The 576,716-nt window shown below is 36.7% G+C and overlaps 9 protein-coding genes across 14 annotated transcripts in view; 3 read left to right on the forward strand and 6 right to left on the reverse strand.

Moving 5' to 3' along the window:
* The first annotated feature begins 1,548 nt into the window (after positions 1-1,548).
* LOC123530438 (helicase ARIP4-like) lies at positions 1,549-43,292 on the forward strand. Its single transcript, XM_053521499.1, has 24 exons — positions 1,549-1,724; positions 4,895-5,487; positions 6,357-6,515; positions 7,146-7,238; positions 7,718-7,874; positions 8,126-8,304; positions 8,940-9,026; positions 9,399-9,655; positions 10,856-11,204; positions 11,920-12,084; positions 13,598-13,712; positions 16,931-17,158; positions 18,191-18,368; positions 19,011-19,256; positions 20,405-20,523; positions 20,814-20,917; positions 21,392-21,485; positions 24,981-25,118; positions 25,480-25,621; positions 27,478-27,579; positions 28,632-28,810; positions 29,550-29,692; positions 32,306-32,638; positions 33,268-43,292. The coding sequence occupies exons 2-24, from the start codon at positions 4,905-4,907 to the stop codon at positions 35,436-35,438; spliced, it is 6,321 nt and encodes a 2,106-aa protein (XP_053377474.1). The 5' UTR covers positions 1,549-1,724; positions 4,895-4,904; the 3' UTR covers positions 35,439-43,292.
* Positions 43,293-61,783: 18,491 nt separating this feature from the next.
* LOC123528916 (calcium-independent phospholipase A2-gamma-like) lies at positions 61,784-73,429 on the forward strand. The gene is made up of 8 exons (XM_045308991.2): positions 61,784-61,942; positions 63,839-65,106; positions 65,676-65,827; positions 66,445-66,702; positions 68,741-68,798; positions 70,555-70,746; positions 71,306-71,522; positions 72,010-73,429. The coding sequence occupies exons 2-8, from the start codon at positions 63,856-63,858 to the stop codon at positions 72,306-72,308; spliced, it is 2,427 nt and encodes an 808-aa protein (XP_045164926.2). The 5' UTR covers positions 61,784-61,942; positions 63,839-63,855; the 3' UTR covers positions 72,309-73,429.
* Positions 73,430-78,385: 4,956 nt separating this feature from the next.
* LOC123528918 (aminomethyltransferase, mitochondrial-like) lies at positions 78,386-130,154 on the reverse strand. Of its 3 annotated transcripts, none has more exons than XM_053521500.1 (9): positions 130,072-130,152; positions 125,493-125,584; positions 124,404-124,598; positions 123,860-124,042; positions 121,541-121,619; positions 118,862-119,007; positions 116,622-116,811; positions 115,785-115,901; positions 78,386-81,174 (listed from the first exon to the last, which is right to left on the reverse strand). In XM_053521500.1, exons 2-9 carry the CDS (start codon positions 125,568-125,570, stop codon positions 80,954-80,956), a joined length of 1,209 nt encoding a protein of 402 aa, XP_053377475.1. In that variant the 5' UTR covers positions 125,571-125,584; positions 130,072-130,152; the 3' UTR covers positions 78,386-80,953. The 3 variants fall into 3 exon arrangements, with proteins under 3 accessions (XP_053377475.1, XP_053377476.1, XP_053377477.1); XM_053521501.1 differs by having other exon boundaries at positions 130,067-130,111; XM_053521502.1 differs by lacking the exon at positions 78,386-81,174 and adding an exon at positions 103,006-103,962 and having other exon boundaries at positions 130,072-130,154.
* Positions 89,619-92,560, forward strand: LOC123528917 (uncharacterized). Its single transcript, XM_045308992.2, has 2 exons — positions 89,619-90,096; positions 90,907-92,560. The coding sequence occupies exons 1-2, from the start codon at positions 89,984-89,986 to the stop codon at positions 92,495-92,497; spliced, it is 1,704 nt and encodes a 567-aa protein (XP_045164927.2). The 5' UTR covers positions 89,619-89,983; the 3' UTR covers positions 92,498-92,560.
* Positions 130,155-137,034: 6,880 nt separating the features above from the next.
* Positions 137,035-166,822, reverse strand: LOC123528914 (VWFA and cache domain-containing protein 1-like). Of its 4 annotated transcripts, none has more exons than XM_053521504.1 (24): positions 166,497-166,822; positions 163,330-163,509; positions 162,832-162,894; positions 162,315-162,476; positions 159,602-159,810; positions 159,015-159,174; positions 156,724-156,949; positions 155,651-155,779; positions 154,767-154,846; positions 151,581-151,716; positions 150,817-151,093; positions 149,745-149,856; positions 149,012-149,177; positions 148,311-148,447; positions 147,853-148,025; positions 147,358-147,468; positions 145,557-145,661; positions 144,918-145,020; positions 142,821-142,916; positions 142,444-142,578; positions 141,534-141,643; positions 139,081-139,206; positions 138,604-138,734; positions 137,035-138,252 (listed from the first exon to the last, which is right to left on the reverse strand). In XM_053521504.1, exons 2-24 carry the CDS (start codon positions 163,480-163,482, stop codon positions 137,849-137,851), a joined length of 3,504 nt encoding a protein of 1,167 aa, XP_053377479.1. In that variant the 5' UTR covers positions 163,483-163,509; positions 166,497-166,822; the 3' UTR covers positions 137,035-137,848. The 4 variants fall into 4 exon arrangements, with proteins under 4 accessions (XP_053377479.1, XP_053377482.1, XP_053377480.1 ...); XM_053521507.1 differs by having other exon boundaries at positions 155,651-155,776; positions 166,497-166,818; XM_053521505.1 differs by lacking the exon at positions 166,497-166,822 and adding an exon at positions 166,342-166,474.
* Positions 166,823-171,210: 4,388 nt separating this feature from the next.
* On the reverse strand, positions 171,211-384,961 carry LOC123528909 (uncharacterized). Its single transcript, XM_053521503.1, has 59 exons — positions 384,910-384,961; positions 381,292-383,730; positions 374,145-374,503; positions 371,772-371,970; positions 370,892-371,075; positions 368,135-368,361; positions 363,913-366,951; positions 360,662-360,804; positions 358,311-358,408; positions 353,428-353,628; positions 349,290-349,521; positions 344,792-345,139; positions 344,378-344,549; positions 343,587-343,820; positions 340,926-341,148; positions 335,604-335,751; positions 333,525-333,761; positions 332,964-333,084; positions 330,615-330,794; positions 321,237-321,389; positions 314,592-318,688; positions 310,571-310,755; positions 298,849-300,818; positions 290,910-291,046; positions 290,408-290,588; positions 289,769-290,046; positions 286,984-288,541; positions 286,466-286,777; positions 284,741-285,184; positions 283,591-283,732; positions 282,461-283,167; positions 278,020-278,141; positions 272,971-273,148; positions 270,519-270,677; positions 265,129-265,278; positions 263,341-263,427; positions 261,823-262,066; positions 261,143-261,255; positions 256,456-256,971; positions 254,687-254,875; positions 251,027-251,536; positions 249,410-249,571; positions 248,058-248,263; positions 242,208-242,265; positions 240,136-240,285; positions 238,779-238,961; positions 237,509-237,628; positions 235,650-235,950; positions 233,848-233,965; positions 230,310-230,541; positions 227,572-227,726; positions 217,453-225,153; positions 207,460-207,909; positions 199,093-199,637; positions 198,632-198,753; positions 195,861-196,215; positions 183,450-188,683; positions 177,012-179,222; positions 171,211-173,609 (listed from the first exon to the last, which is right to left on the reverse strand). The coding sequence occupies exons 1-59, from the start codon at positions 384,911-384,913 to the stop codon at positions 172,279-172,281; spliced, it is 40,854 nt and encodes a 13,617-aa protein (XP_053377478.1). The 5' UTR covers positions 384,914-384,961; the 3' UTR covers positions 171,211-172,278.
* Positions 384,962-385,028: 67 nt separating this feature from the next.
* Positions 385,029-417,288, reverse strand: LOC123530435 (adhesin BmaC autotransporter-like). Its single transcript, XM_053520817.1, has 17 exons — positions 417,247-417,288; positions 416,736-416,898; positions 415,820-416,139; positions 415,033-415,150; positions 411,025-411,217; positions 410,307-410,526; positions 408,965-409,235; positions 406,819-406,941; positions 405,813-406,003; positions 402,676-402,938; positions 400,652-400,829; positions 399,950-400,178; positions 395,177-395,384; positions 392,944-393,050; positions 391,053-391,237; positions 385,611-386,862; positions 385,029-385,114 (listed from the first exon to the last, which is right to left on the reverse strand). The coding sequence occupies exons 1-17, from the start codon at positions 417,286-417,288 to the stop codon at positions 385,029-385,031; spliced, it is 4,149 nt and encodes a 1,382-aa protein (XP_053376792.1).
* A 133,609-nt stretch (positions 417,289-550,897) lies between these two features.
* On the reverse strand, positions 550,898-559,345 carry LOC123529491 (keratin, type I cytoskeletal 9-like). The gene is made up of 3 exons (XM_045309837.2): positions 558,915-559,345; positions 553,454-553,861; positions 550,898-553,096 (listed from the first exon to the last, which is right to left on the reverse strand). The coding sequence occupies exons 1-3, from the start codon at positions 559,210-559,212 to the stop codon at positions 552,828-552,830; spliced, it is 975 nt and encodes a 324-aa protein (XP_045165772.2). The 5' UTR covers positions 559,213-559,345; the 3' UTR covers positions 550,898-552,827.
* Positions 559,346-573,883: 14,538 nt separating this feature from the next.
* The window catches only part of LOC123528905 (uncharacterized), an 18,077-nt gene continuing 15,244 nt past the window's right edge, over positions 573,884-576,716 (reverse strand). The window contains exon 5 of the mRNA XM_045308976.2: positions 573,884-576,716. This exon is cut by the window's right edge and continues 992 nt beyond it. The gene's annotated coding sequence lies outside the window, so the exon portion shown is untranslated.

A 576,716-nucleotide genomic window follows, 5' to 3' on the forward strand; every position in this document is an offset into this window, starting at 1 on the left:
AGGATATAGGTATTTGTTGAATAATCTTAACTTATATGAATTACATGTCATTGTTGAAACAAAAAATACCTGATCATTATGTACAAAACCGAAATGATATGATAACAAATCAGTCCAAATTGTTTTAATGTAGAAAATTTTGAAACAGTATACAAATACAACACGTATTTGGATGTAGTAAATAATGATCTACAAAGAAAACAGATGTCTCGTTTTAGGCTTTGTTCATATTATCTCGAAATTGAAAGTTGAAGATGTTCTGGTGTTGACAGAAATTCACAAACGTGTAAACTTTGTACACAAAATGTGAAATCGAATATCATTTTCAGTTATGCTGTCCATTTTATAGAAACCTTCGTCAAAAATATGGCACCGACTGTTTAGTTGCATGTATTAATAAATTCTCTAAAGTTTTAGAATATTATCAATATCTACATCTGCAGCCTAAGGTGTCACTGCCCAACAATGGAAGGCGCTTGTCTGGGACAGACTGTTAAAATATGAGCATGCTCTGACATTAGGTGCAAAGTGAAAAAGAGCTACAATTATTAAGATTAAAAACATGGATATTGATTAAGAGGTTACATTTGCCTGCCGCTCAATGAATAGAATCAACCTGGGGCTGAACTGTATGTGTAGGGTGAGACCATTCCAGAAACGTATTGTTCTTTGAAAGAATGAGTTGGAATGGTATTGCTTATGCGATTGCTGGATCAAGCAATTTAGGTTCTTTGTAGGTATGAGACGGTTGTTATCTTCGAGCAATAACAGAATTATTAGACATTTCCCTGTCATTCATGAACAGACTTTGTCAAAAAACACTGATTGCAGAGACAAACAAAACAAAGAAAGACAAGAAAATAAAAACAAAAAGCATACAAAACTTACGTCCGACAACAGCTTAAATATATTATACATATGTTTGTAAGAATGGTAATGTCTTATTACTGCTTTTTAATTTCTGTGTCTGTCCTATTATTAATCATTTAATCTAATCTAAACTAGTCTTAACTGTGACTCCTCTTATCGCTTTTAGTACGGTCATCTTAATTTTGTTACTATGGTTATCTTAATTCTGGTGTATGCTTTGTCATAACTATGCTCATTATTTCTTAATTATGTTTAACATTTGCTATTGCGCTGAGAATTTGTAATGCTTGTTTGAGTCGGATAATAGCTTAACATGACTAATGGTTTGGGCATCTATGCCCGACTATAAATAAAATTGTGAACCTATATATTATCGAATTTAGTACTAAATCTGAACTACCGAATCCCACAATCTCATATACAATATCAATATATGTAGATGTAAAACGTTTTATCATATATGCTAGTTTATATTGCTTATGCTTGCATAGGATATGAATTATCTATATAATTTTGTTTTGCAACGAGAAAAAAGGTGCACAAAAAATGCTTAAAAGTAGTGGCTTGTTACCTAACATATAAAGACTATTCACTACTAGCAACGTCTCTTTTGTCGCTTAAATTCATAAAAAATAAACAGTTTAGATAAAACATGTTTAATTTACAACCATTTTGTATTGCAGAATATATATAGACATATATTTCAAAATCAAATTCATTGAATGAAAAATACGGAACAATATAGAATTGGAAATAAGTTCATGGGTATGACGTAAGCGGCTCGCTTTGTTAAAAGACCGAAAGTAAATGAATAATGAATTAATTAATTAGCTGTTTCTTCGATAAATAGCGGCGTATGTATATAAGATTTTAACATTTTATTTATTTCATAACAAAATTCATAGTAATATTTCCGGTTTTATATCAATCTGCTTATAAAACATATACAAAATGAACAATATTTACTCGCATAATTTGTCGGGATAATTACTCGAAATAATTATGCGATTGGAGTTCAGAATTGTGTACCGTTTGATACACAAGTAACTTCCTTGTCTAACATCTTTTCCTGGAAAAATTACTTTATATGTTGGCCTACATGCTGAATTCAGTGTTTACATAACATCTTCTTAGGTAATATTCTTGATACTTCCTGAAATATTTGAATTAAATCTGACAGTGATAATACAAAAGTGATCACACTGTCTCTGTCTGTCTCTGAATATTGCTTGGCATCTCTTACGTATATTATGATTGAGAACATTTGCAGCTTTACATTTTATAAACAATCTGACAATGTCTTTTTAAAAGATTATGTTGTTGTTGTTGTTGTTATATAAAAGGAAGTGTCTAGCCGTCCGGTAACCGGACGCCTAGCCTGCGTTCCTGTGTTCCTCAGGGGATTTTCTAGTCGTCCGGTAACTGATTTCCTAATGAATAAGACATGATTTTATATAGTTTTAATGTTATTTACTTAAGATATCTATACTTATCTGCAAACAAAATTTTGTGTAAATACATACTATAAACATTTACAATAAATCACTGCATTATTCAGCCGATAAAATGGAAGTTTGCCGAACTTAATAATGGCGAGATCGACGTGGCGTCTCTTACTAAAATCTGTTCATCTGGAGGCTTTTATGGGATTGGAATTTTTAAATTTTAACAACTTTTTCACTGGATTTTTCAAAATTAAAACAGTTTTGAAGTACTTTCAATTTTCATATTTTAGTATTCAAGTATTTTTTAATGAATAACTGTTTTAAATGACATCTAATTTCAAAAGCGGCAGCGTGATGTTCAAAACTTAAAGAAAAACCGGAAAACGGAAATATTCCTTAATGTCGATATGGTCAATAGTTAAGCGTTCATAATTAATCCATTTTATTTTGAAATAATTATATTCAAAATTAATGAATGAATTGCTTTTTTAAAGCTTTCCATTCTTCAAAAAGTTTGTGTTTTAATAATTAAAGTTTAGGCCGTTAGAAAAAAACATCACTTTTTACAAAATAGCATATGGACGTTCGGGGATCAATGTTTTATCATTTCTAAAAATAGAATATCAACGGATTTGTAAACAAACACGATCTCTTGCGTTTAAACGACTGAAAAATCAGATAAGTATTGATATTTAATTTAAATAACATTTAAAACTATATAAAATCATTACTTATTCATTAAGAAATCAATTACCGGACGACTAGAAAATCCCCTGATGATTTGCTAGCCGTCCGGTAACAGCACGACTAGAACGCAGGCTAGGCGTCCGGTTACCGGACGGCTAGACACTTCCTATATAAAAAGCAAACTAGTTGAGAAATTAGTAACTGGTCACATGTTTTTCTGTTCCAAGGAAAGATAAGATAAGTTTTATTTTAAGTCGGCAAGACATATAACAATTCAACATAAGCTCTGACTGAGCTTTTTAACCGACTACTTAAAACAAGTACAAACAACTAGCAACAAATATATAAGAGCTATAAATAAAATAATTTCATTAGAACATAGTTTAAAACAAATTACCACATAATAATCTGCATAAATTCATAAATACTAAGATTATTTAATACCAGGAGTTTAAACAATTAAAATATAACTTTGTTAAAATTACATACTATCCTTATCTACACTACTTACATAAACGAAAGGCTAAGAGACTAGGCAATATAAAAAGATGGTTTTAAAAAAGCAAGACTATCACATGAGAGCTTATTAAATTTGAACTTATTATTAACTCTACTACTGGGTATGGTTAGCGGTACTGCCACAAGAACTTAGCCATTTTTTAACAAAATGCACAATACATAAATTTTTAAGTGCAAAGAGGTCACAGTATAAATCACTTTTTTAAGTACATATATATATATGTCTTAAAACAGAAACAAAATTAGTGATCAAGCAATCATATCACAGGGCTCTTACTGATGTTTGTATGACTAATCTGTCCAACCAGTGTACTCGTCCAGTTGACAACAGATAGGCTTTCCTATGGTAAATAGAGAAAGCACAAAGGGCAACAGTGATAGATGGAGATGAGCAATAACTTAAAAGCAACAGAAAAAGCATTACAGGAAACACAAGAAGTTGAACTGAATAAAACAGGCAGCAACAGAAGGCACAATACATGCAGGAATGGACAAACATATGCCAGACATTCAAACATAATATATGACAGTAGAATTTTTTTTATCATTACAAGAAAAATTATGCTAGCATATAAGCAACACAAAATGAAACAGTCACTATTACATATTTAGCATATACAGACTAGCATTAAGGCACAGAAGAACATACAGCACATGTATCAGAATAATAACAACACAGAACAGTCATTTTAAGAATGCAGTCCATGACTCTGTAGGTTTGAATTTGTTTATTTGTGACAGGCAGAGCATTTGCAATCTTTAAATTACAATTCCAATTTGACATCATTGATTTCAACTGTCCAAAATTACAGGACTGACGGAAGGATTCAGGGAGAGAGTTCCAGAGTACAGGGGCTGCATACCTAAAAGAGTTCTTACCAGCTTTAGTAGATTTCACTTGAGGGATCTGTAACAAATTAGAATAACGGAAATTATATCGACTGTATTGTTTTTGAATAAGATTGTTCAGGACTGGTGAAGATAATTCATGAACATTTTTGTAAGTTTCCAGTGCCATTGTTCTTATACGCCTTGTATGTAGAGAAGGTAATGTGGCTTTCATTAGGAGTTCTGTATAGGATGACAAGTAATCTTCATAAACCTTTAGGAACCTTTTTCTCTTGAACATAAGTTAAAACTTAAAGGTTAAGTTGATAATGATGTTACACATTGATGTAAACAAAGCCCAAAGACAAAATTTCAGATGTTTTTAATCGGAAAAACACGTCAAAAAATGGGCTTATCGTTTATTCAGATAATTGAGTCAGTGGAATTGAAATGAAAACATTGGTCTTTTTTAAGTACATGTTACATTTAAAAAGAGTGCTAAGTAAGAAAAACTGTTCAGTACATCGCTAATTTTCTGTATTCAGAAAGTCAGAGATGGAGACAGAACCTAGCATTGTTGCTCCGTCATTCAGCCAAGGTCAGGAAGCATCGTTTGAAGCAAATGACTTTGGCATGGACAATTTTCCGGAGGATGAAGATTTTCCAATGGATGATGGTTATGATGATGCTGAAGTCACTGAAAATCCTGGAGAAGACTTCCAAGCGGGTGGTGATACCGGCCAGGATGTTGGAAAGTTTAATCAAAGTGCTGTCCCTAAAGCAAATGTAGGTGCAAATTATGCTCCAGGAACATTTAGAGCAGCAACTGGTGACAGTTTCCCAAAGGGTGATGATGCAAACGAAGAAAGTTCTGGTATGGATGATTATCCAATAGATAACAATTATGATGAACCGTATGATCAGAATGATATGAATTATGCTGATGAGAACTATGAAGGTCAAGGTAACTATGAAAGTCAAGGCTATGATGAAAGTGATCCAAGTCAGGGGTATGAGGGTGACATGAACTATGCTAAACAGGGTGCTGTAGGGCATAGTGAAGGCGGAGAGGGATACTATCCACCAGAGGAGGGCTACTATGACCAGTATGATCAAGAAGAAGCAAATGAAGTGCAAGGTATAGATTTTTGTTCATCATCTCATAGTTACTGTTAGATCCACCATCTCAGCAACAAGGGTTTTTTTTTCCAGATTTCTTTTAAAATATAAGGCAAAACCAATGATGTTATACATCGTTCTAAAGAACTCCAAAGGTGGTAATAGGAACTTTTTTACATTTACAAAACATTTGGATTAGTTTTGAATTTATGGTCAAAAACAATTTTAGATGGGTTTATTTCCATTGTAAATTTCAGGAATTTCTGACACTAATTTTTGACTATTTGTAAATGAATGATTACAAAACTTTTAGAATGTTTTAATTTTGTAAAAGTTCTAAAAAAAGACTTTTTCAAGATTATAATTTTGCCAGTTTTTACTATGTGAAAAACATATTTTTGTCTGTTACTTTGGTACGATTATATATTTTAGAAGTTCAAAAAGGTCAAACCAACACCCTCAGAGACATTTAGAACATCTAGATCTTAGATCTTTCAAAATAAAGTAGCATTTACAAAAAAAGCTTACAGATTAAGTGTGTGAACAGTGTCATTTTACTATAGTTTTATGCTGTTGAAGTTCGTGGTAAATATCATGTTTATTTCTAGGATCATGTCACATGAATAATTGATTCTTGCTCAGCGGTCTTTGCAAAAGAACAAAACAAAAAAAACATGATACATATTATTTGTATGTTTACAATTCTTACTCTGATGTTTTCATTTACTTTTTCTGTACACACTGAATGGTCTTAACAAGTTGTGCTATTTGTTTATTGTATTTTCTTCTACACATAACTATGTTAATGCAGAATTTTTAAAGAATATTTTAGTCAAAATTTAATGATGCATTTTCAAAACTGTAACTGTTTAACAAATTACATTACAGGTGAAGCAGGCTTCGAGGGTGAGGAGGGAGATGAAGAATATGAGGAAGAAGAAGAAGAAGAAGAAGAAGAAGAGGGGGAGAGTGAAGGGGAGGAATCTGAGGAGGAAAGCGAAGATGAGGACGTGACTGATGCCATCAACTCGCTCGACTTTGACAGTGGTAAGGCATTATAATTTTCATTGATATGTGCTTTGTTATGTAACAATACTTCCATTACTAGAGTAGAGAACAAAACATGCATATTAGTACCTAAATCTATTATTTTTGTTGGACCCATTTTGGCTATTTTTATGCCCCTGGTGTCAAACCTGGGAGAGCATATTAGTGTCTGTGTACTGTCTGTCCATTTGCCACACATTCTTGTGTACTCAAACACCAGGTACAATTCCCATACCATTGAAATGAAGCTTGATATACATCATCAGCATAAAGTGACTTTTTTTGGCGGGGGGGGGGCATGTGTCATACAATGTTGGCATCATTCTTGTAAGAGTTATGTGGTTATTAAAACAATAAGGGAGTGATTTGATAGAAAGATAATTTCTGATATATGAGAACATCAGATACCGGTAGTCCATCTGTCCCATTCTTTAGCCAGTCCATTAGTAAGCATTAATAAAAATGGTAAGGTATGGAGGCATTTTATATTAATTTTGTATTAACATGAAGGTCATCAGATGACTTGTCACACAAAACATGACCTAAACCTTACTGTGTATTATTAAAAATAAACATGATTTTTCATATTAGAATATCGAATCACAAGTTTTCAATGAATCCTTGTTATAGAATTTGGTTTGGAAGGGGAAAGTGCAGAAAGTATAAACACACAGGAGCCAGCCTCTGCTGATATGCCAGGTACCAGCGGACAGACTACTGAAGGTATACTAGAGTTTAGTACAGTGTTACATTGCTGTAATACACAGAATTTCACAAATCTTTGCAGCTTAAAACTGATTCACATATTTATAGAAATATTATATGTATCATTGTTTTATGCTGGAATATATTATGATTTTACAGATGGGCGTTTCAAGAAATCTTGTCTTTTACTGGCTCTCACATTTTTTTCTTCTGAACGTTTATCAAACTGCACCACTGGACCATATACAAGTACTTGTATTAATATAAGTTCTTGTATTATGTGATATACCTTGTGCAAAGATAGTGCTTTATCTCCCTTTCAATACTGGCTCGCAGTACAGTTTGTATTGTATTTCTTGCTTTCTCATTTATAAAGCTTATGTATGCTTCGGTAGGTTTTTGTACATATGAACTAACATATAGAATAATAATTTAGATGTAACCAAGAAATCCAGGGAATGATAATTATTTCACAGTATTATTTTTTTGGTGAACAGACAGTTCGGATAAGCCAGAGAAGAAGAAAAGAAAGCGTAAAAAGAAAGAAGGTCCAGATTCAGGAAATAAACAAAAGAGAAAACGAAAGAAGAAAGGAGAGAGTGGAGAAGATGGGGAGAAAAAGAAAGCAGATAAAGGCGCTAGGAAAAACATTCGGTATTGACAGATGTAACAAGTTCATAAGTTACTGATTTCAGTAGTGATGGAATTGAGATAAGAATTACAGATTGGCTGATGCAAAGTCCTTTGGTTAAAGTGGAGAACTTAGCAGATTCATTCGTTATATTTCAGTACTTGGTTGTAGAAGAAATAAATATATAAGAATAGTTCAAATATTTAAAGACTTAGCTGATACCCAACTTAAAATTCTTTAATAATTTACGGTTTCCTTTTATTTTCTAAAACAGAAAAATTTTGTCAGAGAACAAACTGGAGAAGGAGACCCTTGATGCTCAGGCAGCTGAGTTGGAGAGACAGCGCCGTCTCCAGGAGCTGAAGAAACAGCAGCTTGCTAGTTTACTACATGTGTCTCAGGAGAAAGAACCAAAGAAAGAAAAAGATAGCCAACTTAAATCTCTGCTTCAAGGTAATATATATGAGCCGTGCCATGGGAAAACCAACATAGTGGGTGTGCGACCAGCATGGATCCAGACCAGCCTGCGCATCCACGCAGTCTGGTCAGGCTCCATGCTGTTCGCTTTTAAAGCCTATTGGAATTGGAGAAACTGTTAGCGAACAGCATGGATCCTGACCAGACTGCGCGGATGCGCAGGCTGGTCTGGATCCATGCTGGTCGCACACCCACTATGTTGGTTTTCCCATGGCACGGCTCATATGAGCTTATCCCGTAGCTCATCCGAGCCAAATGATATGAAAGCAGTTTCTAGATTATGATGGATATAAAGTTAGGATGCCCAAAGTTAAGTCAAAGAGAATAATTAATATTTCAGAAAAAATCAACATATGTATATTTAATGAAAAATTTAATGTATCTTGATACTAGATTGCCTTTAGATATTAACAGTATACTTAGATATGTGAGATATATGAATTATAAAGCTAGCAGCATTGTTCTTGTAGAGAAAATCTGTAAAAGAAAGAAGAGTGCCAGATTTTAATTTGTGTTTGTTTGGGACATGACAAGCTTTTCTTCTATTTGTTGAAAATTAGGTCCAAATATGCACAAGACATATTGATTTTAAGCTTGTGATTTATTTGCAGCTGCGGAGGAGGAGGCAGAGAAAGAGACTGATGGCACGGAAGTGGAGAAGAAGGAGGAGAAAAAAGATGAAAGAAAGGGCAAGAAAGGTTGAAATTTTTCTGTTTATAATAGAAAGTGTATGCTTGTCTCAAAATGTCTTTGATTGTGTCACAAAGGAGAAATAGAGATTTTGTTTCTCCTGTGTGAAGGAATTCTGTTAATTATTAGTTTCTGCTAGAAATTTTAGATAGATCCAGTAGCTTGTAATTCTTCACACACTTATTAAAATGTATAAAACATTCTACAAGTACCTGTACCTGTTCAAGAATGAAATCTCAACAATTATAATGTTTTTCTTTTGATTGCTGAGTGTCAGATTGAAGAAAGATTTTTCCAGCTAACAATTTCTCCAAAGCCTTAGATTACTGATTTACATGGTTACTGGCAATATGATAAATATATATGCTGTTAATTTTTAGAAGGTGTGATTGACATCAGTAGTGGGGAGGATGATGAAGATGTTGTCATGGTGAACAGTGAGGAAGAAGAGGAGGAGGAGATGTCGGACGAAGATTATGCAGAGGCTGAGGACGTTAACAATAGTGGAAGTCATATCAATGATATGTACAACATCCCTGATGATCAGGGCAGAGTACTTGTCAATGTAGGACACCCGACATCTGATCCAGATATCTACCTGTCAAATTTAGTTGCCAAACATATCAAACCTCATCAGGTAATGTTATGGACATTTGAACAACCTACTCTTGGATTAACCCTTACCCTGCTAAATTTCTATAATGGATTGGTCCATCATTCAATTTGGGCAGTACCATTTATTATTCAAAGGGGTGTTTACTGAAAATTTACTGACTGAATAGCGAACAGTGCAGACCAGTTTGATCTTGGTCTGCACTGGCTGCAAAGGCAGAATCACTTGCCGCCAGCAGCCTAAAGGTTAAGAGAAAGGATTGTTATTTATCACAAACATTAATTGATTTATCTTCTTCATGTATGTATTTCTTGATTAGTTGGAGGCATTTTAGGAAATATTAACTGAAACTGATGAAACGTTCGAGAAAAATAAGATGTGAATAACTCAGATTTATACAAGCCTTGGTAAGTCTTATTGATTTTCATGTAACTTGATCTGTTTAAAGACCTTTATCACATGTTTGATGTCATGGGAATGAAATAAAGCCGTTACATAAATTTGGTAATACACTAGTCTAATAAAGCTTTGACGTTGAAGTTGTTTAAAGTATAGGAGACGTTATTATTATTATTACCGTATACCAGATTTATATAGCGCCCTTTTCATGATAAACACGTTCAGAGGCGCTTTACATAGAGCAAACACGGCCACACAGGGCGCGAAATTCATCCTCTACTAGTACAGATGCAGAAATAAAGCCCCCAGAACAGACAGAGAGAACTTTTTAGATACAGACTTTTCCGGCTAACTTAGCCTAGCTCTTTGCGAATAGACAGTCTGGTTCTTTAACGTGCCCAGTGTATAGCACCGATACACACGAAGCTGTCTTTCCTTGGAAGAACCAGTACAGGCCTCTAAGTTAGGTGGGAGACACTCAAGAGCATCTCAGAAATTTCCAGTGCCTGGACCAGGATTCGAACCCCGGATTTCTGGATTGACAGTCAAGCATGTTACCACTAGACTACCGGCCCACCCACGTTGGGCGAATTACTTGGTCTATAATAGGTAAAGAAAGAAGAAATTTTGATGTTTCAGCAGAAGAGCTTACATGTGATAAATAGAATATTGCATTGTGTCTTTTCATATTGAATTTATTAAACTCGTTGAATGAAATTGATAAAATTCTTTATTGTTTTATCCAACTAGTTTAATGAATTCAATATGAACAGACACTTAATAATCATATCTTGCCGTGTCATGATTGGTTGATTGAATTTTCAGATTGGAGGTGTGAGATTCCTGTATGACAATTTGGTAGAGTGTGTTAACCGTTTTAAGACCAGTGCTGGTTTTGGTTGTATTCTTGCACACAGTATGGGTCTCGGTAAAACTATACAAATGATTGGGTTTATCGATATATTTCTACGTCACGCCGGAGCTAGGACTGTTATGGTTATTGTACCCATTAACACTCTTGCTAACTGGATGGCAGAATTTAACATGTGGGTACCAGACAAGGAGACCTGTGAGAAGTATAATATACCTCCGGAGGAAACGGAACCAAGACCATACAAGATTTTCGTGCTGAATGATAACTACAAAAATACTCCAGCCAGAGCTGGTGTTGTTGGTAAGTGAGACATCAATCTATACTATTTACTGGTACTGTTAAATCGGTTCATTTGTTGGCAGTGGATTGTGTGGTTAATTCCAAAAAGGTTATTTCATGAATTCATTTGTTTCAAATTGTAAAGATACAGTAAGGGGTCATCTGTGGCCGAGTGGTTAACCAAAGTCGCCGACTTCAAATCACTTGCCCCTCACCAATATGGGTTTGAGCCTCACTCTGGGCGTTGATTTCTTCATGTGAGGAAGCCATCCAGCTGGCTTACAGAAGGTCAGTGGTTCTACCCAGGTGCCCACTTGTGATGAAATAATGCACGGAGAGGCACCTAGGTTCTTCCTTCACCATCAAAGCTGGAAAGTCTGTAATTGTGTCAGTGCGACGTTAACAAAACAAACAAATAAAGATACAGTTAAACAATGGACAAACAAAGGTATGAACAAAATGCTCACATTATTCAGGGTTTCAGGCAATCCAGGCATAGAAAATATAACAAAGACAGCCGAGAACCAGATGAAATTTGCTCAATACTAAAGTCACTGTATTATAAATGACGTTTAATTCTATAATTGGGATTTACTTTTGTGTGTCATCACCTTGAAGTCAAAGAAAAATTGTCTGACTTCAGATATGAATAGTTATGATTTAAAAGCAATCTCTCAGCTCATTTTGAAGAGTCTCTGTCGGAGATACCTGAAATATAGTATTTGTTTATTTGTAGGTTCCTGGTACCAAACTGGGGGTGTTCTACTGCTGGGTTACGAGATGTACCGCCTCTTGTCAAGTAAGAAAGTTCACCTACAAAAGGCTAAAGGTCGCAAGAAAGTAGCTGGATCTAATGTTATAGATGTGGAAGAGGAAGATAGAGACAAAAAGCTTCTCATGAGTAAGTAACAGTAGGGATAGTTCTGATTTGCAGAACTGACAGGGATGGTTCTTCCTGTTTGCTGGACAAACAAGACGGGTACTTCCTGTCTGCTGAACTAACAGGATGGGTAGCTGCCACCTGCAGAACTGGCAGGGATGGTTCTTCTTGTCTGCTGGACAAACAAGAGGAGTACTTCCTATCTGCTGAACTAACAGGATTGGTAGCTGTCATCTGCAGAACTGACAGGGATGGTAGCTCCTGTCTCCTTGAACTAACAGGAGGGATAACTCTAGTCAATCTTCTGAAGTAACAGGAGGGATAGCTCATGTCTGTTGAACTAATAGGATGGGTAGCTCTAGTCTGTCTGCTACATAGCTTAAATGTTGTAGACCACTTTCTTTATATTATTTGATCTTGCTGTGGTAAGCAGAGTTGTAAGAAGTATTTGAATAAACAGGTAAATTTGATAATTAACTAGGGTAAGCATAATCAAAACATTTACAAAAATATGTTATTAGCTCGATGATATAATCCTTTTAATTTTTGAGGGGCCTCTGTGACCAGGTTAAGTTGTTGAGTTTGAATCACTTGCCTCTATCCACTAGTGGTGATTTGAAACTCTGCAATGGATGTAGAATTGTTTCCAGTAAGGAAGCCATTCAGCCGGTGGTTGCCATGGAAGCGGAGGTCTTTCTCCGCCACTAAAGTTCCATGAGGCTTTTAATTTTATGTTAAAAAACCCAGATAAAGCAGCTATCTAAATAGATAATTGAGCCGCACCATGAGAAAACCAACATAGTGTCTTTGCGACCAGCATGGATCCAGACCAGCCTGCGCATCCGCGCAGTCTGGTCAGGACCCATGCTGTTCGCTAACAGTTTCTCCAATTCCAGTAGGCTTTAAAAGCGAACAGCATGGAGCCTGACCAGACTGCGCGGATGCGCAGGCTGGTCTGGATCCATGCTGGTCGCACACCCACTATGTTGGTTTTCTCATGGCGCGGCTCATATTATGTGTAAATTACATGGTTAGAAAATCATTACTTTCAATATTACACATGAATTTATGTAGTTAGATCATTAAAGGGAGGTAATCATAAACAATGGATTCAGTAATATGTCCTACTGTGTTATTCAATTTTCAAACCTTTGACAAATACATAAGAAAATAATTATCAAAAAAAAAAGGATTAGATAAGATAGAGACAAATTTATGTTCTTAAGAAAAAAAAGTGGCAGTTAATAGCTGAAAATTTCCATATGATCGATATACTATAATTATGTTGGTGTTTCTTAAAATCCAATAAAATAAACAGACTGTTAGTTTTGTTTTTGCAGGAATGTTTAAGATATTCATGAATATGAAAGCTGTGTTTAAGTTTTGAGGGTAGTAAAGTAGCTTATATGCAGCAGATGACACAGAAATGCATAAAGGTAGAGGAATTTGCTTACGCATAAGTGAGATATGACAACTGGCCATCTTTTCAGTAAGGAAGAATTTTTATGCATATGAGATGCTATTTGTGTTTCAGGTATACATGAAGCTCTAGTAAATCCTGGTCCAGACCTAGTTGTTTGTGATGAAGGTCACAGAATCAAGAACACCCATGCTGGAATCTCCCAGTCACTGAAACAGATCAAAACCAAGTAAGTTAAACTTCTAACAAATTGATACATCTTATGTATGAGTTTACTCATTAGTCTTTCATTTTTATGCCCCTAGTTTCAAAGGCCTGGTAGACATATAGTGTTTGAAGTATGTGGCCACCATTCCTTTCATCAATCACACTTTCTTGTGTGCTCTACCTACAGTTTCCGCATAATTAAAGTGAAATTTGGTACCATCATTAACATGAAGTGGACATGCATATAGTTTGGATTTCATGTCTGATATTATTTTTAGTTATGCTCTTTTTTAGACTTTGAAATATTACCACTACGTTAGAACATTTTGTACTCGATCCTCCCAACAGTTTCTTTCCAGCTGAAATGGGACTTGATATACATCATCAACATGAAATGGACATGTACATATATTTTGGGACTTCCATGTCTGATTTATATGTGTTCTGAAGTTATGGCCCTTTTTTGGACTTTGAAATATTACAGGTTTATCAAAGCATTGTGTACTCAACTCCTCCTACAGTTTCCATCCAACTGAAATAAAAACTTGGTATACATCGTCAGCATGAAATGGACAGTTGCATTTTATTGAGACTTAACTGTCCAGTTATTACATGGTTCGCACAGGTCCTTGAAAGTCCTTGAATTTGACCCTAAGTCCTTGAAAAGTCCTTGATTTTTTTCTTCCAAAAATCCCCTGAAAAAGTACTTGAATTTTGAAAAAAAAGGTAGAAAAGTCCTTAAATTTTGCTAAAAACAGGGGTGCAATCATATTGTAGGGGAAAAATACAAAAAACAAATAATAAATAAGTCAAAACGAGCGAAAAAACGGTGTAAAATAAAAATACATGCACACCCACGGAGGGAACGCTAGTTGAACACCGTTTCGGTACGGAAGTTAGATACAGAATGGCGATTTTCACAACGTTAAAATATTATGCGCAAGGTAGCCTGACTTACAACAACAACAATGAGTGGCCCAAAAAATAAATGTAGTTTCGCCAATAAATGGCTTACACAGGATGATTATTCATCGTGGTTAAAGGAGTTTAAGTCAGACAAGCATAAGTGTATGTGATAAACTCATTGATGTCGGAACTATGGGAGAAAGTGCGTTGAAATCACACGCGAAAACAAGAAGTGAAGTCCCTTGAGGACAAATTGAAAACTAGTCTTGAGAGCTTGAAAGACTTATAAGAAACATGTACTAAGTATGTATACAGGCAAATATAGCTCATAAAAGGTAATCCCATTGAAGATCTCATAAAGGTTAAGATATGCTATTGTAGCTTATGGAAAATAAAACTGTTCTGTAACTTTTCTTCTATCATAATGCCTTATGAAGAGCCTAAATGGTTTTGTAATTTAAGATTTAAAGCGATTAAAATAGTCCTTGAAAATCGATAAAAAGTCCTTGAAAAGTCCTTGAATTTTTTTTGCCAAGTCCTGTATGAACCATGTATTATCTCCCGCCAAAGGCATGGTATATAGCGTTGGCGTTTTCTGTCTGGCTGTTCATCTGCATCCATCTGTGTGTTCTTCCATCCGTGCACATGTCCGAAATTGAAAATGCTTATAATTCAAGAAGTATTTTAACTAGAATCACCAAATCTCACTTGGTCATTAATTAGCACATAACCTTTGCTCACATGTAGTATTATTTCTCTTGACCTTGTAAAAGCGAAGTTTTTCCCCTTGATCTGGTAAAAGTGATTTTTGACTGTATCTAAGTAACCTATTGATGGATCTTCATGAAACTTTATACAAATGTAGATTACTGTAGGGCATAGGTGAACGAATAATTTCATCAGGATCACTATTGTAACTTCAGAGTTATTGCCCTTTAATTGTTTTCCAATCCATAAATTCCCACATAACAAAGTAATCCACTGATGGATTTTCATGAAATTATCACAAAGTATAGATCACTATACTGGGTGGTGCATGCACATCTTCTCTCAGGATCTCTTTAGTAACTGCAGAGTTATTGCCCTTTAATTGTTTTTAAATTCATAAATTTCCACAAAACAAAGTAACCCAGTGATAGATCTTCATGAAACATGATACAAATATAGACTATAGGGCGGTGGTGCTAAGCAATTTTCATCAGGATCTTTTCAGTAACTGCAAAGTTATTGCCCTTAAGTTGTTATATCTTTCAAAATACATTCCCTTCATTCACAAAACAACCTATTCAGTAGGGGATATTAATTCATTGAATTTGCTTGTTTTTCTGGAGTTTTTGGCCCTTTTTCAGACTTTGAAATATTTCAACTGCATCCTCCTACAGATTCCGTCCAACTGAAATGAAACTTTACATGCATCATCAACATGAATTGACATGCACATATTATTGGGGCTTGTATGTCTGATAATTTTTTCTGGAGTTATGGCCTTTTTTAGGACTTTGAAATATTGGTAGAACTTCCATGTCGAGTTATTTCTTTGGGACTTTGAAATATTATCCATTCAACTAAAATGAAACTTGGTGTACGTCATCAGCACCAAGTGGTCATGCTTATTTTGTCAGGAGTTTTGAGTCCTTGTTACAGTTGTGCCCCTTTTTCTAACTATAAAATATCATTGTTTCAAGCATTTTAAGTCTTACAATGTACAATGTTGAACCCTTTATTGGGCCTCCGGCCGAGTGATAAGTCGTTGACTTCAAACCATTATGCCTCATCGATGGGTTCGAAACTCATTTGGGGCGTGAAATTCTTACGTAAGGAAGCCATCAGCGCTTACGGAAGGCGTGTTAACCAGTGCCCGCCGTATGAAATATGCACAGAGGGTCACTGTGGTCTTCCTCACATTAAAGCTGGAAAGTCGCTATATGAACATAAAATTTTCGTGCACGTTAAACCCAACAAAATAAATAAATGAACCTTTCTTATTATCGCCAGAAAGTGTTCTTCATTTATGACTTATGTTATAAGTCAAACCAGACTGAAAACTGTCCCTTACTTTTACATGTAGCTGTAGCCATATGAAACCTAGAAAATGAACAAAAATTAAACCAGTGCATTTGGTTGTATTAAAATTATGCTATTGATCAAAGTTAAACATGAAAATAAAAAGTTCATTTGGATTAAATTTTGTGAAATAACCAAGAAATCCACAAATATTAGTGCCCAACAAACATATGTGATTTCACAGTGGTATCTATTCTGCTAAAAAATATTTCAGTTTTACTTCATAAGCACGGACAAAGATTTTAAACTATGTCTTACATGATTTTTCAGGAGAAGGATTGTACTGACTGGATACCCACTACAGAATAACTTGATAGAATACTGGTGCATGGTGGACTTTGTGCGACCAAACTTCCTTGGTACGAAGACAGAGTTCTGTAACATGTTTGAGCGCCCAATCATGAATGGTCAGTGTGCTGATAGTACACCGCAGGATGTGCGCTTGATGAGATATAGGGCACATGTTCTACATAGTCTACTTGAAGGCTTTGTTCAAAGGTGTGTTAGAACATATGATTATATTCTAGAACGTAAATCAAATGCAGCACTGTCCAAAACTTAGAGTATTAGAATTGACATGTAAATATCATAGTTATGGTAGCCTAGTTTTAATATGTTAACCCTTACCCTGCTAAATTTCTATAATGAACTTGTCCATCTTTCAATATGGACAGTGCCATTAACTGTTAAAAGGGGTGCTTGCCGAAAAGATACTGACTGAATGGCGAACAGTGCAGATCTTGATCAGACTGCACAGATGTGCAGGCTGATCATGATCTACACTGGCCGCAAAGGCAGGATCAGTCGTGTCCAGCATGTAAGTATCAGGTTAAGAGCAAACAGCTTGAAATAAAATTATATGTTTTAATTATGAAATATAAATAATTGCATTTAAAAAACATTAATAAACTTATTTATTATTAAGATTTTTTTTTATAAATGTCAAGGTATTATAGGAAGAACTCTTTGAATTTGTTTTGTATGTTTTAGTTTTGTCTGGTATATTTGAAAACTGTATTTACAACTGTATTGTGAGTAAAAACTTTCTCAAGCTGTAAGTGTTAGCAACCTGTTAAATTTTCAGAGAAGAGTAGTACTAAAAATGTAATGTAAGCTGAAGTTAAACGTTCAAATACTTATAGCAGCATACTTTGACTGCAATTTCTTCTGACTTACCAAGCTGTGAAATTGACTATTGGTCAGCTGCTCACGAATATAATTGCAGTCATAGAGTGTGTATAAGTAACATATATGTTAGAAATTAATGTTTTGTGGGGACTTTAGCTTAAAAATTTCGCACACATGTTAACATATTTAGAGACAGGGTTGGCCGGTATTTCCCGGGGATGGGAAAAATAACTTGAATTTTATAATGATTTTCTGAAATATGCAAACAGGTGCTATTAAAAGTTGTTTGTAACTTTTGATATGTTTAATCAGTGCCCATCCCGGGAAATACGAGTATTTTGTATGTAATATTTAATGCCAACCCAGTTTAGAGAAGATAAAAAATGTCATTTTGAATTACAGGAGAGGTCACACAGTATTACAGGCAGCTCTGCCTCCTAAAGAAGAGTATGTGCATATGATACGTATGTCCCCAATCCAGCAGAAACTGTATGAGAAATTTATGGAGTCAATCACTGATGCTTCTTCAAATGGCTGGGTGAATAACAATCCTCTAAAGGCATTCTCAGTCTGTTGTAAGGTAAGACATGAGGAACAAGATATTTATAGTGGTCTGTCAGACTTGTACTATAATGTTCTGAACATTTGAAGGTAACTGATTATGTTCACAAGTTCAAGGCATTGCAATGGTTAGGGAGCAGATGCCAGTTTTTGGACTTTTCATAAGCCGGCTGGAGACCGTCTTCCTTCAGCAGAAATTGCCTAACACAGAGACCTGAAAGTAATAAAGCAAATAGTAACTACATGTATTTGTATTTTCTTAAAATCTATAAACAATATCAGCCATTTATTACACACTGTAGTCTGTACACAAATCATAGTGAAACTTCGATCCAAGAAAATATGAACAATTTTCCAAAATATTATCGTATTCTCCATGGCCGGTTGATCCCTGGGCAAGGTGTATGCTTTCCACTACAATTTTTATAGAAGACATTATGTTGAAAATCATTTATCATCCACTACTGATTCATGTGGAGAATTTTGCAGATACTTGTGAAGAACAAATTAATACTTGTTCAGAATCCAGGAATGCTGATTGGGTAAATTGCATGCTGTTACACAAATGAAATACTCTTCAAAACGGAGCTAAACCTAAAAGAGTTGAACACATCCTGGATGTCAGGTACATTGTAGATTTGTTTTCTCTTGATGCTTTCAGATCTGGAACCATCCTGATATTCTGTTTACATGTATGAAGAAAAGTCTGGATGATAATGACCTTGACATTGAAACTGGTGAACCAAAGAAAAAAGGGGGCAGGGGAAGGAACAAAAAGGAAACCCCACCAGCAACCCCTAACCCAGAGGCTGGAGCTAGTCCAGGAGCCCAGGGTGTAGGTTTCCCAGGACAGGGACCAACTTTAAATATAGGAAGACAAAATGAGCCGACTATTACATATGACTGGGTGTGTACATTGTAGAATGTTTATTTATGATTCATTGCAACATGTCAAGAGTTATATCATAATTGTGAAAGATAGATTGTAAACTGACAACATGAGAGATGTTCAACAGCATATTACATTTGGACAGACACATTTAATCTGTCACAGGTCTTAGTTAAAGCAAAATAACGTCTCTAAGGACCTTAAGGCTAAGGTTGTTTTACAGTGATATTGCATTTTGAATGTCTTCTCGTTCGAGCAGATAATCTATTGATGAATTAGTTTTTCAGGCAGATGACATTTTAAGGAACCATTTTTTCAGACAAATAACATTTTGATGAACTACTTTTTAGCTCAACATGACAAAAGTCACCAGAGCTATTGCGATACTGCTGGCATTGACATTGTGTGTAGACACCTTAACAATTCTTAGCAAGCTCATATCTTGGCTGTTACTCATCACAACTTCATACATGCCTTCCCCATGATAAAACCAATTGAATAACATACAGGTCACATAACTCTTGCTTTCATATCAATGAAATTATGTCCCTTTTATGCCCCTTTTTATACTGAGCCCTTTTTCCAACAAAATTCTGTTTGTGACTGTCAACAAGTCATTGTCTCAGTAACACATATCTGAATAAAACTTCACATACTTCTTTGTCACAGTAATAACGTACTGAATGACAGGTCCCATAACTCTTGCTGTCATATTGATGAAATTATGCCCCATTCTGTACTTAGCTTTTAGTTTATCAACCAATTTATGTTTGTACTTGTTGGCGAGTTAGTTTCTCATTGAATATATATTATAAGTCAATGATAGGTTACACTTACCTTAGCCATTGTTATTCTGATGGTATAAACTAAGTTTTATAACTTTTGATGTCAGTTAGATAAAATCATCTCCTTTTTGATACTTTGATTTTTATACAAATTAGATTTCAAGCCTTTGTTTCTTCTGTCTTTATTGGATATATTTTGTTATTCCTTGCTGTGAAGTCAAATGGCAAATATAGAAATGCTGTTCATACATCTATGTCTGTCCATTTGTCTGCCTCCTTAGGATGTACTCTTGTTAAACTTTTCATCATCTGAGGCAACCGTCATTGTCTGCTGATAACTCGTGTTCAGGCAAAAACATTTTGATGTTGTTTTTTTTTCAGGCAAATGAAATTTTGAAGGACTATGTCCCAGGGCAGTTGGATAATGGCGGGAAGATGGTGATATTGTTCAGTCTTATAGAGCAGTCTCTACTAGCAGGAGATAAAATTCTAGTTTTCAGGTGACAGACAAGTTGAAAGTTTCTTTCTCTTCAGTAACAATGAAATTGATAGAAGAAATTGTTTCTGATTTATATGCTTCAGATTTATCTTTTTCAAAGAACAAATTAATGTTGAAAATTAAAGAGTTGATTTAATCTGTTCATACATTCATATCATTTTGTTTAAGAATGTTTGTCTTAAGGAACAAAAGAGGAAAACTAAACTGCATGTCTTGTAATATTTTATGTGAATTAAAAAGAAATTTGTAAAATGATAATTTTTATACATGTAATTGGTTTTATCATTTCAGTCAAAGTTTGTTCACATTAAACCTTATCGAAGAATTCCTTGGAAAGTTTAAAGTGCCAAGACCAGAATTGGATGAATACTGGTGCAGAAATAAAAACTACTTCAGTATGTTGTTAATTAATTATGTGAACATTGTAGTGATTTAAGAAATTAATTAAGTGACCATGTTGTGATTTAAGAAATTAATTATGTGACCATGTAGTGATTTAAGAAATTAATTATGTGACCATGTTGTGATTTAAGAAATTAATTATGTGACCATATAGTGATTTAGGAAATTAATTATGTGACCATGTAGTGAATTTAGTGATAAATTAATTGTATTGTAACGTAGTGATTTTAGTGATTAATTAATTGTGTGATCATGTAGTGATTTTAATGGTTAATTGAGTGTTTGATAATTAGTGAAGAGGCATCCTGTGATCTAATACTGGTTTTAGTGGAGCCAATATTTTGCCATATAATTATGATGACAGTGAATGGTATGTTACAAATACAGTAAATAAATGGTATGTTACAAATACAGTAAATAGTGCTGATCCTGGTGTGAACTTTTACTGGAATATTTCTGCATTTCAGGGCTTGATGGTAGTACATCTAGTTCAGACAGAGAAAAGTTGATTAATCAGTTTAACTCGGAGCCTAACAAATGGGTTTTCCTTCTCTCAACAAGGTAGTATAAAAGCAGAACTTCACCTTTGCAAAGCTACACACTTCAGATTGAGGGACAATTTTCATTAGAGTGACAAGTTGTGTAGCTCTACCTGCAATATTTTTATAATTATGCCTCTTTACAACTTGGAAAAATACCTCAATTTCTCATTTAAAAGCTCAGCCTTGCTATAATGAGGCACTTGCAAATAAAATATTTTTTATCAGACAGGTTTTAAAAGATTGCATTTCCCCGCATTGACATAGGTTTCCATTTCTCTGCAGTGACATAGGTTTCCATTTCCCCGCATTGACATAGGTTTCCTTTTCCCCGCATTGACATAGGTTTCCTTTTCCCCGCATTGACATAGGTTTCCATTTCACTGCAGTGACATAGGTTTCCATTTCCCCGCATTGACATAGGTTTCCATTTCACTGCAGTGACATAGGTTTCCATTTCCCCGCATTGACATAGGTTTCCATTTCCCCGCATTGACATAGTTTTCCATTTCCCCGCATTGACATAGGTTTCCATTTCCCCGCATTGACATAGGTTTCCATTTCACTGCAGTGACATAGGTTTTCAAAACGTAAAATCTGTCTGTTTTCATATTACCAGTTCACTGTAGGGAATCACATGATCACTGTGGGGAATCACATGATCAAAATACAGTCTGCATCGTACTTGCGACCACCTCTATTAAGCGATTTTTATATTAACGACCAGTCAAAATCCATCCCGAACGTTTTCAGTACATAAATTCATTCCATTAAACGGTTTTTTAGCTCACCTGTCACAAAGTGACAAGGTGAGCTTTTGTGATCGCGCGGTGTCCGTCGTCCGTCCGTCCGTCAGTCAGTCCGTGCGTCCGTCCGTAAACTTTTGCTTGTGACCACTCTAGAGGTCACATTCTTCATCGGATCTTTATGAAAGTTGGTCAGAATGTTCATCTTGATGATATCTAGGTCAAGTTCGAAACTGGGTCACGTGCCATCAAAAACTAGGTCAGTAGGTCTAAAAATAGAAAAACCTTGTGACCTCTCTAGAGGCCATATATTTCACAAGATCTTCATGAAAGTTGATCTGAATGTTCACCTTGATGATATCTAGGTCAAGTTTGAAACTGGGTCACGTGCCGTCAAAAACTAGGTCAGTAGGTCTAAAAATAGAAAAACCTTGTGACCTCTCTAGAGGCCATATATTTCATAAGATCTTCATGAAAATTGGTCAGAACGTTCACCTTGATGATATCTAGGTCAAGTTCGAAAGTGGGTCACATGCCTTCAAAAACTAGGTCAGTAGGTCAAATAATAGAAAAACCTTGTGACCTCTCTAAAGGCCATATTTTTCATGGGATCTGTATGAAAGTTGGTCTGAACATTCATCTTGATGATATCTAGGTCAAGTTCGAAACTGGGTCACGTGTGGTCAAAAACTAGGTCAGTAGGTCTAAAAATAGAAAAACCTTGTGACCTCTCTAGAGGCCATATATTTCATGAGATCTTCATGAAAATTGGTCAGAATGTTCACCTTGATGATATCTAGGTCAGGTTCGAAAGTGGGTCACGTGCCTTCAAAAACTAGGTCAGTAGGTCAGATAATAAAAAAACCTTGTGACCACTCTAGAGGCCATATTTTTCATGGGATCTGTATGAAAGTTGGTCTGAATGTTCATCTTGATGATATCTAGGTCAAATTCAAAAGTGGGTCACGTGCCTTCAAAAACTAGGTCAGTAGGTCAAATAATAGGAAAACCTTGTGACCTCTCTAAAGGCCATATTTTTCATGGGATCTGTATGAAAATTGGTCTGAATGTTCATCTTGATGATATCTAGGTCAAGTTCGAAACAGGGTCATGTGCGGTCAAAAACTAGGTCAGTAGGTCTAAAAATAGAAAAACCTTGTGACCTCTCTAGAGGCCATACTTATGAATGGATCTCCATAAAAATTGGTCAGAATGTTCACCTTGATGATATCTAGGTCAAGTTTGAAACTGGGTCACGTGCCATAAAAAACTAGGTCAGTAGGTCAAATAATAAAAAAACCTTGTGACCTCTCTTGAGGCCATACTTTTCATGGGATCTGTATGAAAGTTGGTCTTAATGTTAGTCTTGATGATGTCTAGGTCAAGTTCGAAACTGGGTCAACTGCGGTCAAAAACTAGGTCAGTAGGTCTAAAATTATTAAAATCTTTTGACCTCTCTAGAGGCCATATTTTTCAATGGATCTTCATGAAATTTGATCTGAATGTTCACCTTGATGATATCTAGGTCAGTTTCGAAACTGGGTCACGTGTGGTCAAAAACTAGGCCAGTAGGTATAAAAATAGAAAAACCTTGTGTCCTCTCTAGAGGCCATATTTTTCATGAGATCTTCATGAAAATTAGTGAGAATGTTCACCTTGATGATATTTAGGTAAAGTTCAAAACAGGGTGACGTAACTTCGAAAACTAGGTCAATAGGTCAAATAATAGAAAAACCTTGTGACCTCTCTAGAGACCATATTTTTCAATGGATTTTCATGAAAGTTGGTCAGAATTTTTATCTTGATAATATCTAGGTCAGGTTCAAAACTGGGTCACATGAGAGCAAAAACTAGGTCACTATGTCAAATAATAGAAAAAAACGACGTCATACTCAAAAGTGGGTCATGTGGGAAGAGGTGAGCGATTCAGGACCATCATGGTCCTCTTGTTTATTAAACGACTAGTGACCACATTAATGTTGTCCTGACAGGTAAAATATTCGACAAAAGTATGTATTAAGCAACCGGGTACCAAATTCAAGCCGGGCATTTCTTCACCTGTGTAATTAGCGAGTACGTTTTGCACCTGCCTAAATGCAATTAACCTTTATAGCAGTTGAACTGACGAACAGTCCAGCTATAATTTTCACAGTTTGTGAAATATATATACATATATTTATGTTCATAATAAATACAGTTACATTAACAGTTAAAGATAACTTTTCTTCACCTGGTTGAAATTCATTAAGAGACCATTCCATTAAGAGACCACTTTTTAGCATTCCATTGGGCAGTCTCTTAATACAATGTCGACTGTATTCTCTAAACTAAAATAAATTTATAAATAATATGGGATAAAATTGAAGCAACTTTTGCTGTAAATCTGAAATATAGCCTATCATATGGCAACATAGATGTATCCTAAAACTATATAGATTTCAATCACAATCACCTTCTGATTATCTGGAACACTTCAAGAAACTGAAACAAGTGTTTGTAATTACAGGATATCTATCATTATTGTCAACTACATATTAATAATTTAACAATTTTCATTAGTCATATGTTAAGCTATGTTTAAATTTCATATCTTATCATGGTAGGAAATTTATTCATGTTGTTAAAAATATAACTTTGGTTTAGAGATTATTTTGATCATGTGATTCCCCTCAGTGAGTTATGAGGAGAGAGTCAATCTTGTTAAAAAATTTTCTATTGTACTACTATTAATCTCTATAAGATTCATACATACCATTATTTGACATTTTCAGAGCTGGATCTCTTGGTATTAACTTGGTTGCAGCAAACAGAGTTGTTGTTGTAGATGCTTCATGGAATCCATGTCATGACTGTCAGGCTATCTGCAGAGTGTACAGGTTTGGTCAGGTCAAGCCTAGCTACATTTATAGGTGAGTGATGGAACTTACGTGCTTCCTTCAAAATGTTTTTACTACAGCTTCTGTAAAACATTCTTTAAGGAATGTTCATCAAGGGGCATTTAGAAATTTAAAGAAATTATAAATTTTTCAACAAGCCTTGAAGGTGAACTTAATTTTTATCATTGAGTATAGATTTAGCCTTTTCTGTTTTTCCAGTTGTGTATTTATCTGTTTGTTTTTGGAACGTCTCATTCAGAATTTGGTTACCATAGAGATGTTATGGGATTGTTGCCCTTTCTTAATTTATAAAAATTCTTCTTCTTTGGATAAGCTGATGCTTTTCTTGTATGAAAATTAACAGCAATATATTTATTAATTTGTATTTGTAAAGGCTTGTTACGGAGAATACAATGGAACGAAAGATATACGACAGACAAGTGAACAAACAGGGAATGTCTGACAGGGTTGTGGATGAACTTAATCCACAGAATCAGTTCCGGAGAGAACATGTTGACAAACTCATGTACCATGAAGTAAGCTGTTTATTCACACATGCATTTTACCTCACCTGAGCACAAAGTGCTTGGGGGGGGGGGGGGGGGTCTATTTTGATCACTCACTGTCTGGTGTCTGTCCATACTTTTCTCCTCTGAAACCATCTGGTGGAAGTTGATGAAACTTTGCCTGAATTGTTCAAATCGTTCATCTTGGTAGGGACCGCTAAATATAGGGAAAATCTTCAAACAACATTGCTCCTAAACAGCTAGTCAAATTTTGAAATAATTTCACACAAATGGTCCTAATTGTAACCCTCTACCAAGGTTGTTAAAATTATTCTGATTCATCAAAAGACATGGCCTCCAGGGGGTGTGGTCACTTTTCCCCATATGTGTATAACGGTAACTTTAAGAACTTACTTGTATGAAACTGCTGGCCTGATTTTATGATAGTTTCACACAAATGGTCCTTGTGTGACCCTCTACCAAGAATGTTCACGATATTTTGATTTGTCTAAAAACATGGCTACCAGAGTGTATGGTCACTTTTCCCCATATGTATATAGCGGAAACTTTAAAAATCTTATTGTTTGAAACTACTGGCACAATTTTAAAATAATTTCACACAAATGGTCCTTGTGTGGCCTCCTATGAAGATAGTTCAAATTATTTTGATTCATCAAAAAACATGGCCGCCAGGGGGGGGGGCATAGTCTATTTTTCCCTTTATGTATAAAGTAGAAACTTAAAAAATCTTGTCAGAAACAGCAGGCCCAATTTTAAAATAATTTTCAGAGCAAGAGACAAGCTTGCAGAATGAATTGGCCTTCTTGTTAGTAGTCAACTTGTTGTAGTACAGACACTGTACAAGCTGTTATTAAATGTAGGTCAAGGGTATCGTTTTCACTTGTTACGCATGTAGGGTTATTGATATTTCAGTTACACAAGCATTTCCATTTACTGTACCATTCTTTTTGTATCATTTACTGTCAATAAAGACCTGATCTAAGAGGAAGGTATGTACATTCATTATTGACAACTCGGTCTAAAATTAAACCTGTCAGTTAAGCAATTACCTGAAATAATGTTCATTGAGGCGTGTGGAATCTTGCTCCACTTTTAAAGCTGGACAATTGCCGTATGAACTTGTACCAAAGTGACCTTGACCGCAACAGAGATTTGTAGTTTATTCTAACACGACCAGCTAATAACCTACGACACTTGTAGAGCAAAATCTATCTCGGGTTATTCTGCAATAAACCGACCTTGAACTATGCTGCACGCACCGTGTTTTGGCTAATGGTGAGGCGTAGCATGCAGTTGTAATTTACGTTTGATGAAAATACTCCTCGGATTCTCGTCTAACTTTATTTGAAGTAAGTTGTGTTAGAATCGAAATAATAAGTAGCTAAATAATGTTTATTGTAGAATAACCCGAGTTTTGAGTTCTTATGCGTAGAAATATATAAGAACTCCAAACTCTGGTTATTCTACATTAAACCTAATTTTGATACTTATCATTATTTAATTAAATAAGATGCAGAAATCGAGATATTTAAATAATGTAGTACATAACGGCCGTATACACATACTAGTATAGACTACAAAAATTAAAACTAAAGGGTGTGTGAAAATTTCATTCCTATAGTTTTCAGATGCATATTATGTACAAGTGATTTGATCTGGGAATGACTTTTATATTTTATAATGTACAACTATGTCTTGCTGTCAGTTATGTTGTACAGTGACATTCGTCATAAAACATATGAAGCCAAAATGTTGAAATAGGAAGAATCTTTTTACACACTGTTTAAACTGCATTGATACTAAGTTGTTTTCCCATAGGGTAGTCATACACAATTAAATGTCTGTATTACTTTTATTTTGTGCAGAACAAGGAATACCCAATAGTAGATTTCAGCACCTGTGAGGATGAATGTAATGATAGCTGCATGGTCACAGTGCTGAAAAACCAAGGCCATTGGCTTACTTCTGTAAGTATATGCTGCTGTATTTTTATTTCAGTTTCAGTTTTGTTCAGCTTACCAAAAGGTTACTGACTGAATAGCGAACAGTGCAGATCTTGATCTGACTGCACGGATGTGCAGGCTGATCATGATCTACACTGGCCGCAAAGGCAGAATCAATCCTGTCCAGCATGCTAAAGGTTAAGCAGTCAAATGGTCAGTCATTTGATATGATGGATCTGATGTGCAGTGCACAGGTTCCAGAACTCTCTTTTACTTTTTCTAGGTTTTTTTTTTACTTAGCAGTTTCTGGTTAAGTTTTTGTATGTAAGCTGGTGTCTCATTCGAAGAAAAGAAATGCTATGGCTCTGAATTGCTTTTACACAAAACTGTTGCTCTTTTTGTACTTGTTAATGTTATTGTATTTATTCATTTAATTCTTGTGACAAAGATTTTGAAAATTTGAGCTTTGATGTCCTCTGCAAAGTAGTTTTGTAATGTTCAGCCAGATCAGGGTTTGAATAACAATTTTAACATAAATTTATATGCAGAAGTACTTAAAGTTGTATGTCCATAAAATTATGAAGGAAAGCATTTTAATTTTCTTTGAAGCTGATAGTTTTATACAGTGATGAAAACTTACTGTATGATCCTTGGTCAGTAACTGTATGATATATCGTAATAAGTGCAACTAAAACCTTACATAGTTGATTAACCCTTAGCCTGCTGGCGGCAAGTGATTCTGCCTTTGCGACCAGTGCAGACCAAGATCAGCCTGAACATCCGTGCAGTCTGATCATGGTCTGCACTGTTCGCTATTCAGTTAGTAATTTTTCAGTGAACACCCCTTTGAATAATAAGTGGTATGGCCCAAATTGAATGATGAACCAGTCCATTTTAGATATTTAGCAGGGTAAGGGTTAAGTTGCACTTGACTTTACTTTGTGGTGAAAACTTTATCTACTTACTGAACTTTTGACCTCAAGAATGCTGTTTTCAGCTTTTCAGGAAAACTGTTTCTGTCTTATATATACTGTATATGTCACTTAGTTGTAAAGGTTGTTAATTAATATTTACAGAAACCATTTACCCATGAATCTCTTCTGATTGATCGTAAAGAATTGAAGTTGACTATGAAGGAGAAGAGACTTGCAAAACAAAGTTATGTTATGGAGAAACGACTGAATGTCTCGTACAGTCGACCCTCATATGCTGCCTACTATCCGAGAGGTGTAACTCCATACCAGGGTACAATACGGTAAAACTTTATTGTTAACTTATATTAGAGTGGATGAGTGTTCCAATGAAAACAGTGTGTGATTAAGAAACCAGGGGTAGTGAGTTTAAACCCAGGCTCCTCCAACTAAAACTGTTAACATTGGGATAGGAGTCATGTGTACAGATGCTTTATGCCTGGCACACTGAAGAACCAGGGAAGCTTCTGGAATTGGAGCATTTTCTGTATCTCGCACTATCCTGCAACTAAAAATCTTACTGTCTTCTGGAGGAGTCGCCTATATTGGTACCAGGCACGACAGTACATAAACTTGGATACAAACAAAAAATGTTCTTGTGAAATTAATTCATATCTGATTTTTGGTACCTCGTAAAAAAGCTATTTCTTTTACAAATTTTTATTGAAATACATTTAATTTTCAATTAGATACCTTCTTACATAGCAATTGCATGGTTATCAGCTATGTTTGCAGTGTTGAGAATTCACAAAGTGTAAGTTTTTCTGCTTTATGACATGATGCAGATTGATAGAATTTGTCAGTGGCACTATTTGCAAATATTAATGGGGAAAAAAACATTGTGAATATTGCCCAATTTGCAATACTCAATAGCTGGATGACTTAAGTATGTGACAACTTTATTCTACAAGCAAACACAAAGTATACAAAAATTGGTTATCACTGTTTACATTGTTTTCACTGTTTATACGGTTGTCTGTGTTTATACGGTTGTCACCGTTTTTCGTTTGTTACTGTTTACAGGGGAAGAGGTGGTGCTATACAGAGGCCTATAGCAAGTGTAAAACCAATGGTATCTACACCAGTACCAATGAGACCAAAGATTGTTGCTGCTCCGCAGATCCTGAAACCAGGTGTCTCTGTTCACCAAGTCCTGACCACAACTGGTAAGGCTTTTGTTAGTGCAAATCAAAGTACTTCTTAGCTCATCTGATTTTTTGAAAAAAAATGATGAGTTATTGTCATCACTTGAGCGGTTGTCGGCGTCGGCGTTGCCTGGTTAAGTTTTATGTTTAGGTCAGCTTTTCTCCTAAACTATCAAAGCTATTGCTTTGAAACTTGGAATACTTGTTCACCATCATAAGCTGACCCTGTATAGCAAGAAACATAACTCCATCTTGCTTTTTGCAAGATTTATGGCCCCTTTTGTACTTAGAAAATATCAGATTTCTTGGTTAAGTTTTATGTTTAGGTCAACTTTTCTCCTAAACTATCAAAGCTATTGCTTTGAAACTTGGAATACTTGTTTACCATCATAAGCAGACCCTGTACATCAAGAAACATAACTCCATCTTGCTTTTTGCAAGAATTATTGCCCCTTTTGGACTTAGAAAATCAGTTTTCTTGGTTAAGTTTTATGTTTAGGTCAGTTTTTATCCTAAACCATCAAAGCTATTGCTTTAAAACTTGCAACACTTGTTCACCATCATAAGCTGACCCTGTACAGCAAGAAACATAACTCCATCCTGCTTTTTGCAAGATTTATGGCCCCTTTTGGACTTAGAAAATATCAGATTTCTTGGTTAAGTTTTATGTTTAGGTGAACTTTTTCTCTTAAACTATCAAAGCTATTGCTTTGAAACTTGCAACACTTGTTCACCATCATAAGCTGACCCTGTACAGCAAGCAACATAACTCCATCCTGCTTTTTGCAATAATTATTGCCCCTTTTGGACTTAGAAAATCATTTTCTTGGTTGAGTATTATGTTTAAGTATACTTTTCTCATAAACTATCAAAGCTATTGCTTTAAAACTTGCAACAGTTTTTCACCATCATAAGTGGACACTGTACATTAAGAAACATAACTCTATCCTGCTTTTTGCAAGAATGATGGCCCTTTTTAGACTTAGAAAATCATGGGTAGGACAATAATTCTATTATACAAAAAAAATCAGATGAGCGTCAGCACCCGCAAGGCGGTGCTCTTGTTTGTACCCTGGAGTGGCTGGGAGGTTGCTGACTTCTAGTCACTAACCTTTCACCTCCACGAGTTAAAGCACTGCTACTGCCATGTTAGGAAACAATCTAGCTGGTTTGCAGAACTGGTGGTTCTGTCTTTGAAAGAATTCCCAGAGGGGCATCTTGGGTGAGTCTTCCTCCACCATTCAAAGCTGGATAGCTGCCGTATAAGCTAAGCTGTTTTGATGTGACTTTGAGTGCTAAGGATGTGCAGTGCGATAAGTAAAATATAGGGATTATTCCAGGATATTTAAATGATTTCAAGCAGTTGAATGTGCCACAGTTTTAGGAGTTTCTATCCCCACAAAATTACCATTTTGATATAAAACACAGTTTTATGTCTAAAACATTAATTGATTTCACAGTTACTGTAGTCAGTTTTTATGCCCCATTAAAGGTGGGCATATTGAAATCGCACTGTCCATCCGTGTGTGTGTCTGTGCATGCATGTGTCTGTCCATGTAAATTCTTGTCCGGGTTGTAACTCTGCCATCCATAAAGGGATTTTAAAATAATTTGGCATAAATGTTTACCATAATGAGACGATGTGTCTTGCGCAAGACCCAGACCCCTAGCTCCAAGGTCGAGGTCAAAGGTTAACAGGGTCTGTTTCGTGTCCTGTCCATAACTCTGCCATCCATGAAGGGATTATGAAATAACTTGACATAAATGTTTACCATAATGAGTCTACTTGTCATGCACAAGACCCGGACCCCTAGCTCCAAGGTCAAGGTTACACTTAGAAGTCAAAGGTTAACAGGGTTTGTTTCGTGTCCGGTCCATAACTCTGCCATTGATGAAGGGATTTTGAAATTACTTGGCATAAATGTTCCCCACAATGAGACGACATGTCGTGTACAAGATCCAGACCCCTAGCTCTAAGGTCAAGGTCACACTTAGAGGTTAAAGGTTAACATGGTCTGTTTCTTGTCCAGTCCATAACTCTGCCGTTGATGAAGGGATTTTAAAATTTCTTGGCAAAAATGTTCCCTATATTGAGATGACGTGTCATGCGCAAGACCCAGACTCCTAGCTCCAAGGTCAAAGCCACACTTAGACGTCAAAGGTGTTTCTTGTCAGGTCAATAATTCTGCCATTTATCAAGGGATTTGAAAATAATTTGACACAAATGTTAACCATATTGAGATGTGTCACGCTTATGACCCGGGTCTCTTGGGTCAAGGTCAAGGTCACGAAATGATGTGTGTTTTTTTGCACAGACAACTGTAGCATTCTTGGGTATACTTCAGGGGCATTTGTCACCAATAGTGACAGCTCTTGTTTACAATCATAGGCCTGATGAAAACACATTCTTTACATGTTTCAAGTTTGCTGGTATATAACAGTTAATGATATCATACCTGATCACTTTAGCTTGTTATTCCTTTTTTTCAGATCTGAAAAAGTAACATGGTATAACATTAGTTTAAAAATAAACCTTTATGTTAACATAGGAATGATTTTTTACGCATCCTTCATATACAATATTTTTGTGAAAATAATATAAGCTGTTATTAAATGCTTTTATTTTACTTACAGAAATTGTGTTACCTGGAACCAACACATCTACAGAAGCAGGAACCACTGAACCAAAGAAAATACCTGCTGGGCAACAAGTTCTTGTCATACGTACCCCCAAGGGTGTCTATATAAGAACCCCAGATGGGAAAATATTTGCAGTGAGGTCCAAACCACAGCCGGACTCCACATCTCCACTGGACACACTGGCAAATACAGGGAGCGGCATGAGCACTGGAGTGACAATTGTACGACCAACCACTACAACAACAGTGAGTGCTGGTGTGGCGACATCCAAGTTACCTGCAGGTGTGACCGTCATCCGACCTAAGCCAAGTCCTATTACCACCACTAGTGAGTAGTTATTTCTAGATATTAGTATGGCATACAGTATATTTCAGATAAATTGATAGGTTGTAAAGATACCTTGTAGCCCACCCGTTTAGCTTAATAGGGAGAGGGCAGATCTATGCATCTCGGGGTTGTAAGTTTGATCCCCGGGTGGGGCGTATGTTCTCCGTGATGATTTGATAAAAGACATTGTGTCTGAAATCAATCATCCTCCACCAGGTTTGTACTGGAACAGAACCCAGGAACATTGGTTAGGTTAATTGCATGCCGTTACATAACTGGAATACTGTTGAAAAATGGTGTTAAACACAAAACAAACAAACAAAGATACCTTGTATATCAAAATCAGACCCACTTTTTTGACCCAAGATTATTTATTATCTGTGAATCTGATTATTTAAATTACTGCTTTCAATAGATAATGCAGAAACTGATTTTATTTATATTAACAGGCATCCTTATTAATTAAATCAACATGATTACATAAAAGCTGTTTTTAAAGCCCTTTATAAAATGTAAAGTTATATGTTATTTTAACAGTCCACTACACAGAATGAAAATAAACTGCATTTTAAGCTTTTCACTTTTATTATAATTGCTATATTGAATTACAAATATTATTTTTATTACAGAGCCCTTGACTATCATTCGCCAAGGTCCCGGTCAGGTTAGAACCATTATACCAGTCACAATTGGTGCCAAAGTTTCAACCGTCTCTACTACCACTGGGCAGATGGCCATAATCTCGGCACAGTCACAGAAAGTTAGTGCAAACCTTCCAACCAGTTCCAAAATTAGAATTGTCACACCTAACACAACTACCAGTAATGCTACTGGTACAAAAGTTAGCTCCCTTGCTGCTCTTAAGAATCTCTCAGAAGGGAAAAAGACTATAGCAAACACCCCTGTATTCAGTGGTGAGAATACTGTTAAGAAGGTTGCTCCCAAACAGCAACCAGTCGTCCAGGACATGAAAAATATCATCATGCCAAAAGTAGGGAGTGTGTCTGGTAAACCTGAAACAAGCACAGATATGAAAATGGACATTCAAACTGACAATAATATGCAGAAAAATACTGCAACAAATGTGGGTAAAGAGTCGTCATGGAATTTACCACCAATAGATATGAAAGCTTTAAAATTACCTCGACAGTTAAGTGGTGTACAGAGTAGTGACAGTAAGAAAATGGAACAAAATTTGTCTAGTCTTAAAAACAAAACTTTGAACAAGTCTGTAAAACATGACATTACACGAGTTCAAGCTACAGGTGAAAATAGAAACAAAAAAGGAAAACCAAAATTTTCGTTGTCTGGTAGTCCGTCAGACTCAAGTCAGTCTGCGTCCCAGTCTCCTGTATCAGAGCTTTTAAATACAGAATATACACCACCCATTATGCCCCAGTCCGATCATCTATCTACTCGACCTTCAGATATAGACTTGCATGAGATGAAACTATCAGGTAATCAAAACTCTACTACTAATCTGTCACAGATGATGTCATCTGAAAACCTAAACCAAACGCAGTCAAACTGGTTAGGAAATCCTGGGAACCAGTCTATGTCTTTTCCAAGCAATAGTAACCAGAACCAGTCTGACAGTCAACAGAACCAGCCTGCTTTTCAGCAAATCCAGTCTGGTAGTCAACAGAACCAATTTGGCATTCAGCAAACACAATCTGGTAGTCGGCAGAATCGGTTTGGAAATCAGCAGAACAAATCAGGAAGTCTGCAGAACCAGTTTGGAATTCAACAGAATCAGTCTAGCATTCAACAGAATGTTGGATTTCAGCAACCAGCCCAACCAGCACAAAAGAGTACCTCAAGATCTAACAGTGGAATCTTCAATCCTGGTCTGCCAGATATGACAAGTGCTAATGAGATGAAGTCTGGACCTGGAGCTGTTGCATCAAATCAGCCATCCAACCAAGGTCAGATGTTCATGAATAACCAGGAAGGTACTAACATGTATGGTGATACGAGCAGTGGTGGTTTCATGAACATGCAAGGCAGTAACAGAAATATGGCGGTTGGTTTTGGCAACCAGACTACCTTCCAGGGTCAGAGTTCAGATTTTGGAAACCAAAATTCTGGATTTGGTACTGGTAATGCAGTTCCACAGCAAAACAGTGATACCATGGCAGATTTTACCATGAGTGGTATCCATAACAACTCCAGTTTCCTGTCTGAACTAACAGATGCAGATGATAATTTCCTGTCACAACTTGATGCTGGTTCTGACCAGAACAGTCAGTCATCAGTGGACAGTACACAGATGATGAACCAGTCTGCAAGTGGAATGTCCCAAAATGTTGGAATGGGAAACCAGTCAGGGTCAATTGGGTCACAGTCTGGTAACATGGGGATGCCCAGTCACCAGCAAGGCAATATGAATTTTGACATGTTCTCTAATCAGCAACAACAGAATCCTAATTTCTTTCAAAATTTTAGTGGAAATAACCAGTTTAACAGGAGCAATAGCTTTGGAGGCCAGCAGAACGTGAATATGTCCCAACAAGGGGGATTCCCTGGAGGTTCAATGTATCCTATGGGAGGTATGATGCAACCAAGTATGTTTCCGTATGCACCATTTGCTCCATACCCATATCCCCCAATGATGGCCCCAATGCCATATTATCCAATGCCCTTCCAGCCTCAGTATGGAGGACAGGGTGGCAATATGGGGCAACAGACTGGGAATATGGGCCAGCAAGGGCCCAATATTGCTCAGCCGGGATCAAGTATGGGTATGCCAGTGGGTCAGCAGGGAGATAACTCTTTCCAGCCTGGAATGGGTAATCAGTAAATATGCTTTTTAACATGGATATTAACTTTATTTGTGGTTTCAGTGTTTTGTAGATTAAAGTGCTTTTTTGAGAGAGACAGATACAACAATTGTATAATTGGATAGCAGAAAACTGGAATTTTAGTGCCATACTGTACTGTACCATACAGTTTGAAGGAATTACAGGACCAGCCTTGTGTATTCTGTGGAAAACATTCTTATTTGTATTCATGTGCAACAAAATTGCCTTTATACATGTGTTGTATTTTTTTTTTGCTTGATCCTGTAGTATGTAAGTGTACCAGTTAAATGATTAGTAAAGTAAAGTATTTAAGGTAAAGTAAAGATATTTTGATAATCATATAAATAAACAGAATAGTCTGTTTTATTTTTTCCTGACAAATAGTTTGCAATATATATGTGTATGTCACCTCTTGTAGAAAGAACAGACTATGAATTGTGGAAACAAGTATGAAAAAATTGGACTGACCCGATATTTATTACAAAAATGTTTTAAGTTTAATTTATTAGCACCATAAATTATATATTTACAATTATTTGATTCTTGTGCCACATACAGTTGAGAACACTATGCTAGTAAGGTATTAACCTTTAGCCTGCTGGCGCAAGTCATTCAGCCTTTGCGACCAGTGCAGACCAAGATCAGCCTGCACATCCGTGCAGTCTGATCATGGTCTGCACTGTTCGCCATTCAGTCACTATCTTTTTGGTAAGCACCCCTTTTAACAGTTAATGGTACTGTCCAAATTGAAAGATGGACAAGTTCATTATAGAAATTTAGCAGGATAAGGGTTAAGGCTATTTGTTATGGTATTACATTTATAAACTCTAACCTAAGGAAACTTTTATTTGAGACAAGCTTATGAAGTACAAATGACTACTGGAACAAATTGGACGTTTCTTTGTTTGGTTGCAGTTGTGTATGTTTACATCAGACTTTGAGCCACGCCATGAGAAAACCACAGTGCAATTGCGACCAGCATGGATCTAGACCAACCTGCACAGTCTGGACAGGATCCATGCTGTTTGCTAACCGTTTCTCTAATTGCGATGGCCTTTGAAAGCGAACAGCAAGGATCCTGACCAGACCATGGATCCATGCTGGTCGAGGATGCACTAAGTTGGTTTTCTCATGGCGTGGCTTATTTCATTGTTAAATAAAATTTGTGCAATAAGATTATTCTACTACAATGAAGTTAAAATTAAATCATGACCATATCTTTCATTAATTCATGTCATGTTACCTCATTCCATATCGGTATAATTAGAATGTTTTCACCGTGTACATGATCCGATAAATCCATGTGCAGTTGTTCGTGTACATGAGCTTATGTGTTTTCAGTGTACATTTAGCATAATCTTTGACATATTTTCTTATTTAATTTTGAACGCTGTTATATGGTACTTGTACTAATTTAAAGCATTGTTATATGTTGGGCTAATATCTTTGATGATGTCTGTAGAGTTTTACATTAAATCTGGTTAGATTGTTAGTAACAGTTCTTGTGTGTAGAGTGTATATGCTGAGTTTACAGCTACAGTGTGTTTACACATGACCAGGATCGTTATTTCATGAACAGCCAGCATTTTACTAGTTTATTCTATATTAATTTTTCTCTTGCAGTCAGTGATTGACATATCTATATTTTCTCCATTAGGTACATTATATATGAGCCATGCCATGAGAAAACCAACATAGTGGGTTTTGCGACCATGCTGTTCGCTTTTAAAGCCTACTGCAATTAGAGAAACCGTTAGCGAACAGCATGGATCCTGACCAGACTGCGCGGATGTGCAGGCTGGTCTGGATCCATGCTGGTCGCAAAACCCACTATGTTGGTTTTCCCATGGCACGGCTCATATATATATTATGCAACAATTTTGATTGGAATCTTCATATTAAGATCAATAAACTCTTGACACGATGTTTCTGTATAAGTTAAAATGATGGAATCATGTCTGTTTGGTAGTTTTATCAAATTTTTACTGTAAAAAAATCACTACTGAATAAAAAGGTTATTTAGCACATTTTTGGACCAGTACCCAGCCGCAAAACCTATTGGACTTACCAGTTGGCTTGTCCAAAATGTTTTTTTCCAAAGAGGTACTTTTCCAAATATATTGCTGTATTGTACAGAAAAGTGTTAATAACCCAACTACATCAATCACCTAGGCTGCTTTAGAGAGATCCTTAGGTGTCCCATTTTCTCCTTTTGAATAATAGAAATGTATCTCATGTATAGAAGTGCTACAATTGTTGGATCCAAAATGGCGTTTTAGCAACAATTAAGCTAGATAGTAACTGGAACAAAAAAAGTATAAATTTTGATACTGGCTGTTGTTATACGCATGTGTCATGTTTTATTTGTAACTCATTCACTTGTTTTGTAAGTATTCATCTCGTATACAGAAAGGTATCCTGCATGAACCAGATACTTTCTGAATAAGACTAAAGAAACATTGACTCATCTGTGTACATAATCATCATCATTTATAACAAATTCTTGGTTGTTGTTGCTGTTTTTGTACCATTCAGTATTGTTTATGATTTTTAATAAACAACTCCTTTAACTATGTCGCTGTATAGACAGTTAATATGTACAGTCATTTTAACATTTTTGTCACAGTATAAACAGTAAGTATGTACAAAAGCTTTGATATTTATGTCAGTTTGTTTACAATTATTATGTATAATTCTTCTCATGGTATTGATGGTAAAATATAGTCAGACAAAGTCCCGAATCAACTTATGTTTAAGTATCATAGAATTATAGAAATTTCTAGGCAGAAATTGAAATATGACTGGTGTTTATGATGATCATGCATTGTATAATGTATGGTAGACATAGCCAACAGGAAATTGATTTAGCCCAAAGACTTACATGAGAAATACAATATAACCAGTTCTGGGCATGTGTACTTTACTGTTTGGATTACAAATGAATCTGCTGAACTAGGCAACATGTCAAACTTGCAGGATTTCAAATCAAAAACTACCTTTTATCTGTAAGCGAGTATGAATTGTTGAATCACCTTGAAAATGGTTTCACCTTAAGGTTGAGAAGAAGGCCTTGAGAAACAAAAATCAAACAACACCAAATCATAGAAAGAAAGAGTTGTTTGACATGAAAATTGAACAGCATGTAAAACATGTATATTACTTTACAAACTCCTTGTCAGTATACTGATATAAACATTGAATTCCGGAAAAGGTTTGCCTAAAGGGGCTCCACTTCCGGACAGTTAAACGCCTTTAAAAACTCACCATTTTCAAAGAACAGTTACACATGTTTGTGTTGATGCATTTGCAATAGCGTGCATGTGGTGAAATTTCGCATAACAAGGATGAACACAGTTTTCAGCAATTGTTTATCTTTATTTCTTTACAAATGGTATTCATTTTCAAAGGGCGACAACTTTTTCGGAATATTTTAAGTACAAATGGCATTCATTTTCAAAGGGAGACAACTTTTTCCGATTATTTTTAAGTAATTGTTGAGAAAAAGTTGTCTTCCTTTGAAATTGAATGCCATGTTTTACATGCTGTTCAATTTTCATGTCAAACACCTCTTTCTTTCTATAATTTGATGTTATTTCCTGTTAACTTCGTGCAAGTTTGAATGATGTATTATAAGAAATGTATTTTTATGTTGTTTTTAATATACATCAGATGCTAGTCAGTCAGTAATTATGTGTAAAGTTATCTGTGTATGATTAAATGCTATTTTATTAATTTGACAGTTTTATTTGATTTTTTTTATCTTGGGCAATAATGTACTTTGTTAAATAAATAGAATTTATTAAACAGAACAGAATTCTATTGGAGCATAAGTAATTAAATGTTGAAAATTAACCCTTACCGTGCTGGACAAAATTGATTCTGCCTTTGCAGCCAGTGTAGATCATGATCAGCCTGCACATCTGTGCAGTCTGATCAAGATCTGCACTGATAACAATTCAGTCAGTATCTTTTTGGTAAGCACCCCTTTTAACAGTTAATGATACTGCCAAAATTGAAAGATTGACAGTTTCATCATAGAAATTTAACAGGGTAAGGGTTAATATCAGTGCTAGCAGTGCTATGAACATTTGTTGGGGAAACTGTATTGTTTATTCTAACATTGACTTGGAAATTTCTATTGTTTGATCCACCTTTTATGTAACAATTTCCTATATTGAGTAGAAATATTTAGACACAAGCTAAGGCACACAAGGTCCTCCTTTATATATACAGTGCTCTACAACAGTCTGGAGACAGGTAGGGAATAAATAATAAATGCATGAAACATAGAATATAATGTTTGTTATATCATTTTGACAAAAGCATTTAAATTGTTGTTTTATTTTTGTTTGCTTTGTGGATAATCAAACTGTGCTCTGTATTGAAACAGTATGAATTCTAGGGACCAATATTCATATACTTCTCATTTATCTCCAGACTTTTGGAGGGCACTCTATACCTGTACAATTCATTTTAACCTTTAGCCTGCTAAATTTGTAGAATGGACTGGTCCATCATTCCATTTGGGCAGTACTGTTTATTATTTGAAGGTGTGTTCAATGAAAAATTTTAAAGATATTTTGAAAATTATAAAAGATTTTATTACCTCCCCAGTGTTACTTTAGAGTTGTTAACCTTTAGTCTGCTTGATTTCTAAATGAACTGGTCCATCATTTAATTTGGGAAATACCATTTATTATTCGAAGGGGTGTTCACTGAAAATTTACTGACTGAATAGCGACCAGTGCAGACCGTGATCATGGTCTACACTGGTCGCAAAGGCAGACTCACTTGCCGCCAGCAGGCTAAAGGTTAAATAATCAAGGCCTTCGCATGGATCCACAAGAAGGCATTGTTTATTTGAATTCTAACATGCTCATTAAAACATGATGAATTATACTATGCTGAAACTTAATTCTTCCGAGTAGTAATGATCAGGTTTTCATGCCTATATTTGATGCTGTAATCGATATCGTAATGTTGTTTATTGCAGGATATACAATTCTTGACCTCTTCCTTTGTTTAGCTGATATAAAAAAAATATTGTTGCATGTTAGAATTGTGTATACTTTGAATCTTGCAAAATAAAGCTGCATATCATGAAAAGCCTTACAAATATGGTGGATTTAAAGTAAATCAAGTAACAGCAATTAAACCATTGTCTCATATAAACGCTAAGTAGTATAGAATGTATACTAAAGCCGTGTTAATCTGAAGATGCAAAAAGGTTTAAGCATATTGATGATATTTTTACACACATTGTAGTATACAATTATGTCTCCCACCACACAGTGGTGTGGGAGACATATTGATTTACTCCAGTCTGTGTGTCTGTCTGTCTGTCTGTCAAACAGCTTGTCCGCACTCTAAATCGAACATTACTCATCCGATCTTCACCAAACTTCAACAAAATATGTCTGCCAATAAGTGCTCGGCCAAGTTCGATAACCAGCCAAATCGGCTTAGGCACTTTGGAATTATGGCTCTTGATTTACCAAAAACACTCAGATTTCTTGCGCAGTTTTAACCCTAAACCGGTGCTATACTACTAGTAGTATAGGCGTTCTTTTGGTGTCAAGTAAGTGCATGCACATGTGGATTAAGTAAACAGTATATAAAGACTGACTTACTATTTAGATGATTAGGCAGTTGTGGGAGACATGCGCTTTTCACAAAAGCATCTCTAGTTGATTTTGATTCCATACCTCATGTTTTTATTTCGATGTAAAATGTAAATGAGATGTGGAACCAAAATTTGTAGTCCTGTTTAGCGCCATATAACCTATACTGTGTTGGAGCGCCGTAAAACCCAAATAAATAAATAGTATACAGTTGAATTTTGTTCACTCTAACTCAGATGATTCGAACACAACCCTTTGCATGGACTCATCATCAGGGCCCGCATTTTAATTCTATTTGTATGTTGTTTCGGTGGCTAGAACTACCTATAACTCGAACATATTTTCCAGGTCTTGTCGAGTTCAAGCGAACAAAGTTTGACTGTATATTAACCCTCAGGTGTGTCTTGTAATTAGTTAAAGCTGTAAATAGAAAGATTTTTTTTATCTTCTTGTCTTCTGTTTAATGAGATTTATATGGACTGTCATTGGTTGAAATAATACAGGAATAGTAGCACCTTAGGAAAGCAACATTATGAACATAAAGTTGTTTGTTATTATACAGAGGTTCTTGTTTAAGAGAGGTGAATTTACACAGAAACTGTTCAAGTTGGAAAGAATATGTCTTTGAAGGGACATAGTAGGGTGATGTTTATACAAAATGTATATGTTTACAGATGTTATTTTATATCGGACATTCTCAAGTAATGATAGGCATTTTATAATAGAATTATGCTTTTTAGCTCAACTATTCTACTCACCTTGGCGTCCGCGTCAAACCTTGGTTAAAGTTTTGCAATGCAAGTACATATGGCTATCATTTAAAGGCATATAGCTTTGAAACTTACTTTTTCTTTTTTGTAGGTCTCTCTGACCTGCGTTTTGGCCATATTATGCCCCCCTTTTGGTTAAAGTTTTACATGCAAGTTACTATCTCCAAAACTAATGCAGATATTGAATTGACACTTCACATGTGTCTTCGGGGTTATAAAACTAGTTGATAGCATCAAGTTCCATCACTCTGACCTGCATTTTGGCCAAATTATGCCCCCTTTTGGACTTAGAAAATCCTGGTTAAAGTTTTGCGTGCAAATACATACAGCTATTACTTAAAGGCATATAGATTTGAAACTTATTTTTTCTTTTTCTAGATCAATTACCAACCTCACTGGGTCAAGTCCCATAACTCTGACATGTATTTTGGGCAAATTATGCCCGTTTTGGACTTAGAAAATTCTGGTTAAAGTTTTGCATGCAAGTTACCATCTGCGGAACAAATGCAGATATTAAATTGAAACTTCACATGTGCCTGCAGGGTTATAAAACTAGTTGATTGCATCAAGTCCCATAACTCTGACATGTATTTTGGTCAAATTCTGTCCCCTTTTGAACTTAAAACTTCTGGTTACAGTTGTGCATGCAAGTTACTATCTTCAAAACTAATGCAGATACTGGATTGAAACTCTATAGATATTTTAACATTTAGGGTAATATTTTCCTGCTTCTGGGACAATAATTCGAATAGTCGAGCATTGGCTGTCTTACGGACAGCTCTTGTTATAAGTATGGTAGAACGCTCTTTTTACATTACCAGTAAGTTTTCTGGAGCCTTGATAAATCAAACCATTTTGTTGGATCTTGTATGTTTAAATTTGCTGTAGCAATCATCTGTAGTAAGCAGCCACTTGCCTGAAGCTGCCAGCCAGTAAACATTCAGAATTGACATTTTGTTTTTAATTGAGCCACACCATGAGAAAACCAACATTGGATCCATGCTGTTCGCTAATAGTTTCCCTAATTGCAATAGCCTTTGAAAGCGAACAGCATGGATGCGCAGGCTGGTCTGGATCCATGCTGGTCGCAAAGCCACTATGTTGGTTTTCTCATGGCGCGGCTCAATTAAGTTCAGCCTTCCTAAAGTAGCCAAATTGTGACACTTCAACATTGGTTGCATAGTACAGGATTGACAATACTAATTTTTGACAAAATGTTTTGTAAGTAAAACATATCAATGGTGTTCCTTCTGTAAATACACATTTCAGTATTTGTTTACAGTGTAATGTTTGTTCACTATATTACTGTTTTGTTATGTTTGTATTCTGGTATAACCATACAGACTCGCCATCAGTGACAGCCTAAAAGATATATAATTTACTTAATTGTATGTTTGTCTACATGTGCTATGTTTATGATCTTGTATATTTGTATAAAATAAATGATCCAATTGCAAGTAAATATTTGTTCAGTTTTGCTGTCTGATTACAAGACATCGACGCTGAAGAAATGTGGAGCCAGGAGGGGGATACAAAGAGTAATATTTCAGTGTGAACTAAGCCTTTTCCACCTGGTTTATAGGCTGCTTTTAAGAGAAACTTGACAAGATTTAGTATAATAATAGATGTTTTTAAAACATGTACTTATCCTCCCTTGCCCCCCATGACATGTTCCATTTTCAGTCCTATGATCACTATGAACTTGACCTGCTAATTCCCCAAAACAATCGGGGTCATCAACTTCATAAGCGCAATCATGCTATGAAGTTTGAAGATACTTGGTCAAGTGGTTCTCAAGTTATTGAATGAAAACTGTTTTTAAGGTTCAGGCCCATGACTTTGACTTTTGACTTATTGACCCCAAAAAACAATAGGTTTCTTCTGCTACATTAAGCATAATCATGCTATCAAGTTTGAAGGTTCTGGTTCAAGCGTTTTTCAAGTTATTGAGGGGAAACCGTGACCTTGACCTACTGACCCCAAAACAATAGGATCAGATGCTCGTGTTTTCAAGTTTGAAGCTTCTAGGTCAAGTAACCGCCTCGGTAGCTTAGTGGTAGAGCGCCCGCTTCGAGTGTGGGAGGTTATGGGTTCGATCCCTGGCCACGTTATACCAAAGACGTAAAAAATGGTACTAGTAGCTTCCTCGCTTGGCGCTCAGCATTAAGAGGGTAGTGCTAGGACTGGTCAGCTCGGTGTCAGTATAATGTGTCTGGGTGGGGTAACATGTCGCATGTCTATGGCGTGATATTCCAGTGAGGCAGCGCTATAAAGTTGGGCATTGTGCTCACTGCTACAAGTAGGCATCGTCGTTTATATGACTGAAAAATTGTTGAAAAAGACGTTAAACCCGAACACACACACACACACACACACACACACACACACACACACACTTCTAGGTCAAGTGGTTCTTAAGTTATTGGACGGAAATTGTTTTCCATGTTCAGACCCCTATGACCTTTACCTACTGACCCCAAAAACTTTAGGGTCAACTACTTCATAAGCCCAATGGTGACGCCAAGTTTGAAGCTGATCGACTTCTCTGGCTTACTACAGCAGCTGATCGGCTTCAATGACACATTTCAGCAGCTGATCGGCTTCTAATACTTATTTCAGCAGCTGATCGGCTTCTATGACTCACTACAGCAGCTGATTGGTTTTTTCGACTTGCTACAGCAGCTAATTGGTTTCAGTGATTTATTACAGCAGCTGATCGACTTCTCTGGCTTACTACAGCAGCCGACCGGCTTCAATGACTCATTTCAGCAGCTAATTGCCTTCAGTCACTCATTTCAGCAGCTGATCGGCTTCAGTTACGCATAATCAGCATCTGATCAGTTTTTAGCTCATCTGATTTTTTATAAAAAAAAATGATGAGTTATTGTCATCGCTTGAGCGGTGTTGGCGTCGGCTTCGGCGTCTGCGTCAGCGTTGCCTGGTTAAGTTTTACGTTTAGGTCAGCTTTTCTCCTAAACTATCAAAGCTATTGCTTTGAAACTTGGAACACTTGTTCACCATCATAAGCTGACCCTGTACAGCAAGAAACATAACTCCATCCTGCTTTTTGCAAGATTTATGGCCCCTTAAAAGTTTTGTACTTAGAAAATAGCAGAATATTTGGTTAAGTTTTATGTTTAGGTCATTTTTTCTCCTAAACTATCAAAGCTATTGCTTTGAAACTTGCAACACTTGTTAACCATCATAAGCTGACCCTGTACATCAAGAAACATAACTCCATCCTGCTTTTTGCAAGAATTATTGCCCCTTTTGGACTTAGAAAATATCTGATTTCTTGGTTAAATTTTATGTTTAGGTCAACTTTTCTCTTAAACTACCAAAGCTATTGCTTTGAAACTTGCAACACTCATTCAGCATCATAAGCTGACCCTGTACAGCAAGAAACATAACTCCATCCTGCTTTTTGCAATAATTATTGCCCCTTTTGGACTTAGAAAATCAGTTTTAGTCAGCTTTTCTCATAAACTATTAAAGCTATTGCTTTAAAACTTGCAACAGTTTTTGACCATCATAAGTGGATAATGTACATCAAGAAACATAACTCTATCCTGCTTTTTGCAAGAATGATGGCCTTTTTTAGACTTAGAAAATCATGCATAGGAGAATATTTCTATTATACAAAAAAATCAGATGAGCGTCAGCACCCGCAAGGCGGTGCTCTTGTTTTGACTCACAACAGCAGTTAATCAGCTTCTATGTATCATCACTGCAGCTGATCGGTTTCTTTGACTCACTGTAACAGCTGATCCTCTTTGACTCACTACAGCAGCTGATTGGCCTCTTTGACTCACTACAGCAGCTGATTAGCTCTTTGACTCACAACAGCAGCTGATCTGCCTCTTTGACTCACTACTACAGCTAATCGCCGTCCATGGCCGACTACAGCAGCTGATAGGCTTCTATGACCCACAACAGAGCTGTAACAGCTGATCGGCCTCTTCGACTCACTACAGTAGCTGATCTGCCTCTTTGACTCACTACAGCAGCTGATCGGCTTCCATGACCCACTACAGCAGCTGATCGGTTTCGATGACCCACTACAGGAGCTGATTGACCTCTTTGACTCACTACAGCAGCTGATCGGCCTCTTTGACTCATTTTAGCAGCTGATCAGCCTCTTTGACTCACTACAGCAGCTGATCGGCCTCTTTGACTCACTACAACAGCTGATCGGTTTCTTTGACTCACTGTAACAGCTGATATGCCTCTTTGACTCACTACAGCAGCTGATCGGCCTCTTTGACTCACTACAGCAGCTGATCGACCTCTTTGACTCACTACAGCAGCTGATTGGCTTCAATGACCCGCTACAGCAGCTGATCGGCTTCCATGACCCACTACAGCAGCTGATCGGCCTCTTTGACTCACTGTAACAGCTGATAGGCCTCTTTGACTCACTACAGCAGCTGATCGGCCTCTTTGACTCACTGTAACAGCTGATAGGCCTCTTTGACTCACTACAGCAGCTGATAGGCTTCTTTGACTCACTACAGCAGCTGATCAGCTTCCACGACCCACTAGAGCAGCTGATCGGCTTCCATGACCCACTACAGCAGCTGATCGGCCTCTTCGACTCACTACAGCAGCTGATCGGCTTCCATGACCCGCTACAGCAGCTGATCGGCTTCCATGACCCGCTACAGCAGCTGATCGGCCTCTTTGACTCACTACAGCAGCTGATCTGCTTCCACGACCCACTACAGCAGCTGATCGGCTTCTATGACCCACTACAGCAGCTAATCGGCTTCTATGAATCAATGCAGCAGCCGATCAGCTTCCATGACCCACTACAGCAGCTGATCGACTTCCATGATCCACTACAGCAGCTGATCGGCCTCTTTGACTCACTACAGCAGCTGATCGGCCTCTTTGGCTCACTATAGCAGCTGATCAGTTGTTTTGACTCACAACAGCAGATGATCAGCTTCTATGTATCCTCTTTGACTCACTACAGCAACTGATCGGCTTCCATGACCCGCTACAGCAGCTGATCGGCTTCCATGATCCAATACAGCAGCTGATCGGCCTCTTTGACCCACTACAGCAGCTGATCTGCTTCCACGACCCACTACAGCAGCTGATCGGCTTCCATGACCCACTACAGCAGCTGATCGGCTTCCATGACCCACTACAGCAGCTGATCGACCTCTTTGACTCACTACAGCAGCTGATCGGCTTCCACGACCCACTACAGCAGCTGATCGGCTTCCACGACCCACTACAGCAGCTGATCGGCTTCCATGACCAACTACAGCAGCTGATCGGCTTCCATGACCCACTACAGCAGCTGATCGGCCTCTGACTCACAACAGCAGCTGATCGGCTTCAATGACCCACTACAGCAGCTGATCGGCCTCTTTGACTCACTACAGCAGCTGATCGGCCTCTTTGACTCACTACAGCAGCTGATCAGCTTCCATGACCCACTACAGCAGCTGATCGGCTTCCATGACCCACTACAGCAGCTGATCGGCCTCTTTGACTCACTACAGCAGCTGATCTGCTTCCACGACCCACTACAGCAGCTGATCGGCTTCCATGACCCACTACAGCAGCTAATCGGCTTCCATGAATCAATGCAGCAGCTGATCAGCTTCCATGACCCACTACAGCAGCTGATCGGCCTCTTTGACTCACTACAGCAGCTGGTCGGCCTTTTGACTTACTAAATGATCAGCTCTGATACAGTTGTTTTGACTCACAGCAGCAGATATCAGCTTCTATGTATCCTCTTGACTCATACAGCAGCTGATAGCCTCTCTGACCACTACAGCAGTTGATCTGCTTCTTGACTCACTGCAGCAGCTGATCAGCTTCCATGACCCACTACAACAGCTGATCGACTTCCATGATCCACTACAGCAGCTGATCGGCCTCTTTGGCTCACTACAGCAGCTGATCGGCCTTTTTGACTCACTACAGCAGCTGATCAGTTGTTTTGACTCACAACAGCAGATGATCAGCTTCTATGTATCATCACTGCAGCTGATCGGTTTCTTTGTCTCACTGCAACAGCTGATAGGCCTCTTTGACTAACTACAGCAGCTGATCGGCCTCTTCGACTCACTATAGCAGCTGATCTTCCTCTTTGACTCACTACAGCAGCTGAGCGGCCTCTTTGACTCACTAAGCAGCTGATCGGCTTCATGACCGCACAGCAGATGATCGGCTTCCATGATCTACTACAACAGCTGATCGGCTCTTGACTCACTACAGCAGCTGATCGGCCTCTTTGACTCACTACAGCACCTTATCTGCTTCTTTAACTCACCAAGCAGCTGATCGGCTTCCATGACACACCACAGCAGCTGATCGGCTTCCATGACCCACTACAATAGCTGTTCGGCCTCTTTGACTCACTACAGCAGCTGATCGGCTTCCACGACCCACTACAGCAGCTGATCAGCTTCCATGACCCACTACAGCAGCTGATCGGCCTCTTTGACTCACTACAGCAGCTGATCTGCTTCCACGACCCACTACAGCAGCTGATCGGCTTCCATGACCCACTACAGCAGCTAATCGGCTTCCATGACTCAATGCTGCAGCTGATCAGCTTCCATGACCCACTACAGCAGCTGATCGGCCTCTTTGACTCACTACAGCAGCTGGTCGGCCTTTTTGACTTACTATAGCAGCTGATCAGTTGTTTTGACTCACAACAGCAGATTATCAGCTTCTATGTATCCTCTTTGACTCACTACAGCAGCTGATTAGCCTCTCTGACTCACTACAGCAGTTGATCTGCTTCTTGACTCACTGCAGCAGCTGATCAGCTTCCATGACCCACTACAACAGCTGATCGACTTCCATGATCCACTACAGCAGCTGATCGGCCTCTTTGGCTCACTACAGCAGCTGATCGGCCTTTTTGACTCACTACAGCAGCTGATCAGTTGTTTTGACTCACAACAGCAGATGATCAGCTTCTATGTATCATCACTGCAGCTGATCGGTTTCTTTGTCTCACTGCAACAGCTGATAGGCCTCTTTGACTAACTACAGCAGCTGATCGGCCTCTTCGACTCACTATAGCAGCTGATCTTCCTCTTTGACTCACTACAGCAGCTGAGCGGCCTCTTTGACTCACTACAGCAGCTGATCGGCTTCCATGACCCGCTACAGCAGCTGATCGGCTTCCATGACTCACTACAACAGCTGATCGGCCTCTTTGACTCACTACAGCAGCTGATCGGCCTCTTTGACTCACTACAGCACCTTATCTGCTTCTTTAACTCACCAAGCAGCTGATCGGCTTCCATGACACACCACAGCAGCTGATCGGCTTCCATGACCCACTACAATAGCTGTTCGGCCTCTTTGACTCACTACAGCAGCTGATCGGCTTCCACGACCCACTACAGCAACTGATCGGCTTCCATGACCCACTAAAGCAGCTGATCAGTTGTTTTGACTCACAACAACAGTTGATCAGCTTCTATGTATCATCACTGCAGCTGACCGGTTTCTTTGACTCACAGCTGATAGGCCTCTTTGACTCACTACAGCAGCTGATCAGCCTCTTTGACTCACTTCAGCAGCTGATCTTCCTCTTTGACTCACTATAGCAGCTGAGCGGCCTCTTTGACTCACTACAGCAGCTGATCGGCTTCCATGACCCTCTACCAGCTGATCGGCCTCCATGACTCACTACAGCAGCTGATCGGCCTCTTTGACTCACTACAGCAGCTGATCGGCTTCCATGAATCACTACAGCAGCTGATCAGTTAGTTTTGACTCACAACAACAGTTGATCAGTTTTTTATCATGGTACCGTTTTTTTTTGACTCACTCAACAGTTGATAGGCCTCTTGACTCACTACAGCAGCTGTCAGCCTCTTTGACTCACTCAGCAGCTAGCGGCTCTCTTTGACCACTACAGCAGCTGATCGGCTTCCATGACCCGCTACAGGAGCTTATCGGCCGCTTTGACTCACTACAGCAGCTGATCGGCCTCTTTGACTCACTACAGCAGCTTATCGGCCTCTTAGACTAACTACAGCAGCTGATCGGCTTCCATGACCACCACAGCAGCTGATCGGCTTCCAAGACCCACTACAACAGCTGTTCGGCCTCTTTGACTCACTACAGCAGCTGATAACGGCTTCCACGCCCCACTACAGCAGCTGATCGGCTTCCATGACCCACTTCAGCAGCTGATCGGCCTCTGACACACTACAGCAGCTGATCGGCTTCTATGACCCACTACAGCAACTAATCGGCTTCCATGACCCACTACAGCAGCTGATCGGCTTCCATGACCCACTACAGCAGCTGATCGGCTTCCATGACCCACTACAGCAGCTGATCGGCTTCCATGACTCAATGCAGCAGCTGATCAGCTTCCATGACTCACTACAGCAGCTGATCGACTTCCATGACTCATTACAACTGCCGATTGGCTTATTTGACTCACTTCAGTAGCTGACTGGCTTATATGACTCACTTCAGTAGCTGATCGGCTTATATAACTCACTACAGCTGCTGACTGGCTTCCATGACTAACTACAATTACTACACAGTTGATCGGCCTCTTTGACTCACTACAGCAGTTTATAGGCATTTTTTTTAACTTACTACAGCAGCAAATCATTTTCTATGATTTATTACAGCAGATAATCGGCTTCACTACAGGAGCTGATCGACTTCACTGACTCATTTCAGTAACTAATCAGATTTTTTGACTCGCTACAGGAGCTGATCGGCGGCTTCTATGACTCACTACAGGAGGCCTCTATGACTTGTTGCAGCAGCTGATAGGCTTCTTTTATTAATCACTACTACCTTATGTTTTTCTTTCTTGTCCAGTCCATTATCCTTGTCATAATAATGTGCTTTTAAATATGTTAAATTATATAGTGTAAATGCTCGAAAAAAATTATGGTAGGTATGAGGTATGAGGTAGGTCGGTAACTTTTAGCTCACCTGAGCACGAAGGTGAGCTTTTGTGATCGCCCGTCTGTCTGTCGCCACCATTTGACTGTTAACACTCTAGAGGTCACATTTTGGCCCAATGTTAATGAAACTGGTCAGAATATACCCTATACAATTGACGATTTCGATATTGGTCATGTGGGTCAAAACTAGGTCACGGTCATAATCAAAGGAAAGCTGTTAACACTCTAGAGGTCACATTTTGTCCAATCTTAAACTTGGTCAGAATGTTACTCTAATAAATCTTGGAAGAGTTCGATATTTGGTCTTATGGGATGGATCAAAACAAGGTCCAGGCAATCAAGGAAGCTTGTTAACACTCTAGAAGCACATTTATGACTGTATCTAATGAAACTGGTTACGAATGTTAATCTATGATACTGTATGTAATTTGAAATCTAGGTCACGTGGGTCAAAAATCAGGTCACAGGTCAAAGCAAATGAAAACTACTAACACTACTAAGCCACATTCATGGCCATATCTTAATGAAACTTGGTACAGGATGTTAATCTTTTGATCTTAGGTCAAGTTAATCTGGTTAGTGGGTCAAAACTAGTTACCAGATCAAACAGAATGTAAAGTTGTTAACACCTAGAGGCCACTTTAGCATAATCTTCTATGAAACTTTATGTGACCTCTATAAAGTGTTAACAAGCTCTCCCTTTGATTTTACCTGGTGACCAAGTTTTTGACCCCACATGACCCCAGATTCGAACTTGACCTAGAGGTCATCAAGACATACATTCTGATCAGTTCTCATGAGTTCCAAACTTAAAATTAGGTCTCTGGAGTGTTAACAAGCTTTACCTTTGATTTGACCTGGCGACTTAGTTTTTGACCCCACCTGCCTCAGATTTGAACTTGAACTAAGATCATCAGCAAGATTAACATTCTGATCAAGTTTCATTAAGATATGGTCATAAATGTGGCCTCTACAGTGTTAACTAGCTTTTTCTTTGATTTGACTTGGTAACCTAGTTTTAGATTCCACATCTCCCAGATTCGAGCTTGAACTAAAGATTGTCAAGGTTAACATTCTGACCAAGTTTCATGAAGATACAGTCAAAAATGTGGCCTCTAGAGTGTTAACAAGCTTTTCCTTTCTTTTCTGACCTGTGACGTAGTTTTTTATCCCACTTGACCCAGATTTGATCTTGACCTAAAGATCATCAAGATTAACATTATGACTAAGTTTCATTAAGATACAGTCATAAATGTGGTCTCTAGAGTGTTAACAAGCTTTTCCTTTGTTGTTGTTTCTTTTTTCACCCGGTGACCTAGTTTTTGATCCCACATGACCCAGACTGAACTTGACATAAAGATCATAAAGATCATCAAGATTAACATTCTGACCAAGTTTCATGAATTACAGGCATTAATGTGGCCTCTAGAGTGTTAACAAGCTTTTTCTTTGACTTGACTTGATGGCCTAGTTTTTGACCCCAGATGACCCAATATCGAACTCGTCCAAGATTTTATTAAGGTTAACATTCTGACCAAATTCGTTAAGATTTGGTCAAAATTGTGACCTCTAGAGTGTTAACAGTCAAATTGTTGACGACAACGACGGACACAGGGCGATCACAAAAGCTCACATTGAGCACTTCTCAGGTGACCTAAAAAATGGGGAAAAATCTGACCTACCGACCCTGTTTCTTTAGCATGTTACCGGAAACGAAGATTTTTTTAGACCTAGGTCGGGATACCGGAAACAAATATTTTTTAGGCCTTGGGCCTGAAACATTCTTTGTTTCTTTTTTCAGTAACAGGCTCAAAGAATTAGGGTAGGTAGGCCGGACTTTTTTTATTATTATTTTTAGCCCACCATCATCAGATGGTAGGCTGTTCAAATCACTCTGTGTCCGTGGTCCGTCCGTCCTTCCGTCTGTTAACAATTTCTCGTTATCGCATCTCCTTAGAAATCTGGGGGGGGGGGGGGGGGGGATGATTTGCTAATTTGTAGAAGATGTATTTACTAGTTGTGTCCTAAATCGATGGTCACAACTTTAGGGTATGGCTTTGTTAATTTAATATTTTAATAGGGAAATTTTTGAAAACTTTTGTCCAAAACACAGCCTGGCTTTATTTTGGTATGTAGCTCACTAGTGGTCCCTACCAGATTTTCACATTATCTATGGTTAATAGGCCCCGCTCCAGGGGTCACAGGTTTATATTTACTATATACAGTGAAAAACTTTGAAAATCGTTTTGTCCAAAACCACAGAGCCTAGGGCTTTGATATTTTGTATGTGACATCATCTAGTGGTTCTCTACTAAGATTGTTCAAATTATTCCCCTAGGGTCAAATATGGCCCCGTCCAGGGGGTCACATGGTTTACATAGACTTATATAGGGAAAAACTTTAAAAATATTCCTGTCCAAAACCTAAGGCTTTGATATTTTTAATGTAGCATCATCTAGTGGTTCTCTACCAAGTTTGTTCAAATTATCCCCCTAGGATCAAATATGGCCACGCCCCAGGGGTCACATGGTTTATATAGACTGATACAGGGAATAACTTTAAAAATATTCTTGTCCATTCAAATTCAAATTTGGACCACATGTATAGTTTTGAGCGGCTAGATGAACCTTTACATGAGTTGACCTTGATCTTGACCTAGTGACCTATTTTACGCATTTCTGTAGCTACAGTCTTCAAATTCGGACCACATGCATAGGTTTGTGTACCGAAATAAACTTTGACCTTGACATTGACCTACTTTCACATTTTTGAAGGTACTGGCTTCAAATTTGGACCACATGTATAGTTTTGTGTTCCGAAATAAAATTTGACCTTGATTTTGACCTAGTGACCTACTTTCACATTTCTCAAGCTACAGCCTTCCAAATTTGGACCACATGCATAGTTTTGTGTACCGAAATGAACTTTGACCTTGAGATTAACCTAGTGACCTACTTTTACATTTCTCAGGCTACAGTCTTCAAATTTGGACCACATGCATAGTTTTGTGTTCTGAATTGAAATTTGACCTTGATTTTTACCAAGTACCTACTTTCACATTTCTCAAGCTACAGCCTTCAAATTTGAAGCACATGCATAGTTTTGTGTACCGAAATGAACTTTGACCTTGAAATTGATCTAGTGACCTACTTTCACATTTTCAAGCTACAACTTCTAAATTTGGACCACATGCACAGTTTTGTTTACCGAAATGAACTTTGACCTTGATTTTGACCTTGAGCTAGTCTTTAAATTTGGAAAATTCAAAAATAGCTCAATGGTGGGCGCCAAGATCACTCTGTGATCTCTTGTTTTTATTAATTAAGACTCTTCGGAAATTATTTTTGTGTCAAAGAATGAATACAGATAAGGGGGGTTATGCCTTTAGGGCATCAGTAAGTTGATTTCTAACACTGGCCATGTTTAAAACATAAAAAGTGCAGTTTTGCAAGTGAAAAAAAAATTCTCCAATGATATAAAAACATTTAGGGCCGGGCCAAAAATTTAGGGTAGATCTAAGTCGGGATACCGTAAACAAATAATTTTTTTACGCCTTATGACCCTTTGACAATCATATTTTAAGTACTTCAGAGATTATTATAACATGTCTTGTTATCGAAAATGAAAAATATATATGTAAGTTATGTTACATAATATTAAACTCCGAAAAGCATGTGTAACAAGACAAGACGACCCTAAAGGCCCTGTATCGCTCACCTGAAGAAAGTAGGTCAGTAGATCACATTCATGGTCACTGAAGTGTGCAAAACTGTACATGTCATCCAAATTTCAAGTCTGTATCCTAAAAGACAAAAAGTTAGGTCAGTAGGTCATATTCCACATGACCCAGATTCGAACTGGCCTAAAGATCATCAAGGTTAACATTCTGACCAAGTTTCATGAAGATACAGTCATAAATGTGGCCTCTAGAGTGTTAACAAGCTTTTCCTTTGATTTGACTTGGTTACCTACTTTTTTACCCCACCTGACCCGGATTTGAACTTGATCTAAAGATCAACAAGATTAACATTCTGACCAAGTTTCATTAAGGTATGGTCATAAATGTGGCCTCTAGAATGTTAACATTAGCCTTACCTTTGATTTTACCTGGTGACCTAGTTTCTGACTCCACTTGACCTAGATTTGAACTTGACCTAAAGATCATCAAGATAAACATTCTGACCAAGTTTCATGGAGATATTATCATAAATGTGGAAACAACCTTTACATTTGAATTGACCTGGTGACCTAGTTTTTAACCTACCTGACCCAGATTTGAACTTGACCTAAAGATCATCAAGGTTAACATTCTGATCAAGTTTCATGAGGATCGTAAATGTGGCCTCTAGAGTGTTAACTAGCTTTTCCTTTGATTTAACCTGGTGACCTAGTTTTTGACTCCACTTGAACTAGATTTGAAGTTGACCTAAAGATCATCAAGATTAACATTCTGACCAAGTTATCATAAATGTGGCCTCGAGTTTTAACAAGCTTTACATTTGATTTGACCTGGTGACCTAGTTTTTGACCCCACCTGACCCAGATTTAAACTTGACCTGAAGATCATCAAGGTTAACATTCTGACCAAGTTTCATTAAGATATGGTCATGAATATGGCCTCTAGAGTGTTAACTAGGTTTTCCTATGATTTGACCTGGTGACCTAGTTTTTGACCCCACCTGACCCAGATTTGAACTTGACCTAATGATCATCAAGATTAACATTCTGACAAAGTTTCATGAAAATATAGTCATAAATGTGGCCTCTAGAATGTTAAAAATCTTTTCGTTTGATTTGACCTGGTGACCTAGTTTTTGACCCCACCTAACCCAGATTCAAACTTGACCTAAAGATCATCAAGATTAACATTCTGACAAAGCTTCATGAAGATACAGTCATAAATGTGGCCTCTAGACTGTTAACAAGCTTTTCCTTTTATTTGACCTGGTTACCAAGTGTTTGACCCCAAAGGACTAAATATCGAACTCGTCCAAGATTTTATTGAGAGTAACATTCTGACCAAGTTTCATTTAATAAGATTGGGCCAAAATTGTGATCTCTATATAGTGTGTTAACAGTCAAATTGTTGACGACGGACGACGACTGACGGACGGACGGACGACGGACAAAAGCTCACCTTTGAGCACTTCGTGCTCAGGTGAGCTAAAAACGAAGACATATGAAGAAAACCAGCTTTTGACAGTAGGGTAATTCGCCCGTGAGTCGATTTTGCCGTTGAGTCGAACGTTTTTGGCGCCGTTTTTGACCACCTTTCCCTTTTCCCAACACTCTCTGTGCATTCTTGTTGTGTTTTGCATCCTTTCCGCATTTTTCTACATCATTTTCCGTGAAACTGACAATGCGCGATCTTTCTCTCCTGAGCGCTTCTTGTTTACTTAGTCAACCGAAGTTTTCGTGGCGGGAAATTTGAATTTTTTCAAGATTCCGAAACCAGAGAACCTACATGTAAGTAAAAAAGTCCTACTGCACGAACTTTTTGTTTATGTTTTGTGTAAATTATACTGTATTTTATAAGAAATATTCTGTTTAAAGGATAAATATCCATGGAAAAGTACAATAAAGAGTTAATCTTGGTCACATGAGTGTTTGCCTTTGACCCGAACGAGATCCGCCTGTGAGTCGAACGGGTGTTCGACTCAAGGGTTAAACAAAAGTAATCAGAGTTTTCACACCTGCTCTTGGTTTAATTGCTGATAAATAGTCTTTAATAGGTAGAAAACAACCTAAAACCCATACGGTACGGACCGGATGTGGACGGTACTGACGTATTTCACTACAGACTTCAGACTTTAAAATATGATTCAGAAACGTGTAAACAACAAATATACCTGTTTTTTTTTTCTTTTAAATATAGAATGAAGCCGTATTCGGAAGAGGCGCTAAGTAGCGCATTAGAAGAGGTTAGGCAACAAACCTTATCTATAAGAGCTGCCGCCAAGAAATACAGCGTGCCAGTCACCACACTACATGACAGGGTTTCCGGAAAGATCACGATGGGTGCTAAATGGGGGAAGGCAACTCTTTTGCCATTAGCCAAAGAGAAAGAGCTGATTAATTTTGCATTGCAAAGAGCCGATATGGGCATCGGCTTTTCCAAAGAGACTTTCCTTAGATTTGCTGGACACTTTGCTAAATCTGAGGGTGTTACCTTCAAGAACGGTGTGGCGTCCGAGAAATGGTGGCGAGGGTTGAAGCAAAGAAACCCCGAATTCTCCCTTAGAACTGCGGAACCCACAGCATCAGGGAGACACATGTCTATGACAAGGCTTCGTATCTCCAGATACTTTTCGCAGCTGAAATCTGTCTTAGTTGAAAATAGTCTACTAGACAAAAGTCCATTTATTTGGAATATGGAAGAGACTGGTCTGTCCTTATCTCCAAAGTGTCCCAAGGTTTTGGCAAGGAAGGGATCCAAGGTGGTACATGCTAAGTCATCTTCATCCAGGGAACTAGTCACCATAATTGCATGTGGTAATGCTTCGGGATATGTAATCCCACCCCATGCTATCATTCCTGGAAAAACTGTCCGAGCCTCAGAAGTTATGACACTGAAAATGCCCCAGAAGGTAAGTGCAAAAAAATCCTGTATCACAATTTACTTTTACTCTGTTACAGTACTTGAAAAAAAGAATATTATAATATGATTCTCGATTGCAATTTCATCCTACATGGGCAAGTTGTTAAAGTGACTTCCAATCACCTCAATATTTCGCTGCTCGAGTTCAGCTTTCGATTGCGTCCCTCGACAGTTTCCTATGGAGAATTTAACCCAAATCATGCTTATGTGACCGTACATGTTTCCCTGTGCTAACTATACGATTTGTTCTTCCATTTTTATCATTTACATTTATGAATATACCACACTTGTCGAGATAGCATTGCGTATTAATGTATTTCGAGCTTATTCACTATGATCAGTCCACAAACGTTCATACCCCGACTAAAGATGCCTTTTTTCATTGTACAATGTAATTATTTGAATTTTGTATAAGAAAAGTGTTTGTTTCCGTATCCCGACTTACCCTATCTTTTTGGGTGGATCCTAAATATGTTTATGACCTGCGAGATTTTTTTTTCAACTTTTTAACAAAATGTTGAAGTTAAATGTTATGCTTTAAACATGGCCAGTGATGTTAGAACTCAACTTAATGACGCTCAAACGGCACAACACCCTTAGTTGTATTCATTTTTTTGACACAAACATAATGTCTGAAGGACCCCGTACCCCAAAAGATCCAAAAAAAAAAAAAAAAAAAAAAAAAAAAAAAAACACATATACCTACCTACCTACCTACCTTAATTTATTTTGAGCATGTTACCGGAAGCAAACATTTTTTAGACCTCAATTTACATAGTTATGCTTTATATACAGGAACCAAGTTGAGCGTTTCCGACAGTGGCTGGACGAAACAGGGAATAAGTGAACTGTGGTTTTCGAAAACCTTTCTGCCAAACATTGGCCCAGCCCGGCCCCAGGTACTTATTATGGATGGACATGATTCCCATCATCATGTGGAATTTGTTGATGCTGCAAGAAAAGCCGGAATAATTTTGGTCGAGTTACCCAGCAAGACGAGTCATTTCACTCAGCCTTTTGATAGGTTAAATTTTCAATATACTCATTAGCATAAAACCATGCCTATCAACATGTTTTACGTGACAGACTAAAATATAACTATATTATTATACTCATTTATTCTATTCAATCTATTCTCGATTGCGATACAAGTTCTTGATCTAAGCTTGCCTAGGGAAAATGCATAAACTGACCGCCGCGATATGACTGACATATTGTTGAAAGCGGCGTAAAATCCCAACCAAACAAAACAAACAAACAAAACAAATCCATAATTAATCAAACTGAATGTTTAACATCGCAAGTGCATTGTTCAAAGGCACCATTAACCTGCTAGAAACCGTTTTAAAAGAGAGAGATAAATAGATAAATCACTAAATAGATAGATAAATAAATAAATAAATAAATAAATAAATAATGCCAGATCGTTCATGATGCTGTCAACTCTTTCAGCATAAAAGTTGTATGCATCTTTATCACTTAAGGTGACTGAGTTATAGCCTTAAGCATAGTAAATCCTATTTATAAATTTTAACTATTTCAGGTCTGTCTTCAAGGCACTGAAGTCAAGCTGGTCTGATCATCTGCACAGATTTACATCAACAACGGGGGTAACTGTTGGACACGCTCAGTTTTTCAGGATGTTTAAGTTAGCCTGACAGAGTCCATGACAGCTGAAAATGTAGCATCTGGATTTCTAGCAACTGGTATATGCCCGTACAACCCGGGGGCTATACCGGATTTAGCTTATGCACCAGCAGAGTTATATACTGCAAGGGTATTACAAGCTGAACCAGTCGATGCGTCTGATTTACCAGCCACAGTATCTGCTGCCATTGGTAGCAACGCTGTGCAACCACTCGTACCACCTTATATCTCTTACACAGAAACAGTCATGTCAGGTGATGGACCTTCGGCACCTAATGCACCTACTGCAATATTCAGGGAGAATCCTGATAGTACTTCAACCACTGCCACTAGCAGTCTAACCACTAGTACCATTGCCACTAGTAGTTTGACCACTAGTGTCGTTGCCACTAGCTGTTTGACCACTTGTAGCACTGCCGCTAGCAGTTTGACCACTAGTACCACCGCCACTAGCAGTTTAACCACTAGTACCACTGCCACTAGCAGTTTAACCTCTATACCACAAACAAATGAGATCATTATGTCCCTTGACATACATGATGGCAGTGAGGTTATAGATCTACCCATAACATTAAGTGAAGATGGTATGCTTGAGCTGCTAGAGGAACAGTTGGCAGACGTCAGTTCACCTCTCTCTGAAGCAGCTCAAGGTATCAATCAAACTTGTACAGGTGAGGCCCAGGCAGTGTCATGTCAACAGTCCATAGAGAGTGTCTCTGAATGTACTGCAGACATGGCATTGTCTGTGGTAGAATCTGCTATAACGGATGAAAAGAAAAGAATTTATGAAGATGCTTTCATGTCAGGTAGAGTCCTAAATGACTCAATGTATACTACTTGGTGTATGTACAGAAAACAACAACATAAGCCCGCCACTGTAGCAGCCGTACCCCAGCCATGTAATCCTCTACTTACCATCCCCAAACAGCAATTCTCAAACAAATCTAATTCCAAGAAAAAAGCCCAGTATTTTGTCATATCCTCTGACGAGGCTTTCAGTCAACAAGTAAAAATTAAGTTGGAAAAAGAAAAGAAAGCAGCAGAGGCTGAAGAAAGAAAGAGACAAAGACTGGTAAAAAAAGAACAGAAAGAAAAGGCCTTAGCCTTAAAAACAAGAAAAGAAAGGTGTAAACATAAAATCAGAAACAAAAATAAGTTACAACAAATAACAATTTACAGAATGACGTTTAAATTTCATTTGCTTTCACTTGATTGAAACTAGGAGAAAGAAATGAAATAAAGTTTACTCTGTTATTTGTTTATGTTTAATGTTGTGTACGAGTACTAGTTTGTTTCAATGAAATGCTTCACATCGTTCAAACTATAGCACTTTAAAGAACGAAATAAACGTTACTCTCTAATTTGTATTTTGTTTAATATTGTCTACTAGTCTGTTTAACACTTCCAGTTCCTCGTCTGACACATATTCAGTTATGTACTTGACAAGAAAGACGTGACTCTTTGGAACGACGTCCTCGGTACATAGTTCTTCTTCATGCCACTCTCTAATTTTCTTTAGAATTATATTGCGGATGTATGGACATTTTGTAACCAATGACTTCAGCTGTACGTGCAGAAGAAATAGATCATCATGGTCGTAGTACCATTCTCTTTCGTACAACCCGTCCAATGATTTGATAGCATACCATGTGCTCTCCTTGTCGTGTCTGCAAATCTCACGTTTATAAATTATAGTTGTGATGTTATTTGCCATATCTTATCATTCATGTAAGGAAAAACAAAGTCGTAACCATTGAGAGAATTATGTAATACCTCCTCAAAGTCTAACTGATGGTTCGACGAGTTTTGTGCCCGTTTTCAACAACTTTCTTGCAATTTCAGTTCACCTAAAGATCGTACATTTTACGGGCAAATACTAGCGTCTGTAAGAAAATGCTAACTTTCTCACATAACGAGACATGGTTATTACAAAGACGCGAACCCATGACCCGGGCCTCTATCAGTGAGAGATCCTGTGTCAGTGATGCTACTGGAACCACTCGTCCACCAGAAAAGTTAACCAAAAACAGGACGGACACGAAACGCAATATTTTTTACATGTAGATCACCTCTAACGCTCTAAGTACTATCGTAAGTTTAAATGTAACTAACTCACCACACTAATGCATATAGCTTTATAAAATAGCTAAGGATACTGTTTGAATTTCTTGAAACTCGTGTTATTTAGAGGCTGAAACAACTTGTTGAAACTTCAGAAAATGGCGCCTTGTTATGGGATATGATTAAACCAATCAATAAAGGGGTTTGTTGTACTGTTTCCATATAAGAAAGCTCGTTTTATTGGTGAGATTCTTGTGTTCGAGTCAAGGGCGAATGTGTTCGACTCAAAGGCGACAACGAGGTTAGTGAGTACTTCCAATACTTTGATATATTTAGTCCAAGATACGGTAGTAAAACATACTTAACTATAAACCAGGATAATAGCCGGAACATTCCGCATATTGTAAACGGTGTTGCCGTTATATGGACCTCCGTATGATCACTGCGAATGACTAACCTGTTTGACTCAAGGGCGAATTACCCTAATGCACACCTTCTTTAATTCCGTTCGTTCATTGGATGATTGGCCAGAATATAAGCTACATGACTTAAAACACGTGCAATCATCTCATACAACTTTTTTTTTTTTTTTTTTTTGCAAGACTTGAACTCTGTTTGTTATTTCGAAGACGTTGTTGACTGATATTAAGCAGGCAACAAATATTAAATACTTAGTGACGCGACCGCCGTGACCTGGTCGCCGGTGGCCTTATCGCCTCACCCACATTTTACCCAATCAGAATTCGCGTTACATCAGTAATCGTGTCAGAAGGTTGAGGTCACCTGATAAAATAACACAAATAATAACAAATAATTTTCATTAAAATTAACATAAATAAGCGGACACCCAACAGGAATTTAACCATCACTTTGGATTTAAAACTAAAGGTATTTTTTATAGAATGCTATTTTGCTGTGACTAAGAATTCTTTCAAATTAAATTAGATAGTTGATTCTACTAGATCTATCCAGTTGTCGGATATAAAGAATCGGGTAACATGTAACCAAAATATAATTCACTTTGTTATGTGTCATTACTGTGATTACAACTGTACCAGTAGTGTAAATCTTTAAGTTTGATCATTAGAGGTGAAAGTCTCTTCAATTATATTGAAGTTAGCATGTTGGTGTTACAATTACGCCTACAGTAGCCTTACTCAAATACTCAAAATTTTGGCTGATTGTGATGACACCCAATAAAATTCATTTTCTAACCTACTGTTAGCCCAAAAAAATAGGACGTTTTTAAGGACAGTGTTACCAGTGATGCTGGATGATTTTCATGTTCTAACCAACTGTTAGCCCAAATAATAGGACGTTTATAAGGGACAGCATGATGACTGTCACATCAATTTGAAACTTGATTCTGCATATTTCTGTTTGGAATTCCCCGATAAAATCCTTTGGGAACATTTTCTGGTATATTGTACCAAGTATTTATTATAATTACATCTCTGATAATGAATTTATGTTGACATTAAAGCATGAAATTGCCCTACTGACGTGTTTTTTTTAACTTTCTGTGTTTTGTTTTTGCAATTTAGTGCCATTGACAGTCCAGACTCCATGCATATTGAAACTGATGTCAGGGTATAGATATTCCCTAGCACCTGCATTATATGCATTTTCAGGGATCATTTTTGGCTGCGATATTCTCGCTTTTTTTTTTTTTTTGGTAAAAATCGCATGAATTTGCTTTAATGCGATTGAAAATCGCAGCCGCGTGGCCGTGGATCTTTTGCCGAAATTGCAACTTTTCACTGCAATGCGGACTTGCCGTTACTTGCTGATCATATGATGTGTATTTGGCGTCTTTGCCAAGTGTCAAAATGCCACCGAAGAAGAAATTTGAGCGTTTGGAAGGCCAAACTTTGCTTCCATTCTCGCAAATGAGTAGCAATGAGAATAACAACAAAGTGGAGAAACCCCTGGTGGAGACCCTTGATGAAGAAAATGCTTAACGCCTGAAATTCCATACAGAATGTTTGTAATTGAGGGGGAGGGTAGGATCATTATGAGTTTGACTTCAAAGCTGTCCTGTCCTAGCCTAATGGAAGTGTATCAGATCCAGAAAGATTAAATATAACTGAACTTCCACTTCGACAGAGCAGCTTTGAAGTAAAAGCTCAAAGTTAACTTCTTACTTTATTTTAAAAAGAAAAAAATCCCATTCATATTGTCAAAATCTCATTGATTCAAGGCAAATGTGAATCTCATAAAGGTATTTGCCAAAAGTGATCCCTGCATTGTATTTAATTCATTTGAAGTTTCTACATAGCAATTAAGTTATGATTTTTGTTTTATTTTTGAATGTGTTCATTTTCCTAACAGTAAAATGCAGATGCGGGTAAGGCTTAGAGGGATGGCAACTATAAAAGATCAGAGCAAACAAAGAGTTAGGCTAACCTACTGTGTGATCCACCCATTCTGTATCAATTAAGGTCTTTTCCTGATAGTTTCTTTAACTATGAGAAGGTCTTTGATATATATTAATCATGAATGGAAAAACTCGTAAAAACAACTTCTGTCTAATTCTTATTTTGTTATGATCTGGAGGTCAGTCCCTTCAACCTACCTGTTGAAAACCAATTTTAGGGACTATGTATATAGATTTTCGTCTCATTTGTAACACTTTTCCTTCCTGTTGTGTTCAGTCAATAACTTTGCTACATGTAGTTATGACTGTCATAACGTGTTTGTATCCCACTTCCATTTAAAGAGGATTTCAGTGATCATCATTAATTATTAATGATAATAGTAACGTTTAGTGTTTCCATTTTTCAGACTTAAGGCAGGGAAGAATGGCTGCAATTAGAGCTACACACTGTAAAATAGGCACAGTTCTTGAAAGTGGAAGACCTCATAAACATGTATGCTTGTGGTGCAGAAGTATCAGAACTGTTGAAAGAAGCCGTCAAAAAAAGGAAGTTCAAAACAGAGGCGGTCATTCTGGTCCGAAAACAGCTAGAGAAAAAGTAAGAGTTGATCAAGCAAAAGTAGGTGTTGCTGCTGTTGAAACAGATGGACAAACTATTGCTCATTGGGATAAACTTAGGGATACTGTTTCAGGTTTAAAGGCAAGTGTAGGGAGTATATCACTTTCTTGGAAAAGTGAAAATGGCAAAGGTGAGAAGTCATCAGACATGCAGAATGGAAATCAAAAAGACAGGAACATAAAGACCGAAGAGGAAGTTGTAAATGAGACTATTAAGCCAAATGAAACACACGGGAAAACTGAGAATAAAGAGTATCTATACATGAACAAAGAAGGTGAAACACTTTCGTCAGAACTTAATGCAAAATGGGTGGAGCAAATTTTAGAAATTCATGAAGAACGAAGTAAAGAGATTACTGAACTGGACAACATTTCAAATGTAAAAACAATGAATAAGTCGCCTATGAGTAAGGAAAAGCTAGATGACCCACTTGCTGAAACTAATACAGAGGCAGCTAAGAGAAAGAATGAACCAACAGCAAGTACTGGTCTTGCTAGCAGAATAACATTCAGCTATTTCTCAAAAGCAAACAAAATGAAAAATGCTTCAACTCAAGTTTTAGAACAAAATGTGCAGCAAAAGCCTAAAGATGATACAAAGGGGGAACAGAAAAGTTCTTCAGCATCCACTATCGATTGGATCAAAGATGCAGTAGGTTTCTCAGCAACACAAAAGGATATAAGTAACTCATCAAGTGCTGATGATGACAATCTTGACACTGTAAAAGCTACTATAGCAGATACAAATAGTAGCAGAGCAGCTCCGAAGAACACGAATGGAACAGATGCGGATAAATCTTACTGGAATGTTCTTTCATATCTACAGCAAAATGTTCCACTTACTAGCGCAACTAAGCCTGTGGCAGAAACTCCAGAACAAATAGCAAGAAATATTATGCACAGTGAACTAGAGTCTGAAAGTACTTTTTCTGTGAGAACCAGTAGCTTGTCGGATAACCTGGTATCTGCCCAATCAAACATGTCAAAAATGAAAAGACTTGAAGATTTCTGCATGCATCTGACACAGCATCCCCAGTTCAGACATATAGCTGTAGAGGTAACCTTAACTTGTATAATTTCAGTTCATAGAAGTAGAAATATGTGCACTGTTAATTTTAAATTTTCATATTGAGTGCTTATAACAGGCAACTGTCTGAAATAAGTTGGATGTTTAAAATTTCTGAATTCAGTTCAGTCTTTAATATGTGTATATTCTCATGTGCAATACTTTTATCATTGTTTACTAAAAAAGTTTTGTAAGGGCCACCATTGCCAAGTGGTTCAAGTGACCGACTTCATATAACTTTCCCCTCACCTCTGTGGGTTCAAGCCAAGCTTTTGGTCATTAAGAATGTCATTAAGCTTGGAGGTACCACTCTGATGCATACTCTCCTTAATAATGCCAGTAGGGACATCCTCGGTCTCCCACCGCTATTAAAGCTGGAAGTTCACTAGACTGTGTCATTGCGACTTAAAACGTAATGAAACGAAAAACAGATTTAGAATTAGATTATGGTGTCATAGATGGTTTTATTTCAGTTTTGTTGCTAGAATCATTCAGTGGTCATGTCATGTTCTTATTAATAACTGCTTTTAAAAACAAGTTTGATCTACTTTATTTTACAGCACAAAGTTTTACCATGCCTTCTAAAATTACGCGAGTGTGGAAACCCTAAGATTATGGCAAAGGCAAATGAAGCTCTAGCTCTAGTCGGTTATATTACACCACCACAAGGTCGTGGTATAAGGATGCTGTCTATTGATGGTGGGGGAACCAGGTAATGTGTCCATTTGATTGGTTACATTTAAATTAACTGCTCACAGTCACAGAATTTTTGTAATCTGACATAAAATTTACATGACCTCTTGCAATCAGATTTTCAAATACATTTTACTGAAAAAGTAGGTGATGACTTTCTCAGTTCTTTGTCCATTTTATTAAATGTTATAAAACTTTTGATGGTATAATATATAGAGGATATTTGTTTGTTTTAGTATAAGATCGAAATATATTTCACCAAGTGAATACTAGAATGTAACATTTTCACGAGTGGCCCAGCCATGAGTGAAAATATAAATTATGGTGTTCACGAGTGAAATATAATCATTTTGTTTCATGAGCTATAAAAATTTTTGGTTTTTGGCAACTTTGTTGGGATATGAATTTGTGGAATTCCTATTCTAAAGAAAAAAAAAGAAAATTGTCTAGTACATGTAGAGCTGTGTCAGCATTTAATTTGCTGTTTTGTCCATCCACTAAAATTAGACACCCACAAATATTAATGATTATACAATATCTTCAGTTTTCTGACTTGAATGTTTTCTAAAAAAGTTTTGCCGAAAATGGTCCGCTGCTAGTGTTACTATATTGAAAGTTTGTTTTTTTTGTAACCAGGGGACTAATTGCCATAGAGATACTGCAACGTTTGGAGAGACTGTGTAATCAACCTGTCAACCAGATGTTTGATTTTGTTATCGGTAGCAGCACTGGTGCTTTATTAGCAGCTCTTATATTCCTGTTGAAAATCCCCTTACCAGAATGTAAGGAACTTTACCTTGACAGAAGTGCTAAGATGTTCGTGAAGGAAAGTCTGCTGAAAAAGACGAGAAACATGGCACTCCATGATGTCTCTATATTTGAAGAAGTGCTCAAGTAAGTGTGATTGGTTGATCTTTTTATCTCTAAATGAGCCGCACCATGGGAAAACCAACACAGTGGCTTTGCGACCAGCATGAATCCAGACCAGCCTGCGCATCTGCGCAGTCTGGTCAGGATCCATGCTGTTTGCTAACAGTTTCTCCAATTCCAATAGGCTTTAAAAGCGAACAGCATGGATCCTGACCAGACTGCGCGGATGCACAGGCTGGTCTGGATCCATGCTAGTCGCAAAGTCACTATGTTGGTTTTCACATGGCAAGGCTCAAATGGTTTTACCTTCAGAGCTTTTACATGTTTAATGGTGTAAGCTGTAATATAATGGTGTTACAGAATTGCTGGCTTGACAACTAAATGTCACATAGATTTAAATCTTTGAAGTACTGTGTTGAATAAATGTTATCAAAATACACAATAAGTATGTGTTCATTTATATTTGTCTCATTTTGTATTTTAAGACAAATACTATAAAAGAAGCATTTTAGAGCTATTCTGCAGTATGTTTTGATTTGCTTACCTGAGCAGGAAGTGCTCATGATGAACTTTTAGGATCACTGGATGTCCGTCATACTTCCATCAACCACAATTTCTTTAAAGAACATCTCTTCTTAAACCACCTTGCCAACTTCAACCAAACTTCACTGGTTTGTTCCTTGAATGTCCACTGGTTATTTCAAATTCCTTCAAATCTTTGTCATCCATGCAGACTTCTTGTTTCCAGACAACCAAAAGAAAAATCTTTAAAAATCCTTTGGTTAGAAGTTTGAAATAATTTGACAGAAATGTTTTGTTGAAAAATATGGGTACCAGAGAAATGGACTAATTTTCCCTATTTAGCTTTATGTAAAACTTTGAAAATCTTCTTTGAAACTGCTGGACCAATTTCAAGAAAAAAGTGACAGCAGTGTTCCTTTGGTAACCCTCTGCCAAATACTTTCAAAATCATTGTTTCATTAAAAAACATGGCTACCAGGGGAGATAGTTTTCCATATATGGTTTTATGAAAAAACAATTTCTTCTCTGTAACTGCTGGCCTGATTTTAGAATAATTTTAGAGCAATGTGCCTCGGATGACTCTACTAAATTCCTTCAAATCTCTCTGTTTCGTTAAAAACATGGCTACCAGGGGGCAGAGCTAGTTTTCCCTGCATGACTATATGGAAAACTTTTAAAAATCTGCTTCTCTGAAACTACTGGCCAGATTTCAACATAGTTTTACAGAAATGTTCCTTGGTTGACCCTCTACCAATATCCTTCAAATATTCTTTTTTTTTTTGTTAAAAAACATGGCCACTAGGGAGCAAGGTTAGTTTTCCCTATGAAGCAGTATGGAAGACTTTGAAAATCTTCTTCTCTGAAATGCTGGTTCGATTTCCAAATAGTTCCACAACAACTTTCCTTGGGTGATGTTCTACTAAATTCCTTTACATTATTCTGTTTCATTGAAAAATATGGCTACCAGGGGGTATGGCTATTTTCCTATAACTGACTATGTGAAAAACTTAGAAAATCTTGTCCTCTAAAAACCCTTGGCCCAATTTCATAATAATTCCATGCCATTGTTCCAAAATTATTCAGTTTAGCTGTTAATGCCAGGTGGGAGATCTAGGGCTGTTATGTCCCTCTTGTTTATGAACAGTTGTAGAATGTAAAATTTCTTTGAAATATCATGTTAAATGAATTGGACTCAATCTCAAGTAAAAATAGAGTTTTTTTTAACATACTAAATTAGGAAATGGGATACTGTGAAATCATTAATTTTCATGGGGGACTAATAATTGTGGATTTCATGGTTGAGTCAATCCACGAAATTTAATCCCAACGAACAAGTAACATTTCCATCCATTTTATGTTCAAAAGTTGAAATCCACAAATTCATATCCCCACGAAATTGCCGTTTTGACCAAACACGAAATTTCATGCCCACGAAAGTAAATGATTTCACAGTATGGGAAGAAAAGGAATGATTAAAGCTTATTTTCCCTCTTTTTGAATTTTTAATTCCCCAGCATGAACTTATTACAAAATATTTCAGGGCTGAATGTGGAGAGGATACGTTAATGAGTAGTGCAAGGGATCCATCTACACCAAAGGTGGGATTGTTGTGTCAGGTTTTCTCATCAATGAACTATTAAAGGTTATTAAAAATGTAGCTTTGTATCAAGAAATATGCAAGAGTTCTGCTGCAGGGATAGTGCTGAACTTTAATAGGATATGATTTGAAGAAGAAAGAAGAAATGCAAGTTTCATGATGAATATTACATACACATCTACTCTGAATGATATTACATAAATTGTATACGTTTTTCTTCAACCTGAATGAAATTTTAAATATCAGTCACAGTGTCCTGATGCACCCCATATGAATTTGCATGTTGGTAATAGAAATGTATTTTCAGGTCCTATTGTTAGTTCATGGAAATAAACAGTGCATTGTAATTAGGGCTGGGACGATTTCAAAATTTTGAAACCGGTTAATCTTCTGTTTGAAATCGAATCAAACCTGTTATTCGTCCACCGTATTGAAACTCAGCTGTTTTCTTTCCTGACGACCGTATCAACGTACTTCCAGAAGCTGACTTCATTAGAAACTTACCAACTATCATTTGCAGGCAGTGTGACAATTGAGTCATATTTTGGTGTATTTTATTTTAAATATATCATGATATGCAAATCCGAGACTACTGATTATGTTCAGTTGACGTGTTTTAGCAGAAATATACTGTGGATCTATGTGCTGGTCAAAGAAATGTATAAAGATACAGTATGATTCATGATGTTTATTGTTTGAGAGTGATTACCGGTTTTGCGAAATTGAAATCTGTTCACCTAGTAATCGCATCGGATCCGATTAACCGAGTAATCGTCCCAGTCCTAATTGTAATATAATGTGCGACAGTTTTGGTAAAGTAAGTAGGACAAATGACTCTTGAAAATGATTTCTGTATGTGAGAATAACACAAGATTGCAATAAAAGGGCATATCAAGTAATTTGATTTTCTTTACATGGGTGGGGGCCAATTAGCCAAGCAGATGTTCCCAAATATCTGAATGTATCCACCTCTGACCCGTGTGAAGAAGTTGTCAGTTTCTTGCAAGTAAATACTGGTAGGAGATAGAGGAACATTGTGTATTTGTAGGTTCAATGACTATAGTTATGACTTTATATTTAAATAACATTGTGTAGGTTAAATGACTGCATCAGTAACACTGTGTGACTGTGTATATAACATTGTGTAGGTTAAATGACTGCATCAGTAACACTGTGTGACTGTGTATATAAAATTGTGTAGGTTAAATGACTGCATCAGTAACACTGTGTGACTGCGTATATAACATTGTGTAGGTTAAATGAATGCATCAGTAACACTGTGTGACTGCTTATATAACATTGTTTAGGTTAAATGACTGCATCAGTAACACTGTGTGACTGCGCATATAACATTGTGTAGGTTAAATGACTGCATCAGTAACACTGTGTGACTGCCTATATAACATTGTGTAGGTTAAATGACTGCATCAGTAACACTGTGTGACTGCGTATATAACATTGTGTAGGTTAAATGAATGCATCAGTAACAATGTGTGACTGTGGATATAACATTGTATAGGTTAAATGAATGCATCAGTAACACTGTGTGACTGTATATATAAAATTGTGTAGGTTAAATGCCTGTATATAACTGAAATATTTTTTTTAAAAGTGGTTTTTAATTAGATTTACACAAAACAAAAAGCATGCCTAAAGAGGTAAGAAACAGGAGATAAAATAGATTGGTAAAGTTATCATTTATCCTAGAAAAAGACTTGTAGAGAAGCTACTTGAAAAATATAATTTTACTTTCCTAGATGGCTATTACCTCAACCCTAGTCAATGTTCCGAAGTGGAAGACATTTATGTTTCGTAACTACAACCACCCTCCTGGTGTGATCTCAGACTATCAGGGAAGCTGCAATCTCAAAATGTGGGAGGCTATTAGGGCTTCTGGCTCAGCACCTGTTTATTACAGTCCATTCCAGATTGGAGAACATATATTCAGGGTAAATATCTTTTTATAAACTGTCAGGTTACCGATATTGGTACATGCCAATCTCTATATTGCAATGCTGCAGGAGTTACCAAATGTTTTTTTTGAATGAAAGTTGTTGCATTGAAGGGGAAAACATATTGATTCTGTCCGTCTGTCTGCCCATCCAGCTCTTGCAAATGCTATTAAAGTCATGCTTTGTTCATCAAGGATGTTTTGTGGGCAGTTGTCTTTTTTAGCAAGTGATGGCTATATAATAATTTTGGTAGTAAAAATTTGTACAGACTACTTTTAAACTGCTTCTTTTATTTAATTAATTTGAAAGGATTGGTAAAATGCCAAATTCCTTTCTGCAGCATTTCAGGTTGAATGAATTTAGGTATACAAAGGTTTTTGATAGTTATTATCTGTAGTGACAAATTCTCCTGAGAAAAATACTGTCTCCTTAGAGTTGTTGCAAGTGTCTTTTAAAGGCATGTTTCTAAGTTCACTGAATCTGAAGCAAATGGCTCAAAGTGTGCAATACAGGATGAGCTTTAGAAATGAATAACACTGTAATTATGATCTTACAGGATGGTGGGTGTTTGATAAACAATCCTACAGCAGCCGGTATTCATGAGTGTAAGTTATTGTGGCCGCACGAGTCGTTTCAATGTGTTCTCTCTCTTGGTAACGGAAGATATGATCCAAACCTAGATAGACAAGAGAAGGCGAAAGGTTATAATGTGATACCTAGATCAATGAGGGACCTGGCTGATGGATTTATAGACAGTGCAACAGACACTGAAGGTTTGTCCATAAAACTTTGTTGCTCGAAATTAGAATGTTTATTTGGGCTTACATTAAATCATCAGACCTAGTATGACAACAGGAAACCATGGAAATAATAATCCATCAGATTCTGTTTGTGCTAGGTGGAAAGGGGATGATCCAGAATTCATTGTTATGTAAGGTTTTGTTGTTATGTAAAGTTTTGTTAATACGGAATAGAGTTTTACTTAAGCGTTTTAATTTATATGATTATATTATTCAGTATACATGTAGTGTTGTTTAGTCCAAATAATTGTACTCCAGGGTTAAATATCGTATCATAATGTAAAATCGGTCTACCCAAGGTCTCATTATTTAGACTAAGTGTTGTTATGAGTATTGTACTGGAGTACATTAAGAAAATGGGTATAAATAGAAATACTACTGATCAACCCAATATTGTTCAATGTCAGACGTTAAAAAGGTCAGTGTAACTATAGAATTTCATATGTTTGTCTATCTCCAGGGATACATATGGTACTAAAGAACACATTAGATCCCGCCTGCTACTTCAGACTCAGTCCGTATCTGAGAGAAAATTATGATCTCAGTGAAGTGCAGCCGGAAAAGATCAAAGTCATGTTGGGTGAAGCGGATGAATACATGGACAGAAATGAGCTATTTATGCAGAAAGTTGTCACTCGATTAAAACAGGACAGGCTACCGAATCAGAAAATCATGGACTACACAAACCGGCGAAGACAAACCCATGATTATATACTTTTTAATCTGAATAGTTTGCGAACTGTGAGAAAAACTGTATGATGGTGAGGACTATGAATGTTTTTGATGATTGATTAAAAAGTTTATATGTGCTTACTGAATCATAAATTAATGAACTGCACAATTTGTAGACTACATACCTATTAACGAGGATAGTTAAAGTTGCAATAAAAACAATATGATGCAGAGGACTGTAGATGGATTGGACAGAAATGTTTTAAGATCATTGATTTATTTTGCAGAATTCTTTCAATTAAGTATTTTGGAGTAATCATTAAACTACAAGAAGGGCACTGCTGAACTGTTAGAATATTTTTGAAAAGGTGCCTGTATCTGTTTAACTTTCACAAAGATCTCTTGCCAAAGAGGAGTTGCCCAGAATATTTTACATTTGACTTTATGTTACATAATGGCGTGCCAGAAAAATGTAAAAGGCGTACGCTAGAATTCCCTGTATATGAGATGGATGAAATTTTTCCCAATAATAGAGTTTCTTCGAACAGCATTTATTTTCAATGGCAGATAACTCTTTTTCAATACTGGTGACCTATGATTTTTATTGCATATATTTTTGTTTCTTAGATGACTGTCCTTCAGTATCAAAAGTTTGAAGAAATTCTATTATTGGGAAAAATTTCGTCCCAAATTCTAGCGTATGTCCTTAAAGACTTAATTCATGATTTTATGTTAGGAAGTTAGGTGACAAGAGTTCACATGCGGTCTGTGATAGTATATGCTGTAGGGCTGGTCCTGTTCGTATAAGCTTGAAAACAAGGACTGAACTATATTATTATACAATTCGAGATTGTAAGTAAAGATTTTATTTTAATTTTGAATTAGTATTGTTTTACAAATGGGTAAATTATTCCTGTGCACAATATGTGTTTTGTTTTCTGTTTGTTATGTATATCCATTTTCTGTATGCTTACAGATAAATTTTTCCTAGAACAAAGATACACATTCCTTCTAAGATTTGTCCGAGCTTTTTTGATATCTTTCTGTTTGCATTGATGCCATTCTGTTGTGAAGTTTACATAAATTGAAATAGTTTCCATACTGATTTCCTGTTACTTTTATATACTTATAACTATGCACTAGAAAAAAAACTGATTGCTTTTGTGAATCATGTATACATGTAAATGCCATTAAATTGTACCAACCAATATTTCAATTATAACTTGTACCATTCTGTTGCCACGTGCTTTCACTATATGTTGCATCAAGTGCTATTTTCCATTGTAACTTGTATCATTGTATAACATTTTAATATTGAATGTTCTGTTTTATTGTATTTGTTTTATTATGATAAATATAGTGCAGAAAAGTCAATAATGATGCATCAGAAACATAAATGACTGATTAGGTAGGTTGTTGTATATGATACGAATGTCTTATAATACATAACATTGTGTAAATCCCATTAGTTAAAGAATTGTAACTTTTTTTGTGTTCACATGCAGAGGTAAATTTTTGTAGCTGTGATTACTGTGCCACTACAACAAAACCGTACCTATTGTTTTATATCACATTTTACATTTTTTTGTTGTATTTTTGAAGTAATATTGACAGTACTATCTAGGACGAGTCAGTTGTGAATGTGTTTGATTGAAGTGCAACTGGTTAATTTCTTGATATGGTACACAGAGAAACTGATAACAGTGTAATTTGAGTAGGAAATCCCGATTTAAAATTAGTTCTTATGGGAATCCCAATATTTTTATAATTGTCTGTAGTGGAGAGGAACCATCTTATTTAGCCATCATGACACAGACTTTATGGTTTGTTACAGGACTGTTATATCTGCACCAATTTATGTTAGTTTGTTACATGACTGTTATATCTGCACCAATTTATGTTAGAACAGCACCTTTCTATATCATTTCTCCCAGTTGGGACATGTTAAATATACATTTTACATGGAGGTAATTCTCAGAGGAAGTCACATTAATGATATTGTAGTTACTTCCCTTGTACTAATGTTTGAGTTGTAGTAGAAATTATTATTGTTGAGAAAATTGAATGATTCACTAACTTTACAGTCTACACCAACAATCTTGCATTTTGTCCCCAGTATATAAGGCCATTTCAGTCTTGTGATGGAGATGAGGCCTGAAATCCCTTATAATCAATGTTTCCTCAAAATTGATCATGTTATCGACGATCATTATCAAGAATGTACTGTTTCTTGCAAAGATTAATGCCATGCAGTTGTTTTTAGCTCACCTGTCACAAAGTGACAAGGTGAGCTTTTGTGATCGCGCAGTGTCCGTCGTCTGTCCGTCCGTAAACTTTTTGCTTGTGACCACTCTAGAGGTCACATTTTTCATGGGATCTTTATGAAAATTGATCAGAATGTTCATCTTGATGATATCTAGGTCAAGTTCGAAACTGGGTCACATGCGGTCAAAAACTAGGTCAGTAGGTCTAAAAATAGAAAAACCTTGTGACCACTCTAGAGGTCACATTTTTCATGTGATCTTCATGAAAGTTGGTCAGAATGTTCATCTTGATGATATCTAGGTCAAGTTCGAAACTGGGTCACGTGCAGTCAAAAACTAGGTCAGTAGGTCTAAAAATAGAAAAACCTTGTGACCACTCTAGCGGTCACATTTTTCATGAGATCTTCATGAAAGTTGGTCAGAATGTTCATCTTGATGATATCTAGGTCAAGTTCGAAACTGGGTCACGTGCCTTCAAAAACTAGGTCAGTAGGTCTAAAAATAGAAAAACCTTGTGACCACTCTAGAGGTCACATTTTTCATGGGATCTTCATGAAAGTTGGTCAGAATGTTCATCTTGATGATATCTAGGTCAAGTTCGAAACTGGGTCACGTGCGGTCAAAAACTAGGTCAGTAGGTCTAAAAATAGAAATACCTTGTGACCACTCTAGAGGTCATATTTTTCATGGGATCTTTATGAAAGTTGGTCAGAATGTTCATCTTGATGAAATCTAGGTCAAGTTCAAAACTGGGTCATGTGCCTTCAAAAACTAGGTCAGTAGGTCTAAAAATAGGAAAACCTTGTGACCACTCTAGAGGTCACATTTTTCATGGGATCTTCATGAAAGTTGGTCAAAAACGATGTCATACTCAAAACTGGGTCATGTGGGAAGAGGTGAGCGATTCAGGACCATCATGGTCCTCTTGTTTTCCTTTTGTTTAGAGTTTATTTCATCTCCAAACATTTTGTCAGTTCTGTTTGTGACATCTGTCTTGTAAGAATTTTGTATAAGGATCATAAACAGATATATGAAGAGAAGTTACAAAACCAAACTTCACATCTATAAAATTCACTGCCAGTGAAATGTTAGCATATGTACCAATAAGGAGTAACCAACCTCTTTCATCATTACATCTGCTAGTCACTTAAGTCAAAGTTTTAGTCAGTTTGATCAGTGTTACCTCCAATTTTAAAAAAAAATAATTTAAAAATACTTTTTATTGTGGCATTATAGCTTCGTTTGTATTTCGTTATGTGACTGTATTCATAGAAAATAATAATATGAATAAAACTGAATAAATAAAGACAAACACATAAAAAAGTATTGTTTTTGTATCAGATGCAGGTTTAACCTAGAGCAGTAACTTTGGAAATGGAGGTTTTTGTTTGCTTTTAGATTTTTCTGGGGACTTTAAAGCTGTATAAAGGCTCCAAGTACTTTGTGATACGGTTACTGGAGAACAATCATATCTCTGTATGATTAAAATCCCATACTGGTCCTATGCCCTCCACCAAATAATACAACATTCCCTTTCCAATAAAGATATTTTCTTTTTAAATCAAATATAGGAAAAGATTTTTTTTCCACATTTTGATAACTTTGAGCAATGAATTGGAGGGTATATCACTAGAACAAAATCTACAAATCAGAAGTGTTGCTGCATGCAAATATTCTCCAAATTGTTTGATCAAACCATTCAAGATGGCCAGTGATTTTTTGCTTAGCTGTTTGAAGAGTTAAGAGGTCTACTGCACTCACCCAGGTGTCTGCGTTGGTTAATTTCTTCTATTCAAATGAAACTTGCTCATAGTGACAATGTTCATTAATGTGACAAGTTGTACAACTCTAAATGCAATATATCAAATCTTGCTTCCTTATTTAGTTAAAGTTTATAAAGTCTAATATTTTCTTCATTACTTATTATAAGAAGATATTTAATTGAAACTTGCTTTACTTGCTCTTAGTGGCAATGCACATTTGTTTCTCTACCAGCAGTCATTTTGCCCCTTTCAAACTTAGGAATTCGGTTGAAGTTTTCCCAAAGAGTTGAGTGCCATGTTTTCAACCATTGTAGATACCACGTTGAAATGTCTAACTAATGCAGGTACTTTGTTGAAACTTCACACCAATGTTAAGTGCAACTGAACAAGATCACAGCCTAAAGTCTCCCAACTTTTACATGAACTGGACAACATACCTATTCTTAGAGAATCCGTTTAACAGGCAAGCCTTCGGATAGTGGATTGAGCTGTCAGGAGCCAGCTCGTGTTACTACTGCTCCTTAGTTCTTTTCTTTAGCTATAGGAAATTCAACACAAGTTCAAAGGATTGTGCTTTTATAACTTCACAGGAGTGAGCTAATGTTGTCGGGTAATGAACATTTTAACTTTTATCTTCTAAAGGTAGATATAGAATTCAACCAAATTTTACAGGGTGCATCCTCAGCTACAACTGAGTTTTCTGCACTGACATGCTTATGTTGTCTTTTAAACTTTTTAAGACTTTTATTGAAATTTAACCAAATTAGGCTGGAAGCATCCTGTTAGTTGGGGATCAACGTGGTTGCAGTGATGGCTGCTGCCTTGAGAGGGTAATTAGTCACTACTCATTGCTCCCAGCACATGCCTTGTCATAGATTATAAATCGGTATTAACAACGTTCACAGCAATCAAACACAAGTTAAATAGCTTTTTGGACCTGTCAGACTGACTACAAAACAAAATACAAGTACTAGATCATCATTAGCAAAGAAAAAACAAGTCAGCATGATTCAATTTTATTCAAAAATTTCATTCAAATGTAATACTGCAAAATGTGGCATAAATTCATTACAAAGTACTGACTTTACAGCTTGTAAAACAGCTTTTACCATAAAACGTAAGCACATTGTATGGTGTGGATTAAAATGGTCAAAAATTCAAAATGTGGTTCAGCCAGTACTATTAAAAAGTGAACAGTAAACATTCACTTACTTTAAAATAATCCTGTGTTATTATGAATAATGCTAAAGTTTGGGTTTCCAGCTGAAATCAATACCATATCAAGTTGTTTTTTTGAGATGATTATCGGTATAGGATCTTGTTTTATCATAGTTTTTCTTCTTTCACCAATAAATTGCATCAAAATGCTTTTAACAGCAGGTCCTTCAAATAAAGCTAGTTTTAGCAGGATAATATCCGGCTCCCTGTGCCACTGCATAAAAAACTGTGCAAAATACAAGATATAACAACAGTGTTCTTTTCAACAGTTCTCCAACTTTCTATCCACGTACCAAATTATGGCAGTAAATATATATATGCTGCTTTCTCCTTGATTCGAGCCTCTTAGATCGTTTAGGGTTGTGCATATTTTTGTAAACCTGTTCAATTAAATAATTTTTGTTTTTAGTTACAAAAATATTTGCATTTAACAATGGGAAATAAGAATTACACTTTTATCATCTTTTATATGTATTTTTTTGCACAAGACTGAAGGAGGTCAAACTCCGCATCATTTTAAAAATTTCTCATCGATTCGAGCCCTTTGTTTGGAAGGTCATTAAGTGTTAATGTTTGCATATTTTATTTCCATAACGCAAATTTCTATCAAGATTGACTTCTTGTTCACTCGTTACAACAGTCGAAATATGCTCAGGATGCTTTTAATTTGAAATTTGGGCTCACAATATTACCCACTATGTAATTACCTTTACAAGTAAGCAATTTTTGATGCAAAATATTAAAACAGGTATTTACTCATTTTTTCAGTGGTTTCATGACTAACATTTTCCAAGGCATTTTAAAATGTGAATGACACAAGTTTCTAATGGAAGAACATGCTACATGAGCATGAATTTTACTGGAACACAAGGGCTCGAATCAATGAGAAAGCTCGAATCGACGAGAAACAGGCATAAAGCACGTAAATGCTGAAATGCTAAAACATAAAGCCTATCGCTTTTACTTGATTTTGACAACTTACCATACTTCAGTAGCATGCTCTTCTATAAATAGAAAAACGTGTTATAGTGTTATTATTACACAGAAAGATGATGTATGTCCGCAGAATAATTTCACGAGGGCATAGGTCGAGTGAATTATTCTGGCGACGTATAACCAAGTGCATTAATTTAGGTAAAACACGATTTTGCTATACAGTATTTTGATTGTAATATGCCCTTAATCTAAAACAGAAGATAAAATATATAATAGTAGCGCTCTTTCTCGGTTGCAACAAAAACATTGACGTTATCGCATGTTAACGTGACGTCATTTTAGTGTAAGCATGCTTTGAACAGAAACAAGCATATTAGAATGCAAAACATAACATATCTGAAAACACATGCAAATAATCTGTAACAAAGCAAAGGGCGATCATAACAAAAAACATGTTTTCTCACTTTACATGATTCACTGTTGGTCTTCAATGACTGTAAAAACCTTTGTGACTTACAAAATAAGGAAGAAATGCTTTTTACCTAGAGCATCATAGCCTGATGCTGAGCAGGAAGGGAAAGACAGCAAATAAGCTCAAGTTTGAAATTTGACAATGCCCTGAAAAACTAGAAATGTATTCACTGGACAGCAGTGCCTTAAAATAACTGTCTGTTGATAAAGACGATAAAGACTTTACAGACAGCAGAGTCATAACTATCTGAATTATGACTCCTTCATATATATTCTTTATTTGATAACCCTATTTTTTTCTCCAGTAATCTATATACATGAATTCAAGCTTAAAATGATGACAATAACAAAACTTTACTTGATCTGTGTGTATAGATTTCCAAGTTTAAACATTAGATCTGACCCAAGAAATGTATCTTAGCACATTGGAGCAATATGTTTATTAATAAGTATTTCAAACTTGTAAACAGATGTTGTAAATAATCTCCTTTCAGTAAAACAACTGTACATAAAGCCTAAAGGCAGAAGTTCAGTATTTTAAATTGTTCTAAGCAGTAGATTTTCAAAAATGTCCAGTCTGGCAATACATCCTTTAACTACATTTTGTTTGTTTTGAGTTTAATGCTGTTTTTTCGACAGTATTTCAGTCATGTAACGGCGGGCAGTTAACCTAACCAGTGTTCCTGGATTCTGTACCAGTACAAACCTGTTCTCCGCAAGTAACTGCCAACTTCCCCACATGAATTATCAGAGGTGGAGGACGAATGACTTCAGACACAATGTCTTTTATCAAATTGTCATGGAGAACATACGCCCCGCCCGGTGATCGAACTCGCGACCCCACGATCCATAGACCAACGCTCTCCCTACTGAGCTAAGCGGGCGGGCTAACTACATTTTGTTCAGTTTATGTTCAGTTTAATATTTGAAGAAAAAATAGTGCTCCAATACAACTTCAAATAAACTGAAGGGTGAACAGATTATAAGAATATTACAGGCCTGCCTGTGTGAAACGGTTTTCCCAACCCAATATTCAGCAGGGAAATGAAATACAGAAGCTAGCAATGTTTTATCTGCATTGTCCTTTGTCATTGAGCTGAGAAAAATGTGTGACCATGACCCATGTACTCTCACTGCTTAGTGCTTTTTTAGCTCAAGGTAAGCTATTGTGACAAGTCATTGGCCGGCATCGTGCGTCAACATTTGCCTTGTTAACACTCTAGAGACCACAGTTTTGACCATATCTTTATGACACTTGGTCAGAATGTTTATCTTGATGATATCTAGGTCAAGTTCGAAACTGGGTCATGTGGGGTCAAAAACTAGTAGGCCAGATCAAAGAAAAATCTTGTTAATACTCTTAGAGTCCACAGTTTAAGTTTAAAACTCATGAAAGTTGGCCAGAATGTCTTGATGACCTCCAGGTCAAGTTCGAATCTTGGTCCTGTTGGGTCAAAAACTAAGTCGCCCAGTCAAATCAAAGGAAAAGCTTGTTAACACTCTAGAGGCAACATTTATGACACTATCTTCATGAAACTTGGTCAGAATATTTATCTTGATGATCTCTAGGTCAAGTTCGAAACTGGGTCACGTGGGGTCAAAAACTAGGTCAGTAAACCAGATCAAAGGAAAATCTTAACACTCATGAGACCACCTAAGTTTGAAACTCACGAGAATTAGTCAGGCACCTGACCAAAAGAGATCATAAACACATTAGACCATTAAACAGGAAAAGGCTGATAACGTGTGAAACACGCCGGGTTCTTAACCTTCCAACAAAGTTGGACTGGAGCAATCTAATCAACAGTTTAGAGTACAGATAGTAGTCCAGGCAACATGTGACAGACTGACAACATAAAGACTATGTATTCTCTACAGGAAAGACATGTATGTGAAAAGAATCTTCATTAATCGGCTTCAAACACTGCTCAAATGCTGGTTATAATACGGGATAAATTTAATAATTGGCTCAAAACAGCACCACTGCCTCTACCCCTGAATCATAAATGAAATCAAATTTCACCATAATTTATAAATATAATGCCACCTCCACTGTATAAAAATGTACATGTTACTGAGATTATTTCCCCATGTAATAATTTGTTGGCACAAATGGCATCTTTGTAACTATGGCATCAACCATTTTCTTGCGCACTGAAAATTTCACTTTAGTTCCTGGTTTGAAGTAAGCAGACTGCACATATCCCATGGAAACATTCTTTTTGAGAGAAGGTGAAGGACATCCACTAGTTACCTTGCCGATGACCTTTTCTCCTGATTCCTCATATATTTCTGTACCACCTGAAATAGTCGAGTATGAATAGTCAAGTTACAATCATTAGTAGACTAGTTCAAAACTTTGTTTAAAAAATATCTATGTTGTTTCTGTTTGTAAATTACAACATCATGCCTGAAGACTTGTTTCTTACCTGTAATTGTTTTGGGCTTTTTTAAACTTAAAGTTTAAACATCATATGTCAGTACAGTTTATAAATTGTTTAGAAAACTCTTTTACTGTGTATAGCAAAATGAGCAGATCTTAGCTGTATACTGTATAGCCTGCACCAAAATACCAATTACAAATTTGCATTATCTGTTGCTTTGACATACACATCAATAGCAGATCCAGGGGTTTGGTTTGCAGGGGTGGGGGTATCTGACATAGCTGTAGCGTGAATATTATTTTAACACAATGATTATTCTCATGTTTTAAATTTGTACATTCTTTAAAAGCAAGTATATATATATTTTTAATTTGAAATTATAGGTGCAATTGGTATAAAGTTTTCAAAACATTTGATTAAATTTACTGATGTCTGAATTCTAAGCTACCAAGAATGTATACCTGATTTGCGGGTGTGTGTGATTTATGTATTGTCACAAAAATATAAGAACATCACATTAAAGTGGTATGGCCTAACAGCTGGCTTGATTATATTGGTGTGGCCTAGCTACAGCCTGTTGCCCAATACTTTATGTAAACATCAAGTAAATACCATAATTAAAGGATAATTGCTTTAACTTAATAGCTTTCATATAGAAATATTCAACAAGCTGTAGAATAAATTATTCTGTATTATAACATTCCTAGTAAAACATCCACAGAACAGACCAGCTGTTATCCAAACTTAATAGATACATCTATCTGCTTCAATGCTCCAAGATATTTTGTTCGTATGTTGGATTCAAGTTGAACAATATTTTTCAAGAGTGTTTATGCAACAGAAAGTCAGTACCAATGTGAAATGAAACTCAAACATGTTACCTTCCCCACACGAATAAGCAAGTGTATGACTATTGTCTTCTGTTAAACCTTCAGAGACAGTTTGCCACTCATACAGGGTCTACTGATGGTCTCAGTATAAATCTGTATCTCAGATAAGATACCTTACTGCTTCTGAAGAAGGAGGCAGTACTTACAGTAGAGAGAATACTATGCCTTATCCTGTATCTGCAAAACAAATTAAGTCTTGCACTGGCAATACAAAGTCTGCAAAACATGAACTCCTCCAACCACAATAAGGAATTGTGGTCCATGTGAATGTACTGGGTGATCAACCCTATACTTCTGGCTTCAAACCTCAAAATGTCAAAGCCACAGCTCCTAATTAGACACAAAACTGATATCTGATCCACTTATTTAGTGACATTCCTTTTAGAAATGCTATCTGATTCACATGATGTCATGAAATAATGTTTACTTCTTTACTTATAATATTTAAAAGTTAGTATAAGGCTTCTGTGTTACTAAATGTAGTTAATATGCATTTAAAAAAAAATCTTTTGGCCCAAAATAGCTAAAAGATAAATTGATTTAATAACCACTCTCTTTTTTAAATTCTTAAGAATGCAAAATAAAACTAGAAAATGCTTTTGTAAAAAAGCGCATGTCTCCCCCAATGCAAAGTCCTATAGGCACGAAGTCAATAGGGGTCAGGAGCGAAAGTCAAAGAGACACTGATGGTTGGCTGCAATAGGGATCATCTACTTGGCATGTCCAGTCATCCCGCTAAATTTCAACACTAGTGGCCTAGTGGTTCTCAAGTCACTGTTCAGGCACCTGTGACCTTGACCTTTGATCAAGTGACCTCAAAATAAATAGGGGTCATCTACTCTGCATGTCCAATCATCCTATTAAGTTTCAACATTGTAGGTCAAGTGGTTCTCAAGTTATTTCCAAAAAATGATTTCACATGAACAGGCCACTGTGACCTTGACCTTTATTAGACTGACCCAAAATCAATAGGGGTCATCTACTCTGCATGCTCAATCATCCTATGAAGTTTCAACATTCTGGATCGTCAAGTGGTTCTCAAGTTATTGATCGGAACTGGTTATCAATGTTCAGGCCCCTGTGACCTTGACCTTTAACGGAGTGACCCCAAAAACAATAAGGGCCATTTACTCTGCATGAAGAATCATGCTATGAAGTTTCAACATTCTGGGTCGAGAGGTTCTCAAGCTATTGATTGGAAATGGTTTTCAATGTTCAGGCCCCTGTGGCCTTGACCTTTAACAGAGTGACCCTTAAATCGTTAGGGTTCATCTACTCTGCATGACCAATCATCCTACGAAGTTTCATCATTCTGGGTCAAGTGGTTCTCAAGTTACTGACCGGAAATGGTTTTCAATGTTCGGGCCCCTGTGACCTTGACCTTTCACAGAGTGACCCCAAAATCGATAGGGGTCATCTACTTTGCATGTACAATCATCCTATGAAGTTTCAACATTCTGGGCCAAGTGGTTCTCTAGTTATTGATCAAAAATGGTTTTCAATGTTCAGGCCCCTGTGACCTTGACCTTTGACGGAGTGACCCCAAAAACAATAGGGGTCGTCTAATCTTTATGAACAATCATCCTATCAAGTTTCAACATTCTGGGTCAGGTGGTTCTCTAGTTATTGATTGGAAATGGTTTTCAATGTTCAGGCCCCTGTGACCTTGACCTTTGACAGAGTGACCCCAAAATCAATAGGGGTCATCTACTCTTCATGACCAATCATCCTATGAAATTTCAACATTCTGGGTCAAGTGGTTCTCTAGTTATTGATCGGAAATGGTTTTCAATGTTCAGGCCCCTGTGACCTTGACCTTTGACAGAGTGACCCCAAAATCAATAGGGGTCATCTACTCTTCATGAGCAATCATCCTATGAAGTGTCAACATTCTGGGTCAAGTGGTTCTCTAGTTATTGATCGGAAATGGTTTTCAATGTTCAGGCCCCAGTGACCTTGACCTTTGACGGAGTGACCCCAAAAACAATAGGGGTCGTCTACTCAAGCAGCCCTACAACCCTATGAAGTTTGAAGGTTCTAGGTCAAATGGTTCTCCAGTTATTGCTCAGAAATGAAGTGTGACGTACGGACGGACGGACAGACGGACAGGGCAAAAACAATATGTCTCCTGGGGAGACATAATTAAGCACTAAAAGTAACTAACAAAAGCCCTGTTATGGAACTGTTGTATAACTAATATCTAGAGGAATTTCAAGGTATGCACAGGAATAAAACAGAGATAACAAGACATCAATCTGTTGATGAGCAGTTCACCTTGATCTACTGCTGCTACTAGTGAAAATCAATTGAATATCATTCACAGGTGTTAAATGGAATAAAATATTCATCATTTGTCTGGCTGAAAAAGATTGTTCTAAAACATTTCTTTTGGAAACTTTCAGGCAATAAATCTGGTATTATAATATAATAATCATTACTTTTGCATCTTTGTTTAGAAATATGCTGGCCTAAGACATATTAAAAATATTTAAGAAATAACAGGTTCTCAAGTACGGTTAATCGTAGAATAACCCGTGTTTTGAGTTCTTATGCGTAAGAGTATATCATGAAGGCCGTAGGCCTGAGTGATATATTGTTTTGCATAAGAACGAAAAACTCGGGTTATTCTACTATAATTCACACTTGGGAACTTGTTATTTCGATTCTAACATGACATACTAGTATCAACAGTGTTCGAAAAAATAGTACCGGTAACTACTCTTTATGACCGTGCTATGCACCTGGATCGGATGACATCATTGCACGCGCCTGGGTTATTGCAGAATAACCCAAGATAGATTTTGCTCTACATGTATGTAGGGTATTTGCTGGTCGTGTTAGAATATGAAACAAGAGGACCATCATGGTCCTGAATCGATCACCTGTCCCCACATGACCCAGTTTTAAGTATGACATCGTTTTTTCTATTATTTGACATAGTGACCTAGTTTTTGAGCTCATGTGACCCAGTTTTGAACTTGACCTAGATTTTATCAAGATAAAAATTCTGACCAATTTTCATGAAGATCCATTGAAAAATATGGCCTCTAGAGAGGTCACAATGTTTTTCTATTATTTGACCTAATGACCTAGTTTTTGAAGGCACTTGACCCAGTTTTGAACTTGACCTAGATATCATCAAGGTGAACATTCCCACCAATTTCATGAAGATCCATTGAAAAATATGGCCTCTAGAGAGGTCACAAGGTTTCTCTATTTTTAGACCTACTGACCTAGTTTTTGACCGCACGTGACCAAGTCTCAAACTTGACCTAGATATCACCAAGATAAACATTCTGACCACTTTTCATGAATATCCATTGACAACTATAGCCTCTAGAGAGGTCAAAAGGTTTTTCTGATTTTAGACCTACTGACCTAGTTTTTGATTGCACGTGACCCAGTTTCGAACTTTACCTAGATATCATCAAGATGAATATTCAGACCAACTTTCATATAGATCCCATGAAAAATTTGGCCTCTAGAAAGGTCACAAGGTTTTTCTATTATTTGACCTACTGACCTAGTTTTTGACTGCACGTGACCCAGGTTCAAACTTGATCTAGATATCATCAAGGTGAACATTCTGACCAATTTTCATGAGTGAGTGAGTTGGGTTTTACGGCGAATCGACACAAAATGGTCATATATCGCCGATCAATTTTCATGAAGATCCATTGAAAAATATGGCCCTAGAGAGGTCACAATGTTTTTCTATTTTAAGACCTACTGACCTAGTTTTGGACCGCAGGTGACCCAGTTTTGAACTTGACCTAGATATCATCAAGATGAACATTCTGACCAACTTTCATAAAGATCCCATGAAAAATGTGACCTCTAGAGTGGTCACAAGCAAAAGTTTACGGACGCACGGACGACGGATGCTGCGCGATCACAAAAGCTCACCTTGTCACTTTGTGACTGGTGAGCTAATAATATCTAATATAACTATAAGTTGCTTTTGTAGAAAAGCGCATGTCTCCCCCAATGCACAGTCATATAGGCAGGAAGTCAATAGGGGACAGGAGCAAAAGTCAAAGCAACACTGGTGGCTGGATGCAATAGGAATCATCTATTTGGCATGTCCAATCATTCCACAAAGTTCCAACATTCTGGGCTAAGTGGTTCTCAAGTTATGAATTGGAAACTGTTTTCCATGTTCAAGCCCCTGTGACCTTGACCTATGATCGGGTGACCCCTAAATCAGTAGGGGTCATCTACTCTGCATATCCAATCATCCTATAAAGTTTCAACATTCTGAATCAAGTGGTTCTTAAGTTATTGATCGGAAATGGTTTTCCATGTTCAGGCCCCTGTGACCTTGACCTTTGACGGAGTGACCCCAAAATCAATAGTGGTCATCTACTCTGCATGACCAATCATCCTGTGAAGTTTCAACATTCTGGGTCAAGTCGTTCTCAATGTATTGATCAGAAATGGTTTTCCATGTTCAGGCCCCTGTGACCTTGACCTTCAACGGAGTGACCCCAAAATCAATAGGGGTCATCTACTCTGCATGACCAATCATCCTATGAAGTTTCAACATTCTGGGTCAAGTCGTTCTCAAGTTATTGATCGGAAATGGTTTTCCATGTTCAGGCCCCTGTGACCTTGACCTTCAACGGAGTGACCCCAAAATCAATAGGGGTCATCTACTCTGCATGACCAATCATCCTATGAAGTTTCAACATTCTGGGTTGAGTGATTCTCAAGTTATTGATCGGAAATGGTTTTCAATGTTCAGGCCCCTGTGACCTTGACCTTTGACGGAGTGACCCCAAAATCAATAGGGGTCATCTACTCTGCATGACCAATCATCCTATGAAGTTTCAACATTCTGGGTCAAGTCGTTCTCAAGTTATTGATCAGAAATGGTTTTCCATGTTCAGGCCCCTGTGACCTTGACCTTTGACGGAGTGACCCCAAAAACAATAGGGGTCGTCTCCTCCATAAGCCCTGCCATCCTATGAAGTTTGAAGGTTCTAGGTCAAATGGTTCTCCAGTTATTGCTCAGAAATGAAGTGTGACGTACGTACGAACGGACGGGCAGGGCAAAAACAATACGTCTCCCCAAGAAGGGGGAAGGGAGAGACATAATTATGAAATAATAAGTTCCCAAGTATGGTTTATCGTAGAATAACCCGTGTTTTGAGTTCTTATGCATAAGAATATATCATGAAGGCCGTAGGCCTGAGTGATATATTGTTTTGCATAAAACGAAAAACGGTTTTTCTACGATAAACCCCATAAACACCAAATATCTTTTTTTAAAGATATTTCTTGTTAAAGTTTAGTTTTCCTATCCAAACAAAGACATACATACACTTTGCTCAGAGAATGATATGAATATAAGGACTATTATATTAAAAAGATTTAAAACTATAATATAAAGCTTAATATCAATCCAAATGCAATCCTCCCTTTGTGTATATTTGTAGGCCAATGAAGACAGATTGAAAATGAATTAATTCCAAAGCTACATGCTGTTTAAAACTTGCCTTTTGGTTAAGACTTTTTCAAAACTCCATATTTGTCAAATGGAAATATACCTAACTAAAAATTAAATTGAAATAAAACAAGAGCTGTCTCCATAGGATGACATATGCCCCCGATGGCATTTTGAATGAGTAGTTATGGCCGATGTTAGAGTTTAGGACCTTTGACCTACGGAGCTGGGTCTTGCGCGCGACACGTCATCTTACTGTGTCACACATTCATGCGTAGTTATTTTAAAATCCATGCATGAATGACAAAGATATGGACCGGACACGCCCATCAATGCACTATCATGAAAAATGACCTTTAACGTCTAAGTGTGACCTTGACCTTTGAGCTACGGACCTGGGTCTTGCGCGCGACACGTCGTCTTACTGTGGTACACATTCATGCCAAGTTATTTGAAAATCCATCCATGGTTGACAAAGATATGGACCGGACACGCCCATCAATGCACTATCCTTTAAAGTCTAAGTGTGACCTTGACCTTTGAGCTACGGACCTGGGTCTTGTGCGCGACACGTCGTCTTACTGTGGTACACATTCATGCCAAGTTATTTGAAAATCTATCCATCGATGACAAAGATATGGACCGGACACGCCCATCAATGCACTATCCTTTAATGTCTAAGTGTGACCTTGACCATTGAGCTACGGACCTGGGTCTTGCGCGCGACACGTCGTCTTACTGTGGTACACATTCACGCCAAGTTATTTGAAAATCCATCCATCGATGACAAAGATACGGACCGGACACGCCCATCAATGCACTATCCTTTAATGTCTAAGTGTGACCTTGACCTTTGAGCTACGGACCTGGGTCTTGCGCGCACACGTCGTCTTACTGTGGTACACATTCATGCCAAGTTATTTGAAAACCCATCCATCGATGACAACAATTATGGACCGGACACGAAAATTGCGGACAGACTGACAGACCGACAGACGGTTCAAAAACTATATGCCTCCCTTCGGGGGCATAAAAAAGAAATACTCAGCTTCTAATAATTTCATATTAAAGGAGTGGTAGTGGGGAATGGGAACAACAAAATTATGAATATCAATGAAACATTCATTTATAACAGAGAATAGGTCTTTTTATTCCTTAATCAAATCTCTAACAGAACCTACGAAAAGTGAAAAAATGACATAAAATGTTGCTTATATGTGACTTACCACCTTTAAATGAGCCGTGCCATGAGAAAACCAACATAGTGTCTTTTGTGACCAGCATGGATCCAGACCAGCCTGTGCATCCATGCAGTCTGGTCTGGATCCACGCTGGTCGCAAACGCACTATGTTGGTTTTCTCATGGTGCGGCTCAAATGTTGATCATGGTATATACTGTGCATTGGTTAATCTGCACAATCATGATCTATTATGATTATTTATGGTTCAGTTTGCAGGACTATCATCTGTTAAAATTACTACTGCATCAAATCAGGGTTTTTTCTTTCTGTTTTGGGAACATAGCCTATACCCCCAATATTGGGAATTTTGATGCATAAATGTTTCAAATTGGGAAATATCTAGTCTCATAGGATATAGTAAGGATGTGTTTAAGTACTTTCTCATACACTTGTTTCACATTGTACAACCTCTTTAACATACCGCCATTACAAAATTGTCCATAATTTGGTCAATGTTTGTGCAATTTTGATGAAATTTTTTTCAGAATGTAGATTGGGAATTTTTGCACTCATTTTGGGAAAAATACATACTTTTTGGCATTGGGAATATAGCCCAATAACGGTAATAAAAACGACCTAAAAAACCCCCTGCAAATGAAATGCATTAATTCACTATGTCAAAATAAATATTCTGATAATATAATTCTAAATATGGACAGAAATAATACGTATATACATGTACAGTTTCTATGTCCGTGAGAACTTTTATCTGTGCAGAGATAAATAGATAATTGAGCCAATGATGCCATCTTGTAATACAAGGAGGAATCAATGAAACCCATACTGCACAATTAGCAGATGAAAAACACTTGCTTTCAATTTATCAATTATTCACAGTACTAAATGTAATTAACTAATTTATAGCTCCTTTTTTCTGATATATACGATATATTCTCAATGTGTAAATGCTGTATACAAAATTTTGATATGGTAAAATAATTCAACCTTACTAGTCTTTATCTTAAGCGGTATTAGCATGGAGTTTACCAGTGTTCATTGTATTTTTGTATTAACTTAAAATAACAAAGGTGAAAAACTGGATAAAAAGGAGCAAGATCGATTCATACTTACCAAAAACATTGATCTGATTATAGAATTGATTAACTGAGGATAATTCAATACTGAAATATTTATAATTGTTAAATAAAAATGAGGAATATTTTTCGAAAAGGAAAAAGAGTTATAATTGGATATCTGATTATCATGGTAACTGTGATTGCTGTTTCTGAAACTCTTCTTGGGAAATTCTTTTTAAAAATAAGGTAAGATTCTGACTTTTTGCTCTTCCTTTTTTTAAGAATTTATTTTCTTTTATACATGACAATTTTTTTTCAATTTTTTCAATTTTGCTTCTTTCATTTAATATATTTATTATTAATTTTATTTCAAATAATTTAATTTTTGTTTTATTTTCTTCACACTTACATGATTGCATGCAACAAATGTCACTTAAAATCACTCACATGAACACATTACATTTTCTTTAACATTTTTTATTTATTTATTTATTTTTTTTTTTTTGAGAAAGCTGAAGCAAGCCCACATCATACTGCCTATTTCTGTTAAAACTTGAGATATCACTGACTTTAATAAAGGAAAAATAAAATAAAATGTTTTGACCTTTGGTTTGAAATGTGACCTTGACCTTGGACCAAGAGACCTCAATTAAGACACTCTGCATGTCATTTTGATGAGGTTATCAACTGAGGTTAGATTTATGAAAATCCTTCTAGTGATTAAGAAAGGGAGCAGACACAAATTTTAGCTACTTGACTGTTTAAGTTCAGCCTTCACCTTGAACCTACTGACCTGGCTGTGCACTCTGCATTTCGTCTTGATGAGGTTAATAATGCTAATTTTATGAAATTCATTCTGGTTGTTCAGCAGATATGAGCCAATAAGCTTTTTGATCTTTGACAAGGAACAGAAATTATTTGGTCACATTTGGTTACAAGTTCCCATAACTACCCTTCTGAAAATAACCACAGTCATAAAATTTGGAAAATTTCCTTATCATTACCATAAATTGAGCAGGTCTTTTATGATTAAATTCTGTATGCATTTAATTTCAGTCCATACTCTATGCAAGTGCCAAATGTATTACTACCAACTAAAGGAGTCACCTCATATATCAACCAAAGTGTAACACAACAGCAGAAAATACCAACATCAAGAAATATTATCTTCAACTCACGAACAAAACAACAATCACAACACTCCATTAAGATACCGACAAAAGCAGTAAAAAACCAGATTACGTCTACAGTATCTTCTTTCAGAGGAACAACCTGGGACCCAAGTTCTATTCATAGAAAGGCGATCACTAAGAACTGCACTATGCTAGTTGACCCTTCCATTATAAAGACTCCTTTTAAATTTTATATCTACGATTTGCCTACAAAATTCAATTATGACATTCAAAGACTTTTTACTGATGAGAGAAAATACTCTTTTTGTTACAATTTGGATTACTGTGGTATGGGTGAGGAACTATATCAATATAGTGACAAAGGAACTCAAATAGATCAAAAGATGGAGAAAACTGACGGAAGAATTAGCGTAAGAAATACGCATCAGTTTGCACTGGAAGTGATTATCCATTACAAACTGTTACACAGTCCGTACCGTACAACCAATCCTGATCAAGCTGATATGTTCTATATACCAGCTTACACCGGTCTACAGTGCCTTACATTTTCTGGAAATTCGCAAGATTTTGTGAATGAACTATTTCATTATTTAGAAACAAAGGAGTCTAAGCATTTTAATAGTGGAAAACCCCATTTTTCAACCCTCTCAAAGATACAGAGGGAACAAGCCTCTCAGAACTGTCCAACTTTACGCCATTCAAAAACAGAAGCAGTAACTTTCATAGCAATTGAAAAAGAGTCAAATCCATACTGGTTTAGGAACCAACAAATTCACGGCAAATCTATTATTGTTGCCCCCTATCCTTCTTACATTCATTTCATCAATCAAGACAAAGAGAAAACGTTATTTGAATATCACAGCGGTCTTAGAAAGTTAAATGAAAGCAGGTATATACTTAAGGTACCACCCATATCTGAGAGAAAAATGTTACTATTTTTGGCAGCTGGAATGCGGCGAAGTAACTTTTTCAGAGCGAAACTTCTTGATCAGTTTGCTGTGCAGACAGATAAGGGGCCAGATGACTTTTATGAAAGTGTTGCCAATCATCCACAGACAGAGCAAGTTATGCTGATTACAAGTGAATGTTCTGTGAAACATCGGACTACAACCATTCCTTGGATGCAAAGGTCCGTTTTCTGCCTACAACCGCCAGGAGATTCACCAACTCGTAAATCTATCTACGACTCTATACTTAGTGGATGTATTCCCATTTTATTCACAAATCAATATAAAACAGAATATCCTTTTGAAAGAGTTTTAAATTATGAAAGTTTTACATTCACTATCGATGAAAAACTGATAAGCCGTTATAACAAAACTGTCATAGAAATAGTTAAAGGAATTTCTGAAGAGAAAACAAAAAGTTTATACAATAATCTTGTGCGTGTTTCAAAATGGTTTCAATACAGTCTGCCAGATGGAGATGCCCAGTGGGAAGATGATGCCGTCACACTAATACTTGATGAATTAGCATTTCGTAATAATATTACTAATGTTACGTACATTTTTTGAAAAAATGCATGTGTTTAAATTTATACTGTACACTTCTGCTTAAAAATAAACTTAAAACAACGAGTGACCTTTTTATTTTTTTCTAAAAGAAATGAGATATTTCATATTTGCTGAATTTCATTAAGAATTATGGAAACAACAATCAAATTCTGCATTAACCTGGTTTTTAAATACACCAAGCCACCTTAATGTGCCCAGATGAAATGTTTACACCAATAACTAGTTGTAGACATACCGATTTCACACAGGATCTCTGTCAAATTTAAATACCTACCTCTGTTTGCTGCAAAAAATACTGGTATTTTAACTCTGTAAATCAATGTTTAACCTGAAACTGGCCAGTTTGAACCTGGGCAAGAGAAAAATTCCATTATTATAGAAAAATTCCAAAATTATGAAAATCTCAAATATTGGTGTGGATTTTAAAGCAGCTCATAAGTGACAAATACTATAACACAATGCATGTTATAAGAAATACAAAAATTTACTTTAAACAAAATTGTTGATGCTTATTCTAAGTTAAAATGTTAGCATAGCTAAATGTGCAAACCAATTTTGTGTGAAATGTATTATATAAGTGCATACTTGAAATTGGTACTCTTGTTTATAACTATTTACTGTTCTACCACTAAATGAATTCAAAACAAGAGGGCCAAGATGGCCCTAGGTCGCTCACCTAAGAAACACTCCATAACAGTGTAAAACATGTTTGACCTAGTGATTTCAAGGAAACAAATATTCTGACCAATTTTCATTAAGATTGGACCAAAAAATTGGTCTCTTGCGATAAAACAAGCATTTTCTTAGATATGACCTAGTTTTTGACCCTAGATGACCCATGTTCAAACTCAACCTAGATTTTATCAAGGCAATCATTCTGACCAAAATTCATGAAGATCAACTGAAAAATACAGCCTCTATCACATACAGAAGTTTTTTCTTTGATTTGACCAAGTGACCTAGTTTTTGACCTCAGATGACCCATATTCAAATTCGACCTAGATTTCATTAAGGCAATCAACCTGACCAAATTTCATAAAAATCTATTGAAAAAAAAACAGTCTCTATCGCATACACAAGATTTTTCTTTAATTTGACCTAGTGACCTAGTTTTTGACTCAGATAACCCATATTCAAAATCGACCTAGATTTCATCAAGACAATCATTCTGACCAAATTTCATACAGATCAATTGAAAAATACATCCTCTATTGCATACACAATGTTTTTCTTCGATTTGACCTAGTGACCTAGTTTTTGACCCGAGATGACCCATTTTCAAACACGGCCTAGATTTTATCAAGGTAATCATTCTGGCTAAATTTCATGAAGATCAGTTGAAAAATACAGCCTCTACTGCATACACAAGGTTTTTCTTTGATTTGACCTAGTGACCTAGTTTTTGACCCCAGATGACCTATTTTCGAAATTGGTCTAAATTTCATCAAGGTAATCATTCTGACCAAAATTCATGAAGATCAATTGAAAAATACAGCCTCTATCGCATACACAAGGTTTTTACGTGATATGACCTAGTGACCTAGTTTTTGACCCCAGATGACCCATTTTCGAACTCGGCCTAGATTTCATCAAGGTAATCATTCTGACCAAAATTCATGAAGATCAACTGAAAAATACCGCCTCTATCGCATACACAAGGTTTTTCTTTTATTTGACCTAGTGACCTAGTTTTTGACCCGAGATGACCCATTTTCGAACTCGGCCTAGATTTCATCAAGGCAATCATTCTGACCAAAATTCATGAAGATCAATTGAAAAATACAGCCTCTATCGCATACACAAGGTTTTTCTTTGATTTGACCTAGTGACCTAGTTTTTGATTCGAGATGACCCTTTTTCGAACTCGGCCTAGATTTCATCAAGGTTATCATTCTGACCAATATTCATGAAGAAGAATTGAAAAATACAGCCTCTATCGCATACACAAGGTTTTTCTTTGATTTGACCTAGTGACCTAGTTTTTGACCCGAGATGACCCATTTTCGAACTCGGCCTAGATTTCATCAAGGTTATCATTCTGACCAATATTCATGAAGATTAATTGAAAAATACCGCCTCTATCGCATACACAAGGTTTTTCTTTGATTTGACCTAGTGACCTAGTTTTTGACCCGAGATGACCCATTTTTGAACTCGGCCTAGATTTCATCAAAGTTATCATTCTGACCAATATTCATGAAGATTAAATGAAAAATACAGCCTCTATCGCATACACAAGGTTTTTCTTTGATTTGACCTAGTGACCTAGTTTTTGACCCGAGATGACCCATTTTCGAACTCGGCCTAGATTTCATCAAGGTTATCATTCTGACCAATATTCATGAAGATTAATTGAAAAATACAGCCTCTATCGCATACACAAGCTAAATGTTGACAGACGACGGACGACAGACGACAGACGACAGACGACGGACGACGGACGCCGGACACCGAGCGATCAGAAAAACTCACCTGAGCATTGCTCAGGTGAGCTAAAAAGGTATGGTCTCATTTTTTATCTTTCATTTGAAAAAGACATGATATGAATGTGGTTGCCGAGTTCAAAAGGACAGGGTATTGGTAATGAATGAAGCTCAAGTACATGTAGCAACTAAGCTGAAAAGGTTTTCAAAAGCACAATGAGATTATTTACACAAGTATGCCCACGGGCAGAATGTCGAGCCCGCCAGCTGTTGTGACCTTGACCTTAGACCTGGTTCTTGCACACGACACTCCGTCTCATAATGGTGAACATTCATGTCAAGTTACATCAAAATCCCACCATGCATGAAGAAGAAATGCTCCGGACAAACTTCAGTTTGACCTTTGACCTCCAACTGACCTTGACTTTTAAGATAGGAACATGGGGTTTACACATGACAAGCCTTCTCATTGAGGCAAACATTCATGCCAAATACAAACAAGATTGGTCCATGCATGTCAAAGTTATGGTCCAGGCCGGGGCACAATTGGCTGAGAAGTGACCTATACTCATCAAAGATGCATCCTACTATTTTGGCAATGGAATGATATTTTCTCAAAATTTTAACCCAAAAACGCACTAGAGGCCACCATTTCATACCTGTATTTCAAAATTTTCCAGAGGGACAGCCCCCTCAAGACTAGGGGGGCGGGCACCAGTCTAGAATGCCCTCACAATCAACCTAAAATAAATTAGTATAAACTAAAAGGGAAGGAACCACTCCATTACCTCAAAATTTAGACCTAAAAATGCACCAGAGGCCACCATTTCTTGCCTGTATTTCAAATCAATTTCCCCTGACCCCCCTAAAATAAGGCCACCACTTCGATTCTGTATTTTAAAAATTTCCAGGGGGTGGTGAGAGTGGGGGAGACCCACTTGACCCCCTAACATGGACAGAGGGCTCCCCACCCCTAACCGCTCTCAGTGCTATGCGTCTCGGCGGTCACGTCTTCATTCTAGACTGGTGCACCCCAGTCAAATATTTTTGGATCTGGGCTGTAATATGATGTGACATAGTTGTAAAAAGTATTAATTTGTAGGCACATGTTTCAGATACTTAATACTCTATTATACTGTTGCAAGTTAATCATATACGAGGGTTGTCCCAGAAAATCGCGAACTTTTTTTATTATTTTGAAAATAAGCGACGCATCAATTAATTATTTCAACTGGTTTTATTTCAATGTATACTCAACAGGACTATAGAGTTTAAAACTGGATATCTGTCTATTATTCGAGTATTTTATTAAGTATTGGACGGCAGTCAGTGATAGTCAGCGCACGCTTAGTTTTCCGTCTACAAAAAAAAAAAGAGGCTTCCTTTTAAATTCATGTAACTTACCCGATATAGATCTCACAGGCAGGGCTCCGGAAATTTTGATAACTCAATCGGTCCGAAACGAAAATCCTGACATCGGCGCTACCCCACCCACCGCATTCCCAATATTACATATTTTGTAAAACGTGATAGGGTAAAGAAATAAGCATGTCATGCATTAAAACTGAGTTACCAGTCACCGCGCGTTACCATACAATGAAGACAGTTATTCAGTGTTATGTGTGATCGTTACTTTGTTTAAATTTCGATGTTTTTCCGAGATAATACGAGGCATTGACACCGTGTGGGTAACTAGTCTAAAAGCCAACCCACGTGACTTCGATACCGTATACACGGCAGATACTTTGTGATGTTTCTTCATTTTTTGACGGAATTCTATAAAATACAATGCGTCAATGTGAGTTACACGACACATATTCTCTGCTAAACAGCTTCAGTATTTAAAGAATACTCTGCCGCGGACCGAATTTGTACGTTATTTGAACGCTGAGATCGAATTTCCCGCATGCATAGTACCAAAACGCCACGCGGGTTGGCCACGGATATTTCATTTCACTTACGTTGTACTTCAATAAGCAACTACATTTTATAAAGTTATATGTTCTCTTCTGATGTAAACAAAATTTCATTTTGAAACGTTTTTTAAAAGACCGATTTAATAAACAGTGACACTCCGGTTTTCTTTATCATTCGTGGTTGCCCGTCCATTTTTTTCTTTTTTGTACAGTCGGGTTGCAAAGACGATTTTCTGCATTTGTTTCAACTGGAGCCATGTAATTTTTTCAAATCAAGTAATTATAAAAATTATTTTTATCCGTTTTCCGTGTCATGTCTCATTAAATCAAAGACTTATAATGTACAATTATAGCTCTTTGATTAAATGCAGTGACCATTTGTTTGTTACCGTGATCAAACATAGCCTTTTGAAATTAACCATCCGTCGGATTCTAAATAAAAGAAGTGGATCCCCGTCGAAATGATTTGGATCCAGTCAGAAACGTTAGGAAACCAGTCAAAAATGTTTAATACACCGCAGTCGGCTGTCTGCAAACATTAAAGGATGTGCCGCGCGAGCACTGATTGCGTCACACGCTAATTACGGACCGATTATCAAAGTGACAATCAGACCGATTGACACGTTTATTGATTATCTGAAGGTGCGACCAACAATTTCCTACTTGGCAGGTGATCGTGTATTGAGATATCAGACCGAAATTTATACTTTTCTCCATTTTTACGGGACCGATTTTTTTCGTTTTTTCACTTCACGAATCGGTCTGAAAAGTCAAAAATCGGTCCAAAACCGACAAACCGGCAAATTTTCGAAGCCCTGCTCACAGGATTAAAATTTATACCGTCATTATTGGCAAAGTGTGGCGCATAATTATTTTGCGTTTCAAGTCTTTGACGTCACTCATGTTAAAATAGTGATGTAATTTTGAAAGTAACGATCGCACGCACTTTCAGAAATGATGACATCAGATAAGTTCGCGGCGCAGAAAGTATTAAAAGTATTATGTCGCCCTTTCTTTGAATCACTCGCCAAACCTTCCTTAAAACGTTTGTGCCACGTAAAGACAAGTGTCAAGCTTACATTTGCCTGACCTCCAGAATTTTCCACTTCCCGTTTTGTTCGTGAAGGAGTCATACCGCAACCTAAACAATATTTTATTAATACTTGCTGCGAATACTTGCCGCGAACTTATCCAACTTCGAAATTTCTGAAAGTGCGTGCGACCGTTACTTTCAAAATTACATCACCATTTTAAAGCAAGTGATGTCAAAGACTTGACACGAAACACAATTACGTGTCAAACGTTGCGATTAGCGACGATATAAATTTTAATTCTATGAGATGTATATCGGGTAAGTTACACCAAGTTACACGAGCTTAAATTGAAGCCGCTTCTTTTTGTAGGAGGAAAACTGAGCGTGCGCCGACTAGCAATGACTGCCGTCCATTATTTAAAGAATACTCAAATAATATGAGAGGTATTTAATTTTAAACTATATAGACCTGTCGAGTACACATTGAAATACCATCAGTTAAAATAACAAGAGGACCATGATGGTCCTGAATCGCTCACCTGTCCCCACATGACCCAGTTTTGAACTGAGTATGACGTCATTTTTTTTATTATTTGACATAGTGACCTAGTATTTGAGCTCATGTGACCCAGTTTTGAACTTGACCTAGATACCGAGATAAAAATTCTGACCAAGTTTCATGAAGATCCGTTAAAAAATATTGGCCTCTAGAGAGGTCACAAGGTTTTTCTATTATCTGACCTAATGACCTAGTTTTTGAAGGCAATTGGCCCAGTTTCGAACTTGACCTAGATACCATCAAGGAAAACATTCTCACCAATTTTCATGAAGATCTCATAAAAAGTACGGCCTCTAGAGAGGTCACAAGGTTTTTCTATTAACTGACCTAAGGACCTAGTTTTTTAAGGCACGTGATCCAGTGTCATACCTGACCTAGATATCATCAAGGTGAACATTCTGACCAATTTTCATGAAGATCTCATAAAAAGTATGGCCTCTAGAGAGGTCAAAAGGTTTTTCTATTTTTAGACCTAATGACCTAGTTTTTGACCATACGTCATCCACTTTCGAACTTGACCAAGATATCATCAAGGTGAACACTCTGACCAATTTTCATGAAGATCTCATGAAAAGTATGGCCTCTAGAGAGGTCAAAAGGTTTTTCTATTTTTAGACCTAATGACCTAGTTTTTGACCATACGTCATCCACTTTCGAACTTGACCAAGATATCATCAAGGTGAACATTCTGACTAATTTTCATGAAGATCCATTGAAAAATAAGGCCTCTAGAGAGGTCACAAGTTTTTCTATTTTTAGACCTAATGACCTAGTTTTTGACCGCACGTGACCCAGTTTCAATCTTGACCTAGATATCATCAAAGTGAACATTCAGACCAACTTTCATGAAGATCCATGGAAAAATATGGCCTCTAGAGAGGTCACAAGGTTTTTCTATTTTTAGACCTACTGACCTAGTTTTTGAAAGCACGTGACCCAGTTTAAAACTTGATCTAGATATCATCAAGATGAACATTGTGACTAATTTTCATGAATATCCATTTAAAAATATGGCCTCTAGGGAGGTCACAAGGTTTTTCTATTTTTAGACCTACTGACCTAGTTTTTGACCGCACGTGACCCACTTTCGAACATGGCCTAGATATCATCAAGATGAACATTCTGACCAATTTTCATGAAGATCCATTGAAAAATATGGCCTCTAGGGAGGTCACAAGGTTTTTCTATTTTTAGACCTACTGACCTAGTTTTTGACCGCACATGACCCACTTTTGAACATGGCCTAGATATCATCAAGGTGAACATTCTGACCAATTTTCATGAAGATCCATCGAAAAATATGGCCTCTAGGGAGGTCACAAGGTTTTTCTATTTTTAGACCTAATGACCTAGTTTTTGACCGCACGTGACCCAGTTTCAAACTTGACCTAGATATCATCAAGATGAACATTCTGACCAATTTTCATGAAGATCCATTGAAAAATATGGCCTCTAGAGAGGTCACAAGGTTTTTCTATTTTTAGACCTACTGACCTAGTTTTTGACAGCACGTGACCCAGTTTCAAACTTGACCTAGATATCATCAAGATGAACATTCAGACCAACTTTCATACAGATCCCATGAAAAATATGGCCTCTAGAGAGGTCACAAGGTTTTTCTATTATTTGACCTACTGACCTAGTTTTTGATGGCACGTGACCCAGTTTTGAACTTGACCTAGATATCATCAAGATGAACATTCTGACTAACTTTCATGAAGGTCCATTGAAAAATATGGCCTCTAGAGAGGTCACAAGGTTTTTCTATTTTTAGACCTACTGACCTAGTTTTTGACCGCAGTTGACCCAGTTTCGAACTTGACCTAGATATCATCAAGATGAACATTCTGACCAACTTTCATAAGATCCCATGAAAAATGTGACCTCTAGAGTGGTCACAAGCAAAAGTTTACACACGGACGCATGCACGGACGGACGACGGACGCTGCGCGATCACAAAAGCTCACACTGTCACTTTGTGACATGTGAGCTAATTATTTCATGCGTCGCTTATTTTCGAAATGATAAAAAAAGTTGCGATTTTCTGGGACAACCCTCGTATATATATGACAACCACTTAATTCATTTCCTCCTGATTATCTTATTATTTAAAGAGAATATCACTTTCATTTTGCACAAGATCAATTCTCTTATTACCAATAAATGCTAATTAGTTATTCAAATTAATACAGTCTGCATTTTCTTTAATTTGAAAAGTGCATGTATCTAAGATGTTGACATAGCTAAAAACTATAAACTAATCTAATATAGGTAACTGCATTTTGTTTATATTTAGATAAACTGTACAATATAAAACTTTGACAACTGAAATGAAATGAAATAATTAATCCTGTAGAAGAAACTGGATGATAATTGTGCATACAGGGTAGAGATGTACTTTAAGATAGTGAAACATGGCTTCTCCAGCATCCATGACTCAAGCATCCGGGCTTGCTTGAGCAATTCACAACGGTTTAACTGTTCCGGGTCAATGTGACCTTGACCTTTGGCCTACTGACCTCAAAATCAATAGGGGTCATCTGCTGGTTATGACCAACCTCCCTATCAACTTTCATGATCCTAGGCCCAAGAGTTCTTCAGTTATCATTCGAAAACCATTTAACTGTTCCGGGTCACTGTGACCTTGACCTTTGACCTACTTCCATGATCCTAGGTCCAAGCGTTCTTGAGTTATCATCCAGAAACGGATTGGTCTACAGACCAACCAACATCTGCAAAACAATATACCCCTCCTTTGAAGTGGGGCATAATAATATGATATACCGGTAACATCCTGCCCCCTAATATTTTGATGAAGAATTGTCTTGAACAATTGCCAAGGACAAAACTGGATGACAGGGGGAAGTCTGCACATCATCCAGAATTAGAGCGTATCAATGTAGAATGGGTTACTGAACATCGGAGAAGGAGCATCGCTGTATCAACTCTAGAAATCCATCTACAAGCCAAGATGACAGCACAGTAAATGAACCTTATTGGTTTCAAAGCATCGATTAACTGGGTCGTAAGATTCATGCGAGGACATCCCTTACAGAAGCAAGCCTCTGTGGCGTACATGCTGCGTATTTGCTGTGTATATGCCGTGAACACAGTAGTACGCCAGAGGAGTACATTTTACATACACCGCATGCCGCGTACTATTTCGACGAGTACACAGCATGTACGCAGGAGGTCACTAGTACACTTCAAGTACGCAGCACAGACTCTGAAAATTTAAGGAGTACACTGCATGTACGCAGGAGGGACTTGTACAAGAAAATAGTACACTGCATGTACACCGCAGATACTTTGAAATTTGTGCAGTACACTTCATATACGCGGGAAAGACTTGTACAATTTCTTTTGGCATTTATACTTAGTTTGTTTTTTTTATAAGTGTAAACATCATATACGCAGGAGGGACTTGTTCATTTTCTTTTGGTGTTTATACTTTGAATTTTTTTAGGTAAAAGTCTGAAGTACACTTCATGCAGGAAGGATTTGTACATTTTTTTGTTTGTTTTGGAAGCAAGAACTTGATTTCAGAGTAACTTTTATCTTAATTGATTACCGGTATTCTGAACAATGAAAATGAAAATTTGCCAAACTATTTGCAATGTTCATTTGTGAAGCTTACATCTTAGTGATTTCTGAGCTGCACCTTGCATGCAGTGTAAAAATATATTCTTTTTCATTTTGAATTAATCCTGGAGCTTTCTAATTTGGATAATTGAAAAGCCTTATTTGAACTTCGTTGCATTACATTTTGTAATACATGAAATAATTACCAAGATAATGCCTCAACAGCGCCTGAATGAGAAGAATTATTATAGCCCTCACTGTTATTTGAATACTCTTAAGCAAAACACCATTCTATCATGTTTTATAAAGGCTTTAATGCTCATTATGTTAACTCATTAAGGCCTCACCAAATTAAAAAGTTGTTCATCGGATTTGCCGCTCGTATATTTTCAGAACGTTTTTGGCTAATAGTGCTCGCCCCATTGGAAAAAATCAATCCAAATTTTTTTGGTGCGCTACTTTTTACGGACGTAAAAGTATATAAACGCTTATATAATTCCAATCCTAGATTGTTCTCAGATGGATTTTAATCAAAATAAATACATACTACACACATATCGTCTATAATAAATCATAACACTTATATTTAGTTGCATTAAAGTTGTTTCCCCTTGATGCAGTTACGCCATTTTCTTCAAATGTTTACCAAATTTACCAAGTTTCATTGAAATCTACATTGTAAAAAACATTCTATTCGTGAAAATGTTACGAAAACTGTGATTTTCCCATAGACTCACATATATATTGGCCATTATGAAAAATTGCCTAATGTTCAAATTTTTCAAATCAGTTTAGCAAAAAATCAAGCACACGACCCGATCTTTTTTATTTGCTAAATTTTCTAAGTATGTTCTGAAGTTTAAGAAAATTCTATAGTGTAGAAAAAATTTCGATCCTAACATGAAGAACTACCTTAAGACCCACTCTGACACCTTTATGGTTTACTGATTAAATATTCAATAAATAAGCTGAAATAAGAGCTATAAGGATTTTTCTAACAAAAGTACCGTACTATTTACTTGCTGTATGATTTACTTTCTTCCATTCAAGCTACAACCCACCTGCTTAGTTCAATAGGGAGCGCACAGATCTATGAATTGTGGGGTCCCGAGTTCGATCCATGGGTGGGCTGTATGTTCTCCACAACAAGTTGAGAAAAGACAATATGTCTGAAATCATTTGTGCTCCACCTCTGATTCATGTGGGGAAGTTGGCACTTACTTGGGGAGAACACATTTGTACTGGTACAGAATCCAGGATAACTGATTAAGTTAACTGCCCGCCATAACATAACTAAATACTGTCGAAAAGCAGCGTTAAACCCAAAACAAACAAACAAATCCATTCAAGCTACTGTTATGGTTTCTCATTAAATTACAGTTTCAAGCAACATAAAACACATAGTCTATGCAAGAAGGAAAAAGGACTGCATGTATACTAATAATTAAGAACATGAATAATGTACACTATAAAACACTCTTTTCATTACAATGTAACTACTTAATTATAGTTTTTTCCTTCTTCAATCAACAACATTTATTGATCAACACCTTGAAAACTAATCACAATAAAGTTTTATTGTAATAAAAACATCCAATAGGTGATCAAGGCTTTCTGGTAAATGCACGTACCGAGTTTTTTCCGTAACTTGACAGTGACTTCAAATGGGTCTGCAATATTTACTGGTCATAAATCATTTAGGAAAACATAGCATTTGAACATATAAACTAATAGTTTAGTAAGCAAAATAAAATGTTAACATTTCCTTGGTAAGCAACTGGTTCACTCGTATAAAGTAGCAAACATGTTTATATCGTACTGCTCAACTGTAACATTTCCCAGACAAGTAGATTTATAGATTTAAAAGGCTGTAAGACTTCACATGGTCAAAACAGTGGCATACTATCACTAAGCAGCCTTGTCATAACTTTGGCGCTTTCCTTTTGCAGTTCCTACAAAATGAACATTACAGTTTTCAATAAAACGAATGGGGATAATATAAGTAATATCTATGCATAATAACAAAACATTACCTGGAAAATGTGAAGGTACCAAATGGAACTGGTAAAGTTGTGACACACTTAGCCATATTGGACTGTTTGGAAAGCTGGGGTGTACCAGTGTTGAAGGTTATGGAGTTTTGGCAGTAATGAAGCCAATGTTGTGACAGTTACTGCAGAGGGTGTTACAGGCCATCTACTGAGAGTAAATTCAATGCACTCACAGTGTTTTATTAGCTCTAAAGTGGCAAATACAATTCCCTACATGAAAGATTACCAAGAAACACTTAATAGATTATCATTCTTCAAAGCAGCAAGCAACATGGCTAAGGACTTATCAGATATTCAACCAGAGGTTTATGAGGAGAGATAGAGGCAGTATACAGACATTTGGACTCACTGACAACACTGTTAAGCACACATAGATTCAAAGGAAAAAAGGTTATTCTAAAACTTTGGCTAACAGTGACTTCATCTCCACTAAATAATTACAAGAGGGCCAAGATGGCCCTAGGTCGCTCACCTGAGAAACACATCATAACAGTGTAAATATGTTTCCCAGATGACCCATATTTGAACTTGGCCTAGATTTCATCAAGGCAATCATTCTGACTAAATTTTATGAATATCCAGTGTAAAATGCAGCCCCTATTGCATACACAAGGTTTTCTTTAATTTGACCTGGTGACCTAGTTTTTGATCCTAGATGACCCATATTCAAAATCAATCTTGATTTCATCCAAACAAATATTCTGATCAAATATCATGAAGATTCGGTGTAAAATGCAGCCCCTACTGCATACACAAGGTTTTTCTTTGATTTGACCTAGTGACCTAGTTTTTGACCGAAGATGACCCACATTCGAACTTGACCTAGATTTCATCAAGGAAATCATTCTGACCAAAATTCATGAAGATCAATTGAAAAATACAGCCTCTATGGCATACACAAAGTTTTTCTTTGATTTGACCTAGTGACCTAGCTTTTGATCCCAGATGACCCATATTGATAATCCTGGATTTCATCAAGGCAATCATTCTGACTAAATTTTATAAATATCCAGTGTAATATGCAGCCCCTATTGCCTACACAAGGTTTTTCTTTAATTTGACCGGGTGACCTAGTTTTTGACCCCAGATGACCCATATTTAAATTTGACCTAGATTTCATCCAGACAATTTCATGAAGATTCGGTGTAAAATGCAGTCTCTATTGCATACACAAGCTTTTTCTTTGATAAGACCTAGTGACCCAGTTTTTGATCCAAGATGACCCATATTCAACCTTGACCTAAATTTTATCAAGGCAATCATTCTGACCAAAATTCATGAAGATCAATTGAAAAATACAGCCTCTATCGCATACACAAGGTTTTTCTTTGATTTGACCTAGTGACCTAGTTTTTGACCCCAGATGACCCATTTTCAAACTTGGCCTAAATTTCATCAAGGTAATTATTCTGACCAAAATTCATGAAGATCAATTGAAAAATACAGCCTCTATCGCATACACAAGGTTTTTCTTTGATTTGACCTAGTGACCTAGTTTTTGACCCCAGATGACCCATTTTCAAACTTGGCCTAGATTTCATCAAGGTAATCATTCTGACCAAAATTCATGAAGATCAATTGAAAAATACAGCCTCTATCGCATACACAAGGTTTTTCTTTGATTTGACCTAGTGACCTAATTTTTGACCCCAGATGACCCATTTTCAAACTTGGCCTAGATTTCATCAAGGTAATCATTCTGACCAAAATTCATGAAGATCAATTGAAAAATACAGCCTCTATCGCATACACAAGGTTTTTCTTTGATTTGACCTAGTGACCTAGTTTTTGAAACCAGATGACCCATATTCAAACCTGGCCTAGATTTCATCAAGGTAATCATTCTGACCAAAATTCATGAAGATCAATTGAAAATACAGCCGCTATTGCATACACAAGGTTTTTCTTTGAATTGACCTAGTGACCTAGTTTTTGACCCCAGATGACCATACATGTGATACGTCCCGATTGTCCGGGATTGTCCCGGAAATTACATACTCGTCCCGGTGTCCCAGACAGTCTTAAAATGTCCCGGAAAAATAAAAATACAGGAACAAATGAAAACAATCCCCCAAAAAACTTGTTTTTGTCTATAATTTGTTAAATTTTACACAATAAACAGTCCCCGTTGTCACATTGTTTATTCCTAATCACTTTATGCCCTCGAGCGGGTGAGCGGGACACGTGTTGATTAAGCCTGCTTTGATCACGCGACGATCTTTTGATGACACTGATTAAGTTACAGTCAGTTATTATGATGACCCTGATTAAGAACTGACAGGATTATGCAATCAATAACTGTTTTATGATAGTTAAATTAGTCGTAAATCACTTTGTTTTGAGCACGTTGGCGGTAAAGCTACATGTAGCCTTTATGGAAGAGATTATTGAAAACGGTCAATTAAACGATAATTATTTTAAAAGGTTGTAATTATTTAAGATCTAGATCGATTGTCACACATATTTTAAATTAAAATGCTGAATGCCTTTGCCGACCGACCCATGAAAATTGACCAGACTCCAAATATTTTATATTGTCGATTTTATCTACAAGATTTATTTTATTCCTTTAAGGATTCATTTAATTATTAGATAAATGTTTAAGCTTTAGAATGATACCAAATTAGCAAGAATCTAAATCACGATGACCAGGTTGATTCTTCGTATATAGTAAGTCTCCTAATTCTGTTCACCTCGGGAACGCAATAAATTCACGTGTCGAACTATAGATGTATTACCCGTATACATGTATTTACCTCCCTTAGAAAGCTAGACGACATTTGCCGCAAATTAATACAAGCGAGTGAACAATGTTTAGTCTCGGGAAACTACATGTATATTATGATATTTTTGCATGAAACAGATGAATACCAATGTGACGGTGTATGTCCCGGACAAAAGGTAAAAATCCCAGAAATTTTAACTCAGAATCCCGGAAACGTTCTGAAAAATTATGGCATGTATGCAGATGACCCATTTTCGAACTTGGCCTAGATTTCATCAAGGTTATCATGCTAACAAAATTTCATGAAGATTAGTTGGAAAATACAGCCTCTATTGATACACAAGCTAAATGTTGACAGACGACAGACAGACGCCGGACATCGAGCGATCACAAAAACTCACCTGAGCATTCTTCAGGTGAGCCAATAAATGGATATGCTGCATAGAACTTTGACTGGTTCCAGAAATCTAATTTGAATGTATCTATGGTCAAAGTGTCAGTGAAGCAGTGTTTAAGAAACTTAAAACAACATATGCCTGAAAGAAAACTAGCTCACCAGACATACCTTGAACAACTCACTAATAGTTTATTTATTTATTTGGGTTTTACGGCGCACCAACACAGTATAGGTTATATGGCGCCAAACAGGACTACAAATTTTGGTTCCACATCTCATTTACATCGAAATAAAAACATGAGGTATGGTATAAAAATTTGCATACCTGCTGGAATCACAGAGTTACTGCAAAACCAAGTGTTGAGACCCTATTAGTCGCCTCTTACGATCATGCAAGGGTAAGGCAGTGGTTCCAATTCTTTTCATACACAGATCGTCCCAGAACCACATGGGGCCACTTACTAACAGATAAGACCTGAAAACATACTGATGGTCAAAGGCAACCACATAGTGTCAAAGTGGCAGAGAAATATCTACACTCTGAGAGAGATTTTTTTGACAGTTTAGTATGGAAATTGAATGACACTTTGCCTGCCAAAGGCAGCAATATCATCTATGCTTTTGAGTGCTCAGGCATGAGGCTTTTGTCACTTCTGTCTACAGAGGATCTTGGTGAATGGAGTAGTGAAAAACTGGTTGCTCTTGTTGACCAATTTGGAAAGAAACAGGTGCTAGAGTATGGAAGGAAAAGTAGCAGTGCTGATCCCATTATTGATGCAGAAGCTAGCAAGTCACTGGAGAAGCGTTCGAAAACTTTTTAACATAACATAATCTTGATTGTGTTACGAGATTTTGAGTAACTTTTTTAAAGCTACATGTATACCAATCATGTCCCGTACTTTGAGAACTGATAAAAGTCCATCCATATATCTTTTGCATCATTGACAACAGAGATGCTATATGCCAGCTCACTCTAGCCTTTTGATGAAACACAATTGTGAGATAACACATGGGAAAGACAGACGGCTCGCAAATAATTCAATATCAGATGTTAGTGTGTTAACTACAGCGGAAGAACCAACTATAAAATCTGTTGTTGGCGAACAACCACACACAACGAATAGCTTACTGCTACGAAGGGTATAGCAGGGTGGAACAAGTATGCTTTTTCATAACACTTTGAACTTGTTTTGTAGGTGTACACTTGATCTGGATCTCCCAGTAATAACAGACAGAACTCCAGCTTACACAATCAGTAATCAATAAAGTAAAATCTATCTTAGTGACACCTGAAATAACTGCAACTTACATAATTTATTGGCAGAGGTAAATGACCACATCCTTACCATAATATACTGCAAAATCATTTAATTTTGTAAGTACACATGTAAAAATGTAAAATGTATAATGGAGTTCTTGGCTCAAAACCTCTGAAAAAAAAACAACAAAAAAAAAAAAAAAACAAAAACAAATATATGTAAAAAATATCTGTACTCTTTCACTTTAATATACAGAGGTTTAGCTCTTGAGAAATTCATTTACTAAGAAACTCTTAAACAGAAAGGAAATAACAAGGTATGGTGTTCTTAATACAGGTTTTATTGCATACATAGAAAGTTTCATTCATTTATTTACATGTATTTAGCAGCTGAAGCGTTAATGTAATCAATTAAAGGTAATAAATGACATCTCATCCTATTCATCTAGGCTATCATTAAAATACATTTGTTTGCGGTAACATGATCTACCCATGAAAATCGCTGCGACCCAACTTTTTTTCCTAGCCAGTCAGACGATTTTTTCCCCTATACGACTATATGCAAAAAAAAATTCCCTACCTACCTACCCACACAAAGAACTGGGTCGCGTTACCGCAAACAATTTTTTGACTACGGCCTGTTCCTGTCAATGTGTGTTATACCTCTAAAACAAATGTGCTATACAACATTTATGCCTTTTAAAGCATATTTTTGACTATGACAAGGTCATTAACCCTGATCTGGCTGTGTGATATCTCTAATAAAACCTCAGGTGCACATGCTGAAAAATATTACTGAAATGTTTCATAACACTGGGTCAAATACTTTTTGAGATACATGGGACACAAACTTAAGCCCTTTTTATGCATATTTTTGACTAAGTAAAGGGCCATAACTCTGGTCTGGCTGTATGAGATCCAAATTAAAGCCCTGGTGCACAACTTCCTGCACTGAATAACAATCATGTTTGATGACTCTAGGTCAAGAACTTTTTGAGATATGAACCATCCAGTGACAATCCAAAGATTATAACACTGTTAGGGTTAGTGTTAGGTTAACCCTTCAGTACCCCCGATTTCCACATAACAGCTAATGTTCCAAGACTAAAATTGTAATAAGTATAAGCTTCAACAATGCTACATGTTTTAATTAATTAAGGAGGTAGGTTACCTTGATATTTGTAAGTACGCATGTCCAACCGGAAGCTAACGTGATGATTTACGACGACGTTTACCACAAACTAAATGTGTTTGTATATCATTTCTTCTGGAAGTTAATCTTGAACCTGCCTCCGATCTTATGTTTAATGGTTTAATAATGCAGAAATAATGAATGAATTGCCGCAGAAACGCTTCAAAACATTGTTGCCTTAAAATGACGTCATTGGCGTCATGACGTTACGTGTCAGTTACCGCGCAAAATTAATAGCTTTTATTTTGAAAGTACGTTATTCTGTGCTTTTTCTTTATTTGAATTATTTTTAAACAGCCACTATTTGCTGAAATACTTTTTATTAGTCTTTTGCTCTGAAAAATGATCAATATTTTGCTTCTTTTATGTAATTATATTGAAATGTTATGCGGAATGTAAGAAAATGGATGATGGTAACTGATGTGATTGGGAATATAGTTGGCTGAAAGGTAACTTATTACGGTCATTTACAAATAAAAATTGGGCAGTTTGATTTGTTATACCTATTTCCCAGTTTCCGTTGATAATTTGTTACTTAAATACTAAAACTAAGCTCTAAAATTGTTCAAATTTCAGTATAAAATTGTGGTGTCTTGAATTAAATTGATGTTACCATGGAAACGAAGCCGTGACCTATATGTCTAATTGTAAAATTCAAAAGCGTTGACACTGGTCTATTTAAGGAACACAGCTTGGGTTTTTTATTTTCATTTCAACAATATCCATGAGAATAATAGCAGCATGCAGAACGATTTTCAATAAAAATGTCAGACGACGGGCACTGCTGTAAGTATTTTAAGCTGTGAAATTTGTTAAATTAACTGCAATTCATATGAAAATATTACTGACGTTAGAAATAAGATGTTTTAAAGCTACATTAACAAGAAAGATAATTTTATATAATATTTTTTTTATAAGAAATTACGATAAAAAGCAACATATAAGCTATTTTAAACATCTCTGTTGCCATGGTTACTCTAAAATTTAAGAAAAATCATATTACCCAAATATTCCATGTTGGTCAATAACAGAATGGCACTGAAGTCGTCGAAAAACCCGTTTTCATACATAATTTTTTAAAAAATGAAAGAAAATGCGTTACCATGGAAACACGAGCCCGCGACATATACATTTTAAGCTTTTATTAGAAAGCTAATGCGCATACTAGTAAAACTATTAATTATGCAGACTTCTACGGATAACAATGAAACCAAAATACACTGAAAAGTGTTAAATATCCGTATTTTCCTTCTTCTTTCTATATAAAATACCTTTAGAGGGTCATGTATTTCAAACCTGGATAAAAATTGTACTTGAAGGGACAGAGATAAACGGAACTGAGATTGTAGCAGTTAAAACATTAAATTACACGAAATACAAAAAATCACTGCGGTTCAACTAATTTGAATTTACCCTGGTAACAAGGTAACCTACCTCCTTAATACATTTTTACAAGATTTTATGGCTTAGTCTTTCAGACTTCTTTGAGGTAAAGATTAATTAGACTTCCTTATAACACATCAAAAGAAATTGCAGATAAGAGTCAATTGCCAAAAACTTTTCATTCTTTTTTGTAAGCTTAATCATAGTCACCAATGATGACCAAAATGGGTGACTCCTCCAGCAGACTCAAGTGCACATCACACACTGTGGGGAATCACATGATCAAAATAATCTCTAAACCGAAGTTATATTTTGAAGAACATGAATTAATTTCCTATCATGATAAGATATGAAATTTAAACATAGCCTAACATATGACTAATGAAAATTGTTAACTTAATATGTAGTTGGCAACAATGATAGATTACCTGTAATTACAAACAATAAGGAAATTAAGAAGTCTCAGTTTCTTGAAGTGTTCCAGATAATTAGAAGGTGATTGTGATTGAAATCTAAGTAGTTTTAGGATACATCTATGTTGCCATATGATAGGCTATATTTTAAATTTACAGCAAAAGTTGCTTCATTATTATTCCATATTATTAATAAATTTATTTTGGTTTCGAGATTATTTTGATCAAGTGATTCCCCAAAGTGATCACAAAGATGTCTCTGCAGAAGGCCAAGAAGTCAACTCATTGAGTAAACAGATGACATAAAAATAAACATAATGCAAGGTCTGGTACATTATTTCTTCAAAATGATAAAAAAAATTAGTTGCAATAGTCAGCATGTTTTTAACAATCCACATAAATAATAAACACTGCAGTGATGCATGTGCACGCACATAACTAATTTAAGTAATTAAGTAGCTGTTTCTCTTTATTTAGCAAGTAATTATTTTTCATGTCTTGTTTGAGAAACTTATGGGCTGCAATGTCAGCAGTTACACTAATGATTATATATTAAGATGGATTTTATTCAAGATTACTCCATAATCAACTATACATAGCACTCCACGTGAAAGTTGTAAATATCAGAATATCAAACAATGATTATCATTAAATGAAAAGATATTAATTAGTCAGTTTAGTTTCATAATCTAAAGGGAGATAATCAATTTCTTTTTTGGTTGTCATGAAACAACAGACTTTGATGCACACAACAGTTGCACCCCTGTGCTTGTTTTGTTGGGTTTTAAGGTACACCAACACAATTTATCATAATTATGGCAAAGTTTTTATTTAGAATGGTGGACAAAGACCCTGAGAGCATCCCATGCAATATCTCTGGAACAGGTGGGCACCTATGAAAAACTGCTGCACTATTCTTTTTTAATTCATGGAAAAAATGTGAATTTTTTTGTGAAATGACAAAAATTGTATGTACATGTCTTGTATAACAAATCTAAAAATACCTTTTTGACAGGTCTATTTCCAGCTGCTATGCAAAAAATAGACAAATAGACTAATTGATTAAGTAGATATTTACAATAGACAGTTAACTGCTTCCTAACTGCTTCCTATGATAATGGCCGTAAGTCAAGCAAATACAAACATTTAATATATTTCAAAACGGCATGATACCAACATATAAAACACCAATAAAAATACACAACTCACAATTCGATATTATTGAGATGATATTATTGAGATCATATTATTCAGGTATGGTAAGTACAGCTGAAGTCCTTCTATTGCACATCAAAATTTTAATACGTGAATAACACTGTAGATAATTTTTTCAGATTAAACAAGTTTTTTTTATATAGTGCTGCCTCAATTACAATGAAACTTTTCACATGTATCCCCAACAAAAAGAGAAACAAACTATTTAAACAGGGGAGACGTTTCTTAATGCTGGTAAGAAACTGAAAGACATATAGAAATGGTGAATTCTGTAAAAACTTCCTTTCCTAGTACTGTTTGAGGTGACTGTCAAATGTAACAAGGGCTGTCAGAAGGCCAGTACACTCGACTATAGAAAATGCTTACCAATACAGAAACAAGAGGGCCATGATGGCCCTATATCGCTCACCTGAGTACCATTGCTTTAACCAAAAACAAAAAGAAAAAATCTTACAAGGTACAGATATGTCAAAATACACCTAAAAGTTGGAGGTACCATCCATGATGTACCACAGAAAAGTGGTCTGTTTTTCCCTATGGCCAATAATAAAAAAGTTACTAAATAAGCTATTTATAGTAACATAAAAGGGAAGTAATAAAAAAAATATTGTAAGCAAACAAAAGAAGGATCTGCCAAATAAAAACAAGAGCACTGCAATGCAACGCAAATGCAGAGCAATATTCACATAAAACAAAGTCACATGACCTTTGACCCCTAAGTGTGACCTTGACATTGAATTTAGCCATCTGAAACATGCGCTCTGCACATCCTTTCAATGAGTGAACATTTGTGTCAGGTTTCTCTGAAATCCATCAAAGGGTTCAAAAGTTACAGAGCAGAAGGGAAATTGCTAACCAACACACAGACAGACAGACAGACACCGAGACGATAACATAATACGTCCCTGCGGGCGTATAAAAAAGAATAGAGATCTTATGGTGACACAAGTTGTGTGCAAGTTTGGTTAAAATCAAATCATAAATGAAGCTGCTATTGTGCAGACAAGATCAAAATAGCCAATTTTGGCCCTTTCAGGGGCCATAACTCTGGAACCCATTATGGGATCTGGCTGGTTCAAGAATGGAACCAAGATCTTATGGTGATACAAGTTGTGTGCAAGTTTGGTAAAAATCAAATCATAAATAAAGCTGCTATTGTGCAGACAAGGTCAAAATAGCTAATTTTGGGCTTTTCAGGGGCCATAACTCTGGAACCCATATTGGAATCTGACCAGTTCCAGAAAGGAACCAAGATCTTATGGTGATACAAGTTGTGTGCAAGTTTGGTAAAAATCAAATCATAAATAAAGCTGCTATTGTGCAGACAAGCTCAAAATAACAAATTCTGGCCCTTTCAGGGGTCATAACTCTGGAACCCATAATGGGATCTGGCCAGTTCAAGAAAGGAACCGAGATCTTATGGTGATACAAGTTGTGTGCAAGTTTGGTTAAAATAAAATTATAAATGAAACCACTATCGTGCAGACAAGAAATTGTTGACGGACGGACGCACAGACTGACGACGGGTGATCACAAAAGCTCACCTTGTCACTATGTGACAGGTGAGCTAATAAAAATGGTATAAGACTGTCAATGCAATAATTTTTTTTTTAAATTGTTCTTTGTGTGTGCAGGAGGGACATGGGATATATTGTGAGCTGAAGATGTACTAAAAAACAGTGAGGAGTCAAAGTAACATGGACTACCTGTCATGTGATACATCAGAGTGAGTTATTTTTAAAAGCAACAATAAATTACAAAGTTCTGACTTTTCAGTGGCTTTTACCATTTATCCCTAAACGATGACCTTGACCATTGACACCATATCTGTGGTTTGCAAATATATTTAACATGGGATTTACATTGGATGCGCAGGCTGGTCTGGATCCATGCTGGTCGCAAACCCACCATGTTGGTTTTCTCACGGCGTGGCTCAAATATTGAAACTGAGAAGCTTGCCCTAACACTTTAAGTAACACTATTACAAGATCTTGTAGTACTTGGACTCAGTATTATGTTTTCTGGTCCTTTGGGATAATGGTGAACAGTCATTATTTACTGCAATACAATTTCCATTTAGCAGGTGCTAGGGGGTGTGACTAGAATGGGAAGCCCTTGATAATATTTGTACTTTGTCAGAAGAAATCATAACTAATATCTATGCATTAAAGGTCCCACTTAATTTGCGCTAATTAGAGTTAATTGGCATGCATCGAGTTTCTGATATTATCAACGCCTGGGGAAATCTGAAGGAGTTTCCATGTCACTACTGATTATCGATTTTCTATTGTGATCATATCTGCGCTTGTTTGAAATGAAAACGAGGCAATGCTGCTGAAAATTCAGCAATTTTCGTAGATCAATAGGTCTGCACTTATATAACATCTAGATAGCTATGACGCAAATTTAAGTTTATATTGACATTTTTGAAAGTTGTTACAACTTGCTGAAAAAAGCTATAGGAGGTACAAACTGGTATTTCTCTAAGGCCCGGAAATGCTCGGAAACCTTCGGAGGTAAACAATTCTGATCTGTCTTTTCCGTGAGAATTCCGTTTCTATTTTTAGCTATGTATTATTGCTTTCAGAAGTTATCGTTCTTTATCAAACACCCGCATATCGAGGGCTGAGTGCGAAACTATTGTATCTTGTTCTTTATTTATATACAGTTACAATAGATTCGCGCTCAGCCCACGATATTTCGGGTGAAATATAGGTGGTGCTGCAGTCGGTAAACAGGTTTCCCCAGGCTGTCAATTTGCAGGTAGTAAAAATGTTAGAAATTGTCAGACTGGATTCCCAGGCTAGGTGTGACGGGTATTGCACATTTCATTAACTCTCATGAACACCCAATGAAACCAAGTCTGTTAGTAAGTTGCTTGATTGTGTTCTATGCTTCCAAAGGATCTGTTCACAGATTTGATCGTCCATTAAGGTACGTGAACCTTAAACATATGATGTCTGCATCTAACAAACACCAAACATTATGTAAGATTTGAAGATAACAAGAGCAGTAGTTATGAAGACAGAATAATATTGGAAAGCCTGCCATCAAATTTTAACTTGAATGCAGCAGCAATACCAGGGTGATTACAACAGCCCTCCTTATTCTTCAAATAGTTAAATTATAAACTCTATTACCTCTGGCAGGAGGGCCTGTAGAAGTGAAACCAACCCTTCGTTGTTTTGGTTTTTCTTTAATCTGTTTCAGAATTATATCAGCACCTGGAAAACCTCCTTCCTCTTTTCTTCTCTTGCCTACAATTAAATGTATCATGTGTATTTATATCAAGACAATCAGTCCGATTACATCAGCATTTAAAAGCCCGACTAAAGCCAAATGTAGTAGTGAATTTATCAAGTTTAGCTTAGCTGTACATTTATTTATTTTAATTATTTTGTTGGGTTTAACGTCACACCGACACAATTATATGTCATATGGTGACTTTCCAGCTTTGATGGTGGAGGAAGACCAAAGGTGCTCCTCCGTGCATTATTTCATCACCAGGAACTATAGCTTAACCTTAAAACAATATGAAATATATATACATGATGTATATCATAATAATCTTGCAAAGTCAACATCTAAATAGGTTAACAGACTGGCATATTTCAAAACTTTTGGCAACATGTCAAGGTAAAGTTGTTGTTTTTTTGTTGTTGTTGTTGGGTTTAATGTCTCACCGACACAATCAAAGGTCATGTGCTGACTTTCCAGGTTTGACAGGCAGGCAACCTGGGTAGAACCACTAACCTACCGTAAGCCAGTTTGGATGCTTCCTCACATGAAGAATTCAAACCTTTGAGGGAGGCTTGAATCCACATCACTGAAGGGCAAGTGATTCAAAGTCAGCGGCCATAACCACTAGGACATGGAGACCCCCAAAGGTAAAGTCAGATGCTGCAGAAAGAATATACAACAGTTATTGTATATACAGGTACATGATTTACACTTAAAGTTTTCAAAATAAACATTACCTATTGTCCAAGCCAGAGTTGCTTCAATGGGTGTAGTGGTTTCATCAATATCATTACCATACAGACAAAGCCCCGCCTCCAACCTCAAACTGTCACGTGCCCCAAGGCCAGTTAGCCTACAATCTACATCTTTACTAGAGTTTAACAAATGTTGCGCTAGTTCTGCTGCTCTCCCGGAAGCTACTGATATCTGTAACAAAATTAAATGTAAAACAACTGAAGTGAGTACATACTGCAAAATCATTAATATTCATGGCAGGCTAAAATTTCCTGGATTTCTTTTTTAAGTCAATCCACAACAAGAGTGCCAGACTGTCATAAAATATGCCCGTCATCGAACGTGGCCTAATTCAAGGGCCATAATCCGAGAGTGCCCAAGGCGATTTGGGTGGTTATCGAACTTGGCCGAGATATTATGCCAACAAACATTGTCAACAAGTTTGGTGAAGATCGGATGAAAACTGTTCGACTTAGAGAGAAGACAAGGCTAAATTGGCAGTTTTTCGTGCAATTCAAGGGCTATAATACAAGAGGGCTACAGGCGATTTGGGTGGTTATCGAACTTGGCCGAGATATTATGCCCACAAACATTGTCAGCAAGTTTAGTGAAGATCGTATGAAAACTGTTTGATTTATAGTGCAGACAAATCTAATTCGCAGTTTTTAGAGTAATTCAAGGGCCAAAATCCAAGAGTGCCTGGGGCCATTTGGGTGGTCATCGAACTTGGCTGAGATATTATGCCCACAAACATTGTCAGCAAGTTTGGTGAAGATCGGATGAAAACTGTTTGACTTGAGACTGGACATGCTTTGGACACCCGCCCGCTACGGCTGTTCACATAATATGCCCTGCTCTTTCAGAGGCAGGCGTATAAAAAGGAAAATGCACACTGGTATTATTTAAATGCTCAGTTGCATAAAAATATAACCAAGACAAGACATCAGGACTTACGAGCTCTATGACCTTGAACTTAAAGTGGCATTATGTGCATCTTACTGCACATATTGTTTTTGGTGAATGTTTTATAAAAGCAATTTCCGGTTGCTTTGCATTTAAATGTGTTAAATTAACGTTAATGCCGCATAAGTATTTGAAGCTGATACTTTAGAAATGAAGAAATCGACCGAAAAAAATCTTTTCTGCACTCTTCTACGCATCTTACTGTTTCCCTTACTTATAGGCAGAGATTTCTGAAGTTGAAGGGAAGCAACTCCTGACTGCAGTTTGTAGTTTCTTAAAAAGACAGCCCCAGTCAAAATAGAAAGTCATATTTGGAAAGTTATTATTTCGTACTTGTAACAGGAAGTTTGGTATATTGGGTTAAAAGCTATAATTTCCTCCACCCTTTTTACACACGCATCTCTTTCAGCTGGATTTTGACTTGATGCGCATAATTCCACTTTAAGATATGACCTTAAAAAGAATTTCAGGGCCCGAGTGCACCTTCACATTTGAGCTTGGTGTCTTGCAAGGGAAATGTCACTATGACATAGTAAATGTTTTTTTTTCTTAAGTTTTGTGTCACACTGACACAGATACCTCTTATGGCAACTTTTCTAGCTTTTGATGTTGGAGCAAGGTCTCAGGGTGCCTGTTTCTGGCACTGGCAGGCACCTTGGAAGAACAATCAACCTTCTGTAAGCCAGCTGGATGGTTCTATCACATGAAGAATTCTACATCCAAACTGAGGCTTCATACCCACATCAGCTAAGGGCAAGTGACTCAAAGTCATCAAACTTAACCCCTCAGTCACAGAGGTCCCTTCTGGAGACATAAACTTACACAATGCAAATTTTAATCGATATTGTCACAGTTGTGGTTTTGTCCATTTCCTGAAGTATGTTACAGGTTTGTTAGGAAATTAAAAATTCTAAAGAGTAACCCAAAACTGTAAGACAATTTCATGACGAATTTGTATTTTCTAAACCAGATATGTTACGTGATGACTTCTTCTTGAAGGTGGTCAATTACCTAGTTTTTTAATTTTCTAATAGTCTGTTTGAGATGTATTTAAGAAACTGAAAGACCCATAACAAAGAGGTAGATCCCTATGAGATATGTATTTTTCTTCATAAATTTTAATATTACCGAAAGCTTAGTATTTCTTTTTAATTGCGATACAGTTTCGACTTTTTCATTTGCATCTAATAGATATCTGGATATTTTGACAGTATTTCTAAAATTGTGTGTAGTTTTGGAATTCACTTTTCTCCAACCTATGTTGGTACATTATACACACCTCTACACCATCTTCCCCAGTGTAACCGCATCTTGTCACACGGCAATCATTTATACCATATACTGATGCTGACTTAGTTGTCATGAAGGGTAATTCACTGAGATCAAAGTCTAAACCTGGCTGTAGAACTTTTACCATTGCTGGACCTGAAAAAAATTAATCTACTGTCACCAATATTTATGCCAACAAAAACAGTACCTGCCCTTTGCGGAAGCAATTGTTTTAGGGTTATCTATTATGGTCGTTTTCTTCCATATGAGGAAGCCAACGAGGTGTGTGGTTATCTAGGGTCATATTCTTGCAAGCAAGGGAGACATCATGGTTTGTCGTTATCAAGAGGGGAATTCTTCCATGTGAGGAAGCAATCAAGGTTATCTACAGTCAATCTCTTCCATGAGGAAGCTATCAATGTTTGTGGTTATCAAGGGTCAATTTCTTCCATGAGAAGGCTATCAATGTTTGTGGTTATCAAGGGTCAATTTCTTCCATGAGGAGGCTATCAATGTCAGTGGTTATCAAGGGTCAATTTCTTCCATGAGAAAGCTTTCAATATTTATGGTTATCAAGAGTCAATTTCTTCTCTGCGAAAGGCATCAAGGTTTACAGTTATCCAGGGTCAAAATTCTTCCATATGAGAAAACCATCAAGGTTTGCGGTTATCTACGGTCAAATTATTCCATGTTGGGAAACAGTCAAGTTATATGATTTTCTTAGGTCAATTTTTTCATGAAAAGAAATCATCAAGACTTGGACCTATCCAAGGTCAATTATGTAAGGAAGACATAAATTTTGTGGCTATTTAGGGTCAATTTTTTCCATATGAGGAAGCCATCAAGGTCTGTGGTTATCTCAGATCAAAATCTTCCATATGAGGAAGCTATCAAAGTTTATGGTTATCTGAGGTTATTTCCCACTCGATGCAGTCATCAAGATGATGATTTTGTAGGGTCAGATTCTTCAGGTGAGGAATAAATCATCTGGGGCCAATTTATTCCATGTGAAGAAGTCATCACAGTGTGTGGTTACCTAGGGTCAATTTCTTCACAGTGCTGAAGCCATTATGGCTTGTGGTAATAAAAGGTGTCAGTCATGAATAAAACAACATCCCTACAGTAGCACCTAAAATCTCTCACATGTTCAACATGCAAGCTGTCATATTGTTCTTTTTTATCAAATGCATATTGATTACATGGGCGGTGCACAGAAAATTTTAATCTTTGGTTGATTTTCGGTACATTCTGTATAGTATACGGAAAGTAACCAGCAATTAAAGTGGTTTATGTTTAAAGCATGTATATTGATGTACGCAAGTCAAGATAGCTCAGTGGTCATCATCAATAGCTTGAAACCTCAAGGTCGTAAGATCGAAACTGTTCAGTGTCTGTGTTTTTTCCCCACAAATTTCAACAAACAATTTGTACTTGTACATTTTTATCCAATATTTCTTTTGTTGTATTTTCATAAGTAGTTTTTTTTTATTTTATATTTATCTCTTTATTATTTCCCATTTTTATATATATTTATGTTATTTTTTATTCACAGTTACAAATTTCATAAATAAAATTACAACTAGCTAAATTCATCATTCAGTTTCTCTTGCAGTGTCGGTACTGCTGTCATTGGAGACATATAAATCATATAAACAATTAAAAATGAAAAATAAAAAGGTTCTCGCTTATAGGCTTGAACCAGCGATTTCCCACATACGAGCCATGTGCTGTAACCACTGAGCCACAGATACGAACAACGTGTGACTTACAATACTAATAATGATATTTAGACACTTAACCAAAATTTCTTTCCGTAAAAAATATGGATGGCACGGAAGTTGGGCCAAATATTGTAATATCAAATGTAGAGAGCGTATAATGTATGCACATTTGACAAGTAAAAAAAATAGCACAATACCTATCAGTGTGATTTTTTTTATACCATCATGAAAGAGAATAATGGTATGGTCCAAAATGATTGTCTTCTAAGCTTTCTAAGCTGTACCCAGCAAACAATCTGCTATCATTCTTCTATATATTTACTTTTCTTTTTAATCATTTTTCAATTATAAAATGGTTGCCAAAACTGACTTACTTGATTTCAGGCAAGCAGAGGAAAATTATATGTTTGTTTTTTTGTTGTTGTTTTTAAATGTCTCCCTATGCATTTTGGGAAAAACAGAACATATGTAGCTAAATGTTAATTTATTACACAGAAACATATTGAAAATTATTAACAGTGCAATTCAGTTTTTATTTATAAAAACTTAGTGAAAAAAACATTCAAGCAAGACAGGAAGATGATCTGCACAACTAGTCTTCATTCCAATTACTTTTGTAAAGTTTCATTCAAATCAGGCTTAGATTTTTGTGAATGTGCGTGGACATTTAGCTAAATGCAGACATACAGAAGAACAGATGCACAGACAGATGGAAATATCTAGAAATAATAACAATCAGAAATTCCTCTGTTTAATTTTCGACAGAAAATGGTGACCTCCAAAAAGTGTTATATCAAAATCTTTGGTTGTCTTTCTTTAAAATCTCTCTGTTGAAAAATATTTTCGGAAACCAAAGCTGGAAACTTATTAAAAAGAAAAATTCTTTCACAAGGTGCAGTACCTCTGTCTATTTAATTTTTAGACAGTAATTCCATGCACTTGTTCAAATGTATGGTGAAATATTTTACCCTGTAGAGCTAACAATCCATTGCAGATTACATCAACTTCCACATCAAGTCCTTTACACCTCAAATTTTCTGCTTGATTCTAAAATGGAACACAACTAGTTTTACTAAACTAACAAATGTTTGTAAATGCAACTGGCAAAAGCAATGTACGTGTACACTATACATCAACCATGACTCATCTAATGAAAAAACATGCACTGGAATTATATAAACAGAAAATTAAGCAGGGCCTCTACAACAAATAAAACAATAAACTGAGAAAAATTGAACAAGAGCTGTCTGATGACAGCGTGCTCGACTATTCGAAAAATTGATTGAAGAATGGGGTCAAAATATTTCCACGGATATTCAGACAAAAGAAATAAATAGATTAGACAAACAATGTTCCTGTATTACTTTGATTTCGATAAATCTTGCACTAAATGGCAATATATGAGCCAATTTCAAAGTCCAAAAAGGGCCATAATTCAGCCAAAATAGTTATGTACTCTTGCCTACAGATGGAAATCATAATGATAAACAAGTGTTCAAAGTCTAAAAGCCATATGTCAAATAGTTTTGACAAAACATGGACTTGTAAGAAAACAGAATCAATTTCAAAGTCCAAAAAGGGCCATAATTCAGCCAAAATAGATTACAGAGTTATGTTCTCTTTCCTACAGATAGAGACTATTATACTAAACAAGTGATAAAAGTTTAAAAGCCATATGTCAAACACTTTACAAAAAATATGAACTGGTACGAAAAACTTAACCAAGATTTCTAAGTCAAAAGGGGCCATAATTCAGCCAAAATCTTTGAAGGAGTTATGTACTCTTGCCTATAACTGAACATGGTGATGGTAAACAGGTGTTGAAAGTTTCAAAGCTTTATCTCAAAAGACTTTGTCAAAATATGAACTGGTACGAAATATTAACCCAGATTTCTAAGTCAAAAAGGGCCATAATTCAGCCAAAATCCTTGATGGAGTTATGTGCTCTTGCGTATAACTGGACATGGTGATGGTAAACAAGTGTTGAAAGTTTCAAAGCTTTATCTCAAAAGACTTTGTCTAAATATGAACTGGTACGAAAAACTTAACCAAGATTTCTAAGTCGAAAGGGGCCATAATTCAGCCAAAATCCTTGATGGAGTTACGTACTCTTGCCAATAACTGGCCATGGTGATGGTAAACAAGTGATGAAAGTTTCAAAGCTTTATCTTAAAAGACTTTATCTAAATATGAACTGGTACGAAAAACTTAACCAAGATTTCTAAGTCGAAAGGGGCCATAATTCAGCCAAAATCCCTGATGGAGTTACGTACTCTTGCCAATAACTGGCCATGGTGATGGTTAACAAGTGTTGAAAGTTTCAAAGCTTTATCTTAAAAGACTTTATCTAAATATGGACTGGTACGAAAAACTTAACCAAGATTTCTAAGTCGAAAGGGGCCATAATTCAGCCAAAATCCCTGATGGAGTTATGTACTCTGGTCTATAGCTGGCCATGGTGATGGTAAACAAGTGTTGAAAGTTTCAAAGCTTTATCTTAAAAGACTTTGTCAAAATGTGGACTGGTACGAAAAACTTAACCAAGGTGTGACGCCGACGCCGTGGTGAGTAGGATAGCTCTACTTATTCTTCGAATAGTCGAGCTAAAAATGTAATGTCGTCATCGACTAACATGGATGATAAGACAGTTGCTTAGTTATGGTGAACAGCAACTGCAAATCATAATTAAAAGAAGCAGACGCAACAACAATGTTCAGTCATCTGTGTCTTTACCTTAAAGTGGTATAAACGATTCTCAAATGGTCCAGAATTGCTTAAAAACAGCGGAGATCGAGGGAGAAAACGGAAAAACTGCGAATGGGCGTTAATGCCAATGTAGGACGCCGTAGATAAAGACCAAGTACTCACGTTGAGTACCCTGTCTGAGATGCGTGTTTGTAAGTGTTCATACATATTTAGTATTATAACCAAACAACTTGTTTTGACTTAAGTATTGCTCATGAAAATTTATAAAATAAATTTATAAATATGAATTAATGCAAACTTAATGAAAGCCTCACAATGAAGGCACGACGTCGTTAAAGTCCTTGAAATATGATCGTCCTGCGCCGGGTCCATGTAAGTGACTGTTTTCGAGGAAGCGTAACTCCTGAATGCATGATCATAATCACATCAAATTTGCAGTGCAGTTAGTAGAAAGACTGCAAATCATGACGGTATATTTCTTGTTTTGCTTTATTAAAGGATATAAAAGCTAGAGAAAAAGTCTACGTTATTTTTGAAGAGCCCTTGTACCTTGGGGTATAAGTGGTAATACATGTACAAACCATCATAAGAGGTAAGTCCTTGTCTGCACAACCTGCATTGGAGACAACATACAGGTAATCTTCATCTGTCTTGTTTATTATCAGATCATCTATTATGCCTCCCTTTTCATTTGTAAAGAGAGACAGAGTTCCTTGGTTCTCCTTGAGACCAGCAATGTCCCCAACAACCAGACTCTCCATAAACTGAAATAATATAAATGCTTTTATTTGACATAATGACCTAGTTTTCGACCCAAAATGCCCCGGTTTCAAACTCAACTTAGATTTCATAAAGGCAAACATTTTGACTAAGTTTCAAATAAATCCAGCAGAAAAATGTGGCCACAAGTTTTAACGTTTTTTCTACGATTTAAACTACTGACCTAGACTCTGACCCTAGATGATCCAGATTCAAACTTCACCTGGATTTTACCGGTAAGTCGTAATTTTGTTATAGCTCACCTTGAGCACTTTGTGCTTAGGTCTGCTATAATACACAAATGCAGCCTAAAACAAAACAACAAAGAGCATATTTCAAAAATTGATATACCATCATGGGAATTACCTTGATCCTATCCTTTCCACTGACTTTTGTTTGCAGCATGTGTGAGACATCAAATATACCAGCCTGTGTACGTATGTTGTTGTGCGATTCTGATATGGAGTCTTTGTACTGTACTGGCATTTCCCAGCCAGCAAACGGTACCATTTTGGCTCCATTTTCCACATGAAAGTCATACAAGCCTGTTCTCAAAAGACCCTGGGAAACAGTAAACTTGAGAAATATTTTAAACAGAGCAGGGTCAGTGGTTAAAAAGCAGTTTAGAGTTCATTAATATTTCATAAAACACAATTCTTCAAAGAAGTTTAAAACGTTCATGTATTTAAAATCAGTTTTACCAAAATTAACATTTTTTCAATCTACTGACAACAGGCAATCATCCTATGATGCAGTCTACACATATTAAACAGAAACTGCTTTAAGTCTCAAGGTCACTGTTACCTTGACCTTTGACCTACTGACCCCCAAATCAATAAGGACCATCTACAGTGATGATGATAGATCTACTGATAACATGCAATCATCCTATAGATGTAGTTAGACTAGTTCTGAAATTGTTGGACCAAGCATTCTTTAGAAACCAAACTGTCTACAGAACAACTGACACACCTATTGTACAAGTATATATGACAAAGTCAGTTCGAATATCTGAGACTCAGAGGTCAGCAACGAGCTGTACCAGCTTGTGGTTTTATTTTGTGGCAAGTAAATTTAATGGACTTAAAAACTGGATGATAAATGAATGTGAATTTTATGTATTCATTTGGATTTAACCTTTAGCCTGCTGGCGGCATGTGATTCTGCCTTTGTGGTCAGTTCAGACCAAGATCAGCCTGCATGCAGGCTGATCACGGTCTGCACTGTTCGCTATTCAGTCAGTAAATTTTCCGTGAATACCCCTTTGAATAACAAATGGTATTGTCCAAATTGAATGACGAACCAGTCCATTTTAGAAATTTAGTAGGGTAAGGGTTAATCTTGTGGATTATAGTGACCATAAAATCCACCAGTATTAATGGTTTCACAGTAGCTGATCTCTAGGACTTAAGCATATCTAACATAACTTCTACCTAAGTGCTGAAGTTGACTTACTGTGCTGGCAAATCTTTGGATGTTTTTCAGTCCATGCATGTAGCCATGTTTCAGTACGCCCACTAGGCATCTCACCATTGTGGCTGTCAATCCTGTTAATAAAGATGTACGTAAGACATGTGAAGTATGTTTTTAAATACATTTCTGAATCATATCCTTCACTCTGTATACATGTAACAAGAACCAGCTAAATTGATCGCATATAGAAATACAATTAACATGATTACTGAGGTTAAAAAGTTAATCCCAGCATAAGTAGAGTGTTCTCACAGCAACTTGACTGAAGTAATTTTTTCTCTGCTGCCTCAGATTCATAAGGGGAAATCATCAGTAAGAATCATTTAGTTTGGTTTAGTCACACAGCTGAAATTTTTAAATGTTGAAAAGACATCTTAAGACTATAACAAACTAGAACTATTAACCTTTCAGCACAGAAAATAATATATATACCCATAACAATGCCTTTTTCTATGGAACTAAGCCCTTTTTCAAAACTTTTAAAGTGGGCAATAACTCCACCAGAAATTGGTGGATTGTATTTAACTAAATTTCAACTTAGCCTGTATCATATAATCATAAACCAGAGTACCAACAATGAATTCAATCTGTTCATTGAAAGGCATCTTGGTAGAACCACTGACGTTCCATAAGCCACCAGGATGGCTTCCTCACATGAAGAATTATAGGCTCCAAGTAAGGCTCAAACCCATACTGGTGAGAAACCTTAATCCAAATAGTGTGCACTTGTCCATGGACAAATGAGGCTTGAAAACCATTTGTTCACGGTCAAAATTCACTGGTCCAGATTATCAACATTAAAACCTGCATGAAGCTGCCAATAATTCTTAATTCAGACAATGATCTAAAAGGAGCAAACATAATACAGTGCATAACTGTAACTGTAATAAAGATTAGCTATCAACATTTTTGCCTCCATACAAGGCTGAAGTCACATCCACGAGACTGGGGAACATGCAACAGATACAGTATAACTAAATGCCATGCCCAGATTAAGAAAATCAGGACAACTCTTGAAATGTACTGGCTCGTTTTGAATCATATTTACGACCTCTTTGTGCTTTTGCTTTTTGTTTTTAACCTAAGTATTGACTCTGGGACAGTTTTTGTCTGTACAACGAAACTGTCCAAGATTTTGCGAGAACGGTTTATATTTGTCAAGTTACCGCATGAGAAATCATGCAAGACCAAAAATCAATCAGAATGCAGAAAAAGATGCTACCTGTAATTCAAGTACATGGTTTTTCCACAACTGCAGCAATCAAAAGGCCCTTGGCTGGTAAAACGCGCCCCCCAGCACCTTTGGCCTATAAGTATGACCTTGACCTTATACCTAGGGACCTGGTTCTTGCACATGACATTCCGTCTCATTCATGCCAAGTTACATCAAAATCCCACCATGCATGAAAAAGAAATGCTCCGTACAAACTTCAGTTTGACCTTTTACCTCCAACTGTGACCTTGACCTTTGAGATAGGAACATGGGGTTTGTGCATGACACTCCTCACTGAGATAAAAATTCATGCCAAATATAAACAAGACTGGTCCATGCATGTCAAAGTTATGGTCCGGACAAACTACAGTTCACACATGCACATACACCGACCCACCAAAAGTATCGACTATATCAAGCTCACCGCAAACGGGCTCAACCAAAATGCTCTTGTCCGCTGACAAAAAGTCCAGAGTTGGACAAGTCAGACATAGGAATTCCACACCTCTGATTAACTTACTGAACTGTATATCCACATCCACTAGTACTATAGTACAAATTCCAATTAAATCTGCAAGAACTGAGTACAGAATTCCAGTGATTCAGAAACTGAAGCTGCTGACTGGCACTTACATACTTCAGTCTCTAACAGTTCCATTTAATCAAAACAAAACTGATTTAACCTGTAAGCTGTACCATGAAAGAAAAGAAAATTTGGATCAGTTCTAACAAACATGCTGAGCTATATAGTACCAGAGACACCAGTTTCCCCAAAAAAGTAACAATTCACTGCAATCCCAACATGGAGTGTTGATAGCGAGTCTTCCATATAAAAAGCATCTGGAAATATTAATACAAGAAACCTGAAGGGTTTTCCTTTTATAAGTAATATATATGTGTATATGTCAAGGTAAAAGCTATATAATGTACAGTATGACTTGAGAATATTTTCTACTCAAGCACAATTTTGTTGTTAAAGTTTTGTTTTTGTTGTTTTTGACATCACTACCTGCACTGACACTGCTTTGTGGTGAAGAACCAATGTCATTTGATTGATCAGTAAGCTTCTTATGAGACTGACTTCAATTTAGTTGATAAAAAAAGTATTTTACAGATACATATTTGAAAGGAAATGAAACAAATATGCCTCTACCCTTGGAGGTTGGGATTAAATGATATAAAGCTTATTGTACTGACGTCATTATGTGAGGCGTGAAGATATGCACAGACTAAATGTGTAAACTGGTGTATAAAACACTTTAAAGACATGAAAAAACAAGAGCTGTCACTATTAGTGACAAATGGCCCCGAAGCGTGCCCAAGAATGCTACAGTTGTCTGCGCAAAATATGCCAGAATAGTTTAGGAATGAATCATTTTGTCACAGATAAAAAACAAACAAGTGTGCCAGACTGTCACAAAATACGCCCGTCTAAATATTCAGTGATGCAAATTCAAGGGCCATAATCAAAGAGTGTCTGGGGCGATTTGGGTGGTTATCTAACTTGACCGAGATACTATGAACAAAAATTGCCACTAAGTTTGGTGAAGACTGGATGAAAACTGTTTGACTTAGAGGGGGGACATGGCTAAATTCACAGTTTTTTGAGTAATTAAAGGGCCATAATCCAAGAGTGCCTGAGACAATTTGGGTTGTTATCGAACTTGGCTGAGATAAGATGCCCACAAACATTGTCAGCAAGTTCTGTGAAGATTCGATGAAAACTGTTGGATTTAGAGAGCAGACAAGGCTATATTGGCAGATTCTGCAAGTAATTCAAGGGCCATAATCCAAGAATGACTCGTGCGATTTGAGTGGTTCATCAAACTTGGCTGAGATACCATGCCCACAAACATTGTCAGCAAGTTTGGTGAGATCGGATGGAAACTCTTTGACTTAGAGAGCGGACATGCTTTTGGATGTCAAATTCAAAAATTTGAAGTACTGTTAAAAGTGTTGATTTTATGTTAGTTAATACAGTGACAGCGACAAGTAAGCACAGTTTCTGGTATATTTTTGCTGCCTTTAGCCTGTTTGCACCTATTTTTCGCGGTACTAAGGGAATAAATGAATAAAGGAAAGAAAAACAATATTATGTTGCTATAAATTCCTAAAACTTCGTAAACCTTTTCTTTTCCACTATTATTTCAAGCAGAAAATCATTTTTAAGTCCCTTTTTTACTTTTAAACCCATCATGTTTCTGGTGCATCTGACTTTCACTTTCGCCAAGGGAGATAATTCTTATTTCACAGTACAGCATCCAACTTGTTAAAGTGCTTCCTGTGAAAGTGTAAAATGTATAGGACCCCTCAATTTTCAAAATAAATTTCACGAGTAAGACATAAAAATTGTTGCAATGTAAAATTAACACAGTGGAAGGGTAATTCCGTCAAATATATGGACAACACACAATTCATTACTGATTTTATTTAGTCAAATGATAGATGAGGGCATTTAAAAATAACTGACCTACATTTACAAAAATTGGATGTGAAACGTAATCAGTTTTCAAGTAGGTCAAATTTGTTTACTGTAGAGAGCACTGCACATTGTTGTTCTCGCAAAAATCAAATACCGCGAAACCAGATGTAACGCGAAAATAGCACAAGTGGTATAAATAATGAAACCACCCTTTCATACTCGCACTTCTGATTTTTTAAATTTTCTTGTTTTCGTGTGGTGGGTGGGGTGTGAATGCATTGCATTCCTGGTGTTTTTTAAAATAGAGGGGGTCTTTTTTATTCAGACTTGTGTTGGCTTGATTATTGATAGAATAATTTCAGGTTCCTGTGAACAGATGTTAACCTACTGTATGTGACGTAACAGCGATCTCTCCTATGGTAACTACATTAAAAATAGAATAAGTTAAGTAATGCACCTGTCAATATTTTGCCCGCCCAGGGGGGCGACGGGCCGACCCAGGGGAATTTGACATTTCAAAAATTTTGTTGTCTAAATCCCCACCCTAGGGACAACCTTTTTTGTCTAAATCCCACCCTAGAGCCTGGTTGGTACATCAAATGTTTGTCTAATTCCCGCCTGTCGGGAATGGTCTTCTGTCCCGTGTATGCCCGCCGCTCCCCCGGGCGGGCAAAATATTGACAGGTGCATAATGCTAGCTCGATGACTTTGAATTTTTAGAAATTCTAAACTGTCTGAAACTCTCCGATCAGTTTAAACGTTCTTTAGTGACGTGGGTTTTGACTTGAACAAACAGCATATCGCGAAAACAGGTTACAGTTTATAATGCTACAATAAATTGAAGTTGACAGTTATTTAGTAGCTATCAGCATAAAACAGATCATTACTGTTTATTAAATTTATGGACGTTAAAATACCTACACTACCTTTAGAATGTATTTTCCCTCAAAATATACAAATCTCCCCAATGTCAATGCAAGCGTCTGCTTATAATTTGTTTCATTCATGATTTGTAATTTTTCTCAAGTTCTTAAATTTAATCAAATGCTTTTAAATTTATCAGCTAAAGGTAAAATGTAAAGGTAAATTTTATTTACCGTCGCTTTGTGAAACAATGAAGAGCTTTTGAGCGACGACTTATACCTTACCTCCAGCATTTTACTGGTATTTATTTACAGCTGGGTCGTCCCAAGGACACACCACAAATGAAGTAGGCTTAGTCAGGAATCGAACCTAGGGTCTTCACCTCCGTAGGAAAGCGTCTTAGCCAATATGCGTCTAGAGCTAGTGCTATATTCATTTATCGTTTTCGAGAGTGACCAGTTAAGCTCTATAAAATTATGAAGTTAGCAATATTGACAAAAGGCGAACAGAAACAAAAAAGTTTTTAAAAACTTCACCTCTTTATGTATGGAGTTCACATATTATAGAGTAGCTAAATGAGATATTTCTCATAATTCCGAGCCTTTTCAATACATGATCGAAGTCTTTGGAAAATTTTCAGTTGCTTAAAATTTTTAGGCATATTGTGGCAATTAATTTAAGCCATATTGGAAAGAAAATAGTACGTATAATAGAAATATGCACAACTGAATATGTTGACATTTAGAATCACTAGGATAATATATTAACCGTCTTGTGGGAAATAATAGCCTATACGCCTATCATAAAAACAATTTTATGTGCAAGCACAATTATATACCTTTAATTCTTAATGTTAAAATTAGCCCTTTTCAGAGTTAGTTTTTGAGAATTAGTTCAAATGATTACAAGCCTCGATTCAACGAGAAAGTATCGATTCAACGAGACAGTATCTGACTGTTTCAGAGGGTGAGGGTCATCATTGTCGAAAAATAACATTTGTTAGAAAATTTTTTTGTGGAGATTTTTTTTTTTAACTTTTAATTGTTGGAGTATTGTAATGTTGCATTTTTTGCGACTAACACTTATTAATGGGAAGGGCTAAAATACCAGTTAAGGGGCTCGGAATAACGAGAAAAGGGCATTTTTATTCTTTGATACTTGAGTTTTGGATCTCTGTTATTCCTCCACTACCCAAACAACCTCAAATGGGAGGGGTGGTCTAGTGGATCCAATAAGGTGTCAGTCGCTTAACCCGGGGGTCGTGGGGTCACGACCACGCCTTCTCATATGACACCAGTACTGGTTTTTCTAGGATGTGGACTCTAGAGTGTTTCAAATAAGCTTGAAGTTTTCATTACAATCGAGCTAAAATAAATTAGTATAAACTAAAAAAAAAAAGACCCAAGGAGAAGGTACAGATCTTGCTGTTCGCTGATAATAGACTTCTGCTCAGAAAAAAAAAATGAAATCCAGCCTTGATTCCTACAAGCCTGCAGGGAGAAGGACTGTCAGATGTCACTCAACACGTCAAGGTTGTGTCATTGTAAGATCACCAGCAGGACGAGCAATAAGATTACGGATCTTTGACAGCGCAACCCCTCAAAGCATATATAACGAGGCAACAGGCATCTTAGCAGTTATGATGTACCACATCATTATCAACCTCGCAGATATTACAGCTGCAATTTATCTACACCTGTAAGTCCTATCTACTCGGGGCTATTTTATTCGCTACATGGTTCTGCTATTTAAAACTGATACATACCGCTACTGGCATTTCGACTTACAATCATGGAGAATGTCACTACCGCAAGGACTATTGACCCTTTCAAGTTAGATACTGGAAACACAAAGTTTAGACCTTTATCACTCTTGGCGCTGTACTATTACACACCTCTCACACCGTGTCAGGTCCCATATCAAATAAACAGGTGTGTTTTAATAATAACTGAATATGCTATTTTCATACTAACTCTGAATGGTGTGTGAAAATTATTATACATATTTTCTTATCCAGTTAGCTTACATGATGGTCATTATCGAATTCGAAAAGTGAAAATAAGCTCAACAATATTTGAATTAACACATAAAAAGTGTTGTTGTTTTTTTCAGTTGTACGTGCGTCTTGTTCGCCAGACACTACTTTAAAGTCATGTCATCAACAATTGAAGAGGGTGGTATGGCGGCAGCTTTAGGACAATTTGTAAGGTCGCGTTGGCGTAGACTTCATTGTAACATTATGGCCTGAATCGAATAATGTGTATCTTATCATACTTTTTTCAAGAACTATCTTATTTCCATCAAAATAACGGATGCACAACATTTCAATATTGATACTTAAAGTATTTTTCTTGTGAATGATATGAACCACTGTTTACATCCTTGGCATGGCCGGAGAAAATCGTTCCTTGAAACGTTTTTTTTTCCAATACGTATAAGATGTGTCAAAATATGTAAACACACTATAAATGCTCAATTTCGAAAAATAAATAACTTCTTTGGTTTGTTTACATTACTGACCAATCAGAAAGGACTTAACTTTACCTTATTTCTAGGTGTGCGGTTACCTTATTCCCAATAAGTTCCCTGTACTTTTTCGAATTGGTGGCCTCTGGCCTTTTGGCGCGTCCGCCAACGCTACAAAACGAAACAAACAATGCGACATAGTGAAACATAGAAAACGACAAAACAAAACATTTTTATTCGTTCTGGCGCGCACGTCATCAACAAAACTTCTGTGTTGGGCTCACACGCGAAGACGAAACGAAAAATTTCGTTCTGTCATGTTGGTGTGCGCATCATTAACAAGGGATTTCATTTTCTTGTACTGGCGCATGCGTCAAGACGAAATAAAACGTTTCGTTGTCTGACGTTGGTCTGACCGCCAGGATGACACAACAAAATGTGGTACACAGCCGCATGGACGCCAACGTTACATAACGAAACATTTTATTTTGTCTTGGCACACGCGCCAACATACCAGAACAATAGCTTTATTAAGAGCCTGCACGCCAGCGCGGACTTAAATGTTTCGTTCTGTCGTGTTCTATGTGTCGTTATGTCGCGTTGTTAGTTTCGTTTTGTTGCGTTGGCACGTGCGCGAAAACGTCACACAAAACTTTAAAAAAAATATATTGCGCGTTGTTGTGTGCGCCAGGACGATACAATGAAATGCCTTAGATCAGCCACCATAGGATTGGACAATTTTATACATAAAGAAATGCATAAAGCTATTTAAGATGGAAGTTTTTGTTCTATGCAATGCTCTAGAGACAACCAGCATTATGTTTTTTTTAATTTTTTTGTTATATAAAACTGACTTATATTTCTGTACAGTCGATATCTAGGGCCTGCAGACTCTTTCTGCCCGAACCCCGTATTTCATTCGGTTTTCTATGAATTATTGGACTTCTGACAATAGGAAAACTACACTCTTTAAAACACCAGTTGAATAGTTGCAAGTCATGCAGATAGGCGACATGGGCTTCTTTCTGTAACACCTTACCTAAAATCGCAACGAAAAAGCAATAACATAATCACCTTTCGTACTGGACTATTTAAAAATGCTTTCATACGAAGCAAAAATATTTCAATAAAAATATTTCTGGGTCTGACATAGACAATAAAAACGGATTCATATATACGTATGAAAACAACCAACAAAGATAGCATACGTTATTATCTTATTTTATTTTTAAAAAAATAACGGTAAGCTTCGATATTTGATTAACATAAGTTTTTAAATTGCGCAAATTGTAGGCAAATAATGTCAAAGAAAACATTTACAATCATAAAATGCCAATATAAATATCATTTTACAGAAACTAAGACAGAAAGTCAATGAATTCTGTCACTGGTCTTCATTTGCCTAAATGTTCAATCAGATCAAGATAATTTTCTCGATTTCTCCCTGCGCAGAAAAAGCGTTTACATGCGAGTTTTTTCTTTAGCACGGGAAATAGAAAAAAAAGTCACAAGGACGCAGTAGGTCGGCAATATAAAGTAGTTGCTTAACGTGAATATTTTTTTCTTTTTATAAGACAATAGAAAATGACTCTTGTTGGCGGACGGATTGTCATGAATATGCTGTATGCCTTTCAAACATTCACATAGGCGTTTATTTTGACAGAATTTTCTGACCAACTTGCCTTCGATAGTTTTACTCTCTTTGCAACGAATTTATAAAATGGGGCTTTAAAATGGAAGAAAATAACATATAAAACCTTTCTCGGCAATTTTTGTCCTTGTTGCAATAACCATCTTGCCTAATTTTTACTCAGCCATTTGTTTTTGTTATTTATGCGTCGCTGGGGCTAAACATATTAAACACAAGCTTTAGTCTCGGTGAGTAACTCAGAAAATTTCTTGGGATTGCAATTTTTATATTTTCTTTTCAGTATTTTTTATGTTCAATTGGACGTTTGGTCTGGTACCAACAAATCCCATCTATCACAGACCTATTTAATTTCAAAGGAGAGATCAGAATATGATGGACGGTTCATTCTGTGATGCACAATAGCGTGCGCTATTTGGGAAATAGTTTAACGACCATCTCAGTCTATCTTATCCTTAACTGCATCACTGTTTTCTTTGCTGCCGCAACAACAGACCTTAATTGACAGACACTGTCTTAAAAACTTTTTTGACCCGCTTGGATTTTTTAAACCAACGAAAAACTGTTCTAACGCCATTACAGTGGATACAATAGTTTTACACAATTCAGAAAATTTCGCTTTTAGACATACCCGCAAAGAAACCCGGGCTTTAATGTAAAGGTAAGCCCTAATTCATATTTTTTTCTTGAAATATAGCCACTGTCCCATGAATGTAAAAAATTCAACAATGGTTAAATATTTCTCAGGTATGTTTAGTAAACATCCGTTATCAAGTACATGAAACTATCGAGTTGTTATGCACAGTGGTTTCTATTGAAGACAATTAGTGACAGAATTTATTAAATCGAAATAAACCATATATCTATACGATCTAAATATGTATCCAAACTAAAGACACAGAAACATGTATAAAATATGACTTTACAATAAACTTTAATTCAAAGTTAATACAATTTATTAGATATAAGATATGTTTGAAAGAAAAGAAAGTGAACATGATAACAAATAGTATATATATAAAACAGAAAACGAAAACAATCGATATATTTGTGGGACTCGATGCAAGGTCTTTCCGAGTCAAAAGTAATTCAGTTTTGGCCTCAGAAGGGATTTCGGTAACATAAATATTCATTTATGTCTACCTTTTAAAGTAAATTGAATGTACGAAGTTTTCTTTGTTTGATATACAAGAGAGAAAAGACTAAAACCATGTGAATCGAAAAGGTCATTTAATAATAAATGACGGAACATATAAACATGATATCATACAACAATGTATAACAAAATATCAAAATTTGTTTGACACATACAACAAGAAATAAAATTGACAGTATATAAATTATATACTGTCTTAGTCATACTGTTGTAATATCAAAGGTTGGGTCCTTAACAAATATCATAAAAAAGTTGCAGACTGGAGAATAAACATGAACTATCAGATGATAGAAACATTCGACTATTTAACAGCCTCTTCACTAGAGACAGTAAATTGAATAAATACAGAAGTCTGAATTGCGAGTATGAAATTAATCGGGTCAATAGTGCGGGCTACAGGCAATCTGTTCGTGCCAACGGGCGGACAAACGGACGGACTGTTCAGTCGCTGTATGCCCAGGGGCATAAAAAGGGACATACTTTGTAAAACAAAGCAGAATAGAGTTATGAAATCTGTGAACATCACAGTAAATAAGTGTGTGAAGTTTCAAGTGGCTTCTTAGATACAATTCTACATACAAAAATGTAACCAATTCTGGACGCCGACGATAGTGTGAGTGCAATAGCATTATATTTTCTTTAAACAGTCGAACTAATGACCTAAAATCTTTGATTTCTAAGGATGACTTTGACTTTGAGATAAAATCTGCGTGCTGCGCGAAACAAATCGTCTCACTATACGCATCATTTGTGCCAAGTAATAAATCTCTTGATGGATGGAAGCGTTATAGAGTGTACACAGAACATATTCTATTTACCTCTAAGAGCGACTTCGACTTTTGAACTAAAGGCCTTATTGTTGCACATGACGCGTCTTATTCTGCAGAATGTTTGTATTAAAATATATTAAAATCCCTTGGTGGATGACAGAGCCGATAAGCAGACACGAAAAAGATTCCTAAGAGTACAACCTTGACCTTTGTTCAAGGTGTCATGGAAATACGCAGGACATGTCGCCTTATTGTTGGGAACAATTCCAAGTAATATGAAAATATTTGAAAATGGAACGATAAAAAACAGATCCAATTAATATCGGAACTCCAAGTGCTACCCTGACCTTTGAGCTATGGGTCTGAATGTTGCACATGCTAGCTTGTCTTATTATGGAGAGTGTTTGTGCGAAGTATCATGCATCTGTGCAACTGATTAAAAAGATAACTATAATCTTTGACCCCTAAGTGTGACCTTGACACCTAAGCTGCGGATCGAGGTAATGCGCATGATACGTTGTTTTATCATGGGGAACATTTGTGCCAAGTAATATTTGAATCCCATCACGGATGGCAGTGTTACGGAACGGACAAGAAACATGAAACTTAATTTCGACATACTAGTGTGATCTTGACCTTTTAGGGAGTTGCATATCGTCATATCGTCACAATATCAAAATCCTTTGATGGATAGTCGAGTTAAAATGGAAAGATAAAAGAACCTGTTAACCTCTGACATTGAGCCTGTAGTCTGGATGTTGCGCATGGCACATCGTCTCATTATGTGGAACGATTGTGCCAAGTAAAAATAAAATACCTCGATGGAGATAACATCTAACTGTAACACGAAAATAAGGACAAATTGACTGATGAAAAGGCTGACGGCAAGTAAAGCGCAAACATATAGTCCCCAAAACCGTTCTTATAAAGCACATAGTGCTTGTACATGTTATATTCAATTATTTTCTTAATCTAAAGGGACCTGTTAAACTTTGAATATCTTTATTTCTAGCAGAGTAAAAATACATATTGTAGAGGATGAACCAAACATACATAAAGAACACACACCACCATACACTATTACTGTCTATTTTCTGATATGCCTGGGTCAGATTTAAGTAATACAAGTACACACACATAGAAATATCAAACATTAATGCATATGTTTAAAATTAAATACAAAATAAAGTAAAACTTTGCACTGAATAAAAACGTATATGAGCAGCATGAGGCAGAAATCAGAGGTCATCAGTTCTGGTGTCAGATATCGATATTTGGCACACTTTAGGGTGCGCATAACATCCAACTTTTATACATCCACTGGCGAGATAACAAGTATCTACAAAGTAATACTCAGTTTACAAAAGAAAACATGGTAAATTAACATATTTCGCTAGAGTCCACTCCTAGCATTGTGAAGTAAGACTGACAGATGAAACTACGGCCCTAGAATGCATGGAAGTATATAACGTTTATGTCATCAAATAATGTACAAAAATCCATATCGGATACGTACAATATATTTTATGAAGCATCTTGTTATAACGTAGTCCAATATATTTATCATTTCAAATACACAAGTGTACTTATTCAAAATCTAGCAACTGCATGTTTTTTGCAACACTCATCTTTCATCATATACTGTATGCATCATTAAAACGCATACTGTGCACAGACCTTATTCAATATGAAAATTCATAACAAATAACATATAAAATCATAGACATATACTGAGTAAATACCTGTTGATAAATGACATCAAATATTATGGGAAAGACACAAGAAACAGAAATATATCACTATGGGTACATATACGGAGGATGTTTTTGTGACTCGTCGTACGTAGGTGGAGCCACATGCTGTGACGACATCTGTTGATTCGGGGCAGATGGTTGTACCTGAGGAGGTCTATTGTCGTAAAATGCACCATTACCAGCATTAAGCTGATTATTATATGTCACACTTGGCTGTGTATCAAATGCGGGATTGTCTCTTGAAAATGTTGTATTTGTTGGCATGTTGCTAGTATTTGCAGCAGTCCTGCTAGAACAACTGTGAGGTGTATGCCGCTTCTTATAGATGAACACTCCAACCCCAACAATAACTGCTACAGCAACTACACAGCCAACTACTGCACCAATTATGTTAGACTTATTATCACTTTCTTCCTCATCAGGCGACGGTGTGGTAGCTTCACAGATTCCTAAACATTTTGAAAACAAAATCTAAATGATTTAATTCTTATTTTTCTTTCAAATTTTGATTTAAAAGCTAGATAATATATATAATGTTTGTTAACATAAATGCTAGTATAAGTTTTTTCCCAAAACTATAAACAGACTGTATGGTTACTTTGGATAACTAAGATAAGAATAAAAACTAATTTGGGTCGTTTTAAAATATGATAATTTATGAAAATAAAACAAAAACAATAATGCTTTAACTATCCTGTTAACTAAGTTCACTACATAGTGACGACATATTTGTTGTATGTTACTTAAAAAATGAATATTGTGAAAAAATAAAGGGTTAACATAGTATAAGTCAATCATACCAGATGGGCATTGCGACAGGCTTTCGATTCCAAAATAGCAACTTTCTTGTCTTGTGCAATACGGTGACGGTAAACTTCTAAGATTTCTATCTTTCGAACACCAACTGCAGCCCGATATACCATGGCAACCGCTATAATAAATTAACATTAACCAATTCTATGTATTTTAATTTTCTCCTGAAAAATGTATATTTGCGCCTTTGCTAAAAAGGCATCCAATGACAATGATAAGCTTAATATATATAGTCAGTGATCTACTGACAAATAAAAATATTTTGAACATTCTTTTCTAAATTTCATATCCATATTGTGAAACTGAGAATGTCGAACGAACCAAAGCTATGATTTCCGTCTCAATCTATTATAATCGTAGAAACGAAATATGATATTGCCATGGACAGTCTTTTTATTCCCTAAGTATGTCTAAAACAAAATTAACTACTTGATTTGGATATTATATATCGCAATAAATTGTACCTCTTGGTCGTCTGCTGTCCACAGTTTGTTACGAAGCATCTTGAAAGACCTTTTATCTTGTCAACTTCAGAAATACTTTTTGTTTCTAAAGTTGGGGTGCGAGGTGAACATGTAGGTCCTGCATCGCTGAAACATGAAATAAGTGTACAATGTTCATTCATATCTCAACAGAAGGTGAACACTTTTACGGAGTCGCTTCACAAAAAAAATGACACAATCTTTAAAAAGTATATTTGTTTGCCTACGTACATCATATATCTCCACACGGTAAATGTGTAATTTCCAACGCAGTAACATAGTCTTGATTAATCACTTGGATATATTTTTCGAAATTTCTTAACTGTTTTAATATTATTTGAAGTGTAGAATAATTCTGATTGCAAGCCCGTAAAATACCACGTTATTGCACAATTACCGAAAAAGAAAAAGAAGTAAGTTATACCAAAAATATGGATTTTTTTCAGCTGCACGTGTAATGTACAATGACCTGTGTCAGGACATACATAAACATTGACCTCTGCTACCGTTTTTGACCAATAATTCTTTTTCTTGGTGTTACGAATAAAAAGCTATAAATTCACATTTGTGAGGTCTGGCTTGTTAAAAATCGCAAAATAGCATTATAAACACAAAATGAATTTTACGTTAACGCGCTTCTAAATAAAATCATTTTATCACACTTCACAACAGGACTGAACACAAGTTATCTCAACATTATTTAAAACCTTCTCCTGGAAAATTAACAAAACCATAGGAACTACATGCATTTTGTTCCATCTATTGCTTAACACGGTTTTCTTGAATTGCGGCTTCATTTTACACTACAATCATTTTAAAGATTGCTGAGGGTGGTAGTAGGATCTGTTTTAATCTTTGAGATACAAAACCTCTTATAATATTATGTTCAAAAATGTATTCTCCCCTGTGCTAAAATCGGACAACTGACAGTTTCGAAAACATTTTTTTTTATTTTGTGATATCCTGAAAGTTTTATAAAAATTCATTCACAAAGTCAAGATTCATCTTTTGAATAATTTTTGTGAAGAATTTTTTAACGATAAAGTAAAAAGCTATCAAACGCGTTTTCGTCTCTCGCAGTGCAATAGACTGATGTATAATTTCAATAATATTATCTTATACATGAAGAGAAGTTAAGGAGCATCCTTGTTACAGACAAAAGGTGCATCAAACGATAGTTACAAAATCAAATGTTTAAATCCGTTTGATCTTAACAAAAACAGCCGTGGTCTTTTTTGAAAACGTCATGCATGCTAGCATTTTAAAAAGACCGAAACAGCAATAGAACTTTTATTTTCAAATCAGCTCGTACGTAAACGTACTTCACCAAGATATGCTAGCTTGTTCAAAATACTTACTTCTATAAATGTATTTACACGTTAACGTTCTTCACCAAGATATGCTAGCTTGTTCAAAATACTTACTTCTATAAATGTATTTACACGAAAACGTTTCCTCCAAGATATGCTTGCTTTTCCAAAATACTTATTTCTATAAATGTATTTACACGTTAACGTTCTTCACCAAGATATGCTAGCTTGTTCAAAATACTTACTGCTATAAATGTATTTACACGTAAACGTTCTTCACCAAAATATCCTATAGCTTGTCCAAAATGCCAACTTATATAACTGTATTTGTACATAACCGTACTTCGATCATCAAGGTATGATAGCTGCTCAAAAGGCATTTATACGTGACCGCACTTAATCAAAATATGCTAGCTTGTTAAAAATGCTTACTTCTATAAATGTAGGCCTATTTATATGTAAACAAACCACACCAAGATATGCTAGCTTGCTCAAAATGCCAACTTCTATAAATCTATTTACTCGTAAACTTACTTCACCAAGATATCCTAGCTCGTCTAAAATGACAACTTATATAACTGTATTTAAGAAATAATTTATAGCAAGAGTGCTTTTAAATGAACACTATTTATGCACGATGGGCGGTCACATACGTCGGGCGCAGCCCGAGTGAAATTATTTGTACGACGTATTACCGATCGAGTGTATAGTGTTAAAACATGATTTTGCCATAAATTAGTTCAACTCTAATATGCCCTTAATCTAAAACAGTAGATAATGTATAGTAGCGCTCTTTCTTGGTCGCAACAAAAACATTGACGTCACCGCACGTTAACGTGACGTCATTATAGCGTACGCGTGTTTTAACAGAGACAGGTATATTATAACTGTATATAACCATACTTCATCAAGATATGATGGCTTGCTCAAAATGCCTTTAAAGAAAGTTATACCAAACATTTAAACGTGCATTTATCAATACACGGTTGCTTGTTCAATGAAAAAAAAATAGTTGTAGTATATAAATGTAGTTCAATATGGGTAGTTTGTTCAAATAATCAAACGAGTATTGTTGTAAGCTAGATAAGATGGTCTGAGGTACATGTTTTCTATAGATTTACATACTTAAGAAGCACATATTCATTCCGACAGAAATTGAAGTTGGCTGTTTTGTAGCAGAGGCAATCGCATCTCGATGTTCGACATGCACGTGCATTCGGTGATATTCCATAGGTCTGAAATGTATAGTTATATACGTTTTGATATTTGACATTATTATACCTCTCTTTTGTCTACAATGATAAAATCCCATTACCCGAGAAAGAGATATTTTGACTATAAAAAACATTTTCAACCTTTTTAACACGTGACCAAGCGAAAGTGACTGTCAGGTCATGTGACCGCGCTGATATTTTGAATGTCATATAAGGGCAATTAACTGCTTCAATTTTTTAGCTAATTGATTGCCTCCCTTGTACAGATATAGTAGCGACGTCACTATTCAATGTGTACACAGGCGATTACTGCGCTAAAGATGAAACTATTAAAAACATTTTAAAACTTTTTATGTATTAAATTTTGTTCGGTATAATAAAATAAATATCATATGGCAGCGTGTGCGACGTTGATATTGTCAACTTGGCTTTCGCCTCAGGTGACATTCTGCCCTTGGGTTGACAATATCAATGTCACACACGCTGCCATATGATATTTATATACTGCTCTGTAGTCAATTTAAATTATGGTTATATTTTAAAAGGTATTATATATTCTATGATTTTTTTTCTGTTTAATATGAGAAAATTATTTCTCCTACGAGTTCAAAATGTATGGTAAGCAAAACTTGGCTGATTACTACGCCACATAAAACGAGTTCCTTAAATCCGAAGTCCTGCTAGGTGGGTTCAGCAATTACTAGTAAAGTATTTAGGAGATGTCCGTTTAAAACTGTTCTGATGCATTGAAAGGGAAATGACAGGATTCTATAGTATAGCTCCTTACTTTATTGATGTTGTACCAGTGAAGTTTTACTTACTTGGCAACAAATTGTTTTTCCTGGTATATAAAGTTTCTGCTGTATGATAATGAAGACATTTGTGTCTTGGACAGGTCTGATTTCATACTTGGCATAAGACGAAAATCTGTCCCGACCAGATGATGCAGTAGTTACCTGTGATATGTAGACGTGCAAGGTTTTTCAAACGAATTGATACAAAATAGTTATAATGAAGAGAAAAAACGAACGTATTTATTACCTAAAATATATTATTGTTTTATCAAAACACATGACGCGGGTGTTACGCTATGAACTTTGCTAAGCATGATGCAACAGTCTTTACTGTACAGTTATATACGAAATTCTTTATTTTAAAATTCATTCTTTCATCAGCTAAAAATCACAAGAGCACTTACCCTGTAACTATACTGTTCTTTAATATTTTCAAAATCAATGCAATGCGCCTTTGCCATGATATTGTTGTTTACTAAATCATCTGCAATTGCAGGTTCCTGTAAGTATACATATTTAAATAAGACGAAAGATTCATCAAAAATATAAAATCCAATGGGAACTTAAAAAGGTTTTTACCAGCATGGATCCAGACCAGCCTGCGCATCCGCGCAGTCTGGTCAGGATCCATGCTGTTCACTAACAGTTTCTCCAATTCCAATAGGCTTTAAAAGCGAACAGCATGGAGCCTGACCAGACTGCGCGGATGCGCAGGCTGGTCTGGATCCATGCTGGTCGCATACCCACTATGTTGGTTTTCCCGTGGCACGGCTCATTTATAAGCAGCTGTGCTAATGCTTTACATATAAAAGATGCTATGAAGACTATTCTCTATTCAAAAGAGAAAATTTGTACTTTTGTCGGTTTTTCTACACTGCTGCAATGTAATGTATACAGTTGTTTGCAGCTGTTTGCAGCTGTTGCCCCCTGCAGCCGCAGTTAATATTCATTCACATTGATTATTATGTCATCAAAAAATGTTGTTCTGTTGTTGTTTGTACACAATCAATATTTTCCCTTGCAGGAATTTACTGATATTTTTAATTTTGACGACGGAATGTACAAATAAAGATCAATGATATTCGTTAACAAGAGATGTTGGAGGACATAATAACGATCGACTATTCAAATGCCTTGTCGCTCGAAAATTTAAAGAAATGAATACAAAAAAAATTCTTTGTGAACAAGTAAAGTGACATTACAGAACCTGTGTACATATCTGTCTCACTACAATGAACAAGTGTTTGAAGTTTCAATTAATTCCCAAAGGTGGTTACTGAGTCACCAGCGTATATCCAACTTAACCAAATCGGGACGTGGACGCCGAGGGCGACAAATACATCAGGTCAACAGCTCTATCTATTCTTCAAATGGTCCAGCAAAAAAGATAATTCCGTTGTGTTATGCTTTTTTAAACATGTACTTCTTTCGACTTGTTATCATTAATGTCGTAGTCCAAAGACACTAAAACTTTGTATTAAAGGTTTCATTCGGTTATAACTGTGTTTATACTTTATGCAGGAAAATTAAGGTTGTACACTTTATCATTCAGTAGATTCATTTACCATATGCGATTTTGGCTTTCTCCGGATTTCACCGAGAATCAAGCATTGATCAAAAAAAAAAACCCAGTTACTAAATGCAAATACGTAACCGCACGTGAAATTACGGGTGTAATATATTTCCATCTACTGTCAGAAAAAAATGTAAAAAACATATTGTGACCAAAATAACGGTTAACATGTACATACATGACCACCACTGAAATAGCAAATAGTGTGTGTATACAGGCATGCCAACTAGACAAATTAAATGTAGAAAAAACAGGTGCATACAATTATAGGTCTTATAGAGAGGACGGATAATACCAGCGCGAAAGTTGGTATACACCTACTTGGATATTTGTTACTGACCCAAATTCAATGATGGAGTCTTCAGAACATCATTTCAAAATCAAGCCTTAATAAATGTACCCTATCTGATTGCTGGCTATAGTGGTAGAGCATCCGCTTCGGGTGCGGGAGGTCGTGGGTTCGTTCCCCGGCCGCGTCATACCAAAGACGTGAAAAATGGTACCAGTAGCTCCCTTGCTTGGCGCTCAGCATTAAAAGAGAAACTGACATCATCTCTCATACTCTCGTGGCGATGGATTCCATCAGGAATGAGGTGTCGAGAGTGATTAATATAAGTTGTAGAACTTCCTTCACAATCGACATAAAATAAATTATGTATAATAATAATACTGGCTATACTAGTTTTTACCCTTGCATGATCGTAGGAGGCGACTAATAGGGTCTGAACACTGGTTTTGCTGTATCTCTGTGATTTCAGCAGGTATAAAAGTTTTGATTCCATATCTATATCAATGTAAATGAGATTTTAGTCATGTTTGGCGCCTTACAACATATACTGTGTGCGCCGAAAAACCCAAGTTAAACCAAATATACTATTTGTTTTCAAAATATTTGTTAGTGCGTGATCAAAACACCAGGACAAGTTACCTTAAATGTAAGATGAACGTTTTCTAGATTTGGTCTCTTTGTTGTTGTCTCAACGAAGTCACGGTGCAAAATGACAAAACCACTGTCGTCTATAAGGAAGCATCTGTAAGAATTAAATTTTTTGGACTACTTTTATTCCAGACAAATACTTACAAACATAAAATAATTTTGAATAAAGGCCTCTATTATTAAACGTGCACATGAAGACAACAACTTCTCTTCTCCTTTGGCAGTAACTAGTGTAAATTTACTTATTCAATGTATTGAGAGACTTCTTGTCAACAAGGACCACTTGTCAACAGGGACCATTTTTGTCATTTTCTAAGTGTTTTCTCTACAGACTGGTTGGACTGTATTTGTACATGATCAAATAAATAACTTAGAGAAGCATACAGAATATGCTCTAAGATGAAATTAGTCAACAAAGGTAGTGTATCTCTTTGTGCCATTTCGTTCCAGGTATTTACCTCCGAAAACTGTGCCCGTCATTCTGCCTCTTTAACATAATTCATGATAAAAAATATCCTTGTCAAACATAAATATATTGATTAAGAGAAGAAACTGATATATAATAGAAATATTTTGACACATTATCCCAAAGGCTTTTATAATAGATTATTAACCAGACAAATTACTTACTCGTATTCACCGCTGTCACATTTTTCGTACTTTGTAATCAGAGTGTTGTATAAGTACGTTATGGTAAAGTCCGTACCAGTAATAGCAAACGTTCTTTTTGACGACCTAAAAGGCAAATCATTTTGTGATAACACTGCACTTCATCTAGAATATGCTATCGCAGCGAAAAAAGCTGAGCTCACTGGCATACTTGGATGTAAGCACTTTTTCAGCTTAATGCACGTGTCACGTTTGCACGAATTTAAAGCTTGACAAGTCAAGTGGTAGCTTGATATTTTTAACTTTGAATTTTACGCCTACCTTTACATTTCTCTTGCCCGCCCGCTAAGCTCAATAGGGACAGCGCCGATCTATGGATCGCGGGGTCGTGAGTTCGATCCCCGGGCGGGGCGTATGTTCTCCATGACAATTTGATAAGAGACATTGTTTCTAAAATCATTCGTCTTTAATCTCTGATTCATGCGGGGAAGTTGGCACTTACTTGCGGAGAACAGGTTTGTACTGGTACAGAATCCAGGAACACTGGTTAGGTCAATTGCCCGCCGTTACATGAATGAAATATTGTTGAAAAACGGCGATAAAAAACAAAACAAAACAAAATCAAAGGCCTGAATGGCCTGAGTCGGCTAATGATTGATGTACTGACAGTATAGTCTACCAGTTTCAATTTGTTTTTAGATTTTTTTCTTAAAATTTCATAACACAGCTCGATATTTACCCAAAATATTATATCCGGATACGATTACACTTTTCTCCAGTTTCAACAATATATTTTACAAATTGTGATGATACGGAGACATTTAGCAGCAATTGGCAGTATCTGACATTGAAGTTTACGGTTAAATTACCTCTTATTTAAATCTTTTCATAAAAAAGTTGTTTCGTTTCGTGAAAGCAGCCAAACATAGACGATCTACTTTCGATTTCAAAAACTACAAGAAAATACAATTTAATGTTTCGCCGATTTGTTTATTTCTCTAAAAATAAGAATTAAAATCATTTTTAATATCCGTAGTAACTAAACAAACCAGTAAGAGCTTCTTCTTCCGATAATTTATCCGTTTACTGACTGCAAAATTCAACCCACGCAAAGTTTATAGAAATCATACGATGCGTGTATACGTTCAATGTGGGAGAATTAAGGCTGACCGGCTATGTTACCTAACGCATCCAGACGATTCAGATTTTGTTTTTAAAAAAGCATTGTGTGCGTTTCTGTAATTTTATATACGTTTTTATACGCTTAGAAATTATAAGACATGCGTATTTGCATTATTTCTATACGTAATTTACGCTAATACGCATCTTATCTGGAGCCCTGTGGAACTATTTTTTGTCTTTCGCTGGATGTTACGCAAGCTTTGTAAGCCTGCGCAATTCTTAAAATGCACATTTATGCTTAATGAGTTACATTCGAGTATTGCACAATTACAAGTTATAAATATGACAGATTACATCGTATATTGGTCATAGCAAAGGGAATTGACACAACTTAACTTCATTCATGCAGTGAACTGTTTGAAATTTGAGAAATCTAATGGAACTACATCCCTTCACGTGTTATTCGGTCCATTTAGAGAATCGCTGAACAGCAAGGACTCGTCAAAAGGCTTTCAGCCTTTAGCCGACTCAAAAACAAAAAAAAAAATATAATAAAAAAACAACAAAAAAAACCCCAACAAACAAATTACATTTCTCTTGCAATCCCAGATCGAAACATTCTCGAGCACATTAAATAATAAAAAAGATTCAAGTAAAATGTATATTCATTTGCTAATGAAATGATTATGAAATGTATTACCCAGGTTCTGTTATAGCCGTTGATAAAGTAATTAGAAATCCTGAACCCCATTGATCCTCATACGGTGCGGAAAGTACCAGTTTTCCTTTGTTAGCGATAGATCTTTCATACCTGTAATGATTAGATATGGCATTATGTATTGGAGATGTTATCACTAATTCGATCTGCATTAAATTTTGGCTGATTTTTTTTCACAAAGATGAAGACAAAGTTATGTATATCCCAATACCATGTCTTTAAGTGCGGTGTGGCAGTTGTAAAAAGTCTCCCCGTACTTGGATTCAGTGTTGTTATATTTTCTGGTCCTTTGGGACAATGCCCATTTAATTTTACTATAACAGATGTTTCCAAATTGTTTTCTTATTGATTTTATTATCATTAATAATGTATTTCAAGACCAATGGACATAGATATCATCAAAATCACACATATTTATTATGAATAGATGTGTTTAGATAATTAAATTATCAATAATATCTAAAATAAATATTGTACCAAGGACGCCTGGTATGATCGTAGTTTTTAGGAAGTTGTACGGCTGGGTACATGCGCATTACACCATCTGTAGTTCCTATGTACCGCCATATCACCATTTTTCCAGCTTCTGGATTATTTCTCCATATTTCCTCAGCTTTGTAAGATGCTGTCACAGAGTTTATAATTGAAGGCTGAAAAATAATAACACATATTTCATTTCTTGTCTTTTTTCTTCAGTATACAATGTCCTATAACTAAAATTTTCGGCAAAGTGAAGAATAAATTGTATTTTTAATTTGCTGATACATGTCATAGAAACAATGTCCTATATTCGGCTCCTTGAAAAGTCTTAAGCAATATATCAATTAAAAATACTGAATAATGTATCTAAGCTATATTTACTCGGAAGAGAATGGTTGCTTATAAATCGAAGACTAACTTGCATTTAAATGCACGAGTAAGTTTGTACCAAATACCTTAAATCCAGGGTTTTGACCTGTTTTTCCTGTGATAAAGTTTGTATATTTTTCCGTTTCGTGGTCTGTTTCTTCCGTTTCTAAATAGAGGGATGGGTTTATAAACCCTCCTGCGGTTATCATTACAGCAGATTTGTCTAAAACAGAAATATATTTATTATATATGTTAACAACATCATCTTCTTAAACCTTTCGACTCCAAGCGATGGCATAGCTAGATAGACGGATGTCTTTAATTTCCCTTTTAATACTTACGTATTGCCTCCAACCAATATTTCAAACATGCTTAATACAAATTTCAAAACTGTTTAATACATTTGAAAATTTATATAAGTTATGTGGTAAGTAGCTAAAAGTATCATTCTTACGCCATGTTTAGACACTTAAAGAATTTTTGATGTGCAATGTAGCGGCACAGAACGCAACTAAGCAACGCAGTAGAATGCTTAGTTTGATCGTATCTGTCCACCATTAGAGATTATCAAAAATGCAACACGTCCCATTACCCCTAGCACCTCTATTATACTAAAACATTAATGGTCAAATGTTGAGAAATAGTAACAACGTTGAGTCCACATTCAGACTTTCTTCACTGAAAGGTTTGAGTCCTTTATGGATCAGTGATACCTTAAGGTCATCTTAGGTCTTTCTCAAACGAAGTTTAAAGTTTATTTGTTTATTACAGGATAATGTTGACCTACCACTTGTAGCATATCTGTTAAAATGGTTGCAACTTGAATGTAGGCTATCTGCGAGGTCCATCCTATGATAGAAAAAAGTATCTGTTTTAGGTTGCAAGGCGTCTATAGTAGATTGAACGTCTCCCGATGCAACAACGATACACAGCGAGAAATTGCTTTTAGGCACCTGTGTGACGACAATTGAAAACAGAAACAATAGAAAATATTTTGCATTATAGTTAAATGATACACTAAGTATATCGTTTGTAACAATTAGAAACTTACACAAAGTTTATACTATATACAATAATAGTGCATGACCATTATAAAATAATGAACATTTATTAATTTGAAAATGTAGGAAAACTAATACACGAACATAAACAGAGCAAGTTGTTTTAACCATTGCAAAACTAATTATATGGAAAAACAGAGCAGGTCTGTTTAACCATTGCAAAACTTATATACGGACAAAGCAGAGAAAGGTAGTTGAACCATTGCAGAACTAACATACGGACAAACCAGATCACAATTTAACAACTGCAAAACTATTAAACTAATATAAAAATAATTATACCATAGCAAAACTAATATACAGGCACAAACGACTTCTTTAACAATTGTAAAATCGTTACTGATACACGACAAAATCTGTTCAAACAAAATAGGCAGCATTAAATTTTCTTTGTATATTACTTATCCACTTTTGCTAGACAATTGTATTATCTAAAGTTGTTAAACATCAATCATTTACCGGTGTCCAGGAGTAAGTCGACTCAACGGCTCTTGTTTCTATGCCCTCGTAGTAAATATCTCCTCGTGAAATTGTTCTTGTTGAAACAAACTTTTTACTACCACTAATTCCACTAAATATAAAAAAACGAAACATGTTAATGGCATGGCTAAATAATCTAGCCTAAGAATTCACCTTAGCATATATGAAATTTCTATATTTCTCGCCGGCGACGAGTTAAGAAACACTACCAATTCAGTAATTATCAACATGTTTAAAAGTCATATCTAAATAGCCTTACTTTCCAACTGTCATAAATGGTACTTCTTGGAAAAGGGCCCAAACCCCAAAGACAATGGTCAAACTAGATGAAAACATTTTCAGAGCCCAAAACGAAACGTGTGATACTGATGCCCAAACTACTTTTCAGAAATCCAAATGGCAACAAGGATTTAAGAGCTAAATTAGTTTATTAAAACGACATAACAGAAGCAATACTGTCTGTTCATTGGGTTTAATGTCTCCCAAGGTAATAAAAGGCGATTGACAGGATTGTAGGATGACAGGAGAGTAAAATGATGCGATGACAGAATGATAATTGTAGGCCGTTGTACTGTAGGATGGCGGGATGTTAGAATGGTAGGGGAAAAGGCTGATAAGATGATAGGATAATAGGGCGGCGATGGTAGGGTGCCATTATGATTGAATAGCGACACTAAAATGGTAGGACTGCGATAGTAGGTTAGTCGGATGACCTAAACGCCATCCTAAAATCGATCTCAGTATCGTTATCCTAATAACCTACCAGAACCCTTCTGCTATCATATCATCACCATTCTTCCATCTCGCTTTAATAACTGGGCGATGTGAGAGTGTAATATATGAACAAAAAGAGATTCAAAACTCCATAAACATATGAAAACTCTACCGTTCATACATGGTCAGACTAATAGTAAACCAAGAATAGGCACATCATTTTTCGACCGGATGGTCTACGGAAAATAAACAGGAGTTGTTGGTGGTAAAACTAATTTCTTGATAGTTAGCCTCATATTCACTCTTACAGTCTGAACTTTCATACAAGACCATATACCTTTTCATGGACATAATAACTTCCATTGCTGCACTTTGTCTCTCTAGATGTTGAATGTCAACGTAAATTGGATCATCGCTTGCCTGAGATGGCAAAGGTAGTAGAGGATGCATTAGAGTACGCCCTCTACCGTCAATAATAAAAGAATACGAGTTTTCTCCTTGCCGGAAGTAGGTGATATCTGACACGAGATTTGACATTGTCAGATCAGAGCACACAACTCCGAACAAAGAAGTATCTGGTTTGTAAACAGGCAGACAGAGCGACGTCAGTAGACCTGAAAACATTAAGAAAAGCATTTTACACCATTAAATCTTTCTTTTTGTGACGTGTTCCATTAAAAGCAAATCAATGAAAATATGCTTCCATTATATAAATGATATGTTTTGTTATGTTATGTTATGTTATGTTATACAAAAAACAACTAATTCCCAATAATGCGGTAAGAAAAGTATATGCAGGATTAAACTTTCCCTATGTCTGATATATTAGCTTGTATATCAATTTTAAACGTTGATTTTTTTTAGATATTATATTTTAAAATACATGAAGTTAGCCTTAGAACTACTGATAGTGTTATGCATCGTCTGAACTTTTCAGTTAATAGAAATTTTATATACGCCTAAATTTAGTAATATTCTTACTACATATTGCACGTTATTATTTGCATTTTCACTGCATTTCCTCCATCTATGGAAATAAGGCAGAATCCACACTGAACATGGAGACGAACTGCCTTAGCGTAAATAAAGCAAAAACCTTACCTAAACCAAAGAGATCGTAGTATGGAACAGTGAATGTAGCCTCCTGTTGTGTGTTGTCCTTGCTAAATTTGTTATAATATGACGCCATGGATGATCGAAGCTTGGATGGATCTTCGATATGTTCAAATATACCTCGCTGTTAATAGAAACATAAATATTGTTTTTTTATTATATCTACTTTAAACATCTACTGAATTGTAAACTAAGTCGTTTGCTGTTTTTCTGTTTGTTATGTCACTGTGATAATATCTTTTTAGATACTTCTTAACTTCAGCAAAAGCTGTCACAGGAGACAGTGCACTCGACTGTTTTGATGCTGGATCATAAGTGAAACTGGGCACATTTGAGGAAGCTGGAGCTGTCACTTGAGTGTTTAATGACTCCAATGGTGGATGAAGACATTGCACAATAGCTTGAGTCTGTGCCAAAAAGTTTTAATAAGAGAGATAAAGATAAAGTGTATCAAAACACTAAATAAGTATAATTCTAAGCAAAAAGGGGGCATAATTCATAAAATATTAGTGCAAGAGTTATGCACCTTGTGACATATGATGTGGGTGATGATGTGGAACAACTACTTCAAGTTTGAATCAAATCCATTTAGTAATAACTAAGATATAGTGAAAATTCATCAAAATTAACCTTAAATTCTCAGTAAAAGGGGGCATAATTCATGAAAAATTGGTTACAGAGTTAAGTATCTTGTGTCGTATAATGTGGGTGATAAGGTGGAACAAATATTTTAAGTCTGAATCAAATCTCTGAGATAGAGTGAAAGTGCATCAAAACTTTAACCCAAAATTTTAAATGAAAAGGGGAGATAATTCATGAAATAATGGTGCAAGAGTTATGGCCCTTGTGTCATATGATGTGAGTGATGATGTCGAACAACTATTTTAAGTTTGAATAATCCATTTAGTAACTAGAAAATGCTTTTGTAAAAAAGCGCATGTCTCCCCAAATGCAAAGTCCTATAGGCAAGAAGTCAATAGGGGTCAGGAGCGAAAGTCAAAGAGACACTGATGGTTGGCTGCAATAGGGATCATCTACTTGGCATGTCCAGTCATCCCGCTAAATTTCAACACTCTGGGTCTAGTGGTTCTCAAGTCACTGTTCAGGCTCCTGTGACCTTGACCTTTGATCAAGTGACCTCAAAATAAATAGGGGTCATCTACTCTGAATGTCCAATCATCCTATTAAGTTTCAACATTGTAGGTCAAGTGGTTCTCAAGTTATTTCCAAAAAATGATTTTACATGAACAGGCCACTGTGACCTTGACCTTTAATTGACTGACTCCAAAATCAATAGGGGTTATCTACTCTGCATGTTCAATCATCCTATGAAGTTTCAACATTCTGGGTCAAGTGGTTCTCAAGTTATTGATCGGAACTGGTTATCAATGTTCAGGCCCCTGTGACCTTGACCTTTAACGGAGTGACCCCAAAAACAACAGGGGTCATTTACTCTGTATGAACAATCATCTTATGAAGTTTCAACATTCTGGGTTGAGAGGTTCTCAAGTTATTGATTGGAAATGGTTTTCCATGTTCAGTCCCCTGTGACCTTGACCTTTAATAGAGTGACCCCAAAATCGTTAAGGGTCATCTACTCCGCATGACCAATCATCCTATTAAGTTTCAACATTCTGGGTCAAGTGGTTCTCAAGTTACTGACCGGAAATGGTTTTCAATGTTCAGGCCCCTGTGACCTTGACCTTTAATGGAGTGACCCCAAAATCGATAGGGGTCATCTACTTTGCATGTACAATCATCCTATGAAGTTTCAACATTCTGGATGAAGTGGTTCTCCAGTTATTGATCGGAAATGGTTTTCCATGTTCAGGCCCCTGTGACCTTGACCTTTGATGGAGTGACCCCAAAATCAATAGGGGTCATCTACTCTTCATGATCAATCATCCTATGAAGTTTCAACATTCTGGGTCAAGTGGTTCTCTAGTTATTGATCGGAAATGGTTTTCAATGTTCAGGCCCCTGTGACCTTGACCTTTCACGGAGTGACCCCAAAATCAATAGGGATCATCTACTCTTCATGACCAATCATCCTATAAAGTTTCAACATTCTGGGTCAAGTGGTTCTCTAGTTATTGATCGGAAATGGTTTTCAATGTTCAGGCCCCTGTGACCTTGACCTTTGACGGAGTGACCCCAAAATCAATAGGGGCATCTACTCTTCATGACCAATCATCCTATGAAGTTTCAACATTCTGGGTCAAGTGGTTCTCTAGTTATTGATCGGAAATGGTTTTCAATGTTCAGGCCCCTGTGACCTTGACCTTTGACAAAGTGACCCCAAAAACAATAGGGATCATCTACTCTTCATGACCAATCATCCTATGAAGTTTCAACATTCTGGGTCAAGTGGTTCTCTAGTTATTGATCGGAAATGGTTTTCCATGTTCAGGCCCCTGTGACCTTGACCTTTGACAGAGTGACCCCAAAAACAATAGGGGTCGTCTACTCCAGCAGCCCTACAACCCTATAAAGTTTGAAGGTTCTAGGTCAAATGGTTCTCCAGTTATTGCTCGGAAATGAAGTGTGACGTACGGACGGACGGACGGAAGGACGGACGGACGGACAGGGCAAAAACAAATGAGATAGAGTGAACGTGCAATAAAACTCTAACCTGAAATTCTAAGTAAAAAGGGGGAATAATTTATTAAATATTGGTACCAGAGTTATGGACCTTGTGTTATATGAAATGGGTGATGATGTAGAACAACGACTTTCAGTTTGAATCAAATCCATTTAGTAAAACTGAGATAGAGTGAAAGTGCATCAAAACTTTAACCTGAAATTCTAAGTAAAAGTGGGGGGGGGGGGGGGGGGGGGGGGGGGGGTTAATAAATGAAATATTGGAGTAAGAGTTATGACATTTTGCCAGATGATGTGGGTGATGATGAGGAATAACTATTTAAAGTTCAAAGCAAATCCATCGAGTAATTACAGCGATAAGGAGAAAACAGAGAAAGTGTAAAAAAAAACTTGAACAAAGGTGTGGACGCGGAAAGATGCCGACGCCGACGCCGAGGTGAGTAGGATAGCTCTCCATATACCTAGTATAGTCGAGCTAAAATGTTTACAAACTTCTATTTCCTTAAAACAATGCAAGTGTTTTTTCGTCAGCTGTAAGATATCGATAAAAATCATGCAAGAAACTTTACAAACCTGTATTTCACCTTTGCTAGAATTACTTTTGGCCTGATTCGCCATTTGAGCTAACATAGTCTGTGCTGCTTCGGGAAGTGCTGAAATTAACTGTGACACTTCGTATATTTATCGAAATTGCTTTTTTGATAATCTGATAATCATTTGTCGGTACTGTATTCTAGTTGTTAACATAGACATTAAATTTGTAAACGATAACCACCAGTCAATGGATCTTTACATTCAACAAATACGACTCGCTACGGCTTATATTATCTTAACCGTAGAGCAACTGGGAATCGAAACAGTAGCAGAAGGAAGCTTATTTTGAGTTTCAATAGTGTGACATAATTAAAATTTACACAAAGTCACATAGTGTGACAGAAACAAAATGTCACACAGTGTGATACAACTATCTTATAAAATGTGACATATACCAGACTGACATCAAGATGCCACCTGTATTCAACTCAAAATGGGGAAACACATAGACCTGATATAAAATGCCGTTTCTATGACCAGTTTGACCCTTAGGACCTTGACCCTGATGACAATGGGGAGGAATTCGGGTACCATGTAGCACAAAATTGTGAAAATAGGCAATTACAAGTTGACTTAATATCGCGATAAGGGTAATAAATTAAAGTTACGGCACTAAAATACAAGTATCAATTAGCGTCAAGTTTAAATTATCAGATTAGGGATTAGAAAAATCGAATAAATGTACTCGGTCACGGATAGATAGTGAAACAAACGGACGGACATATACACGTATAATATATTGATTGCTATGAGGCATCCACACAAGGGCTGGTCCTTTGAAATTATAAATAAACTTGGATATGGACATATCTGAGAACCTTTCTTTCAATTTTAAAATTAAAAGCATTTTGAAGAGTACTTACAAGCTCCAAGTCCGTATGTGAGTATTACAACTTCGTTTCCAATGTTTCCGTTTCTATTAGCAATCAGAGACAAAGGATCTCCACCAGCGGTTTTCTCGCCATCCGTTAAAAACATTATCACTCGTTCTGCTGGGAAATATGAACAGAATTAAAGACGTCATACTTATTTTAGATACCTTTTAAAAACAAGCTCACCCTTTCTTTTTGATAATATTTTAAAACGTCTACTGGGTACCAAAGCACAATGAATTCTAGATGTCTTTACAACAACATCACGCTTGATATGACCACAGCCATAGGTTTACAGGGTCATAGAAACTATAACAGTAGACGTACTTATTTATTTGATTGCAGAGTGGGTAAGAATTCTTTTATAACATAACCTGGAATAATGACTGGTAATACTCCTAGTACTAAGTGTAAAAAGTCAACGTTAGGTTAACTATGACAGTATATAGGCTCTGATGTAAAATAATTCAAAATCGTAACAACAAAATAAGCAGCAATACCAAGACTCCGACTGACAATAGGCGAATATGAACATCTAAGCATTTGGACATTTCATTTGATCATATGACAGAAAGTAGGTGAATTCACAACTATAAAAAAGTTTCATTAAAATCTAGGTTGTGGAACTATTGCTATACGCAAAAATGTTATGAGAAGAGCGATTATCGAAACAGCACAACACAAAAATTAAGCACATGACCATATCGGAATATTTTTCGTCGGAACAGGAGTGCACGTTAGGATTTTTTGTTGGGTTTAACGTCGCACCGACATAGTCATTGGTCATATACGACTTTCTAGCTTTGATGGTGGAGGAAGACCTAAGGTGGCCCTTCTTGCAGTGTAATCGGACACAGAGGTCCCTCATACATTAGAAGTATCGAAGAATGTATGCAGTACAAATGTCAACATTTTTCTATTTGTGCCAGTTACAAGTAATCCCTAAATATCCCGAAATCCGTAACATAGTATTGTGTGTAGAAGATTTTAGTATTTGGTATAAACAGTTGACATAAATTGCATTAGACTCATCAGTATTTCAAACAAATTGATAGAAAACAAACCTCTGAACTCTCCACTTATATTTTTTGCCGAAGATTCGAAGAATTTGAAGGCTGTGTCTAATGCAGACTCATAGTTTGTCATTCCGCTGACCGACACTTTATTTATTCTTTCTTCAATGAATTTTATGTTGAGGGGCGTGGCTTCGGATAACTCGTAAGAAGAAATGCAGTCTCGAATGCCTGCACCGAGAACTTCTGAACCACTCGAAAATGCAACAACAGAAAACTGAAAACGAAAGACGATAAAAATATATCTTTCTAACGACAAACACATGTCAAGTTAACAGTCCTTGCCATACACCAAATACTGCTTCGCTTATCATCTATGTATAATTTAAACCATTTTATATGCTAATAGCCTTATTTCTAGACAAAAAGAAATACCTTTTCGTTAATATGATTTTACTTAATACTTTCAATACTTTTTCAATATCGTTTTCTAATTGAACTGAGCCGCCCTATCATGAACATCAAAATAACATCATGTTCACTCCTATGGGAATAAAATGTTCCTGTGGGAATCACTTTTCCCGTGGGATGTAACACACACTTCTCTCTGCTTTCTTTCTTGTTAATATTTGACTTTGATAAAATCTCACTCCAGTAACATGTTAAAATTGTACAAATAAACATTTATTTAGTCACATGTCCAAGGTAATAATAGAGCATAAGCTGAAGATCAGCCTCAGTACTCACGGAAATGCTCACGAGTGCAGTCTTGATAAGGTTGCAGTTTGAGATTGGTGCTCAAACTCAGTTTTATACTTCTGAGACTAGCACTCAAACTCAGTTTTATACCTTTGAGATTGGTGCTCAAACTTAGTTTTATACCTTTGAGACTAGCGCTCAAACTCAGTTTTATACCTTTGAGACTGGTGCTCAAACTCAGTTTTATACCTTTGAGACTGGTGCTCAAACTCAGTTTTATACCTTTGAGATTGGTGCTCAAACTCAGTTTTATACCTTTGAGACTAGCGCTCAAACTCAGTTTTATACCTTTGAGACTGGTGCTCAAACTTAGTTTTATACCTTTGGGACTGGTGCTCAAACTTAGTTTTATACCTTTGGCACTTGTGTTTTAACTTAGTTTTATACCTTTGGGACTGGTGTTCAAACTCAATTTTATACCGCTAAGACTGGTACTCAAACTCACTTGTATACCATATTGAGACTGGTGCTCAAACTCAGTTTTATACATCCGAGACTGGTGCTCAAACTTAGTTTTATACCTTTGAGACTGGTGCTCAAAGTTAGTTTTATACCTTTGAGACTGGTGCTCAAACTTAGTTTTACACCTTTGACACTGGTGTTTAAACTTAGTTTTATACCTTTGGAACGGGTGTTCAAACTCAGTTTTATACCGTTGAGACTGGTACTCAAACTCACTTGTATACCATATTGAGACTGGTGCTCAAACTCTGTTTTATACATCTGCAACTGGTGCTCAAACTCAGTTTTATACCTTTGAGACTGGTGCTCAAACTTAGTTTTATACCTTTGGGACTGGTTGTACTCAAACTCACTTGTATACCATATTGAGACTGGTGCTCAAACTAAGCCTTATACATCTGAGACTAGTGCTCAAACTCAGTCTTATACCTCTGAGATTAGTGCTCAAACTCAGCGTTATACCTCTGAGACTAGTGCTCAAACTCAGTTTTAAACCTCTGAGACTAGTGCTCAAACTCAATTTTATACCTCTGAGACTAGTGCTCAAACTCAATTTTAGACCTCTGAGACTGGTGCTCAAACTCCGTTTTATACCTCTGAGACTAGTGCTCAAACTTAGGTTTATACCTTTGGTACTGGTGTTCAAACTCAGTTTTATACCGTTGAGACTGGTACTCAAACTCACTTGTATACCATATTGAGACTGGTGCTCAAACTCAGTTTTATACATCTGAGACTGGTGCTCAAACTCAAGTCTTATACCTCCGAGACTGGTGCTCAAACTCAGTGTTATACTCTGAGACTAGTGCTCAAACTCAGTTTTATACCTCTGAGACTAGTGCTCAAATTCAGTTTCATACCCTTGAGACTGGTGCTCAAACTCAATTTTATACCTGTGAGACTAGTGCTCAAATTCAGTTTTATACCCTTGAGACTGGTGCCCAAACTCAGTTTTATACCTCTGAGACTGGTGCTCAAACTCAGTTTTATACCCTCGAGACTGGTGCTCAAACTCAGTTATATACCCTTGAGACTGGTGCTTAAACTCGGTTTTGTATCCTTGAGATTGGTGCAGCATTCAACGCATTCATGAGACAAAACGGCATAAGAGATTTACAAACCCTGTCATTTGGATTTAATGTCTGTAACACCGTAATTGCGGCTTGTTTAGCAATCTGAATGAGAGGCTGGTTGTTGTGTAATGCACTCATTGACCCTGATTTGTCAATTACAACGACAACATCCTTTTGGACTGGTGTTGCAGAACTCACGTAAAATGGTCTGAAAATAATGATATATATATACATGTATATATTTTGTTTAATTTTCGAAAACGATAGGAAAGCAACTTTAGAAAAAATAAACATTACCTTTATAGTACGTTCAATAAAAGTATGTGATTTTTAACATTTTTTCTATCTACTTCTTTGAAAGCATTCTGAGAATATATAGAATAGTTTAGCCTGTGTAAACAGACACTGACCATTTCGCAATTCACAGTTAATTAACATAAAAAAAAAACACTTCAGAGCAACAATTTTAAAAACGAATCAGTTTCAGCTTTCCCGTGGATGTTTGCAGATGTTTGTTTGCACTGAAAGATGTTTTGCATGCTTATAAAACAATGTTGGAAGACCGCCGCAACGCAATTAAAAAAAAGTGAAATGAACGATGCCTATAAAGCGTATATCTATATTGTGAGATTTACCTGAATCTTGGATCATAGTCCCTGCATGCTGAAAACTTAAATGACGGATAATTAAGGAGTATTCCATCTTCAGTCCCCAAGTACTGCCACTTTAACTCCGGATTATCGCGGTAGTTTTCCTTCATAACTTCCACTATGCTTTGAGTTGGGTATCTTATTGTGGAGGGCGAATTTTCAGAGATTGTTATACATGCGTCGTTGGTATTTACCTGTTAAAGGAACTTATCTGGGTTATTTCACCCCAAGAAGTTTATTAACTAAGTTTATATGTATACGGACTAGTAAATGTGCAGACTAAAGACTAAAACAAGAAACTGCCTAAACTGACCATTATATGTCATATAAGGTAACATGATCAGTATGTGAAGTAATAGGTAATTTCAAAGTCATTCAAACAGCTTTCAGTATGAGTAATTGCTCAGAGAAATGTAGTCATTACAGACAGTTGGTAAGTGATTGATTTCTGACAATTTAATTCAGCGGTTCTGTCATTTGCGATCTGACCACATGCGACATCTGCTACTTTGGCTTTTTTTTTGGTTCTATCGTTATGGTGCCAGTAAAATAAAAGGAAAGTCGATATTTCATGTGCGAAACAACTAAGTTTTAAGGATGCCGTTATAATGTATCATCGTATTCATTCTTTTACTTTTTGTTTAAAATGTCGCTTTTGTCCTTTTCGGCCAGCATGCGCAACGAAAAGTCAACATTCATGTGCGACTCAACGAAGTTTTGTTCTTTCAAGCACGCATGCGCAACGTTGACTGAACGAGTGGGGGATGAGGCTTGTGCGTGAAATTAGCCAGAGCAGCCAGAGTAGCCAGAGTTCAGCCAGAGTTTAGCCAGAGCAGCCAGAGAAGTCAGAACTCTGGTTACTCTGGCTAGCCAGAGTAGCCAGAGTTCAGCAAGAGTAGCAAGAGAAGTCATAACTCTTATTTACTCTGGCTGGCCAGAGTAGCCAGAGTTCAGCCAGAGAAATCATAACTATGGTTACTCTGGCTGGCCAGAGTAGCCAGAGTTCAGCCAGAATTCAGCAAGAGAAGTCATAACTCTGGTTACTCTGGCTGGCCAGAGTTCAGCCAGAATTCAGCAAGAGAAGTCATAACTCTGGTTACTCTGGCTGGCCAGAGTAGCCAGAGTTCAGCCAGTGTAGCCAGAACTCTGGTTACTCTGACTGGCCAGAGTAGCCAGAGTTCAGCAAGAAAAGTCAGAGCCAGAGTTTCTAGGATGTTACAATGTTCTGGCTACTCTGGTCAGCCATAATATCTAGAATAGCCCGAGTCGCCTGGATTTTATTTGCTTTGGTTAGTCTGGCTGGCCAGAGTAGCCAGAGTGTCTAGGATTTTAAGAGTAGCCAGAGTAACCTAGTTCAGAAAGATTTTCCGTCTTAGCTGAATTTGATTATGAAACTTTATATGTTATTTCTATCTTAATAGCATGCTTAAACTGAATTTCAAGTTAATTAATATTTTCAAGTGGCTATTTAGAGTAGCCAGAGTAGCCAGAACTCTTGATACTCTGGCCGGCTGGCCAGAGTAGCCACAGTTCAAACAGAGTAGCCAAAGTTCAGCCATAGTAGCAAGAGTTTCTAGGATTTTAACATGTTCTGACTACTCTGGTCAGCCGGAGTAGCCCGAGTCGTCAGGAGTTTGTAGGATTTTAACATGTTTTTGCAACTCTGGTCAGCCAGAGTAGCCAGAGTAACCAGGTCCCATGTTCACAAAAGTTTTTCAGTCTTAGCTGAATTTGATTATGAAATGTAATAATTGAGCCGTGCCATGAGAAAACAAGCATAGTGGCTTGCGACCAGCATGGATCCAGAACAGGCTGCATACCCGCGCAGTCTGGTCAGGATCCATGTTGTTCGCTTTTAAAGCGTATTGGACTTGGAGAATCTGTTAGCGAAGACTGAAAATATTTTGCGAACATGGTACCTGGTTACTCTGGCTACTCTGGCTACCCTGACTGACCAGAGTAGCCAGAACATGTTAGAATCCTAGAAACTCTAGCTACTCTGGCTGAACTCTGGCTACTCTGTTCGAAACAGCCAGAGTAACCAGAGCAAATGATATCCTGGTGACTCGGGCTACTGTGGCTACTTTGGCTGACCAGTGTAGCCAGAACATGTTAAAAATCTAGAACTCTGCCTACCCTGGTTAAATTCTGGCTACTCTGGCCAGCCAGAGTAACCAGAGTTCTAGATACTGGATGAACTCTGGCTACTCTTGCTAAACTCTGGCCAGCCAGAGTAACTATATGTAACCAGAGTTCTGACTACTCTTGCTGAACTCTGGCTACTCTGGCTGAACTCTGACTACTCTGGCCAACCAGAATAACCAGCGCTATGTCTTCTCTGGCTGAACTCTGGCTACTCTGGCCAGCCAGAGTAACCAGAGGTATGACTTCTCTGGCTGAATGAACTCTGGCTACTCTGGCCAGCCAGAGTAACCAGAGTTATGACTTCTCTGGCTGAACTCTGGCAAGCCAGAGTAACCAGAGTTCTGACTTCTCTGGCTAAACTCTGGCTGAATTCTGGCTACTCTGGCTGCTCTGGCTAATTTCACGCACATGGGATGAGGCATGTTCTCTGTTATACAAAGTAAAATAAAGCCAAAATATATGAGGGATGAGAGCGATAAAAATATAAAGCAGGTACATTTCTTTGGCTTTTATCCCTTGATATGTAAATTGTAACAAATGAATTTCATTATACCGTGCTTCTGAACCTTTCGTTGTACACATTTCCTGTCGCTTGGCAACACTCATCTAGGCCTGTAACACTTTGAAATGAAGAAATATCTCGCTCCACTGCAGATTTAAGTTTCCCTAACGCTTGTATAGGCCCATTAAATTTACTACTTAAAGACGATGAAATCTGAAACAATAATTAGACGTTGATATCCTAAACTCTAAATATACGTACAATATTTATAAAATCTGAAATATCATTTACGCGTAAAATGTAATATATAGTTTACAAAAAATATATATCTACGCGTATATAACTTGTAAAACATCAGTACTTTCTTGCAAGTTATGTAATGCAAAATGCTCTTTTATATGCATATTACTTAGAAATGTGTGGTTACCAAATATTTCTTGATATTTTATTATCATGAATGCAAGTTTTTAAATTTTAAATCAAAACTATGAACACACATAATGTAATCGGCTTTTACATCCTTACTCGATCAGCTGAGAACGCGTATCACAAAAATACACAAATTTACCTCTGTTGCCAAGCTGGGTCCATCTACAGGTGTGTCCGTATATGTCAGAGAGTTGAAATAATTCTACAAATAAGTTATATGCCAATTTTAAGCAATCTATCGAATAAATATTAGGACTAAAGCCTAAAGCAAACAAAATAAAAAATAATAATAATAATTGCAAATCAGTCGTATGCAAAGAAGCAATCGTAGCTGCTTTTTCTTTCAAATACAGAATGTTTAGACTTCCAAGATTCGTCTTTTTTTTTAGCGCATTTGTTAACATATGTCCTCGATTCGATATTAGGCTATACTGTGTTCAACTTTGGTCATTTGAATAGCCGAACATAAAAGGTTAGTATAGTGAAATACCACTTAATTAAGGTCATTTTGTTCTAAGTTGCATCGTGAAACGGGTCCCATGATTGTTTAAAATTCTAACTGACTGTTAAAAATATCAGAAGCCTTTCAACTCGATAAAATTACAATAGACGGGATTTTTTTTCCAATCACACATACTTGTATTTCGTTCACACCCAGTGCATTGTTTGCTACATCATCCAGAACATTTCTAAACAGCGACGGGTCTATGACTTGTCCGTAACATCGTGCACATCCTTCTGACATCAGCCATATAGCCACCACCTCAACGAACCATTGGATAAACATCATAAAGTGGGTATATGTCGCTTATTATACCTAAGATATGCAAAGACAAAAACAACTGAAACATTTAAAAAATCTGAATTTCCGAATATTAAACGTAATACGAGATAAAAAATGATTTGACACTTCATTGATTTCCCGATACTTTGTCATTTAAGGGACACCAAATTAATGTCATCCTTAGGTGCTGAAGATCCGGGAGGCATATAGTGTTTGAATTGCCCGTCATTCTGTTCGTCCGTCCGTCACTCTTGTGTAATAAACTCCTCCTTATAAGTTCCAATTCAATTGAAATTAAACTTGGTCTGCATCATTTACACGTGTTCGGGTCCTTGACTTAGGGAAAAATAAACATAAAGTGCTATGTATATATATTTTAAAACACATTTTACCCAGAGTTATGGCCCTTGACTTAGTAAAAAAATATGCATTATGAGGATAAAAGTTTTTTCACATGTATCTCAAAATGTACTTCACCTAGTAGGGTCACAAACCATCGTGCAACTGGTCTTCTTTTTGGGATTACACTCAGCTAGGCCCAAGTTACGGTAATTGACTTAGTGAAAAACACATAAAAAGTTCTAAAGTTGTGTGGAATATATCTAAAAAAGCATTTAACCAGGAATGACAAAACCATGTACAGTGGCAGGAGCTCGGGGAGGAGCTAAAGTTGTGTAGAATATATCTTAAAAAGCATTTAACCAGGAGTGACAAAACCATGTACAGTGGCAGGAACTCGGGGAGGAGGTAGCGGGGCAGGGGGTAACATTCGGACACACATCTAGTTATATTTCATTTATTTGCAAAAAACATTTACTGTGTATTTTGTCAATATGGGCAAGACAAAGTGAAATTTGTCAACAATATAACGATTTATTTTTAGAAAAAGTTAAAACCCACAGAATTTTACATGGTAAAATATGTTGAGAAATCTACTGCTGGAAAGACAACAATCACTGTTACCTACATATAATGATATATGTACAATTCGAGTCAAAGTACTGAAAAGTAGTCAAAGTACTGGAAAAGTATCTAGAAATATGAAAAATCTAAGAGATGTATGGCTGTGTTATCACATATAACATAGAAAAAATACTTTTTCCGCTGCATTGATATAACATGTGAGAAACGGTGCTCACACAACTATTTCACTTTATAGACTGTTTCCATTGTGTAATGAGGGTTTATGGTAAAAATCTTTTAAGCTACCAAATGCTTCAGTTTTAAACGATTCTATTTATATTATGCTTATCATATGTATTGTATTAACTAATAAAGCATTGCCACCAACAGGAATAGTTTACATCTAAAAGTGCAGTCAAATATAGTGACGATCTGCACAACGTAATAACTATATCTGAAAACAACACGATATATTAAGGTTACGAAGAAGGCCTCGAGAAACAAAAATCAAACAACACCAAATCATAGAAAGAAAGATTTGTTTGACATGAAAATTGAACAGCCTGTAAAACATGTATATTACTTTACGAAACAAGTGTCAGTATACTGATATAAACATTGAATTCCAGAATATGACTGCCTATAGGGGCCCCACTTCCGGACAGTTAAACGCCTTTAAAAACTCACCATTTTCAAAGAACTGTTACACATGTTCGTTTTTATGCATTTGCAATAGCGTGCGAGTGGTGAAATGTCACATAACAAGGTGGAACACAGTTTTCAGCAATTGTTTATCTTTATTTTTTTACAAATGACATTCATTTTCAAAGGGAAACAACCTTTTCTCGACGATTACTTAAAATAATCGGAAAAAGTTGTCTCCCTTTGAAAATGAATGCCATTTGTACCTAAAGTATTTCGAAAAAGTTGTCTCCCTTTGAAAATGAATACCATTTGTAAAGAAATAAAGATAAACAATTGCTGAAAACTGTGTTCCACATTGTTATGCGAAATTTCACCACTCGCACGCTATTGCAAATGCATCAAAACGAACATGTGTAACTATTCTTTAAAAATGGTGAGTTTTTAAAGGCGTTTAACTGTCCGGAAGTGGAGCCCCTTTAGGCTGTCCTTTTCCGGAATTCAATGTTTTTATCAGGTTTCTGACACTAGTTTCGTAAAGTAATATACATGTTTTACATGCTGTTCAATTTTCATGTCAAACAAATCTTTCTTTCTATGATTTGGTGTTGTTGAGTTTTGTTTCTCAAGGCCTGACTCTAATCCTTAACAAATAAACACGGCATACCTTAATCATATCCTCCATACGTGAGAAAAGATATTTACAAAATAATGAAGGACACTACTTTTTCACTATACACCTTTAATTAACCGAGTAAATGGTAGAAGGCTATATCTGTATATGATTACTTGTAATTTGATATATATGAATGGTCCAGTGCTTTTTAAAAAGACGTATATTATAGATCATCAGATCATGTCGTACATTTGTACTGGTGTAAACGAACCTCAAAATAATTAAATGTGGTTACACTATCGTCACAAAATTCTTGTTTAATATGACGCAGTCATGAAAATTTTTCACATTTTTCATTTTTTTTTTTATAAATCCTGTAAGTTTCATTAGCAAAAAGGGTCCAGTGCACAGAGGAATGTAAGTTTTATTGTCCTATATAAATATTTGAATTACCTGCCTTTTTTGGCATTAGTATTTGAAAAGCTGCAATAATTTCTTTTGACTTCAGTCTGATAATAACCATCTAAAAACATAGGTATCGTTTAACATACAGTTCATATGTTAAAAATTAAATAACTATCAACACATCCAAGTTAGATTAATGGGATAATTGCAACTTGAGAAGGTGCATTTCTACTGAATAGCTGGTGCATTCCTACTTATCTTATTTTCAATGGTGATGTAAATAATATGCATAAATTTACCTGATCAAAATTTTTACATTGACTGGACAACCAGATCCGGAGAAAGCAGATTTTGAAAATATTTCCAATCAACATCTAACGTGTATCAAGTGTTTTGTTATTCGTGAACAAATCAGAGTATCTATCTTTAACCAGCTACGTATGTTCTTACTTACCTGGTGTTCGAGATATATAGCCTAAGTTAACACGAATGTGCTTCATACAAAACTTTCCATTCAACACAAAAAATGTTTACCGTTCTTGCAAAAATTCCTTTAACTTTAAAAATAAATTCCCCGTGTTTTTATTGATTTAACAAAACTTATAAATAATACACAATACATATTGGGATTTCCCCAGGTAAACAAGTAACGCTTGGGTGCTCCTTCAGTAGGATATAAAACCAGAGTAAATAATTGCTCACGCATCAATTACCGCGCCTTTTCCTTCAATCAATCCAAATTTAGTGGAATATTACTGATATCAGCATATATATGTCCCTACAGTCAATACTTTATACATCTTTATTAATTCCAAATAAACTTCTTCTATGGCAGTTTATTTCATTAAACGATATCATATACATACTAAAACAACAAAGAGGTACTTCTTTTTTTTGTGTGTAATACATGCGATATTTTACCGTATAGTAGTCGCAACTTGACCGCGATGGTTGACCTTAGGCTGATTATTCATATCGATTATTTCATTGTAGAAATCAAGGGTGCTTAGGGTAGCCGTGTATATTTATATGGAATTAGTTTGTATACAGTTCAGTATCAAAGTATATATACTTACATTTGATCCGTTAAAACTTTCTAATACACTAACTTATAATTACACAAATTTATATCTCCTTTTTCTCATGCAGCTCGTGTTTTACGTACACTCCTTTTCAATAATAGGTTGTACCTCATTATGTATTATAATACAAAGGTCAACCATCGGGGTCAAGTTGCGTCCACTATACTTAGTTTTAATTTGGCGTTCACAACATACACGGTTACAGCAGAAAATATCTTGTACTTTAAAGTTACTATCTGTTAAGCCGACTAGAGTAAAAGTACATTCAACGAAAATCAATGAGGGTTACCCGAGCTCAGCACGACATACAATACGAATAAAACACTTATGTCTGGGTCTTGTTTGGGTTCTGGGTGGCAGCTGCTCAGATTATGATTGGGGGTCTACCTTGTATTTGTCAAGAATATCATCTTTCATACCGGAGGATTTATATAAACGGTATACTGTTTAAATGTGTCACTTATTTGTTCTAATTGTTAGATATACAGTATACGTGCTTGCTGAATCGATGCGCCTAGTTTGAACGTTGCCGATATGTATAGGCCTATTCTACACATAAACCTGAATGTAATTTTAGATTAGTGTGCTAAAAGACTGAAAACGCACGGTGGGGTAAGTTTTTTTTACCAGACTGTAAGTGGCCCCAGGTTCTCAGCATAACCTCGGACTGACGGACAGCAAGTGATCAAAATCAAGTCTTAACGTTAGACGGACAGATAATCACAAACACAGTTGTATTACTCAGTTGGACACAGTTATTAAATAACTAAGAAATGTATAGTGGCTAATATATTTTATTTAGTATAATTATATTCAATTATACTAATATAGCTACTGAATAAAGAATTATATCGTTAATGTATTCAAAGAATTATATTTTATATTAATGTAATTGAAAATATAGATTTGTGGCCGTATTAGTGGTCAAAGATATTCGTTGATAGCAGTGAACTAATTCCAAATTTAATTGTCAAGGCTTTAAGCCTTTCTCATACTAACCTTAGAGGTGCAGTATCTGACCGACCGATACACTCTTGTGTCTCGGTATATATACTGTCAGAGGTAGAACAAATGCAATTGACTGGTTAATTTAAGGAATAAACATGTTTTCAAACGAATCAAATGTTAATCAATGAAAATAGAGTGTAGTAAAATCCTGACCAATGACAAAAGGCGTTTATCTTAACATTAGGTAGAGTTTCCAAAATGGCGACGTCCATACTGAAAATGACATAAAATTAATTACGAATAGAAGTGGTAAGAATTCTGTCCCATTACACCACAAAAGCAGTGTGCGTTTGCTGCATGTTTGATTTTCCTTTTGAATTTGACATCACCAAATCATAAAAATATCTAGAAGATTCTTTTGTAAAAAAGTGCATGTCTCTCCCAATGCATAGTCTTATAGTCAATAGGGGACAAAAGCAAAATTCAAAGAGACACTGATGGTTGGCTGCAATAGGGATCACCTACTTGGCATGTCCAATCATCCCACTTAGTTTCAACATTCTTGGCCTAGTGTTTTCCATGTTCGGGCTCCAGTGACCTTGCCCTTTGATCAAGTGAACCCAAAATCATTAGGGGTCATCTACTCTGCATGTCCAATTACCTTATTAAGTTTCAACATTCTGGGTCCAGTGGTTCTCAAGTTATTGATTGGAAATAGTTTTCTATGTTCAGCCCCCTGTGACCTTGACCTTTGATTGAGTGACCCCGAAAAATAACAGGGGTCACCTTCTGTGTAATTCCTATTTCCCTACGAAGTTTGAAGGTTCTAGGTCAAATGGTTCTCAAGTTATAAACCGGAAATGGATTTTCATTTTCTATCTGCTGCGATCTTTACCTTTAATAAAGTGACCCCAAAATCGATAGGGGTCATCTCCTCTGCATGACCAATCATCCCAGAAAGTTTCAACAGTCTGGGTCAAGTAGTTCTCAAGTTACTGACTGGAAATTGTTTTCCATGTTCAGGCCCATGTGACCTTGACCTTCGATCAAGTGACCCCAAAATCAATACAGTTCATCTAATGGCCTAACTAAACCAAAGGAACCAGCGTGGGAGTCATCTGGTCTAGTCACGTAATGGCTGCCAGGTATTTGAACACTAATTTTTCACTTGGTATGGCAACAGAGGTCTAAATTGAAGCTAGTTTCCGTTTAAATTTCATTGTGGATGTATTTTTGACATTTTAGTAGGAAAAATGGGACAGCAGGTTGTATTTGGTGAAGTGAAGCTCAATTTTAGTATGAGTAGTACTTCCAGGTCACAGCAGTGTGATTTTGATGTCAGTTTACAGTAAGCAAATGTGACCAGAGAAATCTCTCTTAGAAGATGCATGACCCCTACTTATCACTTCGTTTTATATCAGTTTTATCGTAACTCTTTAAAATGAGGTAAGGATTTGTTCTCTGAAATGGGTCTAGCTATGTTTGGTAGCTCTTTATAAAAGGTCAGTTTTATATAGAATATATAGGGGAAACTATTTAGCTAATTGTGACCTAGTCTGCATGTCCAATCATCATATGAACTCCAACAATCTGGGTCAAGTGGTTCTCAAGTTACTGACTGAAAATCGTTTTCAATGTTCAGGCCCCTGTGACCTTGGCCTTTTACAAAGTGACCTCAAAATCAAGAGGGGTCATCTACTCTTTATGACCAATCATCCTATGAAGTTTCAACATTCTGGGTCAAGTGGTTCTAAAGTTATTGATCGGAAATGGTTTTCAACGTTCAGGCCCCTGTGACCTTGACCTCTGATGGAGTGACCCCAAAAACAATATCGGTCGTCTACTTTAGCAGCCCTACCACCCTATAACGTTTGGAGGTTCTAGGTCAAATGGTTCTCTTGTTACTGGTCAGAAATGAAGTGTGATGTACGGAAGGACGGACATAGCAAAAACAGTATGTCTCCCCCAGTTGTGGAGACATAATGAGTTGTTTGATATGAAAATTGAACGGCATATAAAACATATATATTATTCATAACAAAAGGCCCAAATCGCTCACCTGAAGAAAACCTTAACCATTTGACTTTGCTTCTAACTAGATTTGGTGAAAATCCAAGTGGTCATTAAAACAAAAGTTATCTAGTTTTTTTCTATATTTTGCTATCACGCACCAAAAACGCATAGCCATCAGAAGAAATCATTCAAAGGTATTTCTATATTAACTCTAGTGCCCTTAAAAGGGCCCAAATGCTCACATCCGAACAAATTTGGCATAAAATATTATAACGCTGTTGCAGACCACGTTTGATGAAGATCCATTAAGTGGTTCATGAGAAGATGTACTTTAAATGTACTTTTATTTTAAGCTCTAGTGGCTATAGTGGACCAAGCGCCCCCATCCCAACTGAACAAATGTTGGCGAGAACACTATAACGGTAGTACAGGTCAAGTTGACGAAGATCCATCGGGCGGTTCATATGAAAAATCGTTACATGCTATTTTTATTTTTAGACCTAACGGGCCCTACAAGGGGCTGATTGCCGCTATTTGAACAAATTTGAGAGAGAAACAAAGTTTGATGAAGATCTACCCAGCAGTTCGTGAAAAAAATATTAAAGTTATTTCTAATTTTAGCTCTAGCGACCCCTTAAAGGGGCCATATATATACCCAATTTGTATAAAATTTGGAGAAGAGGATCTTATAATAATGCTACAGACCAAGTTTGATGAAGATCCATCAAGCGATTCACGAGGTCTTTTAAAGGTATTTCTATTTTTAGCTTTAGTGGTCCAAAAGAGGCCAAGCGCCCCAATTTAAACAATATGTAAATAAAAAAGTTATTATCTTTGCATCGGGAAATATGCACTCGTTCTTCAGCAGAATAATATTGTGCTCCTAAAGTCGCGCAATATTTCCGCTGAAGAACTTGTGCATATGTCCCGATTCAAAGCTAATAACCTATAAATGCTAGAGCCCATATCATCCACTATGTAGACATAAGTGTTGAAGAATAAAGTTGAATGTAGATAGCTCACCCAACAATATATCATTCGTTGCTGACTGTCTAGAAATCATCTGCTTACATACAGACACACGGATCGGTCAGAATTCTAATAAATAACAATGCATTTTTTTAAAGAACTTTATTTGAGCGTACTATCTTAACAGAGAAAGGTTAGTTTTCAGAACATATAAAAATGGGCAAAGGGATTTTAAAGAAAACATAGTTGTTAACAGTCATAAAAATAAGTTTAAAATATGTAAGTAAATAGAAGAAAAGTCGCATCTAAAAATGAAACACTACACAACTTGACAAAAGCGCGTATCAAATATTGTTAGTTTAGACAGCTTAATTAAAGAAAAAAAAAACAGTGCAAGTACCGCACATTAGTCAATATATTTTCTAGCTTAAAAATGATGCATAGATGAAGGTCGATAAAAAATTGATTTGGTGTCCTTGTGACATTTTTTTTTTATTTTTATGTTTTTGCGCTATATATATATATATATATATTTCATCTTTGTTTTTGTTTGGTTTGGGCTATTCTTTAATTCATTACATTGGCACAATCTTAAATAACTACTGAAATGTATTTACAATAAAGTATATGGTTATACAACTAATCATTTTTACTTAAAATATCACAGGAAAAACATTTAAAAACAATAAATAATACAAAGATGAAATGTGAAAAAAATATGTAAATGGCATGGGTGTCAAATTTCTGAAATGGAGCGTGTTATCACTCGATTAAAAGTCAAACATGTAAATGGACATAATCATATTCTTTTTGTGTGTATTTACACTTCAAAACACCGTAGTACTGTGCGATACCTATAAATGTGATTGTTCTAAACAATTGTTCCAAGAGAAGCTTATATTATCATACACAGACTATCAAGGATGTCTATTACAAAAAATGCTATGACAACAAATCTAAAAAATATATATTAACAACTTTAAGAAAGTATCGGTAACAAATCAATATCACATTCTTAAAACAATAAAAAAAAGAAAGAAAATAGTAAAATATAAATATATACACATGGTTTCTTTTTCTTTCTAAATACATTTCTAGTCCTTTTACGATCATAATTAAGTTCCTCGACGAGCTCTTTAACAGGGCATGTTCAGGATATAAATTTTCTATTCATATAATGTTTGATATTTACAATAAAACGCGTTGTGTTTTCTACAGATACATTTATTTAGTGTCCATATCCTCAAGAATGCTATCGATATTTGATTGCGTGTTTGATGAACGCCTTCCTCTTGCACCTAAACTCGTCGAGGATGCCGGAAGTCGTGGTACTGCCATTCCCTTCATAAAGGGAGATGGCCTTCCCGTGACATTATTTCTTGTATTTGACACGGATGAAGAGAACTTTGGCTGTGGAGTGTCTCTGTTTCCGAAAATACTTGTCGGGGCGCCGAATTTCGGAAGCGGTGTTTCTCGCGATCCAAATATACTTGTAGGAGCCGAACTGTTGGCAGAAGGCATAGGCGTTGAAGAAGGGTCACCTAACCCACGTGTTGTACTTGCCTGAGGAGCCGGAACTTTGTTTGGTGGATTTAACGGATGTGGTGATGCACCAGATTGGCGGGCTTTCTGCAACATTTTGGTGACAGGTGTGATCATTTGGTTCCCTGATGTTGGTGGCGCAAATGTTTCCTTCTTGTCCTTCGAAACCTTAGGTTCTTGTCTACTTGATTCCCCGACTGGTGTTGGGTTAACTGTGATGTTACGGGGTTCAGGAGAAACAGATCGCTTGCCGAAGAAACTTAGAGGAGACCAACCATGACTTGATGATGGTGTCGGACTGCGCCCACTGTCTTGTGTACTTGTAGGTGGCGATCCAATAAACATTATGGGAGATTCGAAAAACCTCGAGTTAATAGATCCATTAGAACGCCATGATGCAGCTGAGGATCTTCCATCATCTGACCATGTTGGCGACGCTATCATTGTGCTTGTTGTCGACATGAAAGACGTCTCCCTCGTGTGTAATGTTGCTTTATTAAATTTTCTATTTGGAACCTCATTGAACAATTCCTCTTCTTCAGTCGTTTTCTTTCTAGCAGCCATTTTTTTCTTACAAAAGCAGACGATAATTATTGATGCAATCAAAAGAACAATGACCACTATCAGAATGATGATCCAAAATGCGAATTTCGAATCAGAAGTATTTTCCTCTTCGTCACAGAAATAGAAGTAGTCCTCAAATGTACACTCGGAAGCACCAGCTACCGACACACAATAATATATCAGGGAATAGTGTAATATTTTAATAGCATCGTTGGAACCGGCTCGTTCATATTCACGAATACAGGCTTCCATGAAGTGGTCTGTAACACTGCTCGTCATCGATGCGCAGTTGTCTGCGATTGTTTCATTACTGATGACGTCCAGACAATCTCTAACTGCATTAGTGTAATCTGGTACAGCAGTGCGGCTGTAAATAGTCAACTTGTCCGGTAAATGAACGGCTTGTATTGGTATTGACGACGGTACCCATGTTTCGTTTGTTAAGGTTCCTTCAATGTAAACAAAACGAATTAGTGATGTATAACAGAACAAGAGCTGTCACTAATGGTGACAAATGCCCCCGCAGCGCCTTGACCTTTGACCTGGTGACCCCAAAGTCAGTAGGGGTCGTGTACTCAATAAGTACTATCACCATGTGAAGTTTGAAGGTCCTAGGTGCAGTGGTTCGCGAGTAAAGTGCCTTCATGCAAAAAGTTAACATTGGCCCCTGTGACCTTGACCTTTAACCTGGTGACCCAAAAGTCAGTAGGGGTCCTTTACATAATAAGTACTATCAGCATGTGAAGTTTGAAGGTCCTGGGTGCAGTGGTTCGCGAGTAAAGCGCCTTCATGCAAAAAGTTAACATTGACACCTGTGACCTTGACCTTTGACCTGGTGACCCCAAGTCGGTAGGGGTCGTGTACTCAATAAGTACTATCAGCATGTGAAGTTTGAAGGTACTGAGGGCAGTGGTTCGCGAGTAAAGTGCCTTCATGCAAAAAGTTAACATTGTGACGAACAGACATGCAAAAAGTTAACATTGGCCCCTGTGACCTTGACCTTTGACCTGGTGACATCAAAGTCTATAGGGGCCGTGCACTCAGTAAGTACTATCATCACGTGAAGTCTGAAGGTACTGGGGCAGTGGTTCGCGAGTAAAGTGCCTTCATGCAAAAAGTTAACATTGTGACGAACAGACATGCAAAAAGTTAACATTGGCCCCTGTGACATTGACCTTTGACCTGGTGTCCCCAAAGTTAGTAGGGGTCGTGTACTCAATAAGTACTATCAGCAAGTGAAGTTTGAAGGTCCTGGGTGCAGTGGTTTGCGAGTAAAGTGCCTTCATGCAAAAAGTTAACATTGTGACGAACGGACATGCAAAAAGTTAACATTGGCCCCTGTGACATTGACCTTTGACCTGGTGACCCCAAAGTCAATAGGGGTCGTGTACTCAGTAAGTACTATCATCATGTGAAGTCTGAAGGTCCTGGGTGCAGTGGTTCGCGAGTAAAGTGCCTTCATGCAAAAAGTTAACATTGTGACGAACGGACGGACAGTTGAAAACTAATATATAATAGAAAGTGCTGTTTGGAAAACACGCATGCCCCCAATGATGGTTTGTTCCATTTTCAGGCATGTGATCACAATGACCTTGACCTTTGACTTACTTACCCCTAAAACATTAGGGTCATCTACTTCATAACCCAAACTTGATCAAGTTTAAAGGTACTGGGTCAAGTGGTTCTCAAGTTATTTTGACTTTCAAAGTTCAGGCAACTCTGACCTTCATCAACTTACTAAACCCAAAAACAATAGGGGAATCAACTTCGTTAAGCCGACTCATGCTATCAAATTTGAAGGTTCTGGGTCAAGTGGTTCTCAAGGTATTTGGCGGACACCGTTTTAAAGGTTCAGTAACCAAATCATGTTATCAAGTTTGAAGGTAATGGGTCAAGTGTTTCTCATGTAATTGTGCGAAAACGATTTTCAAGGTTCAGGTGGCTCTGTCCTTAAACTTCAACTTACTAAACCAAACAAAAGGGGCCATCTACTTCATAAGCCTAATTATGCTATCAAGTTTGAAGGTTCTGGGTCAAGGAGTTCTTAAGTAAATCTAAGGGAAACCGTTTTCAATGTCAATGACTCATGTGACCTTGACCTTTGACTTACTGACTAAAAAACAAGTGGTCATCTGCTTTACAAACCAAATCATGCTACAAAGTTTGAAGGTTCTAAAGTTATTGAGAAGAAATATTTTTCAATGTGCAGGTCCCTGTGAACTTGACATTTTACCTATTGACCCCCACAACAATATTGGTCATTTACTCCATAAGCTCAATCATGTTATTAAGTTTTAACGTTCTGGGTCAAATGGTTCTCAAAGTATTGGGCGGAAACCGTTTAAAAGTTTTAGGTCTCTGTGACATTGACCTTTGACCCCTAAACAATAGGAGTCATCTTCTTCATAAGCCAAATCACGATATTAAATTTCAAAGGTCCTGGGTCAAGTGGTTCTCAAATATTAGGTAGAAACCGTTTTCAAAGTTTGGATACCTGTGACCTTGATCTTTGACCCTTAAAATAATAAGGGTTATTTACTTTATAAACCTAATAATGCTACCAAGTTTGAAGTTCTGGGTCAAATGGTTCTAAAGTTATTAGGCGGAATTCCTTTTCAAGGTTCAGGTAAACAGGTTTCAAGGTGCTGTGACTTTGACCTTTGACTTATTGACCCCTAAGACAAAAACTATCATCTACTTCATCAACCTAGTTTGAGTTAACTGGTTCTCAAGTTATTTGACGGAAACAGTTCGGGATGGACCGACCGACAGGAGCAAAGGTTCGACGGGGGCATTATTATCAAACAATCAATTCACCTAAATTTCTATAAAATATCTTAAACGTCATATCATCCTTATTCACACAGTTTTGCAAGTAGTTGATTGAAAGTGAATACTGCGCCAATAACGCAACAAAATCACTCAAACAATGGGTATAACGTTTTGTCGACATGTCCCCACCTATATGAAATATACTCATTTCGCACTTAGTGTTTGTTTTTATCTCTGTCACATTTCGACAAGATTTGAAAATTGGACATAATGTTTTATGATTATTTTTAATATGATAAAACGTAATAACGACAGAACGGACACAAACACATTTCGCAATAACAGTTACAGGAAGGTAACCATAATGTAAAAAGTCAAATAATATCGAAAAGAATTTCATATCAGGTGTGTGACGTCACAAATGACACCTTATTAATGGATGGCGTGGTGCTGCAGTTTTTTCACGTCGGTAACTTTCAAATTTACTCAGCCATACGAACAAAATGTTTACATTTTATAAGTAAAACTGAATATGCAATGAAAAGATGACTAGCTTTGCACCGAAAGATATGCACTCATTTTTCTCGAATGTGCTGCTTAAATGTCGCACAAAATCTCCACTGAAGAACTCTTGAAAAAAATCTCGATACAAATCTGATAATCTAAATATATTTTCAATTGCAAAATACTATCCACTTTCATCAGACTAAGAGCATATTACATCCTTTGAAAAGTGAAATGTTGGCAACAAAATTATTTATTCCAGCCAGATGGCCCTTCTTGCCACACAGCCACAATCACCAGTTTCACTCATTCTGTGATTTTTTGTTTTGGCTCATTTGGAGTTACCTTATTGCAACTGCTACGGTTCAATTTATTTACGCGCCATTGTTTACCTAGTCATTGTTATATAACTTGTCAAAATTTGACAGAGATAATAACAAAAAGTCAGTATGGAGTTAAAATGTGTCATTCGATTATCAAAAAAAAAAAAAAAATATATATATATATATCAAATAATCTTCATCGTGCAAATATTTGCAAAGAAGATCACAAAGTTGCTGTTCAGCATTACGTACCTGATAGTGTTCCGAAGGCTGTGCCTGATTCAAACCCGGAAGTCGTATCGTAAATTTTCATTGAAGATGTTGTTCCGTCTCCTTCATCAAACGACATTGACAAGGCAAGAGTTTTATCAGACGATGTTGATTCGCAATACGCGTGCATGTCATCTTCAGCCTCTTTATCAGTTTTGCTTGTTTTCCATATTCTTAGGCAGTCAACTGTCACTCCAGCTGTTGATGTAGCGGTGATTGTAATTTCTTCCACGTTAATTGTTGCACCAGTGTTGACGTCAGATATCGTTGCACTTTGTGATGTGTATTCTGTCATTAAATAAATAGAAACAACACCATCTGAAGACTGCCAGGAGAAAGTGATATAGTACCATATATCAGTGCTTATTATCAGTGTAGTAGTGTAGGTATTATCCCAGTTGATTTCTAAATTACCGGAATTTACTTGGAAAGTCAGTGTTTGGGTTCCAACGTCTGTTGAAAGAAGTGAATATGATGCTGTGGATCTTTTCTTTGATGCTACGTTTGATTTCACCCAGAAACTAATGGTGGAAGCAGTATCCATCGGATCAATTGAAAAACCACTTACTGAAAAACTTTGACCTGTAGATAAAGATAAAGCATGACCTCCAGACGACAACATGTCAGACCCATATTCATTTGTTATAATGACGTTGCCGGTGCTTGGAACATATATCGACCTAATGCATTCTCCAGCATAAGTTCCAGTTACATCACCCTCGCTCAATGGTCCAGTTTCACCAGTACACTGAATGTCATTAGTCCACAAACCATCCGCTGATCCGAACAGTCCTTGATTAATTCTTGCAATATCTGACTGAATATTTGCTGTTATAACAAGTCCAAGATTTGAATCAAACAGTACTAGTTCTGAACTTCCAAATGTAATTTTGATAAACGGTTCTATTGTCCATTCTACTGAAAGTCCGTTTGATGTTTTAGTACTAGGATACTGCACGTTCTCACCTTGAAGTTCAAGAGTAACATTGGTATCAGTATTGTGTTGAATTATGAATGTTGCGCTACCCGTTCTAATAGCTAATTCTTTAAGGTAACGACAGGTGTGTGTTCCGAGACATGGCAAGAATAAAGCCTGAATATTAACGGAAGAAGATTTTACGAGTGTGTACACTCCAGGTGTGGCATGAGTGAACGAAACGCCATCAAATGTGCTGATATACGACCCGTAAATTATTCCAGCGTTACTAGATTTTACAGATTTTGCAAACTCGCAATCTTTTCCAATGAAGTTTCTGGAGCAAATGTCACAGGCATAACTTGATGGCATGCTCATACTGGAAGAAGACAAATAAGTAGTCCAGAATTCTACAACTGTTTTCGAGGTATCGTAATGTCGGGGGTGACAATTACAAACGCCAACTTCAGCATCACAAACACCAAAACTGCTGCAGGGCCCAAGGGTTGCGACAGGACAAACATCACCGCAAGATGTTCCCCAGTGTGTATCATAGCAGACGCAGGTATCATTCATTACATTGCCAAAGATGCAAGCAGTACAGAATTCTCCACGAGCCCCAATGTAATCGGATATTGATTCTAGTGAAATGCACATGTTCTGAAGTGGATTGTTTGAAGAATTTTCAGCACCAATGTACAAGTCGGCTGCACCAGCAAAAATCGCTTCTGCTTGTGTGATGTCATCCGTTCTTGTCAATTCTTGTACACATAGTGCCTCATACACAGATGTTAGCATCTCTACGCTTGAGCCTACTATTGACAATGAAAAATCACTAATAAGGCTTGCACAAAGGTCTTTCGCTTCTTGTAAAGCTGCAGCTGAAAGTTCATCTTCTGTCGTTAGTCTAGGTACGTCCAGTTCTTTATCCTCGGTAAGGTCAATATCAGAACTGACCCATTTCGGCGGATTGAGCGAGTTTATAGCTACCATATTCTGAGAGCCTTTGTCATTGTATGCTGTTAGGTCAATGCCTTCATTAAAGTTCCAATTATGGGAGACATCACTAGTGTCATCGTTTATAGTTACCCTGAAGTTACTAGTTATGATTGTTGGGTTATGCGGACGAGACCAAATGCGAGCCTCGTCAATATAACCTGTGAAATCGCCCATTGCAATCGATGCGCCGAGTCCTGGAGTTATTTGACCAATAGTTAATGTACCTCCGCTTGTAAACACCGAACCAGATATAGCCATTGCTTTTACTGTTGAAACTCCTAAAATATTATAAAATATATTTTGTTACAAAACTGGATCTAAACTCTAAACCCAAAGTAACAAGAGCTGTCCTTAAGACAGGCTCCAGTGAGTGAGTGAGTTGGGTTTTACGGCGAATCGACACAAAATGGTCATATATCGCCGAGAAGGAGACAGGCTCCAGTGTTCGAGTGTTCGACTTTTCGAATTGTTGTCCCCGAAGCGAAATATTACCCTAAATGTTCAAATATCAATAGAGTTTCAAAGCAATATCTGCATTAGTTTTGGAGATAGTAAGTTGCATGCAAATCTTTAACCAAGATTTTTTAAGTCCAAAAGGGGGCATAATATGGCAAAAATGCATATCAGACATATGGGACTGGATGCTATCACCTAGTTTTATAACCCCGAAGACACGTGAAGTTTCCATTCAATATCTGCATTAGCTCTGGAGACAGTAACTTGCATTCAAAACTTAACCAGGATTTTATAAGTACAAAGCGGGGTATAATTTGCCCAAAATACAGGTCAGACTTATTGGACATGACCCAGTGAGGTTGGAAATTGAGGCAGAGAAAGAAAAAAAAAACAAGTTTCAAAGCTATACGCCTTTAAGTAATAGCTATATGGACTTGCACACAAAAGGTGGCATTATTTTGCCAAAATGCATGTCAGAGTTTTTGGACTTGATGCTATTACCTAGTTTTATAAGCCAAAAGACACGTGTAAAGCTTCATTTCAATATCTGCATTAGTTTTGAAGAACTTGCACGCAAAACTTTAACCAGGATTTTCTAAGTCCAAAAAGGGGCTTTATTTGCCCAAATTACAGCGAGGTTGGTAATTGACCGAGAAAAAGAAAAAATAAGTTTCAAGCTATATGCCTTAAAGTAAAAGCTATATGTACTTGCATGCAAAACTTGACTTGATGCTATCAGCTAGTTTTATAACCCCGAAGACACGTGTGAAGTTTCATTTCAGTAACTGCATTAGTTTTGGAGATTTGCAGAGTTATGGGACTTGACCTACACATGTATGTGGTAAATGAACTATCAGGCTATTATTGAGTATCAATGCTCACACTCTTACATAATTTCCTACCAAATAATGCCTACAGTTAAAGGAAGAAGGGAATTATTATTAATTAAAATGGTCTCAAAAGCTACGTATTTTAATGTCTTTTAAATATTAATTATTCATAAATGCAGTATAACAATCAAGTTTCTATAAAATTTCATTTTCAACTACAAAAAACGGGAAAAAATGGAATGAAATAGATTTCATATAAAATTGTAGTCATACAGATGGAGCAAAATTTGATATTTGAGCTACTAAGCCCAAAAAGGTAGCTATATACATATATTTTACTTTTTGTGCAAGTCAAGAAACAAAAGTTGATAGAAGGCTGGATAACGCCAAACCTTAATATGTCCTGTTATTGAACAGGTGTTAACAAGATGCAAGAATTTTTATAGCAACATTTTATGTGTACCCCTATCCTTACAGTCAAGTACATGTGCAATCATTTCCTGAGTACCCGACCTTTCGAAATTTCATTTCCTGCCTATTCTTGGAGCAAAATCTACATTGTTAATTTACATGGTTCTGAGTTTGAAGAACGGACTGAATGTCATCAAACAAATTTGCACTTTGAAATACAAATATAACCATTAAAAGTTTAAGGATAATAGAGTTTGAGATTTCAACCTTCGCCTTCGCCGTCTCTCATATATATTTGGGGTAAAACGTCACCGATATGCGTGTATTTTATTTATATCAGACGTTGCTACTAAAGTTTTTCATGTAATATCAAGTAAGCCTAAGACTTCTCTTTATTACTAAGTGAGATAAAAAGCTTACTTTCAAGATTTCTGCTTATTATGTTATTCGATTATCCATATGTGTAATTAGACTAAATTTGATGCGAAACACTATCAATAAGTATAAGAATAATGAAGTTTTGTATGGCTAATGATTTTAACTAAATACATTGAATTGAACCTGGAAGTATGAAGTTATCAACTGATTTTGAGAAACTTTGAGATTTTGTTCAAACTTTAACTTCTACGGCATATTTGTGTCCCCAGGCGGTATCGATTATACTAGATGGGCCTTTTTGACGTATGAAATGAAGTTTTGAACGTCCGAAGATGTGATATCACGAAAGTCAAAACTTCAGTCTTTTTACATCTACTCTGTCCACATACTTGGCATCAAAGACTGAAATCTGGATGGAGGCACATGGCATGACAGTCATTTTACTTGAAAGATGAATAATGCGCGATTATCATTTGGTGGAATATTTTATTTTCACTTCAAAATAAAATCAATCCATTTCTGTCGGACACTTAATACGACAATTGCGTTTTAATTATAAACATAAAATGGTACTAGAAAGACGGAAATTCTTTGAAGTATCAGACAATTTCAGATCTATGATAATTATCATGATGCGAGAAGTTTCCTGTTAGCCGTATGGGACAACTCCACTCTTTACATGCACGGACCCAGAGCCTGGCAGCGGGGCATTGTGGGTCAATCCCCCCTTTGATTCTTACATTTTACAAAGAAAATCGGGTCTTGAAACTCAGCGTGACCCCCCCCACCCCACTCACAAACACACACCTTTAAATGGGTGACCCCCTCTTTAAGTGTGGTGTCCCTCTAACCAAAATTCCTGGATCTGCACATGCTTTACTTATGAAATAGTATATTCAAACAAATACGTGTTTATGCCCACATGTTATTTTGTGCGACAATTTTCGTCTCCACCTAACATTTCTTGACTGTTTCGCTAGACAATTGGTGACTTGGCACGATTATATTGTGCTGTCTGAGAGTTTGGTATCATACAGAGTCATAAAGTGTCATGATGCCAAAACGTATGATATCACGAGCGTATCTTACATGTGTTTCAAATCGCTTGTTAAATGTATTCATAAATTGTGTATATTGGTTCATGTTATCAACATACTCTTTTAAAAGGTTAGATTTTCATCAGGTACATTGTTTATGAGAGTCTACAAGTAAAACGCGTCTTTTAAGGAATTCGATGTACAAAGTACCAATTCAAAGTGAAAAAAAACCTTTAAGAAAAACTATGAAGTATTAGTCAACAGCATGACGGATGAATCTGTCCTTTATATTTTATGGGAATGCCTTTTGTGTTTGCTTTATCGCATATATTTAACTTAACTCCAAAGTATATCGAGAAATGCATTTGTAATAGTTGGTGTCTCATGTTTTTGTTTAAAAAAATATTAACTGTATTATCTTTCAAGAACACCATCAACAATAGAATACGTTGATATGATTATTAGCTCGACTTTTCGAAGAAAAAGTAGAGCTATTGCACTCGCCCCGGTGTCGGCGTCGGCGTTGGCGTCGGCATTGGTTAAAGTTTTTGATAAAGTCAAATTCTCTGTTACTATCAAAGCTATTGACTTGAAACTTAAAATGGTCATTTACTATCAAAGTCTACACCAGGAGAAACAATCCCCATAACTCTGATTTGAATTTTGACAGCATTATGCCCCTTTTTAACTTAAAATATTTTGTTATTTTTTTGATAAAGTCAAATACCTCTGTTTCTATTAAAACTTTTGACTTGAAACTCAAAATAGTTATTTACTATCAAAGCCTACACCAGGAGACACAATTCCCATAACTCTGATTTGAATTTTGACAGAGTTATGTCCCTTTCTAACTTGGATTTTTTTCATTGGCAAAGCTCTAATTCAGTCAAGCACTGAGAAAAATCGAGCGCGTTGTCTTACGGACAGCTCATGTCATTTTTATTTCCTCTCATGTATGATTTACAATCGAGGATTGTATACTGACATCATTTTACATAAAACCTAAATGTTCGGAGCAACACCAACGAGTTTTTACATTGTTCACATTGTTTCGTTTTTTATCGTAATCGCACTAATAGCCATGCGATGATTATATTAATTGAAATGTTTTTATCTAATTTTTTTTTAAACCTCTTGTAAAAGTCCTGCCCTTTCGGACAATTGATATCAAAATGCACGAAAAAAAAAACCGATCATAATTAAGGATAAATTGAATGGGCGGATTAAAAGAAGTAAGGTTCATTCTTAAGTTTGAAATCTCAAGGAATTTTAATCGAACTTCAACTTCATACGTTAACTTCGCAAGAGACGTTGAAGGGGAAGGCGAAGGTTGAAATCTCAAACTCTCTAATAAGTCAGAATTTACTTTGTCAGATCGGAGAGAAAAACATACCTGTATCATTTGTGAGATAAACTTCCAAAATGTCGGCATCATCTCTCCATGCGAGACTTATTTGATTCCATAAATTCAACTGTAACGGCATTCCTGTAGTGTAATAAACATCATCTAGTGCCACCATAATTCCATCAGCATGATTTATTAGGATTATGTATTCCCCATTGTAATCGTATGTTAAAATAATTCCACCTGTTGTTAACGGTCGTACATGTAATTCTATTGTAAAATCTGATTCTGGTAAAGCAAGTCCTGTAGCAGAAACACCCGTTCCCGAATAATTGAAACAGTTAGAAGCCATAGCGGAAAGATATTCGTCTTCTATTGTGGAAATAAATGTATCGTCATCATAAATATTGTTGTTCAGATAGACCTTCAATGCGTCTTTGGTGTGTGGCATTTCACAATGATCTGGAATGTCTTGCGTTGGATCAGAACAGATAGAATCTCTGCTTACACTGCAATTGGCTGCTGTGACCGCCACAACTGTATCACAGGCTGTCGCCACGCCATCTATGGTTGAATGCAGACTATCCCATTCAGATTTGGGAAGAGACATAGTTGCCAAAAGTCTATCACTGATTGATGACATCCTGACTATCAAATTCGAGTTCTCCACTGTCATCTTGAGTGTTGTCGGGGATTCGAGTTTTAAGGTAATGTCACCTAGAGCCAAAGTATCATATAATTTTTGTGTCGAAGTTGGTGTCATTATTTCAACGCTTGTGCCATCATAGACTTCGTGACTTATATAATACTTTTCACCATTATGGATGATAACAAATCCAATTAGGCAGACATGCAAGGCTGAATCGGATGAACAAACAGAAAATCTACCATGAAGTTCAATATCTAATGCACCAATGTTCAACAAATTGTAATAGCCCCTCAACGGCATGTCCAAAATTGTACCGTCAAATGTTGAAATCTGTCCTATTAGGTTTACCTGCGCCACAAGAAGGTCATTATTATCAAGAGGTATGTATGAAGAATCAGTGTATATTGTGCAGTCATCACCAGACCAACCGCTATGGCACGCATTACAGTCCGTACCTGTCCAATGTCCGTAACACTGGCAATTCCCACCGATGTCGCACTCTCCGTTACCGCTGCATGGGCTGATGATGCCACCAGGACAAACTCTATCACAATTCACTCCATAGTAACCGTAATAACAGATGCATTCACCACTGTTTTCAAAGCCAAAGGCACAATTTGAGCATTTTTGTGAAAGCCAACCTGGGAAGTTGATATTTAGGTTGCATAAAGTTTCATAGATGTTTGACACAGATCCACCCGTTACGCCGCAAACGGAAGTAAAATCAACCATAGCCATCGTCGTATCGGAAATGTTCCCGGTGTTGGTGGCTGTAATCATGCATGTCTGTTTGTACCACCATCGAATAAAATCTGAAACACCCCCACAGTTACTTGAAACTGTATGCGAATCAAAGAATGAGGAACAGTTTGCTTCAACGTACGGGTCAATATCTATTGTTGTGTATGTTTCACTGACAGTTGTTCGTAAAGCCTGAAGAGCCAGATCAGAGACGATCCAGGATGGGGATTGCCACGGTGAACTTGGTAAAATCATATTAATACCGCTTACTACTTCAAATGCTATAGTTCCTACTCCTTCAGTGAAAGAAAGCAGTGCTGTAAGTTCGGATGTGAAACCTGACTCTTTTGTGCCAAGAAGATGAGCTTGATAAATGAGATCTGCTGGAATTGCATTTTTCCAAATTGTAAATTCGTCAATGAGACCATAGTATGATTCAGAAGTATATGTAAATTTTTCGCTTTCCACAGACGGTACATATTCTCCTAGCATGATTGTTCCACCACTTTCGAAGACATCTGGACAATCAAAGGAAAGAGTTTCATGGCTAACTTGTGAGTTGTTTCCAAAATAGTAAACGTCTATCTGCTTCTTTTCTCTTCGGAATGTCAGAATAATCTGATTCCATACATCCAGTTCAGCTGTAAATGATGTATCAATTAATGATGTCGAATATTGTATTTTAATAGGTTGTGTGTTGAGTATGGCAAAGTTTGAATCTTTACTGTATGAGAGAAGATACCCTCCATATCTTGCTGGTTTGAAGTACATAGATAAACTAATGTCTATACCAGTTAGAGAAAATCCAGCTGGGTAAGATATCTGTTTTGACATCACAGCTGTTCCATCAAACTTCAGAGCATATCCCGTTATTGATGACCCATCCCCAACAGGTGCTTCTAAAGCATCTAAGATTATGCTGCTTGACAAGCGGAAACTGTTGACGACATAATTGGATATTTCTGCAATAGACATCGACGTATAATCCATCCCTCCACTACAGTTGCCAAATACGCCCGTTCCTTGCTGGCAAACCGTTTGAGATGTGGTGATAGCTGCTTGTAAAAACTGTTCTTGAACCAACACTGTCACAGTGAGGCTTCCAATGTTTGTGGCTGTGACACTTATTTCAGTTAGAGAAGTCTGAACGACACCTAAAGTGGGACCAGAGCCATAGGTGCTTGTAGTGTCATCTAACTCTGTAAGAACACCATCTATATATATCAATGGTTTATATCCCTCTCCAGCGGGTGCAATGACTATGCTTTTAGTATCTGAAGCGACTGAGATAGCAGCTATGCATGAACCATAATGACAGCTCACTTGATAGACATGTATCTCAACGTTCAGGTCCGATGAATGAAACAACAAGAATGCCCCAGTTTCGCCAATGAATGAAATTTGCTGTCCTTTAAAAGTCATGTAGTATCCGTTGCTCGACACTGCTGATATTCTGTTTGTTCCAGATGAAAGAGATGATGTGAGTATGAGTATGCTACAATCAGGACCTAACATCCACCCATAGGAGTCCGAAGTACAGGAGGAACAATCGTTGCTGCCATTCCAATTCCACCAGCACTTACAAGTTCCGTCCGCCTGGCATTCACCATGGCTATTACAAGGAGACTCCGAATTCCCGGGACAGACATTATCACATGCAGTGCCATAGTAACCACCAAAACAGTCACATGTTCCGTTCGAATGCTCAAAACCGAAGTCACACACTGAATCACATGATGTGCCGTTTTTTACAGTATCGTCTAGGCTTGAGCAAAATGAAGTGACCTCAGATGCTGCCACGTTATGTTGAGACTGACACAAATTTAACATATCTAAAATAACATTATATCCGGATGTTGTGTCTCGCGTTACAGATAAAGCCTGCTGACATACAATAAAGAAAAACTGCTTTGTACTATTAGTCATTCCTTGGCAATCCGCAGAAAAGATTTCAGAAGCGCAAATACTGTAGGCCTCACTTTCCCATGAAACATTTTTGAAATAAATAAGTGCAAAGTAGGGCATATTTGTGTTAGAATATTGAAGATCTGAAATAAACCATTCAGGAGATTTCCATGGATACTTTGGAAGCGCAACCTCTGCATTTGCTATACTGTCCGAAGTCAAAAGACCATCACCTTCATCAAACTGGAGAGAGAACATAAGACTTTCTGAAGGGATGGCAGGATCCATTCCCCAGAGTTCTGTCACTTCGCTTTCTAATATAGCAACATTCCAAATAAGAAAATTTTCTATACTACCTTGAAAACCAGATGGTAATGAGTATTGTTTACTGTCGGATGGAGCTTGCCAATGACCTATAGTAAGTACTCCTGTGCTGTTAAATAAGCCAGTCTCAAGTTCAAAACTATCGGTTGTTGAAACTGCTGAATCTTTATCAAAAACAAACACAGCTGCTGAACCATCCTCATTATTGTACGTCATGACAACTTTGTTCCAGTAATTTTCATCGAGTACCAATTTTGTGTCATATACTGTTTCATTATCAGCAGAATATGTGTGAATTTCAAGTGAAGACTGTCCTCCCACCAGAAGAAGGGACTTTTCATTTGTAAAGGAGAAAAGGACACCGCTGTTATTAGCTTGATTCTGTTTGACCAAAAGCTCTATTGTTAACTCTGAAGTAGTGTTTATATCAACACCAAACTCATGAGTCAAGCTGGATTTGCTGAATCTAAGACCGTAGCCTCCTTGCGTTTGATATTTGTAGTCTTCACTAGGAAAGTAAATGATACTGTCACAGTCAGAGATTATAAACCTCGATGCGTTAAATTCTGTTTCATTTCCGTATGTTTGCGTGAAACTTGTCTGGGATAAAGTTAAAGAGTTTTCTGAAGTTTGGACAGACTGCACTGGAGACGCATCAGTGCAGATATCAAAAGTTGGAACAGAAGCACTATATATGTAATAAAGTTTGTCAGTAATGTTTTCATGTAAAGATCCACTAAGCAATCCAGATGTATGTGTTACGTATATATCAGGAACTTTGGCGGTAAGATGTAAATATTGTCCTTCACTTCGCACATGGAAATTTACCATATCTTTCACTTCAATTATCGTCTCAAAGAAATTTGATCTGTACACTCTGAATCCGTCAAAATAAGCAGCTGTGTCAAGGACATTTAAAACATCATTAATATAAACTATTGGTTTCGAGCCATATATTCTCTTAGCTTGTACTGTGATGGTAGCATAACCACTGGAACTATCACCGATACGTGCAGCTAAGAATGTCATACATGAGTAGTTTTGGTAACAGGTGACAAATTTTCCTTGCATAATAATGTTATCAGATATCGCAAAAATCAATACCTCTCCTTGCAATTTCACCGCATAGCTAATTCCATCGAGGGTATATATCATTCCAAGCTGCCCTACACTTATAATAGAATCATTCACACTGGCGTCTTTCTCATTAATCGCAATCTCGCAGTTAACACCGTGCCAACTGTCGGAGCAGACACTGCAGTCATCCGATGCCATTCTGTTTGTTGGGCAACTACATTTTCCTGTTGTTTGGTCGCATGTTCCGAAGCCACTGCACGGTACCTCTGCACCACCAGGACATATTGCAGAACATGTTTCATTCCAATAACCATCGTCACATAAACAGTTGGACGAGGAGGACTCACGTCTACCGAAGTAGCACTGTAGCCTGCATGACTCATCCATGTAAGGGAACAAATTAAAGTCGTTTTCGAATTCGGAGCATGTGTCTTCAGCTGGCCAAAAATCAAGACCAAGACTTTCCTCACAATCGTCAGCAAAACCAGTAATTGCACTGGCTATTTCCTCGCCATCACCTTCTGCATCAATGCAGTCAAATAATGCCTCACTCTTTATCGGTAGAAGTGCAGACGCACTGCAACTTCTGTAAAATAAAAATAAAGACCATTCATAAACAAAATCATAACATAAACCCCTCCCCCCCAAAAAAGCCACATTCTTTCGTCCTTTCGTTCTATATGGTCAGCAATACCGTTATTCTATATTTATCCATTCTATTGTTTTACTTATGTCATATATGGTTTTGACAGTTGGGAAAATACAATTTACATGTATATTCACTCTTTAGAAAATTTTAATTTTGCTTCTGCAAAATTCGGTGAACAATCATCATAAAGCTTTTCCTATTAATCTGCTGCAACAAACCAAAAGAGCAACTTGGGAAAAGTCAAAGCAAGGATGCTACAGATCATAACTGACCCCTCAAATTTATGAGAAGAGTGAGTGAGTGAGTGAGTTGGGTTTTACGGCGAATCGACACAAAATGGTCATATATCGTCGAGAAGAAGTCATATTGCAAACGCCAACTGTAAAGCATAAAGACTGATGTAAAAAATGTAAAGCATACCCAAAAACATCCATGTAAAATTGTAAAGAACACTATGAAATTCAATAATGTAAAACACATCTAAACATCCATGTAAAAATGTTAAGCATATCTAAAATCAGTTATGTAAAAATGTATATACGTGTGTGTTAAAATATCAGCTGCAAACATAATAATATTGCAAGACGTAAACAAAAAAATGAAATGTTAGATTTTTTGATATATTCCTATCTGCTTTAAAAACAATATGATATTTCCGACTGAAACGTTTTCAAATAACTCTTTCAAAGACTGAACGTCATAATATGTACTGCATCGTGTAGCAAAGTCCACACAGTCGATTAGAATATATATAGTTAATATATAGTTAGCGGTGTTTGACATGTTACACATTCGGGTTGCTTTTTTATTCAAAAGATAAGAATGAGTCAAACAGGTATGACCTATTCGACAGCCAGAAAGAACAACATCCTCCCTGCGAACAGATCTGTTCCCTTGGTGCCATTCCCCTAGAGTAGGTTTGATATCATGAAGTTTATTGGATAAAGCATTGTTCCATGACGATTGCCATTTAGATAAAATGTATTGCTTTATATTGGGCCTAAAATCGGTATGTGGTAATTCAAATTAGATTGTGACAATAAAAGGGATTTCTTTGCTGCAATCCTATCAGCATCCTCGTTTCCATGAATACCAACATGACTGGAAATCCAACAAAATATGATAGACTTTTTTAAATATAGTTCATGATACATGAGAAAAATATTTTGAATGAATGGATTTTCCATATCGGAAAAAAAAGTAAAACTTTTCTTCACTATTTTTTTTATATAAAATTTAGAGCTAGATCCCCAGGGCAGGGCCATATATGACCCTAGGGGGGATAATTTGAACAATCCTGGTAGAGGACTGCTAGATGATGCTACATACCAAATATCAAAGGCTTAACCCTTGAGCTTTCAGACAAGAAGATTTTTAACAAGTTTTTTCCTACATAAGTTCATGAAAAACTTGGGGGCCCCCGAATCAGGGCCTCTTTTCACCCCAGGGGCATAATTTGAACAATTATGGTAGAGGACTATTAGGCAATACAACATACCAAATATTAGGCCTTGCAGCTTTAGGCAAGAAGATTTTTGAAGTTTTTTTCCTATATAAGTCTATGTTAACTCCCTGGGTGGGGCCTCTTTTCACCTTGAATAATCTTGGCAATGCAACATACTAAATATCAAAAACCTTGGCCTTGGTGTTTCCTAAAAAAAGATTTTTTAAGGTTTATCCTATATAAGTCTATGTAAAATTTGGTACCCCCGGGGCAAGGCCTCTTTTCACCCATGGGACATAATTTGAACCAACTTACTAGAAGATTGCAAGGCAATGCTACATACCAAATATCAAAGGCTTAGGTATTGCGAGCAGATTTTTAAAGTTTTTTCCTATGTAAGTCTATGTAAAACCTGGGACCCCCGGGGTCGGGCCTCTTTTCACACCATCTTTTTAATTTGAACATTTTGGTAGAGGACCACAAGGTAATGCTACAAACCAAATACCAAAGCCTAGGTCTTGTGGTTTAAAACAGGAAGACTTTTAAAGTTTTTTCCTATATGTCTATGTAAAACTTGGGACCCCCGGAGTGGGGCCTCTTTTCATCCCAGGGTTTTAATTTGAACAATTGTGGTAGTGGACCACAAGGCAATGCTACAAACAAAATATCAAAGACCTAGGTCTTGTGGTTTCAAGACAAGAATATTTGACCCTAGGGGGGATAATCTGAACTAGAATGTGTCTGTAGGACACAGGGTGTGCCCCCACTGGTACATTTGTCACAAATAAGGGGCAATAATTCAAATGTTTGCAGTCTTAATGGGGTATAGCCTCAACAAACATTTTATGAAGAGGATTCGTTATTCTAGGCCATATACTTTTTGAGCTATGAGCATCACAAACAAAAAATCCACTATTTTGGTTATTTCAAGGGCTATAACTCTGTAATTAGCACTAAGATTCTCAAGAAGAATGCCAAGTGTGCAAGGTCGCATCATGATAAAAACTGGAGCAAGGTTTTATGAATTTACATCAAATATTTTTTGAGCTGGGCACATAATTAGGTGAAAAAGTGCATTTTTTACAATTTCAGGGGCCATAACTTTAAAAATAGGAGGTAGAGCCAGCCAAGAAAAATAAGAGATGTGCAAGTTTATTTCATGATAAAGACTTATGCAAGTTTTCAACCATTTATATTAAATGCTTTTTGAGCTAGGTGTGTCACAAGGTGAAAATGTGCATTTCTGACTATTTCAGGGGCCATAACTCTAACAAGATGCCCACGGGCAACATGTCGAGCCCGTCAGCTGTCAAAAGGACTGGGAGTTGCACACGACACTGTCGCATTGAGGCAAACATTTATGCCAAATAAAAAAAAGATTGCAAAAAGTTACAATATAAGTTATGTGTAGTAACAACAAAGGGAAGTAAATCTTCAAAAAAAAAAAAAAATTATAAGTCCACACAAAAACCCTTACCAGTAGAGATAGGTCAAAATACACCTCAAAATTGGATGTAACATGCATGTTGTACTACAGAAAAGTGGTCCTGATTTTTCCCTACCACCAGTAATAAAAAAGTTACAATATAAGCTATTTATAGTAACATTATAGTAACAACAAAGGGAAGTAATTCTAGGTTCTTGCGCACGACACTCCGTCTCATGATGGTGAACAATTGTGCCAAGTTACATCAAAATCCCTCTATGCATGAAAGAGAAATGCTCCGGACAAAGTCATTCTTGTATCTGACCTTTGACTTCTAAGTGTGACCTTGACCGTAGACCTACGGACCTGGTTCTTGCGCACGACACTCCGTCTCATGGTGGTGAACATTTATGCAAAGTTACATCAAAATCCCTCCATGCATGAAGAAGAAATGCTCCGGACAAAGTTGTCATTCTTGTATCCTTTGACCTCTAAGAGTGACCTTGACCTTAGACCTAGGGACCTGATTCTTGTGCATGACACTCTGTCTCATGATGGTGAACAATTGTGCCAAGTTACATCAAAATCCCTCCATGCATGAAGAAGCAATGCTCCGGACAAAGTCGTTATTGAATTTGACCTTTGACCTCTAAGTGTGACCTTGACCTTTGAGATAGGAACCTGGGGTTTGCGCACGACACTCCGTCTCACTGAGGTTAGCATTCATGCCAAATATAAACAAGATTGCTCCATGCATGTAAAAGTTATGGTCTGGACAATCAAATCCGGACAGACGCACGCACGGACGCACGCACATACACCGAACAGCCATTTGGACAACTATGAGGTGCGCAAGTTCACATCATGATTAAGACTCATGCAAGGTTTCATGAATCCATATCAAATACTTCTTGAGCTAGGCATGTCACAAGGTGAAAATGTGCATTTTTGACTATTTCAAGGGCCATTACTCTGAAAATAGGGGGCGGACCCAAATGAAAAATAGGTGCACAAGTTCACATCATGATTAAGACTCATGCAAGGTTTCATGAATCAATATCAAATAATTTTTGAGCTAGGCGTGTCACAAGGTGAAAATGTGCATTTTTGACTATTTCAGGGGCCATAACTCTAAAAATAGGGGGCTGAGCCAGACGAAAAATAGGAGGTGCGCAAGTTCATATCATGATAAAGACTCATGCAAGGTTTCATCGATTTATATCAAATACTTTTTGAGCTAGGCGCGTCACGAACTTCGAACGGACAAGACTTTAAGAATCTATATGCCCCCCAACACTCATGAGGTGCACAATAATCTGGGTAGAGGACCACTAGATGATGTCACATACCAAATATCAAAGCCCCAGGCTCAGTGGTTTTGGGCAAGAACATTTTCAAAGTTTTTCCCTATATAATCTATGTAAACCGTGTGACGCCACACCACCCCCCACCCATCCCCCAGGGCGGGGCCATATTTGACCCTAGGGGGATAATTTGAAGAAACTTTGTAAAGGACCATTGGATGATGTCACATACCAAATACCAAAGCCCTAGTTACTGTTGTTTTGGACAAAAAGAATTTTAGAATTTTTCCTTTTTGTTGCTATGGCAACCAGAGTTCTGTATGTAATTCATTTCTTTGACTAATTTTCAATGAGGATCATGCAAGAAACATTCCTGAGAAGTTTCATCAAAATTGGACTGGTGGTTTAGACTGTGAGGTGTTGACGGATGACGACAGAAGCTGGATAATCACTGACCACAAATGCTCACCCTTGAGCAGTTCATGCTCAGAGGAGCTAATAAGGTTGTGCATCTGAGCACCTTGAACACACCAAATTTCTTCACTATGGCCTGTTTTTTTAAATTAAGGAAGATTTAAAAAAACAAGAGCTGTCTCCATAGGATGACAAGTTTAGGACCTTTGACCTACGAAGCTGGGTCTTGCGCGCGACACGTCGTCTTACTGTGTCACACATTCATGCGTAGTTATTTTAAAATCCATGCATGAATGACAAAGATATGGACCGGACACGCCCATCAATGCACTATCATGAAAAATGACCTTTAACGTCTAAGTGTGACCTTGAGCTTTGAGCTACGACCTGGGTCTTGCGCGCGACACGTCATCTTACTGTGGTACACATTCATGCCAAGTTATTTGAAAATCCATCCATCGATAACAAAAAAGGAGCTGTCCCATCAATGACTATTTTAGTAGGGACACCTTTGACTACGACCTGGGTCTTGCGCACGACACTCGTCTTACTGTGTCACACATTCATGCAAGTTATTTTGAAAATCCATCATGATGACAAAGATATGGACCGGACACGCCCATCAATGCACTATCAAAAACCTTTAATGTCTAAGTGTGACCTTGACTTTGAGCTACGGACCTGGGTTTTGCGCGTGACACGTCTCTTACTGTGGTACACATACATGCCAAGTTATTTGAAAATCCATCCATCGATGACAAAGATATGGACCGGACACGCCCATCAATGCACTATCCTTTAATGTCTAAGTGTGACCTTGACCTTTGAGCTACGGACCTGGGTCTTGCGCACGACACGTCGTCTTACTGTGTCACACATTCATGCCAAGTTATTTGAAAATCCATCCATCGATGACAAAGATATGGACCAGACACGCCCATCAATGCACTATCCTTTAATGTCTAAGTGTGACCTTGACCTTTGAGCTACGGACCTGGGTTTTCCGCGTGACACGTCGTCTTACTGTGGTACACATACATGCCAAGTTATTTGAAAATCCATCCATCGATGACAAAGATATGGACCGGACACGCCCATCAATGCACTATCCTTTAATGTCTAAGTGTGACCTTGACCTTTGAGCTACGGACCTGGGTCTTGTGCGCGACACGTCGTCTTACTGTGGTACACATTCATGCCAAGTTATTTGAAAATCCATCCATCGATGACAAAGATATGGACCGGACACGAAAATTGCAGACAGACTGACAGACTGACAGACCGACAGACGGTTCAAAAACTATATGCCTCCCTTCGAGGGCATAAAAAATACGGAGAAAAATGTCCATAATTTATGGTACTCTTCACATGAAGGTCCTTCATCTGTGAAACTGTCAAGCAATTCATATCAATAGTGTTTAAAGAGTTTTCTCTATATTCTATATTGCAAAGCTATCAAAGGGCCATAACTGCTGTAAAATAGCGGCAGCAAAAAATCCTTCCTTGGTGGTAATCTGCACATCAATCTAATAGTGTGGAAGGAGTTGGACTCAAAAGAATTTCTCTTTATTCTACATAGCAAAACTATCAAAGGGCCATCACTGCTGTAGAAAATTAGTTGTCACAGATTCTTTTTCCTCTATGGTCATCTGGACATCAAGAGTGTTTAGCTATGGAGGTCTGATGCAAATCAGTTTAATTATGTGGGAGGAGCTTGACACACAGGCTTTTTGTCTACATTCTATGTAGCAAAACTATCAAATGGCCACAACTGCAGTAATAATAGTCACAGAAAAACATTTTCTTCCTTTATGCTCATCTGCACTTAAGCCTGTTCATTACTGAAGGTTTGAAACAATCAGGATAATAGTGTGGGAGGAGTTGGACACACAAGATCTTTTACATATGTACAGACTGCAGCAATGCTATATACCCCCACTTACTACATAAATGTGGGGGCATAAATAATTTTGAGCGGGAAATTGGGAGAGTTATATCGACTGCTGCTCTCTTGAAATCACCTTGTCACCGTCCATCTGTATTTCAAGTTTAAAGTCAATAAAATGCCATTAATACTTTTCAAGTAATGCTCCGGTCAAGCCTTATTTTGTATCATAAGAGGGAGATAATTCAAAAACAAGGTCTAGAAAAGTTATGGTTCTTTGACACTGCACTTCCCATCAATGGACTATATCATTTTATGAAGTTTCAATAAAATGCCATAAATACTTTACAAGTAATTGTCTGGACAAGCCTATTTTTGTATAATAAAGGGAGATAATTACAAAACTAGGTAAGGTACAATTATGATTGTTTCACTATGCATTTTGTCTCAATGGCCTCTATGACTATGTGATGTTTTAATCAAATACTATTAATAATTATCCAGTTATACTCCGGACAAATGTGTGCTGGACGAACAGACTGATGGACGGAAGGTAAAAGCAGCGACTATATGCTCCCCCTTGGGAAGCATAAGAAATTATGTTTTTACAAAAAAAAAAGATTATGAAAAACAGAACTTACGTGGCTAATGTTGAAGAGGCTCCATTGAATACATTTTCACAGAATGTGTCATAATCATATGTCACATCTCTTTTTGTTCTCGAGTGTAGCCTGTTCTTGTGACTTCTATATTCATACGTGTCACTGCTTTTGTCATTAATGGTTTTCTGTATGCCATAGTTGATATCAATGACTTCACGCCGTTTGCGGTCCATGGGGACAGAGGTGACTTCATCATCAAATTGTGGACTGTCAGAAGTTCTTTGATAGCAGGAATTTAAAGGACTATTATAAATTTTAAGTCTAGTCTTTCTTGCGTTGATGCCAAGTAATTCTAATTCATCGTCATCCAAATTTAGTTCCATGTATCCTTCACCTGTTATGAATTTAAAAATATTTATTTTGCAAAATACAAAGAGGTCAAACAATGTTATCTCTAAAGTGGTTTGATACTCCTTGGTATAAGAAAAGTTGCCAAAATGTCATACAATTTAACAAATAAAGGGCCATATCTCCGCAAAAATTTACTTTAGCAGAACATGCCAATAATATGCATAACTAGAAAATGCTTTTGTAAAAAAGCGCATGTCTCCCCCAATGCAAAGTCCTATAGGCAAGAAGTCAATAGGGGTCAGGAGCGAAAGTCAAAGAGACACTGATGGTTGGCTGCAATAGGGATCATCTACTTGGCATGTCCAGTCATCCCGCTAAATTTCAACACTCTTGGCCTAGTGGTTCTCAAGTCACTGTTCAGGCTCCTGTGACCTTGACCTTTGATCAAGTGACCTCATAATAAATAGGGGTCGTCTACTCTGCATGTCCAATCATCCTATTAAGTTTCAACATTGTAGGTCAAGTGGTTCTCAAGTTATTTCCAAAAAATGATTTTACATGAACAGGCCACTGTGACCTTGACCTTTAATAGACTGACCCCAAAATCAATAGGGGTCATCTACTCTGCATGTTCAATCATCCTATGAAGTTTCAACATTCTGGGTCAAGTGGTTCTCAAGTTATTGATCGGAACTGGTTATCAATGTTCAGGCCCCTGTGACCTTGACCTTTAATGGAGTGACCCCAAAAACAATAGGGGTCATTTACTCTGCATGAACAATCATCCTATGAAGTTCCAACATTATGGGTCGAGAGGTTCTCAAGTTATTGATTGGAAATGGTTTTCCATGTTCAGGCCCCTGTGGCCTTGACCTTTAACAGAGTGACCCTAAATTCGTTAGGGGTCATCTACTCTGCATGACCAATCATCCTATGAAGTTTCATCATTCTTGGTCAAGTGGTTCTCAAGTTACTGACTGGAAATGGTTTTCAATGTTCAGGCCCCTGTGACCTTGACCTTTCACAGAGTGACCCCAAAATCGTTAGGGGTCATCTACTCTGCATGACCAATCATCCTATTAAGTTTCAACATTCTGGGTCAAGTGGTTCTCAAGTTACTGACCGGAAATGGTTTCCAATGTTCAGGCCCCTGTGACCTTGACCTTTAATGGAGTGACCCCAAAATCGATAGGGGTCATCTACTTTGCATGTACAATCATCCTATGAAGTTTCAACATTCTGGGTCAAGTGGTTCTCTAGTTATTGATCGGAAATGGTTTTCCATGTTCAGGCCCCTGTGACCTTGACCTTTGATGGAGTGACCCCAAAATCAATAGGGGTCATCTACTCTTTATGACCAATCATCCTATTAAGTTTCAACATTCTGGGTCAAGTGGTTCTCTAGTTATTGATCGGAAATGGTTTTCAATATTCAGGCCCCTGTGACCTTGACCTTTGACGGAGTGACCCCAAAAACAATAAGGGTCGTCTACTCCAGCAGCCCTACAACCCTATAAAGTTTGAAGGTTCTAGGTCAAATGGTTCTCCAGTTATTGCTCGGAAATGACGTGTGACGTACGGACGGACGGACAGGGCAAAAACAATATGTCTCCTGGGGGAGCTAAGGATGGTGTTCAAATAATCCAAGTTCAAGCAAAACAAAGTTTGACTGTCAGTCAAAATTGTGACTTAGACCTAATGTTTTAAGTTGTTGGCAATGGACTAAGGTGATCAAAACAGCTAATTTTGAGCAACTCTGCTCAGATGAGCTAAAATACATGTATCAGTTTTTCATGAAGACGGTGTTTCTCTGAAATTTTCCTTAAAAAGTCGTTTCAATCATGAACATTCATTACAAGGCCGCACAACTTTGCAACAACCTTATCAAAATAGTGCAAAGGCTCTAGTAACACTTAATTTTTACAAGCTAGAGAAGTTAAGCATTTTCTATTCTTATGCCAATCAGAAAGAAGTCTAAACTGCCCTACATAACTTATTTGGAGTGGAAAATACAGAAACTGCTTGTATGAGAGGCTACATGGCCTCTAATTTGTGCATGAAACTGGGACTGGATCTTGTTTAACACATACTGTCGAATCATAATGATAATAATTGAGCCTTGCCATGAGAAAACCAACATAGTGGGTTTGCGACCAGCATGGATCCAGACCAGCCTGGGCATCCGCGCAGTCTGGTCAGGATCCATGCTGTTCGCTTTTAAAGCCTATTGGAATTGGAGAAACTGTTAGCGAACAGCATGGATCCTGACCATACTGCGCGGATGCACAGGCTGGTCTGGATCCATGCTGGTCGCACACCCACTATGTTGGTTTTCTCATGGCATGGCTCATATGGATTTTTTTTTAAAAATCACCTACTGAATCTTTATCTGCTTAATTTCATAAGGTTGGGTTTGACAAAAGGACAGAGGTACAAATGTAAAGTACTATCATACTTACTGTAGGACGCTTCCTCATCAAAGTCGTAATAGAAGAATGTTGTTCCTATACTTTCAATATAAGACTCAACTGATTCCAACTTCATTGAGTATAGAGAAGAGATAGTATCTGCATCAAGGGCTCTGCAAAATAAATGAAACATTTGTATTTTTAAGTATGTATTTGTTTCCTTGCCCTACCTTTCGCCTCTTTTTGTACACACAATTTCCATATTAATTATAGCCAAGTACAAATGAGTCACTTTGTATTGCTACCTATGCTCCGCTGAGGAACTTACTTCTAATTCATATATTTTTTTTTTACTTAAAGTTCTTTAAGTTATTTTGCACAGAAAAAAAATATGTTGATAAAAGTCTGTGGTAGTAAATTCCAGAAAAATAATGTTAAGAAAAACAGAACAGAAGAATTGCTCCAATTCAGATTTCATAAGGACCAGTTAACTATTCACAATACTGACTTACCTGGAGGTGAACCCTAGAGAATCATAACATCCAACGAAAGAATCTGTTTTCTTCCATCCATTTGTTTCTTGGCTTATCTGGAATTTGCCAAGAGAAAGGGAGCCACCATTTCTGAATGGATTTGTGTCCTTGAATTTCTCAATGGTGTAAACAGTTGGAGTATTTCCTGTATTTTGATTGAAAACGTACAGTACTATTTTCTTTGCCTTTTTGGAATAAGTCAGAACAATCTGATACCATTCATTATCATTGAGCTCAATTCCAGTTTCCCATACGCTGTTTTGTCCATAATAAATCAATATTTCTCCATTAAAGTCTAGACTGAAAGGTTTCTTTTTTGTGTAAGAGAAAATGACTCCATGACATCCTGTGCAGGTCTTGAGATAGAACGAGATGGTAACTTCCTTTGTTGAACTATCAAACAACTTGAATTTTCTGGTGCTTGCACTTGCAGAGTTACAGCAGAGTGCTAAACCAGAATCCTTGTTTGAAATATCGGTGTTGTCAATGAATTCATCAGTACTGAAATCGGTTTCAGCAGAGCACTGAAAAGTACAAATTGTATCAGAGTTTACATGATCAAATAATTATAATCATATATATAATATCACTGATGAGTGAGTGAGTTTGGTTTTACGGCAAATTAACACAAAAGACATAATTAGTTTGAAAATGTCCAAATTGCAATTTCTTTCACATTCTAATATTTATATATTTCAAAAATTTAATAAAATTTTATTTTTCACTTTTTTAAATCAGTGAAAAAATACCAAAAAGAGACATAAACGTATGTCTCTCCCCTATGTATACCTTTAGCATACCTCTGTATACCTTTAGTATACCTCTGGCAGCCTTTTTTGTGCAGCAAAGCCGAATAAATTGGCGAAATGCAAAACATGTACAACTAGACAACTCCTGTCAAATTTAGTAGAAATCTGTTCAGCAGTCTGACCTTTGTAAGCTGGACAAGATTTGTCTATTTTTAGCTCTGGTGGACATTTTGTGCAGCGAAGCAGAACATGCCAGCAATATGCACAACTAGGGTTAGTACTAATCACTCCTGTGAAGTTTTGTCAAAATCCAGCCAGCAGTTTGACCTGTGAAAGCTGGACAAGATCTTTCTATTTTTAGCTCTGCACCGTGGCCATTTTCTGCAGTAAAGCAGAACATGCCAGCAATATGCAAAACTAGGGTTGGTAACTGATCACTCCTGTGAAGTTTTGTCGAAATCCGGCCAGCAGTTTGATCTCCCTTACAGAAGCAAGCCTCTGTGGCGTACATGCTGCGTATTTGCTGTGTATATGCCGCGAACACAGTAGTACGCTAGAGGAGTACATTTTACATACACCGCATGCCGCGTACTATTTCGACGAGTACACAGCATGTACGCAGGAGGTCACTAGTAAACTTCAAGTATGCAGCAAAGACTGAAAATTTAAGGAGTACACTGCATGTACGCAGGAGGGACTTGTATAAGAAAATAGTACACTGCATGTACACCGCAGATACTTTGAAATTTGTGCAGTACACTTCATATACGCGTGAAAGACTTGTACAATTTCTTTTGGCATTTATACTTAGTTTTTTTTATAAGTTAAAGTCTGAAGTAAACTTCATATACGCGGGAGGGACTTGTTAATTTTCTTTTGGTGTTTATACTTTGAATTTTTTTAGGTAAAAGTCTGAAGTACACTTCATGCAGGAAGGACTTGTACATTTTTTTTTTTTTTGGAAGCAAGAACTTGATTTCCGAGTAACTTTTATCTTAATAGCATAGAATAGTTCAGATTACCGGTATTCTGAACAATGAAAATTTGCCAAACTATTTGCAATGTTCATTTGTGAAGCTTACATCTTGGTGATTTCTGAGCTGCACCTTGCATGCAGTGTAAAAATATATTTTCTTTTTCATTTTGAATTAATCCTGGAGCTTTCTAACTTGGATAATTGAAAAGCCTTATTTGAACTTTGTTGCATTACATTTTGTAATACATGAAATAATTACCAAGATAATGCCTCAACAGCGCCCGAATGAGAAGAATTAATAGCTCTCACTGATATTTGAATACTCTTAAGCAAAACACCATTCTATCATGTTTTATAAAGGCTTTAATGCTCATTATGTTAACTCATTAAGGCCTCACCAAATTAAAAAGTTGTTCATCGGATTTGCCGCTCGTATATTTTCAGAACGTTTTTTGGCTAATTGCGCTCGCCCCATTGGAAAAAATCAATCCAAATTTTTTTGGTGCGCTACTTTTTACGGACGTAAAAGTGTATAAATGCTTATATAATTCCAGTCCTAGATTGTTCTCAGATGGATTTTAATCAAAATAAATACATACTACGCACACATCGTCTATAATAAATCATAACACTTATATTTAGTTGCATTAAAGTTGTTTCCCCTTGATGAAGTTACGCCATTTTCTTCAAATGTTTACCAAATTACATGCTACAAAAATTGATTTATTTCATTGAAAAGTAGATGAAGAAAAGCATACTTATTTATTTGATAACATCAATCTACATTATTTTGGTAAGGGTAAATACTTATTGATGCATGTCACTTATCTTTTTTCTGTTTTTTTCTGTCCAAATGATCAGCATTTGCATACGAAAGTTGGTGGGGTAAGGAATTTACATTATCACAGCAGTTTCGCCACAAGAGTACACAGCATGTATGCAGCAGGAGTACACAGCATGTACGCCGCAGGACTCGGGCAGGAGTACACCACATGTACGCCAGCACAGAGTACAATCACAGCATGTACGCCGCAGGGGTAGTACACCGCAGGCTCATTTGCATGTGAAAAGTGTATGTGCCGCGTACATGCTGTGTACTATTTCCCGCATACTAAATTCCTCCAGCGTACATCCTGTGTACTATGTAGTCCACAGCATGTACGCAGCAAGTAGTACGTGGCAGAGCTCATTTGCATGTCAAAAGTGTACTACAAACGTACTATCGGTGTATGTGCGGTGTATATCCTGTGTACTATTTAAAGCCCTTGATTTCAGTACACATCATGAACGCATCATATACGCTGTATGTACACAGCAAGAGTACGCAGCAGGCCTTTTTCTTCTGTAAGAGCTGTAAAAGCCAGACAAAATTTTTCTATCTTTAGCTTTAGCGAGCATTTTTTTATGCAACAAAACGGAACATGTTGGTGATATGTATATAGGCTTAGTACTGATCTCTCCAGTGAAGTTTAGTCGAAATCTGGCAAGCAGTTTGACCTGTTAAAGCCGGACAAGATTTTTCTATTTTTAGCTCTTGTGGTCATTTGTGCAGCAAAGCGGAATGTGCCAGTGATATGCACCACTTGGCTAGTACTGATCACTCCTGTGAAGTTTTGTCGAAATCTGGCCAGCAGTTTGACCTGTGAAAGCCAGAAAAGCTTAATGTGGATGGATGGATGGACAGACAGCAAGGCAAAAACAATATGTCTCCCCCACCTATGGGGGAGACATAACTGATCCAAGTCACACATATAAGGAGGACCTTGCCTTTGACTGAGTTTGGTGAACAATTAAGCAGACCAATAAATGCTATCTAAAGATTTTTCTATTTCTAGCTCTGGTAGCCCCTGAAAGGGTTGTCAAGTGGAACCAATTCAACAAACTTGAGAGAAGACCATTCAAGATGCTCCACACCAAGATTGGTGAAGACACATCATATAGTTCTATTTTTAGACATGCTGTCTCCTCAAAGGTGTCAAATGGAACCAACAGACACACTTGAAAAAGCACAATACAATACGAAACAAAGCAAATTTGGTGAACATCAACATTTGGTTCATAACGAGTGGTCATTTAAAGTTTTTCTTTTCTTATTTTTAGCATTAGTGGCCCCTAAAGGGCAAAACAAAAATATAAGAACAAATTTGAGAGAAGTATGGCAACAGACCTAGTCAAACTCAAGTCTGCTATTACTCTGCTTGGTTGCACTCTATGTTCCAAAGGATTTTATAGACACAAAGTATGATGGACAAATAGACAAGTTCTTATTCCCTGCAACATGCATGATAGATAAACACAGTCTGTCATATTGCTATGTCAAAAATGCACAATTAACCAACAGTTTCATGACTCAAAAGTCATTCTGAGAAAAAAAAAAAAAAAACTTAATAGGCCTTAATGCATGTTTTCAGCTAATTCAAGGGTCATTACTCTATTTCTGCTGAGAAAAATCCTAGGTGAACAAGACATTTATGCATATATTTTTACTAAGTTAAGGACCATGACTATGGTCTGGCAGAGTGAAATCCCAAACAGAATATCAGGTACACAACTCTACAAATTCTTTAATGCTTCATGATTATAAGTCAAGTACTTTTTGTTTTGTTTTTTGGGTTTAGTGCTGGCAATCATTTCCTAACCAGTGTTCCTGGAATCTGTACCAGTATAAACCTGTTTTCCACAAGTAACTGTCAACGTCTACATTTGAATAAAATCAGCAGTGGAGGACAAATGAGTTCAGAAACAATGTCATATGAGCATATGCCTAGCCTGGGGATCAAAGTCAGGCGCCCACAATCCTTAGATCTGCACTTTTCCTATTGAGCTAAGTGGTCGGGTGAAATACATATCACACAAACTTTTTGGCCCCATACTTTGATAAAGTCAAGAGCCATAACTCTTGACTCTGGACTGGCGGAGTAAAAGCTTAAACAAAACCCAAGGTGCCAACTCCACGTACTGAATAACAATTCTATGAGATTCCATTTGATTTGACTCTATGTCAAGTACGTTTTCAAATAACGGACATCCAGATGAACAAGCGGTAAGTGCCCCCAAACTTTTAGTGGGATACAAAAATTCTATTAAAAAGAAGAGTAATTCTGACAAAATTAACACCAGAGTAACTTATCATGATGTCATAATTATCATGATATCACAGGTAAAGTAGTTTCTGAGACACATTGCTACATGCAAAACTTTGTTAACAAGAGCTTGTAGAACACGAAATGCCCCCCCCCCCCTCCCCCCTTGATGAATTCAGTAATTGCACAAGAAACATAAATTATTTGCTCACTGTAAACAAAAGTTCTACTGTTCCGGTTCAATGTGACCTTGACCTTAGACCTATTGACCTCAAAATCGACAGGGATCATCTGCTGGTCATGATCAACCTTCCCATTAAATTTCGTGATCCTAGACCCAAGTGTTCTCAAGTTATTGTCCGGAAGGGGTTTAACTGTTCTGGGTCAATGTGACCTTGCCCTTCGGCTTACTGACCTCAAAATCAAAAGGGGTCATCTAAAGGTCAGGCGAATCTCCCTATCAAGTTTTGTGATCCTAGGCCAAAGCATTCTCAAGTAATCGTCTGGAAACGATTTAACTGTTCTGGGTCACTGTACCCTTCACCTTTGACCTACTGACCTCAAAATCAATAGGGGTCATCTGCTGGTCATGATTAACCTCTCTATTTACTTTTATGATCCTTGGCCCAAGGGTTCTTGAGTTATTGTCCAGAAACCATTCAACTGTTCCTGGCCAATGTGACCTTGAACTTTGACCTAATGACCTCAAAATCAATAGGGGTCATCTGCTTGTCATGACCAACCTCCCTATCAATTTTCTTGATCCTAGGCCCAAGCGTTCTTGAGTTATCATCTCGAAACTGTTTTACTGTTCCTGGTCACTGTAACCATGACCTTTGACCTACTGATCTCAAAATCAATAGGGGTCATTTGCTGGTAATGACCAACCTCTATTAACTTTCATGATCCTATGCCCAAGCATTCTTGAGTTATCATCCGGAAACTGTTTTACTGCTCCAGGTCACTGTGACTTTGATCTTTGACCTACTGATCTCAAAATCAATAGGGGTCATCTGCTGGTCATGATCAACCTCACTATCAACTTTCATGATCCTAGGCCCAAGGGTTCTTGAGTTATCATCCGGAAACAGTTTAAATGTTCTAGGTCACTGTGACCTTGACCTTAGATATACTGATCTCAAAATCAATAGAGGTCATTTGCTGGTGATGACCAACCTCCCTATCAACTTTCATGATCCTGGGCCCAAGCGTTCTTGAGTTTTCATCCAGAAACGGATTGGTCTACATACCGACCGACAGACATCTGCAAAACAATATACCTCTCCTTTTTTGAAGGGGGGCATAAAAAGAGTAAGCTATAGTTACAAGGCAGTCTGAAGGACAGCTAAATCCCCCACCACAGCTATGGATAGTGAAAGGGTAAAGCTTTGATTTTAGCTGTGACCTTGACCTTGAACTGACATGGCTGACTCATGAATTCTGCACAACGTCTTGATGAGGTGATCATTTGACCCAAGTTTCATGAAAATCCTTCAAGGGGTTTAGGAGATACAGAGCTGAAACCTTTGACCTTCAGTTGTGACCTTGACCTTGAGTTGACATGGCTGACTCATGAGTTCTTGATGAGGTGATCATTTGACCCAAGTTTGATGAAAATCCTTCAAGGGGTTTAGGAGATACAGAGTGGACACAAAATGGAAGGCTCAAACCTTAGACCCTTAGTTGTGACCTTGACCTTGAGCTGGCATGGTTGACTCATAATTTCTGCACATCGTTCTGATGAGGTAATCATTTTACCCAAGTTTTATAAAATTCCTTTAAGGGGTTTAGCGGACACGAAATGGAAGGCTCAAACCTTTGACCTTCAGTTGTGACCTTGACCTTGAGCCAACATGGCTGACTCATAAGTTCTGCACATTGCCTTGATGAGGTGATCGTTTGACCCAAGTTTGATGAAAATCCTTCAAGGAGTTTAGGAGATATAGAGCGGATACAAAATGGAAGGCTCAAACTTTTGACCCTAAGTTGTGACCTTGAGCTTGAGCCGGCATGACTGACTCATGGGTTCTGCACATCGTCTTGATGAGGTGATCATTTGACCCAAGTTTGATAAAATTCCTTCAAGGGGTTTAGGAAATATAGAGCGGACACAAAATGGAAGGCTCAAACCTTTGACCTTGAGTTGTGACCTTGACCTTGAGCCGACAAGGCTGACCCATGGGTTCTGCACATCGTCTTGATGTGGTGATCATTTGACCCAAGTTTTATAAAATTCCTTCAAGGGGTTTATGAGATATAGAGTGGACACAAAATGGCAGGCTCAAACCTTTGACTTTGAGTTGTGACCTTGACCTTGAACCAACAAGGCTGACTCATGGGTTCTGCACATCGTCTTGATGAGGTGATCATTTGACCCAAGTTTCATGAAAATCCTTCAAGGGGTTTAGGAGATATGGACCGGACACGATTTTGTTACGGACGGAAGGACGGACGGATGGACGCAGACCATTCCTATAATCCCTCCGCCACGGCAGGGGATTAATAAAACACAACTTTTGAGATCATCTCGAAATGCGGAAGACCTGTGATGAGTTTTAAATCCTTCAGTTAAGTAATTCTTCAGAAATCTCCTGCTAATATGCCACATTTTCGCAGAATTTCTGTTAAAAATGGGCAAAATTTTGACAAAATGATACCTAGAGCTATGTTACTCATCCAGTTTAGACAACTTGTGTTGCCAAATTTGGATGGTCTGTAAGCATTTCCCTATACTGTCTTTGTGAAAAATGCCAAACCAAATTTTGTTAACATGGTGCATAATTTTGACAAAATTAAAGTTAGAATTATGTAACCTGTCCTATGAGGTCATTATGTGATGCTATATTTGGCAAAGAAGTTTCTGAGAAGCTGCTTTATATCAAAAACTATCCAAAGCTTCTAACTTGAAAAGAGGTGTTATTGTCACAAAATAAAAGCTACAATTATGTAACTCTGTGAGGTCCAACGAGAACCAGTGTTTTCAACATGATATGGCCATAGTATCTCATGATACTAGAGATATGCATGAAGTTTTAAAGCATATGGCTAAGAAGTTTCTGATAATATACAGACCAGTAAATCTTTCCTTATTCAACCAATCTAAATTACAGGACCAAATTTTCCTGTAGCAGTCAATATTTCTGCTATTACCTCCAGTGAAAATTTAAAATACTCAGTGGACATAAAAAGAAACTATAGCCTGTCATTAAAGTTTTGAACATATCGATTACATACCCAAAATCAGATTGACTAACTTAAATGTACCAAATTGTCATTTTTATTTTTACACATTACCACAGAAGGCAGAGGAATTCTGTTTTGTCTTTGCCAACTTTTCTGTCTGTTGTTGGAGCCATATCAAAGACATTGTTTGAATTATCTAAATAAATTATGTTCAAAATGTTAACTGCTATAGGAAAATGCCGTCCTGCAAGTTTCATTTAGACTGCCACAAGTAAACAGGATTTATGGCCCTTGTGCTCATCTTTTTTTAATCTAAATTTAAAACTGCAGTACTACTTTAAAAATTATTACTTACATAAGTTCCAGCCTGGCCATCAACTTGTTTAGTCTCAGTGTACACGTTGTATTCATCTGTGATTAAGTTGCTAATTGAGTCCGGGACATAGTTACAAAGACCTCTATTCTCCCATAAGCTTGATAACAATCTGATATTAAGTCTGAAGAAAATATTTCCTCTTATAACAGCCATTCTAAAGCCGATCTCCCTGATCGTTATAATCACTTTTTTTGCATTCTTTTTCCTTATCCGCATTTCTCCAATTCTGTAGCTCTCAGCCGCATTGTTGTTGTTCCATTTTACTCCATCAATATAAGCTTTGTATTTGCGATTTCCATGCTTTGTTTTACTGTTTCGAACTATTTCAAAATTGATGTAATTACTTTTGTGAGTTATAAAAACTCTGTCAATAGCAAACCGCTTTTTCTTCTTACCATTTTTCTTGAATCTGATCCTATTTTGTCGAACCTGAAAGTTATCCACACAAAGTAAATATCAAAACTTTGACAACAGGAACCCCCGTCATATACTGGATATAAGAAATGTAGCCTTAATTTCTAAGTAATAATTTGTATGGACTAAAATCGACTCAAAAAGTGCTATGGTTGCTGTACTTTCTACTTACTAAGAATACAGCCCCATGAATCTGAACAGTCTATAATTTTTGAATGACTGATGAATTGATGGACTGATTCTACATAACACAATACAAATAAAACTAGAAAATGCTTTTGTAAAAAAGCGCATGTCTCCCCCAATGCAAAGTCCTATAGGCAAGAAGTCAATAGGGTTCAGGAGCGAAAGTCAAAGAGACACTGATGGTTAGCTGCAATAGGGATCATCTACTTGGCATGTCCAGTCATCCCGCTAAATTTCAACACTCTTGGCCTAGTGGTTCTCAAGTCACTGTTCAGGCTCCTGTGACCTTGACCTTTGATCAAGTGACCTCAAAATACATAGGGGTCATCTACTCTGCATGTCCAATCATCCTATTAAGTTTCAACATTGTAGGTCAAGTGGTTCTCAAGTTATTTCCAAAAAATGATTTTACATGAACAGGCCACTGTGACCTTGACCTTTAATAGACTGACCCCAAAATGTATACGGGTCATCTACTCTGCATGTTCAATCATCCTATGAAGTTTCAACATTCTGGGTCAAGTGGTTCTCAAGTTATTGATCGGAACTGGTTATCAATGTTCAGGCCCCTGTGACCTTGACCTTTAACAGAGTGATCCCAAAAACAATAGGGGTCATTTACTCTACATGAACAATCATCCTATGAAGTTTCAGCATTCTGGGTCGAGAGGTTCTCAATTTATTGATTGGAAATGGTTTTCCATGTTCAGGCCCCTGTGGCCTTGACCTTTAACAGAGTGACCCTAAAATTGTTAGGGGTCATCTACTCTGCATGACCAATCATCCTATGAAGTTTCAACATTCTGGGTCGAGAGGTTCTCAATTTATTGATTGGAAATGGTTTTCAATGTTCAGGCCCCTGTGACCTTCACCTTTCACAGAGTGACCCCAAAATCGTTAGGTGTCATGTACTCTGCATGTCCAATCATCCTATTAAGTTTCAACATTCTGGGTCAAGTGGTTCTTAAGTTACTGACCGGAAATGGTTTTCAATGTTCAGGCCCCTGTGACCTTGACCTTTAATGGAGTGACCCCAAAATCAATAAGGGTCATCTACTTTGCATGTACAATCATCCTATGAAGTTTCAACATTCTGGGTCAAGTGGTTCTCTAGTTATTGATCGGAAATGGTTTTCCATGTTCAGGCCCCTGTGACCTTGACCTTTGATGGAGTGACCCCAAAATCGATAGGGGTCATCTACTCTTTATGACCAATCATCCTATGAAGTTTCAACATTCTGGGTCAAGTGGTTCTCAAGTTACTGACCGGAAATGGTTTTCAATGTTCAGGCCCCTGTGACCTTGACCCTTAATGGAGTGACCCCAAAATCAATAGGGGTCATCTACTTTGCATGTACAATCATCCTATGAAGTTTCAACATTCTGGGTCAAGTGGTTCTCTAGTTATTGATCGGAAATGGTTTTCAATGTTCAGGCCCCTGTGACCTTGACCTTGGACAGAGTGACCCGAAAATCAATAGGGGTCATCTACTCTTCATGACCAATCATCCTATGAAGTTTCAACATTCTGGGTCAAGTGGTTCTCAAGTTACTGACCGGAAATGGTTTTCAATGTTCGGGCCCCTGTGACCTTGACCTTTAATAAAGTGACCCCAAAATCGATAGGGGTCATCTACTTTGCATGTACAATCATCCTATGAAGTTTCAACATTCTGGGTCAAGTGGTTCTCTAGTTATTGATCGGAAATGGTTTTCCGTGTTCAGGCCCCTGTGACCTTGACCTTTGATGAAGTGACCCCAAAATCGATAGGGGTCATCTACTCTTTATGACCAATCATCCTATGAAGTTTCAATATTCTGGGTCAAGTGGTTCTCTAGTTATTGATCGGAAATGGTTTCCAATGTTCGGGCCCCTGTGACCTTAACCTTTGATGGAGTGACCCCAAAAACAATAGGGGTCGTCTACTCCAGCAGCCCTACAACCCTATGAAGTTTGAAGGTTCTAGGTCAAATGGTTCTCCAGTTATTGCTCGGAAATGAAGTGTGACGTACGGACGGACGGATGGACGGACAGGGCAAAAACAATATGTCTCCTGGGGGAGACATAATGATTTATCACCCCTTTTGTAATTACAATGTATTTGATATATGAGCCGCACCATGAGAAAACCAACATAGTGGCTTTGCGACCAGCATGGATCCAGACCAGCCTGCGCATCTGCGCAGTCTGGTCAGGATCCATGCTGTTCGCTAACTGTTTCTCTTACTGTAATAGGCTTTGAAAGCAAACAGCATGGATCCTGACCAGACTGCGTGGATACGCAGGCTGGTCTGGATCCATGCTGACCGCAAAGCCACTATGTTGGTTTTCTCATGGCGCGGCTCATTTCATGATATGACTACTAAGACCTACAAAAATATCATAATGTTGCCTGAAGGTAACAAAACAATCAACATCTTTACCAACAATGTACCTGTCCATTATATGTTCTGCTGTACTGTAGGTACAGCTGGATACTTAAAATATTCTGCAAAAGTTGTCTTTCTTCGAAAATGAAAACCATTTGAAATGAAGTAAAGATAAACAATCGCTGAAAACTTATGTTCAACCAAGTTTTGTTGAATTTCAGCACTAGGACAATATTAAACGAAGACATCTAACATTTCTTGGCAAGTTTTTAAAGGTGTTGGACAGCCTAAAAGTGTGGCCCCTTTATGCAGTCCTTTTCCGGCATTTGCTGTATATATCAGTAAATTAACAAATGTTTTGAAGAGTAATATGTTTTTATTCTGTTCAATCCGTTTCTTTCCATAATTTGGTGTTTTTTTAAAAAATGTTTCTAAAAATGTGGGGCTAACCATTAATTCAATAAAATTTGTGTGAAATTATTTTAAAAGGCAAGCAGTTTCTGACAAAACAAGAGAACTTCAAAAACATGAAACAAGAAACACTTTTTTGGTGGGTTGGTGGGGGATTAATAAGGGTCATCTTCAATTTAAGCCCAGTCATCCTTCAAGTTTGAAGTGAAAGGGTGGGTTATATACTTCTTAAGTTATCATCCAGAAATAGTTATCAATGTTCAGGTCCCTGTGACCTTTGACCTATTGACTTGAAAACAGGGGCTATCTACTTAATAAGACCAATTATGGTATGATGTATAGGGTCAAATGGTTTTCAAGCTACTGAGTGGTATGTTCAAGGTTCAGGCACCCTGTGACCTTCAGCTTTGACATTCTGACCCTCAAAAAACATTTGGGATCATCTACTTCATAAGCCTAATCATTCTGTCATGTTTGAAGGTTCTGCATCAAGTGCTTCTCAGTTATCATGCAGAAATAGTTTTCAAATTTCAGGTCCCTGTGTTCTTGACATTTGACAGTTCTGGTGGCCATTTTTTGCAGTGAAACTGAAGGCCTGGTACTGATCACTCCTGTGAAGTTTCATTGAAATCCAGCCAACAGTTTTACCTGTGAAAGCCAGACAAGAATTTTACTTTAGCTCTGGCAGCCATTTTGTGAAGCGAAGTGGAACATGTCTGCGATATGCACAACTGGGCTTGGTATTGATCACTCCTGTGACGTTTCGTCGAAATCTGGCCAGCAATTTGACCTGTGAAAGCTGGGCAAGATTTTTCTGTTAGGCTGTGAAGGCCATTTTGTGCAGTGAATCAGAACATGCTGGCAATATGCACAACTAGGCTTGTTACTGATCATTCCGGCCAGCAGTTTGACCTGTAAAACCAGACAAGCTTAATGCAGATGGACGGACAGACAGATAGCAAAGGCAAAAAAACAATATGTCTCTGGAAATATAATAATCTACTTTATAATCTCAACAGAGCTATCAACTTTTAAGCTTCAAGGTCAAGTTATTGAGCAGAAACCATTTTCAATGTTTAGGCCCCTGTGACCTTGAACTTTGATTAAATGACCCCCAAAACAACAAGGGTCATTTACTTCATAACCCAAATCATACTTCAAAGTTTGTTTGTTTGGTCAAGTGGTTCTAAAGACACCATGCAGAAAAATAGTTTTCAATGTTTAGGTCCTACTTACCTTCACCTTTGACTTACTAATGGATTAACTACTTCATTAGCCCAATCACACTATCAACTTTAAATGTTCTGGGTCAAGTGGTTCTCAAGCTATCTTGAAGGAATAGTTTTTAATGTTCAGGTCTCTGTGACCTTTACCTATTGACCACAAAAGCAATGGGCATCATTAACTTTATAAGCCCAATCATGCTATCAAGTTTGAATATACAGGGTCAAGTTGTTCTGAAGTTATTGGGAGGAAACCCTTCATCTTTCAAACAGTCGGACCGACATAACCTACATGTGCAAAGCTACATGCGCCAACTTCTCCAATGGGGGCATTACAATTGAAATTTCCACTGCAATTAAAAATAACCTCTGAGGTTGGTTTTAATAAAATATAATTAATGTTAACATTGTTGAAAGCAATCAAATTAACACTATGAAATTACTTTATATTTAAACAAACCATTTCAAAAAAGAATAATTTTTGAAGTTCTCACTTTGTATGAGGGTGACTCAATTAATTCTGTCATTAACAGTCTTCAATAAAATACTTTATACATTAAAGCACAGGGCTGGTGTTTCATGTACTTGATAATGGATATTTAATCAGCATACCTGTGAAATATCAACTTAATTTTCTTTAAGCATTTTCCTGGCACTAATGAATATTTCATAAGTTTCCATTTAATTTTCTGTGATCTCATCTCAACAGCAATACAACTATTGTACAAGGCTACCATGATGGCCCAAAGATTGCTCACCTGCTCTACACTGCTTACTTGAACAGTTTTGGTAGATGGTTATGCATGGAAAATGTCTGTGAAATTATTTTGAAATAGTGTTTTCTGACAGGAATATTTTAAAAGTTTCTACTAAATAGATATGAGCGGGTGATGTTAGCTCAACATCCGGAAATGGTTTAACTGTTCCGGTGTAACGGTCAGCTTTTTCCCCAGTCAGTTTTTTCCCCGGGGAAAAAACTGACTAGTTAGTTTCTTCCCCGGGGGAAAGAATTGACTAGTCAGTTTTTTCCCCGGGGAAGAAACTGACTGGTCAGTTCTTTCCCCCCTTAGTCAATTTCCCCCCCCCCAATCGCAACTGGTTACTCTTGATCATTCTTATGGGGGGAAAAAACTAACTAGTCAATTCTTTCCCCCCTCATCAATTTTCCTGGCTAGTCAATTATTTCCCGTGTTAGTGAATTGGAACTGGTTATTCTTGGTTATTCTTAACCAGCCTGTTTTTTATTTCCGATAGTCGGTTTTCATTTAAATTTCATATAAAATAAGAAATATGTTTCATATTTTGTGTAAATTAAAGAAATGTTTTTAAATAAACTTATTTTAATTTCTGTTGTATTTTTTTATTTGCCTTTTAAAATCCTCTTTTCAATTTCTTCCAAGGTAAGGAAATTACTGCTGGTCAGTTCTTTTCCCACGTAGCCAGTACTTGACCAGTAAGGTGGGGGAAGGAAATTGACCAGTCAGTTCTTTTCCACCTAGCCTGTACTTGCTCTGTTAGGTGGGGGAAGAAATTGACGGGTCAGTTCTTTCCCCCCAGCAAGTACTTGACCTGTTAGGGGGGGAAGAAATTGACTGGTCAGTTCTTTCCCCCCTATCTAGTACCTGACCTATGGTGTGGGGAGAAGAAATTGACCAGTCAGTTCTTTCCCCCCTAGCATATATTTGACCTGTCGGGTGGTCAGTTCTTTTCCCACATAGCCAGTACTTGACCAGTAAGGTGGGGGAAGTAAATTGACCAGTCAGTTCTTTTCCACCTAGCCTGTACTTGCTCTGTTAGGTGGGGGAAGAAATTGACGGGTCAGTTCTTTCCCCCCTAGCCAGTACTTGACCTGTCGGGTGGGGAAATGAATCTGACCAGTCAGTTCTTTCCCCCCTAGCCAATACTTGACCTATCAGGAGGGAGAAAAAAATGACAAGTTAGTTATTTACCCCGCTAGCATATACTTGACCTGTCAGGTGGGGGAAGAAATTGACCAGTCAGTTCTTTCCCCACTAGCCAGTACTTGCTTTGTCAGGTGGGGGAAGAAATTGACCGGTCAGTTCTTTCCCCCCTAGCCAGTTCTTGACCTGTCAGATGGGGGAAGAAATTGACTAGTCAGTTCTTTCCCCCCCTAGCTAGTACCTTACCTGTGGTGTGGGGAGAAGAAATTGACCAGTCAGTTCTTTCCCCCCTAGCATATATTTGACCTGTCGGGTGGGGAGAAGAAATTGACCGGTCAGTTCTTTCCCCCCCCCCCCCATCATAAACTTGACCTGTCAGGTGGGGGAAGAAATTGACCAGTCATTCATTTCCCCCCCTAAGCCAGTACTTGCTCTGTTAGGTTGGGGAAAGAACTGACCGGTCAATTTCTTCCCCGACCTAACAGAGCAAGTAATGGCTAGGGGGGAAAGATTACTGACTAGTCAATTTCTTCCCCCACCTGACAGGTCAAGTATATGCTAGGGGGGGAAAGAACTGACCGGTCAATTTTTTTCCCCACCTGATAGGTCAAGTATAATTATGCTAGGGGGGAAAGAACTGACTAGTCAATTTCTTCTCCCCATCCGACAGGTCAAGTACTGGCTGGGGGGAAAGAACTGACCGGCCAATTTCTTCCCTTACCTGACAGGTCAAGTACTGGCTTGGGGGGAAAGAACTGACTAGTCAGTTTCTTCCCCCACCTATATGCTAGGGGGGAAAGAACTGACTAGTCAATTTCTTCCCCCACCTGATAGGTCAAGTTGATGCAAGGGGGGAAAGAACTGACCGGTCAATTTCTTCCCCCACCTGATAGGTCAAATATATGCTAGGGGGGAAAGAACTGACTGGTCAATTTCTTCTCCCCATCCGACAGGTCAAGTACTGGCTGGGGAGAAAGAACTGACCAGCCAATTTCTTCCCCCACCTGATAGTTCAAGTATAATGCTAGGGGAGAAAGAACTGACTGGTCAATTTTTTCCCCCACCTGATAGGTCAAGTATATGCTGGGGGGGAAAGAACTGACTAGTCAATTTCTTCCCTCACCTGATAGGTCAAGGCTATGCAAGGGGGGAAAGAACTGACCGGTCAATTTCTTCTCCCCACCCAACAGGTCAAGTACTGGCTAGTGGAGAAAGAACTGACTGGTCAATTTCTTCCCCCACCTGATAGGTCAAGTATATGCTAGGGGGGAAAGAACTGACTAGTCAATTTCTTCCCCCACCTGATAGGTCAAGTATATGCTAGGGGGGAAAGAACTGACTGGTCAATTTCTTCTCCCCACCTGACAGGTCAAGTGCTGGCTAGGGGGGAAAGAACCGACCAGCCAATTTCTTCCCCCACCTGATAGGTCAAGTACTGGCTTGGGGGAAAAGAACTGACTGGTTAATTTTTTCCCCCACCTGATAGGTCAAGTATATGCAAGGGGGAAAGTACTGACCAGTCAATTTCTTTCCCGCACCTGACAGATATTAAATAGTAATGGCAATCAAACAGAAGTTAAAAAATTTGATTTGACAAAAAAAAAAAACATTGTTTAAAGTTACAAAAAAAAAGAAACATTATAGGTTTATTCAAATGAAAAACAACACCTGTTTCATCTGAAATTTAAATGGAAAATGAATAGACACTTGTATCCCAAATAACAATACTGAAAGAATCCACTACTTGAAGGGAAAACTTGACTAGGGGGAAAGAACTGACTAGTCATTTTTTTCCCCAGTGAAAAATCTGACTAACTAGTCAGTTTCTTCCCCTATCAGAAAACTAATTCCAAGGGGGGAAAAAACTGACTAGGGGGGGAAGAAGCTGACTAGTCAGTTTTTTCCCCGGGGGAAAGAATTGACTAGTCAGTTTTTTCCCCGGGGAAAGAACTGACTGGGGGAAAAACTGGGCTGTTACACCGGGTCCTTGTGACCTTGATCTTTGACCTACTGACCTCAAAGATGATCTTTATTTGTAACTGATGATGTTACACCTGTGTACCAAAATTTATGATCCTAGGCCCATGCATTCTCAAGTTATTGTCTGGAAACCATTTAACTGTTCCGGGTCATTATGATCTTGACCTTAGATCTACAAATCTCAGTCAAAATTGACCTGTATTTTATTATGTTACACCTGTGTACCAAGATTTATGATCTTAGGCCCAAGCGTTCTCAAGTTATCATCTGGACACTGTTTAACTGTTCTGGGTCATTGAGACCTTGACCTTTGACCTACTGACCTCAAAGTCAAACTTTACCCGTATTTTATGATGTTACATATATGTACCAAAAATTATTTAAATCTGTCAAGACTTTCATGAGTTTATGTCCAGAAACCATGAAAACCAACGGACTGACAGACTAACTCCTACATACCCCCTCCCCAAACTTCGTTAGTGGCGTATAATGATAAATACTAACTGCGACAGACATTTTTTGACAAATTATAATAATCTGTAACAAGAGCTCTGCCAAGCGGGGCAATATACACCCGAAGGGTTACATCAGAGAATGGGAGCAAAATCTAAAGAACTTGACTGTTAAAGCCCTAAAGACAGGAACAACAATGGAAAGAAATTCCAAAATAATTTCTAAGTCCACGAAAAAACCCTTACCAGGTACAGGTATGTCAAAATACACCTAAAAATTGGAGGTACCATCCATGTTGTACCACAGGAAAGTGGTCTCGGTTTTTCCCTACAGCCAATAATAAAACTGTTTCAAAATAAGCTACTTATAGTAAAATAAAAGGGAAGTAATTCAAAATTATTTATTTTAAGTGAACAAAAAAGGGATCTGCCAAATAAAAACAAGAGCACTGCAATGCAGAGCAATATACACAAAGCAAAGCCATATATGACCTTTGACCCCCAAATGTGTCACACTTGACCTTTAAGTGAGTCATCCGAAACATGCGCTCTGCACATTGTCTCGGTGTGGTGAACATTTGTGCAAAGTTTCTTTGAAATCTTTCAAGCAGTTCAAGAGTTACAGAGTGGACACGAAATAAACTGATATGACCTTTGACCCCCAAGTGTGACCTTGATGCGAGAAATCCAAAATATGTGCTCTGCATGTCGTCTCAGTGTGGTGAACATTTGTGTCAAGTTGCAACATAACATGCTTTCTGGTGGTCATGTTTAATAAAAAATAAAATTAAGCTGAACATTCTTGACCTAAGTTTTTCTATTCCACTGTCATGGCAACATCAGTTCTGCATGAAACCAAATTTTGGAAGAGAACCATTCAAGCAACATACCTGCTAAGTTTCATTAACTTCCTCTGAATCGTGTCAGAGATTTCCAGGACTGTGTGCACAGACTTAGAATGGAAGGACGGTGAGTAGTCACAATAATCATCTAGAGCACTTTGTGCACAGGTGAGCTAATGAGCTAAAAGCTTACCAATATGCGAAGATTTTCTATTTCCAGTAGAACAGCTTTATCAAAGGTATTTTTAAGTTTCTTTGAAGCTTTCCTAAACATTCTTATCTTCCCATTTTTCCCCTTCACTCTGCATCTCATTCCTTTATTGTCATCTATTACTGTAGGGGTTGTTCCATTAAACGATTCAGATCCATCAATGTAATCAACATCCTCACCAATGTCATCTATGTCTGCTGTAGGGTCTGTTTTCTGAATGTTGCAAGTATCACCCGACCAGTCTTCCTGGCAAATACTACAAATTGCATTACCACTCCATGCAAAATGGCATGTACATGTACCAGTGGTAGCATCACATTCACCATGATTGCTACAAGGTGTCAAATGACCACCAGGACACTCAAACTGACATTCTGAGCCATAGTAGCCATAAGCACATTTACAGACACCATTTTCAAACTCCCCGAATGTACACTTTTCTGAGCAATCTTCACCACCGTATTTTGAATATTTTCTATTACCAAATTCATTGCATAAAATATTTATGGGGCTTTCAGGTAAGCCTGCAATCCTCATGCATTCATCTGCAGCAACCTTTGCTATATCAATTGTATTATCTGGGGTACCTGACTGAAGACCATCATTCAAACATGCTGTGTACAAAAATTCTAAAAGATCAACCAGATGAGAGCATTGAGATCTTAAAGTCTCTATTATCCTATCACACATAATTTTAGAGTCAACATCATTTGGAATCAATGAATAGCTACTTTGATCAGCTATGCTCAAATCTGTTATTGGGGGGTCACTTTCTTTCCATTCATGATTGCCTTGGAAACTTATCATTCCTGCTTTGCCATTTACTGAATCAGCTACTTGGTTTCCACCACCTTCATCAAAATTCATACATAGAACAAGCAACTTTTCAGTTGAAGGGTCAGATGTTAAACCTCCATTCTCAAAAGAGTCTAGGGATAGTGAATCTATTGTTGATTCCAATTTTTCGTAATTTTGCCCAAAGTGATTTTCGAAGTCTGCAATTGTATTTACACCTTGATATACTATAGTCCTATCAACTGTGAAGTCTAGTGTTTCAGTTGCTGTACCAGGTCCAGACGTTTTTAACAAAGTTGTAACATTCTGCCATTTGCCTATAACTGCAGTGCTCCCTTCCACTATTGGAGAACCAAACTCTTCTATTTCTTTGGAAATGTTTATTAACTTGTACTGTCCGTAACTAGTTTCGTGTATCTCATGGAAAAGTATTTCTCCTGAAGTCTCATTAAAGGAAAAACCAAGATTAGTCCATTTTCCCTCTGTAACTGGAATAGAGGTAGGGTAAATTTCCTCTCCAAACTGTATTGAATACTTTTCATTTTTTACAACTATACCAATTGTTGTATTGGTGTTTGCAATACTAAGAATTGTCCCATCATTCTTATTGTCAAATTTCACTCTTAGCTCAACCGATATCTCTTTTGTATTTTCATTAATCACATCTTCATCTAATGTAGGGAGAGAAATATACCCTCCAGAGGACAATTGCACAGAAGTACCAGCAGTCATCTGTTTTTCTCCATCTACTGCAAAAGCACTGTCATCGTAAGTTTTGCTTATATCAGCAAAGTACTCATCTAATTCATTTTTGTTTATGTTGTGATTCTTGACAGCATCTACCACCCCTACGTTTGTTATTATGCATGTTTTATCTCCAGTATCACATTCATCTACATCACCAGCTGAACATTTTCCAAATATACCACTGGCTTGATTGCATCCTGCTTTATCAACTGACATATGAACATCAACACTATCTCCTGCAGAAACTGAACATTTCATCTGAAAGTTATCTGGGCCTGTAATGAGAATTTCTGTTAAACTCTGTTTCTCTATCTTGTAATCAGATGGAAGGTCTACTGAACCAAGAGATAATTCCACTCCATTCAGCTTTACTGTTCCATAGTCCAGTGGTGAAATTGTTACTGTTTCACCACCTACATCAACTGCAACAGCTTTAACTGCGCTTGAATACTTGTCAGATGGACCAAACTGAGCTTCTATTTGTACGGTACCATCAGAGTACAAATCACAGGGCTTATCTTTATTATTAAATTGTACATAAGCTCCATCCAATGTTTTCAAATGACTGTTACTTGCTATAAAAGCAGAATATGTCTTTGAACTAAATAAAGTATCTTGAACCTTTACATTACAATCAATGCCATACCATCCTGTGCCACACTCAGAACAATTATTCCCTTTGAAGTTTGAGCTGCATGTACATTCACCTGAGGTAGAATTACAGAACCCATGGCCAGAACAAATGTTTGCTTCTCCTCCAGGGCATTCATGCTCACATGCAGAACCCCAGTACCCTTTCTGACAGGTGCAGGTAAGGCCATCACCATCAGGGTCAGGATGCACACATCTTATCTCACAATTCACACCAACAAACCCCACACCAACAAAATCTTCATGACATAAGAACCGTATTGGGTCTTCTTGTATTTCTTCATCCTCTTCAATTTCAGTAAGTTGATAATAACAGAGAGATAAATAAGATTCAACTGAATCTTTTGCGACCAACAAATCATTTTCATTTCTTGCAATATCTTCAATGCAACTGGTTTCAAAAACTGTATCACTTGAACTGCCTAAATCGACACAAATTGATTTAATTTCACTATTGTTGAACATTTGCTTACATGTTTCAACTGCATTTGCATATGAGATTTCATCATTAAATCTAGCATTTATGTCTGTTTCAATTTCAGGGGCAGGTTTAGTTGATATTGAAAAACCTACAGTTCCTTCATCATAAGGGTCATAGATGTTTAGGTTATTCCCTCCAGGTGAGCTGTCAATTATGTTTGTTCCTTCACCTTCATCAAATGATAATTCAAATACAGGCTCTTCACTGTCACCAGAGTTAACCACAACATCATCCATTTCTCCTGAAAACGATCCATCAGTAGGTATCCCTAAGCTCGGTTGGAAGGATCCTTTGGGTTTACCTAAAACTATTTGCCCAGTATCTGTGAAACAATCCTTTGACACAGTAAATGTTTTTGTTTCCTTGGAAAGGGTCACATGTGGAATAACATCTAAAGTCACTGTTTCTCCTACATTTTCAAATGTCATTTCAATATCTGTCCATTCATTTGCAAGGACTACTATACCAGTATCAATTATTTTTGAATCTGCTTGAACCTTAATTGTGTTGTTATCAAGAAAAACCACAAATGTTGATTGTCCAACATATTGAAAAATTCCACCTGAACTATAATCATCTGGTTTTAAACTAAGCTTTATGGTATTTTGTTGGTCTGGCGAGAATACATTTTTCAATATTCCTGTTGATATAGAAGTAAACTTATCCCCACTTGCTGGCACAATAATGCTGCTACCATTTGAAGTGGAATCCCCATCTGGTTTCGAAATACTGCTATCAGAGCCAGATTCAAATTTTAAGCTATACCCAGAGATAGTATTAGGCTCTATAACACCATCTTGAAGAGTCTTTTCGGATTCAGGAACTAGAATGTCAGCGAAGGTTGCTGTATCTGTGGGGTTATACAAGTCTAAATCTGATGAATTTTGGGAACAAACAGACTTGTCAGAGCAATCAGCACAGTCTGTTTTGATAAAAACTGCTAGGTAGCCCTTACTTTTGAACTTCAAACGCACATTGACAAAGTAATCCATTTTCGACTTTTTCCTTCTAAGAACCACAATACTATCTGATTTTTCAAGATATTTGAAATACTCTGATGAATAAGGATTATTATTTCCATTCACTTTTATTCTGTCTGACTTATTACCAGTGCCGTCAACAAGTATTGACTCTGATTCAAATGTTATTAGCAGGGATCTCACACAAATATTTTTTCCACACTGTACTGTTCGAAATTTCATTTCTGGAAAACTGGCATTGAGTGGCTTCAGCAGAAACCATTCATTAGAAGTTAAAATTCTGTAAGATTCTCCAGAGAACATTTTAACTTTTACAGAGCCAAATATCTGACATGTTGATTTAACAGGTTCAGAAGAGTCACCACTGCTGCCATCAGTACCGTTACTACCACTACCAGTATCTGTACCTGATCCACTGCCACTGTCTGTACTATTGTCACTGTTACCACCATTATCAGTATCATTGCTTCCACTTGGTGGATCTGGCAAGATAAGATCAAACTTATCACAGAGTTCTCCAGTAAATGGTGCAGTACAATTTCTGCAGTCTTGACTTGGATTAAAACCTGGGTAGCAAATACAAATACCACTTGTAACATCACATGAACCTTGAGCAAAGCATGGCTTGTTGCTCAGACCAACACGATTTGGACACTCTTTTGCACAGTTCCAGTCCCAGAACCCTTCATCACATTCACAACCTTTGTCTGTTGGCGTGCCTTGCATACAGAAATGTCCACAAAAACTGTCATAATGTTCAGCTTTGTGGTCAAGACAAAGATCATCAATCGGATTTGTTGCTGGCTCTACAATGGTTTCGCATATTTCGATGTATGCAACCAGAGCTGGCACATAGCTGTCGTCATTCTTACATGCACCTACATAGAATGTAGAAAAGTCAGTGCCTAGATCACTGCAGGCTGATAAAACTGAATTAGTTGAAAACATTTTTTCACATTCTGCAATTCTATCCTCATCAACAGTACTAGAACATTTGTCGCCACTGATAGTCCTGCCAGGTTTATCAGATACTATCCAAGCAACTTGGTTACCAACGTCTGACATTGTCATTCCAATGTTATGCTCAGAATCTTCAGTCACAAATCCATAGCCTTCAGTAAATTGGTAATCCAAGGCTAAGCCAACCACACCTTTAATGTCGGCATCATTTACCAGCTGGTATATTTTCTGACTATCTAGATATATGTTCCAAACCCTAAGTTGTCCTATAAGGCCATAGAAAGGATCAAATGTCATTGGAGGGTCTATTGTCCAGCCTCCTAGGAAGAAATTACCAGATGCTGGAAAGGTGAGCTGATCTACTGAAAACGTGTTTGAATATTGAAGTAATTTATCTGAGTATAAGAACAATGCTATCATTCTGTTTGAAACATCACATGTTACAATAACATGATACCATACATTCTTGGACAGAGCATAGTCTATAACATATGTTGTTCCATACAGGAATATCTCTAAGTTTGAAGATTTCAAATAGAGACTGAACTGGTTATCTGAATTTGCTTCGTAGTAACCCAAGATTAGACCTGTTCCTGAAAATAACTGCATCTTAACTTCCAGAGATACATTGAAACTTTGATCTTCATAAAAGGAATGTGTTGGTACTCTGCCTGACATTGCCCAGCTACCATTGAAGAATAGACTGTAACCTTGCATCATATTTTCTGGTTCTTCAATACTTAAATCAGGGTAACTGTAAATAAAATGATTTTCTCCCAAAGGATCATTAACAAAATTGGTAGAAAATTCTTCATCAATAATCTGATCACTTATTTCACTGTATGGAACAGCAATTCCCAAGCTGTTAAGAAAGTCGTCATTTACATCTTGGTTGCAGTTGCCAAGGAGGCCTGTCTGATCATTGGCTGAACATGTTGTCTTTACACTGACTGAAAGGTATGGAGAGCTAGCAATATAAGAAATATCAACTGTAACAGTGCCATGAACAAACTGCAGAGTAACTTTGTCCAGCCAGGTAATGGATGCATCTGAATTAATGTTGTAAGTTTCAAGACTAAGTATAGTGACACTGACACCACTGTGTTCTAAAATAATTGGATTGTCTTCTGTTAGTGGAACTTTAACTGTAAAGTCATCAGATTCCATATTAATCCAAACCTGCTGAATACAAACTTTACAATGTGCACAAGGCCTCATGCGAACATACACTGACAGTGATTCAGATAGTTTGTTGAACAGGAGATACTGTCCTGGAGTTTTTAATTTGTAGGCCTGGCCATCAAACATGTTGCAGCTACCTTGACCAAAGCACATGGCTATGTAAACAGACAAATAATTTGGTATTACTGCTGCTACAGATGAGCAATCCTCCCCAATCCATCCACTAGCACACGTCCGACATCCATTTGAAGGATCAAACTTCTCTGAAGAACATGTGCATGTACCAGTAAATGTATCACATGATCCTCCACCACAAGATTCTCCTCGGGCATAAGTGCACTGGTGTTCACAGCTGTTCCCGTAATAACCTTGTTTACAGTAACACTGATCATCTTGTGTGTTAAAGTCTCCAGCTCCAAAAACACAATATATATCACAATTTTTACCATACCAGTTAGACCCTTCATATGAATTGCATAGTTCTCTTGTAGGGTAATCTTCTGCAGTTCGATTTGGCTCTATAGTGTCACTAATTGGAGTCAGAATTTCATTTCTACTTTCTGCATCGCCAGTTATAGCCTTACTCATTAACCATTCTTCTAAGTACATATATTTTGATGATTCTGTTAGACTGTCAATACCAGGAATTGAGTTAATTAATGATTCATAGATTTCAACATCTTCAACTGGAGGGTCAGAAATGAGAATATCCCTAATATTTTCAGCAGAGGGATATGTCATTTTGTAAGCACAAACTGACCAATGGATATTTGCCCAGGCATCACTCTGCCAACTAAATGGTATATGTTGTTCAGATGAATCCTCTGAAGTATATCCATTTCCTTCATTAAATCTCCACAGATAGGCAATGTCAGCATTTGAAGAAAGAACAGTGTATTCAAAAGCTCGTGTGACAATTTCATTCAAAGAGAAGGAAGATTTCCAAACAGTAAAATCATCAATATATCCATCAAAGCTGTAACGGAAGTCGTAAGTGATACCTAGCCTGAATATTCCTCCAGGACTGAGGATATCTACCACAGAGCTAGCATATACAAAATCACTTATGACACCAAGTGTTTCATCTATTATGTAGAAAAAGAGTTTCTCATCTGATCTTGTCCAGACAACAGATAGCTTGTACCATTTGGCAAGATCTATTTCAATGTCAAAAGAATAGATGGTGTAACCTTGACTGGAGGTTGTATATGAAAGATACTTGTCACAAATCAGAGCTTCGAATATATCACCAGCTGGGTTTTTGTAGGACCAAAGAGTGGAACACTCCTTTGTTTCAAATTCTAAGTAAAATATTATATCCACTGTGAGTTCTGTCTTGGTAAAGTAGTTTACTTCCATACTTTCTAATGGACTAGATTGTATTCTTAAACATGTATCTCCAGATTCACCAGTGAAACCAGGAATGATATTAGAAAATACTTCATTTTCCATTTTCCATGACTGAGCAAACATGCCTGCAACATTTTCATTAGTTAAGGCATGTGTAGTGTCACCTTCAATAAGAACATTTCCATCTGACATTATAAAGTCATTTGTTATGTCTGTATCACATTGACCTAACAAACCAACTGCTGTTGTACAAATGGAATCCTTGGCTTTAACAAATGTATTAATATAGCCTTTTTCGATATCTATATTTACATAAAAGTCAGTTGATGACGTAAGTACATACTGGGTTGGGGATTTCTGCAACAATTTAACTTCTGAGGCAAGTTCAATTCCGCTGCCAACATGTACAGATTCATCGTTGTGCCAGACAAAACCACCTGATCCATCGTCACTGGCTTGGATAACAACTGTGCTGCCACCTATAGATATAGAGACTGCATTTGTAACAGCAACAGGGACCTCATTTGCACCACCAACCTGAAAGATAAATATATTTTTTTTTGATAGATCAATCATAAAATACCTGACACAGAATAATTCAAATAACATGTACAATAAAACCACTGAACACTAGACACTGTACAGACCAAGTCTAAAGTCAGGTTTTTCAGAGGATTCTGGTTGTCATATGGTTTTGCATAAAGTTTTCTGAGAGGGCTTAAAGATGTTTATTCTTATACACTTCATCTGATCATGATCAATGTCCTTAAAGTTTTTCTTTTTGAAATTTTCATTGTATATCTTTGTTATTTACCAAAATTGAATAATTTTTAAAGAGAAACATCAATAACATGTATCAAATATCAAACTGATGCTAAAATATCATTTCAATGAGATATATTTGTTTACATAAAATAAAGGGAGATAATTTGTCATAAATTCAGTCAAAAGTTATCTACCCTGATTGTCTGAGTCCATCTGATGGCACAAATGACATTTCAAATCAGTATCTTCATTTGGTTACTGAGATACACCCATTTCAATTTGAACAAAGGGAGATAATTTGATATAAACCAGTCCATAACTATCTACCCTGATTGCCTCAGTCCAACTGAAGACAATAATGAAATTTCAAATGAGTTCTATAAATTTTTACTGTGATCCACTTTTATTATAATCAGGGGAGGTAATCATGCATTGGTATATGCATGTACAATATACAAAGTACAAGCCTACACAACAAAATATTAGTAATTTATTCATATCAATAAATGTTCAAGAGTTATCTAATATGACTATTTCTTACCAGGGAAGACATAAATAACATTCCAAACCAATCTCATTAGAAGCTGCTAAGGTGTATTCAGTTAGATGAAAAATAAAGGGAGATAATTTGTCATAAAATCAGTCAATATATATCTTCACTGATTGTCCATCTGTTGACATAAGTGAAATTTCAGATCAGTATCCTCATTAGTTATGGAGATATACCCATTTTAATTTGAAATTAAGGGAGGTAATTTGACATAAAATCAGTCTAAAGTTATCTACCCTGATTGTCTCAGTCCAACTACCGTATTTTCCCGAATTAAGGCCCCCCCTCTAATTAAGGCCCCCCACCCATTTTGGAGGGGAAAAAAGTCAACAAGAACGGGAAAAATCACCTACCTTTATTTTTATAAGTCCATATAGATCTAATAAGTTATTTACAGTACTAAAGTCCAATGTATTAAAAATTAAACACACTTTTAAACAGTCCATGTGCTGTAAGTTCAAAACATTTGTACCAAGTACGGTACATATTAAACGGTAAAAACATTTTTGATTTGTCTTTACACCACTAGCGCACACGCTTCCTGCCGACTTTAAACAAACTTGCAGCAATGTGTTTACGATATACCCTTTTCTTCGGCAGTTTTAAGAACTTCTAATTCAAAAGCAGGCACAGCAGCGTGTCAAACCATTGACATTGTGTATTGTGCTGTTAGCTACCCGCATGTACTAAGGAAAATGTTATCAGAGTACACAGCTGTTTGGGTCATGACGTAATGTGTAGTGTCGCGAGCGTGTCAAAAAGCCAGACATGGAATACACGAGGTACCGTATTTAAATGCATAAAAGACACACTGCATTAAATTGGATGCCAAATAATTACGTTTTGGAGGGATTAAACAACACAGAAACACTTTACAGCTAGTTTGAACGATGTTTTTAAGTTTTGTAAAAAAATTCATTTTTTATTTTTTTTACCTCAAATAAACGCCCCCTCTTTCAAAAATGTAACGCCCCCGGGGGCGTTAATACGGGAAAATACGGTAATGACAATAATGAAATTTCAAATAAGTCCTGTAAGTACTTACTGACATAAATCCATTTTGATTACAATCAGGGGAGGTAATCAGATAAAAAATAACTCTTGAACCTACGACTGGATCTGCCGATTTGTCATGGATTCCAAGATTTATGGTTGTTGAAGATATTTTGGAAGTTTGTTTCAAATCAAACCATAAATGAAGTCTCTATATGGCTGCAAAGCAAAAATAGCAAACTTTGGACCTTTAAGGGGTCATAACTCCGGAACCCATGATGGGATCTGGCCACCGAGATATTATGCTAAAATAATTTGTCAACCTACCTACCTAACTTCACAAAAAAGGCTTCAGACAACAAACAAAAACGTTTTTTTTTAAATGTGGCCTGGGAGGGGCATAGCCAAATGGGTGGAGAACAGTTAAGTTTTATGGTTATTATATAGGACTTCCATCTTAGTTTGTTTCTGTATGCATACCTACTGAAATATTTTTGCGCATCATCAACAAAGAACATGTGATGTCAGCTGAAAATGACTTTCTTGATATGCCTCATGATCTAAGACACACTTGTTATGCAACACATTGTCATGCTCATGGAATTTAAAACACAAACAAAATAATAACATATACAAAAATTACTTACCCGCAGTACATGTATATCTAGGACCTGTGATGTTGCAAGTGTCACACTTGTTAGCAAATATTGACCAAACGTGTTACAATCGTATTTTGTCCCATCAAAACTCTGGAAATGACCATATCCGTAAACCATTCCAGGATACCATTCACGAGTGTGATCTGTGAACAGTCAATAAATACATATGTCTTGCATAAAAAGATCTGATTAAGTTCTCTGATGCTATTTTTTTAATAACTAACTTTCTTTATAAATTACATAATGGTAGAAAAAACAACAGGAACAAGAGGACCACGATGGATATATAAGTTGCTTATGTGACCATGAACTTTTGACCTTGCTTGTGACCAACTTAAAGAACATCAAGTGAGTGATTTAACATAAGATGTTGTTGTTTTTTTTTTTTTGTTTTTTTTGTTTTTTTTAGCTCTAGCAGCTCCAAGGTTCTGCCAAGTGGAACAATTCAAATACATCTAAACAGGCCCATATAAAAGGATGATTTTAACCAAATTGAATTAATGAACCATTGAAGTTAAAAAGTATAATAATACATATATAGTGTAAAATAATCAGTTGCAAACATTAAAATGTAAAAATTGTGAATAAAATCAAATATGGTTCAGATTTTATGATATAAGCCTATTTGTTTCAAAAATTGTAAAATTCTGCCGACAGGTCTGTTTGCTCAAACAACTCTTTTCACAATTCAACATCATAGTATGAATTGCACTCTTGAGTCGAAGTTGAAGTCTACACAGTCAATTAAGACATGTTTAATAGTAATTGGTTAAATATGGTACACATTCAGGTTGATCTTCATTGTTCAAAGATAAGAATGAGTCAACCGAGTAAGACCTATTTTACTACGAAAAAGATCAACTTTCTCCCTGTGAACCAATCTATTTCCTCCACCTCTGATTCATGTGGGGAAGTTGGCAGTTACTTGCGGAGAACAGGTTTGTACTGGTACAGAATTCAGAACACTGGTTAGGTTAACTGCCCGCCGTTACATGACTGAAATACTGTTGAAAAACGGCGTTAAACCCAAAACAAACAAACAAACAAATTATTAAACGAAGCATTGTTCCAAGATGATTGCCATTTAGTTAAAATGTATTTGCTGATATTTGGTCTAAAATCAGTATATGGTAATTTCAATTTAGACTGTTGTAATGAGAGATTTGTTTGCTGCAGTATCAGCATCCTCTTTTCCATACATTCCAACATAACTAGGAATCCAACAAAATATGATAGACCTTTTAAAAGATAGTTCATGAACCCTGAGAAGAATATTTTGAATGAAAGGACTGTCCATGTTTCAGTTGTAAATTGATCGTAAAGTTGTAAACAGCCATCAACTGGTCCATTAGAAGATATTGTAGGTTGCTACACATCAAGTCTGATATACAGTCTAAACTGTGCTAACAGTCACCTCCGATCAGCGGTCACCTCGTTCGATGACACCCCCAGCAGATTTTTCTCTATTTCATCACTTTATTCAGTGGCCACCTCCCGTCCACAGGCAGCAGTAACTGAAATTTCCCCCAACCGCCGTATTTGACCCCTTTCAGCGGCCATGTTTCTTCCAAAACCAATAATTTTTAGGCGATAATCGCCGAAGATACACGATTTTTGAGAAACACATGACTGCTAGGTTTTGCATGACTCCACTACAAGAATGAAAAAATGACATGAGTTTCTCAATTAAAACTGTTAACCAAAGATAAGATCCACTTTTTGTTACGATCGAATGGCCAGTAATTATCGGCAATTAGCGTGTCATCTTGTGTCAATTTTGTTGTTCACAGTTTGATCTCCGTTAAAGATAATACTAGATATCTAATTAAATTTTTTTTTTATATTTCTTTCATCAAAATACTATTAAATTTATACAAAATTTATTTGTTTGAAAGAAATATAAACCAATTGATCTTTTATGGAACGTAACAGCAATCTTAGATTTTAGCGTAGACAGTAAGCGTGTGGAGAGTAGCTTCCCTTACTAAAATGGCAAAAACTGTATATAAACTTGCTTTGAAGTTGGAAAATTGTCTGTTACAATTTTTGTTGTTAAAAAAAACACACCAAATTTTAGATTGCTAAAAAGACCATTTGTATTGCGAAGGCAAATGCACATCAATGTATCCTCCTAAAAATATAATAGAAAAACCGAAAAACAAATGAGCTGAAAGGTTAAACTGGTCAGAAATCTGAAAAATACATATACTGGCTGCACCTCCGATCATCGTTCACCTGGCTTAAGCGGCCAAATTGTCTGTTTCCCCTTGTTGGCTGCTTAAGACAGGTTAGACTGTATATACATAAAATTTGAAATTTACAATATAGCCACTGAGGGGAAAAAAGCCCCACCCCCTGATAGCCATGTTTTTACTGAAATAGAATGGCTTGAGCAATTTTGGTAGAAGGTCACCTAGAGGTCATAAAAATAATTTGGAAATTTGGCTGATAGTTTCTGAGAAAATTTTCAAGGATTTTCAAAGACTTTTCTTTCAGTTGTCATGTCAACCACAGTTCTAAATGGATTTAAATTCTTTGGACAATTTTGAACGGGGGGGCTGGGGGGCACCCAAGAATAATTCCTGTGAAGTTTGGTGTAAATCTGCCCTGTAGTTTTGAATAAGATGTTTTTCCGAAATTGTTCACGGATGGAAGACGGCTCAAGTGAGCTAAAAAAATACAGGAAATATAGGTAAGTAAAACCAAATTGTAAACAAAACAATTACCTATTTTTGTTCCAGCAAATTTACAATCATCACCAAACCACCCAGGCTTACATGTCTCACAATTTCTACTATGATCTGCCCCTTGTATACATGTACATTCTCCTGTGGTAGTATTGCAATTTCCTTTGCCAAAACATGGGTTTGATCCTCCTCCAGGACACTGATTATTGCAAGAGTTTCCAAAGTAACCATGGTAACATGAACACTTTCCTGTAACTTCTGGAAGATCAGTCTGAAAAAGAAATAGGTAAAAACTGGAAATTGCTTTTGGAATAGAATGCGTAATTTGCAAAATGGTTTCATTTGAATGGAAATGAAATAAATTTGCACTGTATGGCACATGAACATGTAATCTTTCACTCTCAGAGCAAGGGTTAATATCTGCACATCATCTCATTATGGAAAACATGTTTGAAGGCGTTAAAACGATGAAGAATGACACAAAAAGCTGTATAACAACCTTTAACTTTACTATATCACTGCTACCTTGAACCAGCATGACAGGAAGTTATCCACATACAGTCTCATTATAGCAAACATTTATAAAAAGTTCTATGAAAATCCTTAAAGAACACACTAGTGAGAAGAACTTGCACCTTTTGGACATTTCTTGTTTTTATTCTACACAAATTTACCATACAGTCATAAGATGCAAAAAAAAACAAAACAAAAACTGAATAAGGAACTTAAAATACCTGACAAATTTGATGGATAAACAGTAACCATCTAATATGAGCTTATAAATTGCTCTGATGTAACCCAATTAATATGATTGATTTTCCCTAGGTAAATGTAAGTTACCATGACTGTCTTAGTCAATAGGATTATTATCTGTAGGTAAGTTAAAATAATGTTTGAACTGTTAACTGATTAATATATGGGTTTACAGATTGAAGTAGAGGCTTGTTAGCAGAAAAAGAGCTGTCAATAAGACAGTCAGTGCTCGACTATTCGAAAAAAAAAACTAGAGCTGCTTTTGAGAAAAGCGCATGTCTCCCACAACTGCCCTATCAACTAAATAGTAAGCAAGTCTTTATATAACGTTTACCCACTACAAATATACCTTTGAAGAGTAAAAAGGCTGATTTTGGGTAATTCAACGGTCATAATTCCCAAGTGCTTGGGCCAGTTTGGCTGGTTATAGAACAATTGATTTGGCTGGTTAATGAACTTGGCTCAGGACTTATTGGCAAACACATTTTGTTCAACTTTGGTGAAGAACGAATGAGAAATGTTTGACTTAGAGAGTGGACAAGAGTAAAAAGGCCAATTTTCGGTAATTCAAGGGCCATAATTCCGAAGTGCCTGGACAGATTTGGCTAGTTATCAAACTTAGCCAAGAACTTATCATCAAACACATTTTGTTCAAGTTTGGTGGAGATCAGATGAGAATTGTTCAACTTAGAGTGTGGACAAGAGTAAAAAGGCTGATTTTCGGGGATACAAAGGCCATGATTCCAAAGTGCCTGGGCTGATCTGGCTAGTTACCAAACTTAGCCAAAGTCTTGTAGTCAAACACATTTTGTTCAAGTGTGGTGAAGATTGGATGAGAAATTTTCGGCTAAGAGTGTGGACAAGATTTGTGACAGACAGACGATATTGTACTATATATACAATATGTTATAACAAAACACTTGGATTAAAATTTGCATCTATAAAAACATACAGTTGTTTTTGTATTGAATTTTTTGGCCAATTATAAAAAAGTTATCATACAAGTTATTTATAGTCACAACAAAAGGGAAATTAATCCTGAAATTTTTTTTTAAAAAAAGAATCAAAAAAATTTATTATAAGTCCACACAAAACTCTTTACCAGGTAGAAATAGGTCAAAATACACCTACAAAGTCGATGTAACATGCATGTTGTACCACAATTAAGTGGTCTCAATTTTTCCCTACGGCCAGTAATGTAACAATATAATCTATTTACAGTAACAACAAAGGGACATAATTCTAAAATCATGGGTGTCTCATGGTGGTGAACATTTGTGCCAAGTTACATCAAAATCCCTCTAAGCATGAAGAAGAAATACTCCAGACAAAGTCATTCTTAAATTTAATCTTTAACCTTTAAGTATGACCTTGACCTTAGACCTAGGGACGTGGCTCTTGCGCATGACAATCTGTCTCAGAGTGCATGAAGAAGAAATGCACCGTACAAATATTTTTTTATCTGACCTTTGGCCTCTAAGTGTGACCTTGACCTTAAACCTAGGGCCCAGGTTTTGCGCATGACATGTTGTCTCATCTAGGGGAATACTTGTACCAACTGATATTTAAATCCTGTCTTGCATGACCAAGTTATAGACCGAACAAGAAAAAAAATCCTTTTGATCTTTGATCTCCAAGTGTGACCTTGACCTGTAAGCTAGGGTTCTGGGTGTTGCACATGACACGTCATCTCATGGGGAAAGCAATGCAAAGCAATATTGTAATCCCTTGATGGATGACAGATTTCTGGACCTGACAGGAAAAAAATCCATATTAACGTTTGACCTCCAACTGTGACCTTGACCTTTGAGCTAGGGGTCCAGATTTGGACATGACACATCATGGGGAACAATTGTACCAAGTAATATTAAAATCCCTTCATGGATGGCAGAGTTAAGGACCGGACAGGAAAAAAGCCCTGTTGACCTTTGACCCCCAATTGTGACCTTGACCTTTGAGCCAGGGTTCTGGTTTCAGCGCATGACATGTCATCACATCATGGGGAACATTTGAGCCAAGTGATATTAATATTCCTTAAAGAATGACAAAATTATGGACCGGACACGAAACAGACCCTGTTCATGCCATGTTAACATTTGACTGCCAAGTGTGACCTTGACCTTTGAGCTAGGGGTCTGAAAGTTGTGCATGACATATCATCTTATTATGAGGTACATTTGTGCCAAGTAATATTAAAACCCCTTCATAGATCGCAGAGTTATGGACCGGACAGGAAAAAAGCCTTGTTGACCTTTGACCTCCAATTGTGACCTTGACCTTTGAGCCAGGGGTCCAGGTTTTGCGCCTGACATATTGTCTCATCATGGGGAACATTTGTGCCAAGTAATATTAAAATCCCTTGATGAATGAGAGTTATGGACCGGACACGAAATTGTGGATGGACGGAAGGACGAAAAAGTGCATTCCTATAGTCCTCGAAACTGGTTTTCAACCTGTAGGGGACTAATAACATTCAAAATTAAAACTACTGGGAAGGCTTTTTTTCCTATTTCTAACAATGATGATCTTGACCTAGATTCCACTGACCCTATATGAAATCCCAGTCTTAGCACTGATATAAGCCTGCAGTAGGTTTAATTTGACTCATTTATCTTAACTTGAGCTACTGAACTTTACTTCTTTTTTCTACTTCTGTCATGATGGTCTTGACTTTGAACCCACTGAAATATGAAATTTCATTTAAATATCTCAATTCAAACTAAAACTTCTGAACATATCTGATAAGTATGCCATCAAATGACTTTCCATCCATCATACCTCATTAGCCAATCTTGGTTAGTGAGCAAAAACAGGTTTGACTTACCATAGAAGGAGACTCTGTGCAAATGACTGACACATCTACTGGTGCATACATGATTTCATTAACTTGCAATGTATGGACATCCCAATTGTACTGGCTTATTTCTGTCATATTTGCCGGCCTAAGAAATGGAAATATTATAGGGTAATATTTATTAAATGATCATTCATGAAGTTGCCTAAAAATGGGCTCCTGATATTTACAACTGTCTCAAAATAAGTTTGATAAATAAAGTACGACAAATAATGTTGAGCTGTTGATAAATAAAGTGCGACAAATAATGTTGAGCTGTTGGTATAAAATTGTGATAAATACAGCATGACAAATAACATACTGAACCATCGGTATACTTTGTGCATAAAAGTTAAAAATTAGGATATTCACTTCAGTCTTTTTCTCCTCTGGAGGTCAAATTTTTTGATGATTTGATTAGATCAAAGAAGTATAAAATACACAGAATGGCAACTGGCTGTAATCTCGCGTGAGCTCGTGTCAGAGCGTGATTCGGCGTTATCTTACTAAAAACAAACATCGGCGAGCATGGAGTTACAATTTGTACCTTTAAAACTACATTTAAAATACATGTTAGCTTCTAAAACAAAATTAGTTTAATGAGAAATGGTCTTAAGACACGAAGTACAGGGGTTTTTTTGCCATCGAAAGAAGCGTGGTCATACGGTGATAATTATTTTACCGATGAATAATTGCTTTTGCATACAAAATGGCGCGTGGAGAAAGCGCCACTTCCGGTAACGAGATCTCGTTTTTTTGTCACGGGAGGTTGGCGAGATTTGCTCTATATGCCTTTCAAGTTGCCAATCTATTTATTTTTATAGCTCTTTGATTAGATTAACTTAAATAATCTTCGGCTGTTAGAGGTCCTCCCAAAAATATTTGTGTGAAATTAGCTAAAAACGGGACCAGTGTTAAGATGTTTTAAGAATTTTTTTCTATTTTTAAGTCTTGCAGCTAGATAAGTTTGGAAGAGGATCATGTAAGGATTGTTTCATAAAGTTTCAATTACATTAAAGTGGGTGCTGAATGAAAAATGTGTGGAGGGACTACACTGCTGACTAATGTCAAACAGTGGCTTATCAATCTTGACCACCTTGTACTCTAATGTGCTAAGGATTTATCCACCTGGGGAATGTGATATCTACACTGTGCTGCAACTTGGTTCAATATTATTATACCAATAGTGCTACTTTCAGGTAAATAAATCCTCATACCCATCTCTGTTACAGGCAAAAATACTGTAATATGTACTATTTTACAACAAACATAATAAAATAAATAAATATAAATAAAACATTTATCATTGGAGGTCACAAAGACATAAGAAAAATACTAGTTATTCAAGCTTTTGAGCAATCAAAACAATATTTTTTAAGGAAAATGGCCAGGGATGAAATGAAGTGCTCCAATGAGCCCAGGGCTTGTATTCATCAAAGTTTAAAGTCTTAAACTAAAACCCCAAAATGGCAAATATTGAATTTGCTATACCTTAGTTTACAGTATAATTAGTGATGGAATATGCTTTAGAGCTGTCTGTTGCTTAAAAATGCACATTCATGGAAAAGTTTCATTACCATCTATGTCAATTTATCAATGATAATGCAATTTCTCCAAAGATCTTACATTTAAGTTTCACACATGAAATGCTGATGAATATGGACCAAGGTACTCAAGTTGTTGATGCTCGATTGAATGGTGTTCTACAGAATATCAAAAGATGACTGTTCAAGATATAAAAGTTAAAATTATTTTTACAGGCAGTTGTATTCATGTCTAAAGAAGACACTTACCCAATAACAAAAGCATATTCAACTGGACCATACTTTGAGGATATAAACTTTGTTGGTGGAGTAAGATCAGCCACCTGTTTGTTACTGGCAAACACATGATTTTCACTATCAGATGTGATGTAGACATTGTTAGGGTTCGGATTTGTATAGCCAAACCATGCATTGTACAAGTCTGTATCAATCTGCTCTACGCATCTAAATTCGGGTATAATTGCTGCTATGATTTCACTGCCATCGTCATCATCAACGAAGTACCCTTGATCATCCATACATTCGATGTCACAGTCTGGTCCCACATAGTCTTAAAGTACAGATAAGAATCAATGTGAAATTTTTGAAACAAGTGACTGAGTATTGCAGTGGCAATACAGAATTACCCTAACGGTGGAAAACTTTGTTAATGCTTGTTGCTGGCAACAGTGTTAGAGCTAAAAATGCTTAAAGGCAATTAGAAGCTAAGAAACAAAAACACTTTGTACTTAAATTTCAATAGAACAAGAACTGTCTCCATAGGATGACATATGCCCCTGATGGCACTTTGAATGAATAGACCTTTAAAGTCCAAGTGCCTCCTTGACCTACGGACCTGGGTCTTGTGCACGACACGTCGTCTTACTGTGCCACACATTCATGTGTAGTTATTTTAAAATCCATGCATGAATGACAAAGATATGGACCGAACACGCCCATCAATGCACTATCATGAAATATGACCTTTAAAGTCTAAGTGTGACCTTGAACTTTGAGCTACGGACCTGGGTCTTACGCGCGACACGTCGTCTTACTGTGCCACATATTTATGCCTAGTTACTTGAAAATCCATCCATGGATGACAAAGATATGGACCGGACATGCCCATCAATGCACTATCATGAAAAATGACCTTTAACATCTAAGTGTGACCTTGACCTTTGAGCTACGGACCTGGGTCTTGCGCGCAACACGTCGTCTTACTGTGGTACACATTCATGCCAAGTTATTTGAAAATCCATCAATGGATGACAAAGATATGGACCGGACACGAAAATTGTGGACGGTTCAAAAACTATATGCCTCCCTTTGGGGGCATAAAAAATTACTAAGAAATACTAAGATATTCCATATAAGCATATAAAAGTGATGGAGCAGAAACAATTTTACTTGACCTTCAATAGTGACCTTCACCTCTGACCGACAACCAAGGGTTGTGTTTCTGTGCAGTAATAAAAAAATCCTTCAATGTCATTATAAGTTATGGAATGGATTTTTTTTACTTTACCTTAAACAGTGACTTTGACGTCTAATTGACAAGATCATGTGTTGACAAATTGTGTCATAATAGAGAATTTTGTGTGTGCAGCACTATGATAATCCATCAAGGCATGTAAGAGTTATAGAGTGGAAACACATTTTACTTGATCTTCAATAGTAACCTTGACCTATGACCTACAAGCATAAGTCACGCAGGTGCATAATCTATTGGCCTCTATTCACATACCCAGTTTTATTAACCTAGCTTGAATACTTTTTTGAGTAATTGCAGGATCCAGATTTGCGGAGTTGGACGGACAGAGGGCATCCCTATAGTCTTCTATGGTGCTACATCGATAGGGCACTAATAATAATAATATCTGTCATGTGTTTACGTATCGGATAGAAATATCAGCCTGCACAGTTTTCAATTAGTAAATTTTTAGTGAACACCCCTTCGAATAATAAATGGTACTTCCCAAACTGAATGATAGACCAGTCCATTTTAGAAATTAGCAGGGTAAAGTTAAAACAGAATCAACTACTATCTCTTCTAAAATTCAGTGTTAATTCTACTTTTCGCAAATTCAAAACTGAAATTCCCAAGCTCATTTAAGATGGCGCCTTACTAGCGGCACATTCTGTACAAAGGGGTGGGTTCCAGCCGGCCAAACAGGTCACACAACCATCCTCCGGATTGATCCAGTGTCCATTGCTATCATCATCATAGCATTCACATATTTCCCCACCTATAAAAAAGTTGATCATTTAAAGAAATCTATGCAACATTTCTTCCATTATACTAAATTCCATTATACATATAGTTATATAACAAGAGTCAAAGGCACTGAGTCTCTCACCTGGCCTTGTTTGTTTGAAATTGAATATATATCATGACAAATGGTATCATGGAAGGCAACAATGTGTTTTACATGAATTTAAAGGGACAACAAAAGTTTTATGAAGATCCAATAAAAATTTGATTTCTAAATATAAATGCTTTCTATCATCTGACCAAATGACAGCTTCTATGCCACAGTGTCCAAGTTTTGTAAATACTATTAATATCATTTAGACAAACATTTCAACCGGAGATTGTAGTCTATTTTTGATCTCCAAGATCATTCAGTTTCAAATATAATGATCTAGATTTTGTAAAGATAAACATTCATACCAAGTCACATGTAGATTAATTAGAAAATATGCTCTCTTCAGTGTATAAAATAATGTTTTTCTATGACCTGACTTAGTGATGTTTTTGGACCCTAGATAACTAAGTTTCAATTCTGCCCAAGTTTCATACAGGTCAGGTAGACAAACTTGTTTTCATGTAGTATTATTATCATATTTATTTTTTCGATGTTAAAGTATTTCCATTACATTGAAGTTATAGGCTAATTCTATTTACTCCAAATGACCGAAATTACAAGCTTGTCAAAGACTTCATAAAGACAAATATTGTACCCAGGTTTCATCTTGATCAAGTAAAAACTATAAACTATGTAGCGTTAACAAGGTTTTTCTATAATTTGACCTAGTTACCAAGCTTCTGAGCCCCAAATGACCCAGTTTCAAATTGGTCCAAAATTGTTATTGATACAAACATTCTAAGTTACATGAACTGGGAACCAAAATAGTGACCTTTGTCTAAGATACTTAGTTCAGTGAGTTATTAAGCGGTGGCTGAAAAAATCAGAAATTGAAAAGAAGCCACTCAGCGATAATAAGCTTGTCTATTTAGCAGGACAGATGAATCGGATGCCATCCATCAATACAGCAACATTTGTCAATCTTACAAATAGGTTTTTAAATGAAAAAGTGACTACGTGACATTCTGTATGGCTGAAACATAATTTCTTTGCTATAAAATTTAAAGCTTAAAGCAAGATGCCAGCTTACCTTCAACTGTTGCATATCCATTTGCACAAAAGACGTCACAGGATGTGTTATATCCAATGTAATTTTCTCTACAACGTTCACAGTTATCTCCTTCAAAGTTTGTAACACAAGCTGAACAAGCTGTGTCTGTGAAACCATGGTTACATACACATTGTGGGGCAACTGACAACAGCTGACAATCTCCTGAATATGATAAAACGCTTTTATTACTTTTTACGATGAAAACTGAAAAGCATTTGTAACCATTTATTCGAGGCAAACCATCTTGATTATAAATATCTATATTTTAAATGCATAATTCATTAATTCCGTGATAGTTCAGTTGGGAACGACAACAGAAAAATGTGTTTATTGCTGTGGAGGTCGAGGGTACGAATCCGGACATGGTCATCTTTTTTTTTTTATTATTTTGGCATTTTGAAAATATTTTAGAAACAAACTCATATTCTTATGATTAAAGTATGACCAAACTTCCATTTGAAAGATAATTTTGAGCTAAAATCTGGAGGCCTTTAAGTAAAAGATAGATTATTCTTAATATTTATAATATCACAATTTTCGTCATATTTCTAACTTGAACTATGTATGCCAAGTTAGGATAACATCTGAAAATTGCATTAAGATTTCATATTCCACTATCTTTTTTAAATATTACTATACCGGTAAGATAATTAAAAGTCTGATATGGTCAAACTTTGGGTTGGATGTTTGTCACATGCTTTCATGCCTTCATATACAGCAACTGTCTTAGATTTGACAAAACAATACCTTTCTGTTTCCAGTTATCCATTGAATAAAATATGTGTAAATAAATCTTGGACATTTTTCCTTTCAAAAAACCCCCAAAAACCTGCATATTCTATTAACAGCACAAAATGCCTTTGTCATAAAGCATAAAAGAAAAAACTGTTTGTTTCCGGTATCCCGATCTACGCTAACTTTTTGGCCTGACCCTGGATGTTATTATGGCCTTGGAAAATTATTTTTTTCAACTTTTAAACAAAAAGTTGCAAAAACTACACTTTTTATGCTTTAAAAATGATCAGTGATATTAGAAATAAACTTACTGTTGCTCTAAAGGCATATCCCCATTATTTGTATTCATTTTTTGACACAAATTTTTTCCCCCCCAAAGTCTCAAATTTCAAAAAAAAAAAAAAAAAAAAAAAATTACGACCTACCTACCCTAATCTTTTTTTTAGCATGTTACCAGAAACAAAGAATTTTTTAAGGCTTAATTAACTTCTACACTTTATATGCGGCTAAGAACATAAAACCTCATGAATCAAAGTATAAATGCATTTTATGCTTCTAGAGCTTTTATTCCGGAGAAATAAAATGAGACACTGATACAAACCATTTCCATTACAGTAATTTTCTCCATCAAATCCTGGACAAACAAACTGTGAGCAGTCATCTCCAGCAAAACCAGCATTACACAGACACACTGAGGAGTTTGTATCTGCATCACGTCTACATAGACCAAAATCTGAACAATCCGGATCACCTGAAAAATTTACATTCTTTCAAAATATTGCATCAAGATTACGAAAAAGAATTATGAATATCATTTTGTGTAGATACTGCAGTTGATACTTTCCATATATACAAGGCAGTCTGAAAGACAGCTAAATCCCCCGCCACTGTTATGGATAGTGAAAGGGTAAATCTTTGAGCTGTGACCTTGACCTTGAACTGAGATGGCTGACCCATGAATTCTGCACATTGTCTTGATGAAGTGATCATTTGACCCAAGTTTCATGAAAATCCTTTAAGGGGTTTAGGTGATACAGAGCTCAAATCTTTGACCTTGAGTTGTGACCTTGACCTTGAGTTGACATGGCTGACTCATGAGTTCTTGATGAGGTGATCATCTGACCCAAAATTGATGAAATTCCTTCGAGGGGTTAAAGAGGTTCAGAGTGGACACAAAAGGGAAGGCTCAAATCTTTGACCCCAAGTTGTGACCTTGACCTTGAGCCAACATGGCTGACTCATGAGTTCTGCACATCAACTTGATGAGGTGATCATTTGACCCAAGTTTGATGAAAATCCTTCAAGGGGTTTAGGAGATACAAAGCATGCACAAAATGGAAGGCTCAAACCTTTGACCTTGAGCCGACATGACTGACTCATGCGTTCTGCACATCGTCTTGATGAGAAGATCATTTGATCAAAGTTTCATGATTATTTTTCAAGGGGTTTAGGAGATACAGAACGGACACGAAATGAAAGACTCAAACCTTTTACCTTGAGTTGTGACCTCGACCTTAAGCCAACATGGCTGACTCATGACTTCTGCACATCGTCTTGATGAGATGATCATTTGACCTTAGTTTCATGATTATCCTTCAAGGGATTTAGGAGATAAAGAGCGGACACGAAATGGAAGGCTCAAACCTTTGACCTTGAGTTGTGACCTTGATCTTGAATCGACATGGCTGACCTTGACCTGACATGGCTGATACAACCTCTTAATGTGTAACAGAGTGACTGCAGTTTCTGTTTCGATTATCATTCAGTGAGTGAATGTTTACCAGATGCAATATGAAAGTCTGGTGTTCATTAGTGAAATTTATATATTTTGTATATTTGATCTCATATGAGCAAAGAATTTATTTTTTTCATGTCCATTATAAAATTATACAAAATGTAACAGTGTTATCTGACCTACATAATGTACACTTGGCAATATCACAGTCACAATGTTATTACTGAAAAAAAAAAAAGATAAATAATTGTTCGATATTTTTAGTTCTATTTCCGTTTCAATATGACAGAGCATATATCTTCAGGCTTTTCTTAAAGATATTTATGTATTGGATGAGGATGAGACCACATTATGATGACCACTTTATTTTGGCATTTTTCATGCCACTGTTTGATCCAGATCATTTGTATGTTTGTTCTTCTTGTATTTACAAAAAGTCTTGTGATGACACCCATCCTGTGTTTACATTTAGTCAGAATAGGGCATGACAACAGCATTGTGCATGCATGCTCAATATTTTAAACTTAAAGCAAGATTCACAAAAATATTTTAAACTTAAAGCAAGATTCACAAAAATATTCATTCTATTAATCTATTTTGTTGGGTTTTACATTGCACTTACTAAATAAAGCTAGGTCATATGGCGACTTTTCAGCTCTGAAGGTAGAGAGGAAGACCCCCATATGACGTTACGTGCATTATTTCATCACAAATAGGTACCTGTGTCGAACCACTGACCTTCCGTAAGCCAGCTGGATGGCTTCTTTAAATAGAGAATTCAATGCCCCATGTGAGGCTCAAACCCACATTAGTGAAGGGCAAATGATTCTAAGACAGCAACCCTAACCACTAGGTCACAGAGGCCCCTTAAACTCTTCAAATCAAACAATAAGGAATCTTACGTCACTATTATTTCATTTATGTTGAAGTTTTCCTACCTGGGCAGTCAAGCAAGTCACAATAGTCTCCTTTGTATCCTTCTAAACAGTTGCAGAACTGAAAGAAAATGAAAACAATTATTTCACACTCTTTTTAAAATTTGAAAAAAAAAAAAAAAAAAACAGTTATTTCCTATTTATCAGATATGATGTTTATGTGATCTTATTTTGTTGATATTTGAACATATTAAGGTTACCTCTAAATATAAAGATTTTTTTTAATGTGATATATATTTCAATTTTGTTACACATCTGGAACAGATTTCATAGAAGCAATGATCTTACAAATAGCATGTGAGAGTGCGAAAAACATATTTTCACAGAATTAACAAAATATTTAAAGAACACGTATCTCATAAACAAGGGGACCATGAATGCCCTGTATTACTAACCTAAGCTTTATTACATTCATAAAATACAGAATCCAATTATCCCAGATTTTATTGAAATAAACATTATTATTCAACTTTACAATATTACACACTGTATTAGATCAATTGCAAACATCATATGAAACAGACAGAGCTAATACAAAACATAACTGAGCCAATATGAGAAAAACAGGGCCAATACGAAAAAACAGGGCCAATACGGAATTCAAGCATTTTGATTGGTTCAAAAGAGAGGGCCAATACGGAGAAGCCACTTCCGTTTGATTTTTAAATGACGCCATTTTGTTTTACATCAGAGTTATAAATTACATTTTTTTTTCACATTTTGATAAAAAAAGTCATCCAACATGTTCATTTAATAACCAAGTATGACTGAGCGGGATGTACGTCTTCGGAGATTACAACGGTACTTTCGCTTATTCGGTATTGTGTAAAATGCAAGTGTTTCTTGTCAGAAATTCTGGCAGTTGTCAAGGAAAATAATAAGAAAATATGGAAACTCAGATTAATTAAAAGGATGAGACTTATCTTTAACAGACATTTTGATAGTGTGGACTATTTGTGCAATAATAAATAGCAATTCAAGTGCTGGAAAGTGGATGAATGAATTGGCGAACAAGAGTGTCAGTTGTGAACTGCAAACAATTTCGGATAAGAATTAAACGAGGCATGGGACTATATAATATGTGCTTGATTGGTTGTATTATCTTGATCAACACATATGTGTATAATTTTGTGTCTCGTTGCTTGCAGCCTAAAAGGAAACGACTTTTAATGCAGTTTTTATCACAGTTCAAATGATATGGTACTCGCTAAAGAAAATAAATAGGAATTCCATAAAATAAGGTATGTTCTAGTTACTCTTGATTTTGTCGCATTAAAAGTATCTTTCAAAATTATTCTCAAGTACCTACATACAAATACATTCTGTTTTACTGGCGAAAATGATCATGATTTCTAAAATACGTCTAAACTGTAAACAACTTGTCAAAGAATGACACGATTTTTCACCTGAACGTGCATAGCTGTCATAAGGTAACTCACAGAGTTCTTATACTGTTACCGCCAACAGTTGAAAGTTGAATAATAATATTATCATTAATCAAGCGATTTCATATTGGCCTAGTTATTTGTCTTCGGGCAGTCGTATTGGCCCGAGGCCATAGGCCTCGGGCCAATACGACTACCCTTGGACAAATAACAAGGCCAATATGAAATTGCTTGATTAATAACATTATATTACGGGCATGTTATATGAAAATCAAGTAGAATCTATCAATGGTAATTCGACCTAGTGACCTAGCTTTTGGCCCTAATTGAGAAAATTTTAGTCTTTTATCTAGATTTTAACAGACAAACATTCTGACAACAGTTCATGCAGATCAGGTATTAAAGGCAACCTCTAGTATGTAAACATATTTTCAAAGAACTGACCCTTGGTGACCTTGCCTTTGACTAGAGTTGTCCTAGTGTTTCTATGACATTGTTATATTGCTGATCATTTTGGATTATGGAGTACAGTCAGTTTTATTGTAATAGAACTCTGCTTAAGCCCCTGCTAGGGGTCATGAGGGCTTTTGCACTTATCTTTACCTCTCATGAACAGACTCCATCAAACTAAATCTGCTATTATTTTGCATGTTTTCATTTTATGCTTCCAAAGGATATTTTCATAGATTTAATTAGCCTAGTGGCCAAGTTTTCATCTCGTATAATCCAGTTTCAAACATTAATTCTATTGTACAACCCAGTGACCTACATTTTTTCAACTATTTCAAACATGTCCAAGAATTCTTCCATAAAAACATTCTGACAAAATTTCGATGCTTGATAGTGAAACTGTGCACATCTGAGGAAGCTTGAGATGTCACTGGAGTGTTTAATGACACCAACGGTGGATGAAGATATTGCACAATAACTTAATTCTGTGTCAAAAATATTAGATTATAAGGTAAAGGTCTTGTTTATTATAGTGTCACCCCTATTGAAAGGGCCAGCCAATTTGGCTTATGAGACACCTTTATTGTGTGTACCAATTACCTCCCAATTCTTACCACTATGCCAGGCGCCAGGCGGATAGAAGTCGGTAACCATTCATTTAACTAGCTCCCGGCTCATGAACCGGTCTTTTCGGAACGAGTCCCATGACAAACATCCCCCGGACGAATGCTCCCCATGGGGCTCGATCCTTCGACCTCCTGATCCCGAGGCGGAGGCCTTAACCACTGGGCCACGGTGACCGGTTTATAAGAGAGATAAAGATGAAGTGTATCAAAACACTAAATAAATCATGTTTGTTTGTTTTGGGTTTAACGCCATTTTTCAACAGTATTTCAGTCATTTATCGCCAGGCAGTCAACCTAAACAGTGTTCCTGGATTCTGTACCAGTACAAACTTGTTCTCTGCATGTAACTGCCAACTTCCCCACATGAATTATCAGAGGTGGAGGACAAATGATTTCAGACACAATGTCTTTTATCAAATCGTCATGGAGAACACACGCCCCGGATCAAACTTGCAACCCCGTGATCCGTAGACCAATGATCTACTTACAGAGCTAAGTGGGCTGGCTTATTTAATAAGTATGATTAGTATAACTCTTCTCTAATCAACAAGAGGGCCAAGATGGCCCTAGGTCACTCACCTGAGAAACACACCGTAACAGTGTAAACATGTTTGACCTAATGATTTCATGGAAAATATTCTGGCCAATTTTCATTAAGATTGGACCAAAAATGTGGTCTCTTGAGTTTTAAAAAGTATTTTCTTAAATGTGACCTAGTTTTTGACCCCCAGATGACCCATATTTGAACTTGACCTAGATTTTATCAAGGCAATCATTTTAACCAAATTTCACAAAGATCAATTGAAAAATACAGTCTCTTCTGCTTAAACAAGGTTTTTCTCTGATTTGACCTACTGACCTACTTTTTGACCCCAGTTGACCCATATTCAAACCTGACCTAGACTTCATCAAGGCAATCATTCTGACCAAATTTCATGAAGACCAATTGAAAAATACAGTCTCTATTGCATACACAAGGTTTTTCTTTGATTTGACCTAGTGACCTTCTTTTTGACCGCAGTTGACCCATATTCAAACTTGACCTAGATTTCATAAAGGCAATCATTCTGACATAATTTTATGAAGATCAATTGAAAAATACAGCGTCTATCGCAAGGTTTTTTCTTTGATTTGACCTAGTAACCTTGTTTTTGACCCCAGATAACCCATATTCGAACCTGACCTAGATTTCATCAAGGCAATATTTCTGACCAAACTTCATAAAGATCAATTGAACAAGAGGGCCATGAAGGCCCTGTATCGCTCACCTGACCTACTGACCTAAGGATCATCAAGACTAACATTCTGACCAATTTTCATTAAGATATGGTCATAAATGTGGCCTCTAAAGTGTTCACTAGCTTTTCCTTTGATTTGACCTGGTGACCTAGTTTTTGACCCCACATGACCCAGATTTTGAACTTGACCTAAAGATCATCAAGATTAACATTCTGACTAAGTTTTATGAAGATACAGTCATAAATGTGGCCTCTAGAGTGTTAACAAGCTTTTCATTTGATTTGGCCTAGTGAACTAGTTTTGAGCCCACCTGACCAAAATTTGACTGTGACCTATAGATCATCAAGATTAACATTCTGACCAAGTTTCATTACGATACGGTCATAAATGTGGCCTCTACAGAGTTAAATACTTTTCTTTTGATTTGACCTGGTGACCTAGTTTTCGATCCTACATGACCCACATTTCAAACTGGACCTTGAGATCATCAAGATTAACATTCTAACTAAGTTTCATGAAGATACAGTCTTAAATGTGGCCTCTACTGTGTTAACAACCTTTTCCTTTCATTTGCCCTGGTGACCTCAGTTTTTAACCCCAGATGACCCAATATCGAACTTGTCCAAGATTATTTGAGGGTAACATTCTGACCAAGTTTCATTAAGATTGGATCAAAATTGTGACCTCTAGAGTGTTAGCAAACTTTTCCTTTGATTTGACCTGGTGACCTAGATTTTGACCCCATATGACCCAATTTCAAACTCGTCCAATATTTTATTAAGAGTAACATTCTGACCAAGTTTCATTAAGATTGGGCCAAAATTGTGACCTCTAGAGTGTTAACAAGCTTTTCCTTTAATTTGACCTGTTGACCTAGTTTTTGACCCCAGATGACCCAATATCAAACTTGTCCAAGATTTGATTAAGGGTAACATCCTGACCAAGTTTCATTAAGATTGGGCCAAATTGTGACCTCTAGAGTGTTAACAAGCTTTTCCTCTGATTTGACCTGGTGACCTAGTTTTTGACCTCGGATGACCTAATATCAAACTTGTCCAAGATTTAATTGAGGGTAATATTCTGACCAAGTTTCATTAAGAATGGGTCAAAATTGTGACCTCTAGAGTGTTAACAAGCTTTTCCTTTGATTTGACCTGGTGTCGTAGCTTTTTTACTCCAGATGACCCAGTATTAAACTCATTCAAGATTTTATTGAGAGTAACATTCTGACCAAGTTTCATTAAGATTGGGCCAAAATTGTGATATCTAGAGTGTCAACAGTCAAATTGTTGACTACGGACGACTGACGGACGACGATGACGGACACAGGGCGATCACAAAAGCTCACCTTTGAGCACTTTGTGCTCAGGTGAGCTAAAAAGGGGGAATAATTCATGAAATATTGGTGCAAGAGTTATGCACCTTATGTCATATGATGTGGGTAATGATGAGGAACAACTATTTTAAGTTTGAATCAAATCTATTTAGTAATAACAGAAATAGAACGAAAGTGCAACAAAACTTTAATCTGAAATTCTCAAAAAAGGGGAGATAATCATAAAATATTGGTGTAAGAGTTATGGTTCATATGTCATATGATGTAACTGATGATGTTGAACAACTATTTTGAGTTTGAATCAAATCCATTTAGTAATTAGTGAGACAGAGTGAAAGTGCATCAAAACTTTAACCTGAAATTCTAAGCAAAATGAAAAATTAGTGCCAGAGTTATAGATCTTGTGTCATATGATGTTGGTGATGATGAGGAATATCTATTTTAATTTTAAAGAAAATCAATCAAGTAATTACAGAAATAAGGAGAAAAGAGAAAGTGTATAAAAACTTTAGCCAAGGTATGGATACGGAAAGACTCCGACACCAGGTCGAATACGATAGCTCTCCATACTCTTTGTATAGTAGAGCTAAAAACTGTGATCTCTAGACTGGTAACAGTTTTTTTGTTGACAATGAATGTTTGACAAAGCTCTTTGTGCTCTGGTGAGCTAAAAGCTGCCACATTGTATTACATTTGCAAATAACAAAATATATGTCAGGTAAAAAAATTAACTCTGGTTTCACAAACTGCAAATACTTCTCACTTCATTCAGTATGCATGAATGACATCAGATTTACACTTGATTTAAAATATATACCTTTCCTGTTGAATTTTTACTGCAGATTCCAAAACTGCTACATTCTGTATTACAGTCTAAACCATGGAAACATGGATCACAAATACATGTAGTGGAGAATTCAGGAAATTCTGTTCCATGAATGCAATCATACTGGCAGTAATCGCCCATTGAATCTGTACAGTTAGTACATGCTGGCGGCCAGTAGGTTGCACCATCACATATACCTGGGAAAAAAACAAACAAAAAAACATAAATCTTTCTGAATATATAATATAACTAAGAGAAGTAAAATGATTTGCCTTTAATAAGTTAACCCTTCAATTGTTTTAATAATCAAGAACAAGAAGCTGCGTTCAATAAATGCTTGATGCCCCCGGTGGCATCCTTGTCGATACAAAGTGACCTAACTCCAAAACAAGGTCAAGTTCAAGGTCAAGGTCAAACTGAGGTCAGGTGATGTCTGAAGATGAGGAATGGTCACAGGTTATATCTGCATTAGTATCAAGTCATTCTAGTAAGGGGTATTGATGCTAGACGAAACAGTCCCATTTGGTTAATCTCGTACGGACGGATGGACGAACAGACGAATGGACAGGACAATCACTATATGCCTCCCGCATCAGTAGATGCTGGGGGCATAAAAAGTGGTAACAAGTTAGTCACAAAATTTCTTTAAAATCAAGAATTTCATAAAAGAAGTAACTGGGAAACCAATTAATTCAATGGAAATTTTAAAGGTTAACCAGCTTTCAAATACTGACATGTACTTTGAACTAGATGTGTGTCCGTATGTCCCTGGTGCCCCGAATTCCTGTCACTGTTCATAGTTCCATGACACTAAGTGAAATATTTTTCAAGGACCTCTAAATGTCCTTTAAATGAGACAAGTGGGCCTATTTGAACATAACGGTACTTGAGAGAGGATTATACAGGGATGCTACATAGTATTACCAAGTTTGGTGAAAATCCATTAACTGCTTTTTAAATATGTTGTTAAAGGATTTTAGCCATGACAGCCCCTAAAAGTGACCATGCAAAAGATTATAACAGCTTGAGAAACGAGCTTACAGGAATGCTACAGACTAATTTGGGTGAAGATCCATGAGTCATGAAAGAAGTTGTTTCAAGGTGTTAACAGTTTCTATATTTATCTCTTCTGGCCCCTACAAGGGGCCAAATGAAACCATTAGAAAAATCTTGGAGAGATGTCTATATCACAAGGCTACTTGTGATATCAAGTATAATTCTGAACTTAATTATAAATAATTAAGATAGAACAAAACATTGCAGGTGTAATATAAATCATCATTAATCTCTTGAAATGTTTTTGACTGTCCTAGATTCTTTTTACCTGACCTCAGAATACTTACCTCTATTGCTACAGTCAGGGTCACCTAAACAGTCCCAACTGTCACAGCCATCTCCTTTCCAGTGATCAAAACAGGAGCATATCTTGGTGCCTATGCTACACTGACCGTGGCCTGAACAACTCTCACCAGTCCCAGGGCAGCCTGAATCTTCACAGAACTCTCCTGCAGTTTTAAAATTGATTTAATTTCAAAACATATAATAAGACATTTAAATTACCTTCTTTATTGCCAGAAAAAGAAAAACTAAGTACAGTCAGGTCATGCATGCTATATTTGACTTAAAATGCATGTCTCCACCTCTCAGAGTAAAAACAACTACAGATAATCAACATAAATGCATTTTCAATTTGCAGGAAACTTTCAAAACAAACCATTCATTCTAACCATAGCAGACAGATCATTCCACCCCTAAAATCCATGGAGCAGTTTTATGACCTAAAAGTGAGATTACAATCATTTGTAGCCCACTAAACATTAAATTGATAGTACTGAAAACTGCTGAGTGGAGGGAATGAAAAATAATCATTAGGGACTATTCCCTACAGTAACATACAAATGCTACAAAAAACTTATATACTAAAATCAATTCTTAGAAATTTGATTTTGGTTTCTGAATTAGCAAAAAAATGTAACAACTAGAATGTGTCTGTAGGACACAGGGTGTGCCCCCCATTGGTACATTTGTCACAAATAAGGGGCAATAATTAAAGTGTTTGCAGTGTTAACGGGGTTTAGCCTAAACAAACATTTTATGAAAAGGATTCTTTATTCTAGGCCATATATATTTTTGAGCTATGAGCATCACAAACAAAATGTCCGCTATTTTGGCAATTTCAAAGTCCATAACTCTGTAATAAGTTCAAAGATTCTCAAGAAGAATGCCAGGTAAGAAAGGTCACATCATGATAAGAACTCAAGCAAGGTTTAATGAATTTACATTAAATACTTTTTGAGCTAGGCACATAACTAGGTGAAAATGTGCATTTTTTTACTATTTCAGAGGCCATAACTTTAAAAATAGGGGGTGGAGCCGGCCAAAAAATAATAGGTGTACAAGTTTACATCATGATAAAGACTAATACAAGTTTTCAACCATTTATATTAAAAAAATTTTGAACTCAGTGCGTCAAAAGGTCAAAATGTGCATTTTTGACTATTTTAGGGGCCATAACTCTCAAAATAATGGGTGGAGCAAGACAAAAATGGGAGGTGCGCAGGTTCATATCATAACAAAGACTCATACAAGGTTTAATCAATTTATATGAAATACTTTTTGAGCTAGGCACGTCACAAGGTGAAAATGTACATTTTTTACTATTTCAGGGGCCATAACTCTGGAAATAGGGGGCAGAGCCAGACAAAAAATAGGAGGTGCACTAGTTCATATCATGATAAAGACTCATGCAAGGTTTAATCAATTTATATGAAATACTATTTGAGCTAGGCGCTTCACGAACTTTGGACGGACGGACAAGACCAAATCTATATGCCCCCGCCATGGGGGGAGAGGGGGGGGGCACAAAAATGTGAGTAACTTAAGATTTCAACATTAAGAGTGAATTAGTCATGTATCAGGTATTTAAAATGATTGTTATAAACAAGCAATTTTAAGCATACCCCAATAAGTTGTGTCACATGCACATGTTCCATTGTCACAGATTCCGTGGTCATTGCAAGTCTGGTCACAAGCACCTCCTGTGTAGCATGGGTCACACTTACATGTGTAGTCTGCTTGTGGTTCTCCATGAACACACTCGTATTCACACTGCACACCCATATAACCTTCATAACATTGACAGAAAGGAATGTCCCCTGTTGTGTTGCAAGTGCCTTGTCCTTGGCAGTCTGGGGTACCAGGGCAATCAGCAACATGGCAAGATGTTTCATTTATTCTCCAGCCTTGGTCACAACTACAACTTCCTTGTATACATTGACCGTGTCCACTACATGACTCGTACATTCCCGGACACCCAGTGGTTTCACAGAGGTCACCCCAGAAGCCAAGTGAGTTGTAGCCTGTGCCATCATGGCAAATGCAGGTACCTGAATCACAGGTTCCGTGACCACTACATGTTGAGTAACAGTTGTCACTCTGACTCTCGCAGTTACTCTCGCATACACAGTTACCTGCATAAAAGTTTTGCACATTTATTCACACTTTTATTTTTACTATTCATCATAATTGATGCTATAAGTGGCTTAATAACCCTATTGCATTTTTGGACTTTTCCTTGCAGCTGGAATATTTACTATGCTACAATATCTACCACAGTGAAATCATTAATATTTGTGGGGGACTAATTTCGTGGATTTTATGGTTGAGTCAATCCATGAAATTCAATCCAAACAAAAAAGTAAAATTGCCATTCATTTTATGCTCAAAAGTCAAAATCTATGAATTCATATCGCCACGAAATTGCCGTTTTGACCAAAACCACAAAATTTCATGCCAATGCAATTTAATGATTTTACAGTACTTGGATTTCACTATACAAATCTTTTATAAGCCAGAACTATATAATCATAATGTAGAAGTGATATTTTAGACACACATCGGAGAGGCAAATGGTTCAAAGTCAGGCGCCTTAACCACTGGCCACAAAAATCTCACCCGAATCAAAAACTAGAAACAAATCCAAAAGACACACGTAACCCGACCATGTAATATTAGGATATTGAACATGGAACAATATACAGATGTCATGAACTGGAAAAGAACAAGAGCTGTCACAGGAGACAGCACGCTCGACTATTTCGATGCTGGATAGTGAAACTGGGCACATCTGAGGAAACTAAAGCTGTCACTGGAGTGTTTAATGACTCCAATTGTGGATGAAGATATTGCACAATAGCCTGAGTCTATGTCAAAAATATCAACTTAAAGTAATAAGAGAGGTAAAGATAAAATGTATCAAAACACTATATAAGTATATCCTAAGCAAAAAGGGGCATAATTCATTAAATATTGGTGCCAGAGTTATGCACCTTGTATCATATGGTGTTGGTGATGATGTTGAACAACTATTTTAAGTTTGAATCAAATCCATTCAGTAATAACAGAGACAGAGTGAAAGTGCATCAAAACTTTAACCTAAAATTCTAAGTAAAAAGAGGGAATAATTAATGAAAAATTCGTGCCAGAGTTATGCACCTTGCACCATATGGTGTGGGTGATGATGTTGAACAAATGTTTTAAGTTTGAATCAAATCCATTCAGTAATAACAGAGACAGAGTGAAAGTGCATCAAAACTTTAACCTAAAATTCTAAGTGAAAAGGGGAAATAATTCATGAAAAATTGGTCCCAGAGTTATACACCTTGTGTGATATGGTAAGTGTAATGATGCTGAACAATTGTTTAAGTTTGAATCAAATCCATTCAGTAATAACAGAGATAGAGTGAAAGTGCATAAAACTTTGACCTGAAATTCTAAGTAAAAAGGGGAATAATTCATGAAAATTTGTGCCAGAGTTATGCATCTTGTGTCAAATGATGTGGGTGATGATACTGAACAACTATTTTAAGTTTAAATCAAATCCATTCAGTAATAACAAAGGTAGAGTGAAAGTGCATCAAAACTTTAAATCTGAAATTCTAAGTAAAAAGGGGGAATAATTCATGAAAAAATGGTGCCAGAGTTATGCACCTTGTGTCATATGATGTGGGTGATGATGTTGAACAACTATTTTAAGTTTGAATCAAATCCATTCAGTAATAACAGAGATAGAGTGAAAGTGCATCAAAACTTTAACCTGAAAATCTATGTGATAAGGGGGGATAATTCATGAAATATTGGTGCCAGAGTTATGGCCCTTCTGTCAGATGATGTGGATGATGATGAGGAATAAGTATTTCAAGTTTGAATCAAATCCATCAAGTAATTACAGAGGTAATTTGAAAAAAGAGAAAGTGCACCAAAGCTTAAACCAAGGTGGGGACGCGGAAAGACGCCGACGCCGGGGCGAGTAGGATAGCTCTCCTTATACTTCATATAGTCGAGCTAAAAATGACCCTAAATATCTATTTCACAATTTAACAATTAAAAGTTACATGGTCAATTTAATGGAACAGAAAGGAAAGGAATTAAATCTCAAATAAAGCTCAGGTGCATACTTTCACATGCTATACAATATTCCTATATTCATGTTTTATGACTCTAGGTCAAACAGTTTCCAAGACAAATGGGGCACAAACATTTAAGACTTCAACTTCCCATGATGAATAACAATGAAGTTTCATGACACTATAGACAAAACACTTTTTAAGAAATGCATGGTATAAATTTGAGAAGAAAGACATCCAGATGGAAGACACAAAATTTTATCTTGTTACAGGGCTTTTTTTTCAGCTTAAAAATTTCAAAATCCAACACTGCAAAACAATTTTTCAACAGGACAGGATTTTGTGCACTTACAAACAAACGCATATCAAATGCACACAATGCACAAGTGTAACACTATATAGTCTTTACTCAACAAATTTTCAACATATTGTCAAACATCATAAAAGTTTCAGCTGGAAACAAGGCAGTGTGAAAGACAGCTATAATACCCCTGCCATTGTTATTGATAGTGAAAGTAAATTTTGAATTCTGCACATTGTCTTGATAAATGGAGTATAACAACCAAATCATATTAAAATCTTTTAAGGGGTTAAAAAGATACAGAGCAGATATAAAATTGAAGGCTTCAACCTTTGACCTAGAGTTGTGACCTTGACCTTGAGCTAACAAGGCTAACTCATGAGTTCTGCACATTGCCTTGATGAGGTGATTATTTGACCAAAGTTTTATGATTATCCTTCAATTGGTTTAGGAGATACAGAGCAGACACAAAATGGAAGGTGAAAACCTTTGACCTTGAGATGTGACCTTGACCGTGAGCCAACATGGCTGACTCATGGGTTCTGAACCCCATCTTGATTAGGTGATCATTTGACCCAAATTTCAAGAAAATCCTTCAAGAGGTTTAGGAGATAAAGAGCAGACACAAAATGTTACGGACATACGGAAGGACGGCTGGATGGAGACCATTCCTATAACCCACCACCACCCTTGGCTTAATAAATATGTATTACCAATATAAAAGTTATGTGACCAAATACCATAAGATACATTAAAAAGAAGTATTTTCAGAACTGCAACCTAGAAATAATTAGAGTATACCGGTAAAGTGAAAAATACCACCGCGGCCTACATTTATAAACAACAATAATGCTTTCCAGTTAATGATGCAAGTTAAATCATACTATATATTTTAAATAATAAAATAAGTATACCACTGTCCATGGGTTCCTGTATTCCATAACAAGGTTCACTACAGTCTGCTCCCATCCAACCTTGTTCACAGTTACTACAGAATGGTGTATCAGTAGAATCGTTACAATACCCTCTTCCTGAGCAGTTATTGAGACATTCGGCAGTCCAGCAACCATCTCCACCCCAGTATGTATTACACTGACAAGTTCCTGTAGATATATATATTCATCATTCTATCATGGCTGATTTTTTTTGCAATTTAAAGAAAGAAAGAACAAAAGCATTCCAAATTCTGCGATAAACAATGGCTGATACATGGACCCTTGAGAGAAAATCATGTCAATTATGGTGAAAATAGCCTCAAGACATCAGATTCATTACTAGAGGGATCATAGTGTTTTTATCTGAATGAGCATGTTAAAATGAATTTATTTATCACGTGATATACCATAGCCAATCATTCAGATGTCTAGGTAATCAATGCCTGAACATCTTTAACTATGAACCATTGCAAATCAGATGATAAATAACTCAAAGGCTTTAATTATTTGATTAAGTCAACAAGACATCTGGTCATAAACAATCAACATGTGATCTTACCTAATTGCTTCAGTTTTATAGCATATAATTTTAGGTCAATAATATTAAATATTTGAAGTCAAAAATGCTTAATTCTATCATGCTATCAAAATGCATTAAAACTGCATGGGCAATGTTCTTGAAGCTGTTTTATTATAAACATTTCAACATTTTTAATCATACAAGTGAGTGAGTGAGTTGGGTTTTACGGCAAATCAACACAAAATGGTCATATATCGCCGAGAAAAAGGGGGCATAATTTGGCCAAAATGCATGTCTGAGTTATGGGACTTGATGCTATCAAATAGTTTTATAACCCCGAAGACACATGTGAAGTTTCAATTCAATATCTGCATTAATTTTGGAGATAGTAACTTGCACATAAAACTTTAACCTCACTGCGTCTGAAGTCCCATAACTCTGACATGTATTTTGGGCAAATTATGCCCCCTTTTGCACTTAGAAAATCCTGGTTAAAGTTTTACGTGCAAGTTACTAAGTCCACAAGGGGGGCATAATTTGCCCAAAATACATGATCCTAGGCCCAACTGTTCTTTAGTCATCATCCTGAAATGGATTGGTCTACATACCGACCGACCAACCAACAGATATACCGACATCTGCAAAAACAATATACTCCTCAAAGGGGGGGGAGGGAGGGAGGGGGGCATAAAAATTCCTTTATTATTTAAATTAAGATGTTTAGGATATAGAGCCGACTCGAAATGGAAGGCTAAACCCTTTGACCTTATGTTGTGACCTTGACCTTGAGCCAACATGGCCGACTCAGTTCTGCACATCGTCTTGATGAGGTGATCATCTGACCCAGTTTCATGAAAATCTTTCAAGGGGTTTAGGATATGGAGCGACACGAAAATGCTATGGACGGACAGATGGAAAGATGGATGGAGACCATTCCTATAAACCCACATCACTCCTGGCTGGGGATTAATAATAACATTTTATTATGCTTTAAAAGGAAAAAATCCAGCTGCTTTTGAAAAAAGTGCATGTCTCCCACAACTGCCTAATCATCTTAATAGTCATGTATCTTAAGTTTGGTGAAGATTGGTGAGAAAAGTTCGACTTAAAGGGTGTGGACAAAATTTGTGACAGATAGAAACACAAACACATACAGACAGGAGTAAATTTATATGTCTCCCATCAGAGTGATGTGGGAGACAAAATCATGCTGTGTTTATAGCCTTACCTATTTCTGTGTTGGATCCTGTCACACAAGATCCATGTGAAGAGCAATCTACACCATCAAGTCCTGGACATCCAGCTTTTTCACAGTAATCTCCCCTCCAGCCATCTGACCCACAGTCGCAAATGCCATTAGTACATAAGCCACGCCCATTACATTCTGTATCACATTCAAAACCTGTGAAACATGGACTACATTCACAGTATTCTTGCGACAGGTCATCTGGATTTGGAGTGATGATTTCACCAGAGTAGCAGAAACTTCCACAATCACTTCCAAAGAAACCAGAACTACAGTTACAGACCGGTATATCCAGTTCCAGACATGTACCAGCATTGTTACAGTCATTCTCACATTTAACAATGTGACAGCCATCACCAATCCAACCCGGGTCACACTTACAGACTCCTGTGCCAGCATTACAAGTTCCATGTCCAGAGCATGAAATGTCATAACCAGGGCATTCTTCATTCTCGCAGTATTCTCCTCTAAACCCATCAAAGCCACAATCACATGTTCCTTAAAAAATGATAAAATTCTTTTTTAAGCAACAATGTAGCTTTTTGATACATGTTTGTTTCTCCTGCAATATACTGCTTTCAAATATAAACCAAAAATCACTCAAAGTGTTTTAAGCAGAAAATTGAGAATGGGAGAATGGCTAATTTCCTGATGTAATGGTTGGGAACCAGTATCCGAACAGAACCAATTTCCGGACACATGTAATGACCACCTTATTTCAGTGTTAGTCAAGCTACTATTTCATTTGGATCATTTGGATTTTTGTTCATTACAACAAACCACTATAACACAAGGCTGTATAATGTAAGGTTTTATGAATTGATACCTCACTGTGTTTACAAAACAACTTTCTGTCTTAACTGGGCATGAAGATAGCACAGCATGCGCAGTAGTTTACAACTGCTGAGGTATCAAGTGGGGTAGAAATAACTGAACTTCATATTGATTGTCTGATAATAACTTGTACTACTTTTAGTTTCATGGTTACCATAATAGTTACATAAAATGCAGGGCTGTCGATTTTTGCACTAATTTTGTTCTATATCTATTTGAATTTTGAGGTTTTTTTATAGTTAGCCTCTCTTTGATTTCGTAGCTGCTACTGAAAGTTGGGTTACCTTTCATGTGCATTTTTAGAGAAATTAATGATGAAGAAGTGTGAAACAAGATCTGTCCAAGGACAGTAATGCTCGAATATTCAACAGCCTTGTCAACTGAATGAATACAAGATCGAAAAAAGGTCATAATTTTGTAAAAATGCAAAACAGTGTTATGATACACGTATAGTGCTTATCAGCTCATGACAGTGTATAAGTGTGTGAAGTTTCAATCCATCCCCATTAGTGGATACTGAGATACCAGCTTACATACAAAAACTTAACCAAAAACTGCTAAGTTGAAAAAGGGGCATCATTTTGTAAAAATGCAAAGTAGAGTTATGGGATCTATGCATTGCAAGTTATATCATGACAGTAAATGAGTGTGTGAAGTTTCAATCCATTTCAATTATTGGATACTGAGATACCAGTTTACACACAAAAACTTAATACACTGGGACCCCGTTATAACGCTGTTGTCGGGTCCAAGGTTCGAGACCCGCGGATCTAGCGGGGTTAAATTTATAACGCGGGTTGATCGTATCAGCGGTATATGCAATACCCCACCCACCGGTAACGTATTTTGGATGCTGTTTTAATGTTAGTAAGAAATAAGAATCGTATAAACGGGACATTTATTTACCTTAAATGCTACTGAAAAATACATTAAAAGAATTATAACGCTGTGTCATCTTCTCATTTTGTCGTGATTCTAAAAGAAAATTGGATTTGTGTATCCTGGAAGTAAACATATATAAAGCTGTGTGAGGAGTGCGCGGTCGTGAGAATTACATATGCAATGCAACTGCACTGGGGGTTTAGTGTGTGAAGTTTCAATCCATTTCAATTATTGGATACTGAGATACCAGTTTACATACAAAAACTTAATACATGTAAAGAACTGCTAAGTCGAAAAAGGGGCATAATTTTAAAACAAGAGCTGTCTGAGGACAGCAACGCTTGACTATTCAATATCCGTGCCAAATGAAAGAATACAAAGGTCAAATAAGGGGCATAATTATTTAAAAATGGGAAACAAGGTTATGGACCCTGCATACTGTTTATCAGCTCATGATTGTGGACAGGTGTATGAAGTTTCAATCCATTCCCATCAGTGGATACTGAGATACCAGTTTACATACAAAAACTTAACCAAAAACTACCAAGTCGAGAAAGGGGCATGATTTTAAAGAAATGCCAAGTAGAGTAATGGACCTGCTTAGTGCATGTCAGATAATGACAGTGAACAAGTGTGTAAAGTTTCAATCAATTCCAATTAGTGGGTAATGAAATACCAGCTTAAATACAAAACCTTAACCAAAAATTTCTAAGACGAAAAAGGGGCATTATTTTCTAAAAAAAGCAAAACAACAAGAGGTTACTGAGATACCAGCTTACATACAAAAACTTAATCTAATCCAGACGCAGACGCTGACACAGACTACAACGCACAGGTGAGTGCAATAGTTCTACCTATTCTTTGAATAGTCGAGTTTAAAACAGTTTAATCATTTATTTCATTATCAAAACTAGAGTTGTCACAGGAGTGACGAATTATACACCCACAATATGGCCTTGTCACAGAACTATGCCAATGTCAAAGCCGAACTACTGACCACAAAATCAATAGAGGTCATCTGCTAGTCATGAGTAACCTTCCTATGAAGTTTCATGATCCTCCGCCCGAGCGTTCTCAAGTTATTGTATCAAGTTACTGTTCATAAAAGGTTTAAATAACCTTTGACCTTTGAGACTCAAAATCAATATGGATCACCTGCTTGACATGACCAACCTCCAGATTAAGTTTCCTGATCCTAGTCCCAAGCATTCTCAAGTTATTGTCCGAAAACTGTTTAAATGTTCCGGGTCACTGTGACCTTGACCTGTGACCTCAAAATCATTAGGGGTCATCTCCTTGTCATAACCAACCTCCCTATCAATTTTCATGATCCTAGGCCCAAGTGTTCTCAAGTTATCATCCGGAAACCATTTAACTGTTCCAAGTCACTGTGACCTTGACCTTTGATCTACTGACCTCAAAGTAAAACTTGACCTGTATTTCATGATGTTACACCTGTGTACAAAAATTTATGATCCTAGGTCCAAGCGTTCTCAAGTTATTATCCGGAAACCATTTAACTGTTCCGAGTCACTGTGACCTTGACCTTTGACCTTTGACCTACAGACCTCAAAGTCGAACTTGACCTGCATTTCATGATGTTACACCTGTGTACCAAAATTTATGATCCTAGGCCCAAGCATTCTCAAGCTATCATCCGGAAACCATTTAACTGTTCCGAGTCACTGTGACCTTGACCTTTGACCTACAGACCTCAAAGTCGAACTCGACCTGCATTTCATGATGTTACACCTGCGTACCAAAATTTATTATCTTAGGCCCAGCGTTCTCAAGTTATCATCTGGAGACCATTTAACTGTTCCGAGTCCCTGCGACCTTGACCTTTGACCTACAGACCTCAAAGTCGAACTTGACCTGCATTTCATGATGTTACACCTGTGTACCAAAATTTATGATCCTAGGCTCAAGCGTTTTCAAGTTATCATCCGGAAACCGTTTAATTGTTCAGGGTCACTGATCTTGACCTTTGACCTACTGACCCCAAATTCAAACTTGACCTGTATTTTCTGATGTTACACCTGTGTACCAAAAATTATTTAAATTGGTCAAGCCTTTCATGAGTTATCATCTTGAAACCATGCAAAACCAATGGACTGACCGACCGATCGCCAAGCTCACTCCTATATACCCCCCAAACTTCGTTTTGTGGGGGTATAATAACAGAAAACATTATCAAAATATGTTACGACTACTGGTTTAACTCACAGGGAAAATAACTTCTTTTTGTGACCCCATGGAACTGGTATTTATGTCATAATGCAATCCTATTAAACATCGGATGCAGAAGGAGCCAAAATCTGAAATCTGGTCAGCTACTATTCCCAACCAGTAAGTTTTCACTGAAAGTATGACAAATCCTGAATACCTTAAATACAAATGGTCATATTTCCTACCTATATCATATATGAGACAATACAGACAGTTATCTAACTTGGCTGACATACCTTGATGAGAAATGCTGATTATATAACACGGCTTAGATACTATGCCCATAAACATTGTGACCAAGTTTGGTAAATAATGGTTTGGAGAGCTGTTCAAATTAGAGGGGACAGTTTTGTTTTATTCAATGGGCCATAACTCCATGGAGATTCGGTGCATTGGAATATCCAACTGGTTCTAAAACTCTGCTAAGGTATTATGCCAATAAACAGTGTGAAAAACTGACACCCAAAGTGATCCCTAACATATCCCGACTCATAAGCCTTTAAAAATTGTCTTCTTTTCTCTGTATATGTAAGTGATCTGAACAGACTTTGCACAAAAAATTCATTGCTTTTTTGTTTGCAGATATGACTACTTCTAATGCATTAGAAATAGTCATATCTGCAAACAACAAAGCAATGAACTTCAATTAAAAGTTATCAGATCACTGCCTCTGATTCCTTTAAAAAATTATGATTTTTTTATAGGTATTTTTAACCATTATTACCTTCTGATGAGCAGATGCCTACGTTATTACACTGTAGATCACACTGTTCTCCATTGTAACATGGGTCACAAATACATTGAAATTTATCTGGATCTTCCACTCCATGATAACACCTTGAAAACAAAATGTTTGGTCATACTTTGCTACTATACAAAGATTAATCGATAAACATATCTATAGTACCACAGAGGTTATGGATTTTGGAAATTTGTTCTACAGCTTTCATTACAAAAAAAATGCCTTCACAATGCCATGCTATGTTGTCTAGAAATTGATACAATATGAAAGTTCAGCTAAGTCAAGGTCAAAAATATCCTAATTTGGAACTGAATGGGCATTTATAGGTAGACTATAGCCAGTACTTATTATCAACTAATGCTACCAAAATAATACTCATGAATTACTGAGCAATCTACATGTTGTTAAATAAATGGGATATTTTATGATAATGTAATAGATTATGTTCTCCTAAACTTCTGTTTTAAAAGAATACAAGGTTTGCTAAAAAAATGTATGTTCAAAATAACAAAATAACAAAAAATTATCAAGTTTCAAATTATTGTTTTAGAATTTAACTTACAAGTTTTTTAACTTGGGTATACTATTTTGTTAAGTATCTTATCTACCTAGTTTGGCTGGCTATTATTCAATGCAAGTGTAAAGTTAAAGAAGCATCTTACTTGTACTGGCACTGGTCTCCAATATATGGCGAGTCACAGTCGTAACATCTTGGTTTGCTGTCACCTTCTCTCTGTTCGCATGTAGCATTGATATCATGACAATCGCAGTCAGGGATATGACATGCATTACCTTTCCATCCTTGCTCACATTTGCACTTTCCATTGGCCTCATTGCATGATCCATGTTCCACACCCATGCAATTCTCAGGCCACCCAGGGCAGCCATCCTTGTCACACTGGTCACCTGATAAACAATAGATGTTTTATTGTGCTGGATTAATTCTTTTTGTTGGGTTAAAATTAATTAAAGAAGCTAATATTATAAAGAAAGAAGACTTTAAGTGCACCCCTGGACATCATTTGAGCCGTGCCATGAGAAAACCAACATAGTGGGTTTGCGACCAGCAAGGATCCAGACCAGCCTGCGCATCCGCGCAGTTGTCAGGATCCGCTGTTCGCTAACAGTTTCTCAATTCAGTAGGCTTTAAAAGCGAACAGCATGGAGCTGACCAGACTGCGCGATGCGCAGCTGGTCTGGATCATGCTGGTCGCATACCACTATGTTGATTTTCTCATGGCACGGCTCATTTCAGCATCAGGAAGGCACATGGAGGTCATAAAGCAGGAAGACTCCACATGTTCTTGTGGGAATTTTTTCACACATTGCTTGTTACACAATGCAACACCATATTTCTTTCGTGGGGTTTAACAACACATGGACACAAACAAAGGTCATATGGCAACTTTCCAGCTTTTAATGGTAGAGGAAGATCCCAAGTGCCCCTCCGTGAATCACTGCATCACAGTCCAGCACCTGGATGAACCATCAACATTCCGTAAGCCAGCTGGATGGCTTCCTCAAACGCAAAAATTGAACTTCTAGATCAAGGCTTGAACACACATGAATCAGGGGCAAGTGATTTGATGTCTGCAACCTTAATCACTTTGCCATGGTGGCCCCAAACCACATTTCATATTTCAATCCTCCTGATCAATTCATATGAGAATACTTATAAAATGTTACCTAGAGAAAAAGATCAAAACAATGTATAGTGACGAAAAGGCAAAAACAATACAAGAAAATTATTCATACTGAATGACTCTTTTAAGCAGGTTCAAGCTGTTTACAAATGACTATAGATGTAGGTTAGTATGTACAATTACACTCTTTTGTCTTGGATTATTTTGTCTTTGAATAAAGGGAGATAATTCAAAAACTAGGTAATGAGTTATGGTTCTCTGATAATGCACTTCCCTTCAAAGGTCTCTATCATTTTGTGAAGTTTCAATGAAATGCCATTAATACTTTTCAAGTAATGCTCCGGACAAGCCTCATTTTGTATAATAGAGGGAGATAATTAAAAAACTAAGTAAGGTAGAGTTATGTTTTTTGACACCGCTTTTTGTCATGAGCATTAACACAAAAGTGTGACAGACAGACAGACTGATGGTCAAAGTGGCAACTATATGCTTGCCTTTTGGGGAGCATAAAAATCCCTTTAATATTTTAGTACTCACCTTTGTAGCCAAGATCAAAGTCACACACACATTGTCCATCACTGTCACATTGTCCATTTCCATTACAAATTGTATTACAAGAAATTCCTGAAGACATAAAAGAAAACTTAATAGAGGAAAATTATTCATCAATCCTTTTAAACCCAAACTATTCGGAACAGTCCAGTGTCAACATTTGTTATACACATGTTCTTCTAAATTAAATTACTGAACCTTTCAGTAAATTCATACAACAAAAAGTAAAATTTCTCTATCATTTAAGTACATGAGGCTTACAAATGCACTATAATAAACAGAAATATTATCAACAAATAAGGTAACCTCAAAAGTTGTACATCTCAACCACAGCCCTGCGCTAAAGCTATGAATTGCTGACAATTCAAGTCAGTTTAGTATAAGTATGGAATTTATGTTGGAAGAAGATCGAAAAATGCAAAAGGTAGTTTTCAGAATGCAAAACAAATTAGAGCTACCAACAAAGGCAATAACTACCTTCTGGATGCTGCTCTACACATCAGTGTATATGCATATTTTATCATAGCTCGGTGTTTTTTCTTAACAAATTTGGTGCAGGTAATTCGTATACACTGAGCACAGGGTGCGGTAACTAAAAGTGTGCAGGTATTTAATACCCGCACGCTAGTTACCACACTGTTGAATAGGACAGTATTGCCAGCATGTATGGGCGTGTCTCTAACGGCAGACAGCGACGTGCATTTTATTGATTTTCTGCACTCGCATTGGTTTATTTTACACATTTGTAAAGCAAGGATTTTAAATACTCACTGAACTGCTGTATATGGCAGTGTGGAACGCCTACTGAACTACAATATATGGATGGCTATGATACAAAACAGAAAGAACATTAAAACTCTCGGGTAAACCATTTATACTCGGAAGCTATGCCCCCTCGTACAAATCATTTACCCTCAACTTTCAATGCTCTTTCTCTTACTTGGATCCCTCTCTGGGGAAAATGAAAAAATGGATCCCTCCCTTTTCGTGCACAGGTCACTCTTTGTGGTAAACAACGAACTCCAACGTCAGGAAGCTCAGAAAATCAAAATTTTCGTCTGAACACAGGTTTGTGCATAAAAACATATGAACTACGGGAAACTATAAACCATTTCCTATTCATAATTACATTTGTGTTATCAGTTGACACAAATCCAAACAAAGATGGAATGTAGCCGGAGGCACTGGCTTGGATGAACATCATGAAAACTTAAATACGACTTTCCTTGAATATAGCAAGTATCTTATAACTTAAATGTGAAGCTGCTGATCCCATCTTATTTGTAAATTAATACACAGTATGTTGTTATTTTCATCACATTTCCTTAAAAATGCTCCACTTTCGATTTCATTAATGCATGGGATCCCTCTCAGTCGACTCAATTTTGCCTCATGGGGACCTTTTTTGATGTTAGTTTTGGTGATTTGAAAGATATGGAGTGGACATGAAGTTAGTTATTTAACCTTCCACCTCTTAGTACAACCTTGAACTTCAAGCAAGTGACCGTATAGTTTGCAAGTTGAGCTGTTTTACCTTTGGTTTCCAAGAGTGACTAAAAACCTGGACTTTGACCTCTGCTCATTGCCCTGATGAAGTAAATAATTGAGTTTCATCCCTTTGGTTCAGAAGATGTAAAGATATGAATGTGAATTACTGACAGACCAACAGACAAACTTCACTCCTACACAGCTGTCAGATACTTTGTATCAGGGGGTATAATGTTACTATAAAGTACTTTGTACTTGAGGATATAATGTTACAATAAAGTATACCTGTATCACAAGGTCTGTAGCATGTACATGTTCCATCTCCATTGTTGGTACCATTGATGCATGGAGTACTGCAGTCTTTACCTATCCACTCCTCATAACATCTACATACCGCAGCCTCCAGATCCTCGTCATATACACAGTCACCTTGATCTAAAACATACCAATAATCAGAACTAACTACACAAGGCAATGTCAAAAGGACATGTAGTTTTGTCAGTCAGTTTGAGTTTTATTACAGGACAGCAGAATTTTTTTTCAAAAATTTAAATTCTTCAGTCTTGTGGTGTAATATAGACTGGCAAATAGCAAAAACTATGAATCACCAATTTATATGAGTCATTTAATAATGTGCTCTTTCGAGTTGACAAGTCAAATCATCATAGATTTATAATTTCATGGGATAGAACTTATCATTTAATGTAGTCATAAATGATGGTAATGGCGTGAAATCATTTATCAAGATAACATCTATAAAGCTTAGACTCTCTGCATATGGAAATGAAAGTGTTTTTTTTATAAATTAATAGCATCCCCAGAGTAAATTTATCACAAGAGCTGTCCCCAAGACTGCATGCTCAACTTTTCTCAGTGCTTGACTCTGAATTAGAGCTTTGCCAGTAAAAGGTAAATTTGTCAAAATTCTAATCAGAGTTATAGGGATTGTTTCTTATGGTGTAGCCTTTGATAGTAAATAACTATTTTAAGTTTCAAGTCAATATCTTTGATAGTAACAGAGATATTGGATGTTATATAGAACTTTAACCAAAAATTTTAGGTTAAAAAGGGGCATAACTCTGCTAAAAATTGTAATGTTGCTACCTTTCTAAATATAAAATGTGATACACAGGGTTCTCGCCAGGCTATTATCGCCTGTCGCGTGCGATATGCCTTCAGACTTTGAGTTGTATATTCGACATCCCTTATTTCCCCCGTCATCCCTTAATTGCCGAAGCGACATGTCATAAAATCATCCCAATAAACACCCCCGATTAATTCGACAGTGTATTCGAAAAGCTTCCACGTGCTACCCGATAGTTTAGGTAAAGCGATGCCAGTTAAGATAACCAATAAACCAATGACAGCTTCCTATATGTGGAATGTGTGACGTAAATTTCATCGTAGCTCCGCCTTTAAATCCTTTGACAGGCGGCATCTTGTGATGTGTACATGAAAGTGACTGTTTTCACAAGTTTTAAGATTATACATGTCGTTAGATATAATGACAGATGATTCAACAATTATCGTCCGAATGTTTTTCGCAATCAAGGAAAGACAATGGAAGGAATTAAGTAAAAAATTGTGCAACACGGTAAAATGCTTTTGAACAATTATCGCCGTAATACTAATGTTTTTCACATGTATGAAATGTGTTTTCTCGAGCGGAATATTGAAAAGACAATGCAAGAATTAATGTTTTCTGTCGTCACTTTCAAAATAGAACTTGTAGAGAAAAGTTTGAAATACCCTCCGTGCATTATTTCAACACGAACGGACACTTTGGTAGAATCACCGACCTTCCGTAAGCCAGCTGGATGGCTTCCTCACATGAAGAACCTCATATGAAGAATTCAACGCCCCGAGTGAGGCTTGAACCCATATCGATGAGGGGCAAGTGATTTGAAGCCAGCGACCTTAACCACTCGGCCACGGAGGCCCCGGTCACAATATCAGAATCCCTCCCAGCCACGCCAAATGGCCATTGATCCAAAATGGAAACCAGCGTTTCCCTGGATGACAGTCTCAGATTGTGTTGTTTTACATGTATGTACAACAAACAGTCGACATTTTCAAAAACTTAAAATGGATAAGTTTTCAGCAAATAAACTCTGCAGAAATAGAAGACATAAACTTTAAAATACAAATAGATCTGTGTGCAGTGCTAAAATTGTGTTGTTTTATGTACAATAAATAGTAAATGAACATTTTTAGCAACTTAAAATTGACGAACTTTTAATTGTCATTCAGCAAATAACTCCATTTCTTGTTGTACATGTAAATGATGCTTATTAATCACTGTAAATACCACTATGTTTTTCACTCTGAAATGCACCAGAATGCACCAAAATGAGTTGTAGTAACACAAAATTTTCTGGGGTGACCCCCATACCCCCCATGCAGGAGGGGACACCCCTCCCGCACCCACCCCTTCGCTCGTCAAAAAATATCCTTCTGCATCAAGCCTTCAGAAAATCCTGGCTAGAACCCTGATACGCCTTAATTTCAAATAATGTGAGCCACACCGTGAGAGAACCAACATAGTTTTTGCGATCAGCATTAATCCAGACCAGCCTGCACATCTGCGCACTCTGGTCAGGATCCATGCTGTCCTCTTTCAGTCTATTGCAATTAGAGAAACCATTAGCTAACAGCATGGATCCTGACCAGACTACGTTGATGCCCAGGCTGGTCTTGATCCATGCTGGTTGCAAACACACTATGTTGGTTTTCTCATGGTGTGGCTCATTAATAATGTCTTGAAATCAACGTGTAATGTATGGATGTCAAAGCAAATACTTTAATATCAAGCACAGGGACCTATATAAAGTAAACCTCGCTTATAAGGAACAGCTTGGGACCTCTAAAAATTGTTCCTTATAGCTGAGGTTCCTTATATCCGTATATAATCTTTATGTGAGAAAGTTGCGAATCTAGTACCGGTCCATTCCTGGAGAGATGGCAAGGTAGACTACCTGCATGTGTACGACTGAAAAAGTCGAAACACGGCGTTAAACCTTAACTAAGCCAATATATGTACCTCTGTAAGAATGACCGTAATTTTGTTTATTTTTTGTCGGTTATTTCTATCTTCTTTTATTAAAAGAGCGCTACATTATGACTATAATAAATCTTGTAGTTACTCCCCGTACCTTCCTCGACTGCATGTTATGTGAAGAGGCATCAATACTAATATAAAATAAATGTTCAAATTTTTACAATGGTCCATTTTAGCACCTGCAATATATTTTACAATTAGAAATTTGGTAAACTATACTGTTTGCCTTTGTTAATCACGTGTAATTAACACATTTATTTAGGATATTTCCATCGTGACGAAACTAGACTAACTAGAGCTATCACTAAAGGTGATGAATGTACCCCCCGCATGCACTGACACAGTACATTGAATTTGACACACACAAGACTGCATAATTATGTGGACTGTATGTATACAATATAGTAACAAAAAACCCATAACTATGCAGAATATTTATCTAAAATAATGTAACATGCACCATGCACAACTAGGGTTGGTACTGATCACTTGTGTGAAGTTTCATTAAATTGTGTGCAAGGGTTTGGTAGATTAGGCACGCACAAGATTGCATATGCAGGCTGTATGTACATAGTATGTTAACAAGAAACAAAGTCCCATAACTCTGCAATTTTTGTCGCTGAAAGAACCTAAACATGCCCCATGCACAACTACTGTTGTTACTGATCACTTGTGTGAAGTTTCATTAAATTGTGTCAAGGGGATGAGGAGAGATGGTGCGCACAAGATTGTGTCTATGTATATAGTATAGTAACAAGAAAACAAAGTCCCATAACTCTGCAATTTTTTTTTCTGAAAGAACCTAACATGCCCCTTGCACAACTACTGTTGTTACTGATCACTTGTGTGAAGTTTCATTAAATTCTGTCAAGGGGATGAGGAGAGATGGTGCGCACAAGATTGTGTCTATGTATATAGTATAGTAACAAAAAAACAAAGTCCCATAACTCTGCAAATTTTTTTTCTTAAAGAACCTAACATGCCCCATGCACAACTACTGTTGGTACTGATCACTTGTGTGAAGTTTCATTAAATTGTGTCAAGGGGATGAGGAGAGATGGTGCGCACAAGATTGTGTCTATGTCTATAGTATAGTAACAAAAAAACAAAGTCCCATAACTCTGCAAATTTTTTTTCTTAAAGAACCTAACATGCCCCATGCACAACTACTGTTGGTACTGATCACTTGTGTGAAGTTTCATTAAATTGTGTCAAGGGGATGAGGAGAGATGGTGCGCACAAGATTGTGTCTATGTATATAGTATAGTAACAAAAAAACAAAGTCCCATAACTCTGCAAATTTTTTTTCTTAAAGAACCTAACTTGCCCCATGCACAACTACTGTTGGTACTGATCACTTGTGTGAAGTTTCATTAAATTCTGACAAGGGGATAAGGAGAGATGGTGCGCACAAGATTGCGTCTACGGACAGACGACCACACGGACAGACAGACAGACAGACAGACAGACAGACAACCTGAAACCAGTATACCCCCCCCTTACAACTCAGTTGTCGGGGGGTACAATAATGAGCAATATTAAAATCCAAGGTTTGGTGAATGTGACGGTAACCGTGACTGATTTTCGTTTACTACTGTTAACATGAAATACCTCATATATGTACCTCCTACTACTTGGTAAATGTTAACGATGATATTACATATTTTCTTTTTATTGTATCCGTGAATTAACAAACTAAAGATCATAGAAATGAAATGAAATAATTATGTTTACGCATGTACATGAAAGCACGTGAGTGCCGACATTACGCATCAGCGATTCTCCTGTTTACTTTCGATTTTCAATAATTTTCATTCTTTATGTCTGTTCGCTATAACCGAGAGGTTTTCCATTGAATTTCGTACTTTGGGACTGGAAAAAGTGTTCCTTATAACTGAGTGTTCCTTATAACCGAGTTCCCTATAACCGAGGATTTTTACATTGAATAAAGAAGGAATTAGATTGGGGAATTGAAAACTGTTCCTTATAACCGAGTGTTCCTTATATCCGAGTTCCTTATAAGTAAGGTTTACTGTACTTTATTTCAACATATCACAGAACATACGTTTATTCATAACTATGAGAAGTTTCATTAAAATCTACATTGTAGAAAATATTCTGTTCGCAAAAATGTTAACAAAATTGCAATTTTCCAGTAAGCATCCAATATGGAAACTTGTGTAAGGTCTAAAATTTTCAAATTTAAGTCTATCAAAAACTCAAGCACATGACAGTATATCTTTTACTTGCTGAATTTTCTAAGTATTTTCTGAGGTTTAAACAAAAATTAGAGTTATATCAAATTCTACATTGTAGAAAACATTCTGGTTTTTAAAATGCAGAACTACCTTAAAATCAATTTTATGTGTCTGACTTTAAAATTTTTTTGTTGTTAAGTAAAAAATAAATTATCTGCCTTCAACTATACCATTCCCTATATACTGTAAGACATAACTGAAATGTTGTGAACTCAGAAGAGCCTGAAAAATAAATTTCATTACAGAGCAAGATTGTCATGCCATCAAATCATACACAGACATTCATAAGCTAACATTCAAAGTTGTTTTTTTAACATGCCTTCCTCTTGACAAATCAATGACAATTATATCTAATTTACCAGTGCAATTGTTTGGACATTGTGGTGTGCCACAATCATCTCCTTGCCAACCAGAAAAGCAAAGACACTCCATTTGAACACAGGAACCATGCTGATTACAATTATTGTCCTCTCCAGGGCAAGCCTCATCTTCACACAGAACATTAGTCCAAGCATTTTCTGAAAAATATAAGAAATGTTTTGCATGTTTAATACATTCTGAAATCAAAACAACTATCTCTCTTGTTAAATGCAATTTGTGATAAATACTGACAAGTATACTTGTACCACCAGATACATACTTTTATAATAGATATACTTCTACTGTCACCCGTACTGACAGACATGCTAATACCGACAGAAATACTTGTACTGACATACACACTTATACTAGTACTGACAGACAAACTACTAGTACTAACAAACATACTTACTGTATACTAGTACTGACAAACATATTTATACTAGTACTGGAAGACAAACCATAACTGATGGACATATTAGTACTGACAGACACACCTCTACTGACAAATATATTAGTACTGACAGACACACCTCTACTGACAAATATATTAGTACTGACAGACACACCTCTTCTGACAAATATATTAGTACTGACAGACACACCTCTACTGACAAATATATTAGTACTGACAGACACACCTCTACTGACAAATATATTAGTACTGACAGACACACCTCTACTGACAAATATATTAGTACTGACAGACACACCTCTACTGACAAATATATTAGTACTGACAGACACACCTCTACTGACAAATATATTAGTACTGACAGACACACCTCTACTGACAAATATACTAGTACTGACAGACACGCTTATACTAGCACTGACAAATATACTAGTAATGACAAATACTAGCACTGACAAACATACTAAAAGTAGTACTGACAGACATACTTGAACTGTCAGACTTACTTATACTAGTACTGACAAGTATTTTATATTAGTACTGACAGACATTCTAGTACTGACAGACATACATATGCTGAGAAACATATTTACACCAGCACTGACAGATATACTAGTGCTGACAAACATACTTATATTTGTGCTGAAAAACATACTTGTACTGACAAATATACTTATAGTAGTACTGGCAGACATAGTTGTACTGACAAATATTTTTATACTAGTACTGACAGACCTACCTGTACTTGAACTGAAAGACCTATTTATACTAGCACTGACCCTGACCTTTTGCCCAATGACCTCAAAAAGCGTTAGAGGTCAAAATTTGCCCATGGACAATGTGCCTTCCAAGGTGAAGGATTGTACTTAAAGTTTAGTAGAAACAATTTTTATACTATGTCACTGTGACCTTCACCTTTAATCCATTAACCTCAAAATCATGCGTTAATCCACTGATGCATAAGCAATCTGGATATCAAGTTAAAGGGTCTAGTTCTAAGCATTTTTGAAACAACTTAGCAGAAACAGACCTGCTTACAAAAAGATAGTTGGACAGATGATTAGTGTCATCACATAATTCATATTGAAATTTAAGCATTATATTACTATTTCCATACTTTCAATTTTGCAGCATCCTGTAGAATCACGTAAGGATTTTATAGCAAAGACTAGATGCCCACGGGCATCATGCCGATCCCACCAGCTCTCAAAAGGACTGGGAGCTGCACAGTCCACACAAAAATCCTTACCACTGTAGGAATAGGTCATAATAAACCTCAGAACTGGATGTGATGTAACATGTTTGTATGTTGTACTACAGAAAAGTAGTCTTGATTTTTCCCTACAACCAGTAATAAAAAGTTACAATATAAGCTATTTATAGTAACAACAAAGGGAAGTAATTCTAGGTTCTTAAGCATGACACTCCGTCTCATGATAGTGAACAATTGTGCCATGTTACATCGAAATCCCTCTATGCATGAAAAGAAATTCTCTTGACAAAATCATTCTTTATCTGAATTTTAACCTCAAAGAGTGACCTTGACTTTACACCTAGTGACCTGGTTCTTGCTCATGACACTCCATCTCATAATGGTGAACATTCATGCCAAGTTACATCAAAATCCCACCATGCATTTAGAAGAAATGCTCCCAACAAACTCGTTCTTCAATCTGACCTTTGACCTCCAACTGTGACTTTGACCTTTGAGATAGGAACATGAGATGATTTGCGCATGACACTCCTTCTCATTAAGATTAACATTCATGCGAAATATAAACAAAATTGGCACATGCATGTCAAAGTTATGGTCCGGAAAAAATTGAACAGATGCATGGGGGGATGCACGCATATACACCGAACTGCCAAAAGTGGCAACTAAGTCCAGCTCACCACAAGCGGTTTCAACAAAAATAGATACCGAAAAAGTCAGTAACAAAATATAATAATCAAACATCAAAACTGTAAATGCAATTTGTCAAAAGAGCACAAATACACACATACACTAAAAAATTTTAAACTAAAAATAGACTAACTTGGTTCACTGTAACAGACACATTCATTTCTGTGGGAGTTGCAGAATCCATTTTCTGAGCATTCGATCTGGCATCTGTCACCATTGTAACAATCAAAGCATTCACATTCTCCACCAAGGATGTTCATTACCACTGTGCCGTTCATACACTGCTTATCACAATCAAGACCAAACCATCCCTGTATGGTTAATGGAAATTATTTTAGAATTAAAATAATTTAATTTATTTTTTCTCAAATTGTTGCTCGTTAATTACCGTCTGCTAGTTTATTAAATTGTCGTCTGTTTTCGTAGATAAACGTGTCATCGCTATTGTTACACTTGGCTGATCTGAACTGGTTCCTATTGACACTGGTACCCAGTCGATATAATATAAATACCAATAATCTCGTGCAGTTCTCTCACATTTTGCTAGCTACACCGTCGGTAACGTCAAAACTATTTACATGTTTTGATTTATCATCGCAATGCCTCGTGGTCAAAGGCGGGAACTGATATTTCGGAGGAATCCTTGCAACAGAAATATTCTGCAGTATGCTCCTCAGGACAATGGCAAGAGGGATGCTAGGTGCAGATGCCTTAGAAGAGAATGTTGTTGACGGTGTTACTAATCTTCTGCCGGTATGTCGAAAAATAATATCACCGATTTAGTAGATTGTTTGTTGTTCAAACATAGATCCTTACGTTTTTTCATAATATTCACGAATAGGGTGTGGCGACGCAAATATATATCTACGCACGCGGCTACAGGCTATCCTTTTGACTCTATTTTGGCATACAATATCAGTAAACTCGGTTCCACGGTTATTCAAATTTTACTGTGTATATACATACATATACATATACATAAGGCAACATGTACTACACTTAGCTTGCAAAATCAAAGGTGTTTTGTATACACAAAAGTATAATTTGATTTAATAGTCGCTATTTTGACAGGCGTCTCTGTTCATAGTCATGATTTCCATGCTTTTTCAGTGTCAATTTAAGGTTATAAGGTAGAACTGGAGCAGGTGTCTAACAACAGTTCGTTTTTGTAAACATCATGTTTGTAAAAATTAGATTTAGTTTTTGTATCCTAGCTACGATTTTCATATTTTGATATTTATAAGAAAAACATGAGTTCAAGCTAAAACAAAATATAAACAAAAATTAGGTTATTTTGCATGCAGAGAAATATTTTTTTGAAAACTTAAAAAAAAAAAGAAAAAGAAAAGGGAAGAAAGAGGGGAAAAGAAAAAAAGAAGAGAAAAAAAAAATAAGAAGAAAAAGAAAGAAAAAGAGAAAAAAGAGAGAGAGAGTGTACCATAGAAGTATGTCAAAACATTAAATTCACAGACGAACACAAATTAAAACTTATTTGTAGATACACGAGGACGTTGACATATCAATTAAAGTCGCTTTCATTTGTAACTTAACCAGGTACATAACATTTGAATAGTTTGCTAGATTTTAGAATCTGCATAAATCAAAGTTGAACACTAATAAATTGTCACATTTCTAAGATTGTACCGGTTCGTCACGATGACAATTTTTACCGGTCAATCTTTACTCGCCGTTTTTGGTCTGACAAAACTATATCATCATACAAGAATTAGGATATTTAACAATGTTATGATTTTTACAAAAATAAATCAGTTGGATTTCAGTTTTTTCTGTTACAAACTAAGATTTATAATTTTGTCTTTTGATAGTACCCGGGTGAATATTCCGATTTTGGTATTTATTTTCACCATCACGGATGACTTGATTTATGATACAGACTTGGATTTACAGCAAACATAACATTGACGGAATTGTTTCAAATCTTAGCGGCGGTTGTGGTTTGGGGATCAGACTTATTAAACAACTGCTGAATAATAAGTAATAAATCTAAAAGCTCTTTTGCCTCAATAGGGCAGTTATAAGTATCTTGTAGAAACTATCATGTAGTTGTTAGATTTTATTGCTTTCCTATATACGCTGAACATGTGCCAGGTCGTCAATATGACATTTTTGGTTTAAGTTATTCAGATTCAGATAAGCAGCTCCTGATGTAGATCCATAGAGTTCGAACATTGTTACAATCTTAAATAAAAGTAGCACTTATACCTCGGTTACATACAATACAGCTATTGAATCATTAAAAAAAAAAAAATCACTTACCGTTTACCTTAACAATGACCAATATCAACCCATCACATTATTTTCTTATAGTGTATGTTGTTTTGTGAAAGACAAATTTAACTTACATTACAGGCTTAAAATCCTACCCCGCTGCTATTCAATTAATTCTGTTGTGTGTATGCAACCATGATTATAATAGGCACGTACCACACTGTTGCACGCAAAACTAATGGTATTTCATATAGAATTATATATAAAATAGACTCTATTTTGACAGGTGTCACTGTTCATAGTCGGGATTTTCTTGCTTTTTCAGTTACGATTCAAGGTTAAAATGTAGGACGGGAGCAGGGCTTTAAATTAATTTCACAAACTGCACGGGTTTTTCATTTACATACGGGTTTCGTCATAAATAAACTGTTAGACGGCTGTCGAAATAATTGTGCTACCCGAGACAAGCGGGCTCTATCCACAAAGTTTTTAATAAAGGTCAAATGCGACTGCTTCACGTGCACGATATACGAGGAATACGAGTTGAAAATATGTTAGTCTTTGTTTATTGTATCATACTTTGGTTTGTTTATGTGAGCAAACGATTAACATACAAATTGTTCAAGTTTCAGACTTGTCCGTAGTTGAGAACAAATATGCGTATATAAAATTTCAAAACAATGAAATATGTATCTATCCCCCGTTATTTCAGAATTAAGGAGTAGAAATCGGGTCACATAAATTTTTCTGTAGGCGCAGACAAAATGTCTTCTGTATGTGCATTAATTATCTCAATTAATAGAGAAATGATCGTAAATTCAGGACTTCTACTCGTTAATCTGGAGTAAAATGTCAGTTTTTTCTTTTTTCTGCCGTTTCAGCCAAATCTTTAAAAGGGGAGCTTGTACTGTCTAATTGTTGATGCAAGTTATAACAAAATCATAGCTTTGGAAGTTGTAAGATTAGATATAGTAATATATGGCCTACCGCAAGTTAGTTTATTCAGGTGGCAAATTCATTATAATTAGGCTCGATATTGATGCTATGCCACATTTTGCTTCGGTCAGGTGGAATACAGTATAAGAAAGTAGGACTACAGTTTTTGGTGATTACATAAAAGATGCGATTGTTAAAGAAGAGTTTGAAAGGCCGTAGAATTTTGGCGGATAAATTATAAATTTATTGTGGCGGTAAAATTCTGTCGGCCGTGAGGTGAGCGGATACGGTGTCTGTATGTTTGCATTCAAGTTGCGTACTTTGGGGTATCATATGTTTACCAGTTTGTGTTAACTGGATAGTAAAAGGTTTTGCCCTAGTACTTGGCGATTCCTAGTGTTGCGTGTGTTGCGTATGTTGCGTTGCTCTCAGTGGTGTCACTTTGCCTTGCCTTGCCTTGCCTTTCATTGACTCGTGTTGCGGTTTCGCTCATTCTCGGTGAAACCCGAAATGGGTGGAATGGTAGCTCGACGTTCAATTGAAATTGTTGTGTGTTTGCATTTGAGTGATACCTGTTATAAAGTGCAAAGTGTCTTGTGTTGCTTTGCCTTTGAGTGACACCTGTTACAAAGTACAAAGTGTCTTGCGTTACTTTGCGTTGTTTGAGTGATACCTGTTACAAAGTACAAAGTGTCTTGCATTGCTTTGCCTTGTGGTCCGTTGTGTTATATTGCCTCGCTTTACATTGGCTAGGGTTGTGCATTTGACCGCATCCCGGTGACACCCGGGCTGGGTTGGATTCACAATTCGAAGTTCGATGGATTGCGCAGTTGCGTTGTTTTTGCAAGCCTTGGGTTGGTGCGTCTGTTCTCCTCTCGGTCGACGGATTTTGCTGTGCTTTTAACGACTCTACACGGTGAGACCCTTGTTGAGTCATGAGCGGCCAATCAACTCCCAATATTGTCAATATACTTTTACTGAATTTAGTTAAATTATTACAAAATGTATCATGCGTATGTTTAACTATCGTTGTAAGTATCAATGCATATTCTTGATGAATAAAGAGTGTTGTATGAGATAATTGGTTTTTATTTTGAGTAATAAAATAATATAAATACAGAACACTAATGCATACAGTAAATCTTTTCTTTCTCAAGACCTTTTTTGTATCTGTAAAACACTTCACTTTCCATCTAATAAGGCATACTGCAAGGCAAGGGTATACTATTGGGCCAAGGCATTCTGGTGGTCCAGGCCATAATAGTGGACCAAGGCATATAAAGAGGGTCAAGACATTCTTTTGGGCCAGAGCATACTTCTGGGTCAAGGCAAATAAAGTGGACCAGAGCATACTAGCAAGTCAAAGACATACTAGTGGGACAAGGTACACAAGTGGGCCAAGGCATACTATAATGGGCTAGGTCATACTAGTAAGCCAGCTAATACTAGTGAAGCAAGGTATACAAGAAGGCTGAGAGCTCATTACAGGGCCAAGGTGCATCAGTGGGCCATGGTACTCTAGTTGGCAAAGGTATACCAGTGGTTCAGGCAAACTAATGGGTCAGGGTGTACAAGTAGTGAAAGACACAATTAGTCAAGTGATTGGTAGTTATTAAAGGCATACTGTTGGATCAGGGTTTACTAGCTGGCCACTGGAGAAGAACAAGGTCGTGTTAAATTAGCAACTTAACTACAAAGTATTTTGTTTCAAATAGTGCATGATTTTTCAGGTATATTTAGTAAAATTTACATGTTTTAAAATTTATTTTCACATCTTGTAGCCTACATTGTAAACAGAGCATTCTCTTCAACATTTTAATCCACCTAAAAGATACTAGTAACAATACTGTTTTTTCAAAGAATGCTGCCACAAAAGTTGTTAGAATTTAATTGTTCCATTAGCATTTTTAGCTTATTACCAATAGTATAAAAGAAAAGAAAATGTCATATATAATAAATTTTAGCTTTCCTACCAGACAATAAAACCAACACCACATTATAAACTGAAAGTACATACATCTTGTATGTTGCACACACATTCAGGTATTCCAGACGATCCATCGCAGTAGCCTCTTCCCTCATCTGCATAACATGACCTATCTCCACAATCTGGGATACTGCAATCATCACCTGTCCAGCCTGCAAATATTTGCAAGTCAATATAAAAAAAACAAGAGCTGTCGGAGGACAGCAACGCTCGACTATTCAACAGCCTTGTCAATTGAATGAATACAAGTTGAAAAAGGGGCATAATTTTGTAAAATGCAAAGTAGAGGTATTGAACCTCTGTACTGCATGTCATATCATGCCAGTGAACAAGTGTGTGAAGTTTCAATCCTTTCCAATTTGTGGATACTGAGATACCAGCTTACATACAAAAACTTAACAAAAAAGTGCTAAGTCAAAGGGGCATAATTTTGTAAAAATGCCAAGTAGAGTTATAGGACCTTCACAGTGCATGTTAGATCATGACAGTGAACAAGTGTGTGAAGTTTCAATCCATTCCAATTAGTGGATACTGAGATATCAGATTACATACAAAATTTAACCAAAAACTGCTAAGTCGAAAAAGGGGCATAATTTTGAAAAAAAAGATAGTAGAGTTATGGGACTTGCTTAGTGCATGTCAAATCATGATAGTGAACAAGTATGTGAAGTTTCAATCCATTCCCATTAGTAACTACTGAGATACCAGCTTACATACAAAACCTTAACCAAAAATTTCTAAGTCGAAAAAGGGGCATAATTTTGTAAAAAAGCAAAATAGAGTTATGGAACCTGTGCAATGTAGATCAGTTCATCACAGTGAATAAGTGTGTGAAGTTTCAATCCATTCCACAAAGTGGTTACGAGTTACCACTTACATACAAAACCTTAACCAAAAATTTCTAAGTCGAAAAAGGGGCATAATTTTGTAAAAAAGCAAAATAGAGTTATGGAACCTGTGCAATGTAAAGTCATTTTTGTCACAGTCAATAGTGTGTGAATTTCAATCCATTCCCACAAGTGGTTACTGAGATACCAGCTTACATACAAACCTTAACCAAAATCGGGACGCGGACGCGGACGCAGACGCCGACGCCGACGCATGGGCGAGTGCAATAGCTCACTATTCTATGAATAGTCGAGCTAAAAATCGAAACCAGTTGGAGAAGTTTTCAAAATTTTCACTAAACACAGTTACGTAAAATTCAATGTTGCCTAGAAACAAAAATACCATTTTGGCTTATTTAGAGCATAACTGAATATTGTTTAAAACATGATGACACATGTTACCCAAGTTTGAGGGAAAACTGCTTTTAATTTAGACATAATTCAAGTAATACATCACATATAAATATAAGGTTCTCCTACCCTTAGTACTATCATGTTGTATTCCAAGAAACAAGAGGACCATGATGGTCCTGAATCGCTCACCTCTTCCCACATGACCCAGTTTTGAGTATGACGTCCTTTTTTTTAAATTTTTTGACATAGTGACCTGTTTTTGAGCTCATGTGACCCAGTTTTGAACTTGACCTAGATATTATCAAGTAAAATTCTGACCAATTTTCATTGAAGATCCATTGAAAATATGGTCTCTAGAGAGGTCACAGGTTTTTCTATTATTTGATCTATTGAAAATAGTTTTCGAAGGGACGTGACACTGTTTTGAACTTTATATAGATACATCAGGTGAACATTCTCACTTAAATTTTTATGAAGATTTCATGAAAAATATGGCCTCTAGAGAGGTCACAAGGTTTTTCTATTTTTATACCTACTGGCCTAGTTTTTGACCGCACGTGACCCAGTTTTTGAAACTGACCTAGATTTCATCAAGGTGAAAATTCAGATCAATTTTCATGAAGATCCATTGAAAAATATGGCCTCTAGAGAGGTCAAAAGATTTTAAATAATTTTAAACCTACTGACCTAGTTTTGATAGCAGTTGACCCAGTTTCAAATTTCACCTACATATCATAAAGATGAACATTCAGACCAACTTCATACAGATCCCATGAAAAAATATGGCCTCTAGAGAGGTCACAAGGTTTTTTTATTATTTGAAACCCACTGACCTAGTTTTTATGGCACATGACCCAGTTTCAAACTTTGACCTAGATATCATCAAGATGAACATTCTGACCAATTTTTAGGGAGATCCATTCACAAGTATGGCCTCTAGAGAGGTCACAAGGCTTTTCTATTTTTAGACCTACTGACCTAGTTTTTGACCGCACATGACCCTGTTTCAAACTTGACCTAGATATCATCAAGATGAACATTCAGACCAATTTTCATATAGATCCCATGAAAAATATGGCCTTTAGAGAGGTCATAAGGTTTTTCTATTATTTGACCTACTGACCTAGTTTTTGACGGCACGTGACCCACTTTCGAACTTGACCTAGATATCATCAAGGTGAACATTCTGACCAACTTTCATACAGATCCCATGAAAAATATGGCCTCTAGAGAGGTCACAAGGTTTTTCTATTATTTGACCTACTGACCTAGTTTCCGATGGCACGTGACCCAGTTTCAAACCTGACCTAGATATCGTCAAGATAAACATTCTGACCAATTTTCATGAAGATCTCATGAAATATATGGCCTCTAGAGTGGTCACAAGGTTTTTCTATTTTTAGCCCTACTGACCTAGTTTTTGACCGCAGGTGACCCAGTTTCGAACTTGACCTAGATATTATCAAGATGAACATTCTGACCAATTTTCATACAGATCCCATGAAAAATATGGCCTTTAGAGAGGTCACAAGGTTTTTCTATTATTTGACCTACTGACCTAGTTTTTGACCGCACGTGACCCAGTTTTGAACTTGACCTAGATATCATCAAGGTGAACATTCTGACCAATTTTCATGAAGATCTTTTGAAATATTTGGCCTCTAGAGAGGTCACAAGGTTTTTCTATTTTTAGACCTACTGACCTAGTTTTTGAAGGAATGTGACCCAGTTTCAAACTTGACCTAGATATCATCAAGATGAACATTCTGACCAATTTTCATGAAGATCTTGTGAAATATATGGCCTCTAGAGAGGTCACAAGGTTTTTCTATTATTTGACCTACTGACCTAGTTTTTGATGGCACGTGACCCACTTTCGAACTTGACCTTGATATCATCAAGATGAACATTCTGACCAATTTTCATGAAGATCTCATGAAATATATGGCCTCTAGAGAGGTCACAAGGTTTTTCTATTTTTAGCCCTACTGACCTAGTTTTTGACCGCAGGTGACCCAGTTTCAAACTTTACCTAGATATCATCAAGATGAACATTCAGACCAACTTTCATACAGATCCAATGAAAAATATGGCCTTTAGAGAGGTCACAAGGTTTTTCTAATATTTGACCTACTGACCTAGTTTTTGATGGCACATGACCCAGTTTCGAACTTGACCTAGATATCATCAAGGTGAATATTCTGACCAATTTTCATGAAGATCTTGTGAAATATATGGCCTCTAGAGAGGTCACAAGGTTTTTCTATTTTTAGACCTACTGACCTAGTTTTTGATGGAACGTGACCCAGTTTCAAACTTGACCTAGATATCATCAAGTTGAACATTCTGACCAATTTTCATGAAGATCTTGTGAAATATATGGCCTCTAGAGAGGTCACAAGGATTTTCTATTTTTAGACCTACTGACCTAGTTTTTGATGGCACGTGACCCAGTTTCGAACTTGACCTAGATATCATCAAGATGAACATTCTGACCAACTTTCATAAAGATCCCATGAAAAATGTGACCTCTAGAGTGGTCACAAGCAAAAGTTTACGGACGGACGGACGGACGGACACCGCACGATCACAAAAGCTCACCTTGTCACTTTGTGACAGGTGAGCTAAAAATGATATAACTGTTTCTTTTCTGACTGCTCCTGACATACATATTTAAGCCTAGAGTTAAGAACTGCTCTTGTATATGGTACAGTGCAGGTATTATTACCATAATGATTTCTGCCAAAATAATCAAAATCTCCTTATCTTAGTACTAACTAAAGGAAAATTTTAGGCAGGACAAGAATACTTTAAAACCATTTCTATGCATATAACAGAATATTTTTTGTGGCTTTTGTAAATGACTTATCCATGAAAATAAATTCTATGCAATTAACAGATACAATTCCTGTTGTTTTTTGTTTGTTTGATTTTAGACTCCAGATTTGCAAATTCATGTTCCTGCAAAATAGTCATTTCTAGCAAAATCCTTGAAATTTCGTTCCAACAAAATTCAATTATTTCACTAAGAGAAGGTACTTTGACATTTAATTATGACCAAGACCATGGACTTGGGACCTCGGTTCAGTGTGAATTAGTTCAATTACCACTAATGAGAACCACCTTCTCAAAGTATAGCATTCCTATAGATCAGACTAGAGCCCTGTACACTCATAGGGATGCCAAATAAGCAAATTCATAAGAAGAGGACAAAATAGGAAGATATTTACCTGGTAGGCATGTGCATTTATGTATAGCAGAGTTGCAATTTCCATGACCTGTACAGTCAGTTTCATTTCCAGGACATCCAGGTACCTCACATTTTGATCCTCTCCAGCCAACTGTACAGTTACATGTACCATCTTCACAGGTACCATGTTCACTACATTCAACATTACAGCCTTTGCCTGTATAGCAACTGTCACACTCGCAGAAACCGCTGTTCATTGGGCTCTGTACTCCATGCTCAGCATCACAAATATCTTCACATGCTTCTCCCATCCACCCTGGGTTACAATTTCTACATTTGGGAGTTGTAAGAGTATCATCACATTCGCCTTCTCCATTGCAATCTGGTGTACCAGGACAGTCAGGTACATCACAGGCATTCGTCAACAGTTCTACATAGCCATGCTCATCTTCTTCACCTGTCCATCCACTGTCACAAACACATATATGTTCCTCTGCATTACACTGGCCATGACCAGAGCAATCTTCTGTCTCACCTGGGCAACCTGGAATATCACAGTGTGAACCCCTCCAGCCAATATCACATTGACATTTATTGTTGACTATCACCCCATGGTAAGAACACTCTACATCACAGTTTATGCCAACCCAACCAGGATCACACTGACAGTTCTGACTACCTACAGGACTCATTTGACCATTTACACAGGGCTTCTGACAGGCGTCTCCAAACCAACCATCGTAACATCTGTAAACCATAACAATATCTGTACAAGAAACATGACAATTCCACAAAATCAGGTGTCCAATAATTTATCTGGGAAAGTTGTTTTTATCTGAATATAAAATTCAGTGTGGCATTAGCAATTTCACTGTTTAAATTTTTTTTTGCTGTTTTTAACATCACACCAACACAATTATAGGTCATATTATAGGCAACTTTCCAGCTTTTCGTGGTGGATGATGACCCAAGTTGCCCCTATGGGCATTATTTCATCATTGGAGGGCATCTGAGAAGAAACACTGACCTACCTACCCTAAGTCTTAGTTGGAAGGCTTTCTCCCATGAAGAATTCTATGTCCCATGCAAGAAATCTGCAATCAAGGTGACTGTATAAAAATATTATGTAAAACAATTTTTAAGCAAAAAGCTTGAAAGGTCTTTATTTACCGACAAATAGGGGGATCATTTGAGTCATCACAGGTGCCATTGTTGTTACAGTCAGGTTCTCCTGGACAATCTGCTTCCTCACATCCAAGACCTTGCCAACCTCTGTTACAAGAACATTTTGCTGATGTACTGTCACATCCACCTGAAATAATACATGGTTATTCTTTTTCTATTTTCATTCATGCCAAATATAAACAAGATTCCTCAATGCATGTCAAAGTTATGGCTGGACAAGATCTGACATGACCTTTGACCTTCAACCTTGGCATGCAAGCCACACTGAGCATCTCATTGGTAATGTTTACCATGCACCCCTTCATCCCCCTAAACATTTTTTCAAAGGCACTAAATTGTTTGAACCAACTCTTCTAAAATATAAATGTTCCATGGAAAAAAACTCTTGAACTATATATGATTTCACTGTCTTCAATGACAAACATTTTTTGGAAATGAGAACCATATAGATAATAATACATAATATTTTTGCCAGTTTTGTGATAAAACTAGATGCCCATGGGCATCATGTTGAGCCAGCCCTTTAGTTTATACAGAATTTATTTTAGGTCGATTGTGAAGGAAGTTTAACAACTTATATGAATCACTCTCGACACCTCATTCCTGATGGAATGCAGAGCCAGCCCTTTGACCAGTAACTATGACCTACATCTATAGGAACCTGAGGTTTGCACATAACATTTTGTCTCACTGAGTTAAACATTCATGCCAAATATAAACAAGATTCCTCAATGCACGTCAAAGTTATGGGCCAGACAAGATCTGACATGACCTTTGACCTTCAACCTTGGATTGGACGCCTGATGCACAAACATACACCGAACTGCCATTGTGACAACTATGTCAAGCTCACTGCCAGCGGCTCAACAACAAAAATTCAAATATTGAATCGAAATGGAGTTAAGAAAGGGTACACGGTAGATGTTTCTAGCTCACAAATATCATCTAATTTTTCACCCCTCTTACATATTAAAAGATTACTGATGTTCTGATATATAAAATAATAATGACAAAAAGTAGAAAACCATGCATACACTGACTGAAACTCACTTGAAAATTTTCATTTTTTTTTAAATTCTCTGTTGTTGAATTACTAAACTATATAGACTAGGTAACTTTTAGAAATAACTCCTACCTCTTCCACTGCAGTCAAGGTTAAATAGGCCAGGGCATCCAGGAATATCACATAATCTTCCCTTCCAACCAAGTTCATATGTACATACACATAGATTGGTGACATCACTGATTTCACCATGTTCTGAACACTCAGAATTGCAACCAACACCTGTCCAGCCTTCCTCACAGGAACAGTTCCCACTGTTCATCGGGGTTTGAACACCATGCAGGCAAGGATCATTGCAAGCAGGACCCATCCAGTCCTCATAACAGGACACACATATAGGTGGGTTTGTGGATTCATCACATGTTCCACGGTCAAAGCAGTCAGGATCACCAGGGCAGTCTGGTATGTGACAAGCAACACCTTGCCATCCTGCGTCACAATCACACTTGTGTTTTTCTGAGTCACAATCACCACGTTTACTACATTCCACATTTGTATCAGGGCTTCTTGGGCAGCCTTGGGGTAAACAGATTCGGTAAAGTTTAAACTACTGTAAAATCATTCAATTTTACTACTATTTCAAAAATTGTTAATTCATTTGTACATGAATTCTTACATTTGAGGGATTGGGAGTTTTTTTATTGTTTATTGGGATTTGAATTAATGTATTGACACAGTCCCAAAAAATTGTCCTCCAAGGGTATTAATGATTTCACAGTAAACAAAGTATAACTTGTACACTGCAGCAATAAAAGTTGGGTATGTAAAGAAATAAAATACCTGCTTATGGTTAAAAAATGATATTGCTATGATTGTACTGTACCATATATTTGTTTTCCATTTCAATTTCTAAAATGTAGATCTGTTTACAAATTGTAAGTGAAACAGTACATCACTTGTAATGTGATATAAAAAGAGTTCAGATTTGCACATTCCCATTATCTTATTCAAAGCCAATGCAATAAAAGATAGCAAGCATTAGCTTTAATTAGTGGGAAGGTGCGAATGTAGGTACATAACTTACTTCTAGACAAAATGGCATAAAGAGTCCCAACTTTCAGATTGCTTCAGTCATAATTTAATCTATTTTCTTTTTTGATTTGATTCACATTATACTGTGCACACAAACACAGTACAGGTAATGCATGCTGCAAAACAGAACTAAATATTTTATGTTTCACACACTGAAGTATCGAATTAAAATTTTTGTACCTGCTGCAATCACTTATTAAATGCAGGAAAAACTGAGTGCTCAGACTCTATAGGAAGAATATTGCAAACATGCAAGCATAAGATAGTAGTTCAAACTCTTTTCATTCACAAGCAGTCCCAAGAACCGCATGGAATGAAATTAAATTTAAGCTAAATTCATGACTTATTTATTTCTGACTATTTCAAGTAAACTTTATAATTGAGCCACGCCATCAGAAAACCAACATGATGGCTTTGTGACCTGCATGAATCCAGACCAGCCTGCGCATCTGTGCAGTCTTGTCAGGATCCATGCTGTTCAGTTTCAAAGTCTATTGCATTTAGAGAAACTGTTAGCGAATAGCATGGATTCTGACCAGACTGCGCCGATGCGCAGGGTGGTCTGGATCAATGCTGGTCGCAAAGCCACTATGTTGGTTTTCTCATTGCGCAGCTCTTATTTACTGAAAAGATCAAACTTAAGGCTCCTGTTATAACAAGAGGCACTGACATTTTTGTCATGCTGTACAGCTAGCTAAAATCAGGTTAACATATGCAAAGATACCAACAAAGACTACAACTAATTACACAAAAGATGCCACTCACCAGGTACTTCACAGTAAGTACCACTCCATCCTGACAGTGGATCACAGTAACAGTCACCTGATCCATCTGGATCACATTCACCATTGTTAGAGCACTCTATGTCACACCCAATACCATGGTAACATGTCTGACTGCAGTTACACACTGTCTCGTCTTTGTTTGGTGTTCCATGTAGACAAACACTTCCGCAATCTGCTCCCATCCATCCATCATCACAGTCTGTACATTTAGGTGGATCGTACTGGGTATTACAGTGTCCTTGGTCATTGCAGTTTGGTTCTCCAGGACAGTCTGGCTCGCCACAATCATCACCTGTATATGATAAATATGCATCCATAAATCTGGGACAGACAGATGGATGAAAGGACACAGCCTGTATCTATGTCCTATGAAAAAGGAGGACAATAAACATCAGGTTTATATCTATGAAAACAAGGTGTTAAGGAACAGTCTCATTTGACCAAGATAAAAACATTTCATGTGTTTAATGATGATAAAGTGTAACAAATTGTCCTCACCTAACCATCCTATGTCACAGAAACATTTGCTTGTTCCTGAGTTACAGATTCCATGTCCATTACAGTCTGGTCCTGGACAACCCCTGATCGTACACTTGTCTCCGGCCCAGTTATCATCACATGAGCAAAGACTGGAAGAATTGCAGAATCCGTGTCCATTGCACTCTGAAGCACACTGGATCCCTAAGTGGCAGTCATCACAGACACACTGGTCTGCAACACAACTTCCAGCTCCGTTACACTCTATGGAGCAGTCTGGCCCTGAGAAGCAAGGATCACATACACAGAATCCACATGTAGAGCAGTCACCATTACCACTGCAGTCAATGTCTCTGTGACACTGGCTTTCACAGTGTGTTCCAACAGTCCCACTGTTACATTCACACTGTCCCTGATCATTACATATACCATTTCCTCTACAGGTGATGTCATCATCGCAATAAAACTGGCAGTCATAACCTACATATCCACTGTCACAGTCACATAGCAGAGATGAGAAGTTCCATGTACCATAACCACTACACACATCACCATGGGTGCTGTAGATTGAGCCAGTGTTGCCACTGCGGTATGACCCAGATCCACCAGCTACTGATCTCTGGTGCCACAGTACTTTGCTTGATACATCTTTACCCCATGATCTAATCCTTCCTCCACCACCGCCGCCGCCTCTATGACTTGAACTATAGCTGCAGGAATCAGAATAGCCTATACCTCCTTCAGCATAAAGGTGACCCCAGCCTTCAACAACTTCACCATCTAGCCAGATTGATCCACCAGCACCGCCACCTCCACCACCTGAGCCAGCTTCTCCATTCATTGTCACCATACCCTCTACAACAGTAAATGTATGAGCAAGTCTTACTGCTGAGCCTCCACGGCCAACGTCACTGGTACCATGGGAACAAATTCCACCCCCACTACCAGACAGAGATGGCAGAATGTTGCTGTCATAGGTGCTTCCGCCTCCGCAGCTTCCACAACCGTTGCAACTACCTCCACTTCCACCATGACCCCCACCTGAGCCGCAACCACTTGTACAACCAGCACCAGGTCCAGAGTTAGTGCCATAGCCTTCATTAATGCCATCTAAGACTGACTGCTTCTCAATTTCCAGAACTCTACCCATAATATTAGCAGACTTGTTTATATATCCATGTGACTGTCCTTCCATGTGGAATGTATCAGTGAACACTGTAATGCCATCTTTGACGTCATAGCTACTTTCATCGGCTATAGAGAAATGACCATCACTCAATGTTGTAAATGATGTGAAATAGTACATCCCTTTATGATTGGTTGTGGAACAACTTGACTGGCCTGTTGAAATGAATTTTGTATGACCTCTTGAGTACCAATGCTCTACACCCACAATGAAGCCCTCATTTGTAACATACTGTTCAGCATAAGTGGTTGATGGGAAATTGACAATGCCATTGATGTTAAGTGAAGATTGGACATGTGTGCGTGTGAAGTCCTGGGCCAGATCCATTGTAATATCTTCATTTATCTGGATTTCACCATCTCCATCACCACCAATATGTTCAACCACAATGTCCTACCAAAACATAATGTAAAAATGTAAACGGTCCAATATTAAACTATCTAAAGCTAACTCTTGCTTTAAAAGGCTCTACCATTAATGATTTTATTATCACTGTATAACTTCAAGTTCAATCTTCACCCTGCAAAATTTCTAAAATGGACTGGTTCATAATTCAATTTGGGCAGTACTATTTATTATTCGAAGGATGTCCACTGAAAATTTATTGACTGAACAATGAACAGTGCAGAGCATGATCAGCCTGCTCAAAGAAATAATCACTTGTCGCAAGCAGGCTAAAGGTTAATGTGCAGAAATCCATCTGCATACTATAGAAATATTGTTTTTTTGTGGTTTGGACCTAAAGAACTCTTTTATAAAGATACGAACTGTTGGATTTCATCCTTTGAACACTGGATTTTAATTCTTTGCTATGATTTAATTTCATAGACTGACTAAACCATGAAATCCATGTAAACTAGTCCCCAATAAATGTTCTTGATTCTGCAGTATCATAATTTTGCCACAATTCAACTATTTCTACATTTTAGCCATTGTCAGTACATTTTGTTAGATAGTATGCAACTAAATAGACAAAGTATGATTAAATTTCAATGTTTTACCAATTGTTTTACTTTTCTACAAAAGAAAGATCTAACAAACACATGCCTTTCTTCTGTTGCTTTACTTTATTTTCAACAGTTCATTCATGATGCCATAGCTGACTACTTTACAACTGAACAAATATTGCCCAGAAATTTTCAATGTAAATGAATTTAGTAGGATTGGGACGATTACTCGGTTGATTGGATCCGATTTGATTACTAGGTGAAACCAGTTTCAACTTTGCAAAACTGCTCATCGCTTTTAAACAATAACGAATCGTACTTTATCTTTATATATTTCTTTGACCAGCACATTGACCCGCAGTATATTTCCGCTAAAACACATCAATCAACATAATCAATAGTCTCGGATTCACCTGTCATGATATATTTAAAATAAAATACACCAAAATATGACTAATAATTTTCAAACTGCTTGCAAACGATAAAGTCTGTAAGTTTCTAATGAAGTCAGAATTTTATCAGTTTTAAGTATGTCACATTAAAATGTCATTATTTTATGACTCAAAATGTTTGTTTTTCAGCAACATCAATAAATGTCAATCATACAGTGTATTTTTTATCTGAATATGTTTCAATATACTAATGTACCCATAACTAACTTAAAGAAACTTACCTCAGTGGGGAACACACAAGCTTTCCTCATTGGATGGAAGTTGTTTATAGAGGTTACATCAATGTTAACAGGATAAGTGGTGCAACTAAATGGTCTGTCAGCATGGTCCACCCAAATGTGACTTGTTATGTCCGAGCCTACAGTAGACTGCACCCAAACTGTTCCCGGGGATCCATGATATGTTGCACCACTACCACCAAGTGCAGACATAGTGCCAAGAAATCTCAGGTCCTCACTCAGTAACACACAGATTCTACCGCCTGAGCCACCGCCATTACCTAGAAAGTTAACCAGGAATGACAATTTTTCATCAGTTCATCATGCAGAAAATTGAACAGTTGTCTGGTTATCAAAATAACCAAATACTGATAACCTTCAACAAATATAATGATGTTTTTCTAGAAGAACTGAATTGTCTGAATTCTGAAAGTTAAATCTACTAAAAGATTAAATTCAAATCCGTCTTGTCAGCAACTCTCAAGTTTATTTGTCTTATGTAAATGAGGTGACTTTTTTGTAGATTCTTACTCTGAAATGACTATTTGTCCAAAGCAAGGAATACTTCTGGAGACTGGCAAACAGTCATAAACCTTAAAAAGATAATTTATGTTTCTCTAACTAACAAACTGGTATACTAACCTCTATATGTATCATAGTATGTTCCTCCAGACCCACTTCCACCATGGCTAGTTATGGTACCATGTCCAACAAGGGAGGCTGCTGTTATTTTGCTTGTACCACCACTACCACCTCCACTTATGTAGTTCCCACTTAAACCAGATTCCCCATTTACTGCTATTGTACCATCTAAAGTCATTTGCTAAAATTTATACATGTTTTTGTTAGCAAAATTTAATTTAAACAAATAAAATGTACCTAAAATATTCCTAAACTACTACAGCCGAATTATCATTCTGCTTTTATCTGTTGGAATAACTAACAGTTTTGTGTTAAATCTTCAGGAAAGATTTAGTGCATTGACAGAATAAGCAACAAGATTACAGTGTTTTTACCTCAAAAACCTTGCATTTTACATATTCAAGATTTCCACTATATATTTTACACAACAGAAAATTGGTCAGAAATCCACTTTGTTAAGAATAAGACAGTATTTTGTCATTAATTTAAGTGAATTACTAACTGTTCCAACTATGATTTCTATGTAGCTGCCTCCAGCGCCACCATTAGATCCACCGCCACCACTGCCGTACTGAATATCGGAACAATTTGTGTGTCCGTATGGGCTACCACTTGATGATCCATGATAACTATTACCACCTAGAAAAATACAACTCAATTGAATAGTCATGTACTGATAACTTTTGAAATTTCCATCAAAGCCACTCAAGAATTTAAGCACTGGGACATTTGAATTATGTTGCTCAGGCACTCACTGATAGTGGTTTGCTTACCTGCTAAAGTTTTACAGGTTAGAACTGACATAAAAGACTTTAACCAGAAATACAAATGTTTTTTAAGTGTGCTTATTCAAGCATTCATTTGCTGCAAACAACAGATATCAATCATGAAAAAACAAGAGCTGTCACTATTGGTGACAAATGCCCCCAAAGCGTGCCTAAGAATGCTACAGTTGTCTGCGCAAAAAAATTACACATCATTTCGTGACCTTGACCTTGACCCCAGAGACCCACGTCATAAGCATGACACACCTTCTCAATATGTAAACATTTGTGTCAAATTATTTTCAAATCCCTTGATAAATGGCAGAGTTATGGACCAGACAAGAAACACCTTTGACTTCTTATTGTGACCTTGACCTTGGAGCTAGGTGTTTTTGTCTTGTGCATGACACGTCATCTCAATTCAGGGAACATTTATACCAAATAATTTTAAAATCGCTTCATAAATGGCAGAGTTCAAGGTCAAGAAATAGATCCTGTTAACTTTTAACCTTTAAGTGTGACCTTGACCTTGGAGCTAGGGGTATGGGTCTTGCGCAGGACATGTTGTCTCATTATGGTGAACATTTATGCCATGTTATTTCAAAATCCCTTCATCAAGGGGGGTATTCGATCTACTCCTTACCACCGAAACAAAATGGCGGCCAAAACTGAAAATGTGAGTTTTTCTTACTTTTTATCTTTTTCAAAGATTTCTAGACCATGACACATGGCTATCAACCTGCTCCACTGTTTTTTCTATCTATCAGTACCTTTAACTTTGGAAACAGTGCTGTAATTTGTCTGGAATGCTGGTCATGGGATTTGAATCGATAGAAAATATTCCTGAAAACACGGGATAAGGAATAGTGCGATTAGCAAAAATGGTCTTTTTCCCTAATTATTCAAATAGTTGTGAGCTAGTTTTCTGATAAGAAGTAAAATTTCAATATATATTTCCATCATGGTTAGTCTGGAGCCGATTAAAAGTCATAATTTTAAATTACACAGTTTTTTGTCTGATGGTAAGGAACAGTGTACAAAAATAAGAAGATAAGGTGCAGTTCACTTCTTCAAGCGACTTTTTTCTTCGCTCTTTTCAGAGACAATCAAGTAAAATTCTGTTACAATAATATTTTGGTGATCATTTATAACTATCTCTTGCTCAATGTAGGAAGATTTAAAAGGTATACGCCTGTCTATCAGACACGTGATGTACTGAAAGCCAAAAGTTTAGCAAGTACTTAATATAGTATCCCTCGCCAACATTTAAGTAACTATAAATTTCTGTTTGTATAGCGCCCAAAGTCGTTAATAACAAGCAATTGCCTTACAAAAATGTTGAAATATTTTTGTCTTAAAAAGTTAAACCTACTTAAAATACAATGTGTTCTACTAAAGATAGTAAAAAATGAGCAACACCACTTAACTTGTTTAGGCATTATGCATTGTTGAAATATACCGCTCTTCTTTGTAATTTTGCGTTAAGATACATACGTTATGCGACATTTAGGCGCACTAATTCACGATTTTATGGATACATACAGACAAGAAATTATTCGTGGTTGAAGCTTTAACTATGCATACGATTTTTCATAATTATGGTTAACTCTTACATTATAAGTTAACGTTGGCTTAGAGTTATTACGGGATATTACCTCGCACGTTTCGCTAGTAGATTATTAAACGAACATTTAACAGTTACAATACATATTTAAAAAAATTGACAAAAGGCAAATCGCAAACATAATTAGCTCATAAAATCATATATATACTCTTATGATGCCATTAACATATACATTTGGAAGAGCAATTTGAACATTTTATGTGTCCTGCTTGTATCTTAAGCTGCACTACCAAAGAAACGTATCATTACACTGAATTACATGGGTATGAGAAAAAATACATTCAAGTAAGGCTTAATATGTGGCAAATATGATTGTTATTTACCAACATTATGCATCCTATACCACGAATTTAAGTTCATTTAATCATCAAGCTTTTCTTGGAAACATTTATGTCAATCAACTAGAACATGTATTAAACTTGTCAAAACATAAAATATTGCAACTTTACAATAATACTTTTAAACAACAAATATTGTGATTATTCCTTTGCAGTAAAACCGTTGACATGTAATCAGCATAATCTTATGCACAATATGGCTATACAATCTTGGTAACCATCTGATCAGAAATATGCTGATGGTAACGTATGTATCCCAAATTAAGAATAACGAATCAATTCATTTTCGGGCACCAAAATTCGTGTTCAAGATTGCCATCAAATTGAAGCCGACCATTGTAAATCAAAGCACAACTACTTAATTATTCAAATTAATTATTTCTTACGATTGTCAAGTTAATTATTCGTAATTTCAAAGGCGGCGTTGATAATCTCGTTCTCTTGTATATTTGTAAGGTGGCAGCCCTTATAACAAGTGCTTTTGTCATTGAATCCATGAATCACACAACATTAAGCTGTATATAAGAAGATAAAGTGCTTATTCAAATATTAAAAATGAAATGTAACCACAAGTCACCGTTTCGGAACTTTTCAAAAAAAAAAATAAAAAAAGATCATTTTATTTGAGTACAACCACATTCAAGAACCAAGCATCAACAGAAACCGACAATTCTACATATAAAATTTCATTCAGAATTAACAGTTCTATTAAGTCTGTCTTTACTGTAAAGACTTTTTCAAATATATTTACAGTCTTGTAAAAAATATTTCAAGATATATCACGGTTGGAACAAAATTTTATGCCCTTTAACTGTTAGATTTTTACCTTAACAATAACCCCAGGTCAACAGTGAGTTATTATTACTGATATACGCACACATCCACCAATAACCTTTTTATTGATACATACGTTACCGATCACTGTGCTATGGGTACCACGGGTATGCTGTTTCCATTCATTTTGTATTTAAAAAAATGTCAAACATCTATCTTTATGATAAAAATGCTATGACCTACGACCAATTCTGTAAACAAAACCTTTTTAACAAGAAATTAATATTAAAGCATATATTATCAGATTTTAAAAATAGAATTTGCATGCCGTTTTGAACAAAAATAGTGATAAAAACAAAACTTTTCAGCAAATTAAAATGCCCGAGCGTTTTATCTTGGAACCTTGACTTCAAAAAATAAAAGAAGCCTCATGTTGTATAAAATGGTCTGTCAGTAAGATATCAAGTATGAAAGGATACATACGTTACCATACGTAACGTATGTATCAATAGTTTGTACTGTGTTCATGGCGTACTCAAAATGTATAACAACATAAATTTAATTGAAACAAAAAATATAATTGTCATATAATCACAAATAGGTTTTATAGGTTTAAAATATATTTGTAAATATCAAATTAGCTTCCTATATAAACCAAACATTACCAGCGGAGCCCGTTGAACATTTTCAGAAATAGAAAACACGTCTTCAGGGACAAATGTGCGACTTTACATGTGTGAAATCTGCATCTTATGACGTAGGCGATACAAACTGATGACACTGTCAATTAAAACTGACTGACACTTTCTTGTTAATGTTATTTTAAATAAGACTGGTAACGCTTGTATCGATCACGTATCATTTTGCCATTTCTTATGCCAAAAAAAACTACTCTTAGCTCAACATGAATTGCTGTGATTTTCAATGTCTTAGAATAAAGGTAACATTTGTATCACAGAAAGTGGAATCTTTAAGGAAGGTTTAAGTGAAAAATATATCACTACTAAGTGTATCTTGTATCAAATGTTATAACATGTAGTTGAAACAAAACTAGAAATAACCTCTAAAGACATAAAAACGCTATTCTTTGTATGTCAAGCTCATATATTCATAGTAGGAATTAGATCCATAACATACGTATCCCTTCATCGGCGTCATATCTATTTTATTGTTTAGGGATCGTAATAACACAAACATACATATTATGATGCAGTTATTAGTAATTAGGGAATATGTATTCTTTGCATTTACTAAAAAAATCCGTCATTAACTATAAAAGCGATCGAGCGTTGAGAAGTTTTGTACAAAACTTGCGCATGGCATCAGTAACGTATGTATTATTTTAAATTGTCTCTAGACTAGTACATGTTTGGATTATGGATCAGATAAATCCATTTGACATTAGGTAACAAGTATAAACACATATTCATTGAAATTATAGTATGTTTAATTTGCTTCTGGAGCCTATTTTTAAACGACCACAATAATGAACACTCGATTGTTTGTCATGACTTTTAACGAGGGAATGGTTTACACTATGGTTCACCTGCAGTATTAATGTAGTTTAACAGCAAGGGTCACGATTTAGACTTCTTTAATTATTACATGGTAGAGAAATGTCGATTGGTTAACTCAGAAACGATGAGAGAAAACTGTAAATTCCGTTTGAAAAAAATTTGCTCTGCACCTTATCCTCTAATTTTCGCACACTGTTCCTTATCATCAGACAAAAATTGTGTTTTTTTGAAAATACGAATTGTGATCTGCTCAAAACCAACAGTATTAGATAAGTATGTGGAAATATTCCTTCAACTCGGAAAACAGCTTACAACCTGCGGTATCTTAGGTAAAAAAGACCATTTTTGCAAGTCGCACTATTCCTTATCCCGTGTTTACCGGAGAATTTTCCATCGATTCGAATCTCATGACCAGCATTCCAGACAAATTACAGTACTGTTTCCAAAGTGAAAGGTACCGGTAGATAGAGAAAACAGTGGAGCAGGTTGATAGACATGTGTTATTGTCTAGATATCCTTGAAAAAGAAAAAATGTAAGAAAAACTCACATTTTCAGTTTTGGCCGCCATTTTTTTTCCATGGTAAGGAGTAGATCGAATACCCCCCTTGTTCATGGATGGCAGAGTTATGGACTGGACATGAAACAGACCCTGTTAACCTTTGACTTCTATGTGTGACCTTGACCTTGGAGCTAGGGGTCTGGGTCTTGCGCATGATACGTCGTCTCATAATGGTGAACATTTATGCCAAGTTATTTCAAAATCCCTTCATGGATGGCAGAGTTATGGACCGAACACGAAACAGACCCTGTTAACCTTTGACCTCTAAGTGTGACCTTGAAGCTAGGGGTCTGGGTCTTGCGCATGACGTGTCGTCTCATTATGGTGAACATTTATGCCAAGTTATTTCAAAATCCCTTCATGGATGGCAGCGTTACAGCCCAGACAAGAATTTACACGCACGCACAGACGGACAGTGAGATTTTAATATGCCCACCTTCGGGGGCATAAAAACAACAGCTGTGAATGAGATCATTAATACAAACAGAAGATTAAATAATTAGTGCAAGCAATGCTACCTTTAACTGTGTATCTCACAAGGTTGATAAAATTTGCACCACCTATATACAACTCCCTTACAGAAGCAAGCCTCTGTGGCGTACATGCTGCGTATTTGCTGTGTATATGCTGTGAACACAGTAGTACGCCAGAGGAGTACATTTTACATACACCGCATGCCGCGTGCTATTTCGATGAGTACACAGCATGTACGCAGGAGGTCACTAGTACACTTCAAGTACGCAGCACAGACTCTGAAAATTTAAGGAGTACACTGCATGTACGCAGGAGGGACTTGTACAAGAAAATAGTACACTGCATGTACACCGCAGATACTTTGAAATTTGTGCAGTACACTTCATATACGCGGGAAAGACTTGTACAATTTCTTTTGGCATTTATACTTAGTTGTTTTTTTATAAGTTAAAGTCTGAAGTAAACTTCATATACGCGGGAAGGACCTGTTCATTTTCTTTTGGTGTTTATACTTTGAATTTTTTTAGGTAAAGGTCTGAAGTACACTTCATGCAGGAAGGATTTGTACATTTTTTTTTTTTTTGGAAGCAAGAACTTGATTTCCGAGTAACTTTAATCTTAATAGCATAGAATAGCTCAGATTACCGGTATTCTGAACAATGAAAATTTGCCAAACTATTTGCAATGTTCATTTGTGAAGCTTACATCTTAGTGATTTCTGAGCTGCACCTTGCATGCAGTGTAAAAATATATTCTTTTTCATTTTGAATTAATCCTGGAGCTTTCTAACTTGGATAATTGAAAAGCCTTATTTGAACTTCGTTGCATTACATTTTGTAATACATGAAATAATTACCAAGATAATGCCCCAACAGCGCCTGAATGAGAAGAATTAATAGCTCTCACTGTTATTTGAATACTCTTAAGCAAAACACCATTCTATCATGTTTTATAAAGGCTTTAATGCTCATTATGTTAACTCATTAAGGCCTCACCAAATTAAAAAGTTGTTCATCGGATTTGCCGCTTGTATATTTTCAGAACGTTTTTGGCTAACTGCGCTCGCCCCATTGGAAAAAATCAATCCAAAATTTTTTGGTGCGCTACTTTTTATGGACGTAAAAGTGTATAAATGCTTACCGGTATATAATTCCAGTCCTAGATTGTTCTCAGATGGATTTTAATCAAAATAAATACATACTACGCACACATCGTCTATAATAAATCATAACACTTATATTTCGTTGCATTAAAGTTGTTTCCCCTTGATGCAGTTACGCCATTTTCTTCAAATGTTTACCAAATTACATGCTACAAAAATTGATTTATTTCATTGAAAAGTGGATGAAGAAAAGCATACTAATTTATTTGATAACATCAATCTACATTATTTTGGTAAGGGTAAATACTTATTGATGCATGTCACTTACCTTTTTTCTGTCTTTTTCTGTCCAAATGATCAGCATTTGCATATGAAAGTTGGTGGGGTAAGGAATTTACATTATCACAGCAGTTTCGCCACAAGAGTACACAGCATGTATGCAGCAGGAGTACACAGCATGTACGCCACAGGACTCGGGCCAGGAGTACACAGCGTGTATGCCGCAGGCTCATTTGCATGTGAAAAGTGTATGTGCCGCGTACATGCTGCGTACTATTTCCCACATACTAAATTCCTCCAGCGTACATCCTGTGTACTATGTAGTCCACAGCATGTACGCAGCAAGTAGTACGCGGCAGAGCTCATTTGCATGTCAAAAGTGTACTACAAACGTACTATCGGTGTATATCCTACGTACTATTTAAAGCCCTTGATTTCAGTACACATCATGTACGCATCATATACGCTGTATGTACACAGCAAGAGTACGCAGCAGGCCTTTTTCTTCTGTAAGGGCTGTCAATCAATGTGATTTATGAGAGGAGACTTTTTTGACAAGAGTCTTGTCTGTTCAAGGGAGAAGGTGTGAAATGCACTATAAAACATCTGCTAGTTTGCAAGTAACAATTATCATTATTCAACTTTTAAGGGGGTTAAACAATATACACTGATTTTGTCGGAATCAGACAAGTTTGAGCAAAGTGCTACGTTTGAATTATCTGAGTTCAGGGAATAAAGTTCAACTGTATTATGTATAATTTGACAATGGAATTGAGCAATATATTTCTAACACCTTTTTACTTAGCATTTACTTTACCAAGATATGCATCAAATATTTCTGCAAAGGAATCTACAAGTCTTGACATATTTGATCATTTTATCAGAACTGTTTTACTTCATTTACTGATTACATTTATGCTATCATATTTTTTTTTTCAAATACCGAAAAACCAGATGAAAAAAAAATGGAATGCAAGAAATCGAGAGTTAAATCAAAACATCAGTTTACCTCTACTTGCTAAAGCACCACCACTGGCATCATATGAGTTTGCTGAACCAGCTCCAGGCCCTTCTTCTGTTGAATAACCTTGACTTGAGCCATCGATAGACCCTCCATATTCTACATCTAGGTATGAAGTTTCAAGGGTTACTTGGTAAGAGTTGGCTGCAAATAATCCACCATTGCGAACAGTGAAGTACCCAGACATGACGGTTGGATGAAGTGGATTCGTATCAGCTGTGAATACTCCAAGGTTGTTCACAGAAATAGTAGGAATATTAACAACTCCAGGATTTGGTAAGCTCATGGTTCCACTATAGAAATTATTAATAGTATCAATAGCAGAGGTACTTGCATTACTGTCAATAACAAATTCAGCAGCTCGCTCAATGATTAGCTCTTCTACACCAAACATCATTCCTCCAAGAATGGTTTTCTCTGTAAGCATGACAACTGTAGAAGGAAGAACAATTTCACCATCTGGGTCAACATGGAAACCACAAGGAGCATCAAGATAGGTATGGGTTGCTTCTACAAAATTAATCCTGACTTGTTGACCACTCTGTACCCTGACCATACCTTTTCTGTTACCAGTTAACTCATGAATGATCACCTCAACTGTGTTAGCTGATTCAGGATGGTAGAAATGGACATAGCTATTGCCTTCTACTTGTACTTCTTCAAACTCATAATAGTCAGAGTTTGATTCCATAACTACAGCGGGGTTTGTGGTTTGCAGGTCACCATTTTCTATTGTAAGCTTTCTGTGTTCTGGTTCTACTATGGTTTTATTTAGTCTGGGATTATACTTTAATTCTCTGTACTGTGGTCCTCTCTCTGACTCAAACTTGTAGATGGTGCCTGGACCACCAGCATTTTGAGCTATACCATTACCGCTAAGACCTCCATGAGCAAGGTACTGACCTGCAAATAGGTTCACACTTTCTATGTGAGCAGAAATTCTTCCACCACCACCACCATAGCCAGTTCCACTTCCATCTCCGCCAGAAACATCTAGGGTTCCAAGACCTGACATGTTGTAAGCTATAATGAAGATTGTCCCACCACTACCACCACCTCCATTTCCTGTGGCATCTGCACCATAAGCATTAACATATCCGTCAATATGGAGAGATTTACCGATTGTGAAGTTGGCAAAGCCGCCACCAGCACCTCCCTCAAATTCGCCACCACCACCACTGCCAAGATGATAGGGATCAAACAAGGAACCATAAGCCAATGAATCATCTGCTCCCCCACCAACACCACCATAGCTACCACCATTGCCTCCTGTTCCCTTTCCTTCACCAGTTTCTGCATCATAACCTTTACCTTCCATGCTTAATACACTGTTTGTCTCTATGTCTAGATCTCCCACTTCAAAATACCCATGATTCATGAAAACTGTACTGCCATATTTCATTTCAAGGAAAGCTGCAGCTATTGTGAAATCATTTGTTATCTTCCTGAATTCTAATATTCCATCTTTCCTGACATTGATTGTTGGTAATTCAAAGTTACCTGCATCAGATACATCGACATACTTTTCATTTTCCAGCTGTGCTGTCTGAGCAGTACTACTTACAATTAATGTACATCCATCCTCTACATACAAGTGGTGTACCCCTGTTACCATTCCGTCTAAAGTTGTATTGATACCTTGAAGATGAGTCTCAGTTGGAAAGACAATTTCTGCTCCATCATCTATGATATAACTGACTGGTGCTTCAGTGACATTAGACTCTGATTCAACATATTCCACATACACTATCTGGTCCGATCTGATATGCACTTGCCCAGTTCGATCTCCGTAGAATTTGTGTATGACAACTTCAACCTCTGTTTCATTTGGATGATAGAACACAACTCGAGCATATCCATCTACTTGTGTCTCATTGAATTCATAAAGACTCGTCTCATTTTCCATTATCATAGTAGCTACTGGTGATTGGATGCCATTGTTATCCATATGTATATACCTAGAAAACAATTTTTAATAAAGTGTCATAATCGACTAGTGAGTGAGTGAGTTCGGTTTTACGGCGAATCAACACAATATGGTCATATATCGCCGAGAAGAAGTCATATTGCAAACGCCAACTGTAAAGCATAAACATTGATGTATAAATGTAAAGCATACCTAAAAACATCCATAAAAAAAAGTAAAGAACACTATAAATAATGTAAAATATATCTAAAAACATCCATGTAAAAATGTAAAGCATATCTAAAATCAGTTATGTAAAAATGTATATGTGTGTGTGTTAAAATATCAGCTGCAAACATAATAATATTGCAAGATGTAAATAAAAATATGAAATGTTAGATTTTTTGATATATTCCTATCTGCTTTAAAAACGATAAAATATTTCTGACTGAAACGTTTTCAAATAACTCTTTCAAAGATTGAACGTCATAATATGTACTGCGCTGTGTAGCAAAGTCCACACAGTTGATTAAAATACCGTAATAATTCTGTTTATAGCCCATGCTCTAATAAATGCCCAGTTCCGACTTTTTGTAAAAAAACCGGCCTTTTTTTAAAAAAAAATCAAAAATACTATGTTATCTAATAAGCGCCCATCCTATGAATCTTAGAAAATAATCCTACCTTTTATCAGTTAAACAGCAAGTTAATTCTTATTTCCCTTCTGATGTAAGAGCATTCATCACTTTTCTTGTCTTTAATTCCGTATATTTTATATGAACACAGTATTTCAATGCCCTTGCACGAACAATAGCACTATCACTGTGTTCGTTTTCCGGTTCTAATATGCATGTCAGTATAGTTCCGAAAGGATCATTAATTTTATGAACATAATAACCTTTTATGGCTGCTTTAAATGAAACTAACACACATGCCGCCATATCATATATACATGTAATGTGTATTGACTCAGGTAAACATGTGCTAATGCAAAGGCGCGCGCTTTTCGTAATTACGTCACGTAACTAGTCTAACATTTTGAGACAGGGGTCTCGCAAGGGAAATTTAATCAATACTGGATTCAAGGCACTTTGATCTAAAACAATAGGGTGTTTTTTAAATTTGCTTGAAAATGACAGAATCATGAACAAAAATACTTAATACTATATTCACGACAGAATAAATTAAATTTAATCATGTATCTTGTGAGTTTCGCTTGGCCGGTTATAGTACCGATATAATACGGCCATTATCGATTTTTGTACGACTATCACATCATTACTTTCTTATAGTCACCGGTACATTCGAAAATAAATATTACATCAAGATTTTGAATGTTTGCTAGTGATTTGTCTCTATTATTCGCCCATCCCTAACTTTTGAGCCGACCGTGTTTCTAATAAACGCCTGGGCTATAAATAGAATTATTACGGTATGTTTAATAGTTAGCGGTGTTTGACATGGTACACATTCGGGTTGATCTTCTTTATTCAAAAGATAAGAATGAGTCAAACGGGTATGACCTATTCGGCAGCGAGAAAGAACAACTTCCTCCCTGCGAACAGATCTGTTCCCTTCGTGCCATTCCCCTATAGTAGGTTTGATATCATGAAGTTTATTGATTAAAGCATTGTTCCATGACGATTGCCATTTAGATAAAATGTATTTGTTTATATTGGGCCTAAAATGGGTATGTGATAATTTCAAATTAGATTGTGATAATATCCTCGTTTCCATGAATACCAACATGACTGGGAATCCAACAAAATATGATAGACTTTTTAAAAGATAGTTCATGAAACCTGAGAAGAATATTTTGAATGAATGGATTTTCCATATTTCGATTATGAATTGACTGTTAAACAGAAAGCGAGTCGGAAAAGATAATAAATTTTTCTTCACTATTTTTTTTATATAAAATTTAGAGCTAAATCAATAGCTTTGGCCTCGGCTGAAAATATTGTTGCATTATTTGGCAAACGTAATTCTGATTGATGAAGGAGGCTGACAGCAGCACAGCCAACCTTTGATTCATCTTTTGAACCGTCTGTGTAAATTGCAAAATAGTCCTTGTAAGCTGATTTATAATCGACTACATCATAACATTAAATTATGTTTAGGCACAGTAAGATCAGATTTATATATACATATATATTGTATTATATATTGCAAATGTACAGCAAAAATTGTAAGGAGATATTCAATTAAGTTTTTCAACTAACAAACACATTTAGTGAATTGATACCCTCCATAAAATTAGTAAGTGTAACATTACGCTCATTCTCTGCCTACAACAAGAGTGATGTCAACATGGTACAACATGTCTGCTGACAATGCTTGACAGAATAATATTACAGGGACATATCCAATGAAATTAAACATGGAACTCCAAACAATGCACAGTTGATGACGAACAAACTTGAAAAACTGTAAAAGATTTAGTTCAGTATAGAAGGTACAGATGCACTTGTGGTTTTATTTAGTCCAAACAACAGCTGATAGAGGACAGCAACGCTTGACTTTTCAATAGATTAGTTTATAGGCCAGTTCAAACAAGTGAATGAAGTATTGCCATGCAATACAAAGTCCCCTACTGGAAGGCACCTAATTTTCTCTACTGCAGTATAACATAATGAACTGATATCTGTCAATGATGTATAAACAATATTGTACTACATATACAATATGTTATATTGTCCGTAAGTATTGACCTGGCACTCATGAATATTCCGTATGTTTCCGTAAATTAATTCTCGGTGTTCGGACCTAAACAGCGAAAACCACCGAAAATCCAATGCTATATATATACATCTTAATTGATAGTATGTCACATGGGAAAATAGCGGTAAGGGCAACCTCTAAGACAAGCAATCTCGGGGTTGCGTGTTCGAGCCCTACGTCTGGCCATCTTTATTTTGGTTGTTTTTTTTTCTTGTTTTTTTTTTGTAAATTTATTAGGCGGGAAAATTACCACACTTATCATGATTTTTTTGTTCATTTATGGAAAGGAATGCAGTAATATTAGACATTCTTCTATGTACATGACACTGCGCCGTTTTGAAAATGTCGAATAAAAAATCTTTAAAACATCTTAGATCTAAAGACAAGTTATTTGTCACCAACGTGTCCGAGTACTTCAAGAAAAATCCAGGACCGGACAAACGTTCATTTATTCAACGGACAATCCAAGCAACTGGAGTCAGCAGACGAACAATTTTCAGACTGCGGAAAGAGCTGAGGGATTCAGGAATTCTTAGGTCGCCGCAACGTTCGAAACGAGCACCATACAAACCAGTTGATGGTTTTGACGAGTCTGTCATAAGGAACAAGATTCATGAATTTTACACTCATCGCCGTCAGCTGCCGACTTTGAAGAATCTTTTGACAGTCCTAAAAACAGAAATTGGTTACCCAGGCAGTAGATGGTTGCTACGTAAAACGCTGCGGAAGATGGGTTTCGTTTGGAAAAGAACAACCGATAACAGAAAGATTCTTATGGAGAAGCCCACCATTGTGAGACAGCGACTGGCATTTTATGCTAAGAAGAAAGAGCTGGAAGACAAGGGATACTGTCTTGTTTACATGGACGAAACCTGGATCGACACAGCCTTTACCGCCAAAAGATGTTGGCAACGGGATGACCTGCCGGGTGTTATACCTCCTTGTAACCGCGGACAACGGTTGATTGTTGTTCATGCTGGAAGCCGCAACGGTTTTATCAAGGGAGCTCAACTGGTGTACAAAGCATCATCCTCATCTGGAGATTATCACCATGAAATGAACGGGCAAAACTTTACGAAATGGTTGAAAGAAAAGCTACTTCCTAATCTACATAGCCCCAGTGCGATCGTGATGAACAACGCAAGTTACCACTCGATGCAAGCAGAGAAGTTCCCGACTTCTAGTACTAGGAAGCAGGAAATTAAGGTACACTGTAATTGATTAAACTTGAAATAAATCCGTGTAATAAGAAATATTTTATTTGTTTTTCAATTATATTTTGCATTTTGAAATACTTTCTCTTTTTGTCATTTTTCAGGAATGGCTTCGAAAACACAACATTGCCTTTGACGACGGCTTGTTGAAACCACAACTTCTAAATCTGTGCAGACTGCATAAACCAGAACCTTCATACTCCGTGGACCAGATCATACGACGTCATGGTCATGAAGTCCTGCGTCTCCCGCCTTACCATCCTGATTTCAATGCCATAGAGTTGATTTGGAGCCAGTTAAAGACCCTTGTTCGCCATCGGAATTTTACTTTTAGGTTAGTATAATATCAGATGAAAAATTTTCAATGTTAGCATTTAATAAAATGTAACCCTTTAATTTTACACTGCGTTGCTTATACATATGTGCCTTTCCATCATTTCAGACTTGATGACACACTGAATCTAACCAACGCTGCCTTTGCGGAGATTGGGGAGGATAGATGGAGAAACGCCTGTGATCACGTCGAGAAGGCGATAGAAAAGATGATGGCATGCGATCATTACACAGGTGAACATAAGAATAGAATTGTCATTAACCTGGCAGATGACACGACTGATTCCAATGACGGAAGTAGCACTGACACAGCCAGTATGGGTAGCACAACTGATACCGCCAGCGAAATGGAATGAGCAGAACTTCTGTTGTTTTGTACTGTTTATGAAAATAAATATTATATTGCGAATAAAAAAAAATAATGATAAAAAAACACAATTAAGAAACGTTAAAAAAGGTACATAAATTGATGTTAGAATAAAGCAAAAGAGATAAAATTTCAGTGAAACCAAAAAAAATTGGAATGAAACAAATCAAATTCGATCCCATGATTACGTGCGCAGAAGGCAAACAACTTTACCACTACGCCAGCGCACCATTACTATACCATATTGATTATTTCGGCAAAATATAGATTTCTTACTGATATAAATAACCAATGGTAATACGTAAAATAACAAAAACGCCCGAAAATATCGACGAAGATTAATGAGTGCCAGGTCAATACTTACGGACAATAACAACACACTTGGATTAAAATGTGCATATATAAAAACCCACAGTTGTTTTCATATTGAATTTTTTTGGCTGATTATAAAAATGTTATCATGTAAGTTATTTCTAGTAACAACAAAGGGAAATTAATCTTTAAAAAAAAAAAAAAAATCTATATAATATAAGTCCACCAGAAACTCTTTACCAGGTAGAGATAGGTCAAAATACACCTAAAAATTGGATGTAACATGCATGCTGTACCACAGAAAAGTGGTCTCGATTTTTTTCTACCGCCAGTAATAAAAGTTACAATAAAATCTATTTATAGTAATAACAAAGGGACGTAAGTCTAAAAACAAGGGTGCCTCATGGTGGTGAACATTTGGTCTAAGTTACATCAAAATCCCTCCATGCATGAAGAAGAAATGTTCCGTACAGTTATTCTTGAATTTGACCTTTGACCTCTAAATATGACCTTGACCTTAGACCTAGGGACCTGGTGTTTGTGCATGACATGTTGTCTCATCCAGAAGAATATTTGTGCCAACAGATATCTAAATCCTGCTTTGCATGACAAAGTTATAAACCGGACAGGAAAAAAATCCTCTTGACCTTTGATCTCAAAGTGTGACCTTGACCTTTAAGCTAGGGTACTGGGTGTTGCGCATGACATGTCGTCTCATCATGGGGAACATTTATGCCAAGTAATACTGTAATCCCTTGATGGATGACAGAGTTCTGGATCAGATAGGGAAAAAACCTTATTGACCTTTGACCTCCAATTGTGACCTTGACCTTTGAGCTAAGGGTCTGGGCTTTGCGCATGACATGTTGTCTCATCATGGGGAACATTTGTGCCAAGTAATATTAAAATCCCTTCATGGATGGCAGAGTTATGGACAGGACAGGAAAAAAACTCTGTTGACCTTTGACCCTCAATTGTGACCTTGACCTTTGAGCTAGGGGTCCGGGATTTGCGCATGACACGTCGTCTCATCATGGGGAACACTTGTGCTAAGTGATATTAAAATCCCTTAATGAATGTCAGAGTTATGGACCGGACACGAAACAGACTCTGTTCATGCTATGTTAACATTTGACTGCTAAGTGTGACCTTGACCTTTGAGCTAGGGGTCTGAAATTGTGCAAGACACATCATCTTATTATGAGGTACATTTGTGCCAAGTAATATTAAAATCCCTTCATGGATGGGAGAGTTATGGACCGGACAGGAAAAAAGCCTTGTTGACCTTTGACCTCCAATTGTGACCTTGACCTTTAAGCTAGGGGTCCAGGTTTTGCGCATGACACGTCGTCTCCTCATGGGGAACATTTGTGCCAAGTAATATTAAAATCTCTTCATGGATGGGAGAGATATGGACTGGACAGGAAAAAAGCCCTGTTGACCTTTGACCTCCAATTGTGACCTTGACCTTTGAGCTAGGGGTCTGGGATTTGCGCATGACACGTCATCTCATCATGGGGAACATTTGTGCCAAGTAATACTAAAATCCCTTCAAGGATGGGAGAGTTGTGGACCGGACAGGAAAAAAGCCCTGTTGACCTTTGACCTCCAATTGTGACCTTGACCTTTGAGCTAGGGGTCCGGGTTTTGCGCATGACATGTCGTCTCATCATGGGGAACATTTGTGCCAAGTAATATTAAAATCCCTTCATGGATGACGGAGTTATGGACCAGACACGAAATTGCGGACGGACAGACGGACGGAATGACGGAAAAGTGCATTCCTAAAGTCCCCGAAACTGGTTTTCAACCAGTAGGGGACTAATAAATGATAACCAGAAGTTAACTAGAGCTACTTTTGAGAAAAGCGCATGTCTCCCACAACTACCTTATCAGACTTTCAGTGCTTTGATTATAAAAAAAACAAGTTTCAAGAGCCATAATTCCTAAGCGCCTGGGCCAATTTGGCTAGTTATCGAACCTGGCCGAGGACTTATTGGCAAACATATTTTGTTCAATTTTGGTGAAGATCGGATGAGAAATGTTCGACTTAGAGTGTGGACAAGATTTGTGAGACAGACAGACAGACAGACACACTAGGAGACAGACAGACACACACACACACATAGACAGAGTAAATCAATATGTCTCCCACAACACTGTGTGGTGGGAGACATAAATAGCAGTGTTATTCTGTCCTAATATATGCCAGCCACGGCAAATTACTTCTGACTTAAATAATCTGCTTGTTGAGAAAACTAGTTGACAATTTTCTCATTTTCAACTAATTCAACAGTCATAACTCATGAGTGAAGATAATATGCCAATAACATTCTATGTTTGGTAAACATTTGAAAAGAACTGCTGAGCCTGATGTTATTAAGTGGACACCGTTGATTTCAGCAATTTTTAGTAATTCAAATGCCGTAATTACAGAGCCTCTGGGACAATCCAGCTGGTTATCAAATTTGGGAGAGATGTTAAAGCCCCAACTTTTACTACCCTGGCAGTAAGTTTTGTAGGAGGAGCCTATCAAATTACAAGGCTACTCTTGGCTGTCTGTCAGCTAAAAATAGCTCACTTTCAATAATTCACAAGCAAATGTAAACAATGGTCAGTTGAAGAAGAAATACGAACTTACATGTTTTGATGATACAAATTATTATTATACATATTTCGTACATCCATATTAATATCATTGTTATGAAAAATTGAGTTGAGACTAGCATTCCTGATTTTTAAACTTCTTATTAATGTAAATTGAACAGTGAAACTCGAAATCAAACATTCTTAACTTATCTGTCATTGCTGGCAGGTCCATTAATTGAGCTAATATAGCAATAAATGCAGAAATAATAAACTATTGAAGTCTGAGATGTAGCACAATGCACACAAATTAGCTAGTGTTGCTGTGATAAGGTCTAATAAAAATGATAAGCTATTTGAAATAATTTATCACTGTATGTCTGTTATTTAGTTCCCTATATCTTTAAAACATTTTTTAAATAACACAAAAAATATAACTGCAGAAATGATTGAATATGATATTCTATTCAGTTTAAAAATTCAAAATTACTTTTCTGGAAAAGTTTTACAATGCACTCTATGTGTTAATTTAATTGATACATCAAGCCTTCTGCTGATCAAGTTTGTTGATAAAATTAACCACGTGGGAATTGTTTACATTCTCTGTTTCTCTAGGGTTCATGACCTCATTAGCTCCTCCCGGCAAATTCAAATTTTTGGCAGTTAGGTTTAAATAATTTTTTGAAACTATACTTCACAATTTTTTGTTTTAAAAAATAAAAACACCAATTGATAAAGAATGTTTCAATGTGTATTTATGCAATTTTTCATAACTTTTTATTCAGTAGTTTATTTAAAATTTTGAAAAAGGGCTCTCTGATGTGAAACATGCATAATTTATATAAAAACCTGCCCCAGCGCCATCTTCTGGCTTTTATATGGCAGTTGGGGGTTTAAGCCAATAAACATTCTGACAAGGTTTGGTGAACTAAGAGTTTGATAAGAACTGTACAAGTTAGAAAGCGGACAACTTTAATTGATGTTCACCAGATGAGTCTACCAGCCACAGGTAATCATATAACAAGTGCTGTTTCATGGGCAAATAAAGATTTAAATGAAGTTATGCATTGCATGTCAGATCATCACTGTGAAACTGAATTAAATATTTATAGATAATGGTAACTTAAACTGTATAAGCAAGAACATTTGCAAAGCAATTTAGATCATCACATTTAATAAGTGTGTGGAGATTCATTCCATTCCCACCAGTGGTTATTATTTTCCTTTTTTGAGTTTGAAGTTATACAGACACAATTATAAGTCATAAAGTGATTTTCCAGCTTCTCATGGTGGAGGAATACCCAAGGTGCCCCTGTCGGTATTATTTCATCATGGACTAGTGGTTGCTAAGATACCAGCTTCCATACAAAAACTCAACCAAAATTTGCTAAGTCCAAGAAAAGAGCACAACTTTGAAAACAAGAGGGCCACTATGGCCCTAACTTGCTCACCTGACAGACTATTTAGCCCTGAATATATGACACTAAATTATGAATGGTAACACCTATATTTTAAATAAAACAAGCAAATTCGATGAACTGGTATCCCTGGCCGAAAGGGTCTGTGGTGAGGAACAGCAAAAAAATACATCCCGCAAAAAGTTAAGAATGTTACAAGGAAGCAAATAATTTCATTAGTCAAAATCAAATTAACAGAAAATGAATGTTTTTTGTTTTTTTTTTGGGGGGGGGGGGGGGGGGGGCTGGGGGGGGGGGTTGGGTACAAAACTTTACATGTTGATTATAAATATTGATGGAAAAAAAAAAAAAAAAGTGGGGGGGGGGGGAATGCATGATCGGGGTGGTCAGCATGACTGGGTGGAGGAGTGAGGTGAGAGAATGGTACAACTTTGCATGTTGATAAATATTCATGGAAGGTTTGAAAAAAAAGAAATGAAAATGGAAAAAAAAAATTTAAGCTATTAGTATCGTGTTCCATAAGCAACCAGACTAACAATTGCAGACACTATAACAGTAACATCTCTACTATGTTTTACAGAAATACTCCAAACCATGTCTTAGGTAAAGCTCCCGAAAAGTTTGGCAAGACAAAAATTATCAAGACTATATCTCTCCTAGCAGGGGATAGAAAAATCTGTTCACAACTTTTAAAGTTAACAACTAGTTGTAGGAATTTCATACAGATGTATACTAAAACATTTTAGAACATGTCAATAGTTTCTACATACAGATAAGCTATAACAAACTAGGAACACCACTGTTAAGATTAGAAAATCCAATCTATGAAATTCTTTTGAAAAGTTTTCCCTACCTGTGATCTACCTCAAAGTATTTGACACTAGAATTTTTCTTGTATTTGACAATCCTGTATTCCAGAGGTCTTTTGTTGTTCTTTACAAAAGTAGTACCGGCTGCTGCAGCATGACTCTCTCTTGTTTCATTATCTTCACTCATACCACCCTGGTTTTTGAATGTACCTCCGAATGTGTAACGCCACTGTAAAAAAGACCCAGAAGTTCACTAATTTGGCTTACTTACGTTTTTGTTTTGTGCAAACACACATATACTATGTGTCTATTTTGTGAGAAACTAAAAATGATTTTTATCAAAAAATAAATCCATATCATGAAAGGTGTTTATGAGTTTTTGGTTGAGGTCAGATAGAATCTGATGTGACCAGCATGACCCATAACCCAGCGGGCATGCGACGTCAAAATGACGTCGGTTCTAAGTTGTTATTAGGTCGCGAAGTCGACAACCAAAATACAACGTCTTCCCGACGTCGAAAGTGCGACATCGGTACGACGTCAGGTTTCGATGTATCGATGTTGAATTTTGGTCGAAATTGTAATTGTTGCAAGTGGACCTGGTTAACGTTTTACAATAAAATTTAGTCATTTTCTTAATTAATAAATTAATCGAAAATGGATAAAAGATGCATCGCAATTTCTCCAGGAACTGCATTCACTAGTTTACCTCCCTTGATAAAGTACGAGTCACCACTAGGAGACGATTTTTCTGAAGTAAACATTGTACTTTTTTTCATCTTTTTTAAATTAGATATTTTTTAAACTCATTTTTATCATGAATTAAACTTAAATGAATCACAGAATCTTTAAAAATATGAAAAAAAATTTTTTTTTTACTTAACGCGCCAAAAACCCACGTGCTATATTCATTTCCGGTTGTAAACAACGAGAAACGAGTCAACAATTATACTTTCTAAATCCAACAAAGTTATCACTAGAGAAATTGGAATCAAAGGAAGTTTCACATAAAAGTCCTGATTTAGAAAACTTCGATATCGACGCTTAATTATAGCTTCTAGAAGAAAACCATTATGAAAAATAGGTTGTTTACACGTTGGAAACCCGACATTGAATTGACTTCAGGTGTCGACGTTGTTTCAATGTCGGGGTTTCGACGTCTAAAAAACTTGCATTTTCAACCAAAACACAACGTCGAATCGACGTCCGTATCCGACGTCGTATCAACGTCGAATGCCCACTGGGAAGGCACAACAATATAGAATTTGTGATCCAGCTTCAAACTGTTATAACAATGCATACTGTCAACATTTCAGCTAAACATTCATATCTGCATCAGTGTAAACTATTTTGATGTCAGGCTGCCAAATTAAAAAAATAGATGACATTATAAGTTGTTGTATAGTTTTAATTTCATGTTCAAGTGATCAAACACATCAAGTAAAATGGCATTGTAATCAGATTCCGAAGCACACCAGAAAGTCATCAGATTCTGAGTAAAATATGGAATAATTCCCCGTTACATTCTTGAAGAAGTTGCAATGTGGTGGCAGGAATGTTTTGTGGAAACTAGTTTACAAAAGGAAGTTCAAAAGGATAACCGAAAAGCTATGATGAAAGTAATACGAGGCAAACACAAGATGTCGTAAGCACTGTGAGCAAATGTTATAACTATCTGAAATTACAGGTTCCTGCAACTGTACAGCAGCTATATACCTTTAATTGATATATATTAATGATTATTAATTGTCACAGGCTTTTTTGCAAGTTCTGAGCATGCTGGGATTTTTTTTTCAGAAAACATGCACATCACATTACAAGATCCTGTCTGCAGTGTTAACAAAATATCTATCTGTATCATTTTACACTAGTGGCATAGCTTTTTATCCTAGATGACCCAGTTTTGATCTTGACCTAGATTTTCATTAAGAAAAACATTCTATGGTTTGAAAATTAGATAGAAAATGTGGCCTATGGGGATTCCAAAAAGGTTTTTCTAAGATTTAACACTTACCCTGCTAAATTTCTATAATGAACTTGTCCATCTTTCAATTTGGACAGTACCATTAACTGTTAAAAGGGGTGTTTACAAAAAAAGGTACTGACAGAATGGCGAACAATGCAGATCTTGATCAGACTATGCGGATGTGCAGGTTGATCATGATCTACATTGGTCACGAAGGCAGAATCAATCATGTCCAGCATGATAAGGGTTAATATAAAGATTAAAAATTTGACCCAGATCTTATATCAAAAACACTCTGACTACATTTAATGATAATCAGATAGCAAATGCAGCCTTTTGAGTGTAAATTTACAGTTTTTCTATTTACGTAAGTTAAACACTATTCCAGCTATTACACTGGCTGATTATGCAAAAACTTATATTAATTTAAGTGTTTTTTTATTACATCACTGGAAAAAAACACAAGAATATTGCCAAGCAATCAAAGTCCCTTTAGTTACTGGAATAATAGAGTCCACAATTTAAGATGGAGCAAATATTGGAATGGCTTACATATTCTTTATATTCCCATTTTTGATTATTGCAACTTGACCTGAATATTCTCCAAGTGCCCACAAGGTTTTCATGTATAAATCTCCTAACTTCAAAGTTATAGCACTGAGTCAACCTTTCTGACTGATTTGTTGCAATAGCAACAAGAATTTTTGATGAAACAACAAACTAAATGAACATGCAAAATTTACTTACAGTGCATTATCATCATAAATATTGTTTCATTTATTTAAAAATACATAAAAACTTTCAAAGTTATTGTAGGATCCAGATTTTCCAGATGGACAATGGACTTCTAGATGTCTAAACAAGTTGATATTGACGAACCTACCTGTCCTTTTAGTCATGCAAGAGAAACTATTTGCCTAAGAACAATGGTATTAATATATTAACAGGTTTTTTTTTTTATTGTTTTCTAAGCCACATAAGTATCCATGGGCACACAACGGACAAACCTGTATTAGTTCTGCAGACTGTTGGATAGTATTAGAGTAGAGTATTACTGCTTGTAAGCCAATGGGTATATCCAACTTGAGAGGTTAACTGTTCAGGCATAATACGGTGCTGCCAAGTTACCACCAAAACCGTTACCCGCTAGCTTATCCTCGTCAACAATGATACTTTTTCTTACATACCATATAGTAAAAATAATGGAAAAAATAAAATATAGCAAATGGCTTTTTCAGCACTCCCTTTTTAAAGTTGCTTATGAATTTATGGTGCAAGGTGAGTTTTGTTAACGCCTGTGAAAACACTGTAATTTCCTGTCAGGTATACAAGAAAATAATACAAAACCAAGTGATTCTGTATCAATTCAACAAGCTTTATATGAGCCGTGCCATGGGAAAACCAACATAGTGGGTATGCGACCAGCATGGATCCAGACCAGCCTGCGCATCCGCGCAGTCTGGTCTGGATCCATGCTGGTCGCAAAGCCACTATGTTGGTTTTCTCATGGCACGGCTCATATATAGCCTTAACAAAGGTATATACAGATATAAAGCACCGAATGCTCACTATCATCCTATATTTATATATAATAATAAAACATCTAATCTAAAAGCAGATATTCACAGACAAGCCTATTATGTATATCAATTATTATGTTGAAACAAGGTATCTTGAATTCCAAAGGATCAAGGGTTTAGCCTTGTGATGATCAGAACAGGACTTGAAAATGATAAGTAGTACAAGTGTTGTTCTTTAAAGTTGTTTCTGTAACTCGTATTCACTTATATATAAGCATGATATTTACATTTATTAAACATTTTGAAAGTACTAAGGAATTTAAAACACATGTTTTTCATAGTTTTTATTTATTTCATGTTTGCAATGCATGATCAGAGGGGTATGTAGTTATTTCAACACAGCCCATGTAGCAGTATGTTGAATTTAACATATGCAGACTAAAGCAGAATTTGATGAAACTTGAACATTTTTTCCCGATAACAGGAATTCTGAGAGAAATGAATGAGATACTAAGTTTTAATTGATGTTCTATTAAATATATGATTGTATAATGATATCTCAATTAAAATTTTGTTTACCTCACAGTGAATAGCTGCCCTGCCACCAGCCCCACCAGCTCCGGTTCCTGTTCCATTTCCACCTGCCGTGTCAATTATGCCATGTCCTGTGAAATTCATTGACTCAATGAGCACAGAACCACCACTGCCACCAGCAGCATTTATTCCTTGCCCATTTGTTCCCTGCAATGCCAGTGTGCCTTGAAGTTCAAAGTAATGACTTGTAATCCAGTGAAGCACTCCCCCTCCGCTACCACCATCACCAGCACCGTTACCACCTCCACTGCCAAAATCTAATGGAGAAAAGATGCTACCATATGGCTCGGAAGCTTCTGTAGGATCAGATCCACCACCATATCCCCCATGCGCTGCACCATATCCTATACCATTTGCGTCAGTGAAACCAGCTCCTGGACCCCTTTCTGCTTCATATCCACGACCATTGAGATGGAAAATCCCTTCACTCTCAATCCAGGAATAGGTGCTGTTTATCCTTGCTCTGTTCATGTACAGGTTACCTTGATATTTTACCTTAATTTCACTAGTCTCTATTAGAAGAAGTTCATCTTTACCAATATCTAAGAATCCTGCCTCTCCATTCCTCTTTATGTGAAGCTGATCCCAAGCAAAATGCCCAGGATTTGTTACTCTGAAGTAGTCACCATTGACAAGACTAGCTGTATTTCCAGTGCCCATAAATTGGGCGACAGCTCCACCTTCGATGTAAAGATTATCCACGCCAGTTACCTGACCAGCAAATGTACTGCTTGTTCCATGAATGTGTACTTCTGATGGAAACACTACCTCAGCACCATCATCAATGATGTAGCTGACTGGTGCTTCAGTTTTATTTGAAACAGATTTTACATATTCTACCCAGACTTGCTGGTTTTCCCTGATATGAAGTGTACCTGTTTTATCTCCTATGAACTTATGAGCTATCAGTTCTACTTTGGATACATTATAAGGATGGTAGATCCAGGTATAAGTAGAGCCTGTGATCTCCATTTCATCGAACTCATACAGTTCTCTCGGAGGGTCTTGGATTACTGTTGGGGCAGGGCTGTATTTCAATCTGTTATCTGAATGTATGTAGTGGTGATCTACGTCAAGAAATGTAGTATTGTGCACAGGATCATATTTTTTCTCACGGTACTCAAGCTCTCTAAGATTCTCTTCAAGAAATGTTGTACCCGAAGCACCTGCATGCTCTCCAATGTTATCTCCAGTCCCATCTCCACCATAGTTGTGATATTCTCCACCATAGGAGTACCTAAACCTACAATTGATGGCAATTCTTCCTCCTGAGCCTCCAAATCCATCTCCACTCCCAGTTCCACCATTGACTGCCATGATTCCATGTCCAGTAATGTTTGTAGTGTACATTAAAATACTACCTCCACTTCCACCACCAGCATTTCCACCAGTGCCATTAGTTCCAGCAAGAGTTAGAATGCCATTAACTTCAATTAAGTCAGCAACATTCCATTCCAAATATCCACCGCCAGATCCACCGTGATAATCCCCATCTGCATTTCCACCACCACTTCCAGCCTGGAGTGGTTCATAGATCGAGTTGTATGGTATTCCACCATAATTTGGTTTTGGTCCCCCTCCAAATCCTCCATGTCCTGCTCCCAATCCTGTGCCATCTGGCAAAGTATAACCTGCACCAGGGCCTTTTTCTGGACCATTACCAACTCCATCCATATTCAGTTCACCCTGACTTTCTATATGGGCATAAGAAGAATCTATCTGCACAAAGTTCATCAGTAAGAGCGCTTGGTATTTCACATACATTTCTGACACACTAATTACACAAACTCCTGTGATATCTCTAAATTCAGCTACTGCTCCAGCCATTATTCTCAGAATAGCAAATGTAAAATTTCCCGGTTCTGTAACCATTACGTATTCTCTGTTTTCAATCCGTGCAGTCTGACTTGTAGACATGAAGAGAGCTGAACCTCCTCTCACCATCATAACTTCTACACCTGTAATTAAACCAGCTAGAACAGTTCTTGAACCAAGCAAATTTGTTGTTGTTGGCACGAGTACCTCTGATCCATTGTCTACTCTAAAGCTGCATGGGGCAATTGTTTCATTAGATACAGACTCAACAACTTCAACATAGAGCTTCTGTCTATCCCTTACTCTAATAACACCAGTTCTATCTCCATGGAAGAGATGAATTTTCACTTCTACAGCCAAGCCTGTTCCATCCTCAGTTCCTGTTGGATACTCAATCCAGAGATTTGCATGACCTTCCAACATTGCTTCATCAAATTCATACTCTTGCTGTTCTTCTTCAAACAAAGTTGTATACAGCCAGGGTTCTTTGTGGTTAATGTAGAGATCCTTGTCTATGTCATCATTGTTTACCTCCAGTCTTCTGTGAGTGGCTGTCACAATTTCTTCCCCTGTCAAACTATCATATTTAATATCTGCATATTGTGGTCCTCTTTCATTTTCTTGTAGGTAAACAGTTCCGGCTGCTCCTGAAGGCAAACTTCCTGATCCGAGTCCTCCTATGACATTCAAGCGACCGATGTAACGATTTGAAAAGTTGATGTGTACAGCCATTCTTCCACCAGAGCCACCACCACCATTACCTATCCCTGCACCTCCATGACAATCAATATGACCAAATCCTGTAAAATTTGTCGTTTCTATAAACAGTCCCCCACCACTTCCTCCACCTGCATTCCCACTTTGTCCTGCCTCTCCTTCAAGAGTGACTTCTCCATCTATCCAAAGTGTTTCCCCAACCTTCCAATGCAAATAACCACCACCTCTTCCACCAGTGCCATTCCCATGACCTCCACCACTTCCTGGATGCGTTGGTTTGTATACAGAGTCATATGGTGTACCTCCTCTTTCTGGTTCAGGGGCACCCCCATGCCCTCCATGTGCACCACCATAACCATATGAGACATTTGATTCACCAGCTCCTGGTCCAGATTCACCACCATGTCCCATGTAGTCAACATTAAGCACACCCAGACTTTCCACGACTGCATTACTTGATGCAATTGTTCCTTTGTTCATCCACATGAGTCCTTCATATTTTATGCTCAACTTTGTAAGGTCTAAATTAAGATTTGAACCTTCCTTTTCATGGAATATTCCCTCTGAGCCTCTCTGTATAGTATAATGACTTAAACTGATGTTACCTTCTTTTGTCAAATGAACATAGTTTCCAGCTTCAATGACAGCAGTCTGTGCTGTTGAAGTGAATAGGCAACTTGCTCCTTCAGCCACAGTAAGATTCTGTACCATGGTTAAAAGACCACTAAATTCTGTCCTTGACCCAAGGATAATTACAGTTGATGGCATAATGATTTCAGCACCATATTCAATTTTATAACTAACTGGGGCAACTGTATATCCACTTGTTGATGGAACATATTCTGAATGAACTGTTTGGGTTTCCATTAGATGCATAAGACCTGTTCTGTCTCCATTAAATAAGTGAGCAACTAGCACAGAATTTTCACCTCCAATCCATAGAACTGCATGATTATTTGCCTCTACTTCATCAAATTCAAATGTGTATGCAGAGCTTCCATCATCCTTCATAACCATTGTTCCAAGAACAGGGTTTCTATTATCATTATCCAATAGAAGGTAAGTATAACCATCTATATATGTTTTAACCCCATCTATAATTTGCACTTCTTTCTTATCAAGTCCTATAGAATTTGAGTCTGTTGTATAGACAGTTCCGCCAGCACCATTTCTGGTTTCATCAGTGTCAGGCACATCCTCTCCAGCAAAGCCACCATAAGCTCTCAGATCTCCACTATATTCTTTAAACCACTGTACATGTACAGCAATTCTTCCTCCTGCTCCACCGTAACCTTGGCCAAATCCATCCCCACCAGTAGCCTCAATAAGCCCATGTCCAGAAAAATTTTGAGTTACAATATATGCACTTCCAGCACTTCCACCTCCACTGTCAGAACCAGATGCTGATCCACCAAGGGTCAATATGTTGCCATCAAGATGGAACCCACGAGAAACTTCAACATCTATCCGACCTCCTCCGCTACCTGCAGCTATACCACCTCCTTTACATCCTGTGTGATGTGGGATACTGTAGTCTCCATACGGCTTCCCTTCAAGAGTAGAAAAAATATTGTAATGAAAAACATGGGCAATAGTCATAGGTGTTTCCTGAAAAAATCTATTGTACATAAATATGTTTCCACAGCTGAAATTCTAAGACATATGGCCTCTTAGAAATTCCTTTACTCTGAAGATTATCTGAAACTAGAGCTGCTTTTGAGAAAAGCTCATGTCTCCCACAACTGCCTAATCATCTGAATAATAGTTTATGAGTCAACCATGCACCAAGACCTCAACTGCCTTATCAGACTTTCAGTGCTTTGATTATAAAAAACAAGTTTCAAGGGCCATAATTCTGAAGTGCCTTGGCCGATTTGGCTAGTTATCGAACTTGGCCGAGGACTGATTGGCAAACACATTTTGTTCAAGTTTGGTGAAGATCGGATGAGAAATGTTTGACTTAAGAGTGCGGACAAGATTTGTGACAGACACACACACACACACACAGACAGGAGTAAATCAATATTTCTCCCACACCACTGTGTGGTGGGAGGCATAATTATCTCACTGTTGTATTTGTGGTTTAATTATGATAAAAGATTTATTTCTCAAATTATAATTAGCCACTGCTCCTAAATATTTCCATTTTGGAAAAATAAGTGGCAAAAGTAATCTTCAATTTATCATTTATAAATCACTACAGATAATTACAGTACTATATCTCTTTCAAATATAATCAGAACTAGAAAATGCTTTTGTAAAAATGCGCATGTCTCCCCCAATGCAAAGTCCTATAGGCATGAAGTCAATAGGGGTCAGGAGCGAAAGTCAAAGAGACACTGATGGTTGGCTGCAATAGGGATCATCTACTTGGCCTGTCCAGTCATCCCGCTAAATTTCAACACTAGTGGCCTAGTGGTTCTCAAGTCACTGTTCGGGCTCCTGTGACCTTGACCTTTGATCAAGTGACCTCAAAATAAATAGGGGTCAACTACTCTGCATGTCCAATCATCCTATTAAGTTTCAACATTGTAGGTCAAGTGGTTCTCAAGTTATTTCCAAAAAATGATTTTACATGAACAGGCCACTGTGACCTTGACCTTTATTAGACTGACCCCAAAATCAATAGAGGTCATCTACTCTGCATGTTCAATCATCCTATGAAAATTCAACATTCTGGGTCAAGTGGTTCTCAAGTTATTGATCGGAACTGGTTATCAATGTTCAGGCCCCTGTGACCTTGACCTTTAACAGAGTGACCCAAGAAACAATAAGGGTCATTTACTCTGCATGAACAATCATCCTATGAAGTTTCAACATTCTGGGTCGAGAGGTTCTCAAGTTATTGATTGGAAATGGTTTTCCATGTTCAGGCCCCTGTGGCCTTGACCTTTAACAGAGTGACCCTAAAATCGTTAGGGTTCATCTACTCTGCATGACCAATCATCCTACGAAGTTTCATCATTCTGGGTCAAGTGGTTCTCAAGTTACTGACCGGAAATGGTTTTCAATGTTCGGGCCCCTGTGACTTTGACCTTTCACAGAGTGACCCCAAAGTCGTTAGGGGTCATCTACTCTTTATGACCAATCATCCTGTCAAGTTTCAACATTCTGGGTCAAGTGGTTCTCAAGTTATTGACCGGAAATGGTTTTCAATATTCAGGCCCCTGTGACCTTGACCTTTAATGGAGTGACCCCAAAATCGATAGGGGTCATCTACTTTGCATGTACAATCATCCTATGAAGTTTCAACATTCTGGGTCAAGTGGTTCTCTAGTTATTGATCAGAAATGGTTTTCAATGTTCAGGCCCCTGTGACCTTGACCTTTGACGGAGTGATCCCAAAAACAATAGGGGTCGTCTACTCTTTATGACCAATCATCCTGTCAAGTTTCAACATTCTGGGTCAGGTGGTTCTCTAGTTATTGATTGGAAATGGTTTTCAATGTTCAGGCCCCAGTGACCTTGACCTTTGACGGAGTGACCCCAAAATCTATAGGGGTCATCTACTCTTCATGACCAATCATCCTATGAAAATTCAACATTCTGGGTCAAGTGGTTCTCTAGTTATTGATCGGAAATGGTTTTCAATGTTCAGGCCCCTGTGACCTTGACCTTTGACGGAGTGACCCCAAAATCAATAGGGGTCATCTACTCTTCATGACCAATCATCCTATGAAGTTTGAACATTCTGGGTCAAGTGGTTCTCTAGTTATTGATCGGAAATGGTTTTCAATGTTCAGGCCCCTGTGACCTTGACCTTTGACGGAGTGACCCCAAAAACAATAGGGGTCGTCTACTCCAGCAGCCCTACAACCCTATGAAGTTTGAAGGTTCTAGGTCAAATGGTTCTCCAGTTATTGCTCGGAAATGAAGTGTGACGTACGGAAGGACGGACGGACAGGGCAAAAACAATATGTCTCCTGGGGGAGACATAAATATTACTGTAGATAACCATGAAATATTTGGCCTCTAAAATAATGAACAGCAATAAAAAGACTGTATTAAGAAAATTATTAACTTCATGGAACTATTTTATGCACAACATAAGGTCGAGGTTAAGTTATTTTGGAGTATTTAAAAGCTATGGTTCACTACCTGTATTGTAGCTGTCATAATCAGCACCACCACCATAGCCACCATGTCCTCCACCAAGCCCTACTACTGTTGTCACTGTTGTGTTGTCATATGCTTCTTCGTGATAGATTTCACCTCCCTGACCTGCTGTTACATCACCATCACCACCACGACCTGAAACAAAGAAATACCCGAGCTGGATTTAAGAGCAAAATGAAAAGAAATAAAGTATCACCTCAGGCTCTGTTAAAACTCCACTGAGGAGTAAACTATCTCTCAATAAAGACGTGAACAGTAAAATCTGTCTTTACCAACACTGAATTGTACCAGGCAAATCTTTTGGTTAAGGTAATTCTGCATGTTCGGACCAAATTTTTTTTACAATGTAGTTTGATAAAACCCTGGTTTTTCAAAACTTCATAATATACTTAGAATTTTCGGCAAATAAAAATTATAGGGTCGCGTGCTTGATTTTTTGCTAGACTCATCTGAAAAATTTGGACCTCCACAATATTTAACAAGAGGGCAAAAATTGGCCCTAGGTCGCTCACCTGAGAAACACACCGTAACAGTGTAAACATGTTTTTGACCTAGTGATTTCATGGAAACAAATTTAATATCCTGGCCAATTTTCATAAGGATTGCACCAAAAATGTGGTCTCTTGAGTTTAAACAAGTATTTTCTCTGATATGACCTAGTGACCTAGTTTTTGATCCCAGATGACCCATATTCAAACTTGACCTAGATTTCATCAAGGCAATCATTCAGACCAAATTTCATGAGGATCAATTGAAAAATACGGCCTCTATCGCATACACAAGGTTTTTCTTTGATTTGACCTAGTGATCTACTTTTTAACCCCAGATGACCCACATTCAAATTCAACCTAGATTTCATCAAGGCAATCATTCTGACCAAATTCTATGAAGATCAATTGAAAAATACACTGTTTATCGCATACATAATGTTTTTCTTTGATTTGACCTAGGGACCTAGTTTTTGAACCCAGATTACCCATATTCAAACTCAACCTAGATTTCATCAAGGTAATCATTCTGACCAAAATTCATGAAGATCAATTGAAAAATATAGCCTCTATCGCATACACAAGGTTTTTCTTTGATTTGACCTAGTGACCTAGTTTTTGAACCCGGATGACCCGTTTTCAAACTTGGCCTAGATTTCATCAAGGTAATCATTCTGACAAAATTTCATGAAGATCAGTTAAAAATACAGCCTCTATCACATACACAAGCTAAATGTTGACAGACGACAGACAGACAGACGACGGACATCGAGCTATCACAATAACTCACCTGAGCATTGCTCAGGTGAGCTAAAAATGGGAGTCTATTGGAAAATCACAACTTTCATAACATTTTCACAAACAAAAATTTTTCTACAAGGTAGATTTTAATGAAACTTCTCACAGTCGTAAATAAGATAAATTATTTTCAATTAAAAATAATTTGATTTATTTATTCAAGAAATACTTGTTATTCTCGTTGCCATGGTCACACGGTTATCTCTCGGTCTTTTCTTATAACTGGTTCCCGTCTTTCTGACTGATACGAATTACACATAATTACTGAGCCGAGAACAATCTTAATAACGGCTTATAAAAGCAAAAAACACGTGCAGCCTTTCTCACTTACGTCGTAGTCTACCTGTAAAGAACATCTAACTTACAACTTTTCTTTTGCTACGTATATATATATATATATATCTCGGATTCTAATGCCGCGTGGGCGTGTTAGACAGCGAGGCGGCAGGGCTAGGGCAGGAAGGCCAGCCAGGGCAAACAGAAATGCCGACGGCCAGCAGAATGAAGCAGGCGGCCAGCAGAATGAGGCGGAACAAGGCAATAACCATCCAAACACCCGCGGGCAGAAACGAAGAGCCGATGACCTTGAGCACGCTGAAAGGACACCGCCACGTGGTCCAGCAGAGCCATCAGATATAGATGACGGAGGCAATATACTGTTACAGGAAAATGCCGGTGGGTCTAATTTTATTGATTTTGAACAGGTTTTTCGTAGTTCAGGTCTTATGTCTTGTAACGGTAATGAGACTAGTTCAAGGTCAAATAGTACTTCTAATATAGGATTTGACAATGGACACGACAAAAATGTACCTCTGCCACCCCGTCAGATCAATGAAACGTGTCAGAATGCCTCCTTTAATCATAACTTTCCATCCGTTCGTTTATCAAATGATGATTTGACTGCACATGTACCATCATCGTTAAAACAACAAATCTGTCGTGGAGAATACGTTAATCTGGCCTTACTCTTAAAAGGGGCTATCGAACTGTCTGAATTTTGTAAGGGTAGTGTTTTCAAACTCTCGGCGGATGGCCACATTGAGTCATCTCAAAAAGAGTGCAAAGATAAAATTACATCTATAGAAAAATGGACCAATGCATTTATAATTTATGCTTCCATTTACCTTCAGACACATAGTGATAAAGTTCACGAGTTACTTCACTATATGTTTAACATACGGGACTGTGCAATGCGCCAAGGGGGCAACGGGTGGAGAATTTATGACGAACAATTTCGCCTTCACCAGGCTATATGTCCGTCCCCATGGTCACAAACAAATAACGAACTTTGGTGGCGATGTATACAGGTCAAGGATAATCAGTCTGCGAATCAGTCAGTTATAAATCCTCTCAGGTACACGTGCCATGATTTTAACAGAGGTAGTTGTCTCTGGTCAAACTGTAAATATCCTCATATATGCGCAAAATGTTTTGCACCACATCCTGAGGTCACCTGTTCCCAGTCCGGTTCTTCAGGTCAAGGTCAAATGACAAGCCCTCAGTTTAATTTTCGTGGCAGGGGCTTTCGCCGACCGTTCAGAGGACCTAAACGAGGTCAACCAAGAAAACAGTAAAACTGTAAGCTTTAACTCAACAAACAGCCCATCAGTTCAACAGCTCACCAATTTTGATATTTCTAATTTGGCAAAATCACCAGTAAAAGTGGAAGCCTTGAAACAATATGCACTCTTGTACGAAACCAGTGAATCTAAGTTTTTACTAGACGGTTTTACGAAAGGATTTTCCATTCAGTACACAGGTCCTCGCTTACCACGAGATTCAAATAATTTGCGTTCTGTTACACTCAGTCCGGAAATAATAAAATCTCAAATTAATAAAGAGTTAGAAGCAGGAAGAATAGCTGGTCCATTTGTTCATCGCCCATTTCCTAATTTAATAGTTTCACCGATAGGCTTAGTTCCCAAAAAAACACCGGGAGAATTCCGAATGATTCATCATTTGTCACATCCCCCTGGCGGCTCAATTAATGACTTTATTGACCCAGATTTATGCTCTGTCCAATACACTAGCTTCGACAAGGCAGTTAAGTTAGTTCAAGATCTAGGACGAAATTGTAAACTTTTCAAGTCGGACATTAAAAGTGCATATCGTTTAATACCGATTCACCCCGATGATTTTGAATTACTGGGATTTTGCTATGATGGTCACCCTTACAGAAGCAAGCCTCAGTGGCGTACATGCTGCGTATTTGCTGTGTATATGCCGCGAACACAGTAGTACGCCAGAGGAGTACATTTTACATAAACCGCATGCCGTGTACATGCCGCGTACTATTTCGACGAGTACACAGCATGTACGCAGGAGGTCACTAGTACACTTCAAGTACGCAGCACAGACTCTGAAAATTTAAGGAGTACACTGCATGTACGCAGGAGGGACTTATACAAGAAAATAGTACACTGCATGTACACCGCAGATACTTCGAAATTTATAACACTTATATTTAGTTGCATTAAAGTTGTTTCCCCTTGATGCAGTTACGCCATTTTCTTCAGATGTTTACCAAATTACATGCTACAAAAATTGATTTATTTCATTGAAAAGTGGATGAAGAAAAGCATACTAATTTATTTGATAACATCAATCTACATTATTTTGGTAAGGGTAAATACTTATTGATGCATGTCACTTATCTTTCTTCTGTTTTTTTTCTGTCCAAATGATCAGCATTTGCATAAGAAAGTTGGTGGGGTAAGGAATTTACATTATCACAGCAGTTTCGCCACAAGAGTACACAGCATGTATGCAGCAGGAGTACACAGCATGTACGCCGCAGGACTCGGGCCAGGAGTACACAGAATGTACGCCGCAGGAGTACACAGCATGTACGGCGCAGGACTCGGGCCAGGAGTACACAGAATGTACGCCGCAGGAGTACACAGCATGTACGCCGCAGGGGTAGTACACCGCAGGCTCATTTGCATGTGAAAAGTGTATGTGCCGCGTACATGCTGCGTACTATTTCCCGCATACTAAATTCCTCCAGCGTACATCCTGTGTACTATGTAGTCCACAGCATGTACGCAGCAAGTAGTACGCGGCAGAGCTCATTTGCATGTCAAAAGTGTACTACAAACGTACTATCGGTGTATGTGCGGTGTATATCCTGCGTACTATTTAAAGCCCTTGATTTCAGTACACATCATGTACGCATCATATACGCTGTATGTACACAGCAAGAGTACGCAGCAGGCCTTTTTCTTCTGTAAGGGCATTTTTATTTTGACAAAGCGCTCCCGTTTGGGGCATCAATAAGCTGCATAACTTTTGAAAGGTTTGCTAGGTTTCTTGAATTTTGTGTTAAATTAAAACTACAGTCAGATAGCTTGATACACTATTTGGATGACTTTCTAGGGGGAGACATCTGTTGAATCATGTACTCGTGCTTTAGAAATTTTTAAAAGTACAATGTCTGAACTTGGTGTGCCTTTAGCGCTCGACAAAACTGAAGGCCCTACAGAGGTTTTGATCTTTTTAGGCCTAGAACTAGATTCAAACCATATGACGGTAAAAATTCCTATAGCAAAAATGCAGGAGGTTATACAAAAAATCGAAGAAATTCTTTCACGAAATAAAACAACAGTAAAGAAAATGCAGTCTCTCATTGGGTCATTAAACTTTTGTTGCAGAGCCATAGTAGTGGGTAGGCCTTTTATACGCCGACTAATAAACTCAGTTTGTGGTCTCACGAAGCCTTTTCATCGCATTCGAATTAAAAAAGAGATACGGCTTGATTTGGCAATGTGGTTAGTTTTTCTAAACAAATTTAACGGTATCTCCGTTTTTCATGACCGTTATTGGATCACGAACACCGATATAGAGTTATACACTGATAGTGCGGGTGGCAAGGGATTAGGCTTTGGTATATACTTCAAAGGCCATTGGTGTTCGGCGAAGTGGCCGGACACGTGGCACACGTGCGGCATCACGTCAGATATAACTGTACTGGAATTGTTCCCGATTTTGGTAGCTATATTCATTTGGGGAAAGGATCTGATGAATAAAAAAATAAGATTTAACAGCGATAATATGGCTGTGGTTCACATTCTTAACAAATTCTCCTCTAAATCAGAACGAGTTATGTGCATTGTCAGGATATTAACGTTGAGATGTTTTAACTTGAATATTTTAATCAAAGCCTCTCATGTCCCGGGTTGTAGCAATGAAATCTGCGACGCTTTATCTCGCTTTCAGTTGAACAAGTTCAGAGAATTAGCTCCAGACGCAGACGTCAGCCCCCATTCGATACCAACTTTTCTATGGAACATCTTCGATCTAGAGCTAGACAGCTGCTTCTGTCAGGGATTTCAATGAATTCGAGGCTAACATATAATACTGCCTTTCGGGCATTTGAAAATTTTAGGCGGTTATACAATCTTTCAGACAGTTGGCCTATACCAGAACAACAAATCACTTTATTTATGGCTTATTGTTTCGAAAAAGGGTTGTCACCCAAGACAATCACGACGTATATAGCTGGGCTAAATTATTTTCACAAACTTTCTGGATATTATGATAACCCAGGTTTTCATTGTTAATAAATTACTAGAGGGTTGCCATAGGAACCGTATCACACACGATAACAGAGCCCCACTAACTCTGCCTATTTTGACATCTATTTGCAGAGTTCTAAGAGAAATATGCTTCAATGCGTATGAAACAAAACTGTTTACTTCGCTCTTTACTTTAGCATACTTTGGATTGTTCAGGGTTAGCGAATTAGTTGTCTCCTTTAGGGGACAATTTGATGGGCCAATTAAACGATCAGATTTGTTCGTGATTGATAACCAATATCTTACAATTCAACTTCGGCATAGTAAAACAAACCAAAGGGGAAAACCGACTGTGTTAAAACTACCCAGAGAATCTGGGCCTGTCTGTGCAGTGCAAGCATTAATAGATTTCTTGGCCGTAAGACCAAAAAATGAAGGAATATTATTTTGTCATCAAGAAGGCACCCCGGTTACCAGAACTCAATTTTCAGCCATTCTGTATAAATGTCTGAGTAAAAATCAAATTACTGGTACATTTAAATCGCATAGCTTTAGAATCGGTCGGGCTACAGACTTGGCAACTAAGGGTTATTCAGCGAGTGTAATTATGAAACTTGGTAGATGGAAATCTAATTGCTATAAAGTATACATCCGAACGTAATTCTACAGTAAAGAGGTGTTTTCCCACTCTTAACTGTATCAGCGGACAACATTTTTTTTTTAAAAAGTACATTGAAGTCAGTTCTTCCTGGTAGTTATTCCGTTTAAAGCGAATTTTTCCACATTTAAGGTATTCTTGTCAATTCCATCTAATAACTATTTGTAGATGTGTGGGTCCTGGGAGATTCAATTCCGTTCTGGGCTGGTAAACGAGCAGTAGACACCGGTAAACCCAACCTTTCGTTACCCGATATAACTATAGCTTGGTGGGGAATAAGCGGACTTCGATGGACATCATTTCGCCATTCAGTACAGACTCAAGTATTACTGTCACCGCCACCAAGGGCTATCATCTTACATTTAGGTGGTAACGATTTGACAAGTTTATCTTCTATCGAGCTAAGGGAGTTAATAGAGACAGAAGTGAAATATCTACGCGATGCCTTCCCCGAAACAATTATCATTTGGGTAGATATTTTACCAAGGAGGGTCTGGAGAGGGGCCTGTAATCTCAAAGCTATTGACGTCAAACGCAAACGAATAAATAGATCGGGCTGGATTATTACAAGTCGGTCTGGCAGGAGTGATATAGTGAGCCCAGATATTGATACGGCTACTAATTTTTTCAGATCTGACGGGGTCCATTTAAATGAGGTGGGGTTGGAGTTTTATCTGTATTATTTGAAGTCTGCCATAATAAAAAATCTCTGTGCGTCTCAATAATAATTTTGGGGGATAAATTGAATTTATTGTGGCGGTAAAATTCTTATTGGCCGGAAGGTGACCAGGCGTTGCAGTTTCTATGAAGTAAATTTAACAAGTTATCGTTATTTACAATTTCAAATTTCGCTTACTTCGGAATATGGGCGTGACTTCTCTCCTCGATGGCATTCTATTTTGCGTTCAAGAGGAGACATGGCCGTCCATATTCAGATTTTTCTATCTTATTTCGCAGGTCACTACTTTATGTAAGCTGTTATTGTTACTCTGAGTCACCAGGTTATTTCAATGGTTGTCAACTGGACTGTTGCTTCCGGTTACTTGTTTACTTATTGTTGTCGACCCGAATGTTGCTTCGGGTCACTAAGTAGTGGTAAACTCGAATGTTGCTTCGGGTTTGTTTGTAGTCTGTCGTTGACCTGAATGTTGCTTCGGGTCACTAGGTCTGGCCCATGTAGTTTTGGTAAGGCCTAGTCGACGTGTTTGCTGCCAGTAACGCATTACAGGTTCTACCGGCATACCTCGTATCGAGCTGGTAGTGTGATTATGGGTCCTTTGCTTTCAAGGTTGGTACCGATTCACGGTACGGTCAACTTGGAAGCTGGGGTCTATGATTGCACGATCAGTGGGACTCCTTTGGTAATGCGACGCGTAGCAATTGATGCCATTAGTAATATTTTCAAAGGTGACTCGGCGACCGGGATCCTTTTGGCAATTTCACTTGTAATGTTTGGCACGCTTGGTCCCTTCCGGTCGATGAGCTAGCTACCAAATTTGAGCGGCCGACACAACCAAACTTATTAATTTGAAATGATATGAATATACATGTAATTCGTAAGCAATATTTCAAGGTTTTATTATCACGTACCTATATCTATTTGAATATATTGTCGGTACAGATTGGTTACATGTTTAATAAATTTAGAGAAGGCTGTATGTATTGTTTTTTATTTCGAGTAATATCAAATAAACATATGGTCTATAATGTGGTGAAATAAAATGTATAGGTCTTTGTGTTTAATTTTGAGATATTTGACAATGATTAAAGTGAACCTCACATGTATTCATTTATTTTTGAATTATTTAACGTGTAAGATGTTTTAATATCATATTTTAACTTTAGAAAGATAGTAACAGTGTCATTGTAATAAATTTACCCACAAGTTGCCATTTTTTCATAAAATAATTTTCATTTTCGTATGCTGAATCCAGGTTTTATTCTATATTTTCCAAATAAATGATGTTACGCCATCACTTCTGGTTTATAAAACATGCAGAACTACCTTAACAGTGGTTATCATTTGAAACAACTGATCAGGATTATACAGTACATATATACTTAAACTCTTACATTCATTAATCATTGGTAATGCTCACTTGCTGGTAACATCTATACAACAAGGTGAATTCCTGTCCATAGAAACAACCTCTGTGCAAAACATTTCTAAATAATATGTATAAGATACTTATCTAAGCAATTTCAAGTTAGTGTAATCAAGCTAAAATACAGTTAGATTTGCCTTGCCAAAAAATTGTACTCGGACAAGAAAAATTCTTCATTAATTAGAAAAAGACTGCAAATATTCCTTTTAATATCATCTCAATGCACCTTTACCATAAGTCTGTTTTTTTTTATAGAAGTTTGTCTCTTAATTATAAGAAATGAAAACATTGGAGTAATCAAAACAAATTTCTATACAGAAACAGTAAACACGTGCATAACCAACAAGAAACCTCACAAAAAAGCAAGTTAAACAAGAATGATGTTTTCTGACAAGAATACTTTTATAAGTTTCTACTAAACACATTATGGGCAGGTAATGTGTATGTGTTGGGGGTGATGGGGGTTGGATTGGGGGAGGTTTGGTAAGACATTGGGGAAATGATGTGAAATGACCTTGTGCACAGGTGAGCTAAAAAAAGGGAGTGATCTAAAAAAAGGGAAGATGGATGGAAACTGAAGAAGCTGACTACACAAGGTACAAATGTAGGTGCAATGCTGAAAAGTCCAAAGATGGGGCAACACTCAAAAATAAATAACTGGATATAGAACTCCTCAAAATATGTCCATTCCATGTTACTGATCCATGTATACTCCAAGTGACATCTGAATTGGTGTCTGACACTGAGGGCATAAAAATCTGTCTAGTATAAATGAGTTTGTTATCACAGAAACATACCAGTTGTAACAAAAGAGGCTTCTCCTTCCATCATTATTTCTGTGGCATCTACTGAGATTCTATCTGCTGTTATTTTAGAGTTGTATCTCATGTGCAAACTGGAAACTCCTAAGTTAAAGTGGTCAGTGTGGTCTATTACTGAACTTGCTTGCATTGCCAAAATTCCTATTCCAAGTGTACCTAAATAAAGGCAGGAATGAATTAACATTAAAATGAAACTAGGGTAAATACTTGAAGGTTCTAGTTTTCTGTAAGATCCCTTTTCAGAATTTGTTTTAACAATCGCAATATTTTCTACATTACAAAGACTTGCGTTAACATTTATCTATTTCAGAATTAAACAAGAGCACCGCCTTGCGGGTGCTGACGCTCATCTGATTTTTTTGTATAATAGAAATATTGTCCTACCCATGATTTTCTAAGTCTAAAAAGGATCATCATTCTTGCAAAAAGCAGGATAGAGTTATGTTTCTTGATGTACAGTGTCCAATTATGATTGTGAAAAACTGTTGCAAGTTTTAAAGCAATAGCTTTGATAGTTTATGAGAAAAGTTGCCTTAAACATAATACTCAACCAAGAAAATGATTTTCTAAGTCCAAAAGGGGCAATAATTATTGCAAAAAGCAGGATGGAGTTATGTTGCTTGCTGTACAGGGTCAGCTTATGATGGTGAACAAGTGTTGCAAGTTTCAAAGCAATAGCTTTGATAGTTTAAGAGAAAAAGTTGACCTAAACATAAAACTTAACCAAGAAATCTGATATTTTCTAAGTCCAAAAGGGGCCATAAATCTTGCAAAAAGCAGGATGGAGTTATGTTTCTTGCTGTACAGGGTCAGCTTATGATGGTGAACAAGTGTTGCAAGTTTCAAAGCAATAGCTTTGATAGTTTAGGAGAAAAGTTGACCTAAACATAAAACTTAACCAAGAAAACTGATTTTCTAAGTCCAAAAGGGGCAATAATTCTTGCAAAAAGCAAGATGGAGTTATGTTTCTTGATGTACAGGGTCTGCTTATGATGGTGAACAAGTATTCCAAGTTTCAAAGCAATAGCTTTGATAGTTTAGGAGAAAAGTTGACCTAAACATAAAACTTAACCAAGAAATCTGATATTTTCTAAGTACAAAAAGGGCCATAAATCTTGCAAAAAGCAAGATGGAGTTATGTTTCTTGCTATACAGGGTCAGCTTATGATGGTGAACAAGTCTTCCAAGTTTCAAAGCAATAGCTTTGATAGTTTAGGAGAAAAGCTGACCTAAACATAAAACTTAACCAGGCAACGCCGACGCCGACGCCGACAACCGCTCAAGTGATGACAATAACTCATCATTTTTTTTTCAAAAAATCAGATGAGCTTACAATAGCTTTGATAGTTTATGAGAAAAGTTGACTTAAACATAATACTCAACCAAGAAAATGATTTTCTAAGTCCAAAAGGGGCAATAATTATTGCAAAAAGCAGGATGGAGTTATGTTGCTTGCTGTACAGGGTCAGCTTATGATGGTGAACAAGTGTTGCAAGTTTCAAAGCAATAGCTTTGATAGTTTAAGAGAAAAAGTTGACCTAAACATAAAACTTAACCAAGAAATCTGATATTTTCTAAGTCCAAAAGGGGCCATAAATCTTGCAAAAAGCAGGACGGAGTTATGTTTCTTGCTATACAGGGTCAACTTATGATGGGGAACAAGTGTTGCAAGTTTTAAAGCAATAGCTTTGATAGTTTAGGATAAAAGCTGACCTAAACATAAAACTTAACCAAGAAAACTGATTTTCTAAGTCCAAAAGGGGCAATAAATCTTGCAAAAAGCAAGATGGAGTTATGTTTCTTGATGTACAGGGTCTGCTTATGATGGTGAACAAGTATTCCAAGTTTCAAAGCAATAGCTTTGATAGTTTAGGAGAAAAGTTGACCTAAACATAAAACTTAACCAAGAAATCTGATATTTTCTAAGTACAAAAGGGGCCATAAATCTTGCAAAAAGCAAGATGGAGTTATGTTTCTTGCTATACAGGGTCAGCTTATGATGGTGAACAAGTATTCCAAGTTTCAAAGCAATAGCTTTGATAGTTTAGGAGAAAAGCTGACCTAAACATAAAACTTAACCAGGCAACGCCGACGCAGACGCCGACGCCGACAACCGCTCAAGTGATGACAATAACTCATCATTTTTTTTTCAAAAAATCAGATGAGCTAAAAATGACTATGTATAAGAGCAGCTGATAATTAATACCCAACATATACTGAGAAATTGAAAGTCAATAAGACAATGCAACTTTAATACAAGGTCCCAACTTCTGCTACACTTTATAGTTTCAAAGTACTTGGTTTGGGCACATCAAAGTTAATTACCACTGTCAAATGCCTGAGGTGAGCCGCCAGTTACTATGCTGTTGGATGCTGTATCTGATATGTACATTTCTCTGCCTTCCTCGAGCGTCAAATTCAGTACTCCGACCATTTCACCATCAAGCTGTAAAAGTATGAACATCTTTCCATCTCTTTTCACAAAAACTTTGCTCAAAGATCTTTATAAATCATTAAGGAAACAATAATGGCAGCCCTGAAGGATGACCTGTCCCTAGCTTTTTTATCTACATTTTAAGGTCTCTTCCCTTCATAACATTTCTCTCAAATAATGCTGTTTTCCCTAAGAATTGACAATCCTTTGCCCAAACACCAAGCCATTTCCTCCAAATGAACAGGCCTAGGCTCCTTCCCTTCTTAGCAGAAAAAAAGTCTGCTGTCTAAAGCTTTTTTTGTTCCATAATCAACAAGGTTTAGTTGTTTTTCCAACAAAATATTTTGCTATATCTCTGAAATGCAGGTTAGTTAACTGTAAACAAAACTGAGGGAATTTAAATTTCATTAAAAGAAAGCAGACTTCCACAGACATATTAATGAAAATCAGACCTGGAATGCGGGTACTTGAGTTCCTACAATTTTGAAATCTGTGGAGAGCCAAATCTGTGAGCCCTCATCAATATGAAAGTTAACTGGCATGGTTGATCTAAGGAGAGAGTATTCCGAGTATTCCCCATAAGCAATCTGTGAATCTTTCATGTGTATATAGCCCGTCTTGTCACCGTAGACAGTGTCAAAGTTTACTGATGATATACCTTCACCACCTGGGCCTATCTCAACCATTGCCTGAAAAAAATATACATGTTGTTCTAGAATAATGTGAAATCAATAATATTCACGCAATTTTTTTTTTTTGGGGGGGGGGGGGGGACTTGGCATGTGCATTCAATTCTACTTTTGTATTTGTCTAAAATTCAAAAAGCAGATATCAACATCTATTATAATTATAAAAAGAAATCCTATTTTACAGATTGTGTTAACAAACTAGCCATTGGAAGAATGGTCACAGAAGACAATGGATCATATTACATAATCACAATCAAAACAGAAGTATGTGTACTACAAATTTCTCTCGATAGAACCATTGCAATATTGAATCATAAATTGTTGTCACTGATAAATGAAAATGAGTTTAATGCAACCATTATTTCTGCTAATTGATTAGACCCTCTTAAACTGTAAAACATAGTGTTACATGAAATGGCTGTTTCTAAGACAGACCTTGTTCTATGATATGGTGAATGATGCATTTTGTTTTTGTCTCAATTTTTACTGGTTTGTTTACGCTTAGCTCTCATGTTGCCATGAAAAACATAGTGGTCTAGGTCATTAAGTAGGTCCAGTTTAATAGTTCTGTATAAGGTTATTAATATAGCTGAAAACTTAGTTTGCAGCAATGTGGACTTTACAACCACTAGTAATATCATTGGTAATTTAAGTAACAGCTTTACTGAAAGCAATGCAAATTAGAAGATGCTTTTGTACAAAAGCGCATGTCTCCCCCAATGCATAGTCATACAGGCAAGAAGTCAATAGGGGACAGGAATGAAAGTCAAAGAGACACTGATGGTTAGCTGCAATAGGGATCATCTAATTGGTGTGTCCAATCATCCCACTTAGTTTCAACATTCTGGGCCTAGTGGTTCTCAAGTTATGAATTGGAAACAGCTTTCCATGTTCAGACCCCTGTGACCTTGACCTTTGATAGAGAGACCCCAAAATGAGTAGGGGTCATCTACTTCACATGTCCAATCAACCCACTAAGTTTCAACATTCTGGGTCAAGTGGTTTTCAAGTTATTGGTTAGAAAGAGTTTTTCATGTTCAGACCCCTGTGACCTTGACCTTTGATAGAGTGACCCCAAAAACACTAGGGATCATCTACTCTGTAAGTCCTATCATCCTATTAAGTTTGAAGGTTCTAGGTCATGGTTCTCAAGTTACTGACCGGAAATTGATTTTTATATTCTGTCAGCTGCAACCTTGATCTTTAATAGAGTGACCCCAAAATCAAAATGTCCAATCATCCTATGAAGTTTCAACATTCTGGGACAAGTGGTTCTCAAGTTACTGACCGGAAATGGTTTTTCATGTTCAGGCACCTGTGACCTTGACCTTTAATAAAGTGACCCCAAAATCAATAGCGGTCATCTACTCTGCATGTCCAATCACCCTATGAACCTTTGATAGAGTGACCCCACTAACAATAGGGGTCATCTACTCCAAGAGCCCTGCCACCCTATGAAGTTTGAAGGTTCTAGGTTAAATGGTTCTCAAAAACAATGTCTCCCCCAGTGGGGGTGGGGGTGGGGGGGGCTGTGGGTCACACATAATTTATAATATTAATCCAATTATACTTTTTCATTCAGCTTCTGAAAATCTCTCTAGTCACAAATAACTAGTTTATTAATTACCTGTCTGATCACTTTTTTTACAAAAAGATAACTGTGGTACAACTTACGGATTAGAAGTTTGAATATAATACAGGCAACAACAGTGCCATTTAACGAGACATCAGCACTGTTTCTTTTTAAGGAAGAATTCAAGAATAAGATTCAACATTTTCTTTATGATGCTGACATATTTATGTCTACTGAAAATGGAATTAGTAAATCTTATTAAAACTTACATTCTGTATCAACATCAGATGTTCAAAGTCCAGGTCTGCCCCGTTAGTGGTATAGATGTTATCTGCTGCTTCAGTCACATGCCGAGGGTTTTTCTCATCAATTACAACAGGCTTGGGAAGTTTTAGGTTCTGGCCATCAAGGTACAACCTAGTACGAGTTCAAACATTGTTGAAAGCATGTTCAGGTGGAGCCAGTCCCTTACAGAAGCAAGCCTCTGTGGCGTACATGCTGCGTATTTGCTGTGTATATGCCGCGAACACAGTAGTACGCCAGAGGAGTACATTTTACATACACTGCATGCCGCGTACATGCCGCGTACTATTTCGACGAGTACACAGCATGTACGCAGAAGGTCACTAGTACACTTCAGGTACGCAGCACAGACTCTGAAAATTTAAGGAGTACACTGCATGTACGCAGGAGGGACTTGTACAAGAAAATAGTACACTGCATGTACACCGCAGATACTTTGAAATTTGTGCAGTACACTTCATATACGCGGGAAAGACTTGTACAATTTCTTTTGGCATTTATTTTTAAGTTTTTTTTTTATAAAGTCTGAAGTAAACTTCATATACGTGGGAGGGACTTGTTCATTTTCTTTTGGTGTTTATACTTTGAATTTTTTTTTAGGTAAAAGTCTGAAGTACACTTCATGCAGGAAGGATTTGTACATTTTTTTTTTTTTTGGAAGCAAGAACTTGATTTCCGAGTAACTTTTATCTTAATAGCATAGAATAGTTCAGATTACTGGTATTCTGAACAATGAAAATTTGCCAAACTATTTGCAATGTTCATTTGTGAAGCTTACATCTTAGTGATTTCTGAGCTGCACCTTGCATGCAGTGTAAAAATATATTCTTTTTCATTTTGAATTAATCCTGGAGCTTTCTAACTTGGATAATTGAAAAGCCTTATTTGAACTTCGTTGCATTACATTTTGTAATACATGAAATAATTACCAAGATAATGCCTCAACAGCGCCCGAATGAGAAGAATTAATAGCTCTCACTGTTATTTGAATACTCTTAAGCAAAACACCATTCTATCATGTTTTATAAAGGCTTTAATGCTCATTATGTTAACTCATTAAGGCCTCACCAAATTAAAAAGTCGTTCATCGGATTTGCCGCTCGTATATTTTCAGAACATTTTTGGCTAATTGCGCTCGCACCACATTGGAAAAAATCAATCCAAAATTTTTATGTGCGCTACTTTTTACAGAAGTAAAAGTGTATAAATGCTTATATAATTCCAGTCATAGACTGTTCTCAGATGGATTTTAATCAAAACAAATACATACTACGCACACATCGTCTATAATAAATCATAACACTTATATTTAGTTGCATTAAAGTTGTTTCCCCTTGATGCAGTTACGCCATTTTCTTCAAATGTTTACCAAATTACAAGCTACAAAAATTGATTTATTTCATTGAAAAGTGGATGAAGAAAAGCATACTAATTTATTTGATAACATCAATCTACATTATTTTGGTAAGGGTAAATACTTATTAATGCATGTCACTTATCTTTTTTCTGTTTTTTTCTGTCCAAATGATCAGCATTTGCATACGAAAGTTGGTGGGGTAAGGAATTTACATTATCACAGCAGTTTCCACAGAGTACACAGCATGTATGCAGCAGAAGTACACAGCATGTACGCTGCAGGACTCGGGCCAGAAGTACACATCATGTACGCCGCAGGAGTACACAGCATGTACACCGCAGGACTCGGGCCAGGAGTACACAGCATGTACGCCGCAGGAGTACTCAGCATGTACACCGCAGGAGTACACAGCATGTACGCCACAGGGGTAGTACACCGCAGGCTCATTTGCATGTGAAAAGTGTATGTGCCGCGTACATGCTGCGTACTATTTCCCACATACTAAATTCCTCCAGCGTACATCCTGTGTACTATGCAGTCCACAGCATGTACGCAGCAAGTAGTACGCGGCAGAGCTCATTTGCATGTCAAAAGTGTACTACAAACGTACTATCGGTGTATGTGCGGTGTATATCCTGCGTACTATGATTTCAGTACACATCATGTACGCATCATATACGCTGTATGTACACAGCAAGAGTACGCAGCAGGCCTTTTTCTTCTGTAAGGGGTACCACATTTACATATTTGATACTATAAACAATTTTTTTCTCTTCTAACAGTATTACATGCAGATGCCTTTCAAAGAAGCAAAATCTAAAAGTACTGTTTAGTAGGAAAAATGCTGAATATTGATTTAAACAAGAGCACTGCCAGTGGGTGCCAATGCTCGTCTGCAAGTGCTGAACAATATGTAAGAAAAGAGTTATAGTTCAGGATTTCTAAGTACAAAAAGGGCTATAATTCTGACAAAATGCATATCAGAGTTATGGTGCTTGGTCTAAATAATCCCCTAATTATTATACACAAGTGTGCAAAGTTTCAAAGCTGTAGCTCTTATAGTTTTTGAGAAAAGGTGGACATAAACAAAAATGTTAACCAAGAAACTCAAATTTTCTAAATACAAAAAGGACCATAATTCTAGCAAAATGCAAATCAGAGTTGTGGTTCTTGGCCTACATAGTCCCCTAACAATGATAAACAAGTGTTTTAAGTTTCACAGCTGTAGCTCTTATAGTTTTTGAGAAAAGGTGGACCTAAACAAAAATTTTAACCAAGAAACTCAAATTTTCTAAGTACAGAATGGACCGTAATTCTGACAAAAATTCATATCAGAGTTATGGTTCTTGGCCTCATAGTCCCCTAACAATGATAAACAAGTGTGCAAAGTTTCAAAGCTATAACTCTTATAGTTTTTGAGATAATGTGGACCTTAAAAACATTTTAACCAATGCCGACGCAGACAATAAAGTGACGACAATACCTCATAGATTTTTTCAAAATCAGATGGTCTAAAAACTGCACAAAATCTGGTGGTAAAACTAAACCTTGCCAATTAAATATTTTGTAGACTTAAATTTGCTGCAGAAATTGCCATATAAAAATCAATGCGTTATGCCTGGTTGGCTCATGTGAAGAAATTGAAGGATCTTTTTTGAAGATTAGAAAATCAAGTTTAAAGGTTAGTTTTGAAGAAAGTCTTGCCATTGATCAATTTAAAGACTGTGCTAATTCTGAAATATACACAGTTTCAGACATTTGTTGTTGCTTGCTTAGCACATCCTAAATACTAGTTTCAATTCTGACTCGCGCTAAAAAACTACCCGCAACACTGATTTATAAACAAGAGGACCATGATGGTCCTGAATCGCTCACCTCTTCCCACATGACCAAGTTTTGAGTATGACGTCGTTTTTTCTATTATTTGACGTAGTGACTTAGTTTTTGAGCTCATGTGACCCAGTTTTGAACTTGACCTAGATATTATCAAGATAAAAATTCTGACCAATTTTCAAGAAGAAATATGGTCTCTAGAGAGGTCACAAGGTTTTTCTATTATCTGACCTATTGACCTCGTTTTCGAAGGTACGTGACCCTGTTTTGAATTTTACCTAGATATCATCAAGGTGAACATTCTCACTAATTTTCATGAAGATCTCATGAAAAATATGGCCTCTAGAGAGGTCACAAGGTTTTTCTATTTTTATACCTACTGGCCTAGTTTTTGACCGCACGTGACCCAGTTTCAAAACTTGACCTAGATATCATCAAGGTGAACATTCAGATCAATTTTCATGAAGATCTATTGAAAAATATGGCCTCTAGAGAGGTCAAAAGATTTTAATAATTTTAGACCTACTGACCTAGTTTTTGACCGCAGTTGACCCAGTTTCAAACTCGACCTAGATATCATCAAGATGAACAATCAGACCAACTTTCATACAGATCTCATGAAAAGTATGGCCTCTAGAGAGGTCACAAGGTTTTTCTATTATTTGACCTACTGACCTAGCTTTTTAAGGCATGTGACCCAGTTTCAAACTTGACCTAGATATCATCAAGGTGAACATTCTGACCAATTTTTATGGAGATCCATTCACAAGTATGGCCTCTAGAGAGGTCACAAGGTTTTTCTATTTTTAGACCTACTGACCTAGTTTTTGACCGCACATAACCCTGTTTCAAACTTGACCTAGATATCATCAAGATGAACATCCAGACCAAATTTCATACAGATCCCATGAAAAATATGGCCTTTAGAGAGGTCACAAGGTTTTTCTATTATTTGACCTACTGACCTAGTTTTTGATGGCACGTGACCCAGTTTCGAACTCGACCTACATATCATCAAGATGAACATTCAGACCAACTTTCATACAGATCCCAAGAAAAATATGGCCTCTAGAGAGGTCACAAGGTTTTTCTATTATTTCACCTACTGACCTAGTTTTTGAAGGCATGTGACCCACTTTCAAACTTGACCTAGATATCATCAAGGTGAACATTCTGACCAATTTTCATGAAGATCTCATGAAATAAATGGCCTCTAGAGAGGTCACAAGGTTTTTCTATTATTAGACCTACTGACCTAGTTTTTGACTGCACGTGACCCAGTTTCGAACTTGACCTAGATATCATCAAGATGAACATTCAGACCAACTTTCATACAGATCCCATGAAAAGTGTGGCCTTTACAGAGGTCACAAGGTTTTTCTATTATTTGACCTACTGACCTAATTTCTTGATGGCACGTGACCCAGTTTCGAACTTGACCTAGATATTATCAAGATGAACGTTCTGACCAATTTTCATGAAGATATTTTGAAATATATGGCCTCTAGAGAGGTCACAAGGTTTTTCTATTTTTAGACCTACTGACCTAGTTTTTGACGGCACGTGACCAAGTTTCGAATTTAACCTAGATATCATCAAGGTGAACATTCTGACCAATTTTCATGAAGATCTTGTGAAATATATGGCCTCTAGAGAGGTCACAAGGTTTTTCTATTTTTAGACCTACTGACCTAGTTTTTGAAGGCACGTGACCCAGTTTCGAACTTGACCTAGATATCATCAAGATGAACATTCTGACCAACTTTCATAAAGATCCCATGAAAAATGTGACCTCTAGAGTGGTCACAAGCAAAAGTTTACGGACGCACGCACGCACGGACGGACGGACGGACGACGGACACCGCGCGATCACAAAAGCTCACCTTGTCACTTTGTGACAGGTGAGCTAAAAATAACTATCTAAGCTTTTCTCATTTCTATATTTCATTCTGAGAAACTGTTAATTACTTGCAAAGAAAAAAAGTTTGTGATGACATACTTGTAAAATGCACTATTAGGTTAACTCATCACTACTGCATAACTGAAATGAAAATTGACATGCCAATAAGCAAGAGTCTAACATAATGATGTTCCTTACTTGCTCTCATATGTGAATTTAGTAATTTTGTCTTCAACAAAGACCGTTCCAGGGCCGCCAAGATCTGCATCAACGTTTCCTCCAGATCCATATGCTAGAAGAGCTCCTTTGTAGTCATTATAGTCCCAGGTATGGATAGCGATCCTTCCTCCGGCACCGCCACCTGCAGGGCCGTACCCTCGACCTCCAATAGCAGACACTGTTCCATGTCCTGAGAACTGACCTGAGAAAATGAATATGAAGCAGTTATTAAGAGTAAGTCATGTGACCAAGGTTGTACACATTCACTGTATATTCGGACACAATTATACAAGACAAAATGGAGAGAAACCTCCTCAACAGAAATTTTGAATGCCATAACTATTGTACGTTTTTGCTTAATTATAGTACAAATTTGTGACAGCCTAGTTCAAATCCACACTGCTTGCCATGGAACAAAATAAAAGGATGTGCATATTATCCATATTGTCAGCTATCCTTAATACCAAGTTTCATGAAAAATATTAGGCACCTTTAAAGTAATCACAAGATGGACAGACTGGTTGACAGACAGACAGACGGTGGTTCAACGATAAGCCCACTCCAGAGTTTCACTCATATGAGTTTAAGAAAAAATCAGTTACTGACTTGGCAATTCAGTCAATAGACAAGGGCCAAAACTATAAAGATACTGGTATTAAATGCTGGTTATCAACTTCTGTCAAGACTGATATTATTGTGATAAACATCCTGTGTAAATCTGATAAATGAAGTGTAACAAGCAAATTCAATGAATTGGACGCCCCCGCCGAAAGGGCTTGTGGTGAGGAATGGCAAAAAAATATATCCGACAAAAAGTTAAGGATATTACTGTGGGGGCGGGGGCAGCAGGGGTGACCAGGTGAGGGTACAAAATTTCACATGTTGATTATAAATATTGATGGAAAATTAAAAATGATGATAAAAACAAAACAAAAATGGGTGGGGGATTGGGATGCATGATCGGGGTGGTGGGCAAGACTGAGTGGAGCGTGAGGTGGGGGAACTGTACAACTTTGTATGCTGATAAATATAAAAAACTTCACATGTTTATAATAAATTTCCATGGAAAAGAATGAAAGAAGTTTAATGAAATTCTACCAATTGGTTGATTTATTATGTACAAATCTGTAGGTTCTTAAACAATTAAAGGGCAATAACTCTAAGGAAAATTTACCAATTAATTAAAAAAAATGACAGGCATCATCGAAGTATGTTGGTTCTATGAAATTCTACCAGCTTATTACTGAGAAATGGCTGCAGACGTGGATTTTTCATAAAATCAAGGGCAATAACTCTTACAGAAATTGACCAATCCAAAAAAAAACTTGATGGGCATCATCGCAGTATGTTGGTGCATGTTTATTTCAAGTTTCATGAAATTCTACCAGCTAGTTACTGAGAAATGGCTGCAGACAGACATTTTTGGGCATTTTTCATTAAATCAAGGGCAATAACTCTAAGGGAAATTGACCAATCCAAAAAAAACTTGACCGGCATCATCGCAGTATGTTGGTTCATGTTTATTTCGAGTTTCATGAAATTCTACCAGCTAGTTACTGAGAAATGGCTGCGGACGGATGGACAATGCCATTTCAATACCCCCCTCCCGATTTCATCGGCGGGGGATAATTAAAATTATGTCATTTTCTTTTATCATTTTGACAAAGTCAAGGTCCAGATCTCTCAGAATATTGGTAGAAACAATATATATATCAATTTGGTTTTTGACCTAGTGGCAATACAGACGTCCCCTACTGGCGGAAATTGTTTTTAGTGTTCATCCCTTGCTGGCAACAGTATTAGGATTAAAAATGCTTCAGGGTATTTGGGAGCTAACAAACAAAAACTATTTATATTTGAATTTCTATTGTGACCTTGACCTACAAGCATACATCATGTATGCAACACATTGTCTCATCATTGGGAAAATTTGTGTGCTGCACTAAGATAATCCATCAATGCACATAAAAGTTACAGAGCAGAGACAATTTTATTTCACCTTCAATAATGACCTTGACCTTTGACTGACAACTATGGGTCATGTGCACAAAACATAATCTAATTATGGGGAACATTTCTGTGTAATAATAAAAAAATCCTTCAATGCAATTAAAATTCATAGAGCAGAAACAAAATTTTAACTCAACCTTAAACAGTGACCTTGACCTTTAACCAACAAGCATAGATCATGTGTTGACACACTGTCTCATCACAGAATGTTTGTGTGTAGCAGTACGATAATCTATCTATGCATGTAAAAGTAATGGAGTGGAAACAATTATTACTTGACCTTCAATAGTGACCTTGGCCAATGACCTACAAGCATAAGTCATGTACATACATAATCTACATATTGTCCTCTATTCACATATCAAGTTCTATGAACCTAACTTGAATACTTTTTGAGTAATTGCAGGATCCAGATTAGCAGACGAACAGACAGAAGGACAGAGGGCATTCCTATAGTCTCCTCTGGTGTTCCACTGGTAGGAGACTAAAAAGCATATATCCTGTCAAAGACAGTCATATAAAATCTCAATAATGATCATTGTTTAAAAATCCTTTTTGTACCTATTTGAAGTTTAGTAAGGAATAGAACTGTTATACACTAATCTAAAACCAAATGGCACAAGACATCACCTGTTTCAATATAGACGGAGCCACCACTACCACCACCACCACCATTCACTCCATCATACAGTCCTTCCCCTCCATCTGCCAGAATGTAGCCATCTAAAAGGAACTCAGCTGGGACCTTGATCTTCACTTTTCCTCCTCCTAAACCACCACTAGTACCTCCTCCTCTACTTCCTGGCTCCAAAGGTTTATAGACAGATCCATATGCTATGCCGCCAAGTGAAGGATTTCCCGACACTGTAAGGAATAAAGATGCATAAATTAATGTATAGTGAAACCTCTCCAAAGCAGATCCTTCCATTTCATAAGCCCTTCCAAAGTTACTTATACTTGCTTGAATATGTCCATAAATCTTTGTGTTGATCCATGCACCATCTAAACAAGATAGGGATTTCAAATGAATCCAGTTGCTTGGTATTTGTATAACTATTTACACATTCCACTGACAAAACAACACCACCAAACTGAACTTTTCTACTGGTCTGGAGGATGTTTGGTTTAGAGGGGTTGGTCTTTTACAGACTGATAAGAAAACAATTTGCACAAAAAACAACTTGAGCTTCAATATCTCCTGCCTTAACACCAGTACAGGTGTATAAAGTCCTACTATGTCTTTTCACATTTAATCTGATAGAGTTGAGTAATGTTCTTCAGATTTTCATGTGTTTTTTAAAGGATTATTGTCTGAAAGTCTCTGGACAAATTGTTTGGAATTAACAATATGAAAGGGTGCTTTCTTAGTCCAACCATTTTTCACATAAAATTTTTATGACTTATTTTTATGAGAAATTCACCTCCTCCTCCCATTGAGGCATGACCTCCACCAGCTCCTTCTGTTTGAGCATCTCCAATTTGGTCTTCTCGGCTAGTTCCAACACAAACAAACTGAGCTAGAGGTTCCAGGTAGAAATCTGTGGCCAACACTTCCATAGAGTCTGCTCGGAATGTTGAATCATATTTTATGTCCTATAAAGTGACATAACACAACAATTAATGTATGAATATACATACGTATCACAATCTGCAAGTGTACAGATCTGGAAGTGTACAGATGTGATTTTATTTATATGAAAGTTAAGCTAAATAAATGGAAACTTCCTAATTAGAATGAAAATAACATTAAGTCTGACAATGATATGTCTCTATCAATTACAAGCAATAATTACATAAGATTTAACAGTATTAATTGTACCAGGCTAAATACATACCAGTATTCCAACAGTAAGAACCAAAGGCATTGGTGGAGGCAGCTCCAACACTGCTTGGGCCCCCAGTTCCAAAGACGCAAATTCAAATGTTCCTGCAGTACCTTTAACTAGAACACCATCTTCTTCATAGCTTGTCATTGCGTCCTTTTTTATGTTAATCATTCTTCCAGGAACAATTCTGATGTGGCGTACACCAATCATTTCACCATTCCATTTCAAGGCAATTTCTCCTTGGCCGAGAATGTAGATGAGAGGTGAGAGGTAAGCTTTTGATGCATCATCAATCCAAAGGTTAAACTGCAGCTTCATTAAAGATAGTTCTTCCCCTATGTATGCTGTTTGGTTTGCCTGTTGATAAATATTATTTCAGATTCTGTATGGTTTTGGTGTGTCAGCTTCAAACTGTATTCACTATCTTAATCAGTTAGAATAAATAATGTCATATTAGATAAGAAGTAAAATGGCAATTCCTGCTTGTCTGAAAAAAGAATACAGTACCTTATTCAAACATGAGGACCATGATGACCCTACATCACCCGAGTTTCACAGCTAAAACAGGTAAAGTAAGAAACAGCTTATTTCAAAAGCATACCTGAATTTAGGTGATGCTGTTTGAAATTTTTCTAGTTTTGACTATCATGCAGCCTTTTTTCCTGACAGATCACAATAGAAGTTTCAAATAATATATATATATAGGAAAAAGTGACTATGACCTCTGACATCCATCTTTTTGTGATGAATTTAACTAAAAACTTTCTTGGTAGAGGATCATCTTAGAATCATCTGAGTGAAATTGTTTTAAAATTAGGCCAGTAATTCTCGTCAAGAAAATATACAGATGAAACTTGTTATCTTGAACCTGCTTATCTAAAATTCCGGCAAGTCTCATCCCAAAATCATGTATACATGTATATCATCTTTCAGGAAAATTTCTGTTATCTCGAAGTAAAATTCCTTGAAATTTGAGATACCAAGTTTCAATTGTATACATAGTGAAAACTTACCACACCTACTTTTGGCCTTTTTTTTTTTACAAATCCAATCATTTCAAACATTCTTACAAGATCGGGGTCAACCTCCAGGGAACATTGCTGTGAAATTATTTTAAAACGGGACCAAAAGTTTATAAGATAAGGAGAATATCATTTGAAGATTTTTTTTGTTTTCAACTCTGGCAGCCATGTTTACTGACAAATCTAAATACGGTAGTATAAATCCCGCACGATAACTCAAACGCTAACATGTTTGATAATAATGATTTTTCTTCAATAAAACGTTTCAATACAGAAAATATTTTTGTATAACATTAAAGTATGCACTTAACTTCTATCATTGACAACCTTTTTGAGTTCAACGATGCATGTGAGAACCATAACAATCAAACGATAATATAAACATGCTGTCGTTTAAATTATCGTTAGGGAGTAGTATCAATAAACTTTGTAAAGGCTTACCCTACAAACATTTGTGTAAAAGATTAGCAGTTTCTGGCTAGATTTTTAAACAGTTCCCTACTGTAAAATCATCAATTTTCATGAGGAACTATAATTTTCATGGATTTTGTGGCTGAATCAATCCACAAAATCAAATCAAAACAGATTTGTGTCCATAAGACACTGGTGCCCCCAACCCCACAACCCACTTTTTTCTGCCACTGTATAATTATGTTTTCATGTCTCTTGGTTAACTTTTTTTGTTTATTTGTTTAAGATGACTGCAACATCAACTTTTATACACTTTAAGTGTATTTTTAACAAGGGCAAGGACCATAACTCTGGACTGGTTGAGTACTTAATTCTAAACAGATCACCTGGTGCACAACACATACTATATAACAATCCTCTATGTTTTGTGAATCTAGACCAAATACTTTTTGAGATACATGTGATGCAAACATTTATTCCCTATATGATATTAGACTAAGTAAATAACTCTGGCTTTAAAGAGTGACATCTAAAACAAAACTTAGACAGGTGCCAAATTCACATGCTTTAATTGTATTACTTCATGGTTTCATGACTCTAGGTCAAATTTAAGATATATGGAAAACAAACTTTAAAGCACTTAATGTGTATTTTTGACTAAGTCAACAGCCATAACTCTAGTCAGGCTATGCGAAATCTCTAACAAAACCCCAGGTGCACAACTTCATATGCTGAATGATATTCCTACAATGTTTCATAACTCTAGGTTAAACACTTTTTGAGATAATATAGCAGACTCTTAGAGGCCCTTTTCAACATATTTTTGACTAAGTCAAGGGCCACAACTCTGGTGCAATGTGTGAAACCCCAATTAAAACATCAGGTGTACAACTTCATATGTTGAATGATACGTCTGTGACTTTTATTGACTCTTGGGTGAAATACTTTTTGAGATATGCCCAACATAAATTTGAGCAAACAGACAAAGGGGATGGACAAGGGCAACTGAAATCCACCCCATCCCCCCAAAAAAATTTAGGGTTCATAAAAAAAAAGTGTAAAATTCTTATTCATTTTACATTCGAATTCTAAAATCCACAAACACATTGCCCCATGAAATAGACATTTTTACCAAAACAAATGTTTTCACAATACATGCATTTCAAGGAAACAACATGACCTCTGGTGGCCATTTCTTTTTTTTTTTGGCAAATCAGAAGAATTTGAACAACCTTCCTAACAAAGAATCGTTTGTGTGAAATTGTTTAATACTAAGGTCAAGAGTTCCTTACAAGATATTTCAAGTTTAAACTACATACACAGAGAGAAAAAGTGACTATACCATCTGGCAGCCATGTTTTTTAACGAACTAAAATAATATAAACAAAGTTAGTAGGGGGTCACTCAAGAATCATTTCCATGAAATAATTTGAAAATAGCATTTAATTAGATGGCATTAATATTGTTACATTTTAAGGTTTATGGACCCCTGGGTGCAGTGAAGCACAATGTTTGAACAAATTTTGAGAAAAGTGCAGAAAAAGCGTAAAGAAATTGATAACCAAATTTCGTCACCATCCATCAAGCAGTTTATCAGAAAAAGTTCCTGGTGAAAAAAAAAAATCAAATTTTTTTTACCTCTGAACATAAAATGAATGGGAATTTTACTAATCCATTGGGATTAAATTTTATGGATGGACTCAACCACCGTCATGAAATATTAGTCCCCCACTAAAATTAACTAGAGTTGTCACAAGAGTGACAAATTATACCCACACAATATAGCCTTGTCACAGAACTAAGCAAATGTCAAAGCCGAACTTACTTGACCTGTGACCTACTGACCTCAAAATCATTAGGGGTCATCTGCTGGTCATGACCAACCTCCCTATCAATTTTCATTATCCTAGGCCCAAGCATTCTCAAGTTATCATCTGGAAACCGATTAACTGTTTAATGTCATTGTGACCTTGACCTTTGACCTACTGACCTCAAAGTCTAACCTGACCTGTATTTCATGATGTTACACCTGTGTACCAAAATCTATTATCCTAGGCCCAAGCGTTCTCAAGTTATCATCAGGAAATTGTTTAACTGTTCAGGATCATTGTGACCTTGACCTTTGACCTATCAACCTTAAAGTCGAACCTGACCTGTATTTCATAATGTTACACCTGTGTACCAAAATTTATGAACCTAGGCCCAAGGGTTCTCAAGTTATCATCCGGAAACCGTTTAACTGTTCAGGGTCACTGTGACCTTGATCTTTGACCTACTGACCTCTAAGTCAGACTTGACCTGTATTTTCTGATGTTACACCTGTGTACTAAAAATTATTTAAATCTGTCAAGCCTTTCATGAGTTATTATCCAGAAACCATGGAAACCAACGGACCAACAGACCGATAGACAGGCTCACTCCTATATACCCCTTCGTTTTTTGGGGGTATAATGACTTCACTGTACATATTCTAGACTTTTTGATACTGAGGCAATAAATGTTTACAATAACAAGACAGCACAATTGGCTATTTGAAGCCCTTCCACATAATACTACATTTTTTGTAGTTAACATACAAACTGTTGTTTAGTAAGGTTTTATGTTTGAAGGTTAAGGTCACTTGAGGGTCAAAGTCATTTATATAAAAGTAAGATTGTAGGTCTTGCCACAAGATTTGTTGAGTGTGAGTATGAACTAAATGGGGTCATTATGTGGGCTGTAGGACAAAAATGTTCATTATTAAGGTTTTAAGTTTGAAGATGGTCATTAGGTTCAAGGTCATTTATATATATCTATAGGTCAGTTTGTAGGTTTTCCAGATGACTATGAACTAAATGGGGTTATTATGTGGGCTGTAGGACCAAAAATGTTGAGTATGAGTATGGTCTAAATGGGGTCATTAATGTGGGCTGTAGGCAATCTGGTCAAGCAGATGGACGAACGGACAGTTCAATCGCTATACGCCGGGGGGAAGGAGAAGGATAAAAATGTTGTATCTTTAAATACTGAACACGAAAATCAACATTTAATTTGAACTATAGTTGTGCTAACTAAATCAGCCATATAAGACTTACCCGAAGGTAAATTCTTCCGGATTTGTCACTGAAAATGTTGGTACATTCAATACTTCGTTCAGCTCCATCGCCTGTTTTTAACTGTAGTGACGCATTTCTCTCTAGGTAGATCTCATCAAAATAGTAATCAGTTTTCTCTGAATTATCGCTGTTATATTCATCAAGGATATATTGATGATCCCATGACCTTTCTTTGTTGTCAATGTGTAACTGCTCATATTTGCGAGAATTCCTACAATAGAAGAATGTCATTTTATGTTAAAAAGTCTAAATCTTAAAACATGTGTCTCATAGTACAAAAGCATACATATGGCCTTACAACATCAGGCCTATATCCATTGTCCTATGGTATCCAATTTTCAATAAAACAAAAGAAAACTAGAAATATGCTAAATGAAATGGTTGCCCACTAACACCATTAAGTTCATTCCTTCATGAAGCATTATGGTAGTTCTGCCTGTTATGATGTGAAATTTCTTTTCACTGTGGAATTTGATTAAACCCTGATTTTTTCAAAACTTCAGAATATACATATAGAAAATTCAGCAAATAAAAACATATATTCCTGCACTTGATTTTTTGCTAAACTGATTTAAAACATTTGAATCACACAAGTTTTCATAATGGTGTGTCTATGGGAAAAATCATAATATTAACAACATTTTCGAAACAGATTTTTTTCAACAATGCTTACAGTCATAAACAGAAATACAGTTTAAAATATGGTGAAAATATTAAAATGAAACAGGTCTGTGTGCTTGTTTTTGTGATATTTACTCATGATTAAAAGGGTCCACATATTAAATGCCGATTTAAAGGGACTAACCCAAACATTTTAGGGGAAAAATAATTTTCTCAAAATCCATAAAAAGAGAGCACTCTGAAAGTGACTAGTAGTAAAAATTTATTGACCTAAGATTTTTGCAAGACGTTCCTATATTTGATAACCATAACCATTGCAATGCTTTTAAAATATGCAGAAAAATCACATTCTTCCTGCATTTTTATCAGTATCTAATTTTTATTATTACCCAGTTTATCATTTTTCTGTGTCATATATGAGCCGTGCCATAAGAAAACCAACATAATGGCTTTGCGACCAGCATGGATCTAGACCAGCTTGCGCATCCGCGCAGTCTGGTCAGGATCCATGCTGTTCGCTAATGGTTTCTCTAATTGTAATAGGCTTTGAAAGCAAACAGCATGGATCCTGACCAGACTGGGCAGAAGCCCAGGCTGGTCTGGATCCATACTGGTTGCAAAGCCACTATGTTGGTTGTCTCATGACCCAGCTCAAATACATATTATACCAAACTTGACTAAAATGAACATGTTGAATAATTTCCCTCAAACTGAAAGGCATTATTTGGAATTATTTCACAATTTTATTTCCCAATTTGTTTTAACATCATACTTTATCTTTAGGAAGATAGTAACATTTCAGCTATAACAGATAGACTCAACGATTGCTATCTATTCATAAACAATTTGCATTTTCATACACAAAGTCCAAACTTTATCCTACGCTATCCAGAGAAATGACATTACGCCATCACTTCTGGTTTATCAAACATGCAGAACACCCTCAAGGGTGTTAATATTTAGACAGGATGAACATATTATTGAATGGAAATACCTTCTTGAAAAGTTATCCAACATTCTGAACAACTTACAAAGAATTTTAAGCTCCTACAGAAGCAATCTTGTTCATTATATAGTGACCATAACCAATCAAGAAGAAAAAAAAATGTAAGTGTAAGAAAATGCTGTCTACATATATTTACAATTCTGACTAAACAGTGAAAACACACTTGCATTACTAGAGCCATCATCCCCATTATCAAACTCCAGGGACACACTTAATGTTACTTTATTATGGTTAAATGTGAAACAAGTTCTACAACTCATATTAATCAATCTTGACACATCATTCCTGTATGAGAGAAAAGAAGTAAGCTTAATCAGCACAAAGCAGGGGTTCTACTGGTATCATTTTTTTCATCTTTGATATGATATGGCCTAGGATCAAACCCATGACCTCTCGCACTCAAGAGTGGATGCTCTACCACTAGTCTCTAAGTTATATCTTGCAATAAGGGCTGTGTATTCAACAGAAAACTAGAAATGTGCCCATGGGACACAGATGTCCCCACTACATGAAAAAGGACACAATTTTTTTCCTAATCAGAGGCCATAACTCCTACAATACTGAATGAATCCAGAGGCCCCCAACTGCACATGCTGACCAAAATTCCTGTAAACTTTGGTGACTCTTGGTCAAATACTTTTGGAGCTACTCGCAACACAACTTTAAAATGACCAATTTTTAACTAAGTCAGGTGCATAACTCCTACATGACTGAATGAATCCGGACGCAAAACCCCAGGTGCACAATTACACATGCTGACAAACATTCCTGTAAAGTTTTGTGACCCTACGTAAATAACTGTTTGTTTTGAGTTACATGACAAAAATGATATTATTATCTAATAATTGTGAGTTGGAACTTGAGCTATCACTGAAGGTGATAAATATACCCCCTGCACGCACTGACACAGTACATTACAATCTGACACTAACAAGACTGCATAATTATGTGGACTGTATGTATAAAGACTCTATGTATATAGTATAGTAACAAAAAAACAAAGTCCCATAACTCTGCAGAATATTTTTCTGAAAGAACCTAACATGCACAAGTAAGGTTGGTACTGATCACGTGTGAAGTTTTATTAAATTGTGTGCAAGGGTTTGGGAGATTATGTGCGCACAAGATTGCATATGCAGACTATGTATATAGTATAGTAACAAAAATCAAAATCCTGTAACTCTGCAATTTTTTTTCTCTGAAAGAACCTTACATGCACCATGCACAAATACTGTTGTTACTGATCATTTGTGTGAAGTTCATTGCAATCTGACACACACAAGACTGCATAATTATGTGGACTGTATGTATAAAGACACTATGTATATAGTATAGTAACAAAAAACAAAGTCCCATATCTCTGCATTTTTTTTTCTGAAAGAACCTAACATGCACCATGCACAACTACTGTTGTTACTGACCACCTGTCTGAAGTTTTATTAAATTGTGTCAAGGGGATGAGGAGGGTTGGTAAGCGTAAGATTGTGTCTACAGAAGAACAGACAGACGGAACAGACAATCTGAAACCAGTATACCCTCCAGGGTATAAAAATGTATCTATTTCTTAAAATTGCAAAAAGGGAACTATTGATATAATGCACTGCCTGTCTTAGTTTACCAAGATTATAAATTTGTTTTGATTTTAAGATACAGTAAAATTCACTTGTAGAGAATTAGGTTAAAATAAAATATCGGTTATGAGGAACTCATTTTTCTCGCCAGATTTTGCTCCTACACATTTACATGAAAAACACACCAATATAACAAACTGAGATATAACAAAAAGCTGGTTATATTGAACATATTTCTCTGTGCAAACATGACATTTTTCTCATTTATAACAAACTTAGTCTGTAATTTCAAGATTTGCTGCCATTTGTAACACACTTAAGTATACCAACATACAAGTAGCTTAAATATATTAGACTAAAGTTCAAGTTTGAAAATAATTATGGACAATTACTCATTACCACCTACCTACATGCTTAGTTTGAAGTAAATACCTTGCATGGTTATTTAGTAATGCTCCTGACAAAAAAAAATATGATGGACATTTTGACCTTTAATCTCAATTTGTGACTGACCTTTGACCTACAGAGCCCTGTTCAAATGCTCTGCACATTCTCTCATAGCCGTCTACCTTTACGCCAAGTTTAAAGTCAATGCCTTTAATAGTTATAAAGTTATGCTCCAGACACAAATTATGGCAGACAGACGGATGGTGTATAAAAATTATAAATTATGCTTATTTTGTGTTTAGACAGCATCACTGATAGTATCCATACATTCAAGCAGGAATCTGATTTGTATCAATAGAAACCTGAATATTAAATTTATACCGATATACCAGTAAACTGACTGAGCCCTTCTTGCAAACCATATACATTCTGTGTAAATTTTATTATCTGCTCACGAAATGAGGCTTCCAATTTATCAACAGCTCACACTTTTGTATTTTGTGTTCATGGACTTTCTAATATTTTAACTAACCTGACATCTTTTATATACACTGATCCTGGTCCTCCTTCAGAAAGATAGCTGTCTGCAATAGCATCTCCACCCAGGGACTCATAAGTTCCAAAGAAGTAGATTTCTGTGTCTAGGTACACAGCAATTCTGCCTCCAGCCCCACCAAAGTAGCCATCTCCCCCTAGTGACTGTAACACTCCATAACCCTCAAGGTTGTAGGATCTGAAATAGGTCAAAAACTTGATAAAATGTCTCTAATACTAAGTAGGGATGTTGGGGAAAAGAAAAGTTTCAAGAAAAAGACAAAACAACTACAGCTTTCATTAAAGGCAATTAATACCTCAAGACATTGCTTTGATACAGGGAAAGTGAAACGTGTGATTAAGACCTTTGACCTTATAAGTATGACATTGACAATGGAACTTATGATCTTGTAGGCAGTGTAACTAAAAATACAAACTTCATGTAGGAACTATCTAATTTAGATATATGTGCAGTTACCCTTACAGAAGCAAGCCTCTGTGGCGTACATGCTGCGTATTTGCTGTGTATATGCCGCGAACACAGTAGTACGCCAGAGTAGTACATTTTACATACACCGCATGCCGCGTACATGCCGCGTACTATTTCGACGAGTACACAGCATGTACGCAGGAGGTCACTAGTACACTTCAAGTACGCAGCACAGACTCTGAAAATTTAAGGAGTACACTGCATGTACGCTGGAGGGACTTGTACAAGAAAATAGTACACTGCATGTACACCGCAGATACTTCGAAATTTATAACACTTATATTTAGTTGCATTAAAGTTGTTTCCCCTTGATGCAGTTACGCCATTTTCTTCAGATGTTTACCAAATTACATGCTACAAAAATTGATTTATTTCATTGAAAAGTGGATGATGAAAAGCATACTAATTTATTTGATAACATCAATCTACATTATTTTGGTAAGGGTAAATACTTATTGATGCATGTCACTTATCTTTTTTCTGTTTTTTTTCTGTCCAAATGATCAGCATTTGCATAAGAAAGTTGGTGGGGTAAGGAATTTACATTATCACAGCAGTTTCGCCACAAGAGTACACAGCATGTATGCAGCAGGAGTACACAGCATGTACGCCGCAGGACTCGGGCCAGGAGTACACAGAATGTACACCGCAGGAGTACACAGCATGTACGCCGCAGGGGTAGTACACCGCAGGCTCATTTGCATGTGAAAAGTGTATGTGCCGCGTACATGCTGTGTACTATTTCCCGCATACTAAATTCCTCCAGCGTACATCCTGTGTACTATGTAGTCCACAGCATGTACGCAGCAAGTAGTACGCGGCAGAGCTCATTTGCATGTCAAAAGTGTACTACAAACGTACTATCGGTGTATGTGCAGTGTATATCCTGCGTACTATTTAAAGCCCTTGATTTCAGTACACATCATGTACGCATCATATACGCTGTATGTACACAGCAGATAGATAGATAGATTTATTTCGATAATTGAGCAAAACATAACATAGTTACAATACATGCATATAATAAAATTTATAATCAAATATAAAAGTTGTCATATGAAGTAATGTGTTATGAACTATGTCAGTCACATCAATATCAAGGATGACACAAGAAAAAGAAAAAAATCTCTTATTTCTATTGTGGTCCTTGGTACCAATGGTCTGACATAGAGAGGCATGAAACATTAACATGAATATATATAAAAAAATTACTGAGTTCATTATTATAAAATAACGTATATGTTATGCATATGTAATTATAATTGCTCAATTTCAGCAAGAGTATGCAGCAGGCCTTCTTCTTCTGTAAGGGTAACTGCATCAAAGTATGTAGACTGAAAAAATTATTAAATATCAATTTCTGAAAAAGAGTTATTTGAGCTGAAAAAAAAATGATCTCGGGTGAAATATTTGGAAAAAATGGAGACAACTCAGCTAAGACTTTATGGTAGGCTTAGGTGCTATTGACCTAGAACCTCATGTAAACTATGCACTTTTTACCTCTAGTCAGGGATTTATTATTTCAGTTTTACGGGGCATCAACACAGTATAGGTTATATGGCGCCAAACAGGACTACAAATTTTGGTTCCACATCTCATTTACATCGAAATAAAAACATGAGGTATGGAATCAAAATTTGCATACCTGCTGGAATCACAGAGTTACAGCAAAACCAAGTGTTAAAACCCTATTAGTCGCCTGTTACGATCATGCAAGGGTAAGGCAGTGGTTCCAATTCTTTTCATACATAGATCGTCCCAGAACCACATGGGGCTCTAGGCAGGGAAAAAGCATGCATAATTGCCACATGGATTAGCAAACTGAATAGAACACTAGAGATGCTTTTGAGACTAGAAATGTGTCCATGGGACACAGATGCCCCGACTACATGACAAAAGACACAGATCAACATTCCTGTAAACTTTGGTGCCTCTAGGTCAAATACTTTTGGAGCTACGCGCAACACAACATTAAAATGACCAATTTCAACTAAGTCAGGGGCCATAACTCCTACAAAACTGAATGAATCCGGACGCGAAACTGCAGGTGCACAACTGCACATGCTGACCAACATTCCTGTAAACTTTGGTAACTCTAGGTCAAATACTTTTGGAGCTATGTGCGACACAACATTAAAATGACCAATTTTTTACTAAGTCAGGGGCCATAACTCCTACACGACTGAATGAATCCAGATGCGAAACCCCAGGTGCACAACTACATATGCTGACCAACATTCCTGTAAAGTTTTGTGACTCTATGTCAAATACTTTTTGAGCTAGGCACGACACAACACTAAAATGACCAATTTTTACAAAGTCAGGGGCCATAACTCCTACATGACTGAATGAATCTGGACGCGAAACCGCAGGTGCACAACTACACATCCTGACCAACATTCCTGTAAAGTTTCGTGACTCTACGTTAAACACTTTTAGAGCTAGGCGCGACACAACACTAAAATGACCAATTTTTACAAAGTCAGGGGCCATAACTCCTACTCGACTGAATGAATCCAGACGCGAAACCCCAGGTGCACAACCACACATGCTGACAAACATTTCTGTAAAGTTTTGTGACTCTATGTCAAATACATTTTGGAGCTAGGTGCGACACAACATTCTCGGAAGGAAGGACAGACGGATGGACAAGAGCAAATCTATATGCCCCCACCACTCATGGGGGGGGGGGGGGGGGGGGGCACAAAAATGTGGCCTCTAGAGTGTTCACAAGATTTTCCTTTGATCTGGCCTACTGACCTAGTTTTTGACCCAACATGACCCAGTTTCGAACTTGACCTAGAGATCATCAAGACTAACATTCTGACCAAGTTTCATAAAGACTGGGTCACAAATGTGGCCTCTAGAGTTTTCACAAGGCAAATGTTGATGGACGACGTACAATGAACAGTCACAATAGCTAACCTTGAGCACTTTGTGCTCTGGTGCGCTAAATAAAGAAAAAAAAAATTCTAAGTCCACACAAAAGTCCTGACCAGATAGATATAGGTCAAAATACACCTCAAAATTGGATGTAACATGCATTTTGTACTACAGAAAAGCGATTTTTCCCTACGACTAGTAATGAAAAAGTTACAATATAAGCTATTTATAGTAACAACAAAGGGAAGTAATTCTAAAGAAGGGACACTCCATCTCATGATGGTGTACAATTGTGCCAAGTTACATCAAAATCCCTCCATGCATAAAGAAGAAATGCTCCGGACAGTCGTTCTTGCATCTGACATTTGGCCTCTAAGTGTGACCTTGACCTTAGACCTATGGGACTTGTTTCTTGTGCATGACACTTTGTCTCATGGTGGTGAACATTTGTGCCAAGTTATATCAAAATCCCTCCATGCATGACGAAGAAATGCTCCGGACAAAGTTTTCATTCTTGTATCCTTTGACCTCTAAGTGTAACCTTGATCTTAGGGACCTGGTTCTTGTGCATGACACTCTGTCTCATGATGGTGAACAATTCTGCCAAGTTATATAAAAATCCCTCCATGCATGAAGAAGATATGCTCCGGACAAAGTCATTCTTGAATTTGACCTTTGACCTCTATGTGTGACCTTGACCTTAGACCTAGGGACCTGGTTCTTGCACATGACATTCCGTCTCATGACGGTGAACAATTGCGTCAAGTTTCATCAAAATCCCTCCATGCATGAAGAAGATATGCTCTGGACAAAATCTGTGGACGCTGCATACCCGCCCATCTTTGTTTGTTTGTTTGTTTTGGGTTTAACGCCTAACCAGTGTTCCTGGATTCTGTCCCAGTACAAACCTGTTCTCCGCAAGTAACTGCCAACTTCCCCACATGAATTATCAGAGGTAGAGGACGAATGATTTCAGACACAATGTCTTTTATCAAATCGTCATGGAGAACATACGCCCCGCCGAGCATCGAACTCGCGACCCCGTGATCTGTAGACCAACGCTCTCCCTGCCCGCCCATCTGCCCACCAGGGGCGTTCCCATAATACGTGACATTTTTCAAACGTGCATATAAAAAGTATAAATCATAGATGACAGAGTAATGGACTGGACATGAAATTGTGGACGGACGAACGGACAGAATGATGGAAAGACCGACAGAATGACGGATGGACGGAAAAACGCATTCCTATAGTCCCCGAAACTGGTTTTCAACCAGTAGGGGACTAATAACAAAGATTGCAGCGCTTAATGAGCTGTAAATCTAACAGTATTAGCAGTCACAATTGGTGCGTCAAAACATATACCCCATAATTTCTTATGTATGGACAATACTTTTTATCTTGGGGTATATCAATTCGAACAATACAGTTATGAATTATCTAGTACAGATGTGCAGCCTATCAACCAAAACAAGCAATTTTCATAAAACAGACATGAATGTTCTTACTCAATGTAGACTGTACCACCACTCCCTCCACCAGAGTCATCTCCCCCATGAGATCCATCTGCTGATATTGTACCATCCACAAGCAAGTCTGTAGCAATCTGTATCAAATACAATATTTATTGCAGCAAGATAATTACGTATTCAAATTGTTTTTACAGCTGCTGTTATATTCTGGCCGAAAACTCATATATCAAAGAACAGTTCAAGAAGATGATCTTTGATTATGCTGAAGTGATTTCTTCCTATGTCTATGTGAAAAGAAATTTTAAGTTGAGTGAGTGAGTTGGGTCTTACGGCGAATCAACACAAAATGGTCATATAGTGCAATTTTAAGTTGAATCCTCACAAAAATGTAATTTTATTCATAACAAATTCTCTGATCAAAGTCAAAATGATCCCAGAAAGAGCACTGGTGTCACTGAGAATGTTTACTTTGGCTATGTAAATTCTGCACAAAGCAACTTCTACACATTGATTATGCTACTAACTTTCTTGACCTCCAAATTATTAGGGCTGTAACAAGTACTTGGGTATTTGAATATTCATGATCCTGTGGCAGAAAATTGTGTATGAGAATTTATTGCTGGCATATTTGTTGGAACTTAACTTTAAAACTAAATTAAACTAACATGTATGTGTTGGCATTTTACACATCAAAAATGAAAGAACCTTTCTATGATGTCTCACTGTGGAGCTTGTATATCAGCCCACCTTTTACAACAACTAAAATTCAAACCTAGATATGTGCAGTAACTGCATAAAAAGGTTTTCCCCAAAATATAAAATAACTTTTATCATGAAATGTAATACTATTATTATTCCATACTTGACTATAATGTAACAAGAAATCATACAACAGGTATAGGTCTCTATTCATTAATTTCACAATCAACGTGAATTGTTGTTCTATTTTAGAAGTTGTTATTAAAACAGATCAGTTCATGAGTGGCAATCCATTTCTATACAAATTACAACAATCTGAACTATTTTCAGAACTAATATTGATTGAATATAACCTCTAACTTTAAAACATGAACAAATGTCAATATGTTAAAAGCACCGTCATGCTTTGCCCTGAATTTAATTTGTGCTTGAAAATTACTTTTGTTTTGATTTTATATGCGAAACATATAAAATCGCTCCTCTGCCTTTCCCTTACAGTACTTCAGAAGAAACAAAAAAAACCAACCCTTTAACAGTATAGGTTTGAATTTAACAATGACAATTTCTCTTAATCAGAGACCCTTTCCAGGAGTTCAAATTTCAAGAAACTGAGTTGAGATTGAGTTTGTTACTCATTGAAATGGTATTGGATACACACAGCAATGAAGAGTTGTTTTCTAACTAATATTTCAGTACATATCATTTGGAGCAGATCTATGTGCTTGACGATCATTGAGATGTGTCATTTTGGTTTGTTTGCACATGAAGAACTACACTCAGAACTATCATTTTGAAAGCTCTGAAAAAAAGTCATCTATCAAAGTTGCTTCCCCATGTCTAATTGAAAGAATAAACCAAGTTTGATCTAGATCTTAAAACTAATCCTTTAAAACTTCTATGACAGCTGGAACACACTGTTGCTTTTTACAACTTTTTATATTATAAGGACATTTAAAAATGTTTTCTCTTGGTTATTTAACAATTTTATTTTTGTACTAACATGTTAGTTATATCTGTACATCTAAAACAAAGATGTCTGAAATATAATGATTTATACTCAAACTACATAAACTGGCTTGATACACCATGATTAGAACAATATTCTCAATTTCATTGCAGGTAACATAAATAGAAGTAATGGAAAGTATAAGTCTGGTGTAATCGAGCCTGGAGTCTGATTGTTAATAGTAAAGTTTACTGGATATCTAAACACTATGGTATTTAGAAGCTAAACCTATGGAACAAAAACTATTTTCACTTCAATAAATAGTAAATTGTAAATCTATATACTTAATTTCGGATTATTTGTGATTAAGCCTAAACCATTGTATAAACCATGTTTATTACATAAACAACAATAAAACTAGTATCAGATTTTTGACACAAAATGAAATGAAGAGTCAAACTTTGCATTTTTCTGTCAATTTAAACTAACTAACTAACTGTGACAAAATCTGGTAATGGTATTGAATAGATACATGTTTAGCCATCTAGGTGTCCCAAGTTAGAAAAAACTGTCACATTTCGAAGTGTGGCCTAAACTTAAAAAGAACTTATAATGTGCTGGAGCTGCATTCCTTACATTTTTGGCAAACTTTAGGAACATATCCCCACTGGAACTTGATTTCCTCAAATGTCTGTATCTTAAGTAATACAGAATATAGAAACCTTTAAAATAAGGCAACTACCTTGAGGCTTATGAATCCACCACCACTGCCACCTTGGCTACTCAGACCGTGACCTCCTCTACTACCTCTGTTTTCTGGTGCATAAAGACTTCCATAAAAGTTTCCACCTTCTGTTATCAAAGTATCCTCTGATGCATAAAATCCTGAAAATTTAAAACAAGTTTACAGACAATAACTTGAAAGAAGCTGTTCCAGTTGCTATTATTTCTTGCATATTTGTATTTTAAGCTAAATTTCATGCATAATCTATATGAACAATATTCATTCACAAATCAGAGAATATCATCTGTAAAGGATCAGTAGTCAGCTGTTGATCAATCTATATGAACAATATTCATTCACAAATCAGAGAATATCATCTGTAAAGGATCAGTAGTCAGCTGTTGATCCGTCAGTCAGCAGATCATTTGGTTTGTAACCAATAACTAGAGAATAACTGGTTTCATCAAGGTCAAACTTCATAGGATGATTGCCTGGGGTAGAAGATGACTTCTACTGTTTTTGAAGTCGATAGTGTTAGAAACATAAATGAAGTTTCTAATATTTGTTGTATCTGACGCTATTTATTTGACATCTGTTTGACGTCTTCAGCCACGTGATAATTTGCGGCGTTCATTGGCGTCAACGTCATAGTTTTTTATACTTCCGCCCAGACTTTGAAACGTTAACTGAACTGAACGTTACCTGTGGACATAAATTATTCTGATGAGACTTGATGAGTAAGAGACCAAATTCGGTAACTAAATACTGTTAATTTATTTAAAGCGTAATTATTGAACTCGAAGTTATGATATCGAATTTGTTAAATAACATAAAATGAATATATAGACTAAGTTTAATTTTCTGCATGATTGGATAGTGCAAGCTTTGTTGATGTGAAGTATGTTTTAAAGTACATCTGTTGTTTATATGAGTATATGTATAATTGGTGAGCGTTGTATGAATGTTGTTTGTATGTTTGTATTTGCAGAGAATCGCTATAACTAGAGAAATAAAAGAGTAAAGGCGCATCTCTTGTTTAGTCACTGAGTTGATCCAAGTCCAAGAACAGATAGATTAAAGGTCAAGGTAACAATGACTTCAACAATGGAAATTATTTCCACTCAACAAGAACTGAAGGTCATAGTCAACAATGATCAGTCTTTTATGTTGAGTAGATGAACATTATTATTTTGTGGTCAGTAGTTCAAAGGTCAAGTTCACAGTGACACTTTTAAAGAATGAAAAAGGTTTCTGCTCAATAATTCAAGAACATTGTCCCAGCCTCAAGGTTCAAAGTACTAGCCTGAACACTGGTATACAGTCATCAAATTTGTATGACAGCTGCCTCAAGTCAGAAGATGATCCCTTTTGTTTTGTGGGTCATTAGGTCATGGTCACATTGACCTCCAGCATGAAAAAATTTCTATTAACAATTTAAGAATGCTTGTGCCTAATGTTCTTTAACTTCAAAACATTATTGCCTGCGGTAAAAAAAAAGTAACAGTGACCTTGAAACTGAATTTTTTTTTAAATCATTATCTGAAGCCCTTCTGGACCTTCAAATTTATAGAATGATTGCCTGTGGTTAGCAGCCCCTGTTGTATCAGAGGTAATCTGGTGTAAAGACAGCATATAAAACAACTACTAGTGACCTCCAACAGGCCATCCTGGTAAACATACATACTTGTTTTTATATTTAAGAAGTGACGAGTATTGCAGTGGCAATACAGAAGTCCCCTACCAGTGGAAAACTTTGTTAGTGTTGGTCCCTTGTTTGATGGCAACAGATACTGTCTGAGTTATTGCAGGATCCAGATTTGCCAACAGAGAGGTAGATGGATGAAAAGACAGATGGACAATGGATATTCCATTGTTAGGGTTAAAAGCATTTATGAGCTAAGAAACAAACAAAAAATTCTACTTGAATTTTGATAGTGACCTTGACCTTCAAGCATAGATCATGTATGCAACACATTGTCTCATCATGGGGAACATTGGTGTACAGTACTAAGATAATCCCCCCCATCAATGCACATAGAAGTTATAGAGCGGAAAAAAAATTACTTGACCTTCAATAGTGACCTTGACCTTTGACCTACAACCATGAGTCATGTGAGCCACACATAGTCTAATCATGTTTTGTGTAGTAATAGTAAAATCCTTCAATGCAATTAAAAGTTATAGAGCATAAAGCTTTATACTTGACTTTCAATGGTAACTTTGACCTCTGATCGATAGGTCATGCAAACAACACAAGCAATACATTATCTGGGGAACATGTGTGAGAGTGTATATAAAAATGCTTCAAGGTATTTAGAAGCTAAGGAACAAAAACTATTTTTACTGTAATTTCAATAGTGACCTTGACCTTTGACCACCAAGCATGGGTCATGTATGTGAAATATTGACTGGTCATGAGGAACATTTGCTTGTAGCAGTAAGAAAATCCTTCAATTAATATAAAAGTTTATAATGGAGTGGAAACAAATCTTTACTCGACCATAAACAGTGACCTTGATCTTTAGCCGAGAAGCATAGATCATGTGTTGACACATTATCTCATCATGGGGAAATTTTGAGTGTAGCATAATCCATCAATGCATATAAAAGTTATGGAGTGGAAACAATATTTACTAGACCTTCAACAGTGACCTGGACTTATGACCTACAAGCATAGCCATGTATGTATATAATGTACATATTGCCCTCTAGTCACATACCAAGTTTCATTGATCTAGCTTTAATACTTATTGAGTAATTGACAGACAGATGGACAGGCGGAGGGCATTCCTATAGTCCCCTCCACTGGTAGGGGACTAATAATGCATGATGTATTTATTTAAGCATCAATGGCAGTTTATGAACAAATCAAAAATATATAGAATTTTTTATTCGACCTCCCCAATTTTTAAAAAAGACTCCACTCCTCATAATAACCAGAAATGTTTTGTAATGAAATAAAAGTTCTCAAACACATGTTTCTCTAAAAATTCTAAGGATTGTATATAAAATAAAACATTCCTGTAAATCAGTCTTTGTAAAAAATAATAAAAGATTTGAAACTGAAGGCAACTGTATTTTACTGTGTATCAACTAAGTCATTATAACATACAGTTACTGACAGCTCTGAACAATGAGCCCTACAGTACTGTAACTAACATAGTTAAACCAAGAAAAAAAGCACATATTGTATGACTTGAGTTGGACTCTTAAACACATTAGTACTAACTGGAAAATTGTTGTGAGATTAAAATATGCAATGAACAAACCTCCTCCTTTAGTTGCATAACCACCTCCAGTCCCAATATCTGTATCATTCCCTCCAACCGCATCTATACCCTGTCCGCGGTCCTCGTCTAAAGTGTCAAGAGGTCTGTAAATAGCAGATGCAGTCAGTGTTGACCCGGCCTCAAGGTTCAAGGTACTAGCCTGAATGACAATACTTTCAGCTGAAATCACAGACTGGAATCGTGCATCAATTCTGGCAATTTTCTGTATCACAGTTTGATCTGGTGCATATTTTATTTCAGACAAGCTTCTCAAGTCCAAGGTGCCTAACGTCACAGTTCCATCGGGGTCTGCATCAATTACTTGAGCTGTTGAATCCACAGAAGCAGTGTGTCCATGATCTCCAAAATACAGTAAGGTTTCAAACCCAAGGATTAAATCTGATATACCTGTCAACTGCCCTGATACATCTATGGATCTAGATTCCGTCTGTCCGTCAAGGAAAACACCTGTTCCATATACATATACAATGGATGGGAAATACACTTCTGAGTTTGCATCTATTATGAAGTTAACACCAGTTAAAAAGGCATTCCTCATTGATGGTCTATATTCTATTTTATGAGTTTGACCTTCATGTATATGGATTAATCCCGTGCCATCACTGTAAACATTTTCAATCTCTAACTTTGTATTTCTCCCATCATCTGCTAAATGAAGTGAGGCTTTTTTCTCTAAATGAACTTCATTGAAGAAATGGTCAGTAAAACTTTCATCTATTGTTGCATATTTATCATGTGGCCTTCCTTGATTGTTAAGTAGTAATCGTTTATAGGATTTCCCATATCTTTTATCCTCCAAGTACACTGTGCCCCCTCCTGCACTCAGACTGTCATCAGATCCAGCACCCCCATATACTTGATAGGACCCATCAAATTCTATCTGTAGAGAACAGTTTACTGCAACTCTTCCTGCTGCTCCACCACCACTGTTTCCCTTTCCTTCTCCTCCAAAAGCTGCTATATAACCATATCCTTCAAATTCATAGACCTCAATCCAAACACTACCTCCACTTCCTCCCCCTCCATAATCATCGGCTCTTTCCCCATTTGCAGAAATTGTACCATCATTAATGAGCAGATTTCCTACTTGTATATGGATCCAGCCACCTCCTTTGCCACCCAATTTCTCCCCAGTAGCTTGATTGTATGTCCCTCGGCTACCCTGCATTGTTGGATTGTAAAGTGAATTGTATGAGTCACCACTGACAACAATTCCATCTAAGTCTTCTGAACCACCACCAACACCACCATGACCGCTACCTCCATTTGATCCATTTCCTGGTTTCCCTGATCCTGTTGTTATATCAATGCTATCTGATTCAGATCTGTGTTCACTAGAACAGCTTAGTACACTTTCAAGCTCTAGATCAATATTGGTTGCTGTGATATCAAAGAAATCAGCGAAGATGGCAGCAGAGAATTTAACATTTATATTGCTAGCTCTTATCTTTGCACCTGTGTCAGAATCATATTCAACAATACTACCAGGCTCTTGCTGAAATGTTCCAAATGATACATAGTCAATGCCATCTATATCTGTTGCAGAGAAAGGAACAATTTTGGCATTTGATCCCATCCTCATCTTTCTGTTTGAGGCTAGAAAAAGGTTTGAAACTCCCCGCAGGACACCATCTAAATCAAAAGCCACAGCTCCAAGTCCCAGGATCGTAACTGTCTCCGACATTATGAACTCACCTCCTTCATGTAATTCAATATTTACTTTTAAATTGGAATGAGCAGCAGTGTCTGTTTCAGATCTCTCTAATGTACCTTTCTGGTTGTTTTGAAGTCTCACCAATCCAGTACTGTCACCATTCACTTTTGCAATATTCAATTCTCTTGGCTGTCCGTCTTTGGTTACTTGAAGCTTAGCATTGTTGAATATGTCTACTGTATCAAAATTTAGAATCAGACTCTCCTCATTTAGTGTAGTATAGTAATCAGTTTGACCATTTTCATTGTCACATATCAATTTTTCACCGCTGTTGTCAGAAATTAAATACACAGAGCCTGGTCCACCATTGCCATGAGGTGCTGGAGAGGTTCCACCTCCTGCACTGTATGTACCCTGGTATTCATCTGACTTCATGTGAACAGCAATGTGACCTCCACTGCCTGCTCCATTTTCTTGATCAGTTGTTGAGCCACCTTTTGCTTCAATAGAACCTAAACCTTTCAAAGCAGCATTGCAGATGACATAAATACTGCCTCCAGCACCAGCACCACCTGATGCAGAATCAGCACCAGAAGATCGCAAAATTCCATCTAGTATGAGCTCATCTGTAGTAATTTTTATAACACTGCCACCTTTACCACCCTGACCACCAGAGGCTCCTGGTGTATTTGGTGTGTAAATAGTTCCGAATGGTTCTGAAGCATTACTTGTAGTATAATCTTTACCCACACCACCAGCTGATGAATGGGCACCACCATTCTTTCCAAAGCCATGAGCGGTAAGTGGAACAAGTGGGTCATCAGTTGCAGCTCTCCCATTTGTACTCAATGCAGCTTCACGTTCCAGAATAAGGGTCACTGAAACAAGGTTCACAAAATCGGCTTCCAAAACAACAAATCTTTTCATTTCCAGCGTTCCGGCAGTCATTATCAGCCCACCAGATGGTTGTATAAAATTTGATCCAGCTTTCAATTTCATAGAGGTCAGGACATATTCTCCATTTTGTCCTCTTCGGCTGTATACCCCATTACTAAAAGTTGAAGTTGAAGTTGTGTCATAACCTTTGATAGTACCATAATTTTCAACAATCAAATTATTGAAAGTACATGTGCCTTTTAAATCTAAAGTCACTCCAGCAACAGTTAAAGTTTCTGGAACATGAAGAGTTGCATTTTCTTCAATCACAAAATTAACAGTTGTTCTAAAGCTTCCAGCAACTCCTTCAACAACAGCTGCACGGACAACTTGCTCATCAGTAACATGAAGGGTACCTGTTGCATCGCCAGAAATGTCAGCTAATCTTAATTCTGTGTCTGTAGAGCCAAATATGACATTGGCATATCCTGGAATAAAACAACAATGGCTATTAGTTGATTACTGATTATCACATTGCCTAAGATTTTGATTTAATAGGGGTGTAAGGACAATCTAACCAGATTTCATGTAGATGAGGTAGAAAATCTAGCCTCTGGAGAGCTAACAAGGATTTTCATATGATCTGGCCTTGTAACCTGTTTTGTCCAAGTAGATGACCATGTGTCAATATCAAAATATATTTCATAAAGACAAATATTCTGACCAGGTTTCATATATATCAGGTAGAAAATGTTACTTCTTGATTAGTTTCAAGTTTTTTCTATGACTTGACTTTGTAACACTAAGCCTTATATTGAAGATGCTGCATTTCTGAACTTCTTAATTTCACCAAGACAAACATTCCTATTTAGTTTCATGAACACCAGGTAGAAAATATAGCCTCTTGAGTGTTAGAAAGGTTATCCCGTGATTTGACTATGTGACACAGACAGACTGACTCTGGATAAGTGTAGTTTAAAGCTTGACAGTTTTGAAAGAGATGAAAAATCTGGCCATATTTCTGAAGATTTAGTAAAAATCTGGCCTCTGGAGTGTCAAGAGTGTGTTTTTACAATCTGACACACTGTAACCTAGATTCTATTCTCAAGATGACCAAATTTTAATCTTAACATTATATATCTAGGTCTTGCTTTCTGAAAAAAAATCTTGAAGATTGGGTAGACAAATGTAGCCTCTCCAGTAGTACAAAGATTTGGTTTGAGAATAGTTCATCAAAATTTCATAAATACAAACCATCTAGACCAGATGTGGCATCTGGTGTTAACAAGGATTTTCTGAGATTAAACTTAGTGACAATAAGTGTTAAACCAAAGAAGCCTAGTTTCAAAACTGACTTAGATTTTATAACTGACGCAGTTTAACGAAGATCAAGTAGAAAATATTACCTCTATAGCTTTAATACGGATTGACTATTATTTGACCTTGTGACATAGTTTTTAACCTGATGACCAACATCTGTGTTGTCCAAGATTTATTTAGACAAACTTTCAGATTCTCCATTCTTTTATAAATATTTTTTAATTTTAATCGTAATAATCCAAAAAGTCAAGTTAAGTTAGATAACTGTAAATTTAAAACTGGCAGACATCAGATACATTTTTTTCTGGACAGATGAACACAAACCTGACTAGAGACAAATAGAAATTTCACCTGAAACTGTCATCCTGTCATACTCAAATTCTCCATCATTGCCATCTATATAGGCATAAGTCTGTTTCTCAATGAAGTTATCCACATCTCCAGCAATCAGCAGTGAATGTGTCTGTTTTGGTGACTTGCCTTCAAGGAGGTAAATAGTTCCTGGGCCTGCCTTTATGGTTTCAAGGTCATGGTCATTTCCACCTCCTAATACTTTCATTTCTCCCGTAAATTCATTTCTGAAGTAACATAACAAATTAAACTTGGTATTTCATTTCAGTATTACTTGCTTCCAATGACAGTTGCAACATACTTGCAAAAAAATAAAAAAAAAGTTCATAATAACACATTCTTCAACTGTTCACCTTTCACCTGTTTCTGGCATATAGATATATATTAATCAAACCTTATCAAAGTTTATTTAAAAAAAAATTAAGTTCAAAAACACATTTTGATTCTCAAATTAAACAAGAGGGCCATCATGGCCCTATATCGCTCACCTGTTATCATTGCACTTGAGGACAAGAAGGTCCTCAGTAAAATATCAAAGTCCAAAGGACAGGAACAACAAAGGGAAGAAATTTAACCCAAAAGAAAAAAAAATGTTACAAGGTACAGATATGTCAAAAAACACCTAAAAATTGGAGGTACCATCCATGTTGTACCACAGAAAAGTGGTCTTGGTTTTTCCCTACGGCCAATAATAAAAAAGTTACTAAAAATAAGCTATTTATAGTAACGTAAAAGGGAAGTAATTAAAAAATAAATATTGTAAGTGAACAAAAGAAGGATCTGCCAAATAAATCTGTTGACATAAATGAAATTTCAGATCAGTATCTTCATTAGTCATGGAGATATACCCATTTTAATTTGAAATAAAGGGAGGTAATTTGACATAAAACCAGTCCATAGTTATCTACCCTGATTGTCTCTGTCCAACTAATAACAATAATGAAATTTCAATTAAGTCCTATAAGTACTTACTGATATAAATCCATTTTGATTACAATCAGGGGAGGTAATCAGATATAAAATAACTCTGGAACCTACGATTGGATCTGACTTGTCATGGAATCCAAGATTTATTGTTGTTGAAGATATTTTGGAAGTTTGTATCAAATAAAACTATAAATGAAGTCTCTATATGGCTGCAAAAGCCAAAATAGCCAATTTTGGACCTTTAAGGGGCCATAACTCTGGAACCCATGATGGAATATGGCCAGTTGAAGAAAGGAAGCAAGATCTCATGGAGATACAAGTTGTGTGCAAGTTTGGTTAAAATCAAATCATAAATGAAGCTGCCATTGTGCAGACAAGGTCAAAATAGCTAATTTTGGCCCTTTAAGGGGCCATAACTCTGGAACCCATGATGAAATATGGCCAGTTGAAGAAAGGAAGCAAGATCTCGTGGTGATACAAGTTGTGTGCAAGTTTGGTTAAAATCAAATCATAAATGAAGCTGCTATTGTGCAGACAAGGTCAAAATAGCTAATTTTTGCCCTTTAAGGGGCCATAACTCTGGAATCCATTGTGGGATCTGGCCGGATCATGAAAGGAACCGAGATCTTATGGTGACACAAGTTTTGTGCAAATTTGATTAAATTCAAATCATAAATGAAGCTGCTATTGTGCAGACAAGGTCAAAATAGCTAATTTTGGTTCTTTCAGGGGCCATCACTCTGGAACCCATACTGGAATCTCGCCAGTTCAAGAAAGGAACCAAGATTTTATGGTGATACAAGTTGTGTGCATGTTTGGTTAAATTCAAATCATAAATGAAGCTGCTATTGTGCAGACAAGGTCAAAATAGCTAATATTGGCCCTTTAAGGGGCCATAACTCTGGAACCCATAATGGAATCTGGCCAGTTCAAGAAAGGAACCAAGATCTCGTGGTGATACAAGTTGTGTGCCAGTTTGGTAAAAATCAAATTATAAATAAAGCTGCTATTGTGCAGACAAGGTCAAAATAGCTAATTTTGGCCCTTTCAGGGGCCATAACTCTGGAACCCATAATGGGATCTGGCCAGTTCAAGAAAGGAACCGTGACCTTATGGTGATACAAGTTGTGTGCAAGTTTGGTTAAAATAAAATCATAAATGAAACCACTATCGTGCAGACAAGGAATTGTTGACGCACGCACGCACGGACTGACGACGGACGAAGGGTGTTCACAAAAGCTCACCTTGTAACTATGTGACAGGTGAGCTAAAAAAACACAGTATTTTGTAAAGTTCTGATTTTGTAAGAAACAAACATTAATCTAAACCTATCTTTGTTGGAAATAATTTCTGAGCGTTACTTTTCTGGAATTACATTTTCATCTTCTAACTTTAACTTTTTAACTTTATAGCTAAGTGATTAGTCTAAAAGTGTCTTTTCTAAAGTGGTCTATAATCCATTTAAGCTTGTATTTAAGGTTTCACTCTCACAAATTTAACCCTAATACCTATATGAACAGTGTATAAAACTGATTCTCATTTCTTTTGTCATGTAAACTGTAAGAAGGCGGTGGTCTAGTGGATAAAGTGTCGGCCGCTCAATCCAGGGGTTGTGGGTTCGAGCCCCACTGTGGTTCCAATAAGCTTGAAGCTTTCATCACAATCGAGCTAAAACAAATTAGTACAAAGTAAACTAAACTGTAAAATTTGTATTAAATTGTGAGATACTGGAACTCTTTACCCCATCTGCGAATACCAAGAGTACCTTCAACAATGTGCATCACATGAGAAAATTTAGTGACTAAAATAATAAATTACTAATGCACGTACGAATCTGTTACAGTAAATGCCATTCTGCCACCACCACCACCACCGCCATATTCTTTGCCTTTTCCACCATTGGCTCGTATCGCGCCATCACCTTCGAGAACTGGAGTGTTGATCACAATCGTTCCGCCACTGCCTCCACCAGCATTAATTCCAAGGGCATCCTCTCCATCAACTTGTATAGTGCCTTGAAATGATGTTTTTAAAAATATCTTTGACTGCCATTTAAAAATACATATGCAAGATTAAAAATCAACTTTTGAAAAAAAAATTTAAGCAGCTACTTTTGAAAAAGTGCATTCCCGCATACTGCTTCGTTTGAATGGAAGTGGTAATTGATAATGATATCTGGGTAAATGTTTCGTCAAACTTTATAACTTTAATGTTATGGACCAGACAGGGAAAATATCCTACTGGCGTTTGACCTCCACTCTGAGCTAGACCTCTTTGTGTTGTGCAAGTTGTCTCAATCTGGGAAACATCTGTGCCAAAAAATATTAAAATTTCGTAATGGATTGCAGAGTTAACCTACTGACCTTTGAGTGTGACCTTGACCTTCGGGCTAGGGGTCTTAATGTTGCGCAAGACACATTGTCTTATTATTGGAAACATTAGTGCCAAGTAATACTAAAATGATTTGTCTTATCATTGGAAACATTTGTGCTAAGAAATATCAAAATTGTTTCAACAATGACAGAGTTATGTACCCGACAGGTAAAAAAGCACTATTTCTTTTGACCTCTGAGTGTGACCTTGATATTTGGGGATCTTGGAGCAATAAAATGTGGTTCATATAATGTACTAGTTCAATTAAGTGCAAAATGCATAGTGATTCTTTATTCATTTTTTTAATCCCAACTTTACTTGTGACACATGGACATACCAGATACAGTGAGAGATGAATAGAGAGTAAGCTTCAGATATCCACCACCAGCTCCCCCTGTTCCATTCAGAGAGTTGCCGCCACCGCTGCCCGTCTCTACAGGAATTCTTGTATTATCATAGGTTTGTCCACCACTGCTGTCTACTAATCCAGAGCCACCCGGGGCCCCATGACCACCCCCTGTGCCAATGTCATTGACCTGAAATAAAAATACACCTTTATTTACATAAATGAACCAAAATTTAAAATGAATCAGAAAAAAATTAAATACACATAACCTTCAATATTCACATAATCAAATACACAAAAGCTGCAATACTTACATCATCATATACACATAACCTGCAATATTCATATTACATATAACCTGCAATAATCATATAATCAAGTACACATAACCTGTAATATTCACATTATCAAACACACATTACCTGCAACATATACATAATCAACTAGAAGCTGTTTTTGTCACAAAAACAATATGTCTACCCCCAATGTATACCTTAATTTATTTAACTTTGGCAGCCATTTTGTGCAGCGAAGCGGAACTTGTAGGCGATTTTTCTATTTTTACTCTGGTGGCTATTTTGTGGCCATTTGTGCAGCCAAATTAGGCTTGGTACTGATCATTCCTGTGATGTTTCGTTGAAATCCAGCCAGCAGTTTGACCTGTGAAAGCCGGAAAAGATTTTCTATTTTTAGCTCTGGTGGCCATTTTGTGCAGCGAAGCAGAACATACTGGCGCTTGGTACTGATCACTCCTGTTAAGTTTTGTCAAAATCCAGTCAGCAGTTTGACCTGTGAAAGCCGGACAAGCTCAATGCGGATGGACGGTCAGACGGCAAAGGAAAAAATTATGTCTCCCCCATGTATGGGGGACACATAAATACATGTAACCTGCATTACTATCATAATCAAGTATACATAACCTGCAATGCTTACATAATCAAATACACATAACCTGTAAGGTTGTGTATTGGTTACAATTAATGATCAATAAAGTATTTGTATCAATAAAAAAATATTTGTTACATAATTCTTTTTTATTTAGAAATATATTTTCATATGCTTTTCCAATAGCATTTTATCATGCATATACCTATATAAATCCTGTCAAAAATTATGGTTTATATTTTTAGATGTAAATAGAAACAGGCAGAAAAAATCTGTGTTGTACTTTTTTTACTGGATTTTTGCATTTTGCCTGACTGCCTTCAATTAATATGTATGACCTGACACAGTTTTATAAATACTGCACATAAAAACTACACTCAGTTCTAATTTAACATTGATAAACTGATAGAACACTGAAGACTTCATTTGATAACTGTTAAGCAGCAAACAAAAAGATATAGGTATATAATTAAAAGGTCATTATATCAGTAGTTACATCTGAGATGCTGTATTTGGTTCAAGTGAATTCAGCCAGGTCGGATAACATGAGGTGTGCAACAATGTTTTTACTTGATATCTAAGACAATATCATTTATACTATATGCTTTTCTAGAGAATTCAGAGGACGACAATAGGAACTATTATGAATGGACTCCTATGATGTTTCATAACCTTAGCTCAAATTCTTTTTTGAGATATATGCAACACAACTTTTATGCCTTTTTGTGCATGTTTTTACTAAGTCAAGGGCCATAACTCTAATCTGGCTAAGTGTTATCTCTAACAAAATCCCTGGTGCACAACTTTACATGCTCAATAATATTCCTGTAATGTTTCATAATCCTGAGTCAAATACCTTTTGAGATACATACGAAACAGACTTAGGCCTTTTTTATGCATATTTTTGATAAACTCAGGGGCCAAAAATCTGATCTGGTCATGTGAGATCCCAATTAAAACACCAGGTGCATAACTTCCCTTGCTGAATAACAATCCTGTGAGGTTTGATGACTCTGTGTCAAATAATATTTGAGTTACGCAGGACACGAAGTCCGACAGACAGATACACAAAAGCAACTCTAAGTACCCCTCACTCCCTCAAAGAAATTGTGTTTGGGGTGGGGGAGGGGGGAGGGGCAAAGTAACAGGAAATTGATTATTTTCAATTGAACTGAATAATGTCAAAATCAAATTTTTATGCCTTTCAGTCACAGGTAGTAGTATTTCCAGTAAGTAAAAATATGAAAATCTAATCCATCTTTTTTTGTACAATTCATCTAAAGGTGGGTCTATTTCATAATTTATAACCCTGCAGAGCTGAATCATAAATCTGGCAAACAAACTACTGAAATATAATTATTCCAACACAAACTCATAGTCACTGCATACAATAGGACAAATTTCTTCTACCCTGTAACAAAACATAAAACAGAGCAAGAAAACAACAGAAGAAACTAATGTTTACTCAGAAAAGCATACCATGCTTCCTTTTCCTGGACCCATTTCAGCATGGGGTCCACCTCCAGTGAGTGTCAATGTCGATCCAGGATGTAGAAGAATATCATTTGCTGTTATATCAAGGCTTTCACCTGTCAGTGTTGACCCATAATGCAGTTCTAGTGTAGCAAAGTTTATGTTCTTCAAAGTGTCAGGATTTTTTTCAAATGTTACTTCAGCATAACTTTCTAGGGTAAATGTAAAGAAACTATATTCTCCTGGATTGGAACGTACAATGTGTTCTCCTGCATCATTGCAGCATGAAGCAGTTCTTACTAGCGGTGAAAATGTCACTTTTTGGTAAGAAGAAATAGTCAGGGTGCCAATATTGGTGAGAGTGCCTGAAAAACAATAACAACAAAAAAAACCAGAATTTTAATTATGTTAATTATTGTAATATCATGACTAAGTATAACAATAATGAACCAATATCATAAACAAGAGGGTCATGATGACCCTGGATCGCTAACTTGAGTAATATGAGTTACATGTTTCAAATGTCAAACTGATGATAAAATATTAAGAAAGTCAGTAGGTCACATTCATGGTCAATAAAATTCAGTTTTACAATTTCTGTGCAAAACTGTGTACGTTATCAAAATTTCAAGGCTGTATCTTAAAAAACAAGAAAGTAGGTCAGTAGGTCAAGGTCACAGTCAAGTGACATCATATTACTTGGGGTCATCAAGTAATTATAATTAAACAGTCCTGGAAATAGGATCAGATGATTTTTTAAGTATTTTTCCTATATAACTCACACATTAACTAAGTGACCCCAGGGCTGGGCCTCTTTTAACCCCAGGGGCATAATTTGAACACTTTTGGTAGAGGACTACTAGACAATACATCATACCAAATATCAAAAGACTAGGTCGTATGGTTTCAGACAAGAAGATTTTTAAAGCTTTTTCCTATACAACAGGCTGTCTAGCATACCCCGACAAAAAATTAGGGCTAATTTTAGGGCAATTTGTACAAAAAAATAGGGCTAAAATTAGGAATTTGGTACAATTTTAAGGAAATTTTAGGGCTAAATTTAGGAATTTTCATATCAAAATATGGACTTTAAAGACCATGTAATGTGCTTACCTTTATGTGATTGACATAAAAGTAACTCAGAAATAGTGCTTTATTTACAGAAAAGACGTCTCCTAGCTTTCCACTGTTTTGAACTGTGCTAAATTGTTTTTTTCTGAATTAGAAGAACTTTTAAACAACATTTAAAACATTTTCTCTTTTTGATCATTGCAAAAAAGTTAAAAAATTAGGAATCTTTGTGAAAAAATAGGGCCTTTTTAGGAATTTCCTTTGATTTTTTTAAAAAAATAGGAATTTTAGCCAAATTGAAAAAAAATAGGAAAAAGTAGGAATTTTAGGGACGCTAGACAGCCTGTATAATCGCCATTTTTACAATAATGTCTGCAGGCATGTTGCACTTGGTGTAAAAAAATCAACTTTTGTCAATCAGTTTGGGATTTGGTGGACTTTTTCTCTTGCTATTCCTGCATCAGATGGTAATTTTTTAACCTTTAACGACATGCCGTTCTTGAGTTATGAAATTTAAAGCAACTGCTGGTATTGTGCGTTGCGGACACTACATACATTTATGTTATACTCATATAATCTGGTCAAAAATAGACATGTTCAACATATACCATTATTTCTAAGCTAGTCCTTGCATTTGGTAAAAGAAAAAAACAATATTTCTGTCCTTCATGAACTTTTATTTCGAAAAACGACTTATTAATTAACAACTGAATGACTGCCAAATTTTGTGTTAAAAATACATTAATAGATAGTTTTCTCTAAAATACAGTCCAGCAAGTATTATTAAATGTTATTTCATACACTTAAACTTTGATACATACTTCATCAGAAAGAGCCATTTATTTTAATGCGAGTTTGAAATGCAATGCCATATAAATAGAATACGAAAAGGTATAAAAACGTTGCGGACACTACATAATTGCATTAATGAATTCAAAAGTAATTCCATGGTTTAATGTCACTGTCAATGAGATAATTAAATAACATTGTTCACTGGAAGTTAAATAGTAAGCTTCTGTATGAAAAATTAGCCATGTTAATGATAAGTTTACCGATAAGTATATTGGCAAAAATATTTTGTAAGGTAAACAGGCCAAAAATTTGTGATATCTTCCAAACAGCAGTGTTTATCTTTGCTATATTTGATGCATGGACATTAGAATATTTGTTTAAGAAGGACTTTTATAGGTAAAACAAACTTTAACTCTAAAACAAATTCCAACTTGGCATTTAAGAAAATGTTGCGGACACTACACATAATAATTAGTGTGTTTTACTGCCAAGCCGGAATATAAAAATTTAAACAAGAACGTTTTAAAAGATATTCAAGTATTAATTACATGTTTAAATCCTCAATTGCTTTGTTTTATATTAAATTGTTTGAATAGTGTAAATAGAATACAGCTAAAGCTTGTGCTAGTGGGTGTTACCTTGCAATGCCTGGAACGATCCCTTTTTTTGAGAATTTACTTTACTAAATTTTAATAATGGAAGATAAACAGACATACTTTACTGAAATAGAAATGTTGCCTAGCTTGTATGGTAACCAAATCTTTACATTTATAATTACTTGAAACGTGTCCTCTCCAAAAGAGTTTCCAATGGAAATCAGAATTTATAAAGACCAAAAGAAGTATATATATCTTTAGTAATTCTATATGTATGTGTATTGGTTGGCGTAACACTATTAAAAACTTGTCTTAGCCCTGTATCCATAGGTCCTGTAACATCAAGTTGTAATAATGAAATGAAAGAACTGGCACACAGAAAAGTGCCATTCTAATATTCCAAATTAAATGCAAACACAATTAACCGTGTCCAACCACTGAAAAGGAGTATGGGTAATTTTAATTTTTATTATACGAAAGTAAAACATATATTAATCACTCTCAATCATTATGCATCAACACAACTCAACACGTGCACTAACGGTCTGAAGGATTCCCCGACATATCACCAGATAAATTCCCGTGCGAAGAATTAATGGCAAGTTAAGGCCTTTACGCGCGCGCAATGCTCCTTGCCTATCTGGCCCATCAACCGAAGAAAACCATTCAGCCAAATTGCTCACATGTCTTCATCACAGTTAATACCTTCCATGAAAAAGTGATTATTATGCAGACTTTTTATACCGTTTGTTTTAAATCATTATTCATTTTTGTAAGAACCTAGCTAGACCTTTATTGAAAGAGGCTACCAGTTTAATCGTGCAATCACCTTGAACATTGTAGATGATAAGACAGAAGTGCCTGTTATAACTGTGATGATTATCCAATCTACCTTCTGTTTCTAAAAAGTCTTACAGGTTTCATGATCACCTGCATCCGCTTGAGAGCAAAACGGGTCAACAAGTAATCTATCCATCCTTTTATCCATGCGATCATAAGAACGGCACACCTTATCACTAAGGAGCAGTTTGGTTATATCTTTCACACAATCCATGTTTTTGTGGTCAAACTAACACAAGTAGCGATTAGGCACCACCTGTCCGTGTAATCAACTAAGATTGATGCCCGCTCCAAACATGACGCAACATCTTCAAATGCCGACACCTTTCCATACGGCCAAGAAACACTTACAATATTATTATTGAAAACTCACTAAATTATTTGTCTGTCCTATTTATCCCACAAAACAATCCAGGTGACGGGGCCGCTCTTGAAATCGTAAGCTTACACCAGTATATATCCAACCCTCATGTAACATCAGAACTCTTCTCCAAAATTTGACAATGCGATATACTTACCTTAAATCACGTGTGACAAATAAAATTACTTATCTGTAGACGATCCCTATTCAGCGAGGGAAACCACTCGGGCATCGTTATAAAAAAAATATGACAATAATTCCTCCTAATTCCGAACAAATCAAAATACTTATCTGCAGACTGTCTATACAAAATGAGGGAAACCATTCGGGCACCGCCATAGAAAATATGACAATAAATCCTCTGAATTTCGAGCAAACCCTTCCAACTCCGAGCAATTCCACCGACACAGAGCAACCAGAAAAGACCCACCCGCCCAGACGCCTCGCTCGTACCACACAGCCACTGTCTGCCAACCGCACAGTCACCGTCAGCCGACTGCACTGACTTCCTGTCAGTAATGAAACCCAAGCTAAAAAAATAGCAACCACCTCCAACATACTTCCTACACAAGATTTTAGTTCACAAAAATACACTTACACCTCAAAACTGTCAACACTTCCGCATGTGTTCTTGTCCTGTTGTATACAATGTATCTTCTAAAACTCTACTATCAGACGTAAGTACCCATAACCTTGCCCTTTATCGAAAGAAACCAAACAGAGACGTGTCGAAATACTCTCAAAAATATACATCAACATATCGTAGCATACATCAAGTGAGTGAGTGATCAAATAAGAATTAATCAGTTAATATATGTCAAAACCAATATACGCCGCAATAATACACTATATACCACAAAAAGATCAATACCTCCGTATGTGATAATGTCCTGTTATACACAGTGTGTGCAATAGAAAACTTTCCAGTTGTATGCGTAATAACAGTTGAAATTACTACCTATATATTTTAGTTTCTCTTGAAAATAAAACAGGGGTGGGGGGGAGTGTTGTTGATTAAAACAAGCCCGCTTCCTGCACCTATTTATTATCAAGGAGCTATTAAATGAGCAGCGGGCGACCTTGGGAGCCCGCGCAGTAAGCGGAGCTGCAACACATTATCCAGCTGCCTAGGCCCTATCAGATATCTATTCAGGCCCCCGCCAGGCCCCCGGATAGGTTGACGGCGTGTTTACATTTAAATTTGGAATATTTGAATGGCACTTTTCTGCGTGCCAGTTCATTCATTTCATTATTACGGCTTGATGTTGCAAGATTCATGAATACAGGGTGAGGGTCCCAGTCTATAAGTCTAAATAGATATTTCTATAGAAAATCTGACTATAATAATTAGAGAAAATAGCAATGAAATCATAAATATGCTGACATCTATTCTGTAGTGTCCACAACACTTACAATCATATACTATGTGTAGAAATACACACTAAATACAAGAACGTAACTGATTCCTCAGGACATTTCAGAACACTCATGGGAAAAGACTTCAATAATTTGTGTCATTTTTTTTGTAACGAGCTATTTATAACTTCTTTGAATATTCATAAAGTTTAGTTCCTTTTTTTTGCAAATAACTTGCCTTAAGAGGAATAGAATTTATGGTATAATCCAGCAAAGGCCAGTATTAAATATGTATACTCATGTCATTTAATTGAAAAAAAATGTCAAATATCAGAAAAGCAGGATAGATTTAAGTATATTAGGTCTGTTGCGGACACTACAAAACGTTGCGGACACTACAAAATCTTTTGCAAGTTAAAATGCTGTTCAACTGTATCTTCAATTGTCAATACTAATAAAACTAGTTTGAAAACACTACTCATGGTTTCATCTTGAACCCTAAGTAATACAAACTAATATACGTATTAAATATTCTTCTCGACAAAAGCTGCAAGGCTTCTTAGCACGTTTTATGTTATAGCCCTGTTTCATTTTTATTTTTGTTGGCACTTTAGGTTTAATTATAAATTCCGTTGTCTTACAGAACGATATGGACATTTAAAACACATAATTTGAGCTGACAAAATTGGTTTCTTAAAAATAATAAGTGTTGCGGACACTACAAAATGTTGCGGACACTACAGTCAGCAAATCCAATATGGAAAAATTATTGTTGGCATAGCAGCAAAATAATTTTGCACAAATAATGTGTATCACAACTGCGTTTTGTAATCAGTAACTTGCTGTTATTTGGATCATTTTCATTTCCTGTATCTACTGCGTTGCGGACACTACAAATCTTCTGATTCAAGTACCCATGAAAATACAAGAAATGTTATCTTAGCAATATCATTTTTTGGTTGCAAGTCTATACTTTATTATTGAAAACAACACACTTAAGCAAATATCTAATTATGTTTAATAGTTTTTATGCATTTTATAACATATTTTTCACCTATTTTAAGTTAACACAGTTGTTTTTAGAAAAATAGCATAACGGAGTATTGTTTTGCAGAAATTGCTGTATCTTTGACAGTTTTTATCCGATTTGATTGAAATAAAAAATACCTGAAAGCGATATTGTTGAAGTTGTAAAAAAGGTTACAAACCATCTTCAGCATTTCATAGTCTTTCCACAAAATTCAACACAGTTTATGCAATTTTTCAGTGCAACAGCATAACGCTGAAAAATGGCTAAAAATGCGACACATTCTGTGGAACTGCTGAAACTTATACAAATATAGCTGTATTATATATCATTTTTCTCGTCCGCAGACACTCTAGCTACAGGGAAACAATAAAAATAAGTCATTTTAGCCTGGTTTTTCTCTTGAAGAGCAATATAACAGAGAGGAAATGTCTCTGCAGACATTATTGTAAAAATGGCGAATACAAGTCTATATAAAACTTGGGACCCCCAGGGCAGGGCCTCTTTTCACCCAAGGGGTACAATTTGAACAATTTTTGTTGAGGACCATAAGACAATGCTACAAACCAAATATCAAAGGTCTAAGTGTTGTGGTTTCAGACAAGAAGATTTTCAAGGTTTTCCCTATATAAGTCTATATAAACCATGTGACCCCCGGGGTGGGGCCACATTTGACCCTATTGGAATAATTTGAACAATCTTGGTAGAGGACCACTAGATGATACTACACACCAGATATCAAAGCCCTAGGCCCTGTGGTTTTCGACAAGAAGATTTTTTAAGTTTTTCCTTTCTGTTGCCATGGCAACCAGAGTTCTGCATGGAATTCAATTCTTTGAACAATTTTGAAAGGGGTCCACCCTGTGAAGTTTTGTGTAATTCTGCCCAGTGGTTTTCAAGAAGAAGATTTTTTTAGAAATTGTTGACGGACGACAGACGACGTACTATGCATGACTGACGACGGACATCAAGCGGTCACAATAGCTCACCTTGTCACTTCGTGACAGGTGAGCTAAAAAGGAATGATCAAGTACTTTTCAGCCAAAGTTGATATAATCCTTTATAAGAAATATTGACAAATTTTTATAACAGCAAGAGTACAATATCTACCTTCAAATGAACTTGCTTCTCCCTTCAATTCTACAGATTTTGGCAGTCTCAATTCTCCAGCCTGTTTAAGATCAAAACTACAAGTGATGGCACTGTATGTCAGTTCTACATCTGCACTTAAAATAACATCATCATCTACAACAATCATGCTGGCTGTACCACATGTCAGGGTCTTTGCTTTTACATGAAGGTTTGGTGTGCTTATCCATACTTTTGTATTATCACCAATGTTTACATTGTCAAGCTCAATTAAGTCATAGGACGGCATATCAACAAAGGTAATTCCCTCAGTTTCTCCTACCCCACATGAATTATCAAAGAACAGATAGTAAACGGATCCTGGTACTCCTGTTTGCTGAAATTGCACGTAGGATGTCCCAGAGCCTCCTGCCTGGCCATTTGTTGATGATCCACCACAGAGTTTATACTCTCCAAGAAAGTGAAAATTTCCAGTACATTGGATAGTTGTTCTTCCACCACCACCACCACCTCCATTAACAGAACTTCCTCCTTTCAAAGAGAATGTACCAGACCCGTCCATGTCTGTAACAAACAACTCAATTCCTCCTGCACTTCCTCCTCCACCATCATTGACTGCATCATCACCATCAGCACTAATTGTTCCATGCACTGTCAATGTTGTAGCAAATACAGTTAGATGTCCACCACCATTTGCTCCTGGTTCTTCACTCCCACTGCCACCAGCTGATCCTAAATTGGTATTATCATAAGCTCCAGTATAGTTTGCAGATGACTCAATACCATCAGCTGATGCTCCACCTGCCCCACCATGACTTCCTCCAGCACCAGTGGTACCCGAATTCCCAGGAGTTTCCCCAACATTCATGTTTCCACCATTTACATTAAGATTTCCATTAAAAGCAACCTCTAGAGCAGGGGTATTTATAACAAGATCTCTTGAAGTAATGGTACCACCATATTTTACAGTCAATTTTTCAATCATATCTAGTGTGTACACTTCCATGCTATCTAAACTAATCTCCAATAAGCCATCAGTAGTGACATCAATACTGTTCAGAGACATGGTACCCACAGGTTGAAGACTGTCTGAGGAAAAACCGGATCTGCTCTCTGAGTGTATCAGTACCTGACCTCCAGATGACACTGTCATTTCTCTTACCCCAATTATTGTTCCATACACTTCTAAATTATACCAGTCTTCCCCTGTTATGTCATCATCTCTCAAAAGGATCTTTGCTGGACTTGTCATTTTTCCATCTTTTTCAATAGTTACTTTGCACATTAGTGCATAGGGAGTTAGTGTTCCATAGGATGTAGCCATATCAACAATCTGGTTCTCTAAAACTGTGAATGTTCCTGTATAATCACCAGTGATTGTTTCAACTGAAAATGGTGTTGAAGTTCCTGAGAATCTTGCCTGGCCATATCCATTAATTTCAAGTTCAGTAAGTTCTGTTACAGCAGATATATATGAAGCAGCTGCAGAGATTTGACCGTTGTTATCAATTGTAACTTTCTTTATCATTGCTCCCCCTGATTGAGCATATTCTTGATAAACAGTTCCTGCAGCTGCATTTTCAGATGAACCATTTCCACCATACGCTGTTGCAACTCCAAGAAAATCAGACTGAGAATCAGCAATGAGAGCAATTCTTCCTCCACCTCCCCCACTCCCTGATGAACTTGATCCTCCATTAACAGAAAGTTTGCCATGACCTTGAAGAGTGCTTGCAGTGATATAGATACTGCCACCACTGGCAGCGTCAGTACTGATAGAGTCTTGTCCATCAGCAAGAAGTGAACCATCTACTTCTGCAGAATCTGTACTCACTAAATGGATAATTCCTCCACCTCTAACATCAGTAGTTCCACTGCCATAATCAACTGGGTATGATGAAGACCCATATGTCTTAGTTGCTTGGCTCTCCCCTCCATCTCCACCATAACTTGCGCCTTCGGTGCCAGTGGAAGAACCTGTTCCTGTGTCTAGATCCCCTCCCTCACTTACATTAATTTCAGCCCCATCTTGTAGAACAAAGTCTGATGTGGAAATACTCACTTTTTTCTTATTCCCTTCGAGTTTCAAGTTTGACAAAGAGTTCATTTTGAATGTTGAAGTTTCTATATTCAATTCACTGTGAGCAAAGGTTACATTTGCTTCATAACCAACTTCAAATTTGGATACAGCAAATTTTTCTCCATCATTTCCAACCATTGCTGTAAGTGCTACTGTGGTTTCGGACCAGGCTTGCAATTTCAATGATGATGTTACAATTTTTCCACTGGAGGCAATGTTTAGTGTTCCATGGTTGTCCAGTGACAAGCTACTAGTGGTCAAAGTTCCATGTAGATTAAGCAGTGGAGAATCTCCAGATATAAGCAGACCTCCTGAGGAAACTGTCAATGCTCCTTCCTCTTCAACTTCAACTTGACAGGTGAAACCTCTGTGTTCATCACCTACAATGTCACAATGTATGACTCAAATGCTTTTACATGATTTTTATCACTATTTTTAAAGACACATAATCAGTAATTAAATCTGTTAAAAGATCCTTTGGAACCAAGAACAAGCAAATTCGATGAATTGGTATCCTCCGCCAAGAGGGTTTGTGGTGAGGAATGGCAAAAAAATATATCTGGCAAAAAGTTAAAAGATGTTACTAAGAAGCAAATAATTTCATTTAAAATTTAAAAGAAAATCAATGCTTTTTTTTTTTTGGGGGGGGGGGGGGGGGGGGAAGGGGGAGGGTACAACTTCACATATGATGTCATACTGAGGAAATACAGAGCACGCCTTGGGGGGCTGACGCTCATCTGGTTTTTTGTGATAGGAAACTGTAGCTACCATATTTCACATAAATTTATTTTCAAAAGTGGAAAATTAAAAATTCTTGAAATTATAATATAAAAAACTGGTGGCAGGTGTTGAAGCAAGCTTTGGGTACTGTACAAAGTTGCACTTAAATATTCATGAAGTCAAACATTGAAACAATATTCTTCTATCCAAAAGGTGCAATAAAAATATAAGTTAGTGACTTTCACTATTTTAAAGCACATTACTTTGAGTTAGGATTAAAAGACTGTTAAATACATAACTTGGAACCAAGAACAATGATATTTCAAAGTCATAAGGCACTATCTTCAAGCAAGAGGGTTATGTTTTGTGTACGTCAGTATATATGTGCAAGATATCCAGTTCAAATGAATAGATGACGTTTGCAAAAAGTGTAAACATTAAACTAACAAGAAATTTATATCTTCATTTAAGTACAAAAGCATAATCTTAAAAGAAATCAAGGAGTTTGTTTTTGCTATACAGGGGTCAGCGTTGAGTGGATGGTGAACAAGTGTTTAGAGCAGAATAGCTTTTGTGAGAAAGCTGTACATAAACTTAACAGGCAATTGATTCAGCATGACGCATGGAAAATTAATAATTTGCAAAAATCAATAAAAATAATAAATAAAAAAAATGGAGGGAGGGGTGGAGGAGCGAGGTAGGGGAACGGTACAACTTTGCATGTTAAATATTCATGGAAGGTCCGACTAACATCTGCAAAACAATATACCCTACCTTCTTCGAAGGGGTGCATTAAAATGTAAGTTAGTACTTCAATTACAAGACTTAACAAAAATTACCCATAGTTGTAGCTGTAAGGGTATTTCCTCCAAGGACTTTTAGGCTGCATACAGAATCTGGGATTATCTAGAGTTTCCAATGGTAAACACTACTTTCTCATAAATGCCTTTAGGACTGTTTAGTCTGTGATTATTGGTGTTGTTTCTGTACCGTTACCACTTATAATCACCTTCTCAACTCCAGGATACTCCAGGTAGATAGTACCTAACATTGAAAATAGAAGGAAGAATTGTTAAAGCAAAAATGTAGAACAATCTAACACAACAACAAAGTAAAGTTTTATGAGCATTGCAAGTTTAAAGTTAACATAAAAGCAGTAACTTAAAAATCACAGGAGTAATGGTCAATAGTATACTGAAACTAAAGAGAAATGTCAGCGTATTATATTGTCTGAACTAATTTTAAAGCTGTCAGACATATTCTTTAATAAAGATACTGTTCTTTATAGGATAGATTTATAATGGAATTGATGTCAGCTTGTCGCATTTGGTCCAATAATTATAACGCAACCATTTTCAATTTTTACAAGCAGGTGCCATATACTACAGTTATTTCTTCTATAACACTACAGCAGGAGTTTCACTAACTTAACATAACACATACTCTTAAAATTTTGAAGCTCTCAAAATAAGGATAATATCACTGTCAAAATGACTGATGGTATCAATAAAGAACAAAGAAACATTTAGAGAAATATTACCAGCAGATCCTTTGTTTCCAGAACTATCTTCTCCACCAACAGCAGAAAGAGTTCCAGTATAGGAGTATGTGTTGGAAGCATCAGCAGCTATCCTTCCTCCTCCACCTCCTGAACTGCCTTCAGCTAACATGTAACCATCTCCTTCTATTTTCTTTGCTGTGATGTATATAGAACCACCACTTCCTCCAGTTCCTGAATCAGCACTCATGTCAATAGTGCCATCAATGTTTATTGTATTTGTTACTTGTAACTTAATTTGTCCTCCACCTCTGCCTGAGGAGTCAGTAGCACTTGGTCCATTGCTGCCGTAAGTCACAGGTGCTGTAATTGAGCCATATAAAGATTTTGTGTTACCTACACCTCTACCACCATGGGTAGCACCCTGTCCTGAGGAAGCTGCCCCACTCCCTCCAGTCTTGAACCCTTTACCAATACCAGTGATTAAACCACCAAAATTCAAATAAATATTTGCAGCTTTGATGGTTGTTGTTCCTGAACCTGTTTTACTTCCGTCTAATCTTAGCTCAGCTCCAGCATTGATTGTGATAGTAGAATATGTGTGTGTGCCTGTCGATAATGTACAATACTGATTTCTCTTGAGTGTGAAAGATCCGCTGCTAGGGCATTCAGAGTCTACGGCATTTGTTGTTCCTGTTGGTGAAACTGTTCCTTCTTTTGATGCACTCAAAGAAAACTTACTTGTATCTAGGCTGAAATCACTTGTTTTGTTGAAGTAAGTGAGCTGCAGTGTGACCTTGTTAGTGGTTGTGTCGCAATAACTTGAGCCTTCCAGTTTTCCATTGTAGTCAATGACAAGAGTATGAATTTGTAGATCTGAGGCAGGATGAGACATCCTCAATGCACCACCTTCCCTCACTGTCATCTCATCTGTATTGGAAGATATTGTTCCACAAACATCTAGGGACCAACCTTTGTCAATGATCACTGTCTTTGGAAGATCAATTTTTCCATTTTCATTTACAAGAATATTTGTATTGATTCTCAATTCATCTACTTGGCCTAATCTAGTTCCCCAAAACAAATCTACATTTTGATCAATTCTTATCAGTGATTGATCATTTCCTTTGATTGTTGCAACATGAGCATTCAAAGCTGGTGTAGTCTCTCGTTTCAGGAAGCCTACTTTCGCCCGTCCCATGACTTCTATTGTGTGCAGTTCAATACTTGCTAAGTCAGGGTTAACAGACATGGTGGACAGGCAATCTGAGGCTTCATCTGTCTTGATCAGTGCCTTCAATAAGAAATTATGGTAGCAATTAACAGAAACAAATTCTATTTAGCAGATACATGCCCTTTAAACGTCAAATCATAAAATCCCCATCTCCATCAGACGTTTGCACTCAAAAGCTAATTTTACTTGCTCTTTGAATGTTTACTGATTTTTTATAGACAACATTGAATGAAATATTGCCATGCAATACAAAGTCCCCTACTGGAAGGCATCTAATTTTCTCTATTGTTATTTATAGTAACAACAAAAGGAAGTTAATCATAAAAAAAAATCTATGTAAGATTAGTCCATACAAAACTCTATGCCAGGTAGAGATAGGTCAAAATACACCTACAAATTGGATGTATCATGCATGTTTTACCATAGAAAAATGGTCTCAATTTTTCCCTACGGCCAGTAATAAAAAGTTACAATATAAGCTATTTATAGTAAAAACAAAGGGAAGTTATTTCAAAAACAAGTGTGCCTCATAGTGGTGAACATTTGTGCCAAGGTACATCAAATCCCTCCGTGCATGAAGAAAAAATGCTTTGGAAAAAGTCATTCTTGAATCTGACCTTTGGCCTCCAAGTGTGACATTGACTTTAGACCTAGGGACCTAGTTCTTGCACAAGGCAATCTGTCTTATGGCAAGTTTCATCAAAATCGCTCCATGCATGAAGAAGAAATACTCCGGACAAGGCCATTCCTTTATTTGACCTTTGGCCTCTAAGCATGACCTTGACCATAGACCTAGGTATCTGGTTCTTGCCCATGACACTCCGTCTAATGATGGTGAACATTTATGCCAAGTAATATTAAAATTCCTTGAAGGATTGTTGAATTACAGACTAGACAAGGAAAAAAGCCCTGTTGACTTTGACCCCTCCCCCACCCCAATTGTGACCTTGACCTTTGAGCTATGGGTTTTGAACATGACACACAGTCTTACCATGGGAAATATTTGAGCTAAGTAATATTAAAATCCCCTAATGAATGACAGAGTTATTGATCGGACAGGAAACAGACCCTGTTCATGCAATGTATACATTTGACTGCCAAGTGTGACCTTGACCTTTGAGCTAGGGGACTGAAAGTTAAGCATGACATATTGCCTTATTATGAGGTACATTTGTGACAACGAATATTAAATGGCAGAGTTACGGACCAGACAGGAAAAACCCTACTGACCTTTGACCTCCAATTGTGACCTTGACCGTTAAGCCAGAAGTCCTGGTTTTGCTCATGACATGTCATCTCATCATGGGAAACATTTGTGCAAAGTAATATTAAAATCTCTTCATGAATGAAAGAGTTACAGACCGGAGACAAAATTGCGGCCGGACGGAATGACAGGCAGAAAAGCATTCCTATAGTCCCCGAAACTGGTTTTCAACCAGAAGGGGACTACAAAAAAATAAATGGCATATCCTTTTTACAGAATTTGACTTAATTTCAATTAATTTACATAAAGTATAACACAAAATACTTTTTAACTAGAATGTGTCTGTAGGACACAGGGTGTGCCCCCCACTGGTACATTTGTCACAAATAAGGGGCAATAATTCAAATGTTTACAGTCTTAATAGGGTAATAGAGCCTAAACTAACATTTTATGAAAAGGATTCTGTATTCTAGGCCATATATTTTTTGAGCTATGAGCATCACAAACAAAAAATCCACTATTTTGGCTATTTCAAGGGCCATAATTCTGTAATAAGCAATAAAATTCTCATGAAGAATGCCAAGAGTGCAAGGTCACATCATGATAAAGACTCAAGCAAGGTTTCATGAATTTACATCAAATATTTTTTGAGCTAGGCACATAATTTGGTGAAAATGTGCATTTTTGACTATTTCAGGGGCCATAACTTTAACTAGAAATGTGTCCATTGGACACAGATGCCCCCACTACATGACATTAAAATGACAATTTTTTCCTAGGTCAGGGGCCATAACTCTTACAATACTGAATAAATCCAGACGTGAAACCCCAGGTGCACAACTGCACATGCTGACCAACATTCCTGTAAACTTCGGTAACTCCAATGCTACGTGCAACACAACAGTAAAATGACCAGCTTTTAACTAAGTCAGGGGCAATAACTCCTACAGGACTGAATGAATCCAGATGCGAAACCCCAGGTGCACAACTGCACATGCTTACCAACATTTTTGTAAACTTTGGTGACTCTAGGTCAAATACTTTTGGAGCTACGCACGACACAACATTAAAATGACCAATTTTTAACTAAGTCAGGGGCCATAACTCCTACAGGATTGAATGAATCTGGACGCAAAACCCCAGGTGCAACAACTGCACATGCTGACCAACATTCCTGTAAACTTTGGTGCTTTGGTGACTCTAGGTCAAATACTTATGGAACTACCTGCGACCACAATATTAAAATGATCAGATTTTTACTAAGTCAGGGGCCATAACTCCTACATGACTGGATGAATCCGGATGCAAAACCCCAGGTGCACAACCACACATGCTGACCAACACTCCTGTAAAGTTTTAGTGACTCTATGTCAAATACTTTTGGAGCTAGGCGCGACACAACACTAAAATGACCAATTTATACAAAGTCAGGGGCCATAACTCCTACATGACTGAATGAATCCGGACGTGAAACCCCAGGTGCACAACTACACATGCTGACCAACATTCCTGTAAAGTTTTGTGACTCTACGTCAAATACTTTTGGAGCTAGGCGCGTGACACAACATTCTCGGACGGACGGAAGGACAGACAAGGGCAAATCTATATGCCCCCCACAAAGTGGGGGCATAATAACAGGGGGTGGAGCCTGCCAAAAACTAAGAGGTGCGCAAATTTATATCATGTTTAAGACTCATGCAAGTTTTCATCCATTTATACCATATACTTTTTGAGCTAGATGCATCACAAGGTGAAAATGTGCATTTTGAACTATTTCAGGGGCAATAACTCTGGAAATAGGCGGCGGAGACAAACAAATAATAGAAGGTGCGCAAGTTCATATCCTGATAAAGACTCATGCAAGGTTTCATCCATTTATATGAAAAACTTTTTGAGTAAGACGCGTCACAAGGTGAAAATGAGCATTTTTGACTATTTCCGGGGCAATAAGTCTAAAAATAGGGTGCGGACACACATGAAAAATGGGAGGTGCGCAAGTTCATATCATGATAAAGACTCATGCAAGGTTTAATCAATTCTTCTTAAATACTTTCTGAGCTAGGCACCTCACATAGTGAAAATGTGCATTTTTGACTATTTCAGGGGCCATAACCCTGAAAATAGGCGGCGGAGCCAGATAAAAAATGGGAGGTGTGCAAGTTCATATCATGATAAAGACTCATACAAGGTTTCATGAATCTACATCAAATACTTTTTGAGCTAGGCGTGTCACAAGGTGAAAATGTGCATTTTTTTACTATTTCAGGGGCCACAACTCTATAAATAGAGGGCGGAGCCAGACAAAAAATAGAAGGTGCGCAAGTTCATATAATGATTAAGACACATGCAAGGTTTCATCAATTTATATCAAATACTTTTTAGTTAGGCACGTCACGAACTTCGGACGGATGCACAGACGCACGGACAAGACCAAATCTATATGACCCCACCACTCATGGGCACAAAAAGAATACTGAACTATCTGAACCAAACATAACGCAATAGTTCTATAAACAAAGTCCTAGACATACAACTTGAAATACTGGTAAAACCCTTGTACAGCTCTTGTAGGTCATACAAGATAATGGTCATGGTGATAACGGGTAACGGGGAATCAGGGTTCGATTCCGGAGAGGGAGCATGAGATACGGCTACCACATCCAAGGAAGGCAGCAGGCGCGCAAATTACCCACTCCCGACACGGGGAGGTAGTGACGAAAAATAACAATACGGGACTCTTTCGAGGCCCCGTAATTGGAATGAGTACACTTTAAATCCTTTAACGAGGATCCATTGGAGGGCAAGTCTGGTGCCAGCAGCCGCGGTAATTCCAGCTCCAATAGCGTATATTAAAGTTGCTGACATTAAAAATTTGCCGCCATTACAAGGAAATGAGCTAACTTCAATAAAGGTTGGTTTTTTTTTTCAGAATTAAAGCTCACTCAAAAAATTATTACATCATGGAAAATTTAGAGAAACATCTTCCACAAAAGCACAGAAGGGTTAAAAACAACTTAATCATGTAGCACATTTGAGTTATTGATACCTTTGTGTTTCCATTTTCTTCAAGATATATAACTCCAGCAGCACCTGTTTCACCATTCAGTGTGGAACCTCCGTATGATGTGATGTAGCGGTCATCAACATAGCCATTACTATAGTAGATAGCTATAAAACCACCTCCCCCACCTCCGGAGCTAGTAGCTGAACCACCATTGGTATGAAGTAAGCCTAAAATAGTTCAAATTTTGCTACAGAGTAAGGATATTGTGGGTAGTAAGTCTAACAAAGATATCAAGGTTCCAACCCCACAATGGCCTTAACAACAAATAAGCTTACAACAAAACAAGTCTTTCTAGTGATCAATTATGAAAACCTAACTAAAATTTCCTCAGACTAATCCTGCTTGGTGTTTATTTTTTCAATAAATTCAAATATCAATCTTCACAGTTTATCCTTTAAGTTATTTTCAAAGGCATGGAAAGAAGTAAAACAAGAGAGGGTAAGTTGTTGGAAAAAGTCAAGCAAGTAGACAAAACAAGAGCTGTCTGATGACAGCGCGCTCGACTATTCGAAGAATTGATTGAAGAATGGTGTCAAAATATTTCCACGGATATTCAGACAAAAGAAATAAATAGATTAGACAAACAATGTTCCTGTATTACTTTGATTTCGATAAGTCTTGCACTAAATGGCAATATATGAGCCAATTTCAAAGTCCAAAAAGGGCCATAATTCAGTCAAAATAGTTATGTACTCTTGCCTACAGATGGAAATCATAATGATAAACAAGTGTTCAAAGTTTAAAAGCCATATGTCAAATAGTTTTGACAAAACATGGACTTGTATGGAAACAGAACCAATTTCAAAGTCCAAAATGGGCCATAATTCAGCCAAAATAGATGACAGAGTTATGTTCTCTTTCCTACAGATAGAGACTATTATACTAAACAAGTGATAAAAGTTTCAAAGCCATATGTCAAACACTTTACAAAAAATATGAACTGGTACGAAAAACTTAACAAAGATTTCTAAGTCAAAAAGGGCCATAATTCAGCCAAAATCCTTGATGGAGTTATGTACTCTTGCCTATAACTGGACATGGTGATGGTAACCAAGTGTTGAAAGTTTCAAAGCTTTATCTCAAAAGACTTTGTCAAAACATGAACTGGTACGAAAAACTTAACCATGATTTCTAAGTCAAAAGGGGCCATAATTCAGTCAAAATCCTTGATGGAGTTATATGCTCTTGCCTATAACTGGACATGGTGATGGTAAACAAGTGTTGAAAGTTTCAAAGCTTTATCTCAAAAGACTTTGTCAAGATGTGGACTGGTACGAAATATTAACCCAGATTTCTAAGTCAAAAAGGGCCATAATTCAGCCAAAATCCTTGATGGAGTTATGTGCTCTTGCCTATAACTGGACATGGTGATGGTAAACAAGTGTTGAAAGTTTCAAAGCTTTATCTTTAAAGACTTTGTCAAAATATGAACTGGTACGAAAAACTTAACCATGATTTCTAAGTCAAAAGGGGCCATAATTCAGCCAAAATCCTTGATGGAGTTATATGCTCTTGCCTATAACTGGCCATGATGATGGTAAACAAGTGTTGAAAGTTTCAAAGCTTTATCTCAAAAGACTTTGTCAAAATGTGGACTGGTACGAAAAACTTAACCCAAGGTGTGACGCCGACGCCGACGCCGTGGTGAGTAGGATAGCTCTACTTATTCTTCGAATAGTCGAGCTAAAAATAGTCACACCTGTTTAGTCCTCAATGTGATAACCTTTACTGAAAATAACTTTGTTAAATTTTCAAACAAAGGTCACATTTACCTCAGACATTCTGCAAAATTAAGACATGATGGAAAATTTACAAAGGTTTAGCAACATCTGCTACCTAATTCTGTAACATTCTGAGCTAGGAACAAACTCACCTCCAATCCTGGCATTGTTACTTGCTGTTATCCAAATACTGCCACCAGAAGCACCACCATAATTACCAGAATTTCCATCTGCATCAATAGAGGTAGCACTACCACCACTTTAATTCAGAAAATAAATACAGGTTTCAGAGCAAAAGGAAAAATCAGAAATCATTTTTACTTTTATGGCATTTATTCATTTTTTAAATCGTACATTCAGAACTAACAACTTGAATGTGTCTGTAGGACACAGGGTGTGCCCCCCACTGGTACATTTGTCACAAATAAGGGGAAATGATTCAAATGTTTGCAGTGTTAATGGGGTATAGCCTCAAAAAAAAATATAAAAAGGATTCATTATAATTTATTCTATACCATATATATTTTTGAGCTATGAGCATCACAAACAAAAAATCCACTATTTTGGCTATTTCAAGGGCCATAACTCTGTAATAAACGCCAAGATTCTCAAGAAGAATGCAAAGTGTGCAAGGTCACATTATGAAAAAGACTCAAGCAAGGTTTCATGCATTTACATTAAATACTTTTTGAGTTAGGCACATAATTAGGTGAAAATGTGCATTTTTTTTACTATTTCAGGGGCCATAACTTTAAAAATAGGGGGAGGAGCCAGCAAATAAATAAGAAGTGTGCAAGTTAATATCATCATAAAGACTGGTGTAAGTTTTTATCCATTTATATCATATACTTTTTCAGCTAGGTGCGTCACAAGATGAAAACAGGGGGCGGAGGCAGATAAAAAAATAGGTGCGCAAGTTCATATCATGATAAAGACTGATGCAAGGTTTAATCAATTTATATGTAATACTTGAGTTAGGCGCATCACAAGGTGAAAATGTGCATTTTTGACTATTTCAGGGGCCATAACTCTGGATATAGGGGGCGGACCCAGATAAAACAAGAGCTGTCGGAGGACAGCAACGCTCGACTATTCAACAGCCTTGTCAATTGAATGAATACAAAAGTTGAAAAAGGGGCATAACTTTGTAAAATGCAAAGTAGAGGTATTGAACCTCTGTACTGCATGTCATATCATGACAGTGAACAAGTGTGTGAAGTTTCAATCCTTTCCAATTTGTGGATACTGAGATACCAGCTTACATACAAAAACTTAACAAAAAACTGCTAAGTCAAAGGGGCATAATTTTGTAAAAATGCCAAGTAGAGTTATGGGACCTTCACAGTGCATGTTAGATCATGACAGTGAACAAGTGTGTGAAGTTTCAATCCATTCCAATTAGTGGATACTGAGATATCAGATTACATACAAAAATTTAACCAAAAACTGCTAAGTCGAAAAAGGGGCATAATTTTGAAAAAAAAGAGAGTAGAGTTATGGACTTGCTTAGTGCATGTCAGATCATGATAGTGAACAAGTATGTGAAGTTTCAATCCATTCCCATTAGTAAGTACTGAGATACCAGCTTACATACAAAACCTTAACCAAAAATTTCTAAGTCGAAAAAGGGGCATAATTTTGTAAAAAAGCAAAATAGAGTTATGGAACCTGTGCAATGTAAGTCAGTTTGTCACAGTGAATAAGTGTGTGAAGTTTCAATCCATTCCCACAAGTGGTTACTGAGACACCAGCTTACATACAAAACCTTAACCAAAATCGGGACGCGGACGCGGACGCAGACGCCGACGCCGACGCATGGGCGAGTGCAATAGCTCACTATTCTATGAATAGTCGAGCTAAAAATAGGAGGTGCGCAAGTCCATATCATGATTAAGACTCAAGCAAGGTTTCATGAATCTATATCAAATACTTTTTGAGCTAGGCGTGTCACAAGGTGAAAATGTGCATTTTTGACTATTTCAGGGGCCAAAACTCTAAAAATAGTGAGCGGAGCCAGACGAAAAATAGGAGGTGCACAAGTTTATATCATGATAAAGACTCATGCAAGGTTTCATCAATTTATATCAAATACTTTTTGAACTTCGGACGGACGAACAGACGCATGGACAAGACCAAATCTATATGCCCCCACCACTAATGGGGGGGGGGGGAAGGGGGGGGCACAAAAATATAACGGAAGAAACATCAGATGAATGAACTTGCACAAACATTTAAGCATGCACTTATCTAAACAGTACAGGCATCATTTTAGTTCTTTAAATAGCTTCTCTAAATCTTTCATCGGCTGAATCCGTACAGAAGCACACTTTTCAGGGCATGATAAAATACTCCAAACAAAATTTTACTTATGATAAAAGATCTTACTCAGCATTGATCTCTCCCTGTATGTCAACAGTATCAGAAGCCTGTATTTTGATCACACCTCCACCTGCTGCTGTATCTCCTCCAGACCCAGCTAACACTGGTTCCTTAAAGTCATCATAGGCTGCTCCACGCTCATATATGTCATAGGAACTGTTATAGTAGCCCCCACCTTCTCCACTATGACCAGCACCGTAGTTAGGCAAGTAACCTATAGTTGATCAAGAGAAACACTTACACATGAAGGCAAATCAACCATGACTGGTCTGAAGGCAAGTAGCCGTTAACTGCTCAAAAGAAACATTTCCGACAGCAAGTAACAGACAGCAAGTAAATTTCAGCTGCTAAGAGAAGTACTTATAGCAAGTAGGCTTAAAGTGATCAAAGAAGCACTGGAAGCAAGTAAACTTTAGGTGATCAGAAAAGTACTGGAAGCATATAACCTTTAGGTTTACCAGAGAAGCACTGAAACCATGTAACCTTTAGGTGATCAGAGAAGCACTGGAAGCATGTAACCTTTAGGTGATCAGAGAAGCACTGGAAGCATGTAGCCTTTAGGTGATCAGAGAAGCACTGAAACCATGTAACCTTTAGGTGACCAGAGAAGCACTGGAAGCATGTAACCTTTAGGTGATCAGAAAAGCACCGAAACCATGTAACCTTTAGGTGACCAGAGAAGCACTGGAAGCATATAACCTTTAGGTGACCAGAGAAGCACTGGAAGCATATAACCTTTAGGTGACCAGAGAAGCACTGGAAGCATATAACCTTTAGGTGATCAGAGAAGCACTGGAAGCATGTAACCTTTAGGTGATCAGAGAAGCACTGGAAGCATCTAGCCTTTAGGTGATCAGAGAAGCACTGGAAGCATATAACCTTTAGGTGATCAGAGAAGTACTGGAAGCATGTAACCTTTAGGTGATCAGAGAAGCACTGGAAGCATATAGCATTTAGGTGATAGAGAAGCACTGGAAGCATGTAACCTTTGGTGACCAAAGAAGCACTGGAAGCATGTAACCTTAAGGTGATCAGAGAAGCACTGGAAGCATATAGCCTTTAGGTGACAGAGAAGCACTGGAAGCATATAACCTTTAGGTGATCAGAGAAGCACTGGAACCATGTAACCTTAAGGTGACCAGAGAAGCACTGGAAGCATATAGCCTTTAGGTGACAGAGAAGCACTGGAAGCATATAACCTTTAGGTGATCAGAGAAGCACTGGAACCATGTAACCTTTAGGTGACCAGAGAAGCACTGGAAGCATGTAACCTTTAGGTGACCAGAGAAGCACTGGAAGCATATAACCATTAGGTGATCAGAGAAGCACTGAAACCATGTAACCTTTAGGTGATCAGAGAAGCACTGAAACAATGTAACCTTTAGGTGATCAGAGAAGCACTGGAAGCATATAACCTTTAGGTGATCAGAGAAGCAATGAAATCATGTAACCTTTAGGTGAAAAGAGAAGCACTGGAAACATATAACCTTTAGGTGATCAGAGAAGCACTGGAAGCATATAACCTTTAGGTGAAAAGAGAAGCACTGGAAGCATATAACCATTAGGTGATCAGAGAAGCACTGAAACCATGTAACCTTTAGGTGATCAGAGAAGCACTGAAACAGTGTAACCTTTAGGTTAGCTGGAAGCATGTAACCTTTAGGTGATCAGAGAAGCACTGAAACAATGTAACCTTTAGGTGATCAGAGAAGCACTGGAAACATATAACCTTTAGGTGATCAGAGAAGCACTGGAACCATGTAACCTTTAGGTGATCAGAGAAGCACTGAAACAATGTAACCTTTAGGTGATCAGAGAAGCACTGGAAGCATATAACCTTTAGGTGATCAGAGAAGCAATGAAACCATGTAACCTTTAGGTGAAAAGAGAAGCACTGGAAACATATAACCTTTAGGTGATCAGAGAAGCACTGGAAGCATATAACCTTTAGGTGATCAGAGAAGCACTGGATGCATGTACCCTTTAGGTGATCAGAGAAGCACTGGATGCATGTAACCTTTAGGTGATCAGAGAAGCACTGGATGCATGTAACCTTTAGGTGATCAGAGAAGCACTGGATGCATGTGACCTTTAGGTGATCAGAGAAGCACTGGAACCATGTAACCTTTAGGTGATCAGAGAAGCACTGGATGCATGTAACCTTTAGGTGATCAGAGAAGCACTGGAACCATGTAACCTTTAGGTGAAAAGAGAAGCACTGGAAGCATATAACCTTTAGGTGATCAGAGAAGCACTGGAACCATGTAACCTTTAGGTGAAAAGAGAAGCACTGGAAGCATATAACCTGTAGGTGATCAGAAAAGCACTGGAACCATGTAACCTTTAGGTGAAAAGAGAAGCACTGGGAGCATACAACCTTTAGGTGATTAGAGAAGCACTGGAAGCAAGTAACCTTTAGGTGATCAGAGAAGCACCGGAAGCATATAACCTTTAGGTGATCAGAGAAGCACTGGATGCAAGTAACCTTTAAGTGACCAGAGAAGCACTGGAAGCATATAACCTTTAGGTGATCAGAGAAGCACTGGAAGCATATAACCTTTAGGTGATCAGAGAAGCACTGGAAGCAAGTAACCTTTAGGTGATCAGAGAAGCACTGGAAGCAAGTAACCTTTAGGTGATCAGAGAAGCACTGGATGCAAGTAACCTTTAGGTGATCAGAGAAGCACTGGAAGTAAGTAAGCTTTAGGTGATCAGAAAAGCACTGGATGCATGTAACCTTTAGGTGATCAGAGAAGCACTGGAAGCATGTAACCTTTAGGTGATCAAAGAAGCACTGGAAGCATGTAACCTTTAGGTGATCAGAGAAGCACTGGAAGCATGTACCTTTAGGTTAACTGGAAGCATGTAACCTTTAGGTGATCAAAGAAGCACTGGATGCATGTAACCTTTAGGTGATCAGAGAAGCACTGGATGCATGTAACCTTTAGGTGATCAAAGAAGCACTGGATGCATGTAACCTTTAGATGATCAGAGAAGCACTGGAAGCGAGTAACCTTTAGGTGATCAGAGAAGCACTGGAAACAAGTAACCTTTAGGTGATCAGAGAAGCACTGGAAGCATGTAACCTTTAGGTTCAATTCTCACTCACATTAAATACACTCCGCTTTCACTGGCAAAAAAATCTATCTATAAACATAAACTCTTTTTTCATTGAAAATAATTGTAGTTTGCATTCTAACAAAAAATCTGTGTCATCACGAAGCCATTTTCACTGGAATTATTTCTAACTCACATTCATTAGACAAGAGGGCCATGATGGCCCTGTGTCGCTCACCTGAGTACTATTGCTCAAAATGATATGATCGTTTCAAACCAATCTCATTAGAAGCTGCTAAGGTGTATTCATTTAGATAAATAATAAAGGAGGTAATCTGTCATAAATTCAGTCAATTTGTAATTTCACTGATTGTCCAAGTCCATCTGTTGACATGAATGAAATTTCAGATCAGTATCTTCATTAGTTACGGAGATATACCCATTTTAATTTGAAATAAAGAGAGGTAATTTGACATAAAATCAATCCATAGTTATCTACCCTGATTGTCTCAGTCCATCTAATGACAATAATGAAATTTCAAATAAGTCCTATAAGTACTTACTGATATAAATCCATTTCGATTACAATCAGGGGAGGTAATAAGATAGAAAATAACTCTGGAACCTGCGATTGAATCTGACAGGTTCGTCATGGAATCCAAGATTTATTGTTGTTGAAGATATTTTGGAAGTTTGTATCAAATCAAACCATAAATGAAGTCTCTATATGGCTGCAAAAGCCAAAATAGCCAATTTTGGACATTAAAGGGGCTATAACTCTGGAACCCATGATGGAATCTGGCCAGTTCAAGAAAGGAACCAAGATCTTGTGGTGATACAAGTTGTGTGCAAGTTTGGTTAAAATCAAATCATAAATAAAGCTGCTATTATGCAGACAAGGTCAAAATAGCTAATTTTGGCCCTTTCAGGGGCCATAACTCTGGAACCCATAATGAAATCTGGCCAGTTCAAGAAAGGAACCAAGATCTTATGGTGACACAAGTTTTGTGCAAGTTTGATTAAATTCAAATCATAAATGAAGCTGCTATTGTGCAGACACGGTCAAAATAGCTAATTCTGGCCATTTCAGGGGCCATAACTCTGGAACCCATAAAGGAATCCGGCCAGTTCAAGAAAGGAACCAAGATCTTACGGTGATACAAGTTGTGTGCAAGTTTGGTTAAAATAAAATTATAAATGAAGCTGCTATTGTGCAGACAAGGTCAAAATAGCTAATTTTGGCCCTTTCAGGGGCCATAACTATTGAACCCATAAAGAGATCTGGCCAGTTCAAGAAAGGAACAAAGATCTTATGGTGACACACGTTTTGTGCAAGTTTGATTAAATTCAAATTATAAATGAAGCTGCTATTGTGCAGACAAGGTCAAAATAGCTAATTCTGGCCCTTTCAGGGGCCATAACTCTGTAATCCACAATGGGATCTGGCCAGTTCAAGAAAGGAACCGAGATCTTATGGTGATACAAGTTGCGTGCAAGTTTGGTTAAAATAAAATCATGAATGAAACCACTATCGTGCAGACAAGAAATTGTTGACGGACGCATGTACACACGCACAGACAACGGACGAAGGGTGATCACAAAAGCTCATCTTGTCACTATGTGACAGGTGAGCTAAAAACATCTCTGTCATAATAATTTTATATTACACTGACACTGACAATAAATCGACTTGTTAAATTGAAATTAAAGTGTGCTTCTTACCTGGCCCAGACTTCATGTTGCCTCTTTCGCTTAGATCTATGACACCTCCCTCTTCAATGGTGACTGTGTGAGTCTCTAAGAGCAAATTACCAGCTTCAACAAGACCAGAAGGAGCTACATAAAAGTTGTCTGTGTCTAAGTGATACTGTATGTCATCACTGAGCTTTAGGATGCCTCCTGCCATTATGCTGATGGTGGAGATTGAATACTTTCCACCAGTTTTACTTCCCTGTATTAAAAACAACATAGTATTTCATAGGTTTTTCATATCAGAAATTTTGAAAATAGATATAAATTTACCATTGTTGCTATGGCAAGGCCTGAATACATTTATCCAGTTATGATCAATTTATTGTTTTTTATCCCTAAAAATGAATTTAAAAACCTGGGTCAAGCTCTTTTTTTACTTTGTAGTTCAGAAGAACAAAACTTGTAAAATTTCTGCAAATTTCTATACATGTCTACATCTACTTCTAAACTTTTTAATTCAATGCTCAATGTATACAGATTAAATTAACCTGACCTTGATTCTTTGAACAAGGCAGTCTGAAAAACAGCTATATCCCCCACCACGGTCATGGATAGTGAAAGGGTTTATTGTATTGGGTGTCACAGATATATCCTTGTATGGTGACCCCGATATGGAGGCAGCACTCAATGACTGCAATGATTAATGTCAGTCAAAATCTACACTTATATTACCTCTGTCCTACTGGTACTCTTCAAGTCTAGAGTTGATTTTGTAAGAGTAAGTTCAGTCACTCCACTGACGGTACCATACACCGTACTGCGCGAGTTGAAATACTTCAATTTAGATGGTGTTTTCAGCAGACCATCCTCATACACTATAGCATGTGCTGGGAAATACCTGTCTACAGCCCTGTTTTAAAATAAAATCAAAACTTATACTAAATTAAGAATAAGTGTTCATCAAATTATACTTGCATATAATGTTGATCCAGTACTATTTGCAAAGTTTTTAGTATTTGCAAATATCTGCGAAATAATGACAGTTGCAAATTCAAAAATAATAAGGTATCCGACCCACAAATAGATAACATATCGATGCCTGGTGACCCCATGTTTTTTCGCTATCACTTAAGAGAATTTGTTAGCTGGACAAAGAATTAGTAAATAAAATGACCACAATAATATGCAAGAATCACTACTATCATGTTTTTTGACTATAACAGCTGGATTTCTGTTGAAGTAGCATTGGAAACTATAAAGCAAACAAATGAAAGTTCTGAAACATATTTTGGTCATGTAATTTATATTTTCTTTTTCAGTAGTTATTATTCATTGAAACGATACCAAAATAATATCAGCTTACCAGGCATCTATATTTGATATATTTCAATAGTACAGTTATATAGAACTTGCTTATTTGTGGATTGGATACTTTAACAACATTAATCTGCATCATGTCTTAAAACACAAACACTCAGATTTCACAAATTCTTACCACCAGGAACAAGGTTTCTAACAATAAAATTGCCAAACAAGAGTGCCAGACTGTCACAAAATATACCCTTCATCAAAATTGGTCTAATTCAAGGGCCATAATCCAAGAGTGCCCTTGGCAATTTGGCTTGTTATCGAAGTTGGCTGAGATATTATGCCCACAAACATTGTCAGCAAGTTTCGTGAAGATCGAATGAAAACTGTTTGACTTACAGAGGGGACAATGCTAAATAAGCAGTTTTCTAGTAAATCAAGGGCTATAATCCAAGAGTGCCTGGGGCAATTTGGCTTGTTATGGAATTTGGCTGAAATATTATGCCCACAAATATTGTCAGCAAGTTTGGTGAAGATCAGATGAAAACTGTTCAACTTAGAGAGTGGATAAGACTAAATTGCAGTTTTTCGAGTAATTCAAGAGTGCCTGAGGCGATTCGAATGGTTTTGAAGCCTGGCCGAGATATTAAGCCAACAAACATTGTCAGCAAGTTTGGTGAAGATCAGATGAAAACTTTTGACTTAGAGAATGGACAAGGCTAAATTCGCAGTATTTAAGAGTAATTCAAGGTCCGTGATCCATGAGTGCCTGGGGTGATTTTGCTGGTTATCAAACTTGGCTGAGATATTATGCCCACAAAAATTGTAAGCAAGTTTGGTGAATATCGGATGAAAACTTTTCGACTTAAGAGAGTGGACATGCTTTGGATTTCGACCGACAGCCACGGGTGTTCACATAATACGCCCCGTTCTTTCAAGGATGGACGTAAAAAAGTCTACACATAAATAACTCAATCTAAAGTATACAAAGCATGACAGTTTCTAAAATAAATGTATAAAGATCTGAAAAAGCTATTATAAAGCCAGTACTCCTTCAAAACAGGAATTAATTTGTTCTTATGTATATATGCATTTTTTACACATATGTCTAAATTTTCAATTTTCTAAAACAACAAGTTTTAGCAACAGCCAGGAATAGAGGCCAAATTTTATCTATGCCTTAGTACTTTCAATTTTCCTATCATATTCAAGTAAATTATTATTATTATTATTATTATTATTATTATACCAGATTTATACAGCGCCCTTTTCATGATCAATTTCACGTTCAAAGGCGCTTTACATAGTTTAAATACTTTAACACATCTAATTTTTCCTATTTAACAGCAATTAAAACGGTTAAACTTTATTCATTTAGTACATAACAAATATTTTGGATTGAATCTTTCAGCTACTGTTACATAGAATAATAAACAGGCTGAACTCACTTGACAGTAAAAGTCTGATGGGGTCCAACATGAATGGTTCCAAGTTTACACGGACTTTCTACAAACCCATCTCCATAGAAACCTTCTGTGGTGAAAATGTATTCTGCATCAGCTGGGTTTTCAGCTGGTTCCAAAGCAAGATGGGCTCCATTTTTTAGGTAGAGTTGATCTACAGTGAGGGAACCAGAACCTGGGAAGACAATCCATGCACGTCCACTGTCATAGTCCTCTATCCCAGACTGGTCAAAGGTTTGTATAGTGCCCTTATGAGGGAAAAATTAAAAAGAATACTATTATCAAATTGAGAACAAATTGGCTGTAGGACATCTTTACTTTTGTTGACTTTATAATTACATTGACAACTAATTTCATAAATGAATGGCAAGACTTCAGCTTGAACAAGAGGCTATAAAGGCCCTAGATCACTTACCTGTGTTTTACAGATTGCTTGAACAATTTTGGCAGAGGATCATGCATGGAAAATATCTGGGATTTTTTTTTAAACATGGCCAGTGTTTTCTGATGAAGAAGAACTTTTAAAATAACCACTGTATGCATATAGGAAACACTGCATATATTATATGATAAAATGACTACGGTCTCTCGAGACCATGTTTTGACAATCTGTAATAATTTGAACAACTTTGGTCACTATAGGAACATTTCTGTGATATCATGAAAAGTAATTTTTTTTCAACGAGTTGACCAGGGGACCTATTTTTTAACAGACAAACATTCTGACAAAATATCATGAATATCAGGTAGACAATGTGGCCTATTTAGAGTTAACTAGGTAATTCTTTTAATATTTAAACTTATACTACATTTAACAAAGACAAACATTCTGATAAAATTTGATGAAGATGAAGTAAAAAAAATGTTGCCTCTAGAGTGTTAACAAGATATTTCTATGATTTGACCCAGTGATCCAGTTTTTGACTTCCATTGCTATGATTTTGAATTTATCCTATTTTTTATGGTGACAAACATTGTGACAAAAATTTATAACTAACAAGTAGAAAATGTGGCCTCTTGAGAGTTAACAAAGTTCTATAATCTGGCCTAGTGACCTAGCTTAAGGTTTCAGGTATTAAATCCAGTTTTTATCTTGATTTTGATTTCATAAAGCAAAACATTCTGACAAAGTTTGATGAAGATAAAGTAAAACAAGAGCACCGCCTTGCGGGTGCTGACGCTCATCTGATTTTTTTTGTGTAACAGAAATATTGTCCAACCCATGATTTTCTAAGTCTAAAAAGGGCCATCACTCTTGCAAAAAGCAGGATAGAGTTATGTTTCTTGATGTACAGTGTCCACTTATGAAGGTGAAAAACTGTTGTAAGTTTTAAAGCAATAGCTTTGATAGTTTATGAGAAAATTGACTTAAACATAATACTCAACCAAGAAAATGATTTTCCAAAAGGGGCAATAATTATTGCAAAAAGCAGGATGGAGTTGCTGTACAGGGTCAGCTTATGATGGTGAACAAGTGTTGCAAGTTTCAGAGCAATAGCTTTGATAGTTTAAGAGAAAAAGTTGACCTAAACATAAAACTTAACCAAGAAATCTGATATTTTCTAAGTCCAAAAAGGGCCATAAATCTTGCAAAAAGCAGGATGGAGTTATGTTTCTTGCTGTACAGGGTCAACTTATGATGGTGTACAGGTGTTGCATGTTTTAAAGCAATAGCTTTGATAGCTTAGGATAAAAGCTGACCTAAACATAAAACTTAACCAAGAAAACTGATTTTCTAAGTCCAAAAGGGGCAATAATTCTTGCAAAAAGCAAGATGGAGTTATGTTTCTTGATGTACATGGTCTGCTTATGATGGTGAACAAGTATTCCAAGTTTCAAAGCAATAGCTTTGATAGTTTAGGATAAAAGTTGACCTAAACATAAAACTTAACCAAGAAATCTGATATTTTCTAAGTACAAAAGGGGCCATAAATCTTGCAAAAAGCAAGATGGAGTTATGTTTCTTGCTATACAGGGTCAACCTATGATGGTGAACAAGTATTCCAAGTTTCAAAGCAATAGCTTTGATAGTTTAGGAGAAAAGCTGACCTAAACATAAAACTTAACCAGGCAACGCCGACGCAGACGCCGACAACCGCTCAAGTGATGACAATAACTCATCATTTTTTTTCTCAAAAAATCAGATGAGCTAAAAATGAGGCCTCTAGAGGGTTAACAAGATTTTTCTATTTGACCCAAAGATCTAGTTTTTTACCTGATGTTATCAAATTTTGAACTTGTCCTATATCTGAAGAAAAAAACATTCTGGTTTATGATAAACAAGCAGAAAATGAGTTGATGCAAGGTTTTTCTATGATCTGATCTAGTGCCCTACTTTAAGATAAAAGGTTACCAAGTTTCAAACTTGACCTTGCTTTCTCAGAGACAAATATTCTGACAAAATTTTATGAAGATAAGGTGGAAAATGTGGTTTTAATGTGTCTTAACAAGCTTTTCCTATTACCTGACTTTGTAACCTAGTTTTTGACTCCAGATGACCAAGTAACAAAGTCTTCTGGGATTTTATTGAGGGCAAGGTGATCACAATAGGTCACCTTGAACACTTTGTGCTCAGATGAGCTAGAACGAGAAAAAATACTAAGTATTCCTTCTCTGTAACATTGCAGATGCAGGAAGGCATTTGGGTAGAACTAATGAGCATCCAAAAGCCAAGTAATGACTTATTCAAATTAAAGAATCTGGCCTCCAAGATGTCTGACTTCAGACTGGTTAGAGAAGATGGTTTCAACATTGTTGACCTTAACTTAACAAGGTCCTGCTATCTACATGAGAAACAGATACAGGGCTACAAGTATTTCCACAAACCGTAACAGCCAATGGCTGGTATTTATCAATCCTCAAGTTGTAGACTAAGATTCAAACATCTGAAATTTTTATATTAAGCTCTTTTTCTTTTACAGAACCCATTTATCTGAAACTTTGCAGCAGTTAATGCAGTCAAACAACTACAGCAATTCAACCATTCTAAGTCTTTTAAAGCATTCATCTTTGCACTTTGATGAATACGGGCCTATCTGGTAAACAATCCTTTGAAACCAGTACTCTTTTAAGAGTTTATCTAAAGGTAAATAAAATGAAACATTTTTTCTATGCTGCAATACCTCAATGGAGTATGGTTCTTTATTGTCAATGAACAATTTGGTCTTCCCATTAGCATTAACATACACGGTTCCTGCACCACCTGTGCTGTGTGAAGAACTGCCGCCAAATGCTTCCCAAGAGCCTGTGAACTCAGAGTCTGTATATGATATGGCTGTTCTCCCACCTGCTCCTCCCCCAGTAGTTGATGTCCCTACAGGGCAAAACAAATTATTTTTCATCTTCAAGTTAATCAGTGTATGCTCAACCAATTATGGCCAACATAACTGACACGATTTAAGCAAACATCCTACCAGTTGTTAATTTCTCCATCTGAAAACTGTCTTCACTGCACTCTCATTATATTGCACATTGATTTAACATATTTTCATTAAAATGTGGTAACAGTATGGCTTCTATCTTTTTATCTGTATATTTCTAAAATCTGCTGACTCAGCAATTATGTGTGTTATACTTTCCAGAACAATTAAAAGTTTTCATTAATATGTAGAACAGTTTCAAATGTACAGACCAAAGACATGGTTTAAATCTCAAGTGATAAATTTATGTTCTGCTTATCAATAAACATATTTAAAAATGGTCTTTATGAACTTGAAAAATAATACAAACTTGTTTTCTTTTCTGATGATGTATCAGTCTTTTTCAATGGTAAATATAGTTACAGAAAATGATTTTAACCAATTCATTATAGCCAGTGTACAGTTTATTTATCTTTGCACAATCAAAATATGACAACCATTTAAGAAATAGTATTAAACAAAATAGACTTTTCAGTTTACCTGCATAAAATTTGTGTTTTTATGGAAAAATAGATATTTTGTGCAGTCTTGAAAAAGTTTCACTGATCCACAAACTAAGAATAAAGGTATTTATGTTGCCATACATAACAATGATTTCATACTAAACATAATTATTATGTTCATATTTTCGAAACTTTAAGCTGACATATAACTCAGATAAGGAATCAGAGAAGTTATGCCTGATATCTGCCAATATAAGACAGCCTACCTTTACCACCATTAGCAGAAATCTTTCCTTTTCCATTGAATGTATGAGCATTGAGTATTATACTTCCGGCACTAGCACCACCAGCTAGAGATGTGCCATCTTCACCATTACAGCTGATTACACCTACAATATAAGCATGGTATGGATTTACAAAGGCTTGTGCTAAGCAATGGATCTTCTGTACCTTGCACTGTCCTCAAAAAACCTAAAATGACCAACATTGTTCTACAGGAGTCCATATGTGCAACTGGTGGCAACTGAAAATTAACTAAGGTACAAAAAAAAACAAACACAGAAGCCACAGAATTTATTTTCAAACAAGATGACATTGAATGCCCTGTATCACTCACTTGACCTAGTTTTTACTCCCAGATAACCTGGATACAAACATTTTGACCAGGTTTTATGTAAATCATGTAGATCGTTATCCAATATTTTTAATAATTTGACCTAGTGACATAGTTTCTGACCTTAAGTACCCCACTTTTGAAATGAACATTGATTTCATACAGACAAATATTCTGACAAAGATTTATGATGATCAAGTTGAAAATAGTGCCTCTAAAGTGTTAACAAAGATTTTTCTATGATTTGACCTACTGACCTTGTTTTTACCCACATGACCCAGTTATACATTTGCCCTACATTTAAAACAGACAAACGTTCAGAAGTCTCATGAAGATCAGGTAGAAAATGTGGCCATTTCAGTGTTTACAGTGTCTTTCAATGATTTGATCCTATGTCTTAATATCTGACCTAGATATTCCTGTTTCAAACCAATCCTAGATTTCATAGAGACAAAGATTCTGACAAAGTTTTATAAAAATCAAGCAAAAAATGTAGCATCTAGAGCGTAAACAAAGCTTTTTTTCTATAATTTGACCTAGTGACCTACTTTAAAACCTCAAATAATGAAGTTTTGAATAAAACCTACACTTCACAAACACAAACATTCTAACAATTTTTCATGAAGATCAAATGGAAAATATGGTTTCTGTTATGATTTGACATAGTGTACTAGTTTCTGACCTCTTGTTTACTAATTTTAATCTTAATCTAGGTTCAAAAGGTAAAAGCAGTTGTAAGCTTAACCTACATTTAAGTCAAGCAACTTTAGTGGTAACAAGGCTTTTCCAAAATTTGACCTAGTTTTTGACCTCAGGGAACCCAATTTCAAATTTCTTCTATATTTGACAAAGGGAAATATTCTGAAAAAAATTGTGACAATCAAGTAGAAAATGAGGCCTGTCGATAATCTGACCATGTGACCTAGTTTGAAATCTCAGGTAACCATTTTTCAAACTTGACCTAAATTTCATGACAAACATTCTGACAAAGTTTCAGTAAGTAGATCATATCATGCAGAAAATGTAGCCTCTATACTGTTTACAAGATTTTCCTAATAATTGACCTAGTGACCTAGCTTTTTGATGCCAAATGACCCAGTAACCAAATCATCCAAGATTTTATTAATGGTAACATTCTGACCAAGTTTAATCAAGATTTGACCAAACTGCAACTTCTAGAGAGTTAAAACGTCAAATTGTGGAAGACAAACGATGCACACTGGACAATGCTGCATGCCAACACAAAAATCAAAGCATGATTTGGCTCAATCAAGTAGACGACACAAAGTGCTCAAGGTGAGCTTAAAAGGAACGAGCAAAGTCTGTAAAAGATCAAAATTGGATATATCATTTCTTATTTAAATTTTCAGTCTTGTGATATTTCATGTGTTACGATGATATACCAAACAGCTATATTCCTACTATTTTACAACAAATATTTGCAGAGTGACTAACGCAGCAGCTACCTGTATAATATTTACATATTTACCTTACTAAATCATTTTGATATTAAATTTTACTATAAAATACTGTCATGCTAAGCTAAATCTGCCATCTCATTATGGCAAAATTATGTTAGAAAGACCTCCCATTTTTAACTGCAATAAGCCTTATAACTTATGTCCCCTAGATATATTTTTGTTTTGGTCCTAAGTTTCCAGCTTTCAAGGGAGACAACTCTGAAATAAAACATCAAGATATCACACTAAGTTAATCTGAATCAACATCTCCATTACTCTCACCAATACCTCAATACAATTCTGCTAACAATAAATGATTAGAAAACTATTTTTGCCTACCATCAATGTTAGCAATAGTTGTGATATCAAACTTTAGAATTCCTCCTCCTTTGACCTCCACATCGTTTGTAAAATCTTTGAATATTCCACTACTGCCAGCTGAGGTAGGAGTTACAACATCTCCATAATAGAGGCCACCTCCATATGCAGGTGTTGTTGTTGAATTGGAACTAGAGGCAGTGCCTGTATTGGTTGCTTTCCCGCCCTGACCGCCATGTCCAGCTCCACGTCCATTTATTCCCTTACCTTGGCCTCCGTCTGAGTGAACGGCCTTGAAAGAAATTTCAAAAACACTGTATAATTTCTATAATCAGTACCTCTGAATGGTAAATATCTTCATAAAAAAGCAGGCATTTTCTTTCAAGGTAGACTTAGGCTAGTACTCATGAATATTTAAGAATGGCAAATATTCGATTGGGCATAACTTTGTTTATAGCAAATTTATGCTACTGAAATTTGGTAGAGCTGTTAGAAGCAGCAGAATACATATTCGAGCAAAGTTTCATCAACATTTGTGCTAGAATTTTGAGACTTTGATGGATATGGGCCTAATTTTTTTTGTAGATTTACTTCTTTAGAGCAAAAACCTCTACAAATAAGAGCTATCGTAGGACAGCAACACTCGATTATTCAACAGCCTCGTCAATTGAAGGAATATAAAAGTCCAACAAAAAGGGGCATAATTTTGTAAAAAAGCAGAGTAGAGTTATGGGACCTGTGCAATGTAAGTCGGTTTATCACAGTGAATAAATGTGTGAAGTTTCAATCCATTCCCACAAGTGGTTACTGAGATACCATCTAACATACAAAAACGTAACCAAATCGGGACGCAGACAAGGACACTGATGCAGACCCATGTTGAGTCCAATAGCTCCAACCTATTCTTTGAATAGTCTAGCTAAAAATAAACATTCATGCTAGTGGTGTTGCTCTGAGAAGGTTGCATTATGCATGTCTCTTTAGCCAACGATTTAATCCATATATAACATTAGATGTATTATTAATGTATGCAAACTAATGTTTCATTAAAATAAATTTAAGAGTTCTTTAACACATATTTTAGGATAATTTCAGCCTTGAACTGAAATTTTGTACAAATATGTTCTGAAACTGGACGAAAAACTTTTTCAATTTTCTTCACCTCCAAGTCATTAGTCAGGCAAATATTGGCTTTAATTATATAGTTCTCTTAAAATTCTCATCTACTGGTAAACCTCACTGTTTAGAAAAGTACCAGCATCTTTAAATGAACTGCTATATTCTTCCTCTAAAATCCTGCATACTAATATCTCCTGTCAATCATAAAATCATACACATATGGGTTGAATATTTCAAAACTAACCAGTTTATCAGCCTTTATATATGCAGAGTCTTCTACAGTCAATGTATCAGCTACCAGGTACATGTTATCAGCCTCAACTGTTCCTCCACTCTCCACAGTGAAGTCTGTGCCAACCAGTTTCATTCCATTTCCTTCTGATTCAATAACAAGAGTTCCACCTCCTTTCACAGTAACAGAGGTGAACACTATCTCTGGTAGGTTACCACTACTACTGTCAGGCCTGAAATCAATATTTATAAGAGGATTAAAACCATTCTGCAAAGACAATTGCAGTCAAAGACTTGATCTCCAAACCATGTCTATGATATTATGCTTAATAACTGCATGAATTCTTTTCTTTTCAGATATGGCAAGTTTGTAACAAGTTAAATGTAACATTTTGGTGGAATATATCTTGGAAAAAGCCAAAATGGACTTGCTAACTTCAATAAAAATTAAATTTTGCATGAAATAATTAAAAACATTTTAGCAGAATATCTCCACATCTTTGTCATGTTATTTAAGACATTTTCAAAAACACTTAATGCTTCTTTGTTCATTACTCTGGATCTAACTAATGTGATTCATCTGTCTAATGTGAATTTAACTTTTATTTACAAAAAAAATAGACAAAAAATAGCAAAAAAGCAAGACTTTTGCCATTCATTAACATAAATCTAATTAAAATGTTATTTTCTGTCACAGAATTAACTAATGTATCTACGAGTCCTATAAATACCGCAGAGTAATTCTCCCCATTGGTCCTATAACAAGATGTTCAACTCCTTGCATGGAACCTTCATTTTCTATGGATATACCAGTGACTGTGTACGTTTGTTCTGACTGCATGACACCTCCCTCATACACAAGCATTCCGAACTGTTGTTCAGGACTATCATCTGGCAGTTGTGCAGTAAAGTCTTGGTATGAGCCTTTAATGAAATAGAAGATTTTTACACTCTTCCCAGGTAATCAGTCTGAAAACTTAATGACTTGCAATGCCTTTGTTTAAATTCACCTACAGATATAGCAAGAGCTGTAAATACGCATGCCCAATATGGTGGGTAGTCCCATTTTAAGTCCCATGATCACTTTGACCTTTGACCTACTAATCCCCAAAACAATAGTGGTCATCTTGTTCATCAGCCCAATCATGCTATCAAGTTTGAAGATAATGTGTGAAGTGGTTCTCAACTTACTAAGTGGGAACTGTTTTCAAGGTTCAGGCCACTGTGACCTTCGACTTATTACCCCAAAATCAATAGGGGTCATTTACTTCACAAGCCCAATCATGCCATCAAATTCAAAGGTTCTGGGTCAAGCAGTTCTCAAGTTATTGAATCAGTGGAGACTGTTTTCAAGGTTCAGGAGCATGTGACCTTGAGCTTTGACTTACTGGTCCCAAAATTAATAGTGGTCACTTACATCATAGGTCCAATCAAGCTATGAAGTTTGAAAATACTGGGTCAAGTGGTTCTTAAGTTATTGAGCGGAAACTGTTTTTCAAGGTTCAGGCCCCTGTGACCTTGACCTTTGACCTATTGATCCCCAAAACAATATGGGTCATCTACTTCATAAGCCCAATTATGCAACCAAGTTTGAATGTTCTGGGTCATGTGGTTCTATAGTTACTGGGCGGAAACAGTTCACTCTACCAACAGAAGGACCAATGTGACCAACATGTCATTGAGCTGAGCAATATACCCCACTTCTTTGAGGGATGAAATGAAAAGTTACTGTTTGATCCAACTTTTCAATAACAAGAGTTATCCTTGATTTCTAGCTAAAAAGACAATGTTATTTAAATTTTACATAATTGTAAAAAAAACTTCAAGTGTGGGAATAGGAATTTTTTTCATTTCTGAAAATACCATGAAATATTTTTAGAGTTATCATCACCAAAGAAACAATTTTGATAGCGTATTTTCCATTACAAATTTCATCTTAATTTTGGTCACCAGATTCTTTTTCAAATTTCAATTTTGACTGTTGTTACAAAACTTTTAGGATATCCTAGTTAGCATAAAAACAAGATTTAGACTGTTTTCAAGGTTCAGGAGCATATGACCTTGAGCTTTGACTTACTGGTCCCAAAATTAATAGTGGTCACTTACATGATAGGCCCAATCAAGCTATGAAGTTTGAAAATACTGGGTCAAGTGGTTCTTAAGTTATTGAGCGGAAACTGTTTTTCAAGGTTCAGGCCCCTGTGACCTTGACCTTTGACCTATTGATCCCCAAAACAATATGGGTCATCTACTTCATAAGCCCAATTATGCAACCAAGTTTGAATGTTCTGGGTCATGTGGTTCTAGAGTTACTGGGCGGAAACAGTTCACTCTACCAACAGAAGGACCAATGCGACCAACATGTCATTCAGCTGAGTTATATACCACACACTTCTTTGAGGGATGAAATGAAAAGTTACTGTTTGATCCAACTTTTCAATAACAAGAGTTATCCTTGATTTCTAGCTAAAAAGACAATGTTATTTAAATTTTACATAATTGTAAAAAAAACTTCAAGTGTGGGAATAGGAATTTTTTTCATTTCTGAAAATACCATGAAATATTTTTAGAGTTATCATCACCAAAGAAACAATTTTGATAGCATATTTTCCATTACAAATTTCATCTTAATTTTGGTCACCAGATTCTTTTTCAAATTTCAATTTTGACTGTTGTTACAAAACTTTTAGGATATCCTAGTTAGCATAAAAACAAGATTTCCATTAAATAATCTGCAAAATTGCTAAAATGTTTATAATAATTTAATTCATGGGTCAGAAATTTACACAGAGAAAAATAAATTTTTGGCCATAAAATTGACATGGGGGAATGAGGACACAGAGTACATAGAGACAATACCAAACAAGAATATTTTTAATGTTTCCACTATACAAACATTCAAGGAATAATGGCCACGACCTCTGGCAGCCATATTTTTTGACCACTCAGTATAATTAAAACAACCTTGGTAGAAGGTCACCAAAGGACCACTTGTGTGAAATTATTTCAAAATTGGGTCTGTTGTTTCTGACTAGATGATTTTTAAAGTTTCCACTTTATACATTGTAGGAAAAGTGACCACACCTCTGGCAGCATGCTTTTCAAGGAATTGGGATAATCTGAACAAAGTTTGAAAAGAGTCACACAAGGACCATATCTGTGAATTTTTTCTAAGTCGGGGCAGCAGTTTCATATGAGAAGATTTTTAAGTTTCCACTACATACATATAAGAACAAGAAATGTCCATAAGACAGCATGCTCACTTTTCTCAGTGCTTAACTCTGAATTAGAGCTTTGCCAGTAAAAACTTTATAAAACTTTAATTAAAAAATTCTAAGTTAAAAGGGGGCATAACTCTATCAAAATTTAAACCATCAAAATTTAAACCAGAGTTATGGGGATTGTTTCTCCTGGTGTAGACTTTGATAGTAAATAAATATTTTAAGTTTCAAGTCAAAAGCTTTGATAGTAACAGATATTTGACTTTATCAAAAACTTTAACAAAAAATTTTAAGTTTAAAAAGGGCATAACTTTGTCAAAATTCAAACCAGAGTTATGGGGATTGTTACTCCTGGTGTAGACTTTGATAGTAAATATCAATTTTAAGTTTCAAGTCAATAGCTTTGATAGTAACAGAAATATCTGACTTGAACTTGAACCAACCGCGACGCTGATGCTGAGGCGAGAGCAATAGCTGTACTTTTTCTTCGAAAAGTCGAGCTAGAAAGAGACCACGCCCCCTGGCGACCATGTTTTTTTAAGAATTAGAATAATCTGTCTAATGTTAGTAGATGGTCACAGGAGCACCATTTGTGTAAAATTATTTTAAAATAGGGCCAGAAGTTTCATACAAGATTTTAAAATTTCCAATATATACACATATAGGGAAAAGTGACCACACCCCTTGATGGCCATTTTTTTTTTTTTTTGAAGAGTCCGATAATTTGAACAATCTTGGTAGAGGGTTACATAATGACCATATTTGTGAAATTATTTCAAAAGGAGATGTTGTTTGAAGATTTTTCTATTTTTAGCTCTTGTGGCCCCTGTATGCAACCATGCAGAATCATTTGAACAACTTTGGAAGAGGACCACCCAAAAAATATCCAAGCAATGTTTCATCAATTTCCATCAAATGGTTTCAAAGGAGATGTTGTTTAAAAAAAAGTGTGGACAGATGGACGGACGTCTGAACGGATGGACGAATGTATGGCGAGAGATCACAATAGCTCACACCAGGCACTTTATGCTCAGGTGAGCTAACAAGAGCTGTCAGTGGACAGCGTGCTCGACTATTCTCAGTGCTTGATAGTATAATATAAGCAATGAGTAAAACTTTAACATTACTTTGAAAATATTTGGGGTGGTACGCAAACTTTAACATTTATTCTAAGTCGAAAAGGGGCCATAATTCAGTCAAAATGCTTGATAGAGTTGCCTCCTCCTTTTTACAGACTGGCGTCATGATGGTAAACAAGTATGCAAAATATGAAAACATTATCTCAATGGACTTTGAAAATATTTGGGGTGGTACGCAAACTTTAACATTTGTGTGACGCTCACGCCGACGCCGGGGCGAGTAGGATAGCTCCCCAATTCTTCGAACAGCCGAGCTAAAAAGCTATTACAAATTGGTGGATCAAACAGTATGTATATATAAATAAAATTGTTGTCACTTTAAGCATTACGATACATAAATATTCCATATTATCTAAGACTATATTGTAAAGAAACATACCAACATGCCACATTGCACTTTTGTCTCCCGATGTTTTCTTAACAGTTATAGTTTGTGTGAATGTTTCACCATTTTTCCTGTACAAGGCTAACTGTGCTTGTCCACTCAAGTGCACCTCCTATAATACAAGATGGAAATCTAAAGCTATACATGTCATGTGTACAGGGTTATGTCTGATATGACGGGTCAGAAATATGAACTGAACTAGAACTGCAGGTTACAATAATTACGTTTTGAAAACTTGACTCGTTAGAAACAAAAAACTAGGATTAAGTGTCATCCTTATTTGAATCATGGTGGTAATGCATCCAGATAGAAAACTCTTCAATCAGCTAACATGCCTTGATAACAGACTACAAATGATGGACAAGAACAAGAGCTGTCACTAATGGTGACAAATTCCCCCGCAGCGCCTTGACCTTTGACCTGGTGACCCCAAAGTCAGTAGGGGTCGTGTACTCAATAAGTACTATCAGCATGTGAAGTTTAAAGGTCCTGGGTGCAGTGGTTCGCGAGTAAAGTGCCTTCATGCAAAAGTTAACACTGTGACGAACTAACGAACGAACAGATGGACAGTTGAAAACTAATATGCCTCCCTTCAGAGGCATAAAAATGTTATTTGACAATATGGTATCTAATTCTACTGTTAAAAATGCCTAAAATGTGGGATGAAGAAGGCAGGTAAATCATTCTGTTTGACAATACTGCCCTAAAACTAAGATTAGTTACTTCTGTCACTAAAAACTTTATGAAAAACCATATTTTCAAAGCAGAAATTGCATCTTACTTCAAACACATGATCATGCGAGTTAGGATCATCAAACAGCCATGTGTGGAAACTAAGTTGTCCTCTGTGTGTGTCTGACAGTTGTGTCCAATCCACTCGAGAATCCTGGGGTGTGCATACATTCTCATTATCCACAGTCAATTTCTTTGTGTTATCTGTGGTGTTCATTCTAAGAACTGTGCCAGCACCACCACACTCATACCCTGTGCCACCATGAGCAAGAATTGCACCAGAAAAAGTGTCTACCGCACGATGTAATGCAACACGACCTCCTGCACCTCCACCCCCTAGACATCCTGGATCAGACTCTCCTGTCCAACCTTTCAATAACATAAGTACGAAGGCATTGTTATAAAATAAATAAAAAGTTAATCAAGTTTTGCAATAAAAGCAAGTTGAATATAAAAGGCCCACAATACCACTTTTTGTACTGCATGCAACATAAATAATTGTTTAGATAATTAGCATTTTCTTCTGCTTATTCCTCCTTTTTGGTAAAACTTTGCTTTAAGTTTTTAGCACAAATTTCAACATCTGCCTATGGATCAACATCTGGATTTAAAAGATTTCAGAAACATTTGATTCAATATGTCTCAAACCATACACCTACACCTACTACTCATATATGCAGAAACAGTTATTATTACACATTATTTTCTTGTCATAAAACACGCATTATTACCCATCTTACTAGATATTCACTGAATTTTCGAATTAAAAGTTGAAATATTTTCTGACTGGTATTTCTCAACACTTTCCCAAAATTACTTTCTTGTAATCTGAAGTATTTGCTATCATATAAAATAGTTGACCACCATAATAAGTAGGTCTGAATTTGAAACCCGTGTCACAATTTTGCCTCATTCGTAAACCACCCAATACTGATATTACAAGATATACCCATAAAAACTTGTACCTGCATCATCACTGTCTGTGGAGTTTGTGCTGTTATCCACTGCCGACACATTTACTGGAGCTACTGTTGTTGTGGTAGTTGTTGTTGTTGTCCAGGTACCAAGATCTGCACCTATAGATCCTCCTTGAGCATAGATGTTCCCGTCTCCAGATACTGACTGTACCTGTGTAGTGCAAAATATATTAACAGGCTAGTTAGTAACTGCTCCATATTACAATACACTATATGACAAACTTATTTCAAAGTTTCTAACAGCATTGTGATATATAGTAAAGCATACTGAATTCTAAATGCAGACATGACACTGAACCACCTCAGTTCTGTGATAGACACTAGAATGCAAGTCATCTTAACGAAACAACTAGATGAGCCATATTTATTTCTTTTTCTACTTATCCATTTATCTAATTTCCATTATGCATTCAAATGCTATGATTCATGCACAATAAGTTATAGATATTTCAACAAATTGTAGTTCATGTTATGTGTCAACCCTATCATTTTCCCAAACTGCAACATAAGTTAACTCTAGTTTGACTAGAAATGTGTCCATGGGACACAGATGCCCCCACTACATGACAAAGGACACAGATCAATTTTTTCCTAGGTCAGGGGCCATAACTCCTACAATACTGAATGAATCCGGACGTGAAACCCCAGGTGCACAACTGCACATGCTGACCAACATTCCTGTAAACTTTGGTGACTCTAGGTCAAATACTTTCGGAGCTACGCGTGACACAACATTAAAATGACCAATTTTTAACTAAGTCAGGGGCCATAACTCCTACACTACTGAATGAATCCGGATGCGAAACCCCAGGTGCACAACTGCACATGCTGACCAACATTCCTGTAAACTTTGGTGACTCTAGGTCAAATACTTTTGGAGCTATGCGCGACACAACATTAAAATGACCAATTTTTTACTAAGTCAGGGGCCATAACTCCTACACGACTGAATGAATCCAAATGCACAACTACACATGCTGACCAACATTCCTGTAAAGTTTTGTGACTCTACGTCAAATACTTTTGGAGCTAGGCGTGACATTCTCGGATGGACAGACGGACGCAAGGACAAGGGCAAATCTATATCCCTCACCCCCAGGGCTCCGGAAATTTTGAGAACTCTATTGGTCCGAAACGAAAATCACGACACTGGCGCTACCCCACCCACCGTATTACCAATATACCATATTTGTAAAATGTGATAGAACAAGCAAATTCGATGAATTGGTATCCCCCGCCGAAACTGTTTGTGGTGAGGAATGGCAAAAAAATATATCCGGAAAAAAGTTAAGGATGTTAATAAGAAGCAAATAATTTCATTAGTCAAATCAATTTAACAGAAAACAAACGTTTAATTAAAGAGTACATAATAAATGTATGATACTTCGATCCTGACTAAAGAATTTATTTTGAATGGGATATGCTTACTGTAATAAGCTTAGCTTTTAAAATTAAATGCAGTTAATTGAAATGTGAGCTTGAAGTTTAACTGGAACTAAATATTGTCTTTGAGTGGTTTGGCACCAGGTGTTGCTGTTTAACATGTACTTAAAAGAACAGATGTTCTTAAGAGAATACAGGTAAGATATCTTGAACATGTCTGAGGGCAAGGTTTGTGCAGTCACAACTTAACATGTTGAAGGTTTGAACATTTAAAAAAAAAAAAAAAAAAAAGGAATGGAAATATAATTCTGTATATACATATATGTATATATTTATTTTTTTAGGGGGTGGGGGTGCAGGGGAATGGGAGAGGAAACAAAATTTCACATGTTGATTATAAATATTGATTGAAAATTAAAAATGAAAAAAAAAAAAGAAAAAAAAGGTAAAAGGGTGAATGATCAGTGGTGGGCATGACTGGGTGGAGAAGTGAGGTGGGGGAATGGTACAGCTTGGAAGGTTTGAAAAAATTCTAAAATAAGAAATGAAAAAAAAAAAAAAAATTTTTGTGGGGGGAGTGGGGGAGGGGGTGTGACCAAGGCAAGTGGGTGACCAGGTGTGGGTGCGCAACTTCACATGTTTATAATAAATGTTCACAGAAAAGAATGAAAGAAATTTAATGAAATTCTGCCAAATGGTAAGTTTGTTATGTACAAATATGTGGATTTTTAGACAATTAAAGGGTAATAACTCTGAAGTTACAAAAGAAATCCGTACAAAACTGTCTGTGCACAACCACATTATAGTACTCTAAATTCTGTTAAAGTTTTATAGTTCAAGGTCAAATATATAAAAAGTTATGATGCAGAAATTGCCATATCTATAGATCTATAGCACCCTATATAGTTAACACTAGAAACTTCTAAGGGCCATAACTCTAGTGTTACTTGGGCAATCTGTCTGAAACTTGATGGGCCCCATAACCTCATAGTGGTGAACATGTATATGAAGTTTGTTTGAAAAAAATCTAAAATAAGGAATGATTTTTTTTTTGGGGGGGGGTGGGGGTCGGGAGGGGGAGGGGTGTGATCAAGGTAAAGGGGTGACCAGGTGTGGGTACACACCTTCACATGTTTACAATAAATGTTCATGGAAAAGAATGAAAGAAATTTAATGAAATTCTACCAAATGGTATGTTTGTTATGTACAAATATGCGGATTTTTATACAATTAAAGGGCAAAAACTCTTAATTTACAAATAAATCCGAATGAAATTGTGTGTACACAACCACATTATGGTGATCTAAATTCTGTTTAAGTTTCATAGTTCTAGGTCAAATATATCAAAAGTTATGATGCAGAAATTGCCATATTTATAGTACCCTATATAGTTAACACTAGACACTTCTAAGGGCCATAACTCTGGTGTTACTTAGGCAATCTGACTGAAACTTGACGGGCCGCAAGAACTCATAGTAGTGAACATGTATATGAAATTTTAAATAAATATTCCCAACCATTTCCTAGATATGGCTCCGGACGGATGGACGAAAGGACAGACGGACGGACAACGCCAAAACTATATCCCTCCGACTTTCGTCGGGGGATAATAAAGAAATAAGTATGTCATGCATTAAAAATAATTTAACGGTCACCGTGAGTTACCATACAATGCAAACAGTCATTCAGTGTTATATGTGATCATTACTTTGTTTAAATTTCGATGTTTTTCCGAGATAATACTTGCAAGGATAAAATTGCCGAGGCATTGTTTTCTTGACACCGTGTACCTAACTAGTCTAAAAGCCAACGCACGTGACTTCGGTACCGTATACACGGCAGATACTTTGTGATCTTTCAACATTATTTGACGGAATTTTATAAAATACAATTCGTAAAAGTGATTTACTGGACACAAAGTCTCTGCCAAACATCCTAAGTATTTTTAGAGTACTCTGCCGCAGACCAAATGTGTACGTTATATGTGAACGCTGAGATCGAATTTCCCGTGTGTATGATACCAAAAGGATACGTGGGTTGGCCGCGGATATTTCATTTCACAGGCGTTGTACTTCAGTAAGCAAACTGCATTTTATAAAGTTATATGTTCTCTAATGATGTAAACAAAATTTCATTCTGAAACGTTTTTAAGACCGATTTGATAAGCTGGCCGGGTCCGCCACTCCGGTTTTCATTATCATTCGGGTTTGCAAATCCTTTTCTTTTTGTACAATTGGGTTGCAAAGATGATTTTCTGTACTTGTTTCAACTGGACAGCCAAATGAATCATACAATTTTTACAAATAAAGTAATTATTAAAAAAAAAAAAAAAAAATTATATCAGCTTCCCATGTGATGTCTCATTAAATGCAGACCATTTGTTTCTTTTTACCCATCTTCAAAATAAAGCAATCCGTCGGCGAATGATCTAAATAGAAGAAGTGTCAAAGCATTTGGATCCAGTCAGAAGCATTTGGAAACCAGTCAAAAATGTTTAACACGTTGCAGTCGGCTGCCTGCAAACATAAAGAATGTGCCGCGCAAGCACTGTTGTGTCACGTGCTAATTACGGACCGATTACCAAGGTGACAATCAGACCATTTGGCATGTTTATTGATTATCTGAGGGTGCGACCAACAATTTCCTGCTTGGCAGGTGATCGTGTATTGAGATTTCAGACCGAAATTTATACTTTTTCTCCATTTTTACGGGACCGATTTTTTTCGTTTTTTCACTTTATGAATCGGTCTGAAAAGTCAAAAATCGGTCCAAAACCGACAAACCGGCAAATTTCCGGAGCCCTGCTCACCCCCCTTGTTCAACAATATTTCAGAAATATATGGCAGTCATTTAACCTAACCAGTGTTCCTAGATTCCTCATCAGTACTAACCTGTTTTCCATAAGTAACTATCATCTTCTCTACGTAATTCAGAGATGGAGTGAGAATGACTTTAAAATTATCTTTAACCAATCATAATGGAAGAATAACCTTGCATAAATTGTCTTTAATCAATCATAATGGAGGAAGAATGACTTTCAATAAAATGTCTTTAATCAATTGTCATTCAGAACACCTTGCCAGACAGCTGAACCTAAGATCTCTATGACTGAAAGGCTAATGTGTCAGTAATCATTTGAGAACATGAAAATTTCCAAAAAAACATGGTTGTATTCAACTCTGAATGGTATTTTAGCAGTTTAGCACCTAATATTAGCAAGATTAGTATACTCGAGTTAAATATTGTACAATTTTCAGAAAATACATTTTACTACATATAAAAATCTACATATTACCAATACATATTCATACACTTTAATCACAACATCCCTTTAGGCCAGAGTTCTTTGATTTTTCGTTACTCAGACCCGCCGACCCTATTTTCCGTCATTTTCAAAAAAAAAAAAAAATTGAAATTTCAAAAATTTCAAAATTATCGATGTTTTGCTGCATTCTGATGACGACGACAACGTCGATATTCGTCAGCGCATTATCCGTCAGTGTCATATAGGCGCAATTTCCGCTCAAATGGAAGCGTCTCCCGTACGTAAACAAAAACTTAAGTGAAATTTAAGATTGTCTTTGAACGATTTATGCGCGATGGAAAAGCGGAATATTTGGTTTGTGATCTAGCATAGACAATAAAACAACGAAAAACAAGTTCTGTAAAGGTTACGGTCAGTAACGGTGTCTCAAAATGTTAGAAAAACACAGATTTACCCGACGTAAATAACAACGGCAACATTGAATGTGAATTTGACATGCCTTTGGCAGTTATATATTTACATGAGAATGACGTATAGGAGCAACAAAGTGCTGCCAAAGGAGTCATCCGTTTCAGATTTAACCAGGAGGGAAAGGGGCCAAGGCCTGTGATTTGGGCAAAGGGGAATAAAAAACCTTATGTAAAGTCAGTTTTTGGGGAAAACTGCATAATTTAATAATTTAAAAGATATTTTCTGAGGGAAGGACCCTATTATGAAGGGGACAAAACCCTGTGATATGCTTATAAAGACATATATATATATATGACAAGTTGCCTGATTGGAGGTATTTATCTATATATTCCATTGCATACAAATCCTTTTCAGGGACCTATCTAGCTACTTATGCTTTCAGTCATTTTCTGGCCATTGAATATAAAATAAAGAGTGGCCCGACTTTGAATCACATGCCCCTGACCACCGTGGGATCGAGCCCCACTCAGGTCATCATGTGAAAAAGATATCCAGCTGGCTGACGGAAGGTAGGCCATTCTACCAAGATGCCAATTCTTGCCTGAGATGATGCCCAGAGGAGTACCTGGGGTCTTCCAGCACCATTTAAGTCTGGAAAGTCACCATATGACCTATAAAATTGTGTCAGTGTGACTTATAACACAACAAATAAATATTAAAATGTATTAAATAAAGATCTTGGTCAGAAAAGTTTATGAATTAAAAATAAAAGTATGCACATGCTAAAAATGAAACCAACCGATCAGACCATTGAAAATTGCTATTCAATCATCAATTTAATACTCGTCGGAGATGTTATGACCAAGGGCAAATTGTACCCATGCCCAAAGAGTAATTTTGTTAAAGTTTTTGAAATCATCAATTTTATGTTCAAGATAGTAAAACACAGAATGGTAATTTTCTTTGTATTACATGTTAAATGCGTATTAAAGTAGTGTTAAAATCCTTTCAGGCAACACGTTTGAAGTGATCACTTATCGTCTGTTGTTTTAGTAATTTTACTGCCTTTTTATTTTTATTTTTTTCCCTCCTCCTGTCAACATTTTTCTGCCCAAAATCCGAGTAACAAAAAAATAAAAAACTCTGGCCTTACTATATACTGTTACTTTATAACTACAATACATTTGCACAAGATATTTACCCCCACATAGACACTTCCTGCTGCACCTCCGCCACCTCGAGGCCCTGCACTGTCTTCTCCACTGACCTTCAAGTCACCATCTAGTAACAGACTATTTGCCTTTAGCTCAATCACACCACCTGTAAATTTCAAAAATAAAGCATTGAGTTTGTGATATTACTTAGTCTACTGTAGGGCTATGACTGCCCTAAGTTGCACATCTGACCTTCTCTGACCATAAATATAATTATGTCATGTGACATGCAGTATCATAAAGAGTGTTTCTGACTTGTGCACTTGAGTTACATGAGTTGAAGCTCTGAGCATGCCCAGTAAATTTACTCGCGTAGTAATTCACAAAAACATTACACTCTGTTCTTGAATTAAAACTGCACATCAAATACAATATACACCATAGAATTTTCAATAAAATAAATATCTTGCCAGTGATTCCATTCTTTCCTATGACTACGCTTAAAAATCTGTGATTTCGCAAATAAACCACTTTAGAATATTCTTTACTGGATTAAGTTTACCCTCGAAGAGGTGGGGGTTACTGTAGTACAGCAGGTGAGAGATTAAGCGCATGCGCATTTCGCTTACTCCGGTCATTCGACCTTGGAACTCTACTCTAGTAACTCAAATAAGATAGCTGAAAATGCTTAAGTGTAACAATTATCTTTATTGTGAACAGCATTTATCAAAAAATAATTTGTTATCTCCAAACAAGAAATGGATAACTGCCTCTTTATGTCAATGTAGTTATAACTTTTTGGCACTGACCATATATAAAATGATAACCATAATATATATATTAATGATAACCCAGGCAAGAAGATCAGACAAATGGGCTGCATTTAGATCTATCTCACTTTGAAGATATGACCTTTAAAACAACAACTTTGATAATGTTTGATTTTACTACAGACAATATCAATTACACAAAAAGAAGTGCGGTGATAACATTTTCTGTAGTTAAAAAACTTATAAATTTTGAAGATGTATGTACAATAAAATCGGCACATCTGACAAACAAGGTTATTACAGCTTCATTTTAATCTCTATTTACATGGTGGAGGAGAGTATACACTGTTATTGAAAAAATATTTTTCTCTTTTAATTTCTGTGTCAAATCATCCACATAAGACTTTTCCAAATGATAAAAGTCCCTAAGCAGAAGTAACATTTTTCATATTTACTGTCACAGGAACCACATGTTTAGGTTGAAACTTAACTGAAAAACCTGCATATTCTCTAAATAACATAGCATCTGTAAGTCAGGTTTCATGAAAGTATTCCCTGTACTTTGAAAGTTAACAAAAGATCTATACTGTGTGGCTTGGAGATAGACAGACAGACAAAATTTTTAAAAAAATGGGCAAAATAAAATGATTCTTTATATTCCACATATTGCTTTCTATCCATGACCCAGCTTTCATACACCTATAAAGCTTTGACAGTATCCACCATTTGTAACACACAGGAGAACAGACAGATAGATGAACACATGAACAAATGGAGAATACAAAATAATGTGCATGTTTTCCACATGGTCTTCTTCCTCACAAAAAAAATCTTTTGCACTTTTTAAGTTCTTGCAGAATCAACATTGGTGTATATATATTTATACTTGTCATATCAACCACATTTTTGGCAAAAGCAAAAATGTAATGGATGTGCATGTTTTCTATCCTACCATCTACTTACGTACTTAGTTTTATGACTAAATTTCTTTTTCTGTTGAAGCTATCACAGGATCTCACTTTGAGTAATGGACTGATGGACAGACAGATAAAAAATGATAATTTGTTCAAGAACCTACATATCATGATACTTTTAATCTTTTTTGTTACATTTTTTCTTTTACTTTCAAAATTTTTAAGGTACCGATTACTTTCAGAAAATACTTTAGTCTGGTTTGCATCTTTAAGTTAGAACACTTGGCAGTCATTTTGACTGACTGACTTGTTTGTTCTTGTTTATAACCATTCTGACTTATCTTTGCAGGGTTTTTTTCACCAAGAGGAGAAGGGGCCCAGGCCTGTAAGTTAGGTAAAAAAAAAGCTCCGTATTTGGGCAAAGGGGAATTAAAAACCTGATGTAAAGTCAATTTGGGGGAAAACTGCATGATTGAAAGGAAATTTTCTAAGCGGGAGGGGCCTGTTAATGGGCCCCTATTATAGAAGGGGGAAAAACTGCTTTGAAAGCACAGTACTATCTCTATACTTTGACAATAATCTGGAGTTTGAGTCATATTCTAGTGACAACCATATGTTATTCTTAGGGACTTTGGAATTTTTTTTAACCATAAGTAGGTTTAGGTAGCCAAGATAACTCACTAAAGTTTCACAGCTGGACTGAACAGCTTTGGTGAAGGGCCACCTAATGGAACATATCTGTAAAATTATTTCAAAATCGGGACAGCAGTTTTGGAGATTTTTAGAATTTTCCATAATGCCTAAATGGTTGCTAAGTCAGGTTCAACTGTTTACTAAAATCCTATGAATGTTTTGCAATGACAGTATTTCAAGTTTTCCATGGACTAGATGACATCTTCATAACTATTAATGTTCTCATCTCAACTGAGATATCACAGCATTATAATCTGTGAGGAACTATCATGTTTCTACTGTCCTGATACACTTTTTCTGCCAAATCTGAATAAAGTCTGATTTAAAACATGTGAAAAGTTATCCTGAAACAAAACAAACATTTATTTAAAGTACAATACCTGCACTGTAAATCATTTGCCCAAGCATCCAAAATATATGTGCAACTAAATCTGATAATAATCATTCCTATAAAGTCTGACCAAAACCTTTTTTTTTAAAATGGTGAAGTGATTATCTGAAAAGAAACATGTGACAAAAGGGCAGACAGACAATTTACTCCTATCAAGGAAGTGTCACAATTAACTTCTTACCTCCGAGGCCACCGGTCTGTTTAGTGGAGAAAGTACATCTGAGATCTGATGTCGAGCCCCCTCCATCTCCCCCTCGTCCACCGTACTGTGTAGGCTCATAGATTGAACCGTAGTCTGGGGGTGGTCCCACATAGTCCTGGTATGAACCTTTACCTCCTGCCGCACCATTACCGCCACCAGAACCACCTGAGAGTCAAATACAAATAACTGTGAGTTGTCATACTAAATGCACTATTATATTGAACTTTTCAAACTGTTATATTGTGTGTAATTTAAAAGAGAGATAAGTTCCTGTTTGAGAATATTTGAGACACGCCATGAGAAAACCAACATAGTGACTTTGCGACCAGCATGGATCCAGACCAGCCTGTGCATCCGCGCAGTCTGGTCAGGATCCATGCAACTATGTTGGTTTTCCCATGGCATGGCTCATTTAACTTTTATATGACTCACAACCCTCTCTCTGGCTCTGATAACTCATGTATGGTTTAGTGGAATCATGCAAAATACTGGGTAGTGTAAGAGAAGTTGCTCAATACAAGAGGGCCAAGATGGCCCTAGGTCGCTCACCTGAGAAACACACCATAACACACCATAACAGTGTAAACATATTTGACCTACTGATTTCATGGAAAAAAATATTCTGACCCCTTATCATTAAACTTGGAGCAAAAAATCTTGAGTATAAATAAATATTTTCTTTGATTTGACCTAGTGACCTAGTTTTTGACCCCAGATGACCCTTATTCAAACTTAACCTAGATTTCATCAAGGCTATCATTCTGACCAAATTTCATGAAGATCAGTTGAAAAATACAGCCTCTATCGCACACACAAGGTTTTTCTTTGATTTGACCTTGTGACCTAGTTTCTGACCCCAGACTACCTACATTCGAACTTGACCTAGATTTCATCAAGGCAACCATTCTGACCAAATATTAAGAAATCCAGTGTAAAATGCAGCCCCTATTGCATACACAAGGTTTTTCCATGATTTGACCTACTGACCTAGTTTTTAAACCCAGCTGACCCATATTCAAACCTGACCTAGATTTAATCAAGGCTACCATTTTGACAAAATTTCATGAAGATCAGTTGAAAAATACAGTATCTATTGCATACACAAGGTTTTTCTTTGATTTGACCTAGTGACCTAGTTGTTGACTAAAGATGACCCGTAATCAAATTCAAAATAGATTTTATCAAGGCAATCATTTTGACCAAATTTCATGAAGATCAGTTGAAAAATACAGCCTCTATCGCATACACAAGGTTTTTCTTTGATTTGACATAGTGACCTAGTTTTTGACCCAAGATGACCCATATTCAAATTTGACCTAGATTTCATCAAGGCTATCATTCTGACTTAATTTCAGGAAGATCAATTTAAAAATATAGCCTCTATCGCATACACAAAGTTTTTCTTTGATTTGACCTAGTGACCTAATTTATGATCCAAGATGACCCACATTCTAACCTGACCTAGACTTCATCAATGCAATCATTCTGACCGAATTTCATGAAGATCAATTGAAATATACAGCCTCTATCGCAAACACAAGGTTTTTCTTTGATTTGACCTAGTGACCTACTTTTTGACCCAAGATGACCCATTTTTGAACTCGGCCTAAATTTCAACAAGGTAATCATTCTGACTAAAATTCATTAAGATTAATTGAAAAATACAGCCTCTATCACATACACAAGGTTTTTCTTTGATTTGACCTAGTGACCTACTTTTTGACCCCAGATAACCCATTTTCAAACTCGACCTAGATTTCATCAAGGTAATCATTCTGACCAAAGTTCATGAAGACTAACTGAAAAATACAGCCTCTATTGCATACACAAGGTTTTTCTTTGATTTGACCTAGTGACCTAGTTTTTGACCCCAGATGACCTATTTTCAAACTCGGCCTAGATTTTATCAAGGTAATCATTCTGACTAAAATTCATGAAGATCAATTGAAAAATACAGCCTCTATCACATACACAAGGTTTTTCTTTGATCTGACCTAGTGACCTAGTTTTTAACCCCAGATGACCCATTTTCAAACTAGGCCTAGATTTTATCAAGGTAATCATTCTGACCAAATTTCATGAAGATCAGTTGAAAAATACAGCCTCTATCGCCTACACAAGCTAAATGTTGACAGAGGACAGACGACAGACAGACAGACAGACAGACGACAGACGCCAACATCAAGCGATCAGAAAAACTCACCTGAGCAGGTGAGCTAATAAAAAAATTGAAAAATAAAGGTCTATAACTCAGCTGTAAATCAATGAACCTGGACATGCTCAAAACATCACAATTAAACTCAGCATTGATCACACCTGTAAGGACTGTTGAAAATCTAACAAATTATATAAGGGGCCAAAAATCATAAAATTTGAAAAATTGAGGGCCGTAACTCCATTGAAAATGACTGAACACAATGATGATACACAAAACTAGACTTGGCAATGATCACAGCTGTGAAGATTGGGGTGAATCTGCATCACATACTTTGTGACAGACAGACAGATAAACAGACAGCACTAAGTCAATATGTCACATCACAAAATTGGTGACAGACAGACAGCACTAAGTCAATATGTCTCCCCCACTACATGTGAGAGACATAACAATATAAATTTTCATTTTCCTGCTTTGTGATAATTGCCAAACTTGCCAAAATGCAACTTACATTGTATTTGTTAAAAGGAAACGCTGCTGGTGGGTATGCCAATGTAATAATATTTGCTAAATGAGATTTTGCTCACCTCCTACGCTGGTATCTACACCATCTTGCTCAATATTATCTGGAGCTTGCTCGCTGGCATCTATCACACTGGCTGAGTCAATCTGTATGGTACCTGTGCCTGCATCTACCTTTACCCATGGTGCCTAGCAACAGAAATATTACATCAGGGTTAGGTGTGTACTGAACAAACTGATGGCTTGTCATGAAAGCATCATATCTCTTACAAATGTTTTTGAATATATCCTCAAAATGAAAGAATTCAGCATTTCAGAAATTTTCTTCAGAAATATCAGCAGAAGAAGGGTGGTGAGGAAATACACTATAATCTATAAGAGCTTTTTTTGCATTTATGAGAAATAAAAATCTGTAAAGGATATCCCTGTTAACTCAAAGATATCTAAAACTTCACTGCCCTATAGTGGAACTATTACAGAAAGTTAACTGCAGACCAGGGAAAATAACAGAAGTGCTGTAAAGATTTAAGTAGTAATTTCCTCTTATCCTATTTGATTTTTGTGAGAACAATGTCAGTGTTACCTACAGGAAACGAATTTGACCTACTTTGAAAGCTGATTACATTTCATACCTTATCTTGAAAAAAGTACAATAGCTATTGTTAAATACTGTTGCTGATCATTTGACCAGTAAAATTGGTAATAAAATACATGCTGCCAAAATCACTCTGCAACTGTCTTTTATTTACACTGCAATGATTGTACATGTCTTACTTGTGGAATTATAAAAGGAGTGATGAGAGCCTGATAAGTTTTACACTTTTTCAGAAAGCATGTATAATGTAGGATGCCGTATCAAGAAATTAGAATAAACTCCTTTAACGAATGTGAAGGTCACATTGTACCATAAAGACAAGGGATTTAAGTAAACAAGGACAACTAGAGTTGTCACAGGAGTGACAAATTATACCTCCACAATATGGCCTTGTCACAGAACCAAGCCTATGTGAAAGCCGAACTTGCCTGACCTTTGACCCAATGACCTCTAAATCAATAGAGGTCATCTGCTGGTCATGATCAACCTCCCTATGAAGTTCCATGATCCTCTGCCCACGCGTTCTAAAGTTAATATCCGGAAAAGGTTTAAATGTTCCGGGTCACTTTGACCTTTGACTTTTGGCATTTGAAATCAATACAGGTCATCTGATGGTCATGACCAACTTCCCTATTAAGTTTCGTGATCCTAGTCCCAAGCGTTCTGAAGTTATTGTCTGAAAACCGTTAAAATGTTCTGGGTCACTGTGACCTTGACCTTGACCTACTGACCTCAAAATCATTAGGGTTCATCTGCTGGTCATAACCAACCTCCCTATCAATTTTCATTATCCTAAGCCCAAGCATTCTCAAGTTATCATCTGGAAACCATTTAACTGTTTTGTGTTATTGTGACCTTGACCTTTGACCTACTAATCTCAAATTTGACCTGTATTTCATGATGGTACACCTGTGTACCAAAATTTATGATCCTAGGCCCAAGCGTTCTCAAGTTATCATCCTGAAACCGTTTAATTGTTCAGTGTCACTGCCTTGACCTACTGACCAAAAGTCAAATTTAACCTGTATTTTCTGATGTTACACCTGAGTACCAAAATTTGTGATCCTAGGCCCAAGTGTTCTCAAGTTACCATCCGGAAACCGTTTAACTGTTCAGGGTCACTGTGACCTTGACCTTTGACCTACTGACCCCAATGTCGAACTTGACCTGTATTTTCTGATGTTTCACCTGTGTATGTACCAAAAATTATTTAAATCGGTCAAGCCTTTCGTGAGTTATCATCCAGAAACCATGTATTAAATAGGAAAACAATGCAATGTTATCTTTTTTCTTTATTAGTTTATTCCCTTAGTACCATAAAGTCATGTGTTAAGCAGCCTGTTGACTGGCCACTTAATGCAAGTGGCTGCTTAACAGAGGTGACTACTCAGGCAGGTTCAACTGTATAACATCAAAAAGTCCACCAAGAAAGATTCACCAAGAGAATATGTTCCAGCTTTGGCCAGTCTACTATAACAGAAAGAATATGTGACAGAATGTCACATTCCATGAACAAACAAAGCAGCGGGTCCAGTTAGTGACAAAAATAATTGCATACACGTGATGGTAGCAAAACTGCCTACTGATCTCTACAAACATTGACAAATCAAACAGAAATTACCCGAATAGTAGCTCCAGCATGTAGTCTCAATTTATTAGCTATTTCCAGAATTAATGATGGGGTAGATTCAGCAACGTATGCTGAGGACATTACACCATCTGCATAGATCTGTACATTGTCAAAGGCAAATGTGAGCTTGTCATACCCAGATGTATAGCCCTGTAAAAGAAAACAATAATAGGGTGTGAGACTTCCAAAATAAAGTAGTAAACAAAATCCTTCTAGCAGAAGAAGAATACCATAAATTTAAAAATACGTGTCGAAAATTTCAGGACAACATTCAACTTTTCCAGTGATGAAATGCACATGCACTGTTGACTAAATGTCATGTTGCAATTACAATTAATGCCATATTGAGTAATAATCCTAGTAGGGACAATTAAAAAATATCCAGTGAACATCTTTCACTCAAATATTCTTCCAATGTAGAAAATCCTCTTCAAACATATACACTGTGTCTGTAGAGCTAATGTCATAATTTAAGCATTAACAGTTTCTTTTTGTAAAAATGTTTCATTTTTTAGTAGTACATATCAATACTGCATCTAGCCATACATGTACAGTTTTGTATTAAGTGTGTATTGTTTTAATCCTAATGCTCAGAAATGTATATACACATATTAAATGTATTATTTTTGTGTTTCCATGAACTATATATAGAAACTGTTTTTTATTTTCTGATGCGAAATTTGGATCTAGTATACTTTTAAAGTAACAAGAAATTTTCTTTCAGTTAAGGATCAAGCATCAATTAGAATATCAATTAATTACAACCGAAAAATAAAATGCTCTACTTACATTTTCTCCGATAACAAAGTTGACTCCTCGTCCGAGACTCAAATTCTGAACTCCACTGATCTCTCCATCAACATAGATATCAGTGTAGGTTAAATCGCTGAAGTACAGGTCTGAAAAAATAGTGTATATATATATATGTAGGGTTTTAGATACTGTTACATAATTTTGACAAGTAACTTTACAGAAATAGAAACTGTCAAAAACTTAAATCAGTATCTGTAGTAAGGAGTACATATATTTATTTGTTGGTGAAAATAATTACATGTACATACCACTAAGTAACAGTAAAAAACTTGTCTCTTTGATTTGCCCTTCAATAAAGTTTGAAATTAAAGAAGTAAAATTTTTACCTGCTGGAAGATTCATGGTAGTTGTCTCATAGACCCGAAATGACGCTGGCACAGGACTATCACTGTCCACAACTGAAATCACCTGATCTACAGAGGTATGGATCATACCCGTGCCATCTCCATGCAGATCATTAATAGTGACATCAACGTTAGAACTTGATGTCTTCCGGAGTGCAAGATGTGCATCACCATTGATGTAAACATGGTCAAAGGTCATATCTTCGGCAGTGTCGCCATCGGCAGTAACGATGTATGTTCTGCAGCTATCCTCTTCCACATTCTCAATGTAAATATTGTCTGGTACAGAATTTCGGTTGTCGACTGTAAGTGTTGATTCCATCTGACCAGAGACACTAGATGGAGCCTTGACATATACTGTGCCAGAGCCACCACTCTCAGAGAATCCTTTGCCTCCAAACGTCTGGTATTCTCCATTGTATGTGTTCTCTGTGGCAACATATACTGCAACTCTGCCTCCACCTCCTCCTCCCCCAGCAGTCTACAATTTCAAATTTATGAGATTCTGTCACAGACTTTTTAACAACTATTTTATGATTTCATTTAAGAATTGTATCCTTTAAATGTAGCTTTTTGGTAAAAAGTTATTGTCACATGATTTTTTGGAAGTTATCCCAGTACATTGCAAAACTAAATGCTTTGAAGTATATTTTCATTTATAAAATATTGCTATTTATTTGTTTTGCTATTTCTGTTTGTAAGCTATATATTTTATTTCAAATTGTGAGTGTTAATGTAAACCGAAAATTTTCAATTAATCAGTGACAAAGATTAGCTTTAAAAATTGTACCGTACACTTATATGATAAATAAATGTTTTGTATAGTACATTGCATAAACAATGTAGATGCAATGTAATAATAACAAAGAAATGCACCTATAAATTTTATGCAAATGTTTTCTTGTCATAGTTTTTACATCACAATGACAAGAGTGAGGTAAGAGAAGAATCGTATACCTCCTCTCCTGTACATAGGTATTTGTTCCATGTATATCCAGCATCACAGTCAAGGCAGCGTCTGAAGGAATCGCAGTTTGAGCAGTAGGGTACACATGCACCAGCACCCCCACTTGCTGATACTAAACCAGTACCTATATATATGACAAATTTAACAATAAGCAAATACCCTTCGTTTGAAAGACAACATTTTCTGAATAAAGTTAACGTGACAGAGCACCAATCTCCATAAAGCCAACATTTTCAGTAAATTTAGTTGTTGTAAGAGAAATAATTTATTTCAATGACCATCTTAATCACCTGAGAATGTGTCACTTGTCAACAATACAGATCCTCCTGCTCCTCCGCCAACTCCGTCCTCTGTAGCATCTTCTCCATTTGCTTTCACCTCACCATCATTCTCAATATATCCGGAGGCAGTTAACTTCAAAATGCCTCCTCCGTGCCCTGTATCAGCTGACCAGCTCACACCACCACCGCTACCATAAGCTGTAGGTACATGCACACTACCATACGGCAAGCCGGAGAAGTTTTTGTTACTTCCACTTCCACCGAGACCTCCGTGTGAGCCTCCAGAGCTGCCTTGGGTATGCCCAACACCAGCACCAAAGCCAGATCCTGCAGCATACCCTCCATTTGATGCACTGAGAATTCCTTCTGATTCAATAAGGATATTAGCAGCTGAAAATGAAAACTGAAATTTTAAAACTTTCCTTAAATAAATTTACACAACTTAACCCTTACCATGCTGGACACGATTGATTCAGCCTCTGCTACAAGTGTAGATCATGATCAGCCTGCACATCTGTGCAGTCTGATCATGATCTGCACAGTTCGCCATTTAGTCAGTATTTTTTTGGTAAGCATCCCTTTTAACAGTTAATGGTACTGTCCAAATTGAAAGATGGACAAGTTCATAATAGAAATTTAGCAGGGAAGGGTTAAATGAATTAATAATTGTTTACATTTACAAATGCAATGATAAAACTAATACCATTATTTAACAACCAATTCATGGTAATCAATATATTTAAACAAGAGTGGCAGACTGTCACAAAATACGCCCATAATAGAACTTGGCCTAATTCAAGGGCCATAATCCAAGAGTGCCTGGGGCAATTTGGCTGATTATATATTGACCCATAAACATTGTCAGCAAGTTTGGTGAAGTTCAGATGAAAACTGTTCGACTTTAGAGAGTGGACAAGGCTAAATTCTCAGATTTAGAGAAATTCAAGGGCCATAATCCAACAATGCCTGGGGCGATTTGGCTGGATATCGAAATTGGCTGAGATATTATGCCCACAAACATTGTCTGCATGTTTGTGGAAGATCTGTTGAAAATTGATCGGCTTAGAGAGCGGACAAGGCTAATTTTGCAGTCTTTCCAGTAATTCAATTTGTTTGTTTGTTTTGGGTTTAACGCCATTTTTCAAGGGCCATAATCCAAGAGTATCTGGGGCAATTTTGCTGGTTATCAAACTTGGCCGAGATATTATGCCCACAAACATTGTTTCAGAGACGGGCGTATACAAAGTAAACAAGTACCTAATTCATGACCCCTGGGATCTTTTAAAATGACATACATTAAGAATAGTATTTTTTAAATATTATTTAAAGCGTAATCAAGGAAAAACTTTATTAAAAGCTATTTTAAATTGATAAACCCATTTCTAATATGGAAAATGGTATATTGTCTATTGAACACTGTGATGAAAATAAAATGTGTTGCGGATTTTACCATTAAGCTCCAGATTGTTCACATTCATTTCACCTCCCCCTCGGACAATCAGATCTCCAGTCAGGTTGATTTTCAACATATCATTATCTTCAGCTGTTCCAAAATAGGTGAAAACTCCACCATCAAGGACACTGAGGGTGTCCAAATCATAGACAATATCCTTGTAGAAGGGATTATCTTTTGAAGGAGGGTAGACTTTCACGGCTCCTCCACGAGAAATGTTGAATTTCTCCAGGCCTGTGATTGTACCACCGTAGTCAAATACTGTAACATCTTTAAGGTACGTGACTGAAGGAAGGTTCACTAGTCCATCCTGTTAATTACATTTTATTCATAATTACTGTATCATCAGAAATAATTTTTATCATATGTTTGATATCGTGGGAGTCGAAATAAAGCCATTACATAATTTTGGTAATACACTAGTGTAATCAAGCTCTGACGCCATTTTAAGTGTAGGGAACGTTTGTCAAATTTATGTTGGTCTGTAAAAAGTAAACAAGAGCTGTCACTAATGGTGACAAATGCCCGCGCAGCACCTTGACCCTTGACCTGGTGACCCCAAAGTCAGTAGGGGTGGTGTACTCAATAAGTACTATCAGCATGTGAAGTTTGAAGGTCCTGGGTGCAGTGGTTCGTGAGTAAAGTGCCTTCATGCAAAAAGTTAACGTTGGCCCCTGTGACCTTGACCTTTGACCTGGTGACCCCAAAGTCAGTAGGGTTGGTGTACTCATAAAATACTATCAGCATGTAAAGTTTGAAGGTCCTGGGTGAAGTGGTTCGCGAGTAAAGTGCCTTCATGCAAAAAGTTAACGCTGGCCCCTGTGACCTTGACCTTTGACCTGGTGACCCCAAAGTCAGTAGGGGTGGTGTACTCAATAAGTACTATCAGCATGTAAAGTTTGAAGGTCCTGGGTGCAGTGGTTCGCGAGTAAAGTGCCTCCATGCAAAAAGTTAACGTTGGCCCCTGTGATATTGACCTTTGACCCCAAAGTCAGTAGGAGTCGTGTACTCAATAAGTACTATCAGCATGTGAAGTTTGAAGGTCCTGGGTGCAGTGGTTTGCGAGTAAAGTGCCTTCATGCAAAAAATTAACGATGGCCCCTGTGACCTTGACCTTTGACCTGGTGACCCCAGTCAGTAGGGGTGGTGTACTCAATAAGTACTATCAGCATGTGAAGTTTGAAGGTCCTGGGTGCAGTGGTTCGCGAGTAAAGTGCCTTCATGCAAAAAGTTAACGTTGGCCCCTGTGACATTGACCTTTGACCTGGTGACCCCAAAGTCAGTAGGGGTGGTGTACTCAATAAGTACTATCAGCATGTGAAGTTTGAAGGTCCTGGGTGCAGTGGTTCGCGAGTAAAGTGCCTTCATGCAAAAAGTTAACGTTGGCCCCTGTGACATTGACCTTTGACCTGGTGACCCCAAAGTCAGTAGGGGTGGTGTACTCAATAAGTACTATCAGCATGTGAAGTTTGAAGGTCCTGGGTGAAGTGGTTTGTGAGTAAAGTGCCTTCATGCAAAAAGTTAACGTTGGCCCCTGTGACCTTGACCTTTGACCTGGTGACCCCAAAGTCAGTAGGAGTCGTGTACTCAATAAGTACTATCAGCATGTGAAGTTTGAAGGTCCTGGGTGCAGTGGTTTGCGAGTAAAGTGCCTTCATGCAAAAAGTTAACGTGCCTGTGACTTGACTTACCTGGGACCCAAAGTCAGTAGGGGTTGTACTCAATAAGTACTATCAGCATGTGAAGTTTGAAGGTCTGGTGCAGTGGTTCGCGAGTAAAGTGCCTTCATGCAAAAAGTTAATGTTGGTCCCTGTGACATTGACCTTTGACCTGGTGACCCCAAAGTCAGTAGGGGTGGTGTACTCAATAAGTACTATCAGCATGTGAAGTTTGAAGGTCCTGGGTGAAGTGGTTTGTGAGTAAAGTGCCTTCATGCAAAAAGTTAACGTTGGCCCCTGTGACCTTGACCTTTGACCTGGTGACCCCAAAGTCAGTAGGAGTCGTGTACTCAATAAGTACTATCAGCATGTGAAGTTTGAAGGTCCTGGGTGCAGTGGTTTGCGAGTAAAGTGCCTTCATGCAAAAAGTTAACGATGGCCCCTGTGACTTTGACCTTTGACCTGGTGACCCCAAAGTCAGTAGGGGTGGTGTACTCAATAAGTACTATCAGCATGTGAAGTTTGAAGGTCCTGGGTGCAGTGGTTCGCGAGTAAAGTGCCTTCATGCAAAAAGTTAACGTTGTGACGAACTAACTAACTAACTAACGAACGGACGGACATTTGAAAACTAATATGCCTCCCTTCGGGAGCATAAAAATGAAGAAATTTTGATGTTTCAACAGGAAACCCTTACATGTGTAAAAAGAATATTTTATTTGTGTCTTTCCACATTGAAGTTATGAAACTCATTGAAAAAATATTGATAAAATGCTCTGCAGAGCATGGCATTTTATTATTTTATTCAACTTGTTTAATAAATACAATATGAAAAGATACTCATTGTTATAGTCTCCATGTAATTTCTGCTATTTTCACTAACAGATCGTTCCTGGAAATAAAAACTGGAAAGAGGCAAGACCTTCTACAGACACAAGCAACACAACTAACAACTAATGAAATGCATAATGTACATATAAACTATACCTTCAAAAATATTTAGTCAATTAAAAACAACAGAAATATATGGTTACTATAATTTATAGCATGGAACACAGAGAAATACAATTTGTAATTCACAAATTGAGTTTACCAATGTAGAAATGGTGACAAATGCCCCCCCCCCAGCGCCTTGACCTTTGACCTGGTGTCCTTGACCTTTGACCCCAAAGTCAATAGGGGTCGTGTACTCAATAAGTACTATTAGCATGTGAAGTTTGAAGGTCCTGGGTCCAGTTGTTCGTAAGTAAAGTGCCTTCATGCAAAAAGTTAACATTTTGACGAACGGATGGACAGTTGAAAACTAATATGCTTCCCTTCGGGGGCATAATAGAAAGTACAACAGCAATCAGATCTGATAACGAAAATGTTCAGGAGTTACTTACAGGATACACAGCTACACTGAAGGAGAGGATGGCAGAATCTTTGAAATCAATGTTTAACCACATGCCTTCTTCAACATGAACTGTTGCAGTATAGTCGCCTTCAACAAGCTGAAAAATTAAAACACAAAGTTCTATACACTGAGAAAATGAATCAGCAATATGAGTTATATTCTTCAGTAAGTTCAGACTCGTATTGCTTTCACAGACTTAAAACAGCTCATGTGAAATTACTTCAAATTTTTATATGAGCCGCGCCATGAGAAAACCAACATAGTAGGTTTGCGACCAGCACGGAACCAGACCAGCCTGTGCATCCGCACAGTCTGGTCAGGATCCATGCTGTTCGCTTTCAAAGTCTATTGCAATTAGAGAAACTGTTAGCAAACAGCATGGATCCTGACCAGACTGCGTGGATGTGCAGGCTGGTCTGGATCCATGCTGGTCGCAAAGCTGGTTTTCGCATGGAAATTTGAAAGATCTACATTTAGTATAGCACATAAGTTTGTTTTGAAGACCGGTTGCTTGTTAAAGTTTATTTACAAGAATATCACTTTTTGTAGTGAATGTCACTTTCTATGGACCTCTATTTGAACAGTTATTTGCAAATGAAATAAGCTGAATGTAAGAGTCATGAAATAAAATGATAAATGTGTAATGCAAACACCAAAATACTTCAAAAAGAATTAGTCCTTAAAGGGACTGGCCTCCAGATCGTTTGACAACAAAAAATATATTTTTTTTTAGATATCTGGAAATAAATGCTACAATTCTTAAGAAGGCTTTAAAACTTAATTACTGACAAACTATTTGTTACGGAAACACATGAGAATTTGCTGTTTTTACTACTTTTTACGATGAAAATCAAAAAGTGTTTGTAACACTTTACTCCAGGTAAACTGTCTCGATTATAAATACCATATTTTCAAGTCATAATTCACTAATTCCGCTATAGCTCTATTGGTTACGACGACGGCAAAATGTCTTTATTGCCGCGGCAGTCAGGGTTCGATTCCCGACGTGGTAATCTTTTTTCTCTATTTGGAATTTTTAAAATATTTTGGAAACGAAAACTCATATTCTAATGTTTATAATATGACCAAACTTCAATTTGAAAGAAAGATTATTTTTAGCCAAATCTGGAGGTCAGTGCCTTTAATTTCTAAAAACAAAATATTATACACAAGGTCTTTCCAGTCAACTACTTAACCTACTTAACTACTTACCTTAAGATAGAGGTCACGGTCACCAGTTATGGGGTAACTGCTATCATCTGTTGCTAAGAGACCAACTTCAGCATAGTCACCAAGGTCAAGTGTATCAATGTCATGGTCAGCTGTTTTACTCTCTGGAATTGTGATTCTTGTCTTGCGTGTCTTCAATTATATAAAAAAAAAATCAGTGTAAAAACAACATTTACAAGAGTAATATAAAGATAGGATTTCAGATGCATTTACATTGTTGTGAACCATATTGTAAATTGGTAAATATTCCAAATGTGTAATCCACAGTAAACAAAGTCTTTACTTACATATTTACACTTGACAGCAAAATATGTTCTGAAATAATATCAATTATAAATTCTGCTAAAGCTGAGATAACAAGTGACAAATATCTCACCCCGTCTCCTTCTCTGTTATATATCTTGAGAGTTTTAGTTCCATTAACTCCAGTATCTTTTGTGAAGGCAGTTCCTGCAGCAGCATTCTCTCCTCCATCACCTTCCCCACCACTGGAATGGAACTCTCCCACAAAGTTGTTGTAATCATAGGCAATGCCAAATCTCCCCCCAGCCCCTCCGTTTCTCCCTGCGCCTCCTTTCACCTGAAATAATGAATATATGTACATAAATGGAACAAATAGTCATTTGTGTAGGTCAAGTTTTTATTTATTTATTTATTTTATTTATTTTTTTTTTTTGTTGGATTTAACGTCGCACCGACACATGATAGGTCATATGGCGACTTTCCAGCTTTAATGGTGGAGGAAGACCCCAGGTGCCCCTCCGTGCATTATTTCATCACGAGCGGGCACCTGGGTAGAACCACCGACCTTCCGTAAGCCAGCTGGATGGCTTCCTCACATGAAGAATTCAATGCCCCGAAGGTCAAGTTTTTAAGACTTGAACAAGAAGCTGTAAGTAGGTGGGGATGGGTTAGAGGAAGGAGGAAGTGGTTCAAGGTTAGAAGTGGCAGTATGAAGTATACACTAGCTATTACTAAAAAAAGTGGGACAGCATATAAGAAGATATATGAGCCGTGCCATGGTAAAACCAACATAGTGGCTTTGCGACCAGCATGGATCCAGACCAGCCTGCGCATCCGCGCAGTCTGGTCAGGATCCATGCTGTTCGCTAACAGTTTCTCTAATTGCAGTAGGCTTTAAAAGCGAACAGCATGGATCCTGACCAGACTGCGTGGATGTGCAGGCTGGTCTGGATCCATGCTGGTCGCAAACCCACTATGTTGGTTTTCTCATGGCATGGCTCATATAATGAAACTGAGAAGCCTTCCATAAAACTTTAACCTACACTATTATAATATTTGACTCTAGTGACACTGAACTTAATGATAACTGACCCTAAAGTAAAATGTGTCTGCCACTTACTGAGACCAACCCTTCGGTGATTTTTTATGATAATACACACAGTAGTTAAGAAGATATAGTACAACTGAGAAACATGCCTAACAACTTTCTGAATAATACTCCTAAAAACTCATATATGATTATCTAAAACTACTTCATTAAACTCACTTCAACTGTCCCAGAACCATCAAATTCTGCTGTAGTGATGTAGATACTGCCTCCAGCCCCACCTCCACTCAGTACGGCTCCAACAGCTCCATTAGCACTGAGGGTTCCATCAATTTTCACTTTATTCCTGCCATTTAATCTCAGTATACCACCTCCACACCCACCTTAAACCAAAATAGTATATATAAAGGGTGTAAATAAAGTTTGCTCCAGTTAAGAGAACAGCTGCGTTTCTTTACTGAAATGTAACAGGCGCTAAGGCCATCTTCTTTTCTAATGCAACATTGGATTACAAACCAATAGGATAACACATGGCTGTAGATGGGAAAACAAGGAGCTGCGTTCAATAAACGCTTGATGCCCCCAGTGGCATCCTTGTTGATACAAAGCAACCTAAGTCCAAAACGAGGTCAAGTTCAAGGTCAAAGACAAACTGAGGTCAGGTGATGTCTGAAGAGGAGGAATGGTCACAGGTTACATCTGCATTAGTATCAAGTCATTCTAGTTAGGGGTATTGATGCTAGACGTAACGGTCCCATTTGGTTAACCTCGTACGGACAGACGGACAGGACAATCACTATATGCCTCCCGCATCAGTAGATGCTGGGGGCATAAAAAATTAGTATTATTCTACATAAAAAGGCCAATTTTCTTCATATGTAAAACACAGACTGAAACGCCTAGTGATAATTTTATACAACAGATAGGAAGAACCTAATTCACTACATCTGAACAACATTGTCTTTCAGATCTTATACACAACAACATAATTTAACACTTTTCTCAAACAAAAGTTTACTATTGAATTAGTTTTTTAATTAATAAATAACTTAGATTAAAATTAAAGTAATTAGAGACTTCTGTCTCAACTCAACTCACCTTGGTATGCTGTAGAATTTGTTGCACCATCTCCACCAGCACTGCCAAATCTATCTGGAGAAATGAAGTTCCCATAGGCAGAGGGAGCTTCTTCATCAGCATTTTCAGCTCCCGCCTCTCCTCCATGACTTCCTCCAGTTCCATAAAGCCAGCCATAGGTGCCTTCTATTGTCCTTCCTCCACCTGGTCCCTCTGTATACAAAAAACCACAAACAAATTGTACTCCTGTACACAACTTGGAAGTACATATATACAGTATAACTTGTAAAAATGGTAGCTCAGATTTACTCTGAAAAAATTATGGATCCCTTCTGAGCCAAATAGTATTTTTCATATGTGAACAATGTCTTGGTAAACTATGCTAAAAACACCAGCCACTGTACAGCAAATGTGAGACAATACATTTACCAAGATAATAACCTAATTGACTGTAAATTCTAGTTAGGGGTATTGATGCTAGACGAAACGGTCCCATTTGGTTAACCTCGTACGTCCGTCCGTACGGACAAATCGACGGACAGGACAATCACTATATGCCTCCCACATCAGTAGATGCCAAGGGCATAACAAGGTCATATAGAGTTATAGTTCTTAGTTACTGCACTCCCCCTCAGTGTTAAGAATTTAAAGTTTGAAGATAGTATCTCTCGTAGTTCAGGGGAAAAGTTTTTAACACAAAGGGAGGTAATTTAAAATTAATGTCATCTAGAGTTATGGTTCTTAGTTACTGCACTTCCTCTCACTGACCTCTATAAATGTGTTAAGTACTCAATCAATCATGTATATTCTTTTCAAGTAATACACCGGAAAATTTTTCATACATAAAGAGAGATAATTCAAAAACTGTGTAAGCTAGAGTTATTGTTATTTAAAACTGCACTCCCTCTCACTGACTTCTATTAACATGTAAAGTATTAAGTTAATACCTCATATAGTTTTCAAGTTATGCTTTGGACAATCGTTTTTCACATAAAGGGAGATAATTCAAAATTGGGGTCAGCTAGAGCTATAGGTCCTAGTTACTGCACTTCCTTTCAATAATCTCTATAATTGTGTGAAGTATCAAGTCATTCCTTCTTACAGTTTTCAAATTATGCTCAGAACAAACTTTTTTCACAAAAGGGAAGACAATTCAAAAACGGGGTCAATTAGAGTTATGGTTCTTTAACATTGCACTTCCTCTCACTGACCTCTATCAATATGTGAAGTATAAAGTCAATCCCATTTTAGTCTTAGGCTCTGGACAAGCTTTTTACAAAAAGGGAGTAAATTCAAAAAAAAAAAAAAGAGCTGTCACAGGAGACAGCACGCTCGATTTCGATGCTGGATAGTGAAACTGGGCACATCTGAGGAAACTAGAGCTGTCACTGGAGTGTTTAATGACTCCAATTGTGGATGAAGATATTGCACAACAGCCTGTGTCTATGTCAAAAATATCAACTTAAAGTAATAAGAGAGGTAAAGATAAAATGTATCAAAACACTATATAAGTATATCCTAAGCAAAAAGGGGCATAATTCATTTATTATTGGTGCCAGAGTTATGCAGCTTGTGTCATATCGTGTGGGTGATGATGAACAACTATTTTAAGTTTGAATCAAATCCATTCAGTAATAACAGAGACAGAGTGAAAGTGCATCAAAACTTTAACCTAAAATCTAAGTAAAAAGGGGAAATAATTCATGAAAAATTGGTCCCAGAGTTACGCACCTTGTGTCATATGATAAGGGTAATGATGTTGAACAATTGTTTAAGTTTGAATCAGATCCATTCAGTAATAACAGAGATAGAGTGAAAGTGCATAAAACTTTAACCTGAAATTCTAAGTAAAAAGGAGAATAATTCATGAAAAATTGTGCCAGAGTTATGCATCTTATGTCATATGATGTGGGTGATGATGCTAAACAACTATTTTAAGTTTGAATCAAATCCATTCAGTAATAACAGAGGTAGAGTGAAAGTGCACCAAAACTTTAACCTGAAATTCTGAGTAAAAAGGGGGAATAATTCATGAAAAGATGGTGCCAGAGTTATGCACCTTGTGTCATATGATGTGGGTGATGATGTTGAACAACTATTTTAAGTCTGAATCAAATCCATTTAGTAATAACAGAGATAGAGTGAAAGTGCATCAAAACTTTAACCTGAAAATCTAAGTGAAAAGGGGGGATAATTTATGAAATATTGGTGCCAGAGTTATGGCCCTTATGTCAGATGATGTGGATGATTATGAGGAATAAGTATTTCAAGTTTGAATCAAATCCATCAAGTAATTACAGAGATAAGCTGAAAAAAGAGAAAGTGCACCAAAACTTTAACCAAGGTGGGGACGCGGAAAGACGCCGACGCCGGGGCGAGTAGGATAGCTCTCCTTATACTTCGTATAGTCGAGCTAAAAACAGGACTACCTAGAGTTATGGTTCCTTATCAATGCACTTTCTCTCAATGAGCTCTATCATTGTGTAAAGTTACTACTTAGTAACTTCAATACTTTTTGAGTGATGCTTCGGACAAGAAGTGTGATGGATGGACAGACAGAGGGAGGGAGGATGGACAGACAAGATGGCACTATGCTCCCCACTTTGAGCAGCATTAAACTTTTAATTCTTCAGCAGTCTAATGTACTGCAACTGTTGTTGTCGCCACACTTAATATTAAAATAATCAGCTATGAAGTAATTGGGGACTTGCACTGTTCTGTTCAGATTCTTATCAGTATGTAGCCCTATCCCTGAAATACATGTTTAATTGTATTTAATAGTTAGATAAGTGTTGACTTAAATCTGCTTTCACCTTATCCCTTATTGTCAAGCACCTGACATGTTCCTAGACATGACACTTGTATAAGTAGATAAGTACATTTTCTAACACTCACCCATGTTACAGTACCCAAGCCCATCAGCATTAAAATCTCCCATTACATCTACACTGAGTGTGTCTACGTCAACTTGCAGATTCTTTGCTTGTAAAGTCCCTCCTGGATAGACCTACAACAAAAATGACTACATATCTGACCATTTTAAACAAAGGACAGTGACAGGCAAACCTCACAGTTTTGTTGGAGTTTACAAGAAGAAAAACAAGAGGGCCTTGATGTACATAAGTCATTCACTGTACTGTGACTATTTGACATTGAATATAATATGTAAGACACACAGTATCATGAATGGTAATACTTAGGTTAAGTATGAAAAACATAAATGTACAAAGATATAACCAAGACAAGAAATCTTGACTTACAAGGTTTTTTACCTTGACCTTGAAGACATGACCTTGAAAGTGTGTCAAGACACACTGTCTAATATTTGTACATGCAGCATGAAAACAATGCAGCAATAATCACATTCTACATAGATGGGATAAAGTATATACCAGGAATTCCTCGATCAGTGTGTAAAATAAAAAGAGATTTTAACATTTTAAAAATCAGTGTGGCATCAGTTATTAAAATCTTTAAAATTCAATCCAAAAACTAGAGCTATCACTAAAGGTGATGAATGTACCCCCCGCATGCACTGACACAGTACATTGCAATCTGACGCACACAAGATTGCATAATTATGTGGACTGTATGTATATAGACTGTATGTATACAGTATAGTAACAAAAAATAAAGTCCCATGACTATGCAGAATATTTATCTAAAAGAATGTAACATGCACCATGCACAACTAGGGTTGGTACTGATCACTTGTGTGAAGTTTCATTAAGTTGTGTGTAAGGGTTTGGTAGATTAGGCACGCACAAGATTGCATATGCAGACTGTATGTACACAGTATATTAACAAGAAACAAAGTCCCATAACTCTGCAATTTTTGTCGCTGAAAGAACCTAACATGCCCCATGCACAACTACTGCTGTTACTGATCACTTGTGTGAAGTTTCATTAAATTGTGTCAAGGGGATGAGGAGAGATGGTGCGCACAAGATTGTGTCTATGTATATAGTAAAGTAACAAAAAATCAAAGTCCCATAACTCTGCAAATTTTTTTCTGAAAGAACCTAACATGCCCCATGCACAACTACTGCTGTTACTGATCACTTGTGTGAAGTTTCATTAAATTGTGTCAAGGGGATGAGGAGAAATGGTACGCACAAGATTGTGTCTATGTATATAGTATAGTAACAAAAAAACAAAGTCCCATAACTCTGCAAATTTTTTTTCTGAAAGAACCTAACATGCCCCATGCACAACTACTGTTGTTACTGATCACTTGTGTGAAGTTTCATTAAATTGTGTCAAGGGGATGAGGAGAGATGGTGCGCACAAGACTGTGTCTATGTATATAGTATAGTAACAAAAAAACAAAGTCCAATAACTCTGCAAATTTTTTTTCTAAAAGAACCTAACATGCCCCATGCACAACTACTGTTGGTACTGATCACTTGTGTGAAGTTTCATTAAATTGTGTCAAGGGGATGAGGAGAGATGGTGCGCACAAGATTGTGTCTATGTATATAGTATAGTAACAAAAAAACAAAGTCCCATAACTCTGCAAATTTTTTTTCTAAAAGAACCTAACATGCCCCATGCACAACTACTGTTGGTACTGATCACTTGTGTGAAGTTTCATTAAATTGTGTCAAGGGGATAAGGAGAGATGGTGCGCACAAGATTACGTCTACGGACAGACAGACAGACGGACGGACGGACGGGACAGACAGACAGACAGACAGACAGACAGACAGACAGACAGACAACCTGAAACCAGTATATACCCCCCCTTACAACTTTGTTGTCGGGGGGTACAATAAACTCCATCCTCTAAAGCCACTTGTTTGACCTAGTTGAGATAGGCCCTTACAAGGAAGCTTCAGATGTTGTCTGGAGAAAACCCACAACATCATTAATCAGAAGAAGTAGTTTAAAATATTTCTATTTTAGCTTGGTGGCACCTAAAAGGGCCAAGCAGAACCATTGAACAAACTTGAGACACACCTATACAAGAATGCTACAGACTAAGTTTGATGAGGATTCATAAAGTTGTCAACGGGAGTTTTTTTCCCCTATTTTTACCTCTGATAGCAAGCAGAGCCATTTGAACAAAATTAAAAGAGTTCCATACAAGGATGCTACAGACCAAGTTCAGTACAGATCCATGAAGTGACTTATGAGAAAAAGTTTAAAGATTTCTCCATTTTAGCTCTGGTACCACTTGAAAACACATCAGATAAGACCTTACGAGGATGGTGGTGATCCATCAAGTAGTTCATTAGAAACTGATATTTTTTTATATTTTAGCTCTAGCATGGGCAAAGTCTTTGACAGTGACAAAAGGATCTCAGAACACCACTTACCTGTATGCTGTTACCATACATTTTGTGCGGGAATATATCATTGTTCATTATACAGGAGCCTCGTTTTCTTATGCTTAGAGCATTAAATACAATGTCATCAATTCTTCTGAATTCCAGATCCATCATATAATTGATCTTTAAAACTCCTGCAAATAGATAACAATTTTCTTCATGTACCTACACAAAACAAAAACACATTGAACAAAATATGTACAATGGTGTACCTTTCTAGTCTCTTATCTATTCATTAAATTTGTTGAATTTCTTTTCTTCTTCCTTTCTAGATTTTTCTTCTACTTTTTTGTCTCCTTACTCATGTCCAATGTAATATACACGCTTTCATTACATAACTTACAAAACAAGTGTCAATATACTGATATAAACATTTAATTCTGGAAAAGGACTGCCTAAAGGGACCCCACTTCCGGACAGTCAAGCGCCTTTAAAAACTCACCATTTTCAAAGAACTGTTACACATGTTTGTTTTGATGCATTTGCAATAGCGTGCGAGTGTTGAAATTTCACATAATTAGGTGGAAGACAGTTTTCAGCAATTGTTTATTTTTATTTTTTTACAAATGGCATTCATTTTCAAAGGGGGACAACTTTTTCAGAATGTTTTAAGTACGGGACAGTACGACAGAACATGTAAGGGTCAGATAAAGTATTGGTAACGATGTTGTTCGTTCTTAAAAAATTCTGTTGTTTGGTGATATACTCCTAAACCTTAACCTTTGACTTCAAAGTGTGACCCTGACCTTTCAGCTAGGGATCTGGTTATAATGCATAAAACATCCTTTCCTTATTGGCAACATTTGTGCCAAGTAATATTATAATCTCTATATTTGTGACAGAGTTAGGGGCTGGACTAGAAAACAATCTGACCTCAAAGTGTGACCTCTAACCTAGAATTCGGGGTTTTGTACATTATGGAGAACATTTGCTCCAAGTAATATTGAAATCCCTCAATGGAAGGCAAAGTTCTAGACTGAACACTGAATAGACCCTGTTAGTACCATGTTAACCAATGACCCTGTGTCCTTGACCTTTAAGATAGGAACCTTAAAGTAATGCATGACATATCATCCTATCATGGGGAACATTTGTGATAAGTGATATTAAAGTTCCTTTGTAGATGGTCGAGTTATAGATCAGACAAGAAAAAAGCCCTGTTGACTTTGATCTCCAAGTATGACCATGACATTTGCCTTAGGGGTCTGGATTCTGTGTGTGACATGTTGTCTCACTTGGAAAACATTAATGCCAAGAAATATTCAAATCTGTTGACAGATGACAGATGGACAAACAGAAAAGTGTAATCCTATAGTCCCCAAAACTGTTTTCAACCAGACAGGGACTTATAAACAGTAGTGCTTACCCTCATCTACAATGGTCATATTTTCAACATTCTTGACTTCTCCTTCAATCATCACAGTCACACCTGCCACTCTCAGTTCTCCCTGAAGTGTGGTTTCACTACCATGGTACACCATCAAGCTCAAAGGCAATTCACCAGTTCCTGGAAATATCAATTCATCAAATTGTAGTAATACTTCGTCTTTCTTTTATATGCAATCCTGGAGTGCCTTGTAATGACTGACCTAAGAACTACAGTCGACATCGTACTTGCGACCACCTCTATTAAGCGGTTTTTGTATTAAACGACCGGTCAAAATCCCTCCCGAACGTTTTCAGTACATAAATTCATTCCATTAAACGACTTTTTTATTAAACGACTAGCGACCACATTAATGAAGTCCCGACAGTTAAAATATTCGACAAAAGTATCTATTAAGCAACCGAGTACCAAATTCTACCGGATATTTCTTCATCTGTGTAATTAGCGAGTACGTTTTGCACGTGACTGAATGCAGTTAACCCTTACAGAAGCAAGCCTCAGTGGCGTACATGCTGCGTATTTGCTGTGTATATGCCGCGAACACAGTAGTACGCCAGAGGAGTACATTTTACATAAACCGCATGCCGCGTACATGCCGCGTACTATTTCGACGAGTACACAGCATGTACGCAGGAGGTCACTAGTACACTTCAAGTACGCAGCACAGACTCTGAAAATTTAAGGAGTACACTGCATGTACGCAGGAGGGACTTATACAAGAAAATAGTACACTGCATGTACACCGCAGATACTTCGAAATTTATAACACTTATATTTAGTTGCATTAAAGTTGTTTCCCCTTGATGCAGTTACGCCATTTTCTTCAGATGTTTACCAAATTACATGCTACAAAAATTGATTTATTTCATTGAAAAGTGGATGAAAAAAGCATACTAATTTATTTGATAACATCAATCTACATTATTTGTAAGTAATACTATTGAGTGTACTTATCTTTTTTCTGTTTTTGAAATGATCGCATTCATAAGAAATTGTGGGTAAGAATTTAAATTATCACAGCATTCGCCACAAGAGTACACAGCATGTATGCGCAGAGTACACAGCATTAGCATGCAGAGTACACAGAATGTACCCGCAGGAGTACACAGCATGTTACGGACGCAGGACCGCCAAGGAGTACACAGAATGTACGCCGCAGAGGATACACAGCATGTACGCCGCAGGTAGTACACCGCAGGCTCATTGCAGGAAATGTATGTGCCGCGTATGCTGCGTACTATTTCCGCAACTAATTCCTCAGCGTACATCCTTGTACTATGTAGTCCACAGCAAGTACGCAGCAAGTAGTACCGGCAGGCTCATTGCATGTCAAAGTGTACTACAAACGTACTATCGTTATTGCGTGTATTCCTGCGAATATTTAAAGCCCTTATTCAGTACTATGTACGCATCATAATGTTGTACCAGCGTACCACCTTTTCTTTGTAGGAACTTTGTATCAGTCGAACTGACAAACAATCTAGCCATAATTTATACTGTTTGTGGACTTGGAAAAGTGTTCACGATGTTGAAATAGATTTTTAAACCATACATGTATGTTCATAATAAATACAGTTATATTAACAGTTAAAAATATCTTTTCTTTTCATCTAACTGAAATCCATTAAGAGACCATTTCATTAAGAGACCACTTCTTAGCAGTCCCTTGAGTGGTCTCTTAATACAATGTCGACTGTATAGTGGTTCCTTTTTTCTTTAGTATCTCTAACAGAACGTGGTAAGAATGTAACACAAAACAACAGAAGGCGAACTGCATTTCAATTAAAGTGAAATTTATTTCAAATTTTGTACATATACAGTTTAACACATGTTAAAGCAATACATGCATTCATACTAGCATTTCGCAAGGTGATTAAAAAAGTAATTTACATGATTTAAGTGACTTATTACTTAAAATTGACAACAAATTTATTTCAGTCTGAGTTGAACATCCAATATCTGTTATAAAATATTCAGCATCTTTGGTACAGAAATACATCATATACACATAAGTACAAAAATAAAATTAAATGGTAGAAATGTGTCTATAGGATGCTGATGACCAAGATATGTCATACAAGGACACAACAGGTTGTTTCTTGCAGTTGCACTTTGACATTTGCCTTTACAGACTGAATGCAAAGTGTGGCCTTGACCTTTAAGCAAAGCTCTATGACTTTTAAAGAACATATGTTGCCATGTCATGCGGAATGTATGTGCGAAGCTATCTGAATATACATCAATGTATTTAGAAACTAGGTGTTTTTGTCGCAAAAACATATGTCTCCCCCCTATGTATACCTTTAGCTCTGGACAAGATTTTTATATTTTAAGCTCTGGCAGCCATTTTGTGCAGCCAAGCGGAACGTGCTGGCAATCTGCACAACTAGGCTTGGTACTGATCACTCCTGTAAAGTTTCTTCAAAATCTAGCTAGCAGTTTGACCTGTGAAAGCCCAATTTTTCTATCTTTAGCTCTGGCAGCCATTTTGTGCAGCGAAGCGGAACGTGTCGGCGATATGCACAACTAGACTTGGTACTGATTACTCCTGTGTCGTTTTGTCGAAATCTGGCCAGCAGTTTGACATGTGAAAGCCGGACAAGCTTAATGCGGACAAATGGATGGATGGACGGATGGACAGCAAAGGCAAAAACAATGTCTCCCCCACCTATGGGGGAGACATTATTACAGACTGTCCAACTCATCCAAGCATACACAAGATAAAGAACAGACAAGAAAATGACATAAAATCTTTGACCTCAAAGACTGACCTTGACCTCTGAGCAAACATGACACTTGTTATGGGAAATGTTTGTGTAGGAAAGATAGAGATTAGTAGAGAAGAAGGACACAATATGCAAAGACAGACTCTGACTGATGAACATATGCACCCAAGGACACACACTCAGACAGGGTCAACACTATATGCCACCTCAATTTGATAGTGGAGGCTTTATAAACAACCATTCTTTGCTTCCAGATTTTACAAGGGCTCAGTGTTGGAAAATAGAAACTAAAAAGTAAAATTCTTTGATAAAATATTTCCTAAATTTTTGTTTTCATAATTTTTTCTAGCAATGTACAACATAATATGCTGTAATAGCAGAATATATATATAAAAAAACATAGGTATGCATTTTACATTTTTAGCTCATTCAAATGAGGTTTATCCCTTTGTCAAGAAAAAAGGAAAAAACAAGAGCTGTTTGTAAAACATATATATACACTTAAAGATGATCTATTTGAGGAAAGTGGTTACGTAATTTTGTATATGACTTACTGAAGCCCAATTTGGCAAAACAATAAGTGTCATCTACTGACCATAGGCAATCTTCCAATGAAGCCTGATGACTGTATATCAGAGTTCTCATTGAGCAGAAACCATTTTTAGTCTCAAGGTCACTGAGACCTTGACCTTTGACCTACTGACCCAAAACAACAGGGATCATCTACTGACTACTTACAATCATCTTATGAAGTTTAACAATTGTATATCATAGAATTCTTTAGTTATTAAGCCAAAAAAGTCTTCACAGTATTTTATTACTGCAAACTCGTGTCCCAATGCAAAAGCTGCTTTGGTCAAAACAACCAAATTTAATGCTAACATAACTAAATTATTTCACACCAGCTTTTTTGCAAGTTTCACAGATATAATTCAGAGGTGAAGGGTAACTGGTTTTTGAACTTATCTCCTTTGCAAGGCAATTATAAAGATTAAGTGTGATGCCAGGTGAGCAAAAACATGTAGTAAACTAGCATTTTAATGTACAATTTCTTGAAAAATTACAAATCAAATTGTTGCGAGAACATCAGTGCCATGTAAAGAAATGTATTATGTAAGAATGATTTGAAAACTGACCTACATGCTCTATGCTAAATGCTGTAAAATATGGAGAAAAAAACAATATTTAAATGCATCAGAAATATTATACCCACCAATATAGATTGTCTGATTGTAACCTATATGTCCAATGCCTGTTCTATCACCCTCTGTATATGTAGCATTCAAATCAATCTTCTCTGTAGATACCGGCCGAATCATTGCAAACTGGGCTTTTTCATACACCTAGCATTAAAATTTAATGTTCAAATTGTTTTAAACATTTCACACAAGTAAACATAACTTGTTTGAAATTACCAGATATTTTGTTAATGGATAACAATCAAAATTAAAAGCTTCAAGCTTACTTGAACCACTCTGGAGTCTGCTTCCTGGAAAACCCAGTAATAGTGTCATATAAGAAGGTGTGGTTGTGAAGCTCAACCTATGACCCACCAAGACTACAGCTACCTTTCAAAATTAGTATTAATTACATGACCATGTAACTCATTTACAATCTATGCACACTTTAAAAATCTATATATATGTAAACATTTAAACTTTTAAGCTTTAGCCCACTAAATTTCTAAAATGGACTGGTTCGTCATTCAATTTGGTTAGTAACACTTATTATTCGAAGGGATCTTCACTGAAAGTTTATTGATTGAATAGCTAACAGTGCAGACCATGATCAGCCTGCACATCTTGATCTGCACTGGTCGCAAAGGCAGAATCACTTGCTGCCAGCAGGCTGAAGGTTAAAATAAAGAGGATGGCTCTAACTTGCTAATCTGTTCAAGACCAAGTGATCCTGACTATACATCATAACATGCTGTATCATGAAAAGTAACTTTGTTTTGTATGAATCTAGACACAGAAAAGTTATGCCTTGATAATATAGAGACAAACTCTCTGACCATGTTAATGTTATTTCAGTAAACATGGCATCTACAGAGTTTAATAACAGTGTATTACAGAACTGACCTTGCAGGGCTCAACAAATCCACTTCTCTCCACTTGTGTGAAGTTTCTTTAAATTGTGTGCAATGATTCGCGAGATTAGGCATGCATAAGATTGCATATGCAGACTTTATGTATATAGCACAGGGTTGCCACTTAGTTGAGAAAATGAAATTCCCTGACTTTTCACTGACTTTTCCCCGACTAAACCATACTTTTCACTGACCAATACCACCATATTTTTTTGGCCTCCTCCTCCCTTAAAGCAGTCCAATCCACCCTTTCCAACCCAGGCAAGAGTTGCAAAGCCTTTCAGTCTTCAAAATTCCAAAGTTAACATAAAAACGAAATTGATTCAAACACATTTAAATTATGTTTATACACAATTACACCAAAATGTGTTTGGAAATACTTATAAATACTGCTTGAAGACTGCCATAGCTGCTGAACATTTTTAACATCGACCCAGAATTTCATTCTTCCCTGACTTTTCTAAAATTTCATTTTTCACTGACCATTATCAAGATTCACTGACCATTATCAAGATTTCCCTGACAATTCACTGACCTTGAAAAAAAATCATTTTTCCCTGACTTTTCAAGGTAGGTGGCAACCCTGTAGCATAGTAACAATTTCTGAAAGAACCTAACATGCACCATACACAACTACTGTTGTTACTGATCACTTGTGTGAAGTTTCATTAAATTGTGTGAAGGGGATGAGGAGAGTTGGTGCGCAAAAGATTGTGTCTATGGACAGACAGCAACCAGTATAACCCCCATTACAACTTTGTTGTTCGATGGGGGGTGGGGGTACAAAAACATAGAACATCAAACTTTATATCATAATCTAGGCTTAGAATAAAACATGCCATCACAGCACAGACAAACCTTTAGGTAATCTACTTTGATCTCCCTGTTTTCATCCACACTTGGGTCTGCAACTTCAACAGTTGGTGGGTAAGCCTCAGGGGATATCCATGCCACTCCACTTGCTAATGAGAAATTAGCGTAAAAATCTGTCAAGTTGCGATATGGGTCTCTTGGTTCATAACCTTTGTTGTTCAAATAGAGTGTTCTGTTATCAGTAAAATCGGCTGGAATTTCCCCATCAACCAGATCAGGTAGCCTGTGTAAGTAAACTGTGCCCGGACCTCCAGGTTCTGCATCACTACCTCCAGGTCCACCGTGGTTGATAAAGTCACCTGAGGAAAGAAATGTTATAGCAAAATCCATTCACAGTCAGTACATGATATGTTAAAGGAAGAACAGTGCTAAAATATTTAGAATGTATTCTGACAGATTCAAAACTTTGTGCAGCTGGAGCAAGCACATATAACTGTCACCAAAGTTTTTTATCTGGCAGATTATATTCCATATAAAACAAAGAATCAGATTAGACTATTGTTCTATTTCACATCATTTGTCTGATACATGTTTTAGAATTGCATCCCAAAATACTGAACATTTTTTGAACTGCAAAAGGAATAGCTCCTACATATATTAAAGCTCTGTTATATTCAAAGAAACTTTCTTATCCATTACTACAATTTGGGTGATATTTTTTTCAATTTAGCTACAAAGAAATAGGGTCAAAAGTTTTGAGGATTTCACCACTTACCAACATAGAAATTGTACATATAATAGAGTGTAACTCTACCACCACCGCCACCACCTCCATGAGGTGCCCAGCTTCCTCCATATCCGGCACCACCCGAGGCATCAATATCTCCATTCCCATCTATGGTGTAAGTCTCAATATGGATGGTGCCTCCGCTGCCACCTGCAGCTGCCACTGATCTCCAGTCACCACCAAGTGCAGTCAAGAATCCGTCAACAGTTAGTGTATGGTTAACTTTCAGGTACAGTCTGCCTCCACCTGTACCTGCCCGTTGGGGGAACAGGGAATAACCACCATTGTTACCAAACTTGGTTGGGTACAAAAATGAGTCGTGTGAACCTCCTGCGACTGGTTGAGCCTGACCTTGACCTCCATTGCCACCGTGACCCCCACCAGAGCTCCCACCAACATGTCCATGACCTGCTCCAATGCCTGGCAACATAAGAGAAAATTTAAATCATAATACCAAGAGTAACATTTTTGGCTTAAAGTTTTACTTGCCTTTCTACAAATTTATTTTTCTAATTAATCTTTGGTCCTAACACACACAATTGTAAGGATATTTCACGCTTATTTTACTAAAGATAAAAATGTTTTTACTGACTTTTTTTTTTTTTTTTTTTTTTTTTAATGGGACAAATTTGGTTAAAACCAGTAAAAGACATGCAATAAAAAGAAAATTTGTTTCTTTTACATGTAAAATCAAAATATTTTTCACTCTGAAAGAAATCTCTATCTTACACTGAAACAAATATCTTGTTATATGCCATAAGCCTAATCTGTTTGCATGTGCTGTCATTTACATGTAATATCTCTTAGGAAGTAAAATATCTTGTGTTTACTATCATTTACATAAAGTACCTCAAGGAAGTAACAGATATCTGTTTGTTTATACCGCCATTCACATAAAGTGCCTCAAGGAAGTAACAGTTATATATAAATCTGTTTGTTTATACCGCCATTTACATAAAGTGCCTCAAGGAAGTAACAGTTATCTGTTTGTTAATACCGCCATTCACATAAAGTGCCTCAAGGAAGTAACAGTTATCTGTTTGTTTATACCGCCATTCACATAAAGTGCCTCAAGGAAGTAACAGATATCTGTTTGTTTATACCGCCATTCACATAAAGTGCCTGAAGGAAGTAACAGTTATCTGTTTGTTTATCCCGCCATTCACATAAAGTGCCTGAAGGAAGAAACAGTTATCTGTTTGTTTATCCCGCCATTCACATAAAGTACCTCAAGGAAGTAACAGTTATCTGTTTGTTTATCCCGCCATTCACATAAAGTGCCTCAAGGAAGTAACAGTTATCTGTTTGTTTATACCGCCATTCACATAAAGTGCCTGAAGGAAGTAACAGTTATCTGTTTGTTTATACCGCCATTCACATAAAGTACCTCAAGGAAGTAACAGCTATCTGTTTGTTTATACCGCCATTCACATAAAGTGCCTCAAGGAAGTAACAGCTATCTGTTTGTTTATACCACCATTCACATAAAGTGCCTCAAGGAAGTAACAGTTATCTGTTTGTTTATACCGCCATTTACATAAAGTTATCTGTTTGTTTATACCGACATTTACATAAAGTACCTCAAGGAAGTAACAGCTATCCGTTTGTTTATACCGCCATTCACATAAAGTGCCTCAAGGAAGTAACAGTTATCTGTTTCTTTATACCGCCATTCACATAAAGTGCCTCAAGGAAGTAACAGTTATGTGCCTGAAGGAAGTAACAGTTATCTGTTTGTTTATACCGCCATTTACATAAAGTGCCTGAAGGAAGTAACAGTTATCTGTTTGTTTATACCGCCATTCACATAAAGTGCCTCAAGGAAGTAACAGTTATCTGTTTGTTTATACCGCCATTTACATAAAGTTATCTGTTTGTTTATACCGACATTTACATAAAGTACCTCAAGGAAGTAACAGCTATCTGTTTGTTTATACCGCCATTCACATAAAGTGCCTCAAGGAAGTAACAGTTATCTGTTTCTTTATACCGCCATTCACATAAAGTGCCTCAAGGAAGAAACAGTTATCTGTTTGTTTATACCGCCATTTACATAAAGTGCCTGAAGGAAGTAACAGTTATTTGTTTGTTTATCCCGCCATTCACATAAAGTACCTCAAAGAAGTAGCAGTTATTTGTTTGTTTGTACCGCCATTCACATAAAGTGCCTGAAGGAAGTAACAGTTATCTGTTGGTTTATACCGCCATTCACATAAAGTGCCTGAAGGAAGTAACAGTTATCTGTTTGTTTATACCGCCATTTACATAAAGTTATCTGTTTGTTTATACCGCCATTTACATAAAGTACCTCAAGGAAGTAACAGCTATCTGTTTGTTTATACCGCCATTCACATAAAGTGCCTCAAGGAAGTAACAGTTATCTGTATAATATTACTTTATATGCAAACAATTACCTCTGTTAACATATTTTTATATAGCTGTAACATCACTTATATATAATGGTCATTTATTAAACTGGGTACCTTATACAAGAGCTGTCTGACGACAGCGCGCTCGACTATTCGAAGAATTGATTGAAGAATGGGGTCAAAATATTTCCACGGATATTCAGACAAAAGAAATAAATAGATTAGACAAACAATGTTCCTGTATTACTTTGATTTCGATAAGTCTTGCACTAAATGGCAATATATGAGCCAATTTCAAAGTCCAAAAAGGGCCATAATTCAGTCAAAATAGTTATGTACTCTTGCCTACAGATGTAAATCATAATGATAAGCAAGTGTTCAAAGTTTAAAAGCCATATGTCAAATAGTTTTGACAAAACATGGACTTGTATGAAAACAGAACCAATTTCAAAGTCCAAAATGGGCCATAATTCAGCCAAAATAGATGACAGAGTTAATATGTTCTCTTTCCTACAGATAGAGACTATTATACTAAACAAGTGATAAAAGTTTCAAAACCATATGTCAAACACTTTACAAAAAATATGAACTGGTACGAAAAACTTAACCAAGATTTCTAAGTCAAAAGGGGCCATAATTCAGCCAAAATCCTTGATGGAGTTATGTACTCTTGCCTATAACTGGACATGGTGATGGTAAACAGGTGTTGAAATTTTCAAAGCTTTATCTCAAAAGACTTTGTCAAAATATGAACTGGTACGAAATATTAACCCAGATTTCTAAGTCAAAAAGGGCCATAATTCAGCCAAAATCTTTGATGGAGTTATGTGCTCTTGCCTATAACTAGACATGGTGATGGTAAACAAGTGTTGAAAGTTTCAAAGCTTTATCTCAAAAGACTTTGTCTAAATATGAACTGGTACGAAAAACTTAACCAAGATTTCTAAGTCGAAAGGGGCCATAATCAGCCAAAATCCTCGATGGAGTTATGTGCTCTTGCCTATATATGTTGAAAGTTTCAAAGCTTTATCTCAAAAGACTTTGTCAAAATGTGGACTGGTACGAAAAACTTAACCAAGGTGACGCAGACGCCGTGGTGAGTAGGATAGCTCTACTTATTCTTCGAATCAAGCTAAAAATGGTCATTATAGACAAAATTGTCACATACATAATGGTATAGTGTGCCAAAAGCATCATAATTATAATGGCCACAGGTAACTGGAACATTTGCATAATCTGATGTCAACAACATGTTGCAATGTCAGTTAGGTACATTTAAAGGTGCTGAATGTTTTCAGGTAGATTCTCAGATGTTGACTGCACTGTGGATATAGATATCACTACATACCACAATGGCACACCTACATTCATAATGGCCCTTTGACCAAAACTCTCAAGCCACTACAGCATTAGCTGTGCCATTATGGCAAGAAGGCACAACCAAGCCTGTTTACTAACCTCTCAATTAACTTACCGTCATGCTGAAGACTGTATGGACAGCCCTCACTCACACTTAATAGTCCGTAAGGCTCCACTGTTATATTGTAGTAGTACAATTTGAGATCATTTGAAGTTAGCTGCAATGAAAAATGATACAATCTAGTACAAAATGCATGAAACTAAGAAAAAAAGAAAGAAAAGAATTATCATTTTTCACTTACAATTATATCAATAGTATGACAAGCTAGGCATTACTATAAATTCAGCTTACAAAATCTATTCCTTATTTGCTGAATTAAACATCATTTCCACAGTCCTTCACTTATGAGACATTTGAGAATTAGCTTACCCAGGTTGAGTTGACTTTTTTTATCCTATCTGTGACCTTATACAAATGTCTCCCAAGTACTGATGTAGAATTACTTTCTGCCCTACATACTGTATATAATGAAAGGAGTAACTTGAGAAACATACCCTTGCTCCACTGCGCACTGTTAGTGTGGTTCCAAACAAAGTAGTAAGGGCTTCCTCTTCTGTGAAAACATTCACAGCACCAAATGTCTTAATATCTAGATTATCTATGACATTTGTCGTCTGTTCATGATGGTCTATTGTCATGTTACATTCCGCATTCACTGTTATATTTTCCATAGTTCTGAAACGACCTGAAATGTAAATAAAGAATATATAATTTTCTGGTGCACGACGTTTGGTCGAAGGACAACTGGTCTAATTAAAATTTTGCCTACTGGTTTCTGGTCGAATACATCAGCTGGTCTAATAAGACAATTGGTCTATTCTTTCTTTATAGATGTGACATTTCGTCGATTTCTTAACTTTCATAGCACTCTTTTAACATTAAAAGAATCCATTTTTCAGAAGCAATTTTTTCTCTCTCAAAACATCACAAAAAGCCATTGTAAAATGCAGCTTCTGCATTTTGAGTGGCTAATTTATAAGTCATAGAATTTGAGATGAAAGAATAAGAATGTATTTGAGCACCCCTAAAATAATGCAAAAAAACCCTTACATTTGATAAATTTCATACCAAAAACAATGAAATTTCATCTCCAACTAGAATGCAATAAGCTGATGTTGCATTATTTGGCAAAAAAGCTTTTTTACATTTCCTGGTTTCACATCAATCATGTTTCAGTATTTCAACAAGGATTTTCTGATCAGATCAGTGATTTGTCATTTAAAAAAAAAAATGCTTTAATTGAATTCCTACAACAATGAAAAAAAAGATCACAACAGAATGTGGCAAAAATTTAGCTTTGACATTTTAAATGGTGACCAAGGAATTATATTTTTACTTTTCTATGCCTAATAATGGAAATGAATACTGTTAGAAATATATAAAACAAGAGCTGTCACTATTGGTGACAAATGCCCCCAAAGCGTGCCCAAGAATGCCACAGCTGTCTGCGCAAAAAATCACACATCATTTCGTGACCTTGACCTTGACCCGAGAGACCTGGGTCATAAGCTTGACACACCTTCTCAATATGGTTAACATTTGTGTCAACTCATTTTCAAATCCCTTGATAAATGGCAGAGTTATGGACCAGACAAGAAACACCTTTGACTTCTAAGTGTGGCCTTGACCTTAGAGCTAGGGGTCTGGGTCTTGTGCATGACATGTCATCTCAATATAGGGAACATTTATGCCATGTAATTTTAAAATCCCTTCATCAATGGCAGAGTTATGGACCAGACAAGAAACAGACTATGTTAACCTTTAACCTCTAAATGTGACCTTGACCTTAGAGCTAGGGGTCTGGATCTTGCACATGACACATAGTCTCATTATGGGGAACATTTATGCCAAGAAATTTTAAAATCCCTTCATGGATAGCAGAGTTATGGACCGGACACAAAACAGACCCTGTTAACCTTTGACTACTAAATGTGACCTTGACCTTGGAGCTAGGGGTCTGGGTCTTACGCATGACACATTGTCTCATTATGGTGAACATTTATGCCAAGTTATTTCAAAATCCCTTTATGGATGGCAGAGTTACAGCCCGGACAAGAATTTACAAGGATGGACACACACACAGACAGACGGACAGTGCGATTTTAATATGCCCACCTTCAGGGGCATAAAAAAATTTATGTAAAATATTTCTTGATACCTTTTATATACATATCGATTCCTCGACAATCTAGTTCTGGTGGCAAATTCACATTTGACTCCCTCTGGGATAGGAGACCTATTGTCTGTTTAACACGACTTGCAGTATTTTCATATGTCTGAGTTTGCCTTAGTGTTACTCGACCAGAACCATCTCCTTCCATTTCATCCACTGTTAGATTCATGTCTTCCCCATCCAAGTTGAGGGACGCACCACCAAGGACATCCAACTACAAAAATGCTGATAAACTTAACCACTGAGAAATAATTAAATTTCTTTTTTTTGACAAAGGTTTTTAGTTACAGCAATAACTGCTACTTTTTGGGAATACAAATTTATGGAATTCAATTATTTAAAGATAAAAACCTTTTTATTGGATTCAGTTTTGTGGACAGATACAACAACCACATTCATGGAAATTAACAATTACCCAAAAATATTAATGAGAACCTCAGGAATACAGACAAAACTTTGCTTAAGACCACTTCTGAGCAGAGACAACCTGGTTCTAAAAACTGCTGGTTTTGTTACCTATTTTAACATTTACAGCGTATTTCAACCTGTGAATAAAGACCATATGCCAGTACAGACCAGATCTGATTGTACTAGCAATTTGAGAGCTAAAAACCTTGGTTCATTTATGCTTTGTAAAAAGCTTGTCAAGAAAAGGAACGAGAAGTTTTTCTTAAAAAAGGAACCTCATATCAGCCCTATTGTGATTTTTATCTAAAACTATAGACTGATCCAGAACAGAACTCAATGTCTTTTACCTAAAACTATAGAGTGGTCCGGAATAGCTCTGTGTCTTTTACCTAAAACTCTAGACTGGTCCAGAAAAGAACTCTGCATCTCTTACTTAAAACTATAGACTGGTCCAGAATAGAACTCTTATGACTCTTTTACTTACCATCTATTTTCACTTATAAGGCGCACTCTGCATCTCTTACTTAAAACTATAGACTGGTCCAGAATAGAACTCATGTCTTTTACCTACCGTCTATTTTCACTTGTAAGGCGCACCCGACATCCAACATGCAATCTGGGGTCTTTTGCACTGACCCATGTATAAGACGGGATCAGTTTTTGGTATCAACAATGTCAAAAATTTGTAGAAATGCATTATTTTCTTGAACATTCTGTGTTTTGTGAAAAATAAAATGGTTCAAATCGCCGATTGTTTTGGTAAAAAAAATGCAGACTTCATTCATTAAATGTTAAAATATATAATCAGTTTATATATAATTATTCTTCTATGATAAATGCATTTAAATGAATTAGAAACGGAGAATTTACGTCTACAAAACAGCCGAAATTTTGATAATATTTGCCGATGTTACTCAAAGAAATAAAATAAAGTATTTTAAAATACATTTTTATGTATAATCAAATACGGCGAAAATACGTCTAGAAAAGATTGGCAATATTCACCGAGATTATTGGAGACTTTGCAGACTTATTTTATAAAACATAAAACTAAACAGAATATTTTAAAATCCTTTTTTGTATGTAATAAAATACATTTTAGCTACTAGGAAATGGCGAAATTACATCTACAAATCGGCCGAAATAATATCGCCGATTTTATGGCTGTCAAATGATATGACATGTGCCAGTCAAATATAGCTATGACACATGCCAGTCAAATACAGGTATGCCCACTCTGATACACTACCCAATCGCGTTCAAGTTTTGAGTAGCTAGGCACCTCTACTGGCCCGTCATTTGACAAGAAGACAAACAAGAGCTGTCGGAGGACAGCAACGTTCGACTATTCAACAGCCTTGTCAACTGAATGAATACAAAAGTCGAAAAAGGGGCATAATTTTGTAAAAATGGGAAAAAGGGTTATGGAACCTTCAAAGTGCTTATCAGCTCATAAAGTGAACAAGTGCGTGAAGTTTCAATCCTTTCCCATAAGTGGATAATGAAATACCAGCTTACATACAAAAACTTAACCAAAAACTTCTAAGTCGAAAAAGGGGCATAATTTTGAAAAAATTGCAAAGTAGAGTTATGGGACCTATACAGTGCATGTCAGATCATGACAGTGAACAAGTGTGTGAAGTTTCAATCCATTCCCATTAGTGTGTACTGAGATAACAGCTTACATACAAAATCTTAACCAAGAATTTCTAAGTCGAAAAGGGGGCATAATTTCATAAAAAAGCAAAACAGAGTTAAGGAACCTGTGCAATGTGTATCAGTTTATCACAGTGAGTAAGTGTGTTAAGTTTCAATCCATTCCCACAAGTCGTTACTGAGATACCAGCTTACATACAAAACCTTAACCAAGAATTTCTAAGTCGAAAAAGGGACATAATTTTGTAAAAAAAACAAAACAGAGTTATGAAACCTGTACAATGTAGGTCAGTTTATCACAGTGAATAAGCGTGTGAAGTTTCAATCCGTTCCTGCTAGTGGTTGCTGAGATACCAGCTTACATACAAAACCTTAACCAAAAATTTCTAAGTCGAAAAAGGGGCATAATTTTGTAAAAAAGCAAAATAGAGTTATGGAACCTGTGCAGTGTAGGTCAGTTTATCACAGTGAATAAGTGTGTGAAGTTTCAATCCATTCCCACAAGTGGTTACTGAGATACCAGCTTACATACAAAACCTTAACCAAATCGGGACGCGGATGCAGACGCCGACGCATGGGTGAGTCCAACAGCTCTACTATTGTATGAATAGTCGAGCTAATAAAAAATAATGGCCATTCTTTGAAGTCGCTGAAGTTTGACAGCAATCAGTGCCTATCATAAATCTATTACTATGCAAGTGTTTATTTGCCGAAGCATTTGAAGCATCAAACAATTCATAACGAGAGCGTTTTAACAATCAGCGCCAATTAATTTTTAATTATTTTCAGTTTGCGGGCTGTGAAAAATTATTTCTATGTTCAGTTAATGTCCATAATTTACAAACTAATCTAAAGCAGATATATTCTGGTATTTTAAAAGGAACAACACATTTATAAAAAAATATACTTTTGAACTGTAAAATAAATTATTATTTTATTAATTAATATTAATTTTTACAGATGGCCGAAATACAGTATGTGCCAGTACAGATTTGATCACCGCTATTCAATGGCTGCCGAAAAACGACAGCTGTAAATTGGAAGATTTTTTAAAATTTTCTTTTAATTTCCTTGTAGTATGCGCTTATATGACAAGTCCCACTCTTTGGACTGGAAATGTGACTCCTAAAAATGCGTCTTATAAGCGAAAATAGACAGAAAAACTATGGAAAGGTCAAGAATAGAACTATGTGTCTTTTACCTAAACTACAGACTGGTCCAGAATAGAATTCAGTGTCTCTTACCTAAAACTATGGAAATGTCCAGAATATAACTTATGTCTATGGAAAGGTCAAGAATAGAACTATGTGTCTTTTATCTAAACTACAGACTGGTCCAAAATAGAACTCTATGTCTTTAACCTAAAACTATGGACAGGTCCAGATTAAAATATTCTGTCTTTCATCTAAAACTAGAGACAGGTCATGGCTAAAGTTTTCTGTCTTTTATCTCACACTATGGAATTCTCCAGATCACAACGTTATGTTTTTTATTTATAACTACAGGCTGTTCCAGATTGAAATGCTGTGTCCTTTGTACTGAGTGGTCCAGTTTACAACACTGTGTTACCTTGTCAAATTCAAAGTCTGTGTTTGCTCCTTCTGGTTGAATGAAAGATGTGCCATTGCAGTTACTGTATGGTGTCTGGGTAACAGAGGCTGGGTCCTCCCGAACATACACTTCTATCTCACTGAGTGCTACATAACTTCCAGTGGCTTGAAGGTGAATTAATATCTGAAAAAAACAAAACAATTTATTAAAGTTTTACCAAACAAATGGCCACAAAGATCTGATGCTTGACTGGCCTTTCTGGCTAAATTGGTTTTTGGTACTTTGATTCTGCAAAGACCTAGGGTTATAGTTTGAATAAAATCTATAAAAAGATCCTTTGATACAAGATACGTTTTATACATGTCTATTAGATGATGTTTTACATCAAATATCTTAGGTCCAGCAACTTTGATTTCAGATAAGATTTTCCCTTAAGCTAAGTGTATGTAAAACAAGAAACATGACAATGTCACAAAACCAGGTTTATGTTTCATTGGACAATTTGATACAAATATGTGTAATGCTAGCAACCTTCACAGTTATATCTTAGGACTAAACTGAAGTTTACAACACAATGTTTCAAAATTTGTGCAGACTGTTATATTTAAAACTGACACACACCTTCCAATAATGAATATCACAACTAAAGTTTGTAATGCCTAGACTGAATTAAGTAAATAATAAGCTCATACCCCTATATCAGTATCTAGTGTCAGATCAGTCCATTCTTTAAACAGTATGTTCTGATTTCTCTGTGGTTGACTTATATGTAAACTGTTGTACAGTTGGTTAAGATTACTAATATTTGCATGCAACGTCTTTACACTGAGAATATATTTTCTTGGATTTCAGTAAAATGATGGACAACAACCTTTTTCTCAATCAAAACTACCTACACATCATATTTGGTGATAATAAGTCCACCTAAACTAAGTATTTTAAGTGGAAACCATTTTCTATTTTTAGCAACAACGACCTTGACTAAGATCCAAGCAAACCTTAATACAACCCCAACCTTTGTCTCAATTAAAGCTATATACACACACCAAATTTGGTGACATGTGTATTCAAGCAGAAATCATTTTTCTATTTTCATTTACAGTGACTTTACCTTGAGTCAACATAGGTCAATCACAATCTACGTTAATTCCACCTGAAAGGTCTTCTTGAAGTATTTAAGGTAGTAATTTTCAAAACTGGCTACGAAATAACAAAGTTATGAACACTTCAATATCTTATAAAACGGTTAAACATTTTGTTTCCATGCTAACAAAAACAAAATGGCAGATTTTATTTATTCTATACATCTGTTGTTTTTTTTTTACTGTATTTTCTCAATTTTGTAAAATAGTTTTTTTCCCACTAGATGAATAACATCATCATACTTTACATCTTAAAATCAAGATACTACAGAAATTAATCTATTTGAAAATTATTTGCTGAATAAATATTGTGCAATGTGTAAATGATGTCATAAGCACACTGAAATGGCTGCCTCCATGGTTAGCCATTTTTTAAAATATCAAACTGCCATATCTTTGTCCCCAGTAATCTGACTTTAAAAACAATGGCTTTCATACAAAACCAACTTGTTTGTCAGGCTTCCATCACATAATTGTTACCTTGACCTTTCATCTACTGATGCCCAAAAGAATAAGGATCATGTACCAACAATCATCCTACGCATGCCCAACTCTTCCCTAGCTACTGATTGGAAAACGAACGGTTTACTGACAATGTGCCAAACAATGCAACCCCGCTTCTTCAAAAATGGCATGAAATATTTCATTTATAATATATTTTACAAAATGTATTCCATGAAGACAAGTTTTCTTGAAATTAATTAACAGGTTTAGTCAGAAAAAATATCTAGTAAATAGCCCTTTTGTACACCTAGGAGTTCTTTTAGAAATTAATTTCGGAATAATGAAAACAACAAGAGCTGTCTCCATAGGATGACACATGCCCCCGATGGCACTTTGAATGAATAGTTATGGCTGATGTTAGAGTTTAGGACCTTTGACCTACAGACCTGGGTCTTGCGCGTGACACATCGTCTTACTGTGGTACACATTCATGCAAAGTTATTCGAAAATCCATCCATGGATGACAAAGATATGGACCGGACACGAATGCACTATCATGAAAAATGACCTTTAACGTCTAAGTGTGACCTTGACCTTTGAGCTACGGACCTGGGTCTTGCGCGCGACACGTCATCTTACTGTGGTACACATTCATGCCAAGTTATTTGAAAATCCATCCATCGATGACAAAGATATGGACCGGACACGAATGCACTATCATGAAAAATGACCTTTAACGTCTAAGTGTGACCTTGACCTTTGAGCTATGGACCTGGGTCTTGCGCGCGACATGTCATCTTACTGTGGTACACATTCATGCCAGGTTATTTGAAAATCCATCCATCGATGACAAAGATATGGACCGGACACGAAAATTGCGGACAGACTGACAGACAGTTCAAAAACTATATGCCTCCCTTCGGGGGCATAAAAAACAATCCTTTTTCTTCTTAAGTTTATACTAGTATTAGGCTCTTTGTGAAAATAAGTTCTAGTATTTGTAACTCATTGCTAATGATATCTATTCTGACACGCATAATGAAAGAAGAGAAGCCAGTTTGGAAGAGAGCCAACCATTTTCACATCTTTGATATTACAAAGCAGAGGTTATGTACCTAATGTTCCCACATTTGAAGCTGGCTACTCTACCACTAGGCTAAAAATATCTGATACCTTGTCAATATTATCCTTTATTTCAACTATTCCATACTGGTCATCTTCATTTTGTGTTTCACAGTAATCTGTAGACACAAAACCATCTGTGTGTTCTACAGCTGGTCCTCCTCCAAGGGAGCTTTCCACAGCATATGAGGTAATCAGACTTCCAAATGAGTGAGTGCCACTAGAACAATACAAACAAAAATTAAATGAGTGACAACTGTGGAGGAGTTAAGGCGGCCAAACGTTACTTTTTATTAGAAAACATGCTCACTTGCTCCCAGTACCCCTTAGAAATAGTACCTAGTCCATCCAAAGAGTTATTTCAAATTTATAAATGGCAAAAGCTCTGGGAATTATGCCAGTTCTTGATGCATATACATTTAAACATCAGGCTGATAATCTCTTCTCTGAAACAATACCCCCTTGATTAGTTGGAGTCACCTTTTTATAATAAGAATAATTTTCAAATACTCAGCCTCTTCAGAATAAATACTTTTGTACAGCAGGCATTTCAGTCTTTAAAATGACAAATGAGAAGCAACTTTTTGTCACACATCAAACAGTCTCAAAATGACCTGATTAAGTAAAAGTTTCATACAGTCAAGATGATAACTCAAAAACTCACTAATGACTGTCATAGTCTGTGTAATCCGTGTCACAATAAGGATAAATGCGAAGGTATTCCACATAGACAGTAAATGGTAGATCAATGGTTAAATTTGCAGTCTGACTTTGAGACAAGTAGAACTTGTCGACATTTGCTTTCTCATCACTGAACAGGTAGCTGATTGGATAAGTTGGTGCATAGTAGTCATAGTAACCATATGAATAATGGTGTCTGGAGTAGGGCTGTGCATCTGTTGTGATATTAATTCCACTGTGTGTATGAAAGGTGGTTTCCGGGTGGTTAGAGGTACTATAGTAATTTCCAGTCATATTGAGACGTTCAACTTCATAGACCCTATTGCTGACGGTGTATCCACCATTGTCTGTGATGAGGTGGCGATAATAAGGCTGGACATTCTGGGACTCTATATACACTGTGCCAGCACCCCCATACAGGTATGTACCCTTTCCACCATGTATAAGATAATCCCCAGTAAAATCATTAGTATCTCTGTGATAAATAGCAGTCCTCCCACCTGCACCACCTCCACTATTGGCTCCACCTAAAATGAGAGGAATTTTCAGTATCTTTCATTAACAGGAGTTCAAACTAAGCTTAAATACTTGCAACAACTAAATAATGCTTCACTCAATATCTATTTGCTAAATCTTTGTATTAGAATAATAATTAAGGTTTTCAATTCATAACTTTTCATATTAAATTTAGGTAAAACCCCTTTAAGACTTCTATGAAGAACTGTGCCACATATGTCAGCCTGAAACCTGGTTTCATTGAACAAAACTTGGTGGCTGAATGTCATCAAATGGTGTATGTAAAACTCTTTAAATACATCCCTTGCATTTTTGAAGAAGATAATATATCTAATACCTTTCTTATATTAAATATTGACAACTATGGTGGCCAAAAACATTGCTATGGAGTCCCATTTTGAACAAATATGTTAAGGGTCCACTAGCACATCCTGTACATATTGTTTTTACCATTAAAGCTTCATGATTGCAATATATGTCAGTACAATCGATCTGTTTTCTGAAATTCTATTTTATATCAAAATGTCTTTATATTTACAAAGCCAAAACAAAAGAAAAATCAGAACCTGATAAAACAATTATTTCTGATACAATGGTGAGGCATCTTGGCAGTTGCCTCTTGTATATATATCACAAAAGGTAGGTTAATCAACATACCATCACCACCAGTTGCCTCAATAGATCCTGTCCCATCTAGATGGAAGACAACAATAAATATAGAACCTCCAGCCCCGCCTCCTGCCTTACTGTCCCCTCCTTTCTCACCGTTGCTATGTAAACGACCTTCGACTCGCAGTTCATCCTCCACATACAGATACATGATTCCTAATTTGAAAAGATATTCATGATTTGCTTTTCCACTTAGAAGAGACTACTGCCCAGCAATAAATGTCTGCTACTGTAAGGGCCATTTGTCATATTTGCTGTCATAGGAATCACATTTTTAAATTGAAACTTAACCTTTACCCTGCTAGATTTCTAACAAGAGCTGTCCGTAACACAGCGCGCTCAACTTTTCTCAGTGCTTGATTCTGAATTAGAGCTTTGCCAGTAAAAAAAATTCCAAGTTAACAAGAGCTGTCACTAATGTTGACAAATGTCCCCGCAGCGCCTTGACCTTTGACCTGGTGACCTTGACCTTTGACCTGGTCAGTAGGGGACGTGTTCTCAATAAGTACTATCAGCATGTGAAGTTTGAAGGTCCTGGGTGCAGTGGTTCGCGAGTAAAGTGCCTTCATGCAAAAAGTTAACGTTGTGACGAACGAACGAACTAACGGACGGACAGTTGAAAACTAATATGCCTCCCTTCAGGGGTATAAAAAGGGACATAACTCTGTCAAAATTCAAATCAGAGTAATGGGGATTGTTTCTCCTGGTGTAGACTTTGATAGTAAATAACTACTTTAAGTTTCAAGTCAAAAGTAACAGAGTTATTTGAATTTATCAAAAATTTTAACAAAACATTCTAAGTTAAAAAGGCGCATAATTCTGTCAAAATTCAAATCAGAGTTTTGGGGATTGTTTCTCCTGGTGTAGACTTTGATAGTAAATAAGTATTTCAAGTTTCATGTCAATAGCTTTGACAGTAACAGAGATGTTTGACTTTATCAAAAACTTTACCAAAAATTCTAAGATAAAAAAGGGCATAATTCTGTCAAAATTCAAATCAGAGTTATGGGGATTGTTTCTTCTGGTGTAGACTTTGATAGTAAATAATTATTTTAAGTTTCAAGCCAATAGCTTTGATAGTAACAGAGATATTTGACTTTATCAAAAACTTTAACCAAAAATTCTAAGTTAAAAAGTGGCATAATTCTGTCAAAATTCAAATCAGAGTTATGGGGATTGTTTCTCCTAGTATAGTAAATAATTATTTTAAGTTTCAAGTCAATAGCTTTGATAGTAACAGAGATATTTGACTTTATCAAAAACTTTAACCAACAGCGACGCCAACGCCGACACCGGGGCAAGTGCAATAGCTCTACTTTTTCTTCGAAAAGTCGAGCTAAAAATGGATTAGTCCCATCATTCAATTTTGGCAGACCACTTGTGTATCAAAAAAGAATAGCAAACAGCAGAGACCTTCACGTTTCATGAAAAGAGATCTTATATTTGGAAATTCAACAAAGGATCTATGAAAGGATCAGATAATAAAACAAGAGATGTCACCAGAGACAGCACGCTAGACTATTTGGATGCTGGATAGTGAAATTGGAATTAGTGTTGCTGGAGCTGTCTCTGGAGTTTTTAAAGACTCTGATAAGAATTAAGATTTTGGACAATAGTATGTCAAATATGTCAAATGAATTATAATAATATATGTGATATTTATAATTATAATGTATTGTGATAATAACAGAGATAGAGATCAAGTGAATCAAAACATGAAACAAGTAAAAAGTATAAAAGGGGCATAATTCAAGGAAATTTCTGGAGGCGTAATGCACGATGTGTCATATCATATGGCTTATAATGTGGAACAACTATCTAAAGTTAAAAGGTGCAAGAGTTTTGGACCATGTGTCATACTGTGTGGGTGATGATGTTGCACAAACATTTTAAGTTTGTTTCAAATTCACTAGTTACAACAGAGATATGGTGAAAAAGTGTCAAAATTAAAGTGAAATTCTAAGTAAAAAGGGTACATAATTCATGAAATATTTGCACCAGAGTTATGTACCTTGTGCATCAACATTTAAACATGATATTTTAGGTAAAAAGCGGGTAAATCATAAAATATTGGTGTTAGAGTTATGGCCCTTGTGTCCTATGATGCAAGTGATAATAAAAATTATTTTGCCTAAAAATAATTACTTTTATTTTTCCCGAAATTTATGGCTATCTCGTTGCCAGGTGTGTTAGCTATAAACTATCGTCGTTGTCAAGTAATCCAGTTTTCTAGTTCCTTGTCTAAACATAACAGATTAATGATAAACGCCTATTCGTCAGGGAACCACTCGAGCGTTATATTAAATCGAGAGCATGTGCAATCTTCTCAGTTGAACTAAAGGTGTATTGGCTAGCGCTTCAGATCGATGTTAAATTGAATAGCCATGCCACGTGGTCGATGCAGAACACGCCTGAAAGGTAGAGGCGAGCCAGCCTGTCGAGATGATTATGAAGGGAAGGAAATGAAAGGCGAACTAGACGGCGGATTTGCCAGAAATTCCAGGCATCAGACAAAATGCCGGTAGGTTTGTTATTGATTTCGAACAAATTTCGAAGGAGTCGCAATTAATTCTGCAGTTTGGTAATGACAGTACTTACGTCAGTAAATAGTTATACACAGTTAATCTCTTCCCGTTAACATCTATGCACCGATTATGAATTGTGTATTGTATTAACTGTAAACTTAATACGGGGTGTGGCGACCCTATTTCTCATAATTTTACAGATTCGAACCAAAACAATAATGTTGCTAGTTCAGTCAACTGTCGTAATAGTTTCTTGATTCCGACAGGCAGTGGTACTTTCAATACACGTGATTCACATAGGGCATTTCCGTTTTATTACTCGTATGGTGCTCGCAAAGTAAATAGTAACATCGGTGACGTCACATTTCATAAGACAGTGACACTGTTGTGCTCATTTACTTCCCGCAATTTAAATAGCAAATTTTTTGGAGTGTTTTACGTTAATGTCCCCTTTATGGGACCGTCGAATAGTTTAGTATTGCAAGGGTATAGTTTACGGATTAAGATCGGATGGGTTATGGAAACCAGAAAGATTGTAAGGAAAAATATTTATACAAGGACGCAACTGTAAGATATTTAAGTAGGTTTTCTCAACACTATTAATTACGACCCTCACTTTGCGATAAGTTTTACATGACCAGGAGAATCTGTCGGCATGCAAACGCAGGCATCAGCACCTGTTAACGTTGGATCAGGTTAGGTCATTTAACTCTTTCGATATCATAAACAAATATCACTAACAAATTCACTGGTTCAATATTAGACTTAGATGTACTTACATTTTCTTCCGATTGGTTTCGGTAATGATCTTCAAATACACTGCACCGGAACACGTGCATCCATAGAATCGAAAATTTAAGATCCACAATACTTAATCCAAAATAAATAAAGATGTTGAACTTGCTAGGTTGTATAATACAGGTATAATGTACATGTCAGGTGGGTAATTTCCCTTACAGAAGCAAGCCTCTGTGGCGTACATGCTGCGTATTTGCTGTGTATATGCCGTGAACACAGTAGTACGCCAGAGGAGTACATTTTACATACACCGCATGCCGCGTACATGCCGTGTACTATTTCGACGAGTACACAGCATGTACGCAGGAGGTCACTAGTACACTTCAAGTACGCATCACAGACTCTGAAAATTTAAGGAGTACACTGCATGTACGCAGGAGGGACTTGTACAAGAAAATAGTACACTGCATGTACACCGCAGATACTTTGAAATTTGTGCAGTACACTTCATATACGCGGGAAAGACTTGTACAATTTCTTTTGGCATTTATACTTAGTTTTTTTTTTATAAGTTAAAGTCTGAAGTAAACTTCATATACGCGGGAGGGACTTCATGCAGGAAGGATTTGTACATTTTTTTTTTTTTGGAAGCAAGAATTTGATTTCCGAGTAACTTTTATCTTAATAGCATAGAATAGTTCAGATTACCGGTATTCTGAACAATAAAAATTTGCCAAACTATTTGCAATGTTCATTTGTGAAGCTTACATCTTAGTGATTTCTGAGCTGCACCTTGCATGCAGTGTAAAAATATATTCTTTTTCATTTTGAATTAATCCTGGAGCTTTCTAACTTGGATAATTGAAAAGCCTTATTTGAACTTCGTTGCATTACATTTTGTAATACATGAATAATTACCAAGATAATGCCTCAACAGCGCCCGAATGAGAAGAATTAATAGCTCTCACTGTTATTTGAATACTCTTAAGCAAAACACCACTCTATCATGTTTTATAAAGGCTTTAATGCTCATTATGTTAACTCATTAAGGCCTCACCAAATTAAAAAGTTGTTCATCGGATTTGCCGCTCGTATATTTTCAGAACGTTTTTGGCTAATTGCGCTTGCCCCATTGGAAAAAATCAATCCAAAATTTATTGGTGCGCTACTTTTTACGGACGTAAAAGTGTATAAATGCTTATATAATCCAGTCCTAGATGTTCCAGATGATTTAATCAAAATAATACATACTACGACACTTCGTCTATAATACAATCATAACACTTATTTTAGTTGCAATTAAAGTGTTTCCCCTTGATGCAGTTACGCCATTTTCTTCAAATGTTTACCAAATTACATGCTACAAAATTGATTTATTTCATGATAAGTGGATGGAGAAGCATACTATATTTATTGATAACAATCAATCTACATTATTTTGGTAAGGTAAATACTTATTGATGCATGTACTTATCTTTGTTCTGTTTTTTTCTGTCCAAATGATTAGCATTGCATACGAAATTGGTGGTAAGGAATTTACATTATCACAGCAGTTTCGCCACAAGAGTACACAGCATGTATGCAGCAGGAGTAACCGCATGTACGCCGCAGACTCGGCCAGGGTAGTACAGCATGTACCCCGCAGGGTACACAGCAATGTACGCCGCAGGATACACAGCATGTACGCCGCAGGGGTAGTATCACGCAGGCTCATTTGCATGTGAAAATGTATTGCCCGTACATCTGCGTACATATTTTACGCATACTTAATTTCCTCAGCGTACATCCTGTGTACATATGTAGTCCACAGCATGTACGCACAAAGTACGCGGCAAGTCACTTTGCATGTCAAGTGTACTACAAACGTACTATCGGTTATGGTTCGGTGATATTAATCCTGCGTACTATGATTCAGTACACATCATTACGCATCATATACGCTAGTATGTACACACAAGAGTACGCAGCAGGCCTTTTTCTTCTGTAAGGGTTAGGCCCTTCCTTTGATAAATGTGTTTTCGCAACATTATCTGAAGACTTATTTATTAAATCTCTTTTCAGCATAGTTTGTCAAGTATAGAGGAATAATTTTCTTATGCTGGGAAACAAAATATGATTGAAATTTAACTAAACACACCGACGTACATATATATCGCTACATTAATTCATGCAATGCACATTGTCTTCGCTTAATATGTCACTGTCAGTTTTGAACTAAATTCTTGTGTGCCTCATGTATTTTTCATGCAAATCATGTAGAGTTGTCATCACAGATTACAAAGAGTACCGTTACTTTGTAGTGCATCTTTGAAATAGAGTGACGCATGTTGTTGATAAATTTTATGTAACTCGTTCACTGTTATTTTAGGCTAAATGCTCGCAAACGTTTTACAAAAAAATCAAAAAAATCGCGTGGTCTATTATGAAAATAAGATTCAAACGTTTTTAAACAGTATTAGTTGGGCAGTTTGTTCTTTGTTTGGTGTTCAGGATTGTTAATTGTTGCACTACTACGTTTGTTAATTTGGTGAGGAAATTCTGTTTCGTTGAAGCTCAACTTTCCGTACATTAAATTTGAAACGATTGTTACGTTTCCCGAAACACATTGTTACTTGAATTTTTCGAAGAAACGGGGTCAGAATCGTGATGTCTGTCAATTTAGAGGCTGAAAAACAATAGATATTTTGTTATTTTCCATACAGAACCGGATTCTATTATATTATTATAGATTCTATTGTTACCAGAGTCAAATAAGATATCACGGAAACTTTGTTAATTCAAGTTGCGGCCTCAAAAAAAAAAAAAAAAAAAAAAAAAAAAAAAAAAAAAAAAAAAAAAATCTTACACCATTCTAAACTTTTAAAACTAAAGAGAAATCGATTGAATTTATACATGTATATGTGGCTAGCTTTCCTATGATATTTTATTGGTTGTCATTAATTCTTAATAGTATTTAGTTAGAGCTGTTCGTATTTATTTCTAAGGGCACTGGTGTCAGTTAACATGACATTTTAAAATGGTGTGACATTGCAAATAACAGTAGATAGAACTGTTTTGCACTTGGTTTCCCGTTATATAGTGTCACGTTTTTGTTTGGTGTTAGAAGCTAACTAATGTAAGATTAGGTCATCATAGTTGTAAATATGTAGCGTTAAGATATACTGCCAATATTTAGCCGAATCCAATATCACAGATCATATTAATGGTTCTTAAAATTTTGGAAGTCATCATACTGTATTACAACACTCTTGACTGATGATTTTATCACTGGAGTATGTATGTGTAGTGAGCAAAACTTCAGAGCTGGTTATCATGGGATTTGGTTGAAATCTGTAACAAACTACCAGTCGTTTGTTACGTTATGTATGAATGAAAATTTTTTGGTTGTCTTAATTTTTCTCCTGTTCCAGTAAGTGAATTCTCTCCGAATAGCCCATGTAGCACTATATCATGTTAACGAAATTCTGTAGTTTTTTGACCTTAGCCCGGAACCGGGATTTCATAAATCAGTGTTGGTTGTTATAATAAATTATTAAAGTCGGATTTTTAATATTTAAGTAAAAAATTTCTTTGACAAACCAAGCCGAAATTATTTACTGAAGACAGATAATGTTAACGTCATTATGTATTAGATTTACAAAATAAGGTTGAAATTGTGTTTTCGTGTAAGTTGAATATCTGGACATATTTCATGCTGTATAGCGCAATCTATTTATAGAACGATTACGTATTTAGAAGTAGAAAAGCGATAGCGAAACATTATTGGAAAAGTCGATTATTCAGGGTCTTCATAGTAAAGTATGGTTTTCTTTTAATATACGATTCGACAGAAGTACAACTACTTTAACACGTTATTGATAAATATATCGACCTAGTTCCGCAGTAGATCTATTCATTTATAAATACATGTATAATTGCACGACAATTTTTAGGGATGTGTGACCCATCCGCTAGCTTCGGTATTCTACCGCAGTATTATTATAAATCAATAGGGCAGACATGCCTTGATGTATAAATCCCACACGGTAACTTAAACGATAAAATGTTTGATAATTATGATTTTCTTCATTAAAACGTTTCAATACAGAAAACATTTCAGTATGCACTTAACTTTTTTCATTGACAATCTTCTTGAGTTCAACGATGCATGAGAACCATAACAAGCAAACGATAATACAATGTATAAACATGCAGTCGTTTTAATTAGTATCAAGTTAATCTATACTATGTTTAAATTGGTACCGCAGTGTATTGGATTGTGTTGTCATACCCGACCCGATTGAGGCCTGGTAAACTCATTGAAAAGCTAACCAAAATGCAGTAACAACATAATGCTTGTGGATAAAAGGGATAATGCTTGCGGATAAAAGGGATAATGGTCTTTCTGGATATTGATGTATAGCCTTGAAGGGGCACATATCAACATGGTTGGAATTGAATTTAATTGAATTACATTAGGACATAAATCTTAAGATAAAACGTGTATCCAAACAAATATATTTTAGGTAAGCATTTAAGTTAGTTATTTCTTTCAAAGATAGAACTATAGATTATCATCATGATGATGAACAAATGATCCGAATCACTCAAGACGATAATCCTTCCGCTCCTTGTTTCATACATTGGCAAAACGTGATCACGTGATGTTGGCGGGATTTGCTCTACTTGTCTTTCAAATAGCCTATCCGATTATGTTATAGTTATATGGATGAACCAGTTTGGTTTTAAAGAACAAATATAATTGTTGTAAAGTTGAGATAGTATTTTTTAGAATTTAAGAAATCGTTGCACAGAATTTTTGGGGGATAAATTTTGGCAAAATTATTGTGGCCTGGAAAAATTCTGTCGGCCGTGGGGGCGATCGGACGTGCTTTGGGACGTTTTGATGGTACGGATGTTACGGTGTATATTAAAGGTATTGCTCTAGTGCCTTGGCAATATCTGACTAGCCTTGCTTAAATGTATCATAGCCTTGCTGATGTCATAGCCTTGCTCATCATATAGTATTTGCCTCGCTTAGAATTACAGTACGTTGCCTTGCTCCATTGGTCCGCTAAATGTTCCTCATTACTTTGCAGGTAACGTCGAGTTATGGGGAATATTTAATTTACTGTGGTGTACTGTAGCCTTGCTCATTATAGTATTTGCCTTGCTTAGAAGTACAGTACGTTGCCTTGCTCCGCTAAATATTGTGGTGTACTGTAGCCTTGCTCGTTGCTTAGAATTACAGTACGTTGCCTTGCTCCGTTGGTCCGCTAAATATTGTTGTGTACTGTAGCCTTGCTCGTTGCTTAGAACCACAGTACGTTGCCTTGCTCCGTTGGTCCGCTAAATATTCCTCATTGCTTTGCAGGTAACGTCGAGTTTTGGGGGATGTTTAATTTACTGTGGTGTACTGTGGTATCCCTTGCGTCCGTGTGGCGCTGCTTGTTGCTCTACAGGTAACGTGGAGCAATGACGTGGTGCTTTACGAGTACGTCTGGTTTCCTCCCGGTCGACTGGTTTTTCAAATAGCTTTCATTGGAGTGGCCATACTCTGCCAAAATATTGATAATAACTTTTATATTGAAAGGAATATTTCATAGGTTGAATTAGCACTGTTTACAGTATCTTACGTGCCGGTAATTGAAATATGTGACTGTATTCATATCTGAAATGTACAAATAAACATGTAAAAATGTGAATGCTACTTGTCTTCTGGTTATAATTTCGGGTAATAAAATAATGTGGAACATCCATTTCATTCAAAACAAATTTCTTCTGTAATAACAGCAATAAAGTGAAAATGCATCAATATTTACCTAAACTCCTAAGTGGAAAGGGGGCATAATTCATGTAAAATTGGTGTAAGAATTATAGAACTTTTATCATATTATATTTTATTATATACCAGAAATAAGACTGTAAGTGCACCAAAACTTTAACCTGATATTCAATTAAAAGGGGTGGGGGGTGGGGGGAGTGTTAATTCATGTATATTGTGTCATATGATAAGGGTGATCTGAGTATACTTATTTTAAGTCTTAAGCAAATCCATCAAGTAATTTCAGAGATATTAGAAGAATGTGCATCAAAACTTTAAAACTGAACCAAAGTGTGGACAAGGAACAGATGTGGACACATAGTGCAAAGTAGGACAGCTTTCCATATACTTTGTATAGTCAAGTCAAAAACTAAATCAATAAGGGTGTTTCACCTCCTCCTCTTCCACCATTTCCTACTGGAGAATTTCCCCCACCGCTCCCCATCTCTGCCGGCTTGTAGATGGAATCATATGCATATGAAGAGAACAATCCAGATTTACATCTTCCACCACGCCCCCCATGACCCCCACCAGAACCTCCAGCTTCATACTCGTTAGCACTTCTACCTCCTCCGGGGCCTTCCCCTCCTGCATAGCCGGTAAAGTCAGCATGTAAGTCACCTGATAAAATAAATCCATAATAACATTAACTATTATTGTCCATAGAATTCAGTCACAATGTGTACTTAGTTTAAACTTAATGCAGCTGACACCTTGAGATTTACATTTTAATTTATGTTGAAAGTAGGAAATGTCCATGCCATGCTTGTCAAGGAATACAATCAAGACTGGAACAATTTAATTCAAAACTATTTCAATAATCTTGCGGGATGGTTGGCCTTATTTGTTGTGCAGATAACTAAAAATTCATCACATAGGACCGTGCAGTGGCTTATGACTTTAGACATACTGTATTATAGCGCACAAAGCATTTAAACTGTCATAAAACACTGTCATTTACTGGAATTTGTTATATCATAAGCACTTCAATCACACAATCACGCAAAACTTTTAATGATGAAGGCAATGTCCTACCTGACAGATCAATGGTCACATTAGTTGCTCCAAGTTTTAGATTATTTGTCCTCACATAACCATTCCCATTGATCACAAGTCTTGTTACATTCAGTTTCATTTGCTCTTCTGCAGTTAGAGGCTCAAACTTTCCACCAGCTCGCACAGAGATGTTTGTGGCTACAAGCTGACCTATTTCATATCCATCTGAGTTTGCATATGACCAGATATAGAGTTCACCATCGTTTTCTACTGCAATTACATCCATGCCTTCAATTGTTCCATTGAGCTCCACCCAAACAGCTCGTAATGTTACCTTTTTTGGTACTTTTATGCGACTGTACCTGTATAATGTAAGAGAAAGGTTTTTTTAAGCATTGAAGCAGGGACTCTATTTGACTTTTCTTGCAGGACTTTGTCCCTGTTTAATATTTTGTTGTTCTTATAATGTAACAATGTTGTATGTTATGCCTAGAGATGTGTCCCTAGGACACTGGTGCACCCTCAACCTCCTGTCAATGTACTGTGATATTTTACTTGTTAACAATGCAAGACTAAGTAAACTTTGATATAACTTTGAGTTGGGGGTATAAGTCATTGGCTAAGTGGGGTATCAGGGGTGGGGGTACGGATTCTACAAAACATTAAGTAGATAAGCAAGATAAAAGAAACTGCAGGAATAAAAAAAATATCAGGTGGTAGTCGGATTTGCTGGGGGAGTAGGGGTGTTAAATACAAAGAAAACTCCTCCAGCTGCATAACTTCACTTGCTAAACAACATTCCTATACAGTATTACGACTCCAGGTCAAATACTTTTTGGAATATGTGCAACAAAACCTTAATACATGTTTTTGACTATGTCAAGGACCATAAGTCTGATCTGGTATGGTGTGAAATCCCAGATGAAACTCCAGGTGCACAACTTATAATCCTATAACATTTAATGACTCTAGGTCAATAGGTAAATTTTTTTTGAGATACATGTCATGATGTGACACAAACTATTTTACCCTTCATGCATTTTAATATGTAAAGGACCATAAATCTGGTCTGACTAAATGGAATCCCAAACACAACCCAAAAACAAAAGAGGACAAATCTAATTGCCCACTCCCCCACAAAAATTGTTCAGGGGGGTCAGTGGAGAGGGGAGGGGGAAATAGGGCACAAAAATGTGCAAAGTATATTTGTTAGCACAGTTTCTAAATTATTCATCAATCATTGATCAAAGACCTTATCTTTTGTTTTGTCAATAAACAATCCCACTGTCTGCTCAAATACATCAGCATTTAAACATTTTATATAACTGGCGTATATATCGCGCAATTATTATGGCATGCAAAAATTTTGAATTAAACCCTTAATTTTGAACACCGAAAAGTTTTTAGACCTGTGCTGGAGTCTGCAAGTAGCAACAAGAATAGATCAATTCACAGGTGCCTGTTGTCATGCTCAAGAAATCAAGTTATAGATGCACATTACCTAACCATGGGAACTTCACATAGATGATAGAAGGAAAATGGCTGAAACAGCATTAATTGCTTAAGTAAGCTTAAGCATTCAAGTCATAAATGATTGAGCAAGTAGTGTAAAATTTTTGTTGAAATATTTAATGTCCTGAATTCAACCTAACAACTTTAAAATTGTTTTAATGTTTAATATAATTATATACCTATAGGCAGCTACATTTGCTGGAAGGTACACATCCACTTCAGTCAGTCTGAGGGATTGATTCTTCCCTGTATGCATTACTCCAGTTGTATCGCCCCACAGGTAATCTACACCTACTTCTACTGCCTCATTATCTGTATCACTCAAAATGGCAAGATGGGCTTTGCCTCTGAGGTCAAGCTCCTGAAAGCCATATTCCAAATCGTCATGGTACAGCCATGTGACCCCTCCGGAGAAGCTAATATCATTGTAATTTCCATCTAGTAAATTCCTCAAGTCACCGTCACTGTAACTTAAAGCGTGGGCATAATTGTGTCCATTGTTGTCAACTGTCAACTTTTGTTTTAAAAGTGTGCCATTTGCGTGTCTTGATTCCAGGTAGGATGTTCCAGCCCCTCCAGTCTCACTGTTACTAACACCTTTAAGGAACAAACAATACTAGTAATAAACAGAAAATAAAGATTATAATAACTCCTGTTTAAAATGTTTGGAAGCCTTAAAACTCAGTGTACTTTATGCACAATTAAGTACAGTGGAACCCCTCCAAACTGAACACCTTCCAGACCAAGGAAAAAGTTTAAAAAGTGTTTTCAATATACTAGGGTTTTGACAATCAGAAGTCCACCTTGAAAACGATGTGCAGAAAAGAAAGAAAATAATGTAAAATGTATTATATACCTCCATAAGCTTTCATGGTGATGTTGAATTTTAGAATATTTTCACACTGAACTGAGATTCTTCCTGCTGCACCTCCACCCCCTGCAGAGCCTGCTGGGCCACCGCCATTTCCTCCATTAGCAGTTATTGTGCCATGCCCAACTATCTCTTCACATACAATCCAAATGGCACCACCAGCTCCACCACCTGGATTCATTATATTACTTGAATAACACTCAACTGATTTCTAAATAGACAAGAGGGCCTCAGTGGCCCAAAGTCACATACCTGACCTTGACTATTTGACCTTGAATATACACTGAATCATGAATGGTAATATCTGTGTTTAGCATATAAAAACATAAAACAAGGTCAAGTGCTCCCATGTGAACAAATCTGAGAGAATACCTTATAAAACTGGGAAAGTGCCTTACAGTGATGCTACAGACAAAGTTTGATGAAGATCAATCAAGCAGTTCATGAGAAGTTATTAAAAGGTTTTTCTATGTTTACCTCAAACTGTCCCTACAATGGGCCAAGTGCCCCAACTTGAAGAAATTTCAGAGAGGGCCTTACAATGATGCTGAAGTCCAAGTTTGATGAAGATCCATCAAGCAGTTCATGACGTCATCTAAGGGTATTTCTGTATTTCTATTTTTTGCTGTAACAGTCCCTAAAAGGGGCTTAGCGCCTCCATTTGAACAAATTTAAGAAGAGTATTTTGCAATGATGGTACTGACCAAGTCTAATGAAGATCAATCAAGTGGTTCACGAAGAGAAGTTCTCTAAAAGTTTTTCCATTTTTAGCTTTAGCGGCCCCTAAAAGGGGCCAAATGCCCCTTTTTGAAACAAGAGGGCCATTAAGGCCTTAGATCGCTTACCTGAGTTAAGCCGCTTGCTTGAACAGTTTTGAAAGAGTTATTCTCAGAAAATATCTGTGAAACTATTTTGAAATAGCGCCAATGTTTTCAGACAAGAATATCTTAAAATTTTCTATTAAATAAATACAGGTGGTGAATGTGTGTGTGTGATTTTTAAAGTTTCCACATCATACATATTTGGGAAAGTGACCACAGCCCCTGGCAGCTGTGTTTTTTTGGCAGGTATTGTAGAATGTTGCAGTCTGCACATCCTCTCAACACCACCTGCGTATATTCCAAGTTTCGAGTCAATACCTTTAATACTTTTAAGTTGTTATGCTCTGGACACAATGTATGATGGGCAGATCTGACCTTGCTGTAACCTTGACCTTTGACCTATGACCCTGGTTTATGCCCTCTGCACATTGTCTCATCACCACCTACCTACATGCCAAGTTAGAAGTTAATACCTTGCATGGTTAATTAGTTATAATCCAGACAAAATATATGATGGACAGTTTTGATCTTTGTGACCTTGAACTTTGACCTACAGGGTGGTTTCAAGAGTTCTGCAAAATCGTCTCATTGCCATCTACTTATATGCCAAGTTTAAAACCAATACCTTGATTTGTTTGCAGCACTGAAAGTTTTTCTTGAAGTGTGTAAAGAGAAGGTTTGTTTGCTTCGACATATAAGCATTCAACAGGCAATGTTCTAAATGCACCAAGAGTAATTGTGCTCAGGTGACTGCAAAACTTGAAAGATGACTCTGCCAGGATGCTTCAGACTAGGTTTGGTGTAATTCTGACCAGTAGTTTCAGAAGAGAAAATATTTAAGTAAAAATACTGACAACGGAAGCCATATGCCAGACAATCCACCTATACCAATAGCTCACCATGAAGCCTTGGTTCAGGTGAGTTAAAATGGATATATCTACTAGTATGTGGCTGAAAAGAAAAAACAAGTCCACTCAAATTAGCTCATTATGACTGGAAAAGTAGCACAAACCTGAACCAGTATCAAATCTGTCGTCAGGATTCTCTCCATCGGCAGCAATAAGTCCATCAATGTCCACATGTCTACTGTGTATTCCCAGGGCCCCACCTCCAGCACCACCAACAGTTTTGAAAATAACTTTGTTACCCCATGGCTCATCACCAAAGTATAAATCTCCTGCAAAGAGCGATATTTTAGTAAATCCTTTTGATGTAAACTTAGAGAATAAAAATACATTTTAAAAAATAAACTCAAATTTAGCATGATTTACTTTCAGATTAATAAATTTCAATCTTTCACTAACCATAATGAATTCCATATCCTCCCGCAGATCCTGCCATACGTGGTGTGTACAGAGAGTCATACCCAGAGCCTACTGCTGTCAGCCCAGATCCTCGGCCACCACTTCCACCATGTCCTCCTCCACTTCCACCAGACAGTGAACCTTTAAAAAATTGGACACTCAGTACAAAAATTGATAATTAGGGGTTATTCAAAACAAAATTTAAACCTGAATAGTCAGTTACACACTCTGAAGAGATGAAGAAAATAGCTGATGAAGCAATAATTTCACTTGAAGTTACCATTTTAATAGGCAATATTATTGCAAAAATAATAAATGTAACTGCAGTTTTTTTTCTGTTGGTATAACACATGCTGTTTTGTGTTATAACTTCTGTAGAATCCTTACTGCTTTGTTTATGCCCCAGCCAATTAGGGTAAAGACAACAATGTATCCTGAAGGATTCAGCACATGTTACAGAATAAAACAAAGATGCATTAACACTATTTTAGATTAATTTAATTTGCTTTAATTCTGCATTATTGGGCCATTATGTCCATTACATTTTATTTAAACAAGGAACTGACATATATAAAACAAGAGTGCCAGAATGTCACAAAATATGCCCGTCTAAATAGCTAAATTCAATTTTTGAGTAATTCAAGGGCCATAATCCAAGAGTGCCTGGGGCAATTTGGCTGGTTATCGAACTTGGCCGAGATATTATGCCCACAAATATTGTCAGCAAGTTTGGTGAAGATCTGACGAAAACTGTTCAACTTAAAGAGCGGACAAGGCTAAATTTGCAGTTTTTCGAGTAATTCAAGGGTCATAAGTCAAGAGTGCCTGGGGCAATTTGGCTGGTTATCGAACTTGGCCGAGATATTAATTATGCCCACAAACATTGTCAGCAAGTTTGGTGAAGATCAGATGAAAACTGTTTGACTCAGAGCACGAACAAGGCTATAAATTTGCAGTTTTTAGAGTAATTCAAGGGGCCATAAGCCAAGAGTGCCTAGGGGGATTTGGCTGGTTATCGAACTTGGCCAAGATATTATGCCCCCACTTGTCAGCAAGTTTGATAAAGACTGGATGAAAACTGTTCGAATTTAGAGAGCAGACAGCTTTGGATGCCGACCGCTGCTGGCTGGACCATCACGTCTTTTCACATAATACGCGCCGTTCTTTCACAGACGGGCGTATAAAAATGTTTTAACAACGGTCTCCTTGTCACCATGCTAACACATGCTGACACATTTTGAAAATGTTGTATTATCTGAAATGCTTCACAAGTCAAAGTACGTCCTTACAAAATAAAATAATTTTTTGTACACAAATCAGTTAAAAGATTTTTTGAAACGCACCAACTCCAGGATTTGGACCTTCATATCCTCCATATGGGTCAGCACGGTAACCTGCACCACTTTGGCTCAGTATGCCACCAGAATACACAGCTAACAGGTGATGTATAGTCATGTTCAAGCCAGTGTTTGTTTTAAAGTGACCACCTCCATATATCTGAAATAAAATAAAGATTTGCAATTACAAATACTAGAAAAGTTTGTAAAACTAAATTTTTTGACCAGTCTACAAAGAAATGCCGCCCTGCTACTGATCAATTTCAAATTCAAAATCAACCAATCAGATGCCTGAGATAAGGTAACAGTCTAACATCCCACTTTTGTAACTTTAGAACCGTGCTTTGTGGTGTGTAAGAGTGAGTGAGTTGTATTTTACCGTGATTCCATGCAATAAGGCTATATATCCCAAATCTGTGGCATATTATATTTATACATTGCCCAAATATATGTCAAGGCATTACAGCTAGTAACTGCAAAGACTGATCTTGAAAATGAGACTTCTGACATAAGTTGTATTGATTTCAATCCTTTTCTTATCTTTGTTGACAGTTTTTAGTCTTTCCTCAAGTTATCACCAGGTCTAGGATAACCCGTATTTACAATACAAATTGTGCAACAGTTTAATTAGTAATGCCAAGAAGTTGGTGAAAACACTTGCCATCAATCTGGTCAATGTTGGTTCATAACAATTTGAAAGAGTTCCTAACATTTTCAACATTGTATAAGGAAAATTGTCAAAAATCAGTTGTTTTTTTGCAATGATGGTCTGACCCCTAAGAATGTTTTGTGAAATTATTTCAAAATCGAGCTAAAGGTTTCAAAGAAAATATTTAAAGTTTTCCCTTTTGGTTGCCATAGAAAGAGAAAGAAAAATTCAGCATGGCGGCTGACCACGACTTGAAGAAATCTGAATGGGGATCATCACCCAAGGAGCATTACTGCAAAGTTTTGTTGAAAATAGTGTAGTGGTTTGGGATGTTGTTTTTTTTTTAAAGAAATTGTGGATAAATGGACAGACTAACATCCAACAATCCTACAACCTAAGAGTCTGAAGAATTTAGTACAATAACAGAAGATAACAAGGCAGTCTGAAAGACAGCTAAATCCCCCGCCACTGCTATGGATAGTGAAAGGGTAAAACCTTTGATTTTAGCTGTGACTTTGACCTTGAACTGACACGGCTGACTCATGAATTCTGCACAACGTCTTGATGAGGTGATCATTTGACCAAAGTTTCATGAAAATCCTTCAAGGGGTTTAGGAGATACAGAGCTGAAACCTTTGACCTTCAGTTGTGACCTTGACCTTGAGTTGACATGGCTGACTCATGAGTTCTTGATGAGGTAATCATTTGACCAAAGTTTGATGAAAATCCTTCAAGGGGTTAAGGAGATACAGAGTGGACACCAAATGGAAGGCTCAAACCTTCGACCCTTAGTTGTGACCTTGACCTTGAGCTGGCATGGTTGACTCATAATTTCTGCACATCGTCTTGATGAGGTAATCATTTGACCAAGGTTTTATAAAATTCCTTCAAGGGGTTTAGGAGATATAGAGTGGACACGAAATGGAAGGCTCAAACCTTTGACCTTCAGTTGTGACCTTGACCTTCAGCTGACATGGCTGACTCATAAGTTCTGCACATCGCCTTGATGAGGTGATCGTTTGACCCAAGTTTGATGAAAATCCTTCAAGGGGTTAAGGAGATATAGAGCGGACACAAAATGGAAGGTTCAAACCTTTGATCCTAAGTTATGACCTTGACCTTGAGCCGGCATGACTGACTCATGGGTTCTGCACATCATCTTGATGAGGTGATCATTTGACCCAAGTTTTATAAAAATCCTTCAAGGGGTTTAGGAGATACAGAGCGGACACAAAATGGCAGGCTCAAACCTTTGACCTTGAGTTGTGACCTTGACCTTGAACCGACAAGGCTGACTCATGGGTTCTGCACATCGTCTTGATGAGGTGATCATTTGACCCAAGTTTCATGAAAATCCTTCAAGGGGTTTAGGAGATATGGACCGGACACGAATTTGTTACGGACGGAAGGACGGACGCAGACCATTCCTATAATCCCTCCGCAACGGCGGGGGATCAACTAGAAGATGTTTTTGAAGAAAAGCGCATGTCTCCCCCAATGCATAGTCGTATAGGGTCAGACTCAGAAGTCAATAGGAGACAGGAGCAAAAATCAAAGAGACACTGATGGTTGGCTGCAATAGGGATCATCTACCTGGCATGTCCAATCATCCCACTAAGTTTCAACATTCTGGGCCTAGTGGTTCTCAAGTTACGAACTGGAAATGGTTTTCCATGTTCAGGCCCCTGTGACCTTGACCTTTGATTGAGTGACCCCAACATCAGTAGGGGTCATCTACTCTGCATGTCAAATCATCCTATTGTTTCAACATTCTGGGTCAAGTGGTTCTCAAGTTATTGATCGGAAAGAGTTTTCTATGTTCAGCCCCCTGTGACCTTGACCTTTGATGGAGTGATCTCAAAAACTACAGTGGTCATCTACTCTATAAGTCCTATCACCCTATGAAGTTTGAAGGTTCTAGGTCAAATGGTTCTAAAGTTTTTGACTGGAAATGGACTTCCATGTTCTGTCTGCTGTGACCTTGACCTTTAATAGTGACCTCAAAATCAATAGGGGTCATCCACTCTGCATGTCCAATCATCCTATGAAGTTTCAACATTCTGGGTCAAGTGGTTCTCAAGGTATTGATCGAAAATGTTTTTTCATGTTCAGGCCTCTGTGACCTTGACCTGTAACAAAGTGAACCAAAAATCAGTAAGGGTCATCTATTCTGCATGTCCAATCATCCTATGAAATTTCAACATTCTGGGTCAAGTGGTTTTCAAGGTATTGATCGGAAATAGTTTTCCATGTTCAGGCCCCTGTGACCTTGACCTTTGATGGAGTGACCCCACAAACAGGAGGGGTCGTCTACTCCATAAGCCCTGCCATCCTATGAAGTTTGAAGGTTCTAGATCAAATGGTTCTCCAGTTATTGATTGGAAATGAGTGTGATGGACGTATGGACGGACAGGGCAAAAACAATATGTCTCCCCCAAGTGGGAGGGGGGGGACATAATTTGTATAAAAAGTCAGTTATGGGATATCCTATGTCAACATCTATATGAGGTTGAATGTTCATATACAGTGCTAACAGGTTTCACAGATATTTAAGGAAAACAGTAACTTTGTGATAAAAAACCTAATCAAAATAAAATACTGCACTTGATTAACGTGACTATTCAATGCATGAATAGGTTTATGGAATGTTGAAGGAAATTGTATTTTTTGGATTTTTCCAGGTGCAAAAAGGAACAAGAGGACCATGATGGTCCTGAATCGCTCACCTGTCCCCACATGACCCAGTTTTGAACTGAGTATGATGTTGTTTTTTTCTATTATTTGACATAGTGACCTAGTTTTTAAGCTCATGTGACCCAGTTTTGAACCTGACCTTGATATCATCAAGATGAACATTCAGACCAACTTTCATACAGATCCCATGAAAAATATGGCCTCTAGAGAGGTCACAAGGTTTTTTTATTATTTGACCTACTGACCTAATTATTGATGGCACGTGACCCAGTTTTAAACTCGACCTAGATATCATCAAGGTGAACATACTGACCAATTTTCATAAAGATCCATTCAAAAGTACAGCCTCTAAACAGGTCACATGGTTTTTCTATTTTTAGACCTACTGACCTAGAATTTGACAGCAGTTGACCCAGTTTCAAACTTGACCTACCTTGATATCATCAAGATGAACATTCAGACCAATTTCATAAAGATCCCATGAAAAATATGGCCTCTAGAGAGGTCACAAGGTTTTTCTATTTTAAGACCTACTGACCTAGTTTTTGAGGGCACCTGACCCAGTTTCAAACTTGACCTAGATATTATCAAGATAAAGATTCAGACCAACTTTCAGGTAGATCCCATGAAAAATATGGCCTCTAGAGAGGTCACAAGGTTTTTCTATTATCTGACCTACTGACCTAGTTTTTGATGGCACATGACCCAGTTTCAAACTAGATCTAGATATCATCAAGGTGAACATTCAGACCAACTTTCATACAGATCTCATGATAAATATGGCCTCTAGAGAGGTCACAAGGTTTTTCTATTATTTGACCTACTGACCTAGTTTTTAACGGCATGTGACCCAGTTTCAAACTTGACCTAGATATCATCAAGGTAAACATTCTGACCAATTTTCATGAAGATCTTGTGAAATATATGGCCTCTAGAGAGGTCACAAGGTTTTTCTATTTTTAGACCTACTGACCTAGTTTTTGAAGGCATGTGACCCAGTTTCGAACTTGACCTAGATATCATCAAGATGAACATTCTGACTAACTTTCATAAAGATCCCACAAAAAATGTGACCTCTAAAGTGGTCACAAGCAAAAGTTTACGGACGCACGGACGGACGGACAGACGACTGACGCCACGCGATCACAAAAGCTCACCTTGTCACTTTGTGACAGGTGAGCTAAAAGGAAGGCTTACCGAAATATTGGTTGCATCAATATTGAAGGTATAATTTGGAGACGATGACTGAAGTTGAAATGTTCCACCTTCCTGAACATGTAAGGACTTCAGAGAGATAGTTGCTGGAGAATGATCTGTTGCAAGGCTACTGTCTGCATCTAGTGATACCAGGCCTTCTTTAAATACATACAGATCTTCAATACCAGACACCTGAAATTTGAAACAAATTTTCTACATATTGGTATTGAGCATTTGGTCTACCAAGCACATGTTTTTCTGAATAAAAAAAATATTTCAATTGCTTGTAAGTTATGAACTCAGCATATTAACTTCTGACCATACCAATTCTTCTGCAATATAAACTGAGGCCAGTTACTGATATACAGAGACAGGTTTGATGGGGTAACTTGTATTTTTATGGAAAAGATATTATGACACTGGATTTGCTTGACAAAAAAAAACCTGGCTTTTTTCATACAAGAGAGCCGAGATGGCCCCTAGGTCGCTCACCTGATAAACACACCATAACAGTGTAAACATGTTTGACATAGTGATTTCATGGAAACAAATATTCTGACCAATTTTCATTAAGATTGGATCAAAAATGTGGTCTCTTAAGTGTAAACAAGCAATTTCTTCAATTTGACCTAGTGACCTAGTTTTTGAGCTAAGATGACCTATATTCGAATTTATCCTACATTTGATCAAGGCAATCATTCTGACTAAATTTCATCAACCTCCATTAAAAAATACAGCCTCTATTGCATACAAAACGTTTTTCTTTGATTTGATTTAGTGACCTAGTTTTCCACCCCAGATGACCCATTTTCAAAACTGGTATAGATTTCATCAAGGTTATCATTCTGACAAAATTTCATGAAGATCAGTTGAAAAATACAGCCTCTATCGCATACACAAGGGTTTTCTTTGATTTGACCTAGTGACCTACTTTTTAACCCCAGATAACCCATTTTCAAACTTGGCCTAGATTTCATCAAGGTAATCATTCTGACCAAAATTCATGAAAATAAAATGAAAAATACAGCCTCTATCGCATACACAAGGTTTTTCCTTGGTTTGACCTAGTGACCTAGTTTTTGACCCTGGGTGACCCATTTTCGAACCTGGCCTAGATTTCATCAAGGTAATTACTCTGACAAAATTTCATGAAGATCAATTGAAAAATACAACCTCTATCACATACACAAGGTTTTTCCTTAATTTGACCTAGTGACCTAGTTTTTGACCCCGGGTGACCCATTTTCGAACTCGGCCTAGATTTTATCAAGGTATTTATTCTGACCAAAATTCATGAAGATAAAATGAAAAATACAGCCTCTATCGCATACACAAGGTTTTTCCTTGATTTGACCTAGTTTTTGACCCCGGGTGACCCATTTTCAAACTTGGCCTAGATTTCATCAAGGTAATTATTCTGACAAAATTTCATGAAGATCAATTGAAAAATACAGCCTCTATCACATACACAAGGTTTTTCCTTGATTTGACCTAGTGACCTAGTTTTTGACCCCGGGTGACCCATTTTCGAACTCGGCCTAGATTTTATCAAGGTATTTATTCTGACCAAAATTCATGAAGATAAAATGAAAAATACAGCCTCTATCGCATACACAAGGTTTTTCCCAGATTTGACCTAGTTTTTGACCCCGGGTGACCCATTTTCAAACTTGGCCTAGATTTCATCAAGGTTAACATTCTGACAAAATTTCATGAAGATCAATTGAAAAATACAGCCTCTATCGCATACACAAGGTTTTTCTTTGATTTGACCTAGTGACCTAGTTTTTGAACCCAGATGACCCATTTTCGTACTCGGCCTAGATTTCATCAAGGTAATCATTCTGACCAAAATTCATGAAGATCAGTTGAAAAATACAGCCTCTATCGCATACACAAGCTAAATGTTGACAGACGACAGACGGACGACAGACGGACGACAGACAGACGCCGGACATCGAGCGATCAGAAGAACTCACATTACTCAGGTGAGCTAATAACAAAGCAGAATAAATGGCTACAAAAGAATTCCGGCTGGCCCCTTAATGATATGCCTGCAGTCAGTTGTTTTTTTGAAATTTCGTTATGCAAGTCACTGTAAATAAAAAGCAAAACCTAACTGATTCAACAAATTTAGTTGGTGAAATTTATAGTAAATAATGAAAGTAAATAAAACAAATAACAAGACCTGTCCCTAATGGTGACAAATGCCCCCCGCAGTGCCTTGACCTTTGACCTGGTGACCCCAAAGTCAATAGGGGTCGTGTACTCAATAAGTACTATTAGCATGTGAAGTTTGAAGGTCCTGGATGTAGAGGTTCAAGAGTAAAGTGCCTTCATGCAAAAAGTTAACGTTGCTTTCATGCAAAAAGTTAACATTGTGATGAATGGACGGACAGTTGAAAACTAATATGCCTCCCTTCGTGGGCATAAAAACAGTAGATAATGTAGGAAAATGACATGTTTCTACTTTGTAAGTCATACAGCAAATTGGAGTCATTTTATATCACACTTACAAAATATCAACTTCACCAATACTGATTTATGATTCATTTCTTTTCTGTTTGGACATTGATAGATCTTTTTCAAACTTTCATATTAAGATCTCAAAGCATGTCCCTTTAATTACAGTGAAACCATTAAAAATCATGGAGGGATTTGTATTTTTATTCACAAGTTGAAATCCACAGTTATATCCCCCCAAAAAACAGCTATTTTGACCTGTGAAAACCACAATATTTTGAGTTCACAAAATTAAATGATTTAACAGTAACTCTGCTTAAAAGAAACAAAGTTAAAACAATTCAGTTCCCAAATTACCAGCCAAAGAAGAACTCAGTGCTAAACTAGAGATGCTTTTGAGAAAAGTACATGTATCCAACAACTGCCCAATCATTTGAATAGTAGTATATGAGTCAACCATGCACCAAGATCTCAACTGCCTTATCAAATTTTTAGTGCTTTGATTATCAAACACAAGTTTCAAGAGCCATAATCCCGAAGTACCTGGGTCGATTTGGCTAGTTATCGACTTGGCCGAGGACTTATTGGCAAACACATTTTTTTTTCAAGTTTGGTGAAGATCATATGAGGAATGTTCGACTAAGAGTGCGGACAAGCTTTGTGACAGACTGACACACAGACAGGAGTAAAACAATATGTCTCCCATACCACTGTATGGGAGACATACTTATTTGCTAATTTACTTTCTCATACCATCCATTTAAGTACAATAAAACACAATTTAGAAAACACATGAAAATGCTGGGCGTCAGAATAAAGACCTTAAAAAACCATTGAGATGCATTTTCCTGTACCTGTATTAATCTTCTTGATTGAACATAAAAGTATATACAAACAAAAGGACCATGATGGTCCTGAATCGCTCACCTCTTCCCATATGACCCAGTTTTGTGTATGACGTCGTTTTTTCTATTATTTGATATAGTGACCTAGTTTTTGAGCTCATGTGACCCAGTTTTGAACTCTACCTAGATATTATCAAGATAAAAATTCTGACCAATTTTCATGAAGATCCATTGAAAAATATGGTCTCTACAGAGGTCACAAGGTTTTTCTATTATTTGACCTATTGACCTAGTTTTCGAAGGTACGTGACCCTGTTTTGAACTTTACCTAGATATCATCAAGGTGAACATTCTCACTAATTTTCATGAAGATCTCATGAAAAATATGGCCTCTAGAGAGGTCACAAGGTTTTTCCATTTTAATATCTACTGGCCTAGTTTTTGACCGCATGTGACCCAGCTTCGAAAATGATCTAGATATCATCAAGGTGAACATTCAGATCAATTTTCATGAAGATCCATTGAAAAATATGGCCTCTAGAGAGGTCAAAAGATTTCAATAATTTTAGACCTACTGACCTAGTTTTTGACCGCAGTTGACCCAGTTTCAAACTTGACCTAGATATCATCAAGATGAACATTCAGACCAACTTTCATACAGATCCCATGAAAAGTATGGCCTCTAGAGAGGTAACAATGTTTTTTTTATTATTTGACCTACTGACCTAGTTTTTTAAGGCACGTGACCCAGTTTCTAACTTGACCTAGATATCATCAAGGTGAACATTCTGACCAATTTTCATGCAGATCTCATGAAATATATGGCCTCTAGAGAGGTCACAAGGTTTTTCTATTTTTAGACCTACTGACCTAGTTTTTGACCGCACGTGAACCAGTTTCGAACTAGACCTAGATATCATCAAGATGAACATTCAGACCAACTTTCATACAGATCCCATGAAAAATATGGCCTTTAGAGAGGTCACAAGGTTTTTCTATTATTTGACCTACTAACCTAATTTTTGACGGCACGTGACCCACGTTCGAACTTGACCTAGATATCATCAAGGTGAACGTTCTGACCAATTTTCATGAAGATCTTGTGAAATATATGGCCTCTAGAGAGGTCACAAGGTTTTTCTATTTTTAGACCTACTGACCTAGTTTTTGATGGCACGTAATCCAGTTTCGAACTTGACCTAGATATCATCAAGATGAACATTCTGACCAATTTTCATGAAGATCTTGTGAAATATATGACCTCTAGAGAGGTCACAAGGTTTTTCTATTTTTAGATCTTCTGACCTAGTTTTTGATGGCACGTGACCCACTTTCGAACTTGACCTAGATATCATCAAGATGAACATTCTGACTAACTTTCATACAGATCCCATGAAAAATATGGCCTTTAGAGAGGTCACAAGGTTTTCTATTATTTGACCTACTGACCTAGTTTTTGATGGCACGTGACCCAGTTTCAAACTTGACCTAGATATCATCAAGGTGAACGTTCTGACCAATTTTCATGAAGATCTTGTGAAATATATGGCCTCTAGAGAGGTCACAAGGTTTTTCTATTTTTAGACCTACTGACCTAGTTTTTGACCGCACGTAAACCAGTTTCAAACTTGACCTAGATATCATCAAGGTGAACATTCTGACCAATTTTCATGAAGATCTTGTGAAATATATGTCCTCTAGAGAGGTCACAAGGTTTTTCTGTTTTTAGACCTACTGACCTAGTTTTTGATGGCACGTGACCCAGTTTCAAACTTGACCTAGATATCATCAAGATGAACAATATTACCAACTTTCATAAAGATCCCATGAAAAATGTGACCTCTAGAGTGGTCACAAGCAAAAGTTTACGGACGCACGCACGGACGGACGGACGACGGACACCCAGCGATCACAAAAGCTCACCTTGTCACTTTGTGACAGGTGAGCTAAAAAAGGTATTAAACAAACCTTCCCTCCTATTGCCCACAATTTTGTCTTGTAGAAGAAATTTCTAGCTGGAAATGTGACATGACTTCCCTCATACACATGAGTATTAAATGGAACATCGTAATCTGTATCATTTATCGTCAAATCATGCTTGTATAACAGATGGAAATGACCTATTTTTAAAAAAAGTATATATTCAGCAAAGTAAAACAATACACTTTGTACATTTTATATTTCATTAACTGTCAAGGTATAGTTAAGGTTTAGCAGTATATCACAAAACAACATATTTTTTTAGAGAATGAACAGCATCTTGACACACAACTTATCTGTCCGATACATGTTTACTGTTCTGTCCCACAGAGTTGGATACTTGAAATATTCTAAATGAGTTATCCCCCTTTAAATAAGAATGCCATTTGTAAAGAAATAAATGTAAACAATTGTCAAAACGATGTTTTACCTAGTTATGTAAAGTTTAAACACTCGCACAATGTTGCAAATGCATCAAAATGAAAAGATGTAACAGCTTTTTAAAAATGTTGAGTTTTTAAAGGCGCTGGACTGTCCAGAAGTGTGACCCCTTCAAGTAGTCCCTTTCCGGAATTCAATATATATATGAATAAATTGACGATGGTTTTGTACAATAATATAAATGTTTTATATGCTGTTATATTTTCATGTAAAACAATGTTTTCTTTCTATGATTTGATGACGTTTGAACTTTTTTTTCTCCAAAGCATGGACCTATACCTTAAAGAATTACATAGACAGCAATGCAAAATAACTGCATGCAAGAGAGTATCATTTAGATATATATCATGTAAAACAGACATAAAACCACACTTTTAAGGTGCAGATTAAGTGCTACAACCATATTGTAAGAATGTTAAAGCATATAGTGATAGTTGTATCTGATTAAATTTATATGTTATACATATTAAAGACTATACACAAAACAATGCTGTGTTTTCTCTCATGTACTACACCACATTTCTGTTAACACAGAATTCTGTGTACTTAAAAATAGTGTGATATGCTAAACTGTCTTGCCCACCCCAACATCATTACATATATCCTTCTCAGAAAAATCTACTTAAATGCTGACAATGTGTAATGGTTGCTGACGCAGATTCAGCCAAACTTTAATTCTTGAAATTACTTCCCTTTACTGGTTAATTAAAACAAGTAGAGTTTTTTTCTGTTAAAAATTTGTCAGCTGCTTGCATAAATGCTTTGAATATTTAAGAGGATATTTTATCTGTAGTTTACGGCATTCCATATCACTAATTTCCTCAGGTAATGGACCTTCCAGGTGGAGTCCAGACCACTGAAGTAGTGATAATGGAAATCTAAGCTTAGAAGTGTAAGGTTTTCACGTTTAGAAATATTGAATAACTTAAAAGATGTGAAATACTGCAAAATCATTAATATTTGCGGGGGATTAATTTTCGTGGATTTCGTGGCTGAGTCAATCCACGAAATTTAAACACAACGAACAAGTAAAATTCCAGTTCATTTGATATTCAAAAGTAGAAAACCACAAATTCATATCCCCATGATGTTGCTGTTTTGACCATAACCACGAAATTTCATGCCCACGAAGTTAAATGATTTTACAGTAAGGTATTGTTTTATTGAGAACAATAGCTCAATTTCTGCAAGAACATGTTCTTCACTTGAATGTTACTTCAGCAGCATTTCAGCTCTCGACTATTCCAAGAATTGATGTAAGTACCCTTACAGAAGCAAGCCTCTGTGGCGTACATGCTGCGTATTTGCTGTGTATATGCCGTGAACACAGTAGTACGCCAGAGGAGTACATTTTACATACACCGCATGCCGCGTACATGCCGTGTACTATTTCGACGAGTACACAGCATGTACGCAGGAGGTCACTAGTACACTTCAAGTACGCATCACAGACTCTGAAAATTTAAGGAGTACACTGCATGTACGCAGGAGGGACTTGTACAAGAAAATAGTACACTGCATGTACACCGCAGATACTTTGAAATTTGTGCAGTACACTTCATATACGCGGGAAAGACTTGTACAATTTCTTTTGGCATTTATACTTAGTTTTTTTTTTATAAGTTAAAGTCTGAAGTAAACTTCATATACGCGGGAGGGACTTCATGCAGGAAGGATTTGTACATTTTTTTTTTTTGGAAGCAAGAATTTGATTTCCGAGTAACTTTTATCTTAATAGCATAGAATAGTTCAGATTACCGGTATTCTGAACAATAAAAATTTGCCAAACTATTTGCAATGTTCATTTGTGAAGCTTACATCTTAGTGATTTCTGAGCTGCACCTTGCATGCAGTGTAAAAATATATTCTTTTTCATTTGAATTAATCCTGGAGCTTTCTAACTTGGATAATTGAAAAGCCTTATTTGAACTTCGTTGCATTACATTTTGTAATACATGAAATAATTACCAAGATAATGCCTCAACAGCGCCCGAATGAGAAGAATTAATAGCTCTCACTGTTATTTGAATACTCTTAAGCAAAACACCACTCTATCATGTTTTATAAAGGCTTTAATGCTCATTATGTTAACTCATTAAGGCCTCACCAAATTAAAAAGTTGTTCATCGGATTTGCCGCTCGTATATTTTCAGAACGTTTTTGGCTAATTGCGCTTGCCCCATTGGAAAAAATCAATCCAAAATTTATTGGTGCGCTACTTTTTACGGACGTAAAAGTGTATAAATGCTTATATAATTCCAGTCCTAGATTGTTCTCAGATGGATTTTAATCAAAATAAATACATACTACGCACACATCGTCTATAATAAATCATAACACTTATATTTAGTTGCATTAAAGTTGTTTCCCCTTGATGCAGTTACGCCATTTTCTTCAAATGTTTACCAAATTACATGCTACAAAAATTGATTTATTTCATTGATAAGTGGATGGAGAAAAGCATACTAATTTATTTGATAACATCAATCTACATTATTTTGGTAAGGGTAAATACTTATTGATGCATGTCACTTATCTTTGTTCTGTTTTTTTCTGTCCAAATGATTAGCATTTGCATACGAAAGTTGGTGGGGTAAGGAATTTACATTATCACAGCAGTTTCGCCACAAGAGTACACAGCATGTATGCAGCAGGAGTACACAGCATGTACGCCGCAGGACTCGGGCCAGGAGTACACAGCATGTACGCCGCAGGAGTACACAGCATGTACGCCGCAGGAGTACACAGCATGTACGCCGCAGGGGTAGTACACCGCAGGCTCATTTGCATGTGAAAAGTGTATGTGCCGCGTACATGCTGCGTACTATTTCTCGCATACTTAATTCCTCCAGCGTACATCCTGTGTACTATGTAGTCCACAGCATGTACGCAGCAAGTAGTACGCGGCAGAGCTCATTTGCATGTCAAAAGTGTACTACAAACGTACTATCGGTGTATGTGCGGTGTATATCCTGCGTACTATTGATTTCAGTACACATCATGTACGCATCATATACGCTGTATGTACACAGCAAGAGTACGCAGCAGGCCTTTTTCTTCTGTAAGGGTATGGAGTCAAAATATTACCAGAGATTTTCAGACAAAAGAAGGAAGTGAGCAGAATAGCCATCCTTACTGTTTCAATAGGAGAGCTCCAAGTAACAATGCAATATGTGAATCAATTTCAAAGAATGTAAAAAAAAAATGTTAAAATATGCATGAGTAAGATAGTCTATCTATTTTTTCAATAGTCTAGCTAAAAAGTTGTGTGTAGTAATGTACTCTTGCCTACACATAAAGACCATGATGGTAAGCAAGTGTTCAAAGTTTCAAAGCCATATATCGAACAGTTTTAACAAATTAAATTAAAACTAATTTCTACGTCAAAAAGGGCCCATAACTGAGTCAAAATCCTTGTCCTAGTTATGTAACTTTGCCTACATGTATAGACTATCATGGTATACAAGTTGCCAAAGTTTCAAAGCCATATATCAAACAGCTTAGACGAAATATGGATCTGTACAAAAAATTTAACAGATTTCCAAGTCCAAAATTCAGCCAAGTATCTTTGACAAAGATACATACCCTTAACTAAAGATGGAGATCATTACAATGAATAAGCATTCAAAGCCATACTGTGGAATCATTAATATTCGCGGGGGACTAATTTTCACGGATTTCATGGTTGAGTCAATCCACAAAATTTAATCCCAACAAACAAGTAAAATTCCCATTCATTTTATGTTCAAAATTTGAAATAAAAAATTCATATTCCCACAAAATTGCTGTTTAGAGCAAAACCATGAAATTTCATGCCCACGAAATTAAATGATTTTACAGTATGTCAAATAGTTTTGACAAAATGCATGTGTACTTGTGCAAATATTGTCCAATAAGGATCATAATTAATTTAGCCATAGCCACAATACTTGACAGAGTTATGCACTCTTGCCTACAGATAGAGACAAGTAATAAGCTTCAAAGCCATATGTCAAACAGTTTACACAGAATTTGAACTGGTACAAAAAGTTTAACCAAGATTTGTAAGTTAAAAGGGGCTATTATTCAGAAAAAATCCTTGATGGACTTATGTACTCTTGCCTTAAAATGGACATGTGATGGCACACAAGTTTGGAAAGTTTCAAAGCTATATGTCAAAAGGTTTTGTCAAAATATGGACTGGTACGAAAAACTAAACTAAGGTATGATGCCAATGCTGACGCAGACACTGATGGTAAGCAGGATAGCTCTCATTATTCTTTGAAAAGTAAAGTTAAAAATCTCCTATGTGAACAAATATTATCTTAAGTTAAAAATCTCCAGTCATTTGTGCAAGTATTATCTTAAGTTACAAACTTTATTGTAAAGTTGTCCATAATGTTAATCCTCTTCTAAATAACTGATTCATATTTTGTCAAAACACATATACTGGTAATACAAATTATACAATTCATATAAGGATATTAAAGTCTTCTAAAAATATAAAAATCTAAATGCCTGTTTTGTCTCCAACAATATTCCCTGCAAAAATGGATGCCTGGCTTTCAGTTGCCCCATAGTCAAATGCAAGATGTGCATTTCCTTTCAGGTAGATTTCACTAAATGTAAAGCTTTCTCCAACACTTGCTGGCACCCAAGTGGCAGCCCCTGCATGGCTGACATGAACATTTCTGAAAGAATTAACATTAATGAATTCAGTTTACTTTCAACCTAATCTGTATATTATATATGTAACTTCTGGATTTGAGAAGTTTAAATACAGGCAAGAGATCCCTGTATCACTCTGACACTTCACTCAAATAGGTATATGATTTCTTGGTAGAGGACCTCTATACAATAACTATATGCCAAATATCTAATGTCTACGCCTTGAGGTTTTCGATAAAGATTTTTATAATTCAAGATCTTTGAAAAACAAGTGACCCCTAAGGGCAGTGCAAATCTGATCCTAGGGGCAAGATCTGAACAAACCTGGAAGAGGACCACTAGTTGATACTAAATGTTGATACTAAATTTAAAGGGTTTTTTATGCAAGTCTTTGTAAAAAAACAAGAGCTGTCTGTTGACAGCGCTTGACTATTCGAATCATTCATGGAAGTATGAGGTTAAAATATTACCAGAGATTTACAGACAAAAAAAGAAAAAAAGTTCAGACAAACAATGTACCTGTATTTGTGGATTTGGATAGGTCTTGCACTATATGGCAATGTGTGACCATGATGGTAAGCTGAAGTGTTCGAAGTTTCAAAGCCATATTTCAAACAGTAGACAAAATATAGAATGGTATGCGAAACTTAACTAATTTCCATGTCAAAAAAAAGCCATAACTGAGCTAAAGTCCTTGTCCTAGTTATGTAGCCTTGCCTACATATGTAGAGCTATGATAGTAGAGCTATGATAGTAAACAAGTGGTCAAAGTTTCAAAGTCATAAGACAACAGTTTAGGCAAAATATGGACTGGTATGAAAAACTTAACTGATTTCTATATCCAAAATAGTTTTAACAAAACCTTGACTAATGTACGAAAACTGAACTAATGTCTATGTCCAAAAAGGGCCATACTCAGCCAAAATACTTGACAGAGTTAAGTTCTCTTGCCTACAGATGGAAATCATTATGATAAGCAAGGGTTCAAAGTTCCAAAGCCACATGTCAAATTGTTTTGACAAAACATGGACTTGTATGAAAACTGAACCAATTTCCAAGTCCAAAATTCGACCAAAATACTTGACCGAGTTATGTACTCTTGCCTACAGATGGAAATCATGATGATAAACATCTGTTCAAAGTTTGAAACCCACATGTCAAATAGTTTTGACAAAACATGGACTTGTACAATATTGAACCATTTCCAAGTACAAAAAGGGCCATAATTCAGCCAAAATAGTTGACAGAGTTACATACTCTTACCTACAGATAGAGACTGTTATAATAAACAAGTGATAAAAGTTTCAACGCTGAATGTCAAACACTTTACACAAAATGTGAACTGGTACAAAAAAAGATTTCTTAAAAGGGGCCATAGTTCAGCCAAAATCCTTGAAGGAGTTATGTACTCTTGCCTAACACTGGACATGGTGATGGTAAACAAGTGTTGAAAGTTTCAAAGCTTTATCTCACTTCATGTCATATAACAGTTTTGCACTGAGCCCTTTTGGATACATAGTTTGTAATTTGTGTATCCGAAACGTTTCTTTACACAAACAACTAAACTCATTACCAACAATATCAAAAGAATGAAAAAATCAATAACTGAATGTCTAGGCGAATTAAAGTGCGCTGCCACATGAGAAGAGTAAGTCGTGTCTAAGAAGTCTTAGACCTGACTTACTCTTCTCATGTGGCGGACTTCTTAGACCAGACTTACTCTTCTCATGTGGCGGCGCACGTTAATTCGCCTGGACATTCAATTAGTGATTTTTCATTTATACCTTCTGATATTTTTGGTAATGAGTTTAGTCGTTTGTGTAAAAAAAATGTTTTGGATACACAAATTACAAACTATAAAAATATATGTATCCAAAAGGGCTCAATGCAAAACTGTTATATGACATGTAGTAATGTAAATACAATGTACATGTAATCATTCATTGTTTAGAATCGTTTGTTCCAATTCTTCCTTTTTTCCATATCTTTGTAGGAACATATGTATCTTTTTGATCTGATGATAATTTATAGTACGCTGCATTACTGTTGCTATACGTATTTATTTACTTTATTATAGGTATCAATTATTTACATGTACATGTATTTTTTCGTTATAACACGTAACATGTAATACATGTGATGTCCGTCATATTTTTACTGTCGTCTGCTTCCTGCTATTTTAGCATAACGTAACGTACTATGTATGAGGTTATTTCCGTTGTTTATTATTATTATTATTCCCTGAAGAAGGCATGTAGCTGAAACGTTGGAGCTATAGTAAATTTTGAAATTGACAGCGTGTTTGGTCTTTATCTACTTCATTAAAGCTTTATCTCAAAAGACTTTTTCAAAATGTGGACTGGTATGGAAAGCTTTACCAAGGCGTGATGCCGATGCTGACGCAGACGCCGACACTGTGGTGAGTAGGATAGCTCTACTTATTCTTTGAATAGTCGAGCAAACTTCAGGTGAGCTAAATATGTACTTTTAGTATTCATTTTTCTCTAATTAATATAATATTAAAAAAATGTGTCTTTCATAAAATTTCTTTCTAAATATATATCTCAAAATCAAACAAGAGGATCATGATGGCCCTGGATCGCTCACCTGAGTAATTTGAGTCAAATGTTTCATATGCAAAGTGATGCTAAAATATTAAGAAAGTAGGTCAGTAGCCTAGGTCACATTTATGGTAACTAAAAGTCAGCGGTTTTAAGATCGGTTTGCAAAACTGTCCATGTCATCCAAATTTCAAGGCTGTATCTTAAAAAACAAGGAAGTAGGTCAGTAGGTAAAGGTGACAGTCAAGTGATCCTTAATCACTTGGGGTCATCAGGTAATTATACTTAACAGACTAGGAAATATGATCTGATAATTTTTGAAGTATTTTTCCTATGTAACTCATATAACAAGTGACCCCCAAGGCAGGGTCTCTTTTCATCCCAGGGGCATAATTTGAACTTGTTAAAGATCCACTAGGCAATGCTACAAACCAAATATCAAAGGCCTAGGCCTTCAACTTTAAGACAAAAAGATCTTTATTTTTTTTCCTATATAAGTCTACGTTAAACTTGGTAACCCTGGGGCAGGGCCTCTTTTCACCAAGGGACATAATTTCAACAATTTTGGTAGAGGACTACAAGACAATATTACATACAAAATATGAAAGGCCTAGGTTTTGTAGTTTTAGACAAGAGAATTTTTAAAGTTTTTTCCTATATAAGTCTAATAGTATGTAAACTTTGTGACCCCCAGGGCGGGGCGTCTGGGGCACAAATTTAAATAATCTTGATAGAGGACCATTAGATGATGTCACATGCCAAAACTCAAGGCTCTACTCCTTTAGGTTTTGGACAAGAAGATTTTTAAGATTTTCCTTTCGGTTGCCATGGCAACCAGAGTTCTACGTGGAATTCAATTCTTTGTATATGTTTGAAAGAGGGCCACCCAAGGATCATTCCTGTGAAGTTTGGTGTAATTCTGTCTGGTGGTCTTCTAGAAGATTTTTTTAGAAAATGTTGACGGACACACAAGGCATGACTGACATTGAGCGGTCACAAAAGCTCACTTAAAAAAGTTTGGAATAATTCCATCTAAGTTTTCATAAAGAGAATAACAAATGGTTTTCAAGCATTACGAGGTAAATATGCACAGAGAAAGGCAAATTATAGACCCACACCCACATATTAACGAGTGAATACAACAAACAGGAAGAAAATGATAATTACCTAATATCACTTGTAGAAGATTTGTAATACAGTTCAATCTCCGACAGTGCTGCATAGGAGTAAGCTGCCCCGGATCCTGCCAGCATGAACTCAAACTTGATTGCCTCTTGTTCAACTGGCAAGTCAACATACGATCCCTGTATTCCATTAGTACTTGGCTCAACATAGTTGTTTGTTACTGGGAATGGGTCACCATCTGATGTATAACCTGTCACCTTTAAAGTTAAGGATATTTTAAGAATACTGAGAATCATAACATTATTCATGTATAAAAAACTGTATAAGAGATATCTCTCCCCTGTTCCCTCACTGACTACACACATATGTCTCAGTAGCAAGGTTTATTTGAAAATGTGGAAATTACTTGTCTAACACTAAGAATACAAAACTTGGAGGATTTTGTCTGTTGTATTAATATCTTCAGTTGTTTATGTGCTTACTGAAAGATAAATTATCAGAATATGGAGGTCAAAAAAGGGTTACAACGCCAATGTAATTGTGATGAACTTACAACACTGGCTATTTTGAGCCTCTTTGACCTTCACAATGAATACATGAATATGAATTTTATGCTGTATACACCAAGAATTTTAGTTAATACTTCTGCTAAGTTTCTATCAAGTAAGATTTTAGGGCAACATTTATGACACAGACAAGAAGGTGCAATAGTCGTGTTCCTTTTGACATCACAGACAAGAATCTCAAATGAAATCAGAAAGAAAAAAGATTTTACCTCAACTAAAACTGTTATAAAAACATTCATCTGAAAAATGTGATAGTTCACAAACTTGCGAAAAACATCTAATAAAAAAGAGAGCAAAGCTCAGATGAAAAGTAAACAGCCTCCTCTCTAAATATAATATTTTACATATTTACCTTGAATTTTGTGTAGTGTTCAACAATCGGAAACACTTTAACTTTTGTGATATACATTTGTTCCCTTAAAGTGATGGTTACTTTGGCTGTGCCTGCCCATGCCATAAAGTAGTCTATCTGAGAGGTACGAAGTGTCTGATCGAACAGATGATGCAGTCTATAGTATGAGGGAGAGTTACTGTATGGGCAATAACAGTGAGAATAATGACAATAGCAGTCATAAATACTCTGATTAACAGTCACCTGGAAAAAAAAGTCGTTATGAAGTGTAATATTCTGACAAAATACTTATTTATTTTTTAACAAGAGGGTCATGATGACCCTAGATCACTCACCTGAGTAATATCAGCTACATGTTTCAAATGTCAAACTGATGATCTTTAGAAATTTTTTGAAAGATTTTCCGATGTACAAGTAACCCCTTGGGCGGGGCCAATTTTACCCCGGGGGTCATGATTTGAACAAAGCTTGTCGAAGTCTACTAGGCAATAATACATATCAAATATCTAACATCTAGGCCTTCTGGTTTATTTTTAGCAAATTTATGAAGATTTCCCCATGTACAATCAAGTAACCCCTGGGGCTGGGTCAATTTGACCCTAGGGGGTGAGGGGTCAAGATTTGAACAAATTTTGTAGAGGTCCACTTAAGGCAATGCTACATGTCAAATATCTAAGCTCTAGGCCTTCTGGTTATTTTTAGAAAATTTTGAAGATTTTTCTATGTACAATCAAGTAACCCCATGGGGTCATGATTTGAACAAATTTTGTAGAAGTCTACTAGGCAATGCTACATGTCAAATATCTAAGATCTAGGCCTTCTAGTTTATTTTTAGAAAATTTTTGAAGATTTTCCTATGTAAAATCAAGTGACCCCTGGGACGGGGTCAATTCTGATCCCCAGGAGTCATGATTTGAACAAATTTTGTAGAGGTCTACTAGGCAATGCTACATGTGAAACATATAAGCTCTCGGCCTTCTGGTTTATTTTTTGAAATTTTTTGAAGATTTTCCTATGTAAAATCAAGTGACCCCTGGGGAGGGGTCAATTTTGACCACGGGGGTCATAATTTGAACAAATTTTGTAGAGGTCTACTAGGCAATGCTACATGTCAAATATCTAAGCTCTAGGCTTTCTGGTTTATTTTTTTTTTTAAAAATGGAAGATTTTCCTATAGAAATCTATGTAAAATCAAGTGACCCCTGGGGCGGGGTCAATTTTGACCCCGAGGTCATGATTTGAACAATTTTAGTAGAGGTCCACTAGGCAATGGTACATGTGAAATATCTAAGCTCTTGGGCTTCTGGTATTTGAGAAGAAGATTTCTTAAGATTTTCCTATGTAAAATAAAGTGACCCCTGGGGCAGGGTCAGTTTTGGCCCCAGGGTCATGGTTTGAACAAGCTTGGTAGAGGTCCACTAGGCAATGCTTCACACCAAATATCAAAGGCCTAGGCATTGAACTTTAAGACAAAACAATCAAAGTTCTAGGCTTCTGCTTTTTGAGAAGATTTTAAAGTTATTCCTTTCAGTTGCCATGGCAACCAGAGTTCTGCATGGAATTCAATTCTTTGAACAATTTTTGTAGAGCTTCACCAAAGAAACATTCCTGTTAAGTTTGGATGAAACTGGCCCACAGGTTTATGAGGAGATGTCATTTAAAATAAAAGTTTATGGACGCCGGATGCCGGACGGTGAGTGATAACAACAGTTCACCCTGAGCCTTTGGCTCAGGTGAGCTAAAAATAAAAGGGCCATGATGACCATAGATGGCTCTCCCAAGTTTCAAAGCTTAAACAGGATAGACAGTGTGCAACTTTGGAAGAGGACCATAATATGATACAGGTGTTAAAGGTTCCAGAGGCAAAAGAAGTTAATTAATACATAAATTAGTGTGAGAGTTCAAACTCTAAACATGATTAACAGTTCAAACTCTAAACACTTCTTAGACAACTGAAGTAAGCTGAATGTAATTTGGAAGGTCTCTTTAGAATGGTTTCTGCCTCTAGAGTGGCCTCTAGAAGGGGGGCAGTGTCCCCAACTGAACAAATTTGGCAGAGGACTGTACAATGATTCTAAAGACCAAGTTTAGTGAAGATCTTTCATGTTTAAAAGTATTTCTATTCTTAGTTCTAGCAGCCCCTAAAAGAGGCAAGGAACTCAAATTTGGGAGCAGACCTTATAATGATGCTACAGACCAAATTTAATGAAGACTGATCAAGCAGTTCATGAAAAGAAGTTGTTTGCTGGTATTTTTTATTTATTGCAAATGACCCCTAGAGAGAGCCAAGCTCCTCCATTTGAACATAAATGGAAGAGGACCTAACAATGATGCTATAGACCTAGTTTGGTGGAGATCAATCAAGTCATTTAGGGGAAGAAGTTGTTTAAAGCACTGGGTGCCCGGCTTTGTACAACTTTGAGAGCAGACCTTCCAATAATGCTACACATCTACTTTAATGAAGATCCATCTAGCAATTCATGTGAACAAGTTGTTATTAGGTAGTTCTATTTTTCTCAAATAGCCCCTAAATGGGTCCAAGCACCCCCCATTCAATATATTAATTGGGAGAAGACCTTGTAATGATGCTACAGACCATATTTGATGAAGAGCCATAAAGAGGTTCATGAGCTGATTAAAGGCATTTCTATTTTAAGTTTTGGTGGCCTTTTGAATAGGCCAAGGGCCCAAAAATGACCAAACTTCAGAGGACAAAACATTATACTGATGTTACATCTACCAAGTTTAATGGAGAGAATTTGTTTAAAAGTTTTTCTATTACAATTTTAACTCCAAGCTGAAACATTTTAACAAACTTCACCGAGGACCATGCCTGCACGCTACTCACCAGTCTTGGTAAAATTCTGACCAGCTGTTTCAGAGGAAATGACATTTAAAGAAAAATTTGGACAGACGGACAGATAACAGATTAACAAATGGTAAGTGATCACAATAGCTCACCCCGAGCACTTTGTGCTCAGGTGAGCTAAAATTATGAAAGATTTATAAATTTTTGTTTGCAATACTGAATTAAGTATTATGTAGAAGCTGCACTTTTCAATATAAGTAAGTCAAACTTAAATTTGAAAAGTCAAAATGAATCCAGTTTTACAACTTTTTGTTCTCTTTTAATCTCGAGTCATTCATAATATTCCTCATAATTCTTAAATACCATACACTGCATCTGCAGGTGCATAAAACTAATTTGCACAACAACAGGTGAGTATTTATAGTGTCGTGTATAGGAAATTATACAAAATAAAACTTTCAATACTTAAAACAACAGTAACCATTGGATGTACAACAGATGGTATTAAAGAAGTTTCAATGTCCTGATTTCAAGATCAGAAGCAATTGTATTCAGTGAATAGTCTTACACTATGTCCATCCTTAGTGGTATACGACTCTGCTTTACTGTAATTTGCAGTAGATGAGGAAAGGTCAATACGAGATCCCTCATCCCATATCTCTGTGTCTTCAGCATTCTGTTCCTGCCCATTGTTGTCTACTTGCAGCATACTTTTAAAGAAAAAAATGCAGAAGGTATGATGTAGGTTTCAATTTATATGGTAATTTTATCACTGTTTGATTCACAAAGTGCAACAGTGTTTTCATTAATTTTCTCAAAATTATGCTAAATCTTCATGCAACATATTTCGTATTTTTTAAACACTATAAAACAGGTAGAAGAACACTTTTGATTATCTGAAAACTTTTTCTTTAATGGTTACAAGTGTGAAGTGAAAATCCTTGTGTAAAATTTTGACCATAAGAAAATTCAAGTATTTCTTTCTCAAAATATCAAATTTTTTGTCTATATGTAACACAGGTAGCAGAACTTTTACAGTTATATGTAATTTGTTTCATGCTGAAAAAAGAATCTGCAAGATTTACAATGATCTTACTACAAATGACATCAAAAGTTTCATTTTTAAAAATAAAGTCACCCAGTGTTTGGAAATGCAGAAGGAATATCTTTTTTTGAAAATATAATCAAAAGGACTTTAGATATTTAAACTTTCAAGTGACATCGTATTACTTGGGGTCATCAGGTAGTTATAATTTAACAGTCTCGGAAATAGTGTCAGATGATTTTTTAAGTATTTTTCCTATATAACTCACATAATAACTAAGTGACCCCAGGGCGGGGCTTCTTTAAACACAGGAGCATAATTTGAACAATTTTGGTAAAGGACTACTACACAATGCATCATACCAAATATCAAAAGCCTAGGTCTTATGGTTTCAGAAAAGAAGATTTTTAAAGCTTTTTCCTATATGTCTATATAAAAAAACGAGGACCATAAGACAATGCTAAAGACCAAATATCAAAGGTCTAAGTTCTGTGGTTTCAGACAAGAAGATTTTTAAACTTTTTTTCCTATATAAGTCGATGTAAAACTTGGGACCCCCAGGGCGGGGCCAAATTTGACCCTAGGGGGATAATTTGAACAATCTTGGTAGAGACCACTAGATGATGCTACATACTAAATGTCAAAGCCATAGGCAATGTGGTTTTGTACAAGAAGATTTTCAAAGTTTTCCCTATATAAGTCTATATAAACCATGTGACCCCCGGGACAGGGCCATATTTAACCCTAGGGAGATAATTTGAACAATCTTGGCAGAGGACCACTAGATGATGCTACATACCAAATATCAAAGCCCTAGGCCATGTGGTTTTGTACAAGAAGATTTTCAGTTTTCCCTATAAAAGTCTATATAAACCATGTGACCCCCGGAGCAGGGCCATATTTGACCCTAGGGGAATAATTTGAACAATTTGGGTAGAGGACCATTAGATGATGCTACACACCAGATATCAAAGCCCTAGGCCCTGTGGTTTTGGACAAGAAGATTTTTATGAAGTTTTTCCTTTTGGTTGCCATGGCAACCAGAGTTCTGCATGGAATTCAATTCTTTGAACAATTTTGAAAGGGGGCCACCCAAGGATCATTCCTGTGAAGTGTAATTCTGCCCAGTGGTTTTCAAGAAGAAGATTTTTTTTAGAAATTGTTGACGCACGACGGACATCAAGCGGTCACAATAGCTCACCTTGTCACTTCGTGAAATGTGAGCTAAAAATGCACAAGTTCTCAGTACCACTTTTTGACTTTTTTTTTAAATAACTAGCAATAACGACGGGATAAATTAATTCAAAGACGGACCCTGTAATGGAATAGTGAACCAACACTCACTTGTAGGACCTCTCATCATCTCGTACGTAGACTGTACCAGAAGCTCCTGCCTCTGCATTAGTCCCTGGGGCTCCTCCATATGTGTCAAAGTAGCCTCTGTGGTATGGTATTGTTTCATGACGGGAATGATACAGGGCAATTCTGCCTCCTGCTCCACTGCCACCTGCTGAAAGATCGCCAGATCCACCAAGAGCTTGGATATGTCCTGTATGGCTTCCTGTAACAAAAAATATAACAACTAGAAAATGCTTTTGTAAAAAAGCGCATGTCTCTCCCAATGCAAAGTCCTATAGGCAAGAAGTCAATAGGGGTCAGGAGTGGAAGTCAAAGAGACACTGATGATTGGCTGCAATAGGGATCATCTACTTGGCATGTCCAGTCATCCCGCTAAATTTCAACACTCGTGGCCTAGTGGTTGTCAAGTCACTGTTCAGGCTCCTGTGACCTTGACCTTTGATCAAGTGACCTCAAAATAAAGATGGGTCATCTACTCTGCATGTCCAATCATCCTATTAAGTTTCAACATTGCAGGTCAAGTGGTTCTCAAGTTATTTCCAAAAATTGATTTTACATGAACAGGCCACTGTGACCTTGACCTTTAATAGACTGACCCCAAAATCAATAGGGTTCATCTACTCTGCATGTTCAATCATCCTATGAAGTTTCAACATTCTGGGTCAAGTGGTTCTCAAGTTATTGATCGGAACTGGTTATCAATGTTCAGGCCCCTGTGACCTTGACCTTTAACGGAGTGACCCCAAAAACAATAAGGGTCATTTACTCTGCATAAACAATCATCCTATTAAGTTTCAACATTCTGGGTCGAGAGGTTGTCAAGTTATTGATTGGGAATGGTTTTCCATGTTCAGGCCCCTCTGGCCTTGACCTTTAACAGAGTGACCTTAAAATCGTTAGGGGTCATCTACTCTGCATGACCAATCATCCTACGAAGTTTCATCATTCTGGGTCAAGTGGTTCTCATGTTACTGACCGGAAATGGTTTTCAATGTTTGGGCCCCTGTGACCTTGACCTTTCACAGAGCAGGGCCCTCTCTACATTTTGGGGGATTGGGGCCGGGGCCCTTGGAGGGGGGAATTTCGCGTCGTTTTCAAGGGAGGGGGGAATTCATTCTGGAGATATGACATCTGATCATAACCCCTTAAATTAAGGTCAATTGAGTATAACAGATATCAAACTAATGTGAATATATCTGAAGTATTGTACAGAACATAATCTATTGAAAACAGGCAACTTTTATTTTCTTTTATTAAATCAGTTATGTGACATCCAATCGAGGTTCACATGTTGTCATTATTGGTAGCACTAGCAGTATCCAGGGACATTGTCTCAGCAGCAGCCGGAGCAGGGCTTCCCCTTCATCGTATCTACCTGATTGTGCATGTCTGGCCCTGATGAAACAGCGGTGTCCGTGACAGTAGTTTTTTTTTTTTTTTTGAGAGCATGCTGCTTAAAAAGCAAATCTATTTTTGCACATTTCGCCCCTGTTGCATCCGTGATCTTTTTACGGTATGATGTGCATTAAGCGACATTTTTGTTCAAAGGGAAGTAACTTTGCATACACGCATCCAGGGAACTGAAAAACGCGCGTATTATACGGATCAGTAAAACCAGGGGTTCCACTAGACCTGAAAACCCAAGAGTCCCGGGACCCTTGGGTCCAAATTTTGAAGGGTCCTTTTTCAAAATACAAGAGTCCTGCCCCAACACATCGATACAATTGACTATATTTTCTTATAAAGTAATACTAGGTAATTAATGGCTACTACAACCAAGAACATGTTACAGCATAATAACAATTTCTGTTTCACGTCATATAATCTCATATTGTAAATAAATTTTTATCAAAATTCATTTTAATTTGATGAGGTTTTTCTTCAATATTTTTGTTTGTTAGCAGAAAAGTGCTAAACACTGTAAAAATGTATCCAAAAACGTACTATCCAGATACTGGTACACTTTTGGAATGTCGTCTGAAATGTTGTTTTTGCCAGTTAACTTGGTCCACTAAGGTAAACCAGAGATAGTTCCTCAAATAATGATGCTACTTTTCATTAAAAATTGCATTGAAAGTCAAGTTTTTGTAGTGAATTTTGGAAAAATTGCACATGTCATCGAGTGTAATTAGGATCGTGAACGGACATTCTAAACTTTTTTTTACTTTCCAAATTCATTGGATTTTCTCGTTGATATTAAGGTACAATCATTGAACAATGATCTAATTTAAAGTTTGCATGAAGAAATCATGCAGGACACTTTTCACATGCTCGGTAATCAGCTGGTCGCTTAATCACGATAATAATTGGCGCCTTTTTTGACAGTATGCAGGCTCAATACGGGTACACTTTATCAATTAATGTTAACACTTCATTGATTCTCATTACCTATGTTCACTCGCCGTGACGTAACTTGCTGATAAAGAAAAATCAGCGTTGCATGTCCCCAGGATAAAGGGCGGGAATTTAGCAGAAGATCAAAGGCAGGAAGGCATGACCGCGAGTGTTTATTTTGAATACACGTGTTAATCGTGGACATAGTTTTACTGTAGGAAATGACTGATAAGAGGAAGGATTATCAAAGGAAAATGTCTCCGGGTCCCGAGTGACGCACAGGCAATTATCATGCCAGGTCCTTTAAATTTCTCCCGGACCCGGGTTCCTGGGTCAAATGGAACCCCTGAGCGAAACTTTATCAGGTCCATTAAGTTACGAGACGCTCCTAAGACTATCGGGTATCGATTTTTTTCTTGATTTTTTTTTTCTTTCGAGGGGGAATTTTTCTACACTTGGGGGGAAAAAAACATACTATTTCGAGGGTGGAACGGGGCCGAATTTCGGCCCCAAAAATCGGCAAACGAGGGCCCTGCAGAGTGACCCCAAAATCGTTAGGGGTCATCTACTCTTTATGAGCAATCATCCTATTAAGTTTCAACATGCTGGGTCAAGTGGTTCTCAAGTTACTGACCGGAAATGGTTTTCAATGTTCAGGCCCCTGTGACCTTGACCTTTGATGGAGTGACCCCAAAATCGATAGGGGTCATCTACTTTGCATGTACAATCATCCTATGAAGTTTCAACATTCTGGGTCAAGTGGTTCTCTAGTTATTGATCAGAAATGGTTTTCAATGTTCAGGCCCCTGTGACCTTGACCTTTGAAGGAGTGATCCCATAATCAATAAGGGTCATCTACTCCTTATGACCAATCATCCTATCAAGTTTCAACATTCTGGGTCAGGTGGTTCTCTAGTTATTGATTGGAAATGGTTTTCAATGTTCAGGCCCCTGTGACCTTGACCTTTGACGGAGTGACCCCAAAATCAATATGGGTCATCTACTCTTCGTGACCAATCATCCTATGAAGTTTCAACATTCTGGGTCAAGTGGTTCTCTAGTTATTGATCGGAAATGGTTTTCAATGTTCAGGCCCCTGTGATCTTGACCTTTGACAGAGTGACCCCAAAATCAATAGGGGTCATCTACTCTTCATGACCAATCATCCTATTAAGTTTCAACATTCTGGGTCAAGTGGTTCTCTAGTTATTGATCGGAAATGGTTTTCAATGTTCAGGCCCCTGTGACCTTGACCTTTGATGGAGTGACCCCAAAATCGATAGGGGTCATCTACTTTGCATGTACAATCATCCTATGAAGTTTCAACATTCTGGGTCAAGTGGTTCTCTAGTTATTGATCAGAAATGGTTTTCAATGTTCAGGCCCCTGTGACCTTGACCTTTGACGGAGTGATCCCATAATCAATAAGGGTCATCTACTCCTTATGACCAATTATCCTATCAAGTTTCAACATTCTGGGTCAGGTGGTTCTCTAGTTATTGATTGGAAATGGTTTTCAATGTTCAGGCCCCTGTGACCTTGACCTTTGACGGAGTGACCCCAAAATCAATAAGGGTCATCTACTCTTCATGACCAATCATCCTATGAAGTTTCAACATTCTGGGTCAAGTGGTTCTCTAGTTATTGATCGGAAATGATTTTCAATGTTTAGGCCCCTGTGACCTTGACCTTTGATGGAGTGACCCCAAAAACAATAGGGGTCGTCTACTCCAGCAGCCCTACAACCCTATGAAGTTTGAAGGTTCTAGGTCAAATGGTTCTCCAGTTATTGCTCGGAAATGAAGTGTGACGTACGGACGGACGGACAGGGCAAAAACAATATGTCTCCTGGGGGAGACATAAATACTGAAGATCTATAACTTCTAGTTTTAACACCTCGCAGACATTGTATATTCTGTTAGTTGAATTTCAAAGCTATTTACTCTATCACTATCATGCATTTATTAAGCTGATACCTGTATTCCGTGTAAATTTCAGCTGTACAATGTGGTCATGCCATGTTAACATGTTTATCCAGCAAATTTATTACACAACTGATGAACAATTTTTAGAAGTAGGCAAACATTATGATCATTCAAAAATTTTATCATTCTATGAAAACAGCTACCATAGGAAGTAAAAATTGATCTATTTTATTGTATCCTACCTTGATACAAAATGGCATGGTGATGACATTTAAGGTTTCGATGGAGGCCTTGAGAAACAAAAATCAAACAACACCAAATCATAGAAAGAAAGAGTTGTTAGACATGAAAATTGAACAGCATGTAAAACATGTACATTACTTTACAAAACAAGTGTCAATATACTGATATAAACATTGAATTCCGGAAAAGGGCTGCCTAAAGGGGCTCCACTTCCGGACAGTTAAACGCCTTTAAAAACTCACCATTTTCAAAGAACAGTTACAGATGTTCGTTTTGATGCATTTGCAATAGCGTGCGAGTGGTGAAATTTCGCATAACAAGGTGGAACACAGTTTTCAGCAATTGTTTATCTTTATTTCTTTACAAATGGCATTCATTTTCAAAGGGAGACAACTGTTCCCGATTATTTAAAGTACAAATGGCATTCATTTTCAAAGGGAAACAGCTGTTTCCGATTTTTTAAGTTATCTTTGAGAAAAAGTTGTCTCCCTTTGAAAATGAATGTCATTTGTAAAGAAAAAAAGATAAACAATTGCTGAAAACTATGTTCCACCTTGTTATGTGAAATTTCACCACTTGCATGCTATTGCAAATGCATCAAAACAAACATGTGTAACAGTTCTTTGAAAATGGTGAGTTTTTAAAGGCGTTTAACTGTCCGGAAGTGGAGCCCCTTTAGGCAGCCCTTTTCCGGAATTCAATGTTTATATCAGTATACTGACACTTGTTTCGTAAAGTAATATACATGTTTTACATGCTGTTCAATTTTCATGTCAAACAACTCTTTCTTTCTATGATTTGGTGTTGTTTGATTTTTGTTTCTCAAGGCCTCCATCGAAACCTTAAAGCTTGAGTGAGTAGACCCAAACTTTTCTGCTTAGTTAGCATCTTAACCTGTTTAAAGCACCGCAGTCATTAAAGTTTAATTACAATGCTTGGATCTGAACCATTCATGGTGGATGAAATTTCACTGAATTTACACTGTCATGCAAAAATTGGAGTATTTAAGGAAGAGACTACCCAGACTTCCAAAAAGTCGTCAGTCCGGTGGATTGTTTTTTGGTTCGGCATATTTTTAGACATTGCCGGACCAAATGTCTGGCCATTTTTCCCAACTTTCCGGAAGTCTGCCGGGTTTGAATTCTATTAAGCATTACTTTTTACTATATTTTATACTAGTAAAAGCATTTTTCCTTGCTTTGTTAATTGAGCAATGGACAAAGGACTTTACAAATCAGTAAAATGTGCATGGATTATTTTGTATCGAAAAACAATTTCATGAAAGAAGATGAAAAGAATATAAAAATAAACATTGCCTTAAAGACATCTTACTGGTTGCAGAATAAAACAATTTAGGTCTTGGTGTAGTTTACCAGTCAGAAAAGTTTAATTGACTGCTACACCTTGCTGAATGAACATTTCTCCAACTTGCCTAATAATTTCAAGTACAAAGACACTTACCTAATATTCTCTATATATACAAATAATTATTTTATCAAACCTTTCTCAAAAGAGCTAAATTATTCTATAAGAAAACTGCAGTGAGTTTACATCAATAAAGATTTAATATCATCGAGAACTGAGAAAATCATGATTGTTGAGCAAGGGTAGAGCACTGGAATCTTGATCCAGAGGCCACCTGTTCAAATCCCAGCGAGATCTAATTTGAACACGATTTCAAACTTCATTAACAAGGTACAAAACTGGCCATAAATCTAGGAAGAAGACATCAAGCACAATGTATGAGAATGTCTCCTTAAATCACATTGAAATAAATCTGGCTATACTTAAAGCAAATTCAGGCAACTACCAGTATACCTACCTGTGAAGTTGAAAGTCTCTATAAGAATGCTGCCTCCACTTCCGCCACTTGCACCATTATACACTGCACTGTTTGTGTTCTCACTGTTCGCTTTGATGTAACCATCAACAGTCAATGTGTGAGCAATTATCATATGAAGGACACCACCACCTAAAAATTAGAGTATTTCTGAAATAGTATTAAAGTCATGACCCTAGCCTAAAATGTGATAGAAATGGTGTTAGAATGAAAATGGGGTGATTTTATCAGTCTGTCAGATTATATTTTTTCATCCCAGGTCCGCATAGCTTGTCAAGGCTCTACAAAGGCCACGAGTGTGCAGGGGCACTGGCACTAGAACCGCAAATTTAGCTTTGAGTGGCCTATTTTCATAAATATGTGCATTATTTTTCAATTTATAAAGAAATATAAAAGAAATGGTGCCTTCTTATATATTACGTCCCACCCCTCTGTTATTATCGTCGCACCACTTAATTTTACGCACACCTATTTCGACGCCATTTTTGTTTTGATCTCGTTTTCGATTAACTTGGGGTTTCCGATGACGTAGTTACTCGGTGTAATGACAGAAAACATCATGGTTAATTTTACCGGTAAAAAAGGTGGAAAGTTCGGGATTTGAAAATATTTATCAACTTACATTCACAGTGTACATGACTTTTAATGTTTTTCCAAATGCAAATTTTCATCCATTATAAAAATGTCCTTGTGGAAGCTTAGATTAAAAAAATTATTGGAAATTTTGCTGTACGTCTGCAGTAGACTTTGGTGCTATCAAGGTCAGATCACTGCCATGTGACATATGTAGTCATACTATTTTATGCACTCTTCTGGAAGGTGTACGCATTATATATCAATGCAATCATTACTACACACTTCATTTTTTTTTCTCTTGTCAAGTAGGCTGCAAACACTGGATCTATCTAAAGTTTTGTATGAAAACAAAATGTGCCAAATTCCTCTATAAACACTGCAGTTCAGAAGAATGAAAGAAAAAAACATCCAACAGTGTGTATTAAAAAAGCAGAGTGACTATTTATCTTCTTGGCCCCTTATGTTCATGAATGTTGAAATGTTTTCAGATATATTTTTATCATTTGGCCTTAATATTGATTATCTACATGCATCTGTTTTTGTGTCAAGTTTTGTTGCAGCATCCCTGACAGTTATGGTGTAGCACATAACTTACAGTGATTGCACAAATATTTAAACCAATCAAAAGCTTTGTAACAAGTATCATGTAAGATGCGTCGAAATAGGTGTGTTAGAAAAAAGTATGGCCGACCACACTAGTTGTTGTTTACCTTTTGATTTCTGACAGTCAGATGTTTAGAATAAGATGTTATTGGTATGATTCAATGCATAAAAGGTTAGTGCACATGCAACATCTAATAGAGTCACGTATGTTACTGAATGAAAAAGCGCGGCCAAGTTGCCTGTTATGTGCGTCGAAACTGGTGAGTCTGGGATAATATAAGAACAGAGGGTGGGACGTAATATATAAGAAGGCACAATTTCTTTTATATTTCTTTATAAATTGAAAAATAATGCACATATTTATGAAAATAGGCCACTCAAAGCTAAATTTGCGGTTCTAGTGCCAGTGTGCAGGGGTGGTGAAATCTGATTTTGACTTGCTTGTCCGTTTTTGTCATTTGCTATTTTTTACTTGTCCATATGATATAGTTAGTCTAGGCTTATGATATAGAATTAACAAAAGTTTCTTCCAATAAGGAATACAATTGCAAAATGAAATACCAGAAGGTAGTTTTGGATACCATATCTAAAATATTTTGGAAAAAATATATCGTCTGCAACTCCTCCTTTGAGGAGAGTATCTATAGTATGTAATAATAATCTTCTGTGACTTTCACATGTTGTTGGCTGGTTAGAGACCACCAATTGTTTTTCAATAGATGATTGAAACATTTAATATATCTAAAGCAGTTACATTTTTTTCAAGAACTATAGAGCAGTGGTTACACTGTCTGACTACAGAACAAGGGATCGTGAGTTCGAGCCCTCGCTCCTTCAACTAAACAAATTATACTAATACTGGGAAAAGAGTCCCGTGTATGGGTGCTTTTCTCCTGGTACGTTAAAGAACTAAGAATGCTTCTGGAATGGGAGGGTTTTCTGTATCTTGCACTATCCTCCCATTAGCTTTACTAACAGCTAGTCTTCTGGAGGAGTCGCCCGGCCATATGTAAGAGTATAAATAGATCTAGATATAAATAAGCTTACATACAAACCGTTTGGTAAACGTCACTGATTAAAAGTAAAAAATATTTCCTTTTCCAAACATTTCTTTTCAAATTAACACTATCACTATAAAAACAATGATGAATAGATGCAACTCGGAAAATCATTTCAGAGAGAGAGAGAGAGAGAGAGAGAGAGAGAGAGACAGAGCAAAACCACACACACACACACACACGAGGACAAAAATAACATTTAAAGGAACAAAGTGGGACCCTACCTCGGAACGGACAATAGCGTTGTATTAACCAATTACCTGTTCCACCATTGTTGAGCGCACCACCAGATCCATGAGCATTCGGAAAGTAAATGTCTCCATACGGTGGGCTACGGTCGAGCCTACATGTAACGTAACCACCACAGCCACCACGACCTCCTTGGCCGCCATAAGAAGCCCCGCTTGAACCAAGCATGCTCCATTTTCCGACGCCTAAATAAATTCAAAATTCTTCAACAATATTTTAAGATAGGACAATAGACATTACGTATACAGGTAAATGTAGATAGGGTTGCTCCGTGATTATCATGAGAATGAAACTGTATCCCGCATTTAGATATTTAGTAAAGAAGAATTGTTAAATATTTTGAAATAAGACTACGTGTATATAGAAAATGAAGAAATCACCATTTTCAAAACATGACGCGAACTTGAATCCTGTCGCAACAGATATTGCGTAAACGAAGTAGAATATATAAAATTTATCATCACTATTATTATTATTATTATTATTACCAGGTCCCTGGTCCGGTCGATAACCACCGTTGCTTACATCCAAACACCCACCATCATCTACCGTGAAATCTGTGGCTGACAGCCTAATATTTCCACCTTTAATTAGACCACCTCCTTCTACAATTAACCAACCGAATGTGAGAAGGTAAGAGTCAGAATCTGCATTTGGATTGGAACAGTTGATGTAGGAGTCAGCTTTCACAACCGTAAGACCTTCGATGACGTAATTCAGAGGGTTTCTTCTATTTGTCGAACCAGATTTAAATAACCTTAGACCACCACCTTGAATAAGTGTTAAATTATGTATGTGGTCCACGGTTCCTTCAATGTGTACAAAAACGCTTTCGAGGTAGGTTTCTGGTGCAAGACCGAGGTAGCCGCCGTCGTAGACGTAAGAACTGAAAGGGGTGTCCAAAAAAGTGCGTTCGAGGTCCATCACTTGATATGGACCAACATGAATGAATCCTGTTCTATCCCCAATCATGTGCTTGAAATGAATATTACAGCCGCCTTCAAATGGGTCAGGCATGATTGCTAAGTGAGCATTACCAAATATCTGCAATTCATTGAAACTGTAATCGTCGTTCCCACCTGCTAGCCAGTGATCTGCTGAATCGGGCAAAATCCAAGCCTTGAATCTATCTTCTGACAAATTTGCGTAATTTACGAGGTTAACCTCCGTCTCCTCTGATGGCATCCGATTATTGTTATTCACATACAACGTGCTGTGATCTTCTTTAACGTTGTAAATGAAAACGGTGCCAGGTCCACCAGACTCTGCGCTTCCGGTCGAATAACCCCCATGGCACTGATAGTCTCCCCAATACGTCACATTTTCCCTGAGGTAAATGGCAATTCGCCCACCTGCACCGGCACCACCAAGTCCATCTCTGAAGCGACTTCCTCCATTTGCTGTGATATTTCCCATACCCCGGAATTTATTGGTGTTTATTAATATTGACCCTCCGGATGCACCGCCACCTGGTACCGCTTTACCGTCACCTCCATTGGAACGGATTTCACCATCTACCAGGAGAAGGTTTGAAACATTTATATACAGCTTCCCGCCTGCTTGTCCACCGATATTCCATCCGCCTCCGCCTGCACTCCCACTTTCGATAGGCTGGAAAAGATTGCCATAAGCCTGACCTGTAAGTGAAGTTCCAGCTCCTTTTCCACTGGTACCTCCGTGACCACCGCCTGTAGAACCGCTGATGTCTGTTGTTCCTAAGCCGCGATTTACAGCGATAGTCTGTGGATCTTCAGGGCGACATCCTAACGAGTCTGAATGCAGTGTTGCTCCGAAATCTAATGTTATGTCATTTGCAACAATTTTCATGTTTGTTCCATAAAAGTTGCTACCACCCTCCATATCTAACTCGTATTCAACTGTAAATAAAGACTGAGGATCAGATACAGGATCAGTTATAATACTTATTGTGGCATTGTCTTGAATCCGAACCCAGAGGAATCTAAACGTGTCTGCATCAGCATCTGCAGTGTGACCTCCAGTTTGAAGTGCAAGACGACCTTCGTGGTGTAAAGTTATATTTTCAACATGATCCAGTTCTCCATGTAACCAAATTGTTACGCCGTGGACAATCGTGTTTGGGGCAAGTCCCAGATATCCACCGGCATACACCCTTGTATTAAATGGTAAGTCTATCTCAGATCTTTCTAGATCCATATCTTGCTCGTTTCCGATGTGCATTGTTCCAGTTCTGTCTCCGATCATATATAAAAAGAAAATGTCAACTGGCGTACCAACTGGCTGTGGTAAGACAGCGAAATGCGAGGCTCCAAAAATCTGAACTTCATTGAATGAGAAAGAAAATTTTCCATCTGCAAAATCATTGGATCCAGACTCTGGCAAAATCCATGTTCGACACGAATCATAAGATAAATCAGAGTAATCATTTATTACATTGTATTGATCACGAGGATGCTGACCATTGTTATCAAGAATGAGTGTGGTATGGTTTTCAAACATATTGTAGATAAATACAGTTCCAGCTCCACCGTTTTCGGAATCAATACCGCCTCTGACACCACCAAAGGCTTGATGACGAAAAGATGACATTGTTTCGTTTACTTTGAAATATACAGCTATTCTTCCACCACCACCTCCACTACCAGTATCATGAGAATAGTTCGAACCTGCTCCACCATTAGCAGTTATTCTGCCATAACCTTGAATTATGTTACAGTGCATCCAAACTGCGCCACCAGACCCTCCGCCTGACCCGTTAAAGAAAGCATCAGCTCCGTTGGCACTCACAGTACCATCTATGAAAATTGTGTCAGTTACATTAAACCAAAGTCTTCCACCGCCTGCACCACCATCTAAACCATACGACCCTAATCCTCCCGATGACCCGAAATTCTTTGGCTCATAGATGTCCCCATGTGGAGAACCTGCGTAACCTCCCAATTCTTTTCCACCGCTTCCACCATGACCTGCACCTCCACCATTTCCATGAGTCGCATCTGGAGCGCCAGGGTTAACGGTACCATGTAGAGAAATAAGACCATGGGTGCTTTCTGAATGCTCAGATCTATATCCATGGCCATCAGCAGAATAATGTCCACCAGCGTCTATAGTCACATTCTCAGCATTAGTAGTTATGTAAGTTCCATGCACAACACCTCCACCTTCAATTGTCAAAGTTTTTAAGTAAAATGTTATTCCTTCCTCATCTATAGGACTAGTGGTAGCATTTAGTGTCGAGTCATCTTGTATCTTTAAAAAGTCAAATTTGTAGCTGTTTTGTGGTTCTTCTGTTGTATGTCCACCATTTTTCAACCATACATATCCTCCATGCCGTAATGTTATATTTTTAATATTTGCTAAAATACCACTCACATGGAATTCAACGTCGTGAACAAATGTAACTGGAGCAAGACCAAAATAAGATCCATCATATGTGTACGTATTGAAAGGCAAGTCCATTTCTTCTCTTTCCATATTCGTCAATAGGTCCATGGCTTGACTATCTGCGACATGAACAGAACCGGTTCGATCGCCAATCATATATTTGAAGAAAATGATGACGTCATAATCATTTTTCTCAACCGCTCCAGTCAGATCCCTGTCATCTACATCCGTACCAACAACCACGTTGGCTGTGGTCGGCTTTTTAACAGCTAGGTGGCCGTTGCCGTATATCTGAAGTTCCTCAAACTCGTATGCATATCCCCCAGTAGTTCCCTGTGCAAACGTGTGCATTCCCGAAATAGGCAGAATCCATGCACGGCACCCGTCTTGACTTAAACTATTCCAATTTACATACAAGTCTCTTGGTTGTGGAGCACCATCATTGTCTATGATCAGTGTTCTGTGATTCTCTTTCAAGTGATACAAGAACACAGTACCTGGGCCCCCAGCTTCGCAATCATCACATTCTTTTCCTGGCAATCCCCCACTGGCCAGATAACGGAACTCGCTAAAAGTGACGTTTTGTTGAAAATACATCGCAATTCTCCCGCCACCACCTCCTCCACCTGACGACTCAAGAATGTCATTTATGAGCGTGTATGTGTTGATGCTTGATACACTTGCTGGGGTATTTGTGCCAGGGGTTGTCGTGTATGTTGTTGAGTTTTCTGCCGCTTCTGTTGTCGTTGTTGTTGTCCATGTGGATACGGTTCTGCTTCTACAACCATAACCTTCAGAGCAACATATCTGGTTTCTATCGCAGTTGCCACCGGAACATGTCTCTTCAACGTAACAACACATCTTACTTTGTACCCAGCCGTAAGTATTGTCATAAACAGTTGCATTTTCATAACAACATTCTTCGCCGTACGTTTCGTGATCATGGCAACATATGTATTCGGACTGCAAGTTGTTTGTTGACAAGTCTTCGAACAATTCCGTGGAACTATAACAGCATTCCGAGAAATCATCGCTGCAACACACATCTTTCGTTTGACAGGATGCACCAGAGTAATCACACCTCTCCTCGTTATTACAAAGGAAAGAACACTCAGTAATTGGGACGCAATATCCAGAGCTGCAGTCACTTTCTGCGTAACATCGCATTTTGTGTACTGGGAAACGATCGACTGCTTCTTGCGTACATACGGCTCCTACTTCCAAACTATCACAAACTGTGTGTGTACATGTAGTTTCGTCGTAGCAGTTTCCATTGATGCATTTATTTACTGTTTCACAGCGGAATTTTTCCAGGCCATCTGTTCTAACTAGTTCCTCAACCTTAGTATCTCCATACGAGCCTTTCCCGCCACTGGTTTGAATGATACCAAAGCCTGTAATTCGGTTAGTATGAAGCCAAATACTGCCACCACTTCCGCCACCACTGACCGTACCAAGAACTGTAACACCATCTTCAGCGTTTGCTGTAAGTTCGCCATCAATGTGGATAGTGTTTGATACATTCAGCCAAATCCTGCCTGCTCCTCTTCCACCTCCGTCACCACCACCAGCGGATCCGAACTCAGTGGGTTTGTAGATATCTCCATATGCCAGACCACCAAATATTTCATCTATCAGAAAAAACACATGAAATTAATTTGATACAGTAGAATCAGTAGCCTGAATAAATCAGTTGTGCAAGTTCACTTTTTTTTTTACATAAAATGTGTCAAATATTTGCATCATCTTTCTTATTTACCTTACACTGACATGCATAAGAATAATGAAATTTTAATCATAAGCTAACTATAATTTAAGCAATTATAGTTTTACAAATAAATCCAATGCAAACAATTGAAATGTCATGCTAGACAATTAATGTCATATGGCGAATTTCCAGTTTTAATGTTAGACGAGACTTCAGATGTACTTCCGGGGATCATTTCAGACACCATTGATGAGCACTTTGGTAGTACCACCAATTAACCTTCCCAAAAGCTTGATCGTTTCGTCAACCCGAGAAGAACTCGAATCCGTAATGTTTAAGTGTAAGTGACTCGAGTCGAGATGCATGATCTTAACTGATTGTCCACATGGAACCCTTTCTGGCAATACAAAATAAAAGGGTGTTTTGATAATCTGAAATACCTTTTCCACGTCCACCGCTTCCACCATGACCTGCGCCAGACCCCGGCACCAGGCCAATCCCGGGATTTATTTGTCCATAAAAAGATAAATCGTTGTCATCAGTGTTTGTGTCTGTAACTCTGTATCCGAGACCGTTGGCGTTCAGGCTCCCACCAGCATCAACAGTGATATTTACAGATTCAAAATACAAGTTTGTTCCACGTATGAGGCCACCACCGTCAATATGGGTACTAACTGTTTTAAACGTGATTCCAGTTTCTTTTACAGGATCAGTAACCATGTGAATGTATCCTCCAGTTTTTACATGGACATTCTGAAATTCATATTGGCTTGCCTCTAAACTATTTGTCTGGCCTTTTTGATATAACCATAGATTACCATTATGATGCAGTGTGAGGTTTTCTACATAAGCAAGAGTTCCATTCAGGAAAATGTCGATGTCTTGGACGTATGTATCTGGTGCAAGACCCAAGAAGCCATCTGGATATACATGGACATTGAATGGAAGGTCAATCTTTTGTCTTTTCAGATCCAAGTTTTGATTTTTACCTACATGAATGGCTCCGGAGCGATCACCGATCATATTTTCGAAGTATAATGTTGCAGATGTGTCAGCTGGTTCAGTGAGTACAGCCAAGTGTGCATTTCCAAAAATCTGTAGTTCATCAAAGCTGTATTCACTTGTAGCTGTCAAAAATGAAAGTTTGCTGATTTTTAAATAATTTTAATAAATAATAAAAAATGAAATTAAGTGCGGTATTTTATGCGAAAACCTGGTGTCATACAGTGAGAAAAATGTGTAGCCAGACCGGGACTCGAACCCGTGGCCTCAGAATACCGTTCCGATGCTCTACCGAGCGAGCTACCCGGCCGCCTACACTTTTTCTCCCCATTTTTGATATTAAAGTCCTATACCGTGACTCGGGTACGTCTTAACGTTTAAGCTGTCCTAAGAGCATACACGCTATGTACAAGAAAAACGTTATAATACCTGTTCATAGTTGTATTAGTAGATTGGCTGACTAGTTTGTAATTGTCATGTGCCATTTAAGTGCCAATGCCGAAACTTAAATCAGAATTCGTTGATTTAAACACTGATTTGAATTCAGAAATAAACTGTAACTGTTTTCAAATAATTTCAAGTTAAGTGCAAAACATGTTGTAATTAGGTAACCTGTTGGAAATCTGTTATTGTTGCCGTGATGAGGCAAAAACCATGTATGTGTGGTATCTTCGGATAAGGAATTGTAATCCGAAATGACAGCATTTGCACTGTTTCCAGGGAAGCCTCGTCCTATGTTGTTGAGTAGCAGTGTTGAATGATAGAAACCTGTAGTATAAAAAATTGTAAATTTATAGTTTTCATAGAAAATGTATTGCAAATTTTCTGCTTTTACTTAGCGTTAGTAAATATATGGTTTCATAAAACATTGAATAGATTATTAAAAAATGCAAAATTTGCGTGCGAAAGAAATCTGGCAGAAACGTATCAATTACACATTTTCTTTTTATAAATAATGTATCGAAAATGTCTTGATAAATTGTATAAATAGGATATTTTTAAAAAAGATATTTACACACAAGATTATGACATGATTAGTATTTGTCTTCTCTTTCCAGTGAAAATTTACCGTTGTGATAGAAGAATGCAGTCCCAGACGCTCCGTCACATTCTGGAGTGGATGAATCCCCGCCGTATATGTCCCAGGAACCTGAGTATGTAAAGTTGCTTTCGAAGTACATAGCTATACGGCCTCCAGATCCACCGCACCCTTCGTATTCTCCATAGCTGGAACCATCACCACCTATCGCCTGGAATGCTCCGTATCCCTGACAAAAACACAATTCAAGTTTTCCAAGTTGTTATATTGTTATTTTTAGGATCATAGTGAGCATTTAATGTATGTATATTATAGAGTACTTAGCTGGTTCTAGGTGACTAAAGAGGTGTTGCAGATTTCATTTCCTCTCATAAACAGACTTGGTGCTAGGGGACGCGAGAGGAGTTGCAGCTTTCATTTCTTCTCATGCACAGACTCGGTGTAAAGGGACATATAAGGTGTTTCCTCTCATTAACAGACTCGGTGTTCGGGGACGTACAGTGTGTTGCAGATTTCATTTCTCTCATGAACAGACTTGGTGTCAGGGGACTTGTGATGTGGTGCCGTTTTCACTTCTCTCATGAAGAGACGCGTTGCTCGGGAACATGAGGTGTTGCATATCTCATTTCCTCTTATGAACCGACTCGGTGCTACGGGACACAAAAGGTGTTGCATATTTTGTTTCGTTTCCTCTCGTCACCGGACTCGGTGCTAGAGAATATAAGAGTTGTTGCAGATTTCATTTCCTCTCGTTAACAGATTCGATGCAAGGGGACGCGAGAGGAGTTGCAAATTCCATTTCTTCCCAGGATCAGACTCAGTCAAAACAAGTCTTTTGTTATTTTGCATAGCTAGCTTAAAGATTTATAACAGTATATCTCAGTTCAAGGTATACCTTTCCAGTGTATAACTACCTATTTTTGACATACACATAAAACAAATTATACACTACCTTAATGTTACCGACATCCATCAGGATGGAACCTGCACTTGCACCACCACTAGCACCACTCCCCGCCTCTCCATTGCAGCTTATTTCACCATCGTTTTGGAGTTCCGATGTCACTTTAAGATATATAGCACCGCCACCGTGGCCACCTTTTCCGGAAACAGTCGAGTCACCTCCTTTGCAACCTCGGTCCGTAGGCTCGAACACTTGACCGTATGGGGAACCTGTGGCCATGTTGTTGTTGTTGCCGCCGCCTTGGCCAGCGTGACCAGCACCTACAAACAGTATTTTAAAGATGCCAATACTTTGCATAATGTTGATGTTTTTATTCACATTTCATCTTTAGACGATCTAAATCAAAATCGCTAAACTGAAAATCGTCTATATCCCGTGTATGCCACCGTTTTCCAATAAGACACCGATACACCTTTAAGATATACATGGGTCCTTAACATTCATAATGTTTGATATATACGGACCCCGTCACCAGATAAAAACGTCGGATCAGTTTCAGGTTCTCCTTAGCGGTTTTACTTTTAGGAATTACAAAATAATTGAATAGGTCAATTTACCTGTGCCGGATGTACCGTCTGTACCACTGTATACACTGTCACAAGCGACGTCATGTAAATCTCCAATGATTTTTCCCAAGTCGTCCACAATAAGGTTTGCGGCCTCAATGTTTACTTTAACTGCATGAACTGTTCCTCCTCCCTTCACACGAAGCTTTTCAGCCTACATACATACAATATATATATATATGAACAAATATGGCTGGATGCATTTATTGTTAAAAAATACATTTCTCGTTACAGAAATATTCTACTTTTAAATGTTACTCAATACAATCGTTTACGATCATTTGTCATGTGACAGTTGTCAAAAGTGAGAAAGATCTCATCAGGTGCAGCGAAGTTGAATAAGGGGTACAGTAGCCAGCCTCTCAGCACCAAAACTGGGACTGGACTGTATAATTAACATCTGTCATTGAAGGGTATTCCACATCTTGGATATGATGAACTACCTAGCTGTATTTACCTAATGTGTTAGAGTTTCTTTTATCAGCACAAAACACCAGTTCATATGAAATATCAAATTGGTCGTTTTTCTAGAACGTTATGGAAAATTATTTCTTTATCTCCTCGGTTATATCCAAAGTAAGGTAATCCTTTTACTGAAATTTGCACATGAGTCATTGTTATATATTTATATTTTTTTCTATTTTTTTTTCGGAATTATTCGCACATTGGTTCTTTCATTCATTACGGGTCGGCGTTAAGTACCGGAAATTGCTGTAAGCCGCTTGGGCCAAGGTAGGAGTACTAACTGTTTTATTTAAGAAATACTATATCTCATCCAGTGATTTGTCGTTGAATAAATCATTGTTTGGAGTTCAGATGCGAAGGAATTATATCACGAGGGCGCAGCCCGAGTGATATAATAATACGCATCTGTACGACAAACAATGATTTATTCAAGAGCAAATCACTAAATGAGATATATTATTTCGATTCTAACACGTTACCAAGGATTTTTTAAGTACAACCTTGACGACATTCTTTAAAAATTTGCCCGTTTTAAATCTGTTTCTTTTCCAGCGCGCTGCTATGCCGTTTGACGCCATGACTTAATAATTGTGACGTCAGAACAGTGATTTCTTGTATAATAATTCACTGTTTTCTGCCTTCTTTGTTTAATAGGAAAAGGAGTCGGATCGTGTTAGAATCAATTACAACCTACAGTCCATTTACCTTGATGTTAATGACGTCATCAGTTCCGGTGAGATCCCAGGTAGATGTGATCTCGCCGCCAGCAGCGACTGTAATCTCCTCAAAATCGTATGTTCCACTTTCCGGTGATATCCCAGTGCGTGTTGTAGTCCCTGTGCTGCCTAAATACAGCTTGCATCCGTCACCGACCGTCATGTCATCGACACCTATCGTACCCCTGCATAACAGTATTAAAACATTTCTAGAGCAGCTGCATTTTATTTGTGTATCATTTGTTTTCAAGGGCAGCTGTATCAAATAGAAAAACAACAGAAAGGTCGTAAAGCTTATTGCAGACGACTTGGGAAAAATCATTGGAGATTTACATGACGTCACTTGTGATAGTGCATACAGTGGTACAGACTGTAAGAATTTGAATCAAAGCAATATTTGAGCTGCGCCACGAGAAAAGCAACATAGTGGCTTTGCGACCAGCATGGATCCAGACCAGCCCGCGCATCCGCATATTGCAATTAGAGAAACCGTTAGCGAACAGTTATACTAGACTGTTTTAATTTATCTATTATTTTCTATTACCTCCCTTTATTGCTCTAACTATGATTGTTCATGTGCAATATTAAATATTGTGCTTTTAAAACCATGACACGAAAGTATGCATAAACCTATTTGAAAGTTTCATCTGTTTTTAGACAAAAAATCTAAACATTATCATGATTATGAACCTTTCAGGTGCTAAGGATTTATATCACTAGGTCGCAGCTTGAGTAATCTCAGCAACAAACAATGATTTTATTCAAAAGTAAATCACTCTTTGGTGTATATTAGTTGGATTATAACACCTATCGAAACGTCCACCTTTTCCAGTGCACCGCTATGATAATTACGTTATGACGTAACCATTGTGACATATAAACAGTCTTCTTATGGAAGGCTGGTGCGACATGCTAATTGCCAAATGTTAAATTTAAATATAACATGCCTTTTTAAAAACTGGGTCCGGGTTACCCCGAGAAATAGTGGACTTTTTTGGCCGAAGTCACCCTACCATAAAGAATGAATTCAACAGCCCTTTATTTGAAAAGAGCACTTAACAAAATTAAAAAAGCATTTGGCATATATTGATTTGCATTTCACAATTAACTATTAGCATTTATCGTTTGACAATCACTATTCGAAAGTAAGCGTTTAACAAATAACATTTTGCGCTAACTACATGTATTTGTCATTTGGAAGTGAGCATGGCACACCGGCCTTCCATAAGCTCTTTATTTTATAAAAAAATCGGGTCGTGTAAATACGTTTTTGGTTTCGGATATACAACCCTTCCTTACTAAACTGCGTAAAAATTGATAGGTTACTTACCGAAAATCATTACCTACTCCTTACTCAACAACTACTAGGAAATCTTATTCAATCAGCAAATAAGTACATACCATATATGCATTTGAGTATTATAGCAGGTAAAGTCAGGCGGCATGATTAGTTTTCCGTTTTCATATACATAGACATTAACGAGAAATTCAAGGTCCTCAGGATGCTGTACAATCACAAGCTGGTTGGGTCCCACATGTAGATGTCCATAGGTGTCACCTTCAAATCTGAACGCACGCAAATCAAATGCGTCTCTGGAAGACAACAAGAAGAGGGTCATAATGACCCTGGATCTCTCACCTGAGTAATATGAGCAACATGTTTCAAATGTCAAACTGATGATTTTTAGAAATGTTTTGGAAGATTTTCCGATGTACAATAAAGTAACCCCTGAGGCGGGGCCAATTTTATCCCGATTTGAACAAAGTTTGTAGAAGTCTACTAGACAATGTTACATATCAAATATCTAAGATCTAGGCCCTCTGGTTTATTTTTAGCAAATTTATGAAGATTTCCCTATGTTCAATCAAGTAACCCCTGGGGGCTGGGTCAATTTGACCCTGGGGGGGGGGGGGGGGTCAAGATTTGAACAAATTTTGTAGAGGTCCACTAGGCAATGCTGCATGTGAAATATCTAAGCTCTATGCCTTTTGGTTTATTTTTAGAAAATTTTGAAGATTTTTCTATATACAATCAAGTAACCCCATGGGGCGGAGTCAGTTTGTCCCAGGGGGTCATAATTTGAACAAATTTTGTAGAAGTCTTCTAGGCAATGCTACATGTCAAATATCTAAGAAATAGGCCTTGTGGTTTATTTTTAGAAAAAATTTGAAGATTTTCCTATGTAAAATCAAGTGACCCCTGGGGCGGGGTCAATTTTGACCCCGGAGGTCATGATTTGAACAAATTTTGTAGAGGTCCACTAGGCAATGCTACATGTGAAATATCTAGGCTCTAGGCCTTCTGGTTTATTATTAGAATTTTTTTGAAGATTTTCCTATGTAAAATCAAGTGACCTCTGGGGCGGGGTCAATTTTGACCCAGGGGGTCATGATTAGGACAATTTTGTAGAGGTCCACTAGGCAATGTTACATGTCAAATATCTAAGCTCTAGGCCTTCTAGTTTGTTTTTTTTTAAATTTTGAAGATTTTCCTATAGAAATCTATGTAAAATCAAGTGACCCCTGGGGCGGGGTCAGTTTTGACCCCGGGGTCATGAATTGAACAACTTCAGTAGAGGTCCACTAGGCAATGCTACATGTCAAATATCTAAGCTCTAGGGCTTCTTGTTTTTGAGAAGACGATTTTTTTAAGATTTTCCTATGTAAAATCAAGTGACCCCTGGGGCGGGGTCAATTTGGACCCAGGGGTCATGATTTGAACAAAAATGGTAGAAGTCTACTAGGCAATGCTTCAAACCAAATGTCTAAGCTCTAGGGCTTCTGGTTTTTGAGAAGAAGATTTTTAAAGTTTTTCCTTTCGGTTGCCATGGCAATCAGAGTTCTGCACGGAATTCAATTCTTTGGAAAAAAAATTGTAGAGCTTCAGCCAAGAAACATTCCTGTGAAGTTTGGATAAAATTGGCCTAGCGGTTTATGAGGACGGTGAGTGATCAGAATAGCTCACCCTGAGCCTTTGGCTCAGGTGAGCTAAAATGTGCTTACATTTTGTATGAATATTCGTGTATGAATATGTATGAGGGATAAAATATATTATAATTGTGTATATTTGATATTTTTCGAAAGTTTTTGACTCTTCTTACAGAAAGCTCTCTCTTACAACAATAAGTATTACTTGCTAACTATTCGAGTAAAGTTGAAAAGACATCATGATCATTTTAGATGCAAAATTTAAAATTCGAAACTTCTAGTTACAGCTAGTAATATTATTTCTTTACGTGTCCATGCAGATGCTAACAGAAATTTGGCATGTGTACGATACAGTCAGCATTTATGTGCACAAATCAAAATTCACAGAAAGAGTGTACTATTAATAAGTATCCATTGTGTTGAAGTAGATTTTATTACGAAATGCGTTTTTCACGATTTTAGCCATTTCGGCATTTTTTTCTCGTCGTAATCGCTTTCTATATACTTTCATCTTTATTCTACACATTGTTATAAAATGTAATGTTACTCACTCGGTTAAACTCGGGTGAATTGCCAGATGGGCATCTCTGACAATACGGATAGTGTCCATTTCTGCCAGGGTAATGTCTGCAATTGAAGTTCGTCCACCCAGACCTGTGACATCACCATAAGTATGGTCACTAATTTCTAGCGCAGTGTGCTCGAAACCGAAGTTGTCAATTATCAATGTTTCATTCTGGGCATCAGATACCATATCCTGTGCATATAGAATTACACAAGTACCGCTGTTTCTTAATGAAGTTACAGTGATTTTTTTTATTTGTTTATTTTTTTTATTGTATGCAGTATATACATTTCAATATATTCTTAATGCAGTCAATCATAAGTCCTACGTATAACCTCCTAATAAAATCTGTGAGAAGATCTTTTGGACATACAGAACACAACCAAGCAAAATAAAATCAGACTCGGTCTGACGATGTCTGTTCGTGAGAGATATTGAAATGGGCAACACCCCTTACGCCCCTTTAGCACCAGCTTAAGCGGAATTCTATTTTAGTAAAACTTAATGTTCTCCATGGTCCCGAAGGACCAGAAAATTTAACAACACTGAAGGCCTTTTACATCCGCATTACGCATGACTTACTACCTCATGTCCTATGTTACTAACTTAGTTACAAAAGGTTAGTTAGTCGTTATTTCAAATCTCGCAGTTAGCAACAGGGTGCTTCCATAGACGTGTCAAACGTACAAAAAGAGCGGGGATTACATAATATTACATAAAAATTATGTATTATAGAAATACAGTGTTAAAAATGTTTGTTCATTTTTCGTTTTTACTTTTCTGATATGATGATTAAATACGAGACCTCTAGCTTTTTATATGAAAGAATATGATTTTATCTTAAACAAGCCTTTACACATCTACAATGAACGTTCATCGAATCTGCTACCTTTAAGTATATAGTTCCAGCACCACCAATGCCAGCACTGCTGTTCCCTCCATGTGCGTCCAGACTGCCAAACCAGAACTTAGTTGTCTTATAATAGACTGCCGTCCGTCCACCACCACCAGCGCCGGTGTTCGTCACACCGTCACCGCCGGCAGCCTGTATACTTCCGGAACCTTCCAGGTCACGTGTATTGATCAGTATACAGCCACCGCTGCCGCCGGCAATAGATGATGAGACACCTGCCATGCCATTTGCCTCGATTGTACCTTCTACTAGCAATACCTGACTTATCTCCATTTCAAGGATACCCCCACCTTAAATGAGTAATATAATCAGAATATGTTTTGGTGGTTAAATGATGATGACCGATCGCTTTATATGTAGTGGATTTCAGATTTATTATTTCTTCTTATTTTTCGAAAAGTTTAATGTTAGTTGACGCGCACTCATATCCTTGTCCCGGTGACATGCGTTGCGATGTATTTTCAGGAACACAGATGTGGCCTTGTACGATTCGTATGAACATGTTAATTTTCATTTTTGTGTACTCTCAACTTTTTTTCAACAAACTCGGTCTTACTGAGAACGTTGAATAAATGGTCGAGTACGCACATAATTATCTTTAACCGAAAAACTGTGATTGCAAAATTACATACCGACACCATATGTTGAGGTCGCACCATATCCGCCACTTCCGAACATTAGTTCTGAGTTGTAAACACTGCCGTATGTTTCTCCAGGGGTACCACCTATCGATAGAAACATTGTATATAGCATAAGAAACTCCATAATACAGAAACAAAAGCTGTGAATACAGACGAATAGTGACCACATGCAAATGCTGAAAACAGAAACTGTTTGGGCTCTCCAAAGTGTTGACTTTACAGGTTTAACTATACTTGTTCTAGCAGCTGTCATTTTCAACGAGTTATTTAGTATTCCGGTATATATGCAGAGTTATATTAAATACCATTTAAAAGATCGTATTTCTAACACTGAAACGTAAGCGGACGCTCGTAGAAAAAGAACGCATTCGCTTAATTACATGTAGTCCACCTTATGGCATAAAACTAATTTTAATTTCAACATAAACGTAAGCGGACGCTCGTAGTAAAAGAACGCATCCGATAAATTAGTCCACCTTGTGGCGTAAAACAAATTTTTACAAATGGATTACTTCTTATTATTCCACAGTAACATAATTTACCATAGTTCCCGTTTCCTCCGCATCCACCAAAGCTTCCTCCAGCATATTCTAACCCCACTCCGTCGCCGGTTCTGAGACCTTTTCCAGTAGCAGTTAATGTTCCGAGCTTGTCCACCTTTAATATATCTGTGTCAATTTTGAGATTCGTGGCTTCCAGTGTGCCACCGGCTTCGATCGTAAGCTGTCCAGTGTTACTTCCTCTTCGTACCTATAATATATCTAGCAATCTATATTAATATTTTGTGTTGATTATTCATAATTTATTGTATTGCCGATCATCTATATAAACGAAAAAAAGGATTACATTTGATAAAATACACCCCTTTGAAACCGGAACACAGCAGTGTATGTACGGATGTGTAGATGATAAACATGTACAGTAAAACATAGACAAAGTATAACAGTGGAACACACATATGTATAGGGGAAAAGTGGATCAACACCTTGGAATGGTCCATGGTAAAACACCATTACCAGTGCAACAGACCTCGCTCTCAATCTCGGCCACCGTATTCCCAGAAAGACTGGTACTGAAAACACAAATGCTCTGGTAAATTTATAAAAAAAAAAAACAAGAACGAAGAACCATACATGCATATACTCAAAGAATCAAGAGAAAGTGCCAAACGAAACAGACCAGAAGACATATATAACATAATCTCAGTCCAAGGAATTGACATATTAAGACATCAAATAACTGTACCACAAGAGTCCACACATCATCTGTTTCGCCGTATTCAGTATAAAGCACGAGCGTTCCACCATCTTGTATCGTCAGATTAGCGAATGTGTTAGACCTGACACCAGACTTGCCGAGTGTCAGCGTGGCTTCTGAAAATAAAATGTTATGTAAACTGAGATGATGTTTGCAATGATAGAAGAACTGTCTAAAAAGCAAATTTGCCTGAAAATAATGTAATTTTCGCGTGAAAAAGTCGCATTACATTTGGTTTTGAGGAGTCGTCAAAGTAAGTAAGTACAGGTATCTCATCTACATGCTTTTACTAATCTATCTAAGGTGAGTTGGCGATTTTATGATCCTATAAGTTTAAGTCTTACACGTATTTTAAACCGCGATGAATGGTACGTTATGGTATCGGATAGAAAGCCACGTTGACCTAACACTATTATGAATGTATTGAATGATTCAGGCTTAATAAACTAGTTGTCCTGTTAGCTAGTACCCTGATATTTCTCTCACCTGTAGAGACAAGCAGGTGTGCTTTTGTTCCGTCCACAGTTCCCCAAATATAACCGGATGAAGATCTGAGCATGCTCGACGGACAAGACGTTGAACTGGTTGACATACCAAGTTCTTGCTGGTCCAAGACCTCGCGGAACTCAACGGTGGACTCTGGCAAGATCCATGTAGCTCCAGCATAGAGGTATAACTCATACGTTATGTTCGTTCTTTTATACGTAGATACCTTTAAAATATTTCAGATTTCTTAAAATGGTTACAGACAGAAAAAGACATGCAAATTGAAATGTATATTTGTAATAATCAATGCATAGGCGTAGGAGCAGGAATGGGGGGTTGGGGATGGGCACAGGGTGCCTGACGCATAAGTTTAAGAGAAAGGAGCTGCATGTGCTTTGTCGTCCTCCGTATATCCCCCAGGTCCCCAGCCCCAACGACGTTTGACCAAAAATCTGTATTTTCATAGACAAAACAATAAATATTTGTAAAAGGACCATTTGGATGTAGTTCTCTTTCTTTCTTCTCTCTCTCTCTCTCTCTCTCTCTCTCTCTCTTCTTTTTCCACAAAAGTAGATTATTTTCGTCTTTTGTCAAAGGCAACAACGTTTGTTGTTGTTGTTGTTGCGTGCGTGCGTGCGTGCGTGTATGTTATGTTTTCTGTTTCTTTTCATTTACTTTTTTAGCTGGGAAGGTTTATCAAACTCCCTTCGATTACCCTTGCCATTCCACCCAAACACAGACTTCTACAACGCTCCTACCCTTTTTACAAAATAAAAGCAGCTTTTTTGCTGCCTGACCAATAATCTAATACGATATTTATAGTATGCATTGATGTGATATTGGATTCTGAGACATCGGCTATTTGAAGTAATGCACAGATTAAGATACATAATTACAAATGCTTCAACATGGAAACATTCTCTGCCTTCAAATAGCTATGTTAACTCTGTCGAGAAAAAAAAAACGAAACAGGTCATGGGATTTATAAACTGATCTCTGTATGCCAATAAGCTGAAGTTCACTAATCCTCACGAGTGATTAGCGTTAAGTGTGATTCTGCATATCATTATCATGTTTTGTTCTGATTTTCAGCGGAGTCATAACCCTTGGTTTGTCATTTTCAACGCAACACTTGTTTTCGCAAAAAAGAGCTTTACAATATAACTCACATTTTATGACTGAAAAATGTTTTTTAAAAGTTGGTGAACCCTGACACACCCACTGAGTGTTAATGAAGCAATACTGACACTAAATACGTTTGAAATTCAAAACTACTATCGATGTGTGCCAATAATGGTATATTCAAGTATACAAAAACAACTCTGAGCCGCCGTAATGAACAAAACAAATCGAAATTTCGATATACCTCGACTAGTTCAAATATTTGTCCTGGACCGATGTGCAAGTGTCCTGTATCATCACCATACGTGTACTCTGTTATCAGTTTGGTGCTATCACCATTTAGTGCTAAATGAGCTCCTCCGTATAACTCCACATGGGTAAATCTGAATGAATAGTCGTCGCTTGGAGGATATAGGTAGGCAATAGCCCCTAAAACAAACAGAAATTATTTGCTTCATAATTTAAGACAATATCCTGGAAGAATTCAAGGAAACGCAAAAAAAATTGACGTGCTTAAATACAATAACAAATCGATTGTGTTCTAATTAAATTCATTCTATAACATTACAACTTGTCAACATAACACAAGGTTTCTTGACGTCCTGAGGAATGGGTTAGATGAGACAACATCAATATGCAATCATGTAGCAATATGATGGACTAGGAAACGTGAGATAAAATGACAACATGGGGTAACAGAAAACATAAAATTACATGAGATAACACCAAAATATGAAGTAACAGGCAAATTGAGATTACAGGACAACAAGGAGAGCAAATAAACGTACCATTAAACGACAAAATGAGTTAACATGTCAACACGAAGTAACACAATATTGCATGACAACACGGACAGCAAACAAATATAATATTACATGACAAAATGAATTAACAGGCAGCATTAGATTGCATGACAATACGGAAAAACAGGCAACATGATGTAATATTGCAACATAGAGAGCAAACCGTTAAGAGGTTACATGGCAAAATGAAGTTAGGATACATGGCAACGTCAAGTAACAGGCGACACCCACAGGAGCACGAGGTCGGGAACGCAGATTTTTCTGCCTTACCCGGCCTTGATGTATTGACAGAGCTTATGGCCTTTACGAATATGATCAAAATTTTCCATAATCTCAACTTTTAAAAATTACTCACAAACTCGGGTATACTAAAAAATCTAAAGGAGTGACATCCGCCATAATTATTTTCTTATTATGCGCAACGCTCGGTTAGAGTAACGTCCCTCCGACGCGGCTTGATTTTTATTATATTAACGCTTTGCTCTCTATGAGCTCCTGTGGCGACACCATGGAACATGACAACACAAAGTTATATGCAACAATAGTCCCGTTTTACATATAATATGAGTTTCCATGGCATGACAGCATGGCAAAAAAAAAGGAAATATGGGGATGCATGGCATCATGATGAAAAGGCAATGTGGGGATAATTGGCAAAATGATGAAAGGGCAATATGAGGAAACATGGCAGTGTGGTGAGAAGGCGGTGCGGTATAGGGAAACATGGCAACATGATAAAAAGGCAATGTGGGGCTGCATTGCAAAACAAAAGTAACAATATGGCAACATACTGATACAAGCAATTCGGGATGATTTGGCAATGTGGCATATGAATGTGACATGTGGTTACATGTCAAAATGAAATCAAATTCAAACTTATATTTCAAAATAAAATGAAAGGCTATATTGCCAAACCGCGTAGCAAGCAAGACGCTGTTACATAAGGACACGATGAGATTACGCAACAACATGGAATACGATACATGAGGTAACATATGGTATCACAAAGATGCATGCAGCGGAGATAATAGACGGCAAAACGAAGTAACAGGGCATATGAAGTAACTTTGCAACACAAGGAATATACAGCATATGTTAACATCACATGTGAAAAGCAGCATCGTGTTTTATAGCAAAATTTGGATATTGGCAAAGTGAGGTAATATGAAGTTAAAGGCCACATGAAGTTACATTGCGACACGAGGTATACAAATCAAGATATAGTATGACAAGAGACACGCAACATTAGTTTTAGAGCAACTTCCCAAAATGAGTAAGATGTTGAGGACAAATGATTTCGGACACAATGTCCTTTATTAAATCGTCACAAAGAGCATACACCTAGTCCGGGGATCGAACTCACAACCCCGCGATCCGTAGATCTGTACTCTCTCTACTAAGCTAAACGGATGGGTCGGTTACAGAGTGTACATTGTAATTGAATAAAATGCAGTATTGATTAGATGGCAAGCCAATGATAATGCAATATGAGCTACGTATCAAAACGAAAAAACAAGAAACCTTAGGCTACATGACAACATGTAATTACATACAATCAAATGTTGTTATGCAACACGAAGTAACAGCAACACAAGCTACATATGGCAAATGAAGTATTCTAACACGATCCGATTCATTTTCCTATTAAACAAAGAAGACTGGAAACAGTGAATTATTATACGACAATTCACTGTTCTGACGTCACAATATTACGTCATAGCGTTAAACGGCTTATAGCGGCGCGCTGGAAAAGAAACCAATTGAAAACGGGCAAATATTTAATAAATGCCGTCAAGGATATACTTTAAAGTCCTTGGTAACGTGTTAGAATCGAAATATTATATATCTCATTTAGTGATTTGCTCTTGAATAAATCATTGTTTGTCGTTCAGATGCGTATTATTCTATATCACTCGGGCTAAGCCCTCGTGATATAATTCCTTCGCATCTGAACTCCAAACAATGATTTATTCAACGACAAATCACTGGATGAGATATATTATTTCTTAAACAAGTAATGAAAGATTGGTTAGTTATATGTGCTGCTGCACTCAAATTAAAAGGGTAGAGCTATTTGCTTACACGCCAACAGCATGACATGAGAACAAAGTAACAAACGACATAATACTGGCAAAATTGTGTAACAATCGTCTAGAGGTTACGTGACAATAAGTTACCGGCCATTTTGCAACCCAGACTTACAAGCAACTTGAGCCGACAAACGACAAATGAAGTAACAAGCAACATCAGAATTACTGGTTTTCTGGTCACTTGAATGACCAGGGAATGGTTGCTTACACGGCAACATATGTATATACATAAGTGTTGTGGCAGACATTTTTTCGAAAGCGTTACCTGTTGACAGATATGTGTCATATTCATCGGCGCCGGCATAACTTCCGGTTGGTTCAGTGACCTAAAATAGAAATACCATACTTTTGATACGTCTTTACGTCTTTACATTTCATAAACATCAGTTGGAAGAAAGGAATTCTTTAAACAAAGTTAAACAATATCAGATGCGCGTTTTATTCATTTTTAGTGTATTTAGTCTTATTTGCTTTTGCTACTACATTGTACAGCATTATACAGTACAAGAAATGAGGTTTATATCTGTTACTGTATGCAAACAAGATTCTGCATGACTATCTCTAGAAAAGCCAACTTGGCTTTCAAATTAAGTCAGGAGGCCACTAACTACCAGTTGAGGTCAATGCCGGATCTATAAGCGTGATTGCGTTACCTGTGGAGTTTGACAGTCATTATCAACTCGGAGATTTGTGATTGTTTCCCCCTGGAAGTAGGAAATACCTGGTCCGCCGTGTTCTCCTTGAGTTGAACTGCCACCTGAAAAAAAAATGTATTTATGACTTTTCTTTCTGAAAAGAGTTTCATGGCGAAATATGTAATATAGATATATAGGCTATTAATTTAAAATCTGAATTCTTAAAATGGCCATCACTGATGTATATGTAATTGTTTTAGTTAGTACCTAGGCTTGTATATTGAAAATGTAAGGGAAAGTTACCTTTAGCCTCAACATAACCGCTGTGATAATCGGCAAACCGGAAGATGGCGTGGACCCATCCTCCAGCCCCACCTCCGCCTCTGCCAGAAACTGATCCGCCATTACAATATATGTTCCCGGTCAATTCAAAATGGTCATCACTACGCATATAGACATTGCCACCGCTTCCTGCACCAGCGTAGGAATGCTGCATACGTCGATTTAAATGAAAACATCATCACATGAAGATATGAAGAAATATGGCATACAAAAATAGAGTAAAAATGTGGATTCGCGTAATAAATTCGCACTAATAAATAAATGAATGCATATTATTTTGACGCATTTCAACAATTTTGTGTTCCTTTTTTACGATGTTTGTTTCAAGGTAATTCTATTTACTGTGCTTAAGTTTGCAGTTTCAATTACAAATAAAGCTTCATTAAAACAGAGAGGGCTTGGAGAAAGTAGTTTTGTTTTAAATTACTTAAATAAGGTACTTACCGACGGACTGGCACCATTTGCTTTCACGACTCCACTTATTTCTATGCTTTGCGTGACAAACATGTGGATATAGCCGCCACCACGTCCGCCATTATTTCCGTTCACTGTGTTACTTCCACCTCCTGAGCCCCATGTGCTTTCGCCAAATATATATCCGTAAGGCAGCAATGATGTTACCCCTGAGGATCCTCTGCCTCCGCGTCCCGCGTGACTTGCTCCGCTGGCACCATTTGAATTCATCTGGCCGTATCCTGTATATCAGGTAATTGCAGTTAGCTGACAATGTATCATGCATTGATAAAAGTATGAAATGTATAATTTAATCATGTTCTTTCAAAAACGAAATCGATAAAATTCATAAAAAATAATATTGGCTGAAGTAAATAGATTGACATTTCTCGAAGACATGGTAATTTTCTTCTATCTCTGTTGTGATGAAATTATTGAGAGAATTTCAGACATTAAACTAGTGCTAGAATACTGAACACTTAGTCGCAACATAACTGAAATCATACGAAAATTCTGAAAAATTAACAAATGAATACCTGGTCCACTATCGTACATATACCCTCCACTGCTGACGTCAACGGTTCCTGAGATATATACATTCTCGCAGAACTGCACGTTGTCGCCTAGGGGACCAATAAAGATGGAACCAGCTTTCAGAGTACCACCAATGTCTACCGTCTTGTATAAAATTGTGGACGCCTCTGAACCCCGAGATATATCTTCTGGTGTGTGCTGGTATGCAATGTCCATTGTTGCTCCAGAGTTTACATTGAAACCACTGCCTTTGAAATGGGAAGTCCGTGAAAAGTCAACACTCCCTCCAGGCTGAACAGTGAAGAAGACTATAACTACGTCAGAGGATGGGTAGGAGTACAGGGAACCAGCTATTAATGCTTCTTGTACATCCCATTTTGTGTTTCCGGATTGCCAGTAGGACCCAACGTCCATCTGAATTTCGCTGGCTGTGACTGCCGATTCGTCGGTCCATCCAGAGTTTACTAGTGCGTCAAACTTCACGTTCCCTTTAGGCCCGATGTGAATAATTAGATCTGCATCAGTTCCAGTCATGTTGATAACGCCGTAAGCTTCGAAGTGACCATTAATGTACATATAATCTACAAGGAAAGCTCCTTCGGGTTTGAAGTACAATGTTCCATTCACAAGCATTTCAATGTTATCCCAGCCTTCTTGAGTGGAACCACTTGTAATATAGTTTTTCAGCCATCCTGCATTAAATGCCCCATATATCTTGAAATCATGGACCACGACAACAGAAACACCTGTCCATTCCTTGGTACTTTGAGCCCCCGAGTCGAGAGTTACCGCTCCTCCGTATTCTATATAAAACTCGTGCACTTTTTCAAGTCCTTTCCCTTCCAGAGTTAACGGACCAGACGAAGTGATTGTACCATTTGTATAAATTTCGTGTATGTGGAACGTGTCACATGGATCGAAAGTCCACGTGCCGTAACGATTGACGGTAACGTCATCTATTCCGATATCTATATTAAGATCTCTGGCAACGAATGTCTTATCTACGGTGAGGGACTTTACTTTGAGGATATTGCACGACTGATTAGTCGCAGTGTTATTATTTTGTGCAGGCATGTCCTGCGTGTTAAGCTCAAGTACTCCACTCGGAAAGTGTATTGTCATTTCTTGCACTCTTTCATCCGAGGCTAAATGTGATTTGAAAGTTGCGATATTTTCAACGTACATTTTACCAGCGATAGATAAAGTGTCTACAGCAATGGGGCCATCTGCGGTCAAAGTGAATATACCAGATGAACCTACCGTTAACCGGTCTATTCCATTTTCAAAGGAGACAGTACCCGGACTGAAAACACCATTTACTTTGACAGTGCCGCATTCAATCGTTATAATGTCGGAAGTAGTCGGCCATGTCAGTGTGCCCGTTTCCAAAAGAAACTGATTACACGGCTGTTTGATAGAAACATGTTTCCCCAAGTTTACGTCACCACGGATATCGATATCTGCGCCGATATACATATCGGACGCTAAAGGATCAAAGTCCACGTCTCCTTCTGATCCTACGATGAAGCTTTGAATATGCTCAAGAAAGTATAATTCCCCGGCTGAGAACACTCCGTCGATCACCATATTTGTCACGTTCAGTGTGAACGGTGATATTTCATTTATTGTAAAGGCAGCGTTTTCTTGTATTTGTAGGGTTTCACACTCCAAATATGTAAGTGATGTTGAATTGACTGTCACAGACGCTGGTTCGGCAAGAGTTAACGATTGTTGTGAAGGATATTTCAAATCAAGTGACCCGCTAACATAAATTGAACCAACTAGTTCAACTTCCGGTATTGAGAGGAACTCCATTGAAGAATCGGAATAAATATGCGCATGTGCAGTCATTTCTCCAGTTACAGTAAGCGTTGAGTCGTTTGCAACATGGATCATTGACCTTCCGTCTCCGAGGACATTCGTGACGTTTAAGTTCGAAACAAGGACTAAATGCGAACCGTCGTTGATCACAATTTCGTCCATAGCATCATCAGCACTATACGCGTACGCGGCAGCGCCTTAAAAAAACATATTTTACGTATGAGCTTCACACCGATTCTTTTTAGATATATTTATCTTGGCTCTATCACTCTCAAGCTTAAATCCTAAAAAAATCAGTTTGGAAAAATAATCTGAATAAAACTACATTTAAAGATGTAATCAAAATTTATGTTATCTGGTAACAACCGTTTGTTAAAAAGACTTTCAGGCTTTTTAATGGTATGGCATATTCATACTTAGTTTACATATGCAGTAGTATTGATATGGTACTTTGGAATATATTCGGCTTGAGGGGATTTAGCAAGGTCCGGTTCCCACGAGATAGGCTAGCGCCAAGTGTGATCCGGCCTGACAAAATCCATTAGAGCCGAGTGCATTACTGCAGATAAATTACCCTTTTATAACATATACATATACTAGAGTCAAAAAAATATTTTTTCAAAAACAGAAAAGACAATTTTAAGTCAAATTTGTTGACATTCTAAGTAATATATATATATATATAATAATGCTTAGTAATAATTTATTTTTGAAATCTGTGCATGATATGTAACGAAAACATTATCGGTAAAGTCGATTATGTCTTTATTGGTAATTCAGGGTTTTCTTTATAGTCAATACGATTCAAAAGTAGTACAACTATTTTGTCACGGATAATGGTTTCACTACCTCAGCTGTAACATTTAACATGTTATTGTTACAAATACCGTGCGAGAGTAGTACATACTTAATTCTATACGTACATGTATACATATATTATGTACATATCAATTGTCTGTAAGTGAGGCTTGCCGAAGATCGACTTAAGATGTGCCACTGTCTGGCAATTAATTCATCACATCACTTGAAAGCAATTATAAATGCAAACAAGGTAACAAAAACATTGCTTTTATTTTGAAATAAATGGCCTGTCATATAACCTTGCTCTATACAAAACAGTTTACCTTGCTTTAATACATCCATCGCTGTGCATGTTGAATCCATCGTGATATATGTACTCTTTCCGTAGTTGTTGACGACAAGCTTAGCCTCTGTGCTTTGCATGTTTTTATAATACACTGTACCAGGGCCGCCATTTCCACCTAAAATTATTTTGATAATAACTTGCATATTCTACTATGGCAAATTCCATCCGTCGCTGTGGACCTATAAGTCACCTTATACATTAAGTTCAGTTGTAATCAAGAAAATAATATACATGTACATGTAAATAAATAGACAATGTCATGACAGATATACTATGTATGTGCATGAGTATATACAAATAGGTTAATTATAATAATATGAGCCGTGCCATGAGAAAACCAACATAGTGGGTTTGCGACCAGCAAGGATCCAGACCAGCCTGCGCATCCGCGCAGTCTGGTCAGGCTCCATGCTATTCGCTTTTAAAGCCTATTGGAATTGGAGAAACTGTTAGCGAACAGCATGGATCCTGACCAGACTGCGCGGATGCGCAGGCTGGTCTGGATCCATGCTGGTCGCAAACCCACTATGTTGGTTTTCCCATGGCACGGCTCATATAAACAGTAGTACATCAATCCATTGACAGTATATCAATTAAAAACAAAACAGAATAATGCATTTAACTTATTTAGCATATCAGTAAGATGTCTGTGAAATGCATCACTGAATAAAAACAGTTGCGGACGATTGGATCAATCCCCATCAAAACGGCCCGAAGTGCCGATATGCTTTTATATAACGAGAACCTGAACCACATTGTATCAAATCATTGAGACGTCTGGTGGGGACGGGTTTTGGTAGATTTATTTTCTGTTCTATGGCAACTGCTGTGTACCTCAATGTCATTCGTTAACAGCTATGATAAAGCAGAAAAAAACCAGAATTCACATTTTATCTATTAAAATGTCATGTCACCTGTACAAATTGTAACTTTACAAAACAAAAACAAAAAGCAACAAACAATCTGCATGCAAATAAAAAACAAAACTGTATAAATATCTCATTTATAAATTGCGCTATTAAAATATACTTTTGATCTATTTGTAACACTCTATTTGTAACAAAACAAATGTATGGGAAAACAAACACAAATGTGCCTCAAATCTAAGATGAACCCAACGTTACCTCACATGAATCAGAAATTAACATGATCTGAATGGTTATCTGGAACGCAGTGACTCACTGTGGGCTTCATCCATAGATCTTATAAAAACTAAACGGTCAGTGTGAATGGCGACAGGCATATTTGGCTCGGTCATTGGTAATTCATCCGAATGGATTTATTTTGTATAACCATGAACATGATTCTACGATTGTCAGACCTACACTTATAATTTTGGTAGAGGTTAAGCCCGCCCTTCAAAAATGTTGATATTATATCATTAAACATTGTCAAAGAAAGGTACGAATTTCATTATCTTATGACGATTATTTCATACAACTGTGATGATCGATTTTAAATAGAATAAAGCAGTTGATGTGGTTGATCATAGGTCACTGCTAAAACTTGGAACTTTTTAAATGTAACATTTGCGTTATACAACGTTTAAATAGCCATCAAATTGTACAAATTAACAATTATGCGACGTTCTACATAGGTCAATATGCTTCCACTTTTTTTATTAGTATTTGGGGGTTTCTCCTTTTCATAGTATTTAGATATATTACTAATATTTAGCGTCCCAGCTTCGTCTTAATTCGCAAATATCTTAAACGTCATACAGGATCAATATAAAAATAAAGTTTATAAACATTATAATATTTCACAACAGTGCATTATATGACAAAACGCAGTATAAAATATTCATTTCGACCATTTGTCGTATTAAAGACGCAGTAGACCTAATGTCATAATCGACCCACTCTCGTATTTCACCAAATGTCTTTCGACCAGTTCTAGTGCACCGAACAAAACTATATCGTCATTAACTTCGGTAGTAAGTTGGTTAATCGATACATAAACTTTGATATTTTTCCTTTTATAATTATAAGAACAAAATATGTTTCTCTTATCGATCAAACCTTTAAAATATTTCAAATCCTAATGACTATAATGACTCTAATTAAAATTTTAACACAATATTTTAAAAAATAAATAATAGTTATAAGTAGATGTTATCAAAATAAGTATCTTTTTGTAAAAATTTAATTTGTTTTAGATAAAAGACATGCTGGCACCAGACCATGAAGTAATCGATTTTGAATTTTCAAGTATTTTTGACACGAAATCATGTCAAAATCATAATGGAAGAAAAAGAAAGTAAGTCACTGTTTTGAAATATTTGTGCCAAATACAAGACTTAACAAAACTCGGCCAAAGAACAATCTTTGATATCTTGAGTGATAATGTATTTTGACTTACCGTCATTGTTTTTAATCGCTCGAATAGTGCTCTAAAGGTTTACATTTCGGAAGTCGATATATATAATATTAAGAACGTTGTATAAAGAAAATGTACAGAAAGCCCTAAAAAGATTAATTTTAACAGATTCCGTAAGTTTTAACTGTCTCTTATATAATTAAAGTCCTGCTGTTCAGAAGGCAATTGTCAGAAGCTAAGTTGTATGTATTTTATGGTGTTAATTAAATAAATGTAATTATTATCGATTATAACAACACCGAAATACCAAACGCAAGTGTAGCAGGTACCGAATTTGAATCTAATTCAAACCAAATGCATGTTTTCCGCAGCTGTTTTGACATTAAGTAAAGGGGTAAAAACACATGTGTACATTTTTATGTATTAAAACTGAGCTGTGACATAGCTAAAAAAGTTTGTTTAAACAGTAGGGACTGATATCAAACTATATCAAAGTTTTCCTTTTGTAACGTTGACGAAAACATAAAGTACTCGAAGTGTTTAGAAACATTGGTGCACGATGGAAGATAAATTACAACTTGTTCAATATGCATAGTACTCATTTGTCGAAACTAAATGGGTTAGTATATTTTCAGGTAATGACAATGATGTTCATACTTTCCTTTTCAGAGAAGGGCATAACATTTACAATGACGTTTACTTTCTGGTCTGGTGCAAGTGTCTACTACAACTTCAATTTACACGTACATTATCACCAAGAGCATAAGACACATCGGGGATAATGTCAATTTATCCTGTTACAACTTGCCGATACATACTTTCGATTATTTCGATACCGTGACAAGGCGAATATTGGTTTCTCTTAACTATTGCCCTGCTAAATTTCTATAATGAACGTGTCCGTTTTTTAATTTGGACAGTACCATTAACTGTTAAAAGGGGTGCTTACCAAAAAGATACTGACTGAATGACGGACAGTGCAGACCATGATCAGACTGCAGGTTGATCTTAGTCTGCAATGGTCGCAAAGGCAGAATCAGTTGCCACCAGCAGGCTAAGGGTTGATTCACAGTTTTAAGATCGTAGGTAAACCGAAAGCGAGCATACATATAATAGGCTAAATACACTAATTTAAAATACAAAATGTTAGAGACTGAAACTGGGGCCCACAAGTCTATCAATTGGAAATTTAAAACTAGTAAAACATTGAAAATCAAAAGATGCTTGACTTTTTAAATGCTTCGATATTAAATGAAAGTTGTCACAAATTTTTATAACAGTCTGTAAAATATACATTTCTAATAGGGATCTGACTCCATGTAACGGCCGCGTTTTTGTTCCTTAACTAGAACCTTAACAGAATATATGAAAAGCGAAAAGTTTCTTAAATGTGATTGACCACCTTTAAAATGAAAGTCTTTGGTATTATGTGGTTGCCAGAGACAACCAATATGCTACAATTTTTGGCACTGGTCGCCTCGCTTTATTACCTTTTATCGCAGAACACTTTTTTACTTTTTGATGGTATTGTTTTGTTGATCTCTCTTTGTCGCATATTGTCCGCTTTGGTAGAAATAATGACATAGTTTGGATACATTCCAATATTCCATTATATACAGTTCAGTTTTTGTTAACATCATGTTTGTAAACATTAAAGATTGCGTTTTGTAACCTTAACTCCCGCTTCCATAATTTAGTGCTTTTAGTATAAGAAAAACGTGAGCTCAAGCTGAAACAAAACATAATCAGAAAGTAGAAAGGTCATTTTGTAAGTAGAGAAAGTTTGGTTTGAAAACGTGTAAACACGTATGACCTAGTAATCGAACTGTAAGTACCGCACAGTATTATGGTGTGTGTGGGTTTGGGTTTTTTTGTTTTGTTTTTGTTTTAAGATGTACGATACGCAAGTAAACAATCGGAAGCATTCTCGTTCAAAACAAAATATATTCGAAGTAAATCAACAACTAGCTTGATGGCGTAGGGGTTGAATGATTGGTCTTGTCATTTTATGTATTTAGTTAAATTTCGATCACACCTTGTTTCTACAATGTAAAACAGTTATTCATCTATGTCTTTAAAACTTGAAAAGAGACTAAGTTGACAGAATACGTTTGCAGACGAAGTTGTAAAAACGTATTTATTCAGAAATCTAAATTATCCACCTGGATACTTGTGGTATAGCTGTAAATTATCAGAATGATTTTCATGAAGTTTCTGTGGGAGAAAAAGTAAGTCACTGGTTGTTGTGTGTCTTTAATCAAGTTAGTGTTACATGCAACTGAAAGTGTGACTCTTTGAATGAAAACGAATAGGTTGCCGCTGAAGAAAAGCCTTATATTACTTTGTAGTTACAGCATTACCACTGCTTTAAAGGTGGTCAATCACATTTAATCAACATTTAATGACATTTTTTGCTTTTTGTATATTCTGGTAGAGTATTATTTAAGGAACAAAAAGGCCGATTACATAGAGTTAGATTCCTATTTGAAATGTATATTTTATCATTTTTATAAAATTTTGTAATTACTCCCCTTTAATATGAAAGTATATAAAAAGCTGGGTATTTCTTTTTATTTCGATACAATGTCTAGTTTTACATTTGCATTTGATAGACATATCAACTATTGAACAGTCTGAACCAAAATGCAAGTTTTAAAGCTGTGTGTAGCTTCTGAATTCATTTATTTCCAATCTATCTTGGTTGCGCAACCAAGATAGGCAAAGGGAGGTAATAATAATTTTTCAAACTTGTGTTTCTAATGAATTCCGTCTAAATACATAATTTTTAATGCAAATATTTTACAAATATATTACAATATGTCTAATATTTATACATTTCCTTACGCAAAGTATGTTTATCAAATTTATACTTATGATAAAATAACTCTATCTTGGTTGGGCAACCAGGATAGAAAATGAAATTTTAATAATACCTCCAGTGAAAATCTAATTTGTATTACGTGTTAAGTGAACATAAATGAGTGTAAATGATCAGATGCTGAAGTTTCGAACAAATCCGTTACATGGCCAAAATCTGATTATCCACCTTTAAAATAATATAAACATACCTTTTGATGCCTCGCTGCAAATTCCAGTTGGTTTAAGTGCTGAAGTACCTGCAGGTAGAGAAGATTCCTGTTGAAAATTTGGGGTATCTGTATAATATTACGATGGCGGAAGTCTGATGGGGTTCATAGCAAATTTTTGTATTTTTATCTTAAGTTGTGACTGTTAGCATATTTTCTTTGTAAGAATTTGGCATGAAAATGAAAGGGTGTTCATTGTGAATATTTTATTTATTGATGGGATAAATATACTTTTTATACTTTTCACTTTTTTCTCAGCGGGAGTCCGTTTGAAAAAAAAAACAAAACAACAAAACATTTTTATGACATTTTCATGCACTAAAAACATTTTCAAATTAATACTCATAAAGTTTTAGAACGCAGCAAGTGGTTACAGAAATATCTTAATTTTTGGAGTTGAGCTTATCCGCAGCAAATTTTATTGTGGATGTTTTCTGTAAGGCAAGCCCGAGCCTCAAAATTTATAAAACTCTGCCTGTTTTATTTTTACTTTTAGAAATCTTTCACAATATGTCCATTAAGAAAAAAATGATATATTATCATGATAATTTAAAAAAATCCTCCAGACCCTTAACATATCACAGGCTATTAAATGAAAAGCATATAAGATATTGTCAAAATTTAAAATAAAATCTTCCTCACCTTTGTGAACATTTAGATGATGTATATGCATGGTGTGTGTGTGTGTGTGTGTGTGTGTGTGTGTGTGTGTGTTTTGCACATTAGGAAACAACATAACTGCTTTAGTACAAAACAAAATTAGTATTAATCGACATGCATGCAGGTGCGGAAATTTAGGTCTAGCGGTAGGTCAACATTGGGTGAATATCAAAGAAATGTCGCAATATGACAACTAAAAAACTAAAAAGAGCTCATGTTCATAGCATATATAGTTTATAAAAGTTATTTTAAATAATTAATATAGCTTAGAAATGTCGACGAATTTATTGTTCAGCACTAGGGTACTAATGAAACGATAGAACAAAATGTGTTCGCTTTAAACTGGTCATGTCATACCTGGAGCGTATCCTAGCAACTGGAAAGACAATTCCGGGGCGCCTGAGTACGACACCGGGTACAGCCGCACTTTGCTGGTGTATAATGGCCACGGTAATTGCTTTGTGACTTGGTTTGACGAATCTGTATTTCCATCGAACACGTAATTCTCATCTCCTACGCGTACCTACGTACCAAAGATACATTTAAGCCGCATAAGTTAAGTTAGATAATACTGCGGCTTCAACTGATGAAAATAGACCCCAGAGGCATCTAGGTGGAGAAATCGGGTTTCCGGAAACCAGCTTGATATCCTCATCACATTGAGGAAATTCTATATCCTGACTTGAATTTCGAACCCATGTAACCCATTAACAATAGCGGAATTTATCACTGGACCATGTATTGACTTGTCTGTCAAGCAATCGACGAGCATTACATACAAATCATATAATAATAATAATAATAATAACTTTATTTTCTGAAGGTGACATACTAAGTGTACAAATACAGATATTTTACAACTTATTTCCAGTATGGCCTTCAATTGATATACATTCACACATACACACAATCATACAGTCAATTTATAATTTAACATTTATACAAAAATACACATATCAGAATTACTTAAATTTTCTCGACAAACACGTCTCAAATTAAAGAAGTCTTAAATAAACGTATGTAACAATAACTATGTTTTAAAAGAATTACCATGCGTCACAAAGATTATACATGACAATGTATGATTTCATAACAAAAAAGATCAGTCTGAGCCCATAAGATAATGAAAAATTAGTATCTGAAATAATAAGATAGTATGAATATCATTATTACTGGAAACGAATACAGTAACATCAATTCAACAAAATTCTTGTAATTACAAGTAATTAATTGCTAAAAACTATTGTAACAAGAGAAAATTCTTTAAATTATGCTTGAAAGTAGTTATATTATTATTATGAAGTTTAATGTAAGAAGGAAGTGAATTCCATATGTGTGCAGCTTTGTAGCTAAATGTTTGTTTCAGGTAGTTTGTTTTAGGTTTAACAATAGAAAGATCCATGTTTTCGACTGAGCGCAGACTGTAATGATCATTATGAACAAAATGTAGTAAATCTGAAATGTATATAGGACAATCTCCTGTTTTACTTTTGTACACTAATAATGAAATATGGTATTTGCACCTGTTCTCAAAAGACAGAAGTTTTGAATTTTTTAATACTTCATCAAAGTTGCTACACTTTGATTTTGTGATTATTTTTATAGCGCGTCTCTGCAAACTGTAATTTTATCAGTGTCCGATTTGTGACAAAGTCCCTAGATATTGCAACAATACTCCATGGTTGACATAATATATGCATTGTAATACAATAGTTTCATCTCATCTGTTAAGAAAAATGCCATTCTTCTAAGTAGAGCAATTTTTGAGTTTAGTTTATTGGCCACGGTACTAACGTGGGATTGCCAAGACAGAGTTTCATCGAAATATACACCTAGAACTTTCTGACACTTCACATTTTCAATGACCGAACCGTCTAAAATTAACTCAAGTTTTTTAGTATGTTTTATTTTGACTCTAGTGCTCAATACCATACATTTTGTTTTTGAAGGATGAAGTGACATGTTATTTATTTTACACCAATTATGGACACTATTTAGGCTATACTGAAGTTCAGACTGAATTTTTGTAATACTGTCGGCGGATTTATGTAGGGTGGAGTCATCGGCATATAGATCAATGTTGGTAGTATTTGAAATTAACGCCATGTCATTGATATATATCAGGAAAAGAAGGGGACCTAGTATGGATCCTTGCGGGACACCAGATTGTACTGTCATTCTTTTGGAATGCAGCTTCTTTACTTCTAGAGTCTGTGTTCGATTAGCTAAATAAGGTTTAAATATATCCAATGTTCTGTCTGTAAAATGGTAAAGTTTCAGTTTATATATCAGTATTTCATGATCCACCATATCAAAAGCTTTCCTTAAGTCAAGAAAGATAGCCCCTACATACTCCCCATTGTCAATGTCTTTTAGCCACGTTTCTGTTAGTTATGTTAAAGCAGTCTGACAGGAGTGGTTAGGTCTGAATCCTGATTGATTTTTGTGTATTATATCTGTTCGATTAAAGAAGTCCTGTAACTGTGTAGCAATGTGACGTTCAAATATTTTAGATATTGTATTAAGTACGGAAATAGGTCTATAGTTTCCTTGGTCTTGTTTGTTACCTGACTTGAATTTAGGAATAACCCTTGCTTCTTTTAATTTATCAGGAAAAGTACCATTGTATATACTACTATTTATAATAGATGCAATTGCACAAGCAATATGATCTCCACAATATCTCAACAATCTTGGTCCGATACCGTCAAGACCAGTAGATTTTGATAAGTCAAGTTTATCAATGATATTTTTTTACATCTAATGGAGTTATGTATTCAATATTAAACTGTACATGGCGCAATTTCGCATCTAAGTATTTTTGAAGTTTTGTGAAATTTGTATCAACTAAAGGTATTAAATTATGATTTCCGAAAGAAAAACATACGTTTTCTATGATGTTCAATGATATTCGGACAAGAAATAATCTGAATCGAAAGATATCTAAATTTTGAGCAAATTATGACTTCTAAAAATTAGAAACTATAATTTACATTACATAAAAGACTATTTCTGCCTGCATGTCAAGCACAGAACCTAAGTGTTGAATACCAACAGGAAGGTGCGTAAGTTTTACTTCACTATTTGTTGAGAAAATGTTCTTGAATTACTAATAGCATACCCATGAGCTAGATGTAGCATTGTAAAACCGGACTGTATATGTTTCTACATAATAGCCTGAGCCGCCTTTCGTCTTGATAGCCGTGACATAACTCTCTGTGCCGAGACTCATTTCCAGATAGGAGCCTGCATAGGTTGATGGTCTCCAAGATTTTGAGTTGTGATGACCTAGGTAACCATAAGAGTCCGGGTTCGAGGATTGCCTGGAGCTAGAACTCATAGACGAGCCAGAGGCTGACAGTGTCGTTTCCGTTGTACCTGTACAAATACAAGATTATTTAAACATGAAAAAAAACTATGATGAACCTGGTTTCAATCGTCAGTTAATAAGCCAAATTAAGAAATCTACTCAATTGATGTGGTTTATATGTAGACTGGCTAGCTTATATTGGAATTTAAAGGAAAACAGGACAGTAACATACATAAAGCGTGCAGTGAAAACAGTAATTCAGTAAGTTTCGTGTTGTTTTTTTTTAAATTCAATTTCGATTTTGTTTGAATGTATCCTGAGAAGACTAATTATTATTGCATCAGTAAAATCAACGTTACGATTTCATCTCCGAGAACCTAATAAGTTTCTATATTTTTTAGCACCGGCTTTATTAATAAACTTACCACCTAGACCTCCATCTGCAAAAATATCTCCTGTGAATGATGGGGTTTGATGGTGTGCTATAGATATTCTACCACCACCGCCGCCGCCGCCACCACCTGAGCCGTCACCCCCTCGAGCTAATATTACACCGGAACCGGAAAAAGAATTGTGGATATCAAGCATGACGTTTCCTCCACTTCCGCCACCCCCACTTCCAGTAGCGTCACCGCCATTTGCCGACAGTATTCCATTAACTGTCACATCGTCGGCACCTATATGGATGAATCCACCGCCTAAGCCGGCACCTGTGCCACCACCTTCACTTCCGGACATATACATGCCGTAGTTAAAGATATCTCCATATGCGATTGCGTCAGAACTCGCAAGGAAATTATTGGCTGGACTGCCTCCACGTCCTCCGTGGCCGCCTGAAAAAGTAATACACAACATTCTCTGTGGAAGATGTTGAAAATCAGTTAATAAAACGGCATAATTCAGTTTTTGAAACATTACATTTCTCAACTGAATATGTGAAAAATAACTAGCTGTTGCTGTGGAATCAAACAAAAATAGTGTAAAATACTAAACTCAAATGTGTAAGATGTTGATCTAAACCGCCAAGCTGGTAGCCTGAATGGATTTTTTAGGCTTGACATCTTTTTCACTTTGGCTGCTGAATTTATGCCGGTAAGTGTGGGACTGGCTATAGCAACTATCGCGGTTTGTGAACTCTTCACAAGTCGACGTCCTTATTCGTGTGTACCATTCTAATATGTTATATTTACTGTTGTTTTTTTTTGCGCTAACCACACACCCATCCCTGATAATATTAACTTTCTTTTAACAAAACATTGCTTTTAAAAAGAATCTTTATAAATACGATTATGACATCAACGCTGGGGTTTCACAGTGTACGGCAGGGGTAATATATTTTTTTCATAGCGCAATATGGTAATACTATGCGATATAAAGTGAATTCCTATAGTTTTTTTCCTTTCATAGAATTTATTTCAAATTCACATATATGATAGGAAAATTTGTGCTGAAAACAATGAACAAATAAAAACAATGGGTTGTTTTTGTGAAAAATCGTTTTGAACACACCCACTGTTGCTAAAACTGCCAGCGATTTTTCAACATTTTCATAATTTTCTGGGTTTTTTTTATATATACCAACCAAAATATACATCAAGACAGCACAATAAGGTTTATTCTTATTACAGATTTATCATATACTTATTTGATATCATAGTCATATTTGTAATACTATATCCTTACAATAATGGGTACAAATGAAACAAAAATATTGTTTCATATTCACTTTTGTGAACTTTTTTCAATGAAAAATACCCATAGTGAAGAATTTTTTTTTTTTAATTTTGAAAAACTGTTTCATAGATTTTTTCCCTGTTTTTCTTGTGTATAAATAATTGTATTGTGAGCATAAAAATGGCTAAAAATGTATGGGTCACCAGGCTAAATTTTATGTTAAGACCGCTTGAATACAACACCTGTTCGGGCGAAAAATGGCACGAACCTGACCAAATTGATTACATATATATCTGCTAGAAGTTAAAAAAAAGTTTTAAAATTCTTAATTTTTTCTATAATTGAATAGTAAATAATCTGAAAGGTGATACTGTCTTATCAGTACTAAGTCAAATTGTCTTACATTATATGAACACCACTGTCTTTGTACTAAAATGCGACGTGAAAACACAACCACAAAAATGGCAAGATACCTGTCAGGCATGACACTTGTCAATACAACATAAACCAGTATCAACATTTGATTACTGATAAAACTTATCAAAAATGTTATTTCATTCAAGATTCCTCATATTTAAAATTGTCTGTCAAATGTTTCAACAAATGTTGACTTCACTTCAGTTTTCTATAGAAAGTGTCGACTGCGCAGAAAGATGCGCAAAAAAACTATAGTCCCTATAAATACAATTTTCGTAAAATTTCAAGTAATGCGTCTAATTTAGAGAGCAAATGACAATGTCGGCAAGAAAATACGCATGGAGACTGCCGTTTGAAATATGAATTTGCCATTTATCTGGATATTTAGCAAAGCAGAAAAATAGTTAAGGTTTAGCAGTATATCACAAAATAACAGATTTTTTTAGTAAATGAACAGGACCTTGACGCACAACTTATCTGTCCAATACATGCTTTACTGTTCTGTCCCACAGAGTTGGATACTTAAAATATTCTTAATGAGTTGTCCCCCTTTGAATAAGAATGTCATTTGTAAAGAAATAAATGTAAACAATTGTCAAAAACGATGTTTTACCTAGTTATGTAAAGTTTAAACACTCGCACGATGTTGCAAATGCATCAAAACGAAAACATGTAACAGCTGTTTAAAAATGGTGAGTTTTTAAAGGCGCTGAACTGTCCAGAAGTGTGGCCCCTTCATGCAGTCCCTTTCCGGAATTCAATACATACATGAATAAATTGACAATGATTTTGTAGAATAATATAAATGTTTCATATGCTGTTAAATTTTCATGTAAAACAATGCTTTCTTTCTATGATTTGATGACGTTTGAACTTTTTTCTCCGAAACATGGACCTATACCTTAAAATTTCTTCAAGGTGACTTTTTAGATTATCAAAACATCTTTACTTTGTCGTTAAGTGTCGTAGTTTTGTCACGTCGTAGTTTTGTCACATTAAATCGAAGTTGGAGGTACATCCTTGGGATAGAATAGGCATTTAGCAGTTAATCACAAGTTTTCATTGTATATCATTTGTAATTTAAAACTTGCAAAATTTGATTTTGAGCAAGTCGATTTATGTTTCTCAATGAATGTTTAAATCATTGATTAAACTAAAAAAGGGATATGAGGTTGTAAAGTGTTTTCAAAGCAAAGCCAAGTAAACTGTAACCAATTGGAATCTTAAATGAATAAAATATGCACGAATATAATAAGATGCACACCATTAAGAAAACGCCCTGCACACAATTAACGAGGCTATTATATATCTTTCATGTTATAATCATTGTTGATAAATATTCAATTAATTTTCTTATTACTTTGGACAATAAATGTCTTTTCACAAGTTTTAATTGGAAGTTTTATGGGTAGGCAAATCATATACTCGAAAAAAATGAGAACTTTTTTATAATAGGGAATCGATCCTACTGATTTTCGTCGCGAACGGTAACATGCGATATACCGAATGAGATATATACTATAAAAATAAAAAATGTGTACTTCCGGGACGTGTACAGAGCGTTTGACTTCGGATTTTTTTGGAAGAATACGCATTTTCCTTGTGCCTTATAAGCGTCTACATAACTTGTCCGAAGCACAACGTCTTGCACATCAGTAGAAATATGGATATATGGTATATACACGTAATGTGCACTTGTAAATAAAAGCACCCAGTGAGTACAGTTCATATAAATAAATATACCTCTCCGGAGGTTGCGCCTATCCAAGAGGCTTAAAATACCTGTAAAACAATACAATTATATTTATCAGTGTTGCTTTTATTCAAAAATCTACTTTAAATTGATAGGGAATCAATCCTACGCGTAGCGACAAAAATCGGGATCGATCCCTTTACGGTAACATGCGATACACCGAATGAGATATTTACTATCGAATTAAAAAATGTGTCCTTCCGTGCTATCGCAGTTCTTTTCAAATGTTATGGGATGAGTTGAAGTCGGATCGATTCCCGATTGAGGCAGTGCCTTATTTCAGATTACCGATTTTCGCAATTACACTTTTTTTCACATGCAAACTTGCAGTTAAAATTTTTCCAAAGTTTGTCCTCGCTTTATTATTTTCGTAGAACTATTACGTTTATGTTCGACTCAACACCTCAAAATAACAGAAAAAAATTAAATGAATCGACCAAAATGAGTTTTAAAAACGAATCGAACTGGCAATCGGCGTTTATTATTTTATTTTGGTATTTTTATTGTTCTAAAGTAGAAAGATCGGCATCTCTATGGTATGCACACATTTAGAACATTTTTCTTATTTGTTCTAAACTTACTTGAAAACTATTTGGTGTTTTATTAGATTCAGATATACTTGAGATTATCATCGAGATTTGTATTGTTGGAATTGAAAGAGAAGCTTTAGTTATAGACAAAACACAATAATATCAAATTCAATATAATTGGTAACAGAACGTATAAATACAGAACCAAAGAACGTATAAATACATGTACCCAGGCGTCTTAAATTTCAGTAAAATTGTAATATTTAACACAAAAAATAAAAACTGATTAGCGGCAATTTTAAGTACACATAAACAATGCAGATCTATATTTTACGTCATTTTAAAGCCACAAAGAGTGTAACTGAACTGAATTTCTTAGAATTCTCCAATTATATTTCAGACACATTGCGACACTTGAAAAAAAAAAGAAATTTACTGGTTAATTGTTATAAAATTTTCAAAAGTCTTAGGGCTATATTAATAGTCGTCACTCAAACTCACTTGACTCAAACTTGGGTAAGTATCACTCAAGTGGGCCTCGAGTAGACCTTGCGGGAGTGTGAGTGGAGTTCGAAGTTTTTATTTTTAATTTTATTTATTAATTAATTAATATTTTTAATCGTTTGCATCAATTTACTGTCTATTATTATTTTCTTTTTGCATTTTCGTCGTCCTCAATAAAATGTATTAAAAAAGACGATGATATATTTTTCCACAATACCTTACATAAATACTTTCGCTTTAAATACATACGCGACTGTTTTCTTAACTTCAGATGAAGTAAACATTGTAAATTTATCAACTAAACTTGCATTATGATACCTTGAGAAACACTCAAGTGTCCCCAAGGCCTCCCTTAAATTTCACTCACTCTCGGGAGTTGACTTGACTGCCACTCACTTTTATGAATACAAATTGAATCTTTCCAGAGTAAAGACGTGACCGTTATGCAATTTATTTTGAGTGTACTCAATGAGTGATGATGGAGTATTGTCTATGAATATAGCCCTATGCAACATATAAGCAACTAAAATAAATTTTAGAACACATGAACAAACTAAATTTAATGAACCTGTTCCCTTTAAAATCACTTGATCTTTAAAGGCAGTTAAACTACAGTATTCGAAATAGCTTTTAGCGTTAAAGATAGGTTTGAAAGAAAATATGGAAGAATACTCTTGCAGAATTGATGAATCAAGCATAAATGAGCCGCGCCATGGGAAAACCAACATAGTGGGTATGCGACCAGCATGGATCCAGACCAGCCTGCGCATCCGCGCAGTCTGGTCAGGCTCCATGCTGTTCGCTAACAGTTTCTCCAATTCCAATAGGCTTTAAAAGCGAACAGCATGGAGCCTGACCAGACTGCGCGGATGCGCAGGCTGGTCTGGATCCATGTTGGTCGCATACCCACTATGTTGGTTTTCTCATGGCACGGCATAAATCATAAAACTTATAATGCAACATGTGGTTTTCATACATACGTTTTAGCGGCTTTCGAACATATTTTACCTCCAGATCCGTGAGCATTTCCTTTCCCTGTTCCACCGGAAACCACAGCATCAGCAGCAATTTTACCACCTGCTTGTATATCAATGGTAGTAGCAATAATCTCTGCCGACATTGTAATAGTTATTGTGCCACTAACTACAATTGTGTCGGCATCGAGATCCGACGACAATGTACATTCGATGTTCTGGGGAATTGTCACAGCATTACCAGATTTATACGCCAAACAATCGATAGCTTGGTTCCCCTGTACCAAAATCACTATGATAAAACACAGTCTTGAAACGCCGAACGGCGTCATATTTTGCGTCTAAACTCTAATAAAGGTTATTTTGTATAAGAACTTTAATCAACAGAAACTGTCCGGACGAACATTCATTTCTGACGAACGTCCGCTAACTGATTTCTATATCAATATGAGATCTCGTTCTTTAGCTTTCTACAGCCAGTCAACGTTTTCAAAAGTAACTCCTTTTGTATGACATTTCTATTATAATTTAGACTTTTTGTCATCCGATACGAATATGCGGTAATTGATACACTACAATACAATTTGAAAATCGTATATTTTAATTACGCTACATTTTGTATCAACATTGTTCAATTATAACACTACATGGGTTGTAAAATTATAGAAATTATATATTTTCTTTTCTTTTCTCTAAGATAGGTGCATATTTTTGTAATCTAGTGCACCTGAAACAATTCATGGACAGACAAAGATCTAGAAGTTCTTTTGTTTGCTTTGTATTGATCGCATTTCAGATTTTACCGCTTATGTTGTTGGGTCAACGTGGCATAATGTCAGTTTGCACCGGAAAAGGAGTTTAATCTTGAAGTCTTAGGTTCAAATCTCAAAAGACATGTTCTGTCATTTTTAACACATTTTAAGTTACCAGTCCTTATTTTTACCAAAACTGTTTTTTTTTTTTTTGGAAAAAGTAGTTTCGGTATTGGTTTATTTTAGATATAGCCTTAGAACGTTCAGTAATTTTTAAAGATACTCTAGCATGAGATGTGCTTATTGATTCATGTTCACAAAAACAGATGTATTTATCACCCGATGTGCGTGTACGATCACGTGCAATTGATATCTCGTGGGAGTATAAGAATTTTATGAAAATGAGTACATACATCGGGTTGTATTTTATGAAGTGTAGCTCTCTTTAATATATAAAAGTTTACACCCCTTTTTCGCTTTCCTTTTCTATAGTAGCGATATAGTTCTTTATGAGAATATACTGAGTCTCTGAAAACCTGATATTATTCTAGAAAATGTCGAAAAACGTTATCAAGTATGTGGATTTTAAAGGAAATAAGAACAGCCGGATTTAGTTGTGTTCAGCCTTAAATGACAAAATAGTCCAGTATGGTATAAATCATCGATTGCCTCTTATCAGAGACCACGGTTACACCGCTGACCATGTAGATTACGTTTTTTGAAATAGCTAAGAGTTCATTATAAAGCCCGACATGTCTGCCTTAACAATAACCTATATCAGTTCATTTGGTTGGGTAATTTGTATAACCGGTTCCGTTTGCTGGGTTTAACGTCGCACCGACACATTTATAGGTCATATGGCGATTTTCCAGCTTTGACGGCGGAGGAAGACCCCAGGTGCCCCTCCGTGCATTATTTTATCACCAGCGGGCACCTGGGTAGAACCTCCGACTTTCCGTTAGCCAGCTGAATTGTTTCCTCACATAAAGAATTCAACGCCCTGAGCGAGGCTCGAACCCACATCGATGAGGAGCAAGTGATTTGAAGTCAGTGACTTTAACCCCTCAGCCATGGAAGCCCCGGTTTCAACTTAAGTGAACTCAGCTTTAGACTGTTTGATATAATTATGTCCTTGTTTTTTTAGACAACTCAGGTGTTTTCTAAGATCATCATTTTCAACAATTGTAAGACTGTTTTCAAATATAAACAGGCCTGCCATTGTAGGTACACTTGCCCTCTTCTAATCTACCACAGGCCTGTTTCTATACAAAGTAAAATTTTGTCCTATAAAAATACACATAAATCATTTTCGTTTCAAACGTTCAGCAATTTTACCTATGATTACTGACAAACCGATCATTCACCGATCATTATTTATGCGAGAATTCAGGTCACATGGACGCACGCCATTACGACCAAAATATCGTCATGGTACATTGGCGCGTTCGCCAGAACGACAAGACTGCTTTAAACCCTGTTCCCGTTAAGAGGTGACGTAACTACAATGATATCTTAGTATTTATTTGTGCGATAGTTGTTCCCCTTTGCATTGAAAAGAACTTGAATTTCGTTTTATTATCTGATCTGTCATTGCAATTGCTAAATACAGTATTCTCCATACTGGTTGGTGAGATAGTCCCGACGCTAAATTTAATTTTTTTGGTAATGATTAACTGATCTGTATTGTATGGTTATTTAAGAAATAATAAGTTCCCAAGTGTGGTTTATCGTAGAATAATCCGTGTTTTGAGTTCTTCTGCGTAAGAATATATCACGAAGATCCGTGATATATTGTTTCGCATAAGAATGAAAAACTAGGTTATTCGCTGCTCATGTTAGAATCAATGACATATTTCTGCATCCACTTAAGCGGAACGTTTTCGCGAAAATTCGTATAGTTTTCATGAAAAATTAAAAACCTTTCATGAAAATAAACTCTTGTTCCTAAGTGAAAACAAGAACTATCTTTAAAAAAGATGGTCGGCGAGATGTAACTGAAGCACAAGTTATATATGGGCAGAAACCTGTATTTTAAATCTTTTGGCAATGTTGAAAGGGGCCTCTGTGAAGTTTTGTATAAATAAGGACAGTAGTTCTGAAGAAGACTGTGTTTAGAAATTGTGGAGGGACACACGACGGACACCAAACAATCACAAAAGCTCACTTTGAGCCTTTGGTGCTTAAAAGATGGTAACAGTAAGCAAACAATATTGAAATACGTTCTATACTTATTTCTGGACTTGTTGGAAGCAACATGAACCCTTACCCTATTTCAGCTTATTATCAATTTTTTCTGTCATTCAGAATATGTACAGTACTGTTTTCAACGGAAAGATTAATTTAAAATTTAGAATCTAAAATTTAACAGTATCGGACATGTTGTTGCAGGTTAGTAATGATTTGCACTGGTTAGAAATTGTTGCTGCAATGCAGGGAAAGAGTTAATAACTGTATAAACAAATAACCTTTTTGTAAAAACAAAACTTAAGGAAAGGAAACTTAACAAAACAGAAATAACTTAAGAAGAAAACTTAACAAAACAGAAATATGATCGCATACAACCCGATGGTGCTATACTTATAGAGGTTATAGATGACGAACGCATTTTCAGCCTTTCCTCCAATCAGCACCACTCTTACAAAATCTCTCACTATGGCTGAAAATACCGAGAATACCTTACCAAGCAATCCGATTGGTACATTATTCAGGCGGCATAAGGTCATACGAGGTCATAAAATCGTACTTAATACGGCACGCCGAAAAAATCACGATTGTGCCAACTTCTGCATGCGATAATAAATAAATTATTAAAATATCTTTTGCGAAACCATGCTTGTTTTCGTGAAAAATGAATTATCTTGAAAAATGTTGTTTTTTCTACATAGGCGTTTAATCAAATTAATCAGTTTCAGTTACCTATCGCAGGATTAGATAAAATCGGCACATGATATATTTTTATAAGAAAAAAATAAATAAATACTCACTGAATTTGACTGAGCAAGTGCCCTACCGACTGAGCTAACTGGCTATCTGACATCTTTCGACATAAAAATTGTTGATATCAAAAACCAAGGCTTTTTAACGCTTGCAGAATGTTGTAAGTTAGCTTTTGATTGGCTAGCGGAAGGTTGTCAGAACGAGGCCATCAATAGCTAGTTGTCAGATCCTATGCGTAGCGTAATAGGAGATGTACTTTAGTCAGATTGCCTGTAGTAGACATAGTAGGTTTTTTCTTGAGTCAAAAGTCGTACTGTTTATATGGCGGCCCTTAAAAGTCTCTGTATCATACAAAGACTTTTTAAGGGCCACCATATAAACAGTACCACACGGAGGAAAATAGCTACGTCTTCCTATGGTTCATATGTACTTATGCAAACACCTCTGTTCAGGACGAAAATTTCGATTTTCCGAGCTACCTGACGTTGGAGGTCGTTGGTGGTCTTGTGCGCGAACATTTTCTCATTTACCACAGAGAGGCATCCGATATGCACACACTCCGTGTGGAAGAAAGTTGCCTGCAGTCACATCTGAAACTGAAACTGAATAATTAAACGCGTATTTTTATACAATGATATATTCAATGGCGTTGTACATAATAATGATAATAATAGTTATTATAACAATATTAATAATGACAACAATAATAATAACAGCCTTATTGTAATAAACAGTCCTCCCATTGAGGTCACTTTACCCCTATTGCGAATACCAGTGTACCAATACCCCCCCCCCCCCCAACGGGTAATGGTGCCATCATATACTATTTAAGAAAGAAATACTACACACTTCCCTACCCATATAGCCTTACCAACAAGTGCGGTTATTAAACAAACCTTGGAGATATAAATGTTGAAATGTAAAACCGTTTACAAAAAATTTAAGAACTGTCACCTGCTATTTTCGCATGATAAACAGTTATCAAAAATTTAAAAACAATGCCGCGAAATCTCTGAAATACAGTGTCTTAAGATTTTTTTTGAATGTGTCAAGTGATTTACTTTTGCGTAGTTCTAACGGCAGTTCATTTCAAAGTTTTGGACCAATAGTACAGAAACTTCTATCATTGAATGTTTTGCACTTGTTGTATGGAACAACATAACGACATTCAGAATTTTCAGACGATCTCAAACCTTGTCTACTAGGAATATACTCTGTAAGCAATTCTGTTAAGTACAGAGGTGCTCTACCAGTGTGACACATGAAAGAGAGTATCTTGAACTCAATTTTTGCTTTCACCGGCAACTAATGTAAGTGTTACAATGCTTGTTAAGAACTGTCAAATTTCCTCCTGTTAAGGGAAAGTTTTGCGCACATGTTTTGAATACGTTGCTTCTTGCGCACCTCACAGTTAGCTACACCATACAGTATGACATTGCAATAATCCAGATGTGAAATAACTAGAGATAAAACTAAAATTCCAGTGACTGCTTTTGTTAAGTATTTTCGGATGTTCTTAATTCGTAGGTAATTCAACATGGCTGTACGACATTTGCGATTTATATGATCTTTAAAGTTCAAGGTTTCGTCAAGAAATGCACCGAGATATCTAATTGTGCTTTCACGTTTGACATCATCACCAGCAATGTTAATGGAATTTGTAAAACATTTGTTCAATTGAGGTCTGCTACCAAACATAATAAATTCAGTTTTGGAAGTGTTCAGTTTCAGTTTGTTTAGAACTATTCCACCTTTATAACCTGTACAGTTATGTACAGCTATGTACTTTTGTTGTGGGGCACTAGTACATGCTTTATATTGTTTTAAGATGATACATGTAAATTTGATCCCCTTAACTGTTACGGCAGCCTTGACTGTTATAACTGTCGGGAAAATAGTAGTCTCGGACGGCTGCCCTCAGTAGACCTGCGCTTATATACTTGAAAGATATAGGTGCTTCTTATCGGCCGTCGCCATATTGTCAAGAGTTGCTTTATGTATATGTGTGTACATTTATATGCAACATGTATAGTTTATAATGGTTATGTACATGTATATACATAGTATGTCGGTATATGTACAAAAATGTACTTGGAAAATTTTCGTCTTTGCTATTCCTGTAACAACCTGGGAGTAGGAAAGGCTGGTGATCTGGTACTGAAAATAGATTACTGGAGAGTCTCTGGCACCCTACGTGATTTTAGCATTGGGTGCCAGATCATCATCAATGAGGGTGCCAGATCACCATCCAGGATGGTGTCATAAAGTTTACAAGTTTTTAGCGCAGGGAGCCCGATCACCATCATTGAGGGTGCCAGATCACCATCCAGGATAGTGTCCTAAAGTTTACAAGTTTTTAGCGCTGGGTGCCCGATCACCATCATTGAGGGTGCCACATCACCATCCAGGATAGTGTCCTAAAGTTTAGAAGTTTTTAGCGCTGGGTGCCCGATCACCATCGAGGACAGTGTGGATGTTGATAACAAGGACATGATTTACGCTATCGTCAACTTGATGTTCGTTGTAATCATTAACACAGGTAATATATTCACTACTTTTAAATAGCTCGGAACTTACTGAAGCGGATGGGTGAACTAGTGCGTGGGTCAAGATGATTCTGACGAGGTCAAATACAGCACAGAAGATACATTGAATTCTATGTAAACGGTGTTTATAGCTGTTTTTCAGTGGTACTACGAGTTGTCCAATTATCTCATTTAATGATTTTTTCAGATGTTACTACTCGCGTATTTTAGATATGTTACAAGTGGAATGATTAAAATATTCGTAAATACCAAAACTGTTTCCATTAGTTTAGTACACCCAAAATGTTTAAAAGATGAATAAAACTCAGATGAAAGGTGTGTCGAGCTTATGCCCTAACTATGAATAAAGAAGAGGGCCATCGTGGCCCTAAATGGCTAACCTGACATTGCATGACTGTTTGACCTTTGAAACACTGAATCATGAATGGTAACAAACAAAACACAAAACATGTCACGTGTCCCAAATAAGGGGTCAAGTGCCTCCGTTTGAAAAAATGGAGAATGCCTTACAGTGAGGCTACTGACCAAATCTGATGAAGATCCATCTAACGGTTCATTAAAGGGTAGTAGAGACATACGAAACTACATCCAAAGTAATGAAAATAAAATCAGACAACCTTCAGATATATAGGAAAGCTAAAAACGCTTGAAATAGAGAGTACATTATTACACAGGAGCCAGAAACTCTATCCAAAAGCCACGAAAAGTCTGTATATAAAAAAGACCCCCCTTCTATATAATAAAAAATGTGACGTCACGCAATGGTTTGGACGATGAACGAAATGTTGTTGAAATCGTTAGTTAATACGGTGAAACGACCAGTAAGCACAGTCCCATATATATTTTAGTTGCCTTTAGATAATTACGCCACCCGAGAACACTCGCACTGCTTACTGAAATGTTCTTGTTTTCTCGTGGTGGATGGGGTGTGAATTCGTTTCATTCCTGTTTTTTTTATTATATAGAAGGGGGGTCTCTTTTTATATACAGACTTTTCGTGGCTTTTGGATAGAATTTAAGGCTCCTGTGCTTAACCTAAGTTCATACACCTTTAGGTCAAATGTTGTTATTATTTGCCGGCTTCGCATTGGTTGAAAACTGTGTAGGGAAACCCGTAGCATTCAATGAGACTTCAGCTGATTGGTTAAAAATGTGTTGCTTTGAATCATGAAAATATCCTTAAAATCTGGAAATATACTGTTTTCTGTGCATTTTGAAGTATTTTATAGCTGCCTGGCTATATATTTAACTTTGAAATTAGCAATTTAGTGAAGTAAGTACTTGTTGGAATTCCCCACTAAATTCCATGCACAGTTGAGGGTGGTTGTCTTTGAATGGAAATAGAAAAAAATGGATCCTGCATGCCCATGTAAAAATGTTATTTTTTTGTGTCTGGAAGGCTATTTGACAGGATAAATGGCACCTCATGTGTCAACAAAAGTTTTGAGGGGGTCATACAGAGTCATTTCTTACAATGTAAGCCTATGGAAAAATTAATAGCAGTGTCTGACCTAAAGAAGGTTTCATTTCAACTGTGACTTAACTGAAGTAACAGGAACAGAAAACTAGATTTTGCTATTTAACATGCTTCTGCTGGTGTTTTTAACAGAATCAAAGCTTCCAAGGTTGTTCAGTACTATAATTGCAGGAATTTAAACATGTAGGTACATACTTTTAGCCAATATCAAGACCAGAGGTGCTCAAACTTTGAATTATCAATATTTCAAATATGTGTTTTCATGTGATCCAAGTGATATTTCAAGTTTTTGGTGTCTGCATGGATTCAGAATTTTCTCATTTAGCAGGATATTAAGGAGGGGTAGAGTGTTGGATGAATGCATAGTTATTTTTTTGTAAATCTTTTATTTAGGTCTCAGAACATACTCAACTGGCTGTGGTTCCATGAAGACTTTTGAACAAGATTGTAGGAAAACCATGTACTGACAGTGCCAGAATGCTTACTGATAAATAAATGTAGAGGTACGACACTAAAAATACATAGTTATAGGCAGACTTAATTTAAGTTTTGCCCCTACAACCTTCAAAATTGTATATATAATTTTTTTCTCTTTTCCTTAAAGCAATGAAAGTCTCCGGGCGCCATTTTTGCCATTTCTATTTCTCTTTTTGTGTGAACAAAGATTATGTATCACATATTTCAGATTTTTTTTACTGATTCAGATGTTCAAAAGCTCAATTGGAAGCAGGAATAACATTGAAAGTAGAATATTAAAATATCTGTAAGCTTGCTGCTGTAAAGACTCAGCTAGATAGACATTGCTCTAGAATCACTTATTCAGTAAAATGTGTTGTTTGTGGGGTTCAGCTGGAAGTTATATTACAAAAATTAGTTATTTTACTTGTATTGTTTAAGTGGCCAGTCTTCAGTTACATTATATAGGCATTCTAAGGATAAAACAGTAGTCTGTTGTGTGCTGTCTTGTTGGATAGAGCAGGAGAGGTATTTGTCATTTGAACACATTTCTTTGGTGGTAAGTTGATACATATTTTATTTGCTTTCCAGCATGATGTACAGCTTTTATAACTCATTTTTAGTCTTGTTGTGAGTCAGGTTGTCAGAAAAATGCCAAACTTGAGCCAAGGAGTTATCAGAAATGAAAAAGTAATACATATTTTAAGTGAATTATCTCCCTTTAATTGTTTGTAATTCTTATATTTCTGCTTTTAACTGTTTCAGTGAAGTATTTTGGGCTCTACAATAATTATTTTCATGCCAGAGTAGTTTCTCAGGCATTCTTAATTGCAAAAATATGTTCTAAAATATGTGTTTTCCATTTCCATTTTTAAAATATGTGTGAAAATAACCTTAAAATGGCACTTCAGAGGTGGTTGACTGTCATCTATTTGAGAGCACAGGAATTTTCAGCAGCAAAATTGATATACCTGGCAAGGTTATGCCTCCTTTTGCTTACATTTGCATCATTTTTATATAATTTGTTGTCTTTCAATGGGGAAAATGCTTATATCTAATGCATAGTGGTCAAAAACTGATGAAAAGAATATGCAGCAGAGGTCTGTTTGAAAGACATGTAAGGTGCAAAATGCTCTAATGACAGTGTCAATAGTATGTAATCTTTATGTTAATATCAGCTAGTGTTTATTTATTGTATTTTGAATGCTTAAGTCACTTTCAGTAATCCCCTAGGATGAGAAATGTGTTGATAATGCAGAAAAACACTGTTTTTGTGATGGGTGGGGTATGAAAACAGCTCTTTGCAGTAGCATTTATGCTTGAAAGTGTATGTAAGCAGTATTTGGTTGAAGTGGACTATATTCATTCAATACAGGAGGAGTTTCATGTATACTGCCTCAACATTGACTCCATGGTGGTCATTTAAATAAGAAAATGCAGTTTTACTCCATATTTTCAATACAGCTCGTAGCATTCAATGAGACTTCAGCTGATTGGTTAAAAATGTGTTGCTTTGAATCATGAAAATATCCTTAAAATCTGGAAATATAATGTTTTCTGTGCATTTGGAAGTATTTTATAGCTGCCTGGCTATATATTTAACTTTGAAATTAGCAATTGAGTGAAGTAAGTACTTGTTGGAATTCCCCACTAAATTCCATGCACAGTTGAGGGTGGTTGTCTTTGAATGGAAATAGAAAAAAATGGATCCTGCATGCCCATGTAAAAATGTTATTTTTTTTGTGTCTGGAAGGCTATTTGACAGGGTAAATGGCACCTCATGTGTCAACAAAAGTTTTGAGGGGGTCATACAGAGTCATTTCTTACAATGTAAGCCTATGGAAAAATTGATAGCAGTGTCTGACCTTAAGGCATCGCCACAGTGGCGGCCATTTTACTCAAAATTTTACATGCAAATTTTCATAAAAATAAAAGATGACTATAAGTGGTAATAATAAAGTCAATAATTTTGTCATAAATACGTTCTAAATATCTATGTGAACATATGCAAGTAAAAGGATGTGCATTTCACTACCTGTATTATGCCTTTGTTCGATATTTTTCTCTGGGCAGAATGACAAAATTTTGCAATTTTACGTGCAGTCAAACTCAATATATATTCAATACATTTAAAAGATAATTACAGCCAAGTGTAAAGCAGACCGTGAAGAACAAAGTCTTAGGAAATTATTTTGAAATGTTACCTGGTTACTGAATTATACACAAAAATCCTAACACCATCAATTTATCCAATTTGTGTTATCTGTTCACACATAATTTACATGTATATAAACAGGTGATATTATAGGATTGTGTATAGGTTTACCTTGCTAGCTGTGGTCAGTAATGCATGTACAAACAACATTTTAAATTAAATTTACACGGGGTTGTCTTTTTGTGTCTAATGCAATAACCCGGAAAAATTTCGACAAAAATTCCGTAAGAGTTCGCAGTATACATATTGTATTTTAAAATGAACTAAATTTTGTCTTTGTAATATTTTTATATTGGAGTTTGACTGCACATAAGATTTCAATATTTTTGGGTAAACTTTCGGTCTAAACGAGACTCAAACATTTTACAAGTGGCATATGTACTATAAATCATCATATGCTTCTATGTTGATGATAATTTGACCAACTGTTAAGGCTTTAGTGCAATTTTCAAGAGAAAAATACTCGGCCTGAAAGTTTGAACTGATACGGAATTCTGACTGTGGCGATGCCTTAAAACAAACAAAACTACAAAAAGTCTAAGGTTAGGGGCATGCCGTTAAGCCGTCCGGTTTATTAAGTTTCCCTTTTACCATTTTAATCGACTCAAATCTATAATAACTGTAAATAATCACACAATCAACGCTTTTTTGCTTTTCCTCATTTTAACACCCCAGAAATACAAAACGGCACCGAAATGCATTTTTTTTTTGCCAATATGTTTATACCTTTTTTTACTTATTATATTCAATTTCGTAATATATATAGATAATTAGAAAAAAAGATATTATATTAAGTTTGAGACAGTTTTGGAAAAGCCAAAGTCAGATGTGCTGCGAGCGGGTTACCCAACCTAACTCCTACGTGGGAGGGGGAGGTAGGAAACCCCAAGGCTCTAGATCAGCGGCTGTTTCAATCGCCTACCTGACAGTTACCCCAATTTTAATTCTAAATCTCGTATCTTTTTAAGTAAGTTTTCAAGTTCACAAAAAGTGAACACTTTAAATTTCAAACAGAACCCACATGCTGCTGAAAATAATGTAATCATTACAATGAATTTCATTCTCCAAAGTGTATATTATGTTTATAACGTCCGTGTAATATACCGTTCGAGGAATCTGAAATAAACAAAACGATATATTAAAAATTAGTTTAATACATAGGTAAAAGATTTAGAAATGCCAAAACAATTATAAAATTCAGTTCACAAATAAAATTGCCAAATAGGAAAAAACTTGTAAAGATTCGAAAGTAATCGAAAATATTCTAATATTTTCGGAAATTTCACTAGTGGACCACTGGCACCAGATCAGAAAGAAAATGCCTCCGTACGTGTTATACCCTACCCCTAGGTATTCTATAAGAACCATGGTCATGAACGGGAAAATATACTAACCCGTTTCAATCGCGCATTTCATACCTAAAACACGCAGTGCGGTAAATGTGTACTATGGATATCAAACAAGTGGTAATTTATCTTCCATTGAGTACCGGTCACATTTCTTTAATACATCTTATCTTAGAAAAACAACGCGTAGTTTATAGTAATTTCAACGTAACACAAAAAACTTGCTTGAACTTCCCTGGTGAAGTTCCGTTCTAGATTAAAAAACCATTCTGATTGGCTGTTGTGAAAATGTATGTCAATCGTCACTTTACTACACGTGTTCGCTAAAATGTGAAAATGCAGCATTAATGTGCAAAATGAATAAAATAAACAGAACAGATGCAGACCAATGTACGATTTCAAATTAAATATCGTATACAAGATGAATTTCATTCATCATTTCGAGTTTTAGTGTAAAATTGTGATTTTTTTAAATTCTGTTTTTGTTTGTTTACGTTTCGCCAAACATGTGCACACTGTCGTGACCTCTAGACCGGATGTTCATTAGGGAAGGTCAAGCAAGTTTTTTCTGTAACGTTGACGAAAGCATAAAATATGTTGATAATCTCAGCAATATGGAATATTGAGACAATGTGACTGGTGCACGATGGAAGATAAATTATCGCTTGTTCAATATGCTACATACCCATTCACCGAACTGCGCGTTTAAGTTGAGAAATGTACGATTGAAACGGGTTAGTATAATTTCCCGTTCACGACCATGGTTCTTATAGAATACCTAGGGATAGGGTATAACACGTACGGAGGCATTTTCTTTCTGATCTGGTGCCAGTGTAGTGGACGGCTTGAATGTAAAACATCGAATGACTATATTACTTTTACACACTACTTCGTGCATAATAAGCGCCAAAACTACTAACCCGTGTTGTCATTGGTAATCACCATATAAGGAAAGACACGGTGTATGCACCGCAAATAATTACATTCATCTGTACATGCATCAAGAAACGGTTATAGAAGCATCCAACAGGTCTGTCAACGATCCAAGCTGTTCTTGTATTTGTCTTCATCGAAGAATTATCATCTTAAACCTCTTTGCTTACAACCAGCTTGGCTATGCACTGGGCATGATGGAACATGCTGGAAATCACTACAAGAGCATATCCGACTTACTGGCAGTAAGACAGAAAATCCTCATTTCCAACTTCGGTTTGGTAGCGGAGGAATTCGTTTTCAACAGTAGAAATATTCCCTTCACTTCTACAGGCCTAAACCATGCCCAAAAACTCTAGAACAAACTAAAGTAAGGTATCGGCGGCATATCTGGGAAAGACAAGTTGAATTGTCGAGTATATCACAACAGACTGATAAAATGATAGAGCATATGCTGCCTCCAATTTCCAGAAACACAGAGGAAGATAGACATGAAAACATCGTTTACCTGCTAAACGCAGAAATTAACATATAATCCATAACGGAGCAAGGAAGAGGACATAATTATCCAACATAACTATGAACAAAGTCTGAGAGCAAAGGCAAGAGATAGCATCAAGAAAAGATAATACGAATATGAAATTTATTGAAGACGTAATAAAATTAATGATAAAAAGAGCTTGTGGGAATATTTCTACATACGGAATTATTCAAATGAAAATTTGTCTAGAATGCTATCTGTGGTAAATTCAGACAAAGAACACAGCTGCTAGCGATGGATTTCTGAATGTTAATCAATAATAAACACTGATTAGCCATTACTAGAACGTATCTGCTAAGTCTTATAGATGATACAAGTGCTGGTTTGATGAAAGATCTTGAAAATAGATTCTTGATTCAATGTTCCGATAATTTTGAAAAATTTTACCGTGCGAAGAATCATGAAAAATCTTTGCCTCAAACATTTATTTGATAATGTTCAGCCGAAAGCAAGACGCTTAAATGTATTTACTTTTTCCCGCTGTGAAGTTTTCGGAAAATGGCCTCGCTGCGCAATTTATTTCAAAATATTACGGTGTTATACACTCAATCACTTTAAAACGTCCTGATATACTTGTGTTCATTTTTTGTTTCTGTATCCACTTATTACTTATTAAATCTGATCAAGTATGGTGTGTTTTTTTTTCGTGATACATGAAGCGTGACTTTTGTCGTATTTGTATTTGTAAATCACATCATACAAACTTACAAATATTACATTTGATGTCGATTACAAAATCATGAGCAACAATTTTATTCGAAGGTTTTCCGATTTTTATTAAATTAAACGTCTATTAATTAAAATCAGAAGTTTTATTCTTCTAAGAAGTAAAATAACTTAACGCAGCTGTGTATAGTTTTTTTACGTTTCAATTTACACAACGTCATAGAACGTTGTAATCCGCAACATGTCCAATGTTGGATGTGGTTTATTTGGCAAGTATTCGTAGTGTAACAGTCCAAAAGTTCGAGCAATTCAGACATTAGGGAACGAGTTATAACAAGAGGGGCATGGCCTTGAACTTTCAGATAAGAAGATCTTAATTTTTCCCCTATTTAAGTCTATGTTAAACTTGGTACCCCCAGGACAGGGCCTCTTTTCACCCTAGGGTCATAATTTGAACGAATTTAGTAGAGAAACACAAGGAAAGGCAACATACTTAATACCAAAAGCCTAGGCCTTGCATTTTTAGGCAAGAAGATTTTTTAAGATTTTTTTGAACAATTTTGGTAGAGGACCACAAGGCAATGCTACATACAAAATATCAAAGGCCTAGGTCTTGTAGTTTTAGACAAGAAGATTTTTGAAGTTTTTTACTATTTAAGTCTATGTAAAACTTGTGACCCCCTGGGCGGGGCCTCTTTTCACCCCTGTGGCACAGATTAAACAATCTTGATAGAGGACCATAAGATGATGTCACATGCCAAATATCAAGACTCTACGCCTTGCGGTTTTGGACAAGAAGATTTATAAAGTTTTTCCTTTCGGCTGCCATGTCAACCAGAGTTCTGAATGGAATTAAATTATCTGAACAATTTTGAAAGGGGACCACCCAATGATCATTCCTGTGAAGTTTGGAGTAATTCTGCCCAGTGGTTTTCAAGATTTTTTTAGAAAATGTTGACGGACGGACGACGCACGACACACGTCGCACGACAACAAGACGGACGACGGACATTGAGCGGTCACAAAAGCTCACCATGAGCCTTTGGCTCAGGCGAGCTAAAAATAACTGGATAACTATTCTGCTAAAAGCTGTCGAGAAAACACTTTGGGAGAAATCAGGTAAATAACAAAAAATTGAGTTTATATCGAGTTTATTATAAAAATAATGTAAAAAGCGACGTGACTATCACAGAGCCAAAGGAAATATGGATTAGAATGTCATAATATCAATAAACTACAAAGCCCAAGTAAAAAGCATAGTACAAAATGTTGCTGAACGTAAAAATCTAAAAATGTAAGGCACAAAGACAGATGCCTCGGGATGTAATTATCATTAGAAATAAAAAGAAGGATCCAAAACTCATAACATAAAAAACCCCATCCCAGTCCGTTACTTTGTATTGTTCAATCTATTGTTTAACCCTTAGCCTGCTGGCGGTAGATGATTCTGCCTTTGCGACCAGTGCAGACCAAGATCAGCCTGCACATCCGTGCAGTCTGATCATGGTCTGCACTGTTCGCTATTCAGTCAGTAAATTTTCAGTGAAAACCCCTTTGAGTAATAAGTGGTACTGTCCAAATTGAAAGATGGACCAGTTCATTATAGAAATATATCAGGGTAAGGGTTAATATTGTTTAAAATTAATGAAAACGTTTGTGCTCAACTTTTTAGTTTTTATCATATTTTCAAAATTATTATTTTTCGGATGAATGCTTTCGTTTTTTTACATCATATGATACCCTAAGCTATGGAAAAATAGTTGTCAAAAGTAACTGTTTTTACATCTTTGTTTAGTTTGATAAGCCCTTATCTTTTTGTTTATTTGTAGCGCTGCCATCGTTAGCAATCCTTTAACTAATATACAGTCATTAGATGAAATGTTGTTACCACGTCAAATTTATTGTTATTGCCTATTTTTGCGAACCTTACGTTTGTGAACTCTAGTTTGGTCATGGGGGTAATAATTAAGTACTAAAACATCTATATCATAATTCGCCTAAAGTGACTTATATATCTTTTATTTCTGAAAACAAAATCATAATCTAAATAAAATTTTATATATTACCACAAAAGTTAACTTTCATGTTATTATAAAACAATTACATCTGGGTAACGTTTCAGGCAAATTTTACTCGAACTGTCAGAGGACCTTGCACTTTACAAAACTGCCTCTAGCACTTTACTGAACTGTCCCTTGCACTTTACAAAACTGCCTCTAGCACTTTACTGAACTGTCCCTTGGGCTTTACAAAAAAGTCCGAGTAAAAAATTCACCTTCCTATCACAGTATTTTCTCATTTGATCACAATTTTTGTTTGTACAATCTCACTGTTTCCTCTATCTGTATAACACACCAGTAAAATAAATCGGTTTGCTCTTTGCCGAGTTGAGCGGAGGATGCAAGAAATAGGGTGGTTTTAGCGTAACTTACTTAAAATATAAAGAATACCCGGATCTCTTTAAGAACATGTGCTGTTTAAGCAGATGTATATTACGACAGAAAACAAACTTTCTGCTACAAATAACCTCTAAAATAGCTTCTATACAGTAAACAAATCGTACTAAAGTAGATATTTTCGTTCCAACATGACCAGTTCTTTCTATTCTTTGTTATAAATTACACCAAGAATATATCTGCAAAAATGCGATACAGGTGTATTTCTTATAAAAACTATCACCAACTCTGAACAAGGTCAACACATTTTTGGTGTTGAAACTATAATTAAATGTAAAAAGAGATAATCTAAAATAAAATACAAAAGTATAGTAACAAATTTAGGGCTACGTATCTAAATGGCATATAGAGTGAGTGAGTGAGTGACTTGGATTATACGGCGAACCGACACAAAAAATGGCGTATAGAAGAGGTGGGTAGGGTATATCTGGGATTCTATACAATGTACTTAAGTACAGTAATGATACTAGAGTTATGGAAGAGCAATGTATATTATATTACAATTTAACCTACTTCATCACTAATTACTACTTTATCAAAACATGTGTACAATCTAAACACAAACATCAAACAAAACTAAAACGAAGATTTCAGGTTAACAAAACAACAATAATATAGGTAATTGAACAAAATAACATCCTCTCTATTGTTGGAAGTCTTTTACAAAATAAACATCGCAGGTCCTGATTTCCATTACTATTAAACTTAAACTCCACAACTTTTATAAATCTGCTAAGTCAGACGAGAACATTGCAGTTATGAATTCATCTAATAAGCAACCGTTATTTGGACAATTTGTATGAAGTGTCATATGATTAGAATTATTGTTAACTCAAAATAAGGTCATTTTTTCAAAGTCATGTGCGATTTTAAAATTTAGCTACATTTACTAATCCTACATAATGTTATGGCATTTGCGCTCTGCATCTCCTTTTGTTGCCGCCTATCGTCATGTAGTTATGTTTATGCCTATGCTGTTAATGCATTTTTATTGGTATTGTAAACTTTATAAACCACTTCTCTATTCAAACGAAGTTGGAAAGACGATCTAAAGGCAATTGTGTTTCTCCTCCGTTGTTTCAAAGTCATCGTCCAAGTTTTAAATTAGGTACGAATGGAAAGATAAATAAATATTCTAGGCCCAGTTATGGCGCTGTGAACTTCCTTTCAATAAGTCAAGGCGAGTTTCTTAGGATGCAGAGTTACATGAAAACACACGAAAGAGTTTGAACACGATATGAAACAGCAATGCAATGAACAGACATACAACACTGCGACTTTAAAAATAATGACAAGGAAAATGTGTATTCAAAGAAATCATAAATGAAAAACATTATTTAGAAAGCAAATCCGAAAAATGGAAATCTGGCATAGGTCATAAACAATTATTTCCAAAGTTATCATATCTTATTCGTGATTTAAACAAATGTGTTGTAACCTTACAATTTAATAAAACAAATATACCTGAGCGCACTCTGAACTTGTATTAAATACTATGGTGCATTTGACAA

Source organism: Mercenaria mercenaria, chromosome 13, assembly GCF_021730395.1.
Source record: "Mercenaria mercenaria strain notata chromosome 13, MADL_Memer_1, whole genome shotgun sequence".
NCBI classification, from domain to species: domain Eukaryota; kingdom Metazoa; phylum Mollusca; class Bivalvia; order Venerida; family Veneridae; genus Mercenaria; species Mercenaria mercenaria.

Bases quoted from the DNA above. Each gene is read 5' to 3' on its own strand.
- LOC123530438 (XM_053521499.1), top strand. From the start codon at position 4,905: ATGGAGACAGAACCTAGCATTGTTGCTCCGTCATTCAGCCAAGGTCAG. The intron at 7,239-7,717 runs GTATACTAGAGT...TTTGGTGAACAG, and splicing joins CAGCGGACAGACTACTGAAG to ACAGTTCGGATAAGCCAGAG. The intron at 7,875-8,125 runs GTATTGACAGAT...TTTCTAAAACAG, and splicing joins GGCGCTAGGAAAAACATTCG to AAAAATTTTGTCAGAGAACA.
- LOC123528916 (XM_045308991.2), top strand. From the start codon at position 63,856: ATGGCTGCAATTAGAGCTACACACTGTAAAATAGGCACAGTTCTTGAA. The intron at 65,107-65,675 runs GTAACCTTAACT...TTTATTTTACAG, and splicing joins TCAGACATATAGCTGTAGAG to CACAAAGTTTTACCATGCCT. The intron at 65,828-66,444 runs GTAATGTGTCCA...TTTTGTAACCAG, and splicing joins ATTGATGGTGGGGGAACCAG to GGGACTAATTGCCATAGAGA.
- LOC123528917 (XM_045308992.2), top strand. From the start codon at position 89,984: ATGAGGAATATTTTTCGAAAAGGAAAAAGAGTTATAATTGGATATCTG. The intron at 90,097-90,906 runs GTAAGATTCTGA...ATTTAATTTCAG, and splicing joins AAATTCTTTTTAAAAATAAG to TCCATACTCTATGCAAGTGC.
- LOC123528918 (XM_053521500.1), bottom strand. From the start codon at position 125,570: ATGGTGAGATGCCTAGTGGGCGTACTGAAACATGGCTACATGCATGGA. The intron at 124,599-125,492 runs GTAAGTCAACTT...ACTGTTTCCCAG, and splicing joins TCCAAAGATTTGCCAGCACA to GGTCTTTTGAGAACAGGCTT. The intron at 121,620-123,859 runs GTTTGTACATGT...GTTCCATTTTAG, and splicing joins AGGACTTACCTCTTATGATG to AATCAAGCAGAAAATTTGAG.
- LOC123528914 (XM_053521504.1), bottom strand. From the start codon at position 163,482: ATGATGTTTATCCAATGGTTCGTTGAGGTGGTGGCTATATGGCTGATG. The intron at 149,857-150,816 runs GTATATGGTCTT...TTTTATATTTAG, and splicing joins GTTATTATGTCCATGAAAAG to TGGAATTAGTGGTAGTAAAA. The intron at 141,644-142,443 runs GTAAGTAAAACT...TATACATTTCAG, and splicing joins GAAAAACAATTTGTTGCCAA to ACCTATGGAATATCACCGAA.
- LOC123528909 (XM_053521503.1), bottom strand. The intron at 251,537-254,686 runs GTATACTTATTT...ACTTTTATGCAG, and splicing joins ACAGGAACCCATGGACAGTG to GTAACTGTGTATGCGAGAGT. The intron at 227,727-230,309 runs GTAATTGTTTTG...GACTGTTCACAG, and splicing joins ATTTGCTGGAACAAAAATAG to ATCACACTCGTGAATGGTAT.
- LOC123530435 (XM_053520817.1), bottom strand. From the start codon at position 417,288: ATGGACACATTTCTAGTCAAACTAGAGTTAACTTATGTTGCA. The intron at 409,236-410,306 runs GTTAGTTTTGAA...ATTTCTTTCAAG, and splicing joins ATATAAAGGCTGATAAACTG to GCCGTTCACTCAGACGGAGG. The intron at 406,942-408,964 runs GTAGGCAAAAAT...CTTATATTGTAG, and splicing joins AACTATTGCTAACATTGATG to GTGTAATCAGCTGTAATGGT.
- LOC123529491 (XM_045309837.2), bottom strand. From the start codon at position 559,212: ATGACGCCGTTCGGCGTTTCAAGACTGTGTTTTATCATAGTGATTTTG. The intron at 553,862-558,914 runs GTAAAATATGTT...TTACTTTTTCAG, and splicing joins AAATGCTCACGGATCTGGAG to GCGGCCACGGAGGACGTGGA. The intron at 553,097-553,453 runs GTAAGTTTATTA...GTATTTGTACAG, and splicing joins TGCAGATGGAGGTCTAGGTG to GTACAACGGAAACGACACTG.